This window comes from Lutra lutra, chromosome 7 (genome assembly GCF_902655055.1).
Source record: "Lutra lutra chromosome 7, mLutLut1.2, whole genome shotgun sequence".
NCBI classification, from domain to species: domain Eukaryota; kingdom Metazoa; phylum Chordata; class Mammalia; order Carnivora; family Mustelidae; genus Lutra; species Lutra lutra.
Genome location: NC_062284.1, coordinates 107,757,025 through 108,212,781, shown reverse-complemented (window position 1 = coordinate 108,212,781; position 455,757 = coordinate 107,757,025). Strand labels below are relative to the sequence as shown.

Below are 455,757 nucleotides of genomic sequence, written 5' to 3'. Positions count from 1 at the left end.
TTGATTTCTCTCTTTCCTTTTAGTGAAGAGCAAATAGGGTCAGCTGAGCAGCCAGCAGAGCTCCCCTCCTCTACCACACTCAGGGCTGTGCTTCAAAGTAAAAACCACCATGCTCTTGCTTTCGAAGACGTCAATGCTCTGTGCATATTTATCAATGAAATTGCTTACAGAGAGGCTCTAGAAGAGCCCTTTGCTTTTTTGTAGGGTTTGAGACTCAGTGAATTCATACTTGCCTCCCACATTCATCTCAAAATACCCCCACTAAGGAGGTAGACTTCGTGATCGACGCCTCACAGATAGGAAAATCGAAGCTCATAGGAGTAAGGACCACAGTCACTGGGCTCCTAAGGAGGAGACATGTCTTGGAGTAGCCCTAGAGCACTCGATGCATTCACGCAATGGAGGGAGTTGACGTGGGAGCTGCTTTCTGCAACCTACGTCCTCACCTTTGTCCCTAAGCCCTCTTGTTGGAGTCTAAGCTTGTCTCTCAGTCAGGAAAAAAGAAAACAGGTGATATGTTCAAAAGGAAAGTGTGGTAAAGAAACTTTACACAAGGTAATAAGCAGGGTTTAAGGAAATCACTGAAGGACAGTGAAGTATGTTCCTGGCCAATGTATGAGTTTGCTAGGGCAGCTGTAACAAAATAATACAGACTTGTGGCTTCAACGATAGAAATGTATTTGCTCACAGTTCTGGAGGCTAGAAATCCAAGATCAAGGTGTTGGCGGGTTTGGTTTCCTCTGAGGCTTCTCTCCTTGACTTGCAGATGGGCGGACGCCTTCTTGCTGTGTCCTCACATGGTCATTCCTCTGTGAATGAGCATCCCTGGTGTCTCTTTGTCTAAGTTCCTTATTCTTGTAAGGATGCCAGTCAGATTGGATAAGGGCCCATTCAAGGTCCCCATTTTAACTTAATCACCTTTTCAAAGGCCCTATCTCCCAAGTCCAGTTACAGTCTGAAGTATTGGGGGTTAGGGCTTCAATATATGAATTTGGGAGAGGACACAATTTAGCCCATAACAGCTAGTAACAATGAGGGAGAGGTAGTTATTACTACCCTATGACTGAAGGGGCAAAGAAGAAGCCCCCAGCAAGGATGGCTACATGGAGAGGGCCACCTGACAGGAGTTGTGCTTTTGGTAGAGAGGTGCAGCCAACATGGCCTGGCAGGGAGGGGGTGTGGAGGGGTAATTACCCTGACATCACTTTCCTTTCCTCTCTGACCTCCCATGGGTGTCTTTCTTTGGCTGAACCCAATGGGAAGCCAGAGGCAAGCATACCTGCTGACACAGTCCACAGGGGTCTGCCTCCTTAACTGACAGCAGCACGGGGAAAGGTTGAGAGGCAAGTATGAGATACTCAGCATGGCTTACAAACTGAATACTAAGGTTTGCTTTGAAGTGATGGTGATTTTCAAGAGGGGCATTCAATTGCCTGGTTTTTCAATTATTCCTAGGTATGTTCAGTGGTGAGAGAATACTGGGAAAACAACTGTATGTCAGTAGGGTCATTCTGAGAAGACATTTCCTAAGAAAACAGTCTTCAGAGATGTCTTCTCTAGGGTTGAGGGCAAGAGCATCATCCATGTTACTTAAGCAGACAGTAGAGAAGGGTCAGGGATGACCTGGGTTTCTACCCTCTCGTCAGAGCCCTTCCAGTCGGAGTCCAGGCGTGTTCATGACTGCTTGTGATCATGCCTCTAGGCCTTTACCTGTGCTGCTCCCTCTGCCTGGAGTGCCCTCACTCCTTTTCACTGGCTGACTCTCACTTACTCTTCAAGAGGGTCATCCACTCCCAGAACACTTTCTTGGACTCTCCCACCCACAGTAGGTGCCCCTCAGCATGCTGCCATCATAGCCCATGTTATCCCCATTGTAATGCTTGTTTGCTTGACTAAAACAGACACTCACAGAATGAGAAAGCCCACTGGGGGGACCCATGGCAACAGGCCTTGGCCCAAAATCAAAATCAAGACAGTCAGCAGGACTAAGGGACATACTCTGACCTTCCTGTAAGGTACGGAGACTCTTATTGCAGATGTAATAGGCAGACCAGTTTTCTTGTTTTAGCTATGTGCCAGGGGACAGTAGCAAGTGATAGCGGTGGTCGCCCAAAGATCTTAACATTTTAATACATTGAGGACACATGTTAATAGGTAGGACACAGCACAGATGAGGGTGGAGGGGGTTAACCGTCCATCCATCCGAGCATACCCTCGAGGGCCACTGTGCTTGGAGGTCAGCAGGTTCAGAAAAGCACCAGCGGCGGTCCCTGAGCCGCCATTACTGCCAGCCAGGCAACAGAGACGGTGCATGTGCACGTGGGGCCTGACCTAGCACTACCGCATGCTCCCCTGAGGGGTCTCCCTGAGGCCCAGCGGGTCTCGGCCATGCAGAGTTAAGTGGCACAGGCGACATAGCACGGCTCCGTGGGTCTGTCACCTGCTTCAGTGCTTCAGAACTGGCCTTTGGAATCAGTCCTCCGTCCTGACTCTGACCAGCTCTGACACTGGACACAGTATTTAATCTCTGTGAAGCGATTTCCTCGTCTGTACGACGGAAACAATAGTGTCTTTGGCATGTGGTTGCTGTGAGAGTAAAACAAACAAGTAGCACACATTAAATACTCAGCAATTGTTAGTTGCCTTATTTTACTGACAGAAGTACTTAGGGGTTCAGGAGAAAAATCGCCATGGGCTGGGTGGTCAGGAAAGGCTTGGCGGAACATGAGAAACTTGAATTGGGCCTGGGAAGGTGGGTTTGGAAATGTCTGTGGAAGGTGAACAAATGGATGGGTCAAGCAATGACCCCAAAACACTGGCCAAAGTAATCCTACGGCCTCTGGGCTCAGACCCTTGTCCAACTTACTTTGGTTTTTATTCCTCAGTCAAGCCTCCCACCTCAGGCAACCGCCCCCTCACAGCTCCTGCTTCCAGGTCTGGCTAATTCCCCTTGTGCTCAAAACCTCCATGATTTGCTACATGCCATGTGGCCCTCTAATTCCATCCCAAGGCTCTAGAGGTGCAGATCTACAAACCAGCGTGATTAGCCACCACTGCTGGCTTCCCGTTCAGCATATAAATCTACTGCCTGGGATTACCTCATGCCAGAAAACCGAAATCCAAGTCAGATGGTTAAAGCATTAATAGCAGTGAGTGTTGTAAAGACTCAACAATGCGAACCTTCCCAAAATGAACCATCCTGACCTCCCTTGCGCTGACAATGCGTGTGTGACATCATGTGTAAATGAGCCTTAAATTTGAACCAGGTGCCGAGAGCTGTCTGGCGTCTCCCGGCTGCTGTATTAACCACTAACATGCACAGGGGGATTCTGAGGCAGTAAAATGAAGCGAAACTGATGGCAGTGACCAGTGCTGGGGGGCAGCAGCTGTGGCAGTGAATATTCAAATCACGCCCACCCTGTTGGCCCCCAGGCCCTGTAAAGCTTATTTCCGGAGGGCTGGGGAGCCCCGGGAATTTGGCTGGCTTCTCTCAGTGACAAAGCTCCGCCATGCAAATCAATCCATTCTGACTTGATTCCCAGGCTTGTTTGGATTTGCATCCATGAGGCAGGACTCTGAAGCTCTGTCTAAAGCAGTAGTTGGTGGCGGTCACCAGGTAGAGGGTCCTAACCCTCAGGTGTTATGGCTTCTGCTGGGCTGGGACCTGGAGATGAAAGTGTGCCTTTGTCGGTGCAGCATCACGGACTCCCTGAGCTGGGCCTCTCCCCACAGCAAGTTACATGACGAACAGGCTCTGGAGATCACGAAACAAAATTTGGAGGGCTGGAATGAGGCGTGTATGTGACCTACCATTGTTAGTCATAGGTCCGAGAGTGGATGAAGCAGGTAAAAATGAGTTAGGAGGAAATAAAGTCTGGATACAATTAAGAGGGTTTTTGTGTTTTGTTTTGTTTTAATGCTGTTTGTGGTGCCTGATCCCAGGTTATTAAGAGCACGACCATGTTAGTAGCCTGCATTCCTATCATCACTAGAAACTGGAGGCCTGTAGAAACTGAGACACTGAGCATAGAAAGAAAGCTTATGAAATAATTGCTGTCTTCGTGGGTACTGTTCTAGAAGCTCTATACATGCTGGTGAAAAGAATGTGGAGCCCAAGATGGGTGAAAGCCCACACTCCACATATCCTATAGGTCTTCAGCTCCAAAGAAATCCTGTGTTGTTGAGGGCAAGCTCTTAAACCACCAACACTCACCAAGTGCATTGCACTGTACTGTGAAGTTCGGGGGTGGGGAGGCAGGATGGGAGGCAGGTCCCAGACACAGGATATAAAGGGTCTGCTAGACAGTGTATCTTTTCTAAAGCCTGTTACAGTATGGTTAGATGTGAATATACAAGAATTTGCATATTTCATGATGTAAGGAAATTAAATGTAGAACCAAGATGTTAAGGATGGGTTTCCTGGATAATGGAGCAAATAGTTTCATATCAGAGTCTTAGAAGTCCTTTCAAAAGAGGCAAGTATTGAGTTAGGTTTTGAGGAAGAGGAGGAACTTTGGAGAGGAAAAAGAACATAGCATGAATGGCTTTGTGCAGAATTGTGGAGGCAGACCATGGCGAGTCCCTTGAGATGCCAAGGGTTATCATAAGATCTGGAGGCATGGGGGATTTCCCACAACTCCAGAAACAGTTCCTCATGCCCCCTAAAGCTGAGACTTTAGAACAAATTAAGTGTGGGTTTTTAGATGACCAGCCCTTGAAAGCAGAGCGTGCTTTTTCTCATATAGCTTTTGGAAGATAAGGATAGTGATAGTCAATGCAGAGAGGCAATTAAGATCACTTTTGGAACATGCCTTATTCAAAAGCCTTCAACTAAGACTCTACCTTTTGTTTGATTTAAAGCCCAAACGCAGGGGTGCCTGGGTGGCTCACTCGGTTAAATGTCCAACTCTTGATTTTGGCTCAGGTCATAATCTGGGGTCATAATATTGAGCCCTATATTGCACTTTGTGTTCTGCATGGAGTCTGCTTAAGATTCTCTCTCTCCCTCTCTCCCTTCCCTACGGCTCACGTGGGTGCATGCTCTCGCTCTAAAAAAAAAAGGCCAAATTCAGCCTGGTTTTCAGAATTCTCTACAACCAGGATACTACCCCTCGGCTTTCTTTCTCAAACTGTTCATTACATCTTTACTCCTGACAAAATTTTGTCAGTTCTAAAATATACCTTTCATTTTTTATGCATTTCTTTTTTTTCCAAGTGGAAATGCATTCATTATCATTATCGTTATCATTATCATCTCTACTTTGGTTGTCCTACAGTTTTACTCAGCTGTTACTTCCTTGGAGAATCTTTACCATTCATCCAGGCCATGAGCCTCCATTCCTATGTACTTGTCCAGCAGAGGTTTTAATGTTCCTATTACTCACCAAGCTATGCCATTCTTTCAACAAGTGTACACTGATGTCCAGGGCGCACATGGCATGCACTAAGGCCAAACCCCGTCCTTCCAGGTATTGTGATCCTAGTTGTACACAGCTTGCCTCTGTTGGACTGTGAGCTTCAGGAGTGATTTGATTGAGCAACTAAAGGTTAATCACTGTGTGTACTGAGCAATGCCACATACCTCTATGACAAAATCATCCACTAGCACATGAGGTTGGAAATGGAGTCTAAGAATTTTCTCTCATCAGAAAATTAAATTAAAATTAAAGTTCTAAACTGCTACAGTATGGCTCCCTGACTTACTGAAAGCAAGTTTCTTTTTGTTTTACTAGAGAAGTGGCAACATTGTGAAATGTTTAAGTAACTGAGTCTGGGAGTGATTAGATATCTTTTGGGGGATTTGACTGAAAAGAAAAAAAATCTGGGAAAACCATTTTTACTTTGACATTAAAATGCATGAATGCAACTCTATTTATTTAGTCTGGTTAGCTAATAAGTTGAGAACTATTCTGGATGAGTGAAAGCAAAGAATTTATTTGAATGCAAATGAATGACAAATCTTTAGACGAAGACATGGGGAGTATCCAAGTATTTGCTTCCCTGTGAAATGTAAATATTATCATGGTATAATCATTACTGATTGACTGGATAGAACATGTAAACCTATGAAGCTTTATAGTAGAAATGCTATTTTTCCTAAATGCTGAAACGTTGGCCAAATTTTTTTAAATTTGTAAACCATTAATTATTTAGATATTTTTCCCTTCCAAAGTTTAGGATCAGCAATTACTTGGGGAAAACCCAACTAAAAAAAGGGGGGGGGGTGGCAAGTTTTTAACAAATACAGGCCTATTGAATTTAAAGGACTGTATTATATTTTTATGCTGTAATCGGACCTTCCTTTTTTATATTAAAGGATAATGATGATAGGTGGCAAGTTTTTTTCTTAATGCCCTCCATCATTTGCAAAATAAAAAGCTGGCAATCTTAGGACTGTCCCCAAAATCTATTTTAAAGGTCTAAGGATCCAAAAGAAATCCAAAGTCTGGAAAACAATGAATCAGAATCTTGATGGTCTGAGAGAGATATATATATATATATGTATGTGTGTGTGTGTGTGTGTATGTATGTGTGTGTATATATATATATATATATATATATATATATATATATATTTTTTTTTTTTTTTTTTACAAATTTTATTTGTAGAAAGTCATAGAACACAGAATTGGATTTCTAACACTGTTTTTCAAGGGGTCTAAGTTTTCGCAAAGTTTGGTTGACAAATATTGGAAAAATATTCCTGCTCTACCAAAAGCCCACATGCCTTTCCTTTGCAGAGAATTTTCCTCTGAAATACTTAACAGAACAGAAATAATAATGTGGCAATAGACTCAGAGGACAAAGTGTGGGCCCAGTGCTGTCTGGCTGGCGTGGGAGAGCCGACTTAGACTCAGGTGCAACATTTCAATGAATAAAGGAGCTTCTATACAGTTGGTGTTAACTATGTATCAACTATGAGTAGATATACTTAACCATTAGCTGGATATACTTAACCATTAGCAGGATAATTAAGCACACAAAAACTTGTTTACATTCTGGGTGGGTGACCTTGGGCAAGTCATTTAACTTCCTAACTTCTGTAAACTTTAATTTCTAATCTATTAAAAGGGGGGAAATAGCTGTACTTACTTCAGGTGACATGTGATCACGTGCTTGGCCTGGTGCCTGGTCCATCCACACATGGGCTGGGTCATGTTTGGGATATTACTTTATGAGACTGATGACCTCCCATTCACTTAAAATATCAAACTCCCTCAGATATAAACAGAAAACTGAGTAAGAGAATGAGGGAACTATAAAAATAGTCTTCACTCTTTCCTCATGGGGGTGCCCTTCCCTAGAGACACCCTCCTTTTGATTCCTACTTTTACCACCCAACTAGAAGTAGGGTCAACAGGTTCTGATCCCAAATACAAAACACCTTAGGTTGATAAAAGGCACGTTCTGGGAGACCAGTCTCTGAGCTACCATGTTTGGTTCTGGAACCCATGGAACACTTCTAAGGGGAAGTGTTAGAAGCACATAGCTGCCCCAACCCTCAAGATCTACTTCTTTGAAGTTTGGTCTTTTGTCTTATAAAAGAGAGGCATTTCCCTACAAGGACAACTGAAGACTAATCACGAGTGACTTCAAGTCAATGAAATGACATTTGGGTGCTCCTGAGATGGCACCTGAAGTGGCCTCGCTTTGAGAGCCAAGCCTAGTTGGTTCAATCACATCTCCACAGGGGGATGGCCTCATAGCCCTTCTGACATCCCCAGTATTCTGGGAAGCAGTGGCTTACGTTTTTTTCTGGGTGTCCCTGGCTTTGAGGTCCACTTTTCTGAGGGTTCTGATCTGGCTAGCACAGATGGTATTATTCTCGTTCTGCCCCGTGTGGCTCAGGGAAGGGTTCTGCATGCACAAGCCGGCTTACATAAGGCATTTTTGTGTATCGCTTTTATTGGTTTCAGGAGACAGAGGCAGGCAAATTAAAGCTGAATATTAGACGTTTCTGTTCATTAAACGCCCTTCAGCCACTTTCACTCACAGGCTCCAGACTCCCACTGCTGGCTCAGCACCCACGGCCTCTTTCCCTCGGCTTTTCCTCAACCCCTAAATCCATGGTCTCTTTATAAAGAGTGCTGTAGCTATTTCTTCAACTTCCTCTTCTCCTGCCAACTCATTCTCATAAGGTCTCAACTTTTTTTTTTTTTAAGATTTTATTTATTTATTTGACAGACAGAGATCGCAAGTAGGCAGAGAGGTAGGCAGAGAGAGAGAGAGGAGGAAGCAGGCTCCCTGCTGAGCAGAGAGCCTGATGCGAGGCTCGATCCCAGGACCCTGAGATCATGACCTGAGCTGAAGGCAAGAGGCTTTAACCCACTGAGCCACCCAGGCGCCCCAGTCTCAACCTTTTTTTAAAAAAATTGAGGTAAAATTCACATAACATAAAACTAACCATTTTACAATTCATAGGCATTTAGTAGAGGTTGCATCCCCAATGACTTACCAAGACAGTTTCCTAAATAAAGACATGAAAGGTATTTCCTAGTACTAAGAGGGAAAAAAAAAATTTTTTTTTTAAAATTATTTGACAGACAGAGATCATAGGCAGGCAGAGAGGCAGGCAGAGAGAGGAAGGGAAGTAGGTTCCCTGCTGAGCAGAGAGCCTGATGTGGGGCTCGATCCCAGGACCCTGAGATCATGACCTGAGCCGAAGGCAGAGGCTTTAACCCGCTGAGCCACCCAGGCGCCCCGGAAAAAAATTTTTTTTTAAGATTACGTATTTTTAAGTGATCTCTATACCCAATGTGGGGCTTGAACCTACAACCCTGAGATCAAGAGTCACACTCCACTGACTGAGCCATCCTGGTGCCCCCCCCCCCCAGGAGAAATTTAGAATGCCAGTTGCTTCCCCTCCCTTAAACCTTGTTCTTCCATGGATAGAAGTCTTTTGGCATTTGAGGAAAAGATGCCGTGAAACAGCTGCTTATCCTTTTGGAGAAAGAGATATAATTTGTGGGGGGAACACGATTGTGAAACATTTAAAATAGATTTGTTCACAGAGGATAGTATTTACAAAACTCATTTTCGGCTTTATTTACTACTCAGTGGAATATCAGCAACTTACTTGCAAATCATTCATCAAACATATACATTTACATATTTTTATATATTACATATAAACTTGACATTTGTTCATAGTTGTTTTGGTACCCACATATATATTTATATATGTAGCAAAACAACTACGAACAAATGTTAAATTTCAGTGGTGGGTATATGGACATATTATTCTAACTCAGATGTATATTTGAAGTTGTTCATAATATAAAGTTGGGAAAAACTCATGGAGAGTAGATTTTTATTTAGATAATTTGTACTAAATGGTATAAAAATGTGTTATTCATGTTTTTAGGATATGAAATTTTAGGATATGAAGGGTACTGGACCCAAGTCTGTGTCAGCTGCAGTCCTCACACTGATCATTCAAACTAAACAAACCTGAGAACAGATCCAAAGATTGGCTGCGCTGAGCAAAGATTATACAGAATCTGGAAGAGCAACAGCAATGGCCAGCGTCTCTCCTCAGAATATCAGTCACACCACCTCCTCTCCCAGGAACAGTTCATATGTAAAGGGCACAACTTTCACATGGTGGTCATTAGAGCCATAAGAAAACTCCCTAAACACACAATGAAATAAGATTTTTAACAAATATTTACTGAGCACCAATTGAGTGAACTTACAGTATTAGGTATTGTGTACAAGCTAATATTTGTAGGACGTGGCTTCTGTTTCGGGGTTAATCACAACTGAGGGAGAGAAGGTGCTTAAATGTGAAAAGCTAAGTAACACCACAAATGTAAAGAGTAATTATTACATTGTTGGTGAAAATGTAAGTTAGTAAACCTTTAATGGAGGACAATTTAGTAATAGGTATACAAATTAGAAACATGTATACCCTTTGACTCAGAATTCCAGTTAAATGGGTAGGAACAAAATACTATGCAGCTGTAAATAGAGTTAGGCTGCTTGCCTTTTTATTTTATTTTTTTAAAGCAGGCTCCATATTCAGCATGGAGATCAGCATGGGGCTGTACCACACAACCCTGAGATCAAGACCTGAGCTAAGATCAAGTCCAATGCTTAACTGATTGAGCCATCCAGGCAGCCTGAAATGTGTTGATGCAGAATAATCTCCAAAACAAAAAGTGAAAGGAAAAATAGACAAGTGGGATTATATCAAGCTTAAAAGCTTCTGTGCAAGAAAAGAAACAATCAAGAGAGTAAAAAGTCAACCGACAAATGAGAGAAAATATTTGCAAACCATATATCTTATCTGATAAGGAGTTAATATCCAAAATATACAAGAATTCCTACAACTTAATAACAACAACAAAAATAACCCCAAATAACTCTATTTAAAAATGGGCAAAAGACTTGAATACACATTTCTCCAAAGGCATACAAATGGCCACTGGGCATATGAAAAGATGTTCAATGTCCCTGTTAAGGAAATGCAAATCGAAACCATAATGAGGTATCACCTCACATCTGTTAGGATGGTCACTATAAAAAAAAATCAGAAAATAACAAATGCTAGTGAGAATGTGGAGAAACTGGGACATTGTGCAGTGTTGGTGGGAATGTAAAATGGTACAGCCACTATGGAAAACCATATGGAGAAACCTCAAAAAATTAAAAACAATTTACCATATGATCCAAAAATTCCACTTCTGTGTATTTATCCAAAATAACTGAATGAGGTATTTGTACTACCATGTCTATTACAGCATTATCCACAAGAGCTAAGAGGTGGAAATAGTCTAAATGGCCACAGCCAGATAAATGGACAAAGAAATTGTGGTATATCTGTACAATGGAGTATTATATAGCCTTAAAAAAGAAGGAAAACCTGCCATATGCTACAACATGGATGAAACTTGCAGACATTATGCTAAGTGAAACAGCCAGTTACAAAAGGACAAATACTGCATGATTCCACTAAAGCAATAATACTCATATACGCAGAAAGTAAAATGATGGTTGCCAGGGCTGGGAGTAGGGGAAAATGAGTTTTTGTTCAATGGACATAGAGTTTCAGTCATGCGAGATAAAAAAAGTTCTATAGATCTACTGTATGCATAATAATGTACTTATAATTAACAACAGTATTGTACACTTAAAGGTTTATTAAGAGGACAGATTTCCTGCTCTGTTTTTTTTTTTTACAACTGAAATTATGTATCTATACATATCTTTAAATATCTCTAAGTAAAAAGAAGTCAAGATGCAGAGGACTGCAAGTTTGCCAATGTTGTGTGTGTGTGTGTGTGTTCTATATAAATACATAGTTAGCTCAGCTTAGAGTATATTTTGCAAAGATACAGAGAGCTGTAAGAGCAGTTGCTTTCAAGGAGGAAAACTGGATGCTTGGGGCAGATACTGAAGGAGGGAATTTTGTAACTTCTGAATTTGTACCAATTACATTTAAATTTTACCAATCAAAAAATATAACACAAGGCAATTTATTAAAAAAAATAAGAAATATATTATAAGGTACTAATGACACACACCAAAAGACTTATCTAAAAAATAAGAGATAAGGTGAAATGGAGAAGGAAGTATTTACAAGATGGAATTTGAGCTGGGCCCTGAGAAATGGGAAGTGCTTGGGTAGGCAGAGGAGAGGAGTAAGGACAGGCCAGGTGTGTAAGTAGAAGTCAGAGTGGGGAAGGAAGAAGAGGAGAGGGCAGGGTAATGAAAGGCAAATCAAGTGCCAGACAGTGAGATGGTTTCAGTGTATCACAGAATGTAGGTAAGAGAGAAAAGAATGAAATACAATTTAGTAGATGACACAGGGGAATGTGGGATTAATGTGGCGGGCAGTGGGGAGCCACTGTAGGCTCTTGATGAAAGCTGGATTCCAAGGAGATCAATGAACACAACAGACAAAATGAACTAAAGGGCAGCTGTTAGAAGACTGATGCAGCCATCCAGTGGGTGCCCATTACAATTGTCTGGGAAGCTTTAAAAATATGTATTGGGGCCTGAGTTTCAGGCAGAGATTCTGATTTCATTGGTTTAAGGTGGAGCCTGAACGTTCTTTTTTTTTTTTTTAAAGATTTTATTTATTTATTTGACAGACGGAGATCACAAGTAGGCAGAGGGGCAGGCAGAGAGAGAGAGGAGGAAGCAGGCTCCCTGCTGAGCAGAGAGCCCGCTGTGGGACTCGATCCCAGGACTCTGGGACCATGACCTGAGCCAAAGGCAGAGGCTTTAACCCACTGAGCTTTAACCCAGGCACCCCGAACGTTCTCATTTTTGAACGCTCCCCACGTGATTCTAAAGAGCAGCACAGGCTGAGAACAGCTGTAATAATCAGGCAGAAAGGGATGAAGGCAAAGGTGCAGGGACTGGCAGGAGACTGGGAGGTTGGGGATAGGATAAAAGCAAATATAGGAGACATTTCCAAGGAAGAACTGATGTGCAACAGACTGGAGGTAATGAGTGAAAAGATATATATGGTCTGTTGGATTTATGTGTTCACTCAACAAATACTAACTAAGTCACTCCCAAGTACCAGGTACCATTCTAAGCTCTAAGGATATAGTGACAAGAAAGACAGACAAGTCCCAGTTCTTAACAAACCTGCAGTCCAGTGGGCCCCGACAACAGGCGAGCCTGCCAGCAATGGGCTGTGCTAGAAAGCATGACTGTGCGCCGGGGGCTACTCGTCTAAGCCAAACGGTCAGGGAAGACTTTGTTGGGCCAGTGACACTTGGGCTGACGCTTGAATGAGGAGGAGCTGGGCCTGCAAAGCTCATTGAAGAGAATGTTCTAACTCGGACAAACAGTAAGCCTGTGGAAACAAGCTGGGTGTGCTCAAGGCAAAGAACAGCTAGAGAAGAGTCAAAGATACGAGACAAGGTCAGAGAGAGAAGGCGTAGACCAAGCAGAGCCTTGTGGGCCATGACACAGATTCCATTCTCCATGAGATGGAGGCCCTTGGAGGAAATTAAGCAGAGCAATGACATGACCTGGTTTACATTTTTAAACAACTACTTTGGCTGCAGTGTGACAACGAACTGCAGGTGGTGGGAATGGAAGCAAGAAAACAAGTTGGAAGAACAGATTAGAACATGTTGAGTGTAGGTAACTGTGCAGCACTTAAGCAGAAATATCCCAGGACAACTAGAAATGTGGGAAATAGAGAAGAATCCGAGTTGTACCTACTGCCTTGGGAGTCACTTCCAGAAGGACTGAAGAAATGCAGATTAGATGACAATACAGGAATACAGGATGATAACTTTACCCAAAGAAGAGATTAATAACAACATGGAAGAAACATCTCTAGTGGTGGGCTGCAGGCTCTACAGCTGGTCTTGTCTCACTGAGCACCTTTGTCTGTGAATGGGATGAAGAAACGGCAGGATCATGAAGGATGTCAAAAAGCAGGAATCGGGGCGCCTGGGTGGCTCAGTGGGTTAAAGCCTCTGCCTTCGGCTCAGGTCATGATCCCAGGGTCCTGAGATCAAGCCCCACATTGGGCTCTCTGCTTAGCACGGAGCGGGCTTCCTCCTCTCTCTCTGTCTCTCTGCCTACTTGTGATCTCTCTCTGTCAAATAAATAAATAAAATCTTAAAAAAAAAAAAAAGCAGGTAATTATGATGCACTGGAATCAAAACTCCAAAAAGATCTCAACTGCTGGAAGGATGAGCTTAAGTTTAGACAAATTTAACATATATGGATAGATAACAGGTATGTATGAATAAGTATATGTATATAAATGTGTGTATATATGTATGTGTGTGTGTATATATATATATATATATATACACATATATAGGAGATATAGTCCTTCATACTGAAAAAAATTAAAATCAAGTATAAGACCTAGAAATCTGGCAGTTCACTTAAAAGAGAGCTGGAACTTTACTGACCACATATTTTACGAGGCTGAAGTGTCCTATCATTGTGAAAAAGCTGAGGTAAAATCAGACTACGGTGACATTATTGACATTATTACAAAACTATACAAATTATTTTTCTGGGTAAGAATATATCAGTTATGAAAATAAACTGCACTGATCAGATATTTCTAGAATATTATTTTCTCATCGGACTACTGAAGCAGAGAAGGGAGAAGAGATATGTGATTTGAGGAACAAATAATACCACCTCTATTCAAGTCAGTGCTCAATTCAAGCATACTCAAGCTTTCCCCAAACATCATGTCATCTAACTTGAAGAAACAAGGTGCATTTCCCCTGGCTGAGAGAAAACTTCAAACATGAAGGTCTTTAGAGAATTCACAGAATTCAGAAGGCTTGTCCAAAATTAGACAAAAAGAGGTAGAGCTGGGATTTGAACACAGGTAAGTATGACTCCAGAATCATTAAAAAAAAAAAAAAAAAGAGTCTACCTGTAGGTAAATATATGAAAATATGGATTTTTTTTTCCTTTGAGTTAAACAGTTTCATTTATCAAGTCCATCTGAAAAAGGCTCAATGAAAAAATTCCAAGTTTTATCTGAGGTTTTTTCAGGTAAGAAATTCAGGTGTCCTATTTAACTTCACAACTTTAGGACTAGGCACAACTCTAGTGCATACTGTGTGCTCAATAAACATTTGTTCAGTAAATTAGCCAGTCCCTTTGCTTGTGTTGTGCATAGGTCCACTACCTGATAAAAGATAAAACACATATACATTCAAACAAATGAGAAACAATTCTCTGCAAGTCTTTTTCCCCTTATACCATTCCATATAACCATGTCTTTTAATCGTCTTTTTTTGCCCCCCCCCCCCCCGACAACTCAATTCCCCTCTCCACGCCTTTCCTTTGTCCCACAGGTGAACAAACCTCTCACTTCCACCTGTCCATCTGGCCATCAGCCAAGATGAGTCTTCCTGCTTCTCAGAATTGCTCACCTTGATTGACAGCTTCACAAGCTAGGACAGTGGATCATGAGGACCGTAAAAACACAGATCAGATTGTTCAGGAAGAGTGAGAAACAGAAAGAATTCTTACTGCAACAAGGAAACCACATCTACAATATCTGTACTCATCCTTCACCAAAATTTTGTTTTCCTATTTTCTCCCCTCTTCATTGTGAGAAGACTATAGGAGGATAATGGTAGAAAGATGAATAAATGGTGTGTTTAATTAAAAAAAAATTTCTCACTACTGTAAAAGATTCTGAGAAGTTCCAAGACCAAAAATTATGACACCCAAAATCTAGGCAGAGTTATTGGCAGGAAACAAGGTCTTTTTTTTCAATAGGGCTAATTCTAACATAGCCACGGAGTACTGTCAACATGCCAAGAAGAAAATTAGGTTAAAATCATTTGTTTTGAGTTCTTTTGTTTCTAGCATCTACTCCTCATCTCTCCATACCGTACTGGCAATGTCAGCACTAGAAACTCCACACCCCACTACCCACAGATTATCTAGTAACCTGATCCTGCAAATACGCAGGACAGGAATGGAGAAGAGAAACATCCATTTACCTTCAAAAGAGATCTTTCAAATTCATTAACATCTCATGTAATGCTTACCATTTCATTTGTGCTCACAGAACCTTATTCTTAGGCTCCAAAAATGAATCATTTCAGGGTCAAATGGGTATAGCACTTCCAGGAAATGGGGGGAATACACATTTCAAATACAAAATAGTACCAGTGCAAAGGTCACACGGAAAAGGAATGAATCTTTCCCAACTGATCTCTGTTCACTTCAGAGATCACCCACCAAACTGTGTTTGTAGGGGGTGGGGGGTAGTTCTTAAAGGTGGATGCCGTATATGTAGGCAAATACAGAACATGAGATTTTACAAAAGTAAAAAAGTTTCTAGAAGCACATGGAGGCCAATGATTAGCTCATAATCCATTCAAAGGCATGTGTAAAGTTTATCTGAAAATGGATGGTATGCTTCTGCTTTTCCACTGGTGAATTTACCAGGATACTAAACTTACATTTGAAAGGTATCATGGTAGAAGAAACGAGCAAATAAAGCCGGAGAGTTTGGGCTGATCTGGTAACTTGCCACCCATCAAATGCCTGTTAGGAATTGCCACAGTGGGGAATCTACGGTAGTTTCTAGACTGCAGCTCTATACCTAGATTGTGCTGCATTTCAGATTCTGCTTCTAGATGGAAAGGAAACACACACACACACACACACATACAATTTCCAGACCTTGGGTGTTTAAAGGGCCCTTCACACAGTAAATCAACCTACTCCTGTCTTGTTTTCTCCGCAGCCAGACTGAAATAATACAGCACCAGCAGAGGTGTGAATTACCCCCATTCATCTTAATGGAGTGTTAACTTCAAAGGCTTGTTTTAACCATTTAAATGCTAAGCTCATGAGTAAACATTCTGTTAAAAAAAGGTACAATTTAAACATTCACGCTCAACATATGAAAGTAATTTATATTCTCAGCACTTCGTCTTTTAATTTAGCAAACAAGTCTCCAAGTGTTAGAAAAGTATATATTTTGTGCTTTACTTAGTTTTATTTTAAATAGTTCTTACCTAATAAATTATGAACATTAAGCCCATAATGCAAGGGCCTATATTTCCCAGGAAAAAGGCAGCGGAGTACTTAAACAAGGTTTTTTGGTAATCCTGGTGAAGGGGGCACTGCTCTTACCTGCTATTTTATTAGTTTCCTCCAAACTCTTAGGGAGCTGTGATTCCAAATAGGCAACTAGATAAGGCAGAATATTAAAGTGAAATAATAATAATAAAAAAACTCTTCCACAAACAATTTCTCTTGATAGTAACTAAGTTTTATGCAGGGTGTTCAATAGGTTACTTGTCCCTTTGCCAAACCTCTCATGATCCTACCCCATGAGCAGGTGACAAATGTATTAACTGATGCCCAGCTGTCATCACACTTAACATTTGCCCCAGGGGGCATCCTTGCATCTGTTGCAGATTTAGGGTTACTTTGGTATTCCTGGAATTAGATTTATGTAAGCAGCTGAACACCTATTTGTACTGGGATCTATAATTTCATAAAGAAAAAGAGGGTACAAGAGTCAGCTTATCAGATTGATGGGCTCTGGCTGACCTGAAGCCACATGGTAAGCCACGCCTGGCTGAGCCCCTGGGACCAGGCTAAGTGTCCAGTTTCAGGAAGATATTAGTAAAAGAGTACAGTGGGGGCAGAACCATGGGGAAACACTACAAAGAGTGCACGTGGGGCCAGTTCCCCTGTGGATGAAGGCTAGAGCAAGATTCTAAACATACTAGCTCTGCAAGATGGAAGATGAAGAAATTCCACATCGCTGATTGAAAGCAAATTTGTTTTACTGGTCCAGATGAGGGGATGGGGGAAAAGGGGATAACTAACAGCTCTCTTAAAAGAGCCTGTCTTGGTCTGCACCTAATTTATACAAGGTCATTTAATCCTCTCAACACAACCCTGTATAATTGGTATTAACTCTATTTAATACGTATGTGAAAGTGGAGGCTTAGAGAGGTTAAGTACTTTGCCTAAACTCACTGAGATTTGAATCTAAGTCTTTGTAACCCCCCAAACCTGGACTTTTCCCATTATATCACGCTGATCCCAAGTTGCCAAAGAAATAACTCAAAAGAGAAGGTCAGTTGTCAATTTTTCAGCCCATTTCCTCAGGGGGAAGCAAGGGGGCACCTGCAAAAGTGGGTATTTCCATACATGCAAATTGCACTTTGCATGCAATTCCCTACTTTACATGTACACAGGGGTAGAATTACATTTTTACTGATACACCCTGGCTTTGGTAGGCTGCTAACAAGGTGCCCTTTACATAGAACACTCATGGGGAGGAGAGATCTAGCTTCTGGTTTCCAACCAGAAAAAAGCCACATCAATGGGAAACAATGATTTATAACCTCCACAGAAAATATGATATAAATCATCGCTATCTGTCTCTGTTTGCCAAGTAGAAAGTCACATGTTTTCATGACAAATGAGAAAGCTCAGAGAAGTTCCAAATCCACAGCCAATCATCACAGCTCTATCTTATAATGAACAACAGGAAAATCACAAAAGTTTCTTAGAGAAGATTTGGAGGCAGGGCAAAATACCAAATGAAATAATCCCACAGTTTTGTTATTAGTGATTAATGCTGACAACATTAACCCACAGCTAACATTCAATTTTGTATATAAGCTCAATATGCTGATTTCTTAAAAAACAAACAAACAAATGAAAGACTGACCCAGTATATTTAATAACATTAAAAACTTCTGCTCTGCCATAAACACTGTTGAGAGAATGGAAAAGACAACCCTCAGACTGGGAGAGAGTCTTTGCAAAACACATTATCTGCTAAAGGACTGGTATCTGAAATACACAAAGAATGCATAAAACTCAATAATGAGAAAACAATCCAATTTAAAAAATGGATGAGAGAACTGAAGCTCACCAAAGAAAATATACAGATGGCAAATAAGCACATGAAAAGACTCCCAACATCATATGTCATTAGGGAAATGCAAATTGAAACAACAATGAGATACAACTATATAGCCATTGGAACGGCAAAATTCCAAACCACTGACAACACCAAATGTGGGCAAGGATATGGAACAGGAACTCTCATTCATTGCTGTCAGGAATGTAATATATTACAGGCAGTCTGGAAGGCAGTTTGGCAGATTCTTATAAGACTAAACATATTCTTACCATATGATGCAGCAATTGTGCTCTTTGGTACTGACCCAAATAAGCTGAAATTTACATTCACGCAAAAACCTGCACACACATGTTGATAGCAGCTTTATTCAGCACTTTGAAGGCAACCAAGAGGTCTTTCAACAGGTGAGTGAAAAAACAAACTGGCACATCTATAAAATGGAGTATTTTCCAATGATAAAAAGAAATGAGCTATATGAAAATGCACAGAGGAAACTTAACTGCATTTTGTTAAGAGAAAGAAGCCAGCCTGAAAGGTTAGATAATATATAATTCCAACTATATGACATTCTAGAAAAGGCTCACAGCGAAAGGCTCCTAGTTTTTATGAAGTCACTCAAGAGATCAGTGATTGCTGATACCTGCATCAATAGTGAACTCTAAGGTAAACTATGTACTTTAGTTAATAATACTGCATCAATATTGGCTCCTCAAGTGTAATAAATGTATCACAGAAAGGCAAGATGGCAATAATATAGGAAACTATGGGTGTACTGGCGGTGAGGGGATAGAGAAGAACTCTGTACATTCTGTTCAATAGTTCTGTAAACATTCAATCTACCCTAAAAAACAAAATCTATTAATTTCAAAAAAACCCCAAAGATTGACTTAATACACTGAAGAACATTTTGTATTTCTTATTTTAATTAAAACTGTTATAAACCCACTTTCCCCTACATATTCCCACTTTGTTCTGCTTTTCTGATAATGTTTACAAAAATGTTTACCCATATAAAAAGGATTTATCCAAGGGGTCTTTCAGAATTACTCCTTTTTTGCATACAGAGGTAAATTATTCTTCATAAGAAGAGGAAAATATTTCTTTCATTTATTAATCCAATTAAAAATGATTAATGCTAAACTAAAATTCCCAACCAAAATTCCAAAGATGAGCAAAACAAAAGCCTGTGGAAATAAAAAGAGAAAGAACAATTAAGAGTATTTTAAACCTCTACCTTCTCCAATAAAGTATATTACAGTTCAAAATATATTAACTTTCTTAATGTAAATAAAATAGAAAATGATGAATTATTTCTTCAAATAGAATTCTTAAAAGAAATAAATAAAAACTAACCTACCCCAAGCTTTTTCCATGAGAGAAAATCCTCTCTGCTAAGTTTAAGATAAAATAGTCCTGGGAATACAAAAATCAGACATGTTGATGTACTGGAACCTTTGAACAGGAGGGAAAAAAAAAATAGGTTATTGCCAGATTCAGATGTGAGGCTGGATGACAATGTTATCCACTCTGTTACATGGGATTTTTTGAAACAGAAAACTTACCAACTACACCAAATACATTCTTAATGTCAGGAACATATAATGCAAGCAAAACAATTATAATATTGAGTGCTAGAGTGATCAAAGAATGGCGAATCCATGAGAATGGAAAGTTGGAGAAAAATATCATCATTAAAGCTTTCCGTGCCTGTATAAGAGAAAAAGAAACAGATTTAAGCAAAGAAAAAGTGTCAAAGCCAAAATACTTGCTTAGGGAAACACCGGTAGAGTACAATAACCATGACATTCTTGTTCCCTTAGATTTTAAAAATATAACATAAACTATTATTATAAAGTATTTATGACAAATGAACTAAGAAATATAACTGTGTGCGCTTCATAAAAAATATTTTGTTTTAATTCTTGAAGAAATGTTCACATTCCATTTCTCTAAGTTGCATACTTTTCAAAATGACCAACAACAGTATTATGTGATGAAATCTCAGAGAATCATTTTCATTAAATTCACACAGAGAAGAACAAAAGGTTAAAATAGAAAAAGAAATCATGCTATGGGAAAGAAATGCCATTTATTACTTTATTTTATATTATCTGTTTCACCACAATGAGATATCACCTCACACCAGTCAGAATGGCTAAAATTAACAAGTCAGGAAATGACAGATGCTGGCGAGGATGTGGAGAAAGGGGAAACCTCCTACACTGTTGGTGGGAATGCAAGCTGGTGCAACCACTCTGGAAAACAGCATGGAGGTTCCTCAAAATGTTGAAAATAGAACTACCCTATGACCCAGCAATTGCACTGCTGGGTATTTACCCTAAAGATACAAACGTAGTGATCCGAAGGGGCACGTGCACCCGAATGTTTATAGCAGCAATGTCTACAATAGCCAAACTATGGAAAGAACCTAGATGTCCATCAACAGACGAATGGATAAAGAAGATGTGGTATATATACACAATGGAATACTATGCAGCCATCAAAAGAAATGAAATCTTGCCATTTGTGACGACGTGGATGGAACTAGAGGGTATCATGCTTAGCGAAATAAGTCAATCGGAATAAAACAACTATCATATGATCTCCCTGATATGAGGGAGAGGAGATGCAACATGGGGGGTTAAGGGGGTAGGAGAAGAGTAAATGAAACAAGATGGGATTGGGAGGGAGACAAACCATAAGTGACTCTTAATCTCACAAAACAAACTGAGGGTTGATGAGGGGAGGGGGGTTGGGAGGGGGGGGTGGGGTTATGGATATTGGGGAGGGTATGTGCTATGGTGAGTGCTGTGAAGTGTGTAAACCTGGCGATTCACAGACCTGTACCCCTGGGGATAAAAATATATTATATGTTTATAAAAAATAAAATTAAAAAAATAAAATAAAATAAAATATATTATCTGTTTCATAGCATATAAATATAAAAACTAGTTCATGACACTCCCCACTGCCAAAGTGGTCAGCAGACAGTCTCGCATCACACCAATGTTTATTCGCCACCCCAACCCTCACTGAGGCACGCCTGGCAGAGCAGTCCATACAAGTAGTGGGCCAAAGATCTCGAGGGCCCAGTTCTTAGGGAGCTCAGTATTTAGGGGTTCGAGACATTCATGCAGAACCATTCATACCTAAAGCCTCTGTTTCCATTTTCTCAGAAATTCTTAAGATTCTTACATATGGCAACTAAATGCAGAAGGAAGATCTATTCTGCCCCTTAATTATAATTCTCGAGCAAATAAAATATTTTGACTAAGATTAAATTAGAACGTCGATGTGAAAACAAATCTACAATAAACCAGAAGGAGCTTATTTTTGCTGACTTGACTCTTGCCTCTTCATGCACATTCTTTTGAAAACAGAATACAGAATTAAAGAGGGGGGGAAAAATCCTGAAACTTTAGAAGAACCATAGTCTCTAAATTGGAAACAATGCTGTGGGAGAGCGTAAATCTAAACTAAATCTCAAAAAGCACAAATCAGCTTAGTGGTTCACTGTTATTTCTGTGCTTTCATGGGGCCATATGCAAGTATGAGGTCTTTGATCAATTACTTGACAAATGAATAAGATACACAAGAACTAGATGTGATTCAAACACTCTAGTCTGCAAAGAATTAGTGTTGCCATATTAGGGAGCTGCTACATTAAGCAACAAGCCCTTTAAGAATACTTACAGGGAAGTGGATTAGAGGGACTGTCAAAAGCACAGCAAATAGTATGCATAACTTCACAGTCATGACAACATCATCATGGGGCAAGTATGTGCTATAACCTCGCAGTAATTCTGATGCCACTTTGTCTGTAAAATAAAAAAATAATAAAGACCACATTATAAACCACTAAGATGTCAATAACAGCAAAATTATTTTTCTTGCACAAACAGATCTTAACAAATGTTGGATTCCCAGTACCAAATCCATCTCTGGCCTTTTTCCTATCCTGTCTGAAACACAGAGACATGAGTTAAATATCTTCTTGAAAATTACAATCTTTTCTTTCAGTTAAACTAGAAACCAGCATAGGTAGAACCTCTAAAATTATGACAATGAACGTATACTTATATAAATATCTCTTTAGAACTCTTCCATAATCTGAAGGTTTTGAACATTTAAGTTTGTTTTGTAAGGTGCTTTCACATGTATTACTGAAAGTGTATGATGTGTTCCCTTCCGATAACAATGAAGACAGGTAGCTAGGCTAAGAAATATTCAGACTTGTTCAAGATCACACTACACAAAGGGGAAGAGCTCTCAGAGCTATAAGCCCCACTTTTTTTTTTGGCACCAAAGTCAATATGTTTTCCTCAATACCGCAATGTTTTCTAGAATCTTATACTTCTGTGCATCCTGTCTGCTTCACCAACATTTCATCTGTAGATTCCTCTTCCCTAAGAAAATGTAGTTGTAGGGAAACGGCTTACTTGGCAAGCCAGTGTGGTAGTCAGGGAGAGAGTGGATACCCGCTGACCATGCTTTGCTCTGTGCTGTTCCTCCAGTTTCACAATGTGTTCTGCACCCCCAGGCAGATAAGGGGCATGAAGAGTGAGTGCTCTCAAGACCACTCCATATCCTACCTTGCAGGGAAAGTTCAGTTTGTACTTAAAATGGAATGGTGCTTTTTAAATTTGAGAGTAATAGGTATCAGAAAAGATGCTCTGGAGGAAATAAAAAACAAGGATCTAAAATACAATGTAGCAATAAGATGGACACACCCATAGGATAGAAAATGGATAAACCCAAATGTACACTTAAGCGGCAGTAGGCGTTCTAAACAAAGAGCTACGGTGATTCTGAATCGGGAAAGGTAACAGTGACTTGGGGATGAGCAAGGAGGCAATCCCAGGAGGCTTGGGGAGAATCTTCATGATTTAGAGAATAGCAGGAAGGCAGAGGGCCCTGAATTCCGGGACCACACAGATTAATGTTCAAATTCCTCTACTTGCTATCACCTTAACTTCTCTGAGTGTCTCGGTTCTTACATCTGCAAAATGGGGAAAATAATATTTTGACCTGTGGATTATTGAGAGCAGTAAGTGAGATAATGTATGTGTGGGGACAGAGATTTTGTCTCAGAGCAAGAAGAGCACAGGCAGAAGCCCTAATGTAGCAAAGAGAATACGCAGCTGAGAAAATGAGTACCCAATGCTACTACAGTGGCTGAAGCAGGACTTGCTGTAGAGCAAAGACAGTAGTGGGTAATATGGCCAGAAAAGGCATTTAAGACCCAGGAGCAGAGCTCTTCATAGGTAAACCCTATGAAGTGGGCCACAGAGACGCAATGACTTATAAAGACTGGTGTATTATGATCTGAACTAAGCATGAAGAAAAAGATACCCAAAACAGAAATAACAGTTAGGAGGATACTGTCATAATCACTGGGAGGTAAGGAGAAACTGAACTAGACCAGTGATAAAGAAAATGGGAGAGAAACGAATTGTCTAACGTATCAAAGACCTCATGATGTGAGACTAGTGGACAAAGAGATTAAGAAGACCAGGAAAGCTGGGTTCTTGTTTCCAAATCTGAGATATCTGTGAGCCTTTGAAAAAACATGGCAAACTTTTATTTCCACTTTCTGAATCATGAAAATGAGCTATTAACACATACTGCTTAACAATTTTGTAGACTTTTAAAACGGTCTGGTTATGATGTAACATTTGGGCATTGGCCTGGCTCCCCAGAGGAACACTTCTTCTCCCTCAACTTATAATACCTTAACATCCATAAAGAGCCAGTATTATTAATCTAGGTACGTATAGGCCCCAGTAGTCTGACAAAATTGAGATATTAACCAAGCCCTGGAAGCACGGGATAAAAGGATCCCAAGCAGCTCCAGAAGCCTGAAGAACTAGATTTATTATAAATTCAAAATATCTGTTACATATCCACTTTCTACTTTCCCAGGTCTGAGACAGTCAATTCTGTGCTCTTAGCTGAGCCTTAACATATGTAAGGGATAGAGTACAACACACTTCCCTGAATTCAGATAAATCTCTATAAATCTCAGTAAGGATCTGACGGTGATCTCTGCAAGTTAAGTATGCCATTAAGTCAGGAGGCTGTCCTGTGTAATACACATTGTCAAACCATATGAAGTTCATAAAGATTACCAGAGAGTAGCAGAAAGATCACTGGATTCGTATTCAGGAGACATGCTACTAAGTTGTGACTGACAGGTCACTTCACTTCTTTGGGCTTCAGCTGCTCATTTACGAAATGAGTTGGAAGGCCTCAACTTATGACTACTAGCCCTTTTGATAATTGTTCAACCAACAATTTTTTTCCATAAGACCGACAGCTACTGGTATCTCGATAGAAATATATCATAAAAGATGCTCCTCAAATATAATTGACCCTCCAAAAGCTAATATAAACAGCAAAATCAGTATCTGAATCCTATAAAATTTTTTTAAAAGATTTTATTTATTTATTTATTTGAGAGAGAGAGAGAGAGAGAGAGAGCGCAAGCACGCAAGAGAGCACAAGCAGGGGGAGCAGCAGAGGGAGAGGGAGAAGCAGGCTTCCTGCTCAGCAGCCTGCTGACCCCCAGGGAGCCTGATGTGGAACTCGTTTCCAGGATTCTGAGATCATGACCTGAGCTGAAAGCAGACGTTTAACTGACTGAGCCATCCAGGCACCCTATCTGAATCTTTGTGTGTCTCTGGAGAAGAATTACTTTTATATCATTCTTTTTAATCGATCTATCACCTACCTATGTGTTCACATAACAACAGGTGGGTAGGTATACAGACAGGCAGGTAGGTATGTAGGTAGGCAGGTAGGTAGGCAGATAAAGATACACAGATATGCCTGGAGCTTAAGTGAGCCAGGTTCTTCCAAAAGCTCACTAACCAAAACTTGTTATGAAATGAAGGAATGATGAAGGGATGAAGGAAATCTGGGTTCTACAGTGTAATTCCCTAAGAGGCAACATGGTAACAGAAAGGTCAGAACTGGATTCAAATCGCAGCTCGTTAATTCATTAGCTGCAGGTATCTGGCCAGCCGAACCACTCACCCCATGTGAACCTGTACTGTGTAGAGCTCTAAGGGTTCAATTAAGCAATGTATACAAAATACTGGGCACTCACGGATAAATTTTAGCTCAATAAATGTATTAGTGGCCATCCTTTCTCTACTTTCCCTTCAGTCTAAGCTTTCTTGTAATTTAGTACAGCATCTCATGGTCATTTACATAACTATTCCTCACAAATCCTGGAGAATGGCAGGCCATTTGTGGCTTCTTCCAGAAAGCTACTTATCCATGAGGAGGAGGAGGTCTATTTTTTGGATTTTTTTCTCAATGTCAAAGATCTCTAAATAGAAGAGTATTTGTGCCAGGTGACAGTTTTACCTTAGAAAAATATACAGCTATTCTGTTATATTAAGTTTCTGCTGAACCCCAACAGGGAACCTGCTACAATATCCTACTGACATAGAAAAGTATTACTGAGCTCACATATGTGCAAAAGTTTACAAATCCAACAACCAAAACTAGAGCTTATGTAGTTCAAGAATCCTGTTTCATCAGCAATGATCAAAAAAGCTTAACCATCTGCCTTAAATTTCTTTGTAGTTTATCCAGCAGGGTACCATAGTCATGCTGAAAATAATGCTTTTCCTGATGGTGTACACAGAGCTCTACTATAGTCCTCTTATCTACATTAGTATAAAAAGCAAGAGCAGATTTAAATTAATGAATAGCTTTTATTACCATTAAAATAGCACAGAGATAAGAAAGGGACTACACAGCAATCACAATTTTCTCATATGCTGAGAACTCCAAGACCATACTTAAACATAGTACTGTAGATTTACCATATTTAACTTAAATTCCATTAAAGATAGTGAGAAGTAAAGGTCTGAAAAACTCAACACCTGAAATTATAAAATAACTACAATACTAATGATAATAATAGTAAAGGTAGTAAAGGTAGCTGTGGAAATAAATATTGTCCAAAAACTTGTCAGACTTGGAAAAACTCTGGGAGAGAAGCAAAGTGCCATTAAGAGTAATCATAGCTATTTAACACCTGCAGCACCGGCACAAGGGTATCAACCATGAAATAAATCAGTCATAACAGCTAAATATCACCAGAGCTATAGCAGCCATTTACTTGGAGAGTTGTTATAAAAGCACTCAGAAGCTGAAAAATATAATCAAAATTGATAAACTGTGTGCAATCTGTTATAAGGGCTTTGTTTGCAAATTAAATGTTTGCAAATTAAAAAGCCTACAACATTTTCCTTGTTGTAGACTTCTAAGTTTTACTTTTTCTTAAGGTTCTTTTTGGACAGGAAAAAAACCACATACCAAGCAGGCAATTTTCCAAAAATAAATAAAAATTTACTGTTATTGTAAGAATTTAAAAGAATCCTTTACAGAATTTATGGGAAAAGATCATGGTGCATCATGGAATGCACAGTGTCAAATTGTGTGAAGCAAGTCTGAAGGCATACAACCATAACCTAAGCATACAACCATAACCAAGTGTAAACCCTTTCCTTTCTTACTTGTTCTTCTGCAATTAAGATGATTGATTCTCCCTACCTCCCAAACTGAACTGCAGTCTAACATATTGAATTCTCAAATTAAAAAATAAAATCATTATTGCACATTTATTTCTTGTGGAAAGAGAGCAATATCCCTAAGCTTTACTTAGGTGTTTAAGAAAATTTTCATATGACGTTATCAATCATTTTTTTAAAAGATTTTATTTATTTATTTGACAGAGAGAGACACAGCGAGAGAGGTAACACAAGCAGGGAGCGGCAGAGGGAGAGGGAGAAGTAGGCTTCCCGCCGACCATGCAGCCCGATGCGGGGCTTGATCCCAGAATCCTGGGATCGTGACCTGAGCTAAAGGCAGACGCTTAATGAATGAGTCACCCAGGTGCCCCTGAAGTTATTAATCTTGAACTTGATCCACATGTATTAAAAGGAAGAAAATCAGTTTTTTTAAAGCCCATAAAGCTACTACAGTACTGCACTGAATTTTAGCAGCCTAAACAAATTAACTTCCAAATGAAAGGCAGAAACAAAGTCTATATTCAGGTGTGACATCAACTATAGAATGATTTCTTTTGTCATTGGTAATTAAATAATATACTTACCATAAAAAGTGAGGTACCCAAAGAGTGCAGATACAAAATAAATGAGAAAACTTAAAACAATTGCTGTATGGGTTACATTTTGCATTCTTTTCTTTGAAGGGCTAAAAGACAAAAAATGGCAAAAGTAGAAACTATGATCTGAATTATATCTAAAGAAACAAATATCTCCCAAGCTAGTTGTCAAGAGGATTCCTTAATTGCTCAAGACCTACTTTATTAATAACTATATATCAGAATTTCTGATTTGAAATTACTACGCAAAGATTATGCTTCCAGGAAACATTCTCAAGTTGGATGGAAATAACTCTCAATTGTTTTTATTTTATTTTTTTGTGTGTCTGTAGATATTTATTTTTTTTCCAACTTCAGGGTATTTTTATTAATAATATTAATAGGGATCACATTAAATTTATATATTAACTCGGAGAGCATTTGCAACTTTAGCATATTGAGTTGTTCTTTTTTTACTTTTTTAAAAAATTATGTTCAATAAGCCAGCATATCATTTGTTTTGTTTTAAACTAACACTTAGGGGCACCTGGCTGGCTCGGTTTGTAGGGCATGTTTCGCAGTTGTGAGTTCAAGCCCCACACTGGGTGCAGAATTTACTTAAAGACAAAATCTTCAAAACAAATAAATAAACTAACACTTAGAATCCAGTGATGGGAAAGAATGATTCATAAAGGAGAATGTCATTAGATCTGAAAGACTAAGTAAAAAGAAGTTCTTAATATACTTAAAATATTTCAGGATCCTATGGTACCTTTGAAGTTCACAGTATATTGGCAATATGGAGGTATGGCAGAGAAATGAAAAAGCCATGGTAGGTATGGCATAAACACTCTGGAAAAGAATTTAAAAAGATGAAATTATTAAATGCTGTTCTAGTGAAGCCACTACTTCAACTGATCATAAACTCAGGTCCAAAAAAAAAAAAAAAAAATCAATTTGGTCAAATTTATTTCAGCTTGCACAAATCATCTCTTTATAAAATAAGGTGTTTTGTTTTGTTTTTAAAGAGAGACACAAGTATGGTCACCAACAAATGTTTTGCTTGATTGTTTAGACCTCCTGTCCTAGCCGGAGTATTTCTTGGCTGGCTTCTATAGCATGTTCAGGGTACCACCAACTGAATCTAAGGGAATACCGAAAATACTAATCACATCTTAGCATTTTTAACTAGGATCTGTTTCAATGGTAATGAATATGATATATTCTAGACTGACAAATTCTTAAAGATCCACTGAAATACACAAACGTAAGTGTTTTCTTAATTAAAATACTTAAGAGCCAGAGGAAGTTATAAAGCAAACAAAAGTTATCATCTAAGTGAAAATACTATCTTTATATAATGAATCGTGATGATTTACTTTCTCTTTTTTACCATAAAAAGATTTCCCTCTAACAACTTTAGGTTCTTCGACAAAAACTCCAGATGAATGAAGACCTGTCTTGGGATATAACGCCTCCTAAAATATCTGAAGGGAGCTGCGAAGGAAAGCTGTAGCATTTCCTGAGGCTGTATTAGGGGAATGAGAATTTAATTCTCAATTTCTTTTAAATATATTGCTCAATGTCCTGGCTTGTCAATTACTCTACAGAGATCTTTAAGGCAGATAGCCTTTACCATGTAAAGGACATAGTAATCTCCCTTATGGAGCCAGAGAGACATTTCTTATTGAAAAACTGGGGATAGAAAAGGAAAATTCTTCATGGAGGACTTAGCACACTAACATGCTACACTAATTGAGTTGTGCAAGAGTGGAGGGGATTCTAGTATCTGGGACTTAGATTTCAACAGAAGCAAAAAATGTAGAAGTTTCAGAAGAAACTGGTCGCAACGGGAATAATTTGGGCTCTTCTGGAATAGTAAAGTAGACATCCATCCATATCATAGCTCCTGTTTCCTCTGCCAGTGCTCAGGGGCTCTTACAGACACTTCCAGGATCCTGGTTCCCAGAGATGGCAAGGAGACTTGGTCTTCTAGTCTCTACTCCAAGCATCATAAATTTCAACTTTGGAATGTCAGCCAGAAGATACATTGGCAACACTCACTTGCTGATCCAATGATGAGGCTGCTTAGCTACAGACTGAGGCTCTACTCACGGGGGAGGAGTTTTTGATATAATTGGCTATTTAGCTTTACAAGTCCAGAGGGCAACAGGAAGTCTGTATCCACAGAGGACCTCATTGGCCAGACCAGACATTTGGTAAATCTGTTCTTTTAGGCAGTGGCCCATTTAAAACAAGCTCCATTTAAAGGCATGCCAAAAAAAAAAAAAAAAAAAAGTGGCTGTTTCATAATGGGCCACCCTGTGTTAAATAATATTATTCTTCTGGTAGGCAACCTTATACTTAACACTTTCATGAAAATTAATTAGTTACAGGTACAAAGACCTAAGAGACCCTGTTATACAAATCTCTTAAAACTTGAAATGTGAAAAATCAACCAAAAGTATCTGTTAATAACTTACACACCTCTTTGGAGAAATGAAAGAGCCTTGGTTTACAATCATCTGTAGCATTTGAAATCTGTTTAAGAGAATTGAGGGGTAAAAGAGAAACCAGCAGTCATTAAAAGTCAGAATACATCAACAAAAATGATGTATTTATTATTAGTAGGCTTTCAAATAAAAATATTTCAAAACAAAGTTCCAAATTGCAATATAGTCATTACTTTTTCATTAATTAGGAAAAAATTCATTATTAGTCTGATTTCTTTTTTAGCTTAAAATAAAAAGGAAGAAACAAAATAAAAACTATTACCTGGAAGTATTGCTCTACATAATTTAATGGCAGAGGACAAGGAATGGACCACTTTTTAATTATTACCTGTAAAAATAAGTAGAATCCACACTCAAGATTATTTCTTGTAAAATTCATGACAAGAAATTGATTTCAAACAGGTCAGCATTGTTTTGATTAAACTAATACCATACCAAATAATAGCTATTAGAAGATTCTTTGTTCATATTATTTTTTTTCCAGTTAGAATGGGTCATCCTTTAGCATGGTTACCTATCGTGAGGGGAGAGGGGATGCTGTATATCTGTCTAGCGGGGTTCTCCCCCATTAAGGATGGAGAGTCTTCTCATGTCAACTTTTAAAACCCCAAAAGCATCAAGGCATTAAAAAAAAGTACAACTCAAAGTGGGAACATGATGTTTTAGTGACAATGGTATACTACGGCTATTTGTGGACCTGGCATCAGTAGCAGATAGAGAAAAATTAACAGCAGTTTGGGAAATGGCCACAAGCAGAAAGAAGTAGGGAACTCATGCAAAGCAGGAGTTCAGGGATTTCTGATGGAGAAGTACTGCACTGCTGGCTTTTTTCAGACTTGTATTACTTTTAATAAATGTAGATAAAGCAGGTTAAGAAAAGTGCACATAGCTAGCAAGCTCTAGCTATTAAAAAGAAATTTTTAAAAAATTCAAAGAAATCCAGAGGGATGAAAATCTCTCGGGATTTTACTCTGGATTGTGGTACCACCCTCCTCGACCTACACTTGTGGTTGTGTGGACATTACCACTGTTGCAGTAGTTTCAGGGCACATAATTATCTGCAAATATTTGCTCCAAGCTGGAACCCAGCATCCACAGGGGCAAGAGAGAATAAAGGAAGCATTTGTCCTTAGCAGGAGACCAATAAGTAAATACTAGTCCTATTGCTCTTTGGTATTTATCTAGTTTTTGATTTTAACTAATTCAAACAAAATTTTATATACTGATAAAACAAATCTAAGAAAAACACTTCTAGAGTTAATGAGTGAGCTAAAGAATTACTCTTTATTAAAACCCTCACCAACTAAAAAGAAAAGGAAATAAAAGGGTAAACTGAGCAAGTTGCTTGGATATTTCTAGGTAGGTCTTCAATATGAAATAAAACTAAATGGTCAACTTACCAAGAGGGAAAAAAAAATCAAAAGCGATAATTTCAAATCTGTTTTCTGATATGTTTTCAAAAAAGTATGAGGAGGGGGCAGGATAGAAGCTAGAGCAGCAGGGTGGTTCCTGGTCTCTCAGCGCTACTTCAAATTCAGTGTTGCACATCTCCCCCTTAGTAGCAGCGGTGTGGGGGTGGCAGCAACCATGTACTGAGCACCTGTGTACCAAGGACTTTGACAAGGTCGGAATGCGAGTGAGCTCATTTATTTTTATTAGCTATTATTATTACTTGGCTTGGAAATCAAAATATTTCAAGACACGCTCCAAAATACAATATAATGATTCTTTCATTCATTTTTCAATGAATTTCTAGTTAATGAAAAGGTCCTTAGCAGTTGGTTTTATATTAACATAAAATTCAGTTACTATAGCTAATTTCCCTGCAGACTCCTATCCCAAGCCCAAGCCTGCCCAGTGGGATGGTGAGATGTGCTGTTCTATAAAGTACAGTACAGAATGGGAATAGAAAGATACCAACAGCAAAGTGTGATGGGGAGGGCTTGCTCAGGTTGTAGACAGAACATGGTAAGAAGATAACTCCAGGGGTTAGAAAGGCAGAGGGAAAAATAATTCACTGGCATCAAAGGCCCTTCTTTCTCTCTAAGTTCTTCTCATCTTTCGAGGTGCAGCTCAAGTTTAATTTCCTTCTCTCCTGCCAACTGCTATGACTCTTATTCTGAAGCAAGTAAAGCAATAATTAATTATGTATTATCGACATGGTTCTCTGTTGTTTTCCAATCAATTTTTCTCATCTCCCCTACGAGACTGATAGATCCGTAAGAGCAGCGGCCACCAGTCTATCTGAAGCACTGATCATGCCTCACTCAGTGCTCAGAACAAGCAAGGATTCTGACTATAAACCATCCACAAAGTTTTCTATTTTGATCACTGGCTCATTAAAATATTACTTAAAATACTAATCTTCATTCAAGGCAGAACTTTAGGAAAGAATGGCAATCCATTTGTTTTCTAAAATGGACCAAAAAAGGTAAGTCCATCTGGTTACTGTCATTCTGAGTCACTGCTAAAATAAAATGGATTTTAAAAATTTTAGATATTTCAGAGGGGGCAAAACTTTATGTTAAAATTTTTAGACAAAATAAGGATCTGGGACAACAGATAAGACTACGTTTTGGGGTACCTGAGTGGCTCAGTTGGTTGAGCTTCAGACTCTTGATCTCAGCTCAGGTCCTGATCTCAGGGTCATGAGTTTGAGTCCCATGTTGGGCTCCACACTAGACCTGGAGCCTGCTTTAAAAAAAAAATTTTTTTTTTTAAAGACTTAAGTTTTGCTTTCCATCTGGTGGCAGGCATCCGCTCCAAGGTCAGCCAAGATGGGCGTTTAAAGTACATCTAGGAGCTATGGAGGGAGAAGCAGTCTGGTGTAATGCACTTTCTTCTCAGGGTGCACTCTGGCAGTACCCACAGCTCTGTATGCTCTGTAGGGCACCCCCGCCCCCCGCAAATTCTCCACCCAAGCCAGCTGATAAAGCACGTGGACTGGGGCCCAAGGCCAAGCAAGGTTATGTAATATATCAGATTCACCATAGTGGCCCCAAACGCCATTCCCATCAGTGAGACCTCGAGCAAGCCCGTCCCATCATGGTGCTAACCAGCTAAGGTTTCCCAGAAGCCTTCAGTGGGCTGCAGAGGAGCGAACTGGATGCCACTGTGGGTTTCTGAGAGTCCTGAATTCTTACTGGGTTGGCAAAGATTCCAGGTACAAATTCTTCAAGGTTATCCTCATTGATCCATTCCAATAAAGCCATGAGAAGAAATCCTGACACCAAATCAGCCCACAAGCACCGGATGACGCAAGGGCTGACATCTGCGGGCCACCAGAGCCGTGAGAAAGCGCCACGGGTTCTAGTACCCCATGAATGGTTCTTGCCGTGAGGCATGGGTAGACAAAATACTCTCTGCTAATATAAGTAATGTTTGTAAAATCCTTACCTAATCAACAATTTAGCTCAGTCATGGCTGCTTTAAAGTGTTCTTTGTCTGTCAAAATGAGTTCTCTGTAGATTGTTTCATGAATGCATTGTCAAATTATGAAAGTTAAAATGCAATAATGTTTGAAGACTGTAAGTGATGGTGTGTCTTGTTCCTAATAAGATAAACACTTTTGTCTTTGCTTTACGTCATTAGGGAGTTTATATGCCAGTGTTTAAAATGCTGTTCAGGGGGCACCTGGGTGGCTCAGTGGGTTAAGCCTCTGCCTTTGGCCCAGGTCATGATCCCAGGGTCCTGGGATCGAGCCCCTCATCGGGCTCTCTACTCGGCAGGGAGCCTGCTTCCCCCTCTCTTTCTGCCTGCCTCTCTGCCTACTTTTGATCTCCCTCTCTCTGTCAAAGAAATAAATAAAATCATAAAAAAAATAAATAAAATGCTGTTTGGTATAACAGGTGTAAAATAAATTTTGTAAAAGTGGATGGCAGAAGCTAGCCACGTCACTTGTGGGCGCACGTAATGAAACCTACAGCTTCACTGGGGTGATATAATATTCTGCTGGTTTACTCTCAAATGGTTGTTTTTAGGGGTTTGGTAAGAACAAGCTTTTTAAATTGGATTTTGCTTGGAAATGTGAAGAACATCCAAATCCCTTATCATGATCATATGCAGAATAATAAAGTTAACTAAGGGCCCACATTTTTAGGTTTAATCCAATATTCCACTTAAGTAATTGTTGCTTTTCAAAGAATAGTTTTAAAGAATGCCACCATTTTTAGAAGAACTGAATAAACCTATTGTAAGAGGGTTCTCTTACAAATGAAAATAAATCCTCCTTAACCTAAGCAAAATTGCCTTGATTTCCATAGTACCACCGAGGCTCACATAAAAGGCGGAGGCTCCTGATTCTATCCCATGACTCTGTGGGATCTATAGAATACTGAATTTCATACAAAGCAGCCAGTAATGGTATTTACACCAGAGTATATTAAAAACTAGTAGAAATTGAATATTAGGTAAATGAGAAGAATTTACCTTAAGATTTGTAAGCTAGTAACCAATGCTAGGATTGGGAAACTGGCAGCTATCAGATAAGCTTTTAAATATGAGAGTAAAAAATTAAAGTCGGCTTTGATCAGAATTCTAAAAAAAAAGACTAAGTTACGATTTACATTATTTGGAGAATGTAATTTAAGAAAGTAATAGATTTCTTGACTGATTTTTTAAAAAAATTTATATTAAGAATTTAAAAAATGTAATATAGATATTATATAGATTTATAAATACATATTGACAGAAACAATAAATGGAGCCATTGATACCATTCCAAAAAGTCTGGGTTGATATACACAAGTATCCTTCCCTAACCACTACGTATTTCTAACCTAATTATTTAGAAAATCTAAAATAAAAGTCACAATTAAAAGGAGCATTTTTTAAAAAGTGCACAGTGTCTTCACTGTCCTGTTGTAGACCAAATTTAAGCTGTGCTCACCAGTAAAAATTTGAGCAGATGGTTTGTAAAGCATTACAACAAGTACAGAATAAGGGCCTTATTTCCATATGATTGTACAGTAAGAAATCTGCATCAAATTTAAGAGTATCTGCCAGGACAGAAATGAATATTGTGAAAACTACAAAAGACATGCCATGTCAACATATTTCACATGCTTCAAACTACTGGCTATAAAAACCCAATTACTCTTACCTATGCAATGCTTGGATTGCCAATTATCTGTGAGGAAAAAACGGAGTGTTATCTAGACTGATTCTCTTTCACATCCATATGTTCATTTGCATACATAGGTCATCCCTAACCATACAGATGTTTCTCAACCATCAGTTTATGAAACTGGACTACTTGCTAGCACCAATAGGAAAATAAACTCAAAATGGATTAAAGACCTTTAATTAGGAATAAACGTGAGACCTAAAGCCATAAAATTCCTAGAAGAGAACATAGGTAGTAATTTCTCTGACATCAGCCATGGAAACATTTTTCTAGACATGTCTCCTAAGGCAAGGGAAATGAAAGCAAAAATAAACTATTTGGACTATGTTAAAATAAAAAGCTTTGGCACAGTGAAGGAAAAGCACCAGCACAACAAAAACCTACTGAATGGGAAAAGATATTTGCAAATGATATACCTGATAAAGGGTATCCAAAATACATAAAGAACATATACAACTCAATGTCAAAAAACCAATTCAGGGACGCCTGGGTGGCTCAGTTGGTTAAGCAGCTGCCTTCGGCTCAGGTCATGATCCCAGCGTCCTGGGATCAAGTCCCACATCGGGCTCCTTGTTTGGCGGGGAGCCTGCTTCTCCCTCTGCCTCTGCCTGCCATTCTGTCTGCCTGTGCTCGCTCACTCTCCTCTCTCTCTGACAAATAAATAAAATCTTTAAAAAAATAAAAAAATAAAAAAAATAAAAAAAAAAACAATTCAATTAAAAAATGGGCAGAGGACTTGAATAGACATTTTCCCAAACAGGACATACAGATGGCCAAAGGACACATGAAAAGATGTGTCTTTTTACTAATTATCAGGGAAATGCAAATCAAAACCACAACGAAATGTTACCTTATACCTAACAGAATGACTAAAATAAAAAAGACAAGAAATAACAAGTGCTGGTGAAGATTTAAAAAAATACAACCCTTGGGCACTGTTGAAGGGAATGTAAATTGGTACAGTCACTACAGAAAACAATATGGAGTTATGCCAAAATATTTAAAATAGAAATACCATATGATTCAATATTCTATTACTGGGTATTTACCCAAGGAAAACAAAAACAATAATTCAAAAAGATATATGCACCCCTATGCTTATTGTAGCACTATTTACAATAGTCAAGATATGGGAGCAACCTAAATACCCATCAATAGACAAATACGTAAGAAAGATGGGTGTGTGTGTGTGTACATAAAATGGAATATCATAACGCCACAAAAAAGGGTAAGGTAGTGCCATTTGCAACAACACAGATGGACCTAGAGGGTATTTTGCTAAGTGAAATAAGACTGAAAAAGACAAATACCATATGATTTCACTCAATGTGGAATCTAAAAAAAAAAAAAAAAAAAAAACCCCAAATGAATAAAAAACAAAAAGCAGAATCAGACCTATAAAAACAGACAACAAACCGATAGTGGCCAGAGGAAAGCAGGGAAGAGGGGTGGGCAAAATGGATAAAAGAGAGTAGAAGAAACAGACTCCCGGTTATGGAATGAGTAAGTCATGGAAATAAAAGGCCCAGCATAAGGAACATAGTTAATGATTCTGAAATAGCATTGTACAGTGACAGATGCCAGCTATAGTCAGGGTGAGCAAAGCCTAGTGTATAAACTTATCAAATCACTGTTGTACACCTGAAACTAATGTAACACTGTGTCAACTATACTCAAAAAATAAAGTACCACTGCAAAAAAAAGTCCATTTATGGTGAGAATAACTGTTGTCTCCCTTTTCAATGTGGAACCTAAAAAGTGTATGTTCATGGATGTTACCTAAACTTACTGTGGTAATCATTTTGCTATATATGTAAGTCAAGTCTTTATGCTGTACACAGTTAAGCTTATACAGTGATGTATGTAAATCATATCTAAATTAATTGAAGGGGGAAAAAGTATATGTTCAATTCATTTGCCTTTAAGATAGAAGTCAGACAATTTGAGGTGGGGAGGGCAATGATTTTTAATGCTGATAAATTCAACAAATGATTAAATGTAAACACTGTTAAGTATTTTAGTTTTAAGAGCATCCATTAAAGTATTTCTGAACACTAACACCAGGGTTCCTTCCACTTCATTTAAATGATCTAAAGTTGTTTCACCTCTGCATCCCAACAGATAGTTCAACTTAAATTAAATGCATCCTGGATTGTTTTGACAGCTTGAAAATCTGGCTCTATAATATGATTTAACTACTGGGGTGTTGTGTTGCTCCTTTTGGTACCATTTTTCTTTGACTCCTTTTCAACAACAAAGAAGTGTTTAATCACATACACACCCAGTATTATACAGAAATAAACGGATACACACATCTACGCAAAGAATTAAACTTCATCTAAGGTTTTAACAGAGTCAGTGTGCTTTCCTTTCTAGTTAACCAAAAGAGATACTGGATTTGAAAAAATGTCCTAGCTAAGCCTCTTCAAAATAGGTACAATAATTTTGTGGAATAAAAGTGCTTTTAGTAACACACTGAAATAAAACTCTGATAGAAAACAGAGTTAAAAGTCTTCTTTTTAGAAGACATTAACACAGTAAGTTCAATTTTAGTGAGGAGATAAGCAATATACTGTATTTTAAACTTACCACAAGAGCAAAGAACACCATAAAGAAAAATGATAAACTACTTGTGTAGCCAAGAAAGCCTGTAAAATAAGAGTAAAATAAAAAGCAATTTATAAGGAAAGTGATCCTAACATACAGCTAAAGCTATACATCTTGGGCATGTTTTCTATTACAGTGCTTGGTATCTGGGGCTTAGGGCTGAGAATAACAACATTCCAACTATCTGTCACAGATCATTTATGCAGCTCTGTACAGCAGAACTGGAACTGGCTTACCACTAATGGTACACTGTAAGGAAAGGCTGCTCTTTAATGTTCCACTGTAAATATTTTATTTTAGTGGGGCAGACAAAATACTACTACAAAACAAGTAATAGGCTAACTAGGCAAGACTGAAGGCTGAACAACCTACAATAAGTCCAAGTTCAGAATTATTCACCATTACCACCCTTCTGCTAAAAATGTGGTACTGTGAAATTTAAAAGCCCCTTAACGTTATATTCTTTCTTCCTTCTTTCCAAACAAAAACTGTCTTCTTCTCTAAAGACTTACCTATTTTAGGAAGAAGCGCAAGAGGGAACACAATGCCAACACAAATGATTATTAGTAGTGTTTGCCCATCAAGATACCAAGACCTAGTAGAAAAAAAAATATTCCTATCTTAGGCACAGGAATCCAGTGCTTGGTTTACACACACACACACACACACACACACACAGTTATAGCCATTACAACCACCCATTAGGAAAAGCCTACTTCCTTTCATTAAAATATGTTCTTGAGAAATCCTATTATTCTTATTAATGAATTTATATTTAAAAAGGTATCAAAACAATGAGATGTCATTTTTCAACTACCAAATTAGCAAATATTTAAAAGTAAGATAATAGTCAGTGTCGGTGAGGAGTGACAAGGTGTACTCAAACTGGTGAAGGTAGGGGTGCCTGGATGGTTCAGTCGGTTGAATCTGGCTGTTGTTTTTGGCTCCTCATGATCTCAGAGTCCTGGGATTGAGCCCCAGGGTCAGCTTCTGTGCTCAGTGGGGAATCTGCTTGAGGATTCTCTTCCTCTTCCTCTGCCCCTCCCCCATGCTCAAGTGCACACACACTCTTTCTCTAAAATAAATAAATAAATCTTTAAAACTGGTGAAGGTAAAAACTGTGTATATTACCTTTCTGGAAAACAATTCGGCAAAAGATATTGAAAAATTTCAAATATGTAATACTTATAAAAGATTATTAAAAATAAACAATCAGGGATGCCTGGGTGGCTTAGTCAGTTAAGTGCCTGACTCTTAATTTTGGCTCAGGTCATGATCTCAGGGTCATGAAATGGAGCCTCCAGATGGCTCTGTGCTGGGTATGGCGCCTGCTTAGATTCTCTCCCATCTCCCTCTGCCTGCCCCCACTCCTCCCTGCTCATATGTACCCTCTCTCTCTCTCAAAAAATAAATGAATAAATAATCAGTTGGGGTGCCTGGGAGGCTCAGCAGGTTAAGTGTCTGTCTGACTCTTGATTTCAGAATTTCAGCCCAGGTCTTGATCTCAGGGTCATGAGTTAAAGCCCTGCACTGGGCTTCATGCCAGGTGTGGAGCCTACTTAAAAAGTAAGTAAGTAAGTAAATAAATAAATAAACAAACAAACAAACAATCAACAATAAGAACAAAAATATTTGTAAAAAGATGGTTACTGAAAACAGTTAAAATACTGAAAATTGGAAACAAATATCTAAGACCACAACAATTTTAAAACAAATTATGGGACTACAGGACAATCATAAAAAAGAAAATTCTACACATATAATAATATAATGAATAATACAACAATATATTGATATGAAAACATCCTAAATATACATAGCATGATTAGCAATTTTGAGGAAAAGCATAGATTAAAAATGGAAAAGTATAGATTAAAAATGGAACTGCAGGGGCGCCTGGGTGGCTCAGTGGGTTAAGCCGCTGCCTTCGGCTCAGGTCATGATCTCAGGGTCCTGGGATCGAGTCCCACATCGGGCTCTCTGCTCAGCAAGAAGCCTGCTTCTCTCTCTCTCTCTCTCTGCCTACCTCTCCGTCTACTTGTGATCTCTCTCTGTCAAATAAATAAATAAAATCTTTAAAAAAAAAAAAATGGAACTGCAACATCTTGATAGCCATCATCTTTTGGTGGCATTATGATGGTTAATTTTTCTTCTTCACAGTTTCTATATTTTTCAAGTTTTCTAGAAAGAGCATGAATTACCAGGAAAAAAATATTACATTTTTCATATAAAGACATGAGAATATTAAATGAAAAAAAAGGTAGTTTAAAAGTATGATGATGTATTTGATTACTAAAAAAAACCTGAATGAACATTAACAAAAAAGTCAGAAGGATATTCTTAAAATACCAGAAGGAGACATTTCTGTGTGGTAGCAATATGAGCAATTTTTATTTTTTCCTTGTTTGCATATAGATGGTTTCAATTTTCCAATAAAAAATACATGTGTGGAAATTTTTAAAAAGTTAGAGTTAATTCCCCAAGAATTTAATAGTAAAAACCTCACTTTAGTATGTAAAGGACAAACAATTCATGAAAGAAGTATAACTAGTAAATACACATGAAGAAAAATCCAATCTCTGGTGCTATTAAAGAAATAAATATGAGGCTGTTGAAATTAAACTAGTAAAATTATTCAAAAAGTAATATTCAAGGATGTGGCACAACTGGTCCTTCAGGCATTGCTAGTGATCTTGTCAATTAGTACTACTTCTGGGAAAACAATGACATTATGTAGCAAATGCAATAAAAACATGGTACTCTAAGAAAATAATCTATAATATAAAGAATTCTATGTGCATGAAGCTATGAATACAACATTACTATAACATTAAGAAGCTGGAGGGAAGTCCTATATATTTAACGACAGAAAATATTAGGCCAATAAAAGCATATTCAGTGGAATGCTATGCAGCTAGATAAAAAGACAATTTAGTAAAATGGAAAATACTAACAATGAAAATATAAAATATATGATTATTAACTATGTTTTAAAAAGCTTTTTGAGAAAAACTAAAAGGATAAATCAGTGATTAGGTAAGAGATGTTATTATGTCTGATTTTTATTTGCTTTCTTTTCTGAATTTTCTATAATCATCTTTTCACTGAAACATACACATATACACACATGCAGAGTAGTAACCAAGTATAGTTAATGTCAATATGGCAGCTGGAGCATCAAAGACAACAGGGATTTTTTTTTCCCAAATCATTTGGCAGGGTGCCTGGGTGACTCAGTGGGTTAAAGCCTCTGCCTTCAGCTCAGGTCATGATCCCAGGGTCCTGGGATCGAGCCCCACATCAGGTTCTCTGCTTGGTAGGGAGCCTGCTTCCCCATCTCTCTCTTTGCCTGCCTCTCTGCCAACCTGTGATCTCTCTATCAAATAAATAAATGAAATCAGGGTCAAATCATTTGGGAGATACTCTCAGAATTCCCAGCTGGTGAAAATGCATCCTCTTTTTCTACCAAGTAGCTAAAGTCACCCACTGACATGTTAAGTTAAGAAAATGGATACATTCCTGGAAACAGATAATATATCAAAATCATGAGAAATAAAAAATATGAACAGAGCAATAATGAGTAAAGAAAATGAATCAGAACAAAGAAAACCCCAGGACCAGAGAGTTTTACTGGTGAATTCTACCAAATATTTAAAGAAGAATTCATGCCAATCTTCAAACTCTTCTAAAAAACTGAAGAGAGGGGAATACTCCCAAACTCATTTGACAAGGGCAGCATACTCTTATACGAAAGCCAGATAAGGATACTACAAAAAAAAAAAAGAGAGAGAGAACTACACATCAATATCCCTGAAGAATAGAGATGCAAAAATTCTCAACAAAATATTAGCAAAATGAAAACAATGGCACATTAAAAACATCATACACGATGATTAAGTTGAATTTATCCCTGGAATGCAAGGGTGGCTGAACATATGAAATCAGTAAATATGATACAGCATATTAACAGGATGAAAATAAAAATCATACGATCATCTCAACAGATGCAGAAAAAGCATTTGACGAAATACAACAAAACTTTTATAATAAAAGCCTTCAACAAATTGGGTAGAGAAGGAATATACCTCAATATAATAAAGGCCATATACAACAAACCTACAGCTAACATCATATTCAAGAGTGAAAGGTTGAAAGCTTTTTCTCTAAGATCAGGAACAACAGGGTGCCCACTCTCACCACTCTTATTAAACATAGTACTGGGAATCCTAGCTAGAATAAATCAGGCAAGATAAAAAAATTAAAAAATAAAAAATAAAAGGCATCCAAACTGGAAAGGAAATAGTAACTCTGTATTTGCAGATCATATGATCTTATAGGGAGACTATCCTAAAGACTCAACCAAAATGGCTGTTAGAACTAATGGACACATTCAGTAAAGTTGCAGTTAACAAAATCAACATACGGAAATCAGTTACATTTCTATACACTAACAACAAAATATCTGAAAAAGAAATAAAATAATCCCATTACAACAGCATCAAAAAAATTAAAATATGTAGGAATAAATTTAACCTGATGATGAGTACACTGAAAACTACAAGATAGGACTCCAATGACAGAATTTGAAGAAGAAACAAACGGAAAGATAACCTGTCTATGTTCATGGATAGGAAAAATTCATCTGCTAAATGTCCATGCTACCCAAAGCCATCTATAGATTTAATGCAATCCCTATCAAGATTTGAATGACACTTTTTACAGAAATAGAACAATCCTAAAATTTGTATGGAACCACAAAAGATCCCACAGAGCCAAAGCAATCCTGAGAGGGAAAAAAAAACATCATACTTCCTGATCTCAAACTGTACTACAAAGCTGCTGTAGTTATCAATGCAGTATAGTACTGGCATAAAATAGACACATAGGCCAATGGAATGAATAAAGAGCTCAGAAATAACTCTGTGCCCATATACAGCCAAACTGATACTGACAAGGGAGCCAAGAGCGCTCAATGGGGGAAAAAGTGTCTTCAATGAACAGTGTTAGGAAAACCAGATAAACACATGCAAAAAAATGAAATTGGTCTCCTTTCTTATACCACTCACAAAAATCAACTTGGAGTGGATTAAACAGATTAAAGACTTAAATGTAGCACCTGAAACCATAAAACACGAAAACATAGGGGGAAAGCTCCTTGACATCAGCCTTGGCAATAATTTTTTGGATATGATACCAAAAGCACAAGCAACAAAAGTAAAAATAAGTAGGGTTACAGCAGCAAACATGCAAAAAGCTTTTGCACAGCAAAACAAACAATAAACAAAGTGAAGAGGCAATCTATGGAATGAAAGAAAATATTTGCAAACCATATGACTGATAGGTGGTTAATCCAATTGAAAAATGCACAGAGGGGGCACCTGGGTGGCTCAGTGGGTTAAGCCGCTGCCTTCGGCTCAGGTCATGATCTCAGGGTCCTGGGATCGAGGCCCGAATCGGGCTCTCTGCTCAGCAGGGAGCCTGCTTCCCTCTCTCTCTCTCTCTCTCTCTGCCTGCCTGTCTACTTGTGATCTCTCTCTGTCAAATAAATAAATAAAGTGGAGATAAAGCAATCCTTGTGCACTGTCAGTGAGAAGGTGAACTGGTTCAGCCACTATGGAAAATAGTATGGAGGTTCCTAAAAAAATTAAAAATAGGGGCATCTGGGTGGCTCAGTCAGTTGAGCACCTGGCTCTTGATTTCAGCTCAGGTCATGATCTCAGGGTCTTCGGATGGAGCCTAGCAAGCAGGAGTGCTCAGCCAGGAATCTGCTTGTCGATTTCTCTCCCTCTCCCTACCTCTCCCCTCGTGTACATGCATGTGCTTGCACTCTCTCTCTTAAATAAATAAATAAATAAATAAATCTTTTAAAAAAATTAAGTGATCCTGCAATGCCACTTCTGAGTGATATATCCAAAGGAAATGAAAACAGGATATTGAAAAGATATCTGCATTTCCATATTTATTGCAGCATTATTCACAGTAGGTAAGATATGGAAACAACCTGAGTGTTTGTCAATGGATGAATGAATAAAGATGTGGAGGTGTGTATGTATGCATTTATTTTTAAATACCATATATATATAATATATGTGAAATAATGGAATATTATTCAGCCATGAGAAAGAAGGAAATCTTGCCATTTGTGACAGCACGGTTGGATTATGAGGTGTTATGCTAAGTGACAGAAGTCAGGCAGAAAGACATCATTACTGTTTATCACTTACATGTAGAATCAGAAAAAGCCAACCTCGTGGAAACAGAGTAGAACGGTGGTTACCAGCAGGACTGGGGGTAGAGGAGCCAAGGGAACTGCAATGTTGGTCAAATGGTACAAACTTGCAGTTATGGGATGAGTAAATTCTGGGGATTGTGATTGTAGTTAACAATAATAATATACCTGAAAGTTGCTAAGAGAGTAGATCTTAAATATAACAGTGATGGTGGGGTTAGCTAACACTACTGTGGTAATCATCCTGCAATACAAAAGTGTATCAAAATGTTGTACACCTTAAATTTATACAATGTTTCATGTTAATTATATTACAATTTAAAAAGAATGAAAGAAAAGGTTTTCCCCCTACACGGGATTCAGCCCCTGGCTTCTAACATGGACTTCATGATTCACTGTGTGTCTTTTATTCCTGGTTTCAGAAGAAATCCTTTGTAATGTATCTTTAGTGGGTATTGGTGGGTGCCAACAACTTCCTTTTAAACAGAACAAAAGAGGGAGCAGCAGCAGAAATAGCACCATGATCACAACTTTCCCTTTTTCACTCTAATCCATGTCTTTAGGAAATGCCTGTGTCAGATCCTAAAACCTGTGCACAAGTATCGCTAGTACTCACAGACCCGAAGCTGTGCTCCCTGCATTTACATGACCTCTCAATCCCTGTATGGAGGAGGACCTAAGGGCACAGATTTTAAGAATACAAAATGATATTGTGCAGGTTCATCTTCTAGTCACTCTTGAGTAAGTATCAAAATGGGAACCTCAAAATATCCCTCGTTGAGGAACACTTTGCAACTAAATTTCTGGAGCTGGCAAAAAGCCCAGGGCTCTACCCTTAAAATCTTCTTCCTTCAGGGACCCAATATCAGAGCAAGACAACTGCAGTGTCAGGAGGAAAAAGACCCAATGGAGCAGCAGAGCAGATTCCATGTGTTAGCTCTGCTGTCCCTACCATCATGAAGGTGGAGTTGTGCAACGGGCACATTCATCCTTAGGATCCAAAACTCTTCTCTTGCATAAGAATAAACATTTTGAAATCCTGAACTTTACAACTTATACTATTATCACTAGACTATGTCAGACCACAATTCACTCATGCCCAGAAGCCACGAGACTGCCCAGAGCACTGAACTGTGGGACTGAAAACAACGTCACCTCCTCTCAGCAGTCTCTCAGCGTCACCGTTATGGTATGTTAGCACAAGAAGAGACCTCAGATCCTTTGAGTCAACAACTTCATCTTATATGTCTGTAAAAGCAGCAAAAAGATGAGAATGATCTTAGTGACAGGAGAAATGGAAATAATCTCTACTCCCCCTTTTTTTAATGATTTGAGAGAGAGAGAGAGAGTGAGTGTGCATGCACATGAGCAAGGGGAGATGTAGGAGGAAAGGGATAGAGACAGGCGCAATGCTCCATTTCACAAGCCTGAGATCATGACCTGAGCCGAAACTAAGAGTCAGACGCATAACAGACTAAGCCACCCAGACGTTCCTGACCTCTACTCTTGAATAGTCACTCTTGAGTTTACAGTATTTTTCAGTTACTGCCTCATTTTTCTCAAGATGGTGCTTTCCTTTACACTCTCCTGGTCACAGGATTGAATTTTAAATTCCCAATATAAAAAGAACTTTATTGCAAAATATAATTTCTCTATCCCTGGCTTGGCTACTGGTTATTATTAATAATTTCTTATACTTATTAAGGTTGATTAATAAAGCCAATTGTAAACACAGTGCTTTTCTTTATCATTCAACTATAAGGCAATTCAGTAACATACACTAAAGGTAGTTTAGATTTGATATGCATGTCACAGGCAACTGAATTGTGTTTGGCAATGGATATTTTCCAAAGAACAGAGATGATTAAACTTGGAAAATTAAACCCAGCCTGAGAAATACAAACCAGCAAAAAGTAATCTCCAAAAGCACATATTAAATAAGTATATTTTATAAATCAAGATTTTAGAAGAATATACTACCCTTAAATTTTTTCCTAAGAGGAGAAAAAGAATTATCTAAAAGAACCTGTTTTCCTACTGTAATCTAAATATACATTCCTTTAAGCCAAAAGAATTAGAGTAAAAAGTTTTGTACTTCCTAGAAAACTTGTTTGATCTATGGATTTAATCCTATATGATAAAAATGTTCCAAGTATGAAATATAGAGTATAAATCTTTAGCTGTATTGCAAATGCTTTGGCATGCAGATGCTTTTTTCCATATTTTAATGAAAACCAGATTTATTTATAAGTTGCTTTAATTTCATTCTCGAATGGAATGGAACAAGAGTATCATATGTTCTGAATTAGGATCTTACTCACATCCCATATCAATTATGTAACTCAAATGCAAGACAACTTAATTGTGTCAATCATATTCCACTGACAAGATCATTAAATGTTAACAGAGAGCTTCCAACTTTTAACAGCCATAGATTTTTAAAATATAAATTATTCTCTGAAAAGTACAGATGCCTCATACAAGTTTGGGATAAGTATTATAGCTTCTGACTTCTAACAGTAATTGTTGAAATTAGAATATTATGAATATAAAGTTTCTTTTTGATAACATCTTTATAAAGGTTTATATTTCACAAAGGTACATCAAATCTCACAGAAAATAAGCACACATGAAAGACCTTAAGTGAAATTTATTGTCAATCAAACCCTAAAATAAAAGCATAACAATATCACATTGATCTCAGAAAAAATAATGCTACGTAACTTTATTTAGAAATAAACTGCCCTAGATAGTTGTCAATTACCATAATATTTGTTTCTTAATTATTTTACAGCATTAAGCTTTGAAGACTGGTGATTTATCTGCATTCTAACTACTTAATACAGTCTCTTATTGGAGTTTTTTACAACTCTGAAATACAAAACAAGCAAATGTACTTCACGTATAAAACAAGATGAGGCTGTTAGGTGTACAATTTTCAACAAAACACAGATGATGCAAACTGGTCATAGTATTTTGAAGTATACCTTAAAAAAATTCATTTCTGACATATAAAAATATCATTTTAATCAATTTTCTACTAATAGGAGTAAGATGGGGGTTAATTTTTATTTTTTAAACAAATGAGGAAAAAAACCAACAAAATAAATGGTAACTGGTTTAAAGTGAAAGCTATGGCAAAAGTATCACATTTACAGAAAGAAGACCTAAGTTTTAATAGCAGTTCTGTCTCATAATACCTTAATTATTTCTAAAATTTTATATGCATGTTATCCCTCCTCTTTCCACAAAGACATATAGCAATTAAAAAAGTGTAAAAAGAAGTCACCAAATTCAGGAGCAGGGAAAAGGCAAACATGTGATAACTATTAGGATTAACAGTTTATGCAATATAGTCAAATTTGACTCTGACCTCCCTGGCAGAGCAAACAGGGAAAATCGACCTTTAATATAATTATTATTATTGAAATTTTTTTATTTTTAATTGAGGATCTGACATTCAACATTCGGGAATTTAATTCTCCACATTTACACTATGCTATCAGCTTACAAGAGCATGTATATATATAATATCTTATTTGATCATCTCAACAACTTTCTTAAGAAGGCAATATTGGTATGTCCATTAAGACAGGTGAAGAAACCTAAGGCTCAGAATTAAATTGTATGGCCAGAAGAAGTAAAATCAATTACCTGAGGTCACTGACATGGATAGAACACATGTCTCCTTACTCCTCGTCTAACGTTCCTGATTCTACTTCTCAATGCCTTGAGTTCTTAGCCCTACACTATAAATTTTTCACACAGAATTTTTTGAGTAATGGAAGTTGTCCTGAATATTTTTACAGCCAATCAAAAAGTGAACTTCACATAGCTCTTTCTTATAGTAATTGTTCATCAAACTAAGGGTATAAAACTTAAATGAATATGGAAACCCTACAAACAATAAAGTACTACAGAAAGGCACTGTATCTTCTGATGATGAAAAATCATTAAAGACTTCCAGTTCCTATTCAGATCTAAAGTATACCATACTTGCCTTTTATATAAATATGTATTTGCAGTTGTCTAAGTAGAACTTTTTCATGGAAGTCGAGTAGTAAAAAAGCTAAAAAAGTTAATTTTGAAAATTTGCCCTGCAGTCCAGAACAAGTACAAATATTAGAGCAAAACAACCAAATATTTAAGTCCAAAAGTCTGATGGGTTTTTGTGTTGTGGTTTAGAAAGTGTGTGAAATAACTTGATGACACTTAAAAAAATTTATTCTGTCTTTTCAAGTGTATTTTTCTAAAAATTTCTTTTCCTATGCAATGAAAGGAAAAGTATAATAAGTTTGCTTTCCCATAGAAAGAGATGAGTCAATAGTCTTTATTTTTTTTTGAGTCAATAGTCTTTAGAACCCAGTATTTTATAAATAATAAAGGAGAAAGGAAGCATACTGTGGTTTAGTATTGTTTATAGTATTGTTAAAAACCAGGAAATGAAATCATTAAGTCCCTGCAAATCATTTATTTTTTCAAACCATGCTTTAGAATAGAAATCTCACAAGTGCGGTTGTAACTTTACCACTGTGGTTTGTGGAGAAGCGACAGCAGTATGATCCCCTCCCCTCCTTTGTTTAAGACCTTTACACTCCATACTTCTCACCATTCCCCATTCCTTCCTCAGTCTTTCATATTCCCAGAAATTTCTCCTTTCCTCTTCTCTAAGAGAGAGTTCCTCCATGTCCTGCCCACTTTACCATATCATTAATAAATACTTATTGAATTAACAAATGAGTGGATACAACATGAAATATTTTTTCTTACCCAGTATGGTCTCCAGACAAAAATTCTGAAATAGCAGCAGGAAGCTCTGTTTTAATAATTAAAAGATAAGATGACATAGCTGCAAAAAGGATAAAAATAGTTCCTATTAGAATTCTATAATTTTTAGCCATTTAAGAATAATCTATACAGAAACACAGATGTCCATTAGGACTTTGACAACATGTGGAAGATTAACTCATACTGCACTATCCCAAAGGTATAGACACACCAGGAATGGAGATAAGTAACTCTGCAGAGAATAACTAGTAGTTCATTAAGTATCCTTTGTTTACATTTCAAACCCAATACAAACTGTTTAGGTAAGAGAAATGGTCTTAATTACAGGCCATTTATAAATAAAATTTTCTTTGAAGTTTTGCATAAATTTGTGTATGTTTTCAACCCTGTTCAAGGCATCAGAAGTTAGTTTAGCAATAACTGATAAACAGGAGTTTAATAAGTACAGCTAATAATTTTGATTACTTGTTTCTTCTTACTAGAGAGAGACAGCCCCCAGAAGTCTCCCTCTCTCCCACTCCCTCTTCCTTTCACTGCTTGCCCCCAACACACATAACATTATACATGTTATTATAAAACAAAAATGAAATGTATAATGAATTACATTTTAAATTGTCCCTAAAACTGATTAGAAAAGATTCAATGGAAACCATTATGCATATTAAAGGGACAAAACTTACAACTTTTATTCCATTTTATTAACAGTTGGGATCATCTTTATTATGCAATCACAACCTGAAGCTAACACTGCTTCTTACATTTTAACTGACAGGATCCAAGAAAGAACTAGCTTTTATAGCATTTTAATAATGATCCTATTTCTGATGTAGCTATTAAAAAAAAACAAATCCTATAAACCTTCCATCATATATTAGGAAATTTTTTAATATGGTCACAAAATATAGAACTCACTTACAGGTAAATACTTGAGTTTAAGCTTTTATGTTTAAGTATATAGAAACCCAGATGACTGGAATCAGAACTCAATTTAACAGAGTAATAATCTCTCTTTCCCCCAGAGATTAAGGATATATTAAAAAAGGACCAACAAGAATATATCCAAGAAGAATAAAGAGTATACTCTGTACGCATATTAATTTTATTACTTATTTATATTTCAGGAAACATTTCAGTTTCTCCTTAGACCTACAAAAGCTAAGAAAACAAATGAATGCCAAGTCTGAATGGTAAAAACTGATTAAAAGGTTCAAATATTTAAGAAGAAGAGTGTGTTTTTTTCAAACAACATATGTAAACATAGCTAAATTTCTCCACAATTATTACAGTGCTGTGGGACTAATTAAGAAAAAAAAGGAAATATGCTAGTTGCTATATAAATTTATATGAAGATAGACAATAAGCAGATACACATAATTTTTTTTTAATTTTAATTTTTATTTTTTAAAGATTTTATTTATTTATTTGTCAGAGAGAGAGGGAGAGAGAGCAAGCACAGGCAGACAGAATGGCAGGCAGAGGCAGAGGGAGAGGCAGGCTCCCTGACGAGCAAGGAGCCCGATGCGGGACTCGATCCCAGGACCCCGGGGCCATGACCTGAGCCGAAGGCAGCTGCTCAACCAACTGAGCCACCCAGGCGTCCCCAGATACACATAATTTTTTAAGTAAAATGACATACCCATGGCAAAATAAAATTTAGAATGGTTAATACTCACTTCTCTGCAATGAAAATACATATATATACATTTTCCAGTTTATGACTATTTATTCTCCCCCCAAAATGCAGTTGTTGAAGTATAGCTTTTTCCCCAAGAAGTACAGTACCTTTCTTCAAACTCTTTGTTTGGGGACATTACAATTGATTGTATATGAAAAGGTGTTCTGTATTGATCATACTGTCAAAAGGAAAAATGCTATCAATTTGGCACAGAACAGAAGGAAGGTTTAGATTAACCTCCTCCACTCAAGGATTTGGAGGTCTGTGTTTATAATACTTTATCTATTCCAAAGAATCACACACATATGGTATAATGAAAATCATGAGCTGAATTTTCTGAAACTGGCCTAGAGCTGTTTAAATGAATCTTGCAAGGAAAAAAAGAGGAAAAAATACCTTGAACAAAAGGAATGCAGATTTCCTATACAATGTGATTTATTATCTGCCCATCAGTCTTTCTTGCTTGGATTAATCCAACACCACATGCATTTCTAAAGTTTCAGACATTCATCTCTTTCAGTAATTTTCTATTATTTCTTTTAGATCTTTAGTTGTAAAAGCTTCAATGAATATGATATCGTATTTCTTTCTAATACACAATCTGTCATTCTTCCCAGAATTTCTATTAGCCCCTGGCTAATCATCTGATCACTTTTATCCTCTGTTGTAGCCTTAACTCTTTGGTTTTCAAATGGGAGTCCTATTTCATTAGATTCGTCTGAAGAATCATGTATATTTCAAGAAACATGAACTCACCAAACATATGTTTGTCTCTCAAAAAGAGATCTCAGCAAACAAGATACAATAAAACACGCAAAATACTGCTTCTTTCTTACTGAATGCTGGTGTTTGTTTTAAGAGCTACAAAACCACACAACTCCTGATGAGGAAAAGCCCCACTAATTAAGCAGGTAAAACAAAAACACTATCCTTTTTACTGTCTTAATCATTTTTTCTTAACCACAAGTAAACTTCCATTCGAGGACCTAGCACCTTAACGTATTATATTTAATACAGAGAAGAAATAAAAGAGATTGCCAAACATGCAGTAACTTAGGAAATATATCTTAGATTCACATCAAAAGGACAATTAGCTCAATAAAATAAGTTTTAAAGATATAATATCAATAGTAAGGCTCATATATCCATTGTTTTTAACCAAAAGGTTCACTAGATCAAACAGCAGCCTGCCACAGCTCTCGTCTCATGTCTTCTATTAATGGCATAAGGAAGTGTTTAAAGACTTATCTTAGAGACAGGTCATAAGCAAGAATTTGTAAATGATTTTTGCTGACATCAATACATAGCACAGACTCCTAATACAAGACACACCATGTTGTTCTCTAAATTAACAGCTGTAACAGGGTCATCCATTTTAGCCTTCATTATGGTTAAGAGATTCTAGGCCCCCCACTAGCAAGCCAGAAGACTTGGTGCTAGAAGACATACCTTGATGACAGGTATTCAAGCCATTACAAATCATTTAGTTTTACCACATTAACTAAATAAGTATTCTTTTCTCCTTCATCTTAAACATAACTAGTAGAATTCATTTAATGGAAACTACCCTGTGAAGGAAATTTTAAAAAATCTGTCAATCTAATCACAACACAGAAATTGAAAGTATTCTTTGAAAACCATGTGGGAAAGCAACTGTTATATTAAGAAATGACTAAAATAGGGCAAAATCTGATTAGGCAATAGCAAGTAGTAAGATATTAATATTGGTTGATCTAATCATAGAAGAGAAACACATGAACTGGGAACATGGATGTTGAAGGGAGAGATGTCAGAAACAACAGAAAAGGGGAAAGTGCCCTGTGAGAGAAAAATCGTAACAGTGAACATCTGGGGGTTCTGAATGCCTATTCCATGCTTCACAGTATTCTAAGTGATTTGCAAGCTATTTTCTTAATTAACCTTTACCACAAAACTGTGAGGTAGATATTTATTCCACAGATATAGAAATGGAGGCACAAAGAAGTAACCTGCCCAATGTAGTGATGGTAGAAACAGCCAGTCTGGCTTGAGAAATGTGCCCCATTAACTATCAGGGAAAAGTGCAGGAGCAAAGCGAAGAAGAACAAAGAAAAATAAGGGAGGTCTGTCAAAAGGACCATTCTCTAGAATTATTTTTTGTCTTTTTCATTGGCATTTAAATGACAATTGCTTACAAATGCTGAAGTCAATGGGTAAGATAAAAGAAATGAATGAGAAGTCTTAAAAATACTACATTCATTTCACTTTGACATATATTTTCAATGAATTTATTTCAGCTTTGTAGCTGGTTTGATGAAATTATTAATCTAAAAGTCCTCAGATAAGCTAAGGAGTTTCCTGAGGGCCTCTACTGCTCATCTACCACTATGATTCTAATGCATCTGCAACTATTATTGTAATTCAGAGAGAAATCTTCCTATTCTCACACATTTGAGATATTAACATCAAACTGAAATGAAACAAACAAAACTCTTCCCCCAAATCCTGAACTCTCATGGACTATTTTTCCCAGGACTCCTTAAAAAAAATTAAAAGCCTCATTTGGAGTCTGGGCCTAAGAAATCATTAGTTTGCAAAAATAATTATCCTTTTTGTTAAACTCTTAAAATACACGTATGAAGATAAGATTACATACAGCTATTTTTAAAACAGAATGAGGTTTTCAGCACTTGGAAGAAGTTCAGCAACTTCTTAAAGGATTAGTCAGCCAGCCCTAAACAGATGTACTATGGGAGGAAATAAGTTTGCCTTTCCATCTGAGAGACTCAGTTTTACTTCAAACATGTTTTTAGTCATGTATAGCAACAGGTTTATTCTACTCAACTTGTCTTATTAACCTGGTATCCCTCTTAAATGTCCAAATGGCAGTGAGAGTCTATCCCTGTTCAAAATAGTACACAAGACAACCTCTTTTTCTAAAACCCCCCAAAATGTCATTTCCTTAATTTGTAAATAAATGGAAATCAAAATATATGGAGGAAAAATTTCCCCATAACCCTAGGAAAATGTTTATCTTTGTTTTTTATCATTTATCAAGATCTTAAATTTGAACACAAAAGGAGACTATTTACTATTCTGAAATCCTCTAATAAGCTTCAATAAGTCACAGGAATAAACAGTACAGCATAATGAATACAGTGGAAGATAGTGTAATAGCAAAGTAACAAGACAGATGGCAGCTAGGCTTGTGGTAAACAGAGCATAATGTATAAATATTGCAAATCACTAAGTTGTACACCTGAAACTAATGTAACATTGTGTGTCAACTATAGTCATATAAATAATTTTTAAAAATTATTACTAAGAAATATATTACTTTCTAAAATTTTTTAAAAATTTATTTGAAAGATTTTATTTATTTATTTGACCCAGAGAGAGAAAGAGAGGGCACAAGCAGGAGGAGCAGCAAGCAGAGGGAGAAGCAGGGACTTCTTCTGAGGACTGAGTAGGGAACCCACAGGTCTTCATTCCAGGACCCTGGGATCATGACCTGAGCCCAAGGCAGTCGCTTAACTGCTTAACCCACTGAGCCACCCAGGCGCCCCTCAAAACCTTTTTGAAGTGACATGTTGCCAGTAAATTTTATCTGTAAAAATAAATTTTTACTTGTTCAAAAAATCTCCTTCCAAATTTCCTGCATCTTTCCCACTCTAAAATAAAGCGCTTTCTAGAATTTCTGGACAGTACTGCTCAGGCTCAAAGAAGCTGCAGTATTGTTTACAGATGAGCTGACCAGCAGATGGCGTTGTAACAGCACGCCCAATTCCAGTCTTCCAGGGGAGAGTACAAACTAAAACATCTAAAATGACTTCACTATCCTACCAAAAAAAAAAAAAAAAAAAAAGGCAGAAAATAAAACCAAATAGTTTCTAATTTATTTAATATTAAATCTTGAATTTTAAAAATTCTGAGAATTTGAAATTTTTATAGTTCTCAACTTATTTATACATTTCTGATGATGAGATCTAGAAATTATGCTGCTTGAGTATAAAAAAAGGCTGCAGAGTTTCTCTTAAAACTTAAGATTTCCAGACTGAGGTATTAATTAAAACTGCTGGGATAAGGTTTGTGGGATCTGTGCCAGAATGGAAAATCTAGATCATTCTAGCACTTTCAGGAAGTTCCAGTAAGACTACTAATGTTTAGGGTTCTACTTTCAAAATATATAGCAGTGATTCAATCTTTAATCTCCTTTAAGAAATTGGGGCTTTAAAAAATTAATATGCTATTGATAGTGGTCCTTCATATTTTATAAAGAGCAAAGTAAGGATTTAACATACTCAGAGCCACTTACCTTTCCACACTTTGAAATGAGTAGGACATAAAACCAGAAAAAACATCAAGTAACTCCACTTTATCATGCACTTCTAGTTCACAGGACTTTCTCTGGTTTGACTAAAAACAATTTGGGGTTTACAGTTTGATTACTGGAATATTTAAGCCTACTAAATGGTCTATCTCAGAATTCAGATGAATGTGAAACTAACTACTTAGTTTGGTTTTTAGGAAAAGAATCTTATACACAGCTAGAGGAACTATGTGGAAACTATGTACACTTACTTGCTACTAGGGTTCTTACTCCTTTTACTAATAGCCCACCAAATTCAAACCCTAAGCCAGAGTTCTCCTGCCTGTAACAGCATTAAATATTAAAACTTCCAGATGTCTCTTTTCTGACTTTGTGTCCCAGCAGCAATGACTCTCAGAGCCTAGGGAAATGGGCAGCTGGGGGCTATTACTAGTACTTCTTTCAGCTCCCTAATTCATTATTGTGGGGGGAAGATCAGGAATTGCTTGGAAGTAATAAAATACTTGCTTGAGGGCTCTCCATATTCCAAAGACAAAAAGGTTTCCATCGGCTTAGAATAAGAGTGCTGAATTTTGTGAGTCACATTTTTTTCTATCACAAAGTTCAGAGATTTTTTTCAAAGACACTATATTTTTCCAAAGAATTTGTTAGACTACATCAGTACCCTGTGATTAATACTTGGTGCCTCATTGATGCTGGGTGAAAAAAAGGTTTCCTGTAAAGTTGTGACAGTAAATTCTTTCCTAAAGAAACTATATACTCACTAATCTATTCCATGGTATCCTCTCCCCAGCTGATCAATTTTCTTCCTCCTAAAGAATAACCAAGCCACACGGCTGGCTTTTCCTTCTCGCTCTCCTTCTCTGTTCCTTCCTTTCTTCCTATCATAAATATTACTAAATGCCTACTATCTGCTAGGTACTAAGAACATAAATGACCGAGCAAATTACTTAGATTTCTGTAATAAGGAGATGTAGGGGACAACTGGGTCTTCACTGAAACATCCGTGTAACAAGTATTGATCAAGAACAATCCATGATCATTTTGACTTTAAAGCTCTCTCTGTTCCATTTTCTCATAGATTTATCAAGGACATAAAATCCTAAGAAAACTGAAAAATGTTTAAATGTTACAAAGAACAGAAGAGTTAGGAAGCATTAATCTAAGACATGATTACCTAACCTGACAACAGATTTCAAAACATTTTATATTCTATTTTATATAAATAAGATTGAACTCTCTTCAATACTTTCAGTCTTTTAATATTTATACAATTCCAGTCTATAAATCATTCTATGGGTTTTCAAGTCTCTTTCTATCATTTATATAGTATATAAGATTATCTCTTCGAGGCAAAATCTTAGACTTTTACTTCTAAGTAGAAATTTTAGAATTCAACAAATATTATTTATTGAGCTCCTCTACCAGAAATTAGGTCAAATTAGGAAAACAAATAAAAGCACATAGTCCCTATGTCCAGTGAGTTTTTAAATCCTCAGCATTTAATCTTTTCAGAGATTTTCAAACACTGTATCACAGCAGGAAGGATAAAGGCTTTAGAAGTAGACAGCAAAGTTGAGTCCCAGCTTTAGCAAGGGTTTAGTAAAGATAAGCAAGTTATTTATCCCCTCCATGCACTGACTTCTTTCCTCTGTAAAATGAGGATTTCATCTCCCTTGAAGAGTTTTAAGTACAGGGGCACCTGGGTGGCTTAGCAGGTTAAGCACCCGACTTGATTTCATCTCAAGTCATGATCTCAGGGTCGTGAGATCGAGCCCTACAGCAGGCTCCATGCTGGCCCTGAAGCCTGCCTAAGACGCTCTCTCTCCCTCTGCCCCTCCCTGCTTGTTCGCTCTCTCTCTCTCTCTCAAGAAAAAAAAAAAAAAGAAGAAGAAGAAGTAGTTGTAAGTACAATTAGAGCGTCTAGCTGAATGTCTGGACTAGAAAGGATCTATGATATCTATTTTTCAGTTCTAACCAATCAGGGCAAAAACTCAGACCATTTATACTAATAAGGATCATCCTACATTTCAGAAAATGGTATCAGAACCAGATTACATTCACATGGGCATGTAAGAAGCCTAAAATTTCAATGTGATGCTATATACTTCTATCATCTTATAAATATCCAACGTGTTCCTAATTAATAAAGAAAAAAGGCAAAATCCATTGTGAAAAATAACATGTCATATGCACGACATAGCCAGGAGCCTCGCAAATCAGTATGCTGTTTCTTCTCAAGCATACATACTACTAGGTGTTAAGGACTTCCACAGAACCAACTTGTATCAATCAAAAAACTCCTTCTTAAAGCTAGAGTCTCTACACTTTAACCCCAAAGGCTCGGCAGCTGCCACAAAGAGTAGTATGAAAAACTGAGACTCCCCTTTTCTGACAAAGAACAGCATCCATGAGAGCTTTCAGAACAATAGTTCCTGATGTGTTAATTACCTAAGAAAAGACCAAATCATCTTTTGAGCCAAGTATAACCCTCCTACTGAACTTAACTGGAATAAAAATATTTCAATTCCCTGAAGGAGTTAACACACCTCCCAAAGTGCCAAATTAGAATTAGAATTTTGGGGCAAGAAAGGACCTGAAGTCCCTGTTACCCACCCTATTCCCACAGTGATTTAGCTAAAAGGAAACTGAAGCCAAGAGGGTAAGGGAGGGATTTCCCCAAGATACATGGCTATCTAAGGGCAGAGACAGGAGTAGACAGAATTCAAGGTACCTGACTTCTGGTCCAGTGCTCTGCTCACAAGAGCAAGCTTGCACTTCTACTCTAATAAAGGAATGATTTATGCATATCTGACTAAGACAATAGAAGGCAGCTCTGAAAATATTTCAGTTTTTACTTCGTGGGTTCTCAATAAATTAACCTGTAGCCAATATGAAGAAAATCATGAGGACTATTTCTAAAAAGTAAACATTATCAGCTTTTCTGAATTTGAGGGACATTAGAAATTACTGTGACTGTTTCTAAGCTAATATTTCTTCTTTTAAGATTTATTTATTTGAGGGAGAGAGAGGGAGGGAGGGAGAATGTGCACGCACATGGGGGTAGGGGCAGAGAGAGAGGGATCCTCCATGGGGCTCAATCTCACAACCCATGAGATCATGACCTGAGCCAAAACCAAGAGTTGGCCACTTAACCAACAATGCCACCACCCAGGGACCTTAAGTCACTTTTTCTTAAAAAAGGTTATAATAATAAAAAGCAAACAAGCACATCAACATACTTAGGGCTGAGAGAATTGCCGATTTATCTGCCATCAGATGCAGGAGTCCTTTCTAGGACTTTCTTTTTCTAGAACTTTTTTTTTTTTTTTAATTTCGTGTCAGCTTTTCAAATATTTAAAGCTAGTGATCAGTCTAGCCATTCCTTTTTCTTTTTTTTTCTTGATAAATATATCTAGAATATTACAAAGTACTTGGACATAGCTCATACAGATCATATTCAGCTCTGTTTAGTTCAAAGGTTTATCAAGCCCTTGTGCTAGTTTCTGGGAGTACAAAAAGAAATGAGACCAAGCCCTTGCCTTAGAAGAGCTTATAAGAGAGTAGGGGAGAAGAGCATATACAGAAATATAAGAGAGTAGGGGAGAAGAGCATATACAGAAATAGCTTCATTCTAATAAAAAGTGCTAAAATAGATCACGTACAATAATAGATACAAGATTAGAGAACAAGGAAGGGATGAGAATGAAGGATACCAAGAATATAACAGTGGGCATTTTGGCAGGGTCACACATTCAGATCCAAATTCCTGGACTGAAAATACTGTATAAGGAGTGTCTAGGTGGCTCAGTCAGTTAAGCGGCTGCCTTCGGCTCAGGGCATGATCTCAGGTCCTGGGATCAGCCCCAAGTTAGGATCCCTGCTCAGTGGAGAGTCTGCTTCTCCCTTTGCCCCTCCCACCTCCTCATGTGTACGCTCACGCTCTCTTAAATCAGTAAATAAAATCTTAAAATCTTAAAAAAAAATTCTACATAAAATGCCAAACAATAGTTCAACCTAACCTAAACAAAATGCGATGGTTCTTAGTAGTAAGATAGAGAGAATAATGAGGGACTGAAAATATTAAAATATACACTCATATTAGGGACGCCTGGGTGGCTCAGTTGGTTAAGTATCTGCCTTCAGCTCAGATCATGGTCCTGGGGTCTTGGGATTGAACCTCCCATCAGGCTCCCTGCTTGGGGTGGGGTGGGGGTGGAGGATGTGCTTCTCCACTCTGCTGCTCCCCCTGCTTGTGCTCTGTGTCTCTCAAATAAATAAAATCTTTAAAAAACATATATACACTCATATTAGCCATTACAAGTGTATATTTAAGTGTATATTTGCTAAAATAAGATAAATTATTCTAAAGCAGATCTTAAAATCAATGGCATTATACAAATTCATAAAGGAAGAGACTAGTTACTGGCTTCTAGTGTGAAGATGAAGTAGTGTGTGTTAGAAGGAGATTATTTGGTATGACACCCAAGAAAGCATTCTTCTCTTTTTTCAATGTGCATTCAAAGAATTAAAACATGAATGTTCAGGATTCCCAAAACAATGGCAAGTATAATTTATTGTTGGAAGGTTAATTTTTTCCTTGACCAAGAAACCCATTAAAGACAGAATTTGGTTGAACAATACTTAAAGTAAAATAGCTCAGATCTCTTGAGTATCAGAGTTGAACTTTATTAAAGCTGTCATCTTTAAATTATTTTGAACTGTTACACATAAGAAATAAGATTAAAATTTCCTCTGACCATACAATCTTGTGTAAGGTCCAAAATGCATGTCAACCTTCCCTGTGTATTTTCCTTTAAACTACTAGCATTTATTTAGCCCTCAGTTAATGGTACAAGAAAATTAAGACCTTGTTCAGCACTATGTAGCTTCTTCACATACAAACATGACTCCCATAATAAATATTTAATACATTTACTTAGTAACTGTCTATAATTAACAGTAATTTTTGTTTCTACATGGTTCTCAATATTGGGATCTTTTTTAATGAAAAAGATGCAAGATACATGTGAGAATGGTTCTTATTTGTTTCAGGTTTGTTTGTTAATTTTTTTAGAGAGGGAGGGGCAAAGGGAGAGGGAGAATCTTACGCAGGCTCCACACCCAGCACGTAGACCACTGCAGGGCTCAATTTCATGACCCTCAGATCATGACCTGCACGGAAATCTGAAGACGCTTAACCAACTGAGCCACCAAGGTGCCCCAGGTTTGTTTATTTTTTAAACTACCCTGTCATTTTAAATTTCTTGGTTATAACAGGATAGTACTTACCTATGCCAGATTGCTCACAGCCCAGGAAACATCACTGCCTCTGAAGCAGTATATGCCAATGCAGTAATTAGGACAAATGCAGAGGGGAAATATTTTAGAATCACCTGGAGAGTTTTTCTAAACCGTACCTTTCAACACTACCACAACTACAGAAAGCCAGTGCTTTAGAGGTCTATTCCAGACCTAAGAACAAGATTGAAATCAAGGATTTACCTGGAAGTAAATTTAGAAGCTACCGTCCCACAAAGGCTGTTAATAAAAAGGATCTTAAAAAAGAGAGAGAGAGAGAGAGAGTAATAAGACCAACACTGAAGATTTCTGAAGATACCTATGGGTGCAGAGGTGCAGGTTCCCAGCTAGACCGGTAGTAAGACAATAAACAAAAGGAAGAAATCGCCGCCATCACATGTACGCGTAAGCGGTGCGCCTTCAGTGGCTTACCTCCAATATTCTGAATCAGGATGGTGCCGGCTACCACCACCTATAAAAGAACAAATGCATTCACAAGATGAAAGAAGAAATAATATAAAAGGACCCGTATTTTATTAAAATCCCACAACCATTACTAAAAAACAGATGCAGAAGTGAAGAGAAATTGAAAATACATTGTCAGCCATTTGTAATACATAAAACTAATTATTATCACATAAAAAGCCTTTCTTTAATAGTTCCACAGTTACTATAAAGAATGCTTTGGAAAATTTTCTTGGCAATCATTTTAAACAGTTAAAAGTGCTAAAAAGCTAGTAACTGGTGATTATCAAAGTAGCGAAAAATTGAAATTAAATCTATCTGGTCTCATTCTCCCTTTTTCACTGCTTTAGAGGTAGAATGAGACATTGCTTTAGTAGGTCAACTGCTACAGCTTGACGTATACTGCGCAGGTATACTTGCATAGAAGAAACTCCTATAGTCTTCTGAGTGTGTCAGCGCAGCATAGAGCAAGCTTTTGAACATCCTGTCCCAGAAATTAGTAAAGTTTAGAGCAGAAACCTCTAGAGCCCACATTTTCTCAAATTCGAAATTTTAAGTAAACTATTTCAAACTCAATAATATAAAGTGGGCTTAGTGTTTAGACAAAAAAGAAAGTCGTAAAGACTGTAGTCTATTGGAGAACTCCTCCCCTTTCAAACTGGGGTACCTGCTGCTCAGCTCTGGCCAGTTGCTGGCATATGAGAATGTGCATCCAATGTAGCTAGATCCTCTACATTTCATTAACTTTTCAAGAAAAGTCAGAAATGGAATTCTTTCAAAATTTCATAACTCTGAGCTGGCAATCAGTTAAAAAAAAAAAAATGTAAGCCAAACCAGTATGCCTAAGGACTAAGTTGAGCTTGTAGGTTTGCAGGCTTGTGATTCAGATAAGCTTCCCGGGAAACTCAAGACACCTTATCCATTCTTGGTAATCAGATGTACTCAAGGGAAATGACTAAACATTCTACTTCCACTTAGGTCTTTCAATCGTAGAAATCTTGGTGGATCTAATATCCAATGGATATTTGGAGTAGCCTAGCTACCTAGGATCATTCAGTTCATGGACTGGGAACAGATCACCTCTCAGACTCACCTCTATTAAGAATTCCATTGGAATTCCATCATTACCTATGATGGAAACACTGGAGTCCTTGCGGTTTGCAAATCAAGGCTAATGATAGGTGTCTTTGAAGATGGGAGTAGTTGCCACTCTTAACTTTTCCAGAATAAACTTTGCATGTCAACTCATTTAAAGTTTAGTATAAAATGTCACAGTTGGGGCACCTAGGTGGCTCAGTGGGTTAAAGCCTCTGCCTTCAGTGCAGGTCATAATGCCAGGGTCCTGGGATGGAGCCCCACATCGGGCTCTCTGCTCCGCAGGGAGCCTGCTTCCTCCTCTCTCTCTGCCTGCCTCTCTGCCTACTTGTGATCTCTGTCAAATAAATAAAATCTTCAAAATGTCACAGTTACTTGGGAATAGACTATTTTGAACTTTTGCACACTCTTTCATATGCAATTGATAGCTATTGTCAGTCATACATGAAATTTGGATTTCTACTAATATATTGCAAAAAACAGTAAGATCAACTTATTCATGATTATCTTTCCATCTTAAGTGCTGAACATAAGCACTCAAGATCTAGAAAGCCAGTATGTCTATCTACCTACCTATGTGTTCAGAGGCTACTATAGTGCATGGCACATGATATTAACTCAATATTTGTTTGATGAGTAAATAAATTTATTTATGGACAATTTTAAAAATCTTTCTTCAAAAGTTCAAAAAATTTAAACATATTTCCGAACAATGTTATCTTATCATGTCCTATCCACATCTGCATCATAACTGGAAAGAAGGAAATAGGAAGGTTTCAACCCAATTATGGAAGTGGAGAGGAAGTAAAAAAAAAAAAAAAAAAAAGGCAAGGAAACAGCAACTCCTCATTTAGAGTATCCTCTGTCCATGTACCTGCCTCCTAAGAACTGAGTGCGTACATAAATGATAATGCAACTATTTCAGAGTTTTAGGGAAAAGGGGCTCTTAATTCTTTTAGATTCTACTACTCAAGGAATGCAGGAAACGCTAGTGTGAAATAACAGTCATGATGCTTAGAGTCATATTTATGGATCATACAAAATTCATTTGAGAGTTCTTTTGTACATATAAATAACATTGTCTTCTTCCTTGGTTAAACTGGATACAGGAAACTGATGATGATTATACCAAACATCCCTGTCTTCAGGAAAGAAAAACTGTTATCAGGATGATTAACGAAACCCTTTACCTGAAAGTAACCTATTCTCCATTTTGTTCAAGTTTCAGGTTATTAAGACAAGGCCCAAATCATGAGGCTACACAGCATGTTTTAAATATTTCCTTTTGTACTTTAAAAACAAAGTGAATTTGAATGTAAATACAGGTTTTTCCCCCTATTATATGGCTGTATCTTTTTCCTCCCAGACTCACTACTTAGAAGTTGGTTTGGCCAGCTATGGATACTGTATCCTTTAAGATTAAAAACAAAATAAACAAACACAAAACACAAACAACAGATTTACAAATGAGAAGAAAAAGTCCTATTTGCAAACAACATGAAAATGGGTTTTAAAAGTATGACAGATCTTCAGAAATAAAGTACTACAGCACTCACAAAAATATTTAACTCCTGATTACCCGTGGAAGAAGACATTGTTTCCTCTACCTCTCAATTTAGTTTCATATGCTTATCACAAACGAATACCCAATAAATATTACTGTTATTTCTATTATTCTGAGGAGAAAAAGCAGTTGATTTAGAGTCTGGAGTTCTACGATGTAATACTGGCTTTAAGTAACTGTGGACAAACTGGCCCCTTCATTTCTCTGGGCCTTCATTTCCTCACCTATAAATGAGAAATAGCTCAATCATCTTTTAGCACTCTTCAGCTCTTAAATGATATAATCTTCTAATTAAAAGTTTTGTAAATAGTAATGCCATAATCTTTTTTTTTTAAAGATTTTTATTTATTTATTTATTTATTTGACGGGGGGAGAGAGAGAGAGAGAGAGAGAGACCACAAGTAGGAAGAGAAGCAGGCAGAGAGAGAGGGGGAAGCAAGCTCCCCACAGAGCCTGAGAGCCCGATGTGCGGCTTGACCCCAGGACCCTGGGATCATGACCTGAGCCCAAGGCAGAGGCTTAACCCACTGAGCCACCCAGGCACCCGATCATGCCATAATCTTAATTCTATGCTTCTTTCTTTTCCTACCTTTATAAGGATTTCCCCAGTTAATAGAATCAAAATTAATTAAAAATAATTAAAACAGGCCATTGTTACAGTTATAAAATCATTCAAGTCACTGCTTTCCTTCATTAGTGTGAAAAATACTAATAGAGTTAAGTGTCGAATTAAATTTATAGATGCATCTTCCAGAGTATAGAGAGATTTCTTCTCTTTGTCTTTCTGTTCCCATCATTCTGTCCTTTCTTCACTTTAGTTTCCTTTTAGTCTCCTAATTTCTTTCTCTTAGATATATCTGTCTCTTTTAACTAGAAATGGAAGGGTAAAAAATGTCTCTATGGATTTGGAGACAGTAAAGAGTAAAAAAAAAATTTACCTTTCCAGGTAATCCAAACGCAAAGAGTCCAAGATCTTCATAAGATGTCACAGCTGTTAAGAGAGATTATAATTTTTACTTTTACACAAAATGACTTGTGTGTCAAACCTTAAAGGGAGGAAAGCTATTCTACTATGACCTTTTAGCTATGGGATGGTCAGATTAAATTTAAAGCAGAAGTAACCACTTCTGGGGGAAACTTTTGGAGACTTATGGGCTGTAAGGATAGAGTCTTCTTAGAATAAGCAGAGCTTAGCAAATCCCAATGTTATCTAATTACCACCCAGGCTACAGTAGCTCAAATGCACTAATTACTCAAGAATAACCCCACTTCTCCCTAAACAGTACTTGCATACTACACTACCCAAAAGCAAGTTTTCACTGGCAATAGTTTCTGAAAACTGCATATATAATTAAAGTTAGATAAAGTATGAAATTTGTATCATACTTCCAGAGACATTCATTTTTCCTTACCCTCATAATTAGTAGGACATACACTTTCTTTTTTCATAAGAGTATGGAATTACATTTTCATTGCACATATTTAAGAAATACAGGCACACGGGGCGCCTGGGTGGCTCAGTGGGTTAAAGCCTCTGCCTTCGGCTCAGGTCATGATCTCAGGGTCCTGGGATCGAGCCCCACATCGAGGCTCTCTGCTGAGCAGGGAGCCTGTTTCCTCCTCTCTTTCTCTCTCTGCCTGCCTCTCTGCCTGCTTGTGATTTCTCTCTCTGTGTGTCAAATAAATAAAATCTTAAAAAAAAAAAATACAGGCACAGAAAAGATGAAAATTAAATGGCTCATAAAGAACCACATTTGCCCTTAACCCATATAGCTTCATGTTCTAACTAATGACACCACCAGTAAAAATGAGAAGTAAAAACACTTATGTAATCCTATAGTTTGGAAAAAATGCTTAACCTTATAGTACTTAAACTAGAAAGAAGCAGACTAGCAGATGCTAAGGCTTGGTACAGCAATACACTTTTCCTATTGAGTCCAAGATATGGCTCATCATTTTTTAAAGCAAGTTTTAATATATTCTCTCAAGACATACACGGGTTTTCTTTAAACTGTCACTAACTTAACAAAAAGCTCCTCTCTACTTTTGTATACAAAGATCACCAAGTTTGTAAAGTTAAGCATTTCAAAAGCCGTATGTGGCCTTTGCATGTTATACCTACAAAGTTGAAAAGAAAAACAGAAATGTTGAAAATAAAAAATTACTAAAATACTAATTAAGAACAGAAATTTTAACATTTTTTTCATTGCAAAATTTAAAAATTTTTTTTAAAGATTTTATTTATTTATTTGACAGAGATCACAAGTAGGCAGAGAAGCAGGCAGAGAGAGAGGAGGAAGCAGGCTCCCTGCTGAGCAGAGAGCCCGACAAGGGGCTCAATCCCAGGACCCTGGGATCACAACCCGAGTCAAAGGCAGAGGCCTTAACCCACTGAGCCACCCACGTGCCCCAAAAGTTAAATTTTTAACTGTAATATAATATCAGAGTTGATGGATGACACAGGTATTTTTTGAAGTGTATTTACATACTGCTAAACACAGTGAACAAAAACAATTTAGTTATGATTTGGGGATATATAATTTGATTATAAGTAGAAATCTTTATACTTTAATAATGAAAGACTTCTACAATAATCTTACAGGGGTAGATTTTGGATATATTTTAGAACATGAAAATTAAAAAGCGGAGTTACAAAATTAAGAACTGAAATTTTTTCCTCCTATGTGAAATGCCAAAATTCTTTTTTCCAAATATACATACTCTAAAGTGAATGTCATCACAAAAATTAATAATTATTTTAATCAATAAATCTTTCCTAGTTTAATTTTCTAAACATAATCGATAATATTATATAGGGGCACAATTCCTTAAATTTGACATTCCAAAGCCTTGGTATATGTATTAAACCAGAAAAATTATCTAAATGTTAGCTTCTAACTAATTTGCCATTGACAAGGTAAGTTTGCTGAATATTATGTGTATGTGAACCAAGTTGCCAGAAGATCTCTGATTTGCCACTGAAGCAGATTAAAGGAACATCATTGTTTAATTTTAGCACCCCTCTTTAATATTACAATGAAAATTATCTGTTCTTTTTTTCTTTCTTTTAGATTTTATTTATTTGCCAGAGAGAGAGAGAAAGCACCAACGAGCACAAGCAGAGGAACACGCAGGTTCCCTGCTGAGTAAGGATCCTGATGTGGGACACAATCCCAGGACCCTGGGATCACGACCTGAGCAGAAGGCAGATGCTTAACTGACTAAGCCACTCAGGCATTCCTTAGGTTCTTTCTTAAGAAAAACTTTCCTTCTGAAAAAATGAAACAAGATGGGATTGTGAGGGAGACAAACCATTAAGAGACTCTTAATCTCGCAAAACAAACTAAGGGTGGCTGGGGGTTAGGGGGGTTGGGAGAGGGTGGTTGGGTTATGGACATTGGGGAGGGTATGTGCTATGGTGAGTGTTGTGAAATGTGTAAGCCTGAGGATTCACAGATCTGTACCCCTAGGGCAAATAATACATTATGTGTAAGTAAAAATAATTTTTAAATAAATAAATAAAATGCAGGCTTCCATCAGTCTCTCATAAGAAAAAAAAAAAAGGAAGAAAGAAAAACTTTCTTTCCAAGAACTTAAAGCGAGGGGGCTTTTCAGTGTCTCAATATATTGAACAAGTTGCTATGTAGAGGTTCTCAGTCAATGAGCAAGTTATTAAGATGATACTGATCCAAAAATTTAACTAAGGTTTATTTTATTTTTGAACAGCAGAAAACAAGTATAGATTGTATATTTAGTAAACATGAAAAGCAAATAAATTTCCCACAAGCAAGTCATAATACTGAAGGATTCCAAAAAAGATTGGCATTTCAATTATCTAAATAAATTAAACATTTATTAATTTTTATATTACAACACAACCTTTATTATCACAGAAAATACCATCAAACTAACAGTTTAATAAAGATAAATGTAGTTGCAACTTCTTTTTTAAAATTTATTTATTTATTTATTTGTAAGAGAGACTGAGTGAGAAAGAGAGCATGAGCAGGGAGAGAGGGAGAAGCAGGCTTCCCGCTGAGCAGGGAGCCCAGTGTGGGGCTTGATCCCAGGACCCTGGGATCATGACCTGAGCCAGAGGCAGTCGCTTAACTGACTAAGTCACCCAGGTGCCCCTGTACTTGCAACTTCTGAGAGTAGTGGCATACATTTTAGCAATGCCAAATTTGCTCTCTATTACTTTCTAGTTTTATAAAAATACCTCTAAATACACCAAACTCCCATATACAGAGTAAAAAACCTTTAGACTTTTAAATGGAGACTGAGTACAATGTTCAAATCTGCACTCTATCTTTCAAATTAGCAGGTCTGGCTAGCCATTCAGTTTTGTCGCTGTCATCAGACTTCTTTTATGTTGCAAAAATCAGAAGCATTTTCCCATGTCTAAGACATCATGAGTATAAGTAATGGCTTCTGGCTTAACATTGAGGCTTTACTAAAATATGTACCAGTCAGCCAAATGTTTTATCTCTACAAATTCCCTTTTTAATGGTTTTCTGGATCATCTCAACATATAAACCAAAACAACCCTAGAGAAACATTTTTAAAGTTGTTCTATCATTTGGGCAGTTAAGATGCTAGTATACAGTGTAAACTGGTATGACATTTGGAATACAGTTTAAACAATGAACCTTTAAAAAAATCTGTAACACTCGCGTGTGCTTGGGTGGCTCAGTCGGTTAGGTGGCCAACTCTTGATTTTGGCTCAGGTCACGATCTCAGGGTTGTGAGATCAGCCCCTTGCCAGGCTCCAAGCTGCCACTCAGCACGGAGTCTGCTTGTACTTCTCCCTGCCCCTCCCCCAGCTCACTCATTCCCTCTCTCTCAAATAAATAAAATTTCTAAAAAATGTTTTCCTTTTTTAAAAAATTTTCTTTATTTGACAGAGAAAGATCACACGTAGGCAGAAAGGCAGGCAGAGAAAGAGGGGGAAGCAGGCTCCCCACTGAGCAGAGAGCCCAACGTGGGGCCTGATCCCAGGACCCTGAGACCACGACCCAAGCTGAAAGCAGAGGCTTACCCCACTGAGCCACCCAGGAGCCCTAAAATATATATTTATAACATTTTACCCCTAAAAGTTTGTATCTTAGGAAATAAGAGTAAAATTATATGCAAAGATTATCATGCATAATTTACACTGAAAAAAAAAAAAACCACACAAACCACCTAAATGTTCAATAATGATAGAGTGGTTAAGTATATTACAGTAGTATTCCTGATCCATTTAATATGTAACCATTAAAAACTATGTTATAACATGAAAAATGCCAATACTGAGTGAAAAAGTTGATTTGAATATGATCCATAAAATATAAAACATAAAAAGAGTGGGATTAACTATAAACTGATAATAATGAATGCATAGTCTTCTTTCTTTGTCTTCCTTTCTTAGGAGGCATTCAAATATTCAACAATGACCATAATGGGCTGGTGGCACTTTAAAAACCATACCTTCTGAATATTTCTATTTCTTCCACCAAATATCAGATAGGGTTGATTTAAGCTGCAACTTTAAATTTCTCTGGTGTTTAATAGTTTAAGTATCATTTGGTCTACTAATAAAGGATATTTTCCTGCTCTTTCATATGATCAATGTTTTAATATCTTATTTATAAAGTGAAAATGTTTTGAGAGATCTCAAAATAAGACGTGGTAATGACCAGTCACATTAGAAGCATATTCCTACAGAATAGGAATAACATTAATTATGAAAATTATAAAATTAATTCAGTCTTTTACAGGAAACCATACAAGCAGTACTTGGCACAATTCTCCTAAAATAAATAACTGAAAGCAGTCATTAGCAATCTATTTTAGGAAATTATTTTTTGATATTAGAGAAATCAATGTTATGTTTTCAGGAGGCAGAAAGGCTGTAAATCTTAACAAGTAAATTGGGGGAAAATTTCTTCTTTAATGTACCATCAAGGCACACTTTAGTGCTATTTTGGCTAGACCAAGAGTTTGGCCTCCACACGAATCATTTGGAAAGCTGCTTCTCATAAAGTCGTGGAATATTTCCAGCTAGTTACTCCAGTGTTCTGTCTGCTTTGCATTTTTTCCTCAATGAAATAGGACAATTAATAAACTCTGGTTACAGTACAAAGCCCAAGTTTCAGCAGCAGCAATATTATCTTTGGATCCGAATTGAGGGACATGAGTTATTCAAATACAGTTCAACTCTCAGAAAGTTGGCCATTTGGAATGCACCCTTATTATTTCGAAATTCTTTTTTTTTTTTTTTTTTTAAAGATTTTATTTATTTATTTGACAGAGAGAGATCACAAGTAGATGGAGAGGCAGGCAGAGAGAGAGAGAGAGGGAAGCAGGCTCCCTGCTGAGCAGAGAGCCCGATGCGGGCCTCGATCCCAGGACCCTGAGATCATGACCTGAGCCGAAGGCAGCGGCTTAACCCACTGAGCCACCCAGGCGCCCTTATTTCGAAATTCTTTTCTCTCTTGTGCTTTCCATCATTTTCCTCTCACCTTTTTCTCCCTAATAGTGTCATGCAGGTCATTCTTTTATTGAGAGTCTACTATGTAGCTGTAATCACTACTTCTGATCTTTCTCAATATGCAATTAAATGTCAGTTTACCCACCAAATGTGGCATGATTTTAGAGAATTTGATGCAGGAAAAGAGAATAAGACACTAGAATACTAGAAACATTCTCCTTTCAAGTGATACAGAGGTTGTGATATTGCATGTGAGGGAAAGTTCTAGGATCCCAATATACTGCTTGGCTCTATGATTTACATTTACATAGTCTTATCCTATAAATGCTATTCACTAGTTTCCAACTTTAGACTCAACTTACTGAGAAAACGTGAATGACATACATACGATTACAAAACAGAAAGTAAATACTGTCAGTCTTAACAGTATAAAAGTGCAGCAGGGAAATACAGGGAATATGGGAAATAGGGAGAGGACACATGTAAGAATAAGAGCACTAACATCATATTACACAGCAGAGAGTTAAGGGATGCTGTGTAAAGTCCATGGAACAAAAATAAAAATTTAAGTGCATCAGAGTTACAAAATAATCAGCCCACCTCAGATAGGTTACAATACCTATAGGAATTTCATTTCAGATAGTAAATGGAGCACTTGGAATTTTTTTAAAGAAGGGTATTACAATGGGAGCACCTGGGTGGCTCAGTCAGTTAAGCATCTGGCTTTGGCTCAGGTCATGATCCCAGGGTCCTGGGATGGAGCCCACACCAGCTCCCCACACAGCAGGGAGTCTGCTTCTCCCTCTGCCTCTGCACCTCCCTCAGCTCATGTATATTCTCTCATAAACAAACAAACAAATAAGAAGGGTGCTGCAATGGACAGTATTGACAATCATTGCTCTAAAAGGCTTATGTAAAAAAAACAAAAACAAAAACAAAATGTGCTTACCCAAGTGGTAAGCACAAAGGAGACATTTTACTTCTCATTTATTTCATCATCATTGCTAACAATTAAAATCCTAGTGAAAGAACTATAACCTTATTTTAGAAAGAGGAAGTTAGGGGGCTACGCTCTCTTCATTGGTGGGCTCTAAGAAGGACCAAAATTCTCTTTGGAAGCAACAAGTGGTGAATCCCAGTATCTGCCTTGACTTTTCAACCACCTTAGTTGCTTTTCACTGGTTCGGCAAAAACGCCACAAATTCCTTAAGTGACACTTAGTCTATCTCTTCAGTTTCATTTTCTCTTTTGTAACTCATACACAAACAGTAAACTATTTTTGGTATCTTGAATAACATATGTAATACCTACCTTTGTATATGCAGTATTCTCTCTTGCCTTGTCTCCTACTAGTCAAATTCCTTTTCAGCTCAGTCCTCCAGGACTATTTACTGACCCTCAACCCCCAACTCAGACAAAGCAAATCACTCCCTCCTCTGAGCTATCACTATATCTAGCCCATATTCAAATAGCTACAATTGTCAAACTGCCATTATAATATTTTTTTTAACTTACGTATTTGTCTCCCCAATTAGACTAAGTATTTCAGGGAAGGAAGTCTTATTTCTTCCAGGAAATAAGACTTTCTTTCAGGGAAGGAAGTCTTATTCATCTCTGTATTCCCAATAGATAAAAAAAGAGTACTGAATAAATAAATGAACCTTACCCTGGGCTTTAGTTCTAGAGTAGATCCATCTAGATATAGAGTTGACCCTCGAGCAACACAGGGCCTATGGTGACAACCCCCATGCAATCGAAAATCTGCATGTAACTTTTGACTCCTCAGAAACTTAACTACTAATAGCTTACTGTTGACTAGAACCCTTACTCAAAAGTCAATTAACACAAACTTTCTATGTTATGTACATTATATACTGGCTTCTTATAATGAAGGAAACTACAGAAATGAAAATGTTATTAAGAAATCACAAAGAAGGGGCGCCTGGGTGGCTCAGTGGGTTAAGCCGCTGCCTTCGGCTCAGGTCATGATCTCGGAGTCCTGGGATCGAGCCCCGCATCGGGCTCTCTGCTCTCTCGGGGGGCCTGCTTCCTCCTCTCTCTCTGCCTGCCTCTCTGCCTGCTTGTGATCTCTCTGTCAAAAAAAAAAAAAAAAAAAAAAAAAGAAATCACAAAGAAGACAAAATACAATTTCCATACTGTATTTATTTTTTAAAAAATCCACATATAAGTGGATCTGCATAGTTCAAACCTGTGTTGTTCAAGAGTCAACTGTTCTTCAAAGTCCACCTATCCAAAACTGAACTCATTTTTACTTTGAATCAATGCCTCCTGCTATGTTCTTATGTCCATTTAATGATGTTATCATTAGTCCAGTGTCTCATAACAGAAATCTGGGAGATATCCTTAGACATGTCCTTCTCCCTTACTCTCCACATTCAGACATCAGCTCCTCTCAATTCTAACTCCCTTAACCTCCATATTCCCTAATCCATTTCTTTCTTTTATTTCCCTTGAATACTTTGTTTCAATCTTCCAGTTTTTGATTCTTAGACTTTTGTGACAACCAGGCCTTACTGCTGACTTACTCAGGTACTGTTAGTGCAAAGCAGAGCCTGACAAATGAGAAAGGCATTCCTTTCAGGAAAAAGACAAAGAAAGGGTCATCATGAACACAATCTTGAAGGCAAGCATGGCCTGGAAAGCTGACTGTACCTTTGTGAAAAACAAAACAAACAAAACAAAAAACTACTCCAGGGATGGCTGGGTAGTTCAGTCAGTTAAGCATCTGACTCTTGATCTCAGCTCAGGTCTTGATTTTAGGATTTTGAGTTCAAGACCCGCCATGGAGCCTATCTACTTAAAAAAAAAAAAGAAAAAGAAAAAGAAAAGGGAAACCTACTCCAATCTGGATGTGGCTTTTAGACAGCTGCTCAATTGTCCTGGGAATTCCCATTCTTCCCTATGCTAAATTCCCTATTTCTTTGATAGTACATAACTATCAAAATACATAACTATAACTAGAGCATCCTCTAATGCTCATTAAGTAGGAGTGCACATGAAATAATTTTTTGAGTCTTTGCATGTATGAAATATTATTATTCTGCCATCACACTTACATGATAGTTTTGCTGGGTATAGAATTCTATACTGAAATCATCCCACCCTAATTTTTGAAGGTATTGTTTCATAGTCTTCTTTATTTAAAGTATTTCCTGGGAAGTCATTTGCTATTATAGTTCTTGATTCATTGTAGGAGAATTCTGTCTGTTTCTTCCCTCTGAAAGGTTTTAGAACATTCTCTAGGTTTCTGATTTTTCACAATGATGTGTGTTGGTATGAATTATTTTACAATTATTATACTGGATACTAAGAAGAATTCTTTCAATTTGGAAACTAGTTTCCTTCAGTTACACAAACTTTCCTTGTACTATTCTGTTGATAATTTTCTACCATTATATTTTTTCTCTTTTCTCTTTATGGAATTCCAATTATTTGCATGTTGAATCTCCTGAACTCGTCCTCTATTTTTGTATCTTTTCTCTCTCATTCCAAGCTCCTTGCTTTCCCCTCAACCCTCTACCTAAAAAATGTCCTTAACTCTTTCAAGCCAATTAATAATTCTAAATTTTATTTTTAATTTCTAGGACTCTTGTGTTCTATTATAACCTTTTAATAATTTCTTATCTTTGTTTAAAAAATGCAGTTATCTTCTTTTAGTTCTCTGAAACTATTAAATATAGTATTTTTTTAAAGTTTTCATCTGGTCTCTGTATTATCTCGGTTTCCTCTTTTCCTCTGAGTTTGTTTCTTTCTTAAATTTTTTTGAGGGGAGGGGCAAAGGGAGAGGGAGGGAGAGAGCACCTTAAGCAGGTTCCATTCTCAGTGTACAGTCCAACATGAGGCTGCCTCACAACTCTGAGACCATGACCTGAGCCAAAACCAAGAGTCTGATGCTTAACTGGCTAAGCCACCCTGGTGCCCCTTCCTTTAATTTCTTTTTTTTTTTTAATAAACTTTCTTTTTAAGAGCAATTTTAACTACATAGCAAAATTGAGCAGAAAGTAGGGAGAGTTTACAAATCCCCCTAACCCCAAACATGCACAGTCTCCACTACTGTCAACATTTCCCCTGCAGCAGTACATTTATTACAATCAGTGAACCTACACTGACACATCATTATTACCCAAAGTCCATAGTTTACATTAGAATTCACTTTTGGTGCTGTACATTCTGTGAGTTTTGACAAATGAATAATGACATGTATCCACTAGTAAAATATCATATACAACAGCTTCACTATCCCCAATATCCTCTGTGCTCTGCCAGTTCATTTCTCCTTCCCCTCTAGCCCCTGGAATCCACTGGTCTTTTTACTGTCTCCATAGTTTTTTCTTTTCTAAAATGTCATAGAGTCAACCATTTTTTAAAAAGTAGGCTCCACACCTAACATGGGGCTTGAACTCATGAAAGTGAGATCAAGAGTTGCATGCTCTACTGACTGAGCCAGCCACACGCCTCAAGAATGTCATATAGTTAGAACTGTACAGGATGTAGCCTTTTCAGATTGGATTCTTTCCCTTAGTAATATGCATTTAAGGTTCCACCATGTCTTTTCATTGCTTGATAGCTCATTTCTTTTTAGTGCTGAGTAGTATTTCATTGTCTGGATGGACCACCATTTATCCATTCACCTACCAAAGAACAACTTGGTTACTTCCAAGTTCTGGCAACTATGAATAAAGCTGGTATAAATATCCATGTGCAAGTTTTTGTGTCAACATAAGTTTTCAACTCATTTAGATATCTAGTAGTATCATCTAGATCTGGTAGTACATCTGGTGGATCAAATGGTAGCATCTACAGCTTTCCATCAGTGTCTTCATGTCTTGTGTCAATGCTCTACCTTCAAAATTATAGAATGGGTACTTCCTCACATTTGGAGCTTGCATTTGGAGTACAAGGGGAAAAAATGAGTTCACCATAACTCCAGGATCTTTGACCCAAGCAACTAAAAGGAAGATGCTATCATCTACTTAGATGAGAAAAGAGTGGAAGGTATAGATCGGAAGTGCAAAACTGGACAGTTCTGTTAACTCGAGATATATATATTAGTATCCAAGTGGAGATGTCATGGAGGTGGTTGGATATGAGACTGAAATTCAGGGGAAGAGATTCAGGCTAAGTACATAAATTTTAGGGTCACCATGAGCCCTAGTGAGTATAAAAGAAACTAGAGGAAGAGTCCTGGGGTACTCCAATGTTTAGAAGATGGAAAGATGAAGAATATTCAGCAAAGAAAAAAAGAGGAGTATTCAGAGAAATAGGACAAAAACCAGAAGCATGTAAATAAGTGTCACACAGAGGAAGGAACAACTAACTACCAAATGCTGCTGAATGATCAACCAAGGTGAAGACTGACAACTGACTGCTGGATTTAGCAACTAAATGAAAGTCACTGGTACAATAATTCCAATGGAATGATGGTAGAAAGCCTAACTGAAGTTGGTTCAAGAGAATAAGAGGGGGAAAAACAGACAGAGATAGAATAAGAGAGGGAAACTTTCTGGCATAAACAAGTCTTCTGAAGAGTTTTTGCTATGAAGGTATAGAGCATATTGAAGGAATGTAGAGTCATTCTTAAAATGGAAGAAATGATAGATTCTCTGTAAGCTGATAGGAAGAAAACAAAGGAACAAAGATGATAAAAAAAGAAGGGAGAGAGTGACTGGAGGGATGTAGGTGAGAGCAGATGGGATCAGAGCAGAAGTTGAGAAGCTGACCTTAGATAAGAACACTAAGAGTTCCTCCAAAGTAAGTGGTGGCAAGAGCTTATAATGTTCATTTATGATTCCTTCTATTTTCTCAGTGAAATAGAAAGTGAGGATATCAGCTAAGATTGTAATCAAGGAGAATGTGTTCAAAGCATCATCTCCTAGACAGAAGACTAAGCACGTGAATGAACTAAGGAAGTTAATGAGGATTGTGGGATAGTGTCATAGGTCCATTAGACACCGAATTGTAGTGATATCGATCTGCGAGGTTGTGTGTTTTTCTTCAGGAACATTCAGTTGCACAGGTGCATGTGTGAAGTAGGCAGAGTCACATTTAACCATGGCTGGAGTTTAGCCAGAGGAGTAGGATGATAAGGGAGGAGCAAGGGAGTGCTTGTAATAACATACCATGAAATTTCAAAAGGAAAAGGGGGATATATGGACAAGAGAGTAAGGGAAAGTACAAAGGTGGTAGGATCAATGAACTCCCTCCTGCTGACAGTAATGTGGAGACCAGAGAAGGGGCCCTATGGGTTTATTCCCTAAGCACAGAAGTTTCCCCAAAGAATCACAATAAGCCAACTATTTCTGAGACAGCAAAGTGTATAACATCTTGCAAACTTCAAAGGTTTTGCATCAGTGAGAACTCATAGTAAAAGCTAGCACTGACCAAAGACTTGGCATTTTAGATACATTACTATATTTCATTCTCACAACAATCCCAAAAGGAAAGATTATTATTACCATTTAATAGATAACAAACTAAGGCTAGAGATATTAAGGTACCTTATATGCTACCTCCGTTCCCCAAAACAGTCTTAAGAGACCTCAATTCCTATATAAAATCCAAAACAGCAGAATTTCACAAGAAGAAATCCTTTATTTTTATAAAGATAAACATTCCTCTTGTACTCCAGGCAAATAAATGAAGTTATTTTGTAAAGACTTATGAAAGCCCTTTCTCTGACCAATCAATTTGATCTAATACTCCTTTATGACAGTCCAATACATTGAAGAAAAAATTTCTCTAGTCTTTTATGTGTGTGCATATGTATATATGTATATACATTTTTTAAAAGCCTACCTCCATAGAGAACTTTACAACGACTGAAGGAATTCAACAGAAGACAGGTGCATCAATGTATATGAAGAACCATGAAGTAGTTAGCTCATGGACCAAGTAAGCTACAAAAATAAAGGAAAAAGAAAAAAGAGAAAGAAACAGAGGTTTTCAGTTCATACACCCTAAAGTAAAAGAAACCAAGACAGTGTCAGAATTTTAAAGTTAAATATAGATGAACTGAAGGAGAAAAAAAAATTAGCATTACTTGGAAATCTTCCTAAATTGAATATTACTCCCAAATAACTGAAATTAATAAAGCATGTTATAACATTTTAGTTAATGAAGACATAATTGCCATATGGTTGACTAAAATATTACTCTTTCAGTAGAATCCATAATAAAATAACCTATTAAGATGTTAAAACTACCACAGTTAGGTAAAAAAAATTTTGTCACACAAAGAAGCAGAATTTCAAAACATGTCATTAAAATTCCAGTCAAGTTTCAGGATTCATAGACACCTATTTAATGCTATTATTCCTGAATTTGGGATGCTCTTATGAACAACTTTTACTTTCAGATTAATATCACTGCATTGTTTCCTAGTATGTTCACTGTTTGCACTGTTACCAAAGCTCCTTGAAAGCAAAGGCACACATCTGCAGGCTGGATGGCCAAAGGCGCTGGTACAAGATATAGCTGTGAACTGTGGATCCTAAATCAGTTTTGCATAAGAAACACCAGGAGGATTTTTAAAAACATATTTCTTAATTGCACCTCAGATCCCTGGAATGAGAATCCCCATGATTTATAAATCTCTATTTATAAAAAGATCTGCAGGTATGTCTGATGCATAGACAGATTAAATAGAGTAGAGCCGAGGATTTAGAACTATGCTCTGGAGAGTCTTAAAATTCTCAAGAAATACCTTTGGGCTTCTCTCACCTGTTCCAGCCAGAATAATCCCATTTTTATCTATTTTATGTAACTATTCTGCTTCTTAAGGTCTGAAAACTACAAAACTGATAGAGCAAAGTGAATTCACCCACATAAGAATTAAACTCATGATTCTGCCATCAAAACTGACCTAATCCAAACATAAAAGAGACCAGATAGATAAAAAGATCAGGATTGAGGAACAAAGAACATGTGTTAATGCCATTTGAAAACTCTATTAAAGCAGTTCTGTAATTCATATATTTTTATTCATGGCAACTGAAAAGAACTGAATACATGACTGAATTAAATAATAAAGTTCCAAATGGTAAAACGCATATACACATCTATATTGTTTTAATTGCATATAATTCTGTCATTTACCAAAAAACTACCTTCTTCTAGACTTGCAATTAAAAATATAAAACTATCTAAATAAATCCAAAGTTTAGTGACCTTGCCTCCTACAGAGCAGGCAGGAATAAATCTGAGAAGGTGTTCTCCTTGGGGGAAATAATCACCCTAGGAGAAATAGGATCTTAATAAACACCTGTCTACTGCTTCCCCATAAGATAAAGTTTGGATTCTTTAAACACCTTGCAGGTGCTTCCCCTAATCTACCTGAATCTAGAAAACTATGCTGTGTGCTGTAGAGAAAGGCAGGTTAAGTTTCTTCCTCCCATTCTGTCCTTAAATATTCTCCTAGGATTGGGTCTATCTATCCTGGCCTTTTGAAATTCTCCAGTTCAACCACCCTATCTAATAATAATAATATGCCTGCTGGAAATTAAATTTGACACATCCAGTCCTACTGTGGTTATCATCTCAAGGGGCTGCTTCAACAAATGACTCAGGACAATATTTTTACTCACCTGTCTGAATGCACATACTAAGCAGGAGGTGAACTGAGTAAGAAGCCAGGAGAGCAACTATCAACAGCAAAAAACTGAAATATAAAAGAGTACATGGTCATGGGGTGCCTGGGTGGCTCAGTTGGTTAAGCCTCTGCCTTCAGCTTAGGTAATAATCTCAGGGTCATGGGACCGAGCCCCGTGTCGGGCGCTCTGCTCAGTGGGAAGCCTGCTTCCCCCACCCTTCTCTGCCTGCTGCTCTGCCAACTTGTGATCTCTCTCTCTGTCAAAGAAATAAATAAAATCTTAAAAAAAAAAAAAAAGTACGTGGTTAAATCCCCACAAAGTTTCCTTTTTTGAGGTATTTCATTACAAAAACAAATTTTTTTCATATTCAAATGTTCATAGGGACTATCTTTTGAGTAGATGAATTATGGTCACTCAAGAAAATATTATTCTGTATTCACCAAATTTTATTTAAATGAAAATATACTGCTTTTAGATTAAAAAAAAAAAGAGACAAACTTTATTTAAAACATAAACAATTTTCTCCTTCAGCACTCTTGTCTGCTGACTGCTGGCTCAGCCATTCAGTGATCTTGCAATATTTCCCTTTTATAACTATTTCTTCCTATTTTAAGTCTAAACAGAAATTTTAGTTATGAAATCTCATTCTCTTCTTTTTCCTTCCCTCCATCCCTCTTCTTCCAATGACTGTACCTCCATATCATACCTTCATCTATAATTCTGAATTAAGACTGCATTTCCTAGGGCCACCTGGGAGGCTCAGTTGGTTGAGCATCCAACGCTTGGTTTCAGCTCAGGTCACGATCACAGGGTCATGGGATGGAGGCCCAGGTATGGCTCTCACTCAGTGGGGAGTCTGCTGAAGATTCCCTCTCTCTCCCCACCCACTCACATATTCTCACCTTCTCTCTAAAATAAATAAATCTTTTTAAAAAACGACATTTCCTAGCATTCATTAAATACATATACACTCGCCAAACCAAACAAAAGCAGTTAACACACATCTATTGACACAATTTCAAAAGGTGCAAATAATGTAATAATTAGGATCCTTGTACCAAAAGTGTGAAAAGAGACAACATGCATAATTTCCTACTTATTCTCAGGAGGATACTAACAGGAGAAGCTTCTTAGAAAGCTGGCACTAGTGGAGTGCCCCAAAAGTTGAAGAAATTCTTTGTGGTCAGGACAAGCTTCTTAGAAAGCTGGCACTAGTGGAGTGCCCCAGAAGTTGAAGAAATTCTTCGTGGTCTACTTAATACTTGTTACGAAGTAGCAAAGCTGAGAGGTACACCTGTCATTTATATACAAGTACACTTGTCAGCACACCTGAGGCCTCACAAAATAACTGTTTGGTATCACTAAATGGAAAATGTGATATGATTCAATAAGGACATGTTTGGTGGTATACATCTGCATGCAGATTTTAAAAAGGGAATCCAAAAATAAATCCTATGATTGTGTCTTGCCTAAGATATCAAATATACTATTGAAGTTTTAAAATTATGAGAGTTTTTTAAGAAACAAAACAAGCAAAAAGGAGAAAAGAGAGAGAGAAAGACAAATCAAGAAACAGACTCTTAACTATAGAGAACAAACTGATGGTTACGAGAGGGGAGGTGAGTGGGGGATGGGAGAAATAGGTGATGGGGATTAAGGCGTGTACTGTGATAAGCACTAGGTGATGTATGGAATTGCTGAATCACTGTACTGTACAACTGAAACCAATATAACACTGTATATTAACTAATGGCAATTTAAATTAAAGCTTGTAAAAAATTATGAGGCGCACCTAGCACTCAGAAGAGCGTGAGACTTCATCTCAGGGTTGTGATTTCAAGTCCCATATTAGTGTGGATTCTACTTAAAAATTTTTTTTTTAATTTTTAAAAATTATGAAAGGTTGTGCATATAACCCATTATAAAAGCAAGTCAGGGTAGGGGTGTGCCTGGATGATACAGTTGGTTGAGCATCTCACTTTTGGTTTCAGCTTGGGTCATGATCTCAGGGTCATGGGGTGGAGCCCCAGGTCAGGCTTCTGGCTCAGCTTGAGATTCTCTCTCTCTCCCTCTGCCCCTCCTGCTTGCGCACATGCTCTCTCTCAAATAAATAAATCTTTTTTTTTAAGTTGCATTACTTAAAAACTTGTTGCTTATCAAGAAATGCAAAATAAAAGCAGAAAATAAACCTAATGAGACTCAATTTTTATTTTAAATTTCCTGGTAAAATAGATCTGCTTCTACTGATAAAGAAAAACAAATGCTAAATGCTAAGGATAAGGTCTAGTTCTAAAGGATTTGAGTTTAGCAGGGTAACAAACTTGCAAACAAATCATTATAACACATTATAATAACAGAATGAATACACAAAGTACTACGGAAACACAGAAAAGCCAGGGATTTCTCTTTTGGGCCAACTGGAATGAGTTAAGTCTGGATGAAAAGGAATAAACACAGAACGCATGTTTAGACTCAGGGAAACAAGACTACCTAACAGCAGGAAGACAGGAGAAGATGGAGAGAAATGAAAAGATTATGAACTTCACACTCACAAAATTGCTATTTATAGGTAATCTGTATGGCTGATAAACTTTAATTCACTTTGGCCAACTTGACACAACAAATAGCCACTCCTTGGAGCGCCTGGGTGGCTCAGTCATTAAGCATCTGCCTTCAGCTCAGGTCATGATCCCAGGGTCCTGGGATTGGGCCCCACATCGGGCTCCTTGCTCAGTGGGAAATCTGCTTCTCCCTCTCCTATTCCCCCTGCTTATATTCCCTCCCTCTTTCTTTCTCTGTGTGTCAAATAAATAAAGAATATCTTAAAAACAAACAAAAAAACAAACAGCCACTCCTTAAGGTTATTATAAGCAAGTGTGGATTAAGTTTCCATTTTTAAAAATTAGCCACACTTCTGGATAAAAAAATACAAATTATATTGCATCCCTCCAAGCTACAGACTAGCAACAATATAAGAGTAGCAGGAAAATGCCAAAACCCCAGAAATAATTTAACTAGACACCATGTAACACCAGCTCTGGAGCCTATCTCTTTGCTTCTTGGTGTACTGTCAAAATGGGGAAAAAAAAATAAAAGTAACAGTAAAAGAAGAAGAAGGGGAAAAAAAAAAACTCACCTAAATCCAAGGATGCCAGTATGAGCCATAACATAAGCTAAGCCAAGGATGCCACTTCCCATGATGGCATTCGTCAGATTAAACACAGAAAAACCAAATGAAACACCTGGGGATCCCTGTCTGTAAATTTCCTGCAAGCACACAAATTTAGTAGTGTTAAATGTTTGGATGGTGAAGTTCCAATTTCATCATGAAATGAATGACAAGTTATGGGTAAAGTTTCCTGCAAACCACAGGCACCGTGGGTTCCTTTCTTCCCTTCCCACCACCCATTAGTGCAGGGCCAGAATCTCGTTTCCTAGAAAAATCATCTCCACCAGTACAGAGCCCAGGCAGACTTCAGGAAAAGCCATGACTAGCCTTGTGACTGCAAAAGATGAAGATAGGATAGGAATGAAGTGGGACAGAGAGAAGGGAGATGGCCTCAGCTCATGTGATTACTGAAGAATTCCTGAGTCAGCTCGTGGCTGCTGTAGACAAGGTTGCTCCCCAATTACTAGGACTGCAAAAGTAATCTCTATATATTTAAAGAATTAAGTCAGCTCAAATGCAAGGATGGTCAGGAATACCTTGCAATGACGATATAATAGAACCAATTCACGTTGCTCTACCGAAGATACCCTTGAAAACACCCTCTTCCAAAACAGCATTTGGGAGCAAAGTCTAGAAACTGTTAGAGTGCACGGACTTGAGTTAAAAGGCCAAGGATCCATTGCACAGGCTTTAGGGTCAAGGAAGTGCTTATGTACTTAACACCAGGCCACCTCCCTTCCCTCACCGCTAAGGCTCTCTGTATGAAGATGTTTCTATGCACCCAATGACTAAGTCTAGAAAAGAAAAATCTTGTGACTCTGGCAAAAACCTCACAAGACTGGTGGAGGGAACAGGAAGTCCACAGAGACACTAAGGAACAGCACTGAGTTACATAATGCTAGGGCTGCTCATCCAGTCATCGTTTTCCACCTGTGCCTGCGCCTTCTTTCTGGGCCCTGTTACTCGGCTAGCACATCTATGCACTCCGCCCAGTCTCATCGGCGTCTGGATGCTGCCTTAGCGCCCCATGTCCCAAGAGTCAGGCTCCAGCTTCTCCCTTCTCCCCGTGCCGCACCCCCACCTCCCTTCTCTCCCCGGTCTTATGTGCCAGACATTTCAGGGAAGCTCGGACGCCTTCAGCACCGGGAAGCTAGCAGAGGCCACTTACGTTGCTTAGCAACGGGCTCAAGTCTTCCGCCTCCGCCTCTTCAGGCTGCTGGGCAGAGACGTACCAGCTCCGCTCAGCGTTGACGATCCCCCAGGGTGCCTCCATGCTGCTTGCTGGCCGACTACCAGGTCCATCTGGGAGATACTATCCCAACCCTCCAGTCGTTAGTCGCGTCGGAGGCGGGGCTGTGGGACCGGCCCTTCCGGGTTACCGTACCTACCCCAGCGAGGGGAAGAAAGGAGGGAATCGACGCGACCTGATGACGCTCGTCTCTTGGTGGCGAACGGTGATGATGTCATCGAGGGCCAGCCTTTCCACGAGTGACCCGTTTCCGACCCGCACCAGAGCCCGAGAGGGGTGTAGTCTTGGAGTCAGCCGCGGAGCGACGTCGGGAATTGGGATGGTGACGTTGGTGAGGTGGTGAGCGCAAGGCCCCTGAACGGAGAGGCTGAGGGTCGGGTGGCAGTACCCGGCCACCAAGGTCTGCTCTCCGCCGCAAGAACGTTGTGAGGTCACCTACCTTCTGGGTGTTGCGCCTAGGTCCGAGTAGTTGCTAGGAAGTAATGAGTTTAATCTTTTCAAAAGCTTTCTGAAAGAGCCTTTCATTTTACACGTGGGAAGCCGAGACTCTGGTTAAGATATTACAAGATCACACAGCTGGCTTACAGCTAGACCAAATTTGAACCCTGACTGTGAAGTTCAAAAATTGCGTTACGGGGTCCTGGGACAGGGGTCTTTCCCTACCGGTTGGTTCTTTGGTATTTTAGAAGGTAAAGTGAATAACTGATATTGTTAATATAGTGGGCATATAAGACTTAGCAAATCCTAGTCCTCCGAATACCGAAACCTCAAGTCATCGACTTGTGGTAGGAAAGCATTAAAGACAGACAACCCAGCAATAATAGCAATATATTAAGACCACAGGCTCTGAAGTCAGGCCGACCGGGCTTTTAATCCTTGCTCAGCCCCTTACAGCAGCGAGACTGGGTGAATTAACCTACTTCTGACCTTTAGTATGCTCGTTTACAAAATAAGGATGTGATATCACACACCTGGCAAGATTGACCGTGTATTGTAAAGCATGTAGCACTCCTAAGAATATCCTAGTAAATATTGCCATTGGTACAGTCATAAAATTAATGACCATTTCATTTAGAGATGCTCTTTTAACTTAAATCACAGCCTTCCAATCCCACATGTATAGAAAATTGTGGGTGGAGAGGTTCATTGACTATAGGGAGGCTGATGGATCACTAAGCCCTTGTTGTGGCCCCAGGTGATTTGAAGCTGCAAATTTATTATTTACTACTAATAAAAAACTACCATGGAAAAGATATATACTTGTCACACATTACTAGAAGTTTTAATTATCAGCATTTAGCAGGTTGTTTAAAACGGGAGAATTTTAGGGGCACCTGGGTGGCTCAATGGGTTAAGCCTGTGCCTTCAGCTGGTTTTGGGGTCCTGGGGTCCTGGAATTGAGTCTCGCATAGGGCTCTCTGCTCAGTGGGGAGCCTGCTTCCCCCTCTCTCTCTGCCAGCCTCTCTGCCTACTTTTGATCTCTCTCTGTCAAATAAATAAATCTTTTTTTAAAAATGAACATTTTAGATTTTTTTCCAAGATTTTATTTATTTAGAGAGAGTGGGGGGAGGGGCAGAGGAAGAGAATCTCTAGCAGACCTCCCGCTGACCGAGGGGTCTGATACAGAGCTCAGTCTCATGACCCTGAGATCATGATCTGAGCCTAAATCAAGAGCCCCACATTTAACTAAGCCACCCAGGCACCCCTAGAATTTTTATTCTTAACCTATTGTGCACATATAAATTTGTAATTTTATGGTATTTTTAAAAAATCCATCCTTTTTTTAGGATCTTATGGAGGCCATTTGGATTCTCAAGAATACTTTTCAAAGTGGAAAGCTGTAGAATATCTGAATCAGAATTACTGACTCCACTATCTTGGACATCACAGATACAGAAGCATAGCAGAGCACCTTTCTTGTTGGATCAAAGAAAAAAATTCTCAACTATGCCTGAAATAGAAACAGACCAGAGAGACTCTGAATTGTTTTCACCACCTTCTAATGTTCGAGGAATGACAAAACTTGATAGAACAGCTTTTAAAAAGACAGTAACCATCCCAGTGCTTAAAGTTAGGAAAGAAATAGTCAATAAACTGATGAGATCCCTTAAAAGGGCAGCACTGCAGCGCCCAGGCATAAAACGTGTGATTGAAGATCCAGAAGATGAAGAAAGTAGACTAATTATGTTGGATCCCTATAAAATATTTACTGATGATTCCTTTGAGAGAGCAGAACTCAGTATTTTAAAGCAGCTTAATGTCAATCCACAGATATCTAAATACAGTTTGGAACTGACTTATGAAAACTTTAAGTCAGAAGAAATCTTGAAAGCTGTGCTTCCTGAAGGTCAAGATGTGACTTCAGGTTTTAGCAGAGTTGGACATATTGCCCATCTGAACCTTCGAGATCATCAACTACCTTTCAAGCATTTAATTGGTACGTGTCTTAGTAACATTCATGTACTAAATAGTAATTAGCAAGTTCTAATTTTAGTTCTTAAAATTATTTGATGTCAAATTACAGAAGCAGGACATTTTATCATTTTAATTTTAAACTGGATCTTGGGCTACACACCCTCTCTTTTAAGACCAGTTTTGGAATATTCTTCCTCAAGTGACAGCAAAGCTCTAAGAATAAGTTCAGGCTTTTGTGTATACAACATACAAGCATAGATTAAACTCACATCTTCAGCTTTGGCAGAATTCTTTGGCATCTCGTCATTTTGGTACACAGGACTTATTAGGCCCTCAGAGCTATATTGAATTCTAGGTTTCTTAAATTTTAGTGTTTTACCATCAAAAGCGCAAGACAGTGTTTACTCCTGCTTTGATTCAACTGATTGAGTATCTTCTGTATGTCAGGCACCATACTTTGTTTTTTAGTGCCCTTAACCTTTTTAGAAATGCTTTTGTGTGTTGTACCTCTGTAAGCCTTCACGTTTGAGCATGGGTCCTTTATCCTTTGGGATAAGACAGAAGACTAATCACGATTGCAGGTATCCCTTTACAAATATTGATGTCCATGTATTCTCCAGATTAAATTTTTTTAATGTAGAGTAATTGTCAGAACTTATGGGAATTATTTTCACCTTTAAAATGTAGTTCTCAGTATTTTTGCATGGGTTGAATTTCAGAAATATGCTGTTATGCATTTCATTGGTTCTTATTGATGATGGGGCTGATAATACATAGTGATAATACAATAAATATCTAAGCAGATCTTTATATGTGTAACTGGGCACAAATGTCAAGGATAAGCTTTGCTGTGAGTCATTACTTGTCAAAGTCAAACATACCTTTCGGCATCCCTATTTTATAAAAGAGCACTCATAGATTAAAAGTGAAACATTTTCATACAGTGGCAATTTTAAAGCTTCTACTATAGGCTTTCAGAATTGGTTTTGGTTTTTTTATTTCATGCCTCATTTCAAGCTACCGTACCTTAAAAATTGAGTTCTGATACCTTAAGTGGAACAGGATAAGAACAATGATTGGCTGGAGTTTATTGATACTATCATATTTAAAATCAGGTATCTAATTATCAGAAACTGGACAAATTTTTATTATATATCAGTGTATTTGTATTTTTGAGTACTTTTTACTAGCTTACAAATCAAGTTATCTTTATGCAGTGAGATAGTATGTAGATTCTTATAAATTTTTTAAGTGCTGACAAAAAAGGTAGACTTTAATTGAGGGGCATCAATATACCATTTCTGGTGTGTTTTATTATTTTGTAGCTTTTCTGGCTCCGGCAAATATTTGACACAAACAATTTAAGTAAATGAACACTGAATTTAGATAAGACTCTAAAGATCTATGTTTCTTTTTTTAAAATATTTTATTTTTTTATTTGATAGAAAGTGTGCAAGAGAGTGGGTGGGAGGGGTAGAGGGAGAGGGACAAGCAGATTTCCCACTAAGCAGGAACCCTGAGATCATGACCTGAGTTGAAGTCAGATGTTTAACCAACTGAGCTACCCAGGCACCCTAAGAATCTATGTTTCTTTTATTTGAAAACTTATTTTCCTGTTATATATTTCCAAAGCGAAAGCATCTATCTGTTTCAAGCACACAGTAAAGCAGACATTTGATTTGGGGCCAGTGAGGACAGACTGGTGATTTCTGAGATCTTTGTTGCCATGGTCCTTACATCTCTTTCTGTTCTTTACCTATGGTTTCCCTTTTTTTTTTTTTTTTTTAAAGATTTTTATTTATTTATTTGAGAGAGAGACAGTGAGAGAGAGCATAAGCGAGGAGAAGGTGAGAGGGAGAAGCAGACTCCCCATGGATCTGGGAGCCCGATGCGGGACTCGATCCTAGGACTCCAGGATCATGACCTGAGCCGAAGGCAGTCGTCCAACCAACTGAGCCACCCAGGCGTCCCTGGTTTCCCTTTTTGATTATTGTTGTGTATTGATCCATTTGAGATTTAGTAAAAAAAAAAAAAATTTTTTTTAAAAAGGAAAAATATTAGGTAGATCCAAACTCCTTGAAAATTTTTCTTTTTTTTTTTTTAAATATTTTATTTATTTATTTGACAGAAAGAGAGTAAGGGCGCACAACCAGGGGGAACAGCAGAGGCAGAGTGAAAAGCAGGCTCCCCACCTAGCTGATCCCCCTGGGATCATGACCTGATCTGAAGGCAGACACTTAACTGACTGAGCCACCCAGGCGCCCCTCGAAAATTTTTCTTTAAAAACGTACCCATGTGGGACGCCTGGGTGGCTCAGTTGGTTGGACGACTGCCTTCGGCTCAGGTCATGATCCTGGAGTCCTAGGATCGAGTCCCACATCAGGCTCCCAGCTCCATGGGGAGTCTGCTTCTCCCTCTGACCTTCTCCTAGCTCATGCTCTCTCTCACTGTCTCTCTCTCAAATAAATAAATAAAATCTTTAAAAACAAAAAAACAAACAAAAAAAAACGTACCCATGTGGTTTCTTTGTATCTGTATTGGAGGCGACATTAACTTTACTAATCTGTTGAATTTTTAGAATTGCATGCCACTGTATAGGTACAATTTTTGTCTATAAACCAAAAGAAAATTGTTTATTTCCATTTCATATATTCAGTTTTATTTTGTAACCAATTGGCAATATTTATTATGAATTCTTATCTTTCAGGCCAAGTTATGATTGACAAAAATCCAGGAATCACCTCAGCAGTAAATAAAATCAATAATATTGATAATACATACCGAAATTTCCAAATGGAAGTGCTATCTGGAGAGGAGAACATGATGACCAAGGTATGGAGTATTTTATTGTCTCCTAGGTACATATTATACCGATTAATGTTTAGAATCTTAAAAGATGACAAAGATTAAAAATATTTATAATAACCCAGTTTTGATGAGTATGTGAGAATGTGAGCGTTTATATAGCCTTTGATGGAAGTGCAAATTTGATAGATACTCAGGAAGAATATATGGTAATATATTGCTGTTTTGAATACGTATGTTCTCTGACCTATCTTTGCATTTACAGGAAGTTATCTGAAGGATAAAATTGGACAAAATTGTAATGATGTATGTACTAGGTTCTTCATCATCATTTTTTTTTTTTAAAGATTTTATTTATTATTTATTTGACAGAGAGAGATCACAAGTAGACAGAGAGGCAGGCAGAGAGAGAGAGAGAGGGAAGCAGGCTCCCTGTCGAGCAGAGAGCCCGATGCGGGACTCGATCCCAGGACCCTGAGATCATGACCTGAGCTGAAGGCAGTGGCTTAACCCACTGAGCCACCCAGGCGCCCCTTCATCATCATTTTTATAACAAAACAGGAATGGAAACAATCTAAATGTTCATCAGCGAATTGATCAAATTCTGGCATATAAAATAGTATATAGAATATCGCTCTATTTTAACTAAGTAACTTATTTATGTAAATATGCACATATATTAGAATGTTAACAGTGGGCATATTTTTATTTGATGTAGTTACTAGTGACCTTTGTTCTCATCTTTATACTTTTCTACTGAGCACATATTTCTTTTATAAGAAAAACAAATCTATGTCAAAGAAAAAATATTTTTAATATGTAGGAACAGATACCTGGTACCCCTAAAATCTCATCCTCTACCCCCAAAATCCTCTGAAGTGCTGGAGAATAAAAACTTTTTTTAAGCCAAAAGTCTTAGATGATTATATATTAACATTATATGAAATTTTATACCCAAGCTAGGAAATGGGTTAAACTCTCTCCATAACTTGACAAAAATTTTAATAACAAAATCCTCTTAAAATGTAAGATACGTCTTTTTGTTTGTTTCTTTCAAGTTTTTATTTAAATTCTAGTTAGTTAACATATAGTGTAATGTTGGTTTCAGGAGTAGAATTTAGTGATTCATCATTACATATAATACCCATTGCTTATCACAAGTGCCCTCCTTAATGCCTATCACCCATCTAGCCCCTCCCCTTCCCACCTCCCTTCTAGCAACCCTCAGTTTGTGCTCTATAGTCTATAGTTAACAGTGTCTTACGTCTACTTCCCTTTTTCCCCCTCCCCCTACATTCATCATTTTTTTTTTCCTTAAATTCTACATATGAGTGAACTCATGGCACTTGTCTTTCTTTGACTGACTTACTTCTTTTAAACAGGACTTTGTAAAACTCAGGAGAGAGTTTATGCAAAATAATTATTTTTTAAGGTTCTGGGACACATAAGCTTAGGTGGATATTTTAGGTATAATATTATTTCTCCATAATTTAATAGTAGCTGAATATTAAAATACCATTTACTACACACTTACTATTAGGCCTTAGCTGATGTTTTTTTTAAGATTTTATTTATTTATTTGTCATAGAGAGAGAAGCGAGAGTGAGCACAGGCAGACAGAGTGGCAGGCAGAGGCAGAGGGAGAAGCAGGCTCGCTGCCAAGCAAGGAGCCCGATGTGGGACTCGATCCCAGGACGCTGGGATCATGACCTGAGCCGAAGGCAGCTGCTTAACCAACTGAGCCACCCAGGCGTCCCTGATGTTTTAAATGTAACAAATTTTAAGAAGCCCACAAGATAATGGTTATTCTTTTTAATATTCTCTTTATGCAGGTGAAGTAACAAGGTATGACTGAGTAGGGTGTTGGGAGCCAGGCTTCTGACTCCAGAGTAGTCTTTCCCTGTATAACCTCCATGGCCTACTGCTTGTATGTAGTACATAGTATTACATACATGTAGTTACATATATGAGGTCTGTTACAGCAAGTGAGATTTGAATGTGAATCCTTTGCTGGTATCACTGCTTATCTCAGCACACTGATTGAACACTACATGTTCTTCATTTGCTACCACCCTTTATGATAGCAGGTAGCATCGTTCTTCTCAGAGCTCTAAAAGTTCTGAGAAACTTATGTAATTTTTAAAGTGGTTTCTGACTGATTTCTTAAGTCAACTAAAGTTGGTTCTTAGGATATATTTAATACTTGACATTTATACCATAAAATAAATGTAAAGGCTCACCCAGTATAATTTCTTTGCTCCAAATAGAATCACATTTAAGTTTGACTTCAGGAGCTCATGCAACATATACATACTTTGTGTGTATATTGTGACTAAAAAGATACCTGAAAGTTAATTGGGCTGAAAGTAATGCTGACTGGGTGAGTGAGATATCAGAGACAGTGTGAGTAAAACCAGAAGGATACTTAGAATTTTTTTTTTTTTTTTCAAACTAGTACTGTGCTTCACATTAAAAAGGGGGAGTAGAAAGGATATTTCAGGAAAAGCTTCCCAAGACATACTCAGAACCTTCCAGGTTTTAGTTGGCAGAATAATGAAGGAACATTTCTAACTCTGGAGCCTTAACATGGCCAGAGCATCTGATGTGGTTGGGATGAAAAAATATTTACACAAATTTGAAGGCAGAATATTCCATGAAGGCAGAATATAGAAAATATGTATCTCTACCAGATTTATAGAACTTACAAACTTTTCTTGCCCTTTAATTCTTCATTCATTAAAATAAGGGCTGAAGTCACATTCCATGACTATAATTTTAATTTTGTTTTCTGTTGTGTTTATGATAGTCCCCCCAAAAATGGCATTAAGTCTTAAATGTGTTTCAAGATTTAGCTTCATTGTATAAATTTAGTTTAATCCATGAAAACTCAAATTTGGGAAAAGAGAAGATAGCAGAATGATTTGTTCTGTACACTGGCTCTAATTTGTAGTCATGAAACTTGCAATGTCCGTGTAACTATCCAGAAACATAGCAAAATACCCCAAAATTCATTGGTTGCATAACACATCTATCATGCCTCCCTCTTATAAACTGAAAACTAAGGAAGCTTATTTGCTGAGTGGAAGTGCTATCTGCAACTTAGCTAGTCATTGTGAAGATGTGTGTGGTATGTTGTTTCAAATTATAGGTTTATTTCTCTCTCCATCAGGTGACAAAATAGAGTATGATTAAGCCAGTCAGCTGGCCTGTCTGAAAAATTCCTCATGTGATTTGGGAACCACTTTATGACCCATTAGAATGAGATGGAGAGCCATTTGGCTTTAAAGAGATGAATTTTCTCATGTCAAAGTCTAATGTGGGTTGTTAACTGGCCTCAAGGATAGCATAAACACCAGAATTATAATTAAAATGCACTGTTATTTTCTATTAAATGTAAATGTATGTGTGTGGGATATCCATTCCAGTATTCATGGCTGGAATTTAAGACTTATCAGGTTAATCAAAGTATAATACTTTTTTCAGGTTCGAGAAAACAACTACACCTATGAATTTGATTTTTCAAAAGTCTATTGGAATCCTCGTCTCTCTACAGAACACAGTCGTATCACAGAACTTCTCAAACCTGGGGATGTACTGTTTGATGTTTTTGCTGGGGTTGGGCCTTTTGCCATTCCAGTAGCAAAGAAAAACTGCACTGTATTTGCTAATGATCTCAATCCTGAATCCCATAAATGGCTGTTGCACAATTGTAAATTAAATAAAGTGGACCAAAAGGTGAAAGTCTTTAACTTGGATGGGAAAGACTTCCTTGAAGGACCAGTGAGAGAAGAGTTAATGCAGCAGCTGGGACCACTGTCAAAAGAAAGAAAACACTCTGTGCACATTGTCATGAACTTGCCAGCAAAGGCTATCGAGTTTCTCAGTGTTTTCAAATCACTTTTAGATGGGCCACCATGCAGCACTGAGCTGCTTCCCATAGTGCACTGTTACAGCTTTTCCAAAGATCCCAGTCCTGCTAAGGATGTTCAGCAACAAGCTGGGGCTGTGTTGGGCATTTCCTTGGAGGCATGCAGTTCAATTCACCCAGTAAGAAATGTAGCCCCTAACAAGGAAATGTTATGTATCACCTTCCGGATTCCTGCTGCTGTACTCTACAAGAACCAGACCCTAAATCTAGGTGAGCAGTTTCTGGGAAATTAAATATAAACTATAATACCTTCATGGAGCTTTTTTAGTCTACATATATATTTTATTAATTAAATTTGGAAATATGTGAAACTAATTCTAGTTAGATATTTCAATTCAGGATTCCTTGCTGCTCAGTTGTGACTACTTTCTCCCAATTTTACAAATTTTAGCACGGCATACACACTGTTCAGTCTAGTAGAAGGCAATTTCATTAAAATAGTAAATCCATGGGAATGTTACTATTTCATGTATAAGTTGAATATTAAAAATCTTTAAAAGGCCTATATTATTTGCTCTTTCTAAGTATTTTCCAATGTTAAGTATCTTACCTAATACGGGTTTTCTGGATTTGTTACAGAGAATCATGACGATCCACCTCTTAAACGCCAGAGGACAGAAAAATAAAGTCTTTTCAGAAGAAAAAACTCAAATTGCCTCAGTCACTTAATTGGAAAAAGTTTTCTCTTTCTCCCCACTAGACCCTTACGTAATGAAATATAACTTGTATGGTTTCATAAAATGTTAGCTATGAACTTTAGAATTGAACACTTCTATTTTACCCTTGCTGTCTTATAAGTTGAAGATTATCGAATTAGAATTTAAATGAAATAAATCTAAGCATATTTTATGTTATAATCTTACAATCAATTATATCTAATTCTTTATTAATTATATTTAAATATTGACTATCTCCTGGGAAAATAGGTTTTGAAGGTGGGATAATTGCATGCTAACTAAGAAAGCACTAATACCATTTTGCAGTGATCCTCAGTTGAAGAGTGTGCCTAAATTTTATATAAGTACCCCTAACCTATCACTATATAAGTCATAAAAATGAGATCATTAGATCAGGGATGGCAAACTATGCCTGGCAGGCCAAATCTAGCCTAGGCTAGATTTGTATGGCAAACTGGTTTTTGTATGGCAAATGACTGGAGATTGGTTCTTATACTAATCTTGAAAAATTAAATCTTGTGACATGAGAATTATATGAAATTTGAATTTCAGTGTCCATAAATACAATTTTATTGGAACACACCATGCTCATTTGTTTATATACTGTCTGTGGCTGCTTTCGTGGTATAACAATAGCAGAGTTACAACACAGACAGTGATTCTCAGCAGTTCATACTGCTGCTCACAGGGACATGATTCTAACTCAACACCATTTTGAGCGCCATGTAAATCGCCAAGCTATAATATCTTATTGCTAGTGTATATTCATTATTTCAAGACAAGAAAAGTGGACTTAAGTACTTTTAAAGCATAGTGGAATGTGAACTATTTTGATACTGAATTAGGTAACAAAGCATATATACCTGAGCTAAAATACAATACATGTTGACATTACCAATAGAGGTACTCATCATAGATTTCCCTCACAAGCAAGCAACTGTCAGAAAAACTAGAAATTTAATCTGGAAATATCTGAACATAGAATTTCTTCATAAAATAAAAACTGAAAATGAGGGCACAACTTGAAAGTAAGTCTCCAAGTGACACTTTTATAAGCCAAGCTAGGAGAGCCATTTACTGATGGTGAGTTCATTGTATTTGAATGCAGCAGCCAAAGAAATGTATCCAGAGAAAATTTGTTTAGGACTATTGGCCTTTGGGCAAGAACAGTTGCTCAAAGAGTTTAGGACTTTGTGAGCAAAGTCAAGTCAATTAAGAAAGTAAATGAGCTTGACTCTTGCTGAGTTGACAGATGTTACTAATACTGCTCAGGTCTCATTTGAGACATCAGTGCTTAGTCTGAAGTCACTGAAGAATTAGCTTCTATGAATACTCTGCATGGAACAACTAGGGGGAGTATTTTTAAAGAAGGTGAGAAAACAATTCTGTACAACCAAAAGTGGCATCTGCTATGATGTGTTACAACCCAGTGGTTAAAATATGCAAGGTAGAAAAAGACCTAGTTGGAAAAATATATAAAGCTGTGAAAATGTAGCATATTTAAAACCTGTGGTTATTCATTCTATTATTCACCAGCAAGTACCCTGCAGAAGACATTTGAACTGTTATGTGTCAATGGTGAATTTCATTTGCTTTCATGGATTCTAACCATGATTGAATTTTGTCAGAAACTGCTCAACTTAAGTTTGATTTTCTTAGCAATTGTGAAGTTTGAAGTTTTTTGAGTTCAGGGTCAAGATTGAAATTTTTCTTAGGAGCCTCTGCTTTGGGCTCAGGTCATGATCCCAGAGTCCTGGGATCAAGCCCAGAATCCGGCTCTCTGCTCAGCAGGGAGCCTACTTCCCCTTCTCTCTCTGCTTGCCTCTCTGCCTACTTGTGATCTCTATCTGATAAATAAAATCTTTAAAAAAAAAACAAAGAGGAACCACTCTTAAACATTCTAGAACACTGAAAGGCTCCGGAAATTAGCTTTTGCTAATGACATAATAGTATTTCTTAAAGATTTTAACCTATAATTATAAGGCAAACAACTTCACTGTGAAACTGGTCATTTCAACAACTGACATTTGAATCACGGTTTCTTGTGTTACAGATTTCTCATGCTATCAAAAGTCAAAGATTTCCCTCAAATTAGCAGTGGATACATTTTCTGTGTTCAGCATTTTCGGGACCTTGGTGAAAATGCAAAGAAAGGAAATTTACATATTTCAAAATCCATTCACCTATAATTGAGCTTCTACCTTAAATTGGAAGTGATTAATGTACTATGTAATGACAATAAAGCAAATATCAAGGGAAGAATCTAACAGGTTTTACAAATGCCTTCCAAGTGATGAATATGCCCAGTTAAAATCTTATGCTTCTGGACTGATGCCAGTATTTGGCAGTATCTATTTGTGTGAAAATATATTTTTAGAGATAAAATGTGTAAAATCTTATTACAGATAACCATTAACAGGTGATCATTTACAACTGATTTTGATGATAGGAAACACCTGGAACCCCAATTAAAGGAACAAGTGTTATTCCCCCACAAAAGGAGTTACAAACAATGTAATTATATATACCCAATTATATTTTGAATTTTGTTCATTAAAGACATTGTACCAATTATTTTATCATAAAGCCTAAAATATTTCCTGCCTGGTCCTACAAAAAAAGTTTGAGGACCACTCATTAAATCATTCATTATAAACTCAAATGCCTTCAGAAGCGAGGCAAGTAATATAAATCGGTGAAGGCAATAAATGGTAAGAAGTGTAGGAAAGTAATGAGTTGGAGCTCTCATCCCTTATCTAAAGGCACTTAAAAATGGTTTTTGAAACTCAACCAAACCTCTCCTCTGCAAGACCTAGGGGGCTAATTTAGGGATTACCAGTTTGGGACTTCTAATTTTCCTCTCCTCCCTCCCCTCCAAGTGAGGAGTATGGAGGTGAAGGGTCAGAAAGCTTTCGGTGAAGGACCATATAGTATTTTAGGCTTTCCAAGCCATGAGGTCTTTTTTGCTGCTCAACTCTGTTGCAGTAGCCCCCCAGAAGAGCCATAAACAATACATAAACACTATATGCCAAAACAACTTTATTTATGGATACTGAAATTTGAAAATCATATGCTTTTCACTTGTTAAAAAGTGTATGATTTTGGCTTTCTTCAACCTTAAAAAATGTAGACATCAATCTTAGCTCATGAAGCATACAGAAAAGACAGCAGCTGGATTTGGTCAAGGGTCCACAGTTGGCCTGATCTAGGTGAAGAGGAGTAAGAATTTTTTCCTAGTATTATACAGTGATATGCTAGGTTATAAATATTAAATATGGATACAAATGATGTTTTTATTCATACATGGAAAGTGATAAGATTCTTGCCTCTATTTAGTCAAACATCTGGTCTCTCTATTAACATTTTAACTCCTCCCCCTTTTCCTTCAGAGTGGCTAAGTGCATGTATGATTATTTCATTATTTAAATCTAGGCCTACCCTAAAGTTTTTAACATGATACCTGGTAAGTGAACTCTTGATGTCCACTAAAAAATGACAGCTGGAGAGCTCACCGGATACAATTTTTTAAATGTTTTTAGCTTTTTGACAAGTTTCCTGCCACCTTAATTGGATTTTGAAATAATTACCACCAGTTAACAGTCTAAGGATAATTTCTAATAGAAGCTTAGGTCATATATTTATTGAATGAAATTAAGGAACACTAATAGTGCATCCCAACTATGATGTAAATGTATTCAATACCATTAATATCTGTTTAAAAGGAAGGTAGTTAGTGGACAAATGAGGTTCTACATAATGAATTTCTCAGAACTTCTCTCAAGGATATAAATAAGGTTATTAAGTTGTTGTCATTTATATGCCATAAAATAACTAGTCACTTGATCTGTAAAACTTCCTGGAAATCTTAGGAAGTTTGATTACTCAGAGTTGGTTCTACAGAGCTGTTGTTTATAAGCTTGCCAGTTTGATACTCATCTCTGAAGCATGGACTCCCACCACTTTGGTTCAAATCCACTCTGCTACTTTTAATTTCTATTAACCTTCTGGAAGTTAGTTAACCTCCCTATGCCTCAGCTTCTCCATTTGTTAAAATGGGGAAAAAAATACTAGCATTGTAAAGATTAAGTAAGAATACACAATACATGAAGCACAGTGCTTGGCGCATACATAATGCTCAGCAGTTGTTAGCTATTACTTCTGGGCTAGTGTTGTACAATGTTAAAAGACTTAATTGATGTATATGATAGACTTGTGCAGCCTTTTGACTCTGAGAGAGGAAAAATCACTGGGGGATAGGGGATAACCTCATCAATTTAGAGTATTTCTGTTACTTAGTATATTGTCATTAAGTTACCTTCCACCATTCTCTTTCATCTAATAGGTCAATTAACAACTTCTTTGGCCTATTGAACAAAGTACGGCAATAATAAGAGCAAAATATTTACAAATGTATAAAGGTTTTGGAATTCAATTCATTTGCCAGATCAGATGCAGGCAATTTCCACAATAATGAGGTAGGCTCAAAAACTGTTTTAAAAGCCTTTAAAGTGTTCTATTAATTAGTTCATTTACTTAAATACATTATACAAGGTACTGAGAACAAATAATAGTATTTCTTTTGTAAAGACTGGATACTGTACAGCAAAGTCTTAACTTTAAGTCAATGTTCTCACTTCTTTGAACAAATGTATAGATTATACTTAAAATCCTAATCCTCAGATGGGGAATGCTAATAGATATGAAAAATAGGATGCAGCCTGTAAAGTACAGACAGAACTAGACTTAAAAATAAAAAACAAACAGTTTTAATTCTGGCTTTTTACTAACGTGTATATGATCTGAGCCTACTCAATTATTTGATGCCTTGGTTTTCTTAGTTATCAAAGACTGTTCAAGGGTGAGCTGTACTTCCTCCACCCCAACACACACACACTAGAAAATCGACATATAACTTCTGACTCCCACACTCCCAAAATGTAAGTGCTAATAGCCTACTGTTCACCAGAAGCCTTAACACAAACTTAAAAGTCAAGTATACATGTTTTGTATGTTATACACTATATACTTACAATAAGCTAGAAAAAAGAAAATGTTAAAATAATAAGGAAGAGAAAACACATTTTTGGTACAATACAAAAAAAATCCACATACAAGTGAATCCATACAGTTTAAACTTGCATTATTCAAGGGTCAACCATATTGTAAAGATAAAGATGTACCCCTGAAATTAATACCTGCTTAGGCAAATAAGCTGCAGTTGTTAAATATGGATATTCCACCCTAATGTAACCACAAATTTTATTTCACATAATTTTCCTCCCATAAAATTAACATCTGTCATAAGGGACATTTGATGGGAAATCCCTTAATTTCCTTGAGAAACTATGTCCCATGCCCAGTGGTCTATGTAACAGCCTCATATGAGGTTGAGATGCTACAAATATCCATCCTCTCTACTGCCAACTCTAAGCAAAATCCTGGGTTTACTAAAAGCCCTTGAAGTTTTAACAGAAACTGAATCAGAGTCTGCAATTTACTCAGAGAAGTTTTGTTTAAAATGTATCCATTCCAGTCTCCAAGGTTTCATCATAAAATGAGCTCATATTTGAAGTGAAAGGTGCCATTTAAGTATTAAATTTTATTAACTTACTTCTTTGAATTTGTCATTAAAAGCAGGTTAATACTCTAGTCTGGTTTATCCTAAGTGTGGCTCACAGCTGGGAACTATAATACCTTGATCAAGGTTTGTCTCACCTTCCATGCTCAAAACAGGCACTGAGTCCTTAATATCAAGAGAGTGGCACTATCATAGGTCAAGTTTTACTTGCCACAACCTGCTGGCAGAAGGAAATATATCCACTTGTCTGGACTAGTATTAAGAATATAGGGGGAAAAAAAGAACATTTTATGAGAGAAAATAACAGACTTGGATATTAACACTAAATGTCGTATTCAAAATGGCATTTTAAAGTGTGTTCAAGTAAAACACTGTAATAAGAGAAAAACCACAGAACTTAATATAAAGTCTAGCTTTATTTTTAAAAAGATTTTACAAGTCTGTCAACCTCAAGCATACATAGGTGAATTATTCATATCTTCCATCAGATAAAGTTTACAGCTTCAATCCCTCTCAGAAAAATATAAGTAAAAAATAAATCTTTTTCACATATATTTATCCACCGTATTGCTCAACTTAGTTCTGAAATTTTCTCTTATAAATACTTTAACACAGCTGCTAGTGGGAGTACTGCCACTGGGCAGCTGCACATGGCTATATTTTTACACATCTGCTTTTCTTTTGTAGCTCCCTGGTTCGGCTCCTAGGTCCAAATCTTATAAAGGAGAAATAAAGGTTAACTGGGCTGCCAGAAAAGCCCGCTGAATGCATCCTGTAGTGCTCTGTGACAAGCAAGAGAAGAAGTATAGCCTCCAGCAAGGTCCTGTGGAGAGGCAGCTCTGACATGGTTTAAATACCTAAAACAAAACAAAAAGTGTAACAGTGACACAGAAAGCATATATAAATTGGTAACATTTTTAAAAATAATAATAAAACTGATTCACGTTTTAAAGCAGAATTCTGAGACTGAAATGTTCAGACTTCTTAAATGCATTATTACCTTTTAAAAAGAAACACACTGACTATATATATAGAGTGCCTAAACCAGTTTGCTAAACAAAATTATAAAGCAAATTACATTAAGATCTAAAAACAGCTCTTAAGGAGGTTTCAAAAATAATACTTGCTATTAAAATGTTCACTGTTCCCAATTTTCAGAACTTAGTTTTGTTGGTTGTTGTTTGGGTACCTAACTGCTATTGTCCTCCTTGCATACTCTTTTCTTTCTTTCTTTCTTTCTTTTTTTTTTAAGATTTTATTTATTTGACAGACAGATATCACAAGAGGCAGGCAAAGAGGCAGGCAGAGAGGCAGGCAGAGAGAGAAAGGAGGAAGCAGGCTCCCTGCTGAGCAGAAAGCCCAATGCAGGGCTTGATCCCAGGACCTTGGCATCATGACCTGGGCCGAAGACAGAAGCTTTAAGCCACCTAGGTGCCCCACCTCATGGCATACTCTTAATAAATAAATACCCGGTATCATAATACTATTGTATTAATATTTTTACATAAATATTGAATACTTTACATAAATATATTATGAAATAAATACTTCAATGGAGGAGAAGGGAGAAGAGAATATACTAGTTACTTCAAATATACTTCAGCATTACAAAAATATATTGTCTCCTTCCACACAGGAAGTGAAACCTTAGAAAATTACATGCTCAAGAAATCTCTGACGGCCTGAGTTCAACAGAATGTCCCAAGTAGTAAATACAAAAGTCTTCTGAACTGATCTCAAAAGACAGTGTACCATTTTTCTTCAATCATATATATATTATTTAGCAATTAAAACTTTCTACATTGATAAAGGTAAAGAGGCCTAAAATATGGGACAATCTTAGCCAAAGAAGGTCAACTTGTTAGCATGACTAACAGCACTGTTGGAAAACAAATATTTCCAGCTCTGCTTTAATGCCTAGTTTAAGAAACCACATTGTTTCTTCAGGCCTCAGGAAGTAAAGGAGCTTCATCCGCCTTAGAATTACGGTTATGGCAAATGAATAAATCAGGTACCAGAACATTTTAATAACTTGGAAACTTTTCTACTCATTCATTCAAACTTCCTGTGTGTCAAAGTCTTGATGCATGAGCAACTTCTTATTTCTAACATAATAACAAGTCTGTTTTTCATTTGTATCCATGTTTAATAAGGTTGTGTGATTAAAAAATATATGGCAATGTAAGAGGCCAAATAGAAAAAGTGGTCAAAGTAAGACACAGGATAAGCTCCCAGAATTGGCTATAATTTATTCACACTACCACAAATCAAGGTGTTAACTCAATTCTTTGCTTTTCTGCCAAGGGTGAAAGGGAAAAGTGAAGGAGAAAGGAAATTAATATTTACTGAGCAATGATCTACAAACTTTTTTTTTTTTTTTTTAAAGTAGGCTGCATGCCCAGTGTGGAGCCTACTGCAGGGCTCAAACTCATGACCCTGAGGATCAAGACCTGAGCTGAGGTCAAGTCAGACGCTTAACTGACAAAGCCACCCTGACTTCCCCACAAACTTTTTTTTTTAAATTAATTAATTAATTTATTTGACAGACAGAGATCACAAGTAGGCAGAGAGGCAGGCAGAGAGAGAGGAAGGGAAGCAGGCTCCCCGCTGAGCAGAGAGCCCCAATGTGGGGCTCAATCCCAGGACCCTGGGATCATGACCTGAGCTGAAGGCAGAGGCTTCAACCCACTGAGTCACCCAGGCGCCCCCCCCCACAAACTTTTGATAGTATACTTATAGCAGTAAAAATATTTGAGCGTGCTACTCCAAAATTTGTGTACTTATTTATAAATCATATACCTATTGTAGTAACAGTTATATAGTATATAATTATATATAATATAAAGAAATATATTATAAAATATATTATAAATATTTAAAGGAGGAGATAAAAATATTTCAACAAAAGTTCTAGTATTTTCTCTCTACATCCCATCTTATAAACCTTGGTGGGATGCATCCCAATTTCATTGTCAAACTCTTGATAGAACCTTAGGTCCCACTGGACGTAAAGAGGGATTCACCAAATCTACCACAAAGAAAGTATCTGCTTATTACATCCCAGGACACAATAATATGTCCACTATTAAGATATGATGCATGAGAAATGATGTGTTAAATAAGTCATCTCAGAAGTCTAAAAATCAACCTGGAACAGGATAAAATCAATTTCTCTTCACTGAGAACTTAACTATCACACAAATAAGTAATATTTAGTAATATTTTTACAGGTATCTTAGAAATGAAACATTCCATTCCTAGAATGAGTTTCCAGGTAAATTTTATCCATACACCAGATACCGCCATATTACCCTTTTTCCTTTCCTCAGACCCTCAAAAGCACAACTTAGCTCCAATGGCTGTTCACTCATGGTAAAAATCGGGTACCACAGGAGAATGTCTGTCAACCTTAAGAAGCCAACTATCATAAACAGAATTGTTTTTCATAGCTGTAATACAAACCACTGTGCAACTGGTTGTTTTGATTCATCACATTTTGGTACAACTTGCTTCTAGGAAAGTTGAATCATACCATCTCTGGCTTGGCAATTCAAGCATAAACTTGCAGTGTACATACAGCTTTTTATATGTTATCCTGAGAAACCTGAAACAGCTGCACTGCTGGCAGGAAAACACAGGACCACCAGTAAAATATCCAAAACAGTTGCATCTTTTAATTTATGACTGTGCACTGTTTCCATAAAGAGTATATAAAACAGTTCAACTTTTTATAGGTAAAATGTAATAAACAGCCATACTCATTGATGCCATAAATGTATAAAAACAGTTTATTTAAAATGATTAGTGTTTGAAAATAGTAATTCTTAAACAGTCATAATCCAGAGCAATGAGCAAATATTTTAAAATTTTAGTTATTAATGCTAAGTTGTAGATTCTTGCTGCCAAAATCAAGTAAAAATTTCTTTGTGTAGCACTGAAAAAAATGCATTTCTCTTCTAGCAATCATTTACATTAAGCATGCCTGTGAGTATATTCTTTAAAGACCTACTTATTTACATTACTGTTTTTGATCTCTAGGGCTGCACAATACGGTTACTGTTAAATATTTCAATCTATTTTCACCATGGCAACCTACATTAATTCCAATTTAAAAAAATAAAACATAGTTCATTCTCGTTACTCAACTGCTGGCTTTTATTTTCTAGGTATTTTAATGTTCTTAAACCCTTTAATTATTGTGGTACACTGAAGTATTTTAAAGGATCTGCCACATTGAAACCACACAATGAGAATTTAGCATTTTTGCCTACTTTCTCCCATTAATCCACATCTATGTTGTTTTAATTCTTTCATGACCATTACAAGTACATCACTGAATAGGATTCCTGGGGTTTCTGGCAAAGGTCAGTATCATTTCATGTATACCTTTATAGAACAGAATGAGGAAGAAGTCTTAGCCAAATTTACTTCCAAAAGTCAAGCTCAGTTGGACTTTGGAGCCTAGAGGTAATTGCTCTGACTACTTAGCCAATCCCAGGACAGTATTTCTGTTTTCATGGGTTTATTTTAAATACCTGTAAATCTTATAAGCAGAAACGAGGAAAGAAAAAAAAAAAAAGGTTTGCTTATTTTGGTATCTATACCTTATTTTTACTGAAAGCAGACTAAACTCAAAGTTTTACAAATCATACCTTTGATTATTTTCTTAATAAGACTAAAAAAGAGTATGTTTTCAAAAGCATGTCTAAGATAATTCCTCTACAAAGGTATCTTGTGCCCTAGTTTATACTTTGTCTAAAGTTGCCTTCCTTTGCCATTACCCATCCAAATCCCTTTCAAACAGACTTGAGGAGGGGGAAGAAAAGGAGGCAATGGATCCTGAGAGAGGAGTAAGAGAGGATTAAGCATTCAAAAACCACACTTGAAAGTTTGTTCCTGAACTTTGATTTTCTGCACTGTCATTTTCTTCTGTTACATTTAGCAGCTTTTGCTCTCAAAGAAGGTGGTATAATTTACACTTAGCTTCAGAAAGACTTCATTTTCTCAGTTCTTCAACATAAGAGAGTTCCTCTGAGATTACACTTTTACTATTTCCCTTCCTTTAAAAGCCCTATATCGACCATCTGGCTAAAAGTCTTGGACTCAGCTCATTTCAGTGCTATTCAACAATGCTTTGAGTTCTCAGCTAGGGGCAGAGGGCAGGGGCTGTCACTCAAGACCGAGAGGCAGTGCTCTTCCCCTCCAGTCATAACTTCCTCATGAAAACCCTTGAAACACTTTGACTCTAGAGAATCAAAGAATCTTGGAATTCAAATTGAAATGAAAATGTGTAATTCATATTAGTTTCCTTCACTTCAAATTACCAAGACCAATGGATGGTTAAAAAAAAAAGAGTCCAAAAGTTTTTAACTTCATAGTGTTGCTCTAGAGAGAACTCTACAGAGATTAAGACCTTCTTTTTATAAGTGGGCCCATTTTTAAGCCTGAATTTAAAGCCACCATGCATTAAACAGAGCAGTTCCAAGTAGTTCTGCCTCCCAGCCTACAAAATTCAAATCTAAGTGCCATTAAGAGACATGAACCAGCTGATCTCAGATGTCAAGACCAAGAGCTACTGTATTCAGCTAAGGCTATAAAAAAGATTTACATTAACAACGTGAAGTGTATCTCAATAGATTTAAAAACAAACAACAGTATGCTCAATTATCACTAAAAAGCAGAAATATTCTGAAAACAGAGGTTAGTGCTCAGGTGTCCTAACCTAATCATGATGACAGAATAACAGAGAAACTGTCTACAGGGGGAAACGGATAATCATATACTCCAATATAAATGTTCAGGAAAGCATTTCAAGTCAGAACTACTGTCCATAATTCAATGGGCAGTTTGGTTATAAAATACCAACCAAGGCTTCATGAACTCAAACCAAAATATCACAAACCACAGTCATGGTATTACTCTTCAATTCATTATCTAACCTGCAAATGAGAACGCAACTTGAATAAACTAATTATTAAAGCTATTTCAGATCTATACTAATATACTTGGGAATCTAGTAACCAATTTATTCCAGACATTTAGGCCATCTGAATACCAAAGCTCAGATTTGGAAATTAAAAGCCACATGCAGTGCCCAAGTGTACAGCTGAATACAGATTGCTCAGATAAGCCTTTCTGAATTATAATTGAAGTGTGCAATTTATTGCTACCAAATAACACACTAGGCATTTTGAGGACAGGGTAGCTGTTACCAAAGTTACATAGTGAAAGGAAAAATGATTGAGTGCATAAAAGATATAGCTGCTTAAGTGTAACATATTCTATGAACAATATTGTTGGTAGTTCTGGATATCTCAAATGACAGACCCCTAAGGACACACTCCATCTGTATAATACAGATAAATACAAGAGTATCTCAGGAATCAGGTGTGATCAGATAAACTTGAATAGAGCCATGAAAACAGATAATGCACGGTAGCAATAAGTCTTAAATATCTTCTTCAAAGTTAGATGTTTATCTCAGTTATAATATGTTTGACTAATTTCAATATTGTTCTTATATGCTTAAATGAGATTAAGCAGAAAAATGGTATAAATAATGCTTTTACTTATTGATTCTTAAAACATTATGCTACTCATGAATTTAATCAAGATAACCAGAGGAGAGGAGGCAAAATTTCATGAAAAATCTAAAAATAAACAAATCATATCGGTCATAAAAGCATAAAAACAACAAATCATACATAGATTTTATATATCCCAGGGAGGGACAAGAACTATCACTTCTGTGGTAGAAATATAATAGAGATCATAAAAATAAATATCCTAGTTTCTAAGTTCCTAAAAATTCTAGTGCCTCATTCTGGCTTATCTAAAGTAATTTTTTTTACTATAAATTCCATGTTAGTAACAGCTGCATGTCAGAAGTTTCATCACATCTTTATAAAGACAGGATGGTAATTTTTCCCCAAGGGTGGGAAAGGCAAATATAGAAATTTGTATGTATGCAGTTCATACCTTCTTTCTAAAAAAAAAAAAAATTACTGAGTGTCTCCTATGTGCCAGGTATTGAAGCAACTCTGAGAATAAAACAAAGAGCAAACTCCATGTTCTAATGGACCTTGTAATTCAGCAGAGGAAGAAAGATGTTAAATAACGAATATTATGAATGAGAAAGTCAGGGCTCTATCAGTGTAGATTAAAAGGAAGACAACATGAACAAGTTCAGAAAAGGTCTCCCTAAGGAAATGACAGTCCCAAAGGATGGCTTAGACCCAAAGGATGAGGAAGAGTTACTTAGTAACCCAGTGGAAGGAAGAATGTAGCAGCAAGGAGCTGGAGCACATATTGGAAATATGCAGGAAAGGTGGCTCAGGATGAGGCTAGAGATGTTGGCAGGAAGTATTCAAAAGAAATGTTAAGAATTATGAATTTTATTGAAAGGGCAATGGGAAGCCATTGGAAAGTTACTGTTAGGAACCTGATAATGTAAGCTACTTTGGCTACACAGTGGATGAGAGAAAAGCAGGAGTCGATTATTGAAAGACCCGTTAGAGTTTCTCTATTCTAGGCTTAAGATCATGGTACCTGGATTAGGGTGGCAGCAGAGGAAATAAAGAAAAATACTGCTTCAAGAGGCATTTAAAAACCAACTGAATAGGGGCACCTGGGTGGCTCAGTTGGTTAAGCAGCTGCATGGGCCATGATCCTGGGCGTCTTGGGATGGAGCCCTGCAGATGGGCTCTCTGCTCAGTGGGGAACCTGCTTCTCCCTCTCCCTCTCCCTGTCACTCCCCCTGCTTGTGCACTCGCTCTCTCTCTCTCTCTGTCAAATAAATAAATAAATAATCTTAAAAACCAAAACCAAAACAAAAACAAAAAAATACCCAAACAACTAGTAGGTATGGGGGCAAGAGAAGGGGAGAAGAAAGTGAGGCAAAAGCAACTCCCAGCTATCTAGTCAAATAGAACAGGGAAAATACCTTCACAGAGACAGAAAACTGCAGGAGAAACAAACTGGGGTGGAGGAGAAGAGAACGGAAAGATCATGAGTTTAATTTTGGACTTAAGTCTGAAGTGATTATAGAAGAGAGATACAGAGTGGCAGCTGGGTATATGGGCCAAGTGCTAAGAAGAAAATTATGGGATGAAGTTATTAACTGTTTGGGAGTTATTAGTAGTTAGATGGTATTTGAAACCATCATGTAGATGCTAGTATTTAGGGAGAGAGGACAGAATGAGAAGAGAGAGAAGGGCCTAAGGCAAAGGCCTAGAGAACGAAACATACAGTGATATGACAAAAGAAACCATGGTGGTTAATATTATGTGTAAACATAAAATTATGTTGAGTGAGCCAATGAATGCCCATATTATCTGGTAAATCATTTCTGTGTGAGTCAGTAAGGGTGTTTCTGGAAGAAATTAGCATGGGTGAACTGAGGAAAGCAGATGGCCCTCCCCAATGTGAGTGGGTATTATCCAGTCTGTTCAGGACCAGAGAATAACAAAAAGATGGAGAAAGGTGGAATTCAGTTTGCCTGACTGAGGTAGAACATAGATCTTCTCCTGCCCTTTGGTGCTCCAGACTGACAACTAGACTTGGATTGGCATCTACACCATTCACTCTCGGGCCTTTGCACTACACCACTGGGTTTCCTGGGTCTCCAGCCTGCAGACAGCAGATCATGGGCCTTCTCACCCTCCATAATCACATGAGCCAATACCTAATAATAAATATCTCTATCTATCTATCTATCTATCTACCATCCATCATCCATCTATCTCTCATACTGGTTCTGTTTCTCTAGACAACTGACTAATATAGAAGGCAAGATATTTTAAGTGAAGGGTATGTGTTCAGGTGTGGTAAATGCAAATACTGCCATTCCCTACCAGTACCTCATGCGCTCTCTTCCTATAGACTTGCAAAGGAGGTAGAAGGAAGGTGTAAACTGCTTGGAAAGGAGTAAGAACCTGCTACTTGTACCTGACTCCTTCTTGTAATTTTGAAGAGATAATAACAGCAGACACAGAGATGGGAAACCTATTAGATTTCTCTATCTAGGAAGGCTCCAGAGACTCTCTTCATGGCATTTATAGCAGTAGTGTTTCTTATAGCAAAAGAACAAAAGAAACAATCCAAATGTCCACGGAGAGGAAAACGGGCAAATAAATACTGTACAGCAGTGAAAACAAAGGACATACATCTTCATGCAAGTATCAACACTGTTGACTCTCACAACGCTGAGTAAAAACAACAACAAATAATAAGTTACAGAAAATATGTACTGCATGGTCCATTTACATAAAATTCGGAAATGCAAACTACACATGGAATATATAGATATGACCAAAGAGTGGGGGGAAAAAAAAAAAAAGCAAGCAAATGATAATCAGCCCATTCAGGGTGACTGAATCCCTGATGTGAGGTGAGGTGGGACCACAATGAAGAGAAGAAAAATGCACACAGAGAAGGCTTCTACAGCATTGGTTATGCTCTATCTCTTAAGGTAATGAGTGGAATTCAAAATACAGGACTTGAAGGAGTAGAGGAGGGAGAAACAATGAGAATGGAACAATTCAGCAATTGTTTTATTATTACTCTTTGTAAAATATGTATATTTTTTTTCTATGTATGAAATATCAAAAAAAAAAAAAAAGTAGTGCAAAAGAGCATAGTCACAGCTTTAACTGCCATTAATCTAGTAAATAATCTGCATGCAAACACCAAACCATTCTTAGTTGGCCTTGGGTTCGTAAAATGTTACTATTTTTATTTCATTTGTAATAATTCATGTTAACTACAATTACTCATCTTAAAATATGTTTAATACTGCAATATGTTGTGGGCCGCCTGGGTGGCTCAGTCAGTTAAGCATCAGACTTTTATTTCAGCTCAGGTCATGATCCTGAGGGTCATGAGATCAAGCCCCACCAAAGGTATGGAGCCTGCTTAAGAGTTTCTCTCTCTCTCCCTGCCACAACCCCCATGGGCACAAGCTCTCTTTAAAACAAAACAAAACAAAACAAAACAAAACAAACTTCAATATGTTACATTCACATTGTTCTCTGTACTGGTTTACAAGCAAGGTCAATACATTAATTTAAGATGGGAGAAGTTAGTAAAATCAGACTTATTTGCAGGGAAATCTTTGAAGAATATGCATCTAAATAGCAAGTCTAAGTATTGATCAGTAGTTAAAAAGCTATCTACTAAAGCTGCAAAAATAAAGTGGTAGATGAAATCAGTTAGGTGGTCAAGGAGACCTCACGCAAAGCCCTGATACTCTGAAGTTTTCCCCCATGATAATGCTGCAGATTTCTATTTCTTTACCAAAAGGAAACATACAGTGCTTTCTGTGACTAATATTAAGGTAACAGTCTAGATGTATAAACCAAATCCAATTCCTCTCTCTGTCCAATGGTAGTTAAACACCCTCCTAAGTTTGCAGAAGGACTCTCCCTATTGGTGTTTTTTGCTGAGTGCAAACTCTCTAAGTTAAATATAAACAACTTCAGACTTCTCCCCTCTACCATTCCCTTTTCTTCCCTGTACCCCACATAAGTACATAAGGACATGATGGTTTGGTAGAAAGGACAAAGATTTTAGAAACAGATACATTTGGGTTTGAATGTCTCCTTGTACAATTACTAATATTATGATTTGCAAAGTGCTTTAGTTTTTCCATCCTCATTTCCTCATCTGCAAAAGGGAGACAATAATACCTCATAGTAATTTAGAAGAAATGCAGATTAACATTACAAGAAAATGTATGTAATACATCTGGCGAAGAACAGATATTCAATAAACTATATATGCCTGACCACGCTACATACTTTCTTTGATACTATTAATACAAAGTATATACTCTCACAAGGAATAAATTTTCAAAGTGTGTTACCTTCAGCTAACTAATATATACCTCTCCTTTCCCAACTCTGTGACCTTACTGTCCATTCCCACATCTATTTCAACAATAATAGTGTTGCCTTCTTTCTTCCCCATTTTGCTGTAGCCTAAGTATAAAGAATCAAGTGGAGGTTTTGTTTACATTTTTTAAATTAGACAAAAGGTAAAGAGTAGTCCTGCTTGCTAATCTTTTATCACAGAGTAATAGAATAATAATCCAAGGATGCTAATACTTTTATATTTAAAGGCAATGGGAAAAAGTTACATACATACATACATATACATTTATATATACATAGACATATGTACAGATCTGTGTTTCACAAATACTAGTTCAGCTTAGTAAGTTTTATTTCAAAAGCTAAATTGTTACATTATTTCCTCTCTCACATCCTGTATTTTGACTCTCACCATTAAGTGACCATTGTTCTGTCCTCATCCTCCTCAAAATCTTCCTCTACCTCTCTAAATTTGGAGATAGTGTCCAGCTGTAAAATGCCCTTAGCCTGTGATTTCTTTTTTTTTTTTTTTAAGATTTTATTTATTTATTTGACAGACAAAGATCACAAGTAGGCAGAGGCAGGCAGAGTGAGAGGAGGAAGCAGGCTCCCTGCCAAGCAGAGAGCCCGATGTGGGGCTAGATCCCAGGACCCTGGGACCATGACCTGAGCAGAGGCTTTAACCAATGAGCCACCCAGGCATCCCAGCTTGTGATTTCTATAACAATGCCTATAATTTGGGTCACACTCTTACCACTTTCACACAGGATTTCTCAAATTTCTCTTCTGCCACTTGCTTCCTAATTACTAGTTTTCTTCTTGGCATTTCTCATCTTCTATTCTTGACTATCTCTGAAATGTATAGCTTCATTTATTACCTCTGTTCTACTAAACCTGCAAATCTTATCTTTTGGTCTTCTGCCCTTTTTTGTTATAGTCCAGCATTTTTATCTGCTTAGGTGGCCTTTCATACTTGGGTGTCCCACTGGCACCACAAATTTAGTATTTTCATAACTGAACTCATCTTCCTTTACAAACCTAGCCCTATGTCTGTGTTTCTTAATTTCTCTTAATAGTTTCAACATACTCCTAGGGTCATCTTGGAATCCTCTTCCCCCTGCACACCAATGAGAAATCTATATATAGTATCTCTCTACAAACATCTATTTATATCTCACGTCATCTTCAAAGCTGCTACTGTTACCTAATTTTAGCTCTTTTTTGCCTCTTCCATGTCCTACAGTTAATACTCTCTTAACCGGTCTCCCTATTTCCAGGATGTTCTCTCCATTCCAATCTATTCCTGGTTATCATACTAATCTTCCTAGGGCAAAGCTATGCATCACTCTCATACAAATAAACATTCATTGGCTCTCCGCTGTATGGAGAATAAAGTCCAAGTTCCTTAGCCTACCATTCAAGGCCTACTGTACATTGATTCCAATCCCCACATTTCCAAATGTATCTCCCATTAGTCGTCTCCATGTACCCTGAATGTAAGCCAAAACCAACCATGAGGTTTTCAGTTATTCTCTATGAAAGCATCATAACTACTCGTTTCATAGCTTTGTTCAAGCTATTTCATTATCTTGGAATGCCCTCACCATTGCCTGTCTTCCAAAGCCATGGTTCAAATGTCAATGCCTCAATTCTGAACAAAGACATGAAAAGCTTAACTATGTCACAAAGAAATGTTATATATGGAATAACAAAACAAAAACAATAAAATAAACTAAGCTTAAAAGCAAGAAAAGAAACTCTCAGGTGCTAGAAATTATACAGGAACTCAAAATCAGAGCATAAGCAGCGCTTGGAAGTTCAGGAAGGTGCTGGGTACCAGTGATTCAATACCCACACAGTGACAGGAGAAAGACCTCAATCCTATCAGATGTAGGAAGCTAGAACTGGGGTTGGCTCCCTGCATATAATTGGATCTACAAAATGTCATCACATCTATAAAATAATTTGTGGAAATATTCTGCTCACTGGCCTGGGACAGTCACAACAAAGTCTAGGGGCATGGATGGAAAAGAATTAAACATTAAAAAAAAAAAAATCACAATATCCAAGTCTGTTCCATTTCCAAGAAATTAAGAATAACAGTATGTCAAGATCCAGTGAAGCTAACAGGAGTTTGGCCAAAGCAAATAATCTCAATCCAAGGTTCATGGGACTACAAAACCTACTAAAAAGAGATGCACAGTCTTAAAAAAAAATGAAATAAGTCTCATTTAGAAGAGTTAGAAGACACAATCAATGGCAGGACTACCACACCCAGATAAGAGAAACTGAAAGAAACATATTTCATGTTAGAAAAGATGAATAAAGAAATAGATGCCATAAGACAAGAAATCAACAAAATGAAAAGAACAAGCATTTTCTTGGCAATTCTTAGAATAAAAGTCTCAATGGACAGATTAAGCAGTTGGTTATTGATAGATGGAGAAAAAAATTAGTGAGTAGAAGACTATGTGAGGAAAACATGAAGAATTTAGAGCTAAAAGAACCAAAAAGGAAAGAACCAAAGGATATTTCAACAAGAAGAAAATTAAACCCCAATGGGAAGAGCAGGATGTAAGGACCAAAGACGATGAGACAAAAATACCACCACTACACTACCACTGCCACAAACTGCTAACAATAACAAGGAAAGTAGAAGAGGAAGTCTAAGATTAAGCATTCTAAGTCCTTTGTTTTGTTCAAGGAAAGGAGAGATTTAACCTTTAGAACTTCTGAAAATAACATTTGTTAATTCTGGGTGACAGAACTATATATTTAATATATATTACATATATAACAATAATATTACTCTCTATACTTCTCTATGTTTGAAATATTTAAGAGTTTTCTTAGATTCTACCTCCTCTGGATTGCCCAAGTGGAATTACTTCTTTGCTCCTCCTAATTTGCATAGCACTTTATCTCTAAGTAAGTACTGTGGCTATTTATAGTTACAAGTTCCCTGTCAGGTAAATTTCTTTATTTTTTTTTCCTAAAGATTTTATTTATTTATTTGACAGAGAGAGAGCACAAGTAGGCAGAGTGACAGGCAGAGTGAGGGAGAAGCAGACTCCCCACTAAGCAGGGAGCCCAATGCGGGACTCGATCCCAGGATCCTGGATCATGACCTGAGCTGAAGGCAGAGGCTTAACCATCTAAGCCACCCAGGTGCCCCTGTCAGGTAAGTTTCTTGATAACAAAATAAATATCTACTCACTAAAGAGTCATCACTTTTTTTTTTTTTTTAAGATTTTATTTATTTATTTTTTTGTCAGAATGAGAGAGAGCACACAAGCTGGCAGAGTAACAGGCAGAGGCAGAGAGAGAAGCAGGCTCCCTGCCGAGCAAGGAGCCTGATGCAGGACTCAATCCCAGGACCCTAGGATCACGACCTGAGCCGAAGGCAGTGACTTAACTGACTGAGCCACCCAGTTGTCCCGAGTCATCACTTTTTAAAAACTCATCCAAACCTGTAAGCAAAGAGTATATAGTTTTTTTAATTAAATAAAAATTCTGGTTTTTCTAGTTAAGATACAGACCTAAAGAATGGCCATGATAACAAAAGGCAATTAAAAATACAGAGGATATGAAAAGAGTTATCACCACATATTATGAAGCTGCAGAGGAAAGACAGCGTAGGATTGAACAGAAGACAGACTGCACATCAGTCCCTAAGGAAGATAAGGTTTCCTGGAAATCAGAAGATGCCTATAATAACAGAGAGATGGGATATAATGTATAGTGTAAAATGACTTTATTTAAAATATAAATGAGGGGCACCTGGGTGGCTCAGTGGTTTAAGGCCTCTGCCTTCGGCTCAGATCATGATGCCAGAGTCCTGGGATCGAGCCCCACATCGGGCTCTCTGCTGGGCAGGGAGCCTGCTTCCCTTCCTCTCTCTCTGTCTCCCTCTCTGCCTACTAAAAAAAAAAGGAAAAAAAAAATAAATGAGCATTTTCTGAAATAGGTATATTTGAAAATTGTTTGAGATTAACATCCTCTATCTCATAACCTAAACTTTCAGTGTTAACCACTTTTTTACTTAAAGCTACATAATAAAATGGAATATAGCTATGAATGCAAAGAAAAACAAGAAATTCAAACAGAACTAAACACACCCAAAGCAAGATCTTTTGTAAGATATTTATTTTTCCATTCAAAGCACTTTCTCAAAAGCTCTATTTCATACACTGGAATCTGAATCATGTCAATAACTTAGATAAATCTCTAAAGCAAACAATAACAAGCAAAGACAAAGTCAAGTGGATAAAATAACTGATGTTTTCTCTTAATTATAGAAAATTCTATTCTCTAGCAAGTAAAAACAGGTTCCTAAAATATCTACTCAAGGCAGAAGTGACTATGAATAGTAAAATCTGAAAAAACGCCAAGAATCCTGGCTTAATGCACAACAATTTGAAGTTTTTAAGAAGCACTTTTAATACTTAAGTCCACAGAAAACTTGAGCTTTCTTTCAAAAGCTAAATCTCAGCATCGCTTTGGGAAAAAAGTAATCCATGCCCATTATCATAAGTAATATGCTAATGTAATCAGATTTACCAAAACTGAAGCTTTTCTAGAATAGAATGCTGTAACAGTCTAGTAAGTTTCTTGGTTAAATACCATTTGGACCAAAATCTTCATGTGTAACGAAAATATTTTCCTCTTACTTAAAAAATTATAGCATTATTTTCAGTTTTCTGTTTTGCTTCCAGACTACATTTTTTGGCAATGTGTTATAACTCTGCACATATAGGTATAATATTTTAAGTAAAAACACATTCTAATCAGTTACATAAGACTTATTCTGAAAATCAGAAGTTTTAACAGTTTAAATATACAGAATATGCTTCAATATTATAAAAATTCTTTACAGTAAACCTAGATTTCTTATTTTATTACCTAAAAAGGTTAAGAGGAAGAAAAGAACCCTACTGTTTTCTTGAATTCCACTTTTGGGGAAAAAAATGAATTTCCACCTGTCATTCCAAAGTTAGTAAGACACAGTTTTCTCATCCCTAGATTATGCTTTGAGTATGTATCAACATAAAAGTAAAAAGGAAGCAAAATCCAAACCAAGATTATTCCTGATATATTTTGTCCCTAACTGGCCTCCAATTGTAAAAACTAAGGTATTATGGAACTAAAGATAGGAAAAATTTTTAATTGAAATTATATAAATACCAAGGGGATAAAATCCCATCGTTTTAAGATGCACTTAAGATTATTCAATCCTACATGTGGTTACCGAAAATAAATTTTAAATGTTTTATTTTAAAAATGAGAATAGTGGGGCGCCTGGGTGGCTCAGTGGGTTAAGTCTCTGCCTTCAGCTCAGGTCATGATCCCGGGGTCCTGGGATCGAGCCCCGTAGCGGACTCTCTGCTCAGCGGGGAACCTGCTTCCCTCTCTCTCTCTCTCTCTCTGCCTGCCTCTCTGCCTACTTGTGATCTCTGTCTGTCAAATAAATAAATAAAATCTTAAAAAAAAAAAGAGAATAGCGAGTAAAGACAATACAGGTAGTACAGTAAGGTTAATAATGCAGAAGCCTAAAATTGGAAGGGAACATTTAAAACCATTTTATCCCACTGTCTCATTAATAGATAAAGCAGATAAAGCAACTGATACTAGATCATGGTTAAACATTTTGATCTTCTTGGAAAGAATTAACTTATTCTAAGGAGGGCACATCTTGCATAGAGTACTGGGTGTTGTAAATAAACAGTGAATCTTGGAACACTGCATCAAAAACTAATGATATATTTTATAGTGACTAACATAACACAATAAAAAAAAGAATTCACTTATTCATAAATCTTGAAAACTTTTAATAAATCTTGAAAACTTACTATGTATCAGTATTACGCTAGGTGTTAAATGAGAAAACAGTCTTTGTTGGGGAGGGTATGTGCTATGGTGAGTGCTGTGAAGTGTGTAAACCTGGTGATTCACAGACCTGTACCCCTGGGGATAAAAATATATGTTTATAAAAAATAAAATTAAAAAAATGAGCAATTTTTAAATGTAGAAGAACCAGAAGCCTCAAAAAAGGAATGTTTGCAGAAGATATAAGATGATATTTGAAGGAAGAATGATAATTTGCCATCAAGAGGCAAAGAAGGTATTCCAGAAAGGACAAGAGTATACAATGGCTTGAGGCCTGAGAGAATAGGGTGTATTCTGAGTGTCAAATATGAAGCAACTTTATATACCTTGAATATTTTTTAAAATAGATAATGGGCACCCATGAAAATGTTAGTAGGTGAGTAATGAAATCAGACCTAAATTTTAGAAATCTTCATATAAGGGACACCTAGGTGGCTAAGTCAGTTAAGCATCTAAATCCGGGTCAGGTCATGATCCCAGAGTCCTGGGATGAAGTCTCACATCAGGCTCCTTGCTCAGCAGGGATCCTGCTTCTCTCCCTCTGCCTCTGCCCCTTCCCTTGCTCATGCTCTCTCTCCTATGACAAATAAACAACATTAAAAAAAACCTTAAAAAGAGAAAGAAAGAAAGAAAGAAAGAAAGAAAGAAGGAAAGAAAGAAAGAAGAAAGAAAGAAAGAAAGAAAGAAAGAAAGAAAGAAAGAAAGAAAGAAAGAAAGAAATCATATGAAAAACAGACTGGAAGAAAAAGAGGGTGAAAAGGAAGCAAAGTATATGACTATGAGCACCTCTAGGGGCTATGTCCTTAAGGACCTTAATGATCCAATTATACGTGAGACTGAAGCAAGAGTAATCTTTAAGAACTCCCAAGTTTGGCTAGGCTAGGAAGTTTCACTACACCAGGACATACAACAGTTGGAAGAGGTTTCACAAAGAAGCCAAGTTCCACTGGGGATTCAAAAAAAATAAAATAGGCACTTGTCAGACACACGGGTAGAAAGATAAAAATGTCCAGGGTCAAGTTGGAAACTTGAGTTTTAAAACAAGGAAAGTTAACACAGGTTTGGGACTTCATATAAATCACTGTACTTTTTTAAGAGAACTTCCCAGAGTCGTTGGATTCTGAGTAAGTGCCTTTAGGCATCATCTAGGGCAGGATGGGGAGGAGAGCCAAGCTGGATTTGTCACCTCCACTGTAACAGAGTAGTTCTGCTTTCATCTGTTTATATTTTGAGGTCCTAAGTAAGATTTTTTTAAAACCACTCTGTTTCTTTAAGAAGTATGAAAACTGAGGGTTGCAGGAGGTGGGGGAGGTGGCTGGGTGATGGACTCTGGGGAGGGTATGTGTTGTGGTGGGTATGGATGTTGTAGAAGACTGATGATCATTACCCTTGAAACAAATAATACATTATATGTTAATTTTTTTAAAAAGTTTGAAAACTATTATTATATAGCTTTAGAATCAAACAGATTTGGTATTAAATCATGACTACCCCTTAGTAGTAGACTCTGGAAAGTTATGAGTTGTTACAAATTATAAGGAACAATGTAAAAGAAGTGCCTATGGCAAAGCCTAGCACACAGTAAGTACTCAATACTGAATGAGACTAAAAGATCAGTGAAGAACCTTGCATAGTAACAACTTTATTAAGAGAGGAAGAAGAGTTAGACAAAAAAGATTTAAAAGGAGAATTCAGAGAGGATGAAAGAAAACAAAAAGGCAGTCATGTCACAAAGCAAAGAATGCAATAACTCCACTAAATTTTGTAATTGGGAAGTCAATGGTGAATGAGCAAAATTGATTCTAAATAAAAGTCAAGTTGTATTAAGTTTAGGGAATTAATCAGAAATAAGGAAGTGGAGATGGAGATAACAAGCATAAAACTTTGTTCAGTAGTTTGTTGTTGAATATAGTACAAGGAGCAGTAGTTAGAGGAACATTCAGGATTGACAAAGTGATGAATTTAAGTTTCAAGACAGAGATCTGAATATATTCATGTGGTAAATTAAAGTTTCAGTGCAGGAGAGAAGATCTGAAAGACCGGTGAAGACCAATTTGATGGCGTGATATCCCAGAGCTGAAGGGCAAAGAAGCCATGAACACAGACAGCAGGGTTAGCCTCAAATGCAGGATAGGCGCCTTGCCTCTAAGGAGGGACAGGACTTAACAGTGGCTGCAAACAAAGATAAGCTTATAGTTAGGGTGTGGCTTTTGAGAGAGATTATTTTCTCTATGTACGTGGAAAGATCAGCCGCTAAATGTGAAAGAGAGCAAGTGGCAGTGAGATTTAAAAGACTGGTGATCTGGGAAAGACACTGGGAAAAAAGAGAAGCCAGCAATACATAAAAATGATTGCTGAGTGACTCCAATCTGCTCAGTTGTAAGATTTCCTTCAACTGTACTCAGAAAAAATTTAACAACTCATGTGTTTTTTTAAATTTCCAATTACTCTGTGTATTTAACATCATAAACTGTCACAATATAATTAAAACACTAAAAATACTCATGTGATCTTCATTTATTAAGGATAATTGACATGCTTATAAAAGAATATTAGAAAGTGCCTCAACGGCCTATGCCAATCTTGTCTTGTGGTTACAGAGAAGAATGACCAAAGATTCATTTAACCTTGGGTCTCGGCCCATATTATAAAGTGTTCCTTAGACTAAATCCATTTCATATTCAAATGTATTCCAAACAAAAATAAGGAATATACTTATTTGATAGGATTCCTTCACCTAAAGATCCACTATCTTCTTCTTGGCAAAGAGCTCTAGGCAGAGGTTGAAGTATCTGACTACTATCTTACATATTAAGGTTTCTATAACAGATTGTAGACTCAGAAGATGGATTTATAAAATTGAAAGTGCTACCTGTGTTTCAAAAAAACATTTCTGGACACAGGAGGAGGCTATAGTTTTAGAAATATCCTTACTCTTAATGAAGTTTACCTTGAGCAAGAAAAGTACACGGCTGAGACTTGATGAGTGAAAGCACTTGAGCCTACATGATGATAGTAAGTGGTACTAAGTAGTTTTGAAACTCTGATTCATGACTTCACATTAGCTGCTTAATTGCGCTGACTGAATTTTTCATTAGCTGACCAAATACTTATTTTACCCTTTGGGAAACGGTTATAATCATGTTTACAGTAAGAATTTTCTTTTTTTTTTTTTAATATTTTATTTATTTGACAGAGAGAGATCACAAGCAGGCAGAGAGGCAGGCAGAGAGAGAGAGGAGGAAGCAGGCTCTCTGCTGAGCAGAGAGCCCGATGCAGGGCTCGATCCCAGGACCCCGAGATCATGACCTGAGCTGAAGGCAGCGGCTTAACCCACTGAGCCACCCAGGCGCCCTACAGTAAGAATTTTCTAAACATTTATTCCTTCAGAGTGAACAAAGACTTAATACTCCTTAAAGCTATGTTTTACGTGAACACTCAGGAGTCTTCCTTATTTATTTTTCTATAAATAGTTAAGACAATAAAATGGTTCCCAGTACTAGCCAGAAAACCAGAGATGATTTCTCACAGAAAATTATTAGTTCTAAAAACCAAAACTGAAGTGCCTGGCTTACCAGAACTTGGACAATTTGTAGCTTTGTAATTTTTTTTTTAAGATTTTATTTATTTATTTGACAGAGATCACAAGAGGCAGGCAGAGAGGCAGGCAGAGAGAGAGGAGGAAACAGGCTCCCCGCTGAGCAGAGAGCCCGATTTGGGGCTCGATCCCAGGACCCCGGGACCAAGACCTGAGCTGAATGCAGAGTCTTTAACCCACTGAGTCACCCAGGCACCCCTAGAATTTTTTAATTCTTAAGGAACCAGGAAGAAATCAGCTTTTATGATGGTATAAATGAATATATCCTGCAAACTTAAAAAATGGTTACATGTTGGCTAATTTGGGCAAACACTTTAGATACTACCTAAACAAGAAACTTCAGTTTAGCTTTAGCACTCACATTTAATATTTTTAAAATAGCTCAATATGCTCAAATCAATATAATGGACTCCCATATAACGGAATCTACTGAAATATCTGTCAATGTGTTACAGTGGATATATATAAAACTCAAACACTTAATTAGCTGTAATATATGAATGCAGGAGGAGGAATTCTTCAAGAGGATGGCAAATCACTTAACATACATTAGAAATATTCAGGGACTGAATACAGTAAACTATGTCTATGGAATAATTCCGTATTTCTACATAAAGTAACATTATATAAAACAATCAAGACCATGAAGTGTCAAACATTAAAATACCATTGTAGTTATATAATTAAGATGTTTAACATTGCTGCATTTTAATAAACAGTACACCAAGTAGAAAAGTAATACAAGGACAAGCTTTTTTCCAAAAGGTACATCATGCTCTTAATACAGTCCATCCCCTCAATCCTATTGTGTTTTCCTCTAAGAGGATAATACTTTCTGGTGACTGGCAGAGTATCTCAGGCTCTTGTGTCAAGAAAATGGAAATTTAGGGGTGGCCTGGGTGGCTCAGTGGTTAAGTGTCTGCCTTTGGCTCAGGTCATGATCCCAGGGTCCTGGGATCAAGCCTGCATGGGGCTCCCTACTCAGCAGAAGTTCTGCTTCTCCCTAACCCACTCCCCCTGCTTGTGTTCCCTTTCTCGCTATCAAATAAACAAATAAAATCTTAAAAAAAAAAAATGGAAATTTATACAAGTATAAAGAAAACAGAAGACTAAGAATGATGTCTAAGATGCAGAAAACTACACAGCATTTTAATCAATTTATGCTTTAATACTGGCAATGTTTAAACTCAGATTTGATCACAGAAAACTGGAAGAAGTTTAGTGATGTGAATTTTCCCTTAGTTTGCTTCCTGTTCTTTCTCTGCTCAAGGACAAGCATTTTAGTCTGCAGTGATCCAAAAAATATGCATGTTCTGCAGTAACCATAATTTGCTGACAAAAAAATGTTGAACAGAGAATAGATTCACAGAGCTCCCTGTGTAATTTATTTCTACTTGATGGTTTTTCATGATTCATATTTCAATGACAAAAGAAAACAAGCCATTGATATGGTTCCACATCAACAGATTATACAATTTAGGTTAACTTTACAAAGATACTTTCATGTTCAATTTCTTCTTTGCTCTTCGTAAGAACCCAGTGAGGGAGGAAAGAGGGGAGGAAAGGAGACTATCCTCAATTTATAAAAAAAAAAAAAAGTTAGGGCTCAGAGAAGTTTCAATTCACCTAAGATAACAGATACTGCCCTATCCAAAGGGCGTAACAGAAACATGATTAAGATCATCTAAGACTATCTAGAAAGTGATTGCATAATGGTAGTCAAAGACATATAAATGAATTATAAAAGTGAATGAGAAGCCAGAACATGAGGAAAATGGTAGAAAGGCAGTTCCAAGCTTCCATCCCTCTACAGAAACACTGAAAACAAGCTAAAACTGCCAATCCAACTTTGTCAGAACTCTGGAAAATAGCTAAAGGTTACAGCAACCAAGGGAATGTTTAATCAAGAAAAAGGCAACTTAAAAACAGGAAAGCTGTGTGGCCTGTTTACTTGCCCTTGCCCCACACTCTCCCCAGCTCAGCAGCCTACCTTTCCTGTGTGGAGACATGGTTCCTGGTTCCAGAGGGAGCAGAGCAGACATTATAAGCAAATTATTGTGTTTGTCTCTTCTATCTTGTCTGAGGGCTACCTAAAGGACTGAGACAAGGCACTCATCTCTACCTATGGGAAAAAATTACAGTTCAGACATACAATAGACCCCCTACAGCCTGGGAAGAAAAGTTAAGGAGAGACTATACATATTTTTTTAATGCATATGGAACACTCTCAAGAATAGTGCATATGCTAGGCCATAGCATATGTTAGTCTCAATAAATTTTACAAAGACTGGAATCATATAAAGCATCTCTCTGACCACAATGGAATGAAGCTAGAAATCAATAAAAGAAGCAAAGTGGAAATTAAACAATATAAACTTAAGCAATGGGTCAAAGAAGATATCCAAAGGGAAATTAGAAAATACTTAGTGATGAATGAAAATGAAAATACAACATCCAAAACTTACAGGACACAGAGAATGTAGAGGCTGCTTTTAAATAGGCTTGAGCAATGGAAACTTGAGCAAGGCAAAAAAAAGGCCGGCAGTGACCACCACAGAACTAAATGCAAACAAGTTCATTAAGCGACCCACTTCAAAATAGCCATAGGCCCTAACTGACCAATTACAACCAAAAACAGCTCCTAAGACTATCAAAAGGGAAAATTCCATACATCCCCATACACCCTCACTCCGAACTGTTAACTATGGCCCCTCACCACCATCTCCTCACAGAGGCTCTCCCTCGCTGTCCTGCTTATCCCTTGCAGTGTATCCAATCAACTTTGATCTCTTTTGGTCTGCCTTGGTAAATTCTTTAACCAAATCCCCACCGCCACCAGCCCTCCCATCTAACCACAGACTAGACTGAACATAAATAAAAGAGAGAACAACAACAAAAAGAGAATCAATAAAAACAAACTGTCCTTTGAAAAACAGCAACTCTGACAAACCTTTAGCCAGACTGACCAAAAAAAAAAAATAAGATGCAATTAACTAAAAACTATGAACAATTATAGGACAACAAACTGTATCACCTAAATGATAGGAACAAGTCCTAGAAACACAAAAATTGTGAATGTGATACATTTATCTGCTTTGGATAATTTTGTATCTCTGACAGAAATGTTTGGGAATAAAAAGATAAAGTAAATGAAAACTCCTTTCCCTCCTCCCCACCTCCCACTACCCAAATGCTGGACATATAATTGATCCTAATGAGAGGATGAGAAAAACAAAAACAAACAGATGAAAGATCAGCCAGAAAGTGACATCCTAATTCTGCTGCCTACAGGCCATATGACCTAAAGCAAATGGCTTTGCAGCAGCTTCCCCACCTGTAAAATGGATGTGATGGTAATTAAACTTGCCCTGATTATCTCCCAGGATTGTAGTTATGAATCAAATGAAATGATGTGTTTGAAATTGTGAAGTGCTCTGAAATTATATCACAGTGTTAGTATTAATGAAGGCACATTTACTCAGTTAATTTTCAATCATTTTCAATAGCAATTTATAAAGTGTCTCACAGATCTATAGCAGTTAAACTTGAAAGGTGAATTATATGTTCAACATTCATCAGAAGAATCACACATGTTGATTTACAAACACACATGGTTTTTATTCAATTAACATAAATTTATGGAAAGTCAAAAAGGGGCGCCTGACTGGCTCAGTCAGTAGAGCATGCAACTCTTGACCTTGGTTTTATGAGTTCAGGCCCTGCACTGGGTGTGAGATCACTTTAAAATCTTAAAATAGAGTGCCTGGGTGGCTCAGTTGGTTAAGTGTCTACATTTGGGTCAGGCCATGATCCCAGGGTGCTGGGACTGAGCCCACATCAGGGTCCCTGCTCAGTGGGAAGCCTACATCTCATTCCCCCTCTCCCTCTGCCCCCTCATGATCTCTCTCTCTCTCTCTCTCTCTCGCTCACTCTGGTTCAAAAAAATAAATTAAAAATCTTTTTTAAAAATGTAAACATTTTAAAAAATAATAAAATTTTAAAATATTTATGGAAAGTCAAATGACAAAATAAGAAACTACCAGCAGGTTAAAAACACATCTGCAAATAAATAAATCATTTAATATTCTGTAATATTCACTGTAATAAAATGTCTAACAACTTAATTCTATTGAAAAAAAAGCATTGTATCAATCAGGATAGGCTCAGTTCTGCAGTAGTAATAAGTAATACCTAAATTTCAGTGGTTTAATCTAACAGAGGCTTACTGCTTGCCAACACTGTCTAATGTAGGTCAGGATGGGAAGTACCACTCATCATAGTCATTTAGGGACCCAGTCTGATGGGAGACCCCACCTCAATTGCTTCCATGATTACTAAGTCAGGAGGAAGAGAATATGGAGAATCTTAAACACAGCCATGAAAGCTTTTGCTCTGAAAAGCTCAGATTTTATTGGCAGAAGTAACCCATGTGGCCCACTTCAAAGGAGACGGGAAAGGAATTCCTATGTGTCCAAAGAGAGTGTTTATAAATTGACCTCTGGCTAGCACAGATATCAAATAATAAATCTTTTAAAAAAAACTTCTGATATATTTTTATATAGTAAAAAATTAAAACAGTAATACACCCTTCTGAATTATAATTTCAATTTAAAACATACACTATTTACTTGCTGTTTAGTATTTTTGTTGCCATTTTTTATCTTTCCAGAAAATGAATTTTTATTAGTATCTCTACAAAAGTGTTAAAACGTACTATTAAAATAAAATCTTTGATTTTTTTGCAGATAGTACTTCAATAGTACATCTGGATGACTGCAATCGACAACACGAGACACAATAGGTACTGATGAAGATGTGGAGAAAGGGGAAACCTCTGGCACTATTGGTGGGAATGCAAACTGGTACACAACCACTATGCAAAACAATATGGAATTTCCTCAAAAAGTTAAGAATAGAAGTGCCCCATGATCCAGCAATTGCACTACTAGGTATTTACCCAAAGAATACAAAAATGCTACTTTGATGGCATACATGCACCCCTATGTTTATAGCAGCGTTAACAACAATAGCCAAATTACGGAAAGAACCCAAATGTCTATCAACTCATAAATAGATAAAGAAGACATGTATATATACACACACAGGAATATTACTCAGCCATCAAAAAAATGAAATCTTGACATTTGCAATGATATAGACAGAGCTAGAGAATATCATGCAAAGCAAGACAAATATCATATTATTTCATTCCCATGTGGAATTTAAGAAACAAAACAATTGGGATGTGTAGGTGGCTCAGTCAGTTAAGCATCTGCCTTCAGCTCAGGTCATGATCCCAGGGTCCTGCAATCGAGTCCCACCATCGGGCTCCCTACTCCTCGGGGAGCCTGTTTCTCCCTCTCCCTCTGCTGTTCCCCTAGTTTGTGCTCTCTCTCTGTCAAATAAATAAATAAAATCTTAAAAAAAAAAAAAAAAAGAAACAAAACAAATGAACAAAGGAAGGAAAAAAAGAGTGAGGGAACCAAACCAAGAAACTGACTCTTAACTATAGAGAACATACTAATGGCTATTAGAGGGGAGGTGGGTGGGGCAATGCATTAAATAGCTGATGGGGACTAAAGAGTACACTTGTCCACTTGTTGTATAAGCACTGGGTAATGTATGGAATCACTACATTGTACACCTAAAACTAATATTTTACTCTATGTTAACTAACTGGAATCTACATAAAACTTCTTTTAAAAGTACGTTTGGAGAAAGCATCTTCCAATCTTACCAAATTTTTATTTTGATCCTTTATCATATTCAACACAGGGTGGGGGAAAGAGTATATTTAAATGAAGTTCATTGTTTTAAAGTGTTAAACTTACCATTTGGAATAGTAGGCATCAAGAGCCAACAAGCGCAGTCCTTGGAATTTATGATTTTTTGAAATCATAGGCTTCTCACCTAATGCATCTTGGAGTAATCAGGCTATTACATTTCTGGTTAAAAATTACTAACAAAAACTCCTTCCTGGCATTCTTAACCATAATCTATGCCCGGTATTAAAATCTTGCAAATTTAATTATCTTTAATATAAATAACTTGAGGGGCGCCTGGGTGGCTCAGTGGGTTGGGCCGCTGCCTTCGGCTCAGGTCATGATCCCAGGTCCTGGGTTCAAGCCCCGAGTCGGGCTTTCTGCTCGGCAGGGAGCCTGCTTCCTCCTCTCTCTCTGCCTGCCTCTATGCCTACTTGTGATTTCTCTCTGTCAAATAAATAAATAAAATCTTAAAATATATATATATAAATAACTTGAAGTAGAAAGATAAATATTGAATACTGATAATCAGGATTATAAATTTCAGGAACAAGTGAAAACTGGACGACTTGGGATTATAAAAAAACTAATGAATACTCGAAGCTCTGAAAAAGTAATGACAGAGTTTTAGTTGGAATTATTTTGTGGGTTAAAGCACCAATTTTTACTCATGTCCCTGACTCCTACATATATGGGAAGATTTGCTAGTAAAGAAGGTAAAGAGATGTCTTGCTGCTGTCACAGTCCCTGTCTGCCGAAAACCTCCTCACTAGTTCCTTGATCACGGGCTTCATGAAAAGAACTAAGGTTCTCTCCTGTGTGTTCCTTTAATAATATGACAAAAACTTTCCAATATTAACATAGAAGAATAAACAGATGATAATTATTTGGTTTATTTTTCTATTTAAGGATAATGAAGGATAGCATATACTTATGATGTTTTGAATAGTGAATTTTATCTGCCTCAAAACACTCATTTCAATTGACTTTGATATATTTTCCCCTTGATATTACATATATGTTTTTTAAAGTATGTTTTACATTTAATTTTTTTTTTTTAAGATTTTATTTATTTGTCAGAGAGAGAGAGGGAGAGAGAGCGAGCACAGGCAGACAGAGTGGCAGGCAGAGGCAGAGGGAGAAGCAGGCTCCCTGCTGAGCAAGGAGCCCGATGTGGGACTCGATCCCAGGACGCTGGGATCATGACCTGAGCCGAAGGCAGCTGCTTAACCAACTGAGCCACCCAGGCGTCCCACACATTTAATTTTTTTTAAAGTTTTATTTATTTAAGTAATCTCTACTCCTAATGTAATACTCAAACTCATGACCTCAAGATTAAGAGTCACATGCTCTTCCGACTGGGCTAGCCAGGCATCCCTTAATTTCTTTTTTTTTTTTAAGATTTTATTTATTTATTTGACAGAGAGAGAGAGATCACAAGTAGGCAGAGAGGCAGGCAGAGAGTGGGGTGGGAAGCAGGCTCCCTGCTGAGCAGAGAGCCCGATGTGGGGCTCGATCCCAGGACCCTAAGATCATGACCTGAGCTGAAAGCAGAGGCTTTAACTCACCAAGCCACCCAGGTGCCCCCAGGCACCCCTTAATTTCTAAAATAAATTGTAATGGGCATAAAATGGTCATTTATGATATGAAAATCTCTATCTATCATTTTATTCATAAAAATGAGCTGATTTTTTTTAAAAATTCCACTTGACATAAGTATCAATACAACAAAATTAAAGAGACTCTTAAGCATCCAAAATCAAGCAAAAAAAAAAAAAAATCTTACTATTTTGATAGTTGTCACAGATTGTCTTACACTGCTCTGGTAGAAAAACAAATGCCAGTACTGCAGGACTACTGTTTGACTGACACTATTTTAAATAAGACTTAAAAAGTCCAGGTTGGGGGGAAAAAAAAGGCAAGGAATTACACCAGGGCCCCACTCCCCAATACTCTACAAATGAGGAGGCCAAACATCCGATTTTGGTACTGATGAACAAGCTTAAATATCCTCAACAAGTTATAGGATTTTGCTTCTGGACACTGCTTGAGAACAAGATAGAAAATGTCCAGAGTAATAGGTTTTCCTATACTATTATTAGTAGATTAAGAATAAGAAGCAACTGTTGAACAGATATACCATTTTGGCGAAAGTCTTTAAGAAAGACAACTTAATAAAAATCATTTCAATCATAGAAACCACTCTACTTCTGAGTCTGTTCCCGTAAAAGTGTCTTTATCAGCTTAAAAACATTTTAGTGGCATGTGGAAAAAAGATTTGAACCACCACTCCCTATCTCTGAATAAAGAAGCAGCTTTCATTTTAGTGACTTTCAATAACACTATACTTTTCTTCAAATTCCACTAAGTGAGAAATTAAGTAATATACATAATGCTTCTATATTTTATCAGAATCTATTTTTTAACAATGGAAATCTTCACGAGAAGCAAAGTTTTGTTTCATCAGTCTAGCTACAAAAAAGTAATTCTACATTTTAAACTATTTTATTGAGAGTATCCCAGTCAATTGTATTGTCCATTCACTAATACAGTTTCCCAAATCATAGGACTAAAAGACCAAGGGAAAAGGAACCAGAAGTATTTTTAGATGAGATATGAAGTAGTTGTACAACTGAACAAAATTTTGACTTGTTAAATTCATCATTGTTTATTATTTAAAAATCACATAAAATAGTCACACCAAGAACTACACACTATAAAAACTGGAAATAAAACAAAATTTCTATGTATTATGAAACTAACTGGAATACTATAAAATTACCAGTACTTAACAAAAGGATTTCCTAGAATAATTCAAATATTAACACTAGGTGGCAGAAGGTTATATTATGTTCTTAATAATACATAGTTTAAATTATTTAATAGAAGAAATAAATTACAAGTCCAAAATTCACATTAAATTTTTTTTTTAAAACTTGAGCTTCTCAGACAATCTATTCTAAATTTGACCCTTTTTCACATTTTGTAATGTTGAAGAGACATAAGGAAGAATAAGGAAGAATTAAATTTAAGGGCTTCCTTGGGCTTCCTTTCATCAGGCTATCTACTCACTAAATTCATATAAATAACTAAGAAAGCTTGATGGTAAACTTTCTCCTTTGCAGTGACTTTCAAATCTAATACTGAATCCTACAGTTTGAAAACAGCAGCATCTGTGAGGGCCAAAATCTATTATATAGAATATACTGCTTTTTCATTTCTCCTTCTCCTCCGGTTTGTACTTATTCCTGGCATTTCATCAACCTTTGTCATTGTCTCTTTTCATCCTATTCTGTTTTGATACCTATTTTTGACCACCTAATATATCTGTTGAGTTAAAAAGAGAAAATAAAAAGTAATCAAAATGGACAGAGTTGCAAACAACATAAAAAATAGCATTTAGGGTTTTTTTTTTTGCTTTGTTTTATTTTTGTTTTGCTTCCCTTTCTCTATGCTATAACATATGTATAAAGAAGGAATATGTGAATTGTAGAACTAGTGGTGATAATACAAGACTGAAGTAAACAAATTTACGTCTTCTTCCTAGAGTCCTTCCTGAAAATAACGAATGAAACCTCGTATCAAAGTATATTTTACTTTTTTTTTTTAAAGATTTTATTTATTTATTTGACAGAGATCACAAGTAGGCAGAGAGGCAGGCAGAGAGAGGAGGAAGCAGGCTCCCCGCCGAGCAGAGAGCCCGATGTGGGGCTCGATCCCAGGACCCTGGGACCATGACCCGAGCCAAAGACAGGGGCTTTAACCCACTGAGCCACCCAGGTGGCCCAAAGTATATTTTACTTTTCAGATTAGCAAGTAAAGCAGATGATGGCAGGCCTGCTTCGATTAACCACTTTCTTGAAACGATACAATTTTCTTGGTCTCTCTCAGTTGTTTTTAAGACTCTCTTATCTTAATAAAAGAATTTTAACTTTTTCTTCATATTTTTGTTCCTACTGTTGGATACAACTCTAATTCACTGCACTATATGACTTCAACATATCTTAATCCCTTGAGACTTCAATTTCTTTGTGTCTAAAATAATAATTTTGAGAGAAATGATGTCTGAAGTCCCTTTTCTCTATAAAACTCTATGATTCTAAAAAAAAAAAAACCTCTATGATTCATTCTTTGCCTTTCCCACTCTCTAAATCTTCTACTAAGCAGTATGAAATACAAAGATGACTCACCTCCAAATTACAACGGTACTAATCATAAGATTCTAGTAAAGACTGAGAGTGAAGAAAGTTCAAATTCCTCAACCTGACACAATCTAATTCCCACCTTTTCTACCCTCACCTTCCACTATACCTTTTTCTGCAACCAATTCTGCACCCAAGCTTCATTACTGACTGATGTATTGCTGTCTCTTAACTTCCTCAGTTTTACATGCCAAAATCCTACCTATTTCCAGCTGAAATTCCTGAAAAAAACTTTTAAGCTTACCTGGATTTCTTCCAAAGAATAGGAAGAATATACACTTTGGAGTCAGTTCTAGGTTTAAATCTTATTTCCAAAGCTTTAGGACTTTGACAAGTTATTTAGCCTCTTTAAGCCCTGTCTCCTTATCTATAAAACAGTGATGACACTTCATTATAGGGTTGCTGGGAAATTAATGTAATACCAACGCTTAATATAGTATCTAGAAAACGGCAGGTGTATTCAGTATTCCATGTTAGGAATTAGGACTATATATGCTTATAATTAGTTCCTCTTTTTTTATTCCCTCCTCTGGACCCCAAGAGTACTCTTTATTTAGATTTTTATGGCTCTCCTCACTTCCTACTTTTTAAAAAAATTTTTTTTATTTTTTTATAAACATATAATGTATTATTAGCCCCAGGGGTATAGGTCTGTGAATCGCCAGGTTTACACACTTCACAGCACTCACCATAGCACATACCCTCCCCAATGTCCATAACCCCACCACCCTCTCCCTACCACCTCCCCCTGGTCACCCTCAGTTTGTTTTGTGACAGTAAGAGTCTCTTATGGTTTGTCTCCCTCCCGATCCCATCTTGTTTCATTTATCCTTTTCCTACCCCCCAAATCCCCCACGTTGCATCTCCACTTCCTCATATCAGGGAGATCATATGATAGCTGTCTTTCTCTGATTGACTTACTTCTCTAAGCATAATGCCCTCTAGTTCCATCAATGTCATCACAAATGGCAAGATTTCATTTCTTTTGATGGCTGCATAGTATTCCATTGTATATATATACCACATCTTCTTTATCCATTCATCTGTTGATGGACATCTAGGTTCTTTCCATAGTTTGGCTATTGTGGACAATGCTGCTATAAACATTCGGGCCTACTTTTTCTTATAGTTACTTATACGACTAGTCTGTCGGCTCTGAGAGCAGAAACCAGGTCTAATATATCTTGGAATTTTTCAGTGTCAAACACATCATGTACCCATGAATGTACTCAATATTTATTAAATGATTAAAAATACAGGAACATAGAAGAGGATACTACTTTATGATTAAAGGGAATAACAGCAACATATCTGGAAGTTAATAAAAAATACTTTTCATTTCCTTCAACTAATGCAAAATGAGTATCAGTAAGAACCAAAATGCCAACTTTTTATCAATGCCGCATGTAAATACATTTTTGTACTTTACATAAAGGTTTTAAAATTAATTGCAACATTTAAAAAAAAAAAAAAAGGTACCTCCCTAGAAAGTGGCCATTAACTGTGTAACCATGTAATTCTTCCTCTTCAGGAGAATTTTTTTTACTAGAAATAGTTGTCCTAAATGGCTAAAAAAAAGGAGGGCGTGGTGGAGAAAAACATTTACCTAGGTGATTTCTGAGATTCATTTAAAATTCACTTAAATTTTCAGGCACCTGGGTGGCTGAGTTGGTTGGGCCACTGCCTTCGGCTTGGGTCATGATCCCAGAGTTCTGGGATCAAGTCCCACATCGGGCTCCTTTCTCGGCAGGGAGTCTGCTTCTCCCTCTGGTCTTCTACCCTCTCATGCTCTCTCTCTCTCTCTCAAATAAATAAATAAGGTCTTTTAAAAAAATAAAAATAAATAAATAAAATTCATATATATATATATAAGATATATATATTCAATATTATATATAATATATAAATAAATAAAATTCATATTTATACATAAAAATATATATATTTCCTGCAATATAAATGATAAACTATAAGCCTTTAATAAACATCCAAGTGAAAACAGAAAAACAGGGGTGCCTGGGTGACTCAGTCAGTTAACCATCCCACTCTTGATTTCAGCTCAGGTCATGATCTCAGGGTTGTGAGCCTGCATCAAGCCCTGTATCAGGCTTGCTCTAAGTGTGGAGCCTGCTTAAGATTCTCTCCCTCCCTCTGCTACAGCTTCTTCCACTCCTACTCTCTCAAAACACTCTCTCTTAAAAAAAAAACAAAAATCCAAAAAACAACACAACAAAACAAAAAACAGTATATAATTTGGTTTTTCCAAATCAGAACTATATAGTCCCATTATATCATAACCTAAGATAATCTAGCACACATATTTTTTTGCTGATATCAATAAGTAGATGCTTAAAGCATTTAACCAGACACTTTAGTTTTTAAAGAAGATGACTACCTAATTGTAGTGGGTACAGCAGGAGCACTGGACAGCAGTGGCGGTGGTAGTGACAACAGCAAGAGCAGTTATCATTTATTAAGGGCTTACTATATGCACGGTATTTTACTAAGCCCCTTAGTACTCTTATCTCATTTTTCCACACAACAGCCCTATAAAGAAGATATTATAGTTCTCATTTTAGATGTGAGGAAATTGAGACTTAGAGAGGTTAAGCCACTTGCAAAATGTTATAGGACATTTACAACATAATACATGATGCAGTAAGGTTTAGAACCCAATAAGCAGGGCAACTCCACTGCCTCCCCCAAACCTATGCCTGAATTTTCTTACCATTTAAAATACAAAAAGGAAAAAAATAATTAATAAACACAAATAAAAATGTACTAAGGTACAAAAAATTCTACTTTACCAGAATTACTTTCATGGAAAACACTATCTGTATTTGTTTGTGCTCTTTATTTGCTTAAAGAGAAACTCTTGATAAACTTGAGAAAAAGATGAAACACTGAGCTCCTCCCATGAGCACTGAAATGTAGAAGAAAAGAGACTTCCATAAGGTATGGGAAGGAATTTCTGTAATTAACAGAAAAAGAAAACAAAAAAGAAGAAGCGAATCCAACAAAAATGACTTAAGATTATAGCTGCAGGTAGGTGATACTATCCCTCCTTTTGTAACCCTAAGTCTCTAAGAAAATATGAGGAGATTTTTTGGAGGGAATTCATAGAAGCCACAAACTTCTATATCCAAGGTATCACAGGGTGGGACAGAGCTTCTTAATGGATTATCTGAGGGGTGCATGGGTGGCTCAGTCAGTTAAGTGTCTGCCTTTTTGGCTCAGGTCAGGATCCTGGGTTCCTGGGATCAAGTCCCACATCGGGCTCCCTGTTCAGCAGGGAGTCTGCTTTTCCCTCTACCCATCACCCCTGCTCATGATATCTCTCACTCTCTCTCAAATAAATAAATAAAATCTTTAAAAAAAAAAAAAAAGGATTATCTTACATAGAACTAGACAGGGAGGTAAACAAGGGAAAGACAAACTTATGTGGATGGCTGTAGACTGTCAATAGCTATTGAATTGTTGAGATACATGTTTCAGATGTGATTATGCTTTTTATTTAAATGACAAAGGAAGGTGTATCATTTCCTCCTTTGAGAACAAAACCTGTCATTAAATAAATAAGTGGGGAATTGTCAATAATGCTCCCTACCTTTTTTCTTCACACTATTCCTTAAAATTATTTTTTTTCAGGATTATCATGATTACTTTTTTTTTCATTTGAATTTCTTTTCTTAAAATTGAAGTATCATTAACATACAGTGTTATATTAGTTTCAGGTATACCATATAGTGATTCAAAAATTCTATTCATTACTCAATGCTATTCAAGGTTAAGTATGCTCTTGATCCTCTCTTATCTATTTCAGCCCTCCCACGCACCCTCTAGCTACTACATTTATTGTCTGTATTTAAGAGTCTGTTCATTTATTTATCTCTTTTTTAATTTGTTTGCTCATTTGATTTGTTTCTTAAATTCCACATGAGTGAAATCATATGGTATTTGTCTTTCTCTAAGCAACTTATTTCTCTAAGCAACTTATTTCACTTAGCATTATACTCTCTAGGTTCATTCATGTTGTTTCAAATGGCAAGATTTCATTCTTCTTTATGTCTGAATAATACTCCATTGCCTGTGTCTGCCTGTGTGTGCGTGTGTGCACGCGCGTGCAAAAACACACATATATCACATCTTCTCCGTCTCATTTGTCTGCGGATAGGCACTTGGGTTGCTTCCATATCTTGGCTATTGTAAATGTAAATGATGCTGAAATACACACAGGGGTGCATGTATCTTTTCAAATTAGTGTCTTTGTTTTCTTTGCGTAAATACCCAGTAGTGGAATTACTGGATCAAGTGGTAATTCTTATCTACAATTGGTTCCTTAAATTCTTATCTATCATTGCCCATTATTTTGTTAAAAGCAAAAATGAAATCATTGGGACCAAACTTCTTACCTGCTACTTTGTCTATTTTAAAACATTAAAAACCCATAGCAGTTTTCCTCAAAAATAAACTACATATTTCAATAATTAGAAAACAAAGGCTAACATTTAACTAAACCCCAAAACTATAAGGAAGAATGGCAATACAACCATTTATCATTGAGTTGATACACTTAATTGATCAAATGAGGTAGCGGAAAAAAGAAAAGTAGGAAAACTCAGTAGCTCTAAAAACAGCACACCTAATACAAACAGATTCCAAGAGACTAGACTTTTCCATATTGTATTTTCATATCCTACCAGTTAGTATTCTAGGGTCTTAGATATATTGTCTCAACTAGTCAAAACAAGCTAGGTGCTGTTATTATATCCATTTCATAAAGGAGGAAACAAAGACACTGAATGATTAAGCAACTTGTCCAGAGTAATAAATCAGCAAGAACATAGTCAAGATTTAAACCCAGGCAATATAACTCCAAAAATCCTTCTCACAACTTCTGTACTACACTGCATCTTATTATTATTTGCAAAGTGATTTATGTACCCTCAAAGATTTATTTTTAAGATTACTATTATATTTATTATATCCAATTTTCAGGAAATAGAAAACATGCTATTTGAAATTGTGAGACAAAATCATGAATATTTAATTACTCAGAAATAAGCACAACCTCTGAACATGGCTTTAAAAATGGTAAGTGCTAGAGCACGGGATAAGAAATGGTAAAATAACAACTGTGGAGTGTGTTTAACTGTCTTGGGAATTAATGTCAATAGTGTAGACTAAGATTCTTAAGTAAGTGACATTAAATGTAAGTATTATATATATATGTAACTGTAAACCCCTTACAACTAATGTTCTTTTTTTTTTTTAAAGATTTTATTTATTTATTTGACACAGAGAGAGAGATCACAAGCAGGCGGAGAGGCAGGCAGAGAGAGGGGAGGAAGCAGGCTCCCCGCAGAGCAGAGAGCCCGATGCGGGGCTCGATCCCAGGACCCTGAGATCATGACCTGAGCCGAAGGCAGCGGCTTAACCCACTGAGCCACCCAGGCGCCCCTACAACTAATGTTCTAAAGGGGTAAACTAAAATGTAGCTAGCACTTAAAGAAGCATGAAAAGCAAAAAAGAAAGAACTGAAATACTTGCACACTCTTCCTATGACATTTTGAACCATATTTAATCATTCAACCATATCCTTAAGGGAAAAAAAAAACCTTCAAATTTTCTTAAAATGGCAGCTTCTTCCTAAAAATGAAATGAAATATTATACTAAGTGGAATTACATTATTGGGATGCAAACCAATTTATGATGAACCAAAACTGAATACTTATGGCATAATTTAAAGTTGTGGTAGCTTTGCAAGGAAAAAGAAAAACTAAATATTATTCTCTTAAAAAGTGCTTTTTTATACAAAAAAAATGAAACACATTTTTAAGAAATACGAATGAATAAGAAACTAATTTGTCAGTCTAATTTTAGACTGCACTTAACATAAGAAAAAAAGTAACAGGACTTTAATAACACTTGTTTGAGAGAAGTCATTTCCTGTTAAGTAATAACACATTCCTGATGTCACTGGGTGGCAAAGTATGAGTACTAAAAGAAAGCGTCTGCATGCTTTGGTAAGAAAACCTCATTTTTCCCATGTGCAACTGGAACCAATATCATTCCAATTTGAAAGTATCTGTCTTTCATAAGGCTAAAAAAGAAGGAAACAAAATGAATAATATAGTTGAGTACATAAAATGAAAAGGATTCTCTATCATCTTTTTCTGTTTGGTATCATCTATCAAATAAGTTATGGAAAATAAAACTGGAATTAAAAATGAATGGCAATTTCATTTGCAACAACATGGACGGACCCAGAGGTTAACAACTAAGTGAAATAAGTCAGAAGGAGAAAGACAAATATGATTGCACTTACATGTAGATTCTAAAAAACAAAAAAAAATCAAAGGCAAGAAACAGATATAAATACACAGAACAAACTAATGGTTGCCAGAGAGGAAGTAGGGGGGATGGGCCATATGGATGAAGGGAGTAGAGGTACAGGCTTCCAGTTATGGAATGAATAAGTCACAGGGATGAAAGGTACAGCATAGGTAATACAGTCAATGATACTGCAACAGCATTGTATAGTGATGAATGGTAGCTACACTTGTGGTGAGCATAGCATAACCTATAGAACCACCCAATCACCATGCTGAATACCTGAAACTAATGTAACATTTTGTATCAATTATACCTCAATTTAAAAAAAAAAAGTTTAAAACATGAATGGCAAATAATCAATCTGCTGATCATCAGAAAAATAACATTAGCATAATGGTAACTATACTATAACAAGGAGCAACTTGTTTTAAATGAAGCTGTGATTTTTAAACAGTAATGTAAACTTATACAGGTAGAAATCCATCAAACAAATTAAAGAGACCATCAAACAAATGAAAGAGCATATAAACATGATGGGGACTGGCTCCAGTCACCCAACGAAGATGATACTGTTCTCCACATATTAAGAAAGCAGAAGTGTAAGGGTAGAGGGCAGGTTAAGAACATTAACATGATACAATAAAATATTTTGTGCCACTGACTACAGAGTTTACAAAAATGACATAACTGTATCTTAGATTACAAACAAACATAACCAAATAGAATAATAAACCCAAAGACAGTCTTTGAAAGAGCTTTTTTTCCCAAGACAGATTATCAACTGCAGAATAAAGATAAGAGGAAGAGAAAAAGAAAAAGAAAAAGAAAATTAAAAAAAGAGATTTTAACTTTTCTAGACAGGAAAGCCCAAGGCGCCTGTACAAAGCAAAATTAAAGACACATACTACAAGGAGAAAAAACTTGGTAATTAAGTAAAAAGTGGATTAAAAGGGCTCCTGGGTGAGCTCAGTCCATTGGGCGGCTACCTTCGGCTTGGGTCATGATCCCAGGGTCCTGGGATCAAGCCCTGCATCAGGCTCCCTGCTCAGCCAGAATCCTGCTTCTCCCTCTCTTCCACTCTCCCTGCTTGTATTCCCTCTCTTGCTGTGTCTCTCTCCATCAAATAAATAAAATCTTAAAAAAAAAATAAAGTGGATTAAAAGTATTATCCCTGGAGTATGAAGTTTGGACTTGAGAAAAATTAGTAATAGGAAGAAGTCTGAACATTCTAAAAAAGGCAAACATTAAAGTACAAGCTATCCTATGGACAAATAGCTTGCTTATTCCCAAAATCACGAAACAAAAGATTTAAATAGTTGTGTAAATTTAAAGTTAGCTGTGTACCTAAAGGAGTACATAATTAATTCACCAATATTTTTTAAAACTTTCAGAATATATAAAAAATCTGTTACCTTGACAAGTAAACAATTCCTCTCAGATGCTAACAGAACTCCACAGCTGTAATATATGCTTTAAATTACATATTCATAATATACATATTTATGTATGTATACATACATACAGATTTTAACATAGGTAGCAGTACTCACCCACACTGACTAAATCATAAATACTAACAGTTTCAGCATTATTAAATAAAAAATTTAGGTCTAAAATATCCACATGCAGACTTTTTAAAATTAAGGACACTAAGACAAAAATTGGAGAACTACTTGAATACAAAATTTTAAGTTACATCCAATGTTACAACAGTCTTTGTTAAGGCAGAAGTTTTTACAGTCTACCTACTTTTATCCAGCCCAGCAGCTGTGGCAAGTGGTAGTGGTGAATCAGAAGGAAGTGGCAGCTGCAAATATTCTGGGGCAACAGAATAATGGAGTCCCTGTCCCTCTCTGACTTCTCTCCTTGGACCTCCCTCGACACAGTAGGCAACAAGCGCAAGCAGTGAGAAATAAAGCCTGAAGCAGCTGCCTTAACATTCTGATGCTTGTAGCTCTCACCCATAAAGACTTACGTCCAAGTGTCATATTCTGCAGGCCATGTAAAACTCCGAAGGAGTCCTTCTCTCTATGAAAGTCATGACAGAGTTGGGCAGGCATCCAAGCCAAAAACTTTGGCATTTTCTGAGACTCTCCACATGAAGTCAGTTGCCAAATCCTATTAATTCTACCCCTAAATCTCTCTTGGATTCATTCGCTTAACTCCATCTTCACTATTTAGACCCCTCTATTTTAGGCTCTTTTTTTATTTCAGCCTATTCTAATACATCATACACACTGCTGCTCTGAAAAGTATTTTTCTAAAATATAAATCTGAATATGTCACCTATTAAAAGTTCCTCAACTTATCCCAATTACTAAAAGTGTATGGTCCAGGGGTGCCTGACTGACTCAATCAGTACAGCATGCAATTCTTGATCTTGGGGGTATAAGTTCAAGCCCCACACTGGGTGTAGAGAGTGCTTAAAAATAAAATCTTGGAAAAAAAAATGTATATAGATAGTCCAAAACCCATATAGAGAGGACAGAAAAACACAGTGGTCTTTCAACCTTGATTTAAGAGAGTAATTTAAGAGTTAAATGGGAAGTAAATAGGGAAAATGTGTACTACCTAAAATACTTACTATGGTAAATAAGACTCCTGATGCTCTGGAATCCTAACCAGTTTCTTGTCACTCCTTGTTACAAACCCTGTGCTCTAGTCAGACTGAACTACTTATATTTCTGTCAAAAGCACCATGTTCTTTCAAATCTCACTCCTTCTCCTCCAACAGAAAGGTGCTACTGGCAGAATCAAATTTATCCTTTAAAATGGAACTAAAATTCCACCATCTCTTGAAGCCTTCCTTGACCCTCTCCCAAATAATGATACACTTGTTTACATGACAGTCTCCATCTCCACAAGTTAGCTCTTGAGGAAGGAACCATGGATGGTTGGTATTCATAATTTAAGCTCACAGCACAATTATACTTAATACACTTCCAAAAGAAGAATAATCTTGGCAGTTGGCACTATCATGCCTCTCTGTTATAGCTCTCAAATTCTCTTCAGTCTAAAAAAGTCATTTCAGGGAAAGATGATTCAGATGATTTTACAGGAAAGTTATGTCAAGAACATTCTTATGCTATTGAGACGGTTTCAGAACACAGAAAACAGTTTATGAAGCAGACAAAAGATTGACTTTAAAATCTTCAAAATACCATACTGCAACTGTGTTTAGGATTAAAGATCTGAAGATTTTCAAGAAAACACTACTAATTTGAGTCTAGTGTTATATTAAAGAAGCAATAAAAAATAAGTAAAATTTAAAAATAAAGCCATTTCAGAATCATCTGCCTTGAAGAGGCACTGTGGGATGAGGTGAAGTGGGGTGCAAGGAGATGAAAACACAAAAATGAGTAAGAGATATTCCCAGACTTCGAAGAACTTACAATCTACAGGGAAAAGACTGACAAAAAAAGATTAAAGAGGAAGATGAATCTCTAGTAATAAGGATTTTGAAGGAAGTTGTCTTAAGAAAATACTCTGGAATTAACTGATGATAGTATCTGTAACACAGCCAAAACTAAACACTGCCTCAATGACCTCTAACTTTCAACCTGGAAAAGCAACTAAGGGAGCCAATTTTGCTTTACCAAAGCATATTATATTTTTCTGACCTGTGAATACAAATATTTTGAGTTTGAAGACTGAGACAAAATTTAAACCTTTTGGCATTAGAGGGTTAGGTGTCTGAGGTTGAAAGAAGCTGGTTCCTGTCAAAATGTTTCCTGACTTAGGAATCAGAGACCCTCTTGGATCTAAAACAGTAATAATAAATATTTACTTCAGGACTTAATTATAAATTGACAGCAAAGATGTGAAATGTTTCCTTACAGTTTTCACATTTAAAATTAAACATTCCTCAAGCTTAGTGTACACCTCGTCTAACACTCACTATTACTATTCCAGAGAGGTTCAAAGACAAAACAAATTCCTAAGGTCAAGAAAAAGTTCAAGACTCTACAATCACATAGCTTTGCTTACAGTAAGAATTACTGAGGATGATATGCAAAACATGTGGCTTTAAAGGAAATTCAATGGGGAAAAGATAATTTTTTCAACAAATGGTATTGGGACAATTGGGTAACTATGCAAAAAAATGAACTTGGACCTGTATCTCACACCATCACAAAAACATTAACTTGGCATAGATCAGAGACCTAAATGTAAAGACTAAAACTATAAAAACTTTTAGAGGAAAACATAGAGGAGGAAATCTCCAAAGCCTTCAGGTAGGCAAAGTCATCTTGGATAAGACACCAAAAGCATGATCCATGAAAGAAAAAAACTGGTAAGCTGGATTTGATAAAAATTCAACTACATTTATGTTTCAAAAGACACCATTAACACATGAAAAAATAAACCACACTCTGGGAAAAAATACTAACAAGTTATGATTCTAAAAAAGAATTGATATCAGAATATATAAATAACTCTTACAACTTAGTAAGACAAATTTTAAAATGGGCAATAGATCTGAACAGGTATCTCAACAAAAAAGGTATCTGAATGGTTCATAAGGATATAAAAAGATGTTTAACACCATTAGTCAACAGGAAAACGTAAACTAAATATGCATTGGGATACTACATTTTACCCACTAAAACAGTTACAATCAAAATGACAGGTATTACTGGGCGCCTGTGTGGCTCAGTCAGTTAAGCAATGGACTCTTGATTTTGGCTCAGGTCGTGATCTCCGGGTCCTGAGATCCAGCCCTGAGTAAGGCTCAGTCCTCAGAGGGGAGTCTGCTTGAGGTTCACTCTCTTCCTCTCCCTCTGCCCCTCCCCTTACTTGTGAACACAGATGCATGCACTCTCTCTCTCTTAAATAAATAAAATCCTGGGGCATGTGGGTGGCTCAGTTGGTTAAGCATTTGTCTTCGGCTCAGGTCATGATCCCAGGATCCTGGGATTAAGCCCCACATCAGGCTTCCTGCTCAGTGGGGAGTCTGCCTCTCTGTCTTCCTCTCCCTCCCACTTGTGCTCTCTCTGTTAAACAGATAGACAAACAGACAACAAACAAACAAATAAATAAAATCTTTTAAAATGACAATAATACCTTTGGACCATGCTCATACCAGGACAAAAAGGTAATAGTTTCTTAGAAACTAATTCTACTTTGGGGACTGGAAATATTCTGCACCTTTTCAAAAGCTAAACAGAAGCCCACTCATCTCTTCCTGACTCCTACCCTCACCCTGTGCACGTGCACACACACACTGCTAAGGATATGGAAAAACAGGAACCCTCACACTAGGGGCAATGTTAAAACATGTTACAGCCGCTTTGGACAGTAGTTCCTATATTTACTCCTAGGTCTATACCTAAGAGAAATGAAAACATAAGTCCATACAAGGACTTATATATGAATATTCATAGCAATATTATTCATAATGCCCAAAATGTAGAAACAACCCAGAAGTCCATCAATTTATGAATGGATAAGGCAGATAATAGATAAAGGGTTGTATATCCATCAATGGAATATTATTCAGCAACAAAAAAAAATGAAATATGCTACAATATGAACTCAAAAACATGAAAGAAGGCAGACACAAAAGACTTCATATTATATGATTACATTTACATGAGATGTATAGATAGGCAAATTTATAGAGACAAAAAGGAGGTGAAAATGGTTGCCCATGTCTAGGGGTGGGAAATGGAGAATAATTGTAAACTGACATGATGAATCTTTTTGGGGTGATGGAAAAGTTCTAACATTGGATTGTGGTCAGGCTCAGTACAAAATAAAAATGCTCAAAAAGAATTTTATTTTTTCTCTTTCTTCAGTGATTTCTCTAGACCTGTCATAGTACTTTCTATTTGCTACTTAAAACTGGGCTCCTTCGAGCATGACGATACTCACTGAGTGCAGACCCTCCCAGGCATGCAGGGCACATATATCCAGTCCTGACCTTCCCTGTGTCCACAGCCCTGCTGGTGGTGGCAATAGCAGCAGGAACTGAGCAGGGGCAGGGAGTAAATGGCCTAGAACATGTTGCAGTGAGGTGGGCAGGTGTATGTGGCTCCAAGCCCACTAAGGTATGCTCCACTGTTCCATCACACTTCACTGACAAAACACGAATTCAAAGATAAAATTATTAAGAATTTCAAGATGAGGGGCGCCTGGGTGGCTCAGTGGGTTAAGCCGCTGCCTTCGGCTCAGGTCATGATCCCAGGTCCTGGGTTCGAACCCCACATCGGGCTTTCTGCTCAGCAGGGAGCCTGCTTCCTCCTCTCTCTCTGCCTGCCTCTCTGCTTACTTGTGATTTCTCTCTGTCAAATAAGTAAATAAAATCTTTAAAAAAAAAAAAAGAGAGAATTTCAAGATGATGACTAAAGAGCACTGAACTCCAAGTACAGGGCCCCTTTCTGAGCATGGGACTGCACTGGTCATATATACATGAATCAGGACTTAATTGTGGTGATGGCTGCACAACTTGGTAAATTTACCAAAATTAACTGAATCATACACTTAAAATGGGTGAACTCTGTAGTATGCAAATTATATGGCAACAGAGCATTGTGGGTTTTTTGGGGGGGGTTGTGACTTTAAGTCGTTGGTGGCAGCATACTCAAATTTACCAAAGGAGTAAAGCATCATAAGAGAGTACTTGATGTCTAGGCCTTTATGTCTAGGCCTAAGTGAGTAAATCAGCCTAAGGACCTTTACCAGAGCCAGGAAAGGATACCCTACAAAAAAGAAATTTTATCTCAGAAAGCTCCTGTCGGGTCAGAGGATAAGGTTCTCTTTTTGAATATGTAAACTGACTACTCTGTAGATAGAACAGGGGTGACTTCTGAGGTAATGAGTTTATCTCATGACTGGAGAAGACCTCTTAGATGCTAGAGGTTTCTAAAGGGAGAGTAAGGCCAAATGAAGAGCATTGTGTTCAAACTCTACGATTAAGACTGAATCTCTATCAGGGCGCCTGGGTGGCTCAGTAGGTTGAACAACCAATTCATGGTTTCTCAGACTCTTGGTTTGGCTCAGGTCATGATCTCAGGGTCTTGGGATTGAGCCCCGAAACAGGCCAGGTGCTCAGCATGGAGCCTGCTTGCCCCTCCCCCAACCCTCCCATCACTCACTTGCTCACACATACTCTCTAAAATAAATAAAATCTTTAAAAAAGAGGTAATCTCCATCAAAAGATCTCTTACACTGACAATTCCAAATGCTTAATTATTTCTGCCTGAGCCTACTCTGACTCAATGAACCACAGGCCTATACCTCTATGCTGGAGTTGTGATAACGTAAGTGCTCTTGAAAGACCTCACATTCTGCCAAAATGCATACCCCAAATTAAGGGTAAAATAGGACTGAGGCAGTTCACACAAAACCTATGCAAAATTCATAATCACAGTACTAACAAAAACATTAATAATCCTCCCAAAAGTACTAGCATGGTTTATTTTAAAAGTTGGATTAAGGGCGCCTGGGTGGCTCAGTGGGTTAAAGTCTCTGCCTTCAGCTCAGGTTTTATCCCAGGGTTCTGGGATCAAGGCCTGCATCAGGCTCTCTGCTCAGCAGGGAGCCTGCTTCCCTTCCTCTCTCTCTGCCTGCCTCTCTGCCTACTTGTGATCTCTGTCAAATAAATAAATTAAAAAAATCTTTAAAAAAAAAAGTAAAAGGTGGTTTAAGTTCCAAATAAATGGGTAATATAGTAAATATACCTTTTAGGTTAAAGAAAAAAGTAAATGTAATTTGATGGGAAAGAGTTGTAAAAAAGGGGTAAGGGTGCCAACTCATGAAAACAAGGGCAAATGCATAAAAATTGGGGAGAACTCCAAAAACAGCACTTCTAAGAGACAGTACATGGCAAAGCTAAGCCAAAAGGAAGAACATGGTGAGAATGGGCATCCTGTATAGTACGTTATTCATTTTTCTGTGGCTTGCTGCTTGCATTCGTCTGTGTTAATGTATCTGTATATCTGAGTTCAGCTGCTATTACTAGATAACATAACTCATTATCTACTGGAGAAAATAATGTGTGAACCAAAATGACTCTCATATTTTATAGCTATCATTCCTCTATTAACATTCACATATGAGTTAAATTTGTGTTAAAGATATGTGTGTGTTCTAGAAACAGGTGATTTAACAGGACAGACTGCATTTGATCTACTACCTGCTTCAACTTTTCTCCAATTTGTTTACTTTCCCTTACCTATTCCCTAGTTTACTTTACCCAAGATCCACAGTGCTAGATACAGTGATCACATCTGTGGAACACCTTTCAGATAATTTTTCTCTCTATGTACTTAGCATTTTGTTTTCAGAGTTGGGGGTGGAGATGGTGTCTATCAGGATGGCATTACAATACAGCAAAGAGATTTAATATATATCCTTATTTCTTCATTCTTTTTAAATTAGATGAATGAATACAGTACTGTTCCCCGCCCCAGTCCCCCAGGGGATGCTTAGAACCACAGATAATACCAAACCCTGTACGTACTATGTTTTTCCTATATATACACGCACATATGATAAAGTTTAATTTATAAATTAGGCACAATAAGAGATTAACAACAATAATAATAAATTTGAACAAATGTAATATACTATAATAAAAGTTATGCCAATGTGGTCTCTCTCTAGAAATACCTTACCGTACCATACTCACCCTTCTTTTTCTAATTACATGAGATAAAATGCCTACATGATGAGATGAAGTGAGGTAGATGACAGGAATTATGCCACAGTATTAGCCTACTATTGACCTCTGAAAATAAGTCAGAAGGAAGACCAGCTGCATGCAGACTCTGGTTGACCTCAGGTAACTTAAACCACGGAAAGCAAGAATGGACTGGGGAGAGGGGGGTGTTGCTACTGTACTTCATTTAATTCTCACATTGAAAAACAATGTGTTAATTTTTCTAACTATAACACTAAACAGAAAAAAAGTACTTTCCCACCATAATCTATACCACAGTTTTGCTATTTTCAAGACACAGAACATAATTTTTTTTAAAAATCAGGCACTGAATTTGAACAGCTCTGTAATGCTGGCTGAAGCTTCATAATAAAATTTTTTGTGCAAATTGTAAGTTCTAAGTATATGTGAACTTATGTATGTAATAATGTTATGTCTCCCCAAGTTAAAAAAAAAAACTATTATTACTCTTAGAAATTATGGTTACAAATATTGACATAAATGCTAGTAACTTAGAAAAATCTACTGGTCAAACAAGTTTTCATCATTAAAAAGATGCAAACTAGGGCGCCTGGGTGGCTCAGTGGGTTGAGCCGCTGCCTTCGGCTCAGGTCATGATCTCAGAGTTCTGGGATCGAGCCCCGCATCGGGCTCTCTGCTCAGCAGGGAGCCTGCTTCCTCCTCTCTCTGCCTGCCTCTCTGCCTGCTTGTGATCTCTCTGTCAAATAAATAAATAAAATCTTTAAAAAAAAAAAAAAGATGCAAACTATTGGGACGCCTGAGTGGCTCAGTTAAGCCTCTGCCTTCAGCTCAGGTCATAATCCTGGGGTCCTGGGATCAAGTACTACATAGGGCTCCTTGCTCAGCAAGGAGGCTACTTCTCCCTCTGCCTGCCATTCCCCTTGCTTGTGCTCTCTCTCTCTGACAAATAAATAAAACCTTAAAAGAAAAAGAAAAAAAAATGCAAACGATTGAGCCAACAAAAGGTAAAACACGTATTTCCTGAAACAAGCTTTTTTATTTTACTTTTAACATTTCTTCTCTTTTATAGCGGTGGTCATTATATTTATTAATGTTCACAAGCCAGACGTTAAAAGTCCTTTAACCTCAGATGGGCCTCAGAAGCACTTCTATCTTTCAGTCCAGGGATTTTTACTAATGAAATAATAGGAAGATTACACAAAAATTTAGCAACAATCTATTTATAAAATAACAAGTGAAAAATGACCTAAATCGCCATAGTGAGATTTATCTCTATCTAATATAAAACTGCTTAAATTACGTAAGAAAAACTTTAAATGATGCTATGGATAAATATGGAAAGATAGTCAAAACATAGTAAGTTAAAAGAGATAACAAACTAACATAGCAAGCATAAAATATGCACTATACACAAATATAGGAAAAGGTCTACGAAGCTATTTACCAACGCTAAACTAATGATCCTCGAAGTATGGTTCCCCAATCAACAGCATCAGCATCACTTGGAACTTGTTAGATATGAAATTCAGAGGGCGCGTGGGTGGCTCAGTTCATTAAGCATTTGACTCTTGATTTCAGCTCAGGTCATGATCTCAGGGGCTCATGTCAGGATCTCACGGTCATGAGATCCAGCCCACATCTGGCTCCATGTTGTTTGTATGCTAGAGATTCTCTTCCTCTACCCCTACCCCTGCTCTTGCATGTACGCACGTGTGCTCTCGCTCTCTAAAATAAACAAATAAATCTTAAAAAAAAAAAAAAAAAGACATGACAATTCTGGGGCTCCATTCCAGTCCTATTAAATTAGAAACTGTGGAGGTAGGACCCATCAATCTGTTTCAGAAAATCCTCTGATTCTGATGAACACCGAAGTTTGAGAACCATTATTCAAGATCCCTTATTGGGATCAGGATCCTTTGAGACTCTGATGACAACTATGAACTTTCTCCCAGAATAGTGCACATTTGGAATGCTCAACTTTACGTGTATTTCACAGACAAACAGCAGAGGGTATTTGCTCCTCAATGGAGCATATCTACTGAGCCCTAGGGCTCTATCTACAACAAAAACCCATACATAACTGCATATAAGTTGCCAAAATTAAACAAGAAAAATGAAAGAACCAGAAAACTGTAAACCAAATCCTCAAGTCTGGCACACCAGTATTTCTTCTGGTTTGTCTTCACTTACTCAAATTCCAAGGCTGACACAAAATCTCCTGGGTTTAACTTTCCAAACTTCTGAACTTTATGGAGTTTATAGGTTGAACTTGTGCCCTTTGCAATGGAGAATTCTCACATGATCACTATTCCATTTGACTATCAATCTGTACTTCCTGGCCTTAAGAGAAAAACTTTCAAAGTTTTTTTTTTTTCTGATTTCTGAACAATGTGAATGTTTTAAAAACAAAGAAGCATAGAACTCCCATGTCCTATGATTTAAGTATTTAAATGATTTCCTTTAATTTATAATAAGAAGTAACATCAAACTACACAGACTTCCAAGTTACAGCTTCTTAAGAAAACAAAGGCTGCAAATTAGAAGATTTAATTAGGCAGTCTGTAATCATCTCCTAATTGTATTCTTCAAAATCAACTGCAGGTTTCTGTGGAAACATATGCATCTCCTATGATAATAAAGTTTAACCATAAAAAAATGAATGTTATTCTAAGAAAAATAATCCAACTCTCTCTCTCTCTTTTTTTTTTTTAAACACTATATGCACACCTGCTATTCTCCTATCAATCCAAGCAGGAAACTATTTCTCCTCTACATCATGAGCAATAGAAAAGTACTTATTAAAACATTAATCACAGTCCATTATATTCTGAGCCACTGCCAAAAGTTCCCATTACATCACTGAAAATATCTATTAACTCAAACTTGCTTCTGACAAGTTACAGGAGTGTAGTGTTTAGAATTTAGTAATGTAAGTCAGTTTAAAAAGAACAGTTACACAATTGATTTTGCAGTGGCAGCAAAAATAATTTTTTTCCCGACATTTACTACCAAAAGGTTGATTTAACTGGTGTTTCTACTGTAAAATTATTTAAAAATTATTTCAAATTTCACCTAGCATTATTAAACACATTTACTATGAAAGTATTAAATACAGGTGACTGGTCAAAGAATTTCAAAATGTGCTGAATACACCACTGTATGTAAAACTATACTGTCTTGTGTAAATATGGGCCTTGTTTAGAGCCATGTCTCACAGGAAATTGTAGCAAATGAAAACCATCCCTGTTTTTCCACTCCCACTTGTTAGGATTTATGTTTTTACATTGAAAACCAGTTATCCAAAGAAACAACAACGACAACAAACATGGCAACATTACCTTCAAATCGGAATAATGACTACTTCATTCTTACCATATTAAAAATAACTGAACTTTAATAGAGGCAAAGCTTGAATATATTGTGAGTCTATACCAGCAGAACCAACTATCTAGTTTTCACTTGTTGAATATTTGTTTGAAGACTGGGGACATGGACTTCTTCCAAACCAGGAGGAAGGGAATCAAATATATTTGATGCTATAATCAAATATATTTGATAATATTTATTATCAAATAAATTTATTTATCAAATAATTTATCAAATAATATTTGATAATAAAATGATAAGAAAACAGCATAGGAGATTTGAGTAATTTTTTCCCAAGGATAGAGTCTACTGACAAATTATGATTTGCATACTGAAAAAAAAAACAGTGGTAGAAACACTGGCAATTTTTCTTCTGTTTACTTATATTTTTTTAAGTTTTTCTATAAAGGACACATATTACCTTTATAATGGAAAAAACTTAATGAACTTATTTACTTTAATACAAGCTCTTAAGAAAATTACATGTGACTCCAAGATGACTGGAGAAGATTCTTAGAACATAAAAAGTTTACTTGTCTTAGCATATTATATTGTACACATTTTCTTTCAAATTTAAATTTTTATAATCTCTATTCTTTCTGAAATGAACTACAATTTCTGAAGTTTCTATAAAATCCAATGTTTCTTATGCTTGATGCTTAATTTAGTTAGAAGATTCATGGCAGAAGGATTTAGAAAAACTAAAGCATGAATTATACCTTACTTATTAAAAAGACAGAAAAGAAAACAGACCTAGGTGACAATCATAGAACATGTTAACTATAAAAAGAGGGTTCTTTAACCCAAGAACCAACATATTTTACATTTGAAAGGTTAAAAGAGTCACCAAGCTACACATGTCTAATAATTTCCTAACAACTCAATCTCCAGATTATTTTACCTTTTTTTAAGGAAATACAATTTCTATATATCTAAAGAAAATTAAGTAGTCTCTACTTGGAAGTGTTTTTTAAGAAAATATGAATCTGGGCACCTGGGTGGCTCAGTGGGTTAAGCCTCTGCCTTCAGCTCAGGTCATGATCTCAGGGACCTGGGATCGAGTCCCGCATTGGGCTCTCTGCTCAGCAGGGAGCCTGCTTCCTCCTCTCTCTGCCTGCCTCTCTGCCTACTTGTGATCTCTGTCTGTCAAATAAATAAATAAAATCTTTAAAAAGAAAATAAAATAAAATATGAATCTTTCAGGGCACATCTCAAAATGGTTAACCTGAATCCTAGCCTGTGATCCTGAGTTCCCACCAAAAAAATGAAGAATTAGTAAGTGATCACACATTTTACAGTACCTCCAATTAATGGTCTAACCAACATATAATTAAAAGAGTGACTTTTCTTGCTGATGTTTTTAAAGACCCACATTTCATATAGGCACAGAAATATTATCCCCAATGTGAATATAAATATTTAAGTGATTAATTTAAACTCTACATTGTATTACTGAAGTCATTATTTACAAAACTCAAAGCTGCCTCTAAAAACACTTAACATATTTCTATGGTCAACTCATCTTCGACAAAGCAGGAAAGAATGTACAATGGAAAAAAGACAGTCTCTTCAACAAATGATGTTGGGAAAATTGGACACCCACGTGCAGAAAAATGAAACTGGACCATTTCCTTACACCACACACGAAAATAAGACTCAAAATGGATGAAGGACCTCAATGTGAGAAAGGAATCCATCAAAATCCTTGAAGAGAACACAGGCAGCAACCTTTTCGACCTCAGCCGCAGAAACTTCTTCCTAGGAACATCGCCAAAGGCAAGGGAAACAAAGGCAAAAATGAACTATTGGGACTTCATCAAGATCAAAAGCTTTTGCACAGCAAAGGAAACAGTTAACAAAACCAAAAGAAAACTGACAGAATGGGAGAAGATATTTGCAAATGATGTATCAGATAAAGGGCTAGTGTCCAAAATCTATAAAGAACTTACCAAACTCAACACCCAAAGAACAAACAGTCCAGTCAAGAAATGGGCAGAGGACATGAACAGACATTTCTGCAAAGAAGACATCCAGATGGCCAACAGACACATGAAAAAGTGCTCCACATCATTCGGCATCAGGGAAATACAAATCAAAACCACAATGAGATACCACCTCACACCAGTCAGAATGGCTAAAATTAACAAGTTCAGGAAATGATAGATGCGGGCGAGGATGTGGAGAAAGGAGAACCCTCCTACACTGCTGGTGGGAATGCAAGCTGGCGCAACCACTCTGGAAAACAGCATGGAGGTTCCTCAAAAAGTTGAAAATAGAGCTACCCTACGACCCAGCAATCACACTACTGGGTATTTACCCTAAAGATACAAACGTCGTGATCCGAAGGGGCACGTGCACCCGAATGTTTATAGCAGCAATGTCCACAATAGCCAAACTATGGAAAGTTTGGATGTCCATCAACAGATGAATGGATAAAGAAGATGTGGTATATATATACAATGGAATACTATGCAGCCATCAAAAGAAATGAAATCTTGCCATTTGCAATGACATGCATGGAACTAGAGGGTATTATGCTTAGCAAAATAAGTCAATCAGAGAAAGGCAATTATCATATGATCTCCCTGATATGAGGAAGTTGAGAGGCAACATGGGAGGTTCGGGGGGTAGGAAGGGAATAAATGAAACAAGATGGGATCAGGAGGGAGACAAACCATAAGAGACTCTTAATCTCACAAAACAAACTGAGGGTTGCCAGGGGGAGGGGCATAGGGACAGGGTGGTTGGGTTATGGACATTAGGGAAGGTATGTGCTATGGTGAGTGCTGTGAAGTATGTAAACCTGGCGATTCACAGACCTGTACCCTAGGGCAATACTACATTATATGTTAATAAAAAAATAAAAAATTAAAAACACTTAACAGTTTTCATTAAGTGTTCTTTACAACAAATAACAAGCAAAAAATAAATGATAAAGACCTACTAGCACAGTCATCTCATTTACTTCTTATCTGGTTAAGTCTTTAACAAGCATTCCCTGATTACTATCTGTCACATACCATTGACTAGAAAATATTTCTCATAGGTATGATATGTGTAAATTATATATTTTAACATTTACCTATAAACTTAGAAAAAACAAACTCTAGGGTATAATTATTCTTTATAGGTCTTTAAAAATCACTATACTTAACAAACGGTAGAAGATTGTAGAAACTGAAACAGTACTGAGATTAAAAACAAAACTTCACTTTGAAAAAAAATTGATACGGATCATGCAGATCAATTAAATGACCTAGTCTACATAATTTAACAAGTGTCTTTATATTAAAGCATCTTTGGCCTGAATATGCAATTTGACAATCATAATGAGAAAGAAAAACAAAATCCATTAACAAAGTTAAGCTGAACTTAAACTTTAAAAAATGAGTTTCAGTTCAATATTAACAGAGCTCACTACATATTAACAGTATTCCCAGCAACAAATGTTAATTCCAATGGTAACATTTATCATTCAAATAGCTAGTATTTCTATAGTACTTACACGTGTCAGGTATTATTGTAAGGATTTATCATTTACTAACTCATTAAATCCTCCCAACTCTATGACATGGGCACTAATAATATCTTCAGTTTGAAAATGGGGAAACAAAGCACAGAGATTAGTAAACTGCCAAGGGAGCTAATCAATGAAAAACCCAGTATTGACTAAACCCAACCAATGTAGCTCCAAAGTATGTTCTCTTAATCTCTACATTAAAAGGTTAATGTGATAATAAACCTTAAATAGATTGGTTTAATTACTACCTCTATATTTGATAAATTACTATACCTATATTTGATAAATTAACAGAGGAACAGATGACATTATTCCAACTAGTAATTTATCATTCCAACTACTACGGGGCATTCCTTTTGCCTATGTTAACTAGCCCACAATCTTGGTAAACCAAAATTAGACTCAATTCAACAAGTGTCCACCTCCATGAACCTTTCCCTCACCTTAAAGCCAGATGTGACCTATACCTCTTCTTCCTTGATCCACAAAACCTTTACTATCAAAACAACAACAACAGTTAGAAATTATGAAATGTTTTCTAAGTACTGAAAGTACTATGCTTTAAGTACTATAAATTAAGCTATATAATCAAAACAATCCTGAGAGATAGATTCTCATAGCTAAGGTACAGAGCTTGGATTTGAAGTCAGGTATATTTAACACTAAATCTATGCTGCTTAACCCTGTGCTAGGCACAGTGACACTATGAGAGCATGTATCTCACATAATGTATTGTATCCTATTCATTCACATACCATCATATCCCTCAATTCTTCCATATCAAGAGTTCTTTGATGAACAAAACCATGTCTTATATGCTTGTTTTTATTTCCTAAAAATAAACTGGGTTTAATGAACATCTGATGAACAAATGAATGAACAGATGATTACAACAGAAGTTGCATATCTAATGAAAAAAATATAAAAGATCAGTAATTTTCAAACTTTTTCACCTTAGGACCTCTTTACACTCTTAAAAATTACTGAGGACTCCTAAAGAGGTTCTGTTTGGGCAGGTTATATATACCTGTATTTTCTACATTCAAAATTAAAATGGAGCACTTGGGTGGTGCTGTTGGTTAAAACGTCTGACTCTGGATTTCAGCTCAGGTCATGATCTCAAGGTCGTGAAACTAAGCCCCATGTCAGGTGTTTTGTTTTGTTTTGTTTTGTTTTTAAAGATTTTATTTATTTATTTGACAGAGAGAGATCACAGTAGACAGAGAGGCAGGCAGAGAGAGGGAAGCAGGCTCCCCGCCAAGCAGAGAGCCCAATGCGGGACTCGATCCCAGGACCCTGAGATCATGACCTGAGCCGAAGGCAGCAGCTTAACTCACTGAGCCACCCAGATGCCCTCCCATGTCAGGTTTTGAGCTCAGTGCACAGCATGGTTGGAACTCTCCCCCTCCTCTCTCTGCCTTCCCCTCTCCTATCTCAAATAAATAAATAAATCTTATAGAAAAGTTGAAACTAAAAAAAATCAGAAAATATTTATTAATTCATTTTAAAATAATAATTAAAGCTTATTACATATTAACATAACATACCATGAAATACTAGTCAAAAGGAAGCTGTAGTGGCTATTTTAATATCAAATTAATTAGATTTCATAGCAAAGAATATTACCAGAAACAAAGAGAATAATTCCATGATGATAAAGAGGCCAATAAATGAAGAGGTTATAAGAATCCTAAATGTTTATGTTCCTAATGAAAGCGAATTTGCAAAGGACATGTAAAACACACAAAAAACTCAGTGGACTCAGCAAGAAACTACTAGAACTAAGTGAGTTCTGCAAGGTTACAAGCTGTAAGATTAACATAGAAAATGTAATTATTCCTTCATTCCAGAAAAAAGCAATTATAAATTGAAAAAAAATTTTAAATGCCATTTACAATAACATTAAAATATATATATCACATCTCCTTTATCCACTCACCAGTTGATGGATGGGTTAAACAGGGGATGGGGATTAAGGAGTACACTTATTGTGATGAGCACTTGGTGTTCTTTGTAAGTACTGGATCTCTATACTGTAAACCTAAAACTAGTATTACACTATATGTTAACTAACTGCAATTTAAACAAAAACTTTAAAAAATATATAAAATAGAGATAAATCTGACAAAGATATGTGAAAGATATGTACATTAAAACTGGTGGGAGAAACTAGAGAAGACTAAATAAATGGGAAATTATGCCTTTTGCCTGTATCAGAAGACTCTATTATTAAAATAGAGCCAATTCACTCCAAATTGATCCACTGATTGAATACAATCCCAGTCAAACTTCTGGTAGAATTCAGAAGCAATGATCCCCAGTAACACAAGTATATGTACAGCACAGACATTAGTTTCTAATACTATTCTCTAATAAAAGAGACCAGGGCTTCCTGGAGAATGTTTGATTCTAGAACTGGGTCAAGAAATGTATGTGATGAGCCTGAGGCATCTTTTAGTGCCAGAAAGTAAAGAAGTACTTAAAAAAAAAAAAAAAAAAAAAAAGGAACACAATGATGTGGGAATGACAACTAGGCACTAGAGCTAACTAAAACGCCTCAAGTGGCCAAAACCTGACTATAATCCAAAGTGTAAAATGTTTATTCATGAGTCCTTAGTGGTGGGAAAAAAAAGACTGAATAAATAGATGGGGAAAAAGCGTCAAATCTCCAATGCAGAAGAATTCCAAATAATTTATGTAGATACAACACCCTCAAGAAAATCGAGCATAACTCCCCACACTTTAAATATGGTCAGTGCATGACTTTTTTCCAAAGAGTGCAAGAAAGAAAAAGGGATTAAGAGTGACTTTACAGTGGAAAAACCTGACAAACACTACCTCAGCCATATGATCATGGTTAACACCAACACTAATAAGACATACTGACAGCATGTACCCTTGATATGAAGTCATGAAAAAAGGCATTTTATCTCTACAGTCTTCCTCGAAAGAGCATGTAATCCGAGTCTAATCATGAGAAAAACATTAAACATATAATAGGACATTCTACAAAATACCTGACCACTAGTTAAAACTATTAAGGTCCTCAGCAACAGGAAGGTCTGAGAAACTGTCATAACTAAGAGGAGCCTAAAGAGACATGACTACTAAATGTAATGTGGTATCCTACATGAAATCCTAGAACACAGAAATGACAGTAGGTAAAAACAAAGGAAATCATAATGAAGTACAGACATTAATTACTAAATCTGTATCAATATTGTTTCATTAATTATAACAAATATGTCATGTTACTGTTAACCATATTTAATAATAGGAAAATTATATGGGCTGTAAATTTTCTGTATTATCTTTGCAATATTTCTATAAACACAAAGCTGTTCTAAAATAAAAAGTTTATTTAAAAAAAACTAGCAGTGTATTTTTGTAGGAATGGACAAACTAAATCTAAAATTTACATGGAAATGCAAAGAACCCAGAACAGTCAAAATAACTTTATAAAAAAATAAATAAACTGGAGAACTGATGTTCAGACTTACTATAAAAGCTATAGCAATCAAGACAATATAGTTTTGGCATCAGGATCAACAAACCACTGGAACAAAATGAAGTTGAAAAATAGATCTACACGTTTATGGACAACAGATTTTTGACAAAGGTGAAAAGTCAATTCAATGGAGAAGTAATAGTCCTTTCAACAGTGTGGAAACAATTCAATATTCATATGCAAAAAACAAATCCTTCAAATCATACTTACTATATACAAAAATGATCCATAAGTAGATCACACACCTAAATAATATTAACCCCTCAAAATACAAAACTTATGGAAGAAAAGGCAGGAAAATTTATTTTGAACTTGTATTAAGCAAAAATTTCTTAGATGTAACACCAGAAGTGCAATCCATATAAGAAAAAAAAATTGATAAACTACACTTTATCAAAACTAGCTTCTGTTTTAAAGACACTTAAGAGATTAAAAAAAAAAAGCCATGGACGAGGAAAATTTGCAAATCATATATAAAAATCTGAATATAGCATATATACAAAATGTCAAAACTCAGTAGGAAAACAAATCTAATAAAGAAATGGGCAAAATCGACAGCCAAATGCAAAAGAATGAAAACTGAACCACTATCTTACACCATACCCAAAAATTAACTCAAAACAGATTAAAGACTTGAATGTAAGACCAGAAACCATAACAGTCCTACAAGAGGACATGGGTGATAAGCTTCATGACGTTGGTCTTAATAGTATCTTTTTGGACCTGACTCCAGAAGCAATGGCAACAAAAGCAAAAATAACAAATGAGACTGTGTCAAACTGAAAAGTGTCTCCACAGAAAACGACATCATCAACAAAACAAAATATTAAATTTATTTGATATTTATTATTGATAATTATTATTAATAATTAACTATTATTTATAATGATTATTAATAACTAATAATTATTATAATGCCTTCTATTAAATAGAAGACATTTGTAAATCATACATCCTATAAAGAGTGGATATTCAAAATATATTACGAACTCATACAGCTCAATAAAGTATATGACAATTTCCTTGGTGGTTGCCTAAGAGGTGTGAAGGAGAAATTACAAATTGACACCAGCAATCTTTTGAGAATGACAGGTATCCTGATGGTACACATATGTCAAAGCTCATCAAACTGTGTATTTTAAATACATGTTGGCTACTGTATGTCATCTATACCTCAGTAAACTGCTTAAATATAGAGTAAAATTAATTTTAAATTGTCATAATGAAATTACCATGTAAGCTCACTAGACCATTTTATTAATGTAAGATATATTATGGGATCTTACTGACCTTATTTTTACTATATATAGAAGTACATTATAGCTTTACAACCCTAGGAATTATTTCAATTATTCCCTACAACGCTTAAAAAAAGAAAAAGAAAAAAACCCACCTAAAACAATGAACAAAAGATGACGGAACCAACTGAAGAATAGTTAACTAAATCACAACTATCATATCAATCTTCAGTTTTTATACTACATTGTTCAAATTATTACATCTTTTTCTGGCATCATTTCTTTTTTTTTTTTTTTTAAAGATTTTATTTATTTATTTAACAGACAGAGATTACAAGTAGAAAGAGAGGCAGGCAGAGAGAGAGGAAGGGAAGCAGGCTCTCTGCTGAGCAGAGAGCCTGATGCGGGGCTTGATCACAGGATCCTGAAATCATGACCTGAGCCAAAGGCAGACGCTTAACCACTGAGCCATCCTTGGCATCATTTCTTAAGAGGATTATGAAAATGCCCTAGGTAATTTTCTCAAACCCCAAAATCAGTGAGTTACCAATGTAGTCTTAATCATTTGCTAAATTTCAATTTCAATTCAATCATTTTTAGTAAATTACAGAGTTGTAAAGCCATCAACACAATCCAGTTTAGAACATTTTCATTACCCCAAAACAGATTCCTGATACCCAGCTGGAGTCACCAAAGTGTATATTTTTAAGGACAAAAAGGAAATATTATATTCTTTCTCTTTTTAAAAACCAAAGATTTATTCATTTATTGTAAAGAGAGAGCATATGAACAGGAGGGGCAGAGGGAAAATCTCAAGCAGACTCTGCACTAAGTGCGGAGCCCAAAGCGGGGCTGGATCTCACAACCCTGAGATCACGACCTGAGCCAAAACCAAAAGTCAGATGCTAACTGTGCCACCTAGGCACTCCAGGAAATATTATACCCTCATCCATTTAGTTTATTTAAATGGGATGGATTTCATTCCACAATATATAATATGGAACAAAAACTCTGTCATTTTGCTGAAAGAATGTGTGTCAACATTTCTTTATCTTTGATGTTTGTGTACCATAATTTACTTACTACAGTTTTAGTGCATATCCTAAGGTACTTGGAAGAAAGGAGATGATGTAAAAATGAACAATTAATTGAACTGAACTGAAAGGTTGACCAAATTTTCTCTAAATCTAAAGACAGCTCATCACTCCTTGGCAGAACATTTTTTAAAGACTTAGAAAGCAGCAATCCCATAAGCCCAGATGTTACCCATCATAAATTAGCAAAGCAGATAGATTACATGCCTGTAACACTGGCAAACATGAGGGCAGGAAAGACTAAGTTGTTAACAAAAACAGCACTGAAGTGCCATCTACACTGACTAAGAAGGTTAAAAGAAGTGACAAATGGTTATTCTATTGTTTCCATATTTTTTAGCCACAGAAAGGGTAAGATAGCTTTAGGGCTTGCTAAGGTAGGAAAGACAATGACAAACAGTGATATTCTGCTTTGTTTTCATATCCATTAGCCCCAGAAAAGTTAAGATGATTTTAGGGTTTGATGACATAGGCAAGATGCTGATTAAGTCCAAAGGAAAAAAAAAAAAAAACTGAGGACAGGCAACATTATAAGAAAGCTAAAGAAACAAAATCACTGTTTTTATATGTGGCTCAACTGAAAATAGTATTTACATATTCACCATGGAAATAGTGAATACTGATTCAATTTAAAAAGCATGACATAACTCTATTGAGACAAAATGGGGGGACTGAAATAAAGCCAGGGAAGGAGTTGCGGTTTTTTTTTTTTTTTAAAGATTTTATTTATTTATTTGACACAGAGAGAGAGATCACAAGTAGGCAGAGAGGCAGGCAGAAAGAGGGCGGGGGAAGCAGGCTCTCCTCGATCCCAGGACCCTGAAACCATGACCTGAGCTGAAGGCAGAGGTTTAACCCACTGAGCCACCCAGGCGCCCCAGGAAGGAGTTTTAGAGGGCTAAATCTTTATCTCTCACATTGCGATGTGAAGAGACAAGTCTAAAATTAGTGATCAAGAAACTGCAGCAGAACTGTGTTATTCAGAAATATACAGATAAATATAACAAAAAAGCGCTAAGATTTAGAAGCTGGGCAGAGTCAAAAAAAGTTATACTGAGGTATACAGAATCAAAGAAAAACAATTCATTGGTTTTGAAAAATCACCTGAAATAGTACCTTGTTCTCAGTAAATAAATAATCAAAGTTTCAGAGAACCAATCAGCATTTTTTTCCCCACACCAAAACATTTCAGCATGAAGAGTTTAATCCTGCCTGGTCATCTGATCCACACTGTACCATCTTATTGTCAATTTTCCTTTCAAAAACAGTATTCCTTAAAAAAATCTTTCTTTCATAAGCTAAAAAATGATTAATCAGCCATGTTTATTCTGCTCCCCAAAAGCATATCCATTTGTTTTCCAGATTCAACAACCACAAGTTTTTAACCTAAGTAAGATCTAATTCCTGACCATTACTTTTTTTTTCAAAACTGTTGTATATTGGGTTTGTTATGATTTCAAATCCACTTGTTTATGACTTAAGTTGTTTTGATCTAAGGGTGAATTTGTTTACACTGAAGAAGCAGTGTTGGGATGTTGTCATTGACACCTGTTGTGGTTGGTAAGTACTCAGTAGCTCAACTGTTGACAGGCACTGCTGGAGATTTACTGATAGTAACATATGGAAGAGCAGCTATAATGTAATGAACATTTAAACTTTAAATACCAAGAGTTTGTGAGGTCTTACTGAGGAGTGATCAGTCTGGACAAAGCTACTCTTTGTTGATCTAAAAAACTCTTCAAAGATTGAAGATACTTGCTCCTGCCATGACCAGGCTCCTCTTGGTTAGCAATGGTGTTAAACCACGCAGCACTCCCAGGAAGGGAAGGGACATCTGTTCCTGCCTTGGCAAGGCGACGACTCATCATAGGCACATGGTGCAAACTGTGTAAATAGTCCCTAGAATAATAACCTTCAGAACAGCCCACCCTGCCTGCCAACACCAGTGCCATTCACTACATGCTACAGCAGCAAGGGACCTAAGCCAGTAGCTGATACCTAGATCTTAGCTGGAAAGACTGACTCTTCTGAGAACCAACTCATAGAAAGGTAAACCTCAACTAAAATGGACCTTATTTCTTTCACTTCTCCTTTGCCTGAAACAATACTGTAATTAATTTATCACTGATTTGGAATATTTCTTTATTGGCTTATTAAGAGACATTATCCTATATACCATTGACTTATGAAATATTATTGTAAATTATAATTTCCAAAATAAACCTTTATTTAAAAAATAAATTATTGGCAAATACAATCTCAGTCTCTGAGTATAATATGCCTCAAATAAAGCAAAATCTAAGTCATCACATTTTCCTCAAAGCAATAAGACCCAATATAAAAAATTCATTTCTAAGCCTAAATTGACAAGATGCTTTGGTTCTAGAAACATGTGACACAGGATCCTGTCCTCAGGACCAACTCTTACTAATCAGTTACATACCTAGAATATTGGATAACTAGAGCAGGTCCATATTTTACCATGCCTACTCCTATACACAACAAAACCATTTTCTGTAATAATCATAAAAGGAGAGTAACAATGCAGATAATACACAGAGAGTTTTCGTTTATTGGACTTTGTACATGTAAATATGCTAGTAAAAAATTTCTAATGTAAAATAAAAATACAATTTATATCACAAAAGAGGGTAAAAACTAACAGATGAAAATACCCACTAGGGGAGCCTGTGTGGTTCAGTGGGTCAAGGTCTCTGCCTTCAGCTCAGGTGATGATCCCAGGGTCCTGGGATCCAGCCCTGCATCCAGCTCTCTGCTCAGCGGGGAGCCTGCTTCCCCCTCTCTCTCTGCCTGCCTCTCTTCCTACTTGTGATCTCTATCAAGTAAGTAAATAAAATCTTAAAAAAAAAGAAAAGAAAATACCCATTAAATATATTAATTTTCAAAAACATGAAAATATTTCTAAGTACATAATGGACTCAAAATACTTTGTTTTGAGCTCTGACCTCTGCAAATTTGTTGATGAGTTCATTAAAACTGACCTACACAAACGAACTATTGGGACTTCATCAAGATAAAAAGCTCCTGCACAGCAAAGGAACCAATCAACAAAACTAAAAGGCAGCCTAAGGAATGGAAGAAGGTATTTACAAATGACATACCTGCTAAAGGGTTAGTATCCAAAATATATAAAGAACTTATCAAACTCAACACCAACACACAAATAATCCAGTTAAGAAATGGGCAGAAGACATGAATAGACATTTTTCCAAAGAAGAAATCCAGATGGCCAACAGACACATGAAAAGATGCTCAGTATCACTCATCATCAGGGAAATACAAATCAAAACCACAATGACATAACACCTCACACCTGTCAGAATGGCTAAAATTAACAACACAGGAAACAACAGGTGTTAGCAAGGAAACAGAGAAAGGGGAACGCTCTTAACACTATTGGTGGGAATGCAAACTGGTGCAGCCACTCTGGAAAATAGTATGGAAGTTCCTAAAGAAGTTAAAAATACAACTACCCTACAATCCAGCAACTGTAGTACTAGCTATTTACCCAAAGGATACAAAAAAACAGATTCAAAGGGGTATGTGCACCTTGATGTTTACAGCAGCATTATCAACAATAGCCAAACTATAGAGAGAGCCCAAATGTCCCAAATATCCATCAACTAATGAATGGATAAAAAAGATGTGGAGTGTGTGTGTGTGTGTGTGTGTGTGTGTGTGCACGCACACACACACACACACACAGATATATAAAATGAATATTACTCAGCCATAAAAAAAGAATGAAATCTTGCCATTTACAACAATGTGGATGGCGCTAGAATGTATTATGCTAAGCCAAGTAAGTTAGTCAGAGAAAGACAAATACCATATGGTTTCACTCATATATGGAATTTTGAAAAACAAAAACAGATGAGCATATGGGAAGGAAAAAAAGAGAGAGAGAAAGAAGCAAACCGTAAGAGACTTTTTTTTATAAAGTAGGCTCCACACCCAGCATGGAGCCCAACACAGAACTCATGCCCTTGAGATCAAGACATGAACTGAAATCAAGAGTTGGGTGCTTTAACCGACTGAACCACCCATGTGGCCCCCATGAAAGACTCCCAATGACAGAGAACTGAGGGTGATGGAGGATAGGGATGAGGGATGGGCTAAATGGGTGATGGGTATTAAGTAGGGCACTTGTGATAAGTACTGGCTGCTACAGGTAAGTGATGAATCACTAAATTCTACTCCTGAAACGACTATTACACTATACGTTAACTAAATAGAATTTAAATAAAAATTTGAAAAGAAAAAAAAATTTTAAAAATAAAAATAAAATTGATCTCCGCAATTTGTGTTCAGTATATAATAAGACCAGATTTGTCAATTTATCTTTGCTTATTCCAGTTAAAAAATAAGTCATGGGGATATAAGGCAGAACATAGGTCATATAGTCAGTAATATTGTAATAACCTTGTAGGGAAAGAGATGGTTAACTAGACTTAGCATGGGGATTATTGTATCATGTATAAAAATACTGAATCACTATGATGTATACCTGAAATAGTAAAATACCAAATGTTAATTATACTTCAATTAAAAATTTTATCTTGCTCATAATCAAGGAAGAATATGTTCAGTTAATTTTCATTTCCAGTTTCTTTCCTGAAGCAACAGATATCCAAGTAGCTAGGAAATATCTTAATGATAAGGATGACTTTGATAGTTTCATAAAATATCTATTTCACAATAAATTACAAAAACTGCAGTACTATTCATGTCTTTGTTTCTTTAGGATTGATTCTAGTAACACCTTCCAGATGTACCCTTGTTGAAAAGCTTTTAAACACAAATAAATACTCCAAGAACTAAAGTTCTATTTTTTCATATTTACAATCACTGAGCTATATCTATCTATTTGAAGTTTACTCCAAATCTAATACTTAAACTCTGGAAATTATAGTAGAATAGGGGAGTTGGAAATAAAAATTTTGCCAGAGGGGCGCCTGGGTGGCTCAGTGGGTTAAGCCACTGCCTTCGGCTCAGGTCATGATCTCAGGGTCCTGGGATCGAGCCTCACATCGGGCTCTCTGCTCAGTGGGGAGCCTGCTTCCCTCTCTCTCTCTCTCTCTCTGCCTGCCTCTCCGTCTGCTTGTGATCTCTCTCTGTCGAATAAATAAATAAAAATCTTTAAAAAAAATAATAATAACTTATTAAAAAAAAATTTAAAAATTTAAAAAAAAATTAAAAAAAAATTTTTGCCAGAAAGAAGCTGGAAGGATTCTAAAACCTCACAAACTCACTCTTAATATACAAGGAGGCTTAATATAGCTGAGTGCATAGGTATTGGAGATGGTGAGATAAGGAGTGTAGGGTTGACCATATAAAACTGGGAGTTCTCTGAATTAACTTCTGTGTGCAATACAGTGTTATTAAAAAACAAAAAATAAAGATGTACTAATTGAAAATTTACATATATGTACTGTGAAATTCAAAAGTAACAACAGCAATTGTTTAGAACTTGGACCAACAAAAGATTTTTTTAAGGAAGGCGTATTTGAAAACAGACATTGTTTAGAACTGCTAGTACATGGTGACAGAAAACAGATTGACTTTCAACTGGTTTTATTATTTTTTAAATTTCCCGACAGAATATTCAATTCCTTATTGCTTGCACCTGGGACAGACTATACCTAACGCCCCACCCTTGTAACTCCTCCACTATCAGCTCACCTTTACCTATGCTCCACCCCAAAAGCTTGTGAGTCACTTTGCCCAACTCAATCCCATTTTGCTCGCATGCACATACACAAAAAAATACTGAATGAAAACTGAGAACTTGCCTTATGATTAAAAAAGAATAATCTTTTGAGAATATAAAGGTGCTACATAACTTGAACTCACTGCCCTTAATATACTATCTGAAATTTAATAATCTAAAAGCAAAATTTTAAAAAGCTCATTCAGATTTTGAAAGCTCTGTACATGGCAAAGGTATGCAGTGCAACAGAGAAAAAGTAGCCTAAGAGCCTAAGAATCTAGTCCTAGCTTTTGCATGAACCAGTGATGTGACTAAGGAAAGAGTTTTCTTCTCTGGCCTCACTTGTCTATAGTGGACTCAAGACAGTTCACTTTCCTACAGATTATCTCTAGGGTTTTCCTCCAACTCTTACAGTCTCTTTAAAAATATTTTTTAGAAATAGTTTTTAATAATGATATTTGATAAGTAACTTAAAGTAACTGGCACAATTATGCTGCCTCAAAGAACCCCTCCCCCTAGTCTCCCTTATCACAGTAAATGGCAGCTCTGTTACTCAGATTTTAAAACTTTGGGAAAAAATTTTTTCTATCTCCCTATATCTAATCCATCAAAAATTCTCTGGTCTCTGTATCAAAATTACATCCATACTCTGACTGTTTTCTCAGCAACTACACTGCTACCATCTTAGTATGTAAGTCACTACCATCTTAACCAGGACTGCTACAAGTTTTCTTGTTTTCACCCTATTAATTCTCCTATAATTGACCTTTCTAAACATAAGTTCTATGACACACTGTTCAAAATTCTCTTATGACTTCCCATCTCCTTCAAAGTAAAAGCCCAAGTCTTGGCCATTACCTTAAAAACCCTATGTGATCTAACTGAGCACAGCCTGCCTCCTTACCTAAAAAACCTGCTACCACTCTAATCTCATCACCTACCACTCCCCAATTCACTCTGCTCCAGACACTGCTCCAGATTCTCCTCCTCATACACACTCCCACCTCAGGATCTTTGCACTTATACTTCATTCTGACTCTCCCCATGATATCACATGATTGGCTTCTTTGCTTAATTCATGTCTGTTCAAATATCTTCCTACAAAAGATTCTATCAGTACCTACGTAAAAATAGCACTCTCTTCCAATCACTACATATCCCTTTATCCTTCTGTACTTGTCTTTAAAGCATTAATTACCATCTAAAGATTCATTAGTATATTTTAGTTGTTGGCTTCACCCCAGCACAATGACAGTAGATGTTCTCTCTGTTTTGCTCACTGCTATTTTCTTAGTACCTAGAAGAGTAAGTGCTACACAGAAGGCACTCCATAACTGAATGAAAAACAAAAGTAAAGGAATTGTTAAATAACCAACTGTTTTCTCAATTAGCATGAGCTAAATACTGTAAGATTTCATTTTCCAATGGAGACAACTATATATTTATGTGTGTGTACGTGTGTTCTACTGAATTTTATAATGATTTGGGAAGAATTGACCAAATTCCAATAGTAAACTGCAAAAATCTGAATTAAAACTATATTTCACTGGAATAATTTGTTATGATTTTACTATTTAAACTAAATAATTTGGTTTATTTAGTGCTGTTTTCTAAGATTAATTTTTAAATATATGTATTTTAATTAGTATTATGATTTAATAGTCTTAAAGTCCTTACTACAAAAAACTATTCTAGAAACAACTGCATAATTACATTTCCTCAGTGACCTTATAATCTTGTGAGCATTTACTCTAGACTAAACAGCCTCATTCAGCTGCCCTGTGTCTGACTGCCGATGAAAGAAGCTTGTTTGACAACTGCTTCAAGCAGAAACATATTTTTTCCATGAATGCATAAAAAAGATTTAAAACTTACCAGACTACAGCCAGACTAGAACTTTAAGCACAAAGGTTCATGTTAGATGTGTGAGTTGATTTCTAATTCAAATGCCAAGAAAAACAGATACTAAAGACATTTTCCTGTCACAGCCAGTGAAAAAAAGTTAATTTAGTAATTATATTCATAATTATAAAATATGACATATATCATATATTATATACACATACATACTGCAGTCTTTTTTGTGACTTTTTAATTTTTCCATATTCTTTGGTTTTTCAGTATCCCTAACACTTTTTATAAAACTAACATAAACTTAGGTGGACAGCATCAAAAACAAAGATAAAACAAACACCTTTTTTCATTTTTAGATAACCCATAACAACAGGTAAAGACCCTGACCAAAAACCAGCAATTTCTTCAATGTGACTTAAAAAAATGCTTCTCCAAAATGGTAAGAAAAATCACTGATGAAACACTTGGAAGCATCAGAAACAAGAAACTGCAGCTATCAGAACCAGATAACACCGGGTCAAGAAGTTCTAGCCAAATTCAACAAAATACAAAACTGAAGTCAGACATAGAGCATTTAAAAGAAAAAATTCATTTTTTCAGATGATTCACTTCCAAATAAAACCCAGACATTCACCTAAGAGAAGAAAATAATTAGAGCTCAGTAAAGCAGCCACATACAAAATGAAAATATAAGAATCAAAAAGCACAATGAAAATAATTTTTGTAACAGTAGCAAAACTATAATAAAAAATTAATTTTTAAGTGAGATATATGAAAACTCAATGAATTTTAAATACCCATTCTTTTCTAATCAGTTTATAAGTTTAAAGCAATTCCAAATAAAATTCCAAAAGGAGTTGTGCTTGGTTATTATCTAAATAGTGAGAAGAATGGCTATTCTTAGTTAAGTAGTTGGTGGGCTTTGGTTTGTTTACCTGTTTCACAACTCTTTATTATGAAATTTTTCAAATGTATAGAAAACTTGAAAGAATTGTACACTAATTTGCTGCTTTGGCCAACAAAGTTTACTTGGGATAATAAATGCATAAAAATGCTAAGACTACTGTGAAAAGATAAATAGCAAAGGAAGACTTGTCCCACCATGGTAGGCAGAATTCTGAGGTTTCCTTCTGTGCATCTTTGCAAAAATCCCTTCCCCATGGGTTGATATGATGGATTTCACTCCTGAGATTATATGGCAAAAGGGATTTTGAAGATGTAATTAAGATCTCAAATCAGCTGACTGTGAGTTAATAAAAAGGGAAATTATCTAGGTGAGCCAAACTTAATCAGGTAAGTAACCTTTAAAAGGAAGAGATTCAAAGTGATTTTCTCTTGCTGGCATTGAAGATAAAAGCTACCATGAGTTCTCCATCTGTGAAAAACCTAATTCTGCCAATAATATAAAAGCTTGGAAGACAACTCCTGCCCACCAAGCCTCGCTTACATGGAACCACAGCACCTGCTGACATTTTTACTACAACCATGCGACACTTGAGTTACAAGGATCTGGGTAACCCATACACTGACTGCTGACTCACAAACACTGAAAATGAATGAGATAAAAATGGATGTTGTTTTAAGGCACTTAAATTTGTGGTAATTTGATACACAATAGAAAAATAAATGCATCACTTAATATTAAAACATATCATGAATTTAAATTAGTAATTATATGATACTGTTAAAAAAAACTGAAACAGATTAATGCAAAAGAAAGGGCAGTGGAGAAAAAGTCTTACTATATTAGTAAAACACATGAGTAGAAAAAAGTATTATTAGACATATTGGTCTGGGCCAACTGGTTTACCATGTTGAAAAATAAAGATTCGTTTATAGCTCCTTATAAACAAAATAAATTCCATATGGATTTAGTGATTAGATATAAAAACTGAAGCCACACAAAAATTAGAATATAAATATACATAAAGTTCGGGTTGGTTTAGGAGTTCCTTAGCAGAAGAACAATGGAGGGATGCCTGGGTGGCTCAGTGGGTTAAAGCCTCTGCCTTCGGCTCAGGTCATGATCCCAGGGTCCTGGGATCGAGCCCCGCATTGGGCTCTCTGCTCTGCAGGGAGCCTGCTTCCTCCTCTTTCTCTCTGCCTGCCTCTCTGCCTGCTTGTGATCTCTGTCTGTCAAATAAATAAATAAAATCTTTAAAAAAAAAAAAAAAGAAGAACAATGGAAAGTCAATAGGACATCATCAATACAACCATTGCTCAGAATTAAAACTACTGCATATCATGAACAATGTAAGAATAAAAAACTAAGGGGTGCCTGGGTGGTACATTCAATTAAGCACCCAACTCTTGGTTTTAGTTTTAGTGGTTTTGGGTGGTGAGATAATGCCCTGCATCAGGAGACTCTCAAGCAGACTCTCCATGCTCAGTGCAGAGTCTGCTTGAGATTCTCTCTCTCTCCCCCTGCCCCTCCCACTCATGCACTCTCTCTCTCTTTCTCATAATTGAATAAATCTTTTTAAAAAAGAATTTTTAAAAATGAGGTGTGCCTGGGTGGCACAATCAATTAGCATCTGACTCTTGATTTTGGCTCAGGTCAGGATCACAGGTTTATAGGATAGAGCCCTGAGTTGGGCTCTGTGCTCAGTGCAGAATCGGCTTGGGATTCTCTCTCTCCCTCTCATTCTGTCTCTCCCTGCACCCCCCCATCCCAAAATAAATAAACAAATCTTTAAAAAAAAAAAGAATAGAATTTTTTTAATAGTTTTTTTTTAAATATTTCTTTAATTTATTTGACAGACAGAGATTACAAGCAGGCAAAGCGGCAGGCAGAGAGAGAGGAGGAAGCAGGCTCTCCGCTGAGCAGAGAGCCCAACTCGGGGCTCAATCCCAGGACCCCAGGACCATGACCTGAGCCAAAGGCAGAGGCTTAACCCACTGAGCCACCCAGGCACCCTGAATAAAAAAGAATTTAAAATTCCAAGAGTTAATAGCCTTATTACACAGCTGACTCATATAAATAAATAAAGGAAAACAATACTATCCCAATAAAAAAAGGAGACAAGGGGAATAAACAGACAACTCACACATAGGAGGAAAGAGGAAAAGAAATTACTGGGTGGACTATGCCACAAATATAAAGACAATACAAAAATTCTAAGGAAAGGAAACAGCATGTTTAACAACACAAAAATATGTGTGCCACCATAAGGTTCTTAAGAAACACCAAGTATAAGGAGGTAGGGTATAGGAATATAAAGACAGGGTTCAGAATGTGCAGGTAATGATGAGCTACTGAAAGATATTAATAACAAACAGACATGACCAGACTGATGTATTTAAAAAAAGAGACATGACCAGATTGATATATTAGTCTTCCATGGCAACAATGAGGAAGTCCTTAAGAAGACAGACAGTATTATAACAAAAAATTCGATAGAACAGGTTCAATGTCTTATCTCAAATTCTTAATATTTAAAGTTCTAATTTATCAATTAAAAAAAAAATACAGTTCTTAAGACAAAAGAAAAGTCATGAAAGCATCTCCAAGGTTACTGTGAAGGTGGATCTTCTATTCTGGGAACTATACCCTATCTTATTTCCTCAAGAATGAACACTTCTAATTGCTTTGCCAATAATAATGGATCTGTTAATAGGTTAGTTACTTTTGGTTGGTTGGTTTTATCAAGGCAGTCTATGGCTACACAAGAAAACAAAATTAATAGGTGCTGATAGAAATCAAATGAAAAACTATCTTCTAATTACCATTAGTTTCTAGTTAACTAAGTCAATTCAATACAACTATTACTGTCACACATTTTTTCACTATTAATTATGTAGTAATAGCTAACTAATCTTAGCATCTGATAAGAAAGCACCATCAGACTTCAAATCTGTTTTTTAAAGCTCTCAAAACTTGGGGCACCTGGCTAGCTCAGTCAGTAGAGCATGCAACCCTTGATCTTGGGGTTGTAAATTCGAGCCCACACTGGGTGAAGAGATCACTTAAAAATAAAAATCTTGGGGCGCCTGGGTGGCTCAGTGGGTTAAGCCTCTGCCTTCGGCTCAGGTCATGGTCTCAGGATCCTGGGATTGAGCCCCAAATCCAGCTTTCCGCTCAGCAGAGCCTGCTTCCCCCTCTCTGCCTGCCTCTCTGCCTACTTGTGATCTCTCTCTCTGTCAAATAAATAAATAAAATCTTTAAAAATAATAAAAAAATAAAAATCTTAAGGTGCTCCTGGGTGGCTCAGTTAAACATCTAGCTCTTGATTTCAGCTCAGGTCGTGATCTCATGATTAGTAAGACCAAGCCACACATGGGGCTCCACACTCAGCATGGAGTCTTCTTGGGATTCTCTCTCTCCCTCTCCCTCTGTCCCTCTCAAATAAATAAAATCTTTTAATAAAATAAAAAATTTTTTTAAATCTTTGAAAAGATTTAAGATTTATTTTAAATAATAGGAAAATAGGAAATCATAACTGATAGCACACACTTATATCAGTTGTATTAATAGAAGAGATCATAAAGATCCTATTTCATCTTATAAAACAAGGTTTTCCTTATGTTTGTAAAAAGCTCACAAGTGAATAGCTCATATTGAATAAATCACTTCCATCTTCCTAAAACAGTAGAGGTATCTGATTAAATAATGTGAAATTGATGAACAAAATTGGTAAGCACTCATAATTTATATCAGTTAAGGGAATAACTCATCTTTGGATGGAGGGTAGTAAAATATTAAGTAGAAATCCAGTTGATTATTAAAAAGACAGTCTCAGAGTGCCAATCAACGAGAATACTAGACTAACCACGAAAGCCATTGTCTAGGGAATTTCAATTAGCAGTTAAGTTTTCCCAAAGCATTCTCCCACTGGCAGAGAATTAATAAACTTGTTTACATATTGCCTTAAGCAAACCAGAAGAGTACTACCAGGCCAATGTGAACTATAATTATACATTCATAATACCTTCCTGAATGAAAAATTTTCATTTATTCTTTTTCTGCTTCTCAAGTTTAACTAACTGTAAAGAAGATCTTAGTAAAAAAAAAAAAAAAAAAAAAAACTCCTTTTTCAAAGTTATATATACGGAAAAAAATGTAGTTCTTTGGAGACACAATGCTACCCAAGACCTTAAATCACCTGCTCCCCAAAATATATAATTAAAATTATTCTGAAAGTGCTTGCACCCATACTTTTGCACTAGCTAAAGTGAAAGTGCAAATGTACCCTTCCTAACTTCACCAAGTCACACAGATTTCAAAGCAGATATAAGAAAATAGAAATAAGGGGCGCCTGGGTGGCTCAGTGGTTAAAGCCTCTGCCTTTGGCTCAGGTCATGATCTCAGGGTCCTGGGATCAAGTCCCGCATCGGGCTCTCTGCTCAGCGGGGAGCCTGCCTCCTCCTCCTGTCTCTCTCTGCCTGCCTCTCTGCCTACTTGTGATCTGTCCAAAAAAAAAAAAAAAAAAAAAAAAAAATTAAAAAAAAAAAAAAAGAAAATAGAAATAAGTAATTTATTCTGTTTGCCTCTATTGAAAAATTGATCTTGTTCCCTCTGTAGGATAACATAATATAAAATGGAAATTTTGTTGTAATAGGAAAAGAGAGAGGAAGAGAAACTAGAGGACTGGGGGAAGTGGGAGATCTCGCCATAAAGGGATAAATGGGGCATATTTAAATGCAAGACATGAACAACTTTTAGGACAGATGTGTAATTATTATTACTTTAGTCAATTTAAATTTATATTCCTTCTACCCTAAAAGCAACACCTTTGAGGATATAAATCATTCTTTAAGAAGTCACTTCACAGAACAAATTCTTCAGTTTCTCTCTAAATGTTTCTGAAAGTTGTATTAGGTAAAGATATATCCTTAGATTTATAAAGTTTAATAAGAAAAAATAAGATAGCATATAGCTTCAAATAATAATTCCAGAAGAGAACATGAACTAATAGTATAAGAAATCAATTTAGAATTTATTTTAGCAGGTGTTTCAGTATGAGGTCAGAACATCACCAAAAAGACTGCTTGAGCTGATCCAAGCTCCAAACACTAAAGCTGTCTGTATCGAATACAATTCCTTTCTCAAGGTAGAAGGCTAAAGAGATGTGGGATGAATTCTATCTCGGTAGATAAATAGTTCTAAATCAGGAAAAAGTTTCTTTAGCAATTCTAATATCAATGTTGATGATCTAGAAATTCCTGCACTGCTTAGCCACGAATGGCTAAAAGAAACGATTACCATCAAGGTTTATTAACTTAAACATACATGTTTATTTGAAATCAGAACAATTTGCCCTTGTAACTATTGTGGGTACAGAATATACGTATAGTTTCTGCTGAGAAAAGCAAAAGTCTACTTCGAGAAATTCTGGGGGCACCTACATGGCTCAGTCAGTTAAGTGTGTCTTTGGCTCAGGTCCTGATCTCCACGTCCTGGGATGGAGTCCTGCCACTTGGTGGGGAGTCTGCCTCTCCTTCTCCCTCTGCCAGGGAGCCCCCTACCAACCCCAGTGCATATGCACATGTGTTCTCTCTCTCAAATAAATAAATAAAATCTTAAAAAAAAAAAAATTCTGGAACTAACTGTATTCTAAATACTCAATGGTTAATGAAAGTCCCCCACCCACCAACACACACACACACACACACACACACACACACACACACACACAATCCAGCCTCCTTTATTTAGGTTCAAATAAGATTTCATGCATAAAAACCTTGGGAAAAGTACAAATGCTATGGTTATATCTTATCTAAAGGACACTTACCCTACATTTTAAAATCTAAATCATAATGGTAAAGGCAAAAGGAAACCAAAAAGGGGTCCAAACAATCAGAAGAGTTGCCAACGTTTATTAAATTTAACAATTTCCTCAAAATTGTTGGGAAAAAAGCAATCAAGCTACATCTATTTCATACAAATTTCTAAGAGTTAGTTAAATACACACACATATATTATAGCAACAGCACCACCGTAGCAGATTAAAAGAGGAAGATAAGGGGGATATACCACTGAAAAGACCCAATAAAATTTGGCAATAACAGAACACTAAATACAAGAGGAAATGAACTTAAGAACAAACAAACAGCCAGGACTCAACTGCTGGGAAAGGCAAAGGTTGGCAGCCACTGGGGGAAAAGTAGAAAACCTTCTGTCACCCTCCTCAACTCTATACTGACACAGACAAAAGCCTTACAGCTACTGAGGAAAGGGAAGAAACCAATTCTTACCTATGCTAACACAATGATGCAAAGTGGGCGGGGCGGGAGGGGTACAGAAAACTGTCTTACAGCCAACACCTCCCATGCCTACCAACATAAGAGAGTTCAGTTGTGGGGCTGGGAGAGGAAAAGCAAACCTGCCTGCTCTCCAAAATAAGAAACAAAAGTTGTTCGCCTCTAGGAAAGAGACAGATACACCAAGAAAGCACTACCCTGAGGTTCTAGCATGCAAGACCTCCTAAGGCTAAAAGCTGGAACGGGAGAACCAAGAAATCCCCTTGTTCCCATCACAAAACTAACTCCAAAAGGAAAAAGCAGTCTGTTGCTGGGGAGGAGCACCAAGAGAGAACGCTTATGTGGCTCAGGTGGCCAGAGCCTATTGCTGAAAACTGAGACTGGAGCAAGACTGAAAAGATCCCTCCAGCACTCCAAGCCTCATACTAGGTACAAAGTGGCAAGAGACTATCTGGAAGAGGTTGAAGCCTATGAGCAACAACTGGAACAACAACAAAACCCAAACTAAAATCAAACTATCTACTTAATACTCAATTCCCTATCCTAATGCCCTGACAGAAAAAAAGGACATAAATATTTCAGGGTATAAATCTCAGTTTCTGCTGTTCTGTCACACAGAATATCCAATACTCAAACAATAATTATAATAAATACAAGAAATCAGGAAAAATAAATCTATCATCATGACATAAACTAATCAACAGAACCAGACCAAGAGATGTTGGATATCAAAGAAGCACTTTAAAGTTAAAAAACCTAGGGAGGAAAAGATAGAGAACATGTATAAACAGGGAATTTCAGAAACGAGATGAAAATTATAAAAAGGAATGATATGGAAATGCTAGATATAAAAATAGCAAGATCAAAAAGAATTCCTTTGATGAAAAAAAAATCTGTGAAGAAATAATGGTTGAGATATTTACAAAATAAAAACAACAAATTACAGATCCAAGTACAGAGAAACTTGGAAAGTTCAGAGAAACTCTATTTTTAAATATAATGCCAGTTCCTTATAGAAAACATATAATAAATCTTATTTTTGGTATAATCTGGCAATCTCTGCTTATTATTTAGAATATTCAGATCTGTACTTTCCAATATAGGAGCCACTCATCATACATGGTTATTTAAACTAAACTGAATAAAATATAAAATTCAGTTCTTCAACTGCACTAGACATATTCAAGTGCTCAGCAGAAACATGAAAGTGAGGGCTACTATACATGACAGCATAAACCTAAACTATTTCTATCATTTCAGAAAGTTGTATTGGATAGTGCTGTTTAGAACATTTCTATGCAATGTAATTACAGAGTTAAGACTAAATCTACTACCATGTTATTTCTTAATTGCTTCATTTCTTTATTTTTGTCACCCTCTCTTCCTGTTCTCCTTTTCATTAATATTTTTTATAATTTCATAATTTTTCTCTGCTACAGACTAATTGACCGTCCCTCTTTTTTTTTTTTTTTCACATTTTTTGTAGTTGCTAGAGGGTTAACATTAAACATCTTTAACTTATTACAATCTATTTCCAGATACAACTATGCCACTTCATGTACACTGTAAGAACATTACAACAAGTTATTTCCTCTTCTATCCTTGGCACTAACTGTTGTCACACATTTTACTTGTGCACTGTTATTACGCATGCCCATTTCCATAATCTTTCAAATGTAATTTTGATGACAAAACTATTAGAAAATGAAAAACCCTGTAACAAAGGAATACTATTTTAAATACTTTGTCTTCACTAAAATAAAAGTAAAGATTTTAAGAAAACTTATTTTAAAGATCTAGAATTCTGGCTCTTGTTAACCCAATAAGAGATAAGAAACCAACGTCTTTAACACTAATAACTTTTTACATCATGAAACCCTATATTGTCTATCTCGAGTTTCAATTTTAGCACTTAACACAAATTATTTAGTAAATCTGTTATTTCAGACTTAAACGGGTTTTTAGGTTTTGTTTCACATCTCCTTAGCTTCATGTTTGGAAGATGCAGGACCTTAAGAGAATATAGAACTAAAGAAAATAAGATCTACTAAATACAGATTAGTAAATTATCTATCATTTTAATAGTCATGAACTTGGAGGCTCCAGTTGCATATGTATAATACTGAGAGTCATGTTCAAGATTTTGGTACTGAAGATGCATACAGTTTTTTTGTTGTTGTTTTGGTTTTGGGGGGCTTTTTGGTATATAGGTTTTATTATTTATCTATCTTGTTTTTGCTGCTAGGGTGCTTTTTAAATTACTTTTTAATGACTTGTTTCACTGTACCCATTATTTCTTTTTCACATTATATTCTTTACACTATTTTACTTTGTTAAGAAGCAATGGTTTCTAGATCATCTTTTCATTCAAAACTTTAACTTGAGATACCAGACTAAGACATGAATTGTTCCCCAATGAAGTCTGGCCTACACTTTTTAAGTACACTATAGACACCCACCTGCTTCCCTGAGACAGACTGTGATCTTCTCCATCGCTCAAAAGAGTCACCATCCCAGGTTCATTTCCAAAACAGATGCATATAATATGGCTTTTGAGCCACTGGGCCAGCCATACATTATGCCTTTGACTAAAAAATTTTGTAGCTCATTTCTCATAAATATAGTTATACTGTAAATAACAGACAATGAATAAATCTACTCTTTTTCATGGCAAAGTCAACTCTCATATTTTTACAGGCTTACTAATGACTAAATTAAGCTCCTATTTTTAAAAAATTACAGAGTAAGCTGAAAATGAACAGTTACTTCAATATGGCTGCCAACTGGGGCGCCTGGGTGGCTCAGTGGGTTAAGCCACTGCCTTCGGCTCAGCTCATGGTCTCGGGGTCCTGGGATCGAGTCCCACATCGGGCTCTCTGCTCAGCGGGGAGCCTGCTTCCCTCTCTCTCTCTGCCTGCCTCTCTGCCTACTTGTGATCTCTGTCTGTCAAATAAATAAATAAAATCTTCAAATTTAAAAAAAAAAAATATGGCTGCCAACAACATTATTAAAAAGAACTAATATAAACCAATCTTAATCTTAAAAGACCTAACAAAACATACAAAAAATGTGTACACTTACTATTAGGCATTCATTTTTCACAAAAGATTAAAGTTCTAAACTTCAAAAATCTAAGAATTTTTTTTAAAGTATAACTTAAACTTAAATAAACTTAAATACTAACAGATAAGCCTTAAACATTAGTCCCTCAAAGAGAAGTTCCTAGACACTTACCCAAGTCTTCCTAACATCTCAAGCTCAGGAACTTGTGGTCCACATGTCTCTATCTGCAGTGGTTGGTATTCATATAGAGCTTCTTCAAGCTTTTGAATAGGTGCTAATGAAATATGCTGACCCTGTTAGAAAAATGAAGGAAAGCAATACCTTTTAATAATACTTCCATATTACTACATCTTTGCAGACAAAACTCCTTCCTCACTTTAAAAATATTATCCTGGGACACCTAGGTGGCACAGTCAGTTAAGCATTGGACTCTTGGTTTCCACTCACATTGTGATCTCAGGATCCTGGAACTGAGCCCTGAGTCGGCTCCCTGCTCAGCGTGGAATCTGCTTAGAACTCTCTCCCTCTCCCTCTGACCTTCCCCTACTCTAAAATAAATAAATATATTTTTTTAAAAATTTAAAATAAAAAATAAAAATATCCATGGGGAGGTCTTGCAGGCTCAGCCAGTGGAGCACACAAGTGTTGATCTCAGGGTCCTGAGGTTGAGCCCCATACTAGGTGTAGAGTAATTTTAAAAAGAAATAAAATTTAAAAATATTATCCATGAAGTCTGCCAATTCATGGGTACAATTCATTATATTACTGAAATCCACATTTTATAGTTTATAGTAATTTACATATAATTTGAAAGAAAACTGGGGGGCTTGGGTGGCTCAGTTGGTTAAGCAGCTGCCTTCAGCTCAGGTCATGATCTCAGGGATGGAGCCCCACATCGGGCTCCCTGCTCAGTGGGGAGTCTGCTTCTCCCTCTCCTACTGCCTCTCCCCAGGCTTGTGTGTTCTCTCTCTCTCTCTCACGCACTCTCTCAAATAAGAAAATAAATCTTAAAAATAAATAAATAAGAATAAAAGAAGAAAACCAAATCCATCATTAAATTCAAATTTAGCCTTAAAGAATATAGCTATTCAACATCAATGGTAGAATTCAGCAAATAGAAAAGCTCAGTCCATCCTCACATTTTCCTACTTAATTACACAGCTCTGAGAGTTTTGGTAAAATCAGTGTTTTCTTGAAAGCCCTAATTAGGGAAAAACACTAATGAAATTCTCCTCCACAAAATTTTGCCACATAAACATCCACTCTCTTAAGTCTTTACAATGAAATCAAGGTTACTTACCAAAAATGTGTATATGATAGCTACTTACATACACACACTGGGGATTTTGTGCTATAAACTAAATTGAATGAAACATCTAGGATTTTTCTGAAAACAAATAATTACTGAATAACCAAAAGAAAAGCACTGTATTTGATTACACACATACAAAATAAAATGCCATTCAGCCATATAACATCATTAAACTGAGGTTTATCATACATGTGAGCATAGATTCTTTTTTTTTTCTGAGCATGGATTCCAGTTTTCAAAAATCCCTATTTTTTATATTGTCCATGTTTTCAGATTCTATGTCTAGTTCTGTTCTTTATCTTTGTATAGTGTTCAAGTTCTTGATTTCCTAACTTTTTAATAAAAACTAGCTCCTCTAGTTATTTATTCCACCATTTTCTAGTTTATTTCTGTTGTTACCTCCCTTAGTTTCCTTTTCCCCTAAATTACTAATACAGTACATTTTTCTCTTTTATTTACAAAAATTAACAAATAAAAACCATGACTTAAAAGTGATAAAGTGCAACTGAGGCAGTGAGGAACATGACAATGTTTGCATCTGACTTGCGGTTTTTCTCTTCAACAAGTTTTAATCCCATTTAGCATCACCCTAGCTAGTTCATTGTCATGTATTAATAACTTCCCTGACAAGGTGACTTCAAAAGTCCTTCATCAAACATTGACAAAGGACTTGAATAGACATTCCCCCCAAAGATATACAAACTGCCATTAAGCACATGAAAAGATGCTTAACAACACTGGTCATTAAGAAAATGCAAATCAAAACCACAATGATATGCCACTTAACACCCATGACTATTTAGGATGGCTATTATCCAAAACAAACAAACAAATAAAACCACAGAAAATAACAAGTTTTGGCAAGGGTGTACAGAAATTGGAACGAATGTGCATTGCTGATGGGAATGTAAAATGGCACAGCCACTATAGAAAACAGGATCATGATTCCTCAAAATATTAACTATAGAATTACCATTCGAGCCAAAAATTCCATTCTTGGGTACATACACAAAAGTAGTAAAAGCAAGAATAGAACAAATATTTGTACACCCATGTTCATAGCATCATAATTCACAGTAGCCACAGGAGCAACCCATGTGTCCATGGATGGATGAATGAATAGACCAAATGTGACATATACACACAATGGAATATTATTTAGCCTTAAAAAGGAAGAAATTTTGACACATGTTAAAACATAGGTGAATCTTAAAAATATGCTAAGTGAAAAAAGCCACTTACAAAAAGACAAACATTATATGATTCCAATTACCTGAGGTTGCTAGCGTAGTCAAACTCATAGAAACAGAAAGTAGAATGGTGGTTGCCAGAAGCTAGGGTGAGGCAAGAAGGGGATGGGGTGTTAGTATTTAATAGGTATAGAGTTGTAGTTGGAAAAGACTGAAAAGGTCTGGAGATGAATATGCTACAATATGAATGTATTTGATATCAAGAACCATATACTTGGGGGCCCTAGATGGTGGAGTCAGTCAATCATTTGACTCTTGGTTTCAGCTCAGGTCATGATCTCATGGTCCTGAGATAGAGCCCCATGTTGGGCTCCAGCTAAGCATGGAGTCTGCTTGAGATTGTCACTCACTCTTCCCTTCTTGCTCATTCTCTCTCAAATAAATAAATCTTTAAAAAAAAAAAAAAGAACCATATCCTTAAAAAGAGTTAAAATGGTAAAATTTATTTCATACATATTTTATCACAATTTTTTTAAAATGGGTTTTAGATATTCTATTTACTCATTTACCTGGCTAGAGTAATACACAGGAAAAAAAGAAGTGAAATACCTAGAAAACTCTGTTAACATTATGTTAACCCTTAACCTCCATATGTTTCACAGCTTTTCTAAATAAACATCAGACTGTCAAGCTAAATCTTATACTATCTCACAGAAATCCAGTCTGTGAACAATGAAACTGAGCACAGGGGGTTATATAGGTTAAGAAAAGGACTGCCTAAGCCGGTTATTTTGAGTGACATTTTGACATTCCTGTTTCAAAGTGTCTTCTTCATAAGCTGCCAAGTACTAAATTCTCCTGCCATTATGATATAAAAATTCCAGAATATTATGATATAAAAATTCACATTGTTAGGTTGGGGGGGGGATGAAAAAGAAAAATTACAAGAATTAAAGGAGGAAAATTTAGAGTCCTACTAAATTACTTCATTTGCATTTTATAAATCATGCAAGGCCTAGAAAAGATGATACACAATGGGTATTTTCAAGAACTAGAATACTTTCCAGAGAAAATAATATTCAAAAAGATAGACTCTCTTAAGCCATTATAGTGGAAACATACTAAAGTGATCGTTCACTAAATACCAACAATAAAACCCAAGTTACTAAAGTTAAGAAATCATATAATGCAAAATCTTTTTGCAAGTTTGTGGGCACATAAAAGATCACCTGATATAATAACAGTTAACATTATTTACTCAGTGCCCAGCACTGGTCTAAGGACTTTTTATGCATTATTTCATTAGTATTCATAACAGTTTTATGAGATAAATACTATTACTCCTACCTTACAGATAAGGAACAGGAGTTTATATATGTGACTTGGCAAGGTCACTCTGTATTAATGGCAGGTTGAGAATTAGAAGCCATTTCTGTTAGATTCTAAAGCCTGTGTTCTTTTCCCCTAACTTCCTTATTTTATGAAAAAAGAACCATTTAAAATATAAATTTTCCAAAAGTCATGTAGTAAGAGTCAAATCTCCTAATTCCTGTCCAGTATGGGTTCTACCATATAATTTTTAATATCTTATTTTTAGATAATATAGTGATGGTTGCTCAATTTAAAAGTTTGATCTTAATAAGTAAACCCTAGATCAAGATAAATTTTTATACAAATTCTAATAACTTAGATTTGGTCAAAAGAACACAGGCTCAAAAGGATTTTTTTTAAATTATGGCACTTAGAGGGCGCCTGGGTGGCTCAGTTGGTTGAGCGACTGCCTTCAGCTCAGGTCATGATCCCGGACTTCCGGGATCAAGTCCCGCATCGTGCTCCCAGCTCCTTGGGGAGTCTGCTTCTCCCTCTGACCTTCTCCTCTCTCATGCTCTCTCTCACTCATTCTCTCTCAAATAAATAAATAAAATCTTTTAAAAAATATATGGCATTTAGAGAACATTAAACATCACTCAGTGGTAATTCTGTTTACCATGAGAATGATAAAAACAAAGTTCATAAATGATGCACAACTGAGCTTTGTAACGGTCAATCGATCTTTCCCAAAAAAAACTTGGTGTGAGAGAGATGTCAAATTTCTCAAATCTAAAGCTGGGAAAGAACTTACAGGGCAATCATTGACATAATTAAAATTAAAATTAAGTCAGCAACAGACAAAATGTCATGCAAGTACTATAAGGAAAGTGTTGGGGGTTTTTTTGTTTTTTAATAAGATTTGGGAAAGAGAGAGCGCGCGCACATATGCAGAGGGAGGAGCGAAGGAAAGGGAGAAGCAGACTCGCCACCGAGCAGGAAGCCCAACGTGGGGCTCAATCCCAGGACCCTGGGATCATGACCCGAGCTGAAGGCAGATGCCCAACCAACTGAGCCACCCAGGTGCCCCAGTATTGGCAGTTTTAAGTGACTGGAGGCAAAAGAGTATCTCAAATCTGGATGCAAATTAGTAACTGAATGTGATATTTCCACCAAGATAGTAAGTATTTTATTATCCAAATTATCAGATTAAGGAAATCAAACTACATGATGCACTAGTGATTTATCACAGCTGAATTAATGGACATTTCACCAAAGATGATACACAAATGGCAAATAAGTACATGAAAAGATGATCAACATCTGAGAAAAATGCAAATTACAACCACAACGAAATACTACTTCACCCACTAGATTGATTATAATCAAACAAACAATAAAAAGTTTTACTGAGGATGTGAAGAAACTAGAACCCTTATACATTCTAATGAGCATGTACAAGGGTGCCACCACTTTGGAAATCAGTTCAGCAGTTTTTCTTAAGTGTACAAATAATGTATTATGACTTAGTACTTCACAGGTGTCTAGCCAAGAGAAATGAAAACATACGACCACACAAAGACTTGTATGAGATATTCCTCGCAGCCTTATTCATAGTAGCCAAATAGTAGAAACAGTCTACATGTCCATCAACTGGTGAATGAGTTAGAAAATGAGGTATATTCAATAAAGTATGAATATTAACTCATAATCTAATATTAATAAAATATGCTCAATACCATTCAGCAACAAAAGGAATAAAAAATTTTTATGTGCAGTACCAAAGGCTAGGGACCTAATCAATACAGACATTGGTAATATGTCAGATATAGAGTTCAGAATGACGATTCTCAAGGTTCTAGCCGGGCTTGAAAAAGGCATGGAAGATATTAAAGCAACCCTCTCAGGAGATATAAAAGCCCTTTCTGGAGAAATAAAAGAACTAAAATCTAACCAAGTTGAAATCAAAAAAGCTATTAATGAGGTGCAATCAAAAATGGAGGCTCTCACTGCTAGGATAAATGAGGCAGAAGAAAGAATTAGCGATATAGAAGACCAAATGACAGAGAATAAAGAAGCTGAGCAAAAGAGGGACAAACAGCTACTGGACCACGAGGGGAGAATTCGAGAGATAAGTGACACCATAAGACGAAACAACATTAGAATAATTGGGATTCCAGAAGAAGAGGAAACAGAGAGGGGAGCAGAAGGTATATTGGAGAGAATTATTAGAGAGAATTTCCCCAATATGGCAAAGGGAACAAGCATCCAAATTCAGGAGGTTCAGAGAACCCCCCTCAAAATCAATACGAATAGGTCCACACCCCGTCACCTAATAGTAAAATTGACAAGTCTTAGTGACAAAGAAAAGATCCTGAAAGCAGCCCGGGAAAAGAAGTCTGTAACGTACAATGGTAAAAATATTAGATTGGCAGCAGACTTATCTACAGAGACCTGGCAGGCCAGAAAGAGCTGGCATGATATATTCAGAGTACTAAATGAGAAAAACATGCAGCCAAGAATACTATATCCAGCTAGGCTATCATTGAAAATAGACGGAGAGATTAAAAGCTTCCAGGACAAACAAAAACTGAAAGAATTTGCAAATACCAAACCAGCTCTACAGGAAATATTGAAAGGGGTCCTCTAAGCAAAGAGAGACCCTCAAAGTAGTAGATCAGAAAGAAACAGAGACAATATACAATAACAGTCACCTTACAGGCAATACAATGGCACTAAATTCATATCTCTCAATACTTACCCTGAATGTTAATGGGCTAAATGCCCCAATCAAAAGACACAGGGTATCAGAATGGATAAAAAAACAAAAACCATCTATATGTTGCCTACAAGAAACTCATCTTAAATCCGAAGACACCTCCAGGTTTAAAGTGAGGGGGTGGAAAAGAATTTACCATGCTAATGGACATCAGAAGAAAGCAGGAGTGGCAATCCTTATAGCAGATCAATTAGATTTTAAGCCAAAGACTATAATAAGAGATGAGGAAGGACACTATATCATACTCAAAGGAACTGTCCAACAAGAAGATCTAACAATTTTAAATATCTATGCCCCTAACGTGGGAGCAGCCAACTATATAAACCAATTAATAACAAAATCAAAGAAACACATCGACAAGAATACAATAATAGTAGGGGATTTTAACACTCCCCTCACTGAAATGGACAGATCATCCAAGCAAAAGATCAACAAGGAAATCAAGGCCTTAAATGACACACTGGACCAGATGGACATCACAGATATATTCAGAACATTTCATCCCAAAGCAACAGAATACACATTCTTCTCTAGTGCACATGGAACATTCTCCAGAATAGATCACATTCTTGGTCCTAAATCAAGTCTCAACCGGTATCAAAAGATTGGGATCATTCCCTGCATATTTTCAGACCACAATGCTCTAAAGCTAGAACTCAATCACAAGAGGAAATTTGGAAAGAACCCAAATACATGGAGACTAAACAGCATCCTTCTAAAGAATGAATGGGTCAACCAGGAAATTAAAGAAGAATTGAAAAAATTTATGGAAACAAATGATAATGAAAACACAACGGTTCAAAATCTGTGGGACACAACAAAGGCAGTCCTGAGAGGAAAATATATAGCGGTACAAGCCTTTCTCAAGAAACAAGAAAGATCTCAGGTACACAACCTAACCCTACACCTAAAGGAGTTGGAGAAAGAACAAGAAAGAAACCCTAAACCCAGCAGGAGAAGAGAAATCATAAAGATCAGAGCAGAAATCAATGAAATAGAAACCAAAAAAACAATAGAACAAATCAACGAAACGAGGAGCTGGTTCTTTGAAAGAATTAATAAGATTGATAAACCCCTGGCCAGACTTATCAAAAAGAAAAGAGAAAGGACCCAAATAAATAAAATCATGAATGAAAGAGGAGAGATCACAACGAACACCAAAGAAATACAGACAATAATAAGAACATACTATGAGCAACTCTACGCCAACAAATTTGACAATCTGGAAGAAATGGATGCATTCCTAGAGACATATAAACTACCACAACTGAACCAGGAAGAAATAGAAAGCCTGAACAGACCCATAAGCAGTAAGGAGATTGAAACAGTCATCAAAAATCTCCAAACAAACAAAAGCCCAGGGCCAGACGGCTTCCCGGGGGAATTCTACCAAACATTTAAAGAAGAACTAATTCCTATTCTCCTGAAACTGTTCCACAAAATAGAAATAGAAGGAAAACTTCCAAACTCATTTTATGAGGCCAGCATCACCTTGATCCCAAAACCAGACAAGGATCCCAACAAAAAAGAGAACTACAGACCAATATCCTTGATGAACACAGATGCAAAAATTCTCGCCAAAATACTAGCCAATAGGATTCAACAGTACATTAAAAGGATTATTCACCACGACCAAGTGGGATTTATTCCAGGGCTGCAAGGCTGGTTCAACATCCGCAAATCAATCAATGTGATACAACACATTAATAAAAGAAAGAACAAGAACCATATGATACTCTCCATAGATGCTGAAAAAGCATTTGACAAAGTACAGCATCCCTTCCTGATCAAAACTCTTCAAAGTGTAGGGATAGACGGCACATACCTCAATATTATCAAAGCCATCTATGAAAAACCCACCGCAAATATCATTCTCAATGGAGAAAAACTGAAAGCTTTTCCGCTAAGGTCAGGAACACGGCAGGGATGTCCGTTATCACCACTGCTATTCAACATAGTACTAGAAGTCCTAGCCTCAGCAATCAGACAACAAAAGGAAATTAAAGGCATCCAAATCGGCAAAGAAGAAGTCAAACTATCACTCTTCGCAGATGATATGATACTCTATGTGGAAAACCCAAAAGACTCCACTCCAAAACTGCTAGAACTTGTTCAGGAATTCAGTAAAGTGTCAGGATATAAAATCAATGCACAGAAATCAGTTGCATTTCTCTACACCAACAACAAGACAGAAGAAAGAGAAATTAAGGAGTCCATCCCATTTACAATTGCACCCAAAACTATAAGATACTTAGGAATAAACCTAACCAAAGAGACTAAGAATCTATACTCAGAAAACTATAAAGTACTCATGAAAGAAATTGAGGAAGACACAAAGAAATGGAAAAATGTTCCATGCTCCTGGATTGGAAGAATAAATATTGTGAAAATGTCTATGCTACCTAAAGCAATCTACACATTTAATGCAATTCCTATCAAAGTACCATCCATTTTTTTCAAAGAAATGGAACAAATCATCCTAAAATTTATATGGAACCAGAAAAGACCTCGAATAGCCAAAGCAATATGGAAAAAGAAAGCCAAAGTTGGTGGCATCACAATTCCGGACTTCAAGCTCTATTACAAAGCTGTCATCATCAAGACAGCATGGTACTGGCACAAAAACAGACACATAGATCAATGGAACAGAATAGAGAGCCCAGAAATGGACCCTCAACTCTATGGTCAACTCATCTTCGACAAAGCAGGAAAGAATGTCCAATGGAACAAAGACAGCCTCTTCAATAAATGGTGTTGGGAAAATTGGACAGCCACATGCAGAAAAATGAAATTGGATCATTTCCTTACACCACACACGAAAATAGACTCAAAATGGATGAAGGATCTCAATGTGAGAAAGGAATCCATCAAAATCCTCGAGGAGAACACAGGCAGCAACCTCTTCGACGTCAGCCGCAGCAACATCTTCCTAGGAACATCACCAAAGGCAAGGGAAGCAAGGGCAAAAATGAACTTTTGGGATTTTATCAAGATCAAAAGCTTTTGCACAGCAAAGGAAACAGTGAACAAAACCAAAAGACAACTGACAGAATGGGAGAAGATATTTGCAAATGACATATCAGATAAAGGGCTAGTGTCCAAAATCTATAAAGAACTTAGCAAACTCAACACCCAAAGAACAAATAATCCAATCAAGAAATGGGCCGAGGACATGAACAGACATTTCTGCAAAGAAGACATCCAGATGGCTAACAGACACATGAAAAAGTGCTCCATATCACTCGGCATCAGGGAAATACAAATCAAAACCACCATGAGATATCACCTCACACCAGTCAGAATGGCTAAAATTAACAAGTCAGGAAATGACAGATGCTGGCGAGGATGCAGAGAAAGGGGAACCCTCCTACACTGTTGGTGGGAATGCAAGCTGGTGCAACCACTCTGGAAAACAGCATGGAGGTTCCTCAAAATGTTGAAAATAGAACTACCCTATGACCCTGCAATTGCACTGCTGGGTATTTACCCTAAAGATACAAACATAGTGATCCGAAGGGGTACATGCACCCGAATGTTTATAGCAGCAATGTCTACAATAGCCAAACTATGGAAAGAACCTAGATGTCCATCTACAGACGAATGGATAAAGAAGATGTGGTATATATACACAATGGAATACTATGCAGCCATCAAAAGAAATGAAATCTTGCCATTTGCGACGACGTGGATGGAACTAGAGGGTATCATGCTTAGCGAAATAAGTCAATCGGAGAAAGACAACTATCATATGATCTCCCTGATATGAGGGAGAGGAGATGAAACATGGGGGGTTGAGGGGGTAGGAGAAGAGTAAATGAAACAAGATGGGATTGGGAGGGAGACAAACCATAAGTGACTCTTAATCTCACAAAACAAACTGAGGGTTGATGGGGGGAGGGGGTTGGGAGAGGGCGTGGGGTTATGGATATTGGGGAGGGTATGTGCTATGGTTGTGAAGTGTGTAAACCTGGCGATTCGCATACCTGTACCCCTGGGGATAAAAATATATGTTTATAAAGCTGTAAAAAAAAAAAAAAAAAAAAAAAAAAAAAGAAAGAAAGAAAGAAAAAAAAAAAAAAAAAATTTTTATGTGCTGCAACATAAGTGAACTTCAAAAACCTTATGCTAAGTGAAAGAAACCAGGCAAACAACTACATATTATAAGATTCCATTACACTGAAATGTCAACCAAGGTAATTATACATGGTTATAATTTTAAGTATAATTTGAAATATATTCTTTAACTCTTCTTATTTAGCAAATTTCAAGTCTTCTATAAAAAAGTTTGTTATTTACTAAAACTTAACTGTTAGAGCATCCATACATAATAAACATTATCATTATTCTTTCTCGTCAAATAAAGGAAAAGCACAGACTACCTTTTGTGCTGATTCTAAAATCAAGATTTAATTCCAAATGAAAAATTGTATGATCTAGATTTCTGGAATCCACTCAATAGGAAATGAAATTAACTCTAAAAGCAACTTTTATTTTAAAAAACTTCTGGTCATTATGTTAAAAGAGATACACACATACTTTTGGAATATAGCAACCATTTTACAATAACATTACTAAAGAAAATATATTATTTTCTAATAAAAATAAAGCAATAGCAATATCAATATTAATGACAGTAATCATTAGTATAAGGTTGTTGAAATAAGCAATAATAAAAATACTAAAAATGAAGGAGTGAACTTGTGATGAGCACCAGATGATACACGGAATTGTTGAATCACTATATTGTACACCTAGAAGTAATATAATACTTGATGTTAATTGAAATTAAAACAGAAACTTGAGGGGCGCCTGGGTGGCTCAGTGGGTTAAGGCCTCTGCCTTCAGCTCAGGTTATGATCCCAGCGTCCTGGGATCGAGCCCCGAATTGGGCTCTCTGCTCAGCGGGAAGCCTGCTTCCTCCTCTCTCTCTCTGCCTGCCTCTCTGCCTACTTGTGATCTCTGTCTGTCAAATAAATAAATAAAATCTTTAAAAAAAAATAAAATAAAATAGAAACTTGAAAAAATACTAAAAATGAAAACATCCTTTCATAAAATCAGTATATAATTTTTTGCTAAGTACCATAGAAGAGGCTGTAATTCAAAAAGTATTAGTAATTAAGGGTGATAGACTGAATGATTCTGAAAATCCTTTAACACAATTTTAAGGACTCTTTTCATTTTTCTGTCTTGCTTAAACGACTTACTTGCCAGGCTAGTCTCATCTTTAGTATATTTGCTAATAAGCCCTATAAGCTTGTTAAACTGTGTATAGTTACCTGTTTAACATCTATCTCTCCCATTAGACTATAAAGCCCTATGTTCACTGCAATGTGTACAGCACAGTGCCTGGCAAGAAAAAGCTACCTGATGTTTTGTTAAAACACTGAATAATATAAAAGGGCTTATGAATGGTCAAAAGGTATACCAATATGAACACTAGGAAAACTGTAAGAGTCAGGTTTCCATATTCTATAAATTTAAGAATGCTCTTACTAAGCATAAACAATTGAAATTTTGTTAATCACATGTACTATAAAAGCACATAAGGAATGCAACTCCACCTTCTCCACACTTTAATACTGTTTTCTTTCACTTACCCACTACAGAAAGCCCGTGGATGCTTTTTATCCCTAGGCTGGAAAGGTGTCTTCAGCCACTTAAGAATTCATTTTAACAAAATTTCAGATGATACTGTGGTATCCCGTGGCTATCATCACCCATTCACAGAACAAATAATGAATACTAACTGTATGTCCAAAACTAAAAGCTCCAGCAGTGATCAAAACAGACACAAGCCCTGCACTCAGGGAGCTTATATTCTAATAACTTTCTGATGAGATTGTGCTTTCTACTTTTAAGTCTCTGAATTATCTAAATGCAAAACAAAAGCAAAAAACAAACCAAAAAAAAGAAAGAAAGAAAGAAAGAAAACAATGATAGTGGTAGTTGTCTTCATAAACTAAGTCCTCTCACATCTTAAATTTATCAAATCCTACAGGATGGGTCATACTGCCAAAGGGAATTAAAAACCTGAATATTTCAGTGTTCTTGAAGCATTAAACCACTACAATCCTGGTTATTATTTCCAAAGAAATTATCTTTGGGCTCATTTTAGAAAATCAACTGTTTTGGGACGCCTGGGTGGCTCAGTGGGTTAAGCCGCTGCCTTCGGCTCAGGTCATGATCCCAGGTCCTGGGTTCGAGCCCCGCATCGGGCTTTCTGCTCAGCAGGGAGCCTGCTTCCTCCTCTCTCTCTGCCTGCCTCTCTGCTTACTTGTGATTTCTCTCTGTCAAATAAATAAATAAAATCTTTAAAAAAAAAAAAAAAGAAAATCAACTGTTTTTTCTGAAATACTATTTCTATGTTGGTTAGTGTCCTAATAATTTAAATATGTATGTGCACATACATACATGTGTTTTTCATTTGTGCATATGTATGTATGCATCTGTATATGGATATAAATAGATTTTTTAATTATGTGGTGTATGTATGTATTCTCACACAATTTTGCAACGGCATAGAGAATTATATACCTGGCACTGCCTTCAATCTGCTCACTCTAAGTAATATTTCCTTGGTAATTCAGTTGTTCTTGAACTTTTTGGGTAGCAAGCAGAACAATTTTTATACTATGCTGTTCTGGCCATTCTAGGGTGATATCAGCTTGTCATCGCTGCAACAGCTGCATAGTAATAACTTCCTGGTAGTGCAGAATTTTATGGTAAGTACAATTCATTTTTTCCCCCCATACAAATGTCTTTCTCTGATTTCTTTCAAAAAGTTATAGTAAACAGTATTAAGGTCAATGAGGGATAAGACCCTGCACGGTAAGAGGTAACTTTATATTTATGTTGGCACTGCCTCTAAACTAAAATGAACTGAGGGAGGGGTGCCTGGCTGGCTTAGTTGGTGGAGCATGTGATTCCTGGTCTCAGGGTTTTAAGTCTGAGCCCCACACTGGATATAGAGATTACTTAAAAATAAAATCTTATTTTTAAAAAATAAAATAAAATGAACGAGGTGATAAAACTCTCAGTTTCATTTTCATAATCTAAAATGGGGATTAGGAAGTGAACTGGGGGTTGGTCTAGATATTCTTCCAGGTCTAACCTGCTATGACTTCACGACCACTAAGTAGAAATAAGCCACTACCTCATAATGTGTCATAAAAATAAAAAGAATTTTCCCCAAATTTAATATAGAATAATTTTATTCTAAATATACCAGAGAAACAGCCAGTGGGAAAAAAAAGCATGAATCCCCAGATTCTCAAATCTCTGCTAGAATCATGAGACTACATTCACTTTCTGAATGCATGTTTTGTAATGAAAAGAATATACCTTTTTTCTAAAAATAAAAAAATAAAAATAAAAATAAAAATTATACAGTTTGCTCTTTTCAGCTTTCTAATGCTGAATTATTCTCACAAATCAGCCTTTATGAGCATTCCCTATCTTTTAAAATACAGTGTCTAATAGTTACAGGACCAATTTTTCTCCAGAATTTTCCTTCTCAAAAAAAGGCAGGTTTTTTTCAGAGTATGAAAAAAGCTTCATCCTGAAGGAATAGCACCATATTTTCCTAGTTCTTTAGTGATGATCAGTTCCATTCAAATATGTAAGCTATGCTTTAAAACATTAAAGAAGAATTTCTATATCTAGCTGGGCTTGAGCTTCTTGTTCACCACTAGAAAGCAAATGGTCCTAAAACAGTTACTCCTTTGCTTGCTTAGCCAAGTCTCCAAGAACAATTTCTATCACATTGGCTCTGGAAACCTCATCACAATCTAGTCACTACAGTGGAATTACTTTAAGGCTTTGTTAACTAAAGTCATTTGTAATTCCCTCACTACAACATACAACATTTAGTGTTCAAATTCATAGTGTTTTAGTGTTCAAAATCATCCTTTAATGATAATTGTTTTAAAATTATTATTGTTATACAAATATATTTGTGTATGTATTGTTATTATATATTTGCTTCTTACTATTACACAAAGATAAATTATTCCTTGAGAAAAAACTTTAAAATTTAGCATATGTAGATACTTAAAATGGGGAGAAATTAGGAAACAATATCTTTTAAAAAGATTAATATTATTAAAGCATCTCAAATATCATCATAACCAAGCTCTACATATTTTTTAAAAAAGCATTTCTATAAATTCCTTTATGTTGGTGTAGAACTACTATGGCTCATATAGAAATTAAATTCAACAATATGTTTGTGGACATACGCCATTAGTTTTCAGAAAGCCAAGGGTCTCAAACTACAGAGACGAACATGAAATACAAAGGAATAGCATTTGCCCCCCCATGCTTCTACCTGTTTTGACTAAAATTCCATTCATACAAATTTATCTCCTAAAAAGTGCAAAGATAAGACAGGAAAGAAACTAACAAGCTAGTTATCTCTGCCTCAGATAATTCTACACCTAAAAAATCAGAGAACTCCAAATGTTATATAGAAGGATTCTAAGTAATGTGACTGACTTAAATTCAACAAAGCTACAACAAGTGAAGTCACATCTTATAGGTTCTAAGGTCAGAGTAAGGCAAAAAGGCATAAATTGGTCAAAATAACCTCTCAAAAAAATCCCTTAAACAGCCCATAAAGTAAACTATACATTGCTCTATACATATTGTAATTGCTTTATATAAATAAACTAGTTTTTCCTCCAGCACTGGAATAGATGACCGTGTGTTCTGTGCAAAAGCAGATAAAGCAGTTGGCTTGGTTTTTGCCAACCATACTTTTCTCCCTAGTTTTGTGTTTTCAACTTCAGCTGAATTCAAATAAGTTAAATGTACATATGATACGACTTGGTTACATATGATAGATATTTAAATGTTCATTCAACTGAATCTTTAGGGAAAAAATGACATTTAAGATGGACTATGAAAGCTGAATGGGGCTGAAATGGAAGGGAAGAAAGATCATTTCTAGTGAAGGGAACTCAATTCTAAGGGCAGCTTCAGTACAGTAGTGAAAGTAGGAACTAGAACATAAATGATGGAAGAAGAATGAGAATTGAGGAAGTAGAAACACTGAGCAAACGTGATTATTATTTTTATTAAATTATAAGATAAAATGAAAATAGATACAGCAGTAGCTTAAAGAAAAAATAGGGTCCAAGGAAGATATTTTATTTTCTTTTATTTTTGTGGTTCTAAGGTTTTATTTTTTCCTTAAGTACTGATAAATGCGGTAGTGTTGAAAGCATTATTTTTACATTCTTTCTCTGATGCTTGTCTTGCTACTGAACTACCATTTGTTGCCAAGAGGACAGAGTGTCCAGCAAATTGTATCTGTTTCTATAAAAAGATCAGAAAAGAAAAACATCAAGAAGACTATTCGGTGAGACAAAACTTGCCTCCTTAAAAGAGTGTGCATTAATTTTAAGAAAAAACAGAATTTGCTGGAAATTTTAAAAACTTTACAGACATACAGCATTTTAGTTAATTTGCTTTTAGTAATTACAAAAAAAGTTCCCAGAAAGAATTCTTATCTTGGCACTTTAGGTGAAATTTTAGTTACCAATAATAATGACAATTTATACATAAGTCTACATTTCTGAATGTAATAAAGTAAAAAAATTGCTTTAAATAGTTCCCTACAAATACTACTATTATATTAGCAAAACAAAAAATACCACAAAGGAAGATTATTAGTCTTCTGGAGGAGAAATATTTTTTAGTGAAAAGGTAGCAGAAAGCTTGAATAATTAAAGGAATCTCATTTTATTCAGAACTAAACTTCCTGTGCCTAGTACACTGCTTGGTATATACTAGGAATGTTTGCATCATGAATGAACAAGTGTTTTGTAATGACCCACAGTATCCCACTTACTCCAATCCCCTACTCCAAAGTTATACTCCCCAAAAACTAAATAACAAACTTAATTCTATTTGAGCTCATTTAACTACAGAATGAGCAGTTCCCAATGCCATTTCCATTGCAGAAAATAAGTAAAAACCTAAGCCCAGCTGGAACTGAGTTTATCCTTCTTCTGTCCTAAAAGGAAACAAATGGTATGAATACTGTAACCATCCCAAACTGCTCTCTTCAACCACACACAACCACTACCACCATCATCAGCACTGCCACCACCTTCACAAAAACCACCATGCAATTAGAGCTACATCCTTTTTTCCCTAAGATTTTATTTTTTCATGCAATCACCACACCCAACGTGGGTCTCAAACCTACAACCCTGAGATCAAGAGTCACATGTTCCACAAACTGAGCCAGCCAGGCACCCCAAACTCTAGATTCTAAATACATAATAGAATAGAATGTTTAGGATTCTCTGATTCCCTTTTCACTTGCAGTTTTGCCTAAACTGTCTTTTACTAAAGTCATGCATATACAGAATGTGATTATTAACAGTGGGGTTCCATGCAAAGGACACAAAAATATTTACCAAACATCTACTATAAGCTGTGCACAGTACTAGGCACTACACATACATTTGAAATAATTATTATTTTGCCTATTTTACAGGAAAAGAAACTGATGTTTCCCAAGGCCAAGTAACCTACCCAGATTTTAAAGCCTATACTGCCAAAATCCACCAAGCACTTTTCTGTTACAGGTCTGGAGTATGAAAATTCAGCTATTTATCCAAACATTTAGTGGATGATAGGCACTGTGAAGGTATGACAGAAAGGATACACCACCAGAACTGATTCTATGTTAAGTATTTCACAACTTATCTTTATATTTATGAAACATAAAAAAGTCTGTCTCAAATAAATAAAATCTTTAAAAAATATATTAGTATATCAGTAGTTTTTAAATGAAAATTACCCTCATTCATTAAAACATATAATTTTACTTTCAGGAAATATTCACATTCAATTCTTCCATAATACATTGAGAATGATACAAATTTCACCTATACCAAGATATGTGCTTCATCCTTTATTTTTTTCTTCATCTCTTTAAAATACTCTCTTAGTAGTTCAGGCTTCTTTTCATAACAAGCAAAAATACTACCTTCCTCAAACAATAATACAAACTGGTGCCTTGTCTATAAATCCATGTAAATTGAATATAATTTGAAATATGGCCCAGAAAGAACATTTCAACTAGAAAGAAGACTTCCTAACAATGCAGAAATAAACTACCTTTCTAGACAGTTGACTATAATATCCCATCCTTTAAATCACATTTTACTATACTTTAACAGATCATTTTTCAAAATTTACAGATATATTTTATATTTATGATATGAATTACAAAAGCAATGCATAGAAATCACAATACTGGTAAATTTTTCAGGTGGGAGCATTATGTGTTCAGTAAGCATAAATGGTGGTTCCACAAATACAATAGTAGACAGACTATCACATAATTTATTTTTTAAAATTAAAAAAAATTTAACTTTATTTTATAATCTTCATATGTATATAAATACATACATGAATAAATAAAAATAGAGAGATATGCATTTAGTAAAACAGTGCCCCAGAGGACAAAGAAAGTAATTAGTATGGGAGACTTTAATGAACACAGCTTTGAAGCCCTTCTGGAAATTACATGCTTGATGAAAGCACTAACATTCTACCAGTTGCTGAGACAGGTGCTACTGCCAATCAGCTGCTTTTGCTGAAGCATATTCTAACAGATTACTAATTAATCTCTATACTGAAAACAATGGCTGCCTGCCATTATCATCACCATTAAAAAGAAAAAAGAAAAAGAAACAGTCACTCTATGACCAGATACAACTCCAAGTAAAACACAACTCTAGGTAAGCTTTGTAGCTACTCAATTACTTAGTTCTATCATTTTCTGGTGTTCATTACACTAAACTCGAAACTTGCATTGCCTGGAGTCATGGTCTTATAGTCTCTCCACCTGCTATTTCTGAGTTATTTCCACTTACCACAAATGTATATAGTATTGGTGACATATCAAGAGGAAAAGATTCATAGAAATATAAGACAGCATTTTCTTTGTTGTTAATTTTAACTCAATAATAACCTCAGAAGAAATATGACCCCTGGAGACATTCTCCTTTAGATCACATATGCATTTTCATTAGAATTTATCCATGCTCCTTTGGGTCCACCCCCCCGACACACACACACACACACACACACACACACACACACACACACCCCACCCCACCCCCCCTTCATTTTACCATGGTCATGTCCTACCTTTATTATACGAACTCTGTTCAGAACACTCCTCAGAATTTAACAAACATCAGTCAATGTTTCCAAGTCTGGATAGTTATTATGAAAGTGATTATGGGGGCGCCTGGGTGGCTCAGTCAGTTGAGCATCCAACTCCTGGTTTCAACTTAGGTCATGATCTCAGTACCATGGGATCAAAAGCCTCACACAGCGGGCTCTGCATTCAGTGGAGAGTCTGCTTCTCCCCCTCTCTGTCCTGCCCCCCAGCTGTCACTCTAAAATAAATCAATCTTTGGGGAAAAAACAATTATGAAGTTCTTTTAAAATATGCTGGCCCAAGTTGACAAATTGTTTTAAATCCCTTTGAAAACAGAAACAGAAAGTGAATATGTATATGAGGGTTCTTTTTGATTTTTCTATCCTTTTAATGGTTTAAGTTAACATCGATTCTCAAATCTTAAATAACACTATCTGTTCTACCATGTTTTTAAAGTTGCTTTCATTCAACTATACATGCCTGTGACCTCTACAATGACCTTTACAAAAGCAGTTGTGCACTTTACTGTGGTGCAAATCCTCACAGACAAGTTGAACCTGTTCTTTTTGGCACTGAGCCCTTGTGCTGAACACACAGCTGAGATTTATTATAAAAAGGGAACTAAGGGGCATTATTGCACAACATTTATCCTTCACATATAGCCAGGTATAATCTTTTACAACCTTTGAGAGCTCTTAAGTAAACAGATCTTCTCTTAATTGCACAAAGACTTTCTTATTTGTCAACAATCATATGGCATATTGAGATTCATTTTACTTTAGGAAAAAGCTAACAACACACAAAGCATATGTACCGAGATGTTAAGTTTAGTGTCTCAATATTTATTCAAAAATAATAATACTTCTAATACTCAGACCTAGATAATTACCTGCCTTGCTGTCTTTAGCAACCTGCCTTGCTGTTTTTAACAAGGTCAATGCAATTAATAAATATGTCTTCAAGGATCCATATTTTAACAGGTTGAAAACAGAGTACTCTTACATAGATCTTTCAAAAACATTTGGCAGACAACACTAACCTTTACTTCTACACTGTTTTCTATTTTTTTTCCAAAGTTCAATTTTAATTAGCTTTCCCATAGTGTTTTAGAAACACTTCTCATTCTAGACAATTCTGAACTTAGCTCAGATACACAAGACTGCTGCCAGGCTACTTGCTCGATTCAACAGCAGATCTGATACCCTGGGGGAAAGAGGAGTTCAGGAGTTCTAAGAAGTATCTCTTATAACAGGAATTACCACATCATTTACATCAATTCTTCAGAATTTACTAATTGATATATCATCAAGATTTGCCTTATTGAAAACAAAGAAACTAATAAAATCTCAAAAGTATTCTATCCTGGAAGTCAGGTACAAACTAGCTTATCAGCTAATTGCTCAACTTAAAGGAAACTAAGATATGTTGATTCAGGTGACTATTTCCTTGCTCTAAATTCTTTTCATTTTTTCATTACTAGTAACTATACAAACAATTGAAAAAAATGTCTGTAGAGCTATGGAGGGGGTGGGAGTACTGTTTAACGGGCATAAAATTTTTACAAGAGGAAGAGTTATGGACATTGATGTAGTGACTTTGCATAATATTAATGTATTTAATTCCACTGAGCTGTACATTTAAAAATGGTTAAAATGGTTTTATAAGTTTTATAAACTTTTTTATAAGTTTTATGTTATGTGTATTTTACTGGAATAAAAAAATTATAATTAAAAAATTATTTTGGGGGCACCTGGGTGGCTCAGTGGGTTAAACCTCTGCCTTCGGCTCAGGTCATGATCTCAGGGTCTTGGGATCGAGCCCCGCATGGGGCTCTCCGCTCAGCAGGGAGCCTGCTTCCCCCTCTCTCTCTGCCTGCCTCTCTACCTACTTGTAATCTCTCTCTCTCTCTATCAAATAAATAAAGTCTTTAAAAAAATTATTTTAAAAAAATTGAGTATTGAACTGATTTTTTAATGGTGAAAAAATCTGACACATTTGTAGGAATTAGGGGTTCAACAGTTGAGAGAAACAGACATGTTCAGAGATGGCACCAAATATATTTCATAAAGACAAAATAACTGAAGAGTTCAATAAGAAATTTCTTTCATTAAAGTTTAACATTTGAAGCAACATATTCATGTTTCACTTTTTTTTTTTTTAAGATTTTATTTATTTATTTGACAGAGATCACAAGCAGGCAGAGAGGTAGGCAGATAGGAGGAAGCAGGCTCCCTGCTGAGCAGAGAGCCCAATGCGGGGCTTGATCCCAGGACCCTAAGACCATAACCCGAGCTGAAGGCAGGGGCTTTAACCCACTGAGCCACCCAGGCGCCCCATGTTGTTTCACTTCAAAGAAAGGATATTTTAAACAGTTTATATCCCTAATATTTTCTTCCTCTGTCTAGAGCATACAAGTACAAGTTTATGAATTTGGACATTTTTTTCATTTATTGGTGAAACAAAACATTTTTTCTCAGAATATATGATCTTTCAGAAAAAACTGAATTATATTAAATGTTAAGTGTTTTTGCAGGCATTACATCTTTAGACATAATTAGCATGCAAGAAAATTACTAACCAGTTTCATTCATTATATTAATCTATACCACATGAGGCAATATTAAAATCGGTAAGAATAACTATAGAGTATGAATCAAATATGTAAAAAAGTCTCAAGACCTGATTTTACACTATGTTCCAATACTATGTCAACACTGGTGGTATTTTTTAAATGCCTAAGCTCTCTAACTCATTTTGAAATGTATATGCTTCATGATTTCCAAAATATCCAAAACTACTCTTAAGTCATAACTATAATTAAAAATAACATCCAGAGAACCCATAGTGACAACGTCAAGCAGGTTAACCCAGGTTAACCTCCAAATAACTTAAAGCAGCTTTAAGAACAATTCCAGTCTCCATTTATTGTGGTTCTTCACACTACAACAGCTTTCCCATCTATAGCCCATCTTTCCATCAAGAATGCAAACATATACATGATCTGCCTATAATATCCTATTCTTTTAAATTCCCCATTTTGTGTGTCACCTTATAAAAAACAATGCTAAATACACAGGCTTTGGAGCCTAAAAAGAGTCAAAGCCCAGCTCTACCTTAAGCAACTATCTTTAGCAAGCCTCAGTTTCATTTGTAAAAAAATTATTTTACAAGATCAAATAAAATATATTTAAAGGACATAGTCAAGTGTCTACAAAAATGCTACTGATATTATCATGAAGATGAGGAATATTTTACACCATCTTCACAGAACATCTCTTCTTAGTCACCATCACCAGATAAAATCACCACAGGCAATCAACATGTGAATGGTAACCTATCAAAAATCTGCTTGCAAGTTAGAACTCACTCAAAGCATCTTTCTACAGAAACAAAGTTGTAAATGATGGTACAATCCTAGGCCAACAATACATAAAGCAAATTAATTTTCTTAAATTTAGTCTTGAGGCTTGGGAGCAATACAGGAGAGAAAACAAAGAAGTTTACTTGATCTTTCCTGGGAGCAACCCTGACCTCAGGCAAAAATTCTAAATTTCCAAAATTTTAACTTCTCCCATTTTGCCTTTTGCATTCCTACCCAGCACCCAGTGCCTTTCCCAGGCATTATATGTGCCCACAACACTGTAATACTATGCTCCTAATTGGAAACACTCCATTCAAACTTGCTGACTTGACTCCTAGTGTGTTCCCCTGATCTTAAGTCACCAACCTGCATCTCACTGCAATCAAAACTTCCTGATATCACTAAGGTGTTAGGAAGAAAGAAATTGCCTTGCATGATTTTGCTTAGTGGACATCTGGTTTTTATTAGATTATTATTGCTTTTAAAAAGAACATTTGTAAAACTTTTTTCTCCAGAACAAAATACAAACCAGCAGTTACCTTTTAAAGTCATGTGCTAAGAAATATACACTGATCATTTTGTATCTTGCTTAATGTTTTTTGTATTTTTAGCAAGTGTCAACAAATTATCTAGGCCAATTTTTTTCATCTTCATATTTCCCTAGATAAAAAAAGACTCTCAAAAGGCATTAACATTTTTCACAAAGACTCAACTGAAGTACCATGATAAAGACTGGGAAGGTAGAAGTCCTGGCTAAAATCTAAGTGTCTATAAATAAAATTCAGACCATCTCAGAAGTAGACAGGATGTTAAAGACCACCTGCAGTCTTAACAGCCACTGGATTTTTTAACCCCTCCTTCAATATCCCTGTCTCTAGCTAAACACCTCATGTTTACCAAGATAGGCCAAAGCACCAAAACAGTCTTTAAATATGCCTCTGTACCCAAACAAATGCATAAACATACACACCTAACTAAATGGAGATGAAATGTAGAGAACACAGATAAAACTCTACATATCTGTTAATATACACAAACCAAGATATTTCTTGTAAAAGTTAAATCAGAACTTCTCTTTAGTTTCTTTGTCTCGTAACACTTTCTAGAATATATGATTCTTATTGAAGAAAAGTATGTTGTGACTGAGAAAAATGCATTGACATATTATCACTATAGTAATACAAAATACAAAGTCACATTTAGGAAGCTTCTTAATCTATAGCTATTTTAGTAATGGAAGCACCAGATTGTTTCTTAACTACGAGTTGATTTAAGGCTTTGATTAACTCTGAATTCTTGATTTCTGATACCAATAATTCTAACCAATGGCAAGATCGCAGGTTTTTTAATGTACATATTAAGCAGACAATATCTGCTCAATAGAAATTATTATAAAATGTGAACCTGATAAAGAATGGAGTTACTTTTAGGGTTCCCACTATCTGCAAAATGAAACTATCCTTATGTCATCCTTCAATGATTTTAAAGAGTTATTAATACTTTTTAGTATTTGTAACTTAGAATAGGTGATTCTCCCTTTGTCTTTAGACCACTTAAAATTTTGGGCAATTCTATATCCAATTCTAAGGCTTATCTTATATTTGGAATTAATCACTTAATCACTCTTCCCCTTTTACTTTGTTATTGTCAGTTTCTTTTAAAAAAATAATTTAACTACTGTGCTATTCATATTTATAGATATAGGAAAGAACTAATATGTTACATCCGGAAAAGAGTTTGTCTTTATAATTGATAGTATCTAAGAAAATCATTCAAAAAAACTTCTCTGAGGGATTCCTGGGTGGCTCAGTTAAGGGTCTGCCTTCGGCTCTGGTCATGGTCCCAGGTTCCAGAGATGGAGCCCCATGTCTAGCTCCCTGCTCAGCTGGGAGTCTACTACTCCCTCTCCCTCTGCCCTTCCCCCTGCTCCTTTTCTCTATCAAATAAAGTCTTAAAAAATAAAAAAATAAAAATAAAAAACCTGCCACATTGCAAGGTACATTCCAGCGAATAAGGTTTATATTATTCCAAATGAATAAAGTTATTTACCTATGGCCTATAAGAATTGACTCACAGAGCCAGAATTTTAACCCACTAACATTAAAATCCTTATCTATTCCTAATCACACTGCTATCTATCCTACCTATCTTCTGTAAAAAAAAAAAAAAACAAAAAAAAAAACAAAAAAAAACAGAGAAATAAAAGGCACATTCTGTAACATTGAACAGAGTGAAAGGAGCCTGCAATTACTCCCCATTACTTTCTCAACTCAAATGCTCCTACCAGAAAAGCGCAAGTTGCCACTATAAAGAACACAGGGGAGAGTCTGATAGTCTTTGATAAAACATAATGGGGGGCGCCTGGGTGGCTCAGTGGGTTAAAGCCTCTGCCTTCGGCTCGGGTCATGATCCCAGGGTCCTGGGATCGAGCCCCACATCGGGCTCTCTGCTCAGCAGGGAGCCTGCTTCCTCCTCTCTCTCTGCCTGCCTCTCTGCCTACTTGTGATCTCTGTCTGTCAAATAAATAAATAAAATCTTTAAAAAAAAAAAAATAATGGAACTTAGCTAGAAGTGGTGATAGCAGTGAAAAAATATGCAACGTTCTTTCACCATTTCAAAGATAAGAGGCCCTGCCCCAGAAATACGTAATTACATTTATGGCTTTAACTTCTAAAACTAAAATCAGTAATAGAGAAATAAAAAGACTATTTCACAGAGCCATATCATTATCAATAATCCTCATTCAAGAACCTAAGTATTCACAAGGGCAATGTAGGAGTGCCTACCACTGATTATATGGTTGATTCAGATCCAAGATTCAGATCCAATATTACTTCTTATAACAAATTCTCTTACTATTTTCATTTCTGCCTTTTCCCATCTCTCCTACTTTTCATTCTAACTCAAGAGACACCATGAAAACAAAAAGAATTGAACTTAGAATCTGAAAGCTTATACTCTCACTCTGACTCCTAGTTTCCTATTGGGCTGAGAGAACATATCAGCTAAAAAAGGGGAAGTTAGGACTAGTAACATTTATGCTGCATATTTACATGCAAGTATATTAAGTGATATAAAATATTCTTCAACCACAAGATATTTTAATATGATTATAAATATAGAAATCTAAAACCAAAGGCATTTCAAAATTCACTATACTAACTTAAGATATACCCTAAAAAGTCCATTCCCACTAGTAACTTTCATTTGTAGAGCAGAATTATAACTCAATAAGGCTAGACCCAGAAAGTTCGGAATGAATGCCTATCATTTACTTGCATTAGCACCATTCAATTTAAATTTATATTTATGATCCTCCAAATATATTGTCATAACATGATTTGAAAGAAGTCACTGCTACTTATTTTTTGAAAAAATAAAGCCCAGAAATGAAAAATTCCAGCAAAATAATCATAATTGTATTTATATTACATGAATGATTTGCTGTTTCTCAAAAATAGCATATAGGAAGTCAGTAATTCTCAAACGTGCAAAGTATTTCCATGTGCTAAATAAGAAAAGTATCCAAAACAAACAAAACTTAAGAAATTTTTTAATAATTTTTATTTCCCTGCCATCTGTTAGTCTTTTATTTTTTCCTTTGTCTCACTCCCCTTCTTTCCTTTTGTTGTCTGCCTATAGTTCATAGTAACACTTCTAAAAGAAGAAAGCAGCAAAATTAAGGTATCCAGCTGGGAATTCTAGTCCTAGATGTTACTTGACAATGACGCAGTCCAGACTAAATATTTATGGACATAAACTCCTACAGAGACTAACACATGCCTCAATACAAATACTAAATATGCTGTGGTATCTTTTATGTAGTCTTAAAAATTATCATTTAATATTCATCAAAAGGAAAATACATTAAGATCATATATTCCTTAAGAAAAATCAATACCTTCTATTCTTATAAGCCTTATTTTTATATATGGATTTTTATCTGTCAAATATACAGAAAATACGTATACATGGATCTATGTGTACAAAATCTCATAAGGCAGGAGAAAAATCTGAAAGCAACAGTATATAATGCCACAATATGAAATAAAACAAGAAAACTAAGAGTCTACCATTTCTCACTAGCAAAGATGCTTAAGTAGCCCCTCCACAAACAAGTATAACTGAATTTCAAAACTAAGAAGACTTGAGGAAAAAGCAAACATACAAAAAATAAGTTTAGGTTATAAGTATTTTTAAAACACAATGAAAATCCATGGAATTTTTCTTTTAAAGCTTAACTCTAAAGTCAATAAAGGGTGACAAAGTAGAGAAGTTGAAGCCCTGGGGAGCCTATAACTGCAGAAAAACAAAGAGATAATCTTGAAAGTAGCAAAAGAAAAATGGCTTCTTACATAAAAGGAAACCCCAAAAAGATTACCAACTGACTTCTCATTAGAAACCCTGAAATCAGAATATAGTGGAATGAATATATTCAAAGTGCTAAAAGAAAAATACTGTCAACCAAGACTTGTTTTTCCAATTAAACTATCCAACAAAACAGAGGCAAAATAAAAGATATTTCCAAGTAAACAAAAACTGTTGCTAGTACCCTTGCATTTAGGAAAAAGAAAAAGAAGAAGAAGAAAAGAAAAAAAAGCCCCAAAACATAAAGAAGTCCTTCTACAAAGGCTACAAAGAAACAACAGCAGGCAATAACTTAAATTCTCACAAAGAAATAAGGAACACTTCTTGGGAATTACACAGGTAAATATAAAAGACTCAATGAAAACATTTCTTCATCTTTTCTTCTCTTAACTGATTTTAAAAATGGCTGCAAAAAATGTAAGATTATATCATTGGCTTATAACAAAACATACCTTATATGACAATAACCATACAGAAGATGAAAAAGAAAAGAACTAATCTGGATCAAAGATTCTATATTACTGTACTGAATTAAATAATAGGAAGCAGTAAAATACATATTGTAACCACTAAAAGATTACAAAAAATATGCATAGTAAAAAAATTACAATGTGCAACAGAAAAATGTCTACTACTTAACACAAAAGGAAGCAATGAACAAGGAAGAGGGGACCAAAAAGGACTATAAGATATGCAGAAAACAAGTTATCAAAATGGTGATGTAAATCAAACCATATTGATAATTACATTAAGTGTAAATGGGTTAAGCATGCCAATCAGAATGGAAAACTGGAAAAATAAGATCCAACTATATGCTGCCAACAGGAAACACATCTTAGAATCAAAGACATAAAATAGATTGAAAGAGAAAGTACGTAACAAGATAAACTATAGAAACAATAACCATGAGAGAGCCAAAAGGGTTACCCTAATAACAAAATAGTTTTAAAGACAAAAACTTACAAGAGACAAAAATATTTTCAACTGTATAAAAATGAAAACACAATATACTAGTGCAACATATTAGCAGTATATAGAGAGATTTGTATCTTTAAATGTCCATATTAGGAAAGAAAGATCTCAAATGAACAACCCAAGTTCCTACCTTAAGAAACTAGGGGGAAAAAAGAGCAAAGTAAACCCAAAGTAGAAGGAAGGATATAATACTGAAATGGAAATCAATAAAACAGACATCAGGAAAGCAATGAGAAAAAAAATCAATAAAACCAAGGTTTGTACTTTGAAAAAAATCAACAAAATTGCCACACTGTTAGCTTGACTGACCAAAGGAAAAAAAGAGACAAACTACCACAAGAAGAAATGAAAAGGGGAGATCTCTTCTGACCCTATAAAAATTCTACTTAGATGAAATTAACCAATTCGTAGGAAAACTGACATTACTAAAAGATGCGAGGGGGAGAGCGAGGAAGGGAGGGAAAGATAGAGAAAGGAAGGGAGAGAGAGAAAAAAAAAAAGTAAAGAAAATGTCTGAATAGACCTATACCAAGTAAAGAAGTTAAAACAGTACTTAGAAATCCTCCCATTAAGAAAAGCTAAAGTCAGGGGCGCCTGGGTGGCTCAGTGGGTTAAGCCGCTGCCTTCGGCTCAAGTCATGATCCCAGGTCCTGGGTTCGAGCCCCACATCGGGCTTTCTGCTCAGCAGGGAGCCTGCTTCCTCCTCTCTCTCTGCCTGCCTCTCTGCTTACTTGTGATTTCTCTCTGTCAAATAAATAAATAAAATCTTTAAAAAAAAAAAAAAAGAAAAGCTAAAGTCAGATGGTTTCACTGGTTAAATCCACCAAATATTTAATGAAGATATAACACCAATCCTTTACAAGTTCTTCCAGAAAACAGAGAATATTTTCCAACTCATTATATGAGGTCAACATTGCCATGACACTGAAGCCAGACAAAGCCATGCTGTAATGTGAATTAAGCATAAAAATATTATGCTAAATTAAGGAAGTTAGACTACATATTGCATAATTCCATTTACAAAAAATGTATAAAGAAGACAACTTTATTATAGAGACAGAAAGCAGATGAGTGGTTTCCTGGGGCTGGGAGTGTAAACAAGAATTAAGTGCAAACTGTCAGGGAAATATTTCTCGAGTGAGGAAATACTCTAAACCTAGATTGTGGCTGCACGTATCTTTAATATCCCTAAAAGTCATTAAAATGTACATTAAATACAGGTGAATTTTACTGTGTGTAAATTATACTTCAATAATCCTGTTTAAGAAAAAAAACTGGCTTATTGACTACATCAACAACCTCTAGCTAGACTGATCAAAATAAAAGCGAGAATATCAGGAATTTTTTTTTAATTTTATTTATTTATTTGACAGAGAGAGAGTGATCACAAGTAGGCAGAGAGGCAGGCAGAGAGAGAGGGGGAAGAAGGCTCCTGCTGAGCAGAGAACCAGATGAGGAACTCGATCTCAGAACCCTGAGACCATAACCTGAGCCAAAGGCAGAGGGTTAATCCATTAAGCCACCCAGGTGCCCTGGAATTTCTTTTTCTTTAAGATTTTAGTCATTTATTTGTCAGAGAGAGAGAGCACGCGCACAAATGGGGAGTGGAAGGCAGAGGGAGAAGCAGGCTCCCCACTGAACAAGAAGCTCAATGCAGGACTCAGTCCCAGGATCCTGGGATCATAATCTGAGCGAAGGCAAACACTTAACTGACTGAGCCACCCAGGCGAGAATATGAGTAATTTTTAAATGATCATCACTATAACATACAGGCATTAAAAGAATTTTGAGGGAATATTATAAACAACTTTATGTCAGTACATATGATAAATCGTGATACACTCAAATTCCTTGAAAAATGCAATGTACAAAAAAATACAGAAAATCCAAATAGCTGATATCTATTTTAAAAATTAAAGCTCATAGACTTCAAGGCTTAATATTATTAAGATCTCAATTCACCCCAAATTGATCTACAGATCCAACAAAATCCCTTTTTGTAAAAATTAACAAACTGACTCTCAAATTTTGAATCTACAGAAAAAGATAAAATAAAATTTTGAATCTATGGAAAGCAATCTTAAAAAAAAAAAAAAAACAAAGTTCGGAGACTTACACTACCTGACTTCAAGAATTACTAGTAAGCTACAGTAACCAAGATAGGGAGTTATAAGAACTGAATAGAAAGAACAGAAAGAGACCCACATTTACAAACAGACAATTGGTTATAAACAAAGGTACCAAAAGTATGTCAACAATCCAATGGAGCAAAGAAAGTCTTGTAAGCAAACAGTGTTAGAATAAATGGATGTCCATACGCAAAAAAAGAAACTCAACAAGTACTTCACACCATACACAAAAATTAATCCAAGATGGACCAGGGACCTATCTGTAAAAGCAAAAACTCTAAAGCTTTGAAACAAAAGGGTATCTTTATGACTTTAAGGCTACAAAGGTTCCTTACAGAAGATACAAAAAGAACTAACCTTAAAAGAAAAAAGTACCATAAATTAGATTTCATTTAAATTAAAAACTTCAACTCATCAAAGATAATGATTAAAAAACCAAAAAAGTGAGCTGTAGACTAGGAGAAATTCGTTAAATAGTATCTGACCAAAAAACTCCTATATGACATATTTTAAATCTTTTATAAATCATTAATAAAAGAACGCCATTCCAATTACTTAAATGGACAAAAGATATGAAGAGACATCACAAAGGAAGATTTAAAAAAGGCAAACAAATGAAAAAGTCCTCAAAACCATTAGTTCAAAAGGAAATGCAAATTAAAATTACAATAAGATACCGTTAAACACCCATCAAAATAGCTAAAAACACACAGCACTAAATGATGACAAAAAGTGGAACAATCAAAACTCTCATATTATGGGTTACAGTATAAAACTATGTAACCACTAATGGGAAAAAGACTGACATGTGCTTCTAAAATTAACAAATAACTACCCTACAAATAAGCAATTTCACTTGTATTTCACCCAAGAGAAATTAAAAGACGGATTCACAAAATCTCGGGTGAGTTTATCCAAGAAAGTTCATAGCAGCTTTGTTAAGATAAAAACAAAACAAAACAAAAATAGCTCAGATATTCATCAGTAAGAGAATCACTAAACTATATATTCAAACAAAATACCACATAGCAATGAAAAGTAATTCCTGATAAAACAACATGAATCTCAAAATATTATTCTGCTTTTCTTGCATATAGCCATTTTATAATAAGGACTGAATGGCCCATTCCCCAACTTAAGCAACTAAAAAACATACACACACACACACACACACACACACACCCCAATGGTTTTAGAAATTGACTATCAGCCAGTACAGGACTATGATCTCCAAGGGAAGGGAAGCAAATGAAGTGAGTCCTCTACTGCCCCAGCTTACTGCATGGAGGCAATTACCAGGCCATGATATGTGAAGAACCCAAAAAAAGCCAGGGAGTCAAAAAGACTGAGATCAGATGTCACGGCTATCAGGGTGGCAATAATTTCCAGGGTAGATTACTAGAGAGGAAAATGCTGCACAGAAAGAAAACTCTAAAGCAGGAGTCAGCAAATGTTTTCTGTAAAGGACACATATTTTAAGTTTTGTAGGCCATACAATCTCTGTCATAGCTACTCAACTCATTAAAACATAAAAGCAAATAAAGACAATATATAAATGAATGAGTACAGCTATATTCCAATAAAACTTTTGTTAGAGCAACAGGTGGTAGGTGGGATTGGCCTGGGTGCTAATAATTTGCCCATTCTGCTCTAGAAATCTACAATAAGTAAGTCCTTAATTTATGCTCGGATATTGATAAGAACATGACAAAGTGTAAACTTTAAAAGACCAAGAAAATAACCTGGGACCCAACAGGTCACACAATTTCCAAAGTTCACACAGTTATCAGAATAGTTCATATTCTCAAAGAACAAGGTAAAAGGTCTCAATACATGGGGCATCAGGCAGAGTCCTCTAAATGCATCACCTTAAAAGTGGAGCTAAATTAGCCTACCAGTCTTCTCCTTTATACGCTAATGATGCTTAAAAACAATCCTTGCAAGGATCTAACAGATTATAAGTGACTTAACTACAACCCCAAACAGTCTGGAAATATTTACTGGAATACCAAAAACTACCTGAACATTCAAAAACAATGCAAAAATATATGACCCATACTAGGAGAAAAAAATCAGTCAACAGAAGACACAGAAATAACAACTGATTAAATTAGCAGAAAAGGACACTAAAAGAGTTATTATAAATATGTTCTACATGCTTAAGAAGGTAAAGAAAAAACATGAACATGATGAGAGAAATGGCGATTTTTAAAAAAGACTCTCAGGGGCACCTGAGTGGCCCAGTCAGTTAAGTGTCCAACTCCTGGCTCTTGGTTTTGGTTCAGTCCATGATCTCAGCATCATGGGACCGAGTCCCTCCTGGGGCTTGCACTCAGCAGGTAGTTGGCTTAGGACTCTGACTCCCTCTGCCCCTACTCCTCCCCTCCCCAAGCACAGGCATGTTTTCTAAAATGAATAAATAAATCTTTTGTTTAAAAAAAAAAAAAAAAACAGTTCAGGGGCGTCTGAGTGGCTCAGTCAGTTAAGCATCTGCCTTTGGCTCAGGTCATCATCTCAGGGTCCTGGATTGAGCCCCAGAGCCCAACATCAGGATCCCTGTGGGGAGTCTGCTTGTCCCTTTCCCTCTGCCTCTCCCCCCTACTCGTGCACACACTTTCTCACTTTCTCTCTCTCAAATGAATAAATAGAATCTTGCGGGGGGGGGGGGGAGTTCAGGGGCACCTGGGTGGCTCAGTTGGTTAAGCAACTGCCTTTGGCTCAGGTCATGATCCTGGAGTCCCAGGATCAAGTCCCACATCAGGCCCTCTCCTCATCAGGGAGCCAGCTTCTCCCTCTGCCCCTCGCCCCTTTCATGCTCTCTCTCTCTCTCAAATAAATAAAATCTTAAAAAAAAAAAAAAAAGGTTCAAATGGAATATACAGAGATTTAAAACACGCACTACCCAAAATGAAAAATATAACAAGGGGCGCCTGGATGGCTCAGTGGGTTAAGCCTCTACCTTCAGCTCAGGTCATGATCCCAGGGTCCTGGGATCGAGCCCCGCATCAGGCTCTCTGCTCAGTGGGGAGCCTGCTTCTCCCTTTCTCTGCCTGCCTCTCTGTCTACTTGTGATCTCTCTCTCTGTCAAATAAACAAATAAAATCTTAAAAAAAAAAAAGAAAAATAATAACAAGAAGGATAAACAGCAGATGAGGTACTAAGCCAGGTAAAAGTCAGTGACCTTGAAAGCACAGCAACTGTAGTTAACTAAAGCACAAAAGAAATAAGACTAGAAAAATAATCAGCAAAGCACTGATGAACTATGTAACAATATCAAGCACCATAACTTATGTGTAACTGAATTCAGTATGGGAGAATAGAAAACAAGATCCAACTGTACACATTAAGAAAGCAACTCATACCGCGAAAACACCAACCAAAAAGGTAGAATGGCTATATTAACATAAAAAAAAAGTAGTTAGGGGCACCTGGGTGGCTCCAGTCATGATTTCAGGGTCCTGGGATCAAGCCCCACCTCAGGCTTCCTGCTCAGCAGGGAGTCTGCTTTTCCCCCTGCCATTCTCCCTGCTTGTGCTCAATCTCTCTCCCTTTCTATCTCTCAAATAAATAAAATCTTAAAAAAAAAAAAAAAGTAGTATTAGAACAAAGAATATTATCAGGAATAAAGAGGGATATTTCATAATAAAGATGTGAAATTATGAAAAGGATGTAACTATCCTACATGTCTATGCTAACTAAAAACAGAGCTTGAAAATACATAATGCAAAGTTGATTTTTTTTTAATCTACAATCATGCTAGAATATTTCAACACTGCTCTCTCAGTTAGAAAAGAAAAAAAAAATCAATGAGGAAACAAGTCAACAATGCCAATTAACCTCAGATTTACAGAGTACTCTGCCCAAGACCATAATACAATCATTGCAAATTCACAAAGAACTTCACCAAGATAGACCATACTCTGGGCTAGAGAACAAGTCTCAATATATCAAAGATGTCTAAAATCATACAAAGAACGTTCTCTCACTACAAGGGAATTAAATTACAATTCAATAGCGAAAAGGTATTTAGAAAATCTGGAAATATTTGGAAACTAAACAGCACATTTCTAAATAACCCACTGGTCAAGCAAGAAATCAAAACAAAAATTACTCAATTATTTGAACTAAATGAAAATGAAAACACAACTATGATGGCTACATGAATGCAACTCTCATCTTCCAAGTGCAGGAGCATAATGGGCTAAAGGTCACAGCTGCTACACTCTGAAATTCAGCTCCACATTTGCACTAAGGCCATCTTCTAGCCAATGACTGAGTGAGGCAGGAATACCACACACCTGTGCCAAAATCCCTGTCACAAGAACTCCCCAGCTGCCTTGCCAAACTTTCCTTAGAAATATACTATAGTGTAACAAAACAAGAGAGAGAAAAAAGAAAAGAGAAAAATATACTGCAGTCTGAGATACTTCGACCCAAACTTTTTTTAATGTTTCCTTCCCTCATAAGATTTTTTAAAAGATTTTATTTATTTATTATTTATTTGAGAAAGACAGAGATAGTGAGAGAGAGCACAAGCCGGGAAGAGAGGGAAAAGCAGACTCCCATTGAGCAGGGAGCCCAAAACAGGGCTCAATCGCAGGACCCCGGGATCATGACCTGAGCCAAAGGCAGAAGGTTAACAGACTGAGCCACCCAGGTGCCCCTACCCAACCTTTTTTCTTTCTTCACTTGGGATCAAACCCACATCACCATTTAATGATTTTCTCAGTCTCCTACAGCTGCCTCATTTTCTCTCACAGGCATTTTCCCTAACACATTTCTTGCACATTTAAATCTATCTTGTAACTGCCTCTCAGAGGACTCAAACTGTCAAAATAAAATGACAAATGTGTGAGATGCAACTAAAGAAATGGCTCAAAGAACATTTATACCATTAAGTGTTGGTAATAAAAAACAATCAGAAAGTCTCAAACCAATCATCTAAGCTTATACGTTTAGAAATTAGAAAGGTAGAGCAAATCATATCCCAATTAAGGAGAATAAAAGAAACAATGAAGAGTAAATATCACTGGAATGGAAAATAGAAGAGCAACTGGAAAATAAATAATAACATAAACAACTGGTTCTCTGACCAGATCAAGAAAATTGATAAACCTCCACTCAAAATGACTAGAGAAAATAAGTGAGAAGATATAAATTACCAGTATCAGGAATGAAAAAGGGAACAGTACTAGAAATCCTACAGGAACTTCTCAACTTATAAATAACATCTTTCATATGTTTGCTAATAAGTCCACCAGCCATGCTATGATGCTTTGCTAACCCAAAGAATCTTATTTAAATTATGATATAGCTGAAAGCCCTTGTTTTCCTTAAAATTAGTTAACCCATCTAAGCTCAAGCTTCTAGGAGTTATGAATCCTATACCACCCTGAGACCAATGTAGGGGCTGGGTGGAGATTTCAAGACTGCCATGGCACCAGGGAAAAGCTCTGATGAAGATGAAGACAAGACAGCAGCAATATGTTCTTAGCTCTACTCTCCATTCCCCAGTGAAGGCTGCGAGGAGGTGCCAGAAGCATCCTCAGCAAAAAAAATGAGAAGATTCTAGTGCAAAAAATGTGAGGAGAAAGGGCACTGAAAGAATGAGAGTGTATTAGAAGTTTTCCATCAACTGCGTATATTAAGAAAGTTAAAAGAGATTTTCCAAAAATAACTGAATATAACCTCTAGTTTTCAAACTTAGCCACAGCCCCAGAAGGTGTGGCAAATTATATTCTAACATAAAAGAGTCTGTAATAGAAATAAATTGGAGATGAACAAAATAACAAGCAAAATTATATAGGAACTTACAATAAAATGATCAACAAAAGAAAAACCTAAGAGTACTTTTCCCACTATAGTCCAAATAGTAATGTTCCTACAAATATTACTAGATGAATAGTAACAAGAATACTACAATTAGCTCAAGACAATACTGTTCGTGCACTGATAAAACTACAAAGAAAAAATAAATTTGCTTAACTAAAAATTTAAAGTATCACACTGACAAGCACAGCAGAAATTATTTGGTCATGCACATACATGTACAGATGTAGTCTTGTAAGACTGCCAAACATTTGTGGCAGCCAGACTTTTCAGGAAAATACTGTATATATCATAGTCCTAAGCAAACACAAAAAAATGGATTTACTTCAGCATTTCCAACTATCAATTTTAGTAACCTTTAACTTATCCAACTGATTACTACTAAAAAAAGCTCTTACTGACATGTGAAAATAATTCTAGGTATTTGAATTTCATAGCATAACCTCAGCAACCAAAGAAAGGATGTGCATTTTGAAATTACTGTGCAGGTTCATCAGAAGAAAACTCTTGGCTGGGAATGAACTAAGCCAAATTCACTCCCTCCATTCTTTTGCTCAGAATGTTCCTATATATCCCTTTTAAATATGAAATGCCTTTCTTCTTCCATCTTTCTTAAAGTTTACATGTCTCGAGGCTTAATTCTAGTTTGCCATATTCCACAAGGACTTATTTAATTTGGGTCCCTTGGTAGAAAACTTCACTATATTTAGAAACAATACCATTCAGTTAATTTATACATGTTAGTTTTTACGTCCCACTTAGAAAATCAACTTATGGATGACAAAGACCACTGAGGTAAAGTAGGAGGAAACACTTGAAATCTGTCAGACTTGCCAAAGCCTTTCCTAGTTCTCCCACTCAGCAGAATTATGAGTTTGGGAGACTTAATTTTTCTGAGTCATCATGTTTCCTCATAAACAGTAATATCACTATCAACCTTGCAGGATATTTGTGAGGATTAAATGAAATAATATTCAGGGACTGCTTTAATCACATCTTCCTTCTTTTTCCCCACTTATAAAAATTATCATATCTTCAACACCAGCAGCTAACATTGCCCTGCAAATGTAATAGGTACTTGATAAAACCCTATTGTGATAGGCTGACTGGTACGTGATAAAAGTATCTGTAAGACTGAAAAATTTGTCTCATTACCTTAAGCAATACAAAATAAAGTGTATAAAACACCGTAGAAAAATGCTTCTTTATTACATTAATTCAATCAGGAAACCATTATTTCTGCATTCCAGACTAAGAGTATTTCCACATTTTCACATATCTAGAAAGTCCTCCAGACCACGATTAAAGGATCAAAGTTTCTTATTCATATCTTACTGATTTTAACTTGTTCCTATTACAATCAAAATAACTGATATAACTCATAGCTCCCTGATTCATTATTTCTGCCTATGCTCATGTCCAGGCCATAAAACAAGTTTCCTGGAATAAATTCAGCCACTGAAATAAATTCTATAGTCAATAGTTTGAGCATTAACTGCCTTTTTCCCTTCACCATGGTAAGGCATGGGAAAGAATATAAAGCTCACAGTATATAATTAGTTATTTCTATGTCTCACCAACTATGGACACAAATATTTCAGTTTCTTCTATGTCCATAGTATAACTGAAATGTTATCTAGAAATATGGAGTATAAAAAAAAGGTTTCTAAAGGCATTTGGGGGACTTTAAGTAAAATATCTAGTAAAAAAATATATGGTATAGGGGCGCCTGGGTGGCTCAGTGGCGCCTTCGGCTCAGGTCATGATCCCAGGGTCCTGGGATCGAGCCCCGCATCGGGCTCTCTCCTCGGCGGGAAGCCTGCTTCTCCCTCTCTCTCTCTGCCTGCCTCTCTGCCTACTTGTGATTTCTGTCTGTCAAATAAATAAATAAAATCTTAAAAAATATATATATATGGTATAAATTTAAAAAGTCACAAACCCTATCTACAATAAAATTCACTGGTCTATTATAGTTTTTACCTATATCTATATCCATTTATACTTACAATGGGCTAGGAATTTTGAGTTTTACATAATTATTTCAAAAAAATACTCAACAACCCTATACTAACTCAAAGGGATACATGTACCCCAATGTTTATAGTAGCATTATTTATAATAGGCAAATTATGGAAACAGCCCAAGTGTCCATCAACTGACAAATGAATAAAAAAGATATAGGATGTATATACATACATACATATATAAAAATACATGTATTTTACATACATATAATGGAGTATTACTCAGCCATAAAAAAGATGAAGTCTTGCCATTTGCAATGACATGGACAAAGCTAGAGATTTTTTGCTAAGCCAAATAAGTGTGTCAGAGAAAAACAAATACTATATGATTTCTACACATTTGTGGAATTTAAGAAACAAAACAAAGGGGAAAAAGAGAGAGAGGCAAATCAAGAAACAGACTCTTAACTATGGAGAACAAACTAATATTTACCAGAGGGAGGTAGATGGTGGGTGGGTAAAATAAGTGATGGGGATTAAGGCGTACACTTGCTGAGATGAGCCCTCGGCGTTGTATGGAAGTGCCGAATTACTACACTGTATAAATAAAACTAATACTACACTGTATGTTAACTGGAATTTTATTTAAAACTTGTTTTTATATTTTTAATTAAAAAAAAAGAACAACAACAAAAAAAACTGAGTAACTTAAGGCTTTATCAGGTTAAGTGATTTTTCCAAGGTCATACAGCTAGAATGTATATAGTAGAGGAGCCACAATGTAAACCCCTTATAATAATATCATATGGACAATCCATTTTAAATAATTTTAAAATAATAAAATTCAAATTTACAATTTTAATCATGAGCAACTATTCATTTTATAAAAGGTTTACTTATTAAAGTACTCAAGCATAGGATTATCCTAATTTATAAGAATCTTCATTTCCTACTAATCAAAACCACAATGAGATATCACCTTACACCAGTCAGAATGGCTAAAATTAACAAGTCAGGAAATGACAGATGCTGGTGAGGAAGCGGAGAAAGGGGAACCCTCCTACACTGTTGGTGGGAATGCAAGCTGGTGCAGCCACTCTGGAAAACAGCATGGAGGTTCTTCAAAAAGTTGAAAATAGAACTACCTATGACCCAGCAATTGCACTACTGGGTATTTATCCTAAAGATACAAACGTAGTGATCCAAAGGGGCACGTGCACCCGAATGTTTATAGCAGCAATGTCTACAATAGCCAAACTATGGAAAGAACCTAAATGTCCATCAACAGATGAATGGATAAAGATGGGGTATATATACACAATGGAATACTATGTAGTCATCAAAAGAAATAAAATCTTGCCATTTGCGACAACGTGGATGGAACTAGAGGGTATCATGCTTAGTGAAATAAGTCAATCGGAGAAAGACAACTATCACATGATCTCCCTGATATGAGGAAGTGGAGATGCAACATGGGGGGTTTAGGGGGTAGGAGAAGAATAAATGAAACAAGACGGGTTCGGGAGGAAGACAAACCATAAGTGACTCTTAATCTCACAAAACAAACTGAGGGTTGCTTGGGGGATGGGGGTCGGGAGAGGGGGGTGGGGTTATGGATATTGGGGAGGGTATGTGCTATGGAGAGTGCTGTGAAGTGTGTAAACCTGGCGATTCGCAGGACTGTACCCCTGGGGATAAAAATATATGTTTATAAAAATTAATAATAATAAATAAAAAAATTTTTTTAAAGAATCTTCATTTCCTTCAAAATATGTCTGAACTAACAAAACTTCTATATACTTACCTATAAACTCTTTGAAGATATTTATAGTGAAAATTAGAATAAACTACAATTTTGTCAAAATAACAAAATAGCTAGAGATATTTTATTTATTTATTTTAGCTAGAGACTTTTTTTTTAAGAGTTTATTTATTTATTTGACAGACAGAGATCACAAGTAGGCAGAGAGGCAGACAGAGAGTGAGAGGGAAGCAGGCTCCCCGCTGAGCAGAGAATCTGATGTGGGGCTTGATCCCAGGACCCTGAGATCATGACCTGAGCTGAGGGCAGAGGCTTTAACCACACTGAGCCACCCAGGTGCCCCAGTTAGAGACACCTGTTAAGAGAAAGTAATAAATAGCTCAATCACTTATGTATGGATCGATTTCATAATGCATAACAACTGATAAGGCTATTTTAATGCTAATTTTACTAATATTTGAAAACACATTTAAAGATAAAAACAAAAAGAATTCAAATACTACTTGCATTTTCACAAGACTTGATAAAGGACACATGACTTCTTTGGTTCCCACACTTTGATTTGCTACCTAAGTGCAAACTGTCTATTAAAAACAGAATTAGGGGTGTCTGGGTGGCTCAGTCAGTTAAGCATCTGCTTTCAGCTCAGATCATGATCTCAGGGTCCTGGGATTGGGACCATATAGGGCTCCCTGCTTGGCTGAGAGTCTGCTTGCTTCCCCTCTCCCTATGCCCCTCTCCCTCCTCATGCTCTCTCACTCTCTCTGAAATAAATAAAATCTTAAAAAAAAAAAAAAAAAAAAACGGGGGCAGATATTTAGAAATATCTAAAACCCTTTATCACATTTGTATGTCTTCCTTGGACCTTCTCCAAGTTCAGTGTATCTAAGTTCATTTGTTGTGTTGGACATTCTTTAAGTAGAGCAGATCAGGAAAAGAAAAAGTCATTGTGCTGACTCCTGTCCCTTATATTACCCAGTCCACACAATTAGCCCACTATTAGAAGCAATAACTCAAATCCTAGCTCTCTTTAAATCACAAAGACACCTGAAGTAGAATTTATAAATTCTGTTTCTTAATATTCTCATTAATTAAATAAAGAGGTATAACAGAAAGAGAATGAGTCTTAGTGTCATCTTTTAAATGTGATCTAACTTCTTTGAGACTCAGTTTTCACATCTGCAAAAATAAGAATACCATTTCATGGAGATATAAAAACAAAAGATGACAACTTATATTGAAAAGAACTATCAAAAGTCACAAAGTCCTAAGCAATGTTGGCATCCTTACCAACACTTGCTCAATGAAATCAACCCCTGGGATATAGGTGCTCAATAAATGTTACTTTCATTCTGTATTTTAGGATTATTTTTCCAAAGAGTATAAAAACATTCAACTACATAAACATTGGATCCTCATCTACATTTTCTTCAGTCTCCCCATTCAGTAATCTTAATAAATTCACATAAAAACTGCAACATTTAAAATTTTCACCTGCCACTGAACCAAAAGCTGAGTTGTTACAGCAAACAATAATAACAGGTACTCTACCATACACTTAAGTTACATGAATCTCAATAAGCATTAAAGTAATTAGATCACCTACCATACACCATATCAAAAAAACAAAAAACAAAAAACAATTCCAGGTGGATAATAAAAAAGTAAAACAATAAAGGCATCAAAAGATACCCTCAAGAAAGTGAAAAGAAATAAGTCGCAGAATGAAAAAACTCTTGTTTTTTCCTAAATTGCTTGTGGGTTTTGGAGGGCGGGGGGCAGGTAAAAGAAAACACTTTTCATTTCTCAGAACAAGTTGGAACAGAAGTATGAAGTTGTGCAAAAGATTACAAATGCCACTACTGCAATCACACAACCAAGAATCCTTATCCCTTGAGAGACAGCAAATAATTTTTTTTAAGATTTTATTTTGAGGTAATCTCTACACCAAATAATGAGGCTTGAACTCACAACCCCAAGATCAAGAGTCATATGTTTCACTGACTGAGCCAACCAGGTGACCCAGCAAATAATTTAAATTCCTACAACACATATGATTAATAAAAGGCTTAGATCCAGAACATAAAAAAAACTTCTACACATTAGCAAGTCTTGATCAGGCATTTCAGAAAATAGGATAGCAAATGCTCAGTGATCAGCAAAATAAAATGCAGATTAGAATCATAAAACACTACTAAATACCCACCAGACGAGTAAAACTGGAAAAGACAGAAAATCGTTAAGTGTTGACAAAAATGTGGAACAACAAGAACATTGCTGGTAGAAGTACAACTGGCAAAAACCACTTTGGAAAATGATTTGGCAACATTCTCTAAAATGAACAAACATATTCACTATGATCTGATATCTCTATTCTTAGGTAAATAGCCACCAAAACAATGTGTGTAAATGTGCACCAAGAAACATATATTAACACATTAGCATAATTCATAATACCAAAAACTCAAAGGGATCCAATCATCCAGCAACAGTAGAACAGATAAATAGTAGTATATTCCTCTAATATTATCCAATAATGAAAAGAGGAAAAAAAGAGCTATATGCAAAAAACATGGATGAGTCTCACAAATATAACATGAACAGGCCCAACATTAATCAGATTAAGACATATATGCTTAGATGTTAAAACTATTTGTAAGAGCAAGAAGAAGCCATAAAAGAATGACTACTTTGGGGCACCTGGGTGGCTCAGTCAGTTAAACGTCCGCCTTTGGCTCAGGTTAAGATCCCAGGGTCCTGGGATCAAGTCCCACATCAGATTCCCTGCTCAGTGAGAAGTCTGCTTCTCCCTCTCTCTGTTCTTCCCCTCATTCACGCTCACTCTCTCTCTCAAAAGAAAATAAATAAAATCTTTTAAAAAAAAGAAGAAGAAGAAGAAGAAGAAGAATGACTACTTCGAGGAAAAAAATGGGGTACTAACCAAATCTACAGGGTCGTACGGCAGACTTCTAGAGCATTGACAATACTTTTTTCTTTTACCTCTGTGATGGTTACATCTTAATTCACTGAGCTATATATTTTGGTCTGTGTACTTCTGTGTACATACACTACATTTCACAAAACAAAAAAGTTGTAAGAGAGGGAAGAAGAAAAAAATAAGCAATAAGTTTACAACGTTTTCTAAAAAGATACCTGAAGTATTAAAGTAAATGCTAAGGGTGGTTGGGTTATGGACACTAGCGAGGGTATGTGCTATGGTGGGTGCTGTGAAATATGTAAGCCTAATGATTCACAGACCTGTAGCCCTGGGGTAAATAATAGACTATATGTTAATAAAAATAATTAAATAAAAAATAAGTAAATAAAAAAAACAGGGCAAAAAAAAAAAGTAAATCCTAAGAGCAAATGAAAAACTGATAGCAAATAAGCACATGAAAAGATGCTCAACTTCACTAGTCATCAGAGACATCCAAACTAAAACCATAATGGAAATAATATTACATACCTGTTTAGAATGCATAAAATATTTTTTTAAAGATTTATTTATATATTTGACAGGCAGAGATCACAAGTAGGCAGACAGGCAGGCAGAGAGAGAGAGAGAGGAGGAAGCAGGCTCCCCACTGAGCAGAGAGCCCGATGCGGGGCTCGATCCTAGGACCCTGAGCTGAAGGCAGAGGCTTAACCCACTGAGCTACCCAGGCACCCCGCATAAAATACTTTTAAAACACAAAATACTGTGCATTGGCAAGGAAACAGAACAATTGGAACACTCATAAAAGGTGGGTGGGAATGCAAACTGGTACAGCCACTTTGATATAATTCTCCAATTTCATTCTTAATATTTAGCCAGTAGACATGAAAACTTACGTACACAAAACTGCATGCAAATGTTTACAGCAGCTTCACTCATAATCATTAAAAAACAAAACACCAATCCAAATGTCCTTCAACTGATAAATAAAGAAACTGGTTACTCAACAAAAAGGAACAACAACAACATGCATGATTTCAAATACATGTTGCTAAGTTAACAAAGCTTGACCTAAAAGGCCTGTATGTATGATTCCATTTACATAACATTCTAGAAAACACAAAACAATAGAGACACAGAACAAACCACTGGTTGCTAGGGGGGGCTAGAAGTACAGGCTGACTGTGAAATGAAACAAAGGAATTTTGAACAAAGGAATTTTGAGGAGGGATGGAACTAACTCTATATTATGACTGTGGTGGTAGATATACAACTGTATATTTGTGAAGTCCCTGAATATCACAAAGAATGACCTTTAATACATACTAATTAAAAATAAATTTAGGGGCGCCTGTGTGGCTCAGTGGGTTAAAGCCTCTGCCTTCCGCTCAGGTCATGATCCCAGGGTCCTGGGATTGAGCCCCGCACCAGGCTCTCTGCTCAGCAGGGAGCCTGCTTCCTCCTCTCTCTCTGCCTGCCTCTCTGCCTACTTGTGATCTCTCTCTGTCAAATAAATAAATAAAATCTTTAAAAATAAAATAAAATAAATTAAAAAAAACTTTAAAACACTATGGTCACAGAACTACCACGGATTTATAGAAGAATCAAAATAATAAATTTATCATAAAAGTCCCTCAAATTCAGGAATCTTAGAAATCTGTTATTGCCTAATTACACAATGTAAAAAAAAATCATTATGTAATTCACTTAGATATTTAACTATAATAATAACAATAAACATTACTGACGGGCACCTGGGTGTTGCAGTTGGTTAAGCAGCTGACTCTTGGTTTTGGCTCGAGTCATGATCTCAAGAGTCATGAGATCAAGCTCGGCATCAGTCTCTGCACTGGGCATGGAGCCCACTTAAGATTCTTTCTCTCCCTCTGACCCTCTCCCTCCCTCTCAATCTTCCCCCAATTCTCCCTCTCTTAAAAAAAAAAAAAACTGATAACTACTTAAAGATACATTTGGTTAATATTTTGTATATACATTTTTAATCCTCCAAATAATTATAGAAAGTAAAAATTACCTCAACTTTACCAATGAGGAAACAAACTCAGAAAGAACAAAGAAATATCTTATCTATCCCTTTGTTCCTGAGTCTTTCCATGCCTATTTTCTTTTCTCTATACTGTCTCTTAATTCAAAAGCTTTCGTAATTGCTTAATGAGTAATTTTTTTCTTCATATTATATGAAAATGTATTAATACTTCCTAAATTTCTAAATTTAAAATTGATCAGGGATATTTTATATTATTCAGGTACTCACATATTCATAATCATATAAAACAAAGTTTAAATATGCAGCTTCTGCCCTCAAGATGTTATAATCTAATAGGCGGCACACATATGACAAACAAGAGAGGCAATTTTAAAAATCAAAAAACAGTAGCTTGGTGCGTGGGTGGCTAAGTAGGTTAAGCATATGCTTTCGGCTCAGGTCATGATCCTAGGGTCCTGGGATCAAGTCTGCTTCTCCCTCTGCCCCTCCCCTCTGCTCGTGTGCCTGCGAATGCTTTCTCTCTCTCCCTTTCTCTCTCTCTCTCTTTCTCTCACAAAAATAAACAAAAGCTTTAAAAAAAAAAAAAAAAAAGGGGTACCTGAATGGGCAGTTAGGAAGAAAAAAAAAATGGGTGTGTGAGTCCTTATAATAAGATAGTTCTAACTGCTTCCTCCTATATCTTGCATCATCATCATTCACTACTTATATATAAGCAAGTGTGTGTATACACATACACATAAGCAAACATATTCAAATACAGTATTGTTATTAAACAAACTGCTATCTGTTAGATTAAGAACAAAACAGTTTTTATTTTACCTTCACTCTTTCTGCTCTGATGTTCTTCCTTTATTTAGATCTAAGTTTCTGCCTGTATCATTTTCCTTAGCTCTAAAAGAACTTCTTTTCACATTTCTTGCAAGGAAGGCCTACTGGCAAAAGACTCCTTGTTTGTCTGATAATCTTTATTTCTCCTTCACTTTTTAATTTTAGAAAGAGAGAGCATGGGGTGCCTGGGTGGCTCAGTGGGTTAAAGCCTCTGCCTTCGGCTCGGGTCATGATCCCAGGGTCCTGGGATCGAGTCCCGCATCGGGCTCTCTGCTCAGCAGGGAGCCTGCTTCCCTGTCTCTCTCTGCCTGCCTCTCTGCCTGCTTGTGATCTCTGTCAAATAAATAAATAAAATCTTTAAAAAAAAAAAAAAAGAAAGAAAGAGCATGCATGCATAAGCAGAGGAGAGGCAGAGGGAGAGAGAATCCTTGAGCAGAGGCAACTCCCCCGTGAACATAGGAGCCCAAGGTGGGGCTCAGGCCTAGGACCCTAAGACAATGACCCAAGCCAAAATCAACACTTGGCTGCTTTACCAACCCAGGCACACCAATTTCTCCTTCACTTTTTTTCTTTTTTTTAAGATTTGTATTTATTTGTCAAAGAGAGAGAATGCACAAGCAGGAGGAGAGGCAGACAGAGGGAGAAGCAGGTTCCCCCGCTGAGCAAGGAGCTTGATATGGGACTCGATCCCAGAAACCTGGGATCATGACCTGAGCAGAAGGCAGCCGCTTAACCAACCAAACCACACAAGTGTCCCTCTCCTTCATTTTTAAAAGATAACTTTGTATGGTACATTATTCTAGGTTGGTGATTTTTTTTCTCTCATCACCTTAAATATTTCATTCTACTCTCTTCTTGTTTGTGTGGCTTCTGAGGAGAAGCTAGATATAATTATTATCTTTGCTCTTCTATAGACAAGGTATTTTTTCCCCTCTAGTGGCTTTAGGATTTTTTCTTTATCTTCAGTTTTCTGATTTTTGAAAATAATACACCTAGGTGTAGTTCTTTTGGCATTTATCCTTACTTAGTGTTTTCTGAGCTTTCTGGATCTTTGGTTTGGTATCTGATAAATTCTCAGTCATTATTGTTTCAAATATTCTGTGCCTTTCTCTCATTCTTCTCTTTCTGGTATTCCCAGTATGCATGTGTTATACCTTTTACAGTCATCCCACAGTCCTTGGATATTCTGTTCTGGTTTTGTTTTTGTTTTTTTCCGGTCTTTTTTTCTTTGGTTTTCAGTTTTCAAGAAGTATGTTGATGTATCCTCTTGCTCAAAGATTCTTTCATCAGGGTGTCTAGTCTACTAATAAGCCCATCAAAGCTAATCCTCATTTCTGTTAGATTTCTTTTCTCTAGCATTTCTTTCTGGTTCTTTCTCAGAATTTCCATCCTTCTCCTTACCATTGCCCACTTTTCTTCTATGTTGTCTACTTTATCCATTAGCACCTTTAGCATATTAATAACAATTGTTTTATATTCCCAGTCTGATTATTCCAAAACCCCTGCCATATCTAAGCCTGATTTTGATGCTTGCTCTGTCTCTTCCAACTGTGTTTTCTGCCTTTTGGTATGTTTTGTAATTTTTTTCTTGACAGCCAAAGCATAGTGGGCTAGGCAAGAGGCACCACTATAAACAGGCCTTTAGCACTGTGGTGGTGAGGTGTGGGGGTGGCAGAGCATTGTACAGTTCTATGATCAGGTCTCAGTCCTTTGGAGAGCCTGTGCTTCTAAGACTGTGAACTTCACAAGTGCTTCTCAACCCATCCCACCTCCCCTTAGGCAGGGCAGGATGGTTAAAGTAGGCTGAAGTTATGTTGTTTCCCTTCTCCCATACAGAAGGCTTGAGCAACTGGAATAGAGTATTTCCTTTCCCCTACATCAGGCAGGTTACCATAACTCTAGTAGTTTAGGCTCTGACAAAATAGTTTCTCGAGGGTAGGCCTTAATAAGAACAAAATGCTCTGGTATATTTCAAAATTGTTCCTTTTTCCTTTTCTCTGCTAAAAGCAAGAGGGGATTTTTCTCTAATATTCACTGAGAGATTGTGACAGAGATGCAAGAGGTAAAAACTCACAAAAGTACAGGGGCCCTCAATAAGTGGTTCCCCCACAGAGGTCTGAACTCTTTGGGCTGTCCACACTGAGCCTCCAGCAATTTGTCAGTTACAATTACAACAGATTTACCTATACCAGCACTAGTTCCCCATGAGATTGCTACTCTAGTTAAGTTGTAATTCACTGTATTCTCTACCAATCTCTCCAATTTTAAGGGCAGTGGTTTCCCTTGTGACCTCTCTTCAATCATAGATCTAATAAAAGCTGTTGGATTTTTCAGTATGTTCATCTTTTTACTCGTTGTTAGAATGGGATGGCAATATCCAAGCTTCTTACATGCCATACCAGAAACCAGAAGTCTGCATTTTCTTTTAAGAATGTTTTTCTACAGGGAGCCTGGGTGGCTTAGTCGGTTAAACAGCTGCCTTCGGCTCAGGTCATGATCCCAGGGTTCTGGAATTGAGCCCCACATCAGGCTCCTTGCTCAGCAGGGACCCTGCTTCTCCCTCTGCCTGCTGCTTTCCCTGCTTGTGCTTGTTCACTCTCTCTATCTCTGTGTCAAATAAATAAATAAAATCTTTAAAAAAAAATGCTTTTCTACACTACCAGCTTAAAAGTTTATGTAGAATAAGAAAAAAACTCACAAACCCAATATCATGTACAACAAACTGTGTTGTGTACTTTGAAAACAATTTATTACTTTCCTTTTTCCCTTTACACTGCATATATTCACATTTCTACCTTTCTACATGTCTAGTCTAGATCTGAACCTTCCAATTTAACTGCAGAAATCAATATAAAGTTATAAAGTGCAATCCTTAAAATATATTCTTCAAACAAGGAATTAAAATACAGCTTACCATTTTGATGCCTGTGGAAAACGTCACTGGTTTTATAGGTTTAGGTTTCTCAAGTTGCATTTCCAACTGGGTAGATCTATCTTTATGCTGAGCCAAAAGCAGAGCAACAGGGAGATCAGAACTCTCCTGTAAGAAAAGTAAAAGTGCAATATGAAAGTTAAAAAGGAAAAACTAATGAGCAACAAGTCTTTTATTTTAAATTATGCCTTTTCATAAGCATTTGATGTCAACCTAAATATTCACTTTATGGAGAACACTTCACAAAGAATTTTAACATTCCATAATAAGAAAAGGCTGTTTGAGATTCATAAATCAAAATAACCTGCAAAAAAGTATTTTTATAAAATCCACATTAAAGACAATATAACAGGGCCTTATTTCATCTAGCAAAGCCAACCATATTTATTAAACTAAAAAAAAATTAAAAGCTAATCACAAAAAGAGTAATACAAAGTACTATAACTTAGATCAGATGTTTATCTAAGACACATTCTTCTACCAGTGAATTCAGACCAGTTTGCAATTGTTTCCTATTAGATTTCACCTGAGGCTGTTTGGAAATGATCCTTGTTCTGTTTTGCACAATGGAATAATTGTTAACTACAAGCAAAAACATATTTATTTTCTCCTTTATGGACTTATTTTTAGAAATTAACTCTAGATTTTCTTAATTAACAAAATGATAGTAAATATTTCTAATATACTGATACTAAATCAGAGCTATTATTTACACAAATCTGCACACATAGATATTAATAACAAGCAAATTACTAATTTTTACACACAGACTTACTTATCCTGTTTAACATGAAGTTCTCCTACATGTTTAAAGTGCTGTAGCACTAAAGTCTAAACTAAATGTATGCAGACCCCTTCCTTTTTGAGTTTTCAGTTAAATAAAAACACAGAAACACATGCAGAAGAAAGCCAAGAAGGAAGGAGATAATATATACACACACAGTACTTTATATGTGTAAACAAAAATGAAGGTTACAAACACATTTCTATCTCCTATACCAAGGCTACCTACAAAAAACACATATTCTTCAAATGGCCTACAGATTTTTAAAATAATAAATACCTAGACTTTAATCCTTAAAGAAAACTATACTGTTAAACATTTCATAGTATGAAAGTAAAAATATAGCAGAATCTAATTTTCTTTCCAAATCTTACAACTTAAGAATATTTTTAAGGCACAAATGTACTTAATTAACACAGTTAAAGGAAGTGTTTTAAGGCTACAGTAGAGAAGTAATTTGAGTAACGAGCAATTTATTTCAACAGAATTATCCTAGAATACATTTGTACCTAAAGATTTGGTAACAGAAGTGCTTTGCAAGAGCAATTTACAAAGATTAAATTTTTTTAAACGGAAGAACACAAATTGTATTTATAAAATAGAGCCTTAGGGCCTTTAGCAATAATAAAGGAGAATGAATGAAAGATACTATGAAAATATACTTGAATATCTTTCATATTCTACAATAAAGCATTAGTTCTGCATTAGTAACAGTATAATACTGTGAATTTCTGCAGCTATTCTAGATTTCCATTAAGAATTTTAGGGCACTTGGGTGGCTCAGTGGGTTAAAGTCTCTGCCTTTGGCTCAGGTCATGAATCTCAAGGTCCTGGGATCGAGCCCCACATTGGGCTCTCTGCTCGGCAAGGAGCCTGCTTCCCCCTCTCTCTCTACCTGCCTCTCTGCCTACTAGTGATTTCTCTCTCTCTCTCTCTCTCTCTCTCTGTGTGTGTGTGTGTGTGTGTGTGTGTGTGTGTGTGTAAAATAAATAAATAAATCTTTTTTTTTTTTTTAAAGGAATTTTATAAAAAAGGGGCACCTGGGTGGCTCAGTTGGTCAGGTGTCCAACACCTGATTTCAGACCAGGTCAGGATCTGAGGGTCATGACAGTGAGCCCCACACTGGGCTCTGTGCTCAGTGAGAAGTCTGCTTGTCCCTTTCCCTCTGCTCCTCCCTCCAAGAATCTTAAATAAAATGTAAAATGAAGAAATTTTAAATGGGCTGTGGCCCAAAATACTTTTTTTTTTAATTTTTTTTTTAAGATTTTATTTGACAGAGATGACAAGCAGGCAGAGAGGCAGGGGGGAAGCAGGCTGCCTGCTGAGCAGAGAGCCTGAATCGGAGCTCGATCCCAGGACCCTGGGATCACGACCCGAGCTGAAGGCAGAGGCTTCAACCCACTGAGCCACCCAGGCGCCCCCCAAAATACTTTTTTAAAAGCCATTACTAGGGCGCCTGGGTGGCTCAGTAGGTTGAAGCCTCTGCCTTCGGCTCAGGTCATGATCCCAGGGTTCTGGGATCCAGCCCTGCATCGGGCTCTCTGCTCAGCGGGGAGCCTGCTTCCCTTCCTCTCTCTCTGCCTGCCTCTCTGCCTGCTTGTGATCTCTGTCTGTTAAATAAATAAATTAATTAAATTAAATAAAAGCCATTACTATCTTTTCATATGTAAAACCTAACAAGAAAAATAATTTCTTTGGCATTCCTTCTCAATTTAGAGTATAAGTGAATTCAAATGCTTTTCCATACCTGGTATTTACTCTAGTAAGTGAATGTCCTTGTGTAAAAGCAAGATGATGCGTTCACTTCAAAAAGGTTGCTAATCAATACTTTGACCTGTTTTAATCCTGGTTTTGCTTTCACATAGAAAAGGGCCTGAATATTAAAATGTCTTAGTAATACAAATGAAATTTAATAAAAAATAGGGGCGCCTGGGTGGCTCAGTGGGTTAAGCCGCTGCCTTGGGCTCAGGTCATGATCCCAGGTCCTGGGTTCGAGCCCCACATCGGGCTTTCTGCTCCGCAGGGAGCCTGCTTCCTCCTCTCTCTCTGCCTGCCTCTCTGCCTACTTGTGATTTCTCTCTGTCAAATAAATAAATAAAATCTTTAAAAAAAAAAAAAGAAATTTAATAAAAAATAAACGTTCTAGGAATCTAAAACAAATTTTGACATTAAGGCATACAATTTACTTCAATCTGCTTTATTCCATTTTAGCATTCAAAACGCCAAAGTCTGAAAATCTTTGAGAATGCTAAATTCGAATTAAGCAGGAGCTCTAACAACAACAAAATCTGCAGAGTAAAATAAACTATGGGGGGGGCGCACCTGGGTGGCTCAGTGGGTTAAAGCCTCTGCCTTCGGCTCAGGCCATGATCCCAGGGTCCTGGGATCAAGCCCCACATCGGGCTCTCTGCTCTGCGGGGAGCCTGCTTCCTCCTCTCTCTCTGCCTGCCTCTCTGTCTACTTGTGATCTCGATCTGTCAAATAAATAAATAAAGTCTTAAAAAAAATAAAATAAATAAAATATGAGAACATACATGCTCTCAGGAATACATAAAATGCAGATTCAGCTTTGTATGTTATTTTTCTTAGCTTTCCAGTCTATCTTGAAAGGTTCTCTAACTTACATTAATTGCCTGAAGGTATACTGTTTAATATTTAAAGAAATTTTAATAAGACTGCCTGTAATACTCATTAAAAGCTTTATAATGACCAGTTTTTAAAGATTATTTTAACTGACTTTAAGCAAGCCATCTGGCAAACAATATTTCTAATAAAAATCAGCTACCACATTTGACAACAATATTAGCCCTTAACAAAATTTAAGACCTAACTGAAGAGAATTTTCAAATAGGAATATAAAAAGATTTAATAAGTCCGGACCTGTTTAAAAATCTTTTTCCAAACTGTTAAAAAAAATTGAATTTACAGTTAGGATTAAATAAATGGACTTTTAGGCAACATTAACATAAATGCTAAGCCATAAACATTAAGACCATAACATTAAAATCCTGTCACATACAGTATAATGTAATGCTTTTCAAAGGTTAAAAAGTGACCATTAGCACAAAAACCAAATCCCAAAACAGGAGAAAAAGTTCTATTAAGTAATACTTTTGCTTAAATTAGATCCAGAGAATAATTTTAAGATTAAGCGTTCTAGACATATTTACAAATGCCAATATTATCTTTTTTATAGAATCTAACAGATGAACAAACACAGAAAAAGAAATAGAATGTGCTTTTTTACTTATTAGGGATTCAGGAAGATAAGAAGAAATTTAATAAATACTTTCAATTAGTCAATAAGGACTAAAACATATAGTCATATTTTAACAAAGAAATTTAATGATTATAAAAAATTAAAGTAACAGAATTTTTAAAATTAGGAAACCAGAAATTCAAAACATGCTGATATTCTAGAGCAATCTGTTGTAATTAATTGTTCTAATGAATACAGTAAATTGCTAAGGATTATTTAACCACCATGTTACATGATCTAAATGGTGAAGAAAGCATGTGCAGTAATGACTTGCAGGTGAAGAAAACAGGAAGTAGTGGGGGGGAAGAGGTCTCACAAAAACCAATATTAACTCCAGATTATACACAATGTACATACAACATTGGCAGTTTCACATCTTGCTTCATGCTCCACTGAATTAAAGGGGAGCTTGGTGCCCACAGCAGCTCAATGAGGCAGCAAAACTTACTACTTTGAGGACTAAAAAAAAAAATATGCAAGAGCAATTGCTATGCAAAGCTAGCTAACCTCAAAATTAAATCTAAATTAAATCTAAAGACGTATTAGATGCAATATTTTTAATGTTAAACTGTATTTTCATTTCATATCTAAGTTCTATATTTGCAATTAATTCAATTAATTGAACAAAGGAGAAGGGTTACCAAGGAAAGTGTGTTCCTCTTTGTATAAAATGATGGGGAAAAAACCTTTCAATAAAATAATTTTAACATCAATATTTATTAATTCATTCTTTAAAATTTTTAATTTCTCACAAGATAACGTCAAAAAAAATGGGAAACATGTGTCATTTCATCTGTTAAAAGCCACAACTGACACTTATTAGTTTCAAGAAAAATTAATGGAAATTGCTAAGGAAAATACCGCATTCTATTTTATAGGCTATTATCTTCTTAAAAACCAATTTATACTGCACTTATACAAAGTAGATAGGGTTTATGATAAGCATTTTCTACCTAAGCCTCATTAATGCCCTCTTACTTTTCCATTACTTTCTCACATACTTCTAATTTAATTATCTTGCTTTCTCTTTTTATACCTGGTTAGCTAACTTCTGGCCAAAAGAAGAATAGAAAAATATACACATAAAACATTTACCCACGTACATCATAGAGAAACATCATATCAACCAAAGAATTAAAGTTGTATGTTAACACAACATAGAAATTAATTACATGGACAGAAAAGGAAAGGGAAGAATGCAAATAGACTTTTCTGGAGAAGACCATTTCTACTGTGATTTTTTTTTTTTTGAAGATTTTATTTATTTATTTGTCAGAGTCAGTGAGCACAGGCAGACAGAGTGGCAGGCAGAGGCAGAGGGAGAAGCAGGCTCCCTGCTGAGCAAGGAGCCCGATGCGGGACTCGATCCCAGGATGCTGAGATCATGACCTGAGCTGAAGGCAGCCGCTCAACCAACTGAGCCACCCAGGTATCCCCCTCTACTGTGATTGTAACAGTGTCACCCCAGCTTATAAGCCTCAAGTAATATATTGTCAAATCTGTGACACACTTCATAAACCTTAGTTATTATTACTGCTTTTATCTAACAATGGTGAGTTGTTACTTGGGGAGCTAACTATCAGGAAACACAACTAACAAAACACTGCCATTTCTTTGAAAATGGCATTTTCATTTTCTCATGCAAAAATATGAAACACAGTTCTCAGAGAGTAACTACAATCACTACAAATTTCACCATGAAAACAAAACATTTGAAAATGAGCTAGTTATAAGAAAGCCAGTATTAATCAGGAGAAAATTGCTCTGAAAACAATGAGTTTCAGTTAGTAACCTTAAAAACACATAAATAACCTATTAATAGCACACTGTCTTACATCAGTTATATTGCTCTTTCATTGAAAATAAAACAGATATTGACAAATGTTTTTTTTTAATGAAGGAATAGAAGCTGAATATACCAGCATTGAATAAACCAGTAGAAATGCCACTTAAATGCCATTATCCAGCATAATAAATAGGAAAGATAAACTCTGAATGCACTTAGCATTAATACATACCAGTTCATCTAAAAAAGCCTGCTTATTCTTCCTTTTGAGAATCTGCTGCCGTTGTTCTTCTTTTTGTATGAACAGTCTTCTTTGTTCATTCTCCTGTCTTTCTACCTCTAAAGCTTCTTCCAATTCCTCCTGTTCCCGAGTCTAAAACAGAAATATTTATATACAACATGGAATAAATTTAGTAACCAAAATCAATCCTAACTACACTCTGACACTATCCTTTTTAGAAGCATAAAACATCTAGTCACTTACAATTTAACAGAGCAGTATTTCTACTCTGAGGGAACTAGAGTTCATTTTATTTAATGTGGACATTGTACTGTCAAAGAGAATGACACTTACCTTTTTTTTTTTAAGATTTTTATTTATTTGTTTGACAGAGAAAGACACAGTGAGAAAGGGAACACAAGTAGGAGAGAGGGAGAGGGAGAAGCAGGCTTCCTGCTAAGCAGGGAGCCCGATGTGGGGCTCAATCCCAGGACCCTGGGATCATGACCTGAGCTGAAGGCAGGCGCTTAAGGACTGACCCACCCAGGCACCTGACATCTACCATTAAACAAACACCTAAACAAGTACACTGCACCCAGCTGCAGGAATGTGCTTAACAATGGATTTATCTATTTATAACTATTACAGATAGTTTCAAGTCATTTATTTTATTTATTTAAATAATTTATTTATTTGACAGAGAGAGATCACAAGTAGGCAGAGAGGCAGGCAGAGAGAGAGAGAGGAGGAAGCAGGCACCCTGCCGAGCAGAGAGCCCGATGCGGGACTCGATCCCAGGATCCTGAGATCATGACCTGAGCTGAAGGCAGAGGCTTAACCCACTGAGCCACCCAGGCGCCTTCAAGTCATTCATTTTAGAAGATTTAACAAGAAAAACAAAATCAAAAACCCAACAAAACAACAAAGAGACAATCTATATACAGAGCTACTAATTGAAACACTCCATCAAAAAGATTGGCTTATTTAATAAGAAACAATTTCCAAAACATTCCAGATAATGAAAACTTATCACTGTACTGAACTTCTTTTTCCCAAGTTGAAATATAAGTCTTCATGAGGCTAGAGTTTCAAATAGCATTCATTTAAGGGAAGTTGTAAGAAACTGAAGTTATTTTTTAAGATAAGCATATGAATTTGTGCACTGAAAAAGTCAAAATTCAAAGCTAATGTGAATGAACCACAGTTCTACTCATTCTCCTTTTATGGAATTCCTCAGAAATATTAAATAATTCCAGGCTCTGAAATTTATTCCAACTCTAAGTCATACTTCAAAGCAATAATATACCTAGCCTTTGCTCTTTAATTCTTATGAATGAAAAATACAGTAAAATCTAAATGGCTTTATTTTAAAGCTCTTTTTTTAAATTTGACAGAACACAGAAATTATGACACCTCAAGAAAATACAAAACGGAGGAAGACAACATAATAGGTTTGAGCATCATGAATATATGAATAACAAAGACCTCAAAGAAAAATATATTTTTATATAAATAATATATAAAACCCTCTATTAGATTTTTTTTCAATTCACACATTAGATAAACAAAGTTCTCAAACAAAAAGATGTTTTACCTACAATTTAAACTCACTACTAGATCCAAAATTCAGTTTAGCATCTGGTCTCCCAAAGTCATACTCCTATATTCCTTATGTCCACTAAGTACACACCTACATCTTAGTCAACTCCATTTAAAACCATAAATTCATCTCTGTTTACTCCCTCTCTGCTCCCCATCCTCATTCCCCTTAAATCAGTTGCTACATCCTATGAGCATCTCTCCCTATAATTTTACAAACTTTTCCTCCTATATTGGCAAGGTTGCTACTCTAACTCAGTAGAAAAGAGAATTCAAACTTGATATAGAATAATTAGTAGGAATAAATGTAAAAGGTTAGGGGCTGAGATATGTTAAGTTGGAAAAGTAAACTACTCGACTGGAGACATATGAGCAGAAAAAGATAAGCCTTATAGTAAAAGAGTGACATATAATCAATTAAGAGTAACAAGTGTTAAAGAGAGTACAGTGAAAACAGAATTGATAGAGGGTAAACTCTCCTTGCAGTGATAAAGGACACACAGAGAAAGAAAAGATTTCATACACAGTATTGTGGGCTAAATGGATCCCCCTAAAATACATGTTGAAGTCTTAACCCCTCGTACCTATAAATGTGACCTTATTTGGAAATAGGGTCTTTGTAGATGTAATCAAGTTAAAAAGGGATCACACTAGAAACATGGAGAGAGACACAAAGGAGAAGGTCATGTGAAGACAACGGTACAGATCAAAGAGGCACTGAAGATTGCTGACAACCACCAGGCACTAGAAGAGGCAAGGAAGGAGTCTTCCCTAGAGCATTTAGAGAAAGAATGACCTTGGGGTGCCTGAGTGGCTCAGTGGGTCTGCCTTCGGCTCAGGTCATGATCCCAGGGTCCTGGGATCGAGCCCCACATCGCGCTCTCTGCTCAGCGGGGAGCCTGCTTCTTCCTCTCTCTCTGCCTGCCTCTCTGCCTACTTGTGATCTCTGAGTGTCAAATAAATAAATAAAATCTTTAAAAAAAAAAAAAAGAATGACCTTGATGACACCTTAACTTCAGACTTGTAGACTCTAGAACTATAATTTCCTATTGTTATAAGTCATCCAGTTTTTAGTAATTTGTTACAGCAGCCCTAGGAAACCTAAGAGGTTGAGCTAAGACTTCAAACAGTAGGTATTTTCCCCCATTGGAGAGTGGACAGCTATTCAGGCAGAGAAAACAAAGGTGCAAAGACATGAATAAAGCTGGAATGCGTGGTATGGCCAAGTCATGAAGTATGGGGGTGGGGAAAAGTTCTAGGTAAAACTGAAAAGGCAAGCAGAGGGCAGATCATGCAGGGTCCTCATGCCATACTAAGGCAACTAGAGCCATACTAAGATAATCAGGACGACATTAAGGAAATTTGAGGGATAACTTTAGAAAGACAACTAGATGCAGTAAAGTATACAAATCAATCGGGTCATGACTGAAGACAGGAAAACCAGTTAGAAAAACATTTCAATAACCTACACAAGAAATGATGAGAGCCCTAAATAAGGTAATAATAATAGAAATGCAGGGGGAACCAGAGTTGAAAAATGATGAGGAGAGACCATCAACAGTATAGGAAGAGAGACCATATATGGCTTGAATACTTGGATAAAGAACATAATAGTAAAAACAAGAGGTAAAGACTTAAAAATTCAGCTCTGGAATGCTGAATTAAAAGTGCCTATAATGGGCGCCTGGGTGGCTCAGTGGGTTAAGCCGCTGCCTTCGGCTCAGGTCTTGATCTCAGGGTCCTGGGATCGAGTCCCGCATCGGGCTCTCTGCTCAGCAGGAAGCCTGCTTCCCTCTCTCTCTCTGCTTGCCTCTCTGTCTACTTGTGGTCTCTCCCTGTCAAATAAATAAATAAAATCTTTAAAAAAAAAAAGTGCCTATAATACATCAAGAAATAAATACTATTAACTATTTATACATATATGTCTATATCGCATAGTATATATAGTATATTGCATAGTATAATGTTTTTCAAGAGAAATATATGTTTTTCAAGAGAAAAACAATGTGCTACAGAAACGTTTGAGAGTAATTAGTTTAAAGGGGTAATTCATAAAGAGAAGCCCTGAAAGGAACTATGTTTAGAGTCAGGAAGGAAAGCTAAGCCTCTTTAAGAAGATGAAAGGGGAAGGTGACAGCAGCAGGATGAGGAAATCAAGTGGTCCCACGGAAGTTAAGGTACAGGGTTTCCGTATCAAGGGAGAAGACTACACCAAACACTGCCAATAGGCCAAATGAGATTCAGACCAACAGCCTATCATTTCTAACAATGAGACACTGGTAGCCTCAATTTTCTCACTGAAATAGAATATGTGAGCATCTTGGACATAGTAGGCCTCAATAAATATTGATTAGCTATCTAGCCAGCAGAATGAATAACTGGAAGAACAGCCATCAGTAAAAATCAAACACTGTGGGGACAATGAAGAATGTACTGGACTGAGAGAAGGGAAGCATGTTGAAAACTAAAGATCTTTGTGTGTTCTTCCTAATGATACTACCTTACCCAATCAACCTCCCTTGCTTTCACCTCCCACTCCTACTCCATCAGTAGGACTTGCTATTTTAAACTCAAACTATCTCTCCAATTCATCCCCACCTCTCCATTTCTTGTCTAAGTCACCTATAAATTCACCAACATGACTGCAGTAACTTCCCACTGGTTTCCCAAACTCAAGCTTGATTCTCTCGAATTCAGCCTCCACCAAACCACTACATTTATACTAACACAGACAATACCTTATAACCACTTGGTTTAAAACCCTTCAGTGACAATCATCCACAGACATGTTTTTTTTTTTTTAAAGATTTTTATTTATTTGACAGAGAGAGATCACAAGTGGGCAGAGAGGCAAGCAGAGAGAGAGAGAGAGAGGAGGAAGCAGGCTCCCCACAGAGCAGAGAGCCCGATGTGGGACTCGATCCCAGGACCCTGAGATCATGACCTGAGCCGAAAGCAGAGGCTTAACCGCTGAGCCACCCAGGTGCCCCAACACAGACATGTTTTTATAACATTACTCCAAGGAATCTTGGAACTCTGATAAGATGCCTAAGGTACACTACAGAAGAGACTGAACAGATAGAAATTCAGCTTCTCTCTTCCCATTATCACTTTAACAAAAGTATTCCAAGCAAGCTTTCATTTGAAGAAAAGCTTCACCTATTAAAACATAAAAACAACTGGGACACCTGGGTGACTCAGTTAAGTGTCTGACTCTTGATTTCAGTCATGATCTCAGGGTTTCGGGATCAAGCCCCATGGTGGAGTCTGCTTAGAATTCTCCCTCTCCCTCTTCCTCTGCCCCTCCTGCCACTTTACTTTCCCTCTACACACACACACACACACACACACACACACACACACACACACACACACACACACTGTGGTCTAACTACGTAAGCCAAAATTACTTTTCATGATAAATTTCCTTATGTGACCTATGCCCTTTCTACTTCTCCAACTTCAACTCTCTCTCTCTACTGAACTTCAGCAATATAAAGCTACTAAAACCTCTCAGAACTCTGATTATCCATGCCTTCTTGCCTTTGCTTATGATTTCTTTCTGCCTGGAATGTCCTTGTGCAGCATCCATATTTCCACCCTTGTCCCATCTTCTTCACTTTGTTAAGTTCTACTTGTTCTTTAAGGCTCCCATTTAGGCATCATCTCACCTGGAATGCCTTTCCCAATACTCTCAGAATGGATTAGGTATTCCTCCTCTATACTCCTATAATAACAAGCAACAGCACTTTCCACATGCTTATGACATTGTATTGAAATTACCTGGCTTCTTATTCATCTTTCTGTATAATATGCTTAGCAGATGTTCAACAAATTTATTGAACTGATTTTATTTTGCTAAACTGACAGACATTCTACACAGCAATCTCTGCTGCTCATGAGAATCTAGAAAACTGAAAATAAAAATTAAGATAATTTTAAGTAACAAGTGTTTTCCAGAATGTGGAGAAAAAGGAACTCTTCTGCACTACTAGTGGAAATGTAAACTGGCATAGCCACTGTGGAAAATGATATGCGAGTTCCTCAAAAAATTAAAAATAGAAATACCGTATGGTCCAGTAATTCCACTGCTGGATATTTACCCAAATAAAATGAAACACTAATTCAAAAAGATATATGCACCCCTATATTTATTGCAGCATTAGAATTTGCAGCATTTATTGCAGCCAAGATATGGCTATTCTAAATAGGCAACCCAAGTGTCCACTTAAGGTTGAATGGATAAAAAAGATGTAGTGTACCTACACAACCCCCCCCCAAAATACACACATACACACACAGAGGGATATTACTCAGCCACAAAGAAAGGATAAGATCTTGTGATATGCAAAAACACAGATGGACCTAGAGGGTATTATACTAAGTGAAATAAGTCAGAAGTCAAAGAAAGACAAATATCACGATTTCACCTATATATGAAATCTAAAAAACAAAACAAATTAATAAACAAACAAACAAAAAGCAGAAAGAGACCCATAAACACAGAGAACAAACTGGTAGCTGCCAGTGGGGCAAAGGGTGGGGGGGGGGGGACAGGCAAAATGGGTGAAGGGGAGTAGAAGATAAAAGCTTCCAGTTATGGAATGAATAAACTAAGAGATAAAAGGTACAGCATAGAGAATACAGTCAATGGTATTATAATAGTGCTGTATGGTGACAGAAGATGGCTACACTTGTGATGAGAATAGCATATAGTATATGCTTGTTGAATCGTTATATTGTATACTGGAAACTATGGTAACAATTTGTGTCAACTGTAGTTCAATTAATAAATAAGTAGAATAGACTAAATATTAAGGTAATCTTCACTAAGACTCTATTTCAAGATTAGATCACATTCAGTTTCTCCATACTCACAATGACTGATGATAGGTACTGCCTCCATGAAACAAGTAAGATCTCCTTAGCAGAAAACTCAGTAATAGTTTCTCTATACCAAAAATGAATCGCTTTATATGACTAATCATGAAAAAGACTTTTTTTTCTTCTTTGATACAACTTTGATGTTTTTAGAACAGTGAGACTTCAACAATCACAGAGACATGAAAAGCAAGTTGCTATCTTATCTTAGTAGACATCAGCCATGTAAGTTAGTCCATGCTTCTTGGGCCACAAGAGAGCTAAGCTCTATTCAATGATACCACAGTTACTGATATAGATCAACTAGCACTGTCTTAAAAAATGTAGTCCTATGTCTGTGTTTGTGCCAATACCAAATAGCTGGGTCAGTTTCACTAGTAGGTATAACATTCTGCATAGAATGATCAGTTAATAAATGTTAATGAGTTACTAACCAAATCACTTAGTTAAAACATAGCTAGGTATTATAATGAATAGAATAAAAAGAATAAAAGCAGCTCAAATATTCCCAGTGAAATATAGTATTTGTTTTATTCAATAACCTACAGTTTTCAGATAATTAGAAATTTCTGCCTTAAAATAAATAGCTAGCCTGAAATTAGATTATTCGTTCACAGCAATTCTTAGTATTTCCTAGCTTAAAATGCTGAATGAAAAAAGTATCCACTTGAAAGGAACCTCCTTCTATTAATGAGTTAAGTGGGGCTAGTGCAACAAAGTTACCTCTTATCTACTTTGAACGTATTTTCTAATGTACCCAGAGAAGGCTACTGGGCAAAGAAAGTCATTTTTATGGCACACTGATCCTCTCAGAAATGAGACACCTTTCTAAGAAAGTCACTGGGTATGAATGGAAGGAGAATGTAGTGTCAATTCCTTGAGAGCTTTATGGCAGGAAAGAAGTACCTAAATGATAACACTTGTAAGACTATAAGGAGAAAGTCCTTCTAAACACAAAATGAAAACACAAGCTATGTGATCCAGATACGACTTTATCATTTTGATTAACAATCACAAATTCCTGATAAAGTATCTCAAAAATAAGTACTTCTGCTTTCCTCCAAAACTAGAAAGACAAGTATTAAAGAAGTAACAGCTAAATTGTTTAAGTTAAGACAAATCTCTGCATACACACAGTTCTTCCTTTACAGAATATATTCTAATAATGCCATCAAAGTCGTTATAGCTACAGTGTGCCTCCTATCTATGTGCCTATATACATATACAGTATTTCTGATCTGGATTTCGGCAAAATTCTTTGTAAATTTAACTCATTTTAGAGGAAGATAGCTTTTCAGGGATCATATGAAAGCATTCATTTCTAATAAAAAAGAAGAAAATACTTAGCAACCAACCAGCTTTAACTTATTTTTCTGAATGACATCTTTATTTTCCTTCTGGTACATCTCCATTTTCTTTTTGGTGTTGTCCAAATCCACATTGTTGGTCAAGTTGAAAACTGCATGAGATAGGAAACAATGACATAAAATATAGTTTTAATACAAATCCTGAGTAGATAAAAAAAATTCATCAGAGTGACTTAATTCTTCAGATTACTACTTACAGCTCTTTTTATGTTCTTTTACCTACTGGCTATTTTAGAGGCTTATTCTAGTTCAGCAAATGTGTTTTCAAAGCCAACTGTAAGACTGTCAGACTACCACACAGAATATCTAAACCTTTAACTCACCCCCCAGAAAACCTAAGATATATGCTTGTCATAATCATATTAGATTTGATTTTTAAAGGACCCAGTCTAACTTTAAGAAGCATATAAAAGATTACTTAAGTTTAAGTAAAAAGAGTAAGTCTGTAATCTACTACACTGGTCAGAATCATACTGAAAAGAATCTGTGCTCCACAAACAGAAAAATTATCCAAAAGAATAAAAAATATTATACATTTGTATAATTTACAGCAAAAAAGACAAATTTCTTTTAAGGTTTTATTTATTTATTTGAGAGAGAAAGAGAACACAAGCAGGGGTAAGGAGAGAAGGAGACTCCCCACTGACCAGTGCTCAATCCCAGGATCCTGGGATCACAACCTGAGCCAAAGGCACACACTTAACCAACTGAGCTACCCAGGTACCCCCAGAAAAACAAGTTTTATTCACATTCCAATGGTCTCCAACATGCTGGATACAAGCCTGAATTATTTCCCACATAGTCTAGAATAGAGTATAGCTTAACTAGTATAGCTTAACTAGTAAAGAATAAACTGGCACCCAAATTTAAGACTGAAATAATTTCATGAGAGAAGCCACTGAGGTATGTTCAAAAAAGTGATAGGCTTTCAATGAGATAGAATTTTTAATAATTTTTAATTTTTAATAATTTTATATTTTTATATAATTCTGACTCTAAATAATGCCTTACTCCCTTCTAAGTTTACATATATAAATTAGTCACTATGATACTCTGAATAACAACCAAAAGCACCTCTATTGGTATATACAAATTCATATTATAAATACTAACCCATTACCCTATCCTTTACAGTGTTTACATCAACCTGTCTAAAGAAAAATCTGTATCATTCCCTATGCTGTACCTTATATCCCTGTGACTTATTCATTCCATAACTCAAAGACTGTATTCCTACTCCCCTTCACCCATGTTGTGAATCCCCTCTGGCAATAATCAGTTTGTTCTCTATATTTATAGGTCTGATTCCACTTTGTTTATTCATTTATTTGTTTTTTAGATTCCACATACAAGTGAAATCAGATGGTATGTCTCCTAAGGCAAGTGAAACAAAAGCCAAAATATAGCATTGGGACTATATCAAAACAAAAACTTTTTTGGACAGTGAAGAAAACCATCAACAGAACAAAAGGGCAACCTGCTGAATGAAAGAAGATATCTGCAAATGATATATCTGATAAGGAGTAATACAAGTAATTTATAAAGAACTGATACAACTCAACACCAAAAACACAAATAATCTGATTAAAAAGCAGAGGACCTGAATAAACAGTTTTCCAAGGACGACATATAAATGGCCAACAGATACCTGAAAAGATCCTCAATATCACCAATCATCAGGAAAATGCAAATCAATACCACAATGAGATATCACCTTACACCTGTAAGAATGGCTAAAATCAAAAGAGAGATAATAAATATTGGCAAAGATACATTGAAAGAGGAACCCTCATCCACTGTTGGTGGGAATGTAAATTAATATAGTAATTATGGAAGACAATATGAAGGTTCTTCACAAAAGTAAAGCAGAAATACCACATGATCCAGTAATTCCACTACTGGGTATTTACCAAAGAAAACAAAAACACTAATTCAAAAAGATATATGCACCCCTATGTTTACTGCAGCATCATTTACAATAGCCAAGATATGGAAGCAACTCAAATGTCCATCAATAAAGGAATGGATACAGAAGATATGGCATATACAGACAATGGAATATTAGCCATAAAAAAAGATGAGATCTTGTCATTTGCAACAACATGGAGGGACCTGGAAGGTATTACATTAAGTAAAATAAGCCAGACAGAGAAAGTCAAATAGTTCCTAGGCTTTTGAATTATAGAGGCTTATAGTTCTGAAAAGTAACATTGGGAACCAAACATAGGGTTACCTTTTTTTGTTGAGTAAAGCATCAAACATACTCTAAAGACCAATCTGATCCTCAAAAGGCCAAAGGACTTCAGAACATCAACTTATCATAATCACTGTTAAAAACCCAGGCTCACCTACATGTGTAGAAAAAAACAGAACCAATCATCAATTCTATTATATGCAATTTGAAAACTCCGGGAGAAATTAGGGAAACTGAGAAACAACAGCCCTCTAGCTACCTCTCCAGCTTTTTTACCACAAAGTAGAAAAGAAAATAGTAATTGTGGTAAACCAGGGAATCTGGTTAATATGCAACATAAGGCACTCCGCATAAATCCCACTCTGGCCCCCAGAAAAAACTAAGAAGGAGGCTCAAAACTACCAACTGCCCTTAGAAAGTCAACTGTGACCCACTTGTAAATGCAGTGTGATTCTGCTATCTTTGCCAATCACTCACAATCGACTCCTTGTATTTAACAGGTCATCTATTGAGCCACCAAATCCAATCATCTTTTACTTTTTACTTTATTAATTTTTTTAAATAAACATATAATGTATTTTTATCCCCAGGGGTACAGGTCTGTGAATCGCCAGGTTTACATACTTCACAGCACTCACCATAGCACATACCCTCCTCAATGTCCATAATCCCACCACCCTCTCCCTACCCCCCTTCCCCCAGCAACCCTCAGTTCGTTTTGTCAGATTAAGAGTCACTTATGGTTTGTTTCCCTCCCGATCCCATCTTGTTTCATTTATTCTTTTCCTACTCCCCAGACCCCCCACGCTGCATCTCCACTTCCTCATATCAGGGAGATCATATGATAGTTGTCTTTCTCCGCCAATCATCTTTTATAACTTCTATCATCCTCAGTATCTATGCCCACTTAACAATATCGATCACTTATTTTTCCTTAGGCACTTTCTTCTCTTGACTAATTTAATACATTCTCCTGATCGGTCTCCTACTACTCCAACTATTCCTACCTGTTTCCATCTCTGGTTCTTTTTAGTCTCTACGTAATCTGTATGATTCTGGTTTTTGCCCTCTTTCCTTCCCTCTCTATTCCTTGGGCAATCTCATCACTTTCCATACTTTCAACCAAATAAATGCCAGGAAATGCTGACACTATTTCAAAGTGCATTTCAGAAAGCCAAACACATAATTATCTCCAAATTTGTTCCTCCTTGTTCCTCCTTGTTATATTTGTTCCTCCAAATTTGTTCCTCCTTGTTATAATCTGTTATAATGATTATCCTACTAAGACACCAAGATTTAACATCTTCATCTAACCCCCTCTCCTTTGCATTCTACAAACAACAGATGCTACCACCAAAATCTCTTTAAAGCTGCCCTTATTCTCAAAGTGCCCTGACAATATAACAAGCCAGATGGTATTTCTCCCAGATCATTTCTAATAATCTCTGACTTAACTTCCTATCTCCAGAATCTTTGCATCTGATCCTACACTCTAACCCAATTCATAACATACAATGCTGTCACACTAATATTTCTGAAGCACACCTCTAATCACCTTGCACCTCTACCATCCTATAGTCCTCTCCTCCCTTCTGCCTTTCCCCCTTTTACTAGAAAAAAAAATCAAACACTTTTAGAATTCAGAACCCTTCACAATCTAGCTATAACTATTTTTCTCTCTTCTAAATAAAGACCTCTCCTGAAAGCAGACAGTCTGCATTTCCCAAATGTCCCCTACATTTCCTATTCCAGTTCCTTTGATCACACCATTCTGTCAGAATGCCTGATCTCCATTCTTACTACTGAAATTATACCCAATCTTTAAATGTCTACCCCAAAACTACCTTTTCTATAAAATTCTCCCCAACTTCCCTAACTAGAAAGAACTTCCTTCTCTTATAAATGCTGAAAACATTATTTACAGCTTATACAAAAATATCTTTCTACTACATATAATATGTATACACATACACAATGTTCTTTTTTTTAAGATTTTATTTATTTATTTGACAGAGAGAGAAATCACAAGTAGGCAGAGAGGCAGTCAGAGAGAGGAGGGGAAGCAGGCTCCCCACTGAGCAGAGAGCCCTGATGCGGGGCTCGATCCCAGGACCCCGAGACCACGACCTGAGCCAAAGGCAGAGGCCCAACCCATTGAGCCACCCAGGCATCCCCACAGCATTCTTTACTTACACTTTATCTTGCACTCAAAGACCGTATTTTATACAATCTCTGTATTATCCAGACATAAGGAAAAAAGTGAGGAAAGGAGACAAGAACTCAATGATTATTTATTCGGGTCCCAACACAGGTGCTGCGAGCATACAAAGAATTTCCTATTTTCAAAGACTAAAGATCTCTCATTAGGGAGATCACCCCAAAACACATAAACTTAAGTAATAATGTAGGACACTATACGATCAAGTGACAACAGGGAAGAACTAAAATTACCCTGCTTCATGCATTAAATAATATCTAGCACTGTGCTAGCTGCTGAAGAAATATTTATTAAAGAAATAAAGAAACTGTCCTTCCTTTTAACCAATTAACCTTACTAAAACAAAGTACTGATTATGTCATTTAGTCACTTAGTTCACTCACTGCTTCTGCGTCCACAATGCCTTGAAAAATGAAAATCTAATGCTTTTCCCTCTCTACTCTGAGTTCTGCAGATTCCTCAGAGCCTCTTCAAGAACCAATGGGAAGGGACGCCTGGGTGGCTCAGTGGGTTAAAGCCTCTGCCTTCGGCTCAGGTCATGATCTCAGGGTCCTTGGGATCGAGCCCCACATCGGGCTCTCTGCTCCGCAGGGAGCCTGCTTCCTCCCCTCTCTCTCTGCCTGCCTCTCTGCCTGCTTGTGATCTCTCTCTCTCTCTATCTGTCAAATAAATAAAATCTTAAAAAAAAAAAAAAAAAAAAAAAAAAGAACCAATGGGAAGACTAAGCAATTCCACCCAGAGAGGCTTTGCTTCATTTGTTTGCTTGAAGTGATCTCTTCAAAATTTTACTTGAAGAATACACTCTACACTGTGTACCAAGTATCTATGAAGTACATATGACAGGCACTATGTCCAGCATCTGGCCTAAATACATCACTTAATCCTCCCAATAATCTTATGAGATAGGTACTTCTATTATTCACACTTTACAGATAAGGTTTAAAGACATTAAATACCTACACCCAAGTTATACAGCCAATAAATGTTGTAACCAGGATTTTAACACAGACTATCTGATTCCTAAGCCTGAACTTCTACCTACAATACTGGTTGTATTGTTCCTCTCAATGCCAGAAAAACACTGCTAGCACAGTTCAGCTCTTCTGCACCTGCATAGGCTCCACACTTACCTACTTCCAAACTGTGATCATATTGCTCCCAGAGTACCAACCTCAACCCAGAACTATGGATATCCATATCTGCCTCAGCACTCTATATCCCGTTTAAGCACCAACTCTTCTTTATAACTCACTTTGCAGGTACAATCTCTCCATCCCTGAATGCCCACAATATATTGTTTAATATCACACTGGTGACACTTACCCATTTTCTACCCTATAAAATTATTTTCAATGTACATATCTATTTGACCCAACAGAGTATCAACTGAGGGCAGATTCTAGGTCTGATTCATCTTTATCACTCCCAACACTTCAATAAAAAATTTCCAGTACATACCCATTAAAATGACCAAAATCCAGTACACTGACAACAACAAATGCTGACATGGATGTGGAGGAACAAGAACTCTTGCTCATTCCAAGAGGAATGCAAAATGACAGAACACTTTGGAAGACAGTGTCTTACTTACAAAATTAAACATACTCTTACCATTTTATCCAACAATCACACTCCTTGGTATTAATCCAAAGGAACTAAAAAATGTCCACACAAATGTGGATAGCACATACAAATGTTTATAGCAGCTTTATTCACAATTGCCAAAGCATGGAAGCAACCAACATGTCCTTCAATAGGTTAATGGATAAACTGTGGTACATCCAGACAATGAAATATTATTCAGCACTAAAATGAAATGAGTTATCAAATCATGAAAAGACAAGGAGGAACCATAAATGCGTTATTTCTGCTAAGTCGAAGCCGATTTGAGAAGGCTACATACTGTATGATTCCAACTACATGACAGTCTAAAAAAAGGTAAATCTACAAAAACAGAAAAAGATCAATGGTTGCCAGAAGTTAGGGGAGGAAGAAGAGACAAAAAGGCAGAGCATAGAGGAATTTTAGGGCAGTAAAACTATTCTGTACAATACCATAAGGGTGGATACGTATCATTATATATTTGTTCAAACCCATAAAACGTACAACATGTACAACACTCATATAAACTATGGTCTTTGAGCAATAATGATATGTCAATACAGGCTCATCAATTATAACAAATTTACCACTCTGGTGGGGGGATGCTGATAGCAGGGAAGTCTGTGCATGTGTGGGGCAGAAGGTATATTTAATTCACTTAATTTTGCTATGACTCTAAAACTGCTCTAAAAAATAAAGCCTTTTAAAAAGCTCTAGTAAGAGCTCAAGAAATACTTGTGGAATTACCACAAGAGGAAAAAATAAACTAATGCTAATGTTTATAATTACCTTTATAATTACAGATTAAAATGGATTTTATAATTACAGAATTGAATATAATTACAGAATTGAATTCTGTAGAATGGCAAAGCAAATGGATACAAAGTACAAGAAAAAAATTATCTTGGTTTCTTTTGGTTATAAATCTGAGAAGTAAAGGTAATCAAACTGATATCCTATATTGAACTTTAATAGAATATTTAGACCAGTTAAAGAAAACACAAAGCTTATCAGCAAGCTGGACAGTGTAATACTGATCTAAGTTTTCTATTAAGTAAAACCCAGAAATAGGTAAAGTTGAAACCTAAGTGAAATTCATCTGTATACAATTTTTTCTCATGCTTATTAAAAACTTTATAATCAATCCCAATAAAACTGAAATAACCAATTTATTTCTTTTTTTTTCATTTGGAAAGCCAAGGTAATAATAAAATTTATAATCATAAATAATAAATAATACATAAATCATAAATAATATAAATTGCTTCCCTTAAAAAGAAGAAAAAATATATATATTTTTAAAGTAAAGTACTATCTTAAAAAATTTTCAGATGAAGCAAGCTTCATTCATGCCATAATGGTTCAGGTTGGAATAATAGTCTTGAAGAAAAAAGAATACAAGATAATTTTCTGTAACAATCATCTACCCCTTTATCTGGCTGTTGGTATAGCTCAGATGTTGACCTGCCTTTAGTCAAGTATTAAAAGGCAACAAAAAACCTATTATATTTTCTGAAAGATTTAATGTTATTTAAGAACAATTCTAAAGTCTTTTTGACATCCAGAATTTATAATTAGAGCCCTTAGGACTTTCTCACCCTTTCAAAATAAGCATACCCTGAACCAAAAGAATAATCTATTTATTATGAAACTAAGAACAAACCTTTGAGATAAGCCCTGGGGCCAAAAGGAAACAAGAATTTTTATGTTTAGATTGTCATAACCATAGAAAGGAGCTTATTGTTAATGCTGTAAGAAAGTTCATCTTCATGTGTGCCCCTTCTATTATAATTTTTATGCCATCATTCAAAATTACAGTATCTTAAAATTTTTATATTTGTGACATTGAAAGGATTCAAAATGAAATTTATTTAACCAAATGACCAATCCCCAACTTCTATATCCTCAAACACTGACTCCTTAGCCTCTCTATCAACTCTATTCCTCTCACTCTAGGCCTAAGCATCTTCAATAGCACCCTTTGACCTTTATAACTGAGTTTAATCTTCTTTAAGGTCCTTCAAAATATGGCCCCAATCTACTTCTTTTTCTTTCATCTCCTACTGTTCCCCCAATTACCATCCCATGTTCTAGACACGGACTAGTAACTACTCTGAGACTAGCAAGCACTTTCATGGGCTCTGAGAGTAAGAAAAACCTATGTTCAAAATTTGGCTCCATTATTTACTAGCAATGTAATCTAAGCTCCCTTTATCTCTTCTCCATATGCAAAATAAGGAATAAAAGTGCTTCTCTCAGAGTTGTGAAAATTATGCAAGATAATATGAATACAGCATAGTCTGGCACTTAGCAGGTGCCCATTAAATTAACATTTTATACTTCTGATTAACAGAGATAGCCAATACAGATATAATGGACACTGAATTAATCATCTTTGAAATCATGAATAAAACACAAAGCAGATAGCTACTGAAACAAGATTTTAAAAGGAAGTTTTATTTATACCATAACAATTAAAACAAATGCACACTACTATGTGGTGCGGCCACACCCTAACAAAACTTAAAAGTGCTAAAACTAGTCTTTCCATCATTACTTCACTCTCTACCCAACAAAACAATAAAAAATACTGCCTGTTCTCCAGCTTTTATCTTCTTGATTAATACTATACTACTACATAAGATCATCAATTTTAACTCATCCCTGCCTGCTCTACCTCACTACCTATATCAAATTAGTCCTTGAATATTCTGTCTAAAACATCCCCTTTATCTACTCTACCCCCCTACACCCTACTCTCATTATATCCCTGTGACTAAAGTTAGTCTCATTATTTCTTATCCAAATTGCTGTAATGGTCCCTTAAAAATGTCTCCCAAACTCAAAGCTCACCTGTCAATAATCCACATCACTACCACACTATCCTGCTGACTCACTATTGACCATAGAATAAAATCTTACCCTGACAGCACAGCTTGCAAAGCTCTCATTAACTCAGATCTAGTCTGTTTCTCAAGCCTCATTTCTAGTCATTCCCCATGTTCTAGTTACTTATAACATTACTTGCTCATTCTCTAATATATTCAATACCCTCTATCTCTGTAATTTTGTCTTTTGCTAGAAATGTTCTTCCATCCTCTTCCCACCTGGTAAACTCCTATTTCATCTTTTAAGGTCAAATTCAAATATGACCTCTTCTCTGATCAAACTATACTTCTATTTCCCAATGTTGAATTGTTATCAGTATTCCCATAACACTTTATAAATGCCTATACTATCTTCACATTATATTATAGTTATTAGTTTACATAATTATTTTTCCTCTTTAGAGTCTGCCCTGCAAGTAAAGTAGTTCACATAAAACAATTAATATTTGCTGAAGTTCAGAAAATAAAGTCTAAGTCCAAGAGGCTAGACCCCAAACTTCATCAATATCTTCAAATATAATCAGAATGGCTCTTTATCCAGCATGATCAAGATTAGTAGCTGGGGGCATGGGTGGCTCAGTTGTTAAATGTCTGCCTTCCGCTCAGGTAATGATCCCAGGGTCCTGGGATCAGGCCCTACATCAGGCTTCCTGCTTGGTGGGAAGCCTGCTTCTCCATCTCCTGCTTCCCCTGCTTGTGTTCCCTCTCTCACTGACTCTCTCTCTCTCTCTGTCAAATAAATAAATAAAATCTTTTTTAAAAAATTAGTAGTTGATTACTTACAAAAGTCTGTTAAGGGAGGGCAACACACGTACATAGTCCTTAAATACTTTAACTTGAAACATATATAGTAAGTATACAGTCCCTCTCTAACTTAATGACATACAGCCAATGTCTAGTCTTTAGTTTCTTTAACTGCATCTTTCTTATATAAACCATACTTGTTATCTATATTGTTCAGTTTCCATTTTCTAAAGCAGGAACCTTCACTTGTGTACTTTTTTCCCCCAACCATATAAACTACTTGATTAAATTACATAATTACAAGTATAAATAAATAAGGCCTGGTTACCAATGCAAACAACTCTCAGTATACAAATGAACTAAAGAGAAGTACAGAGATGAATTGAGGACATCTTCTAATGAACAAGGTTCATCATGTATTCTTATGTTTTGGGCTTCAATCAGTGTATTTTATGGAAGGACTGGGAAATGTCAGTTACCCCAATACGTCAATTCAGTGGAGGTAGGTTAAGAAAGCTTCGACATAACTGCAACTGAAGACAGTCCTTCATGAATACACATGATAGCAGAATCACATTCAAATTAAATACTCCAAGACAGTTTTCTTACCTGGTAAGGGAAGAATTCCATATGGTACAGCTGTAATAGCCAGTCTTTCTCTTACCTGTCAATCCTGGCTCCTGCTTCTGGACATAAACATGGTCTTACCTATGGGTCCCCAGTTGTTCATACCTTCCAACTAATTCATCCCATAGAAAAATATATATGTTTAAAAATAACGGCTCGAGGCACCTGGGTGGCTCAGTGGGCTAAGCCTCTGCCTTCGGCTCAGGTCATGATCTCAAGGTCCTCGGATCAAGCCCCACATTGGGCTCTCTGCCCAATAGGGAGCCTGCTTCCCCCTCTCTCTCTGCCTACCTCTCTGCCTGCTTGTGCTCTCTCTCTCTCTCTCTCTCTCTGTGTCAAGTAAATAAATAAAATCTTTAAAAAAATATAAAATAGGGCGCCTGGGTGGCTCAGTGGGTTAAGCCGCTGCCTTCGGCTCAGGTCATGATCTCAGGGTCCTGGGATCGAGTCCCGCATCGGGCTCTCTGCTCGGCTGGGAGCCTGCTTCTCTCTCTCTCTCTGCCTGCCTCTCTGCCTACTTGTGATCTCTGTCTGTAAAATAAATAAATAAAATTAAAAAAAAATATATATATATATATATATAAAATAAAAATAAAAATAATGGCTCAACCAGAACCTTATTCTAGAATCAAGATCCCCGCCTCCCTTCCCCACCTTCTTTGTCCTTTGATTTCTTTAGAGTAACCATCCTACCTGCCTGCTTGGACTTGTAACCATGTTGTACACCTTGCTCTGTGACATCTATAATCTCCTTTCTCTCTGTTGCCTGACCAGACTCTTAACTAATCACATTGCCTTTAGAATAAATGCGAGCTGGATTTCTTCCTGCTACTATCCAAGTGCCTGTCCTATACTTATTATCTATGTACAGCCAGAATTCTACACTTGCCCAGTTCTTAAAGAATTCTTTCAGTTTTCTCAGTTGAGATCATAACTTTTCTACTTTGCCTTAGCACTACCAATTCTACCATTCTACCACTTTTTCAACTAAAATCCAAGCCACTGATGGTTGCTAAGATTACAAATAAAGTGCAATCAATACAATTAGAATGAAAAAACAATGGCTCCAAGGCACTAAAAGATTCCACAAAAAGGTTAAGTTATATTCTGTACATGCTATTTGCTATGACATAACAAATGAACTTAGATATTTTAGAAAAGTTTCCATAACAGTTGAAATAAAAAAAGTCTCTGGATTTTTCTGTTAGTAAAGAAGTTAAAGGCATCAGAATATTCCATTTCTCTATATAAATCTTCTAATGAACAATCATTCTGTTATATTCATATTTTAAATATGAAACAACATAAATACAGCTTGGTTCCCAGGTTTGAGAGAAGAAAAAAGATGATTTGTTTAATTCTCTAAGTCTCATTCTTATTTCCACAATCTGTAATTTCTGTATCATTTCCAAACCTGTACTGAGTAATAATAATTATGGCAGCTATAAAAAAATTAATTTTATTAATTGATGTGTAACAACTTCCAGGCTTTTTAACATCTGTGAAATCTTACATAAGAAAGTAAAAATAGGGGCACTTGGGTGGCTCAGTCGTTAAGCATCTGCCTTCAGCTCAGGACATGATCCCAGGATCCTGAGATCGAGCCCAGCATTAGGCTCCCTGCTCTGCGGGAAGCCTGCTTCTCCCTCTCCCACTTCCCCTGTTGTGTTCCCTCTTTCACTGAGTCTCTCTCTGTCAAATAAATGAATAAAATCTTTAAAGAAAAAAAAAAGCAAAAATAATTCTTTCTTTTGATGAATGTATCCTTCCGACTAATCACAAAAGAAAGAAAAGGCGCTAAGATTACTCTAGCCTCTGATTCTAGAACAATACTAATAAAAGAATGCCACTTCAATAGTCAACTGCTTCTATTTTCAAACTACTGTATGGACAGAGACATAAATGATAAAAAACATATGGCTTTAGTCATCATACACAGATAACAGAAATCCTATTTTTAAAAAATCTGTGTACTTTTTCCTTGTGTTTACTCTAATGCCTCCTGAACATACAGATGATATATACAAATACAGCCTTTCTTCTCATCTATAAACTGATACTATTGCGGCACCTGGGTGGCTCAGTTGGTTAAGTGTCTTCCTTTGGTTCAGGTCATGATCTCGGGGTCCTGGGATCAAGCCCCGAGTCAGGCTCTCTGCTCAGCAGGGAACCTGCCTCTCCCTCTCTCTCTGCCACTCCCCTACTTGTGCTCTCTCTCTCTCAAATAAATAAATAAAATCTCAGAGGAATAAAAGTGATACTATTTTTCCTGAGACAAAACGTTTATTACTTAAATATGGCTTCAATTTAACAAACATGATTAAGTACAACAGAAAGTAAAGAGGTAAAACATCAGCTATCACAACAAAACTTATTAGAGATTTTGTGTGAGATGTTTATCTTTTAGGCATGTAAAAGATAAAAGCATACTTGGGTATCATATCAAAAACACAAGCATCAAAAAACATACCAATTTCTTCCACTTCTTCCAGGAAATCATTATATTCTCTTAGACTAGGAAAGTCTTCTTCTCTTTTATTGTATCTTCAACAGAAGAAAAAAATTCAACATATTACATATCTCTTGCTTTCAATATTATCTAATTGGTTTCTTTTTACATATTTTATTCATGATATATAGAAAAGGATAGTTGCTTACTGTGTAAAACACTGTTTTCTTGACACCATGTTTATAACTAGACCAAGAATGTTGTTCTTAAATTCTTACGATTATAGAGAAGGAACAGAATCAAGAAAGAATGATAAAATATGTTAAATCCTTCTAAAACTTAGGGAAAAGAAAGAAAAAGAAATTAGGGGCCCAATTTACTTCTTATAAATAGATTTGCTAATTTTCAGAAACCTAAAAATTAATTAAAAAAACACCTTCCTATTTTTTATGACAATAATGGTCTGAAGAATACCAGATCAGGAAATTCTGTAAATACCGTAATGTCCTTGTGAAGAATACGAAAATGACAAGGGATAAATAAAAATAAATAAATATAAAAGAGACTATCTAGGGCACCTGGGTGGCTCAGTCGATTAAGCACCTGCCTTCAGCTCAGGTCATGATCCCAGGACCTGCAACTGAGTCCCACATCGGGCTCCTTGCTGGGCAGGAAGTCTGCTTCTCCCTCTACCCTACCTCCTGCTTGTGCTTTCTCTTTCTCTCTCTTAGCTCTCTCTCACGCTCTCGCTCTCTCTCAAATAAATAAATAAAATCTTTAAGAAAGAAATAAAAAACAAAAGAGACTATTTCCCAGAAGCAATACATATGAGCAGCCTGGGACATCGATAAAGTAACACATGTTAAATACCTAGAAAGATGCTGCTAAAACACTGGCGAACTACAGGGCACGTGGGCGGTGTAGTTGGTTGGGGTTCAAATTCTTGCTTTGGGTTCAGATCACAATCTCAGGGTTGTGAGATCGAGCCCCACATCAAACTTCTCGCTGAGCACAGAGTCTACATGAGATTCTCTCTCCCTCCCTCTGCTCCTCCCACTTCTGCTAGCACTCTTTACTCTTTCTCTCCAAAATAAATAAACAAATCTTTAAAACACTGGTGACCTAGGTTGAAACATATACCACCAAAAATAATACATTAAATTTATATATTAATTCATTAAACTTCAAAAACAATAAGGTGACTTTTAATAAAAGGACAGATCAAATAAAACCCAAAACTATTCACAAAGAGTAAAAACGAAGGGCATCTGGGTGTCTCAGTCAGTTAAGCAAATCAGGTTGTGATCCTGCGATCTTGGGATAAAGCCCTGCATCTGGCTCCCTGCTCAATGGGGAGTCTGTCCCTCTCCCTTTCCCCCTGCCCCTCTCCCTGCTTGTATGCTCTCTTAGTCTCTCTCAAATAAATAAAATCTTTAAAAAAGAGTAAAAACTAAATTATAAATGAAAAAGATACTATAAAAAATATATTATGTACATACATATATGAAACACACATATATGAAAACAAATTATAGGTAAATATATTATGTACATACACAGATACATATGAAAACAAATTATAGGTAACATTACTTTCTTTAAGATTTTATTTATTTATTTGACAGAGAGATCACAAGTAGGCAGAGAAGCAGGCTGAGAGAGAGAAGGAAGCAGGCTCCCTGACAAGCAGAGAGCCCGATGCGGGACTCGATCCCAGGACCCTGAGATCATGACCTGAGCCGAAGGCAGAGGCTTAACCCACTGAGCCACCCAGGCGCCCCAGTAACATTATTTTCTCTAATAACTTCAAATCTCAACTTAAATACCTCCAGAGGCCCTACCTGGTATCAGTGACCCAACCAACACTCAGTCACTAACTTCATAATATTCTTCTCAATTTATAAACACATAGTTGTTTAGTTTGCCTGCTTTATTATCTATCTCCATGCAATCCTATACTATACTGAAAGTCTTATGAAGGCAAGGTTCATAGCTATATTACTCACTTTGTACCTAGTGACTAATATGTATAACACAGCGCTTGTACACAGAAAGTACTCAATATGTATTTAACTAAATTAAAAAACAAACAGTAAATAAACAAATTGTAAAGCTACCAATCAAAATGATCTACTCTTCTCTAACCAAGGCTAGATATTCTCTAAGTACTTAATAAATTTCTGTTGAACAAAAGCATAGATGAATTTATAATTATTCACTTGCCTAACTGTCCATATTTCCATATTTCCATCAGTTAATAATTATAGCAATTATTGAAATAATACTTAAAGTCCTCTTTGTATACTGAATCAGTCAAACAATAACAATTACATTTTTAGGACTTTTTTCCGAATCTCAACCTCCTTGTCCACAGTAGGATCTTCAAAGAGTTGTACCCTGAAGTTGCTCTTTCTAAGTGGAGTGCCACATTCAGGACAGTTTCCAGCTCCTCTCATAAACAGTAAATCCACACAACTTTCACATCTGTAAGGAGAAAATACAAGGTAACCTTTAAGCCAATACTCAAATCCAGAACAATTTTGTATATACTTTACCATTTTGGTTGTTTTGGTGGTTTTTTGTTTGGGTGTGTTTTTCTGGCAGGGGAGCAGAGACAGGAAAATTAATCATTGCTACATAAAATTCTCACACACAAAAAAACTTTTAGATAGTATTTATTTACATTTGGAGCTTATTTTTTAAATACAGGTATCCAAATGATGCCAGTTCCATTTTACAAATTAAACAAATTTGCAAATTAAAACAACTGAGTTGGGGCTAGGCAGATTCAGAGGTAGCAGGATAGGGAAAAGTCAAAGAGGCATGTAAAAGAATGGTCTGTGGTCACCTCCATTCTCAGTCCAGGCAAGAAAGGCCTCTACCAAAGGCCTCTAACAAAGAAAGGTTACACTTTAAAGCCCTCAGCAGACTAGAATCACTAAAACAAAGACTTTTTTTTCTCTTTCAGCCTTATAAGGAAGTTTTTTTTTGTCTTGAGGTTTTTTGGGGGTTTTTTTGGAAAGTACAGTAAGCAACTGAACAAACAGGAATTAAAAGGGAGAGGTGCTAGCTGAAAGAGGGCTTCCCTACCCCTGCCCTGCCCCAGGCCAAAGGAGAAGGAACTGATGGTACCCCAGAATCTACAGATAAAGGAAAAAAATCACCACTGCTTCTGCTCTGAGAACTCATAGAAGGAATGGTCCCTTATGAAAGTTTTAATCAGTTAAAGTTGGCTGCCCAAAATCCACCAGAAGAACCGCATTCCCTCCTTTCTTCTTGGGAAGTACAATTTGGGAAAGAGTATAGAATTTCCTGAAGTCTTAAGTTGGAAAAACAAGGACCCAGAGAGGTTAGCTTCTCTATACTGGATTCCTAGAGATCTATCAGGATCAGTTCACACTGTTTTTGATGGGTCTGCACCACTCAACCATCCTTGCCCTGTCCCAAGATATCCATGCTACTAATCAGACTAATAAGTAGAAAGCCTGGCTAAAAGAAAATAACAGTTCCTTCAGCCTCTGGGTCTTGAGGTTGCAGCCCTGGGAAGTAAGTGGACAGCATGGGAACTCAAGACTATGCCAAGGGTGTAGCTTAATTCTTAACTAATATTTAAAGATTTTGATATACAGTCCTCTAGTTGTAATCTTGCCCAACTCCACACACATGAGAGCTACAAGAGTCCTAATCACTGTTTTCTTAGCATTGTTTGAATTTTTTTTTAAGATTTTATTTATTCATTCACTCACTCATTCATTCATTCATTCATGAGAAACAGAGAGAGGCGCTGAGGGAGAAGTAGGCTTTCCACAGAGCAGTGAGCCCAACAGGGAACTTGATCCCAGGACCCCAGCCAGGATCATGACCTGAGCCAAAGGCAGATGCTTAACCAACTGAGCCACCCAGGTGCCCTGAAATTATTTATTTATGTGCTGATTTTCTGTAACCTTTATGAAGATGGAGGATATATTTACACTGCATGAGAGCAGGAATCTGGCCTATCTGTTCTCTATCCCCAGTGCCTGACAGATAAGTACTGAAAAAACTATACATAATTTAAAAATGAATATAAGAGGTGAAAAGAGAAAATCTAATGAATAAGGGACACAAGGAAATAAGAATTTTTAAGGTTGGCTATTAGTAAAATAATAACATTTACCTTTCCATGTTTCTATCTTAACAGTGCCACCAAATATTAGAAAGGGAAAAAAAAAAATCCTAAGAGAACACAGATCACAGTTGTCATTATCAAGATCAACAAAACCCCAGAAAATTCACTTCAGGATTCAGAAGGTTGGGAATGGTGTATTTCCCCTAATCTTTGTGGTTAGAGAAAATGAAATCTAATTATAGAAGTTGAAAATGAGCATACTTTAAAACTACACTGACTAAAAATGCCTGCATGGATCAGTCAGTTGAACCTTTGTTTCAAGTCAGGTCATGATCTCAAGGTCATGGGATTGAGCCCCAGGCTGGGCTCTGCACTGAGCCAGAGTCAGCTTGGGATTCTCTCTCTCCTCTCCCTCTGTTCCTTCCACTCCTGCTGTCTCTTCAAAATAAATAAATCTTTTTAAAAATAAATAAATAAAACTACACTGACTAAAGATATTTATAAGCAGGGAGCCACCAAAAATACTCAAAAATACCAAACCACAAATAGTATTCTATATTTCAAGGTCTTGGAGAGTAGACTCAGTTGATAACTCATTTAACAAGACAATACAGGGGCACCTGGGTGACTCAGTCAGTTAAGCTGAGATCAGGACCTCCAGGTCCTGGGATCAAGCTTCCTGCTCAGCAGGGAGTCTACTTCTCTCTCTCTTCTCTCTCCCTGCTCTCCCCACCACTCATTCTCTCTCTCTTTCTCAAATAAATAAATAAAATCTTTAAAAAAATTTTTTTTAAAAACAAGGTAATACAGAACACTAAGATATTTCTAAAAGTTATACTGTATATTAGATATATTGTTTCCACAATCAGTTCTATATCTTTTTTTAAAAATCTACTTTAAATCATAAGGATTTCAACAGTATTTAAGAATTTTTTTTTAAAAGTCTCTGCTTTTTTTTTTTTTTTTAAAGATTTTATTTATTTATTTGACAGAGAGAGATCACAAGCAGGCAGAGAGGGAGGAGGAAGCAGGCTCCCTGCTGAGCAGAGAGCCCGATGCGGGGCTCGATCCCAGGACCCTGAGATCATGACCCGAGCCGAAGGCAGCGGCTTAACCCACTGAGCCACCCAGGCGCCCCGTATTTAAGAATTTTTAAAATAATTTATTTTCCTATACAACTTTCTCCCTTTCTGATTTAACTGCTATAAGAACAAATAACTATTTTCTTGAGCTCAAATATATAAGCACACAGAGAAAAAAACTTAAAGCTCTACTTCATTCTATTCTCTATCTCACTTCCCACAACTAACATACTACTTTTAGAGTTTATATGACCAATTTTTCTACATATTTATAAAACATATATTTATAAAGTACTTACACAAAGATTAGTTATATAAAAAAGAACAAAAGAAAAAGTTAATAATTGCTAATTCACTGCATCTGGCAACAGAGCAACCAAAACAGCAGCATATGGACAATCTCTGGCCTCCAAGAGTGCAAGAAAGTTTTTCATACAAAATCTGATATTTTCCAGAGCACAGGAAAATTTGCTGGAAAAGCCGAAATCCTTAGTCATTACCAACTCTCAAAGATATCATTATGGTTTCCTCTTGTTTTTAAAAAACCAGAATGGTGCCCACCTTCTTCTCATTCTAAACAACGTATTTTTAGATTTTGTTTTCTTATATGAAGATTTAACTGCTTATATTCCTTTCGCAAGATTTTTTAACTGACTTACTTCCTTTTCTTTTTCAAAAGGAATTATTACTTCATGCAGAATTTCAATGCCTATTAAAATAGATTAGCTGACTTAAAAAAGGTAAGTAATTATACATTTTGTATTTAAAGACTGTCTCTGAAGTCATCTAGTTTTATCGGGACTTTCCATTCTTCTTTCACTCACCGCCTTCCTGAAACAACTCAAAACAGAAGTCTGTGGTCTTGGGGTACTCAGTTTAGAGTCTGCCTTCAGTTCAGGTCATGATCCCAGAGTCCTAGGATAGAGCCCCACATGGGGCTCCTTGCCTTCTCCTTCTGCCAGCCCCACTAGTCCCGCCTCCTCATGTGCATGCACTCTCTCTCAAAAAATAAATTAAATTAAGTTAAATTAAAAAAAGTTTATGGTCTTGAAAGATAAACAAGTAATAACTTCTGTTAAAGAAAAAATTTTCCCTATAATAAATTATTCCATAAACTCATGTGTACTGAACTCTATAGGGTAGGAGCTACATATTAATTAAGGTAATTTTTTCTCTCAAAATATGCTACCTAAATTTTCTAAGACTGGTAAGTAACTTTTTTGTAACCTAAGGTTACATTGATATGTATCACTTTATACCTAAAAGGGAATTCATAATCTATCTACTCCAAAGCTTAAGGACAAAAACTACTGCAACATAGTGTTTCAAGATACCAAACAAAGAATTCATCCATAAAAATAGAAGGGATGGCCTGGAAGTGCAAGTGTTAAAACATTATAAAACATTATAAATTTCCCCTCATAGACTTTGGGGAATAAAATTTACTCTCAAAATTAAAAAAAAAGAAATTATGTAAACCCATTTTTTTCCCACTGTCTTAGAACTCAAAATTAATAACTATTCGATCTTCTGTTGGATATTACCATTTAGCATGACAATTTACAACTAAAAAGCAAATAATACAATGCACAAATCCAAATATTATGTTTAAGCCCATTTTGAGCCAGAAAAATAGAGCTATATACAGGGAAAAAGGAAAGAGCTAGTAATTTAGTATAGCTGTGCCAAGAAAACATAAGCACCCACCCCCCCGCAGCAAAAAGTGGATTTGTATCCTCCTCACAGACAGCAAGGACCATGGAATACATCTAATTTCCCTTTTGGCCCTTGTGTCCATAAACTCCTAACCCAAATTTAAATGCTTTCTTGAACAACACTGTATATATATATATTTTCTAGAAAAAGGATGGAAAAGTATGAAGGAAGTTAGAAAGATAACATGTATTAGGGATCTTTATGATTTTCTTTATCCTACAGATGAGGTCACTGAGCACTACAAAGTCAAATAACCGACTTACAATCATATAACTAGCAAGAAGTGACCATGGTCTGCTTCACATTCCACATTTTCTCTTTCAATCTTATCCTTACTCAAAACTTTTACAATAACCTAAGTAACAATCCCCAGTGTCTACCTCCAACACAAATATCTCACCTGAGTTCCTATTAGACACTGCCTACTACACAATTCCTCTTTGATATCCCACGGGTACATTTTTTTATTTAGAAAAAAGTTACCTCGAACTCAATATATCCAAAACCAGTATCTTCCACTCTATTAAGGATACAAAGAAAATAACACAAACTTTGTGCATAAGGGTTCATAATATAGTGATCGAAATAGAAAGAAAAAATAAAATTCTATAATAAAGATATACTCTGAATACTATTATAAGCTCTCAGCCAATAAGCAATAGCTCAACAAATTATACTGCACTCTCTAGGCCAGCAAGCATTAACACATCACACTCCAAATGCTCCAAGCCAATGACTGTTCCAAATGCACTATCCTAAAAGGAGTATTTCATAAAATATGTGGACTTTACTCTTCTGAACCCATTCTTGTTGCCACTGATGAACAGTTTTGACCTAGAATAGCCAAAAAGTGTGTGGAGGTTATAGTATTGGATGCTGAGATCCAAGTTTTGCAGAGACTCAATGTCCCTTCAAATCTGTTGACGAAACAGAGTGAAGGTCAGTTAGAAATTAAAAGGAAAGTCCTCTAGCTAACTTTATGAAGGGCCTAAGAAATAATACTGTACATTGGGAGACCTGATAAACAATTATATTAATAGTAAAGGAACACAACATGACCAGGAACATTCAGAGCTTTAGAGAATTTAAAGAAAATGAACTAGTATACCAAGCCAGGAAGTATCTTTATAGGGACCATTACTATAAGTCTACCTTGGGAAAGCTAAGGGCAAATTCAGTCAGTACTACAAATATCCAGAAAAGCAGGTCCTACACTAAGTAAGACATCCCCTTTACTTTCACAATGATTCAAAGGAACTAAATAAAAATTTACCTAAGTAGGCCAAAGAATATTAATATTATCTGAAAAGCTATCAACAGGTTCCTCCATTTTCCAACTATACATCTATGGGAGGCCATATCAACTCCATGTATTTCAACGGAAATAACATGTAACAATATAGATCACTACAGAAGCAAATATCACAATCTAGCTGTTTTCTCTTAACCTTAAAGGAATTTGCAAAAATGTAAAAAATGCTATCCCAAAATTTTTTGTTTCAGAAAATGTACTTTATAAAAGATTTATATTAATAGGTAATATGTTCATAATTTTTGATGAGTAAATATTTTCAAATTTTCTCAATTTTAATGTCCAATATGGTAAATAATAACATATGATATTTATAAATAAAAGCTCTCAGGGAGTCCTTAGTAATTAAGGTACTGAGACCAAAATGAGAACCAAGTTATATGTGATCAATAAAGCTTTATTTGTCAAGAAATACAATGACAACCTGATTGTGAAGAGGGAGGTATAGAAATGAACCATTTTGAAATACACCAGTGCACTCTAGTCTTCTCAATAAGGCCGGCTCTCAGGTGAAATTAGTTAACCAAAGCCTAACCAGTTGAGGTATTATCAGAGCCTAACTAAACTGGGAGAAGGTAGCAAATTCTAGCCATCGAGTACACCTAACTAGGAGGGAGATAAAACCACTTTGAGACACTTGTGAACTGCACAGTCCAGAAGCATAGGCTCACTAAAATCCTGAAATCCAATCACAATATAGACCACTGCCCTCCCCACAATACCTCGCCATAAAATTACTAAAAGCCTACTTAGAAAAATTCCTTTTACACTATATATCAAAGCTAGCTATCAAGAAAAACTTACAAGCCATACCAAAAGGCGAAAGAACACAATTGGAAGACACAGAGCAAATTCAGAACAGACATGACAGGGATGTTAGAATTATCAAACTAGAAATATAAGGCAACTATAATATGTTAAGGGTTCTAACAAATGAAGTAGACAAGATGCAAGAACAGGTGAGCAATGTAAACAGGGATGCAGAATGATTTTGATGGCCTTATTAGTAGACTGGACACAGCTGAGGAAATAATCCTTGAGCAAAAAAATATACGAACAGAATCCTCGAAAACTGAAAACCAGAGAAAAAGACTGAACGAAGAGAATATCCAAGGACTACAGAACTACAAAAAGTGTAAGATATGTGCAACTGGAATACCACAAGGAGAAGAAAGGCAAAGAAATATTTGAAACAACTGAAAATTTCCACTGTATTAACAATAGACACCAAACCATAGATCCAAAAAGCTCAGAGAACACCAAGGAAGACAGATACCAAAAAAAACCCAAAACAAAACAAAAAAACTCCAGGCAGATCATTACCAAATTACAGAAAATTAGAGATAAAGAAAAAAATGATGAAAGACAGAGGAGGGAAAAACACCTCACTTATAAAAGAACAAAGATAAGAATTACATTTAACTTGGGCGCCTGGGTGGCTCAGTGAGTTAAAGGCTCTGCCTTCGGCTCAGGTCATGATCTCAGGGTCGTAGGATCGAGTCCCGTATTGGGCTCTCTGCTCATCAGGGAGCCTGCTTCCTCCTCTCTCTCTCTGCCTGCCTCTCTGCCTACTTGTAATCTCTATCAAATAAATAAATAAAATCTTAAAAAAAAAAAAGTTCTTTAGAGAAAGAAAAATAATGGGCCAGAAACTCAGATCTACGTAAGTAAAAGAAGAGCACTCAAGAAGAAATAAATCAAGGTAAAATAGTAACTTCATTATTCTTAATCTAACAAATAATATTTAGTTCAAAATAAAAATAGCAACAACATATTTGATTATGTAAGCTTACATATATACATTATGTACATACACATATATATGTGTCAATGTATGATTATATATAAGTGTAATGAACAAGGGCAATAATATAAAAAAAACTGGAATTATTTTGTTATTACAAGACTCTCACACTACTGTCCAATAGTATAGTGTTATGTGAAAGCAGATTTGGATTATTGCAAACTCTAGGGCAGCTACTATCAAAAGTTAAAAAAAAAAAAAAAAGTAAAACTGATATGCTAAGGAAGAGAAAATGGAATCACATAAAATACTCATTCAGAACCACAACAGGCAGAGGCTGGGAAGATGGTGGAGTAAGAGGTACCTAAGGTCACCTCTTCCCATGAATACAACTAAGTAACACTCTTATCAACATAAATAATCCAGAAAACAACCCTAAGACTGGCAGAACAAACTCCACAACTAAAGGTAGAGAAGAGGCCACAGCAAAGAGGATAGGAAGGACAGAGACATGATGGAGAGCCAAAATGACTGCTGACATCTGGGGTTGGAAGGCGCTGCCCACAGAAAGAAAAGTGAGAAACAGACTGTCACATCAGGGAACCTGCACCAGGAAGACAAAGTCCCATAATATTTGGTTTTGAAAACAACAGGAGCCAACTTTCATATGTCCTTTTCTATTTTTAAGTTTTATTTATTTCTTTTAGTAGTCTGTATACCCAACATGGGCCTCAAACTCAAGACCCCAAGATCAGGAGTCTCATGTTCTTCCAACTGAGCCAGCCAGGTGCCCCAACTGAATTCTTAAAATCACAGGGACTTAAAACCTGAAATTTCAAAAATCAGCAAGCTTGGTTCTGGGACAGACCAGAGGGAACAGCAAACTGAGTTGCCACCCTGAAAAAGACAGCACAACAAAGAGCTCATGGAGATATGGTGTAGAATCAGCAGTTTGAAAAATGGGTGGAATGGGAGTGCCTGGGTGGCTCAGTGGGTTAAGCCTCTGCCTTCGGCTCAGGTCATGATCTCAGGGTTCTGGGATCGAGCCCCGCATGGGGCTCTCTGCTCAGAGGGGAGCCTGCTTCCCCCTCTCTGTCTGCCTGCCTCTCTGCCTACTTGTGATCTCTGTCTGTCAAATAAATAAAATCTTAAAAAAAAAAAAAGGGGGGTGGCATACAGGAGGGAGAGCTATTTACTCATCTCAGAGGTATCCTGGAGGGGTAGGGATCACAGGAAGACCCCAGCCAGGAACAAAGGAGCTATCAAGCACCTTTTCCCTCCGCTGCCCCTAAGCATAAACACACAACCACCTATAGGAACAAGTGGGCCAACACTCACTACATAACTTGATTACACCAAGACCAACCCTCTCATGCTTCAGCAGATGGCCCTTTCCAGTCATGCTTCCATCATTCCAGGTGCTCTGGGTTCCCTCCCCCAGAAGACCTGTGCAAACCTTGCCATCACAACATCTCCCAACCAGCTTTATGGGTCCTCCGTTCTGATGGCCATAGTGGCACACCAGTCCCTACAGAAACCTGAGTTGTACCTTGTTAAAATTGCACACCCCACCTACACAGCTCTTAGTGCCTATGACAGAAGCTGCAGGTCTCATTTCACAGGCACATCTGCATACATCAGTGGGTTAAAGCCTCGGCCTTCAGCTCAGGTCATGATCCCAAGGTACTGGGATCAAGCCCCACATTTGGCTCTCTGCTCAGCAGGAAGCCTGCTTCCCTTCCTCTCTCTCTACCTGCCTCTCTGCCTACTTGTGATCTCTGTCAAATAAATAAATAAAATCTTAAAAAAAAAAAAAACTGATGCCACAGGGTACAAAATCAATGCACAGACGTCAGTTGCATTTCTATACACTAACAATGAGACAGAAGAAAGAGAAATTAAGGAGTCAATCCCACTTACGATTACACACAAAACCATAACATACCTAGGCATAAACCTAACCAAAGAGGCAAACGCTCATGAGAGAAACGGAGGAAGACACAAAGAAATAGAAAAATGTTCCATGCTCATGAATTGAAAGAACAAATACCATTTAAATGTCCATGCTACCTAGAGCAAACTACACATTCAATGCAATCCCTATCAAAATACCATCAACTTTTTTCACAGAGCTGGAACAAATAATCCTAAAATGTGTATGGAATAAGAAAAGACCGTGAATAGCCAAAGGAATGTTAAAAAAGAAAACCAAAACTTGTGTCATCACAATTCTGGACATCAAGCCCTATTACAAAGCCTTGATCACAAGACAGTATGGTACAGGCACAAAAACAGACACACAGATCAATGGAACAGAATAGAGAACCCAGAAATGGACCCTCAACTCTATGGTCAACTAATCTTTAACAAAGCAGGAAAGGTTATCCAGTGGGAAAAAAAGACAGTCTCTTCAACAAATGGTATTGGGGAAACTGGACAATCACATGCAGAAGAATGAAACTGGACCATTTCCTTACACCATACATAAAAACAGACTCAAAATGGATGAAAGACCTAAATGTGAGACAGGAATCTATCAAAATCCTAGAGGAGAACACAGGCAGCAACCTCTGTGACCTCAGCTAGAGCAATTTCTGGCTAGACACTTCTCCAAAGACAAGGAAAACAAAGGCAAAAAATGAACTACTGACTTCAAGATAAAAAGCTTTTGCACAGCAAAGGAAACAGTTGACTAAACCAAGACAGTTGACAGAATAGGAGAAGATTTTTGCAAATGACACATCAGATAATGGGCTAATATCAAGATCTATAAAGAACTTATCAAACTCAACACCCTAAGAACAAATAATCCACTCAAGGAATGGGCAGAACACATGAACAGACATTTCTGCAAAGAAGACATCCAAATGACACATGAAAAAATGCTCAATGTCACTCAACATCAGGGAAATACAAATCAAAACCTCAATAAGATACCACCTTACACCAGTCAGAATGGCTAAAATTAACAAGTCACGAAACGACAGATGTTGGGGAGGATACAGAGAAAAGGGAAACCCCTTACACTGCTGGTAGAAATGCAAGCTGGTGCAGCCACTCTGGAAAACAGTATGGAGGTTCCTCAAAAAGTTGAAAATAGAGCTACCCTACAACCCAACAATTGCACTACTGGATATCTACCCTACCCCAAGGACACAAATGTAGTGATCTGAAGGGGCACGTGCACCCAAATGTTTATAGCAGCAATGTCCAAAATAGCCAAACTATGGAAAGAGCCCAGATATCCTTTGACAGATTAATAAAGAACTGTATGTATGTATGTATATGTGTGTGTGTGTGTGTGTGTGTGTGTGTGTATATAATGGAATACCACTCAGCCATCAAAAAGATGAAATCTTGGGGCGCCTGGGTGGCTCAGTGGGTTGAGCCGCTGCCTTCGGCTCAGGTCATGATCCCAGGTCCTGGGTTCGAGCCCCACATCGGGCTTTCTGCTCAGCGGGGAGCCTGCTTCCTCCTCTCTCTCTGCCTGCCTCTCTGCTTACTTGTGATTTCTCTCTGTCAAATAAATAAATAAAATCTTTAAAAAAAAAATATGAAATCTTGCCATTTGCAACGACATGAATGGAACTAAAGGATATAACGCTAAGCAAAATAAGTCAATCAGAGAAAGACTATCATATGATATCACTCATATGTGGGTTTTAAGAAATAAAACATAGGGGAAGAAAGGGAAAAATAAAACAAGACAAAATCAGAGAGGGAGACAAACCATAAGACTCTTAATCACAGGAAACAAACCAAGGGTAGCTGGGGGTGGGGGGGAGTGGGGGATGGGATAACTGGGTAATGGACATTAAGGAGGGACCGTGATGTAATGAGCACTGTGCATTATATAAGATGAATAAATCACTGAACTCTATCTCTGAAACAATACATTATATGTTAATTAATGATTATGTTAATTAATTATATATTAATTAAATGAATTTAAATTTTAAAAATACTATGGACCTGTAAAAAAATAAATAAATTTTTTAAAATTAAAAACAAAAGAGATTGTCAGAGTAGATTAAAAAAAACAAGGCCCAACTATATGTTATCTATAAGAAACCCACTTTAAAAAGAAAGACACTTTAAAAGTAAACAAATGGAGAAAAATATACTGTGCTAACACTAATCAAAAGAAAGCAGGAGTAATTTCAGACACAGGAGACTTCAGGGTAAGTAGTTATCAGGAATAAAGCAAGGCATTACATAATAATAATATGGTCAATGTTCTAAGAAGACAACAATCTTTAATGTGAATGCACCTAACAACAGAGTGTCAAAATGTGAGGCAAAAACTGACAAAACTGCAAAGAGAAATAAATGGATTCACAATTATATTTGAGACTTTCACACTCTTCTGTCAAAAACTGACAGATCCAGCAAGTGGAAAGTCAGTAAGGAAATAAAGCATACTCTTACCATACAGCAATTATGCTCCTTGGTACTTACCCCCAAAGGAGGTAGAAACTTATGTCTACACAAAAAATTGCACATGGTGTTAATACCAGCTTTATTCGTAATTGCCAAAACCTGGAAGCTACCCAGATGTCCTTCAGTAGCTGAATGAATACATAAACTGTAGTATATCCAGATGATAAAATATTATTCAGTACTAGAAAGAAAAGAGCTATCAAACCATGAAAAGAATTAAATGCATGTTACTAACTGAAAAAAGTCAATCTGAAAAGCCTACCCAGTATATGATTCCAACTATTCTAAAATAAGCAAAATTCAAGACAATAAGATAAGGGATTGTGGCTGGCAGCGGGGAGAAAGGGGAACAGAAGATTTTTACAGCAGTAAAAATACTCTATATGGTATTATAATGATGGATATACGTCATTATACTTTTGTCCAAACCCAAAGAATGTACAACAGTAAGAGTGAATCCTAGTGCTCGATTCCGCAGCACATCTACTAAAATGGGAAAGATAGAGAGAAGATTAGCATGGCCCCTATGCAAGGATGACAAATTCTTGAAGCAATCCATATTAAAAAAAAAAAAAAAAGAGTGAATCCTAAAGTAAACTATGGACTCTGGATGATAATGACGTATCAATGTAGGTGCATCCTTGGTTAAAAAAAAAAAAAAAAGTATAATTTCTGATAAATGATGCTGATAATAGGTATATAAGAAATCTCTGTACTGCCTTCTCAATTCTTGTTATAAATGTAAAACTGCTCTAAAAAATTGTCTATAAAGCAATGATAATGTTAACATTTTTGTTTCTGAAAAGCAAAGTACACCAATGTTTGTTCAACATTTATTAACATTTTTAATTAATCGTTTTAAATATCCAATAAACACTAGAGAAACTCAATTAATAAAATAACAGACAAGCTTGAGACCTATTCCTCAGATTGTTTTAAAACCCATATCATATTTTAAAGTTGTAAGCGATTTTTACTTTTTGGATAGTAGAGACAATTATTTTTAATTTCACTAATAAAGAGAAAACTCAAGCCTTTTAAAAACCAAATGGCCACCCAATAATCAACTTAATGAAATGAGTTATTATATATAAAAGAACTTAAACCAGTGTCAGGCACATAGTAAATACTCAATTGTTAGCTGTATATCTACATTTATCAAGTCCTTTCCATCTGACCAAATAATTCCTAAACTGTCCAGACACAATAATATTTTCCACTTACCTTTTTTTTGATAGAGACAGAGAAAATGCACGCACATGCCCATGTTAGCAGTGGAGAGGCAGGCACAGAGAGAGAGGGAGAAAGAATCTTAGCAGGCTCTATGCCCCGCACAGAGCCCAATGCAAGTCTCAATCTCACAACCCTGAGATCATGACCTGAGCTGAAATCAGGAGTCACTTAACCAACCCAGGCACCCCTCCACTTATCATTTAAATTTCCAGCAATTTTCAACATCCTGAATTCTCATATTTTTATAAAATTGGTACATATTTCTTCTATTTTCACTGACACCAAGAGCATATTCTAAGACAAGGATTTATGGGGAAAGTATTTCTCAAAAACCGTTAAAAGTAAAATTAAAACAATTACCTCTAAAAAAATTTTTTTCTTTTCTTTAAATTTTTTTCTTTTTTTTATTAATTTTTTTATTTTTTTATTAACATATAATGTATTATTAGCCCCAGGGGTACAGGTCTGTGAATCGCCAGGTTTACACACTTCACAGCATTCACCATGGCACATACCCTCCCCAATGTCTATAATCCCACCACAGTCTCCCTACCTCCCTTACCCCCGGCAACCTTCAGTTTGTTTTGTGAGATTAAGAGTCTCTTATGGTTTGTCTGAAAAAAAAATTTTAATATTGAATACAAATAAGCATTACTTTTGACAAGTATTCTTGAGTTTTTAGGAGAGGGTAAGTTATCTAATTCCATTAATAAAAGCTACCTTAGTGATTTGTCCAATTATTCAAATATATGTAGCCAACAGAATTTAAGACTTTTTTTTTTCTTTTTTTTTCATAAAAGGCCTAAACTAAGGATGGAAATACCTAAGTAGTTAGAACTCAGTATGAAGAAGAAAACCTTAGTAAGGTTATGGCTGATGCCTACGTTTACATTATCAAAACTTTGAAGATTTGTTTCTTTCAAAGATACCACAGCTAGGCAAAAAACAAAACAAAACAAACAAAAAAAACTCACTGTTTATTTTCAAGAATTTAAGATAAAATCACCTATTTCTTCACACTTGCTCATTGCTGTTTTGAAATTAATTCCAAAGATAGTCTATATATTAACAATGCCCCTTTTATCTTCAAATATGAAGTATTATTTTTATAACAAAATACAAAATAGCTTTCTGAAACGTTCTTTTTTTTTTAAAGCTTTTTTTTTTTTTAAGATTTTATTTATTTGACAGACAGAGATCACAAGTAGGCAGAGAGGAAGGCAGAGACAGAGGAGGAAGCAGGCTCCCCGCTGAGCAGAGAGCCCGATTTCTGAAACGTTCTTAAGGTGAAGCAAAATTCACTATTCATTCTACATAAAACACCAGTGAGTAATATGCTATCTTATGCAATATTCTTAACCTATTACAACTAATTATACAGATAAAAAAATTATAAATTTTATAAATTGTAATGGTACATTTACAAAGTATGTAACAGAAATATTTGTAAAACATTTACAACCTTAAAAATATTAATTCATTATTTTAAAAATCAAAGTTATATCTACATGCAAAAGAATGAAATTGGACTGCTACCTCACACTATCTAGAAAAATTAACTAAAAATGACCAATGACCTAAATATAAACAAACTCTTGGAAGAAAAATTCTAAGAAGAAAATCTAGGAGAAAATCTTCCTGACTTTGGATTTGGCAACAGATTCTTAGATACGACACCAAATGCACGAACAACAAAAGGAAAAAATAAGATATACTGGACTTCGTTAAAATTTAAAAATTTAGGGGAGGCTGGGTGGCTCAGTAGGTTAAAGCCTCAACCTTCGGCTCAGGTCATGATCTCAGGGTCATGGGATCGAGCCCTGCATCGGGCTCTCTGCTCAGTGGGGAGCCTGTTTCCTCCTCTCTCTCTACCTGCCTCTCTGCCTACTTGTGATCTGTCTGTCAAATAAATACATTTTTTTAAAATTCTTTTTAAAAAATTTTTAAAATTTGGTGCATCAAAAAAATTATCAGAAAAGTGAAAAGATGGGCGCCTGGGTGGCTCAGTGGGTTAAGCCGCTGCCTTCGGCTCAGGTCATGATCTCGGAGTCCTGGGATCGAGTCCCGCATCGGGCTCTCTGCTCAGCAGGGAGCCTGCTTCCTCCTGTCTCTCTGCCTGCCTCTCTGCCTGCTTGTGATCTCTCTCTGTCAAATAAATAAATAAAATCTTTAAAAAAAAAAAAAAAGTGAAAAGACAACCTACAAAATGGGAAAAATATCTGCTTATCATATATATAGTTGCTAAGTGTCTAATATTCAGAACATGTAAAGAACTATTATAGCTCAACAACCCAATTAAAAAATGGACAAAGATGTGAACAAAATTTCTCCAAAACAGATATATACAACAAATGCCCAACAAAAACATGAAAAGATTCTGGGCATCATCAGACATCAGGGAAATGCAAATTAAAATGACAATGCAATGTCACTTCATATCCACTAGTATGGCTATTCAAAAAGAAGAGAGAAAGGAAAAAAAAAAAAGAAAACAGTAACAAGCTTTGCTGAGGATATGGAGAAACTGGAACCCTCATACATTGCTGGTAGGAATGAAAAATGGTTCAGACGCCATGGAAAACATTTTGATGGTTCCTCAAAAAGTTAAATATAGAATTACCATATGTCCTAGCAATTCCACTCCTAGGTATATACTCAGAAGGACTGAAAATAGGTACTAAAACAAATGCATACAGAATCATGTTTGTGGCAGCACTACTGACAAAGGAGGACAGAAGCCAGATGTCCACCAACATATGAACAGAGAAACAAATTGTGGTATATACATACAATGGAACTATCCAACCATAAAAAAGAATGAAGTACTGATAAATGCTACAACTTGGATGAACCTTGAAACCATTATGCCACATGAAAAGAGGCAGACACAAAAGGTTGCCTATTTTATGATCCCATTTACATAAAGTATCCAGAATAGGTAAGTCCATAGAGACGAAAAACAGATTATTGGTTACCAGGTACTGGGGATGAGGGGAAAATGGGGAGTAACTGCTTTATGGGTATAGGGTTTTCTTTTATAGTGATGAAATGTTTCAGAAGTAGACAGAGGTGGTGGTTGCACAACTTTTTAAATGTACAAAATGCCACTGAACTGCTCACTTTAGAATGGTTAATGTTATACAATATGAATTTCATATCAATAAAAAAAACTTAGAAACTAAAGTTATATCTTCTTAGTATAAGGTCAAGTTTATGTATTCATTTATCATTTTCAACAAAGAATGAAAAACCTGGACTCTTACTCTAACATTAGCTTGCTGCAGGAATGGGGGGGAGGGGCATCTTTTGTTTGCCTCTCCAGTTAACAAGGCACACCTTCTCCTATTATAAACTAATAAAATTATGAATTTCCCAGTCACACAATTTGGACGAGTTTGACCTCACTCCTAAATCAAGAGGTGATCACTCACTGGCTTACCCCAAGCAGTGAATGCGTCCCTCTCTAACAGTATGGTTGGTTGAAGACAAGCAAGCAACCCAATATGCCCCTATGAGATATGAGGAGAAAAAAGCAGGGAAAAAAACTTCCCCATCATTCCTTTTTTCTTTTTAAGTTTAATTCCAGTAAAGTTAACATATAATGTTATATTAGTTTCAGGGGTACAATATAGTGATTAAACAATTCTATATATTACCCAGTGTTCATCAAGTGTACTCTTAATCCCCTTCACATACTGCACCATCGCCTATCCACCTCCTCTCTGGTAACTATCTGTTTGTTCTCTATAATTAAGAGTCTGCTTTTTGGTTTCTCTCTCTTTCTTTCCTTTGTTCATTTGTTTTGGTTCTTAAATTCCTCATATAAGTGAAATCATATAGTATTTGTCTTTCTCTGACTAACTTTGCTTGGCATTATACTCTCCAGCCCTATCCACGTTGTTGCAAATGCCAAGATTCATTCCGTTTTATGTCTGAGTAACATTCATGTGTACGTGCGCTGGCAGCTTCTTCTTTATCCATTCATCTATCTACGGGCACTTGGGCTCCTTCCACAAATTGGCTATTGTAAATAATACTGCAATAAACACAGGGGTGCGTGTATCCTTTTAAATTAGTACTTTCTTTTTCTTTGGGTTCCTGCCATTCCCTCTAAGCCTATGAGAGAAAGCAACTATTTTGTTTACCTCAATGCAAACTTAGAAAGACGGCACTGTGAAGAGAAAACAGAAGCCAAGATATAGAATGAAGACAAAATAATGGTTACATTATTGAGCTGGATCAAGCCTTATCTACAGCTGTACTTTTCAGTAATAGGTCAATAAATTTTTAAGATAGTCTGAGTTGAGTTTCCTATTATTTACAAACAAAAGCATCTAAAATTATATACTACCTAAATGACCTTTCAAAAACAAACTGTCTTCAATTACCTTACCCGCAAAAGCAATAATCTCTAAATTAACCCTCTCCCAAAACTGTTACTCAAATGAGAGACATATGTGAAAGCACTGTGAAAAATACCTACATGCCCTAAGATTAAGCCACTTACGTTTTCTTATTCTAGAATGCATTTCCTTAAATGATAAATCCAGCATTTACCACATAAAAGTTAGTTTTCTTACAAAGATAATTCCTTTACTCTAGAATCTATTTCTTTAAAAAGGTAAAGCTATGACTAGCCACATAAAAGTCACTTATCAAAGACACAACGATATAATTAGATCTGCACTGGCAATCAGAAAACCTAGGTTTGCCGTTCCAGCTCTGTCTCTTATACAGGGAATTTTGAGGAAGTCAAATAAATATGCATTTATAAAATATTAAAGGTTTCTTCTAAGTTCGATAATTCTAGATACCTTGAGTTGTTACAAAGGTTGTTAATTTTTCTTTTTCCAAATAGGAATACATACATTTTCTTTCAATGTAACTGATGATTATCAGTAACTTTTCCCTACCACCTATAATTACGAACTTTATACATGGTACAGACTTTTCCTTAAAACTTTAATTCCATCAAGTATAACATATGATATTATAGGGATGTGATATATAAGGTTCTATGACAGAGGAAAAGATATTTTGTTAAGAACTTTTTTTTTTAAGAACTTTGTTTCTTGGGGTGCCTGGGTGGCTCAGTCATTAAGCGTCTGCCCTCAGCTCAGGTCAGATCCCAGGGTCCTGGGACAGAGCCCGTGTCAGGCTCCCTGCTCAGCGGGAAGCCTGATTCTCCCTTTCATACTCCTGCCTCCCTCTCTCCCTGTCTCTTCCTGTCAAATAATAAATAAAATCTTAAAAAAAAAAAAAAAAAAAAAACTATGTTTCTTAGTCTTAAATTTCTCATACTAAAAATAAAAGCATAGCTATACTGATAATACATTCTTTTCCATTTGTACCAACATAACGATATGTAAGTTATTAGAACAAAGTATAAGAATATGATACTACTGGGGCACCTGGGTGGCTCAGTGGGTTAAAGCCTCTGCCTTCGGCTCAGGTCATGATCCCAGGGTCCTGGGATCGAGCCCCACATCGGGCTCTCTGCTCAGCGGGGAGCCTGCTTCCTCCTCTCTCTCTGCCTCTCTGCTTACTTGTGATCTCTCTCTGTCAAAAAAATAAATAAAATCTTAAAAAAAAAAAAGAATATGATACTACTTTGAATGCACACAACTTTTCTTCCAGAAAGCTTAAAAGTCTATACAAAGACCATGATTCAAAAATAAAGGCTAAACTAGATTTTCCCATTTCTATAGGCGGTAAAACAAATGACTTGTCAAAGGTTATAATTTTAGGCACTTGGGTGCCTCTTGAGTTTGACCCAGGTCATGATCTCAGGGTCTTGGGATCCAGCCCTGTATCAGGTTCCTCAGTCAGCATAGTGCACTTGAGGATTCTTTCCCTCTTCCTCTACCCCTCGGCCCTCTCACTCACTCACTCACTGGCTCATGAACCTCTCTCGCTCTCTCTCCCAAATAAATAAATAGATCTTTTTTCAAAAGGTCATAATTTAAGAGCAGGCCAGAAATATGTCTCACCTAATTCCTAAGCTTATCTTTCTACTAATGAAATGCTCCAGATCTAGCTAAGCCCCACCACGCCCAAACCAGGATATCTCACAGTGCTATCAGTGGCACTAGAATATACAAACCATCAGATACTACTTAACATGAAAACTCTTAGATCAATTTGACAAGGTTTATGTTACTCTATGCCAAGTCTAAGGGTCAAACTGAATTCACTACCAGACCCGTATCTACAAACGTACTGGGCAGTTATTATATGCAGTGGTTCTACCTAAAACATAAAGTCACAATATAAAGAAGTGTAAGATTTGATCACTATCTTCAGGTATATATTAGGTAGTAGGGCAAGAGGACACGCCCATAATACAATAGTACAAATTTGTGTCTGAGTGTAAAAATAACAGATTCACTCCTTGAACAATTAATTATTGTGTAACTGAGAAGGAAGGCACGGTTAAGTACACAGATTCTGGGAGCTATTCTGCCTCCTTTTCTTTAGTCATTTGCTAGGCCTGCAACCCTAGACAAATTATTAACCCTCACTGTGCCTCAATTTCCTTGTGAAAAAGAAAAATAATACCTTCCAGGGACTGGGATTGATGGGGAGGGGGATGGATGATCCAGACTCACAGAGCTAGTAAGATTTATACCCATTAATGCAGATAAAAATGTTAGAACTATACCAGGCATAGTACACTCTCAATATATATTAGCTATTAAAACTAGTACTTAATGCAAGGAACGACCAATAAGGACCAAAAGCCAGTATCACAGTTTACCAAGGGGAAAGGACTCAGGAAACAGGCTGAAAAGACACAAGAATTGAAAAATCCGATGGCTTTGAAGTACAAAAGAAGGATGACATTCCAGGCAGAAACCACAGCAAAAACAAAGGTATCAATACTCACAATTTAAACACAGGTCAATAAAGAGAACACTTTAAGGAGGAAAAAAAAAAGAGTTCATGTAAGCATGCAAGGCAGGCTCTTACCCTTTCCCACCAAAGTACTCTCAAATGGCAGAGAAAAATGTATATCCTGGAAGACTGGAGACAGAGTCTCAAATGGTCTCCCACTAAGTCAACATTTCTTCAAATTACATATTTTGTCTTAAAAATTTAGAAATGTTCAATTTGTCCCCATAATATAATCCTATTTATTTTCATTGAAAAAAAAAAACCTTAAATGATTACTCGTAATTTAATTACTCAAAATTTTTTTCATATTCTTTAGGTAAAATTGATTTCCCAAAAAGATGTCTACAGATTCATGTACCAATAATATACCAGCACACTTCAAGAATCAAATATACTTTAGTTAAAGAAACAGAGAGGATGCCCTCCCCACCCCCAAAAATTCCGTGTATACCTGGGAATCTGCATAGGAAAGAATAGTATTACAAATCAATGTAGAAAGGAATGACAACTCAATAAATTGTTGGGACACCACTGACTTGCTAGATGAAAGGGGTGGGGGACTAGATCCCTCTCTCTTACACTGTACACAGAAAGAAATTCTGTACGAATAAATAATCTAAACATGAAAGTGAAAACTCACTTTCAAGAGAATATTATGACATCAGAGCAGAATTCCCTAAAAGTGGCTAAAAAACTTTTACAAAGGAGACCAATAAATTTCATTTTATCAAAATTAAAAACCTCTGTTATGGGGAGAAAGACACAATACTACTAAAAGACTCACCACAGCTGAGGAAGTTACTTTTTTCATCACAGATTAAAGATAATATTCAGACTATATGAAGAGGTTCCATAAATCAATAACACAAAAAATGCTACAGAAAAATGGATGGATTATATGAACAGGCAAATTATACCATACAAATGCACTTGCTTCTTAGATAAGTTCCCTAGCTGGAAACAGCTCTTTAGGATTCTATTTATTTTATTTCCATGAGAAACTTCCTAGAGAAAGGGACAAATTGCAGCCCCAATGCTGCCATTGATTTCCTGGCCAAAACTGATCTTCATCATCCCACTCTAATTTCCCCTCACTGACCAACAGCACCTCTGCTGATCAAGATGACCCAGGACCTTACTCTTAAGGGATCTGAACCCCTATTTACTATTCTCTGTTTAAGTTGTGTCTGCTGTACTTACACATTAACTATAATAATGGAATTGGGAACACCAAGAGACACCCCAGTGAATCCCTTGAATGCCATACATATTCTACCCTACACTCATTATGATGATGATCACAATCAATTACTCTTGCCAGAATGATGACTCCTTTTCTTCCCTGTTGTCCTCTGAACCCAAGGATCCAAAATAACCAGACAAGAGGTATGGTATAAAGACTAATGGAGGGGCACCTGGGTGGCTCAGTTAAGCGTCTGCCTTGGGCTCAGATTAAGATCTCAAGGTTGTGAGATCAAGCCCAAAGTCAGGCTCCACACTCAGGGGAGTCTACTTGAGATTTTCTCTATCTCTTCCTCTGCCCTTCCCCCTCTATGTGCTGGCTCAAACATGTGCTCTCTCGCTCTCTCTCTCAAATAAATACATCTTCAAAAAAAAAAAAGATTTGCAGTCAAATATAAATCACTGAAAGTGTCTGGGCAGAATGAGAATAAAGCAGAAAATGGGCTGAAAAATGAATAAGGACCCTATAACCAAATCAAAACAGACCCAGTACCATGAGTTTACGTTCAGAAAAGACCTTGAGGCCTATGTGCGATCCTTGGACTACTGCCAAAAAATGAACTCTCAGATTTCTTTGGTATAGTCCCACACCAAGCCCACTAAACTCAGCAGACTAGGCACAACCATCTAACCATTTGTATGGAGAAAGGGAACCTGGGTGGCTCACTTAAGTGTCTGCCTTCATCTCAGGTCATGATCCTGGGGTCCTGAGATCGAGCCCTGCACCTGGCTCCCTGCTCAGCGGGGAGTCTGCTTCTCCCCTTCCTTCTGCCACTCCCCCTACTTGTGCTCGCTCTCTCAAATAAAATCTTTTAAAAATAAATAGATAAATAATAAAAGTATACAGAAAACACATGACATTAAATCAAATATTTTCATTTGGATCATCTGGACTCCACCAAAAAAATTACATAAACAAAAAGTATCTCTAACCAATTGGCATACCTACCACCAAAAACATAATCTTATATGCATTAGTGTCAGAATGGGATTATATAGAGAATAAACACATATCTTACCTAAAAAGTAAATTCCCAAAGCTAAATAAGCGCACACACACTTAATTACCCAAATTAATTTTTTTAAGCACTATGCAATCCCTTAAACTATCTCAAATGCAGTATACATTTTTTTCCTGTCATGATCACTCACTCTATTCTCATGTCCTCCACAGAATGGTGAATAAGATCCACAGTAGTCCCAATATGTATTCATATTGTCCACACACTTCAACCAGTGCCATACTACTTGTGAATCGCACCATCTTGACCCTCACTTACAGACTCCCCTAACAGTATCAACTCCTCTTTCTCCCAAATATAGTTTTCTATATCTGGCTTATGATCTTCCTGTTAACCACCATTCCTATCATCATTTTTGGCAACTTGAACATCCTCATAAATGAGCCAGCCATTATTATAGGCACCTAATTCCTTGACTTCTTTAACCTCAATGATCTCTTGTTCCATCCCACTTATGTCACCCAACCTCATACCTTCAACCCTCAATCTTGTCATTATCAATAGACATATCTCTGAATTCTTTATTTCTAGCATCCACTCTCCCAACACTTCTTCCACTCCTTTCGGATGACTTGTATTAAGTACCATCACTCTATCCCTTGACCCCAAGAAGACTTCCCATCCACTGGCCCTACTACTCTTCCATTCATCACCCCACCCCCTTCAAGGTTCAAACCTATATAAACTTACATTCCAGGATCTAGCATTATAACCAATCCTTTGCAAATACACTAAACTCACATGTGACTCTCTCCACTCTCTGTGATTGAACCCAACTATCCACTAGTCCATGCCTATATCTGAGCTTTTGAATTTTGCTGGAGAAAACATCTCATAACCTTATGGACTGAATTCACTTTAAAAATTATCACCATGGGGCACCTGGGTGGCTCAGTGGGTTAAAGCCTCTGCCTTCAGCTCAGGTCATGATCTCAGGGTCTGGGGATCAAGCTCCGCATGAGGCTCTCTGCTCAGCGGGAGCCTGCTTCCCCCTCTCTCTCTGCCTGCCTTTCTGCCTATTTGTGATCTCTCTCTCTGTCAAATAAACAAATAAAATCTTTAAAAAAAATTATCACCACAGATCTCAAATGAGCATTCTACATCACCAGACATTCCTTCCACACTTTCCAAATATATTCATTTTCCCAATCTCTGAGAAAATGATTTCATACTTTCTCTTCTCTCCTCAGACTTCCAACATTTCTTATTCTCACCTCAATCATAGCTGGTGACCTAGCCTCATATTATATTAATATGGGATGTAATCAGACAAAACTCATCTCATTTCTGAACACCAATTCCATCAATCTGCTTCTTTAACCATATTAACTGTATTTCTTTATATTAAAATGAAAAAAGCATCCCTGCTCTTATCTAGAGCCAACCTCTCCCCTCCACTAGAGCTCTGCATCTCACTTTTTAATCTCTACTCAAATACTTCAGTTCTGCAACTTTCTCTTTTCTCCCTCATTATGACTTTCTTCCTCTCCTGAATCAACCCAACTCTCACTTGCCTCTTTCCCCAAATTTATTCTCTACAGAACAGCCAGAATATTCTCTTTAAATTAGAAATTGGCTCATTTCATTCATTCCCTGTTCATGATCCAATGGCACCTCACGTTAAATGGCATAAAATTCAGTTACGAGAGGCTTGAAAGACCTACATAACATGACCCCTACCTAACTCTTCAGCTTCAAGTCCTATCAATCTACTTTTGTCTTTCTTCTTCCTGCCCTTCCAACATGCCACAGTAATTCAAGTTTTAGGACAACTGCACTTGTGTTCTCTACCAAAAACTCTCTTCTTCCCAATCTTCCTATGGTTATCTCCTCTCATTACTCAAGTCTCAAACCAAAAGCCATCTGTTCAGAAAGGCTCTTTGAAAAACTGTCCCTATTCCTATCTAAGGCTAAGTCCTCTACTTGTGCCATAAAATAGCCACAATTCTTGTTAGAAACTGATCTCTCCATCCTAAAAGATCTTATCCTGACCTTGTCTATCAGATATGTCTCTTTACAGACACATTCTTTACCTCCAAAACCTGCTAAAGATATAAAAATCAGATTTTCAAACTACTGATAAGAGGGTAGACTGTACAACTTCTATGGAGAATTGTTTGGCACTTCCTAGTAAAATAAAACATACACATGCCTTATGACCTAATAATTCTAATCAACTTATATCCTAGAGAAATCCTAACCATGAGCACACAGCAGACATGTACAAAAATGTTATGGAAATGTATTTCCTACGGCAAAAATAAATTTGGAAACAACCCATATTTCCATTAACAGAATGGAATAAATAAAATGAGATATAGCATATTCATGCAGTGGAACACTGTACAGCACTGGAAATGAGCAAATTATAACAATATGTATCAACATGGACGAATCTCAAAATTACAACTCAAAAATAATGCTAAATAAACAAACTTGAAAAAGAACAGATACATAAACTGTAACCCTTGTACACTGCTAGTAGGACATAAAAATGTATAGTCACTATGGAAAGCAGTATGGGGATTCCTCAAAAAATTAAAAATTAACAGATGATGTAGCAATCCCACTTCTGAATATATATATCCAAAAGAAATGAAATCCAAATCTCAAAGAGATAACCAGACTACCACGTTCATTGTAGTATGAGTCACAATAACCAAATATGGAAACAACCTAATGTCTACCAATGATTGAATGGATAAACAAAATGTAGTATATATAAGGGAACTCAGCCTTAAAAACAGGTGAGCCTTGAGGGCATTATGTTAAGTGAAATAAGATTGTCACAATAGGACAGATTCTATATGATTCCACTTATATAAAGTATCAAAAGTAGTCAAAATAAAAAAGACAGAAAATAGGAAAGTGTCTATAAGGGCTGGGGGGTGAAGTGAGAATGAGTGTCAATAAGAGTTCCAGTTTTGCAAGACGAAAAAACTCTGGAAATCTCTGGTACACCAATGTGAACATACTTAACACCACTAAGCTAGACACTTAACAATGAAAAGGTGGCACATTTAATGTTATTTTTTACCACAAAAAAAAACCTTAAAAAAAAACACATATATATATAATACATACACTTACATAAAATTCAAAACTAAATAATATACTGCTTAAAGATCCATAAAATTCAAAACTAAATAATATACTCTTAGAAATCCAGCAATATGCAGCAAATCTATAAAGAAAAGAAAAAAGGAAGAATGATTAACACAAAATTCAGGGTAGCAAACATCTCTATGGGAGAAGGAGGAAATATGACAAAGAAAGGACATGGTTAACAGAAGGAAGATGATGGGGGAGATGGGTAAAATTGGTGACTGCGATTAAAGAGTATACTCATGGGGCGCCTGGGTGGCTCAGTGGGTTAAGCCGCTGCCTTCGGCTCAGGTCATGATCTCAGGGTCCTGGGATCGAGTCCCACATCGGGCTCTCTGCTCAGCAAGAAGCCTGCTTCCCTCTCTCTCTCCCTCTGCCTGCCTCTCCATCTACTTGTGATCTCTGTCAAATAAATAAATAAAATCTTTAAAAAAAAAAAGAGTATACTCATGATGAACACTGAGTAATGTACAGAATTGCTGAATTATAATACTGTACACTGGAAACTAACATAACACTGTATGTTTATTACAATCAGAATTAAAAATAAAAACTTAGGGGCGCCTGGGTGGCTCAGTGGGTTAAGCCACTGCCTTCGGCTCGGGTCATGATCCCAGGTCCTGGGTTCGAGCCCCACATCGGGCTTTCTGCTCAGCGGGGAGCCTGCTTCCTCCTCTCTCTCTGCCTGCCTCTCTGCTTACTTGTGATTTCTCTCTGTCAAATAAATAAATAAAATCTTTTAAAAAAATAAATAAATAAATAAATAAAAATAAAAACTTAGCACTCCTGGCTGGCTCATTCCATAGAGCGTTCAACTCTTGAACTCAGAGTCTTGAGTTCAACCCCCATATAAGGCATAAGGCTCACTTAGAAAAAATAATAAAATAATAAAAAATTAAATACTTAATTAAAATTATTTTTTAATGTTTAAGATTAAATATTAAAAATCTTTTAAAAATAAAATAATTTTTAAAAGGACAAAGTCTTCAAAGTTATCAACAATATCCTACTTCTTTTTTTTATAATACCCTATTTCTTTTTTTTTTTTTTTTAAGATTTTAATTTATTTATTTGACAGACAGAGATCACAAGCAGGCAGAGAGGCAGGCAGAGAGAGAGGAGGAAGCAGGCTCCCTGCCGAGCAGAGAGCCCGATGCGGGGCTCGATCCCAGGACCCTGAGATCATGACCCGAGCCGAAGGCAGCGGCTTAACCCACTGAGCCACCCAGGTGCCCCAATAATACCCTATTTCTTAATCTAGGTGGTAAGTGCCCAGGTGTTACTGCTTATTAAGCTAAACATGTTATACACATATTTTTATATGCAAAAAAGGTTTTTTAATGTACACTCAACATTAGAGTCTTGGGTACTAGGATAACTTTTTGAAAATGTATGGCATTACCATTGACCCCCATTCTGATAGAGAAGAGAAAGACAAATGGGGTTTGTGGGAAGTAAATTATAGCATGGTGATTTAGAAGCAGATTTGTCACCAATTAGACCTAGATGAATCCAGGCTGAGCCATTACTGGTTTTGTTAGCTTAGGCAAGTTACTTAAAGTCTCTAAGCCTTTATTCCCACATCCATAAAAAGAGGATATTAACAGTACCTACCAATTAGACTTATTACAAAGATTAAATGAGATAATGAATAAAGAGCATTCAGTACTATGCCCAGGACACAGTAAGCATTTCTGTAGGAGTGACAGTAATTTTTAAAAACTTCCTAGCTTATTCTAATCCTTCTCTTGTCCTACCTTCATTTGAAAGACTTTGTTGTTATCCTGAAAGAAAGATTAGAAAAATCCTGTTAAGAGATATAACTCTAAAACCCACTAGAATTTTTCCTTGTGTTTTTATGGATCACATCACTTACAAAGATCAAAAAAAAAAAATTTTTTTTAAGTTAACCAAGACTTTTAAAAGCCAACCAAGAAGAAAATTATTAAACATGCAACTCTTCAAAATTACAAATACCATTAAGGACAATCATTCTATTTTTAAGTGGATATATTTTAGAGCTCTTAATAAACAGGTAATAATACTTATATACTCAACCTCAAGCAGGATAAAGTCAGTCATAATTCAAAAACTTAACTGTTCTTGCCTCCAAGATCATTAGAAATGCCAGAAGGGTCTGAGAGATGAATTAACCCTTGGATTTTTTTTTTTTTTTTTTGCTTCCCCTAGCCATCCTCATTGTTTTATATATTTTATGCCCCTGAGATTATGCCCCAAAACTGGCCTCAATTTTCTCAAAAGTAAGTGTATCCAAGAAAGATTCCAAAGGGATGAACTGTAGTAAAAAGAAATACTGGGCCAGACTAAGTCTGTAACCTGGCCAGACAGAGTTAAGGTGTATTAGACTCCAGTTTTCTGGGGGAGTAATTTTCATGTACCAGAAACTCACAAAACCTTAAGTCACAAATCCACAAAGCACAAGGGTTTCTTGTACATATTACCATTGAAATGTTCCTCCACTCACCTTCCAGAATGTAGTTTAGGTTTATATTGCATTCCCAATCCAAAAGTGCATTGTTAACACCTCAAGAAGCATATGGAAACCATTTCCCTGATCTGTTCCTATATTAAAAATGTTTACTATAAAAGAAACAGATCTCTGAACCCAAACCTTAACAACTTATTAAAACAGAAACTCTCAAACTCGATTTACCTACAAACATAAGTTTTCATTACTGAACTGTAATTCCCTACACTCTCTCCATATTATCTCAAAACATTTCCTATTTCTTAAAAAATGCTTATTCTTTTTTGTTTCAAATGTCAACTGTAATATATTTTAAGTTCTCACAAGAATCTACCCAATACATTTGTTTTTAATAATTAAATTATTAAACTATGTTAATAAACCTCCCAAAAATGAAATCCAAATAGTCATTTAATGAGTGGTATTAAGTGCTCAGTAAATTTGTTTGTCCTGTATCTGAAAGCTTCTCAAAAAGATTTTGAAAAGCAAGATGGATACCCAGAAAAGGGAGGGGGAGTAGTCTGTATTATTTAACACATGGAATTCCTTTACATTAACTGAATCTTCATCTTAGAACATCACTAAAAATAAATACTGGAAAGTTAAGACCCTCATTTAAAATTTTTTTTCAAATTATATTTCTACTTTTGTATGTCAAGTTTTAATATATATATATAAAATATGGATGGATCATGAAATATATATTATTTCTAAGATTGCAGGTTTAAGTTGTATAGATGCAGAAAAGTATTTACACTTAAAAGAAAATTATATCTAACCTCTGCCAAAACCAGTCATATGATGAAGTTTAAAAATTTTTAATACAGCACAGTATGTCTTAGGTGGGACAGGAGGCAAGATTTTCATGTTCAGTTTAACTGTAAATATAAGCCTTCAGCAATAAACTACTCTGCCTATGCCCCCGGTTTCCAAAGTTACCGTAATTTTAAGAAGCTCTATTTTTTTACTCTCTTAAACTTTTTTGTCCGGTGTTTGGATTTCTTGTCTCTAGTTTTCTAGCAATATCTGCCTGTTTAGTTATATTCTAAACTCTGGGAGCACCTGGGTGGCTCAGTCCATTAAGTATCTGTCTTCAGCTCAGGTCATGATCCTGGGGTCCTAGGATCGAACCAGGAGTAGGGCTCCCTACTCAGCAGGAAGCCTGCTTCTTCCTCTCCCTCTGCCTACTGCTCCCCGCTTGCATGCACGTACTCTCTCTCTGTGTCAAATCAATAAATAAAATTTTAATTAATTAAGTTAAAAATATTATAAACTCTGGCCATAAGCTGAATTATCAGTTCTCAACTCCTCATTACCTACACTGCTCTCCTTGATCTCACCCAGACCTCCAATACTTTGATACTTCCTTTTTCTCCTAATTTCAGCTAACTCCTAGTTACACTATATTTCATAACCAACCTAGCTTCCAAACCCACTATTTCAGCTATTACTATTTGTTAATTTATTGCCTATTTACTGATCTAGTTCCCCGTCTTGTTCCAGAAAGAAATGCACTGAATCTTCAAAATTCCATTTGTCACCTAATCATCAATATCCTACACGTGAGAATTATCCTAGACTACTCCTTTTTTTTTTTTAAGATTTTATTTATTTATTTGAAAGAGAGCGAGAGAGCAAGAGAACACAAACAGCAGGAGTGGCAGAGGGAGAGGAAGAATCAGGCTTCCCATTGAGTCCCTACTCCTGGCTCAATCCCAGGATCCAGGATCATGGCCTAAGCCCAAGGCAGATGCTTAAGCAACTGAGCCACCCAGGCACCCCTAGACTACTCCTTCCTACCCTCATAGCCAACATATCACCAAATCCTTTTAATATACCTCCTAAATCTGTCTTAAATCTTCCCTACTTTTTTTTTTTAAGACTTTATTTGGCAGAGAGAGAGAAAGACAGAGAGAGAGGGAACACAAGCAGGGGGAGTGGGAAAGGAAGAAGCAAGCTCCCTGTCGAGCAAGGAGCCAGATGTAGGGCTCGATCCCTGGACTCTGGGATCATGACCTGCCCGGAAGGCAGACACTCAACCACTGAGCCACCCAGGCACTCCTCAAATCTTCCCTACTTTCAATTTAACTCTAATGCCTTAGTTAAGGTACTCTTCCCATTCATTAATTCAACATAAAAGAAGAGAGGTTAAAGTATAGGTTCTAAAACCAAATAACCAATTAACTTGTAACTGTTTATGGTAAGCTTTATCTATTTATGAGACTCTGACAGTTAGTAAGCAGTACAATATCAAAAGACAATGAGGGGCGCCTGGGTGGCTCAGTGGGTTAAAGCCTCTGCCTTCAGCTCAGGTCACGATCCTGGGGTCCTGGGATTGAGCCCCGCATCAGGCTCTCTGCTCAGCAGGGAGCCTGCTTCCTCCTCTCCCTGCTTGCTTCTCTGCCTACTTGTGATCTCTGTCTGTCAAATAAATAAATAAAATCTTTAAAAAAAAAAAAAGACAATGAGCTTCACTATCTAATAAATAAAAAAGAGAGGCTTACTTAGCAATTGGTCACTGTTACTGCAGACATAAAATTATAAACAAGAAAAAGAGGGCAGGAGCCCTGGGTGGCTCAGTGGGTTAAAGCCTCTGCCTTCTGCTCAAGCCATGATCCTGGGGTCCTGGGATCGAGCCCCGCATCAGGCTCTCTGCTCAGCAGGAAGCCTGCTTCCTCCTCTCTCTCTGCCTGCCTCTCTGGCTACCTGTGATCTCTGTCTGTCAAATAAATAAAATCTTTATAAAAAAAAAAAAAAAAGAAAGAAAGAAAGAAAAGAAAAAGGGAAGAATGTACTGACACAAAGAGACCTTCCAGAAAAAGAGGGGTATAATGGTATTGTACAATTTAAGTGTATAAAGGTATAAATCGGATGTTTATTTTCTATTTTTGAACTTCACATTACTGCAATAAACACCACATACGTATAAACTTTTCATTTTACGTATATACAGTAGTTGAACAGGTAGATCACAATACTACCATAACACTTTAATAACACTATAAAGACAGAATAATTCAGTCAGATTTAACTGCATTAAAAAGTGAACATTAAAAGACAGTACTTTGTATAGACAACAAAACCAATCATTTTCCATGCTGGGCAATGAGTCAAGAATCTCAAATTGTCACCAGCACCTGCATTAAACATAAACCCAGACAGTAAACAACTGTCATTGAAAGATAAATCCATATGACTATATCTCTGAAGCTTAAGCAAAACTAGTTTACATGAAGCCAAACAGCTTATTAAATGACCATATCTAAAACAGTTCTTTGTTTTGACAATAAGCAATTTAATCATTTTTTCCATCACTGTGGATCTAAAAGGTATGTTAAAATGTTATATTCTGCCAGGTGGATTAATACGGATGTATTAAACTATGCTTACACTAACACTGCTTCCTGGTCATTGTAATTCTAAATTACAGATAATGATAGGTTTACAGAAATGATTCTGCTCAATTACTACTCACCATGAATTCTGAGTTTTCACTGCTTGATAAGTGACACTAAATAGGAAAGTAGATGATATAACACATTTATAAACTGGAATTTAACCAAATGAAAGTTGAAGTCAGTTAGCATTAAAGTCACTAACTTTACTAAAACACAGTGGAAGAAAGCACACAAAATTCTTTATGGTTATGGAAGATTAGACAAACCATTCCACCACTTTGTACCTTAGTTTATTAATCTATAAGATAGGAACATAAACTAGATACTAAGATCTCTTCCAGCATAACAGTATGATTCTAAGAAATTAACATATATGCACATTTTAGGAAAGTATAAGCCATTCCTCTTTATTTATTCATTTAAAATCATATGGGCTGGGGCTCCTGAGTGGCTCAATGGGTTAAAGCCTCTGCCTGCCTTCGGCTCAGGTCATGATCTCAGGGTCCTGGGATCAAGCCCAGCATCAGGCTCTCTGCTCGGCAGGGAGCCTGCTTCCACCTCTTTCTGCCTACCTCTCTGCCTACTTGTGATCTCTGTCGGTCAAATAAATGAATAAAATCTTTTTTTTATTATTTTAAAAAATTAAAAAATAAAATGATACAGGCTATAGCTGCTGCATTCACTAAAATATGAAGTAGTAGCCAGCAATGTAGCGACAGCCATTTCATTCATAAATTAACAATTAAAGATGAGTGATAAAGATAACAATAAGAACCTCATTTGAACCTCAGTAAGAAATTTCATTAGCACTAATGAGAACTGTATAAATCAACTCTTTACATATTATTTTTAACATCACTAACTTATAAGTTTAATTGAGAAAGAGGCCAATCTGAAAATTTCAGCGCCAGAAAAGCTTTAAAAGAAAAATCTGTTCTCTCATCCAATAAAAGCAAGAAATTGTACTAGACGATTTACAGGTTATTTTTGGCTTTAAGAAGTCTATACATGAGAATAAGCTATCTCTATACAGCAGTTGATAAGCCAAACTACAAAGTGGGCTAGAAGAAACATGTTTCATTTTCTTTTTTTAATTTTTCTAAGAAATATATAACATAATATATAATATAATTCCAGTGCACAATATAAATTTCTAGCCAAATGATAGCCACATTTTTCAGTGAAACATATAAAAAACTCATAGAAAAACCACTTAAGAAATATCAAAACATAGAACTATTTTACCAGAGAATGTACTAAAATACCTTCCACATTCACTTTCTTGATAATCTATTTGAAACCAACTATAATCCATTACAAAGTATTGGAGTAAAGAACTAAAAATTTTCTCATAAAGATGAGACTTACCCAGAAAGTACAGTAATCACACCAAATAATTTTACAGGATTATTTCTCCTGAGAATTAAGCATGAGATTTCCAAAAGAAAGAGATAATGGTCTTCAGCTGATGCACTACAAACTTCACGTCACTGACTCAAATTGGAAGCAGCAATTTGCTATGTGAGAAGCAAGAAGATGATTTACATAAAGGGAAAAACAGAAGAAAAACAGAATAAAACATAGGGGAAAAAAGGAAAATACGAATGTTTGAAAAAATGCTATGAAATATAAAGTACCAGAATTGGTATTTATCAACTCACAGATCTAGATGGTTTGATCCCACAATTAGCCATTTGGCCATTTATTTACATATACTAAAAATACAACTAAAGGTTAAATAACACTTTTAAACTAAGCTACTATTTACAAAAAGTAAGATGTAAAAAAGGAAAAGCAACCCATAAAACCTTTACAGTTATATTCAATAACTGAAGAAACTTAATGACCAGGACAAAAGACAGTATCATTCTGTAACCATGAGTATGCTTGCCACATACTCAGTATTTTTTTTTTTTAATGAAAGCAATGAAACTTTTTTTTTGAAAGCAATGAAACTTTTAAAGGAAAATATAACCCTAAAAAGAAATGTACCCCCCAAAAAGAAATATAACCTAAATAACATTTCACTGCAACTGTTTGAAATATTTGCTAAACATGGACATAAAATAAGCTCTTCAGTGCTAGATAGTTTAAGCTCATGCCTTAGTGCTAACAATTGGTAAAAAATAAACAACTCGCAAACCTGAAAAAAGGATAACCCCAAATTTTAAAGTAGCAAGTACTTTCTTTTGCTCAATTATTAAGGACTCTCAGGTAGATTATAGTTTTCACTCAGAAATCTTTTCAAAGAATTCTTAATTAAGATTACTCTGAAATGTTTTCCTTAGCTAAAATCCAAAATGTATTTTAGTATTGTGATGAGAAGACCAAGTTAATATCAAATGATTGGTAACCTTAGATGACTATCTAAACTTGCCTATTCCGGGACGCCTGGGTGGCTCAGTTGGTTAAGCGGCTGCCTTCGGCTCGGGTCATGATCCCAGCATCCTGGGATCGAGTCCCACATCGGGCTCCTTGCTCGGCGGGGAGCCTGCTTCTCCCTCTGCCTCTGCCTGCCATTCTGTCTGCCTGTGCTCGCTCTCTCTCCCTCTCTCTCTCTGACAAATAAATAAATAAAAATAAAATCTTTAAACTTGCCTATTCCTAGAATCTGGGACATGGATAACCTTCTGTAACAGGGGATCCTTCCCACTCTACTTAACTAAGTTTATGGGCAAGAAAAGAACTTCTAAGTCAACATACTTGGCTTCATGTTCTAAATTACATAAACAGATCACGACACAGGGTCCATTAAGAAAGAAAGAAAAAAAGAAAGAAAGAAAGAGAGAAAGTTAGGAAGGAAGGACAAACTACATATATTGCATATATTTTTCAAAGGAGTCACAGTTCATAAAGACCTAGCAAGAAAAAGTACAATAGCCAAAAGTTCAAGAAATTCATTTCTTGCACTCAAAATGAGAGAATCTCTGTTTTTTGTGCTCTTTTGGTGAATTGGCTGAAACTGCTGATGAATGAGAACACCTAGACTGCCATCATGAAAACCAATAAGGCACCTGGTAAGAACACAAAAGACTGACTCACCTGTGTGGAATCCATTATCCTCTGAAAAAACCCACGTCTGGTACCAGAGGACACAATGTACTTTCTACTGGACAAGAGGAGAATGATTTTTCTTTGTCCTGCTTTCCAGCTGCCCAAAGAATAGATCCTATACTAACTGTAATATGACTCTTTTATAAAAATAAGAGGTAGATAAAGTGCTTACAAACAATAGCTATTTCATACAACCATATTTCTAAATGTTCTTTCAGATTTTTATTACTCATTAAGTCAAACAATTTTAAACTATAACTTGACCCAGTGCATTTGCTTTAATTTAAGCACAAACATCAAGAAAAAAATACTTTATTTCTATATTCTTACAATCATATTGGAGACCTGCTGCTCAATACAGATATGAAATGCAATAGGTATAAGTGCAACTACAGTATATTAAAACCAATTTAGCCTTCACAAAATCCTCAGTGTTACAAGAGCCGGGGCGGGGGGGGCGGGGGGGGTAAGAGACAGGCACCTTTATATACTATTGCAGGGAAAAAACTAGTACACTTTATTTTAAAAAATTTTAGCTATCAAAATTTCGTATTTCTAAATACTCATCAATAGGCAAAACATCCATGCAAAGAATTAAGTGCTAAAAAGGAGGTAAAGTAGTATTCGCTAATACTCAAGACCTACCAATAATTGAAGAAAGCAAGGTTAAAGCATACTATGATGGCACTTGTGCAAATTTCAAATTAATATGACCATATGATTTCATTAAGGTATAAATCTCTATTACCAACTTGGAATACCTATATTATCTAATTGCACGGAAGTTGTATGCAACTTTAATCTTTCACATTTTAGTTTCATTTATCTTCTCCCTATCCCAACTGGTTACAATTTTCTATTATTTAAATAAAATCTAACTAGAGGACTTGAAACCACATGGGAGTATATTCCCTTAACAGAACAAAATATCTAAATAAGTAGAAATTGTTCTTCTAAGTAAACAAAAAAAAATCTTTTAAAATCATAGAACAATTATAAAACCTGTGATCTGAAAGTTATTTAGGGACAGTATGGGCAAGACTTTATGACGCTTGGATATAAGCCATGAGCATAAACTGAATGACTTCCATATTTCTGACTTGGACCCTCTGTTATACTTGGTGCAACTATACTCCTCACACCCTACCATCTGAATTATGCTGCTCAGCTGACTCCAACATTTATCATAACAATTACTGAACTGTATTGTAACATTTTGTTTTATTTGTCTACCTTCCATACATAGCTATGAGACCTCTAGTCAAAGATTACCCCTACTAGGAGTAAGTGCTAAAAGAACAGAAAGTTTGAAATAAGCACCAAACTTAGAGCACTACCTGGAAGAGGGAGAAAAAAAAAAAAAAAAGAAAAGAAAACTAAAACCCAGTGAATGCATCAACAGCTTCTCCTATTTCGTATTCTCTGGATATTTCATATTCTCTGGATAACTTTTTTCTCAATATATTCTGGGATTAAGGATAGAAAGAGAAGCTCTATGACTCATAACCAAAATTCCTAAGATAACAAGGGTATGAACAAGTATGAAATAAAATCAAATTGCAGTTTATCTCCTATATTTTTCTGACATAATTTAGGAATAAAAAGAGTGATATTCTAGGAAATAAAATCTTGCCCTAAAACCCCAAACTCATGGCTGCTGTTTGCATCAGATGCTTAAGCCCAGCATAAAGCCCAATGTGGGGCTCAAACTCACGACCCTGAGATCACAGGAGCTCCCCTCCCCACTAAAATGCCTTTCAATGTCATATCTCAACTGACCACTAGAAAATGTCAGTCTAGCGTGCACGTGTGTGTAGATAGTAAAGAAAAAAAATGCATAAAAATACTGCAAAATTTGGAACTTCATTTGGATAAAATTTTCCTATTGACTTGAATACAGTCTATAAATTGATATAAATTGGAATAATAACCAAAAAATGAGGAAAGAGCAAAATGAGAGTAAGAAATTAACTGATCAATGTGACTTTTCACTTTCAAATATTAATTCTTCCATAGATAACAAAAGAAACTACCTTCTAAACCATTAGTTTCAAACAGGAAATTTTCATGTTCTTGAAGCTCAATGTTAGAATTATTTCTGCATTAGCAGAAAGCTGCACATCATTTCTTAAAATTTCTGCATTAGCAGAAAGCTACACATGATTTTTTTTAAATTTCTACATTAGCAGAAATCTACACATGATTTCTTAAAACTGACAGGTAACATAGCCTGATCTCTTAGTGAAATTTGAGAGCCAATCACTGGGGAATTCATAGCTGATGACAACTTAAAATCAAGTTCCAGCCCAGGTCAAACAGTTATACTAATCCTTTATTTTTTTAAAATTTTTTTAGTAAACTCTACACCTAATATGAGGCTCAAACTCACAACCCCAAGATCAAGAGTGGCATGCAATTCCAACTAAGCCACCCAAGCACCCCTTGGAAACAGTTATACTAATGCTTTAAGTAAGACAAAACTAAATTGAAGAGAAACCGTATAATACTTTTTAAACTGTCTACCTCCAAATACAAAAGAGTACAACAGATTTCATCCAAAATTTGCAAAGGCATTTACACATTTTAAAAGGGAATTATATGGTATTAAAGTAAACATATCTGTATTTTATAAAACACATTTTTGTATTAATAACTAAAGCCCCCACAAGACTACAGCTTTAGGTCACAGGTGTACAGCCTTAAAGAGAACATGAGTGAGTTAAATTATATCCTCCCAGTAATACCAAAAATTTTCACTTCCTTTAATTTTACTTTAATTGATTTCTAATTAGAAGAAGCTCCTACTACTGGCATCCAGATCTTTCCATCCTTTAGCTTAACTGTTAAATGACGAGCAATCCATAAGACATTGTAAAATATAAGAATGTAGTATTTAAAGAAATTCCTTGGTGGTCATTTCTGAATATTCAGCCTCTTTAGCAATGGGAAAAATCACTTCTTAATTGATCTGCTATAAAAGTTCAGAATTTCATGTATAATAAGGCATATTCCAAAAGTAATGACAAATAATCTGACAGTAAATTTTCCAGACAACTGTAGCACACTCCAAAATACAGAAGTTCTATTTTAAATTTTTTTATGTTACTCTTTCTATAATACACATCTTCAACAAATGTGTGTGCTGGTTGTGTACTGGCTGAGTACAACTGTAACTCTTCTCAGTGACAGAGACTCCTCATTATAAACATAGTCTATACAGAAATCTGAAAATTATTTAGGGACAGTATGGGCTATACAGATTGTCTATACAGAAATCAACAAAATTTAACTTTTTGTGTCATATCCCACTAAATAGTCTATCAAATAAAGATCACAATTAATAGTGTACACTTTGCTCAAAAAAAAAAGTGTAAGTTTCACAAGTATTCTATTATACAATGGCAGGATATTATGCCCACATTTACATATATAAACTTACTTCTGTGTTCAGCAAAAAGACATTTTTTGAAAGAAGCCTGTATCACCAGCCTTTCCTCTCAATTATGTCTACACTCCAGAGTGAGCATAAAATGAGATGTCACTCAGTTGTTCCTTCACTTGCACTCACTTCCAAATACCTCTATTTTAATAAGACTGTATCTGACTGCATTGAAAGATAAGTCTTGGGGTGCCTGGGTGGCTTAGTTGGTGAAGCAGCTGCCTTCAGATCAGGTCATGATCCCAGGTTCCTGAGATTGAGCCCCACGTTGGGCTCTCTGCTCAGCGGGAGCCTGCTTTTCCCTCTCCCTGCCATTCCCCCTGCTGGCACTGTCTCTCTCTGTCAAATAAATAAATAAAATATTCAAAAAAGAAAAGAAAAGAAAGAAAGATAAGTCTTTTCAATACAATACCAAAGAAGAGCCAAATATTTCATCTGATGTTCAGCAAAAACAGTGATTCACTCCTATGCTGAAAGAAAAACTGGCTGTGCTCAGCTTAGTGAAAAACAGTTTATCCATACTGACAATTTCTGGTCTTATCAAGGTAATTCTTTTGCTATATATAATTTCTAACTTACACAACTTGAGAATAAAAATTTCATACAAGATTCAACACTACTGTATTTATCACTTATAAAAATAAACCTATATGGGTGCCTGGGTGGCTCAGTCGATTAAGCATCCAACTCGATTTTGGCTCAGGCCTTAATCTCAGGGTTGTGAGTTCAAGGCTGGTGTTGGGCTCCACAATGGGCATGGAATGTACTATAAATAAATTAATTTAACTAACTAACTAACTGGACTATTTTTATAAAGAATTAGCTCCTCAAATTGCTATTTTGTGGATTTTAATAAAGTTTATTCAAGACCTTAGACAGTGATGGGAAGTTTACAAAGTTATCACTAAAAACACTGACTTACCATTAAAAACTTAAAGATAATAAATTTTTTACCTTTACAATTTAATTACAATAAACAGTATCATTGGTTTCTCCCTAGATTACTTCTAAATCAAAGTTGTTTGTATGTCCTTGAATAAGAAATACTTCTCTACATAATGAAAAACGGCTTGTTTGACACAGGACTCTGGAAATCTATCCCCACTATCATAAAAAGAATCCCTAATAGTAAACAAGTTTTGGTTACGTGTCATTTGTTTCAATAAAGGTGAAGTGACTGTACTGGCTATCTATTACTGTGTAACAAAATACCCTCAAACCTACAAGCTTAAAATAATAAACATTTATTATCTCATACAGTTTCTGAATGTCAAGAATCCAACAGCAGGTTATTTGTCAAGACAGCAGCCAGGGCTGCAGTCATCTGAAGACATGACTGAAGCCAGAAAATCTAAGACCACTTACTAACATGGCAGTTGACAGAAGGCCTGTTCTTCACCAAATAAGCCTTTCCATATGGCTGCTTACAACACAGAAATTGTCCTTCCCAAGAACAAATGATCCATGAGAAAGCTGCAGAGTCTTTTTAAGACCTACCCTTGGAAATGACAAACCATCACTTCTACAGTATTCAATTGGTGACCCAAGCAACTCTGATAACCATTTGGGAAGAAATTCCGCAAGGCCATGAAGATCAGGAGACAAGAATCCTCAGGAGCTCTTTTGGATTTATTACGCTCTAACAATGATGAACATACAGATATATAGTTGGTGTGGTTGTACATATATCCACAAATTCTTTGATACTTCTCTTACCTAAAGGTGAAGCCTAATTCCCCTTCACCCTAAATATGAACTATACTTAGGACTCTAATAAAAAGAATGTGATAGAAATGACAGGGTCAGACATCCAAAGCTAGCTTATGATATTGTGGCTTCTGCCTCTTTTTCTTGAAAGCTACTATGTCGGGAGGATACCAAAATCCTTAGGACAAAAAGAACTGAGACCTCTAACCAACAAACAGTAAAGAAATCAGGACTTCTCATAAAAGTCTCAAAAGTAGGCTTAGAACTGTATCCTCCACAGCTTCATTCGTGCCTTCAGAAGACTACAGCTCATGCCAGAAGTTTGGAAGCTGATCTTTCTCCAGTAGCCTACAGATGATTACAGCACCCAGTCCATACCTTAATCATTACCTTGTAAGAGATCCTGAGCCAGAATCTCACAGCTAAGCCACTAAAGAACTCCTAACTCACAGAAATTGTGAGAAATCATTTGTGCTTTCACTTACTAAATTTTGAAATAATTTGTTATGAAGAAATGGGTAGCTAATATACAATACAACTGGTTTTATGAGGCCATAATAATTCTTTTTTTTTTAAGATTTTATTTATTTATTGACAGAGAGAGACACAGAGAGAGAGGGAACACAAGCAGGGGGAGCAGGAAGGGGAGAAGCAGGCTTCCCGCTGAGCAGGGAGCCCGATGTGGGCCTTGATCCCAGGACCCTGGGATCATGACCTGAGCCAAAGACAGCTGCTTAATGACTGAGCCACCCAGGTGCCCAGGCCACAGTAATTCTAATACTAAAACCTAGCAAAGATCATTACAAAAAAATTTTTTAAGATATCCAAGCAAAGATGATTATCAAAATACTAGCAAGCCATATCTAATAGTATATATATATATATATATATATATATATATATATATATAAATAATAATATACCATGATATGTTAGTGCTAAAGCCAGGAATACAATATTGAATTAACATTCAAGGATGAATCAATGTAATTCACCATATTATCAGAATAAAGGAGAAAAAAAAATCACACGGTCATTTAAACAGATTCATAAAAGACACTGGCAGAATTCAAAACCAATTCATGATTTAAAAAGGAAAAGAGAGAAATTCTCAGCAAACTAGGAATAATAAAGAACTTCCTAAAACTAATAAAGGAAATATTTGGAAAACCTATAAAATATCATACCTAACGGTGAAAGACTGAACTTCATCCTCAAGACCAAAACAAGAATGCCATTTTCAGCACTTCTATTTGGCATTATCATAGAAGTTCTGGCATTGCCTCACAGCCAAGTAAGTAAGTAAAGAAATAAATAAATAAAGTTGGCATGAAGGAAGCAAAACAGCCCTTCCTTTCCAGACATGATCCTTTACACAGAAAATTAGCAGGGAGGGGCCTGACCAGTTTAGTTGGAGGAGCATTCAACTCTTGACCTTGGGGGTGTGAGTTCAAGCCCCACATTGGGTGTAGAAATTATAATAAATAAATAAATAAGAAAATTTCAGAGAACTTACAAATCAATTATTAGAATAAAAGAATTTAGCAAGATTGCAAGATATACAGTTAATATACAAAAATCTATTGTATTCTCACATACTAATAGCAAATGATTAAGAAGTGAGTTTTTTTTTAAAAATGACACATATAGTAGAAACAAGAAATAAAATTACCTAGAAATAAATACAATAAAACTTGTCTAAAACCTCTAATTGAAAACTTTAACACACTGCTGAGTGAAATTAAGGACTTGTGTAGATGAAGAGATATATCAAATTCATTGATTTGAATACTCAATATTGTCAAGATGGCAATTCTCCACCAATTTAAAACAATCCCAATCAATATTCTAGCAGGCATTTTTACCAAAGGTTGACAAACTGATACTAAAATTTATACAGAGATGTAAATGACCTAGAATAACCAAGCAATTTTTAAAATAAAAAATATAGTGGGAAAACTTACACTTCCGAGTCTCAAGACTTACCATGAAGCTGCAGTAATTAAAACAGTTCAGTTGTACTAGCAAAGACAGGTATAAATCAATGGAACAGAATAGAGGGCTCGGAAACAGACCCATACTTATTTAGTCAATTGCTTCTTGACAAAAATGCTAAGGCAATCCAATGAAAAAGGAGAAGCATTTCAACAAATAATGCTAGATACCCTAGATATCCTCGTAGGAAAAACAACCAACCAACCAACCAACCAAAACTCTTACTTCACACCATTCACAAAAGTTAACTTCAAATGGATCACAGATCTAAATGTAAAATCTAAAACCATAAAACTTAAAAAGTTAAACATATACCTACCATGCAAGCCAGACATGGTAAAAAGCACATGTTCATACAAAAACTTTACATGAAAGTTCATAGCAGCTCTTTTGTAATACAAGTAACCAGAAACGAGCCCTTTAGTAAAGGGATGAACAAGCTATGTATCTACACAAGAATGCTATTTAGTAATAAAGAGGAAATGAACCACTGATACAATAAAAGAGATGAATCTCAGAATAATGGAGTCAAAGAAGCCAAGCCAAAAAAAGGAAAACAAAACAGACTATGATTTTATGTAAAATAACAGCAAATGCCAACTACTCTAAGAAAAAGCAAATCAGTTGCTGCCTGGGGACAGGAGCAGAGGGAAGAACAGATTACAAAAAGGCATAAGCAAATCTGGGGGATGACAGAAATATTTGTTATCTTAATTGCAGTGATCACTTCATGGGTCTATTAATATGTCAAAACTGATTAAATTATACACTTTAAATATATGCATTTTAATGAATGCCAATTCCACATCAGGAAAGTTGAAATAAGTAAAACAAAAAACAAAATATTAGTAATGTCTAATAAAATTTTAAATACACATTTTGCTGTTAGAAATTTACTCCACAGATACACTTGCATATACACAAAGATAAGGATGTATACTGAAAAACTGTAATACTGAATATATGGAAACAACCAAGCTTCCATTAATATAGGACTGGCTACATAGATCATGCATTCTCAAAAGATGTAACCATGAAAAAGGACCTATTTATATACTCAAACATAAGTTATTCAAAATATATTGATAAATGAATGAACTAAGTTGCACAGAAATTCATGTAACACAATCCAATTTGTATCTAATTTTCAAGAAAACAAATACATATGCACAGAAACTATGATTACATCTGGTTGACCAGTATCCTCAGCACACTGAAGATTCTCTATTATTACAACTATTTTATAATTTTTCAGAAAGAAACATTACATAACAGTTAAGATTGACATTACTGCTCTTAATAACAACAGTAAGTGCTCAATAAATATTAGCTGCTATATGCCAGGCAATAATAACGCCAAGCAAATGTTGTACAAGTTGTCCTTTACTTAATCTCCACAACAAGCCTGTAAATCAAGTAGCATTATTTTTAGCACCATTTTTAAGATTTAGGAATCAAGGGGTCAAAAAAGCCTTTGCTGCAGGTCTCTAGTAAGTGGTAGCACAAGGATTTAACTCGAGTTTCTTTGATTTCAAAGTTGATGCTTTTAACCACTGTACCAAAATGTCTCTATAAGCAAAATCTAGAAAACAAAAACCCATAAATGAACACAATAATTGGGAACAGTGCTAGTAAAAAGAATAGTCGAAAAGCACTAGTTTATTTCTGGCTCTTCCTTTTGACTGAAAACAAAACAAAACATCCTGGTAATATTTACGTAAGTAACTAATTATCCTCTGTGAGGAATTTTAGTAATCAATCCACTTGGCCTATATGAGTTCAGTAATTTCTAGCTTGCTACATTCTAACTTCTACATATAACATGTTAGTTTCTATGCTAATTCCAAATAATATAAACCCAAAATACATAAAGCAAACAGGAGGCACAAATAATGTATTTCCCAAGGGGAAATTACAAGCACTAAACTTATACTAGCTGTAGCAATTTATTATTATTGACACCATTCCTACTTTAAATTGTATGTTTTTGCATTTAGTTGCAACACATTACATAGATTGCTTTTTGCAATTAACCTCCATAAGGAATTAGATATTAATGAATATCCGAAATACAATTATGAGAAATAAAACATTCATAATCCAAATAATGCAGAGATCTATTGTAACATACTACAGTTTAGATCCTAGAAATATATTTAAACTACCTTGAAAGTAAGAACTTTTTGTCTTTAAAACTTTGCTTATTGGCCTCAACTTTCCAAAGAAACTCACTCCTTTTACTATGATCTGATTAGGCATTAAAAAAACATGGATAAAAAAAACATGGATAGGGCGCCTGGGTGGCTCAGTGGGTTAAGCCGCTGCCTTCGGCTCAGGTCATGATCTCAGGGTCCTGGGATCCAGTCCCACATCGGGCTCTCTGCTCAGCAAGAAGCCTGCTTCCCTCTCTCTCTCTCTCTGCCTTCCTCTCCGTCTACTTGTGATCTCTCTCTGTCAAATAAATAAATAAAATCTTTAAAAAAAAAAAAAAAACATGGATAAAGAATCTTCATCTGCTAACAATATTTTATTAAATTGTAAGATATCAATTATGTATTCATTTGACTGGCAATATGAACATTTCTAAAAAATAAAGTAATATGTAGTTCAGCAAGTTCCAGTTCTATAAAAACCACACATTATATAAAACTGATTTCTAAGTAGAATCACTCACAAGAATCAGAAGGTAAAAATTAAAATAAATTCTCTGTAGAAGTATTATATTTACAACTATTTTTCTGTTGTCACAAATGTTTTAATTTTTAGAAATGTTTTTAATATTATCTTTTCAATAAACAATGCAATACACATTTTAAAATAAAAGCATTTTAAAATAAGACTGAATATAAATATAGTTATATTCCTAACATCAAATATAGAAATATATCCTTAAAATGTTCCTCATGTATCCTCCAACAGATCTCAAAAATATAACATCTTCCATGTCACACCACAATCCTATAACTTTTTAAAAACTTTTCCTCCATATTTTCTATTCCAAGTCCACAGATCAGTAACAAGAAGTAAGATCAAATGACATGTTTTGGTTACATTATCTGAAACAGTCCTAAAAAGTGATGCTCTCTTTAGAAACAACTTAATTATAGCCTAAAAGTAAACACTGTAGAATTACTTATGAAGAAATTATATTTAATATTAGAAGATTTTAAGACATTTATATTTTAATGGAATGAACTTTTTTTTAAAGATTTTATTTATTTATTTGAGATAGAGATCACAAGTAGGCAGAGAGGCAGGCAGAGAGAGAGAGGAGGAAGCAGGCTCCCCGCCGAGCAGAGAGTCCCATGCGGGGCTCAATCCCAGGACCCTGAGATCACGACCTGAGCCGAAGACAGAGGCCTAACCCACTGAGCCACCAGGGGCCCCTGGAATGAATTGTTTTTAAGTAAATCAGAGTTAGATGCAGTTTGCTTCGGTTACCTAAAATTACAATAGCAGACTCATTAAATATATATGTATCAGTGATGCAGAGGCACTGCACCATATTGATGGAGCCTTCATTAATTTTCAATGATATAGCCACTATCATATTTATGTTCTAAAGAAAGCAGAATGAGGTATACAACCATTTTCCTTCATCTCAAAATTCTGTTTTTCTATATATTCTAACAGTGAATGTAAGAAAACCTAATACTTCCGAACAGTTCTAACAAAGTCCATGAATATTACATTTTCTTCTCTTTTTGTGGAGAATACGCTTGTTTGTACAAACATATATCTATGATACAAATCAAAAATGAAATATGCAAAGTAAAAATACTATAAAATTAGTTACCCTCTAAATCATCTCATTGTGGGGCACCTGAGTGGCTCGGTGGGTTAAGCCTTTGCCTTCAGGCTCAGGTCATGATCTCAGGGTGCTGGGATGGAGCCCTGCATTGGGGGGTCTCCGCTCAGCGGGGAGCCTGCTTCCTCCTCTCTCTCTCTGCCTGCCTCTCTGCCTACTTGTGATCTCTGTCTGTCAAATAAATAAATAAAATCTTTTTTTAATATAATCATTTCATTGTACAAACAATACATTTAGGCTTCCCAATTTGCACATTTATATCTCAAAAGCCAAACACTATGACACTGTTTATATATTATCATTCAAATAAAATGATATAGCAAAATACAGGATTGGCGGAAAAATCATTATTGAACATTTAAAGTTTTTTTTTTATGTTAACATCCTGGAAACTAAAATATAAAAAGAAAATTGTTCTAAGTGTATCCAACTGATTTTGATAATATTGATATTGATAGTATTTTCACTTTTTAAAAGGGTTTTAGGGGCACCTGGGTGGCTCAGTCGGTTAAGCATCTGCCTTCAGTTCAGGTCATGATCCCAGGGTTCTGGGATGGAGCCCAGTGCCCGACTCCCTGCTCAGGGAGGAGTCTGCTTCTCCCTCTCCCTCTGGCCCTCTCCTTGCTTGTGTGCTTGAGCGTTCTCTCTCTCTAATAAATAAATAAATAAAAATTAAAAATCTTTTTAAAAAGTAAAAATAAATAAAAGGGTTTGACAAGCAATCTAGTTGCATTACATCAATAAGAATTTTATTTAGCAAATGTGATTAAAATTTAATTGACTGATTCTTAACTAGGATTTACACGGAAAGAAAAAAGTAGAGCTGACCAGGTGGGCAATGCAACCATTTAACCTTAAACAGGCTTTGTTTTTCCCATCTGTTAAAAAAAACAAGACGGGAGAGAGAGATAAAAGAACTAAAAAGATGATTACTAGACTCCTCCCAATTTTAAATTAACTGATTTTGCCAACTTCCTATCAATCCTTTTGACAAAACAAATAGCACTTTGAGGGATGTACTTTTACACAGGCTTCCATGTTCAGCATGACAGCCAAATCAGACATCACATTCCACCTTCCTAATGGGGCTAATATTTAGATCTTTCCTCTTCAGTGGTTACTTCACAAAAACATTTATGCATTTTTAACCATCTAAACATTTTTGTTCACTTGATGCTAATCTTGAAAAATTCTTTTTTTTTTTAAGATTTTACTTATTTATTTGACAGACAGAGATCACAAGTAGGCAAAGAGGCAGGCAGAGAGAGAGAGAAGGAAGCAGGCTCCCTGCCGAGCAGAGAGCCCGATGTGGAGCTCGATCCCAGGACCCTGGGATCATGAACTGAGCCAAAGGCAGAGGCTTTAACCCACTGAGCCACCCAGGTGCCCTTCTTGAAAAATTCTTAAACTTTAGGATATATCCACAAAAAATATGTGCTTCCCCTAAAAATCAGCAGAATGGTGACAATTAGGTTCCAGGATTTCAGGTTTCTGCTTTTTATTTTTGTTTTTGTTTTTTTTTTGTTTTTTTTTTTTTATAAAGTATTTTTTTTTAAAGATTTTTATTTATTTATTTGACAGAGAGAAATCACAAGTAGGCAGAGAGGCAGGCAGAGAGAGAGGAGGAAGCAGGCTTCCTGCAGAGCAGAAAGCCCGATGTGGGGCTCGAACCCAGGACCTGGGATCATGACCCGAGCCGAAGGCAGTGGCTTAACCCACTGAGCCACCCAGGCGCCCCTGTTTTTGTTTTTTTAAGATTTTATTTATTGGGGTGCCTGAGTGGCTCAGCCGTTAAGCATCTGCCTTCATGATCCTGGGGTCCCGGGACTGAGCCCTGTATCAGGCTGCCTGCTTCTCCCTCTCTGACAACCCTGCTTGTATTCCCTCTCTCACGGTCTCTCTGTCAAATAAATAAATAAAATCTTAAAAAAAAAAAAAAAGGGATCTTATGTTTTTATTTGAGAGAGAGAGAAAGCACAAGCAGGAGGGGCTGAAAGAGAAGGAGAGACAATCTCAGGCAGACTCCACACAGAGCAGAACACAGAGCTCCATCTCACAACCCTGAGATCACAACCTGAGCTAAACCCAGGAGTACCATGCTTAACAGACTGCACCACCTAGTGCCCCTGGTTTCTGTTTCTGTAATAGTACTTTTTCCACAAATAGTTTAACAAATATGGGGCATAGTTGTTAAAGCTCACATTCACACCTTAATTACAAAGTATATTTTTATAACTCTAAACTTCCCTTGTCTTCCTTGCAAAGAGGAAAAAAACTAATTTCCTTTTAATGACTCAAAAGAGCTCAAACACTATAAAACTAATTCAGGCAGGAACCATGTCTGCCACACTCACTGTTGTACATGCACACCTTGTTTTCCAACACTGCTTGAACACAAGACTCTTCTAGATAGACTGCATAAAATATAAGGTCTCTCCCCCAAAGATCTATGTGGATCCCAGAAATTTGTAATTTAACTAGGCAACCAAGATGATTCTTAGGATGAGGCAAGTTTGGGTATCAGTCATCTGGAAATTTTACTGAGTGTACACAAGAAAGACTACAAACTTACATTTAATAGTAAGCAACAATTAATAAATTACTACTGAGTCTTATTTCTCTTTGAAAATAGACTTCACACGTTTGAAATGTGAATGAAACCATTAAAATTGCAGGTTAAATTTTCAATTATTCTCATTCTATTTACTATCTCAGCGACTAGCTACTAGGTAAACAGGAAGTAAACTGCCAAAAAGATTGACACTTAACCTAAAAACTGTGTTATGTACATTCATAATACTAAAAATAACTCCTTATAGTTGATTACAAATTAAGTTTACTCCTAAATTTACCTGAATTCTTAAACTTACTTGAACTGTGTGTAAATCTAATCCTCACAGTAATTTTGTGAGGTACAGGCTACTGGTAAACTCATTGTACAGGTGAGAAATCAAGTGCTTAAAGAATATGACGACTTTTCCCTCAATCACACAGCTAATAAGTAGCAAACCTAGGATTCAAATTCAGGCAGACATCACTGACCATTCATTAGACTTAACAGTTTATGCCCAAAGCAGAAAAAAAGCAATGAGAAAATAAATTGGGGGTGCCTGGGTGGCTCAGTCAGTTAAGCGGCTGCCTTCAGCTCAGGTCACAATACCAGGGTCCTAGGATAAAGCCTGGCTTTGGGCTTCTTGCTCAGCAGGGAGCCTGCTTCTTCCTCTCCCTCTGCCTGTCACTCCCCCTACTTGTGCTCTCTCTGTCAAATAACTAAATAAAAAAAAAAAAAAAAAAAAAAAAGAACTACTTATAAAAAAAAAGAAAATAGGGGCGCCTGGGTGGCTCAGTGGGTTAAGCCGCTGCCTTCGGCTCAGGTCACGATCCCAGGTCCTGGGTTCGAGCCCCACATCGGGCTTTCTGCTCAGCAGGGAGCCTGCTTCCTCCTCTCTCTCTGCCTGCCTCTCTGCTTACTTGTGATTTCTCTCTGTCAAATAAATAAATAAAATCTTTAAAAAAAAATAATTATGTCTCTGTTTATACTTATATTCCTAAAGAAAAGTAATATGCTACTATTTCAGGTTCTTGCAGAAAAAAATAACTTGTATTTTAACAAATGAGTGTGAACATCTCAAAAACAGCTTCATATTACCTGTTTGAATCTTACAACAAAAATTTGATAATACAAACTTCTAAAGAAAGAAATCCTAAAGAATGTCCATTCATGAAGCCAAGGTTCCTATGCAATTTTCTGATACCTACAGGCAAAATTTCACAAACGTTTTCCTCCAAAAGAGGAGGGAAAAAAAATATGTGTATATATATACATATATATATAGAGAGAGAGAGAGACATATATATAAAAGCCACAGACCAGGTAAAATCAATCTTTAAAAAGGACTGCCAGGGGGCTCCTGGGTGGCTCAGTGGTTAAGCCACTGCCTTCAGCTCAGGTCATGATCTCAGGGTCCTGGGATCGAGCCCCGCATCGGGCTCTCTGCTCTGTGGGGAGCCTGATTCCTCCCCTCTCTCTGCCTGCCTCTCTGCCTGCTTGTGATCTCTCTCTCTCTGTCAAATAAATAAATAAAATCTTTAAAAAAAAAAAAAAAAAAGGACTGCCAGTAGGAGCCCGGGTGGCTCAGTGGGTTAAGCCACTGCCTTTGGCTCAGGTCATGATCTCAGGGTCCTGGGATTGAGTCCCGCATCGGGCTCTCTGCTCAGCAGGGAGCCTGCTTCTCTCTCTCTCTCTCTCTCTCTCTCTCTCTCTCTGCCTGCCTCTCTGTCTACTTGTGATCTCTCTCTGTCAAATAAATAAATTTTTTTAAAAAAATCTTTAAAAAAAAAAAAAAAAAAGGACTGCCAGTAAGAAGAAAAGGATTAGAAAAGAACAGAACAGAGATAAGGTAAGAAGAGAATTAGAGAAAAGAAGCAGCATGGAGATAAGATACAAAGAGACACATTACAAATAACATAATTACTAAATATTATTAACTGTAGTTTTAAAGAACTATAACATTAGGTTACACTAGATAAGAAAAGGAACTACATATATTAGCACACATTGCATCTTAAAGACTAAAGTACACTAATAATCACTTCTCATCAAACCAAAAAATATATATCACAGCCATAAAACAAAATCAATCCATACTGAAGTAATCATATTCTGTAAACAGAATGATCAGCACTCTCCGCCATACTGGAAAAGAACAATTACAACTAACAAAAATGACTAAATCTTTTGTAGCTTGAGTTCTATTAATGATGTGAATTCAGAGACCAAAGCTACCACAATAATCTTCTAATTAACTATTGACTAAATTATCCAAATTTTAAGAGATTAAAGGCAGAAAAAAATTATCTATTCCAAACAAATAAACAATTCAAAGTTAAATGGCTGGCATAAAACTGGCTGGTTATGGCAAACCAAGAACACAGATATTCATTTTCTTTTTTTTTTTTTTTTAAGACATAGTTATTTGTGGGGCACCTGGGTGGCTCAGCTGGTTAAGCATCTGCCTTCAGCTCAAGTCATGATCCCAGGGTCCTGGGATGGAGCCCCACATTGGGCTCCCTGCTCAGCGGGAAGCGTGCTTCTCCCTCTCCCACTCCCCAGCTTGTATTCTCTCTCTCACTGTGTCTCTCTGTCAAATAAGTAAAATCTTTAAAAAAAAAAAAATTATTTGAGAGAGAGTGCACACACAAGTGCGAGGGGCAAAGGAGAGGGAAAGGGAATTTCCAGCTGACTCCACAATGAGCGAGAAGCCCCTAGGTGGGACTCAATTTCATGACCCTAAGATCATGACCTGAGCTAAAACCAAGAGTCAGACCTTTAAAAGACTTTGCCACCCAGGTGCACCAAGAACCTAGATTTTCTATCTTGTGACTCAGTGTTCTTTCCGCTACTCAATAGATTTGGATTATAAAAAATATAGGACATCAACTCATACTGAAAACAAACCCATCTCCCCTACAAAAATAATCTTGAGATGTTTATTGCAATTGTCATTCAAAAGATATGGGACATTAATTTTCTGAAGCTGCTCTGCAATATTATATTCTAATCAATTGAAAATACTCACTCCAGGGGCACCTGGGTGGCTCAGTGGTTTAAGCCTCTGCCTTCGGCTCGGGTCATAATCCCGGGGTCCTGGGATCAAGCCCCACATCGGGCTCTCTGCTCAGCGGGGAGCCTGCTTCCTCCTCTCTCTCTGCCTGCCTCTCTGCCTCCTTGTGATTTCTGTCTGTCAAATAAATAAATAAATCTTAAAAAAAAAAAAAATTTTAAAAAAGAAAATACTCACTCCACTAAAAAGAAAAAAGGAATGCTTAGAAAAGTATTAGGGAAAAAATTAAGGTAGTGAAAAAATTAGAAACTACAAAAGAAAAGAAATGTTAAATAGGTATAAGCAATTGCGAATTTTGAGGTAAGAAAATGAACATGTACATATAGAACTAAGACTAAGGAAGCAAATGACTCAACAATAGTTAAGGCCAGCTTTTCCTTAAAAACATGATGGAGTTAACTGATGCCAGACTAGTATTCTCGCCATAAGCAAACATAAAACAAACAAATGTATGAGACGCAGGTTGACAGGCATTGGACAATAGGCAACACAAACACTATAATCCCTCAGAGATGGGAAACTAACAAAGCAAGTCCTACAATTGCCTCAGTTTTCCACCTGGCACAATTTCCATGACCAGCAAGTAAGAGTTTAAGAAGGGTACAGTGGTTATGCTAAACTGAAGAGTCAGAGATCAGAGTTCAGTGCAGGTGATATGGCTGAAACTGCAAAGCAGCAGGTCTAGAAGTCTATATAGGAAACCCCCCATAAGTCCTTGGCCAAAAAGGCTATACCTGTGCAGGGAAAAACCAATCAAGGCTTAAAGAACAGTGGATGAGAGAGGAATAAAAGGTAGTTAAGAGTGGTGGATATATGAGGTGCCCCTGGGTGGCTGGGTCAGTTAAGCATCGGACCCTTGATTTTGGCTTAGGTCATGATCTCATGGTCCTGGTATCACACCCTGCATCAGGCTCCCTGCTCAGCAAGGAGTCTACTTATCCCTCTCTCCTTCCCCCTCCTCCAGCTTATTCTCTCTCTCTCCCTCTCTCAAATTAATTAATTAATTAATTAATTTAATTAAATAATTAAAAAGGGAGTGGTGGATATTCTGTGAAGTTCCCACGCAGTCAGAGTAGAGACACCGCATTATACCTTAACACTTTAGACATCCAGCTGAAATACCAAAAAGGTACCAAATAGGAATAAGGACCAAAACCTAGAAAAAGACTTATTTCAGACTCCCCTAACAAAGCTTAAAATCAGGACACAACAAATTTTGCAAGGAATTAAAAGTTAGGACATTGAGTTGCACTAAAGTAAGGAAACACACTGGGATCTCTACAGATCCGTCTTAGCAAAGATTAAAACCAAGCTTACAAAGTTCAAGGTGATCAGCCAGTAAATGATCTACCTACAAAATTAAAACACACACACAGACACAAACACACAAAGAGAAAGATAAAATCCAGTATCTCTAAAATGTAGCAGCCTCATGATCCAGTTTACATTTGAAAAAAGTACTAAACATTCATAAAAGGAAAAAGAAAAACGTGACCCACGGTCAAAAAGAACGGTCAATAGAAACCAACCCTGCAACAGCCAAGATGTTGGATCTAGCAAACAGAAACTTTAAAATCAGCTATTATAAATATTTTAAGAGTATTAACACAAAATATGTTCAAAGAATTAAAGGAAAATACATTCAAAGAACTAAAAGAAAATATGGTCTTAATGAATGTATGAATAGGACATCCAATCAAAGCAATGAAAATTACAAAAAAGAATAAAATGAAAACCCTAGAGCAAAAAGTACAGCAACAAAATTATGCTGAATGAGCTTAACAGAAGATTAGAAATTGCATATGGGAGTCAGTGAATTTGAAGAACGATCAATAGAAAGTAACTAAAGAACAGAGAGAAAAAAGACTGAAGAAAAATAAATCATACCACTGGGACTTAGAGAATATCAGAGTCCAACATACATGTAATTCGAGTTCCAAAATAAGAAGAAAGTGTAAATAGTTCAGAATCACTAAAATTTTCCAATAGGATAAAAAATACTGACTTACTAAGCTCAGCAAACCTCAACTAGGATGAATACAAACAAACAAAAATACAACTAGAACATACTCAAACTGCCAGAAACAAAAATTAAAGAAAAAAAATCTTAAAGGTGGCCCCAAAAGGTTTTTATGTAAATGGAACCAAAGACCTGAGTAACAGCCAACTTCCTAACACAAACAATGGAGATCAGAAAACAGTGTCTTTCTTGTGGTGAAATGCCAACCTCTAATTTCATATTCAGCAAAAATAATCCTTCACACAGTAGAGCAAAATAATATCACTTTTAGATAAACAAAATCTAGAATTGTTCCCCAACAGACCTATAAGAAATGCTAAGGAAAATTCTTCAGGCAAAGGGAAGAAGGAGGACACCAAAGATAGTAAATAAGTAGGTGAATATAAAAGACTACTTTTCACCACTTTATACCCAGTAGGACGGCTATAACCCAAAAAAGTTAAATAACAGGTGCTGGCAGAAGATGCAGAGAAACTGAACCTTCACACACTGCTAGCAGGAATGTAAAATGCTGCAGCCACTTTGAAAAACAGTCTTACACTTCCTGAAATAGTAAAACTTAGTTATCATATGAACCAAAAATTATACTCCTGGGGCGCCTGGGTGGCTCAGTGGGTTAAGCCTCTGCCTTCGGCTCAGGTCATGGTCTCAGGATCCTGGGATCGAGCCCCACATCGAGCCCCACATCGGGCTCTCTGCTCAGCAGGGAGCCTGCTTCCCTCCCTCCCTCTGCCTGCCTCTCTGTCTACTTGTGATCTCTCTCTCTGTCAAATAAATAAATAAAATCTTTAATATATATATATGTATATATATTCCTAAGTACAAGAGAAAGAAGATCATTTGTGCATACAAAAATTTGTACATGAATGTTCCTACCAGCATTATCACAATAGCCAAAAAGTGAAAACAACCCAAATGTCCATCAACTAATGAAAGGATAAATAAAAAGTGATATATCTATACAATGGTATATTACTCAGTAACAAAAAGAAATAAAGTGCTGATACATGCTACAACATAGATGAACCATAAAAACATTAATTCTAAGTAAAAGCCAATCACAGAGGGGGCCTGGGTTCTCAGTTGGTTAAGCAAGTGCCTTCGGCTCAGGTCATGAACCTGGGGTCCTGGGATGGAGTCCCACATCAGGCTCCCCTGCTCTTCAGGGAGCCTGTTTCTCCCTCTCTCTCTGCCTGCCACTCCCCCTGCCTGTGCGCGCGCGCTCTCTCTCTCTCTCTCTCTCTTTATGTCAAATAAATAAATAAAATCTTTTTAAAAATGAAATGAAATGAAATGAAAAAGCCAATCACAGAAGACCACATATTGAATGATCCCACTTATGTGAAATACCCAAAACAGGCAATCTATGGAGAAAGAAAGAAAGATTAATGGTTCCCTCAGGCTAGAGGGGGGCAATGGCGGAGAGGGAGTGTTTGGAGGGTGATGGCTAAGTGACACGGGGTTTCTTTATGAAGTGACAAAAATGTTCTAAAGTTGATTGTGGTAATGGAAGCAATCTCGGAGAATATACTTAAAGCCACAAACTCAACACGTAAAATGGATGAATTTTGTGGTATGTGAATTACATCTCAAAAAATATGTTTTTAAAAAGACTATTTTTTAATTTTCTACTTTTCCTTAAAGACAACTGTTTAAAGCAAAAATAACAATACTGAATCATATATAGAAGTAAAAGATACATGATCAGCATAAAAGATGAAATGGGTGAGTAAACAGAATTACATTGTTCATGTTTGTGAAGTTACTAAATGGGAAGTGAAAAATGGGGAATGTCAGATAGTGACTCTAAATACCCTTTGATAAAGATATACATTGTTATACATAGAGAAACCACTCAAAAACTATTTACAATATTAAAATAATAACAAAGAGCTATTGCTAATGGCCAATACTTTAAAATATGCAATTAATCAAAACAAGGCAAGAAAGGAACAAGAACAAAAACCAAAAGGAACAAATGGAAAACAAGGAGACCTAAACCCAACGAGTTCAATAATCACATTAAATATAAAAGGACAAATACACCAATTAAAAGGCAGAAATTTGAAGGCCAGATAAAAGAGCAAGATGTTAACTAACTAGTAATATAAACTGGTTGAAGGTAAAAGGATGGAAAAAGATATACCATCAAACAGTAAGCGTAAGAAAGCTGACATGACTATTTAATTCAGACAAAAACTGCAGGATAAAGAATACTTCAAGAGACAAAAAGAGACATTTCATGATGACAAAAGGAGATCGTCATCAAGAAAACACAGCAATCCTAAATATCTATGTACCTAACAAGAGAACTTCAAAATACATGAAACATAACAGAACTAAAAGGAGAAACTGACAGATCCACAATCTAGTTGGAGTAACTGATAAAATGAGTAGAAAAATTAAATTTGTAAAATATAGATGATCTGAGTAACGCCACCAACCAAGTTGACCTAATCGACATTTATAATATACCCAGCAGTCACAGAACATTCTTTTCAAATATACACTGACTGCTCACCGAAATAGACCATTTGCTGGACCATAAATAAGTTTTCAGAAAATTTCAAAAGACTGAAATTTAATAATCTTCTCCTACCACAACAGAAAATTAGAAATTAACAATAATAGATCTACAAAGTCCCCTTTTTCAAATTCTTTTACCAAGATAGTCCCTTTTCCTACTTTTCCTGCCCAAAGGAGACACTGTTTCCTAATTTGCATAAAGGTTAGTCCAGAATATCAGTTAGAACAAAGAAATTAATTCCACTTATGAGTCATTCTTTCCAACAATAAATAAGTTGAGCTTTAACCTGATATAGCTTCTAAATACAACTAAGAGGGCACCTGGGTGGCTCAGTGGATTAAGCCTCTACCTTTGGCTCAGGTCATAATCTCAGGGTCCTGGGATCGAGGCCCGCATCAGGCTCTCTGCTCAGCAAGGAGTCTGCTTCCCTCTCTCTTTGCCTACCTCTCTGCCTACTTGTGGTTTCTTTCTCTGTCAAATAAATAAATAAAATCTTTTAAATAAATAAATAAAACTAATAATTTAGAGAAAATACAGAGGAACATATTAATACCACAGAGACGCAATCAGCAAAATTCATAGTAGTAACTCTCAGAAACTCACCAGTAGGTGAGAAGCAGGAATAGAAAAAGGGAAGAGAAAAGGGTCTTAAGTAAATATGGCCAAATGCTGACTTTTATATAACAGGACATGTTTGCTTATTCTTTTTTTTTTTTTAAGATTTTATTTATTTATTTGACAGATCACAAGTAGGTAGAGAGGCAGGCAGAGAGAGAGAAGAGGAAGCAGGCTCCCTGCTGAGCAGAGAGCCCGATGTGGGGCTTGATCCCAGGACGCTGGGATCATGACCTGAGCCGAAGGCAGAGGCTTTAACCCACTGAGCCACCCAGGCACCCCATGTTTGTTTATTCTACTACTCTGTGTCTTAAGCATGTTTAAAATGAAAAAAGTGGATTTAGTAAAATCAAATACATCTAAAGTTTCCAGAGATGAGTTTTGCCAAGAATGGCTGGGATTAAAATTAAATTATTATTAAGACCTGGTTAAATGAGAATTAGGTATAATTCGATCTAATTCAGTATGGCTCCAGAATTCTATGAAAGGCCTGTTTCTTAAAACAGGTGGTCCAGAAAAAGAAAAAAAAAAAAAAATCACACTTTTCTGTAATTAGAACAAAGCTCATCCTTGAATTAAAAAACAAACGAACATGGAATCCAAACTTCTTTCATGCACATGTAATCAGTTCATTTGGGTATTTGCTGGGTTGAACTGAATATGCTTCCTCAACTACTAGCAGGTAAGGGAGGAGTATTTTCGGAATGATTCACCTCCTTTCTCCTTTTTGCTCCTGCATTTTCTCCCATAAACCATACACCCTAATTAATCTTTCCATAATCCTACACTTCATATCTTTCATGAATCACTACTCCTACTCACTCTATCACAATAGGGTCACTATAATTAAACCTATCACTTTAGCATATTATTAGTCTCTTGAATTCATTTAAATATGATCATTATTGTGCAAGTCCTTCATAGTAGCCCAAATGACTCCTGTTTCAATTTCATTTCTTTTTTTTTTTAAGATTTTATTTATTTATTTATTTGACAGACAGATCATAAGTGGGCAGAGAGGCAGGCAGAGACAGAGAGAGACAGGGAAGCAGGCTCCCCGCTGAGCAGAGAGCCCGATGCAGGGCTCAATCCCAGGACCCTGGGATCATGACCTGAGCTGAAGGCAGAGGCCTTAACCCACTGAGCCACCCAGGCGCCCCTCAATTTCATTTCTGCTTAGCACACATACTACCCACAAGTAAGAATATGATAGCATCAAACAAATACTACAGATAGTATTAAACAAATACTGTATTTGACAGTAGAGACAGAAACTATAAAACACCTCCAAATATTTTACATATAGTATTTAACCCTCAAACACTGTAATATAGGTAGTGCTTCTACCTCTATTGTACAAATAAGAAAAATGAGTACAAGAAGTAATTTGCCCAAAGCCAAGCCCTATATAGGGACCGTGCAAAGAATTCAAAATCATAAGTTTATTCTCTTAGCCAATACTCTATATTCTCTTATTCATTTTGTTCATTATCAAGTCAAAAAAGAACTATAAAATGTGGGCTATATCTAACAAGTTAGTAACTAAACCAAAATAAATGAAACACAAGAATAACTTTGACAATTTTTTTAATGATTTTATTTTTTAAGTAATCTCTACACCCAAGGTGGGGCTCAAACTCACAACCCCAAGATCAAGAGTCACATGCTCTACCAAGTGAGCCAGCCAGGCCCCAATAACTTAGATAATTCTTAACTCTTATGAGAAAACAAAAAAGACTAAGGAAACAACAAAAGCAATCTCTAATTAAAAATAAATTATTTCATAATTGTCTAATAAAAATGCCATTTATCTTACTGAAATCATAATCTTCTCTGACTAGCTAATTTCTACTAGGCAGAAACATCTGGCAGAAAATTACATTTAGTCTCCTTCCAAAAAAGTAAATTCACTTTCTTTGAGCACCAACACACCTGATACAGGCAAATGAAGAGAAATTGAAGGAAATCTCCCTAAAAACCTATTAGTCTTTATACACTGTTTATCTCACTTCCCCTTTTCCATGCATTCTATTTTATTACTTTTACCTTATTTCTAATCTTAAACCATTTAATCACAGTTCTATTGCATTCCCTTTACTGGATAGAGCAAAAGAAAATGAAAATAAGAAAAAGTACCAATTAAGCAAGTTAATAAACCTTATTATAATAACTACAACTGATCATGCAAGTTTTGCTTACCCAAAGACTTAGTCTATCACGCTGCAGCTTATACGTCATTTTTTATTTCTAAGAAACCTCAGAGAAATTACAGGAATATATGCTCACCATAATATATCACCTTTAATCCCAAAGTGCTTTATAAAACCACCTTTACTATACTACATGTGACCACTCAGGCGAGAAGGGGCGCCTGAGTGGCTCAGTCGGTTAAGTCTTTGCTTTAGGCTCAGGTCAGGATCCAGCAGTCAAGGAAATGAGTCCCACATCAGGCTCCTTGCTCAGCAAGGAGTCTGCTCCCCCTACACTGGCCGCCTTTACTTCTGCCCCTACCTAACCCCCATCGCGCGGGCGATCGCGCTCGCGCGCTCTCTCTCTCTAGTAAATAAATAAAATATATTTTTTAAAAATGTGACAAGAAATATATCGACCAATTCCTGCACTAATTCTTCAAAATACGCAAACTCAACCTCCCTCTTTCCTGTCCCTTCCCCACAATGAGCGTTCCACAGTCAAACATGGTGTGTTCCAATTCTAGCAGGGCCCACTTAATAAGGGACCTTGAGCAGTCTCGGCCTCCTTCTCTGTGAATGGGAATAAGACTAGTACTTACCTCATGGGGCTATTGAGGGAATGAAGGGAGACAACTCATGGTAAAAGCTCAGAACAGTGCCTGGCACAGTGTTTGGCTCCGTCAAGACAAACTGGTTTACAGACGGGGGTTTTCAAATCAACCCCCATAATAAACAGAAGTATATATTCACAGTAATTTTGTTTTCATAGCAATTTCGCCCTTGTCAATAAAAATACTGCGCGTGAAATGAAACACTCCAATCCGCCGCCCTTTCACCAGCGACACGGCTGGACCCCAGTTGACAACACAGTGTGGAAATAAATGGGCTGTGAAGTGGGGAGCCTGGCAAAGTGCTGGGTACTACATCTGGGCACCAGCAGTCCAAAGCAGGCCGGCGCGGCTCAGGGGCTGGCGGCTAGAGTTCGTTCACAGAAACAACGCTCCTTTTCCCATTTTCCTCCTCAGTGTCGAAACGAACGACGCCCTCTTTTCTCCCCTGAGCCAAGGCCAAGCATCTCCCTGCTCCCTCCTCCCACCCTGCGCGTCTCACTCCCCACGGAACCCACTGTCTCCCGACTCACAGCGTGTGTCCGCACACATTCACCATCAGCTTCAAGGAGGGGTTCCGGTATTTAGTGGTCTTACACCGGGGGCAGCCCTGATCGTCCATGGCGCGTTCTCTCCTATGGACTCTCCCCGACGCCTGCTTCAGTTACAGCCAGAGCACCCCCAAACCTCCACAGACCCGACGCCAAGCGGGCTCCTACCAACAGGCACTCGGCTGAGACGGTCCCTTTGAGAATGAGCACCGGCCGGAGGCGAGACACTGCAGCACAAAGGTTCCGGCAGCAAGTTTTCCGGTCCTGCAGCGGGCGCTTGGTCTTAGCTTCCGTAGGCTAGTACACTACCTTAGATATCCGGCTGGGGTTATTAAAATGGTAAATTGTACGCAAAGCTCCATCTCCATGCATCTAGCAGCATTTTTTAAAGGAAATCTAAGACATATATTCCATCTTGTACTGTCTGGAAACATTACCATGATTTCAAAGATTTATGCCCTGTGTACATAATCAATAATTTAGACTGGCATTTTCTTTTGAACAATTCGATAGCCTGTGCTTTATACTCTCCTTTATACTTGCACAGTCATGCAAGCACAGAAAATACGATGTATTGGCAGATAAAAGTTTGGGAAAATGATCTAGAATAAAAGCCCCTACACCGACCCTAAATATTACAGATTCTCACTAAATGTCAGATACTTCTATACATAGTATCTGGCATCTGCTCTGCAGATAGCCACTTGCTTCAAGACTATCAAGCATACTTAACCTTGTCACCTGGTTCTTACACCCCCCTCCTAACACCCTCAAGAATATACACTTTATTTCAGCAATTGTAGGATCTGAGAGCCTGAATGTCTCCGGCAATTGTAAGCCACATTCAATGCAGTTATCAAGATTGCAAAACAAAGTCTGTAAAGAGCTCTATTGGATAAACTCCTCCTTCCATAAGGGACACATGTTCAACGACATAATAAGGATTTGTTGATATTTTATTGAATAAGTACAGTGAAGAATGAATGAGCATCAAATACTAGTTTACTGTGAAAAAAATTTTAGGCCAAGCATTATCTTGTAATCTGACCCAATTTCCATCAGAAGTAGGCATGCAAAGTTTTTCAAATTAACCCATACAAAGAATATCAGCTATACACACACATAGTCATTTTACCTTTTCATAGCACTTTTGCTCTTTTCAATAAAAACATAAAAAGGAACATTCCAACTCCCACTTTTTTAAATGGTGAACTCAGTAGAAAACCCATGGTGTGGTAATACAGTTGGGGTTTCCATGGGTTACGAAGGGGGAACCTGACGAACAGCTGGATACCACATCTAGGAACTAGTGGACCAAAGCAAGCTACAGCAGCACAGGGCTTATATTAAAATGTAGACATCGGGGATTCGCCTAATAAACAAATCATGTCATCTGCTTGATCATAGTATTATTCACTCACAGGAGCTAACCAAATGTAAGTTTATTAAAATAGGCAATGCAAATGCTATGCTGACCTGGAGACTTATTGTGCTGCTATTGCCTTATTGAAAAAGACCACATCCAAACCAGATACATGACTCAGAGTGAAGTTCTCTAAAAATAAAGACAACTTTGGGCGCTTCAGTGGCTCAGTGGATTAGGCCTCTGCCTTTAGCTCAGGTCATGATCTCAGGGTCCTGGGATCAAGCCCTGCATCAAGCCCTGCATTGAGCCCTGCATAGAGCTCTCTCTGCTCAGCAAGGAGCCTGTTTCTGCCTCTCTGCCTACTTGTGATCTCTCTGTCAAATAAATAAATAAAATCTTAAAAAATAAATTAATAGGGCGCCTGGGTGGCTCAGTGGGTAAAGCCACTGCCTTCGGTTCAGGTCATGATCTCGGGGTCCTGGGATCAAGTCCCGCATCGGGTTCTCTGCTCAGCAGGGAGTCTGCTTCCCTCTCTCTCTCTCTGCCTGCCTCTCTGCCTGCTTGTGATCTCTGCCTGTCAAATAAATAAATAAATAAAATCTTTAAATAAATAAATAAAAATAAAGACAGTTTTTTTATCTTTATATTTTAATAGAATAGGAAACTTCTGGTTAAAGAGTAAATGTGGTCGGTGAGCAAATAAAATTTTTAGCCAAGAGGTGCCTGGATGGCTCAGTCAGTTAAGTGCCTGACTCTTCATTTCAGCTCAGGGCATGATCTCAGGGCTGTGAGATTGATGCCCATATCAGGCTCTGCATTGGGCATGGAGCTTGCTTAAGATTCTTTCCCTCTTCCTTTGCCCCTCTACCCTTCTCTTAATTTTTTTTTCTATTCTTTTCTTTTCTTTTTTTTTTTTAGCCAATACTACACTGAGACATCATCCATTAAGTTGGCATTCTTGTTTATTACCACCAGGACACCTTTAATCATGTCCTTGAAAAGGAGACTCCAATCACTTTGTGAATTGTTTTGCCTTTAGCCCAAATCTTGACACCAAGGCAAAGAAAGCACTGAAGACTGTGGGAGGAAACATGGCCACCAGCTTTATCCTTTTCCCAGGTTGTGAACTACTTATCAGAGAAGAATGGTAGCAACGGCTGACTTGGAACTCTTACTGGACAAGCATCGTTCATGGAGCTAGAGACAGTAGAAAGTAGTGCTTAGAGATCTGGCCCCTGCCTCCAAGAGACATGGATTCAAGTGCTATCTTCATCTCTTTCTAGTTGCAGGGCTTCAGGCCTCAGTTTTCCTAACTATAAATCAAGGACAGTATTTGTAAAGATTAAATGAGTTATTTCATTTAAAGTGCTTAGCACAGAGTAAGAGCTCAATAACTGTTAGCCATTATTAACAGTACTATAAGAGTAGTAGTATCTAAAAGAGGTAATGTAATGGGAAGAACTTAGACTCCTCTTAAATGAGCCAGACCTGTTTTTGAGCCAAATTTCTTACCCTCCCTTACCTCAGCTACTTTCCTCCACGTAATACACTTCACGGGGTTGCTACAATTATCAAATTACATAACATGTGGCCCTACTGCAATGCTTTGTACATAATAGAAACTCTGAAATGTATACCATTATTACTTGTGGGGTTCGCTAAGATAGAATGATCAGAAAGCTTTGAAGGGGAAAGCCCTCAAGCACCTGACTCCTGATTCAAATGGAACTTCTCAGCCTTTGTAAAAACTACTAAACTATCAGGATTCCTACAGATACTAAGACAGCAGCAGCCCAACAGTGAACCAACTAGCCCACTATTTCTCTTCCCATATCTGCTCATCTTCTAGCATTACCAAGTCTGCAGATCCTGTCTCCCTGGGGCAATGTTTCTCTAATGCAGACCCTCCTTTCCTAGCCCCCAGGCTATGGATCCAGACTGGGCTTTCCTCATCTTCAGGTGACATTTATTTATTGTTTTGTCCCTTGACTAAAGATAGCATCCTCCCCTCTTCTTATGGAAAACAACTCCTCCCCAACAGGCTTCTGTGGTTCTAATGGGCTTGCCAATCATGGTCCTGGCCCTCTGGCCTAGAGGTTGATATGCAACACTTACTGGGCCAATCAGAGATCTTCCCTAGAATTTTTCAAATTGGCATTAAAGGAAAAGCAGGAGAACCCCTTTAAGAAGCTAGAAAATGTGAGTTGAAAACTCCTGGGAGCCCTGGTTCCCATCTTCTGGGTAAAGCCCTTTGAAAGGCTAAAACTAACTTGACAACAAAAGAGAAGGGGCAAGTGACATGGGACAACAGGTCTTTTAAGTTCAACCAGTTGCATTCCAGGTTTTCACCCTGTTTGGTATCAGATTCCAATAAATTCATCTTTTTGTCGAGTCTAGCTCAAGGAGGGGTTTCTGGCTCCTAGAGAAATCCGCATCACCACAAAAAGGCAAGAATGCTGCTACACCTGGGAAATTACTAGAACCTGGCACTCACTCAGCCTCTGCTGGGATCTTCTCCCTCCACTATCACCCATGAGACTCAGGGATCTTCTCCCTCCACTATCACCCATGAGACTCCCTAGGTCACCTTCCCTCCTACCTATTGCTCATCCATGTTCTCCACAGGTAGATAGTTTGGTTACTAAAACTCCCAAGCATTACATCCAAGGCTCCCTCTCCCAGTCTTAACTTTTTTCTTCATTAAAATGTGAAAAACCCCAGAAAAGGATTCTGAATGCTTTGGTTTGTGGAAAGTGTCCATCCCTGGACACTTTGGCTATATGGCATGGCTATGACATTACACACAGACTACTGTGGACATGGACCACTGGGTGCTTCATGCCACAGCAAACTGAGCATACCATTCAAAGGCCTTCAAAAATCTGTCCCCAAGATGCCTTTTAAGCTAATCTCCCACCACACAACTATATAAACCCCACAACCCAGACAGACTGAATTACTCAATATTTTCATAAATATACACATACTTTCATGGCTCCATGCTCTACTCATTTTCTTCCCTCTTCCACTATCGATCTCTAACTTTGTCCTCTCAAAATTCTTGTCTCTAAAGACCTAGCAAAAAAATCCACTCCCCAGGGGCGCCTGGGTGGCTCAGTCATTAAGCATCTGCCTTTGGCTCAGGTCATGATCCCAGGATCCTGGGATCAAGCCCCACATCAGGCCCCCTGCTCTGTGGGAAGCCTGCTTCTCCCTCACCCACTCTCCCTGTTCGTGTTCCCTCTCTTGCTGTCTCTCTCTCTGTGTCAAATAAATAAATAAATAAAATCTTTAAAAAAAAAAAATGCACTCCTTATTGCCCTCATCCTCCCAAAATTAACCTCTTTATCCTCACTGCTCCCATCCCCTTTACTGTATTTCCTAATGGATGTGTTTTATCTCTCCCACCAGATTTTAAGCCCTTCAGAGACCCCCAAATATTCATCTTGCTATCATCTGGTATCTAATATAATAAATTGCACTTAATCAGGACCAAATAAATATTTGGCAAATGAATGATCCTTCAGAAATGCTGACTGCACATCACCAACTATTGGTCACTAAATAACAATAGAACGCCCCCTCTACCTGGGAGATAACTTTCCAACCTAACTTCTTAATAGCACCAGTACATGAGCTTCAGAAATGGAAAGAGCCCAACACCATACAGTTATATAGGCCTTCCCTCTATCTATCCCTCTACCAAGGCAGCCAAAGTCAGCCTTGAGAAAGGACATCTCTACTCTAGGCAACACCATTAAATATACTCAAGCAAAGAGTAAAAATTTGTGCCAAGCCAATTTTCTTCAATACACTAAAATAGCAAAAGTTTTCCATATTCACTCATAGCTATCCTCAGGCTGGAAGGAAAAGATCCAGAAGCAAGCAGGTTGGTTTTCACCCTCACACAACCCCAGCCTCAACTCTGTTTTCCCAAGTCATAACACCCCTTTAGACTGCATATTAATACAGCCGACTCAAGTGTTTACAGCATGGCAGACGTGGGAAGTAGAAGCAGTCAACGATTTCACAAATCAGTTGTAAACCAGTGCTCAGAGACCGACGCCACGGACGCTCAAGTCTGGTGTTCCGTTCCGAAGGAGCTGACCCTGTTGAAGTGGAGGACCTCCGGTCCCACTTTGCATTGCTGCCAGAATGAGCCTGAGGCTCAGCCTGCTAAAGGAATCCAGAGCTGGGTGTTGCATTTCACTTCTGGTTCTACAGGAATCTCCTCCTGGAGCTATACAATACCACTGTAGCTACAGGCTGCAAATTCACAAAAGGTCACTGTTGCTTCTATTTGATCTGTTGAACTTGGTGCTCTGGAGGCAAAAGACATGCTCAGAAGACATCCAGAAAACCAGTAAGTGGTTTTCCAAATAAACGCACTATATTTAATGGAAAACAAGCCTGAAGAAGAGTCCTATGAACTGAACTTGGATCATCCTATAATATAGCCAAATGAGTTTTCATTGGATATATGCAACTGAAAAAAGTTTCCTACTTTGCACTATCAGGAGGAAGGTAACAAACATTAACAAACAAACATTTAACAAAGATTAATCATGTGCCAGGTGCTTTTTGGCACACCTTAATTTAATCATCACAACAAACCTGTCCACTTTTTATATCAAGTAGCTAATAAATGGCAGAACTAGGATTAAAACTACGTCTAGGGGCTCCTGGGTGGCTCAGTGGGTTAAGCCTCTGCCTTCAAGTTGGGTCATGATTTCAGGGTCCTGGGGTGGAGACCCACATCAGGCTCTCTGCTCAGCAGGGAGCCTGCTTCCCCTCTTTCTCTCTGCCTGCCTCTCTGCCTACTTGTGATCTCTGTCTGTCAAATAAATAAATAAAATCTTAAAAAAACAAAACAAAACAAAAAAAACTTACATCTAGCTAGCTGATCCCCAAGTCCACATTTTTTCCACTAAACCATACTACCTCCTGTCTACTCTGCTCTGATAAATATGCTTTAAAAATTCAATGAATAAAATGCAGTGTCATATTTTGGATTGGATGTGAAATAGAAGACAGACATCAATGGAAAAACTGGTGAATCCAAATAAAGTCTACAGTTTGGTTAATAATATTGCAGCAATGTTAATTTGTTCGGACAAATGTATCATTGTAATGTAAAATGTCAACATTAGGGAAAACTAAGTAAAGAGTAGATGGGAACTCTCTGAACTCTTTTTGTGACTTTTCTGTAAGTCAAAATTATTCTAAAAAATTTTTTTAATTCAAGGAAGTTGTGAATCTCAGATATTGTCCTAAAGCTGGATACCTACCTGCGTGTTTCCATGGGGTGTAGACCCGTGGTCTTTTAGATAACTATGAATTTTTAAATCTGCCAGAGATTTCAGTGCTGTCTTCATTAGGACAGTACAAAAGCAAGTCCAAAATCGAATGACATCTTGGTTGGACAGAAATGAAACAAACCTGTCCACCAAAAACAAAATCTCACCAAGTTGATCAGGATAGCAGGTAACCTAAACAGCTTCTTCATAATATGCTGAAATAGGCCGTTACGGGTAACTGGGAAGCAGAAACAACACAAAGCCACCTTGAAAGATGATGCTAGGACGATGTCATTAAATGTTGGATTTTCAGAAAGAATACCAGCAGATGGACCTAACTAATCCAAAGAAATCACAGAAGCAGAGATGGGTTCATCCTTTTCTGTGTTAAGACCTCATGCAAACCATAAAAGAGACATGACTGCAAACAGCAGCAGACTCCACCCCCAGGCATTTCACCTCAAACCAGAGGGCAGTCTTCCATCTGTCTGTGCTGCTGAAAGGGCTGCTGATCCTGCATTGATCTCCTGGAAGACACCTGCACTTAGAACTGGTGTTTCCACCAAGAATATCACCTCCAGAGAACTATTCATACACTTACATGAAAAATGCCCATACGGAAGACTTAAATTTCCATACTTTATTATAATCTAAAGCTTAGATCTCTTCCACCCTATTCCCTGAGATAAACACATTGATTAAACAGTCTATATCCTTAGTTGCACCCTGTTCAACTTTGTTGTGTTGCCAGACCTCCAGGTGAGTGAAGGTTAAATGCCTTTTGAAGGTTTCTTGTTTTTGTCCTTTCAGTGGGCTCTTTATACATCTATTATTCTAAGATATTCAAATATCTCCCCCTTTTTAGTTTACCATAAACCTTTTCTCCTTGGAACATTCCCTAGTGACATTCTATTCTGGACCCTTTTGAATACAAAATCCTTGATAAAGTCATCTTGGAAAGGGAGGTAAAGGGGAAACAGGAACATAGAAAAGCTTCTCAATCGTCTCCTTTGAAATTTTGTCATCTGGATGCTTGACGGTGGTCTCTTTGTTAAGAGTTTAGCATCTGGACCTTAAGGCCACACAATTAATATTCCCGCTGGAATCCTAGGGACTCTCTTTGAAAGAGCCTGTTGTCCAGTTTTCAGGCCACATTAGGTAATTTCCCGCCCAGGAGCATTGCCTAAAAAGAATGTCTGTGTTTCCCTTCAGGTATAGGTGCCTGGGGGTCAGGGGGAGAGGGAAAGGCAAGGGGTGGAGTGGGAGGAGGGTGATCGACAGGGATAGAAACCGTGTCTCCTCCTCCCTCTGAATGTGAAATAGCCAATGAGGTAGCGCGGCCGGCCCGGCCCGGCCGCCAGTGCCATATAGTATGCAGCAACCCGAGGAGTCACGTTGGGGGAACAGCAGAAAGCAGCTATCCTTTTACACTACTTTGCTCTAGCAGCTATCTTAATGGTGACTGCGTGGCCGGGGGGAAACCTGATCGGCCAGATCCAGCCGAAACCGGGAGGGAGGGAGTGGGCTTTCCGGAGGGGGGGAGGAGGGAGGGAGAAGAAGAAGGAGGAGTAAGAGAGGGGGAAAGAAAGAGGAAAAGAGTGCGAGGGAGTGAGGGAGGGAGGAAAATAAACAACAAAAAATGTCCTCTTCCTCCCCCACCGGGCAGATTGCAAGTGCGGCGGACATCAAGCAGGAGAATGGGATGGAAAGCGCCTCGGAAGGGCAGGAGGCGCCCAGAGAAGTGGCGGGGGGCGCGGCGGCGGGGCTGAGCCCCCCGGCTCCAGCTCCTTTCCCCCTGGAGCCGGGGGACGCCTCGGCCGCCGCCGCAAGGGTGAGCGGAGAGGAAGGGGCAGTGGCGGCAGCGGCGGCGGATCAGGTACAACTCCACTCGGAACTTCTGGGCAGGCACCACCACGCCGCGGCCGTCGCCGCCGCCGCCGCCGCCGCCGCCGCGCAGACCCCACTGGCCTTCTCGCCCGACCATGTCGCCTGCGTGTGCGAGGCGCTGCAGCAGGGGGGCAACCTGGACCGCCTGGCCCGGTTCCTGTGGTCCCTGCCCCAGAGCGACCTGCTACGTGGCAACGAGAGCCTGCTGAAGGCGCGGGCGCTGGTGGCCTTCCACCAGGGCATCTACCCCGAGCTCTACAGCATCCTCGAGAGCCACAGCTTCGAGTCGGCCAACCACCCGCTGCTGCAGCAGCTCTGGTACAAGGCGCGCTACACCGAGGCCGAGCGAGCCCGCGGCCGGCCACTGGGCGCCGTGGACAAGTACCGGCTGCGCAGGAAATTCCCCCTGCCCCGCACCATCTGGGACGGCGAGGAGACGGTGTATTGTTTCAAGGAGAAGTCGCGCAACGCGCTCAAGGAGCTCTACAAACAGAATCGTTACCCTTCGCCCGCCGAGAAGCGGCACCTGGCCAAGATCACCGGCCTCTCCCTCACCCAGGTCAGCAACTGGTTCAAGAACCGCCGGCAGCGCGATCGGAACCCCTCAGAGACCCAGTCCAAAAGGTGAGCGCCAACTTTCCTCCGCCTCCCCCTTCCTCTCCCCCACCCCCTTCCCAGCTTTCTTTTCCTCCAAGTGCTCGCAAACATGGCGCTTACCTTCCCCACCAGCCTGGTCCGGCTGCCCACCTCTCCCCGCCCCCCACCTCTCCCGGACCGGGGGATGGGGGGGGCGGCGGTGGCGAGAGGCGGGGGAACCTCCCTCCTTACCCTCCCCCTCCTCCCCCCAGAAGTTTCTCGTCGCCCGCTTAGGTCTCAGTCCCCGCCCCCACCTCGGCTGGTCACTGCCGCCCAGTTTCCCACCCCCATCCCGCTGGCTTTGAAGTTGCCACTCTCTCCCGGGTTCTGGCGAGGCGCAGGAGCGTGTGTAGGCGCCGGAAAGGCAGCTCTGGTTGCCGCCAGAGGCCCACGGAGGTTGCCAGCGCGGGCCCGGGTCTGCACCTCCAGCGGGTTACACCGGCCGGGCGTGTGCACGAGCTCCTTCACCCCCCCGCCCCGGGTTCAGCTGCCGCCCCCGCCCCCCCGCCGCCGCAACCTGCGTTGGAGGTCGCCTTGGCCTCTCTGGAGGAATGAGGGTGTTGGTGGGGGCTAGCGTTTCAGAAGGGGGGCTGGGGACGTCGAGGTTTTATGTGACAGAGTTAATCATTCACCCGGCCCGCTGTGGTTCCCTTCGCGGCCGCGGCAACGTGGGGTGATGGTGCGGCTGGGCTCTGCCGTGTTTTGAAACCTGATTCTGAGCTCCTTCGGATCGGATTTCAGCGCCGCCGGGGCAGTGGGGCTGGAGGGCTTGCTTCCTCGGCCCCGAACCCTGCGTGGCTCCCTCCTGGGACAGCGATTGGGGGTGGGGGCGATATCAGCTCCACACCTCCTTGCGTGCCCACCCTGGCGGGTTTGAACTTTTGGACTGGCAGAGTTTTGGATCCCAACTGGTAGAAAATGGGGTTTCCACCTCTTTTGTGCGTCCTTTCGAGTCAGACACCTGGAGGGTGTATTTTGTTTATTGTTGAGCGAACTATGGAGAAGATCGCCTAAAGCGATGGTGTCTCAAACCACGCGGGCATAGGACAGAAAGAACCCTACAGCTCGAGGTTCTGCGCAGGTTAGGAATTTGGGAGCCGGGGAGCGCGTCCCGGCCGAGCGAAGGTGATCACCCCGCGCATTCCAGACTCCGCCGCGGTCCGCCCTTGACGCTCCTGCCCCTGCGCCCCTCCCGGGGCCGGCGGCTCCGGCGCTCCTCGCCTGAGGCAGGGAGGGAGGCGCTGTGTCCGAGCCGGGCCTCGCGGTAACCAAAACAAAAAGCGCACTGTGACTTGCATGCATCCTTCCGCAGACTTTAGGGGAGACCCAGAGGAGACCCGTTGGTCACCCCGCGCCAGCTTGTAGCATTGGATCCTGTCGCTCGGAGCTCCGTCGGAATCCTCAGGGCCAGAGGCAGGGGGTGGGGAGCGGGCGTGGCACGCAGGCCAGCTGCCCTGCAGCCCCCACTCCCCGGCTGAGCGCGTTCCCCATCTCCTTAGCCACACTCTGCCGGCTTTATACGTCCCCCCCAACTCCACACCCCCCCCCCGCCCCCGGCCCAGTTGCCTGGTTTGGGCCCCTCTCCGGATCTACCTCCCACCCGCACCCCCGGTGAGTCACCCTCACAGACGGCGACGGCGGCTCAGCCTCAGCTCGTAAATCAAAGCGCTTTCTGCGCTCCTGGCCCCGCAGCCCAAAGCCCGGGTAATCCCCTCCCCTCCCCTTAAAAGCGAACCGACCGCCGGGCACTGCGAGGGACGTGAATCTTCTACGGGGCCAAGTCGCACCACGCTTCCCAACTGCCAACTAACTGACCCTTTCTCCCCCGCCCAGCGTCAGACCAAATGGGAACTCCCACCACTACCCCTTCCCGGATTTGGTGTTTCCCCTTAAGTGGAGGAGTGAGGAACACAGTCCGGCCTGGAGCAGAAGGAATGAGGGTGCTGGGGAAGGGGTTACAAGGCTGCTGAGTGACCCACACCCTTTCCCTCCCACCTCACCAGGGCACTGGATGGTGTATGTTAAATAGGCCCCTATGGCTTCTTTTGGATTCAAAGGCGACTGCACCTAACAGTTCTTGGGTTGAAAGTGCCTTTCCTACATCAAGGACAGCCACTTTGTTGAATGAGAGAGTTGTCAGTCTGGTGGAGTAGAAGTTTGGGAGCAGGTGAGAAAATGATCTCTTGTTAACTAACTGACAAACAAAACACTTCCCACCTCCTGCTCCTTTGGCAGTTTCATTTCCCTCCAAGATCACACTAATCTGAATTGGTTTTGAGGGGAGGGGAAGGAGTTCCTAAACAGGAAAGACTGACCACTGACCACCTCATCTAGGGAGTTTTTTTCTGTGGTGTAGGTAGCAGCGAATTTAACAGGAAGGAATAACTTCAATGCTATAAAAATGTATATACAATTCTCATAGTGAATCCTGTTAGCTGAATTTACATCTTCCAGATCTCTGGACTTTGCCTGAATTTATTATTGGTAAAAATGGTCGGCACAGGAGAGTTTATCTTCCCACATTCTCTGGATGGTCCGAATCTGCTGGAAGGTCTCATAACTTAAACAGAACCAAAGGCTTCCTGCTCTGCTTTCCTTAAATACTGACTTTAATGGTTAGAGGCTGGATTTCTAAACAAATGGCACAGTGTAGAACGTCATCCCTCTGACCTTCGGAATGTCTTGGTTTTCCCCCTCTCTGCAGTGAGTCAGATGGCAATCCCAGCACTGAAGATGAATCCAGCAAGGGCCATGAGGACTTATCTCCTCATCCACTCTCCGGTTCCTCCGATAGTGTTGCCAACCTCAGCCTTCCCAGTCACATGGAGCCAGTATACATGCAACAAATTGGAAATGCTAAGATCTCATTAAGCTCTTCTGGAGTTTTGTTGAACGGAAGCTTGGTGCCCGCTAGTACTTCACCTGTCTTTCTTAATGGTAATTCTTTCATTCAGGGACCCAATGGAGTCATCCTTAATGGATTAAATGTGGGGAATACACAGACTGTGTCATTGAACCCACCAAAAATGGCCTCAAACATTGTGAGCAATGGTATATCCATGAGTGACATACTGGGGTCTACCTCCCAGGATGTGAAGGAATTCAAAGTCCTCCAGAGTTCTTCAGCTAACTCAGCAGCCACCACGTCTTACAGCTCCAGTGCCCCTGTGTCATTCCCAGGGCTCATCCCCAGCACTGAGGTAAAAAGAGAAGGTGTTCAAACAGTGGCTTCCCAGGACGGAGGCTCTGTGGTGACTTTTACTACACCAGTGCAAATTAACCAGTATGGCATTGTCCAGATCCCCAATTCCGGAACGAACAGCCAGTTCCTTAATGGGAGCATTGGATTCTCTCCACTGCAGCTGCCTTCTGTTTCCGTAGCCGCTTCACAAGGTAAAAGTCTCATTCAGTACCATAATGCACCAGTGACTGTTTTAGCCAGCTGCTGTAAGTGACGCGTTTGGTGAGAGCTATAGATTGGTGTTACTCTTCAGGTACCTTACTGGCCGCCACAGCTGCAGAGAGCCTTGGTCTGTCTCTCCTCCTTTGCCATAGCAGTGTAATATCCTGCTTGTTTGGCTCTCTGGCATCATGGAGATGGGCTTTTATTTTCCTAACAACTGAATGGAAAAATACAGTTCAGAGCAAATCTTGCCAGTTCTACAATTATAGAAATATGATAAGTCAGTTGGTACTTACAGAATAGCCCATTGCTTGACATTTTAAAATTAAAAATTAATGATATTGCTAAGAACACAAAATTAGTCAAGGCAATTGGTACGAAATGTGTACACTTTACCTAAGCATTTTCTGTTTGACCAAGAAGTGTTTTAGAAGAGCAAGCTGAAAAGACTGAATCAATTGTGCTTGAATCATGGTCCTCCTATAATTAAAACTAACTGAAAAACTAACTAAAGGAAAACCAGAGGAATATGTGACTGGGAGTCTGTTGCTCTGCGTGTATGCCCACCCCCCCTAAATGTGTGGGTTTATTTAGGAAGGCAACTATAAGCCTTATTATATATATGTTTGTGACTTTACCAAGGGCAGTATTCTAAAGAAAACACTGATCTGAAATTTGGGAAGCCTGAGGCCAATAGGCCACTTCTTCACTGACTTTAAGCAAGTCTGATGACTCTGTGTCATTTTTTGTATATAGAAACAGGAATGGTTAGAATCTCAGTGGAGGTGGCAGAGGCCGTTAAACTTAGGAGTAGGTGATGTCAATGCAGGTTTGCCTTCCTGTAAGCGAATCTGAATGTCCAGATTTTTGTGAAACCAAAATAAGTAGTTGTTTGCCTTAAAGATCAGCTTCCTATAAAATGGCTTTATCCCAAAAAAATCCGTTTATGCACAACTTTTTTTGTTTTCACAACTATGATCTGCTTCAGTTTATAGGAGGCATTAATGGAAAAAATGTTGTTGAACACATTTCATTCTGTAGAATCAATTATCAGGTAGAAGGGCAGTAAAACACAAAACTCCTGAAGCACAACATGTATTTCTTCATTGTTCCAAGTTCTGGAAAGGATTAAGTCAAGTCACTATCCGACCTAAGGCAAAATATGGAAACCACAAGGAAAGTCAAAGTGCTTCATTTTATAGTAATTTAATGTGGATCTAACCCCTTTTGTCTCTTCAGGAAATTTCCAAAACAGTAGGTAACATTTTAAAGACAACAAATTTGAGCAAAAAGTATGAGATGTACACTGGGGAAGAAGAAAAGCAAAAATAGTTTTCATATGTAATCTAGAAATATGTTACCATAGAAAATCATTGCAAACTAACAGCTAATTTTTAAAATGGGACATTTAATGTGAATAGAATAGTATTTTCAGTTAAAAAATCTAAGATCGGGCGCCTGGGTGGCTCAGTGGGTTAAGCCGCTGCCTTCGGCTCAGGTCATGGTCTCAGGGTCCTGGGATCGAGTCCCGCATCGGGCTCTCTGCTCAGCAGGGAGCCTGCTTCCTCCTCTCTCTCTGCCTGCCTCTCTGTCTACTTGTGATCTCTCTCTGTCAAATAAATAAATAAAATCTTTAAAAAAAAAAAATCTAAGATCAAATGACAGACCTGTCAATCCTTAGACTGTCTGTGTGCATTAAAGGCATAAGTTTAACCGCATGGGTCCAGGAAGTAACATTCCTTTAGAGTAATTATGGACTGCAGTTCTCAATGAAGTATTTAGGGATTCAGGCTTTCTCAAAAATGGATACTGAGGCTTGCTTTAAAATGTGTAGACAAGGTAGATTATCCTTCAATAATTAGTATTTATATGGAAATCCAGAATATCTACATCTTTTACTCACTTTATAATCTGAGAAAATAAGGGGTATTTTCCTTACCATCATTACAAAGTTAGGCTTTTCACCTATGTCCTTTTTCATTTGGATTTTTTTAACTGATTTTGAAATCATTGTCCAGTTTATAATTCAGGTGCAGTTACACTTAAATATCAAGTTTTAGATCACATCTGCTTTTCTTCCTTCATTAATATATGTTATAATTTCTACACATTCAAAATTATTTTATTTATATATTTCAGTAGCTGTTGGGGAAAATGTCCTGTCATATTATTTATGGTTCTCTCAAAAAATAACTAATCATTTTGTTCACATATACATAGGCAAATACTTTGACAAATGTGTAACACATAACAAAATAAATATTTCAGATGATTTTGCTACAGTTTAGCAGCCAGCAGGAATTTTAAAGCATACTTAAATTGAAGTCAAATAAAAGCCTTTTCATTTGTTTGGCCTGGAACAAACATTTATGTTAGGGAAGAGCCCAGACATACAAAGAAATGTTTTTATTAACACCAATATTTCCACGAAGAATACTTTCTAGTGGTTAAATCTTTTTTAAAGCTTAAATGCAGTCTTTTCTTTTTTTTTTCTTTTTCTTCACTTAAAGACATTTCTTTGAATTTAAGAAGTGTTTGGAAGATGTATAAACAGCCCTGTGACATTTATTTATCAATATAGGTGGTAATATATTATTAAAAATTGTTCTAATTATTTGGTAACAGTTATTCTAATTCAAGAAGGGATATGTTTCAGGTGAATTACCTTTAGTATTGAGCTGTTTTCTCAAAATAATAGTTTACTGAACATCTAATTTGAGATCAGAGTAAACAACCCATCCGAATTATTCTGTCACAAAATTCCCTCAGGTCCACCTTTCTTTCAGCGGCAGGATCATTGCCATCATTTTACTGTGCCTATGTAAAGACTCAAAAAGAAAAGTTTTATTTCATAGCAGGAGTGAGGGGAAGGGTCTAATTCATCTCTATGGTCTGAGTTACCTCATTTTTGAACATCTTCTCAGCTTTCCATTTATGTTTCTTTTTCTGCTTCTGCTCTCTGTGGACCATTATAATGAGAGCCAAAAAATACGAACCTTTTAGAGAAGCATTAGCTCTAGTTATTTACATTAATCTGTAATTTTAGAAGTACACTTTATTATCATCATTAATTTTTCCTATCACCCACAACCCTGAAAATCCAGAACTGGCACAACAAAAGAAAAAACTATTGAATATTTTGTTGACATTACTTTATGGTTAGTTTGGTGAAAGTTTGAAACTTGTCTGTACAGGTTTATATGGTTAACTTCAAGCCCCAGGGCAACTCATTTTACAGGGATTTTCTACATTTCTATTTATATCGGTTACTGAACTTGTCTTGAACAAAGGTATTTTATTTTGCATTTGTGTTTTCTAGTTCTTACTGGCAGAGCTAGGTACAATTGTCAACTGATTGAGAGAAATCAAGTTGGTAATAATGAACCAGAAACTTGACTGAAACTAGAACCTGGAAAAAAAGGGGGGGGGTTCACACTTGGTTTCTAAACCAGTAGTTCTCACTCCCACTGTGTCATCAGACTTAGGAGTTTAAGATACACCTGTCCTAGGACCTACTGAGTCAGATTTTCAGGAGTAGAGCCTGGGAATCTGTACTTTTAAGTGCTCAAGGTGATTCTGCTGAACCTGAGAAAAATCGTGTGTGTAAAAAGTATCCTTTTTTTCCTTTCCTTATCAATTTCATCAATGATAATCTGTACTTTATTTTTTTTAGGTAATATTTCAGTAAATTCAAGTACTTCAGATGGGAGCACATTTACAAGTGAGTCTGCCACAGTCCAGCAAGGAAAGGTTTTCTTGAGCTCTCTTGCTCCCAGTGCAGTGGTATACACTGTTCCTAATTCAGGCCAGACTATAGGATCTGTTAAACAGGAGGGCTTGGAGAGGAGCCTGGTATTTTCTCAGTTGATGCCTGTCAATCAGAATCCACAAATAAATGCAAACCTGTCTTCTGAAAATATCTCGGGGAGTGGCCTCCATCCATTGGCCTCCTCATTAGTTAACGTATCCCCAACTCACAATTTTTCCCTGACTCCCCCTACCTTACTAAATCCCACTGAGTTAAACCCTGACATTGCTGAGAGCCAGCCAATGTCTGCACCTGTGGCAAGCAAGTCTACTGTGACATCTGTCAGCAACACTAACTATGCAACTCTTCAGAACTGTTCCCTCATTGCTGGTCAAGATCTATTGTCAGTCCCCATGACCCAGGCTGCCCTTGGGGAAATTGTTCCTACGGCTGAAGACCAGGTGGGTCACCCTTCCCCAGCAGTACACCAGGATTTTGTCAGAGAACATCGTTTGGTTCTGCAATCAGTAGCTAACATAAAAGAGAATTTCTTAACAAATTCTGAAGGCAAAGCCACAAGCAACTTAATGATGCTGGACTCAAAATCCAAGTATGTCCTAGAGGGCATGGTCGAGACTGTCTGTGAAGATCTGGAAACAGACAAAAAAGAGCTTGCCAAGCTCCAAACTGTCCAGTTGGATGAAGATATGCAAGACTTATAAACTTGAGTTCCCACCCACCCTTCCGCCCCCTCCCTTTTTTTCTGGCATCAGCAGGCAGATCTTTTCATGAAGCCCTGAGGACAAAAAGCATTTTCCCATTTACAGGGAAACACTAGTTTTGTGAGTAAATGCATTCAAGGGACTGGATTGATCTGCATGAAGATCACAGTTAAATATACAAGAGTAGAACTGCGTTTTGACGCAGCTTTTTCGTTCACGAATGTTCTCTTTTAAATAGATGGAGACAAAGGAACAAGATGAAATATACCAAGTCAAAGTGTATCATTCGGTTGACTTAATATAATTCTGAGGTCAAATGGAACTCTATAGTTCTTTAAATTTAAACTTTATACACCTGACATTGGCATTAGAAACAATACAGTTATTTTTGTTTACTTTTACTCCATGGGCATTGATGAGGTTAAGAAGCATAAATGGTACTCCGCACTATTGTAAGGGTTTATTTTTGAATATATGCATTTCTGTTTTTCAGCCTTTTTTGTGAAAGTCTTGGTTTGTCTCTACACATTTCCAAATGTGCTTGCTAATAGTCCAGTGGGGCTGAGAAAGTTTGCAACTCCACTAAAAACGCTGAAACAAACTTCAGTATGAGTGTAAATATATTAGTCCTCTAAGCCAGGATTTGAGGAATTACAGTGAATTTTATTTATGCTGTATATGTTTCTCTTATACTTCAGACACTATGAACTGAAAAGAAAAATGTTTTCTTACTGTTTAATTTATTTTTATTGCTTGAACAGGAAGTGAACATAGTTATTTCCAACAAAGTTTTACTTTTTGTAGGATTTTAAAAGTGATGATTTTTATCAGGAGTCTATTATGGTCAATATTAATAACACTGAAACAGGCAATCTAACTCCCAATATTGGAATTTTGGTACTTTTTTTCACATCCTTGTTCTTTATTTAGCAACTCTCTGATTCATTTAAATATGTTTTCTATAGAATTCTATGTGCCTTTTTACCTTGTGGCCTTTTAATTATTCTTAAGGTACAGAAGTGTCAACAAAAGCACTGATAGCTCTTTTCTATCTAACAGGGTTATTTTCACCACAAAATTGCTTTAAATCTGCAGAATTAAGTTTCACTTATGTAATTATGTACGTTTATGATGTAAATGGATGAACAACTGATTATTGTTGATGCTTTTCATTACGACGAAAATAACAATCATAGATTACCATGTAAAATGAATTCTGTAGACTATGAAAACAGCTTTTTTAAACTACAGAAAGAATTATGTAAATTCTCTGGAGCAAAACTCTGCCCTGATGAAACTTAGTTCTAGGTGTTTTGAATCAGTTGTTACAGGATGACATACAACTGTTATTTGCACTATATTATCATGTCTTGTTTAAAAGTAAATCTTTTGGGGTTTCTTTGAGAAGCTTGCTTGATAATGTTGTGAGCTGTGGTTATAGTTTCTGTCTATCAGAACCGAACACAAAATGGAATAATGCAAATACATTTAGGTAGGGAGTGAAGTCTCTTGGTGACTGCAAAGCAAGAAATGGGAGAAAATGATCTCTTCGAAGATGACTTAAAGTCATCGAACATAAAGCTGTTACCAGTCTTGCTCTCTTCAAGATCAGAACAAAGAGTATATACTCTTGATCCCAACAGGCCCATCTGCTAAGCAAGTTGAATAAGGGCCATAGAGGACTTCACTTTTCTTGTTATTCCAAATGGAAATCACAGACGTAGATGAAGAGCCCTATCAAGACTTCTTCCCATCTTTTTGTTAAAGAACTTAGATTCCCCCCCCTTTTTTTTTATGGAATTAGTGAATGTTCTTAAACTGCTGAAACTACAGTTTTTCGTCTTTTTTTTTTTTTTTTAACAAAGTCAGGTGTTTTAGAGTTCTTTTCCCCTCCATCACTCCTTACTCAGTTTGGTTTTTGTTGTTGTTGTTGTTTCTGTAGGTGTGTGCTGATCATGTTACTAAGATTAATTATATGGTTCTGTAGTGTAGTTTACATGAAAATGATGTTCTTTCACTTGATGGCTGCAGATATCGAGAGTTTTGGTTCATTATTTTACAATACCAATCTAATAAGGGAAACAAGAAGATTTAAAAAGTTATATATAGCATATATATAACTGGAAAAGTTTCATATGTCTTCCAAAAATATAATAAGCCTCTCTTTTATTCACAATTCTTCCTCTTTTTTTCCCTTAAGAAAAAGAAAAGATAGCACAAAGCTTAAGACTTACCTAGGAAACCCATTCATACTCCTAACATGATGTAATTATACCCCTACGGTGACTCCAGGTAACTACACAATATACCAGGTAAGAATCAATGCACATTATAAAGAACTTACTGTTCTTTTCGATTCTTTCAGTAAAATAAGGGCCAATTGGTTTATAGCCCATACATATGTGAATGAAATAAGATAAACCCCATGATCTCCTTGCACAGAATTGCAAATGTTTTTTTGCAATACCAAGGGCCAGACTCAGAACCCTTGGAGTTCACGTGGCAGACTTTCTCTTACATAAACCAATGCTTGAAGATGCTGCAAATGACCCTCAAATGATCCCCAAAGAGGAATCAGAATGGGGTAAAATCTCTCCCTCAAACCCCAACCCCTGCTGCTGGCTGTAGGATTTTTGGTGTGAGGCTCTTGATGCACTCTATGCCAGAATGTGGCATTTAGCTCTTAGTTACAGCTAGTAAAGAACAGTTTTATCATTTAAAGAGGCGGTGTATTTGTTCCTCAAGCAAGCAAGAACACCTGTGTTGTAGTGTTTCCTAGCTCGTGTATATTTATAGTAATGAAAAGACTGACTCGTACACGTTTCAGTGCCTTTCTTGTGTTATGAAAGGCAAGTAGACGTTGTAGCCATAGGTAAAAATGTGTAGTTAAATTGCACACTGACCTTAAATCTCCCTGTATATGCCCGTGCATCTTGCATGTCAAAAGTTGGATTATCGGGCATGTGTTGCAGCCTGCCTGCTACATGTCAGGCAAGTGTGCATTAGTACATAGTCAGAAGTTCTTCATTCTTTTACAATGTTTTTGACAGATCATCTCATCATAAAAATATAAATAATTCAGGACATTTGTGGGGAAAAGAATTACATTTTACAAAAGATGTTTCAAAGTCTTCCTAGAACTTAGATGATAGAGCCTAAGAGTTATTTTGTATCTAGTTGATACATTTCATGTTAATTTAATATTACAACCATACATTTTATTAATCAAAATTATGTAGCATGTGACTCTTTTGGCTTTCAGGGTTCTCAATTTTTGTTCTTTTGTTGCATGTACTGTATGTTTAGAGGAGACCGGTTATATACTCACTATGGTTTTACTGTGCCTTACACAAAGAGAAAATCTATACAGAATGTATATCACGGGGTGGGGTAACAGAGTCTCTACTGCACTGTTAGGTGATGGCACACAGAGCATGTCCCAGAACATTTCTGTGCTTAATTACCCAACCAAAGAGATCTAAAGTATGTATGTTGTACTGTAATAGGGGTTTATGCCTGGACAATTAAGTGTTTTATTTGTTTTCTGAAATGATGTGAACTTATTTTTCTAAACACTATGCTAAATAAACTTTATATTTATACATACATTGTGTTTAAAAGTTAGTTATCCCTGGGGCGCCTGGGTGGCTCAGTGGGTTAAGCCTCTGCCTTCGGCTCAGGTCATGATCTCAGGGTCCTGGGATCGAGCCCCACATAGGGCTCCCTGCTCAGCAGGGAGCCTGCTTCCCCCCCCTCTCTCTGCCTGCCTCTCTGCCTACTTGTGATCTCTCTCTGTCAAATAAATAAATAAAATCTTTAAAAAAAAAATAAAAGTTATTTATCCCTGTGGGTGGGGGTTGGGGAGGAGAGAAAAGGAGGGAAAAAGAAAAACAAAACCCACACAAACATTTCATAGGCTGGCAGGTACAAGGACAACAGGAGTCATTTTAGAACAATCTCTGTTGGTTTTTGTGCAAAATTATGTAATTCGCTTAATGGTATTGCGTACCCCGAGCTAAATGATTAGATTTCATCCTCCTTAATGTGAAAAAATGTTTCCTAGTCATCTGGATAGTTCACAATCTGACTCTCATACTCTATAAGGTTTAGTGGAATTAAATTCAATGATCCAAAGGCCTTTCTATTCCTACCCTTACTGGATGAGCTTGATATAATGCATCTTTCAAACATTCCCATCAGCCGAAGTCTGGTCATACTGCCCTTGGGTCCACCAGTGCACTGACCTGAAGTTACGGACTCGGCTGCACCACTGAAGACTCAGCCCTGCTACAGTTTGATCCCACCTTTAAAATTACATAATCTCTGAAGTGGTGTGCCTCCCACACTGAAATGAGAGGAGTTTGGATAAGGGAGATAGATACCAACTGTACAATCGTGTTACAAAACCAGTTAAAGGCATCAAATTAATTTCAGGTATGTCACAACTTTTTTTATATTCTTGTCATTCGCTTCACTTGTTTAGCAATTTTCTATGTAGCTGAACCAGTTGAAGTGGATAGTGTCTCAGTGAGTCTAAGGTCAGAGTATTGTGGAGTGGTTACATTTTATAACATCTTAACCAAACAAATATTTTAAAACATTTGACAGGTCACTGACCTACTTCAAACATTTGTGGCTCTGCAGAATCTAGCAAACTAAATAAAAACCCTCAAGGGGAATTCAAGACTTTCATCCCCCTCTTCCTGCTTCCCTGAAGAAATAATAAAGGTGGAGTGCCCGGCTGGCTTAGTCAATAGAATATGTGAGTCTTGATCTTGGGGTCATGAATTCAAGTCCCACCTAGGGTGTAGAGCTTACTTAGAAAAAAATAATAAATGTGGAAATTTATCTTTACACCATCACATTTTCAGAAAGCAGACAGCAAATAAATATAGATTCAGATAATGGCCAGTACTACAAAGTCCATAACAGGGTAATGAGATTGAGCACGGGGAATGAGCACGGGGACACACATTACATTCATCGGTCAAGGAAAAGTCTCAAGGAAGTTAACTTTCAACAAAGAGGCATGAATGATGAGAGGGAACCAGCCCACAAGACTTAGAAAAAAATAGCATTCCAGACCCAGGGAACAGCAGGTACAAAGGCCCTAAGGGAGGAGCAGAGTGGCTGGATCACAGTGTGAACCCTAGGGGTCATTGAGAAGGAGATCCAGTCAGAGAGATAAGCAGGTAGGTGCCAGATCACAAGTAGAACTTTATTGGTCTGTGCTAAATAGTTTGGATTTGAGTCAGAGAACCAAGGATTGCTTTAACCTGATTTACACTTTAAAATGTCACTCTGCCTATTTTTTCAGAGAACGGCGTTCTCCGAAGCCATTCTTGGGAGGGAAGGAATTAGGAAATTATGTCATGTTGTCCTAAGCTGTTGGACAGGAAATACTTCAGGAGCTGTTGAAGCATGTATGGCAGTTTTTTTCCTAAATGTCTCCAGAATTTTGTGCTCTCGAAGCCTTCTGTCTGCTCTGCCTCTTGCTGTTAGCCAAAGCTGCCAGCTTCCTGCTATGATTGTCCCAGTCTGAACCTGTGCCCTGAACTCCAGTCTGGTAGATCCAGTTCTCTAATGGATATTTTCAGAATGTCCCAGTCATCTATGACTCTACATATGAAAAATTTAAACTATTATCTTTGCCTTAAGCCTGTTTCTCACTCGGTGCTCCTCATTCTATAGTAGCACTTATTTACCCACCGGCCAAGTAAAAAATCTGGGACTCACCCTGGAGTCTTCTCTCCCTTTCTTCCCACCTCCTCCACCAGATCACTACATCTCTCCATGACTGCTCTTTTACTGTCTCTTTTTTTTTTTAATATTTATTTATTTATTTGACAGACAGAGATCACAAGGAGGCAGAGAGGCAGGCAGAGAGAGGAGGAAGCAGGCTCCCTGATGAGCAGAGAGCCCGATGCGGGGCTTGATCCCAGGACCCTGGGATCATGACCTGAGCCGAAGGCAGAGGCTTTAACCCCCTGAGCCACCCAGGCGCCCCTCTTTTACTGTCTCTTGAATCAATTCCTTCCTCTACATTTCTAGAGTTACTGCCATAGTTTAGGCACATACCGCTTTTGTTGTTGTTGTTGTTTGTTTGTTTTTTAAGATTTTATTTTTAAGTAATCGCTACACCCAACATGGGGCTTGAACTCACAATCCCGAGATCAAGAGTCTCATGCTCCACTGACTGAGCCAGCCAGGCGTGCTACCATTTACCTTTTCTTGACTGAATTATTACAACTGCCTCCTACCTGGTATCTCAGTGTCTGGTCCTCATTCCAGGCTACATTACAATTACATTGAGATGCAACTTTTAGAATTCAAGACCTATTTCAGCCTTGCTTTCCACTTTAGAACCTTCAATGGTCTCCACTGTCTATGAAATAACATTTATTAATTTTTTTAAAAGATTTTATTTATTTTTTTGACAGAGAGAGAGAAGGAGCATGAGCAGGGGAACAGCAGGCAGAGGGAAAGGGAGTGGGAGAGCTCAGGGGTACTGAGCAGGGAGCCCCATGTGGGACTCAATCATGAAGTCCCTGGGATCATGAGCTGAGCCTAAGGCAGATGCTTAACAACTGAGCCACCCAGGCAGCCCTGAAATACCATTTAAACCCCTTAACAGAGGCACCTGGGTGGCCCAGTCAGTTATGCATCTGATTCTTGGTTTTGGCTCAGGTGGGGATCTCAGGATTATGAGATCGAAGTGCATGTCAGTCTCCACGCTCAGGGCGGAGTCTGCTTGGGATTTTTCTTGCTCTTGCTCACTCTCTAAAATACATAAATAAATCTTCCAAAAAGTAAAAAAACAAACCCCTTAAAATACAAAGCCCCAAAGACCTAGGCCCTACCTCTCTGTCTAGTCACATCTGTTGCCCAAAGGGACAAGGTCCTTTCTACCCAATCTCCAAGACTCACTAGACATCACTAGCGGAGCTAGTGCTCCAGCAAGCTCCTTCTCACCCCCATAACCAGAATGCTGCGTGGCCCATTCTGTGATTTGACGAGGATTTATGTCTTCCTTAGTGCAGCATCTATCACATTATTATGAGTTTGCGTCTCTGCACTTTTGTCTCTGTTTCTCTGGCATTCAGTATAATGGAGAAGAGTAGGCATTTAAAAAATATTTGTTGAATCAACAGTGACTCTGTTATCCTTTCCTTTAAATCATTTCATTTGCTCTGGATCAAGGAACTGCATTGGCTAGGGCCCCTGAGTGGCTCAGTCAGTAAAGCATGTGACTCTTGATCTTGGGGGTGTGAGTTCAAGCCCCACATTGGATGTAGAGATTACTTAGAAAATGATAAAATCTTTTTAAAAAAGAAACTTCATTGCTAAACTAGTTAAAGCATTATCCCTATTTAGAGCACACAAAAAAATAAATCAATACGTTGGAGGGTAGGGCCCGAAAGTGGTTCTTTGAATCTTCTAGCATTAGTGGATGGTCTTTATGGTCATTATTTTCCTTACTGCTCCAAGATTTTTTTCCACTTACTTCCAAACGGTCGCTGGGTTCCAGAAGATAGAGGTTGGCTAAAGTTTGACAGACAAGTGGGCCATTAGCACAAAATACAGTCACTAAGCCTTTTTAGATCAATGTTTCAAAATAGCCATGATGTACAGAAAAGCTATTTATACTTATGTATAGATATACTTTCTAAAAATATTCTCTCTGTGGATGTATTCCTATTACTTGTATGTGAACTGAGTAGATGTCTAAAAGGTCTATGAGGAATAGTAAATGGAACGTAGAGTTTTAGACATCAGGAAATCTGGATTCTAATTAGCTTTTAGATTTGGGAAACATCAATTCACCACTATGGAACCTATTTTTTTCCATTGAAATGGGTATGTTGGGTATCCTTATATTTGAGATCCATGTCACTTTAAGAAAAGAAAAAGGTTAATAAAATGCATTTCCTCCCCCACTGCACAGGTTAAGAAGATCAACTCAATTACAGAATGAACATACACTGTCACCTGCAGAGGGCTACACTTGTAAGATAAAATAATGACTACTAAGTCAATGACCTGCGACCCTCCAGGATTATTTAAAGGTGTAGAGAGGAGGCAGGTCTGGCTCTATACACTTCCACCTTCTTAACCTCTATCTACTCTGCCCCCTACGTGTTCTGCCCTTCTCTCACAGACTGCCCTACTTCCCCAAACACCTTAAGTGATAACCCTGGTGTAGGTGCCTAACACTGTAAGATAAAATGAGCCCAACCTCCCTACCCCCACAATTTTTCTTTTTTCTTTTTTTTTTTAACTTCTCCCCTCTTCCTGGGAATTTGCATTTTACGGAAGGCTTTTATTTTTATTTATTTATTTTTTTTAGATTTTATTTATTTATTTGAGAGAGAGAGAGAGAGTAAGAGAAAGCATGAGAGGGGAGAAGGTCAGAGGGAGAAGCAGACTCCCCATGGAGCTGGGAGCCCAATGTGGGACTCCATGCCAGGACTCACGGATCATGACCTGAGCTGAAGGCAGTCACTCAACTAACTGAGCCACCCAGGTGCCCACGAAGGCTTTTAAAAACACAAAAGAACCAAGCTATAATCATAAATGATAAATCTCAGATTAATAAAACTGAGCAAGGTGTTCCCTTTTTCTAAGAGCAGTAGGTGTGTGTGTGTGTGTGTGTGTGTGTGTGTGTGTGTGTGTGTGTGAGAAGTTGGGAATAGGAAGAGAAGGATAGATGAGCAGAGGAAAAGAGAGAATGTCTCCATTTCTCTTCTTTGTGTGCTTTACTTCCCTACTGGATATCTAGGACTAGAGAGTGGAATTTGAGCTGTTGGATTCTCTGACAACAATTAACAGTGTAGTTTTCCCCACACCCATCTTATCCAGAGCTTGAGATATTTCCTTCAAGAGAATTCCTGCATTGAAAAGTCATTAGCTGTAGTGAAACCATAAAAATTAGCTATAGAAGGGGCACCTGGGTGGCTCAGTGGGTTAAAGCCTCTGCCTTCGGCTCAGGTCATGATCCCAGGGTCCTAGGATCGAGCCCCGCATTGGGCTCTCTGCTCAGCGGGGAGCCTGCTTCCTGCTCTCTCTCTCTCTGCCTCCCTCTCCGCCTACTGTGATCTCTGTCTGTCAAATAAATAAATAAAATCTTTTAAAAAATTAGCTATAGAAAAACAAAGGTTGTTCTGGTTTTTTCCTGTCTTGTTTTGCTTTTTAAGATGTGAGCTATAGGGGTGCTTGGGTGGCTCAGTCAGTTAAGCATCCAACTCTTGATTTCAGCTCAGGTCATGGTCTCAGGGTCTTGATCAAGCCTAGAATTCAGCTCCAGACTCAGCGTGGAACTTGTTTAAGATTCTCTCTCTCTCCCCCTCTCCCTCTGCCCCTTCTCTCTCACACCACTCACCCCACCCTGCTTGCTCTCTCATAAATAAATTAAAAAATAAATAAATAAATAGCATTGGGAATATAAGAGGAGGGCACCTATGTGGCTCAATCAGGTGAGTGACTGACTCCTGGTTTGGCTCAGGTCATGATCTCAGGGTCCTGGGTTGAAGCCCCACAACTGACTCCGTGCTCTTTGGGGAGTCTGCTTCAGGATTCTCTCTCCCTCTGCCCCTTCCCCTGCAGGCTGTCTCTCTCTCTCTAAAATAAAGAAAGCTTAAAAAAAAAAAAAAAAAGATGTGAGCTATATAGGAGATGTGCCAAAGAAAACCCAAAATATACATTTGGTTGAAATTAGGGAATTTAATACAAGTTTGTGTTCATTTTTATTTATTTAATAAATACATTCTTACTGTGTTCTTTAAAAGATGGATGGCATTGACTATCTTACTATAAATGTATTACTCATTCCTTGGCAAATTTATCTTGTTAGCATTTAATGGGGGGAAAAGATTATTGAAATCTTGCCCCTGCATGAATAACCATTAGTGCTCTTAATTCTAAAGTGATTAAGGATCCTATCCCAATCATCCCAGATCAATTTTCCAAAATCTCTCCAATGGACACATAATAGTTCTCAGAATACATACAGTCTCCAAGAGTCCCTTACTTCTAGTCTCACTATACAGTCATATTCTACTGTCTTAACAAACATACATCTCTCTTCCCAAGTACAAGCACAGATTTTCACATCAGTAGCAAGTTGATAGTGTTGTAACACTGAGCTCCTAGTATGAGTGAAGCTATGTTAATATAGGATTTGTGTTTTTCCAAGGAGGAATAAATCAGGTTAGAATTTGCCTTTATTTTATTTTAATGGTGCATATTAACAATGTAAATTAAATGAATGAACAAGACTGGGTCTCTATGTAAAGTATCTAAGGTGAAAGAAGGTGAAAGACTATCAAACACTTTAAATTCCTAAGAAGCACTCTAAAATACATTAGCTATTGAAATGTTAAATACAAAACATTTCTGTTTATCACAGCAGATCCCCGTATGGCTCCTACAAGAAAATATTTTCTAAGCTATTATAAGGGCTATAAATAAAGCTGCCTTTTAAATTTTTTTTCCTGTACTCCAAAATTTTCATTAATTCACACTAACAGACCTCTTTTCAGTCTTTGTTAGTTAGGTTTCTCCATGAAAACTGCTAGATGTGTCTGTAAACCAAGGTAATTTTTATAAAGAAAAGGAAACAGTTAAGTGCAACCTTTGATATAATACCCTAAATACTACTTTATATGCCTGACAATTGTGTTACCTTACATGCATACTCCCTCCCCCCAGAGGTCTGGGGGAACAGAAGTCATAGATGCCCACCGTTGGTTTTCACCGCGGCGAAGAATATGGCAACATTCAGCAGAGATTTGTGCTTCCGGGTGCCAATTCGATGAAGTACAAATCTTGGCAATGACAATGCATTTGTATATAAACATAAGACCAAGCTTGTGGTTTGGGCCCAAGTTCCTGTACCAGAGGCCAAAGTTGTGCTGAAGGACCACTTTCAGCCTCTGGAAACATCAGGAACCCTGAAAAGCTCCCAAAGCTCTGCTTGAATCAGTTTATTTAATTTTTTTAAAGACTTGTTTATATATTTGAGAGAGAGAGCACACAAGCAGAGAGAGAGGGAGAGAAAGAATTCTCAAGCAGACTCCCTGCTGAGCGCAGAACCCAATGTGAGGTTCAATCCCAGGACACTGAGATCATCACCTGAACTAAAATCCAGTCAGATGCTTAACTGACTAAGCCACCTAGGCGCCCCCAGTTTATTTAATTTAAAGCAAACCTCATCATTCACAGGTCAAGTGCTAGGCTCATTACCAGGGACTCAAAGATGGAGAGGCCACCCTCTAAAAGCTAAGAACTAAGTTAAGTGGATTAATAGGGACATACAAATTATCCCAGCTAAAGAACTACAGAAGAAGTATGTAGAACATGTCCAGAAGCACTGTACAAGACCCAAAATTCAGGGTGATATTGCATTTTAAAAATGTATTTTAAGGGGCACCTGGGTGGCTCTATCAGTAAAGCATCTGTCTTCAGCTCAGGTCATGATCTCACGGTCCTGGGATCGAGTCCTGAGACACTGTCTCCCTGCTCAGCAGGGAGCCTGCTTCTCCCACTCTCTCTGCCTGCCACTCTGCCTACATGTGCTCTCTCTGTGTCAAATAAATAAATAAAATCTTTAGTAAATAGATACAAAATGAAAATTAGTAAGAGTAGTCTGGCAGGGTAGAGAGAAAGAATGTTCTAGGTGGGAGATACAGCTTTTCTAAGGAGGATTTTAAACTTCAAAGACAATGGGTCATCATGAAAAGCATTATTTAAAAAAAAACTTCTCTTTTTATTATTGCAAGAAAGATTACTTCCTTTAGAAAACACAGGACACAAAAAATCTTATACATAATCCCATCACCTGGAGATAATAACAGCTAACATTAAATATATATTTACTATTTGCTAAGTACGCTTCCAAGTGCCCTTACATGTGTTGCTTCCTTTATTCATTAAAACAACCCTGTGAAGTAGGTATAATTACAATCCCAGTTTTGCAGGATACTGAAGCACAGAGGACACAAGTAATTGTCCTAAATGTTCATAGCAAGTAAGTAGCTGAGCTGGCTCCAAAGCATGACCCTCCTTTTGTCTAATTAAAAAATTATTAATTTCTTTTTAAAATTTTTAATTGGGGTAAAAAATTACATAAAACTTACCAACTTCAGGGGCACCTGGGTGGCTCAGTGGGTTAAAGCCTCTGCCTTCGGCTCAGGTCATGATCCCAGGGTCCTGGGATTGAGCCCCGCATCAGACTCTCTGTTCAGCAGGGAGCCTGCTTCCTCCTCTCTCTCTCTGCCTGCCTCTCTGCCTACTTGTAATCTCTGTCTGTCAAATAAAATAAATAAAATCTTTAAGAAAAAAAAAACCTTACCAACTTCAATTTTTTTGAGGAAAGGTCATATTTTTCATAGTGGCTGCACCATTGTAGCATCCCATCAACAGTGCACATGGGTTCTAATTTTTCTCTGTCCCTGCCAAACTTATTTTCTGCTATTTCTACTCTTTTGGTAGCAGCCATCTCACTGGGTGTAAAATGTTATCTCACTGCATTTTTTTTTAAGATTTTATTTATTTATTTGACAGACAGAGGTCACAAGTAGGCAGGGAGGCAGGCAGAGAGAGGGATGCAGGCTCCCTGCTGAGCAGGGAGCCTGATGTGGGGCTTGATCCCAGGACCCCAAGATCACAACCTGAGCTGAAGGCAGAGGCTTAACCCACTGAGCCACCCAGGTGTCCCTCACTGTGGTTTTGATTTGCATTTCTCTGATGATTAGTGATGATGAGTATCTTTTCATATTCTTGTTGGCCATTGGTGTATCATTGTTGGAGAAATGTTTATTCAAGTCTTTTGCCCCTTTTTTAATCTGGTTATTTATTATTGAGTTGTAGAAATTCTTTTCATTTTTTTTATTTTAAAGTAATCTCTACACATAATGTGGGGCTTGAACTCACAACCCTGAAATCAAGAATTGAATGCTCTACTGACTGAGGCAGTCAGGCACCCCTTGAATTGTAGGAATTCTTTATATATTTTGGATATTAATCTCTTTTACATATACGATACGCAAACATTTTCTCCCATTCCATAGACTGCTTTTTCATTCTGTTGATTATGTCCCTTGATGAACTAAGTGTTCTTTCCTTTTCTAAATTAGAGTTGCCACACTATGTCACATTAGTTTCAGGTGTACGACATAGTGATTCAACAACTCCAGACACTATGATACGCTCATCACAAGCACAGCTACCACCTGTTACCATACAACACTATACAATATCATTAACTACATTCCCTCTGTTGTGCCTTTTGGATGAACAAAAGTTTTCAAGTTTGATGTAGTCACATCTGTCTATTTTTGCCTTTGTCACCTGTGCTTTTGTCATCATATCCAAGAAATCATTTCCACATGCAATATTGTGAAGTTTTTCTTCTGCTTTCTTTTTTTTTTTTTTAAAGATTTTATTTATTTATTTGACAGACAGAGATCACAAGTAGGCAGAGAGGCAGGCAGAGAGAGGGGGGAAGCAGGCTCCCCGCTAAGCAGAGAGCCCGATGCGGGGCTCGATGCCAGGACCCTGAGATCATGACCTGAGCCGAAGGCAGAGGCTTAACCCGCTGAGCCACCCAGGCGCCCCTTCTTCTGCTTTCTTTTAGGAGTTTTATAGTTTGGGGTCTTATATGTAGGTCTTCAGTATATTGCAGTTTTTTGTGTAAGAGTATAAGAGTCCACATTTTGTTGGGTTTTTTGTTTTTGTTTTTGTTTTTTGGAAGGGGAAATCCAGTTTTCTCAGCCCTCTATGATGAAGAGACTGCCCTTTCTCCATTGAGCAAAGCTTTCCATATATATATATATATATGTGATATATATATATATAGTGATGCATTATAAGGAATTGGCTCACTTGATTATAGGATCAGCGAGTCCCAAGATGGTTAGGGGACTCGGCAAGCTGAGAGCCAGGGGAACCAATGGATTAGGTCTCACGTCTGAAGACCTGAGAACCAAAAAAGAGTTGATGGTGTAGTTTCAGTCTGGAGGCCAGCAGATTTAGGTCCCAGGAAGGGCCAATATTTCAATTTAAATATCGAAATAGTAGAAAATGGCGCCTGGGTGGCTCAGTGGTTAAGTATCTGCCTTTGGCTCAGGTCATGATCACAGGGTCCTGGGATCGAGCCCCACATTGAGCCTCACATCAGGCTCCCTGCTCAGTGGGGAGCCTGATTCTCCCTTTCCTGCTTCCCCAGCTTGTGCTCTCTCTCCCTCTGTCTCTGCCAAATAAATAATATCTTAAAAAAAAAAAAAGGCCAATGTCGTAGTTCAAAGACCATCAGGCAAGAGTTCTCTCTCTTTTTTAAAAGATTTATTTATTTATTTGAGAGAGAAAGAGTGGGGGGAAGGGCAGAGGGAGGAGAGACAATCCCAGGCAGACTCCATGCTGAGCTTGGAGACCAGACTGACATGGGGCTTGATCTCATGACCATAAGATTATGACCCTGAGATCATGACCTTTAGAACATGATCTGAGCCAAAATCAAGAGTCAGATGTTTAATGGACTGAGCCACCCAGGTGCCCCAGGCAGGAGTTCTCTCTTACTGAGAGGAAAAGTCAGACTTTTTATTGTTTTCTGGCTCTCAACTGATTGGATGAAGCCCACACACATTATGGAGGGCAATCCTCTTTCCTTAGTGTACTGATTTAAATATTAATCTCATCCAAAACTATCTCATAGGCACATACAGAATGATGTTTCACCTGGACATCACATGACCCAGTCGACTTGACATCTAAAATTAATCATCACAGGGGCACCTGGATGACACTCTCTTGATTTCAGGGCCATAAGTTCAAGCTCCACCCTGGGCATAGAGCCTACTTAAAACAAACAAACAAACAAACAAACAAACAAAAAAACATCCTCACACAGTGCCACTTAGGATTTGAGTGACCCTGGGCAGATTACTTCCAACTCCCTCTGCATCTGTTTCCTCAACCATAAACGGAATAATTATACAACCTGCCTCATATAACTTTTTTTACAAGGATTATACAATATGATGTAAGCAAAGCACATATTAATTGCTACTTATTACTAATAATCTGTTTTTTTCTTTTTTAAAGATTTTATTTATTTATTTGACAGACAGAGATCACAAGTAGGCAGAGAGGCAGGCAGAGAGAGAGGGAGGGAAGCAGGCTCCCCAACGAGCAGAGAGCCGGATGCGGGGCTCGATCCCAGACTCTGGGAATATGACCCGAGCCGGAGGCAGAGGCCCTAACCCACTGAGCCACCCAGGCGCCCCTACTAATAATCTTTTAACTTACTGCATAGGATTCTATTGTTTGAATGTGTTAAAATTTATTGAACTGATCCTCTACTATTAAATTTTACTTGTTTCAAGTTTTGTGGGTTTTTTTTTTTAATATGAGAAATGCTTTCAAGAATATCTTTGTAGGTATATCCATGATATACACCTTTGGGTATATCCGTGATTGCTTAAATAATTAATTGATCCTGGGGTGCTTTCCTGGTTCAGTCAGAAGAGCATGCAATGTTTGATCTCAGGGTTGTGGGTTCAAGCCTCACTTTGGGTGTAGAGATGACTAAAAAAAAAAATAAACTTTTTAAAAAAACAAAAAATAAAAATAAAATTAATCCTTATAACTGAAATCACTTAGGTAAGCAGATAACCAAATCTTTCAATACATATATACCCATATCCTTTGCTCTTCGACTTTACAACATCTTGTCCTTGAGGTGATTGTATTTCTTTCTGCTTCACTGATATTGGGTTTGACTGTATAACTTGCTTTGGCTGATATAGAATGTGACTGGATATAACAATCAACCAAAACTTTAAATGTGCCTATTGTGGTTTGACTTGTTCCCTTGGAGATTCCACCCGCTTATACTTTTGTCATGACAATAACATGCCCTTGGTACCTGTTGGAATGAAGAACAAGTGGTTCAGATCTGAACCCAACTCACAGTCCGAAGCGGAGCTACCCTAGCCAACCCCCAGATCTGGGCATCAGAAAAATATGTGTTTTATAAGTCATTAAGATATTATGGTTTATTTGTTATGCAACATTATTGTAACTATAACTGAATGGTATCCAGGGAGATGAGATATTCAGATTTATTGGACATATTCCAGTAACCTAATCAGTTTACAGTAACCCCAAAGTACCAAGCCTGTTACCATCCTTCCTCCAAACTATCAAATCCATATCTAAGCTTGCTCCATTTTTAATATTACTGTCAAATTTAAAAACTTCCAAAATCTGGGACGCCTGGGTGGCTCAGTTGGTTGGGCGACTGCCTTCGGCTCAGGTCATGATCCTGGAGTCCTTGGATCGAGTCCCACATCAGGCTCCCAGCTCCACGGGGAGTCTGCTTCTCTCTCTGACCTTCTCCTCACTCGTGCCTCTCTCACTGTCTCTCTCTCAAATAAATAAAATCTTTAAAAAAAAAGAAAAAAAATAAAAACTTCCAAAATCTATTACAAAAAGTGTTCATGCTCAGCACCTGGATGTCTCAGTCAGTCAAGTGTCTGCCTTCAGCTCAGGTCATGATCCCAGGGTGAGCCCTGCATCAGGCTCCCAGCTCAGCGGGGAGCCTGCTTCTCCCTCTCCCTGTCACTCCCTCTGCTTATGCTCGCTCACTCTCTCTCTGTCAAATAAATAAAATCTTGAGAAAGAAAGAGAGAGAGAGAGAGAGAGAGAGAAAAAGAAAGAAAGAAAGAAAGAAAGAAAGAAAGAAAGAAAGAAAGAAAGAAAGGAAGAAAGAAAGGAAGGAAGAAAAAGAAAGAGAGGAAGGAAGGGAGAGAAAAATGTTTATGCCCAGGAACTCTTACTTTTTTAACCACATCTTAGGAACACTTAAAAAGGATTCTTGGAATATCATATGATAATTGCTTTTCCTAAGATGTGTTTCAAAGAATATCAGTCCTTTGAAATCCTCACAAAATCCACAAAAATGGATTAAATTTTTGCCACTTATTATGACCACTTAAATTTTGAAAGTGCTTTTTCTTGGAAATGTATTTTCCAAAGAATTATTTTATGCCACTCTTGAATTTTCATAATGCACACAAGCATACAATATTCTTAGAGAAGGCTTGTGGTAAAGAAATGTGATAGCACCTTCCCTGTCCTAATCCTAGTTTGACACTAGCCCTTTAATTCTAGCACCCAACATCTCTTATTATCTGAGAAGCTATTTTGTGAAAACTTAACTCAGAAAGAGGGTTCTTTAACGAGCAAACTTCAGGCACTGTACAGGCCACCTAGAACAGATGTCTCCGTAGCACTTATACTATATTCCATTATCTAAGTATACCAGTTAGTGTACAGGCCAGTCTGCTGGTCCAGAGACCCAAAATTACAGTGACTTCAATAAGAAGTTAATTTATTTCAGGTAACAATCCAGAGATGACCAGTCCAGGTTGACAAGGTACTTCTACCTCATCAGGTCATCCAGGATCCCCAGCCGGCAGGTGGTCTCTGTGACCCTTAACATTGATTTCCAATCTCTGTCATTTCCCACTCACAGGAAAAAAAGAAGTCTGGAGTAGGAGCTTCCTCCTAAGAAACAATCAAGATAGGGGCGCCTGGGTGGCTCAGTGGGTTAAGCCTCTGCCTTCACCTCAGGTCATGATCTCAGGGTCCTGGGATCAAGCCCCACATCCGGCTCTCAGCTCAGCGGGGAGCCTGCTTCCCCCTCTCTGTCTGCCTCTTTGCCTACTTGTGATCTCTCTCTCTCTCTCTGTCAAATAAATAAACTAAAAAAAAAAAAAAAAAGAAAGAAAGAAAGAAACAATCAAGATATTGCTTATATCACTTCTTACATGTAACAGGCCCAAAGCTAGTCACAGGCCTAGTATCTTTCTCCAAGGAAACATAGTCTCTAGGTGATTGGCCATATGTCCTAGGAAAAAATGAGATAATCCTATTCCTTAAAGGTGACAAAAGACACTGGCAGTCAGTTAGTGGTACTTTCCCCTGTATTTAGTCCACTTTTTTTTTCTTTTTAATATCACAATTTTACTATTTTTTTCACTTTGACCGTTACCATTTCCTCCGCGGAGTTACTCCGTGAAGAGTGGCAGTTCACTGGGAAACCGCATAAAATATGGAACGCTTCACGAATTTGCGTGTCATCCTTGCACAGGGGCCATGCTAACCTTCTCTGTATCGTTCCAATTTTAGTATATGTGCTGCCGAAGCGAGCACTAGTCCACTTTCTTAAAGCCTATGGACTTTCCCTCTTAGATAACAGAATGGAAGTAGTCACAAAAATGAGTCAGGAAATGCCGCTTTTCCACTACAGATCCACGGATCCCACTTCCAATCAGAATGATAACCATCATCCAGGTACCTGGCTGGCTCAGTCAGTAGAGCATGCAACTCTTGATCTCAGGGTGGTGAGTTCAAGCCCCCCAGTCAGACACTTAACTGCCTGAGCTATCCAGGAGCCCCAAGAAACATCATATTTATTTATTTATTTACTTACTTATTTCAAGAGGGAAAAGTGGGGAGGGACTGAGGGAGAGGGAGAGAGAATCTTAAGTGGGCTCTAAGCCCAGTGCGGAGCCCAGCCTGGGGCTCAATCTCACAACCCTGAGATCATGACCTGAGTTAGATGGGTAATGGACTGGGTCACCCTGGTGCCTCAACATCATCTCTAAATTACCATTGTCTCCTGTCTCCTTAAAAAGTTGAAGACAAAGCTAAATAAACAAATAGATAAATAAGTAAGGGACCTCTGGCTGGCTCAGTCAGTAGAGCATGAGACTCTTCATTTCAGGGTCATGAGTTCAAGCCCTACCTTCCTTGTGGAGCCTACTTAATAATTAAATAAATACAGTTTGAGACAATGCACAATTCCTAGTCTAAAATATAACTTGAAACTGCTCCTGTTTTAGTGTTTCGATTCACTAGTAATCAAAGAAATGAAAGCTCCATGAGGACAAAGGAAGTGACTTACCGCTGTTGTCAGAAGATCAGAAGACTGTCTGCACACTGTGAGTGCTTGGATAACAAATGATTGCATGAATGGATAAGATGCAAGCTTTTAATATGAGATAGTATTATCTCCTATTAAATTAGTGAAGATTTATTTATTTATTTTTATTTAAGAGTGGGTAGAGGGGCAGAGGGAGAGAGAGCGAGAATCCCAAGCAGGCTCCACACCCAGCATGGAGCCCAATGCTGGCTCAGTCTCACAACCCTGAGATCATGACCTGAGCCAAAATGAAGAGTTGGATGTGTAACCAACTGAGCCACCCAGGTGTCCTTAAATTAATAAAGATTTAAAATAATGATGATGGGGGCGCCTGGGTGGCTCAGTGGGTTAAGCCACTGCCTTCGGCTCGGGTCATGATCTCAGGGTCCTGGGATCGAGCCCCGCATCGGGCTCTCTGCTCAGCAGGGAGCCTGCTTCCTCCTCTCTCTCTGCCTGCCTCTCTGCCTGCTTGTGATCTCTGTCTGTCAAATAAATAAATAAATAAAATCTTTTAAAAAAAATAATAAAATAAAATAAAATAATGATGATGTTGGCGTGCCTGTCTGGCTCAGTTGGTGGAGCAAGTGACTCTTGATCTTGAGGTCATGAGTTCAAGCCCCATGGTGAGTGTAAAGATTACTTAAAAATAAAATCTTGGGGGGCCTGGGTGGCTCAGCCAGTTGGGTATCTGACTCAGTTTTAGCTCAGGTCACAATCTCAGGGTTGTGAGATTGAGCCCCATGTCAGGCTCCGTGGTCGGTGGGAAGTCTGCTTGAGACTCTCTCTCTCTCTCCCCCTCTGCTCTCTGCTCAAATACATAAATTCTTAAAAAATAAATAAAATATTTTAAGACATAAATAAATAAAATAATGATGCTTAATGGTGACAAAAATGCAATAAGGCAAATAGTTTCACATATGACAGAAACTTGTTCACTTTTTAACATTTTAACTTGTTTAATTTTTATCATATATCACTTTTTCAGCAAAAGTAAAAAAACAAACAAACTTTAAAAGTCACTATTCATACTCTGATTCTGTAATTCTTTTTGTAGCAATATATCCCAAAGAAATAATTTGAGATACAAACAAAAATGTATGCCCACAATGCATCAAAAACTTGGAAATAACCTAAAAGTCTAATATTATGGGAACAGTTGCAGAAACTACAACTATTCATTAAAATTTTCAATGATGCTGGAAATGACATAAAGAAAAGTTCAAAAGGGAGGAAAAATAAGTACATTTGATAGAACATTATCAATCATTGCCGCTGGGGATAGCCTACCATGGATCTGTATTACTCTGCTTCTTCCTACTTTTTTATTTGTTATCAGTCAGGGTTCTTCTGATTGTAAGTGACAGAAACCCTAATCCAACCAGCTTAATTAAAAGAATACTTACTGTCTCATTGAACCAGTTGCAAGCTGAGTGGAACAAGGGACTCCTGTTCATCTCTGCTGTCTGCTCATCTCTGCACATTGGGGTCAAATATCTGCCTTTTCCATAAGCCTTATGACTCTGCTGCCAATAGTTCCTGGGTTCACATTTTCTAGTTTTGCTACTAGAGAATGTCCCCCCAGTTTTTGGATGTGTGTGTGTGCTGGGAGGTGGCAGGGGGTGGGGAGTGTACACTGGGAGAAAACAGATTCAGCAAAAGCAATCCCAGTGAAAAATTCTCATTGACCATTTTAGATCACATGTCTAGCCATTGCCCAATCACAGTGGCCAGGATGTGTGAAACCAGAGAACTGACCAACTTGGGTCAGCTATCTATTTTTAAACCAATCACTGTGGAAAGGGAGGCAGGCTTATGAAAGAAGACAGCTCCAAGGGGAGGTGACAGAGTCTGTTCTGCTTGAATTTGGGGCTAGTAAGCCTATATACCCCATGCTGTAGCAGAATTCTTTTTTTTTTTTTTTAAGACATCAGTACCCACTAGGGCCAGATGGTTAGTATGATGTACCCAGAAAAGAGCAAAGCTGTTGGACCATCAAAATAAGAACTGTCCGTTGAGCTGTGTGGTCAATGAGCATGTTTTACTTGGATAATCCGGAAAAATTTTTTAAGTGAAAGAAGGAGGGGTACCTGGGTGGCTCAGTGAGTTAAGCATCTGTCTTCCTCCCGTTCAGGTCATGGTCTCTGGATTCTGGGGTGGGGCTCTGCCTCCAGCTCCTTGCTCAGCAGGGAGCCTGTTTTTCCCTCTCCCTCTGCCTGCTGCTTCCCCAATTTGTGCTCTCCTCCTTGCTATCTCTCTCTGTCCCTCTCTTTGTCAAATAAATAACATTAAATTAAAAAGAAAAGAAAAGGAAAAAAAACCCAGCATTTCCTTTTTTTCCCCTCCTTCCTTCTTGCCCCGAGGTTTACTGGTGCCTCTAGAATACTTCCTTATAGGCTTTCTGGTCATTTTCAAAAAACAATGATATCCGTCTTCTGATTACAACTTGAAATCAAACTTGCTCTCCCTGAAATGGCCTGGTAAAATAGTTTTCTGAAACCCAGCACCTGGTTGGGAGTTTTTTTTTTCCCCAAGACACCTTCCAGTCAGCAGAAACACAAATTACATCTGAGTCCTATTCTGTGGTTTGAATTTCGGGGTGCGGCTCAGTTCTAAAGGCCCTGGTTTCTTCATCTCTCTGCCTCTCCTGAATTGGCCAAGTCTGAGTTTATTGACCTTTACAGCACAATACAAAACACCCTTGTTTACTTTGGCCTGTACGGATGAGTGAGGAGTCCAAAATCCTGTTTGATTTGCTAATTCTATTATATGTTTTAGTCACTTTCTGTATACATCACTAGGCACCTTTCTTAATGACTCATTATTTCAATGTTTAGGAAAAAAGGAGATTATAAAATGTACTTTACTTTCTTATGACTTGATTTACTTCTTTCTGTAAAATTATGAGACTATGCCAACCCATAGTTGGAATATTTGTTACAAATTTATTTCTAACTCTAACAGAAGCAGCTACTATTATATTAGATATAAGATATATATTTGAGGACCACCTGGGTGGCTCAGTCAGTTGGGTGGCTGCCTTCCACTCACGTCATGATCTCAGGGTCCTCGGAGCGAGTCCCATGTCTGGCTCCCTGCTCATCGTGGAGCCTACTTCTCCCTCTGTCCTTCCCTGATGCCTATGCTCTCTCTCTCTCTCTCTCTCAAATAAATCAATAAAATCTTTTTTCAAAAGATACATATTAGAGGGGTGCCTGGGTGGCTCAGTGAGTTAAGCCCCTGCCTTCAGCTCAGGTCATGATCCCAGGGTCACGGAATCAAGACCCGCATCGGGCTCTCTGCTCAGTGTTTCCCCTTGTCTCTCTGCCTGCCTCTCTGCCTACTTGTGATCTATCTGTCAAATAAGTAAGTAAATAAATAAATAAATCTTTTAAAAAAGATACATATTAGATATATTAAGATGTATATATTAGATATAGGATAAAAATTACCTAGAATTATAAAAAGTTGAAGATGAAACTTTTATTTTTAATTGTGGCAAAAGACACATAATATAAAATCTACTGTTGTAACCATGTTTAAGTGTCCAATTCAGTAGTGTTGAGAACATTCACATCGTCGTGGGACCATTTCCAGAATTTGTTTCATCTTGCTAAACCAAAGCTCTGTACGCATTAAACAATAACTTTCCGTTCCATAGCTCCTGGTAATTACCCTTTTATTTTCTGACTCTATGAATTTGACTACTCTAGGTACTTCATACTAGTGGAATTAATAAGTTAATAAGCCCTTTGTGTCTGACTGATTTCACTCAGCATAATGTCCTCAAGTTTCATCTGTGTTGTAGCATGTGTCAGAATTTCACTCCTCTCTAAACTGAGTATTAGTCCATTGTATGTATATGCCACATTTTTCTCATCCACTCATTCAACAATGAACGCTAGGGTTGTTTCCATCTTTTGGCTTTTGTAAACAATACTGCTAGGAGAATGGGTATACAAATAAATAGCTCTTTAAGACTCTGCTTTAAATTCTTTGGGGTTTATACCCAGAAGTGGAATGCTGTTTATATAGTAATTTTTTTCTTTTTTCTAAGTAGGCTCCATACCCAGTGTGGGGCTTGAACTCACAACCCTGAGATCAACTGTATCGTACTAAACTGACTGAGCCAGCCAAGCGCCCCATAGTAATTCTATATTTAACTTTTTTTTTAAGATTTTATTTATTTATTTGACAGACAAAGATCACAAGTAGGCAGAGAGGCAGGCAGAGAGGGTGGGAGGAAGCAGGCTCCCTGCTGAGCAGAGAGCCCGATGTGGGACTCGATCACAGGACCCTGGGATCATGACCTGAGCCAAAGGCAGAGGCTTTAACCCACTGAGCCACCCAGGTGCCCCTATATTTAACTTTTTGAGGAATCACTCTACTGTTTTACACAGAGGCTGCACCATTTTATATTCCTACCAGTGGTGCACAAGTGTTCTAATTTCTCCACATCATCACCAATATTTGATTTTTTGGTTTTTGGTAGTATCCATCCTAATGGGTATGAGGCGGAAAATATATCTGTTTTTTTTTTTTAATTTTTTAAAAGATCTTATTTATTTATTTGACAAACAGAGATCACAAGTAGGCAGAGAGGCAGGCAGAGAGAGAGGGGGAAGCAGGCTCCCCGCCAAGCAGAAAGCCCCATGCAGGGCTCGATCCCAGGACCCTGGAATCATGACCCGGCCGAAGGCAGAGGCTTTAACCCACTGATCCACCCAGGCGCCCAACATATCTGTTTTTAGATTCTCATATTATGCATAAGAACTGAGACTCAGTCATTAAAAAAAATTTTTTTTCAGGGCACCTGGGTGGCCCATCCAGTTAAGCATCCACCTCCCGCTCACATGATGATCCCAGGATCCTGGAACAGAGCCCCAACTCTGCTCTCTACCCAGCAGGGAGTCTGCTTCTCCCTGTCCCTCCCCCTACTCCCATCCCCTGCTCGTGCTCTCGCTCGGGCTCTCTCTCTCTCTCTCTCTAGTGCTTTCTCTCGCTCTCTTTCAAATAAATAAATAAATCTTAAACAAACAAAGACAAACCAAAAAAACCATTGGACTCTAGAGTTACACTGCCACTTTCTAATTGTGGCTCTGCCACTGACTGATGATGTAACCTTGGGCAAGTTACATAACTTCTCTCTGTCAGTTTCCTTGTCTGTAAAGTGAGTACGATTTAAGGGTACCTACCTCATAGAGATATTGTTGTAAGGACTAAATGAGATAATACACTTAAAGTGCATCCTGAAGATGGCCACAGATTTCCTGAACATTCCTCCCATGGGAAGGTGGAATCTGATTCCCTTCCCCTTGAACCGTCACTGGCCAGAGGCACTCACCTGTCACTCACGAAATGCAGCTGGAGTGATGCTGCTTGCCTTCCAACTCTGGGTCAGAAGAAGACTTTCAGATTCTGCCTCGGGCTCCAGAAACACTCTCTTCTGAGGAAAGCCACCTGCCTTTTAAGAAGTACCATTATCCCACGGCAAAGGCCCCATGGAGAGACCCAGTAACTACACAGAGAGAAAGGGGGGTTCCACGGAGCTCTGCTCTCCCACCATCCTGGCCAGGTGTCAGGCTTCTGAGCAAGTCTCTTTGGACCCTTCGGACTAAACCAGCATCCGCTGAATAGGAACAAGTGAACCCAGTCAATACCACATGGAGCAAAAGCACTGAGAGCCAAGTGCTCCCCAAGTATTATTTTTACATAATTAATTTTTTAAAAAGATTTTATTTACTTATTTGAGAGAGAGAGAGATCACAAGTAGGCAGAGAGTCAGGCAAAGAGAGAGGGAGAAGTAGGCTCCCCGCTGCGCAGAGAGCCCGAGACGCAGGGCTCAATCCCAGGACCCTGAGATCATGACCTGAGCCGAAGGCAGAGGCTCAACCCACTGAGCCACCCAGGCGCCCCTTTACATAATTAATTTTAATATTAAATTACACAACAATTGATCACCAGAACAACGCTTCGTATGTAATATGTGCCACTAGAATATAAGCTCTCTAAGGACAGATTTTTGCCTTTTTTCCTTTATTGCTATTTCCCCAGGGCTTAGTGCTCTAAATATATAATACCTGGCATATAATAGATGTTCAATAAATATTTGTTCAATGAATGCGTGCAAGTTAAGCCCTTGTTTTTATTAGAGGTAGATGGGACTTAGAACTAGTCTATTGGTTGGAATTTTTTGTGTCACTCCCTGCTAACCTAAAAATTGCTGAAATCCTTTGTATACACACAAAAAGTTAGTGGCAAAATTTTTTCTCACTTGCAAAGGTTAGAGACCATCAAGAGAGACCATGTGGTGTTTCTTATACTGATACTACAATACCAGGCACTTGAAACTTACAGCTCAGTAATCCTCATGGCCATGCAAAATTTATAATATCATTTTCCCCCCATTCTACACATGAGGACACTAAGGCTCATGGAAGTTAGGTACTTTGCCCAAATGAAGATGAGAAGTGGAAACTGCAAGATTTGAACCCAGATCTGCCTTCACTTTGAAGAGCACGTTTCAGTCTAGAAAACTATTTATAATGACGACTGGCACATAACAATGGGTAGGAAGGACCTGCTCCTTTAAGTCAGGAAGAGCCATTCCCATGCCACTTCTGTCCAGCTATGAGTTCTCCAACTCACAAGTCATCCCACTTTCCTCAGCCAGAAAATGAGAAGAGTGATCCCTGTCTCGCTTGTCTCCCGTGCAATTTCGGTGATTCTTAACAACCCAAACACTTCTGCAAACATGCTTCTGCACAAGGACCTTTCCATGGCAGGAAAGATAGAAAAAGATAGGCAGGGGTTTTTGAGGTTCTGAATAGATCCAACACAAATATTTTTGACAAAATGGTGGGAATTATTCCAAAATTGAAATAATCTTTGGCAAAGCAAATCAAGTTCAAAAGAAATAAATTTTAAAGGGCACCTGGGTGGCTCAGTAGGTTAGGCGTTTGCCTTTAGCCCAGGTCATGATCCGAGGGTCCTGGGATCGAACCCCACATCTGGCTCTCTGCTTCTCCCTCTCCTTCTGCCTCTCCCTGCCTCTTGTGTGTTGTCTCTCTCTCAAATAAATAAATAAAATGTTTTTAAGAAATGTTAAGACTATTAAGATACTTCCAAATAAAGCATACATTTACTAAAAGTGAAAATTTTACTCCAAATATAATTGTCAATGTAGTCAAAGCATGAATATCTGAAGTTGAATATTAGTTTGGGAAAGTTGGAGTGTGTGTTAAAATTTAGCTGCTATTTACACTCCAATAGCTTGGGGTACAAATCTAATTTTGAAATCATTGGATGAGGAAAGGATGAACCACTCCTTCCAATGCTATGTTCTGCCCAGAACATTATAGGTTTAGGTTACCAACCGTGTTGTTTTACCCTCACATGCTCAGTCATTTGCTACTAGACACATCCTCTGTGTCGAGGGGACAATGTCAAGAAGACCATCCAACCTCAACAGCACACTGTACCAAGACCACCCAGGCCCTGAGTGCGGCTGCTGAGCCAAGCTGCCAGGTGAGACTTTCTTGCCTGGGATAACTTACAGTTGGGGGCTGTTGATGGAGATTATCTCCACCATACATAGATGTTCTAATAAAAGAAGACAAAAAGAAGATGTTACCTTTTGGGAACATACTCATTTCAACTCCATCTTCACTCTCCAGGGTCCAACTCTACAAATGCACAGGCTCCTGGGTAGTCGTAGCCTTTGTCAAACAACAAAAGATCCTGTTATACACTTTCCCCAGGGACCCAGGGGGCCTACTTGACACACATTTGCATAACTATGTTTGACTTTACAAGTGATACTTTAGAATAAAAAAAGAACAAAGAGAATCTGCACCAAAGGGTCTCGCTGTATTTAAACACAGACACTGTTTAAATGCAATTTATTTGGCCACAAAGTTCCATCTAATGCGGCAACCTCACACTGTCAGTTTCACATGTGGGTGTTTACACACACACACACACATACACACACGCGCGCGCGCGCGCGCGCGCGCGCGCACACACACATACTAAGCTAGGTTTAGTTCTCCCAACTCAGATCCATAAGTATTTCTATGGCCTATGACTGTAGATACATTCTAATGGTTCTCAAAGAACTTTCAAGAGTGTAAAGATTAGAACATGTTAACAAATTTTGTGAATGTCACTATTTTAATTGTAGAATTTGTTTCAACAAACAAAATTCAGGGTTATGGAGGTATCAAATTTAACAAGAGAGTTTCAAAAGAGCAAGTCATTGGCAAATTTCCCATATCTTTCTGAATACATCATTCTTTTGGATTTTCCACACTTTAAAGCTCCATCAAGATTCCCTTTGTTTAAAATATCTAGAATTTCAATTGCTAAGACGTAGCATGCAGGTTAAGGGATTTGAATCTGCCCTCAGCCGACTTGGGCTTCAACCCTATTGTAATAAATTTCTAGGCCCAAGATGGAGTCACTCTGGTCCAGGATGCCACATGGGGAAACAGAAACTCAGATAACTCTTCTGTCCTTGTAAATGTTCCACTTGACCGAAACGAAGTGTATCCCAACAGCCAATCCCTGAGCACCATACCAGCTCAGGGCTGTATACGTATAGCCTTGTTTTTTGTTTGTTTTTCATCTTTCCCTTTCTTGTTCTTTATCCTAATAAAAACTCCTGGCCTTCCAACCCCATTTTGCAGTTCTCTAGACTCTTGTTAATGGAGACTTCGGCTTCACAAAGGGTTAAATAAAGTTTGTTTGTGTTACCTAAATTGTCTTCTTTTATTATTTTTAATGAACCCAATCTGTGACTTGGTGGAGGCACATCCTTCCAGACCTTCTTGGTACATGTTGCGTAAGGTCATTGCAAAAATTAAATGAGAAGAAGAAAAATAACAGTGGGGCACTTGGAGTGGCTCAGTCGGTTGTGTCTGACTTCAGCTCAGGTCATGATCCCAGGGTCCTAGGATCGAGCCCCACATCAAGCTCTATGCTCACCGGGAAGTCTGCTTCTCCCTCTCCCTTTTCCTCTACCCCTCCCTTGCATTCATGCTCTCTCCCTCTCTCTCTCTCAAATAAATAAAAATCTTAAAAAAAAAAAGAAAGAAAAATAACAGTGTTGAGCTTCCAGTAAGTTCTTAAAAATATCAGCAATTATAATTACTATAATCTTTTGCCAAATTTAATGCTAACATTTTTTCTTTTTTATACTTACTCCTTATTCCTCCCACTGAAATGGGACTGGTCTGCCTCCATTTTGACCTCAGACTTTCTAGCTGGGTTCTTCTTTCCAGCTTGTGTCTTGGTTCAGGCAAAAGACCCTGAGGGCAAAGCATCTCCTGTTCATAACAGAAACTACCCGCTGGAGCCCTACGAACTGGGCTGAGCCAGTAAGACCCTGTCTGCGATTGACTCCAAGACAACTATCAATTGGACCTTCACTGTGTACCTACAGGTACTCACCCACCTTTGCCCCACATTTTCCTTATATAAACCTAGAAGTATGTGCAGCACTTTGGAGACAGTCTTTGAGATGCTAGTCCACTGTCTTCTTCAGTGTTGGCTTCACTGAAATAAATCCCCTTCTCATTTCACCACTACTCATTCCTCTGCCTTTTGTCAGGAATGAGTGGCAAACCCAGTCTATTTGGGATCCTGGGTCCTGGGATCCAGGTGCTTCACACTCTGTGCCCCAGCTACACCACCTGCACCACCACCTTCATTTCTAAGACCACAGCAAGTTATTTACATTGTCCTTTACAACAGTCAGTATTTTTCATCTCTCTTCCAAAGGTTCGTTGTTCCAAAATGCAGGTTGGGCAGCTGGGTGGCTCAATCAGTTAAGCATCAGACTTTCAATCTCAGCTCAGGTCTTGATCTTAGGGTTGTTAAGTTCAAGCCATGCATGGGGCCCCACACTGGGTGTGGAGCCTACTTAAAAAAAAAATGCAGAAAGCAAAGAATTATTGAATTAGGAAGACTCAGTCTTTACTTAGCATCATGATATTTAAACATTTAGCTTATGTATTGATTCCCTTTGCATTTAAATCAATTTTAGATGTTAACAATAGTTAATCTAATTCTAGGATCCTACAATTAACACAAGAGCACAAATCATGGCCATCAAATACATATTAAAGTCAAATAACAGGTAATTTTTTTCTCTTAATTCTTTGAGGTTATTGATTATGCCCAGTGTAATTTCTCTTTCCAAATGGAATTCCGGCTCTTATGTAAGAATGAGGAAGTAACAACATCCCCTGGAAAGGGCTATGAGACCTCCCTGGCTGGGTTAGGATGTCAGTGGAAAGGAGGAAATGATAATTAAACATCACAGCTGAAGGGCAGATGGGAAACGAGATAAGCTGATGACTATTTTGTTTACCATTTGTGAGGGCTAAATGCCTGTCTCTGTTTGGGAATGACAGTTTCTCTGCTAAGAAGAAAGGAAATGAACAATACCATCAACATTATGATATAGCTGAGATTTATCTGCATCAAATCTACCCACATTTGGAATATGCTGAAAATCTTGATCTACTTAAAACCTTCCATTTTGGCAGAACCTCTTCCCTGTCAGCACTGAGAATAGCCTTTGAAATGCATAGGAACTATACAAATGAAGGGAGAATACAAATGGACTGAACAAGGCATTTGGAACTGTAAGATTCCAAATGTCTTTTTCACAGCCACATTCGCCTCCCGTGATAACTCCAGGCTCGTTTTAAGTGTATCATTCAGTGTATCTGTGTATCAGAAACTGGAAGATGGTCTCAAGTGGAGCCTGCAGCATCTTTGCTACGATGTTAATGATTTACAGAGCCTCTTCCTCTCCAGTGTCTCTTCCTTTCCACTCCCAACTGGTCTGGGCCATTAAGTGGATGGAAATACTTAACCATTCTCTCTAGCTTTCCCCTCAGTGACCAGCACCATGATCAGCGATGGTGTTGATTATATTAGGTTCATTTACTGCATCATGCTGTTCCTCATTCCTAACCTCCACAATTCATTCACCACATGCACTCATAAAATGGGTAAGTGAATCACACTTGTCTATTACAGTGGACAGTTATTGCTTTTGTCCTAATCTTCAGATAAAAGCATTTGAGTCTCCTCTGAGGAATGCAACTTCCCTACTCAATCCATAGTTTTATGAGTCCTGGTGGCCTCATCTCCACCTCCAAAGATATCAGGACTGATGGAGCCAGAGTATGGAATCCTGCTGCTCTGGGTCTTTGGTCCCCTTCTCTTTTTCTTTCTTTCTTTCTTTCTTTCTTTCTTTCTTTCTTTCTTTCTTTCTTTCTTTCTCTTTTTTAAGATTTTATTTATTTATGTGACAGAGACAGAAAGAGATCACAGGTAGGCAGAGAGGCAGGCAGAGAGAGGGGGGGAATCAGGCTCCCTGCTGAGCAGAGAGCCCGATTCGGGGCTCGATCCCAGGACCCTGGGATCATGACCAGAGCTGAAGGCAGAGGCTTAACCCACTGAGACTCCCAGGTGCCCCTTCTCTTATCTTTCTATGTGCCAGTGGCTTCTGTTCCTACACCAAGTTGGAAACATCGTCTCTGAAGAAAGTTAGTGTATGTAAGGGTATTTGTGCACTAGCAACTTGGAGTCGTGGTTGGAGCACCAGAAAGGACTCGCTTTTCTTTGGCCTTTGGGGAGAAGACCAGCCCAATCGCATGTCCCCAGCACCTTAAAGTGAATCATCTTCACATTTCTACTCACAAACACAAAACCTAGCTCTAATTCAGGGGCAGGACACAGGAAAAACCCATCCCAAGCCACCTATATCAATCAAACTTGTTCTTGATTCACGATAAGTTAAGTAAAAGATCATGGATGGTTAGAAAATTCTGTAGCTCAAGTGAGACTAACCAAAACAAACACCAAAAAACCTGACCCAGATGGTGGAAGTATAGATAATTCATAAAACATAATAAGCTACAAGAAATTCCAGTCAGTGTCCCAAAAAAGAATATATTATGTTCACTCATTCATTCATTCATTTTTATTCAACTATAATTCACATGTAGTGTTATATTGGTTTCAGGTGTACAATATAATGATTTAACAATTCTATACGTTTCTCAGTGCTCACCACAATAAATGTACTCTTAATCCTCTTCACCTATTTCACCCATCTCCCTGGCCACCTCCCCTCTGGTAACCACAGGTATGTTCTCTCTATTCAAGAGACTAGGGGTTTTGGGTTTTTTTGTTTTGGTTTGGTTTTTGGTTTTTTTGGTCTCTTTTTTTATTTTGTTCATTTGTTTTCTTTCTCAAATTCCACATATGAGTGAAATCATATGGTATTTGTCTTTCTCTGACTGACTTATTTCACTCAGTAGAACACTCTCACGGATATTGTATTCATTTAAACCAGAAGAGACTACTATGAAAAAGGAGCAATTGGAAAACAATGAAGAGTTCATGGAGATTCAAAATACAAGCACCAAAGTAAAAATAAATCTAAGGAATGCAAGAAAAAGTTAAGAAACATAGAGCAAAAAGACCAAACACAGATCACACAAGGGAAAAAATGGTGAAGAGAGATAGTGTAACCAAGAGAAACAATATTGGAATAGAGTTCCGGAATAGAGAACAGAGGAAAAATTGTAAAAATAATAGAAGAATATCCCCCCAGAGTTGATATGCGATGTAAAACCTCAGAGTGAAAGGGCTTATTAGGTACACAATAGGTAAAAAAAGAAAAAAAGATTCCTGCCTGAACACATTCTAAAATTTCACAACATCATGAATAAAGAGACACACGAAAAGGGTTTGGGGCATGGTTGAGGAAACAGGTTGTTACAAAAATGATTTCAGGGAGCCTACCACCATGAGAGATGGGGTGGCATGGAGCAGTCATGGGGGTTGCCCAACATTCTGGGTTGAGGAGTGGTTGTGTTACGGCGGAGTAGGCCAGGGCCACTTCCTCTCAAGACAGACTACAGACCAGCACCTGCCAGATGTGACAGTCCAAGTTACATGTTGAAGGACAGCTGCACTGAACCACCGAGAGTGTTGGCTGTACCCAAAGCAATCTAGCAGCCAAAAGTACCTGAGATGGTTTTCCAAATGGAATTGAAACTGGCATTCTTAGCCGAGACACCAAGAGGTGGTTAAAGAAGTACTGGAACATGGAGATAGTAGATTCCAGGGAAAACCAGACAATGTAACAAAGATATTATTCATGGGAAAAAAAAAATTAAAAAAAAAAAACAACACTGAAAACCGAGGAAGCAAGCAATGGAGTAATGTTTTCAAAAGGCTAGAGAAAAAATATTTTGAATATAGAATTCTATACACAGCCATACTATCAATCATGAAAATGAAATGAAGACATTTCTCAGACATGGCAGGGATGTTGGAATTATCAAGCTGACTATTTTATTTATTTTTGTAATTTTAACTCAATTAGCCAACATATAGTACATTGTAAGTTTCAGAGGTAGTGTTCAATAATTCATCAGTTGTATATAACACCCAGTGTTCATCATATCACATGAAGCTGAGTATTTTAAAGATTTTATTTATTTATTTGACACAGAGAGAGAGCTCACAAGCAGGCGGAGAGGCAGGCAGAGAGAGAGGAGGAAGCAGGCTCCCTGCTGAGCAGAGAGCCCGATGCGGGGCTCCATCCCAGGACCCTGAGATCATGACCTGAGCCGAAGGCAGCGGCTTAACCACTGAGCCACCCAGGCGCCCCAGAAGCTGAGTATTTTAAATAGCTATGATTAATATGCTAAGAACTGCAATGGGTAAAATAGAGAGCATGAAAGAATAGATAGGTAAGAAGAGAGACGGAAATTCTAAAAAAAAAAAAAGAGAGAATAAAAAAGATAGCTAGATATCAAAAATACTGTAACAGAAATGATAAGTTTGATGATTTCTGATGGGTTTTGAGGGGCAATTAGTAGACTGGACGTGGCTGAGGAAAGAAGCCTGAGAATATGTCAATAAAAACCTCCAAAACTGAAGGAAAAGACAAAAAAAGAAAAAGAATACTCAAGATCCATGGGCCAACAAAAGGTATAGCATAGGCATAATGGGAATACCAGAAGGAGAATTTCCTGAAATTAATGTAACATACAAAACCACAGATCCAGGAAGCTCAAAGAACAATAAGCTGGATAAATGCTCCCAAAATTACACATAGGGATATAATATTCAAACTGTAGAAAATCAAAGATTAAGAAAAAAATTTGAAAGAGGCTAGAGTGGGAAAAATACCTATAAGGAGCAAAGATAAGAATTACATCTGAGGGGTGCCTGGGTGGCTCAGTGGGTTAAAGCCTCTGCCTCCAGCTCAGGTCATGATCCCAGGGTCCTGGGATCAAGCCCAGCATCAGGGTCTCTGCTCAGTGGAGAGCCTGCTTCTCCCTCTCTCTGTCTCTGCCTGCCTCTCTGCCTACTTGTGATCTCTGCCTGTCAAATAAATAAATAAAATCTTAAAAAAAAAAAAGAATTACGTCTGATTCCTCTTCAGAAGCCATGCAGACAAGAGGGTGAAATGAAATATTTAAAGTGTTAGGAGAAAAAAACCCACCAAGCTAGAAATCTGTATCCTGAGAAACTATCCTTCAAAAGTGAAAGAGAAACAAATACTCAGACAGGGGCACCTGGCTGGCTCAGTCAAAAGAGTGTGTGACTCTTGATCTCCAGGTGGTAAGTTTAGGCCCCACACTGATGTAGAGATTACTTAAATAAATAAAACTTAAAAAAAAATATTCTCAGACAAAGAAAACTTGAGAGAATTTGCTACCAGTAGACATGTTTTGAAAAAAAATGTTAAAAGAAGTTCTTCAGAGGGAAGGAAATTATTTAAGTCAGAAATGCAGATATATGTAAAGAAAAAAAGAGCATTTGAGAAGGAATAAGTGAAGATAAATTAAAAACTTTTCTTAATCTTAGTTGATTTAGTTTTACTAAGTAGTTGATAGATGAAGAAAAAAGAGGTTTAATTATATTTTTGTAAGCTCTATAGTAATTTATAAAATGACCAAAGTTGTATGAAAGGGTGGGGAACTGAGGGGTGTTTAGTGGTCTACACTTTATGTTTCTCTCTCTCTTTTTTTTTTCAGCATTTCAGATTTATGTATTTATTTGTTTTTTTTAAGATTTTAATTAATTTATCTATCTATCTATCTATCTGTCTTAGAGAGAGAGAGAGAGAGAGAGAGAGACAATGAGAGAAAGAGAGAGAGCATGAATGGGGGAGAAGGAGTGGGAGAAGAAAAACCAGACTACATGCTGAACACAGAACCCCAAGCAAGGCTCAATCCCATGACCCTGAGATCATGACCTGCGCCGATATCAAGAGTTGGTTGCTTAACCAACTGAGCCACCCAGCCACCCCTTTATTTATTCATTTTGAGAGAGAGAGAGAGAGCATGGGCATGAGTGGGGGAGAGGCAGAGACGGGGAGAGAATCCTAAACAGGCTCCACACGCAGCACACAGCCTTATGCGGGGCTCATTCCCACAAGATTGTCTTAATCCCTGAGAGCTTAACCTGAGCAGAAACCAAGAGTTAGGCACCCAACCAACTGAGTGACCCAGGTGCCCCTCCTCTCTTTTTTAAGTAGGATCCAGGGCCCAAGCAAGGCCCATGTGGACCAGTGTGGGGCTGGAACTCATGACCCTGATGTCAAGACCCCAGCCAAGATCAAGAGTCAGATGCTTAGCAGACTGAGCCACCAAGGCACCCTTGCACTCTGTACATTTCATTGAAGGGAGTCAAGAGTACTCCTGACAGTTGATAAACCAAATAATAGAGACAAATCATATTCTTTAGACTTCTAGGTAGATACATAAGAAGGATCAAACCCAGAAATGTTCCAAAGTGGTTAACTCCAAGGCACAGGACGAATGGTTGTAGGCTGTAAGGAAGAGAGCAAGAGAGACTTAGACTTGTCAATTTACACACTGCTCAATCTGAAGGTTGAGGTATTTTGTTTTGTTTTGTTTTTGTTTTTTTAATACATAAACAAAAAGTAAAATTCTACATAGGAAAACCTATACGATAAAATTTCAGAAGAAAATCCATGGCAATAATTATATAATTATTACATAAGAAAGATGGATAACAGGTGGCCAAGATTTTAACTTAAGAAGCCAGAAAAAGAAAAAGAAAACAAGTCCAAAGAAATTAGGCAGAATTAATAAAGATGAGAGTAAAAACTAATAAGGGAGAAATAAACAGAGTAACAATAGGAATGATAAATAAATAAAATGATAAAGCAATAGCTGGTTTTTCAAGACAGAGACATTTTAAGACATTAAGAGAGATATTTGTGACTTGGATCAAAGACAAATTTTCTAGTTTCAAAGGTAAAAGAAATGTACATTTTCCACCCTTATGAATATGGGAGACTTCATACACCATTATGACTATGAATAAAACAAAACCGATCTTTAATGCTATTTCTTATCTTCCTCTGTTATGTTGGAAAACAAAGAGGAGGATCCTTAGCTAAAGACCAGTTAGAAGTCTCAGTTTCTCCCCCATTTCACTCAGGATTTGGAGTCCATCAGAGAGAAAGAAGTTGGGCACTATTTGAGCAGAAATTCCTGAGGATAATGAGTCTGTCCTCATCCAGTTCAACAGAAATTGTTCTTTCACAGTTGAAATGCCATGGGAACTCTGGGTCCTATTGCCTCAAACTGCCCAGGAGAGACAGTCATTAAACCTTCTCTATTGGTCATCCAGACATTCAGGTCCATTCAGGCTATGCAGGCCCAAGAAACTACAATAGATGAATGGACGGATAAGATGATAGATAGATAAAAAGTCAAGAGTATTGCTTTATTTCAGCCTAAGTCTTTTTATTTTAAAGGTTTTATTTATTTTTTTCAAGAGAGGAGAGCTCTTGCTCACATGTACATGAGAGGTGGAGGATGGGCAAAGGGAGAAGCAGACTCCCCACTAAACAGGATGCTGAATGCAGGGCTCTGGGCTCCATCCAGGACCCTGGGATCATGACCTGAGCTGAAGGCAGACACTTAATTGATTGAGCCACCTAGGGGTCCATTTCAGCCTAAGTCTTTTTTAAAAAGTTTAATTAATTTGTGTATTTTAAAGACTCATTTATTTATAGATCTATTTATTTATAAGATTTATTTGTTTATTATTTTATTTGTTTTTAAGGATTTATTTATTTATTTAAAGATTTAATTTTATTATTTATTGAGAGAGACTCAGCGAGGGAGGAAACACAAACAGGGGGAGTAAGAGAGGGAGAAGCAGGCTTCTCGCTGAGCAGGGAGCCCGATGTGGGGCTCGATCCCAGGACCCTGAGATTATGACCTGAGCTGAAGGCAGAGGGCTAACCAACTGAGCCACCCGGGCACCCCCATTTCAGCCTAAGTCTTACCTAAATCAAAAGTGCTGCATTATAACTAAGTTTACTTAGTCAACTGTTCTTCTATGATCTATAGACTTCAAACTCATTTAGGAGACAGTGAGATTACTTTTAAAAAGTCTCAGCATAGGGGCACCTGGATGGCACAGTTGGTTAAAGCATCCAGCTCTTGGTTCTGGCTAAGGTCTTGATCTCAGTGTCATGCGACTGAGCCCCAGCCAAATCCTGCCTGGGGCTCCGTCTCAGCACAAAGTCTGCTTGAGTTTCTCTCTCCCTTTCCCTCTGCCCCTCCTTCCACCTCTAAAATAAATAAATAAATCTTTTAAATTAATTAATTAATTAAAAGTCTCATTACGGGGACGCCTGGGTGGCTCAGTTGGTTAAGCGGCTGCCTTCGGCTCAGGTCATGATCCCAGCGTCCTGGGATCGAGTCCCACATCGGGCTCCTTGCTCAGCGGGGAGCCTGCTTCTCCCTCTGCCTCTGCCTACCACTCTGTCTGCCTGTGCTCATGCTCTATCTCTCTCTCTCTAACAAATAAATAAATAAAATCTTTAAAAAAAAAAAAAGGTCTCATTACGAAGTACATTGTTTTAAAAAATAATAAAGTGCATTGATTTAATGACTTACTCCAAAAGGAAATTTTCCTCAATATATAGACAGAAGAAATAAAGTTAATATTCTAGGTAAAATAGACATTTTTTAGGAAAACAAATGACTAAAATTGATTTAAAAAGAAAGAGCCTGCCTAGTGTAAAAACAATTAAAAAAAATAAAAGATTGTCAAAGACCCAGAGGACTTTAGACACACAACTCCTTTCAGATCTTCCAGGAAATGAGAGAAAAGGGTGGCCCAGTCGGTTAAACTTCTGCGTTTAGCTCAGGTCATGATCTCCAAGTACTGGGATCTACCTCGTTGGGCTCTTTGCTCTGTGTGGAATCTGCTTCTCCTTCCTTTCCTTCCATGCTTTCTCTCCCTCTCTCGATCTCTCTCAAATAACTACATAAATAAAAATCTTTTAAAAAGTAAAAAAAATTAAAAGAAATAAATGAAAGAAAAGAAAGGCAAAGGAGAAAAAGAAAAAAAGAAAGAAAAGAGAAGGAAAGAAAGAAAGAAAGGAGAGCTTCCAATTTTAGCACAATTCTTATACCAGAACCTGGCAAAGTGGGCACTGAAAAAGAAAATCAGACCACAGTTCTTAACCTGGAGTCTATAGACACTGGAATATTCATGACAGAACTTCAAGAAGGTCCATAAATCCCTGAAGCCAAATGGAAAATTGGGTGGAGATGTCACACAAACACACAAGCAAACACATATATATTGTTCTGAAGAAAGGTACAAGGCTTTCATCAGATTTTCAAACATGTCCATGACCTACATAAAGAACCATGACAATCGAGTAATTTCACCAATGAGAATAAATACATTGTAAATAAACTGTTAATGAAATGAATCTAGTGATGTATTAAAAACAATTACATCATGACTTAGGAGGTTTTACACAGGAATTTGAGGTGGTCAACACAAAGAAATTTACTTCTGTGTTAACACTAGTGATCTCTGGATAGTAGAAATATAACAATTTCTTATACTTGCTTTTGTTTATTTTCTAATTTTCCTACATGAATATGCACTACTTCTGTAACAATAAAAGGTTATGAAGTAAGTCTGGTAGCACATTTTAAAAACTATCATAAAAAAGTTTTAAAAAGCAATCTACAAGGGCACCTGAGTGGCTCAGTCGGTTAAGTGTCTGCCTTCAGCTCAAGTCCTAGTCCCAGGTCCTAGGACGGAAACCAATCTTGGGCTCTGTGCTCAGGGGGAGCCTGCTTCACCCTCTCCCTCTGCTGGCTCCCCCTGCTTGTGCTCTCTCACTCTCTGTCAAATAAATAAATAACAAAATCTTTAAAAAAGAAAAAAAAGCCACTTATGGCTTGTTTCCCTCTCTCTTTTTTTTTCTTTTTCCCCCTTCTCATGTGTTCATGCTTTTTTTTTCTTAAATTCCGCATAGAGTGAGATCATATGGTATTTGTCTTTCTCTGACTGATTTATTTCACTTAGCATAATACTCTCTAGCTTTATCCACGCTATTGCAAATAGCAAGATTTCCTTCTTTTCTGATGGCTGTATAATATTCCATTGTGTGTGTGTGTGTGTGTGTGTGTGTGTGTGTGCATATACACACACACATAAATACATACATACATACCATGTCTTCTTTATCCATTCATCAGTCGATGGACATTTGGGCTCTTCTCATCGTTTGGCTATTGTTGGTAATGTTGCTATAAACATCAGGGAGCATGGATTTCTTTAAATCTGTATTTTTGTATCCTTTGGGTAAATACCCAGTAGTGCAATTGCTGGATCATAGGGTAGTTCTATTTTTAACTTTTTGAGGAACTTCCAAACTGTTCTCCAAAGTGACTGCTCTAGTTTGTACTCCCACCAATAAGGAGCATGTGACTCTTGATGTCAGGGTTGTGAATTTGAGTTGGGTGTAGGGATTACTTAAATTAAAAATATTTTTATGGCACCTGGGTGCTCAGTTGAGCATCCGCCTTTGGCTCAGGTCATGATCCTGGGGTCCTGGGATGGAGCCCTTTGTCAGGCTCTCTGCTCAGGGAGCCTGCTCTCCTCTGTCCCTCTGCACACTTGTGCTATCTCTCTTAAATAAGTAAATAACATCTTAAAAACATTTTTATATAAAAATAAATATTTTAAAACATAAAATTGAGAAATTTTATAAATAATGTAAGAAATGTTTAAATAAATAAATATAGAATCCAATAACCTAGGAATAGATGTATTAAGAATTTGACAATATTTATCTTAATAAACTCTTTAATTTCCTTGAAAAGCTTTGTATTCATTTTCTGGGGGGCTATAATAAATCACCACAAACTGGATGGTTTAAAACAACAGAAATGTGGGGCACCTGGGTGGCTCTGTCAGTTAAGCAGCTGCCTTCGGCTAGAGTCATGATCCCAGGGTCCTGGGATTGAGCCCCACAATGGGCTCTCTGCTCAGCGGGGAGTCTGCTTCTCTCTCTTCCTCTACCCCTGCCCCCGCTCCTTCTCTCTCTCTCTCTCTTCTTACTCTCTCTCTCTCTCTCTTAAGTAAATAAATAAAATCTTTAAAAAATAGAGACTTAATATGAAAGGAAACAGGAAGAAAGGATAAAGACAATAAAACCAATGGAAAACAAATAGAAGATGGTAGACTTAAACCCCATTGTATCAATAACCTCATTAAAAGTAAGTAGATGTCAGTTTCCAGAAAAAAACTAAATTATATGCTGTTCATTAGAAACACATTTAAACATAAAAACACAGACAATCTGAAAATCTAAAGTTGGAAAAAAAATAGCATGAAAACACTAATCAAAGAAAGCTGGTATGACTGTATTTATGAGACAAAATGTACTTTAAGGCAATTGTTACTAGAGATAAAAAAGAATATTTCATAAAAACCAGTAATCCTATTTGTATAGACATAGTAACAAAGCTCTAACATATATGAAGCAAAAACTGGGGAAGCTGGCTGGCTCAGTCAGTGGAGAATGCGACTCCTGATCTTGGGTGTACAGATGACTTAAAAATAAAGTCTTTAGGGGCACCTGGGTGGCTCAGTCCCATTCCCCCTGCTTGGGTTCCCTCTCTCACTGTGTTTCTCTCTGTCAAATAAATACAATCTTAAGAAAAACAGAATTCTTTGTAAAAAAATAAAATAAAAAAAAAATAAAGTCTTTAAAAAAAATCAATAAGAGAAAAAACACAAATGACCAATATCAGGAGTTTCAAAATGTGATGTGATATACATTCTACAGATACTAAGAGACTACAATGAACAACTTAATGCCAATAAATTTGACAATGTAGGCAATTCTTTGAAAAATACAACTTAACAAAACAGATACAAAAAGAAGTAAATGGTGGGGCACCTGAGTGGCTCAGTCCATTAAGCATCTGCCTTTGGCTCAGATCATGATCCCGGGCTCCTAGGACAAAGCCCACATCGGGCTCCCTGCTCAGTGGCAAGCCTGCTTCTCCCTCTCCCTCTGCCTGTTGCTCCCCCTGCTTGTGCTCTCTGTCAAATAAATAAATAAATAAAATCTTTTTTAAAATTATAAAAATAAAATTTCATAAAGATAATCCAGGTCCAGGTGCCTTTCAAGATAAATTGTGCCAGATATTAAAGAGGAAATAATGATAACCTCTCTCAAACTCTTTCAGAGTTTAGACAAAAAGGAAAATCTATCTATTTGCTTTATGAGTTTAACATAAATCTGATGCCAAAACCAAAATCCTTTCTGCATATGAATGCAAAAATTCTAAATAAAAACATCAGCAAATTGAAGACAGAGACTTATCAAAAATGCAATAAGCAAATATGTTCATCCCAGGAATGCATGGTTGGTTTAACATTATAAAATAATTAATGGGGGCACCTGGGTGGCTCAGTAGGTTAAGTGGCTGCCTTTGGCTCAGGTCATGATCCCAGGGTCCTGGGATCGAGCCACACATCAGGCTCTCTGCTCGGTGGAGAACCTACTTCTCCTGCTCCCTCTGCCTGCTGCTCTGCCTACTTGTGTTTTCTGTCTCTCTGTCAAATAAGTAAATAAAATCTTTAAAAATAAAATAAAATAATTAATGTAATTCACCACTTAACAGAAGAAAAGAGAAAACCATATAATTATCTCAATAGATACAGAAAAATGCATTGATAAAATAAACACACACTCAGGGCAAAAATTCTCAGCAAATTAAGAATAGAAGTGAATTTTATTAATCTGACAAAAGCTATCTACAAAAAACAAAAACCCACGTCTAACATATTTACTAGTAAAATACTGAATATTTTCTCTCTAAGGTGCTAATGTAATTCTGCAGAAGAAAATTATTTGTTTATTTGTTTGCTTGTTTGTTTTAACATGTGATGCTAGAACTATTATATATGCATATGGGGATTAAAAAAACTTCACAAACTTAATTCTTTTCTTAGACCATAGATAAAAATTAAAGATGGCTCACAAATATAAAAATGTCAAAATTAAAAGTACCAAAGTGTCAAATTAAAATATTCAAACTTGTACAAGAAAACATAGGAGAACATCCTTCTGAACTTGGGGTAGCCAAAGATTTTTTTAAAGATTTTATTTATATATTTGAGAGGCAGAATGAGAGTGAATGAGAGCATGAGCAGGGAGAGGGCAGAGGGACAGGGAGAGGGAAAAGCAGGCTCCCACTGAACAGGGAGCCCACTGTGGGGCTTGATCCTAGGACTCTAGGATCATGACCTGAACCGAAGGCAGAAGCTTAAGGAACTAAGCCACCCAGCACCCCCCAAGATTTTTTTTATTTTTATTTTTTTAAAGATTTTATTTATTTATTTGACAGAGAGAGAGATCACAAGTAGACAGAGAGGCAGGCAGAGAGAGAGAGAGAGGGAAGCAGGCTCCCTGCTGAGCAGAGAGCCCGATGCGGGACTCGATCCCAGGACCCTGAGATCATGACCTGAGCCGAAGGCAGCGGCTTAACCCACTGAGCCACCCAGGCGCCCCAACCAAGATTTTTTTTTAAAGTAAACTCTACCTTCCACATGGGGCTCAAACTCATGAGCATGAGATCAAGAATTACAGACTCTCTTAACTGAGCCAGGCAGGTAACCCAAAGATTCTTATATGAGATACAAAAGACGAGAACCAAAGAAGAATAAAAACGTAATTGGACTTAATTGAAATTAAGAACTTTTGTTTGTTAGAATTATCAGTGTGAGAATAAAGGAGCAAGTCACAAACTAAAATAATACTTTAGCTAGCTAGCTATCCACACGTCTGACAAAAAAGCTATATCCGGAATGTATAAAGAATTCATACAAATCAAAAAAGACCAAAAAAGGGGGGGGGGCAAAGATATGAACAAACACCACCAAAAGGGAATATCCAAGTAGCCAATAAGCATATGAAAACATGGTCAACATCATTATTCATCAGAAGAATGTAAATTAAAAACACAAGTTACTATTATATATCCATCAGGAAGCCTAAAATATAAAAGCATAAAAACACTGAGAATTGAGAAAGATATGGGGAAGGTAGAATTCTCATACAGTTGCTGGTGGGAGTGTAACCTTAGAAAACTATAAGCAGTATCTATTAAAGCTACACTCTATGACTCAGCAATTCTACTGTAGGTATACGATTAAGAGAAATGAGTAGATATATCTAACGAAGGATCTGTTCAAAAATGTTCATAGCAGGGGCGCCTGGGTGGCTCAGTGGGTTAAGCCGCTGCCTTCGGCTCAGGTCATGATCTCAGGGTCCTGGGATCGAGCCCCGCATCGGGCTCTCTGCTCGGCAGGGAGCCTGCTTCCTCCTCTCCCTCTGCCTGCATCTCTGCCTGCTTGTGATCTCTCTCTGTCAAATAAATAAATAAAATCTTTAAAAAAAAAAATGTTCATAGCAGCTTCATTTATTGCAGTAAAAAACTAGAAGCAACTCAAATGTCCATCAACAGGAGAATGGATCACTAATCTACAGTATATTCATATAATGGAATATGAAACAATAACAAAAGGGGTGGCTAGGTGGCTCAATCAGTTGAGTGTCTGACTCTTGGTTTCAGCTCAGGTCATGATCTCAGGGTCATGAGATGGAGCTCTAAGCCAGGCTCAGAGCTCAGCAGGGTGTCTGCTTGTTCCTCTACCTCCCACTCTCTACCCCCCTCAACTGTGCATGCACACCTCTCTCGAATACATAAATTTTTAATTACAAAAATAAAACAATAACAAAAAAGAATGAGCTACTGCTACATACAACAACAAGGATAAATCCCACAGATATACTGAGCAGAGGAACACATCATAAAACTGATTTCATTTATATTCAGTTCAAGAACAGGCAGGGAAAATGAACTGGTGTCTATGGAAGTCAGAGAGTCATTATTCCTGGGATGGGTAGGTGAAGCGGTGAAAAAGAACTTTCTGAGGTAAAGGGAAAGTTTTGTATCTTGATCTGGATAATGGTTACTCAGATGTATACCTATGGAAAAAGTTATCGAGCCGTATAATTCAGATTTGTATACTTTCTTATCTAATTATATATACAGTAGACAATTTAAAATATGCTATAATTTAATAACAACAAGATGAAAATTTAAAAATTAGTCACATTTTCCCAATCAGATTGGCAAAGATTAAATAGTATTGATAGGCATCTAAAGAAAAATAGTCTACTGTTTCCTGTCAAAGGGAGTGCAAATGGTATATATTTTGAAAGACATTTAAGCAATATAAACCTAAATTTTAAAATTCATACCCTTGGGATGCCTGGGTGGCTCAGTTGGTTAAGTACCTGCCTTTGGCTCAGGTCTTGATCCTGGAGTCCTGGAATCAAGTCCCACATCATTCTCCTTGCTCAGCCAGGAGCCTGCTTCTCCCTCTGCCTGCCCCCTGCTTGTGCTCTCTCTCTGATAAATAAATAAATAAAATCTTTAAATAATAATACATAAATAAAATAAAACTCACACCCTTTAACTAAGCAATTTCACTTTTAGCCATTTACCCTAATGAAATATTCACACAAATACTCAAAGATATATGTGTGAAGATAGTCACAAGAGTCATTACTTATGAAAGAAAAAGGTTGGAGGAAAAAAAGACATGTCCATTCATAAGAGAACAGTTAGATAAAATTTTTTTTTAAAGATTTTATTTATTTATTTGACAGAGAGAGATCACAAGTAGGCAGAGAGGCAGGCAGAGAGAGAGGAAGGGAAGCAGACTCCCCAAAGCAGGCCTCGATCCCAGGACCCTGGGATCACGACCTGAGCCGAAGGCAGAGGCTTTAACCCACTGAGCCACCCAGGTGCCCCCAATTAGATAAACTTTTTAAGTTCCTGAAATGTCTTATATCCATTAAAACGTTTAAGGAATATCTACATATTTTGACCTGTTAGAAATGAGACTACAATGTGGGTTAAAAAAATGGGAAAACTCAGGCATCTAGCCTCCATTCTACCACATATCCAATCACTTATACACTCATTATCTGAGTTTCTTTATTTGTAAAACGGAGTTAGCAATATTGTGCTTCCTTGTCCACCTCACAAGTGAGGATCAGATGTAAGAAGCCCCTGGAAAAACAGAAGGCATTAGGGGCGCCTGGGTGGCTCAGTGGGTTAAGCCGCTGCCTTCGGCTCAGGTCATGATCTCAGGGTCCTGGGATCGAGTCCCACATCGGGCTCTCTGCTCAGCAAGAAGCCTGCTTCCCTCTCTCTCTCTCTCTGCCTTCCTCTCCATCTACTTGTGATCTCTCTCTGTCAAATAAATAAATAAAATCTTAAAAAAAACAAACAAACAGAAGGCATTAAAAATGTGCAAACTATTTTTCCTGAAAAACATTCTTTCATTAACCAAAACTTTGTGTTTATCTTAAATCACACTCAACCCACATTTCTTTTCCCTATCATGCTCTTAAACCAATGTTTCTCAAAATGTGGGCAGCAGACAAATCATCAAAGTGGATGTGGAGAAGTTATCAAAAAAAATTGAGCTTGACCCAAATCTACCAACATTTTGGAACTACTGAGTTAGATGGAAATAGGCATTAAGTCAATCTTTCCCCGTTTCTTAAGAGGAGTCTGGGCTAACTCCCATTCCTGGTAGCAGGCTGTCAGGTTCAGCTTTGATCTGTCTTGCCTAATAGTTTGCTCTCCCTGCAGGCATCAAAAGGGCTGGTAAAATAGTACAAATGGTGCCCCCATTTACTCATTCCCAACAGGAGCCAAAGAACATTCAATGACAAGAACAATGTGATTGCCACTCTGTAGACACACGTGAACCCAGTTTAGCTTGAAGGACTGTAGCTGTTGGAAAACACCATCTCCTGGGCAGCTGCTTTGGCTACTGTCCCCAATTAACTTAGCAGAGTCTCAAAAATAGAAGGCAGCTTCTGTTCTGTTATATAATAAACAGTTCTTTATTTGAAATGACAATATTTACTTTTCCTATAGTGAACTCCAGCAGCCTACTAGGCAGTGGGCAAACAGCATAAATGCCTAAAATGGAAACTGGAGAAAGCAGTTTAGCTAGTACAGTTTACTCTTTCTACTTGGCCAATAAATAATTAGAAGATCCCCTTCATGTTTCTCTCACATTTTATCTACTTTGTACAGGATCATGCATTCCAAGGGACTTTGTTACCACCATTCATATCTTTCTTGTTTTGACAATGCTCAAAATGTCCGAAAGAGAGGTGAAGCAGTGAGTTCTCCATTACTCAAGTGTTTAAGCAGCGCTGGGGTTGTCCCATCAAAAACGTTTTTTGAGGGATTCTGCTTCCTCGAGTGTCAGGTTCAACTAATGACCTCTTGGCCCCTTTCAGTGGCGAGGAGTCCAGTGTCTGTGTTTCCATGAGCTCATTTTCAAATGATTTTCAAAGGAGAAAAATAATAAATTGCTATTGTGAACTTTTTCCAATATTGAATCTTCCTCTTACAAGCAAGAAGCCATGATTTATATGGTTGTGTTATTTATTATAAAAGTCTTCCATACTTTCATAAGCAACAAATGGCCACTATTTGAAGTATAGACAACCATTTTTCATTTCCTCCTAAATTTTACTTCCTTTTTTTTTTTTAAAGATTTTATTTATTCATTTGACAGAGATCACAAGTAGGCAGAGAGGCAGGCAGAGAGAGAGAGAGAGAGAGAGAGAGAGGAGGAAGCAGGCTCCCTGCTGAGCAGAGAGCCCGATGCGGGGCTCGATCCCAGGACCCTGAGATCATGACCTGAGCTGAAGGCAGAGGCTTTAAACCACTGAGCCACCCAGGTGCCCCCTAAATTTTATTTTCCATTCCTTATATCATACTGTGCCAACTCTCCAAAGCATCTTCATTTCTTGCAGATCTTAAGGGATTGGGGCCCATTTGGGTTATACTATTCTAAGAGGTCATGCACACTGAGAAATGTTTTAAAAAGCCTTTTGGGGGGCGCCTGGGTGGCTCAGTGGGTTAAGCCGCTGCCTTCGGCTCAGGTCATGATCCCAGGTCCTGGGTTCGAGCCCCACATCGGGCTTTCTGCTCGGCAGGGAGTCTGCTTCCTCTTCTCTCTCTGCCTGCCTCTCTGCCTACTTGTGATTTCTCTCTGTCAAATAAATAAATAAAATCTTTAAAAAAAAAAAAAAGCCTTTTGGTTTTTCAGATGGCATTCAGGAGGCAATAGTGGCTCCTTGTTCTCTGTCACACTCCTAGGCACTGTTCTTTGGCTAATGAGATTTGCTTTATTTTTGTGACTAGTGCTTAGATTTTCCTCAAAGATTTTTCCTTTTTGTCTTATTCTTCTGGTCTGGTGCCACTTCTCTGCTAACACATTCAGCAGAAGCAATCTCTTAAAGAGGACAATTTCTATCTAATCACTAGCTAGAAATTACTAGCCAAAACAGAAATTTCTATCTAATTACTAGATAGATTTTATTTTTTATTTTTAAACATTCTGTTTTAAAGATTTTATTTACTTATTAGACAGAGAGAGATAGAGAGAGGGAGCATAGAGAGGGGCAGCAGCAGGCAGAGGGAGAGGGAAAAGCAGACTCCCCAAGGAGCAGGGAACCCAAGGTGGGGCTCAACCCTAAGACCCTGGGATTATGACCTAAGCTGAAGGCAGATGCTTAACCAAATGAGCCACCCAGGCACCCGGAAACATTTTAATGCCAACAAAACTCTCCAGAGACCCAGAAATCCTTCCCACCAGCAAAAACCTAATCTAAAGATCCTCTTTTGAAATTGTACAGAGAAGAGTAAATTCTGGCTAGGTCAAAATTTGGAGTTTAAACTTTATTCATGCTGATAAAACCTTCCTTTAAAAAAAAAATACTCCTACCTCAGGTAGACTGAATGTTTATCCTCGAAGAAAAGCCCATTAATCAGTTGTATTAAAATCACCCAGGGTGCTTATTAAAAGGCAGATTCCAAGGTTTCGCTTAAAACCTAAGGAATCAAAAACTCTGGGGGTAGGGTTCCGTAAGCTGAATTTTTACAAGTGCGTCAGGTAATTTGCTTGCCCACTAAGTTTGTGAAACACTGTCCTTAAGATGAACTAAATCCTTAATTTTCTGGAATTTCTAATATTCTCTTAAATAAGCCAAAGAAAAAAATGATAAGCATTGAAAGTACAGGCCAATCTCGTCATAGAATATGCATTCTATTGTAACCCTGTTTATGAACACTTAATAGTTTCTCTGTGGGACAGTTAAGCTGTAGTAATTACCTCATGGTTCTGTAATCTGTATGTCTCCTCCCACATGACATTTGTACCAACTAAGACTATTGCTGATTTCCAGACAGGGTGAAACTACCAGGTCTATATGGACTGAGGCCACTTCATGTTATATTTTCTTTTTCTTGATAACTTAAAGACATTTGTGAAATTTCTCACAAGTCTGGAATCTGAATTTTAGAGTCTATCTTAAGGAAAATAAAATTTTCCAAGAACTCATTAAATCTAAACCACTTTAGTCATTGAGCTCTTTCTGGAAATTTGCTTTTTGGGAAAGCAAATTGGGAAGGAACCAAGATACATAGCTCTTATCCTCACACTGCCTCTGAATTATAATTCCATGGGCAAATTATACAACCTCTTTGCCATATTTTTATAATAGGGATAATTACTCTTTGCAATAAGGATAATATCTACTAAAGTTCTGAGAACACGAGTGAGATCAGGCTTGTAAAATGTTAAAGTTTCTTGAGTGAGGGATCCCGTAAAAAATGTAAATTATTAGTATTCCTTTTATAGGCCTTTAATGAGTTATTGACCTGTCAATGATGAACCTACCTATTGAAATATTTCACTTCTTGTTTTTCAGGCTTACTGGGTGACATAATCAGCTCTTAAATTTTCCTGGAGTGCTTTTAGAAGCTTTAAAGTTTAGTCAAAAAAAACCCCAAACAAACAGAAAAAGCAACATTACCACCCTCCCAAATACATATGAGTTCCCTAAGACTATATGTGTTTACATCTTTATCTTGACTTTCTATCGACTAGATTGATTGAACTTAATAAACCATTTGGGCCATTAAGGCCTCAAGTGCTTTGGATGAGCTGAAGTATTACAAAGTCTACTTGCTTATTAGCAGGAGATCCTAATGTAGGAAAGTGATTAGAAATAAATTATTTATTTGATGTCATTCGTGGCTGTGAAATCATTCTACTCAGCTATAGCTTCAGTTGCTAGTTTGTGGATTGCTCTTCTAAATTTTTACTAATCCAAAATTAAGGATTTTTTGAGACTCCAACTAGAAACAAAGCAAAACTAACACTTATCCGCACATCACAATCATTAAATTCCTTAGTAATGAGGAACCCTTATTTGCTCAAAAGGATGTTTGAAGGTAGTTCTCATGTTTTCAATTTGCAGAGTGGGAGAAGAAACTTCTAAAAATTGAGTCTACTATTTGATCCTGATTACCATACATAGTTGTCTTATATTTTAAAGTTTATTTAATAAGGACAGGGGGTCCCAGGCTGGCTCAGTCAGTTAGAGCATGTGACAATTGATCTCAGGAGTCCTGAGCTTGAGCCCCACCTTAGGTGTAGAGTTTACCTTCTTATAAAGTTTATTTTACAAGGATTAAATATATAAGTTTTATGCAAAGGAAGGAAAAAAACCTGAAAAACAACCTAAATCTAGGATCTATGATAAACTGGGGCACCTGGGTGGCTCAGTGGGTTAAAGCCTCTGCCTTCGGCTCAGGTCATGATCCCAGTGTCCTGGGATCGAGCCCCATATCGGGCTCTCTGCTCTGCGGAGAGCCTGCTTCCTCCTCTCTCTGCCTGCCTCCCTGCCTGCTTGTGATCTCTCTCTCTGTCAAATAAATAAATAAAATCTTAAAAAAAAAATGAGTCTACTATTTGATCCTGATTACCATACATAGTTGCCTTATATTTTAAAGTTTATTTAATAAGGACAGGGGGTCCCAGGCTGGCTCAGTCAGTTAGAGCATGTGACAATTGATCTCAGGAGTCCTGAGCTTGAGCCCCACCTTAGGTGTAGAGTTTACCTTCTTATAAAGTTTATTTTACAAGGATTAAATATATAAGTTTTATGCAAAGGAAGGAAAAAAACCTGAAAAACAACCTAAATCTAGGATCTATGATAAACAGACTCAAAAGATTGAGAGATATAAAGAAAAGAAAGTGAGGAATGCATGTATTGGTGTGGTAGGGCTACTCTCTTGGACAGCAGGCCCACATGGAGAAAACGTTTTGGAACTGAGTCACTATCGAGAAGTTCCTTGCAGAGTTACACGGAAGAAAAATATTTATATCCATCTTGACAGTGACACAAAGAGATCTGAGTATAGTTCAGTGGCTTGGGTTTGGTTGACCACTTCTTGAACAAATCTGAGGATTAAACACTCACAAATGTTCCTAATATTTTCTGAACAAGGAAGTAAGATATTAGCACTTTTTTTTTCAGTACTGTATCTACCATTATAGCATGTCAGTTAGCCTTAACTTTAAGCCTTATGGAAGAATCAGTACATTCTGATTTGAGAGTTTCCCCCACATGGTAAAAATAAAATGTGAAATTTCAGTAACGGGCATGAAAAATTTTGGTAGTACCCAGGAAGTTTTCAGAAACTAGAGCTTTTACATAATACGAAAGTTTTAATGTTTTGAAGGTTCCGTAAATTATGTAGTGTATAAGAGTGAAGTCTAAATTACCCACCGGGAAGAGTAACTCTATAGCACACATGTCTGGATTCATGTATGCAGATGGACAGATACACTTCATTTCTCCTGGGAAGTTGAGTTCTAAAAGCTATCACTCAGAACAGACGGTTTTATGATTACATAAAAAGAAAAGGAAAGATGACAGGGTTGCTATAAAAATGAAAGTCCTTTTGGAGTATTAACAGCCGAAAACATTACAACTTAAATGAAGATGTGAAACAAAAATCAGCTTAAAACTACAAATTAAAAAAAAAAAAACAAAAACTTGTGCAGAAGGTTTGAAGCATATGGACACCCACCCAGTTTGTGAGGAGGGCAATGGGAGCCCCAGACTTTAGCTTATTAAAGATGACCTTTCCCCTCTCTAAAATTTCAAAGCTGACGTTTCAAGTGCAGAGCAGACTGTGAGCCATATGTAACATGACCTCAGCTCCACTCTGCCCGAGCACTGATGCCATCACTAATGAGAGGTGAAAGGTCCTTTTCTTGCAGCTTTTTCAGAAACCCACCAACTCTTGCCTGTGAAGTAAGACTCCTCCCTCTCTCCCTCACCATCCCCTTGCTTTCAAGAGAGCTGCATTTAATACACAGCCTCAAAACACTTTTATTACCGGTCGATTTGCTTATAGCCACAGCCAAATGGCAGGATGTACAATCATATGCAGAAGAAAATATTTATTTTGACTCAGAAGGCAAAGGGATTAAGAGAACATTGTATTAACCTTGCCTTTCATCTATGTTTTAAAGGGAAATTCTCCAGAGGCGTCTATTGAAGTTCTATTTTTTTATAAAGACTATCAAAGACTTTTAGGAGGCCAGGTGTGTGTTTATCTGAGGGGAGGAGAGAAAAGGAAGAAACTATATTGGGGGGAAAGGCAGCTTCACAAAGCTGTTTCAGGCTGCAAAGACGTCTGTGCAGAAATCTGTTACAGGCATTCCTAACCAGCCAGCTCCTTCCCTCCGCCCCCTTTTCCCTGCTGCTTGGAAACAAAATAGCTTTTTTTCCAAGCAGGTTGTTATCATATTCATGGCATGGTCAATTTCCGTTTGCCAAGAAAATATTTAAGCTGATCAAAGAAATTAGAAAATCGGATGAATAGAAACAGACGTTCCCACAAGAGGAGCGTTTCTCAATATGAAGAGGCGGACTGCAGCCAGCCCACCCAGTTACTCCTAGGAAATTGCTCTCTTGCCAAAGGCGGAACTACAGGGCCACCTAAATTCTGCTGGAAGGGCTATGGAAGAGTCTCCACTCCCCGAGAAATTCACATGGAGACAGGAGCTTGAGACTGGTGGCGGACGTGTAAGGAGAAGTTCGATTCTGGTCATCTATGTAAAAAGCAGGAGGGCCTTTTAACTACTACATCTCTTAAAACAGTGGGACCTCTCAAGACCGAAGTTGAGGGAATTTGGGATCCTTTTGGTTTGCTTTGCTTTCTTTGTTACGAGCACGGAAAGACAAGAACACATTATCCTTCGTAGATGACAGAGAAGTATGTACTTTTGGAATGGCGGGATAGCACTTTCTCTTGAATTCATATAAATTCAGTTTTAAGATTTGTGGGTCTGGGTGGGGAATGGTTGATAGCAGTCGTCTTCGGGAGCCCCTGGTCTCTGAGTGTGCGCCCCAGCTAACTGGTGACAGTAAACCAAAGGGTCTTGTCTTCGTTGTTCCCGGGCAAGGCGCGGCCAGACCAGGTGAGGCCACTTGGCGATGGCGCTTCGATAGAAGATGGCTTGGCGTCCGGGTTTCCTTCTGCAGAACTCTGGAAACCGAAAAGCTGGTCCCGCTGCGGTCAGGGGATCCGGATTCGCTCCGCTCCCTGCTCGCCTCGGGGGAAACTGGGGCACCTCAGTCGTCAGTGAAGCCTGACCAACCCTACCCAACACCTCCAGTTCTCTGAGGAAGAAAGTGAGGGAAGGATGGCCCTGAAGGAAGGCGACTGTGGGGAAAGCTAAAGGAACCCAGGAAAGATCCCCTTTCTTGCGAGTCTGACTCGGGGCTAGTCGGTTCTGGCACGTCCACGGCAGGCAGGCGGTTCCCCGGCGGTGGGCCGAGAGTCCGCCCTGCCAACCTAGCCCCTCCCCGCCGCGCGCCCCTCGCCCGGGGGACTCAGTCGGCAGCTTCTCTTTTCTTTTTTGTTTCAGTTCCTGCCGCCTTTGCCAGGAAGACAGCGCCCTCTCTCTCCTGCGGCCGCGCCCGCCGTCCGCCTGCATCCCCTCCCTGCTCCGCCGACCTCCGCGCGCCTGCTTTTTGCCCCTGCCCTTCTCAGCCCGGCCCCCTCCTTCACGACCCTGCGCTTCTCGGTCCCAGTAATCGCCTCTGGGAGCAACCCAAGACAGCGGCGGGGTCGGAGGCCTGAGCTTGGCCGGGCAGGAACACCCGACCTCTGGCTGCAGCCCTGGGCGGAGCTGTCCCCGGCGCATACGCGGCGCCCGAGAGCTCTCGCGTGGCCCCGGGGAGGGGTTCCTGGCACAGGCGGCAGGACCCGAGGGAGGCCTGGCTTGCAGGCCTAGGCACTGCCCGAGGGCGGGCGGGGCTGCGAGCTCTCCTCTGCGCGCGCGCCGCGACTTGGACGCGCGCGCGCGCACCTGGCAGAGCGTCTTATCCCGGTCGCCCAGAGGGGCGCGCCAAAGGTGGACCTGGGCCTGCAAGCTGGGTGATGGGAGGGTGGCGAGTGAACTTGAGTGGAGGCAAGGAAACTTCTTATAGCCTTGTTCCAAGTCCTAAACGCGTCCCTCGCGGTCTGCGAGTTCTGCAAGCCTCACCCTGCGGGCTTGCAGAAGGGCATAGCCCCGGTGTTAGAAAAGTTGTTGCAAAATCCAAACCCAAGCGGGGGAGGGGGGAGAGGGGGAGGGCAAGACGCGCGGAGCGGCCTGAGTGAGTTGGCATTTTTCCAGCTCCCTCCACCCAGTATTTCTTTCCGCACAGCTCAGAGGACTAGTGCTTCAGACAAATGCCACTCGGCCCATTCGGGAGCAGAGGCAGTCAAGCTTCTGTCCACAAAAATCTGGATCCTTTAGAACCCAAACAATGTATTCGTGTGGAACTGCAAAACCATTTCCTATGGCGTGGATTCGCACCGACGCAGGTAAAGGACTGAAGTACTTTTACCCCCCACACCCCCGCAAACTTCTTGCGCCCGGGAGCCACGGGGGTAGCTCCCCTCGAGCTGACCCGGCTCCAGAGCGCAAGCTGCTCTCAGAAATGCACTAATTGAGTCGCAAACCACCGGCCGCCCTAACAAAGCGATCCATCTCGGCAGCCCAGCGTCCAATTTGTCCACAGCACTTTCTTCCGCAATTCAGAAGCATTATCTTGGTTTTAGAAGTATCGCGGCAGAAACGTGGCAATTATCCTGGGCTCGGGTTACGCTAAATGGCTTTAGGCTGAGAAATGGAAGAATACAAACGCCGAGATGGTGCTGACCATCTCGCTGCGGGGCCTGGACCAGGGCAGGGGAAACCAGCGAGATTTCGTAGGGGGAAGGAGGAGGTCCGGCACAAGTTCCAACTCTTGGTTGTCTCTCCCAATGGCATCAGCCAGAAAGAAATGTCGGGCCTTTGTCCCTAGAGGTTAAAGATTCTGAGCGATGGATCCTCAGAGGTTGGGAGAGAAACCTTGGCTTTAGATCAGCAACCGGTTGAAAGCTTCAGGCACTACTGGAGTAACGAAGGCAAGAGACGTCGAGGGTCAGCGAGAAAGATGGGTAAGACTCCTTTTCCTCTTAGGGACAAGTACACTAAAATTGGGGAGAAGGGAATTACACTTGGAGAAAATAACTACGAGCAAAGAGAGCTGGCTCTCAAGAATGGGGAGAGGCTTTCACTCCTGAGCAAGGGTCAGGCCTGGCCTCGGAGCCCAGGCGGATGCTGCATTTTGGGAACCTGCGAGAACTGTAGAGGCCCAGAGACCACGAAGCATCTCCATACCCGGAGAAGGGAAAAAAAGAAAAAAAGGCGGGGGGGGGGGGGGGAAGCTTTTAAGAATCTTCGTCTCTGTCTGCCAGGGTGAGTTCGGGCCTGGAAAATGGGGAGAAAAGAAAAAAGAGAGTAGCAAAAGGCGTTCGGGTGCCGGCGCCGGGTGTGCAGCCGCCTTTGCTCACCCCAGCCGCCCAGCCCACAGTGGTAGCCACGCTGTGCGGGTGTCTCTTTTTCGTTCGGCTCAAGCCAGCCCCCACATCTTGAAGTAATCAGCAGCCGAGAAGGGACTCGTCCCCCTGGCATCTCAGGTTAAAGGAGGAGGTCCAGGAAAATGTGGTAGAGCCATTACAAGAAACCCGAGCCGCAGTCATCAGGGACTCCAATTGCCATCGCATTAGGATTGATTAGAGACCAGCAGTACCGTAATGACCCGGAAAGAGGGGCAGCCAGGGATTATTAATATCAGAATGTGCCGGAGAGGAGGGGGCTGAGCGGAGGGAGGGAAGAATAAAGTGGGGAGGGAGAAGTTTTAAGTTACTAGGATTTATATATAAGTGCAGGCTTACCTGAAGAAACCAGATAGTCAGTGAATCACGCAAACAATAAATCTAATTGCATCTTAAATTTCACGAAGCCTGATTTTTGGGGGGGGGGGAGGAGTAAAACCATCGTGAAAACCAGGCCAACATCTTAGTTTTTATAAACATGTAGTTATATAAAATTGGGAGAATCTAAGTGAAGAGATGGGGTGGGGATTGTGGATGTTCGCTTTCCTTACCAGCGGGCCTCTTAAAAAAAAAAAAAAAAAAAAAAAAAAAAGCCCGGATTTGAAGAGTGCAATTTCGGGTCACTTTGGGTCTTCTCTCCAGGGCTAGGGAGTAACGGAGTGGACATTTTCTGCAGAGTCTGCAGAGGTGTAAAAACCCAGATTTTAACTGAAATAGTGATACCTAAGTAGTGGCTTTTGTTTTTTGTTTTGTTTGGGACACCAGTGATCAGGATCCCTAAGAGATGTAGAGAAGAGAGTGGTTTGTCTCCTTCCTCGGACTATGAGCCAAAACAAATCAGCCCCTGATGGTCTGGGCTGAAATGCAGCTCACTGGATAATTAACTCCATCTTTCCAGTCCACCCTAACTGTTTATTTAGTGTCACCCTGCATTACCGTCACTAGCACTTTCCTCTGAACAGGAGGAGCTGCAGGCTTTCACCTCCCAAAAGGAAATTCTTCTTAGCTTACAGATGCGGTATTCAGGATGTACATTAGTTGAGAACAAAGTTGACTGGAAATTCAATGGAAGATCAGGACTCTTGAGTATTCTTTGTAAACTTGCACTAAGGCGATATTAATAGAGGTGACAAGAGTGTCTTAAATTCTTAAGAATAGATTCTGGTAATACTCCCCTTCATTTTCTAGAAAGGTGCTTGCCAGCTGATGTTGAGCGGCATCTTCTCAGATACCCTCATTGGCTAATCCCCGAGCCACAGCCTTCTCAGAATGAGCTAAAGAGGGCCCTTTTCCTCCAGGTGGCCAGCCCACCTTCTTCCGCCCTACCCACCAGCTTCCCCACGTTTTGACGACGCCACCGCTCAGCTTAGCAGGTCTCCGGGATGAGCGCGACGCCCCTGCCCGCACTTCAGAGTTTACTTGTCCCGCGCCAGCGCCCTTGGTCTGTGAAACCTCAGGTCCGCCGCAGAAAGAAGCAGGCGCAGGCGCCCAGAGCCTTGCGGAAGGGAGGGGACCGGGAGCGAGAGAAATGCAGAGATCCGGAGGGTGTGTGTGTGTGTGTGTGTGTGTGTGTGTGTGTGTGTGTGTGTGGCAGGAGGGGCAGGAGGGACAGGGACAGAGAAAGAGACTGACAGGGACAGAAAGAAACAAAACAATGAGATTGAGGCTGTGAGGGAAAGAGGGAGAGAGGGTGAGAGAGATAAGAGAGAATGAACGAGAAATGAGAAACGAGGAGGTTCGCACACAAAATAAACGAGTTTCCGCTTTGAGAATGAAAAGAGAGAAGTCAGAGGGACACATAGAGACCAGACGTGGAAGGACACACACAGGGGAGCAGGAGCTCTCCAAGCACACATCCCAGCCCCGTCGTCCACTTTTGAGTTCCCTCGTAGCGTTGTCTCTCAGTGCTGGTCTTCCTCTCCCTTCCCCGCCCCTGGGACAATGTGGAGCCTGTACTTGCAGGAGTCGCGCGGGGCGGCAGGGTTTTCAGCAGCAGCCCGCTCTGTTTGTCCAGGTGTGGGCGGGGGGCGGCGGTCTCCGGGAGTCTTGGGCTGGCGCTGGATTTTCTCACCAAGGAAGCGGGAGGCTCTGCTCGCAGCTTCCCGCTTCCAGGAGAAAACTCCCTCCTTCCATACATACATAAATATATTAGGGGGACAGACAAATCTTCATTGTTCAGAAATAAGCCGAGGAGGCCGGCCGGCTCCCCTTGGCCTTGCTGAACGAGGTTGGAAAGGAGGGAGGGGGAGAGGCGGGGGCCGCGCGGATCCGGTGTCACGTTGCAGATTCCCACTAAAGATAACGAAACGTGATCTATTTTTCAGAACAGCAAGTGGATGGGAAAGAACCTTGACAACACAAAACTCATTTACTAATGGACTGGTTTTGAGTTTCTCTTCCCGGGGTCCGCAAATCTCCCTGCCTGAGTCCTCGGCCTATTCAGACCTCGCGGGGAGCACGGTCCCCCAGGAGGCAGGCGGGCGGCTGCTCCGGCGCCGCGCTGGCCGTCGGAGCCCGGGATCCCAAGGGTCGAGGGCACCCGGAGTTTCCAACCAAGCAAAGGAAAAAGATGAACGTTGTCACTGCAGCCAGGATTTGGGGAGTCTCCGCAGTGCCCTAGAGTGACGACGCTAATTTGTTGAAGAAACCCCTCGCGATACTCTTCCCTTCCAAATATCTGTAGGTAGAGTAGGATTCCCGCTGCAGTTCTTGATGGCGAAGGAATGCCAGGAAAGCTGGCCGGGAGCCCCAAAGCATCTCTCTACAAGCCAGAAGGGAAGCAAGTGGGCTCCACACAGAGGTTTTTAAACCAAGGCCTTATAACGACCAAGCCGAGAAACCCCACCAGCAGCTAGGGCACTGGCCTTCTCCATAAACCAGTTGTGCGCACCCGGCGGTTACCTGCACAGAGGAGGCACAGAAGAGCCGAAACCTGGCGTCGGGCGCGGGTCACCGGCCGCGTTACCCGCGGGAGCCGCCGGGAAGCAGTGAGGGCAGCAACTATACTTGTTCGTTCCCTTTAAATCTCCGACGCATCTCTGTTTTTCGTGTGATTTGCATTGACAGCAAAGGTTTTAAGTTACTGGAACAACTCAAACCTTTCTGTGTGCGATTTAAAATGGATCATTTGGTTTACGCGGTTTGTAAATTCATGTCATTTTACCTCTTTTAGTGGTTTTCGCTGAAAGGCTCCATTTTGGGAAACCTTATATATCCGAGCCAACAATTAACATTTATAACAATTGGTTTCCCTAACCAAGGGATCGAAATAGTAGTAGGCTCATTGGTACAAAGCGGAGAGCACTTCTCCTTTCTAGTTCCGCGATCTATTGGATTAAACGCCAGGAGAAAGGCTGGCGGCCCCGGTATGGCCTCTGAGGACTAGCACCACATCTCATCAACCTGATGCCCGCATTCGCGGCACCCACGTGGTCATCTCCCCAGTTGTCGCCTACGTCCTCGCGTCCTTGTTCCTTTTGAAGAAAGATGAAAAGTGGGCAGAGAGGTCTGGAGGAAGCAGAAAAAAGGTGGTCATATTGGTGTCTAATTGCCATCTTTCTGCTCCTCGTCATCCCCTGTAAATTTATACCTGCCCTTATTTGTCCAAGTTACGCCTCATTTCCTCATACAAAATTGTTAATTATAAAGTACACCCCATACACAACTTGCCGTTTGTCTTTTAAGAGACGTGGCTGTACGTACAGACTCTCCACCCCCTACACACACATTCTAATTCTGCGCACTTGCTCCAGTCTTGAGGGTATGAACTCATTTTAGTATATGTGCTGCCGAAGAGAGCACGGATTAACTGATTTTTAGAGCAGAGTTTAAGCCTCCGTTCTGGTCTTCACACAGCTGCCATGTCAATAAGGACTATTCCAAGCAGAGACGTTCCTTCTGGCAGGACACTGCAGCTCCTTAAGACTTCATCTGAAACATCATGAGCACTAAAATAAGACAGCGAGGGAAAATTACCAGACACATGGACTTGGGCTCAGCCGTGCCAGGCTTCCAGTTTAGAAAGTAAGTCATTGGGCACACCATATGGTAGGGGCTCTTTTGAAATAATATGCACCAAAGAGAGAGAGAGAGAGAGAAGAAAGAAATAGAAGAGAAAAAGAAGAAAGAAAAGAAATACTATGCACCTATCAAGTGCATTTTAAAAAACAACTCTAAAGGTAATGAAATATCAGCATCTATTTCCAAGGTCTAATTGCATAGGATACTGCAGAATTTTAAGGATGCAAAAAAATGCATTGTGTGGAAGTTCAGGGGAGAAGCAGCTTTTCTCTACTTGGAATCTCCGGAGAAACAGCCAAGAAGGTGAAGCCCTTCACGAGTTTAAAATGCTTCAGGGTGCACTGAACTGGGCACATTATTTTGAAACCATATAAATAATACAAGGGGAAACCTATGCAGTGCTCCTTCTCCCACTTATGTCTTAATATATAAATGGCTCTGTGGAGCTGGGCTCTGGCTCATGTAGTCAAAACATTTGAAGAAGACAAGCAAGTTTAAAGAGCCTACAGCTTGTTCTTCGCATTCACCAAGAGAATGCATTTAAATCAAAAGCATTTTTGAAGTGTACTTAAGATTCTGTTTTGAACTTATCTAATCAGAGATAAGTATAGTTATAAAGTCACTCTCCTTCTACCATTCTGCTCCCCTTATCTTCCCGCATTGTTCTTATCTGCTGCCAGTCTCAGCTACTGACAATAGATTATCTTTGTTTAGAGATGCTAATTGTTTTCAAAATCTTTTTAATAATTGCTTTGGAACAAGGTGTGCAAATGAGGCTTAAGATAATTACAGCTTCATTTGTTTGTACAGTTTTACTAAACATTCTCCATATATACACAAAATAACAGATGATGGGACTGAAATCGCAGGACATGTCTCCTTCCCTGGCAGCAAAATAGGCCAGCATTGCAACCTACACACACACACACACACACACACACACACACACACACCTCTTTATTTAATCTTCCTGGAGCCTCTGTCATCCTGGCTTTGAGGGCAGTGTCCCTCTCAGAGCAGGGCAAGGATTAGGTTACAATCAGATGGCTATTGGAGCCGGACACAGTTTTATTTAATTTACACCCCTTCCAGCGCCTTTCGTAGGAGGTTCCCAAAGCATTTTTGCTAATAGCATGTAAAGCTTCTCGGCATTCCTCAATAGCAGAGGTGGCCTTGGAAAACGCAAACCGCCAGTGGGGAAACTGAGTCCAAAAGGCTGCCCACTTAAACCACAGAACGTTAAGATACCAAATCACAGATGAGCCCTCAGAATCTTTATTTGCTCAGCAACAAATGCACTAAACAGCTCTTTGCATAGTCCCAAATAGTCGCGGCCTCTTGAAAATGAGGGAAGAGCTATCCACTGGGAATACGTGTGCCCTTTTGAGGGCGGTGGGGACGAGGAGAACGGTGCAGGAAATTAGGCTCCTAGAGCTGAAGTCAGCCGGGGAGAAGCCACTCTTCCAGAGGCTGCAGCCCGGAGCCCAGCTCTGATCTTGTATTATTTATCGCGTTCTCTAAGCTATTCATCAATCCATTATTTATTCATTCCAACATTAAGGTAATTAAATATGAGCTCACCGGGAAAGGGCAAGTCTGTAAGGGACAGGGACAGGGGTACGGAAGGAGAGGAGAGGAATTATACGGTCTGGAGTCATTGATTTGTGCAGAGATGTGCACGGCTGCCCTTAGGTGACACTGGAGAGGGGGCTCACATTGCAGGGTCCTGACGCGCTCACCCACTCATCCCCCGCCTCTGGGCTGCGCGGCTCTCTCCTCCCCCCTCTCACCCTGCTTCCCACCTCTCAGGGTCCTTCTCCTCCCACCACTCCCTATCCCTGGCTCCACTGCCGCGCCCTCCCCGCGCAGGGTGGCGCGGCCTCTCCGCCTGGCCCAGCGGCGCGCGGGCTGGCCAGCCCCGGATAGGCGCCGCCCGCAGCCAATCAGCGCGCCGGGGACGCTGCGCGCTTTAAGGCAGCTGCGGGGAGAACAGAAACCAAGTTCCCCGGCAACAAGCAGCATCAACCCGGCGGGAGGCCGGAGCCAGAGAGGCCCAAAAGGCTGCGGAGAGAGCCGGCCGCTGAGTGTACAGCGCGCCCCCCTCCTCCTTCTTCCTCGGCCGCCCAGCCCTAAATTTCGACCAGCTTTTTCGCCTGCGGAAATCCTAGGAAGGGGGTTAGGAGCAGCTGCGCCCCCCTCTCTGAAGCTGCCGCCCCCTGACTTTTCGGCGCTGCTCCCTGCCGCGTGCGCCCGGGCAGTGCACCTCGGCAGGCCCCAGCCATGTCGATGCTGCCGTCGTTCGGCTTCACGCAGGAGCAAGTGGCGTGCGTGTGCGAAGTTCTGCAGCAAGGCGGGAACCTGGAGCGTCTGGGCAGGTTTCTGTGGTCGCTCCCCGCCTGCGACCACCTGCACAAGAACGAAAGCGTGCTCAAGGCCAAGGCCGTAGTTGCCTTCCACCGCGGGAACTTCCGCGAGCTCTACAAGATCCTGGAGAGCCACCAGTTCTCGCCACACAACCATCCCAAGCTGCAGCAACTGTGGCTGAAGGCGCACTACGTGGAGGCCGAGAAGCTGCGCGGCCGGCCGCTGGGCGCGGTGGGCAAATATCGGGTGCGCCGAAAATTCCCGCTGCCGCGCACCATCTGGGATGGCGAGGAGACCAGCTACTGCTTCAAAGAGAAGTCCCGGGGTGTGCTGCGGGAGTGGTATGCGCACAACCCGTACCCCTCGCCTCGTGAGAAGCGGGAGCTGGCCGAGGCCACTGGGCTCACCACCACCCAGGTCAGCAACTGGTTTAAGAACCGGAGGCAAAGAGACCGGGCCGCCGAGGCCAAGGAAAGGTACGCGGCGTGCTTCCCGCTGCGCGGGCGACCCCGGGAAGCCTTCCTTTCCCCTCCGCCCCTTCTCGCCCCCGTTGGCACCAGCCACCGCGTCCTCCCGGCCGGCTGGAGTCCGTCCGCGGGGCGGCGCCCAGGCTTCCACGGTACCGCAGCAAAGTTCATGAACTCTGCGATCGCTTGCTAGGGATGGGGAGTCATTTGATTTGAGCGCCCGCGCGTGGGTTTCTTGGGGTGTGAGTGTCATAGGAAATACTGGCGCTAGGTTTGTTTTTCATGCCTCCCTGGTTGGCTGGGGTGACGAGTGGGGGTGGGGGTGCGGAGTGAGTTTTGAGATCCACTACAAGGGAAGTGTTGATTGGTGTCTCGAGGAAAGGGGTTCGGTGGGGGCTGAGGGTAGCGAACCTCTGTCCTTTTGCTCCCCAGAGGGGTGGAGCTGGCCTGAGACATCTGCTCTGCCCCCACTCCCGCCGCGTTCCTTACTCGCTCTCTCCTGGTAGGCTTTTGGGCGAGAGGTCGCCGCTTCATTCCGCGCTAGCTGTGTAAAGGGAGGAGTCTTTCAAAAGAAATTCACAGAAAAGCGTGCTGTGGAAGAGTTGGCGCTGTATTATCTGGTGCCCCACGCCCAGAAAGGATCGCTCCTCTTCCGGCTGCCTCGCGCGTGTCCCGGGGCCGCGGCGGGTCGGTCTGGCGGTCCGCGCCGCCGCCCGGGATGGGGAAGGGGTCTCCAGTCGCAGACTTTTCTCTGGGACGCAGAAGGCGAGCTTATTTTAACCCGTCTCCGCCTCCGCCCTCCTCGCGCGAACACCCGCGTCCATCTGGCCGGGCTCCATCCATTTGCTGTAGAGTTTCCGAACGAGATTCGGAAGAGCGCGGAGAGGCTGCGGCGAGGGCGCTCCGGGAAGCCGAGGAGTTTTGGGGGAAACCTGAGCGCCCGGGAGGGCTGGGTTTCCTTTGTTCGCTTCCGAGTCTGGGGGTCGCAGATGTCGCCTCTGCGGCCCCTCTGGGTGGAACAGCACGGAGCCTGGCTCCTCTCAGCGGCAGTGGGCGAGAGACTGCGAGGGCAGGGCTCGGAGAGAAAGGGGGAGACTGGCAGGCGCTGGGGCCGAGGAGGACGGGCCAGCGCTCTGAAGGCGGAAGCGGCCAGGGCTTCGACATCCTCCGGTTTACCAGCACCGAGCATCCGGACCGACTCCCGGGCACGCCGCACCGGCTCGGGCTGTGCGGGCTCTCGAAGTTTCCTCTGCTGGGAAACGGTGCGCTGTTGTGGATGTCCGACAGGGGTTTGAGAGGGGCCTGTGACGGTCTCAGGACTGAGCGACTAACACCGGGACAGGGACAATACGGTTCCAGTTAGACTTTAGTTACAAAAAGGCCATCCTATAAGCCAGGCCTGAGGGCCCACTCCCTGATGAAATCGGAGAGACTGGCTGCGCTCCCTGTGTTTACTCAGGTCGCCGGGCCTCTCCGGACACCACTTCCCATGACCTGTCTTGTGCCTCTGAAACCACAGCCTCCGGGCAGGGGCAGGGAAACTCGACGTTTAATTGTTTCCTCAGATGGGAACAGGACAATTGACTTGATTCACTCTAGACAGCTGCGCGTGGGGCTCTGTTTGTCCTCTGATCATTTTCTTTATCACCAATAACCATTTGTTGGAAGACTTTCAAACTTAATTACTTCTAAATGTGGTGCTAGTTGAGAGGTATTCAAAAATAACTGCTTGAACAAAATTTTGAAAATAATTTTTGTGTTTCAAGTAAGTCCTACTGATCTGGCTTTCTAAAATATGGAAGAGGAAAGGACCTGGCTCCCCATTTGCTCTGTCTGTAGTTCCCCATTTCTCCTCTGCCTCCTTACTTCCCCCAGGACCCTTGGGATGGGTGGGAGGGCACAGCTCCTCTATTTGGGTATATGACTGATTGCACAATGGCCCTTTCCTCCTTCCAGCTCACCTCCCTCCACTCACACTTTTTGTAACCTACTTTTTTTTTTTTTTAACCATATGGTGTTGTCCTCTATTTCTTAGGGAGAACACCGAAAACAATAACTCCTCCTCCAACAAGCAGAATCAACTCTCTCCTCTGGAAGGGGGCAAGCCGCTCATGTCCAGCTCAGAAGAAGAATTCTCACCTCCCCAAAGTCCAGACCAGAACTCGGTACTTCTGCTGCAGGGCAATATGGGCCACGCCAGGAGCTCAAACTATTCTCTCCCTGGCTTAACGGCCTCGCAGCCCAGCCACAGCCTGCAAGCCCACCAGCATCAGCTCCAGGACTCCCTGCTGGGCCCCCTCACCTCCAGTCTGGTGGACTTGGGGTCTTAAGTGGGGAGGGACTGGGCCTGGAAGCAGTGACTAGGGACACCTGTAAATAGAAATCAGGAACATTTTTGCAGCTTGTTTCTGGGGTTCTCTGCGCATAAAGGAATGGTGGACTTTCACAAATATCTTTTTAAAACTCAAAACCAACAGCAATCTCAAGCTTAGTCGCCTTCTTCTCTCCGACTCTTGCATTTCCCATCCCAGTGCAGAGATCAGGAAAACAAAAACCCAAAACCAAAAAAACCCAAACAAACAAAAGCACCCAGTCACCCAGTCTCGGTTCTGGGCAATCCATGTGCCAGCTTCAGTAGCTTTTCTTTCTTTCTTTCTTTTTTTCAGTGAATGGGAATTACAAATCAACTGGATTTTAAATATTTCCTTTTAATTTATTTATGGAAAAGTCTTTTGGAAAGAGGAAAAGGAAATGAAGAAAGAGAGAGAGAAGTCAAAATAGTGAAAATAAGACCCTCCAGCCGGGAGGAACTGGTTGCATTCTTAAGGTGAATAGAAAAAATATGATTTTACAACTTTTTGATGGGGAAAAATTAAGTTTACATTTTTCATTATTTAGTGTTAAACACTTTTATGTAGATTAAAATGAAAGAACAGTATTAGGGGGAAAAAAACCAAGTGCCTAAATGTCTTAATGCTCTCTGTGTAAGGCAGTTAGAAATAGCAGTGACCATTAGTAATACAACTATTTTTGTCAAATTTAGTGGGGGTTTTTGGTTGTTGTTTGTTTTCTTGGGTTTTTTTAAATGGCAAACTTTAGAAATGCACCAATATGAAAAAAAAAAACCAAAACACAACACTTTCCTGAATGCCATAACTTCTCATGCCCTTGAAGCTTTCATATTTGTAGCCTACTCCTGCTAAGGGTTTCCCTTGTTCCTAGTTTCTAGCCTGCAAAAATATATGACAAATCTGGCAACCTGGTATTTGTTACTAAAACAGCATGTGTTTTCAGGTTTCTTTTCTATTGTACCTAAATCAGTCTAAATTAAAACTTAGTAGAACACCAGGAGTACGATTCTGTTTCTGAAAGGTGAGTTGTGCATTGCTGTCATTGGCCCCCCCTCCCCTTTTTTTAAAGCTTTCTTACTTAATGGTGGTTGTGAATTGCAGGGTACTTTGAAGGCCACCACTGAACCAAGAATGGTGACTGAATTGATTATGTGACAGAAAAAGAGTGAAGTTAGCTTTGGGGTATTTATTTTATTATTTAGATATGCAGTTTTGTTTACCACTAGCTCTTCTCCACCGCGTTCATATGTGAACTCAACTCTTTTGTATTAATGAGTTTATGACAAGACTGTGAAAGTAAAATAATTTATCTGCTTGGGAAGAAAAGGGGGGCACTTGAACAAGGATAACAACATTGTGAATTAATCTGTATAAATAGAAAGCAGACCAGTAGGACAGGAGCTCTTTGCACTGCTGCCGGATAGTGTCCAGAAAAATCCCAGTAATCATGTAGGCTTCATATTATTTTTGCCTGGGGCAAAAATGATGTATCTTTGTATTTAGCTTTTAAATTTAGTGAAACAAATGGCATTATTTATTAAAATTCTACTCAGGATAACAGGATTGGCTTGCTTGTGCTTTGTAAAAGTATTGAAAAGTATTGCTCCCTAGAGAGAGTCTATTTATTTTCTGACATGACAGTTTCATAATTTTGACTTTCCCCCATCCGTATCACTATTAATGTATTCATTTCTTTCTTACTCTTTCCTGTCTTTTCTGTCCTGATTTAGGAGAGTAAGGTGTGTGTATGAGGTGGGGAGTGGAATTTAGGCCTATCTTATTATGAGGTTTTTAAAAATGTCAAATAGCTTTGACTGAGTTCAAAGGAGAAAGGATCACTGTACTTAACTGTAGTCACTTTTACTTATAAAGTCATTTTCCCCCCTCAGTGATGGACAGATGTGCACACAGCCGCTGGGAGACCATCATTTGGATTGGGAGCTCAGGGTCCCAATCTCCCTTGTTAGTGTTTTGGATCATTAAGTTGGTGTTTATTTAAGTCACTAGGGTGTTTATTCTCCTTGTCTTGGGCCACGGAGAAATGCCACCCTCTGCAGGAGGGGCTCTCACAGGGGATCTCCACACATTCTTCACATTCACTCCCCAAAACAAACACCCTGCACAAAGATAGCTTTCAATGACCCTGACAGGCTTCAAAGGACACCGCGGAAATCTCCCTGGAAAATAAGGAAGGGCCAATTACTTTAATTTCTTACATGCCCTCTCTTCCTACTCCGATGACTACCCCCCACTCTTCCAGCTCTGCTTGGTATAATTTTAGACTCGTGGAAGATCTGTCTCCCTGGGCACCCGGGCCCACTTCCTGCTCCCTTGGTTGGTGAATCTTGGAAAGAAATGTCTGCAGATCTGGCGAGGAGCAGAGTGGGCCAGTCCTGTAAAAACCCCTGTGATTACTGCTTGTAAACTCGTTAAAAGGACAATTTTCTGTCGCAGTCATAAACTCTTTGTAAAATCCCTGGCACTCGATTCAGAGTGCGCATATTCCAGATGTGTTTAATAAGAAATTGCACAATATGCCTTCCTCCGCCATCCCCTGCTCAGTCTGGCTAAACTTGGGACAAGCAGGAAGAGGCGAGAAAGCTGGATATTGCTGTGAGTTTTCTTGGCAATCATTTTAGAGAGATCATTGGGGGGAACTAACCACATTTTTTTTTTCCTTGAGGAAATCTTCGAGGACCAGCTGTTAAGGGACCTTCAATTTATCTTCTCGGCGTTGCAGTTTAACTGAATCAAAAGCCACTTTTCGTTTCTCCTCTGCAGTTTTCTTAATGATAGCCAAAAGTAATGAACAACGGCTTATAGTGTTTTTAGGACGAAACCTTACAGCCTTTTGCCAAGTAAAATGGAAAAAACAAAACAAAACAAAACTAGGGCGATTTTCCCCCCCTGACGTTTTAAATCTGAACACACAATTGTTCGGGTCCCAGCTGCCTGCTCGTCTTGACCTCTTGGCTGAGAATGAAGCTTCCTAAATATTCGGAGGCAAAGAGACTTGGCCGGCAGTTAGCGCTCAAAGCCCCACGAGCTGCAGGCAAGGAGGCTGGCGCCGCCGGGGCAGGGCGCTGCGGGTCTTGAACCAATTCTCCAGGCAAGGACAGCTTGGTGGTGACCCCGAGCTGAAGTGGAAAGAAAATTCCAGGAAGAGGCATTGGCATTGGCGTTTATGGGCGAAGTCTGTTTGCTGTGCGGTGACCCTCGTTAACGCCTCTCTCCCCTGCACCTTGAGGGCCAGTCGGGCACCTGGCACTGAACCCACGCAGAGTCGCCCTTCCTCTGCTCCGCCGCCGCGACTCCGGCAGCGGCTGCGGCTGAAGGGGGCTTCACTCCTACCGCCTCCCCCGCCCGGAGGCCTTTGGTCAAGTGTGCAGGCAGAACTCCAGGTCCTGGGGATCCAAAGACTTCCATGTCGTGCGACTCGGGCTGCAGAAAACTGGGGGAGCTCCTCCCGCCACACGCAGACTCCAGAGGCAGTTCTTGCGGCTCTGCCCGGCCGAGGCGCGGCGAGTCTGGGCGCCGCTGCTCTCTCCTCCCAGCCCTGGCCGGGCCTCTTCTCCACCAGTTCGCAGAGAATCGCGCGCGGGTTCCCCATCACAGCTCAGCTCCAGGCGCGGGGCCTGGTGGCCCGGCCCGCGGAGACCTTGAGAACAGAGGCTGCGAGACTGTCCTCGAAGGGCCAGTCGAGGAGGCGGGAGCCTGAGCTTCGCGGGACAATGACCTGACATCGCCTTGTGTCCCCAGGAGCCGGGTCTCGCGCTTTGAGTGGTGGAGCGGAGCTAAATTCTGGGCGAGGCACGTTGGTGACCTCGGACGCACGACTGCCGGGTTGGAGCGGGCCGGGCGCTGCGGGATGAAGCGGTCCTGGCCCCTTGCTGAGCCCGGCGGTGCCGGAGGTGTGAAGGCTCTCGGGTTCTCGGATAACGCGCTTTGGGTCCAGGGCAGCTGCCTGGGGCCTCAGAGCCCAGTCGGGAGGCGGCCTAGTCCCCGCCGCTTGGTCCCTATACCGCCCTTCTTGCTTCAAATATGTCCCGTCTCCTTTGCTTCCTGAGGCCTTGGCCTCGGCTTTCGGATCTGTGCTTTTCCCCGGCGCCCTTGGCGGAGGAGTGCCGGCCAGAGAAGGCGTCTCTTCCCCCGCTTGTCGCTAGAACGTCGACAGTCGAGGAGAGCGGCCCTGGTTCCTAGAGTCTCGGGCCGGCGGGGTCGGCAGCTCCCCTTCTTCAGCGGGGCCTGGTCGGACGTTTTCGCCTTGGCCGGTGGCCCTAGGCCGGGCAGCAGCCTCTTCCCCACGCGCGGCCCGGGGCCCCAGCAGGGAAGGCACCAGCCGGGGCCTGCCCTGCGCTTCGGACCCGGCTGTCGCCGCGCGCATTCTGCCCTTCTCTGGTGGGGTAGGTGGCGTTGACTGGTACAGCGGGGTCAGGGTTAAGGTGAGGAGAGTCGCTGGTGGCCCACGTGCTCTCTCTGAACTGTTTCTCCCTTCTATGAGCTTTCCCCAGGAGGGGAACTCTAAAAACCTCTCTCCAACTCCCTCCTCCAGCCGCCGGAAGCCAGCGGAACGGGTGGGTACCCGGGCCCATTTCGCCCCCAAAAGGCAATTCGCACCGAGGCTACCAGAGGGCTCAGTCCCTTAGCCAGCAGGTATGCTCTGCGGCCTTAGCTGGGAACTTCGGAGCCCCTGAAGAACGTAGTGACCCCTCCCCCCGTCTGACGGACTCCAGTAGCTCCACCTGGAAGATTCTCCCGAGAGATGAATGAGCCAGCCAGGAACAAGGAGAGTCAAACTCTTAGGCGAATTGTTGGCTTACTGTCCGGCCAGAAAAAGCCCTGCCCTGGGAAGGCCGCGTTTTCTCTAGCGTTTTAAGCCGAGTATACACACACAATTTCGTTCCAGCTGATGAAATTGGAAACCTGTTCTCCCACTGAGGATGACAATCAGTGTTTTAGACGCTGTGGTCCTTTCAGACAGCGAAAAACAACACTACAGTAGCGTTTAAAAACAAAGAGAAAGAGACTGCTTGAGGCGCGTGGACGCCGGACTCTCCAGTTTGAGTTTCAGCTTCTCTCCTTTTAACTAGTTAATAATGGGCAGCTGAGACCCCGTTCTCAGCAGGTAGAGCACAACCAACCAGAATTTGCTCTCCTCTTTGTTACCTGGGAGTCTTTTTTTCCCGTCCCTCTCCTTTTGGGGAAGTGCTCATTTATTGTTTTCCTTTGCCATAACGTTAAAATAGGCTTAAAATCACTTTTTTTTTCCTGGATCCAATAGGAAAATTAAAAGAAAAAGCAAAAAAACTGAAAATCAAACATCAAAAAATCTTTTCTGGAGAAAAGGTTTAACTTCAGATTTAACAGCTTAAACTTACCTGAAGTGGCTACCCAATTGTAATTAAAATAGTCCTATGTGATACTGGTTGCTCCCTTTCTTCACTGCTTTTAGTAGTTGTCATTAAAAGAACAGGTAAGTAAAGAGATTCTGGCCCTTTACTTACTCTAGTAAGGAGGCATAGAAATACATACTAGCTCCCTCCATCTGGTCCCCTGTTCTTCCAATACTAACTTAGAGATAAGTCTTTTATAGGACTGGTATAGGCTGACCCAAATAGAAGCACTCATGAATTAACACGTCAAATTTATTTTAATTTGCTCTATAATTTATTTTAATTTAGGATTTAAACTTGATTATGGCTTTTAAAATATCATGGTTTATAACAGATACAATGGTTTTTGGGGGGAGCAGTGGCTCAGGACCTGAGCTGCTATGGATGTGGGATCTTAAAGGAAAGAAGAGTCCTAGACTACAAAATTTTACTAAACATAGGGCATTAAACTGCTTTAGGATTTCTTTTTTTTAAAGATTTTATTCATTTATTTGACAGAGAGAAATCACAAGTAAGCAGAAAGGCAGGCAGAGAGAGAGGAGGAAGCAGGCTCCCTGCTGAGCAGAAAGCCCGATGTGGGGCTCGAACCCAGGACCTGGGATCATGACCTGAGCCAAAGGCAGCGGCTTAACCCACTGAGCCACTCAGGCGACCCTGCTTTAGGAGTCTTAAAGAGCACTGAAACCTTCTTTAACATTTCGTAGAGCTGTCCAGTCAGCATCCCTGATACAAAATCTGCAGGTTCTTGTCAGCAAGCCTGCAAAACCAACTTTGTAGGTGTTCTTTACTTTATATTAAGTGTTTTTTGTTTTACTTTTTTTTTTTTTTTTTTTTTACAAACTCAACTACTCTCTCTTTTGCTCCCCTACCCCAGGCATGACTTTAGCTGCTTTGCAACACTTCGATTCTAATTTGAGTTGCCACTTATCCAAATAATCTAAGTACCAGGAAAAGGCAATGGGACTGTGAAAAAAAAAAAAATAACAAACCAAACCAAAACTACATAGCTGTGACATCTTTAGTTAGCCCTCACACAGATATTATATTTAAACTAGAAGCATCAGTGTGTAGTAATGCTCCCTCAACTTTTGGAGCTTGTGTGTGTTATGCAGGGGTGGTGATGGGGAATGATGTGGCTGGTGGAGGGGAGCAAAATCTTACAGCGCTTGGGCAGAAAATGCCCATTTTTGAGGGGAGGTGGCATAGTCTGCAATACCTTCGAAAAGGCAACTTTACCTCTAAATCGAGGGGATAGTTACATGGAAGAAGCATTAGCTTGTATTTATTTAGAATGCCATGACTGTGAAAGTAGGTAACAAAATTAAGCCAGATAGAAAAAAATTAAGCCAGATAGAAAGTCAATGTGCCTTAGTATCTACGAAGTGAAAAGAACATTTAAACAATTGAAGCCTTGTCTGTCTGCAGATATGTGTGGTGAATATTTTCTATGCATTGCTGATGCTATATAAACATAACATGCTTCCTCCTAAAGTCAAGTTCTTCATTTTAATTGAAGAATAATATTGCTCAGGGCTCTACCTCTGAGTACAAATAGCTAATCTAAGAAAATCAGTTCTGGGAATCTGGAACCAATGGCTGATTTCAAAATAAACATACAAAATCTTCATAAAGAAAGCCAGAAGGATTATTTTTACATACAATATATCTCCAGATTTCTCACACAAAAAAATCTCTTATGAAAAAACTAAAAGCCTGAATGACAATGTGGTCCCCTTACCGTACTTCTGTTTTAAAAAATCAGTCTGTTTAAAGACTCCAAAGCTGTCTTTGTTAACTTTTCCAATATTAATGTATCTTAGAAGCACATCTGTATGGATTTCCCCTTTCCTTCTAATTAAAATTTTTTTTTTTCCAGGAAGGGAAAGAGTTATAGGACAAAGAAAAGTAGGATGAATAGAAAATAAAGATATAATTTAAAATTTGTATTATAATATTTAATAAGTAGCAGTTAAACAGTACCCACACACACAACAAAGAACACTAGTATGCTAACTTTCTGTTTTTGAGCAACTAAGGCAATTTTTTAAAATTAAATTTTTTTTTTTAAAGATTCCATTTATTTATCTGACAGAGAGAGATCACAAGCAGGCAGAGAGGCAGGCAGAGAGAGAGGAGGAAGCAGGCTCCCCGCTGAGCAGAGAGCCCGATGCGGGGCTCGATCCCAGGACCCTGAGATCATGACCCGAGCCGAAGGCAGCGGCTTAACCCACTGAGCCACCCAGGTGCCCCTAAAATTAAATTTTAAAAAAATTACTTCTGAACTAAGTTAGGAATAAAATAAATGGGGGAAATTTTGAGATAATTTGGATTTTCTTTTTTTTTAAGATTTTATTTATTTATTTGACAGAGAGAGAGAGAGTGATCACAAGTAGGCAGAGAGGGAGACAGAGAGAGAGGAAGAGAAGCAGGCTCCCTGCCTAGCAGAGAGCCGGATGTGGGGCTCGATCCCAGGACCCTGGGATCATGACCTGAGGCGAAGGCAGAGGCTTTAAACCACTGAGCCACCCAGGTGCCCCTAATTTGGATTTTCTAATACAGAGCCCAACATGGATGCTCAACAAGGTTGACTTAGGGAGAGTCTGGGAGAGGGAAAACACCCATTTACAGACATTTCATAGAAACCTATGATAAGGTAAAGGTTTTCTTTTAACTAATTAAACCCAACTACACTGACATCAGGAAGGAAGGAGGAATCTACCTAAGTTCAGAGACCACACCTGTGGCTTCTTTCAGTAGGTAGAACCAGGTGACAGGAATATGCCCCATTCTCTCCTGGTTCCTTCATGCTCCAAGTCCCACTAAGATGGGAACCCCACAAACGAAGAAATTGCCAAGTTGAGCCAGTTGTAAAGATGTTCCCTCCAATTCTCATTCCGGTCATTTGATTTGAATATGTGTTGGGTTTTCTGAAAATTTATTTTTAGTTCCCCTGGGGGACAAGAAAGAGTTAATTTGTTTTCTGACAGGTTTCACACTGTGGGCAGGTCTGCCAAAAGGAGAGGAAACAGAGAACAGCCCTGTGATTAATTCTACCTGTTTTTCCCATGAGTGATCACCTGCTCCAGGGGTCATGAATAGCAGGTAGCACTCCCTCTCCAGGGCTCTGAGAGCTTCGTTTGTTTGGTGACAGCTGAGTGACAAGGCCTGAAACCCGAGCCCATCGCCTGGCCTGATGGGGGGATAAAAACCCTGGATGTTCCCTCAAACATTTCAGGAAATGAAAGTTGTAACGCGATCCCTCCTGCGCCCACATCTCCCCCAGCAAACACAAAAGCTCAAAGGAGCCTTCTCGGATTGAATTCGGCCTAGAGTTGATGGAGGGAAAGCGGAACCTGGCGCGGGCTTGGGGGAGGAGAGAGGAGAAGGTTGGGGCTGCGGCGGGCAGGCTTTCTGAGCTGGGGAAGGAGAGGTGAGCGGGGAGAGAGCTGGCTGCAGGAGGCCCGGGGGCCGCCCGGGGCCCACTTCCACGCCGCGTCCCAAGCGCCCTGCGCCTCCAGACCGCGTGGGCCGCCGCCACCGCCACGGTCACGTCTGTCTTTAGGGTCAGCTCTGAGTAAGAAGGGAAACCCGCGGCCTCAGGCCCAGCACAGACCCCTGCCTTGTAGCGCGGTCTCTCCATCCGGGCCTAGAGCCTCGGGCTGGCGGCTGCGCAGGCCCGGGCCCAAGCTTTGGGCGCAGGCTTGGCTGGGCGGAGGCTTGGCTGGGCGGAGGCTTTGGCACCCCGCACCAGTTCTTGGGCAGAGGTGTCCCTTCCGACCCCACCCGAGGCCCGCGAAGGGTGAGCTGCCGGGATCCTGAGGCCGAGCGGCGACAAGGCGCGGGCCTCACTCAGCGCCCTCGCGCTCGGCCGCCCCCGTCAGTCAGCAGCATCCATCCGCTTCCTGGCCTCGCCCGCACTGGCAGTGGAAGCTCCCCGGCCGCGGTTGGGGTGGGGAGGGTGGGGGTAATGAAAGAAAACGTTGCTGAGAAGTTGACGCTCAGAATCCCACGCGGCCAGACAAACTTGGGTCGTACTCTCCTGTCAATCACCGTGCCCTGTGCCCGCGCACCCTCGGGTTTGGTAGAAGGTCAACCCGAGGCCCCGAAAGACGCGTTTTTCTCCCTAACCTGGACAGCTGCGACTGCTTGTTCTCTTACAGAATTTTCTTTTCCCATCTCTCTCTCCAACCTTCATGGAGTCTAGGCAGGTGGTTTTTTGTTTTTGTTTTTTTAAAGTAGAAAGACATTACAGAGAGAACTGAAATAGGAATCAGAGTAATGCACTGTCACAGATCCATCACCGAGACACGCTCGCAAACTGTGTGACTTTGCACCAGTTACCTAACTGCTCTGATCCTCAACCGGAAAATACGAACTATGATAACTTACCCTGCAGGGGTACTGGGAAGCTTAAATGAGCGGAAGTATTAAATGTGAAGTGCTTGGCACAATAGTCATTTAATGAATAGTAGCTATAATTATAACATGCTTGAAGCCTCCTTAGACTTGCACAAAGCCGCCTGGGAGAATTCCCATGATGCTACCGTTTCCAGTGAGGGAAGATTATGGTCCCTTCCTCCTTTTGTCTGAAACACTGAAAGAGGCACAAGTTACTGTAATGGAGACCTAAGGTCTGATTAGCCTTTGGGAGTAGTCAAAGCTGAAATTTATTTCTTGAAGCTCTGAGTCTAGAATCTTCTATTTTGACTCAAGTAATTTAATTCTGGAATGATATTTATATCTACAATGCTTGAATTTTGTCATCTCTATTCTTTATCACAAGTAGGCAGAGAGGCAGGCAGAGAGAGAGGAGGAAGCAGGCTCCCTGCTGAGCAGAAAGCCCGATGCGGGGCTTGAACCCAGGACCTGGGATCATGACCTGAGCCGAAGGCAGCGGCCTAACCCACTGAGCCACCCAGGTGCCCCTATTCTTTATGATTTGAACACTTATGTAGATGCCATCATATATGGTAGAATTCCATTGACGAAAAATAAAACCCACTTAAATGTGCCTGAAAATGACAAATTACTTAGAGGGGAATAAAGCATTCAGCTGAGTAGAGAATTTAAGGCCCCACCTAAATGTGTCAACATAAGTGTAGAGTAAGAAAATACTTTGAAGCTTTGCTGATGTTAACACAGTGCTGGATATAATAGCACCTGATAAATATTTTTTTGAGTAAATGAATGGGCTGCTGAAATGACAGAGTCTTTAGATAGAACACAATTCCCAGAGTTGGAATTGTGCAGGACCCTCTTGGGTACATTTCTTCTCTTGTGACACTCTCTAATAATCACCAGGGATAAATAGCTCATTTTGACATATTGTACATCCTTCTCTGATTTCAAGGACTTTCTCATTCAGGTATTATTGAAAGCAAAGTGCATAGCTGAAATTTACATGGCAAATGAGAGAGAGAGAGAGAGAACTTTTTTCTGGTATTATGTTGGGATATACTGATAGGTGGAATAACCCCAGCAAAAATAACAATAGAGCCCAAAGAGTAGGTGATGCATACATGTGGTAGAGGTCTTTAGGGATGGTATATACCGCATTCCCTTTACAATGATTTCATTGTCATTATTGGAAGAAGCATTTTGTATTCAATTCTTTAACACTAACTTTTCCTCCAGCATTTTCATTTTTTCAAGTATCCTAGCCAACTCAAGACTGTACATATTTAAGTTTTAGTTTAGAGAAGTTGATCAATTTGTAGTCCATTACTATACACACTCAAGAAGAGCTCAACTCTTTTTTGTTTGTTTAGTAATAAACCCTATGTTACATTCATAATTTCCTTGAGGTAGAAGAAGAGAGAGAAGATGAGTGTTTAGGAGTTTACCAGAAAGGTCTGTTATATACATGTACTCTATCTTATGTCTGCAGAATTGCACTTGTCCACAAAAGTGCTTATTTTTGGGAAATGCATGTTCTAATATTACTTTTATTTGCAAAGTAAAGATTTGGATGTAAGCAGTACACAGAAACAAATAGAAAAAGTGGGAGTTCAGGCTCATTACTTTTAAGAATGTGTCCCATGATCAGAGAAACATTTGGTAGGAACTATGACTATATTGGTGCTAGATCATTTGCATATTATGAAATGATTTGCATAGTGCCAGGGCCAGGAGTTCTCAGAATTATGCTTTCTGTTACTGCTTTTAACATGACTGAAAGAAATATGTAGGGCTTTTTTTTCTTTCCAAGTTTTTTCAGCATCTACATGTTTAGAAACAAAATATGTCCCTGTGTTCGCTCAAAAAATGAAGAGAAATAAGTAAGAGCATTTTATGCTGAGGAATAAGTTAATTTAAATTAGATTAAACTTCGCAGAGGGTGCTTCAAGGAGGTTTGGGTAGATTCCAAACTTTAGCATATCATTCAAGAAATGAAAGGCCTCAGGGCATTCCAAAAGGCATGTCCGCTCTAAATCAGCTTTAGTTCATTTCAAATAAAAAAATATATATTGAAGTCTGGATAAAGAGTGGAGTCTTATTTCTGCTGTACAGATGCATCATCATGGAATAAAATAAGTGTGGAAATCCAGGCCCCTTGATTTTAGAATTTCTCTAAAGGATTGATATATATGTGCTGAGGCAGTACTTCCTGTTCAACCACTTAACCTTCACGAAGCTGAAAGACTTATTTGTCAATATGCTCAGAAGTATCGAAACTTTCTTTCCACTGGAAATTAGTTATAACCAAAATGAATTAGCCCGCATGGAGTACTCAGAAGATAACATGCTGGATGTTTTCAACTATATTTCATGATGCATGACATTTTATGATTTTAATTATAGGTCAATTTCAAATACTTGACCAGTCCTTTAACTCCTGAAAGCATTATTTTCCTTTTGATTAAGGCCAAAAACAATGGAAAAATAAGTAAATTTCTTTTTTTTAAAAGATTTATTTATTTATTTATTTGACGACAGAGATCACAAGTAGGCAGAGAGGCGGGCAGAGAGAGGGGAAGGGAAGCAGGCTCCCTGCTGGCTCCCTGCTGAGCAGAGAGCCTGGTGCGGGGCTCCATCCCAGGACTCTGGGATCATTACCTGACCTGAAGGCAGAGGCTTTAACCCACTGAGCCACCCAAGAAATTTGAAGATTTCAGCATTAGCTGAGCTCAGCAAGGAATGAAATGAAATACAAATACTTCATTTTTCAAAGTTCAAGTTTTTAGCATTTATGTGGTGGTAAACTTACTGTAAAAACATGCATATGACAAGTGTTATAATTTGTGATCATCTCCCCTTTAAAAAAAAAACAAACCGTGCATGACTTTGGACTTAGAAAGAATTGAATTTTAATAATTACCTAAAATAGATGGATAAAGTATAGTAAAACAAAAGTACCAAATTTTTTTTTAAAGATTTTTTTTTATTTTTTTTTATTTGACAGAGAGATCACAGGTAGGCAGAGAGGCAGGCAGAGAGAGAGGAGGAAGCAGCCTCCCCACTCAGCAGAGAGCCCAATGCGGAGCTCGATCCCAGGACTCTGGGATCATGACCTGAGCCGAAAGCAGAGGCCCCAACCCACTGAGCCACCCAGGCGCCCCAAGACTTACTTTCTTTGCTGATGCTCTCAGCCATACTTCCTTGAGAAGTATACCAACGGAAGTATGGTAATGAGGATTAGGAGAGTCAAATACTGCTAGTCGATGGGGGATGGGGACACCGTGGATTGTATTACCTGGCAAAGTAGAGGTATAATGTCCATAAAATAGCCTTTCAGATTCAGTTTGTCTCAAGGTATGTTGTGAAATACAGTGTTGTTTTTTAAGATTTTATTTATTTGACAGAGAGAGAGATCACAAGTAGGCAGAGAGGCAGGCTGAGAGAGAGGGGGAAAGCAGGCTCCCTGCTCAGCAGAGAGACTGATGCAGGGGTGGATCCCATTACCCTGAGATCATGACCTGGGCCAAAGGCAGAGGCTTAACTCACTGAGCCACCCAGGTGCTCCAATTCATGGTTTTTGGTACAGTTATATATACCCATTGGTTCTCAAGAATTAAACAAAGTTGGGGTGGGCCAACCCTTGTTCAAAAGGACAGGTGGTACCAGAGGTTTTGGGGTTTATGGTTTCCTGTGGGAAATTCTTTTGGTGATTGCATTCCCTTCTAAAGAGTCGATACAGAGGTAGAAGCTCCCAAGCCTAATCTATAGCTCCTTGTTGGTTTACAGGCCAGTCTATATCGTGAAGGTTAATTTGATGCAGATTATTATTTATAATTCCAGCACTGGCCTTCTTTGACTAAACATACCAACTGGTTAAAATTTGAAATTATATCTTTCATCCATTAAGAGAAGAGTGTTCTAACATGTTACATTTCATAGCTGAGAAAGAAAATCTCAAGTTCTGACCACATAATTCACCTTAATCTTCTTTAGTTCTCTTGGAAATGGTATCAACAATCCTGGTATCCTGGCTGAAAATTCAAGTATAAGACCTTCCCATGCTCCTTTATGTTCTAGCCATAACTGGAAGTGGTATTTATTCTTTACTTCCTGTTCTAGACTTCAGTGTGGTCTTTTTTTTTTTTTAAAGATTTTATTTATTTATTTATTTGACAGACAGAGATCACAAGTAGGCAGAGAGGCAGGCAGAGAGAGGGGAATGGAAGCAGGCTCCCTGCTGAGCAGAAAGCCCAATGCTGGTCGATCCCAGGACCCTGGGACCATGACCTGAGCTGAAGACAGAGGCTTTAACCCACTGAGCCACCCAGGTGCCCCTAGTGTGGTATTTTTATTTTTATTTATTTATTTTTAATTATTATTATTATTTTTTAGTGTGGTATTTTAAAAAATGTATTATTATTATATTTTTTTTGTGTGGACTGCTGTTAAACTGAAGGCTGAGGAAGTTTTTAAGATTTTCTGTTTAGGCATATTTTAATTGATTTAACCTCTAAAAACCAAACAAATTAATTCTAATTACTTCAAATTCTTCTTATGGGAGAAAAATATAAAAAACTTCCAAATTTTGGGTAAATTATTGAGATTATTATATTAATGGCTATATGTAAATATGTATGTCTACAAGCACTACCAGATTGGTACATTTCTTTGGTAAGGAAAAAAAAATCATTTATTGGATTTTATAGAAATCAATGGATCATCAGGGTGAATGAAGTACCATCTCAGATAAAGTACATCCATGTCTCAACTCAGTGTTGAAAAAGGTCTTATGCTGGATCAGCTGTTAACTTATTTTTTATTTTTTAAAAAGATTTTATTTATTTATTTGACAGAGAGAGAGAGGCCACAAGTAGGCAAAGAGAGAGAGAGAGAGGGGAAGCAGGCTCCCTGCTGAGCAGAGAGCCCAAGGCAGGGCTGATCCCAGGACCCTGAGACCATGACCTGAGCTGAGGGCAGAGGCTTAACCCACTGAGCCACCCAGGCGACCCTGGATGAGCTATTTAGAGAAAATAGACAAGACCAGCAGTGAATTTCTAGTGGGAATGTATGGAAAGTAAGCGATCACTGTAACTTACTTATTTTCTCAGCAATTTGATTTATGTAGTCCTCTCTTAAAGCCTGTATCCTTTTCATTATCTCTTCCTTTTGCACACATCTTCATAAACATTGCAGGTAGATTTGATGCACTTGCCCTTACAAATAGAAATAAGCACTATCTTTATTGAATGATTTGTTCATCAACAGTGGACAGTTAATTAAGGCTGGTGGGAGGAGACATTGCAGTTGGTAATGAAGGTGGATTAAAAAGGATAAGAGGAAATATTTTCTCTTATTTCATGATAAGGTTGTGCCTCTAATTAGCCAAAGATTTAAAAACGGAAAAAGGTAATGTTAGAAGGGATTAGGTGATTGAGTGAACTTTTCTGGGCCTGTGCTGCTTGGTTGAGCCAATCACTTTGCATATAGAAAGCAGACATGTCAGCACAGTGGTCTCTGCTAAATGTCGTCTGGCCCCTTTGCTTTCACCAGAAACGAATCCAAATATTTAGATATGCTCTCAGTTACAATTGAATTAGAAAATTTGCCTGGAATGAAATCTTAGAAAAAATGAAATTTGTAGCCGTGTATATACAAGAAATGATAATAAATGTAAAGTTTAAAACAATAAACTTCTCATGAAATTTCAAACTCAGTACTGTCTTTGTTTATGATGGATGCAAGGTTAAGGGGTGGAGGGATGTATCTTTAGCTCTCGTAGGAAAGGTTTTCTACCTTGAGAATTCCGCAGTAGTTAGAAAATCACCATTGAGAAAGGTCTTTCTCCCGCTACTAGTGTAATTTAAAGTGGTTGTCTCAGAAAGAATCTGCCCATGGCCACCAGCTAATTCAGAGAATTGAGGTCACATTTACTTAAAACAGTTGACCAGTTAAATATAAAGAAAGCTTTCCTTTCTAACAATGAGTGCAGAATTATGGTTAAAAATGTTATTCATGAGCAATCCACAAAATGGTTCTTGGGTCAAATGTACCACTAATGATGGGATGCAACTGTATATAGCATAGCCTTATCTCCCTGCCCAGTCTCTCTGATGAGATTGTGCTGGAAGAAACTGAAAACTGTTCAGGTAGCTGAATGACTGCCCTTCAGATAGACTGTCCCTGAGAAATGGGAAGCATAATCACGTAGAAAGCATCATGGTAGTATCACATATTTTATAACAAAAGTATAGACTGGTTTCACTGAGTTGCATATAATCTATATATATATATATATAACATATAGCACTCATGTTTGGAGGATAAACATTTTTATTCCAAAAATTTTAAAAAGAAGATCTTTGTCTTTACATGTGACTCTAGACTTTTTCTAGGAATGGTTTTCATTAAAAAAAAAAAAGGGGGGGGAACAAAGACAAACAAAAATGCTACCAGGGCACCCCAGGAAGGTGTTAATAGTAAATATTCATAAGGTAATGAGAGAAAGATTTTTCTTTAACTAGATTTGGTGAATTTATTGGTAAACTGTGTATTAAACCAGGAAAATAAATCCAATGTATACAGAGTACGTTTATGGAACACTTGTAGTTGGATGGTTTAACAAGTATAAGTATGTGTATGAGCCAAAGTTACATTTTTAAAATCAGATTCTTCCAAGTGCCTAAGATTGTGTCTACATAAAGCAAGCATCACGATTCTGTTAAAAAAACAAAAAACAAAAAACAAAACAAAAAACTACTCCAAACCCAGTGAAACTGGCCATTTGGCAGCCTAGGAAGCAAAATGCTTATTAAACTGAATGTTCCAATTTTTTTTTTAAATTTATTTGACAGAGAAAGATCACAAGTAGGCAGAGAGGCAGGCAGAGAGAGAGAGGAGGAAGCAGGCTCCCCGCTGAGCAGAGAGCCCGATGCAGGGCTCGATCCCAGGACCCTGAGATCATGACCTGAGCCGAAGGCAGAGGCTTAACCCACTGAGCCACCAGGGCGCCCCTGAATGTTCCAATTTTTTTTTTTTTAAGATTTTATTTATTTATTTGACAGAGAGATCACAAGCAGGCAGAGCGGCAGGCAGAGCGGCAGACAGAGAGAAAGGAGGAAGCAGGCTCCCTGCCGAGCAGAGAGCCCCATGCGGGGCTCGATCCCAGGAGGCTGGGATCATGACCCGAGCTGAAGGCAGAGGCTTTAACCCACTGAGCCACCCAGGTGCCCCTGAATGTTCCAATTTTATAAATAGTTTGTAAATTTAAATTAGGCAGCCAGTTTCCTTGCCCTCTTTCCCCCACCCCTCAGTAAGCCGTAAGTGTGTTAAGGCTGTTTTAGGCTGCCAGGGTTCCATTTCTCTATTTTTATGCTTTTATTTTTATCTTTAAAAAAATTTTATTTAAAATAAACTCTATCCCCAAGTAGGGCTCAAACTCTTGACCCCAAGATCAAGAGTTGCATGCTCTCTGGACTGAGCCAGCCAGGTGCCCCCATATTTCTACACTTTTAAATTTATTTCTCTATTTTATTTTATTTTTATTTTTATTCTTAAAGATTTTATATATTTATGTGACAGAGAAAGACACAGCAAGAGAGGGAACACAAGCAGGGGGGAGTGGGAGAGGGAAAAGCAGGCTTCCCACCCAGGAGGGAGCCAGATGTGGGGCTTGAGCCCAGGACTCTAGGATCATGACCTGAGTTGAAGGCAGACACACAATAATTGAGCCACCCAGGTGCCCTCTTTCTATACGTTAAAGAGATATGCCAGCAACCTGAATGCCTTTCTGTGCCCAGCATGTTGGCAAAGTCAACTTATTGGGAGTGTAACTTCTGCAAAATACATAATTTCCTTTATTGCAATTGTCTAACCTATTGGTCACCTTGTTAAGAGATCAGAGTGACTAGGAAAAAAATATGAGGTTCTAGATAACTCATGAAAGCAAGCATGACTTACAGAATGATTGTTGCTTTTAAGGCTCTTGGTGTTTAAAGCTTTATTGTCACCTTTGATGCCTACTCCAAAGAACTCAATATTTATCTTTTCAAAAAGAATTTCTGGTATTATTTCTAGAAGCAATGATTATGTTCTCAATATATCCCTTCTCATCTTATTCGGGAGAGGGTTAAAGAGTCTAGTGCATTAGACATCAAAGGGTCTAGGACTGGGGCTAAAAATCCCAATATATCTCATGGATTCTCAAATTGCCCACCTTTCAGATGGCATTGGCATACAGTGATTTGAGGACTTTGTCTTGGACAACTTCAGAAGATGGCATTAGTGTTCCTTTTTGTTTCTTCTTCCCCTTGAAAATCTTGACCCTAGTGATTTATAAAACAATCTACACACATCATTTTCCTTCTGAGCATTCAATCCATGTCTCTAGGGTGCTCTCAGGTTGTCAGAAGCTGGTATCAGGGCTGCCTGTTCTTCGGTTAAGGTTCAGGTAAGGTATTCATAAGACGACCGGATCCATATGCAGGATCTGAGCATAGTCTCATCAGCCCGTACGTTTCCAAAGTCTTGTTCTTGACTCTTCCCCTGCTCCTATTTTCTACTGAATCTAATTTCCCTTTGTGTTCTTTCTTTTTTCCTTCATAATGCTAAGTTTTAGAGAACAAATGGCATCCAAGGGAAGATAAGGAAAATGATCAACGTCCCTCATATGAGAGGGTGTATTTTATTTGTTTTGGTATGACCAGTGCCTAGGTCAGGTTCAAGCACCTAGATGATGCTTAATAGATGCACTTTGAGTGGATGTAAGAATAACGTTCAGTGAATGATAGGAACATTTCTATGTACAGCACAAGAGGGAACAGATAGGCTCTGCTGGGCAAGATTGAGATGAGACTATAGAAAAAACCATGTGACTCCAAGGAGTTCAGGACACAAGAACACTTTATTTGGGAAAGCTGTAAGCCCTTATATTGGGATCATTTAAAGAATAGAAGATGGTTATTTTTGGAAAGTGGTCTTATCTAGAGAGTCAAAGATCCAATGTTTCTGTATTATTGTCCCACTGGTGTGTTTCCTTGTATTGTAAACAATTATAAGGAGTGATTCTTTCATAAACTAAAGTTTGAGATTAATGGTTCCAAATAATATTTCCATTATAGAGCCCAGGCCATCATCATCTCTCACCTGGATTCCTATAATAGCCCTCCATCTCCCCACAGTTATACTCTCTCTCCAGTATATTCTTCAAACAGAAGCAGCCAGAATGAGCTTGAACTATGTCACTGCTTTAAGTCCTTCAGTGACTTTCCATTATACTTAAAATTAAGTCTAGGGGCACCTGGGTGGCTCAATCCGTTAAGCGTCTACCTTTGGTTCAGGTCATGATCCCAGGGTCCTGGGATTGAGTCCCACATCAGGCTCCCTGCTCAGTGGGGAGTCTGCTTCTCCCTCTCCCTCCCTTCTTCTCACTGTTTGCTCTCTCTCCCTCTGTCTTGCTCTCTCAAAGAAATAAAATCTTTTTTTTTTAAAGATTTTATTTATTTATTTATTTGACAGAGATCACAAGTAGGCAGAGAGGCAGGCAGAGAGAGAGGAGGAAGCAGGCTCCCCGCTGAGCAGAGAGCCTGATGCGGGGCTCGATCCCACGACCCTGGGATCACGACCCGAGCCGAAGGCAGAGGCTTTAACCCACTGAGCCACCCAGGCGCCCCTAAAATCTTTTTTTTAAAAAAAGATTTATTTCTCTATTTGACACAGAGAGATCACAAGTAGGCAGAGAGGTAGGCAAAGAGAGAAGGGGAAGCAGGCTCCCTGCTGAGTAGAGAGCCCAATGTGGGGCTCCATTCCAGGACCCTGAGACCATGACCTGAGCCAAAGGCAGAGGCTTAACCCACTGAGCCACCCAGGCGCCCCTCAAATAAATAAATAAAATCTTTTTAAAAAAAATTAAGTCTAAACTTCTCTCTGTTGCCTTGAAGGTCCTGCATAATCTTTTTTGTTAATCTTATTTCATACTCCCCTTCAGTCACCATACTTCAGTCCTATGAGCTTTTAGTGCCTTAAACAAGCCAAAGTCATTCACTCTTCAAAGACTGCAGACATTGTTTCCTCTACCATTAGGAGTGCTCCTCTCCCGCCTAATCCTTCCTGCCACTTGAGTGTTACTTCTCTGAGAGGTCTTTTCTCTAAGTATAGCAGGAGAATTAAGGTACATATGGCTGCAAATGTCAGAAAACTACAATCCAAACTGGCTAAAACATTAGGGCAGGCCCCAGGCAGGTCCCTCCAGGCAGCTGGCTCACAGGAGTCCTTCCAGGCAGACCATCTTCTCTATGTCAAGGTCATCCATCCCTAGATGGGGTTGCAAGATGGTTCCAGCAGTTCTAGCCATCTCATCTAGGCATAGCTGCAAGCAGAGGGGCCAGGGCAACTTTCTCTTCTTGGAGCCCACAGGAAGGAGGAAGCCTCTCCCTAATGGATTTTTCTTTGTCTCGTTGGCCAGAATTGGGTCATATGCTAATTTGTAAACCAATCACTGGTGGGGGGAAGTGGGGTTATTATGATTACCTTTGACCAGAGTGTGGTTGTTATTGTTGTTGTTAAGATTGTTGTTAAGATTGTATATATTTATTTGACAGGGAGAGAGAGAGAGCAGAAGGAGGGGGAGAGGCAGGCAGAGGGAGAAGCAGGCTCCCTACTGAGCAAGGAGCCTGATGGGGGACTCGATTCCTGGACCCTGAGATCATGACCTGAGCCAAAGGCAGATGCTTAACCCACTGAGCCACCCAGGCATCCCTTGACTGGGGTTCTCATTCCATTCTGTACCACGTGTATCTCGGGCAGCTTTGTGACACCCAAAGACCTCTTCAAGTGTCTAGTATAAGTGGTATGTTGAGATATCTAGATTTCTTTTTTTCTAAGATTTCTTTTTTTTGAGATATCTGTAGGAGCTGATGAGTGGGGGGAGGGGCAGAGGGAAAGGACTGACCTCCACTAATCACCTGAAGATTCAATGATATATTAATGTATGTAAAGTGCTAAGCATAATGGCTAGTACGTGACAGATGTTGAAGAAAGGATAGCTTAAAACACAGACATTCACAGAAACTTTAGGAATATAAAACCCCAAATAATATCATTTAAATTGATTCATTTTATCCTTATAAACTAGGGATGGGATTTCAGTACAATATATTAAAACACACTGCTCCCAAATAATTTCACATATACGTTCAAGACAGTTAGAAGAATGGCAAATAAGGGATGTCTGGGTAGCTCAGTCAGTGAATAAAATCTTAAGAAAAAAAAAAGAAGAATGGCAAATGACTGAAACTAACTTGGTGGATGGACTAGAACCATATCAAGAAATATTCAAAATCACACCAAGCTTATATTTTTTAATTTTTTTAAAAAATATTTTATTGGGGGGCGCCTGGGTGGCTCAGTGGGTTAAGCTGCTGCCTTCGGCTCAGGTCGTGATCTCAGGGTCCTGGGATCGAGTCCCACATCGGGCTCTCTGCTCAGCAGGAAGCCTGCTTCCCTCTCTCTCTCTCTCTCTGCCTGCCTCTCCGTCTACTTGTGATCTCTCTCTGTCAAATAAATTAAAAAAAAAAATCAAAAAAAAAATAAAAAAAAATATTTTATTGGGGCGCCTGGGTGGCTCAGTGGGTTAAAGCCTCTGCCTTCGGCTCAGGTCATGATCCCGGGGTCCTGGGATCAAACCCCACATTGGGCTCTCTGCTCAGCAGGGAGCCTGCTTCCTCCTCTCTCTCTGCCTGCCTTTCTGCCTACTTGTGATCTCTCTCTGTCTGTCAAATAAATAAATAAAATCTTTAAAAAAATAAAAATAAAAATATTTTATTTATTTATTTATTTAAATATAAATATTTATTTATTTACTTGAGATCACAAGTAGGCAGAGAGGCTGGCAGAGAGAGAGGAGGAAGCAGGCTACCTGCTGAGCAGAGAGTCTGATGTGGGGTTCGATCCCAGGACCCTGATATCATGGCCTGAGCCGAAGGCAGAGGCTTAAACTACTGAGCCAAAGCTTGTATTTTTTTTTTTTAAGATTTTATTTATTCATTTGACAGACAGAGATCACAAGTAGGCAGAGAGGCAGGCAGAGAGAGAGGAAGGGAAGCAGGCTCCCTGCCAAGCAGAGAGTCCGATGCAGGGCTCGATCCCAGGACCCTGAGATCATGACCTGAGCTGAAGGCAGAGGCTTTAACCCACTGAGGCACCCAGGCGCCCCCAAAGCTTGTATTTTTTTAAAGGTTTATTTATTTTACTTGAGAGAGAGAGAGAGGATGACCAGGGGGAAGAGCAAAGGGAGAAGGAGGGAAAGAATCTCAAGCAGATTCCCCACTAAGCACGGAGCTTGTCCTGGGGCTCTATCTCAGGACCTTGAAATCATGACCTGAGCTGAAATCGAGATTGGAGGCTTAACTGACTGAGCCACCTAGGTGCCCCCACGCCAAGCTTTATTAATGCTACTAGCCAGAGAACCTGTCCCTTAATGCCATGGTTTGGCACCATCGTCCACTCTGATTGATATGCCTGGATTATAGCTCACTCTGCCATGTCGCTGATACTGGATAAGCCAAGACCAAGACTTGGCTCTGTATCCTACGGTGTGGTCACCTTGGCTCAATGCTGGGTAGTTCTGGTTTACACCGGTCATGGTTCTTCATTAAATTTTAGTTCCTCCCTTAATAGGAGGATGTAATTTTGTGACCATTAAGATATCATATTTTGGTCAGAAAGATAAAAGGTCATCTTGACCTACAGGATGAATTGGGGGAGGCAAAGCATTTGCTTGTTGATGTGTATATTGGGTCTGAAAGAAGAAACTTGGAGATGTTGGTGGTTCTTATAAATTCTCTCCATTAAAGGGAGGAATTTCCAGATTTCCAGAAGTCTTATTTTATTCCCAGAATTACCCTGGCTTAGTCATTCAAAAGCATTGCCTTCTATATACTAAGCACCCAAGTTCTGGAATCAAAAAAGAATTTGAACCTGAGGTCAAATTCTGACCATCCCATACTCTCTGTGTGACTCTGAAAAAATAACTTCAATAATAATAATAATTATTATTATATAGACTATTTATGTAATTGATACTATAATGATATGTATAACAAAATAATATAACATTTCATATTATAACATAATAGTAGCAGAAGTAGTAATCACAGCAGCCGGAGCAGTAGAATAGCAGCAGCAACAGTGTTAGGAATCACATATTTAGCTTTTACTCTTACAAGGCTAATTGCTTTGTATGGATTCTTTTAGTTGATTCTTACAACCCTAAGAAATAGCTTCTACTTTCTTTCTCACTTTGCAGATGAGGAGATAAGGCAAAATGGATTATGATATGTGCTTATAAACTTTATTTTTTTTTCTTACAGAGTGGAGATAATCATCCTACCTGCCTAATAGAGTTGCTGTGGAGACTAAATTGCTTTATGTTACAGGTTTTCATTGTAGATATAAGTGCTCAGTGAGTGGCATTGTTAGGTTGTATTAGTCTACCCAATCTTAGGCAGCCAGTAAGACTTTTTAAAAAGATTTTATTTATTTATTTATTTATTATCAGAGAGAGAGAGAGAGAGAGAGAGAATGCGCACATGAGCAAGCAGAATGGCAGGCAGAGGGAAAAGCAGGCTCCCCACTGAGCAAGGAGCCTGATGACCCTATCCCGGGATCCTGGGATCATGACCCCAGTGGAAGACAGATGCTCAACCGACTGAGCCACCTCTACTCAATTCATTCTTACTCAAAATGGTTTTGGCTTGCTTTTTTAATATTCAAAGTGGTATGCGGTTCCTTAATCCCATTCTAAATACTGTCAAGTCAGGAAAGGGGCAACAGAAATATCTTAGGCCAAATTATCATAGACTGCGTGTCTCAAACAACAAGAATTATTTCTCACAGTTGTGGAGGTCGGAAGGCTGTGATCAGGATGCCAAGACAGGGACACCTGCGTGGGTGGGTTGGTGAAGGGTCTGCTCAGGTCATGAACCTGAGATTGAGCCCCAGGTTGGGTTCTCTCTGTGTCTCTCTGTCAAATAAACAAAAATCTTAAAAAAAAAAAAAAATTGCATGCTCCACTCACTGAGCCAGCCAGGCATCCTAAAAGCTCTATTCTTGTAACCTAATTATCTCCCAAAGTCCCCACCACTCATCACCATCGTACTGGGGCTTTAGAGTTTAACATATGAATATTCAGGGAGCATAAACATTCTGTCCATAATGTCTACAAAGCTATATTTTCAATATGGAATTTCTCCAGTCTTGGATTACTTTACACACACACAAAACTGACTGGCTGCTTACATCCAATGTCAAAACTTCATTTAAGAAGACACTAGGAGTGAAATTCATGGTCTTTTATAAAGAAGTCATCTTTCTACTATTTACTGAGTAGTAATGAACCCATCTTTTGTGAACAAAGATTTCCCTGGCCCCGGCAAAGTTCCTTGTATCCTTGGATGTGAGTGCCACCTGCTGGATGCTGTATATAAAAACTTCCCTGTACCTCAACCCAAGAAGGGTCAATGGTTTCAATTCTTAATGGGAAAATGCCCAGGCAACACCCCTTTTGATTTTAGGTCACAAGGACATCTGTAATGGCTAACGAGCAATGTAATCTTTTAGTAAATGTGCAGATTTTATAAGAAAAACACACTCAGGAAACAAATTCAATGCTAAAATATTCCACTGAGCTATTGTTTATAAGCTTGCCTGTGCCAAGAATATAGTAAATAGTTCTCTGTTTATATTATGAGCTCACTCAGTTTTATACATTGGGAACATAGGCAGTTGGTGGGTGGCTTTTTACCTTAAGGAGCCTGTACCTATATCTTGCAGAAGGGTGAGAAATTAGGGAACCTTGACAATGACCATGACTATGTGTTGGCTTCAATACTAAATACAAAATCTCATCAATTTTAGTTTTGGTGCCATACTCACTCCTTGGGGCTTAGGAGAAAAATGGTTTTCTTTGTTGTTGTTTGTTTCACTTAAAAAAAAAGATTTTATTTATTTGACAGACAGAGATCACAAGTAGGCAGAGAGGCAGGCAGAGAGAGGAGGAAGCAGGCTTCCCGCTGAGCAGAGAGCCCGATGCAGGGCTCCATCCCAAGAACCTGGGATCATGACCTGAGCCAAAGACAGAGGCTTTAACCCACTGAGCCACACAGGCGCCCCTGTTTGTTTACTTTAATGAGCTCTGCAACAATAACTTAATCTGTGATTTATGGACTCAGTAGATGGGGGCTCATAGTAGCTTTGGGACAACTTGTGATTTCCATGGAGGGCAAGAAGGTAGAAATGGCTCTTTAAGGGAAATAAATACATGTCTTGGTCTATCAAGAGCTTCATGAAGTTTCTGCCAGATTGATCCTTGGGAAGGACATGACAATTGCAAAGTATTGTTTGTGTGGTAGCTACCTAGGGGAGGTAGGGGGAAAGGGACAATCATCTAGCCTTCTTCTCCTTAGATCATTTTTGATCGCTTTTGCAGAAAGTTTTTAAGTTGGGCCTTTCTTCAGCTTCCACTGAAGTGCTCTGTGCTTCCGAGGAAGCTCAGGCTGCATTGGGGTGAGGCCCTCATTTCATCCAGCGACTAGCATGGTGCCCCGCACAGTGCCTGCTCAGCACTTGCCAGGCCACGGCCTCTGTCTAGGAACTCGCCTGCATGGTGATGAGGTAACAGTCACAGGGGATAAATCAATGCCCTCATTAAAGCAGCGGGTGTAAATGTTGTGTCTCTCTGGCCAGGCTTGTTTGCAAGGGCCCTGGATGATGTCCGCATCGGGAACCTCATCTGCGGTGTGGGGTCTGGTGGACCTGATCAGCTGCTGGTGCCACACCAGCAGGAGTCCTGCTCCTCCCACCACTGCTGCCCCAGCTGAGGTGAAGAAAGTGGAAGTAAAGAAGAAGAATCAGAGCAGTGTGAGGATGACATGGGCTCTGGTCTTTTTTGTTGTTGTTGTTAAGATTTTACTTATTTATTTGAGAGAGAGAAAGAGAAAGCACGCAGAAGCAGGGGGAGTGGCAGGCAGAGGGAGGAGCAGACTCCCCGCTGAGCAGGGAGCCCGATGTGGGGACTGGATTCCAAGACCCTGGGATCATGACCTGAGCCAAAGGCAGACACTCAACTGACTGAGCCACCCAGGTGCCCCAGGTTTTGGTCTTTTTGACCACACCTCTTCTGTAACCTGTTCAATAAAAAGCTGAGCTCTTAGGGGAAAAAAAAAAAAAGTTGTCCCTAGGTTATCACTGACCCAAAGATTGTCTTTAGTGTATTCTTGACATAAGGCCAGTAATCTGCTTTCAGAATTCTACAAAAGCTGGTGGCATCTATATCTCCTGCCCTGATTCCCTTTTCCTAGCACTGAAAAACATCATGCATAATTCACAAAAGAGTCTTTGAGCTAAAGCAAAAATTCTCTTTCTTTGTTGCTAAGTCGGCTAATGGATTTTTGTGGCTAAAATTTCTTTCCTTTTTTTTTAAAGATTTTATTTATTTATTTGACAGACAGAGATCACAAGTAGGTAGAGAGGCAGGCAGAGAGAGAGGAGGAAGCAGGCTCCCCGACAAGCAGAGAGCCCGATGCGGGACTTGATCCCAGGACCCTGAGATCATGACCTGAGCCGAAGGCAGAGGCTTAACCCACTGAGCCACCCAGGTGCCCTGTGGCTAAAATTTCTAAAACTACAAAATAGGATTCAGATTTGGAAGGGACTCAAGGCAGATAGAGCTTTCTGTTTTTATTTTTGGGTATGTGCAGCTCAGGACCATGATAACACAGTGGTGCTGGAATTCAGTATTTTATGGAAAATAATGGATCCTTGACAAGAATCTATGTTGTGAATATTAACTAGGCTTATTTTTGTAATACATACAATTACAGATTCATTATGTTGAACACCTGAAACTAATATAATATTATATGGCAAATATATCTCAACTAAGAAAAGAACTGTAGTATATGAGATTACATGACATTTAGCACTCTTGTCTGTACCTACATCAATGGCAAGCCAGAACATAGAATGCAAATGTTACTTCTTAGACCTACATTGGTACACTCAGCTCACTTGACTGAGGTATTTTGTCCCTGCTAATGATTGCATGTTCAGATTTTTGGCTTCTCTGCACCTCTCAAGATGCTGTACCATTTCTATGTTTCTTGCACTTTTAGTCTGCGACAACATTTACTTATGCTTGGATTTCGGTCGTCTAGCCATTCTACCCCATGATATGCAACCCCCAGTTTTTTCAAATGTGACTTTCAAACTGAGTTGTTGTTATTGTTGGTCTAATAGAGCTAGCATGTAGATTTGTATTATATCTTAGAATCTTCCTGATATTACACTAAATGGATTTTAGTATTCTCCGCTTTTTCATCATTGAGTTTTCCAAAAATGTTGCTGGGCAGAAATTTGGTTCTGAGCCTCTGTGGAACAGAGGAGAAATGGCAGATTTACACAGTCATATGCTATAGAAGTCACCAGACTTTGCAAAAAGAGTTTGAAACAAGACAGGAATGGAAGTGCAAATCTCAGTGGGTGTTAGTGTTTCATCACAAAGTTTTGTGGTAAAACCAAGATGAAACCACAAGTTTCACTGTTAGCCAGACCAGCCCTGGAAGAATGATCGATTTCAAGGTTAGCTAAGGTCAGGCGGAAACTTGGGTTGTTTTATTCATATGTTCAAACCCCAGACCTACTGAATTTTGTATGATTTGGGGTTTCCAAAACAGAAAGCATTTTGGGGCCCAGTCCAAAGCTGAGGCCTAGAGAATAAGGGTAAGGGAAAGTTGTTCTGTGTTGGTTTGCACTTCCGCGATGACAAGGTGAGGGCTTTTATCTCCAGTTACTAGCTGAGCCTTATTTACTTAAACCGTTCTTTGGAAGTTTACAAAACCAAAGTATGTCTTTTCTCCCTGTCTTTCTGCCTAATAAGACCAGGATTCTTCTCCCAGAGTCTCCAGATGTTTCTACAGGCCACAAGAAGATTTATTTTTTGAAAAATTTCATGCCTGCATTTACCATCACTCATAGACTGTATTCAATTTCTTCACTTCAATATTTAGGTAATTTTCTAGGGGTAAATATAGCAAGGTCGCCTACTCTGAAAGAATTGGGCCCAGCCCACTAATCTGAAAAAGTCATGTTGTACTTTCAGAATAAGAATTCAAAGAAAACAAAAGAAACATTCAAGCGCAGAGCCTAAGACCTGCCCCCCAGGGGAGTGTGGGAAATGGGATTCATGACAGACTTTCCTTTGGCAAATTGTAGGCAAACTGAGTTCTGGTTAGGACATTATCAGTGAGTAATATGAGTCTGGGAGTGACTTTTATTATGCCAGGACCAAATATACTAGAAGATGGCAAACCCATCAAGTTAGTTGGACATGTTTTCAACTACAAATTGTGGAAAACCCTTCTATAAGGTTTCAATCTTATAGGGTGTTACTTGTTTTTCTCAATAGGAATTTTGAGACTGGCATGGTGGCTCACTGATACCATACGGAACCTAGTCTTTTTTCTTTTTTCCGTTCCACATTCTTACTATGGTCACCTTAGGATCTTAAGATGGCTGCTGTGGTTCCAGACATCATGTTTGTGTTCCATACAGGAAGAAGGAGAAAAGGAGCTGAAGGGTAAAAGGCAAAGGCTTAAGGGCAAAATGGTGAAAAGATCCATTTCATGCAGAAAACAAGAGCTTAACCAGAAGACTATGCCAGCAGATCCAGTCAACAATATCTACCTTTATCTTGAGCCAGGTGGTCAACAATAAGAGGATACCATGTAACTGCACAAAAGAGCAGGTGTGAAGTACTCACGCTGAGTACATGCTGAGGCAGGTCTCACCTACAAATCAGAGCCATGGAATAAGGCCAGTAGAACCTTACAGCTAAACATGAGAGGATTCTCAAAGAGAAGGTTTTCTGTGAAAGTTCACGGAGAAGTCCAGGGGAGATGGTATCAGGAGATCACAAAGCAATTGTGTAAACTAAAATAATTGGGCATGGGATGGTTAAAATGTAAGGTTACGAGCCATTGTTGACCACTAAAGTTTTCAGAATGAGCAAATCAGCTAAAACCACATCTTTCAGGATCTTAAGGAAGACTTCTTTCCTTCATTCCTTCCTTCCCTCCTTCCCCCACTCTGCCTCTTTTTTTCCATTTTTCTTCTTTCCTTCTATTCATATGTTTAAGTTTTTTTTTTTAAAGATTTTTATTTATTTATTGACAGACAGAGATCACAAGTAGGCAGAGAGGCAGGCAGAGAGAGAGAGAGGAAAGCAGGCTCCCCGCTGAGCAGAGTGCCCAGAACCCTGGGATCATGACCTAGGCTGAAGGCAGAGGCTTAACCCACTGAGCCACCCAGGTGCCCCATCATATGTTTAAGTTTTGAAAAAAATTTTATTTATTTATTTGACAGAGAGAGACACAGCAAGAGAGGGAACAAAGGGGGGTCGGTGGTGGGAGATAAGAAACAGGCTTCCCACTGAGCAAGGAGCCCAATGTAGGGCTTGTACCCAGAACCCTGGGATCATGACCTTAGCCAAAGGCAGACGCTTAATGACTGAGCCACAGGCACCCATATGTTTAAGTTTTTAATCATGAAAAAATCTCAGCATACAGAAAAAGAGAAAAGAATTCCCCACATTCCTCCCATTAAGTTTCAATAAATTGTTACGTACCTATTTTACCTTATCTTCCATTCTATATACAATATCATTAAACACATGTTTATGAACATATACACATATGTACATGTGTATACATGTGTGCACCTACATATATACCTATACACATACACATGTATACACATCTCTACCTACATATCTATCTACATCTGAGCTATTTTTTTTAAAAGCAAGGGTTTTTTTTTAAGATTTTATTTATTTATTTGACAGAGAGAGAGACAGTGAGAGAGGGAACACAAGCAGGAGGAGTGGGCAGAGGGAGAAGCAGGCTTCCCCCTGATCAGGGAGCCAGATGCAGAGCTAGATGCCAGGACTGTGAGATCATGACCTGAGCTGAAGGCAGACATTTAACCAAATGAGCCTACCAGGCGCCCCTACCTCGGAGATATTTAAGCAGATTGTAGACTCTTCATCCCTAAATACTTGAGCATATATCTCTTAAGGATATATTTCTATGTGGATATGTAATTGCAGCACAGAGCTAAGGTAAAAAGACTGAAAAAAAAAAAACATGATTTATAAAGAAACTGAGGCAAGAGGAATTCATGAAACAAGTATGGACAGAATGCGGAGTGTCCACATAGCTCATCCTTAAAAATGAAATTATCTTTGGAATAACTGCCAAACACGTTGTACTCTCTGTGGACAAAGCTTACATCAGAGAGAGGCATGGCTCAGAAACATAAACTGAATTTCCTAAATAGTAATTTTTCTAATGGTATCCTAACTTTGAGGAAGAGAAAAAAGTCAGAATGTGAAACATTTTCAACTTCTTCTACTCCTCTTTTCTTTCCTTTTAAATTATGAAAACATTAAAAGTTAGAGAAAAGTTGGGGCACCTGGGTGGCTCAGTGGGTTAAGCCTCTGCCTTTGGCTCAGGTCATGATCCCAGGGTCCTGGGATCCAGCCCCACATTGCATCCGGCTCTCTGCTCAGCAGTGAACCTGCTTCCCCCCCTCTTCCTCTGCCTGCCTCTCTGCCTACTTGTGATCTCTGTCTGTCAAATAAATAAATAAAATCTTTAAATAAAAGTGATCTGTAAAAAAAAAAGTTAGAGAAAAGTTGCTAACATAAATATTCATGTATGTGCCACCTAGAATTTAAAATGGAAATTCGAGGTAACAGCCTTTTGAAAAGAGAACAACGAATCTCAATCTTCAAGTGCAAATGTACTGGAGGGAAAGAAATGAGGCACGTGTAAGTAAAATATTCCAGAGAAGGGTTGTTTTGTGAATTAAAAGAAGGTAGAACAATGGAGAAAGAGAGGGGTTAGTGTGATTTGTGGAGACTTAAAATCCTCAGAATGAAGTTCCATGAAAAGGGTAACACAAAAGAAGATAAACTGGTCTCAGGCACTCTTTCATGCCTCCCTCATGAACAGAGCTGTCCTTTCCTTCTGACCCTGGTGTCAGAGTTCCAGAAATATTGCTCAGCAGAAAAGCCCAAATCTCACTCGTGGCCAGCACTGCCGGCCAGCTGCGGTCAGTGCAGGAGATGATGGGTGCTCACTCCCTCTCCCACCTCTTCTGGGGGCAGACCTGTTCCCTCCTCCTTCATGGGATAAACCATGAGCCTATCAGGAGCTCTGAGGCAACCTACAGCCAGTGGAGCCGGAGCCCGTCAGATTCCAGCCAGAGCAAGCTTCCTTCAGGTGAGTGGTGGGGGTAAAAAGCAAAAACAAAACCCACAGTGGGGTAGATTGAGAACCAAGAGTGGTTCAAGCTCAGTCCACCCGAGGTAGGAATGGATTACAGCATCAGTGGCCAGGATGCTGATGGCTTTGTTCTACCCCTCTTCAAGTTGTTGGACCCCTTGATCCAAGAAGTTAGCTTGATAGCTAAGGCACAGGGAACTACCCTTGTGAATGTGGGTGTACATCCCTTTCAAAACCACCTTGTTTGAAAGATTAGGTTTTTTTTTTTTAAAGATTTTTATTTATTTGACAGACAGAGATCACAAGTAGGCAGAGAGGCAGGCAGAGAGAGAGGAAGGGAAGCAGGCTCCCTGCTGAGCAGAGAGCCCGATGTGGGACTCCATCCCAGGGCCCTGAGATCATGACCTGAGCCGAAGGCAGCGGCTCAACCCACTGAGCCACCCAGGTGCCCGAAAGATTAGGTTTTTTAAGCTGCTTGAAGGGCAAGCAAAATTGTTTTCTTTCTTCTTGAACTTTCCTTTGTCACACTTACTTTTCCCAGGTCGCCCCATTTGGGTCTGCTTTTGCTACTGTTGGTTTCATCAAACCTCTACTCTCATAGGTAGCATGTTTGCAGGCTGCGAGGCTAAAAGTGATGAAAAAGGTTCCCTCACTGGCACTGACATCCTCTGGTTTCTCTCTGCAGTCAATAGACTCGTTTTAATTATTCTGTTTCTCTTGACTCCCAAAATCTCCTTTTTTTTTTTTTAAGATTATTTATTTATTTGACAGAGAGAGACACAGTGAGAGAGGGAACACAGGCAGGAGGAGTGGGAGAGGGAGAAGCAGGCTTCCCGCCCAGTAGGAATCCCGATGCGGGGTTCAGTGTGGGGTTCAATGCAGGGCTCTATCCCAGGACCTGGGATCAAGACCTGAGCGGAAGGCAGACGATTAATGACTGAGCCACCCAGGGGCCCCTCTCCTTTCTTTTTAATCAGGTGAGACTAACCTGGGTCCTCTGCTGATGGGAGTGATCTTTCAAAAGCAATATTCAGAGCGTGTGCTTGCCAGCAAGAACCCACCTCTTGTATGAGGCCATGTGTTCTCTAAGGGATGGGAGTCTATTAACAGACTTTGCTGCCTGAGGGTTTTTTATTCTTTCCTCTTTCAGACTTAGAAGGATATCTAAAGTGTTTATTATTAGCTAAACTGAGAGCAAGTGAGTGTCCTTATCATTCAAAAACAAATACACCTGTCTGGCAACAGGAACTCTGCCTGGCTTTATGAACCAGGAAAATCAACACTGTATTCAGAGCTCAGCCAGTAAATCTGAGGGGCTTGTAAAGTCATGTTGGAGAAGGGGTTCTTTGTGGAGGGATCTAAACTTCCACAGACTCAAGAATTCCCAGTGGAAGACCAGACTTGCTAGTCATTTCTCTGTACTGACTCTGTATCCTACTTATGTGTCCTATACCTACTATAGGATATATATAAGAATTCCAGTGGGTGGGGGAGGGGAGGACATACTGAAAAACTGGGAGGGAAGAAATTGAAGGGATAAAGGGAACTTAACATCTGTGAATGCTGTCAGATTAGCACTTCTTCCTGAACTCTCCTAAGTACCCCAGACCCTCACTACTTTCCTTTTTGCTAAAAAAGGAGCTAGGTTAGTCATGGCATTGTCATGACTTCATCTAGAATTAAAACTGAAATTTAAGAATAACTTTGTTTCAAAAGGAAAAGGGTGTCTTGATATTGCCCAAATGCACAAGGCTGTAACACCTGATATTCATTTAGTTATATGACTCCTCTCTGAGTACCTGTGAATTTTAAGGACAAAATAAAGGTGCAGAATGTGACCTTGCCCTCTAGAAGCTTATAATCTCATGGGGATGTAAGATATTTTGCATCTAGGCCCCCGACACCCACACCAGATCCACATATCCATGGCTCCTACTCTTTCATCATCAGCTTCAAAGACATTTTCATAGGGGAGATAGTTTCAGTCACTCATTGCCCCTGACTCTTATCTTCTGTAATTTTAAGCCTTCTCAGAGCAGACTTAAAGGATTTTTTTTTAAAAACAGCTTTAGAGTGACCTAAACAGGTGTGGATAGTGTTGAATCTTTTAACCTTAGCTGTTAGGATGTAGTTTGATGGTTTATCAACAGAGGGAGAGATTTCTTTCTTTCTTTTTAAAAAGATTTTTAAAAATTTATTTTTGCACGTGCAAGAGAGAGAAAGAGAGAGAGAGAGAGTTCATGAGTAGGGGAAGGGCAGACAGAGAAGCAGACTCCTGCTGAGTAGGGAGAACCATGTGAGACTCAGTCCCAAGATCCTGGGATCATGACCTGAGCTGAAGGCAGATGCTTAACCGATAGAGCCACCCAGGCACCTGACGGGAGAGATTTCTACGTCAAATGTAGCAGTTTGGGTGAGGAGTGAAGGACAATGTCTTTGATGGAATAAAAATGTTTGGGATCTCTTGCAAGAAATGACCCCAAATTAAGGAATGATTGAACATATGGTTATTACTACTAATGAATGAAGTCAACCAAATTTAGAAGTCCTATTTGTCATATTTTCAAACCTAAGATAGCCTGTGAGAGTGTACAGTTTGAAATTAGCAGAACTGTGTTCAAATTCTGCTCTACCATTTTCTATCTGCAAAGCTTTAGACAAATAACTTGCTAAGTTTCTAAGCCTCTAATTTTACCTCTGCAAAATGAATATTACCACCATTCACTTTTCAAAATGCTGTGAGGATTAAGTGAGACAATGTGTGTAAAAGCTTTTAATTGTGTCCCCCCTCCCCTCCCACTGCCCCGCTGTGCTAATTCTGTCCTTGTCTTTTCCTCCATTTTTCTTTGGAGGATTATGTCTGTATTTTATTTTAGTCCATCCTTTTTTTTTTTTTTTTAACCCCCCGTTCTTGGCTTTTCTCATTGTTTTTGTTCTTATTTTTTCTGGCTGATCTTGTCTCCTTGGTTTCCCTCTCTCTACTCTCTGTGGATGTTTGTTTTGCCTGTGTTTATTTTTCCATCGTGAACTTTCCTTGAGTTCCTTTCTCATTTGCCTTTTCGCAGGCATCTTTTGTTTTACCTGGGGTTCTAGCCCTTTGCACATTGATGTCAACACTGACTGCTGATTTTGGACTTTGCTGAGGAAAGGAGGGTGGAAGGTGTGGGGAAAACCACTCTTACAAGGCTAGAGAAAGGCTATTGGGAGGTTGGAGCAGTTTGTTCCTTGGCCATACATATTTTGCAGACATACACTTCAGTTCCTGGCCAGAAGATTGAGGCTTTTTCCGCAGGTCCTCAGAATTTTTTTAATCTGCCTGGTTTTCGCTCTGTTTTTCTTCCCTGCCTGTTCTCTATCTGTTGGAGTAGAGCTCTGCTTCTCCCTCCCCGACTTCTGGCTGTTTTGCTTTCTCTGAAACATGTTTTACCTATTACTGCTCCTGACCAATATTTCACTTATGTGGAACACCCACTTGGAAGGGGAGATGTTTTTGAAGAGGGGGTGGTCATTATTGATAACAGCAATAAGAATAAGGATTGCATACAAAGCACTGATGCTTGTTCACATAAGGCCAAAAACAAGACAGCAGGAACTCGTGACCCTGGGCATAGATTCTTAATAGAATCCAGAGTCCAAAGGATAGAAACAAGCTAAGGGAGTGGTGGGTGGTGACAGGAAGGAGAAGCCAGGGAATATTTCTTGCATCCTTATTTCCACAAACATTTATTCATCACCTATGCTGGGCCAACCAGTGAGCTACGCTTTGGGTATCATTTGATGACCAATATACAGAAAGGTGTTGTCTTTAGCAGTCTTTGAGAATTATAGTTGTGTTCTAAAGAGTTAGAGTCTCCCTGAAACTCCTACTGAGTATTTTAAATTTGGAGCGAGTTTTCTATCAGGAAACACCATGGAAGAGAGACTGTGGCTCCAGTGGCAACAGTAGATCTTGTGCTTGCGGGCAATTGTTGATGGCACATCACGACTACCCATTAGTGTCCTTAAATATTTTTATTGTGGAAATTTTAAGCAAATGTAGGGAGAATAGGATAATGAATGTTTATGACCCATCCCTCGGCTTTAATAGTTATCAACATTTTATCGATCTTGTTATAGCTGCTCCCTCCTCCACTAGTTTCCTGAAATATTTTCATGCGAATTCCAGACATCCTGTCATTTCACCTTTATTTCAGTCTGCATGTCAAGTAGGTAAAGACTTTGTTTTTTACATAACTATCATGCCATTATCACACGAAACAGAATCAATAATAATTATGTAATTTCCTTCAATATTCTTTCCATATGCAGATTTTCCCCCAGTTGTCTCAAAGATGCTTTTAAATAGTTTGTTTGGGTGGACGGAGATTAAAGCAAAACCCACACATTACTTTTGGTCTTTCCGCCTTTCAAATCTCTTGCTCCATCAAAGGCCCCCTCCATTTCCCTCCACTACCATTGCTTCTTGTAGAAATTTGACATAGTGGTTGTGGTGTGCTGTCCATATTGCTTCTTCATGACCAAAGTACTCCTTCCTGTAGCTGTCAAACCCACAGCATTCATCCAATGACTGAGTGTTTAGAGAGTAAGAAGGTCTGGTTTTCTTGCTTCAGTTTAGGACACCTCTGGAGGACTATCTCAACTCTAGAGCTTCCTCTAGGACTGAGATATCTGTTGTGATGATCTCACAGCTTAATTTCTTCTTTTGCCCAAACTTGTTCCCCTCACTCCCTTTGGGTATGTTCCTGTAGCTGCTCTCTGGTAAAATGCTTCTCACAAATCACCATGTTAGAGTCTAGTTCCTGGGAAACCTGACCTAAACAGTTGATACTATGAGCTCTCTGAGCAAGCAGAATGTAAAATGGGATTTTAGAGCTGGTCACCAGCCTATTGGCTGGCAACTCAAACACCATCACTAGTGTAGATGAATACTGGTAACACTCATATTTTGTAGCATTGTGAGTTTAATTTTTATTTGATTTTAACTTTTTTAGAGATTTATTTATTTATTTTAGAGAGAAAGAGCGAGAGTACATACAAGTCGGGGGAGGGGCAGAGGGAGAGGATCTCAAGCAGACTCTCTACTGAGCATGGAGCGAGACTGATTTCAATTTCCTGACCTGGAGATCATTACCTGAGCTGAAACCAAGAGTTAGATGCTCAGTCTACTGAGGCACCCAGGCGTCCCCAGAGTTACAATTTTTAAAAAGATTTTTAAAATTTATTTGACAGAAATAAAGAACAAGAGAGCACAAGCAGGGGGAGTGGCAGGGGGAGTGGCAGAGGGAGAGAGAGAGAGAGAAACAGGTTCCCCACTGAGCAGGGAGCCTGGTACAGGGCTCAACACCAGGACCCTGGGATCATGACCTGAGCTGAAGGCAGATGCTTAACCAACTGAGCCACCCAGACACCCCTAGAGCTGCAATTTTTAAACAAGAAGTTCACACTCTATTCTTTAATCATAAATACCCCTTCCCCATCCTGCCTTCTAACTTCTCAAGGCATAATTATTGGCATGGCCTCCTCACTTTCTCTTTTTACTGAAACATTTTTTTTCTTCTGGTAAGCTTTTTATTTTTAGATAATTCTGGATTTACACACTACTATAAGAAATAATTCTGAGAGGTCCCATACACTTCTTACTCAGTTTCCTTCAATGGTAGCATCCTGCAAAACTATAGTACTAGGATACAATCAAGGTACGGAACATTTCCATCACCAAAAGGATTTATCATGCTTTCTTTTAAAAACCATACTCTCTTCCCTTCAGTGCTCCCCTCCCTGGCAATGGCTAATCTGTTCTTCATCTCTATAATTTTCTCATTTCAAGAACGTTACGTAAATGGAACCATACAGTATGTGAACTTCTGGGATTACTATTTTTTCCACTCAGCATAATTCTTTGGCGAGGCATCCAGGTTGTTTTATCAATAGTTTTTTTAAATAGTTTGTTTTTTTAATTTGCTGAATAATATTCCATGCTATGGGTTTATAACCATTGTTTAACTGTTTACCTGTTGAAGGATGTCTATTTTATATCTGGGTTTTGGCTATTAGAAATAAAGCTGGAATAAGCTTTTGTGCACAGGTTTTCTGTAAGCATAAGTTTTTATTTCTCTGCAATAAATGTTCAGGAGAGAAATTGCTGGGTAGTATAATAGTTGTATGTTTAGTTTTTTTAAAATAAACTGCCAAACTGTTTTCTAGAGTGGCTATACCATTTTACATTCCCACCAACAATGCATGAATGATCTAATTGTTCCACATTTTTGCCAGCACTGGAGGTTGTCACACTTTCTTTTTTATTTTATTTTTTCCAGCTTTTTTGAGTTATAATTGACAAATTAAAATTGCATATATTTAAGTTGTACAATGTAATGATTTAATATATACATACATTGCTAACTGATTATGACAATCAAGTTAATTCACACAACCATCACTTCGCAGTTATTATTGTGTGTGTGTGTGGTGAGAGCACTTAAGATTTATTCTCTTAGCAAATTTCAAGTATACGATACAGTATTATTAACTATAGTCACTTTTCTGTACAACAGATCTCCAGAACTTATTCATTTTATAACTGGGAATTTGTACTGTTTGACCCACATCTCCACATTTCCCTCACCCCAGCCACTGGCAACCACCTATCTATTCTCTGGTTCCTTGAGACTGACTTTTTTAGATTCCCACATAAAAGTGAGAACATGCAGTATTTGTATTTTTGTACCTGACTTATATTACTTAGCAAATTGTCCTATGCTTTCATCCATATTGATGCAAATGTCAGGATTGCCTTCTGTTTTATGGCTGAATAACATTCCTCTGTGTGTGTGTGTGTAACATCTTCATTATCCATTCATCTGTTGATAGACCCTTAGCTTTTTTTTTTCCCTATTTCTTGGCTATTGTGAATAATGTTATGAGAAACATGGGAGTGCAGATAACTCTTTGAGATACTGATTTTATTTCCTGTGGATATATACCCTAAAGTTGAATTACAGGATCATATGGAAAAGAACCACCATACTGTTTTCCACAGTGGCTGCATCAATTTACATTCACACCAACAGTGCACAAAGTTCCCTTTTCACCATATCCTCACCAACACTTGTTATCCTTTGATAAGAGCCATCTTAAGAGGCATGAGGTAATATCTCATTGTGGTTTTGATTTGCATTTCCATTTCCCGGATGAGTAGCGATGTCGAGCACTAATCTCATGTACCCTTTACTGGAATTTGATGTCAGTTTGCTAAGTTGATACATTATCCAGCTATGTTAAATGAAAGGGAAGAGAGAAGGTCTAAGGTCTTCCTTCTAAGAATCTGTTATCCCCTACATGGTAATACATAGCTGGCATATGAAGATAATTCTTCCACTTTTATTATTCCATAAATAGGATGACTGGAGGGATGGGAATTCATAGGGAGGAAAGGAAACACTCTGGCAAACTAGGGTGGCAGTTTTTTGGTAGGCATTGTCTTGAGTCTAGTAATTATCAATCAACTCAGTAGCTTACTTCATTTACACATAGGGCTGGCCAAAAGGCTTATGTCCAAAGGCATTGAGAAAGTGCTCACTTGAAAAGAAAGACATTATTTGACAATGACATCTGATCTCTTTCACATACTGTGTTATAGTCAATGTTGTAAAGTTCTTTTGATTGCCAGTAACAGAAAATAACCTGGAATAGCTTAGCCGAGAAGGAAAGAGAAAAAAGAAAAACAAAACAAAACAAAAAACCATAGAGATAGGCTATGAAATTCAAGAAGTTACAGATTAAATAAGGTTTCAGGAAAGGAAATGACCAGAAGTTAGAAAGCTATCAGAACCCAGGCGACTATTCCCACTTGTGTGCCTCTCTGTTTACATTTTTTAAAAAAGATTTTATTTATTTATTCATGAGAGACAGAGACAGAGCTAGAAGCAGAGGGAGAAGCAGGCCCCCAGGAAGCCTGATGTGGGACTCAATCCCAGGACCCTGGGATCATGACCTGAGCCAAAGGCAGAAGCTTAACCAACTGAGCCACCCAGGTGCCCTGTTAACACTTTTTTCTTTCCTTTAAAAAAATATATTTATTTATTTGGCAGAGAGATTGAGAGAGAGCACAAGCAGAGGGAATGGGAGAGGGAGAAGCAGGCTCCCCACTGAAAGGAAGCCTGATGTGGAGCTGGATCCCAGGACCCCAGCATCACGACTTGAGCCAAAGGCAGACACATAACCGACTGAGTCACTTAGGCATCCCCCTGTTTACATTTTTTTAAAAAAGATTTTATTGATTTATTTGAGAGAGAAAGAGAGAGAGCCAGAATGAGTTGGGTAGGGGAGGAGCAGGGAGAGAAGCAGATTCCCCGATGAGCCGAGAACCCAATATGGGGCTCAATCCCAGGACCCCAGGATCATGACTTGAGTCCAAGGCAGATGCTTAACCAACTGAGCCAGTTGTGGAAATTTGATCAGAGACTGGATGCTAGATGATACCAAAGAATTATTATTAATTTTGTTAAATATAATAAGGGCCTTATGGTTACATAAGAAAGTGTCCATATTTTTAGAGATGCATATTGAAACATGTGAGGGTAAAATTATATATCATCTTAGATTTTATCTAAATTGCTTCAGCAAAGAAAAACAAAACCAAAAAGAATAGACAAAATAATGGCAAGCATTTGCAGTTTTTGAGTATGGGTGATATGCATATGGTGGGTTATTATCTATTCTATTCTCATGCATTTGAAATGTTATATTAGAAAGGAAATAGAGAAAAGAGCATATTTTCAGCTTTTTCTTAAAACATTGGGTCTTAAGTATGTTTAAGTTTTATCATTAGAATATCCAAATTTATGTGGAGAAACACTTCTTGTGGGACAAGAAGAAATGGTAGAAAGTGTACTACCTTAGAAGTCAGACAAATGTGATTTGAATCTCATCTGCACCCCAAGGTCCTGAGAAGAAAGAAACATGGCAAGAGCAAAGATGGCAAGAGCAGAGATATGGCAGCTTTATAACATCTCTATGTGCATGTTTGGGGGTGGGGATGGGGTTGGTGTACTTGAGGCTGGCTGTGTCAAGTTTAGAACAAGCATTTACTTTCTCTGTTTGCTTTTTTGTCTTGTTTTTGCCATAATTATGTTATCAATCATAATGACTGTATTGCCAACAAATTATCTCAAAGAAAATTGTTAGAAAGTTATTTCTTCTGGAGATTATGTCCTGGAAGGAACTCTACCACCCTTCATTTCTCCCTAGTGAGGGAGAGTATGGTGTGAATTGGGGCTGATGAGGTAGGTAGAGACCAGATCATGCAGGGCATTATAGACTGTCATACGGAGGTTTGTCCTGATCACAAGAGCAACAGGGAGACATGTGAGGCTTTTTAAACAGAATATGTATTGTGACATGATTGGTTTTGTATTTTGAAATGATAACTCTGGCTAAAGTGTAAAGAACAGATTGGAAGGGGCCAGAGTGGATGTACAAAAAATACAGTGGGTGTTCAGAGGCCAATGGTGTGTCCATATGAGAGACAATGGGTAGGGGTGGTAGTGGTGGTAGAGATAGAAGGGAGTAGATATCTCGAGAGACACCGGAGAGGTAAAATGGACAGGACTTGGTGGTACATTGAATGTGGTAGAGTAAGAAGATGATGTCAAACATGAAAGGTATGTGAGTGGTAGAACTGGATGGATGGTAGATTAATTCACTTGGGAATCCCTGGAAGAGGACCAAGTTTTAAGGAGCGAAAGAAATAATGATTTTTGGTTTTGGGCACACTGAGTTTGACTTTAAGGTAACTTTGAGACATTTAAGAAGTGATGTCAAGAATGCAGTTCAATATTAAAGTCTGGAGCTCAATGAGACATGAGTGTACGTCTATTAGTTTAATAGAAAAAGGTAGTTCACCTTTTGGTTTTTCTATATAATTGTGTTACTGCTGCACCATATGCAAACATTTCACAGCTGTAATACCTGTGAGAAACAAGGACTCATATAAACCAAAGTTTTGTTTTATTTGTTTCACAGATGAGCACGTTCATTTTTACAGGAAAGCAGTTACCTTTCCCTTGCTTTTTATTTTTTATTGCAAATACTGAAGGATTCTGGCATTAGCTAAGACTTTTTTTGAACCAGCTGTACCTTAATTTTCTCCTATTATTTATGGTTTCTCTTTTTCATGATTAATCTTTGCCAGTTACTGGTTAGATCAACTTTCCATTGAGGGAGATTCCTCTGGAATTAGAATATAACAATTTCTACACAGGAACATACCTCTCCAACCCATTAAAAAACCATTAGAGGGGCTCCTGGGTGGCTCAGTGGGTTAAGCCTCTACCTTTGGCTCAGGTCATGATCTCAGGGTCCTGGGATCAGGTCCCACATCGGGCTCTCTGCTTGGCAGGGAGCCTGATTCCTTCTCCTCCTCTCTCTCTGCTTACTTGTGATCTCTCTGTCAAATAAATAAATAAAATCGTAAAAAAATAAAAAACCATTAGAAAACTGTTAACATTATCTGAAGAGTCAGATCCTAAAACAAATTTTCCCAAATGTATGTAGGTGTAGAACAGAATGAGGCTGGCAGGGAGGGAGTGGTGGGGGTGGAGGGGATGATATATATTTTTTTAATTTTTAATTTTTTATTAACATATAATGTATTATTAGCCCCAGGGGTACAGGTCTGTGTATTGCCAGGTTTACACACTTCACAACACTCACCATAGCAAATACCCTCCCCAATGTCCATAACCCAGCCACCCTCTCCCTGCTCCCCTCCCAGCCCGCAACCCTCAGTTTGTTTTGTGAGATTAAGAGTTTCTTATAGTTTGTCTTCCTCCCGATCCCATCTTGTTTCATTTTTTCCCTACCCCCCAAACCCCCCACGTTGCCTCTCAAATTCTTCATATCAGGGAGATCATATGGTAATTGTCTTTCTCTGATTTATTTCGCTCAGCATAATACCCTCTAGTTTTATCCTATCTAGTCTAGACGTTGCAAGTGGCAAGATTTCATTTCTTTTGATGGCTGCATAGTATTCCATTGTGTGTGTACGTATGTATATATATATAAATATACCACATCTTCTTTATCCACTCATCTGTTGATGGACATCTAGATTCTTTCCATAGTTTGGCTATTGTGGACATTGCTGCTATAAACTCGGGTGCACATGCCCCTTCAGATCACTACATTTGTATCTTTAGGGTGAATATCCAGTAGTGTAATTGCTGGGTCATAGGGTAGCTCTATTTTCAACTTTTTGAGGAACCTCCATGCTGTTTTCCAGAGTGACTATATCAGTTTGCATTCCCACCAACAGGGTAGGAGGGTTCCCCTTTCTCTACATCCTTGCCAGCATCTATTTCCTGACTTGTTAATTTTAGCCATTCTGACTGGTGTGAGGTGATATCTCATTGTGGTTTTGATTTGTATTTCCCTGATGCCGAGTGATGTGGAGCACTTTTTCATGTATCTGTTGGCCATCTGGATGTCTTCTTTGCAGAAATGTCTGTTCATGTTCTCTGACCATTTCTTGAATCGATTATTTGTTCTTTGGGTGTTGAGTTTGTTAAGTTCTTTATAGATTTTGGATATTAGCCCTTTATCTGATAAGTTGTTTGCAAATATCTTCTCCCATTCTGTTAGTTGTCTTTTGGTTTTGTTAACTGTTTCCTTTGCTGTGCAAAAGCTTTTGATCTTGATGAAGTCCCAATTTTTGCCCTTGCTTCCCTTGCCTTTGGCGATGTTCCTAGGAAGAAGCTCCTGTGGCTGAGGTCGAAGAGGTTGCTGCCCATGTTCTCCTCAAGGATTTTGATGGATTCCTTTCTCACATTGAGGTCCTTCATCCATTTTGAGTCTATTTTTGTGTGGGGTGTAAGGAAATGGTCCAGTTTCATTTTTCTGCATGTGGCTGTCCAATTTTCCCAACACCATTTATTGAAGAAGCTGTCTTTTTTCCATTGGACATTCTTTCCTGCTTTGTCGAAGATTAGTTGACCATAGAGTTGAGGGTCTATTTCTGGGCTCTCTATTCTGTTTCATTGATCTTTGTGTCTGTTTTTGTGTCAGTACCATACTGTCTTGATGATGATAGCTTTGTAATAGAGCTTGACATCCAGAATTGTGATGCCACTAACTTTGGCTTTCTTTTTCAATATTCCTTTGTCTATTTTAGCTCTTTTCTAGTTCCATATAAAATTTAGGATTATTTGTTCCATTTCTTTGAAAAAAATGGATGGGATTTTGATAGGGATTGCATTCAATGTGTAGATTGCTTTAGGTAGCATTGACATTTTCACAATATTTGTTCTTCTAATCCACGAGCATGGAACATTTTTCCATTTCTTTGTGTTTTCCTCAATTTCTTTCATGAGTACTTTGTAGTTTTCTGAGTACAGATTCTTTGCCTCTTTGGTTAGGTTTATTCCTAGGTATCTATGGTTTTGGGTGCAATTGTAAATGGGACTGACTCCTTAATTTCTCTTTCTTCTGTCTTGTTGTTGGTGTAAAGAAATGCAACTGAGTTCTGTGCATTGATTTTATATCCTAACACTTTACTGAATTCCTATAGAAATTCTAGCAGATTTGGAGTGGAGTCTTTTGGGTTTTCCACATAAAGTATCATATCATCTGCAAAGAGTGATAGTTTGACTTCTTTGCCGATTTGGATGCCTTTAATTTCTTTTTGTTGTCTGATTGCTGAGGCTAGGACTTCTAGTACTATGTTGAATAGCGGTGGTGATAATGGACATCCCTGCCATGTTCCTGACCTTAGTGGAAAAGCTCTCAGTTTTTTTTCATTGAGAATGATATTTGCTATGGGTTTTTCATAGATGGCTTTGATGATATTGAGGTATGTACCCTCTATCCCTACAATTTAAAGAGTTTTGATCAAGAAAGGATGTTGTACTTTTTCAAATGCTTTTTCAGCAACTATTGAGAGTATCATGTAGTTCTTATTCTTTCTTTTATTAATGTATTATATCACATTGATTGATTTGCGGATGTTGAACCAACCTTGCAGCCCTGGAATAAATCCCACTTGGTCGTGGTGAATAATTCTTTTAATGTACTGTTGGATCCTATTGGCTAGTATTTTGGTGAGAATTTTTGCATCTGTGTTCATCAAGGATATTGGTCTGTAATTCTCTTTTCTTTCTTTCTATCTTTTTAAAGATTTTATTTAATTATCTGAGAGAGAGTGAGAGAGCACTAGTAGGGGGGACAATGGGGAAAGATAGGGAGAAGCAGCTCCCTGCTCGAGCAGGGAGTCTGATGCGGGGCCTGATCCCAGGGCCCTGGGATCATGACCTGAGCAAAAGGCAGAGGCTTTAACCCACTGAGCCACCCAGGTGCCCCTGCAATTCTCTTTTTTGATGGGGTCTTTGTCTGGTTTTGGGATCAAGGTAATGCTGGCCTCATAAAATGAGTTTGGAAGTTTTCCTTCCATTTCTATTTTTTGGAACAGGTTCAGGAGAATAGGAACTAATTCTTCTTTAAATGTTTGGTAGAATTCCTCTGGGAAGCTGTCTGGCCCTGGGCTCTTGTTTGTTGGGAGATTTTTGATGACTGCTTCAATCTCCTTACTGGTTATGGGCCTGTTCAGGTTTTCTATTTCTTCCTGGTTCAGTTTTAGTAGTTTATATGTCTCTAGGAATGCATCCATTTCTTCCAGATTGTCGAATTTGCTGGTGTATAGTTGCTCATAATATGTTCTTATAATTGTTTGTATTTCCTTGGTGTTGGTTGTGATCTCTCCTCTTTCATTCATGATTTTATTTATTTGGGTCCTTTCTCTTTTCTTTTTGGTAAGTCTGGCCAGGGGCTTATCAATCTTATTAATTCTTTCAAAGAACAAGCGCCTAGTTTTGTTGATTTGTTCTAATTTTTTTGTTGTTGTTGTATGTTTGTTTGTTTCAATTTCATTGATTTCTGCTCGGATCTTTGTTATTTCTCTTCTCCTGCTAGGTTTAGGATTTCTTTGCTGTTGTGTATTTGAGACCTTTATTATTTCTTGAGAAAGGCTTGTATCGCTATGTATTTTCCTCTCAGGACTGCCTTTGCTGTGTCCCACAGATTTTGAACACTTGTGTTTTCATTTTCACTTGTTTCCATGAATTTTAAAAATTATTCTTCACTTTCCTGGTTGACCCATTCATTCTTTGTGAGATGTTCTTTAGCCTCCATGTATTTGAATTCTTTCCAACTTTCCTCTTGTGGTTGGGTTCTAGTTTCAAAGCACTGTGGTCTGAAAATACACAGGGAATGTTCCTAATTTTTTGGTGTCAGTTGAGACCTGATTTGTGACCCAGGATGTGATCTATTCTGGAGAATGTTCCATGTGCACTAGAGAAGAATGTGTATTCTGTTGCTTTGGGATGGAATGTTCTGAATATATCTGTGATGTCCATCTTTCCAGTGTGTCATTTAAGGCCTTTATTTCCTTGTTGATCTTTCACTTGGATGATCTGTCCATTTCAGTGAGGGGGGTGTTAAAGTCCCCTATTATTATTGTATTATTGTTGATGTGTTTCTTTGATTTTGTTATTAATTTGGTTTAGATAGTTGTTGCTCCTATGTTAGGGGCATAGATATTTAAAATTGTTAGATCTTCTTGTTGGACAGACCCTTTGAGTATGATGGGGATGATATTTCTAATCCTATTTTTAAACAAAGTTGAAAAACGCTGCTTCTGTAAATTATTCAGTTTCTCAAAGGGCTAAACTCCTTCAGAAATTTTGGTAAACTCAGATATATCCTAAGGACAATTGTCCAGTTTGGTGTAGGTTTTGCTTAACGTCCCAGAGGATGTTCTGAGTAATGGAATCTTAAGCAGGCTCCATACCCAGTGCAGAGCCTGACTCAGGGATTGATCTCATAATTCTGAGATTATGACCTGAGCTGAAATCAAGAGTTGGACACTTAACCAATTGAGCCATCCCGATGCCCCTCATAATGTTATATTTTTAATTGGGAAAGGAAGACAAGTTAATGATGCACTAATGGGTCCTTGCGTACCACTAAGAGAGTTTATCCCCCTTCCCTTGTACATATTTTTTTCACTTCTAGGTTTTCCTAATTGTTTTTAAATTTTGTAGGCCAGTCTCTGGTTCAGTTAGTAGAAAAATTATCAAAACAATATCTTTGATTTATCTAATTCCTTTCTCTTGATTGATGTCCCATGTGTGATTTCATTAGAATTTACATGCTATTTCTGTCAGTGAGTTAGAGAAGAATAGGTGCTCTTATTACCATTTTTGGAAAAACAGTGATCCACAGAGTTAATATCAGAACCAGGGCTGGAACACAGGTGTTTTGATTTTATTCTAACAAGAGAAAAAGAAAACAGAAAAAAGGAGAAAAAGAAGATAAAGGATAAAAGGAGGTGGTAGGAGAAAAGGCAGGGCATAAAAATGAGAATGAATTTATTTATTCCTTCAAGAAATTTTTTTTTCCATATGGAAAAGCCCAAATATCTGATGAATGGGATAGAGAAGGTGTGATATGTATATACAATGGAATTTTACTCAGCCATAATAAAGAATGAAATCTTGCCATTTGCAACAACGTGGTTGGAGCTAGAGAGTACTATGCTAACCAAAAAAAGTAAGTTAGAGAAAGATAATACCATATGAATTAACTTATGTGGAATTTATGAAACAAAATAGATGAACATGGTGGGGGGGAAAGGGAGACAAACCAGGAAATAGACTCTAAATGATAGAGAACAAACTGAGGGGTGCTGGAGGGAGGAAGGCAGCAGGATGGGGTAGTTGGGTGATGGGTATTAAGGAGGGCACTTATTGTGATGAGCACTGGGTGTAGAATGTAAGTAATGAAATCACTAAATTCTATACCTGAAAGTAATATTACATTGTATGTTAACTAGCTGGAATTTTTTAAAAATTTATTTTATTTTTTTTTAAAGATTTTATTTATTTATTTGACAGAGATCACAAGCAGGCATAGAGGCAGGCAGAGAGAGAGGGGGAAGCAGGCTCCCTGCTGAGCAGAGAGCCCGATGTGGGGCTCGATCCCAGGACCCTGGGATCATGACCTGAGCCAAAGGCAGAGGCTTAACCCACTGAGCCACCCAGGCACCCCACTAGCTGGAATTTAAATAAAAATTTGTAGAAAGAAAAAAAATAACCGTATGTAGAAGCATTGAAAAGAAAAAAGAAGTACGGTCTTCCAAATTAGAAAAGCATAAAGAAGAAGAATAATGAAGACTTGCAATGCACCCCGTAGGAATATCACAAATGGCAGTAGGGTGCAAAATCTAAGGTGCATCATGGACATTAAAGGCAGAACTTGTGGTCCAATCGCTAGTTCTCAAGTTATTAACTACATATATTTCTTAACTTCTTATCTGAGCCTCTGAGTCATTTTCTATAAAATACAGATAATAATACATACTTTCAGTGGTTACTACAGGGATCAGTCTTAAAATTATAATACCACATGGTATATAGCAGCATCTAAGTTTTTTTTTTTAAACATTTTATTTATTTATTTGAGAGAGAGAGAGAGAGCACAAGCAGGATGAGGGGTAGAGGGAAAAGCAGGCTCCCCATTGTGTAGGGAGCCTGATGCAGGGTTCAATCCCAGGACTCTGGGATCACGACCTGAGCCAAAGGCAGACCCTTACCGAGTGAGCCACCCAGGCACCCTGCAACTAAGTTTTTTTTTTTTTAAGGATTATTTATTCATTTGAGAGAGAGTGCACACGAGTGGGGAAGGGGCAGGGAGAGAGAATCTCAAACAGATTCTCTGCTGAGTACATGGCTTAATGTGGGGCTGGATGTGGGGCTTGATCCCATGACCCAAGAGATCATGACCTGAGCCAAAACCAAGAGTTGGATGCTTAACTGACTGAGCCACCCAGGCATCCCAGCAACTAAATAATTAATAGCTAGGGCCATCATCATTATCATCGTGTGAGAATGAAAACCCAAGGCTCAAAAATGCTGTTAAGTAATTTTCCCAAAATCTTACAGAGAGTTAATTGGATTAAAATCTAGGGTTTTTTTTTTTTTTGCTTGTTTTGTTTTGAAATAAACAACTTTATATTAAAAGATATGGAGAAAAATCTGGGGAAAAAAAAAGAAATTAAAAAAAAAAACTTCAGTGTTCCCATTCCTGAGAATAAATGGTATATGATGCATGATTACATGACAAGAGCTAAAAACTTAAAGGGGGGGGAGATAAAATCATAAATATTAGAGTACAGGGGAAAAATTAAAGGAGGACCATGGAAGATAAATTGCATAAAATAAATATAACACAAAGTAAAAAAAAAAATATATATATATGTATAACACAAAGTAGTTTTTATCAATGGTTTCAGTTTCTCAATCCAAATATCTAATACCTTCTCATTTGTTTGTCTTGAAGTGGATTTGTAATGCATTATTTGGTATTACTTTTCATTCACATACTTTTGTGCCTTCTTATTATTTTGCCCACATCTTGACATAAGATTTCTTGATTTTCTTAAATGTGTATCTTTTCTTAGCCACATTTCACCCACTGAAGTGAGCAAGATAGGAAACAACATGTGTTGTAGGGGATGTGGAGAAAGGGGAACCCTCCTTACACTGTTGGTGGGAATGCAAGTTGGTGCAGCCACTTTGGAGAACAGTGTGGAGATTCCTCAAGAAATTAAAAATAGAGCTTCCCTATGACCCTGCAATTGCACTACTGGGTATTTACCCCAAAGATACAGATGTAGTGAAAAGAAGGGCCATCTGTACCCCAGTGTTTATAGCAGCAATGGCCACGGTCGCCAAACTGTGGAAAGAACCAAGATGCCCTTCAACAGATGAATGGATAAGGAAGATGTGGTCCATATACACTATGGAGTATTATGCCTCCATCAGAAAGGATGAATACCCAACTTTTGTAGCAACATGGACGGGACTGGAAGAGATTATGCTGAGTGAAATAAGTCAAGCAGAGAGAGTCAATTATCATATGGTTTCACTTATTTGTGGAGCATAACAAATAGCATGGAGGACAAGGGGAGTTAGAGAGGAGAAGGGAGTTGAGGGAAATTGGAAGGGGAGGTGTACCATGAGAGACTATGGACTCTGAAAAACAATCTGAGGGTTTTGAAGGGGTGGGGTGTGGGAGGTTGGGGGAACCAGGTGGTGGGTATTGGAGAGGGCACGGATTGCATGGAGCACTGGGTGTGGTGCAAAAACAATGAATACTGTTATGCTGAAAATAAATTAAAAAAAAAAAACACCAACTTCTATTTTCAATTTTATGCACCCAGAATTACCACTTTGGAGCAGGGGAGAACTGCAGTAGATTTTTGAATCCTGCTTTCTGGGTTCCCCTTTCATCACTATGGCAAACCTCTGTGGAACACCATGTCATCCTCCTGGATTTCCAGACGCTGTCCCTTTCCCCTTATAATCCACCTGATCCAGGGATACCTAGTCAGCTAGATGCTATACCCTATGCTTACTTAGTTTTTAAAAAATTATTTCAGAAGATCTTGTTATAACATTAAAAAGTAGTAACCAGGGGCGCCTGGTTGGCTCAGTGGGTTAAAGCCACTTTAACCTTTTAACCTTTTAGCCTTTGGCTCAGGTCATGGTCTCAGGGTCCTGGGATCGAGCCCCGCATTGGGCTCTCTGCTCGGCAGGGAGCCTGCTTCCTCCCTCTCTCTCTGCCTGCCTCTCTGCCTACTTGTGATCTCTGTCTGTCAAATAAATAAATAAAATCTTAAAAAAAAAAAAAGTAGTAACCAGGCAGGCGCCCAGAAGGGAATATTAGAGGAAGATAGTCAAAGATACAAATATTCAGTTATGAGATAAATAAGCACTAGGTATGTAATATACAACATGGTAACTATTGCTAACACTGCTGTGTGATATACAGGAAAGCTGTTAAGAGAGTAAATCACAAGGAGAAAATTATTTTTCTTTTATCCTTTCTTGTCTTTTTATTATATCTATATGAGGAGATACATGTTAGCCAAACCTATTACTGTAGTCATTTCACAATATATGTAAATCATACCATCATCTTGTATTCTTGAGACTTATACAGTGTTATATATTAATTATTTCTCAATAAAACCGGAAAAAAGTAGAATTAGTCGGGTTTGAGTACAGGAAAGTTTTGGTAACTGATGTGACTCATTTCGTAAAATGTAATTAACCATTTTTATCTTAATAAATCATGCTACTTCATGTTTGTTTGTGTGTATGAGAATTATCAAGAAACAAACCACTCTACTTCTTTACATTTCAGATGTGATGACTGACCTATTCTTGTGGTCAGTTTTGAAGAGGGAAGTTTGCCTACATATGCATTTATTCAAAAGTATTTACTGAGTACCTTCCACAGTCAGGTCACCTGCAGATGTATGGGAGATGCAGAGGTGCCTGGCTCCCAGAGTGGTGGCAAGGTTCAAAACAATTAATAAGATAATATGTTTATATGAAAGCTGCTTTATGAAGTAAAAGCGAACATTTTAGTATTGTTACAAAAAAAAATCAATTCATCTTTTCCTATTGCATGTTTGGTACAGAGGTGAAATCATTTCAACTTTGCACCTTTAGAAAACCCGGGCTTATGGAATGCAGGAAATAAGCTTGGACTGGGTTCACATTCTATGATGTCAGAAACTGTGGGGACTATGGTTGTGACAGCACCATTAGAGTCTTCTGTAGGCCCACAGAGTTATAATCTTCACTCCAATTTGGGTCGAAGAGGAAGCTGAGACTAATTTTGCTTTATGAGTCATGTAGACCCTGAGTGACTTAGATTTTCATCCTCACTAATTTCTTTTGCAAAATGTCCTTCCATGGCAGGTGTAGGCAGAGAAACTATGGTAGAATTCCCTCCTCTTGCAAAGCAAAGTGGAGTGTTACTGTCACAACAAATGCACCTTTTCTTTTCCTCTCGTTTTCATAAATGCCCAGGTGCATAAACAAATGTCCTAGGACTATCTGTGGCTTGTTCAAAGTTGTAGTAATTTCTACATTTTCTAGTTTGAGGTCTTTTTTGGTCTCCTTCCCTAAATTTTGTTATCTGGCCTACCAAGGAAAGATGCTTTTTCTCCAAATATGGATAAAGAAAAATAAGGCTCCACATAGTGAAATCAGTGATCACTCAAATTGTTTGGTCTTTGTTCACAGGATAAGAATTGTATATCTTGGTTATGGTTTGTTGGTTGCTCTGAAATCTTGGTACAAATCAGTAATGACCTTAGTTGTATTTGGCATTGAAAACAGCAGAGAGTAATACACATTTTATTCTACAGAGTAGTTCCAGCTGGTGCTGACTGGAGCCACCTGACTCTTAAACAGTATTTATTGGAAAGGTCATTTTACATCATTGTTTTATTGTCCAAGATTAATTGTCAATTTGCTTTTAAATATTATGCAAAAGCATTGGCTTAGTTGCAGAAAACTTAGTCTTGGAGAATTTGACTCTCTTAGGGATGAATAATTAATGTCCTGTGAAGTCACATGTGTGAAAGAGAATTCTAAAGTTTACCATGACCGTTCTTTCTCCTGTTTCCTATTTTTAAAAAAATTCTTGGAAACCACTCTATGTTAAAAAAGAAACAAAAATTTAAAAGCAAACATGCTGAGAACATATTCATAGAACATATGATAGACAAAAGATAGCTACTTATAAAAATTTCTAAGAATATCTTTAAGATTAGGTGAATGAAGAAAGGATATGAACATCCTACATAATTAGATGAAATAATATGAACCATTCACAAAAGAGAGAGTTCAATTAACAAACATGGAAAACTGGTCAGTCTTACAAGTTTCATAGGTGTACAATAACATATGCTTTTTTTTTTCTAGGCCAAATTGGCATTGGGAAGATTACAATATTGGTGAGAGTATGGTAAATAGGTACTGTCTCACATAATTTTTGAGTGCACAAATTAATAAGAGACTGCATTGCAAAGTGAGTTGGAAAACTCTATGAAGCTTCTTAAAAATACTCATATTCTTCATTTTCAGTGATTACACCTCTAGGTATTTACTCTAAGAGTACAATATTACATAAAGCATATAATACATAAATACACTAAAGTGAAATATTAGAACCACAACAGACATATTCAATGATAAGAAAACAGTCAATAAATTCTGTATACTGTTGAGCATTGAACAACATGGGTTTGTACAGTACAGTACTGTAAATGTATTTTCTCTTGCCTATGGTTTTCTTCATAACATTTTCTCTAGGTTACTTTATTGTAAGAATACAGTATAAAATATATATAACATACAAAATGTGTTAATTGAGTGTTTATGCTATCAGTATGGCTTACAGTCAATAGGAAGCTATTGGTAGTTCAGTTTTGGGGGAGTCAAAAGTTATATACGGATTTTTGACTGTGTGGGGTTTGGCACCCTTAGCCTTTCTGTGTTGTTCAAGGATCAACTGTATTTAATATTATGTCATCATTGAATAATATTGTAATGTTAAATTGCAAGGTCAAAAGTACAAATATTGCATGATTCCATTTATATGAGGTACCCAGAATAATAAAAAAAAATTTTTTTAAACTGGGCAATGTACTAGTTTCAGGTTTGTTTGTTTGTTTGTTTGTTTTGGTAAAGACTTATTTATCTGAGAGAGGGAGATCGGATGATCAGGGGGGAGTAGCAGAGGGAGAGGGAGAAGCTGACTGCCTGGAGAGCAGGGAGCCCCAATGCAGGACTTGATCCCAGGACCCTGGGATGGGGACCTGAGCCAAAGGCAGAGGCTTAACTGACTGAGCCATACAGGTGCCATGGAACTGACATACTTATAGAGACAGAAAATAGAACGATTGTTGCCAGGGGTGGGGTACAGTATGGGTAATGGGAAGTTATTGTTATTGTTTTTGTTTTATATTGTTTTATTTTTTGGGGGGAAGTTTACTGTTTAATCGGTATAGAGTTTTCGTTTCAGTTTTCATCTTTGGGAAGATGAAAGTTCTGGAGACAGTGATGATAGTTGCACAACCATGTGGCTACTTACTGTTACTGAAATGTATACCTAAAATGATTAAAATGGTAAATTTTATGTTATGTATATTTTATCACAATAACAAATCCAAGTTCCTTAGAATAGTATTAGGAATGCTTATTATATTATTTTATTTTAAAAAGGCAATATACATGCTCTGCAAAATACGTTGTCAAGAGAATGAGAAGACAAGCCACAGACTAGAAGAAAATATTTGCCAAAGTCACATGGGTAAAGTACTGTTATCCAAAACATAAGAAGAGCTCTTAAAACTGAACAATAAGGACAAAACGCACTTGATTAAAATGGGCCAAAGATCTGAACAGACACCTTACAAGAGATACAGATGGCAAATAAGCATATGAAAAAATGCTCAATGTCATATGTCATTAGAGAATTGCAAAGTAAAATAGCAATGAGGTACAACTACGTACCTATTAACATGGCCCAAACCCAAAACGCTGACACCACCAAATGTTGGTGAGGATGAGGAACAATCGGACCTCTCCTATTTTGTTGGTGGGAATGCAAAGTGATACAGCTACTTCAGAAGACAGTTGGCAGTTTCTTACAAAACTAAACAGATTCTTACTATATGATCCAGCAACTTGGGTATTTTCAACTTGGGTATTTTCCCAAAGGACAGGAGCACCAAAAAATCTGCACATGGATGTTTATAGTAACTTTTTTCAGAATTTCCTAAACTTAGTCCAATTTCATTCTTTTGCTTATAGATATCTAGTTTTCTATCACCATTTATTGAAGAGCCTATCATTTCCTTTCATTGAATTTTCTTGGCTTCTTTGTCCAAGTATTAGTTGACGATATATGTCTGGGTTTATCTGGGGGCTCTTGATTCTGTTCCGTGGGTCATTGTGTCTGTTTTTATGCCAATACCATACTGTTTTGATTACTACAACTTTGTAATACAATTTGAAATCAGGAAGTGTGACATTTACAGATTTGTTCTTTCTCAAGGCTGCTTTGGCTATTTGAGGTCCTTTTTTTCTATTTAATTTTTTTTTCTATTCCATAGGTTGCCTTTTCATATTTTTCTTTTCTTTTTTTTTTTTAAAGATTTTATTTATTTATTTGAAAGAGAGAGATCACAAGTAGGCAGAGAGGCAGGCAGAGAGAGAGAGAGGGAAGCAGGCTCCCTGCTGAGCAGAGAGCCCGATGCGGGACTCGATCCCAGGACCCTGAGATCACAACCTGAGCTGAAGGCAGCGGCCTAACCCACTGAGCCACCCAGGTGCCCCTATATTTTTTATTTTCAAAAGCTTTAAGAAACTTTTTAGTTTGATGCAGTCCTAAGAAGCCCTCATACTTTCATGAGTTTCACCTTCAGGAATTCTACCAGTTTTTTTTTAAGATAGACTTATGTATGTATATATGAATATATGTATGTATTTATGAGAGAGTGGTGGGGCATGAGCAGGTGTGAGGGGCAGAGGGGGAGGAAGATGCACACTCCCTGTTGAGCAGGGAGCCTGATGCGGGGCTCAATCCCAGGACCCTGAGATTATAACCTGAGCAGAAGGTAGACACTTAACTGACTAAGCCACTCAGGCACCCTCTACCAGTTTTTTAGAGTGAAGAGTCAAGAAAAACCTTCATATTTCTGCCAGGGGAAGGGGAAAAGCAACCATTTTGAAATACACCTAGTGTATTCTCCTTAACGAAGGCATACTTAGCAACAGAAAGATTACCAGAACTTTATCTGAAGTGGGGGAAAGAAAATTACCAAATTCCAGCCTCTTCTAGCCTTTCTGTCTCACCTACAGGGAAAAATAAGATCACAGCCCAATCATGACCCTTCTCTATAGTCAGAGATTTTAAAACACTTTTTTCAATAATTGATAGATTGTGCAGGCAGAAAATCAATAAGGATATAGTTGAGCTGAAAAACACCACCAATCATCTTGATCTAATATTAACACTTAGAAAGTATTTCAACCAACAATAGCAGGATACACATTTTTTTCAAGTTCACATAAAACATTCATCAAAATAGACCATATTCTGACCAGAAAATACACCTGAACAAACCTAGAAAAGAAAATATATAAAGAATGTTAGTGTGTTCCTTAGACCACAACAGAATTAAACTTTAAATAAAAAAAAGAGAAAGCTAGAAAATTCCAAAATATGTGGAGACTAAGTAACATACTACTAAATAAATGATGTGTCAAAGAAGGACAAGCTTAATTGTTTTGTCCTTCACATTTAGGTTTACAGTCCATCTCAAATCAGCTTTATGTGTGATGTGAAGAAGGGATCAAGTTTTGCCCTTTTTTTTATGAATATTTGTCATGCACATACAAGATAAGGTAAGGCCAAGGCCTGACTGATTTAGTCATAAATGTACAATGAGCCACTTCTAGATTCAGGTAGTTTTTACTGTACAAATAGTGAAAGTAAAAAAGCTTCCCACACACCAAGTACACACCTTGTCCCACACACCAGGGACAACACCAAACCCAAAGGGGCTAGATGAGAATTGAGTTGAATTAATGAAATTATTAGTTGCAAAAAAGGAGAGAGTGATTTTGGCCCCACTCATTCGTTAGTTTATTCAACAATTATTGAGTACTTACTATGCACTTTATGTAGATTCTGGCAATGGTGAACAAGATAGACTTAGTCTCTGACATGACAGAGTTTATAATCTCAGAATTGGAGAAAGAGATTTTAAAAATTAATTGCAGTACAGTGGTTAATTCCTATGATTTTTAAAAAAGATTTTATTTGACAGAGAGGGAGAGCACAATCAGGGGGAGCAGCAAGCAGAGGGAGAGGAAGAATCAGGCTCCCCTGCAGATGTGGGACTCAATCCTAGGAACCTGGGATCATGACCTGAGCCGAAGGCAGTTGCTTAACCAACTGAACCACCCAGGTGCCCCTTCTATGATTTTTTTTTAAACAAGATAGGCTAATTCTAAGCTTACTAGCTAAAATATATTAGTCTAGTTGAAGTATGAAAAAATAAGAGTAATGGGTGATAGTAAGGGGAAACTAGCCCCAACAGATATTTAAAACATGTTATATAATGATGTACTGTATTTTGGTTAACTGAACATAATAAAAAAAAAAAAAGAAAAGAAAGGCAATACCAAGTATTAGTGAGGATATACAGTTACTGGAATTTATAGAATGTTTTTGGTGGGAATGCCAATTTGTATGACCACTTTGGAAGATAGTTTGATTATCTATTAAAGCTAAAAATATGTATATCCTATGATCCAACAATTCTATTGCTATCTTTACATTCACATGCCCAAGATGCATGTACAAGAATATTCATAAATAAAAACTTCAAATAACCCAATGTTAATTAACAGAAAAATGGATAAATTATGGTGAATGTGTAAAATTCCACACTGCAACAAAAATGAATAAACTACAGCTATGTGGAACAACATAGATGAATCTCACAAATAAATAAAACATTATAAAACTACATTAATTGACACTATTAGTATTTGTGAAGGGATTGATCAGTGGAGCAAAAGCAAATATCCAGAAATCAATCCAAAAAAGTAGGATGAAAGATGGCTTATTTGATGAATGTATTACTTTAAGATGACTGCTTGATTATTAAAAAAAAATAATCTCTGAAATGAATTTCACTCTATACCAAAATAAATTCTGAATGGATCTAATATTTAAAAATATAAATTAAGGGGTGCCTGGGTGGCTCAGTGGGTTAGAGCCTCTGCCTTCGGCTCAGGTCGTGATCCTGGGGTCCTGGGATCGAGCCCCACATCGGGCTCTCTGCTCAGTGGGGAGCCTGCTTCCTCTTCTCTCTCTGCCTGCCTTCCTGCCTACTTGTGATCTCTGTCTGTGAAATAAATAAATAAAATCTTTAAAAAAGATATATATATATATATAAATTAAATCATAAATTTTGAGACAAAAGTATGGATGCATTTTTTTAATGAGTTGGGATAGAGAAAAGAATTTTCAAGCAATATTCCAAATTTAGAACCCATAATGTAAAAAATTATTAGATCTGACTACATATTAATTAGAAATAACTGTACTACAAAAAACATAAACAAAGTCAAAGAAAAACTGATAAATTGAAGAAAATAGGTTTTAAAAGAGTAACAATGGCTAATCTTTTCTTAGTATATAAAATCCCTTAAAAATTAACAAATACCAGGTGCCTGGGTGGCTCAGTTGGTTACGCTTCTACCTCCGGTCACGATCTGGGCATCCTGGGATAGAGCTTCTTGATGGGCTCCCTGCTCAGTGGGGAGTCTGATTCTCCCTTTCCCTCTGCCTCTCCCCCCACTCATGCATTCATGCTCTCTTTCTCTCTCTCAAATAAATAAATATAATCTTAAAAAAAAACCCACAAACCAATAAGCCATGTTCATGCACATAAAGAAAAGAAATACAAATGAGTTTTAAAGATATAAGGAAATGAGTGAAATATAGTATACAAACATTAAATAAATCAATAATAATACCTAACTTGGGGGTAAAAATATCAATAGCTAGGATAAGATGGGAAGGCCTAATATCCATCTAATTGAAGTCCCAGAGGGAAGAATAGAGAGAATGGGAGAGGCATTCTTCAAAGAGATCCCATCTAATGATTTTCCAGAAATATGAAGAAATGTATTTTCAGGTTCAGGATACACAATGAATTCCAATTATTCAATAAGGAATTCACAGTTGGATACATCTTGGATCGATTGTAGAGCACTAAAAACAAAAAGAAATTTACACAAGCAAGCAGAGAGAAAAAAAAACAAGTTACAAAGGATATGACAATCACATTTACAGCAGACTTCTCATCTTTGACATGGAAACTAGAAGACAGTGGAATATCCTCAGAGTGCTGAGACAAAATAACTGTCAACTTAGCTAAGTTACCATTAAGTAAACACATTTTCTGACAAAAACTGAGAATTTCTTTTACCTTAAACAGATGCTAAAGCACTTCTAAAAGGATTACTTTAGGGACACCTGGCTGGCTCAGTAGGAAGCAAGCAACTTTTGATCTTGGGGTCACAAGTCTGAGCCCTGTGTTGGGTGTAGAGATTACATAAATAAATAAATAAATAAATAAATAAATAAATAAATAAATGGATTACTTCAAGAACAAGGAAAATGGTTTCCAAAGGAAGGTCTGAAAATACAATAAATAAATACAATAAATAAAAGGTCTGAAATACAATAAAGAATTGTGAGCAAAGAAAAGATACTTAACCTCTTAGGCCTTAAATGACTTGCAAGTAAAGTGCTTATAAGAGGACTTAATAAATAGTAGGCACTGAATAAACATTATTTTTATGATTATAAGGGTCCTGAGATTGTTTATAGTAAAACTGACATACTGATTATATTTAGACAATAACCAAATACATGAGTTGAAATTTTAAGGGTGACTACTAAAAGTATAGAAATAGAGATTATACATTTCTCATCACAGTGAGGGGGGGGGACCTTAGTCCAAAATGAGATACTAAAAGTAATGAAAAAATAAGCTTAGAGAAATAGAACATTTAACTTTCTCCTATTGATCATGCACATGACAGTTGGTTTTCTCCCATTTACCAGTGATTCCTCATAATTAGGATATTGTTAAGATTAGACATAAAACAAAGAGGGCTTCTTGATGGTTTTATCCCTTAGCCACATTTGTCCTAGAAGCTACCACTATTGATGTAAAATTGTAAATAGAGGCTTTAGCCAAGCATACGGAGGCCATCTTTAACTGAGCCCAACATGCAGTCACCCATAAATTCAAAAGGTGGCCCTTCAAATCTGAGTAGCCTTTGATATCCTGAATGCAGCTCAAGAAGGAACCTATATTTTATTAAAACAGAGTGTTATGTATATACTCCAGGTTACCACAAAAATGTGACAGGATTATTAAAAGACATGAATACTCAAATTGGTACTTTAAAGGATCCTCTGTTTCCTTCTGTGATTGGTTAAATTCCTAGACTGGAGGAAGATTTTGGTCAACTAGAGAAGGTCTTTTATTTGGGTTTCTCTTTCTCATAATAATAATAACAACCTTATTTTGCTGTTTTTCCAATGTCTTTTCCAATGTCTGGTGCTGAGACTCCTTCACTGCCATAACTTTAAACCAACAGATGATTCTTTTTACTCAAGGAGATTCATATAGGTTGTCTACCTTGGATGTGGCTGTCTCCACCTTTCATAACTTCTATATATAAATTCCCCAACTGATCAATGTTGACCCATAGGTCGGGACATCTCTATGCCCCTATTCAGCTGGAAGAAGTCACAGAAGATAAGACCTTCCACCCTCAGCAGCCTTAAAGATTTAAGGGTCAAAATTGTCCAGGGGGCAATGATGTGGAGAACAAAGGCAAAAGTAAATGTAGATAAAATTAAATTTTCTTACAACTTGCTGCCCATTGACAAATATTTAAGGCAAGCCAAGTATAACATTCCTCCAGGAATTCCCAACTGCCTTAATGTTAATGCTTTGCTAGAGACAAAACAAAACAAAACAGAACAAAACCCACAAAAAACCCCTAAGTTTGACAGTAGACAGGCTTCCAGGATCCTGTAAATTTTCTGTAACATATGAAAATCCTTTTGGAAACTTCTTTATCTCTTCCCCTTCCAACTTAAAAAATATATAATCACTCTTTCCTCACAATCACAGTGCAGTTCTTTTTGCCCATGGGTCCTCTCCCTGTGCTTTAAAACCACCTTTTGCACCAAAAATGTCTCAAGAATTCTTTCTTGACTGTTTGCTCCCAAACCCCACATCAAATCATACCAGTATCACTTATCTCTTGTATTATTATTTTAGAACTGTTATAGATTTCTTTTTAAAAAGATTTTATTTATTTATTTTATTTATTTGAGGGAGAGAGAGTGAACAAGGTGGGGTGGGCAGAGGGACATGCAGACTCCCTCCTGAGCAAAGAGGCTGTCATTGTGGGGCTCAATCCCAGAATCCTGAAACCAGGGCCCAAGCTGAAGTCATATGCTTAAGGGACTGAGCCACCCAGGCACCCCTGTGAGAGATTTCTTTTTATTTCTCTTATATGTACGGGAGGTTTTTATCCTGCTCTAATTTTATTCTGGTTGTTTTCTTCATAAGAAAATTTACTGTTAGAAGAAAGTTAATTTAGCATTATTCTTGTCTCTAACAAGAATATTTTAGAAGTCCAGTGCACTATTTTAGAAGTCCAGTGCACTATTCATTGTGCAGCAGAGCCTCTAACAGGATCATTTTAAGGAGTAAAAATACTGTGTTGTAATGGGCTTCCAAATATTGTGTTGCTATTGTAATTTGGTCTCATTCTATTTATGTTCTTATAATTTACTCAGCAATGTAAATGAATGTAACTTTTTGTGATTACATAAAACTTTACTTGGTTATAATAAATTTCTTAAAACTGAAAAAAAAGAACATTTAGAAAGTGCATTTATGTAAGAAAAAAGGTATTAGAAAATTGACATGACATTTATGTAAGAAAAAAAGAGATATTAGAAAATATACAGGAATCTGCTAACTTGTGTAAAGGAATACAGGAAGAATAAATCAGAAATTAAAGAGATTGGTGGAGGGCCCCTGGGTGGCTCAGTGGGTTGAACGTCTGACTATTGTTTTTGGCTCAGGTCGTGATCTTAAGGCCATGACATCAAGCCCCATGTTGGGCTCTGTGCTAGTGTGGAGTCGGTTCCAGATTTTCTCTCCTTCTCCACCCTGCTCACTCTCTCTCTTTCTCTCAAATCAATACATAAATAAAATCTTTAAAATAAAAAAAAAAGAGATGGTGGGCAAGGGGTGCAAAAAGTTTGGTAGCGATGAGAACAGAATAGTGGGCATGTAGAAAAAGCAACACTTCTCTGAGTATACCCTTTTTTATAGCTCTATGGAACCATAATAATGTTTCACATACTCCTCTAAAAAATATGTGGGAATCCAAAACAAAGTACAAATAGTTACAGATAAATAACATGAATGATATTACTAATAAATAATATTGCTACATTGGAAAGGTGGGGAAGAAAAGAGCTAATGTAAGTAATGTAAGAAATATAATATTTTGACCAGATTCTGTAAAAGCTGTACACAATACTGTTATTTAGTCATTTGATTTGTTTTTCACATGGCTCTGGATAAGCAATTTTGAACGTACATTATGTACATACTAAGATAGAACAAATAGAGTGTAGATAATAAGAGCAGGGTGATTTCTCACTGTTGGAATAAGTATAACATAAGAAAAGGAGTAAGGGAAAAAATGAACTTCATGGTGTTGGATTGGAATCAGAGGTATCAGTATGACCTTGTTCATACACAGTATGGTAACTTAACACATCTATTTGTGTAATTGGTAGATAAAGCAAAGAAAAATAATCTAGCGCATAAGAGCTTTTAACAATTGGTAAGAATAGGTCTAATGATCAAATATAAAACCATATATTCAGTGATTACAGAATGCACTTATTTTTTTTTTAAGATTTTATTTATTTATTTGACAGAGAGAGATCACAAGTAGACGGAGAGGAAGGCAGAGAGAGAGAGAGAGGGAAGCAGGCTTCTCGCTGAGCAGAGAGCCTGATGCGGGACTCGATCCTAGGACCCTGAGATCATGACCCGAGCCTAAGGCAGCGGCTTAACCCACTGAGCCACCCAGGCGCCCCCAGAATGCACGTATTTTTAAGTTTTTATTTAAATTCCAGTTAACAGATTGTGTAATATTAGTTTCAGGTATAGAATATAGTGATTCAACACTTACATACATCACCTGATGCTCATCACATAAATGTACTCCTTAATCCCCATCACCTGTCTCACCCATCCTCCCACCCCCCTCCCTTCTGGTAACCATTAGTTTGTTCTCTATAGTTAAGAGTCTGTTTCTTGCTTTGTCTCTATCTCTCTTTTTTCCTTAGCTTGTTTTTGTTTCTTAAATCCTACATATTAGGGAAATAATATGGTATTTGTCTTTCTCTGACTTATTTCCCTTAGCATTGTACTCTCTAGCTCCATGTATATCATTGCAAATGGCAATATATCATTCTTTTTATGACTGAGTAATATTCCATTTTATATATATATGTATATATACACATCTTTATCCATTCATCAGTCAATGGACACTTGGACTCTTTCCATAGTTTAGTTGTTGCAGATAATGCTGCTGTAAACATTGAGGGGCATGTGTTCCTTTGAATTAGTGTTTTACATTCTTTGGGTAAATACCTAGTAGTGCAATTGCTGGATCAAAGAGTAATTCTATTTTTAACTTTTTGAGGAACCTCCATACTGTTTATCAGAATGACTGCACCAGTTTGCTTTCCCACCAACAGTATAAGAGAGTTCCCCTTTCTCCACATCCTTGCCAACACTTTTTGTTTCTTGTGTTTTTGATTTTAGCCGTTCTGATAGGTGTGAGGTGTTATCTCATTATAATTTTGAAATGCATTTCACCAACAATCAGTGATATTGAGCATCTTTTCATGTGTCTGTTGGCCATTTGTATGTCTTTAGAAAAATGTCTCTTCATATCCTCTGCTCATTTAAATTGGGCTATTTATTTTTTTGGGTGTTGGGTTTTTATAAGATCTTTATATATTTTGGATACAACCCTTGCTATGTCATTAGCAAATATCTTCTCCGATCCTGTAGGTTGCCCTTTTGTTTTGTTGATTATTTCCTTCAGTGTGCAGAAGCTTTTTATTTTGATGTATTCCAAATAGTTTATTTTTTTCTTTTGTTTCCCTTGGTTCAGGAGACTTATCTAGAAAGAAGCTGGTGCTGCTGATGTCAAAGAAGTTACTGCCTGTGTTCTTTTCTAGGATTTCTATAGTTTCAGGTCTTACATTTAGGTCTTTAATCCATTTTGAATTTGTTTTTGTGTATGCTGTGAGAAAGTGGTCTAGTTTCATTCCTCTGCATGTGGCTGTCCAGTTTTGCCAACACCATTTGTTGAAGAGACTGTCTTTTACCCATTGGATATTTTTTCCTGCATTGTCAAAGATTAGTTGACCATATAGTTGTGGGTCCATTTCTGTTTTTTTTTTTTTTGTGCTGTTCCATTGATCTGTGTGTCTATTTTGTGCCAGTACCAGACTATTTTGATTACTATAGGTTTGTAATATAATTAAAAGTACCGAATTGTGATGCCTCCAACTTTTTCTTTTTCAAGTTTGTTTTGGCTATTTGGGGTCTTTTATGGTCTCATAAAAATTTTAGGTTTGTTTGTTCTAGCTCTGTGGAAAATGCTCTTAGTATTTTGATAGGGATTTCTTTAAATGTGTAAATTGCTTTGGATAGTAGAGACATTTTAAAAATAGTTGTTCTTCCGATCCACAAGCATGGGATGTCTTTCCATTTCTTTGTGTTATCTTCAATTTCTCTCATCAGTGTTTTATAGTTTTCAGAGTCCAAGTCTTTCATCTCTTTGATTAGGTTTATTCCTAGGTATTTTATTGTTTTTGGTGCAATTGTAAATGGGATTGATTCCTTAATTTCTCTTTCTGCTGCCTTATTATTAGTTTGTAGAAATGCAACAGATTTCTGTATGTTAATTTTGTGTCCTGTGACTTTACTGAATTTATTTATCAGTTCTAATAGTTTTTTTTTTTTTTGTGGCGGTTTTTCAGTTTTCTACATATAGTATCCTGCATCTGCAACTAGTGAAAGTTTTACTTCTTGCTGATTTGGATGTCTTTTATTTCTTTTTGTTGTCTGATTGCTGTGGCTAGGATTTCCAGCACTGTGTTGAATAAAAGTGGTGAGAGTCAATATCCCTGTCTTCTTCCTGACCATAGAGGAAAAGATCTGTTTTTCCTCATTAAGGATATTAGTTGTGGGTTTTTCATATATGACCTTTATTATGTTGCAGTATGTTCCTTTTACACCTACTTTATTGAGGGTTTTTATCATAAATGGTTATTGTACTTTGTCAAATGGCATTTTCTGCATCTATTGAGAAGATCATATGGTTCTTATCCTTTCCTTTATTAATGTGATATATCACATTGATTGGTTTGTGAATATTAAATCACCCTTGTAACCCAGGAATAAATCCCACTTGATTGTAGCGAATGATTTTTTAATGTATTGTTGCATTTGGTTTACTAGTATTTTTTTTCCCTAGATAGGGGAAGGCGGGTGAGGGACAGAGAAGGGGAGAGAGAATCTTAAGCAGGCTCCACGTCCAGTGTGGAGCCCAACATGGGGCTCTCTCTCACAACCCTGAGATCATGACCTGAGCTAAAATCAAGAGGCAGATGCTTAACGAACAGAACCACCCAGACACTCTGGTTTACTAGTATTTTATTAGTAATTTTTGCATATATGTACATCAGAGATATTGGTCTATAGTTCTGCTGTTAGTGGCATCTTTATCTGGTTTTGGTATTAGGGTAATGCTGTCCTCATAGAATAAATTTGGAAATTTTACTTCTTCTTTTTTTGTGGGGGGGAATAATTTGAGAAGAATAGGTATTAACTCTTCTTTAAATGTTTGGTAGAATTTGTCTGTGAGGCCACCTGGTCCTGGACTTCTGTTTCTTGCAAGTTTTTTGATTACTGATTCAATTTCTTTGCTGGTTATTGGTCTGTTCAAGTTTTTAAATTTCTTCCTGTTTCAGTTTTTGTAATTTGTGTGTTTTTAAGAACGTATCCATTTATTCTAGGTTTTCAATTTTTTGGTATATAGTTTTTCATAATATAGAATATACATTTTTCTCAAGGACACATAGGAAGTTCTGAAAAAGCAAAAATCAAGGAATCTTGATGAAGTTCAAAGAGTCAGTAGTACCAATCATACTCTGTGACCATAATGCACTTAAGTTGCAAGTCAAGTA

General features: G+C 38.0%; 5 protein-coding genes and 2 non-coding genes across 10 annotated transcripts; 4 read left to right on the top strand and 3 right to left on the bottom strand.

The window, feature by feature from the left end:
- Positions 1 to 19,259: 19,259 nt before the first annotated feature.
- On the bottom strand, positions 19,260 to 82,701 carry SLC38A6 (solute carrier family 38 member 6). Its single transcript, XM_047738906.1, has 16 exons — positions 82,569 to 82,701; positions 81,368 to 81,498; positions 78,226 to 78,299; positions 64,089 to 64,141; positions 60,459 to 60,498; positions 48,724 to 48,802; positions 38,237 to 38,319; positions 37,707 to 37,765; positions 30,255 to 30,320; positions 29,967 to 30,020; positions 28,252 to 28,331; positions 27,489 to 27,589; positions 22,052 to 22,176; positions 19,921 to 20,065; positions 19,716 to 19,810; positions 19,260 to 19,542 (listed from the first exon to the last, which is right to left on the bottom strand). Exons 1-16 carry the CDS (start codon positions 82,671 to 82,673, stop codon positions 19,462 to 19,464), a joined length of 1,371 nt encoding a protein of 456 aa, XP_047594862.1. The 5' UTR covers positions 82,674 to 82,701; the 3' UTR covers positions 19,260 to 19,461.
- Positions 82,672 to 92,641, top strand: TRMT5 (tRNA methyltransferase 5). The gene is given in 6 exon segments (XM_047738905.1): positions 82,672 to 82,988; positions 84,437 to 85,086; positions 87,772 to 87,896; positions 91,353 to 92,007; positions 92,377 to 92,420; positions 92,422 to 92,641. Coding segments are annotated over 6 exon segments (1,836 nt in total). The 3' UTR covers positions 92,467 to 92,641.
- A 5,808-nt stretch (positions 92,642 to 98,449) lies between these two features.
- Positions 98,450 to 319,713, bottom strand: MNAT1 (MNAT1 component of CDK activating kinase). 3 transcript variants are annotated; one of them, XM_047738909.1, is made up of 8 exons: positions 319,597 to 319,713; positions 250,737 to 250,889; positions 248,427 to 248,500; positions 235,672 to 235,775; positions 227,849 to 227,989; positions 221,770 to 221,895; positions 174,098 to 174,219; positions 98,450 to 98,909 (listed from the first exon to the last, which is right to left on the bottom strand). In XM_047738909.1, exons 2-8 carry the CDS (start codon positions 250,859 to 250,861, stop codon positions 98,789 to 98,791), a joined length of 813 nt encoding a protein of 270 aa, XP_047594865.1. In that variant the 5' UTR covers positions 250,862 to 250,889; positions 319,597 to 319,713; the 3' UTR covers positions 98,450 to 98,788. The 3 variants fall into 3 exon arrangements, with proteins under 3 accessions (XP_047594865.1, XP_047594863.1, XP_047594864.1); XM_047738907.1 differs by lacking the exon at positions 319,597 to 319,713 and adding an exon at positions 310,312 to 310,526; XM_047738908.1 differs by lacking the exons at positions 174,098 to 174,219; positions 319,597 to 319,713 and adding an exon at positions 310,312 to 310,528.
- Positions 263,270 to 263,372, top strand: LOC125105769 (U6 spliceosomal RNA). The gene has a single exon (XR_007129035.1). It is a non-coding gene; the product is annotated as a U6 spliceosomal RNA (small nuclear RNA).
- LOC125105418 (homeobox protein SIX4) lies at positions 318,369 to 330,994 on the top strand. 2 transcript variants are annotated; one of them, XM_047738904.1, is made up of 4 exons: positions 318,369 to 318,450; positions 318,659 to 319,503; positions 322,220 to 322,908; positions 326,592 to 330,994. In XM_047738904.1, the coding sequence occupies exons 1-4, from the start codon at positions 318,448 to 318,450 to the stop codon at positions 327,386 to 327,388; spliced, it is 2,334 nt and encodes a 777-aa protein (XP_047594860.1). In that variant the 5' UTR covers positions 318,369 to 318,447; the 3' UTR covers positions 327,389 to 330,994. The 2 variants fall into 2 exon arrangements, with proteins under 2 accessions (XP_047594860.1, XP_047594859.1); XM_047738903.1 differs by lacking the exon at positions 318,369 to 318,450 and having other exon boundaries at positions 318,558 to 319,503.
- Positions 330,995 to 345,494: 14,500 nt separating this feature from the next.
- LOC125105751 (U6 spliceosomal RNA) lies at positions 345,495 to 345,601 on the bottom strand. The gene has a single exon (XR_007129018.1). It is a non-coding gene; the product is annotated as a U6 spliceosomal RNA (small nuclear RNA).
- Positions 345,602 to 387,607: 42,006 nt separating this feature from the next.
- SIX1 (SIX homeobox 1) lies at positions 387,608 to 391,812 on the top strand. The gene is made up of 2 exons (XM_047738245.1): positions 387,608 to 388,473; positions 390,500 to 391,812. The coding sequence occupies exons 1-2, from the start codon at positions 387,914 to 387,916 to the stop codon at positions 390,792 to 390,794; spliced, it is 855 nt and encodes a 284-aa protein (XP_047594201.1). The 5' UTR covers positions 387,608 to 387,913; the 3' UTR covers positions 390,795 to 391,812.
- The last annotated feature ends 63,945 nt before the right edge of the window (positions 391,813 to 455,757 follow it).

Coding starts and splice junctions, on each gene's coding strand:
- SLC38A6 (XM_047738906.1), bottom strand. CDS start 82,673: ATGGAGGCACCCTGGGGGATCGTCAACGCTGAGCGGAGCTGGTACGTC. Junction 38,320..48,723: donor TTGTCTGGAGACCATACTGG/GTAAGAAAAAAT, acceptor TTTTTCTACTAG/GTCTTGGTATCTTGATGGGC. Junction 19,811..19,920: donor GAATGTATTTGGTGTAGTTG/GTAAGTTTTCTG, acceptor TCCTGTTCAAAG/GTTCCAGTACATCAACATGT.
- MNAT1 (XM_047738907.1), bottom strand. CDS start 310,400: ATGGACGATCAGGGCTGCCCCCGGTGTAAGACCACTAAATACCGGAAC. Junction 250,890..310,311: donor AATGTGTGCGGACACACGCT/GTGAGTCGGGAG, acceptor TTCTCCTTACAG/ATGTGAAAGTTGTGTGGATT. Junction 98,910..174,097: donor GAGATGTTAGGAAGACTTGG/GTAAGTGTCTAG, acceptor GTTTTGTTTTAG/GTATTTAAACCATGTCAGAG.
- LOC125105418 (XM_047738903.1), top strand. CDS start 318,632: ATGTCCTCTTCCTCCCCCACCGGGCAGATTGCAAGTGCGGCGGACATC. Junction 319,504..322,219: donor TCAGAGACCCAGTCCAAAAG/GTGAGCGCCAAC, acceptor CCCTCTCTGCAG/TGAGTCAGATGGCAATCCCA. Junction 322,909..326,591: donor TTCCGTAGCCGCTTCACAAG/GTAAAAGTCTCA, acceptor TATTTTTTTTAG/GTAATATTTCAGTAAATTCA.
- SIX1 (XM_047738245.1), top strand. CDS start 387,914: ATGTCGATGCTGCCGTCGTTCGGCTTCACGCAGGAGCAAGTGGCGTGC. Junction 388,474..390,499: donor GCCGCCGAGGCCAAGGAAAG/GTACGCGGCGTG, acceptor TCTATTTCTTAG/GGAGAACACCGAAAACAATA.